Source organism: Lissotriton helveticus, chromosome 11 (genome assembly GCF_964261635.1).
Source record: "Lissotriton helveticus chromosome 11, aLisHel1.1, whole genome shotgun sequence".
Classification (NCBI taxonomy): Eukaryota; Metazoa; Chordata; class Amphibia; order Caudata; family Salamandridae; genus Lissotriton; species Lissotriton helveticus.
In genome coordinates, this window is record NC_136072.1 from 45,092,096 (window position 1) to 45,668,811 (window position 576,716).

The 576,716-nt window shown below is 46.7% G+C and overlaps 1 protein-coding gene across 1 annotated transcript; it reads left to right on the forward strand.

Annotated features, from left to right (window-relative positions):
- Nucleotides 1-13,950: 13,950 nt before the first annotated feature.
- Nucleotides 13,951-456,693, forward strand: ARMC9 (armadillo repeat containing 9). Its single transcript, XM_078667778.1, has 25 exons — nt 13,951-14,022; nt 23,372-23,456; nt 31,610-31,735; nt 33,398-33,568; nt 47,411-47,566; nt 50,658-50,750; nt 52,349-52,373; nt 57,399-57,556; nt 82,347-82,445; nt 173,676-173,710; nt 177,266-177,377; nt 178,344-178,436; nt 184,771-184,861; nt 201,095-201,218; nt 261,751-261,890; nt 265,488-265,564; nt 284,561-284,635; nt 288,936-289,026; nt 292,068-292,126; nt 407,821-407,925; nt 417,960-418,075; nt 422,315-422,451; nt 426,721-426,853; nt 444,938-445,104; nt 455,861-456,693. The coding sequence occupies exons 2-25, from the start codon at nt 23,403-23,405 to the stop codon at nt 455,881-455,883; spliced, it is 2,460 nt and encodes an 819-aa protein (XP_078523904.1). The 5' UTR covers nt 13,951-14,022; nt 23,372-23,402; the 3' UTR covers nt 455,884-456,693.
- The last annotated feature ends 120,023 nt before the right edge of the window (nt 456,694-576,716 follow it).

The window sequence follows — 576,716 nt, forward strand, 5'->3', positions numbered from 1 at the left end:
ACATTTCGAGCCCATTGATAGTCTTATAAACTTCGAATTATGAGAGAGAGAGAGAGAGAGATAGGGAGAGAGAGAGGGGGGGGAGAGAAGGGGGGAAGGGAGAGAGAGGAAGAGAGAGAGGGGGGGAGAGACAGGGGGAGGTAGAGCCAGAAAGTGAAAGACAGAGAGATAGGGAGAGGGGGATAGAGAGAGTAGATAGAGAGAGAGAGAGAGAGAGACAGGGGCAAGAGAGAGATAGATAGAGAGAGAGAGAGAGAGAGGGAGAGAGAGAGAGAGAGAGAGAGAGAGAGAGAGAGAGGGAGAAGAGAGAGAGGGAAAGAGAGGGGAGATAGAGATAGAGGGAGAGAGACAGGGGGAGAGAGAGCTAGAGCGTGGGCGAGAGACGGAGAGAGACAGGGGAAGAGAGAGAGCTAGAAAGTGGGAGAGAGAGAGAGGAGAGAGAGAGAGAGAGAGAGAGAGAGAAAGTTGGAGAGAGAGTGATAGAGAGGGGGAGAGAGATAGATACAGCCAGAGAGAGAGAGGGGGGGGGAGAGGGAAAGAGAGGTAGAGATAGAGAGATACAGAGAGAGAGATGGGAGGAGTGAGAGAGGGAGAGAGTGGAGAGAGAGAGCCTGAGAGATTGAGAAAGGAGATATATATACATACATATATATATATATATATATATATATATATATATATATATATATATATATATATATATTACCTACTGGCGGTCGCCAGTAGGTATATATAGTTAGGATTTTTTCTCTATGGGATTTTTGAAAATTCTATGTCTAATAACTTTGGCGTTTGTGGACGGAATTGGCTGAAATTTTCAGGAAAATGGCACATTTTGTTTCTGAGCAGCCCTTGAAAATTTGGGGGGGGTTCGTCAAGGGGGGGCCGAGAAAAAAGGGGGGTCCCAAAACGTGTTTTTAACATTGAGTTTTCCATAGGGCGGTTGGCCTCACTTTTAGCCCGAACGGCTGAATGGATTTGCACGAAACTTGGCAAAATTGTAGGGACTGGTAGCCCGATGTGCCTTTTGTAGGTCTCAATATATGTGCTCCAGTGGATTTTGAGAAATTAACGTTTAAAAAAAGATATATATCTGTAACAGCGGACCGGGCAGCGTCCCAGGACGCGTACTTTTCGCGCAACGGAGCTTTGTGAAGCGAAGCTGATTGGTTCTCTGGCGTCTGTCAACATTCCAAAAAGTCCGTAGCGGCCGCCATCTTGTCTCTCGGTAGGATCGAGAGACAAGAGGAGGCCAAAACAAAGGGGGAAATAACCATAAGGGGGCATAGTAGATCCTCGCTGACCCCCTAGGTTTGATGTGGAGGTTTTAAAAGGGCCCCGCGGGGCAAAAAAAATAATAATAATAATAATCGAACGGCTGAATGGATTTGCACGAAACTTGGCAAAATATTAGGGACTGGTAGCCCGATGTGCCTTTGCTAGGTCTCAATATATGTGCTCCAGTGGATTTTGAGAAATTAACGTTCAAAAAAAGATATATATCTGTAACAGCGCTCCGCTTCGCGTAACGGAGGTTTGCGAAGCTGATTGGTCATTCTGTCACTGGGCTATAGTTGGGCTACATCTGGCTGATATTTGGGCTACATTTGTTTTTTTGTGTGTCTGGCGGCCATCTTTGGGCTACATTGGGCTACATTGGGCTTCATTGGGCTACATTGGGCTACATTTGGGCTCCAACATATATATAGGCCAATGTAGCCCAATATATATTTTTCAAAGTTAATTTTCGTAAAAACCACTGGAGCATATATCTTGAGACATAGCAAAGGCACATCGGGCTACCAGTCTCTACAATTTTGCCAAGTTTCGTGGAAATCCATTCAGCCGTTCGAGCTAAAAGTGAGTCCAACCGCCCTATGGAAATGAAGGAAATTAATGGGTAATTTGTAATTAGCAAATAGCTAATCGCAAACTAGGAATGGTAAAGAATCGCTATTTATTCCTTAAAGTTCGCTATTTAGGAAATGCAAAAAACTTTGATGATACATATGGCGGTTCATCTCTAATAAGATAAGAAGCATAGGGATACATTTATGATGACTGGCGCATCACCAGGAATGTGTTAGTCATTCTGTGCCGCTGTTCCGTCACCTATGGTGTGCTGCATTTACAATGCGGCGCATCATGGGGCAAAAACAGCACAGATGCGTGATGTATCTGTGCCGTAAAGGTGGCGCATTGCTGGAGTTGTATCGCAAGTGTGATGAAGCTCCAGCAAGGGTCGGGGGTGCCCCTGTCGCAGGGTTTCTGTTCTCACACAGAACTGTGGACAGAGGATTGGAACCTCGGCGAATTAGGGTGTCCCAAAACTCACGTTAGTAATCAAAAACTCCTTAGCAAGCTAGGTACAGTGTCACATTGGATATAACAAACTCTCAATGTTTAGACAATCCAGAATATGAACTTATAGTACCTCAGGATACGTGGAACTCATGAACAGTCGGTCGTTATATATTTCTTAGAAACCAGAACATGGAGTTAAGAAGAACACATGTGTATTTGAAATGTTTATTTACTAATGCCGTCTTCTCAGGCGTAGTATCTTAGATAATACAAGTACACATATTATCAGTAGCAAAATTACCAGCATAGTTACTAGTACATAAAAAGCGAATGGTGATAGTATGTTAACATGCTGTAAATGAATAAGAGTTAGCAACACTTATAAGCAGCCGCGGGCCGTGGAGGGAGTTACGGTGAGGCAGGGAGGCGGGGAGGGGGAGAAGCAGGGTGGAGAATACAAGTACACATATTATCAGTAGCAAAATTACCAGCATAGTTACTAGTACATAAAAAGCGAATGGTGACAGTATGTTAACATGCTGTAAATGAATAAGAGTTAGCAACACTTATAAGCAGCCGCGGGCCGTGGAGGGAGTTACGGTGGGGCAGGGAGGCGGGGAGGGGGAGGGGCAGGGTAGAGAGGGCTCCACCCTGCTTCTCCCCCTCACCGCCTCCCTGCCTCACCGTAACTCCCTCCACGGCCCGCGGCTGCTTATATCTCACCCTCCCTAATACACATATTATATTATTTGCTAAGAAGGTCTCTTTGTGTTGGTTTAGGGCGTGCCCATACTTTAGTGTCTTAGATTTGAAGGAATCACATCAGCATACACCAGCTCTCTCTTCATGTGAACCGCATCAACTGTTGTGTATGTGTGTTCGGCAAAGCAATATAAAACCCGCCTCATGCCCAGAATTGGCAGAAGTTGCACTTATGTTATGAGTATGAAGTCGTGGAGATCAGACCTCATAACAATTCTGTATCGTGTTGTTCTTGAAACTTTAGCACTCGCTGTACAGATATAGTTTAACAAGCAAAGCAGATAGTAGAGCAATAACATATTATTCTCATGTAAACCACGATGAACTACTAGGTGGAAAGCTAAAGCAACAACTAAGTGTCGTGTGCAGAAGTTGCAAAAAAGGAAAAATGGCGTTTAAACCGGTAATGAGCCCATGCTAACTTAACACGGTGTAAAGATATCCAGGACCTAGATGACACCTCCCCATGATCCGGAAACGAACTGAATAAGATAATAGAAGTGCCATCTCATGAGAGCAGATTGCAAGTTTATATGTGGACGGTCCGCAAGGTAAAGCATTAAAAACTAGGAAAATTTAATGCTAAAGAAAAATAAAACAGCCAAGTACTTTATCGAGTCTTAAGCCAATAGGCAAGGTAAATAATAAAAACTTGACAAATAAGTCAATGAATTGTCAATGAAATGCTAGTACTCAGCATATCAAACATGAAAAAGGTCTATGACATAACTGTGTATGCAAAATAAGCTGCAACAGCCTCCAATAGGAAGTCACCGTCTTCATCCGAAAACAGTTCAGCCATCCAATTTAAAAGCGGAAAAGAACATACGTGCTCTCCCAGCACCGGATCCTCTATCACCATCAGAGGACAGCTCGGTGGGTTTTCAAGAAAGCTCTGTTCCAAGAAAGACTGTGCTGCCGCCAGTAAATTCCAGGGACCAATTAGTCCATGCATCAATGCCACAGCCATAATCCTTTCGCCAGGACAAACCAACTCGTGAGTAATGATAGGAGTCATCAGCTGATTAAAGTCGACGTCAGGAGAAACCGGTCCGCAGAGACACAAATCAATGGCCCAATCGAAATCACAGGTCAGGCAGTGAAATACAGGCTGGACACAGGTGAAGTAGGAGAATCGAAAAGATAATCCATATGCCGTGCTTAATATCGCCAACGGCATTGTGCCATAATATTCTAGCATGCGATTGCGGAACAGTGTCAGCAGCTGCAGGGTGGGAGGTTGCATAGGAGGGACATCCATATTTAAAAATGTAAAAAAGCACAAGAGCGTCCGCTGGTAATGCAAGTAAAAATGCCAATCCACGAAGCAGAGTGGAGAAAATAGAATGAAAGAAAGCAGGGATGACTCCAAAGATTTTCTCAAATGAAGTCACGAGACCACTGGTAACAACTTTAAAAAAGTGCGCCAGGGCCTTTGTGGAGGATGCGTTAAAGATAGTCCGAACCATCTTGCTGAAATTGAAAGGCAAATCTGAATTGAAAAGGGTCTGCACCTCTGTACGGGTGTTCGCTATGTGAAGCACGAAAGTTTCACGGGCCGAACTCAAGGCCACCTCTCTCTGAGACAAAAGAGCTCTTATTCTTGCCATGCCGTTGAAATCTCTCCCAAGGTTGGTATTTGTGGCCAGATTGAAAACTCCCTATGTTCATGTGTGGGAGGAAATAGAACATTTCTGCAGCAAATAACCTGTTCACTTACTGTTACGATAAAAGGAATACTTTTAATTAACTCAGAACAATCTTCATTATTGAGCATCAAATAACTACCATTTTCCAACAACTTGAACGTGGGGATGATAGCAGGAACTGGCGTGCCTTGCAACACGCAAGCCATATTTGGTCGGTGTTTGTTGCATGAACCGTGTAACTGTATGTGCCTACACATTAGTGAATGATCTGGCGTCTCAGTGCATTCCTCTCCATTCAGATAAACTTCTTGATCATCTTTGAAACATCTGTATGTGTATGGAAGCGACCAGACCTCATGAAGAAAAGCACTACCTAAAGGTTCATAACGACCTATTGGTATATATTTCATACAATTTGAAAACTTATATAAAGCAAAAGGCAGCGTTATTAAACCGTGGATAAGGCACGTTGCCAAAAAACCCGCAATCCTCTGCTGATGATGTCACTGAGCATGTCATGAATGATGTAATATGTGACATCATCAGCAGTGGATTACGGGTAATAGTATCTCTAGTTTACTCCCCTATAGCTGTCTTTCTTTTAACATAAGTGTCTGTTTCCTTCCCTTATACTTACTGTTTTTGGTTCGCTTCCGGTTCGCGTACCGGCGAGCGAACTGGGAAGCGAACTAAGAGAAATAGAGGTTGGCACAGTTCCAAATATTGTACCAATTTTTTAATAACGGGGAGGTAGTTCTGAAAAGAACTTTTTTTTTATTGTTTTTGTTGTTTTATATTTTTTTTATTATTTTTCAGAAATTTTTTTTACTTTTTTTGAATTTTTCTGAACAGTTTTATATTTTTGGGGGTTTTTCTTGGAGGGGGCAATGAAAACGATTCATTGTAAAGAGCTCAACAGGAGCAACAAAACAAAAAAAAAGTATTTATTATTTTGGGCGTTTCGTACAAACTTGCATATGATAGTCAATAGCTCTGTTGATCAGAGTGATGCTTCTTTCTCCGTAGCAAATGAATCCATCGCAAAATACGCAGATGTGTTTTACTTCACCAAATCTCATTTGTATATTTGGCACCATCTCCCTGCCCTCTGGTCCCGTTACTTCCGGTACAACAGATCTTCTGGCCATAATAGGGAGATTATCTAGGTCGTTCCGAAACTGTGCAGCACTGTAGTTGTTAGGATGCCACCTAGTCATATGGCGATGCATTGTGTAGTTTCCGAAACTGTATTTTTTCTCGGTTCCTCTGGACAGTCTATCTTGACATATAAGGCAAGTTACGTATCTTGCATTTACTTTTTTCTGACCTTTGGGAATTTTAAAAAATTGCCAAATGAAGTTTTCTTTCGGGTGAGACGTCCTGGGTTCCTCAGGCAAAAACTGCCTCTCTTCCTGCTCTTCCTCGTCTTCCTCTTCTTCCTCTTCTTGCTGAATTATAACTTGAGCAGGTGGTCCACTCTTCCTTGGATGTGGTGGAGGTGGTGGGGAAGCACCAGCTGAAGCTACTAAAGAAGCCATTGCTCAGTGATCACAAAGGGTCTTTCTCTCACAATGATGAAAGTCAGAGTGAGGAAAGAAGGAGGGATTTTCATCATTTGGGAAAAACAAGAGTTCTCAACCAATGAAAAGTGTTCATTTTAGATTATATGACCTAGTCTTACATCATTAGGAAACCAAAAGTGAAATGAACCAATGAAAAGTGTTATTACCAAGTCACATGACTTGCTGTGTTTACGTTAAGCGCTTTGCAGGGCCTCCCGGTTTGCTTCCAGAAACCTGCGCTTTGCGACTCGCTTCGCGTACCAGTTCGCTAACGTAGCACGTCATATGACGTATCACGCGACAACGTGAAACGTCATGCGGACGGGAGGCGTCACGATGTTGTTTTCTAACGCGGCACTTGCGGTAAAGAAACGTTTACCGGCTCGCGGTCTATTTCGCGGCATCAAGGTCAGCTAACGGGAAGCTTCCCGATTCGCGAAGCGGGAACGAAGAAAAAAAAATATTAAAAAAAAAAATTATTCATAAACATATAAAATATATTTTTGGATTTAAAGAAGAATACATTTTACAGCTACAGATATTAGCTGTTAAAAAACCAATGAAATTCACTGAAAAAACCATAGGTTATAGACCATATATAGTTAGGAATTAGCATTTACAAAACCTTGAAAATTATATATATATGTATGTGTGTGTGTGTGTGTGTGTATATATATATATATATATATATATGTATGTGTGTGTGTGTGTGTGTGTGTATATATATATATATATATATATATATATATATATAATAAATAGAGAGAGATAGAGTGAGAGAGAGAGAGAGAGCCAGCGAGAGAGAGAGGAGATAGAGAGGGAGAGAGACAGGGAGAGAGAGCAGATGGATAGAGAGAAAAGAAAGTTAAAAAGTTGATAAAATCATTGATGAATTTGTGGAGAGATTTGATACGCTCATCAAACACTATAAGTCTAATGAATTTAATGATGAAGAAACTATACGTTTTGGAGTTATTGATGGATCCTTGGTAGATTCATTCAGACAATGAATGCTGATAGAAACTCTTACTCTGGAGCGAGTGTTAATGGTTGCCTGAAGCTGAAGATCGCGCTGAAAAGACTGCTGGAGGTGCCCCCATAGTGAATCCATTATGAGTTTGAAATGGAAGCCTGAACAAAAGACTGAAGGACACAGAGGGCTGTCTACATGTAAAAAGAAGGTATGTTACAGATGTGGGGGGGGGGGGGGTTCCACACAAAGATAAATGTTCCCCTCATGGGCAGATATGCAAAGGATGTGGGAAAGAGAATCCTTTAGCGACATTTGCAAAGCAAAGGAAAAAGTAAGTGTGTCATGGTGCAAAGAAAAATTTCTACCCCTTCTATCGGAGTCTTCTGGTAGAAAGGTAGTGCAGAGGCCCTGATTATATCGAGTCTTGACTATGGGAACGCTCTGTATCTCGGTCTCCCAGACTATCTCCTTAACAAACTGCAGGTGGTGCAGAACTCGGCGGTGGGACTGCTACTCAGGCTCCCACCTAGGTCTCACATGACCCCTCACTGGAGGGTTCTTCATTGGATCCCAATAAAAAAAGAGGGTGGTCTTTAAAGCTATGATCCTTATGCGCAAGGCCCTGCACAAGATGGGCGCGTCCTATCTCAGTGAGGGGATCAGCACATACATTCCTGCATGCACCCTTCGCTCTCTTGCAGCGTACCTTGTAAGAGCGCCCCACATTAATCTCCTTAGAATAGGTGGGAGATCCTTTTCCTACCTGGGACCACTTTTGCGGCATAGACTCCCATTAGGCGTTTGGCTAGCATACAGCCTGGATATCTTCAAGAGAAAATTAAAAATCTGCCTTTATAATAGCTAATCCAGTTGCCTGTTTGATCTTCCAATGCCTAGTGCCAGGACACTCTGCTGAGGAGCCGTACACTTTATAAAACAATATAACATAACAAAATGGCTGCCAGAACCTTCCAGAAGATACGTGTGACGCACATTCACAAGGACAAGCAGCAACATCAATTGAGGCACATTGACACTGAACAAAGTCGATTGTCATCTAAATCATAGTCAAACAGTTCGTCCTCCTCAATATCAAGTGAAAGTAAGGACGACCGTTGTGGCATGTCAATGTTTACCTCAGAGAAACGTGCAAATGTCGGACTAGATGCAAGTGAGGATAATTGTCAAGCAATTACAAGTAGACATTCCAAAGCACCAAAATCATACAAACACAGTCCGAATATTTCATTGAAAATAAATGATTGTTCAATACCTGTCATCAGCAAAAGAGGTGCATAGATAAATATAATGCCTGAAAGGAAATACAATGAATTGTCTCCATTGACACTTAAGTCATTGAAAACCAAAGTGTATACTTGGACTGCATCAATACTCATAAAAAGTCAAGGTTCATTTGTAGCAACACTGAAACACAAGAAAACAATGCTGCAATCACCCATCCATGTGCTTGAAGGTACAACGGAAAGTGCCTGTCTGCTCAGTTTCAGTACCACTGCTTATATGGGACTGATTTTTGTGAATTACAATATAAATGCTCACCACAAAATAGTAAGTCAAATTCCTTCATTGTTTCATGGTTTGGGAAAGTTTAAGACTATAAAAGTAAAGTTACAATTTAATGACGATGTGCATCCAGTTGCTCGGAGACATAGACAAGTTGATTTCTATTCCCAAGAAGCTGTTGAAAAATAACTTGAATGGTTACGTAAGCATGGCATTAGTGAGCCTTCTACCAGTCCGACACCATGGGTTTCTCCCACAGTGGTAGTGCGCTAAAAAGGGCAGTTGTATGCATATGCATTGATATGCGCCAAGCAAACAAATCAATTGAACTAGAACGACATCCAGGTCCACACATTACTGACAAGATAATGCAATTACATTGTGCAAAGGTTTTCTCTCGCCTTTAATTAAATAAAGGTTATCATCAGCTGAAACTCGAAGAAGATTGCAGGTCTATTACAGCATTTTCTACACATTGGCCTGTTTCAATAAAAAAGACTCTGTTTTGATGTGTCATCAGCTGCATAACATTTCAAAGATGTCATTCGACGTGTCATACAGCCGGTTGTGAATACATCCAACTATAGCGATGAAAAATTGACTTTCTAAGCTACACAGAAGAAGCATGATAAAGCCTTTACCTAAATGTGTCGCTTACAGACTAATGCAAGCCTCACTTTGAATGCAGACAAGCTTGAGTTCCACAACCCAAAGTTAAACATTCTTTGGCCATCTCTTTTCTGATGGTGGACACCAGATCCTCCTAAATTCCAACACTGTTAAATGCGTGTCCCCCACAAGATGTGTCAATGATACGTTCATTTGATGGCAATGCCAGTTACTGTTCACAATACATATGAGACTTTGTTACTATAAGTGCTTCCTACAAGAGTTAACAAAGAAAAATATTTCCTTCAAGTGGTCACAAGAAAGTGAGCAGTTTCAATATAACCAAACAAGCCATTGAAACTGCTACCAAAAGGGCCTATTTCATTACAAAGCTTCACAACGAGGTTGTTGTTGCCGCTACACCTGTTGGGTTAAGCGCTATCCTGGCACAGTAGAGTGGACACCCCCATGCTCAAAAGCATATTGTGGCATATGCCAGTAGAATATTTTCTCAAACAGAACGTGCTTGCTCTCAACCGGAGAAAGAAAGTTTGACTATGGTATGAGCTTGCGAACATTTCCATGTATTCCTTTACTTTAAAGCCGTTTATGCTGGTAAATGATCATCAATATTTACGGACTATGTTTGGCAATCCAAAAGCCAAGAGGCTTCCTCGTATTGAATGGTGGGGACTTTAATTACAAGAGTATGATTACACCATTGAGCATCATCCAGGGAATTATCAAATCCCTGCTAACTACTTTTCCAGAGTGCAGATACAAGGTCAAGGTGCTCCATCCAAGATGGCTGAAGCCTATATATTGATTTCAAAGTAGAACCAAATACACCAGCTGCCATATTGTTGCCTAGATCATAACTGCCACGAGCCATGATAGCTGCATGCTGACGTTGAAAGATATAATTACACAGCAGCCGTGGAACCGACACGCTCAACCTCTCACCAGTAAGGATAAATACCAAAAGTACCAAAACTTTAAAGATGAAGGGCCCGATTCACAGAACTAACTTAAGACAAAATCCTAAACCTACTACTTTTGCTATTCACTGAAGGCATTTAGTAGTCTTAAATTAGGATTTTGTCTTGTTAGGATTTTGTCCTAAATTAGGATTTTGTCTTAAATTAGGATTTTGTCTTAAATTAGGATTTTGTACTAAATTAGGATTTTGTCTTAAATTAGGATTTTGTCTTAAATTAAACTTAAATTTAACTTAAGTTTGTCTTAAGTTTAATTTAAGACAAAATCCTAATTTAAGACAAAATCCTAATTTAAGACAAAATCCTAATTTAGGACAAAAGCCTAACTTAAGACAAAATCCTAATTTAAGACAACATCCTAATTTAGAACAAAATCCTAATTTAAGACAAAATCCTAATTTAGGACAAAATCCTATTTTAAGACAAAATCCTAACTATGACAAAATCCTAACTTAGGACAAACTCTTTACTTAAGACTAAGTCTTAACAGAATCCTAATTGAAGACTACTAAATGCCTTCTGTGAATCACAAAAGTAGTAAGTTTAGGATTTTGTCATAAGTTAGTTCTGTGAATCGGCCCCAAACTGTGTATAACTCAGGAAGGAGTTATACTGAAAAGGGTCGACAATCCTAATTCCGGAGAGTTTAAGACAGAGAATAAATGAAGTGGCTCAAGAAGGACATCGTGGTATTGTTGCCACCAAGAGAGCTCTTCGAAATCGAGTTTAGTTTCAATATTTAGATGGGAGGGTTGAAAAAGAACTTAAGGCCTGTCATCTATGTAACTGGCTTTCCACAAACATTGCTCAACATACTCTTACCATGTCAGAACTCCCTAAGCATGCATGAGAGAGAATAGGCATCACTTTCTTAGGTCCACTTGACACTGGACATCATCTGATGATAATTGTGAATGAGTGCTCTCAATTTCAATTAATAGAGGATTTCTCAACCACAGCTTATGAGTAAGTAATCAAAAGACTTGACAGCATTTTTGGGCGTTCCAGCCACTTGGAAGACTGATGATGGTCAGCTGTTCAACAGTCAAGAATTCAAGGATTTTTTAGAGCATCTGATCATAAATCATCCGAAGAGTACACCCTTGTGGCCGCAGGCAAATGGACTTGTTGAGCGTTTAAAGATAGGAATACAGCGTGCAACTCTTGCGAGGCTCAGTATGTAAACTGTTTTGAATTCCACCCTATGAACAAATCCTTCAACACCTCACTCGACCAATCACTCAATCAATAAATCAATCAATCAAGGACTTATAAAGCATGACTACTCATGCCACCATTACATAGCGTGAAGGGGAGATGGACAGCTGGGAGGTGGAAAAGCGGGAAAGCGGTGCTGGAGGGGGGGCAGGCCATGGGGGACGAGCAGCGGTGGGGACACTGCTAGGAAAAGGCGCAAAAATAGAAAAGTGCAGAAAGTGAAAGAATAGTGGCAGAAAAGTGCAGAGGGTGAAAGAAAGTGACAGAAAAACAAAAAAGATGAAAAGAGGAAATAAGAGACCAGAGGAGAAAAGGCAGAAATCAGAGAGACAGAGGGTGGAGCAGAACAGAGATGTTCCCCACTGGACCACCAGGGATGAGAAGCAGGTGGGTGCCTGCAGGTGGTGGAGGGCCTTGAACCCAGGACCTGGAAGGGTCAGGGGGCAACAGATACCAGGTGGAGCTGTGCAGCGAGGGAAGCTACCTACTGACAAGGTCAGCAAGGCAGCCACTGGCGACATACAGGTGAAAATACTGCGACTTTGAAGTTTGGGAGAGCAATGACAACCAGTCACCTCAATGGACCAACAAAAGAGAAGGAGGAGAAAAATACAACTTGAATGAAGGACTTGGTTAATAAGGGAAAGACTAAAGCCTATGCGACAAGAGGCGACATGCAAAGAACATTGAGTTCAAGACAGATTTAGTGATTTCCTGACAACTGGGAAGGAGAAAATCTGATGCTCCATATGATGTTGCACTTTTCCACGTTGTGTCCACCAAAGGACATATGGTAACTGCCCAGAGTCCTGGGAAGTCTGTTTAAAGAGACTCTTGTCACTTTCAGCATTTTATTAATTGATCTTCTGATCAAGATGGTGAAAGAAAGATTGAATCTGAAAGCCCGTGTCTGTTATTACTTCTTTGCCGTCTTTCAAAATCTCTGACCGTGAAGATGACAACTCCCAGCTTCCAGTAACCAGAGCAGGCCGAATATTAAAACGGCAAGAAGGTTGATTGAAGAAATGCGACTATGTATGCATATATGATTGTCCTGTGGAAGGCAAGCACCGAAACACGTAGACTGTCCCCTGTATGCACTGGTGAAATAAATAATATATTAAAAAGAAGCCCTTCTGTGCCGTTTTGCTTCTTTGTCCTACTATTCTGTAGTAAATCTGTGCTGTGAATGAGATATGATGAAGCTTTAAAAAAAAAATATATATATATATATATATGTATATATGCAGGCTCAAAGTTACCCACCCGGGTGAGATGCACTCGAGAGACAGTAGTTTTCGCTACACGCTTTATTTCAGGTATGGAAACCACATTCTCTCCGATTAATATAACAGCCACTTCACTTAGCCTGACGCGTTTCGTAATAACTTCTTCAGAGGCTGGCGGAAGATGGTTCGTACTTGACACGCTCGCCCAATTAAGTAGATTGCCCACCCTTAATTGGCTGCTCGAATGAGACAGGGCATTCTGGGCGATGTTGTGCCAAACTCCTCGGATGGATTGCACAATTACTGCTGAAAATTCACACAGCTCTGGATGAGCCTCGGCGAGAGTGCGGTGTCCTCAATCCTTAGCTGTGTCCCCACATCAGCAACAGAAAAGTGACCGGTCCTACTTTGCCAAAGGCCTTCCACTGTGCGGCAGCACTTGTTGCTGCGTTTTGATAACTTTTGAAAAGTTTGAGCTAGAAACAATTTTTTTTGTTAAAATCTGCAGATTATGCAGCAGATGAAGGATCATGTGGCAAATGCAGCAAATCTATAATCATGCGAACATTGCTGTGGCTGCACAATCGCATAATTCCAATAGCCCTGACTATAAAGTCATTCGAAGTGTCACACACGAGGCAATGAAATGTCACACATAGGCACCAGGAAAAAACACAAATGTCACACAAGAAGGAGTTTGATAACATGGGAGTTATGTGGTAAGGTTAGATTGCCTCATAGTTTCCAGATACTTGTAATACGCTAATATATTTATAAACATACCAAATATGTAGAACAATAGTCCTATTCAATTGAATTAATGGATATCAACAGCTGATAACGATACACTGCTTGCACGGCAGCAACATTTCTCCTTTCTTTAATAGCTGTGCAATATCTACAGTTCCTTTTGCTTTTCCCTTGCCTTTTCTGACAACATTCTCCCACCCTAACATGGCCGATTAAATCCACACATTTTCTTTATTCACGGCGCACGTTTCAGTGCCGCGCTCGCACCAAGGTACTGATTGGTGCCTGAATACCACGTGATGTGATGACATACTGCCTCGTTGGAGAGCGAGGTGTGGCTCGTTTCCTTGGTTACAGGCGAGGGAAGCCGCTCTGAGTGCGCATGCGCGGGAGGAGGCTTTTCTAGGGGTGCTGCAAGAGGACCTGTGCAGCGAATGTGGACAGGTGAGGCTCCCTGTACCCCAATATGGGCCGCTTCTTCCCTGCACCCCCTCTCCACGCTGCCTCCCTCTCGTGCGCACCATACAACGGCCGCTTGTTATGAATTCTGTAGGTTAACCGCCAGTTCTTTCCTGCATCACATCCCCTGGTACCCCCCTTCTGTGCCTCACCCCCTAGTTTTCCCTGCCTGCACACCACCCTTCTCTGCATCGCCCTCGGTGGTTCGATCCCCTTCTCCCCTTCCAGGTAGCCCTCAGACTGCCTCTCCCCATACCTGGCAAATCCCCTCTCCTGTGAGCATCAGGAATTGAGTGCAACCCCACCTGAACACCTGGCTGAAGGATGGCAAGAATGTCCTGCTCTGTAAATATGTAATATTTAATTGCCCAAGCCTAATCGCTGTTAAAGTGTAATCCTGGGTGAATTTGCAATTTGTATATATATTTCTATCTCTAACCACTAGTATTTATAGTAGATCTTTGTACTCACTACCCTTCCTATGTGATTTTAGAGTTTATCCATTTGTATCTCTTCCTTGAGTGACTTTACAACTTGTACATGTGCAATTTTTCCCTTCTCTCACTCCACTTGTATATATAAAACTCTAACTACTAGTATATGTAGTAGACCTTTGTACTTACTACCATTCCTATGTGATTTTAGAGGTTATCTGTTTGTATCTCCTCCTTGAGTGACTCTACAGCTTGTACATTTGCAATTTTTCCCTCCTTTCGCTCCACTTGTACATTTGCACATTTTTTTCCTGTTTATATATCTTATGTAACTCATGTAATCCAAAGTCCTTATGTAACGCAACTGGTTCTTTTGTAAATCGCTCTGACACCTTTGGGTAATGTTCGCGCTATATAAAATCGCATTAAATAAAATAAATTGAGATAAGTGTTTATGTGCATTTATTCACGCAGAACAGAGTGTTTAAAATAGAAACTCTGCAGATAGAATGGATGGGGAACCGGTGACAGAGAAAGGTGATGAAGATCATTAGAGGGAATAGGACAAGAGCAAAGAATAGTACAGATTGTAAACATAGATACTACATGGGATGATGGGAGTAAAAGACACAGATGGGACAAGTAAGGGCTAGAATGGCTGAAACGCACCTCCCTAGAGATCAGCCAGGTAGAACTGAAGTCCAAAGGGAAAACATAAACTGAAAGAGGGAAGGCTGGGGGGTAACAGAAGATATGCTTGTGGCAAAACACTGGTGATGGAGTGCATCTAAATACCTGTGCAGAGGAGCATGGGTACTGTGATGAGGCAGAGAAGTACACAGAACACGAGGACTTTGATAGAGAGCAAAAAACATTAAAAGAACCTTTTCAAACTTCAATATATCTGGTTCCCCAGATTAGCTCCCTATTTTGATATGACATAGGCAACATAATTTCCAGGACTTTGCACTTTAGAATTCATCTTTTCCTTTTCTACGAAATAACTAGGTTTTCTTCTTGTTCTATGTCACAGGGCTATTCCATTCAGTTGAGATCTGCAACTTATAGTTGGTCTCACCCCACATTGCCCTGATTTTAGTGGTGCTTAGAAACCTGTGATCCTCCTGATACTCCCCTCCAAGTCATTGCTGCTCTAGCAGGAATATCCTGTCTAATCAATACACTTGGCCCTTATCACCCTAACCCATTTGACGGCAGAGGGTTCTATATAATTGGCTCAGATCGAACAAAAGGGGTTCTTGCTCCTGGAGACTTTAACAACCAGCCGTGTCTTATGTCTTGAGAGTATCTCTTAGGCACTGAGTGGTCACGTGCTTCTTGTGGCATTATGTGAACTTCTCGAATCACAAATCATGATGGGGCTTAGACAGAAGCGATGAAGTATGCACTACCTTCATTTTGCTTTACATCCACAGCTGTGGGTAAGAGGGCACATGCAAGGTTTGCATCCCATTTCCAACTTTGCCCACACATGGGCAACAATACCCTTTTCTCGCCCTTATGCTTAAGTAATATCTGCATTACTACATGTTATTCTGATTAACTTGCATTTGACCACTGGCCTGATGAATTCATTTCTTCTTATTTGTTCTTGGGCTTGCTTTGCTGATGTTCGTCTTAGGATCTCACCTGGTTTTGGAGGGTTGAAGCTTTCCACTTTTGGTTTCTCTATGACAACACAGAGCAAACAATTCTTTTACTTGCATTTTTTTTTGTTGCAATTTTCATACGAAATCAGTTTGCATTATAAGGCATTAGTGCACTTTATAATGAACTGAAAAGCAAACAATGCAGCATTCATTTTCTTAACAGTAGAACAATGTCTGGATTAGATTCCAGAGGTTGTGGGAAATATGGTCTTAGAGGTGATTTCGGAAGTGGTGATTTTTGCATTGTTTCCTGAATGACACGAGCATGGGTTCAATTCTGATATCCGATTGAAAGGAGTTGTGGTGACAGCGCCATAGAAAGTTTGGTTCAGAGATCATTTAGAGAAATGACTGTATAAGCAAGGCAGCAGATCTTGCTTCTGTAGCGGGCCAGTGTAGTTCATTAAAAATTGGAGAGATGTGGTCTACCTGTCTAGTAGGTGGTAAAGTCTAAATGGAGAATGGCCTTACTGGGCGCTTTTGAGTTTCAAGAGATCCCTCACAAGGGTTGCATTGCCCAAGCCTAGAGAAGAGAGGACCAGCACATGCTCATCAATGTTTAGATGTGTAGAAAGGAAAAAGTGTTTGATCTATTTGAGTGATTTAAGATAAGCGTTCTCTGATTTGGGGATTTTGTTGAAATGTGTTATAAGAGATATTTGGGGGACCTAGCTTTAAAGTTACTCCTGTAGTTCGGCTATTTACACATTATTTGATTACTCCAATAAATGTATGGTTACTACATTACTTAGCTTCTCCATGTTTCCTAAATTTATCTGATACCCTCTTCACTTTCTCCTGCAGACTGACAGTTCCCTGCTCAGCACCCTCTCATATGCTGAGTAGTCAAGAAGTTGACCAAAAGGTCACACCCAATGCAGAGACAGTTCTCCTGTTTCCTAAGCTCAAGAGAGGGATCTGCTGTGTTGGTTTGAGATGTTGCATTTCATACCCTGTAGCAAGCTCTCTAGGCACATGGGGATGGGAAATGGCATGATATACAAAAACAGTCTTGTGCACCCCAACATGATGTTCTTTCCAAATGTCCTCTGCCCTGGGTTGTCACCATCTGGTGCACTACATTTGTTGTTCTTCAGTACTGTTCCACTACAGTATCATGAAATTAGACTGGTTCAAACAATAAATCATTAGTTTTATCCAAAATGTAATTCACAATATAAAATAATATTTATTTGAAGTTTATTATCTCACATTATTTGATTAGTCTTTGCTATTGTTACTGATTTCTTCTATTTCCCCTGTATCCCAGAGAAACATTGAAAACAGTCTCTATTATGGCAGTTAAATAGCATCAGACCCCAAAGCGGTGAGCTAGAGCTGCGCCATTGACGAGCGGTCAGTTGTTCTCACTATAACCACAATAGCGATTGGTTTTAATTTGTTTCTTGGGACATAGGGAACAACAGAGGAAATTGGTATCAATCATGAAGAATAATCAAATATTATGGGATGATTAATTTCAAATAAAAGATACTACTACAAGTAACTTTTCAAAAGTAGGCAGAGGTCCCCTCTATCGGGGAAGATATCTCTGTATGATAAAGCACAGAGAAAGTTGTAAAAATTACTAAACTTGAAAAAGTGTAAACATATTTTAATGTGAAATATATTTATTTAATGTTTTAATTTAAATTTTAAGTTAAATATTTTTACATATTTATTTACATTTTAGAAACACATTTAAAACATCCCTGCAATATTAAGTTAATGTAAATGTGAAATATTAATATGTTGACTTTATTAAATTTCATTTATTTTTCTGAAATGTAAATTAGAAACAAAATCACACCAAAATAAAAAAGTGTAACTTTAATTTAAAATATTAATATTAAATCATTTTATATATTTTCATTTTTCTTTTGTTTCTTGATAACTTCCTGCACCTTTGAAGCTGGGGATGTTGGGATCCTTTATTTGTGGCTGAGAATCCTATGACCTTTGTGCTGAAAATGCATACAGAGTGACAGGCTGCACTGCCTACTGGCCTCACTGTGCGGGTCACTGTACGTTAATAACAGTAAGGGGGTCACAAGTGATACAGTAGAAGCATTGGGGTATTTTTGTCATCACACATATCCACACCAACCACTATATAACAATCGGAAACGTAACTCTAATGACAGGCCCATAAGTCCTTATCACTCAGTTAGCAATATCAAAAGTCCTCCGATGAATCTTTGGTAGAGCTAAAAGGGACTAAATAATGAAAGACGGAATGCTATTTCTCCACGAGGACCTACAATGAAGAAATACTCTAATCATTAGTCTTTATAAACCGGTCCAAATAACTTTAAAACTCAGGAATAAAGACAAACACTATTCTTTTCTATTTATGTTTTCTTGTTATTTCATAATATAAATGGTCAAACACGAACACAAATCAGAATTGTATTACTTTGATTCTCAATGATACAGGTTAGATTCACAATAAACCTACCAGCTCATTTATGAAGACATCAGATCATCAGATTTAGAGGAGTGAGAGTGTTAGAAAACATCAGCGAAACACAGTTCACTTACGTAACGGAAATACTAATGCACAGCGTGCAATTAGTCTGAAAAGTGAACCCCACGGCCATTAGGGAATAGCAAGAGCAGTTTCACCAGCCGATGATGTGCAAAGTCTCTAGTAAAGTCGTTAGGATTTGCAGGATACGCCAGCCAGAGAATCGGGAATCAGCACGGCATTCAGCATACCACGAGCGCAGGTCAGGTCACTGATCTTGTGAAGTAGTCAAGGAACATTTCCCCACAGGAATCTTTATAGTATGCTACTTCCTTTCTTCCATTAATATGTTGCATTGTCCTTCTTCAGCAAGTCTCTCTATTAGTTAATCATGATGGTGTGACAGCCTACTGACAGTGACTTTGCTACTATTTTCTAAACACTCTTTGTCTAAATATTGTATAACTTCCAAGGGAGGAAGGGGAAAGAACCTAGCTACAAATGTATTTAAATATTGTAATAGTTACATTCATGTCATCTATATCCCTCGCCTAGACAGGAAAGAACTCTAAAAGTTTATTCCGAATTAGGTAAAATATCTGTACTCTAAGGAAGCATTTGTAACATTTGAAGGACAGGAGCTTGGAAACACACATCCTCTAACATTTCTAAGGCCTATATTACTTAGCAAAACAGAGAATAATTTCTAAAAGCCTATATTATACTTTCACGAAGAATAAAGCTTTTTCTTTTGTCGTTTATTTCCTGCAGTTAGGAAGACAGAATAACATCCAATTAGTATTATTCTCATTATATTAACTAAGACAATCATATTTGTCGTGCCTTATGCACATTTCACGTGTTGTGCACTCTAATAATATATGTTTGTAATTCCACACATATTATGAAAGCATGCATTAGGGTAGATTACATTGAACACGAATTTACTTACAAAAATCGTGCTCCATCACAAGGTTTGAGGCTCATGACTGCCTGAAGCAACTGACATTCTTTTTCTTTATGGGTCCGTGACACTCATTGTAGCATGGGGCTGTTGATGCTCATTGCAGCATGGGGCTGTTGATGCTCATTGCAGTATGGGGCTGCAATGTCTGTCTGCAGCATTGATGCTTATTACTACCTGGACCAATACTTATGCACCTAGCTGCCTGGACCATGAAGGCTTATCTCTGCTCGAGACAACTGATGCTCATTGCTGACTGATACTATTAATGCTCAAACCCTCCTAGGTCTGTTGATGCTCATTACGGTCTGCGACCATTGATTTCTGTACTGTGTGCTATTTGATGCTTGTTTTGGCCTACTTGCACTGATGCAGGTTGTGTTTAATGTCATTGAGGCTTATGATTGTCTGGAACCAGGCCTCCAAGAGGAAAGTAGGTTAGCACTTTACACTGGATAACATCAGAGCTCATGTTATCCAATACTAGTTGTGAATAGTTAATTTAATTCTTTTAGTTTGACTATTTGCACTATAAGTGCAGAATTAGAAGTGCCCCATTTTTAAAGTTTTTGCTGGGCACCTGGTTTCTTTTCAACCTCTGTAAAACATCTGTATGTACGTATATATGAGGTATTTGTTTAGTGTGAACCTAGCCAAAGGACAGCACAATGATGTACAAGGTAAAAAATAAATATATAGTCAGCAAGTGGGGGCAGCTGGAGGCTGAAATGAACTGTTACTGTGTTGTGAAGTTGTGTTTTTAACAAGATGTGTCTTCAGCTTTTTCCCAAAATTGGAGCTTGGTTGAAGTGCCTCGAATGGATAGGTTGATATCATTTCAGATCCTGGGTACATAGATGGCGAAGACTTTGTGTCTTATTTTGTTTCATTTTTACTCTCTGTTTCCAGTCCTTTGGTGTCCTAGCTAAGATTGTGCTGAGACCACTGATAGGCATTAGTGACTGTTTTGTTGGTTTTGTGTATAGTGGCCCTGATTTCAGAGACGGTGTAGGCCAGCAAGGGTACCCAATGAAGTTACATCAGGGAGGTGTTGATGTGGTCGTATTTTTCCAGGCTCTTCATGAGGTAAAAAAAAAAGAAAAGAAATGAGGTATGCTGTAGTTGTATGATTGCCAATCAAGGGGGCTAGTGTGTCTAGAAGGCCATTGAACAAGGCATTGCCATAATCAAGATGTGAGAGTATAAGCGCATCAATGGCAGTAAGAATCTTAGCAGAAAAATCAGATATGAGGCCATCTTGGTTTTCTTGGTGATGTGTTGCTTGTGGGTGAGTCAGTATCCAGGGCGAATCCGAGTGAATTGGTGTTCATGATATATTTGGAGACGAGTTGTCTTTTTGACTAATTGGTGCTTGTTGTTAAAAATGAAAAACTAGGGTAAGAGTATTCGGACCTCAGCCCTGAGGAAGACCTCCGCAATCCCCAGTCCCATGTGAAAGGACGAAACGAACCGTGTAGACACAGTTAACTGAAAAGCATTTCAAAGTATATGGGCAGTCATGCCCCATAGGACTGCACTAAAAAGCCTTGAACTCTCTAAACAGGATACAAGGCCCTATACCCTTGGTGGAGGAAAAATAATTGACGTTGCAATAGAAATCCTAAATGAAATAAAGGCTTCCGATCCTTATGGCACCTTTCAATGTTGGATTTCAATGACCAAATCATATCATTTGGATATGATTTAATGGTGAATTTCATGTGGTTTTAGATAATTTGTGAGGTATATGTTTCACTTGTTTGCACACTTGTGGTGGTTGTGTTAGAAGAGAACAGTTGTTAACAGAAGCTATTGATGTAGTGTGATAAAGTAAAGAACTGAAAAATACTAATCTGGTGCATCAGAAGAAAGTGTGGGTGCGGTGAATGCTCTTGAATAAACGATTAGCAGTCCATGAGTTATTACATGTCACTTCTTCTTTCTGATGCTAAAGATATCAGTCTTCTTGTTTCATTACAATATGAAACATAATTTGAAGGAAGAACCAGAATTGACCTCAGCGTGCTGATGACACTGATTTCTGTCGCTTTTTAGGACGCACAGTGTAGAACACTCAGCTGCATCAGATTGTGTGGGTGAAGTCACCAAGTGCATAAAACAGACATTCTAAAGGATTAAAAATAGAAAATGTGATTATAATTTTAGGGTGATCAAATAAGGAAGCACTGAAGTTCCCATTACCAATGGCTGTTGGACTGTCCTTTTTGCGGCGGTATGCAACCTTGGAGTACTTTCTGGTGTTGCATCACATCTGTCTGCTTGAATTGTTACAAATTCTTTAAGTTCGTGAAGTGGGTTTTGACTCCACCCAGAGGAATATTACTGTCTTGTGTTTTTACCTGCCTTCTGACTACAGTTGTTTAATTAAATATAAAGGAGGTGATTAACGTTTTCACATGGTGAAATCAGTAGAGAATTCATCTAAAATCTTACATTTAATTTGTACCACCAGTAAAGACTGACATTGTCACTAATTGTGGTTCTAGTGTGTTATCAGCATTTGTATAAGATACTTTGTTATGACCATGAAAATAGCCATTCACTCCAGTACATGTCAGTAGAAAGCTCATGTTGCTCCACAAGAAACTACCATTGGCAAAGCGTGTAGGTCTGGCGTTGACTATCTGCTTTGAAACTTTGTCAATGCTTGTTTTGTCATATTTTTACAAAACCTTATTGTTGGGGAGCTGTCGGGCCCTTGTCAAGCTTAAATAATATAAAGAGAAGCTAAAAGCAAGACTATTTTTGTCTCAAAAGGTACATGTTGCCATAGTAGTACCTGACACTCAAGGAAACTACTGTGTGTGTGGATGCTGTCACTCACATTGAAGTTAGTGAATAGCCGAAGACGGCTGACCCATTGCCCCATTCTCTAAGCTGTAGTGGGCAAAAGTAATATGTGAATGACACAACAGATCAATGGATGAAGAGGGGTGGTTGAAAGCCCATGCCAGTAAGTATATTGTAATATAACTTTGGTAAAATATAAAGGTCTTGGCTAAAGCCAGACCTTCAAATCGGAGATCCTAGTTGCCAAAAACTATGGAAAAGTCAAGCTTCATGAACCATCCACCTATATAACACCTTGCAACATCACACAGTCTAAGAAGTAATGTCTTGAATTACAGTCCATACTTCAGGGGTCTTTATTTACAAAAGCAATCTTATCCAAGGAGAAGGGGTCAAGCTGATCTAGACCATGGTGGCCCTCTGCTTCTTCTCAAGCTTTCTGGCTCCTCTCCGACTAATAAACTTGGGTTTTCCCTCCCCTTTGAATAATATTGCTTAACTGTGCTATAAAAAGGAAGAGTTGTAATGAAGTAGATCCAGTCCATGTAGTTTCAAGTAGGTTTATTGAAGATGGATGTTACATCTTAAAGAGAGCCCCACCAGGAGCAGCCTCACTGCTGCTCAGCCCATCACCAGCTGACTCTCACACACAAGGACATTCCATTCACCAACATTCTCTCACACAGACACTCAGGCTGAGCAGCAGTATCTTTCCAACCCTTAAGGACTGTTCTCTTACCTCTAGTACCTGCATTCAATCTTACAACTTCTGTCTGTGAATGTACAAGGAATCCTAGGACCCATAAATGCTTTTACATGAAGTAGAATTAAAGGAAGGCCGACTGTCCCTCAGCGTGACCCAGCTATTGCACACAAGAGTTTCTACATTTCATTTAAATCTCTGATGCAACTGAGCCCAAGTGATGTGCTGCCTTTCAAGCTGTTTCTTAATCAGATTTTTTAACTGAAGGCTTTCTATTTATTGTAGGAGTTTGCTATGATACAAACTAAATTTCCTTATGATGGGGGATATTCTTGCATATGAAGCTGACCTGCTTGGGCTGGTAAAAGAGGTAAGTAGAACATGATAGTTCTTGCATTTTCTAAAAAGAGGGCACTGCTTTAAAGTTTTTATTTTAGAAATGTACTTTAAAAATTAAACGATTGAATGGCATTTTCACTGTTCGATTCTGTTGGTATAAAGACATGTAAATTAAGCAGTATATTCTGTCTTCTTTAAACGTGGTGGGCGTTGAAAGTTATGGCTGTATATAACAAGCATTTGCAATGCAACAGGTCTCGCATTTGTGAAAGCTAGAGCTCTTGGTGTTGAAAATGACAATTTCTTTTTACTTTCGTTTTTTCTGTGCAGTGGAGTGATGATATTTGCATGGCGCTATTGCCATTTGTATGACCTCGCAGCACTGGAGAACCACAACATGGGAAATAGGTTATGAGGGAGGAGAGACAAGAGTAATATGCTGACTCTAAAAATTTTTAAAGTAACAACATCCCGGAAATAGGAAATGCTCATGGGGAATGGAGGATTATGTAAAGCATGTGAAATGTAAGCAGGAACAACACAGTTATATCAATGCTTTTACACTTATTATTGAGAAATCATTGAGTGTTTTTGCCTGAAAAGTTAAGATTATAACTTCAGGGCTGTAAGCACCTGTTTCAAGTCCATTCCTTATATCCTTACAAAACACAAGAAATATCACCAATGCACTCTACGAAAATATTCACTGTGCATTCCAGAGCGCAGTGCTTCTATACAGGCACACCAATATTCTCCGCTCTGCTCACAAATACAAGGCAATAAAAGCAAACCTGCTCAAATAACAAAAATCTGCTTTCAAGCTTATAGCAGTACCATTGTTGCATCCTCAATTCGGTATATTAAAAACAACATACACTTTGCAGGATTGAAGATATCTAATGCATCCTGTGTTTCGTGGCCGGCTGTACATAAACTTAGTAGGCTTAGGCAAGGTTGGTGAAAATAAACATGTTTCAATGATATTGGTTATTTGGAACATGTGTGCACATGCTGTGGTACCGGGTGGACCCTGGTTTCCGCTTACTGTCCTTTATGAGGCTGTCGTATTGCAAGCTGAAGAACGATGTGCGACAGCAGGGGAAAGTGAAATTCCCCACTTGTGTTATGCCTGCTGAGCCCTGAAGCCGCGTTGTGCTAAACGTTCCCGAATTGGCAGAGGCACCATATGCTGCCATAGGAAAGAAAACACAGGCAATGTAAGATCGGACCTGGTAAAAACCAAAAGGGAGACCAAAACAGGTGGAGACCTGCACAGCCTAATCGATATCCGGAGGTAACGAGCACCACGGAGAGGTGCACCAGCTGGGCAGATGCAAGTACGCCAAAATCCCCCACCCTTGGGATGGCAAAATTAAGTGGCAGATGTTCCGACCCGCCTCCAGGTATAGAGCGGGCGCAGTGATAACATAAGACATCAGTGTGAGGAGGCGGAGGGTCTGGCAGTACAACTGGAGGTCAGGAGAGCAGGATCGGTGTGGAGGTAGCTGCTGAGGGTCGCCGAGAGAATCAAGGCCCTTCACTGCAGGGGAGACTGAGCAAATCGCAGAGACAGACGCATAGGGAGAAGTCGAGACCCCAATCGCTCCTGTGACCCGCAGCGAAGACAAAGGGCTGGGGCACAAGTGTCGATTTGGGCCCAGAACCGCACGTGGTTAGAAGCAAGAAGAGCAGGGTTGTTGGGAGTGCTAGTGACCAGGGGGTGGGATTGTTGCCATGTGGGGGGAAAGCCCCCCAAATAGCCAGAGTGACCAGAGGGGAGCCAGGAACGCCACAACCTGCTCAGTAGGTGAAGGCGGTTCCTTGGGCAATAGGACAGTGCCCTGAATGAGGTGACGCCGGATCCGGGAGCCAGTATGGGCCTAGATCCTCACGCTAGCGGAGGAGGAGGACACCCGAGGTCCTCGTGACAGCCGCAGCAGGAGAACTCCCCGCAGAAGCGCCTGAAGCAACGTATTAGCTGAGCAAGGCAGAGCTCATTGAATCTGGTGCCCCGGCCCACGGCACAGGCTCCCAGAGGTAGTAATTGTGATCCCGACATCCACACACTCAAAGAGGTAGCACTCCCGAGTAGCGGAGGAAACCAGAGGCAATGTCGACACCACAGCACAACAGTTGAGTGGATCACCTGACTCGGATGAGGAAAACAAAGCCCTGTAATCACGCCCCGCTCACATAGGCCCGTTGCGAGAAAATAATGAAATAAATAAACAAGCGCGGCTGAAGAGGACCCCGCTGAAAAAAAAAAAAAAAGGGTAAAATACAGCCTACCTGAAGTCGCGCTGGAGCCTGCAGTGGAGCCCGTCGGCCTGGAGCGCGCCTCGGAAGAGATGCCGGAGGGCAGGAGCGTGACGCCGTGAGCGTGCACGTTGCCGTTCACAGACCTGAGTCGGCTCGTGCACAGGTCTGGATTGGCTCGTCCACAGCTCTGTCTCCCTTGGGAGACAGCAAGGCGGCTATAAGTTTCGTTGGGTGCAGCGCTTCGCGCTGCAACGCCAGCAAGACCTAATAAAAAAATGGTTATGGTAATTCATGAAATGCATAACTGTGCTTATTACTGTTATGGGCTTTCACATTACAGAAGACCTACTGCAGAGCACTTTCATGTCACAGAAATAATACTTCAGATCCTAGGTACATTCCCAAAGATAAACGGTAGAACCCAGGAATGTCACAGAGTATGTATTACAGAATGGAGCAATGCCACAGGTAACATATGGCAGAACACTGTAGCATCCAAGAAGATGTACTACAGAACCTGGTAACATCACAATACAATCTGCAGACGATAGCAACTCAGAGGACCTACTGCATAACACATTAATATCAGAGAATACGTACCACAGAACACACATACATGTCAACAGTAACATCTAAGAAATAGTGCTGGATATTGTGGCTTTTTAGTACGGTGACTCAAAACATATATCAGAACACAGTAACATCACAAAGGGATACAGAAGTACACAGAAACATATTGGAAGATATTTTGAAGAACAACATATTATTACTTCAGATATACTGTAGAGCATAGTGGCATTAACAAGACATACTAGAGAGCATCCATGCAGTCACAGAAATCCAAAAATCAGAAAACATTTAGTTTCCACAAAGTCTATACTTGCACATAATAATTCATATTCCTTCAGTCCTTTTTATCTGCAAACATGCATGCAAATTGGTCATCTGGAATGGGGACTAGCTTTCATTCACATGCCTCATTCCATACAAAAGCCTTTCTTTTCCTCGAAAGTTCACTCATGTGCTCTGTTTTATTTGCAAAATCTTGAATGAACTTGGGGTAAAACTAGCATAAGAAGAAGCCTGTTCCTGGCCTGTGTGAACAGGGTCCTAAAGGCTTCAATCCTCAGTTTCCTAGTCCGACAGCATTGTTGCTTTTAATTTCACATTCTCTGTGTTCACCATAATAACTGCTTCTTATAGCCTCTGTAAAACCTTCCTCAGTACGTCATCCTTTTCTGATGCGCCCTTGCGAGCAATCATTCAATCTTCCTGGAAGCCTACATGCACCAGATACTCCCTATGAGATCTTGAAGCTGATTCTCTGAAAAACAGACTCTTAGGTTTCCCAACTAAAAGACAGCCGGTGGATCTGAAATGTACCTACTGGGAACACAACCGCAGCTACATCCTTGGAACGCGGATTTAAATCCACTTGATGGTAGTCTGAGGCAAGATCTATCTTAGTACAGTACCTAGCCTCCCAGAACGTCATCACCAAATCTTCAATATGTGGTGACCATTGAAACTCCACCCAAAGTGTTTTGTTCAAGCTACTAAAATCTATACATATTCTCAATTTTCCATGCTTCTTCACCTTAGAGAAAGTATGGGGTAACCCCACCACTCATCAACTAACGGTCTCATCAAAATAATAGCCATAGAAAAGGCTATTGTAACCCAAACAAATGATTTCACATTCTTAGAAGTGCTTTTATTGTCTCTGTGAGATCACATGTAATGAAGTGCCATCATATTCCAAATCACTGCTATAATATTTCCTGAAAGTGGACTTATGCAATGATCAAGAGTAGACTTATGCTTAGATTATGCTATCCTATTAGGAAAATATAACTTGTACCACATACCTTTCTTTATTTAATATGTGATCTGGCATGCCATATGAGGTCACAAGTAATATAATACATAGTGAAGTTATAGTTATGTAGCTAATCGCAACCAACCCATTTAGTGTTTTTTTGGTTTAAAATGGTACAAATAGCATCCCTCTTCCAGAGTTGGTTTTACTGTATTTTGCTTTTTTTAAAGATATGTTAATTTCTGATGTAAGTAGAGAATCATAATGTCCTCTTAAGAAAAAGCCCTAATTTATCCGATGTTGTAATGACGCACACTGTTCCCTAACTGTAATAATGCCAGAACATGGCTTGTAGCCATTCTCCGAGGGCACAAGTTACTGCCTTCAGTTGTGTTCTGATCCACTGTCTGCAGCACATGGTGAGACCAGGACATGACACCTTCAGACATGCCTAAGCTCACTGACAATGACTGTCTGTACCTGCTGAGCAGACATTGGGCCAGGTTCATTACCTCTTGCAAAGTCCTTTTCACAGTCACTCCCTCTACTCTGTAGTAGCTGGGCTCAAAGTGTGGCCTTCACCCTCTCCTTTCCAATCACTTAACACATGTCGAGGTTTCAGACACATCCCATGTCAATTATCCCAGTTATATGACAGCTCTTGTTAAATGTGAATTAGAATATGGCATAACTAATTTGTACTAATCAAAAAGCTTCTGAAAGGTACTGTTGACTGGGGCTAGTGACTAGCGTTCAAGATTGGACCCTGCCTCCTCTCCACTGCCTCGTTCTTCGCCTTCGCTCATGTTAAGTTTACCATATATGCAGGTTTTCGGATAGGGAAATTTCATATTTTTTATTAATGAAAATAACACCCCAGTTTCTTTAAACAGACTTTGAACATCTGTACAATTACATCATTCATGAAGAACATATGACATTTTTTCACCTTAGGTTGAAGACAACTCACTATGTTTTGCTTCATTGTCTGCTAATCTTACTTGGATTAAATATGTGTGACCAGTAGTTTATTACTGAATTACTGTTATGTTAGCAAAATAGATCAGCCTTTTACATTCCCATGCCTTGCAAGTTAAAAGATCCCAATTTCCTTTTCTTGATGCATAATGTCCTTCATATGTGACTAGTAGAAAACTTCAGTGATCCTGTTCACCTTTCTTCATGTTACACCTCCTGCATTTCAGGAGAAGGTGTTTAGGTAAGGGCATCTGATTCCTCAGCATTTACTTTAGCAGATCGATGCAGAAAACCAGGTTGTTGTTGGAATCCATGACACTCTTCCAGTTCAAAAAGTATGACAGTCTCAAACCAGCTTTATGCTCAAATGTCCAGTCTTTACAATTTCTCCTTTATCTTTACAAAATGTGCCATAACACAGTTTTCACGTAAAACCTGAAATACTTTCAGTCTGTATGAAAGCAATAGCATAGCTGCTCACTCAGTTTACTAATTTCATAGTAACAATTTTTCAACACTATTAAAAGATGTCTATTTTAATGGCCTACATTTTTGATAAACAGTGTAACTCCTTTGGTTTTCAGCAGTGGGTTATGCTGAGTCCTCTCACAAAGTAGAGGTTTTTCAAGGGTCTTCAAATATAGTTCTGTCTCATTCTAAACCACTGTGATATCACTACCAAGGCCCACGTATCAAGCATTCCAGCAAATTGTGGAAATCGACACCAACCTCAGTCTGACTTTTCAAAAGAATCGACAAATTGTAAATAAAGAGTTGTCTCAGAAATTATACTGTAACTAAATCCAGACTTTCCCCACTGTCATGAGGAGTTTCATTAGGCGGGAGGATGTCTGCTGTAGAGGGTTATAGGAAGTCCCAAAATATAGGATGTTTCAATTAATAAAGTGTTAGTGGGTCTCTGATTTTTAATTATTTAGTGTAACAACTGCTAGTGGTTATACTGTGTTGCTGGTGTTTTCTGACCTCAAAGTTTCTTAAAAACAATCCCATGCATTTATTGTGCAATGATAACTGAAATTACACTGGAGATTCAAGAATCTGTGGTCTGGAAAGGGAGACGAAAGCTGTTAGGTTGTCCTTCAGCGCTGAAGGAAAGAGGTACCAAAACTAATCAAGCTTACGCGTATGCTAATGATGCACAGATAGGGGTTCTATAGGGGCTTACTTAACCCGCATTAACTTATTGACTCCATACATGGTCAGATGTCTCCAATGTCAAAGTACTATTAAACCTTTCTTGTGAGAGACCTCTGAGTGCCTTAAATTTTATCTTCAGAGGGCCAGTGCTGAAAATGCTAAATGTTGCTACAAAAATCAATATTACGTCACCATTGTAAACTTGTCTCTTAGGAACACTTCAGACATGAGTGAATTGTAAATATCTGAACAATATAGTGTTTGCTTTCCTTATCATGAAGCGTCTCTTAGCCTTGCTTTGGTTACAGTCAGACGTTCCTCCGTTCCTCCACGCATCCTCTGATGTATTGGGCATTCTACAAGTTGTGGTCTAGCTTCAATCAATCCATCGGGGGATTTATATAGCGTCGCAAACCACCTGTGAGCGTCTCAAGGCGCTGGAGTTGCTAGCTGCTTCGTGGTGCTCTTGTTCATTCGAACGGCCAAGTCTTGAGTCCTTTCCTGAATATCTAGAGCGATGAGGTGGTCTGAGGTGCAGGGGGAGATACTTCCAGGCTTTGGCCGCCAGGCGTGAGAAGGAGCGTCCTCCGCTGTTGCAATAGCAAGGAAGAGGAAGGCACGTCATAATTATTATTATTGGATTCTATCTTTCTATGAACCTGGTGAGGATATTAAAGCACAATAAAATCATTGTTTGGTTTTGCAGAGGACGTACACACGGCCCATGGAGCATTTACAAAAAGTGCTTAGGGTGACCAGATGAGATGAGGTCAGTGATTAGCGTCAGACTGAGCTCCTTTATACAACCTTGGAATGACTGCCAGTAGAGTGGGAGCTCCAGTGACTATGGAACCAGGGTATATCACTTCCGGTCAACATGATGTCAGCAGTGGGGCTGAGTAGCAGTCATTTAGTGGTGATGCCCATTCTGAAGGCATTGGGGAGGAGAGTCAACTAAGGGCGCAAATAAAGGGGCGGGGCATTTCATTGAAGTAGTGCTAGGGTATAAAAATGATTATAAGTGCAGGTACCTTTGGGCTGAGTGAAATGCAGTTACCCCTGGGTTTGGTGAAATGCAGTTATGGCTGGGCATACTTAGATGCAGTTACGTCTGGGTTTGGTGAAATGCAGGTATGGCTGGGTTTAAGGAGACACTGTTGGTGTAGGAAACTAAAAGAAGTGCCTGAGGTTATAGAATGAACTGCGAAAGATAAATTATGTTGGAGCCTTTAAACATATTGATAACTGCAGCATTTGTTGATGCCTCTACTGTACACTGAGAGCAGGACTGCTTGCTGATGAAGAGATGATGTAGTAGTAGACATAAATGTGTGCAATGGACAGTGGCAGCACAGTTGAGATAGGGTCAGGAAGGAGTAAGTATCTAAGCCAAGGAGAAGGTGCACCAGTTGCTGAGTTTACGCAGTACGAGGGTATAGCTGAAGCTCTTGTCTCCGCACAAGGGAGGGGTGTGAATCTTGCAAACGCTGAGAAGGTGAAATGTCAAGGTCATGTAAGTAGAAGTTAAAAAGGTTGATAGGGATATGCAGCCGTCAAAGTGGATTTCAAGGACGCGGGTGGCTTTGGACAGGTGGAAGCCATGTTTGTGTGGAATTAATATCAACCGGTTGAAAGTCACAGTGACTTGTATCGTCCCTCGCTGATGCAGTTTGGGCAGGACTTTAGGGAGGCAGACTTTTGGGTGCCATTGGCAAGAAGGTGGATTGCAATGTTGGCTGGGTCAACCCAATGTCAGTAATTAGTGGGGTTCAAACGGTACTCTTGTGAAACTATACTTAAAGGTTACAGACCACCCCAGATATCTTCAGTACCAAATTGGCAAAATAGAGCTGGTGTTCTATTTTTGAAACGTACAACATGCAGAGTAAGAAAAATACTTTATTCTATCATGATTTATATAATAGACAGACGTATTGGATTTAAAAATACTTGTTTTATTTGTTTTCCAGTATTTAAACTTTGCCGAGTTTGAGGATACGCTGAAAAGTTTTGCCAAGGAATGTAAAGTAAAAGGCAAGCCGTTACCAAAGACATCGGGATCTGCTTTCCGAGACTCCAACACATTGATGATCCAGGTAATAGCGAGTGCTGTGACTGGCTGGAAGTCTTTGCAAAGTAAGGGCTGTTTGCAGATGTCTGCAGTAGAAATGTAGGTAATTCTACTGGGAACCAAGCAGTGAAATATGCAAAGAACCTCAGCAACTAGTTGTTCCTCCGGCCCGCATCCCAGTCCATCATTATTTTGCACACCATGCCCCTTCAGTTTGGGACTGGCCATATGCAGATCAGCCTTGGCTCTGCTCAAATCGGAACAGTCCAGCTCAACTGCCAGGGCAGGTCCTGCATGACCTGGAATACACCTATCCCAAGACCAGTTTTACCTCAATGGACTAGGATTCGGCCTGAGTAATTACCAGTAGCTTAGATTAATTCAACTTTCCACCCATCACCTTTTTCTTTACTTCAGGGAAAAAGCAGTGACTTGAGGCAATGCTTGAGGTAGTTGTAAGAGGGAGATCTGGTTCTTGATTTTGTGATTTGTAGGGTCTTGTAAAACATGTGCTACTCTTAGGTTTTAAAACTTAAAAAATGCTAGTGCTTTGTGTACTGTTCAGTAAGCTGAGTCCATATTTGTTTACGCTTGTTGCAGCAGCCACACCCCTTTGATGTATCAGTCTTGAATAAAACTATTGAAACAACCCTGATTGCTTTCCCATTGCAGATTTGTATGGCAGTACTTCTGTTTTTGACCCACTGTGCTCCTGTGGGTGGGTTTGGGAATCCAGATGCACTGTCCTAGCCAGGTCTCAAAAGTCAGAAATAGAGCTCTGAGATTTCTAAACTTAGTTTTATAAGCTTCAATTATATTCTCTCAAAAAACGTTTTTGTCCTCTATGACTATGTCCAATACTTTGTAAAATTTGAGAAGCTTTGCCCTCTTCTAATCCTTAGCAGATTTCTTCTTGTGTGCTTGTATGTCTCACAGTGTATTTTGTATATTGAGGTGCAGAAGTTTCCTTCAGTTTCCTTCTGCTCCTTCCCAGTGGCTGCAGGGATGCACTCACAGAATCTGCAAAATCCTACATTCTGTTCTGGTTACTCCTGGAAGTCATTTGCCTCCTGAATTTGCCTACACTGCTTATTAGTACATGCTGGCTTAGACGCCAAGTTTGAAGGACTCTGAATAAACGTGCAGCAGCCAACGGCCAGCAACTCCATGGTTGCAATCCGACTGACTCCAACTTGCCTGACAAAGCCATGGAACTAGTTGTCCAGGGTTTTGTAGAATAGGATCCCCTCACCGCTGCTTGTGAGGGTTTGCGTGTTAAGGGTAGGGGTGGGGGGAATTTGCGTAAATGCGTTACGCAAATCTCAGCGAAACGGTAAAAAATCTCCGCGAACACACAGAAATTCTGCGAACACGCGGAATTGCTTGTTCGCGATGCTTGTTCCTGTTAGCAATCGCTGTTTGCGTGCTTGGGGGAAATATCTCCCGAACACGCATTTTGATAACGCGAACAAGCAAAAAATTTCGTGAAGTCGCGGAACGCAGAATTTTGAGCAATTTCGCGTTCTCCGCGGAACGCAAAATTACCCAAATTCCGCGAGCAGAACGGAATTTACCGCCCTGGCCTAGTTAAGGGCCTCTCCTAATTGTGTTTAGTTCAGCGTGATTGGAATGGTGTGAAATGCTGACCTCAGGCTGCTCTTTAACTGAGGTTCCTTTGCTCCTACAGAAGGACCTGATCACGGCATTTGAAGACGGAGATCGCAAAGTGTTCTTTGAGCTCTGGGAGGAGCACATTCCCCAAGAGATCCGCGATGGGGACCATCTCGCCCAAAAGCTGGAATTCTATCTCCACATCCACTTTGCCATTTACCCCTTGAAACACGGCAAGGGGAAGTCGGTATGCTCAATTATTGTTCTTATTTTCTTTGGTATGTGACACTTATGTTTTACAATCTGATCTTGTTGCATTGCACAGTAAATATCTCATCTACTCTGATCAGGGTTTGTGCCCTCTCCTCACTCCACACCAACAGTGTCCAGTGGTTTTATCCTGATTTAGCATTTCTTTGTTTTGTCATTCTTCCACATATTGCCCAGATGGTCTGTATTAGTGTGGAATTCCTTCTGTTCCTCCTGTGTAGCATCCATTTGCTCTGCCCTAGTGGTATTGAACCCTCTGCTCATCAAGCTGCCCATTCTCCACCTGTCAGCACACTAGGGTGGTATTGAATCCTCTTGTCTTCAAGATAAGCTATATCCAGCCGTCCTGCCCCAGTGTGGCATTGAACCCTCTCATCATCAAGCTGTGATTGGCCAGCTGCTCTGTCCTATCACAGCACTATTCTGCCTTCTCCTTGTACTGCAGTATCCAACACTTTGTTACCTCTTCTTCAAGCTGTGCAAAGCTAGATGTCTGGTCCTCGTGTGGTATTGAACACTCTCTTCGTAAAGTTGGGTGCCATCGGCTGTGCTCTAACATGGCATTGTAGCTCTGCTCATCACCATGCAGTATCCAGGTGCTAGACTCTAGAGTGACATTGTTCCCTGTTCCCCTCATTCGCACAGTGTCCAGTTGCTCTGCTCTTGTCTTCCTCTGTTCCCTCTCCTCATAGCGTGGTGTCCAAATCTTTGCTCCTGTCGTGCCCTCGCTTCGTTCTCTCTCTTCTGAGTGCAGTGTTTAACTGTGCTCCTTCCTGTGGCTCCTTATCCTGCAGTGGTATCCTCATTCAGCCTCAGACCTTGCTTCTCCTCGTGCTGTGCTGTGTCAGGATACTCTGCACTATGGTGGCATTGATCCGCTCTGCTTCAAGCAATGCAGTATCCAGCTATTCGGCTCTAGTTTTCTCTCTTCAGTATGCAGTATTTCCGTACTCTCTAGCCTAGAGCGGCTTTGCTCCCTCTCCTCTATACACTGAATAAGGTCCAGGTGTTCTGCCTCTGGGCCGGTATTCCCTCTCCACGCTGTGCAGTGTTGGGCTACCCCCCCCGCCCCCTTCCTGTAGCTCCTCATGCTGCAATGGCTTGTTGATCTAGCCCCTTGAATGTGTTCCTCCCCATGCTATGGAGTGTTAGGCTGCGTTATGCTAGGGTAGCACTGTTCCCTCTCCTCGTCATGCTGTTCAGTGTTCAGCTGTTCTATGCTAGGGTAGCACTGTTCCCTCTTCTTGTCATGCTATGCAGTGTTCAGCTGCGGTTTGCTAGGGTAGCACTGTTCCCTCTCCTTGTCATGCTGTGCAGTGTTCAGCTGCGGTATGCTAGGGTAGCAATGTTCCCTCTCCTTGTCATGCTGTCCAGTGTTCTGCTGCGGTATGCTAGGGTAGCACTGTTCCCTCTCCTTCTCATGCTGTCCAGTGTTCAGCTGCGGTATGCTAGGGTAGCACTGTTCCCTCTCCTTGTCATGCTGTGCAGTGTTCAGCTGCGGTATGCTAGGGTAGCAATGTTCCCTCTCCTTGTCATGCTGTCCAGTGTTCAGCTGCTGTATGCTAGGGTAGCAATGTTCCCTCTCCTTCTCATGCTGTGCAGTGTTCAGCTGCTGTATGCTAGGGTAGCACTGTTCCCTCTCCTTGTCATGCTGTGCAGTGTTCAGCTGCTCTATGCTAGGGTAGCACTGTTCCCTCTCCTTGTCATGCTGTGCAGTGTTCCGCTGTGGTATGCTAGGGTAGCATTGTTCCCTCTCCCTGTCATGCTGTGCAGTGTTCAGCTGCGGTATGCTAGGGTAGCACTGTTCCCTCTCCTTGTCATGCTGTGCAGTGCTCAGCTGTGGTATGCTAGGGTAGCATTGTTCCCTCTCCCTGTCATGCTGTGCAGTGTTCAGCTGCGGTATGCTAGGGTAGCATTGTTCCCTCTCCCTGTCATGCTGTGCAGTGTTCAGCTGCGGTATGCTAGGGTAGCACTGTTCCCTCTCCTTGTCATGCTGTGCAGTGTTCAGATGCGAGATGCTAGGGTAGCAATGTTCCCTCTCCTTGTCATGCTGTGCAGTGTTCAGATGCGAGATGCTAGGGTAGCACTGTTCCCTCTCCTTGTCACGCTGTGCAGTGTTCATATGCGATATGCTAGGGTAGCACTGTTCCCTCTCCTTGTCACGCTGTGCAGTGTTCATATGCGATATGCTAGGGTAGCACTGTTCCTTCTCTTTGTCATGCTGTCCAGTGTTCAGCTGTTGTATGCTAGGGTAGCAATGTTCCCTCTCCTTCTCATGCTGTGCAGTGTTCAGCTGCTGTATGCTAGGGTAGCACTGTTCCCTCTCCTTGCCATGCTGTGCAGTGTTCAGCTGCGGTATGCTAGGGTAGCACTGTTCCCTCTCTTTGTCATGCTGTGCAGTGTTCAGCTGTGGTATGCTAGGGTAGCATTGTTCCCTCTCCCTGTCATGCTGTGCAGTGTTCAGCTGCGGCATGCTAGGGTAGCACTGTTCCCTCTCCTTGTCATGCTGTGCAGTGTTCAGCTGTGGTATGCTAGGGTAGCACTGTTCCCTCTCCTTATCATGCTGTGCAGTGTTCAGATGCGAGATGCTAGGGTAGCAATGTTCCCTCTCCTTGTCATGCTGTGCAGTGTTCAGATGCGAGATGCTAGGGTAGCACTGTTCCCTCTCCTTGTCATGCTGTGCAGTGTTCAGCTGTGGTATGCTAGGGTAGCACTGTTCCCTCTCCTTGTCACGCTGTGCAGTGTTCAGCTGCGGTATGCTAGGGTAGCATTGTCCCTCTCCCTGTCATGCTGTGCAGTGTTCAGCTGCGGTATGCTAGGGTAGCATTGATCCCTCTCCCTGTCATGGTGTGCAGTGTTCAGCTGCGGTATGCTAGGGTAGCACTGTTCCCTCTCCTTATCATGCTGTGCAGTGTTCAGATGCGAGATGCTAGGGTAGCAATGTTCCCTCTCCTTGTCATGCTGTGCAGTGTTCAGATGCGAGATGCTAGGGTAGCACTGTTCCTTCTCCTTGTCATGCTGTCCAGTGTTCAGATGCGAGATGCTAGGGTAGGACTGTTCCCTCTCCCTGTCATGCTGTGCAGTGTTCAGATGCGAGATGCTAGGGTAGCACTGTTCCCTCTCCTTGTCATGCTGTGCAGTGTTCAGATGCGAGATGCTAGGGTAGCACGTTCCCTCTCCTTGTCATGCTGTGCAGTGTTCAGATGCGAGATGCTAGGGTAGCACTGTTCCTTCTCCTTGTCATGCTGTGCAGTGTTCAGATGCGAGATGTTCCTTCTCCTTGTCATGCTGTGCAGTGTTCAGATGCGGTATGCTAGGGTAGCACTGTTCCCTCTCCTTGTCATGCTGTGCAGTGTTCAGCTGCGGTATGCTAGGGTAGCATTGTTCCCTCTCCTTGTCACGTTGTGCAGTGTTCAGCTGCGGTATGCTAGGGTAGCATTGTTCCCTCTCATTGTCACGCTGTGCAGTGTTCAGCTGCTGTATGCTAGGGTAGCACTGTTCCCTCTCCTTGTCATGCTGTGCAGTGTTCAGCTGCAGTATGCTAGGGTAGCACTGTTCCCTCTCCTTGTCACGCTGTGCAGTGTTCAGCTGCGGTATGCTAGGGTAGCACTGTTCCCTCTCCTTGTCACGCTGTGCAGTGTTCAGCTGCGGTATGCTAGGGTAGCACTGTTCCTTCTCCTTGTCACGCTGTGCAGTGTTCAGCTGCGGTATGCTAGGGTAGCATTGTTCCCTCTCCTTGTCACGCTGTGCAGTGTTCAGCTGCTGGTATGCTAGGGTAGCAATGTTCCCTCTCCTTGTCACGCTGTGCAGTGTTCAGCTGTGGTACGCTAGGTTTGCACTGTTTCCTCTCCTTGTCACGCTGTGCAGTGGTCGGCTGCAGTATGCTAGGGTAGCACTGTACCCTCTCCTTCTTATGCTGTGAAGTGTTCAGCTGCGGTATGGTAGGGTAGCATTGTTCTCTCTCCTTGTCACGCTGTGCAGTGTTCAGCTGCGGTATGTTAGGGTAGCAAGGTTCCCTCTCCTTGTCATGCTGTGCAGTGTTCAGATGCGAGATGCTAGGGTAGCACTGTTCCTTGTCCTTGTCATGCTGTGCAGTGTTCAGATGCGAGATGCTAGGGTAGCACTGTTCCCTCTCCCTGTCATGCTGTCCAGTGTTCAGATGCGAGATGTTAGGGTAGCACTGTTCCCTCTCCTTGTCATGCTGTGCAGTGTTCAGCTGCGGTATGCTAGGGTAGCATTGTTCCCTCTCCTTGTCACGCTGTGCAGTGTTCAGCTGCGGTATGCTAAGGTAGCATTGTTCCCTCTCCTTGTCATGCTGTGCAGTGTTCAGCTGCTCTATGCTAGGGTAGCACTGTTCCCTCTCCTTGTCATGCTGTGCAGTGTTCAGCTGCGGTATGCTAGGGTAGCATTGTTCCCTCTCCTTGTCATGCTGTGCAGTGTTCAGCTGCTCTATGCTAGGGTAGCACTGTTCCCTCTCCTTGTCATGCTGTGCAGTGTTCAGCTGCGGTATGCTAGGGTAGCATTGTTCCCTCTCCTTGTCACGCTGTGCAGTGTTCAGCTGCGGTATACTAGGTTAGCATTGGTCCCTGTCCTCGTCACGCTGTGCAGTGGTCGGCTGCGGTATGCTAGGGTAGCACTGTACCCTCTCCTTCTTATGCTGTGAAGTGTTCAGCTGCGGTATGCTAGGGTAGCATTGTTCTCTCTCCTTGTCACGCTGTGCAGTGTTCAGCTGCGGTATTCTAGGGTAGCTTTGTTCTCTCTCCTTGTCACGCTGTGCAGTGTTCAGCTGCGGTATGTTAGGGTAGCAATGTTCCCTCTCCTTGTCATGCTGTGCAGTGTTCAGATGCGAGATGCTAGGGTAGCACTGTTCCTTCTCCTTGTTATGCTGTCCGGTGTTCAGATGCGAGATGCTAGGGTAGCACTGTTCCCTCTCCCTGTCATGCTGTGCAGTGTTCAGATGCGAGATGCTAGGGTAGCACTGTTCCCTCTCCTTGTCATGCTGTGCAGTGTTCAGCTGCGGTATGCTAGGGTAGCATTGTTCCCTCTCCTTGTCACGCTGTGCAGTGTTCAGCTGCGGTATGCTAGGGTAGCAGTGTTCCCTCTCCTTGTCACGCTGTGCAGTGTTCAGCTGCGGTATGCTAGGGTAGCATTGTTCCCTCTCCTTGTCACGCTGTGCAGTGTTCAGCTGCTGTATGCTAGGGTAGCACTGTTCCCTCTCCTTGTCACGCTGTGCAGTGTTCAGCTGCGGTATGCTAGGGCAGCAATGTTCCTTGTCATGCTGCGCAGTGTTCAGCTGTATTATGCTCGGGTAGTATTGTTCCCTCTCCTTGTCACGCTGTGCAGTGTTTAGCTGTGGTACGCTAGATTTGCACTGTTTCCTCTCCTCAAGCTGTGCAGTGGTCGGCTGCGGTATGCTAGGGTAGCACTGTACCCTCTCCTTCTTATGCTGTGAAGTGTTCAGCTGCGGTATGCTAGGGTAGCATTGTTCTCTCTCCTTGTCACGCTGTGCAGTGTTCAGCGGCGGTATTCTAGGGTAGCATTGTTCTCTCTCCTTGTCACGCTGTGCAGTGTTCAGCTGCGGTATGTTAGGGTAGCAATGTTCCCTCTCCTTGTCATGCTGTGCAGTGTTCAGATGCGAGATGCTAGGGTAGCACTGTTCCCTCTCCTTGTCATGCTGTCCAGTGTTCAGATGCGAGATGCTAGGGTAGCACTGTTCCCTCTCCCTGTCATGCTGTGCAGTGTTCAGATGCGAGATGCTAGGGTAGCACTGTTCCCTCTCCTTGTCACGCTGTGCAGTGTTCAGCTGCGGTATGCTAGGGTAGCATTGTTCCCTCTCCTTGTCACGCTGTGCAGTGGTCGGCTGCGGTATCCTAGGGTAGCAGTGTTCCCTCTCCTTCTCATGCTGTGCAGTGGTCGGCTGCGGTATGCTAGGGTAGCATTGTTCTCTCTCCTTCTCATGCTGTGCAGTGTTCAGCTGCGGTATGCTAGGGTAGCATTGTTCCCTCTCCCTGTCATGCTGTGCAGTGTTCAGCTGCGGTATGCTAGGGTAGCATTGTTCCCTCTCCTTGTCACGCTGTGCAGTGGTCGGCTGCGGTATCATAGGGTAGCAGTGTTCCCTCTCCTTCTCATGCTGTGCAGTGGTCGGCTGCGGTATGCTAGGGTAGCATTGTTCTCTCTCCTTCTCACGCTGTGCAGTGTTCAGCTGCGGTATGCTAGGGTAGCACTGTTCCCTCTCCTTGTCATGCTGTCCAGTGTTCAGATGCGAGATGCTAGGGTAGCACTGTTCCCTCTCCCTGTCATGCTGTGCAGTGTTCAGATGCGAGATGCTAGGGTAGCACTGTTCCCTCTCCTTGTCACGCTGTGCAGTGTTCAGCTGCGGTATGCTAGGGTAGCATTGTTCCCTCTCCTTGTCACGCTGTGCAGTGGTCGGCTGCGGTATCCTAGGGTAGCAGTGTTCCCTCTCCTTCTCATGCTGTGCAGTGGTCGGCTGCGGTATGGTAGGGTAGCAGTGTTCCCTCTCCTTCTCATGCTGTGCAGTGGTCGGCTGCGGTATGCTAGGGTAGCATTGTTCTCTCTCCTTCTCACGCTGTGCAGTGTTCAGCTGTGGTATGCTAGGGTAGCATTGTTCTCTCTCTTTGTCACGCTGTGCAGTGTTCAGCTGCGGTGTGCTAGGGTAGCACTGTTCCCTCTCCTTTTCATGCTGTGCAGTGTTCAGCTGCGGTATGCTAGGGTAGCACTGTTCCCTCTCCTTGTCACGCTGTGCAGTGTTCAGCTGCGGTATGCTAGGGTAGCACTGTTCCCTCTCCTTGTCATGCTGTGCAGTGTTCAGCTGCGGTATGCTAGGGTAGCACTGTTCCCTCTCCTTGTCACGCTGTGCAGTGTTCAGCTGCGGTATGCTAGGGTAGCACTGTTCCCTCTCCTTGTCACGCTGTGCAGTGTTCAGCTGCGGTATGCTAGGGTAGCACTGTTCCCTCTCCTTGTCACGCTGTGCAGTGTTCAGCTGCGGTATGCTAGGGTAGCACTGTTCCCTCTCCTTGTCACGCTGTGCAGTGTTCAGCTGCGGTATGCTAGGGTAGCACTGTTCCCTCTCCTTGTCACGCTGTGCAGTGTTCAGCTGCGGGATGCTAGAGTAGCATTGTTCTCTCTCTTTGTCACGCTGTGCAGTGTTGAGCTGCAGTATACTAGGGTAGCACCGTATCTCTCTCCTTGTCATGCTGTGGAATGTTCAGCCGCCTGTCCAAGTGTGACACTTTTCATCCTTATGCTACACACTATTGTGTTGCTCTGAACTAGGGTTGTTCTCTCAAAATAGAGAGGATGAAAATGCACCCATATGTCCCTCCTACAAACAACTCGTATATCACATGAAAGTAGGGTGCTTGCAGAGAAGATCAGAGATGCACAAGGGAGACCCCCACCCAGATTATAGGAGGGGTTAGCCTTAAGAACAGCTATACTGTGCGAGGGTCAGTTTGAAAATGGGGAAGGCCATCCTTCATAGAAGAGGATGCCTCACACACATAGTAGTGTCATGCTTCATCATCGGCATCCTCTTCCTTACTGGTAGGATGATACTACCTGGGCGGACTCAACCCCCGCGAAGACTCTGCAAAAGGAGGGAGTTCTTAAAAAAAACTACTGGACAATGCAGGATCCAGACAATCTAAAAAATCCTTAGGGTTCCTCGGTTATCGCCTTTATTTGTGAGGACTCTAGGTATGTCTAAAAACACTTATCTTGGCGGGTAAAGAGAGCGCATTGGCTCAGACCCGTCTGCTATTCACCAACATGTTTTTGCCCTCAATAATTAGCCTATCTGGTCTGGTGCATTTGTCAGGGCGAAAGGATGCCTACAACAATTGCCAATTAGCTTAGTTTATTCTGACTGATAATGCAAGTGCATCACTACATAACGCAATCACCCAGGTGAATCCTATCTGGGTTTCTTTGCAAACGATTTTCATAAAAGACCCTAGATTTTAGGGGCTACGGGTAGGCTTCCATTAAGGATGGCCTTCCAATTTTTTTAAACTGACCCTTGCTTAGTATAGCTGTTCTTTGGACTAACCCCTCCTATAATCTAGGTTGTGGTCTCCCTCGTGTATCTCTGATCTTCTCTGCAGGCCCCCTACTTTCATGGGATTTATGCTCTGAACTATGGTACCGTTGTTTCTTCTCCATGTTCTGCTGTGCGGCTCCAGCTACTCTTCCCTAGAGTAGCATTGTTCTCTTTTCTCAAATTGTGTTGTTCAACGAACCACCTTCCTGTGGCTCTTTGTTACCCAGCTGTATGTTGATTACGCTGTGCAGTGAGGGGTGCTCTGTACAATGATAGCATTATTCCCTCTCCTTGTTATGTTGTGGGGAGTTCAGATGTTCTAGATTGCTCCCTCCCTTTGTCCCACTGTACTGTGTCTAGTAGATCTGCTCTAGTATGTTTCTTGTCCTCACCGCAGCGTTAAGCCAACCTGACTTCCATTAGCTTGATGCAGTATTGTGGTGTGCTGCTCAGCCTCAGGACTTTTACCCCCTCACCCTGTTCATCGTCGAGCTCCTCTGAACTAGCGTAGCATTGTTTCCGCTCCATGTAATACTGTGCATATCCATCTGCCCTGCCCTAGTGTTATATGTTAGTTGGCTCTTGAACCGCGCATGACTCACCCAGGGGCATCTCAGCGCTTACTTACGCGATAGACTGAGGAGAAGGACAAAACAGGTACCAGCATTGAGGCAATATTATTTTAAACAAGCATTTACAATGCAATGGTTTCGCCTTTGGAAAAGTTCGAGCTATTGGCATTGCTCATGACTTTTTTACTTATAAATAAATGGCATTTTTATTTACATTGCCAACGGCTGACACTACAGCTGCAGGCACACCCGTCCAATGGCAGAAGTACTGAGGCTGCCATGAATCTAGAGTTCTATACTGCCATTTACCAACCTGTGTTGAGAGTTGAGAGGTTAGATTTCTAAAAGTGAAAGTTGAAATCGCATTGCGCTTAGAGCAGCAGGGTGTCCGGCAGCTTTAGCCTGGGAGCCGCCCCCCTCTCACCCCTCAGCGCCAGTACACAGAGTGACGCAAAGACATTGCACTACTGAAAAGGGAGGGCTTGGAGTTATTAAAGAAATGGATATGCCCAAGACTATCAAAGAAGTGTGAATAAATTGTGGTTTGCAGTATAACGAGATCGCAAATTGTTGGTCTGTGCGTGGAAGCTTTCTCTGATGCTTTTCCTGCCTGTCAGGTTGGCACAGCTTTCGAACGCCACTAATCTGCGTGAATATTAAATGGGTAAACATGATCATCCTTTAATATTTGTTTGGATTGAGTCCTTCTGTTGTTTTAATAAGTGGAGTCTTCTAGAATGCTTGTTATCTGTCTGCTATGCAAACAGGATTTATTATTCACATCGAGCGGATTTTCCTTAGTGTTGTAGCTCCTGGCAGTGTGCTTTCGAGTTACGGGAACTGACTTTTAAAAAAAAAAAAAAAAATAGCTGCAGCATCATAGGATATTGATTAACAGCCCTTTCACTGCAGACCTCGTTATCTAGACAGTTTATTGCGGTTTGTTTCTGCATCCAGTCACAAACCAAGATTAGGCCATGGGGCATTACCGCTCCATACATCTATCGAAGCGCTTGGAAGAGAGCTGCCTGTCACAACAGAGTGATCATGAACCCAGGCAATCTCTGCCTTACACACACTCATCATCTACGCATTCTCACGCGCACGCACTCTTCCACTTACCCACCCAAGCACGCCAACATACTTTCATTGATGTAAACACTCGTGCACCCATGCGCTCTCACTCACATCCACAGTCACGCACTCGCACTCACTCATGCATCCAGACACTCACTCGTTCACAGCAGGGCACTCACTCAAATGCGGACATGATCGTACACTCACACTCTAGGGCTGACAGACACTGGCACAAGCTACCTCGCGGGCTTCTACTCACAAACTTTACACTTTCGACTCACTTCGGCAATGATAGATAGCGCCACAAAATAAACCCTGAGTCTGTTCTGCCGCTGCTTTCTCTGCAAGCCCTTGTGTGCGCTGAACAGGGCGGCACCTTTGCTGCCTATGAATACCAGCCGTAAATAAAAAACACCCAAACTGGGAGAGCCCTTCAAAAATAACTCCTGTGAACTCTGTGCGTATACACCCTTCATGACAATCCGCCTCGAGGCGCTACAGTTTGCAGGTCTATGCATGTCTACACACTCAACCATTCAACTCCGGGAAAGGGGACAAAGAAGAACCTCTTCCCCCGCCACCCAAAACCCGCACCCAAGACCCAGCGCGAGGCCACTCACCACCAGATGGGGTACCCGGCCAGCACCCGGGTGCCGCCCACCGCGCACGAGACCAGTATGCCCAGCAGGTACAGGATATCCATCAGTCCTGGAGGGGGAGGGGGGGGGGGTCCCGGGCGGGGGACAGGAATTCAGGGAGCCCGGTGGAGGAACATCCAGGGAGGAGAAAAAACACCAGCGGCACCCCTCAACGAGCAATTAAAAAAACGCGGTCTTCCTGGCGCCACAACCTCTGGCAGAACAAGGAAAGGCACGGACAGCGGGAGGGGGGGCGGGAAAGACACGGAAGCGGGAGGCGGGGGGGCGCGGGAAAGACACGGAAGCGGGAAAGACACGGACAGCGCGGGGGGGGGGAACGAACGCACTCACCTGGAACTGGACTTCCTCCGGCGGCTGCGGTCGGCCGCGGAATGAGCTGGATGCCGAGACAAAAAAAAAAAAAACAACTCCGCCCACCGCCGCATGACTACACAGAGGGAACGCCCAGCGAAAAAATCGAGGGGACGCCCACGAATCTGGTCCGTGAATGATGGACAGATCTCTGTTCCAATGGCTAGCCTCCATTTATGGAGCTAGCCTATGGAACAGAGGGCGTATTCAAGTCCCCCCATACTGAAAACTAAAGATTTCTCCTGGGGGCGGAGCTAAAGCTCCGTGCCCCAGGCGAAACCTAAAAAGGAAAGCCTTCAGTAATTTTCTAAATACTAGATAGGAGGTGGACTTTCGCAGGGCTTCTGGTAAGGAATTCCAGTATTTTGGGGCGATATATGAGAAGGCCTTCCCTCCTGAATGCGTCCGCCAAATTCGCGGAGTTATCGGCAAGGCCTTTCCATTAGATCTCAGATTAAGGCAGGATGACTGTTTATAAAGTTTGTGTTGCAGGTATTCTGGGCCTGTTCCATTGATAGCTTTGAAGGTGAAACAGCAGATCTTAAAGAAAGACCTCTTCTTCACTGGGAACCAGTGGAGCTTTTTTAACAAGGGGAGTGACGGCGAACCAGAGGGATGGTTAAAAACCATCCTTGCTGCTGTGTTTTGGATGACTTGAAGTTTTGCTGTCAGGGTCTCACCAACTTCGGCCAGTAGGGCATTTCCGTAGTCCAGTCAGCTAGCTACCATCGCCTGGACTACCGTCCTGCGATGTTTCACTGGTAAGTATGGAATAATTCTACGAAGTAGTTGGAGACTATAATAGCAAGAGCCCATAATGTTTCTGATATTGTCCTTCATAGACAGTTTGGCAGTGTGGCATTGTTCAATCTTCTCACCACGCGCAGTGTTCAGGTAGCGTGACACTGATCCTCTCCTCCTTCGCTTGTGCGGTGCCCAGCTACTGTGCCCTGGTATGGCATTGTTCTCTCTTGCCACTGTGCAGTGTCGAGCTGCGCTGCCCTATAGTGGCATTGTTTCCTCCTAACTCTGTGCAGCAATGGTCTACCCCGCGTTCTAGTAGTTTCGCATACTACAGGTGCATGCTAGTCTAGGTAAAGGACCTTGTTCAATGCCCCTCTCTTCTGCTATGGTGGGTCATTGTTTCCTCTTTTCCTTGTGCTGTGTTATGCAGCAGCGTAACGGAACTTGAGGGGGCCCCGTGGCAAAGTATACATGGAGTGAACCCCAATGGGTCCAGACCCAATGAGGAGCTCTCAGACCTGGGGCCTGCTTCCTGTGCACAGTGCTGAAGGGGGGCCTCTGGAGCACAGAGCCCCCCGCACAACAGGGTCTAATGTTATGCCACTGGTGCTGTGTCTAATTTCTTTGCTCTGTTGTGGCATTGTTCCCTCACTGTACAGTTTCTAGTTGCTGCACCCTGGAGTGACTGTTCCTACTCCTCCTCACCTTGTACAGTATTCGACTACCCTACCCCAATGTGTCCAGCTGTCCGGCACTAGTGTGGCATTGTTCCCTCTCTTCACTGTGCAGCAGTCTATGATATTCTTCCTGTAGCTCCTAACACTTCAGTGGTATGCTGATGTAGCCTTAGAACCCTACCCTTCCTCAGGCTGTGCAGAGCCTCACTGTTGTGCACAAGGATGGCTTTGATCTTTTCCTCTTCAAACTGTGCAGTGCTCAGCTGTCCTGTCCTAATGTGACATCCTACCATCACTATGGACACTGTTCGGCTGCTCTACCTTATTGTGCCATTGTTCCTTCTCCTCACTCTACAATATCCAGCTGCTTTACCCTGATCTGTCATTGCTCCTTGTCCTCATGGTGCAGTGTTGGGCTACTCTACCTAACTCTAGATTCTCATACTGCAGTGTACGCTGACCTCGCCTTAGAAACATATTCTTCCCCATACTCCGCAGTGTCCAATTGTTCTGTACTAAGGTTGCATTGTTCTCTCTCCTCACTGTAAAGTGTTCAGCTGCTCCTTCACTAGACTGCCATTGCTCCATGTCCTCTCTGCGCAGTGTTGGGATACCCTACCTTCCCCATACTGCGCAGTGTTCAGCTGTTCTGCCCTAAAGACATCCTACCATCTCCTCACCATGGGCACTGATCGGCTGCTCTACCTTATTGTGGCATTGTTGCCCCTCCTCACTCTACAGTATCCAGCTGCTTTACCCTGCTCTGTCATTGCTCCTTGTCCTCATGGTGCAGTGTTGGGCTACTCTACCTAACTCTAGATTCTCATACTGCAGTGTACGCTGACCTGGCCTTAGAAACATATTCTTCCCCCATACTGCGCAGTGCCCAGTTGTTCTGTACTAAGGCTGCATTGTTCCCTCTCCTCACTGTAAAGTGTTCAGCTGCTCCATCACTAGACTGCCATTGCTCCATGTCCTCTCTGCGCAGTGTTGGGATACCCTACCTTCCCCATACTGCGCAGTGTTCAGCTGTTCTGTACTACAAATGCATTGTTCTCTCTCCTCACTATAAAGTGTTCTGCTGCTCTGCCCTGGCTGCCTTTGTTCCCTCTCTCCGCTGTGCTGCGTTGGGCTTCCCCACCAGTGGTGTGCTCATCCTACCTCAGGACGACCTTCTACCTCTTTCTTTGCAGTGTTTGACTGGCTGAATAGTATTATATTCCCTTCCTTTCCATCTTCAACCTTGTCTTTATCTTCTCCCGCCTAAGCATGACCCTATTATCGGATGTCTTTCACCGGTGTTGATGCACTCTGTCTTTGTTGATCGTCTTATTCTTCTTCACTCAATAGTGCTGTGTACCCAGCCCCATCATGACACTGCTTTCTCTTATGTCTTCAATATCCACATGGCCATTTTCTTAGCTTTCACTAAGCAGTCTCCACTTGCCTTGTCCCCATATTGCCCTCTTCGTTTAGCAGTGTCCATTTGCCACGCCTTAGTGTAGATCTCCTCACATGGCAGTGTCCATGTGTACCACCTGTGTACCCTCTTTGCCAGGCTGTGTTCACATGCTCTGCCACTTGTGACCCTCTTTGTGTTTTTCTGTCCTCCTGAAAATCAGTGGCCAACATTCCCATTGGCCACTAATTCTTACCGCTTGCTCTTTTTTCTCTCTACAGGGTCGTGCTGATATTGATGACCGAATCTCTCACTTCAGGACCTACTTGGAGACGAGCGGAGCTGCCCTCAGCCAGACCACAGAATTTCTGCCCTTCTATGCCTTGCCCTTTGTGCCTAACCCCACTGTGCATCCTTCATTCAAAGACCTCTTTCAGGTACAGTACCCACTTCATCAAATTATTTTTTGGGACTGGACAGTGCCTCCAGCTCAACCATGAACCTACGTCTGCTCCTGTAGGAGGCTCTATGAATCTCTTCTTTTAGTAGCAACTGTCCAGCCTCGGTAGCAACTCTGAGACAATAAAACTCTGCATTTTAGAGTAGGCCTGCTGGTCCCCACAGGACATCTGGTTATTCCTAGGGCTCACTGCTGGAGCATTTTGGCTGTCCAGCGAACTTAGAGACTGTTGACACCTATGGATCATACCATCCAATAGACAGGCAGCCCTTGAAACTGATATTCTAGCTGACTACCAGCCACCCCCACCGAAGCCTCCGCTCAGCCAACCTCGCCCTCGCCACAGTTCCTCGTATCCAGAAAGTCACTGCCGGCGGCAGATCCTTCTCCTACCTCTCCGCCAGCCCTGGAACAGTCTTCCCACCAGCCTACGACAGACTCAGGACCTGCTGGCCTTCAGAAGACTTCTCAAGACCTGGCTCTTAGATCAGTAGCAACTCCCCCCCCGCCGCCACCCCCCCCCCCCCCCCCCCCCCCCCCTCAAGCGCCAGACCCTCACGGGTATGTAGCGTGCTTTAGAAATGCAGTGATTGATTGATTGAGTGAATCCCTAGTTGTGGCCAATGTCCCTCTGTTATTTATATTTGGTTTATACGTCTTTCATATTACCCCGGGCACTGAGAGTCATCTGCATTTTAACCTCTCCTTGCGACCTACTTAAAGGCCGTCCATATCTCTCTGGCCATTGTTGCCACCTTTGTCTGCATCATGTTGTTGGAGCCATCATCTAAGACATCAGTTTGCACCATTTATGGAAGAGATAACATTAGTTTGTAAAAGGGAAGCGTGGGGCTGAATATGAGTTGTCTTGGCCACATGTAGTCATAGCAACTCAAAATGATCGACCCCTGCTAACTATGCCAAACAAGCGACTTGTGAGGCTTTATAGTCCAGCAAATGCAGCAAACTGAACTGTATGAATGTGCTGCTGTACAGGCCAGTAATTTACACGTGGCACACTATCCTGCAGCAGCAGGATCCCAAGTTGTTCGTTGGATCACAGATGAACAGATATTTGGAGAATGTTTCACTCTCTTCAGTTATGAGCCACCATATGCATTTGAGGCATTATTACAAAGGGAGAAGGGTCTTAGAAGCTGTGCTTGTTGATCTTGAGAATGTTCGAAAAGGTAGAATGGTCCCCAAGTCTTGGCTATTATATATGAGGCATAATTAAAAGGACGAAGCATCACCAGCTCTCAACCTTGTGAGATATTCTTCAAAAGACTGAAGGCGACACTTGCAGATTTGATTTCAGGTATGTGTTAAATGTTCGTTCACCACAAGCGGCATTTTGACGCTGGGACTCATTGTGTTTAAGGCCTAATTAAAAGGTAGAATGGTCGCCAGACCTGGGGTATTGTGCCTGAAAGGTGTCTGAAATGACTGCTGTGTCCTAATGCTTAGGCCTTTACCCATGGCATGTTGGAAAGTGCAGAAAGTTCTCCAAGCGTGAGCCGTTGTCTGAGCCACATTTGAAAGGGGAGTGTGTCCAAACCCAGACTGTTGTTGTAAGTATGGCTATCCGCGCGTGCAGTGATGTAGTTGCTATCGCTGGTTTTACAAAACGGAGAGGCAATGTCTAATTTGTAGTCTGAGAGAATGAATAGGAATATTATAGTTAAAGTATTTTTCACTGCTATCAACCAGTCCTGTCTTCAATGAGAAGTCAGATACTTGAATCCTTGCAGAAAAATGCTTCATATCGTATATTTCCCTAATCATTAAAGTGAATTGACAGCCAACGCGTTTAGTTCTCGTAATGAGGAGCTTCTCCAGGGCTGTAGACCAAAATTACATATCCAGTCATAACATCAATAAATAAATTTTAAAACAGAGAAAAATAAGACTAATTATAAAAGTATAAATACATAATCCAAAGGACCCCAAAATGGATGCTATTACAGGGGGGCAACTCCAGCACACAAATGCAAAGTACGTCAGGCCAGGGAAACGTGATGCATACCCTGAATCACATTTAAGAATAAGATCCACATACATTGCAGACAAATAAATATGAGCCCATTCCCTTGTCTAAAACGAAGAAAAGGTAAGCAGCCATAAATGTTGTCATATTGTTAATATTCTTTAAGGGGGAAGGGACCAATACTCCTGTTTTCGTCATTTTTCAACTCACCTATTCAAGTTATAAATGCTCATTTAATGTAACTCTGTAAGGAAAAGCCTACCTTAATGAGTAGTAACAGAGTGGATCCATACTAAAGTCAAGATAATTTATGTAACAGAATCTGCGAGACCTTCTTTATTGTTGTAAAATAAACATAAACAAATTATATACCCTCTTCCTGATCAGAAAATGTAATCACTATTGGCTTCTCTTATGTAATCACTATTGGCTTCTCTTATGTAATCACTATTGGCTTCTCTTATGTAATCACTATTGGCTTCTCTTATGTAAGTGATGTACAGCAGAAACATTGGTGAGAACTCCACGGGTGAGCAGGAATCTTATGCAAAGGAGAGCACCATGTAGTAATAAAGGTCAAGAAGTAGCATCAAAAAGTTTCCTCTTCAGCTAACTGAAACAAAATATACCAGTGATTGACAATGAACTTGTTGTACGCACTAGAAAGACAAGTGTAGAGGGAGGGCAAAAGAAAAACACCACAAAGGTGCATAACCAACTGCCTCAATACTATAGTGAAGAAAGATTAGAAAAAATATTAGGAGGACTTCCAAAGTGAATAAGAGTGAAGCGGTTATATAAGTTACAAATGTATAAGAAAACCTTTGTTTATGCACCTTTGTGTTGTTTTTACCCCTGCTCTCTGTTGCCTCTGTTTTGTAAAATTTCCGAGTGCTGTTTCATGTTGTTGGACGACTGACCTGTGAAGATGGGCAGTATATACAAAACCATTTTGATACTCCTTGGATACTGCGGAATAGCAGGCCTCAGTTCTTATTTCTATGTGTATAGGTGCCATGGCTGATGCTGACGATTTCATGAGAGTTACAGTTTCAATATTGACTTTTTCTGTGTTCCTCAGGATTCTTGGGCCCCGGAGCTGCAGATAAGGCTGGAGAAGTTTCTGTCACAGACGCTTAAGGCGGGCAACACCCCAAGACTTCTTACGATATATGTATCCTTTAAACGTAGTAAAGCACAGTAAACAAGGCTGGGCTCTTTGTAGATTATTGCTTCATTAGAAATAGTCTTCTGACTGCAAGCGTTTTATTGGGGCTCCTGATTTACACATAATTGATGATGGAAAGAAGGAGAATGCACTGCCCCATTCTGCTCTGTTTGCTGTGAGTTTTCCAAATCCTGTTTCTTCTTTGGTGCCTCCTCTTGCCTGGGTTTCATTCTACCTGGAACAGCATTGGCTTTTGGCTTTAGTTCTGGTTCCTTGATCTTATACTTGAAGGTTTCTGTTTTCTGATGTAAGTGTTTTTCCTCTTGATTGTGGCTATTTTCTGAGGCCACCCTTTAGGCCATGTTTTAGTTTAACTTTTTGTGGAAAAAGTTTTTATTCATTTAATACACAGGCAATGATGATACATACATAGAGCAGGAGCCATACAGCCCGGTGTCACATTTCTGCAATTATTACCATTCATAAATGCAACAAATCTTTATATCCAATAGTGTAGCTATTGACAACACCCACCCAAATGCGCCCCCTTTCCCCCTACTCCTCGTCAGAGCTATCGGAATCTGATTCTGGAATTGGGTTTTTAGTTTAACTTTTAACATATGATGCCGAGTGGGTTTGCCCTTTTCTTTGCCTTCTCTGTAGGTTGGGAAGGGATTCTTCCTCAGGACTGTAGTTCAATATTTCCAAATTGTACGTTTGAGTTAACACAAAGTTTGGATATTTTTGAGGAGCTGAATCCTCTCTAAAGGGATATTACCCAACAAGTTTTGCTCCTGACAATTGTCTTTACAGAGAATATAAAATACTTAAACTTTCCTTATAGATCACCTGGAAGTGAGTTTAAAATGACAATTTGAATATACTGAACTTAAGCCCAGAGGAAGCAACATAATTCTCAATGAAGGTGTCCTTTTTTCTACAAAAATGCAACAGAATGTCAAATTTATTTTCATTCTTTAATCAGAAATAAAAAATGGATTGGACTGTCTAAAACAGTATTGAAGTGTCCCCCAACTGCAGTCATCAATGTTGGAGGTTGCACGCTTCCGCTACTACCATCAAGTCATGGCTTGTGTGTCTGCTCATGCGCACTGTTGCGGTTCAATTCCTGTCAGCCATTTTCATCGAATGGGATGCATGGCTAGGAGGTTGGATGGAATGTAAGAATGGAGAGGAGGCGTGGTACTCTGCTTGCGATTTATGATTGCAGGCTGGAAAGAGGGAATTTCTGGATTTGGGCAGACCAGGGAAAAAGGCATTCTTGCAAGCATCGCTGATATCTGGGCTCAGTTGTGTCGAAGGTTGACAAGCAGGCTGTTATGTGAAAGCTTTCTAACGATGAGTAGGAGAGTGTGGTCTTGGGGTAGACGTGTGTTTCTGATGGGGTATGGAGAGCGGTGGTAGGGGTGGGAACAGATAGGTGGCTAGGGTGGGATTCCATTCCGGAGGGGGGGTAAACATTGTGGCATTATTTTACCCCGGTGAGGGTGGAGCATCGCATGCCTTTTCTCTGGTAATGATACAGGCAGGCTGAACAGCCTCTCCTACTGAGAAGTTGCTTTCCTTAACTTTCTGCTCTCCAGAAGGAGAATGCACACAGCAACAAAGGTAAGTGCTTCTATACTGGCAGATATTGTTCTTTTCTTTGGCTCCCAGCTACTTCACACCGGAAAGCATAGGGACAATGTGTGAGATTTCATTGCTGCGTTAGACTAGTAATGCAGGATTACATGAAACTCAGTTGTGCTAGTTGATAACGACTGATTCAAAGTTTTCGATTGCGAGGAGGCCGTAGAGAGTTTCGCAGCTTTTTGTAAGCGAAGCTAGAATGAGACGGCACAGACGTTTAAGAGCCTAGGAACACAGAATGAATAGTGGCATCGCTTAAAGTAAGTGGGCTACTTCGCAAGGCGGGAAGTCATTCTCAGCTACTTTAATTGTCTTTATTATCAGGAGATTACTCTACAATATGGGACTTATCAGTCTATTGCTACAATGGAGCTGGTAGGTGAGGGGGCTTTCTTTGTAAATTCTGCTAATATCTGACATTGGATTGATTCACACAATGAACTGGCAATAAATGTATCCTGTAGGATTGCAGGTGTGGTCATGCATTTAGGGTGACTAATTCCTGAACACCTATGGAGATTAAGACATTATGTTCTCTTAATTTGGAAGAATGTTGGGTTTAAACATTCAAGTGGAGTATGGTGTCTAGTTATGAAAGTCACATGTAGAATACTGTGTTTATTTATGTAAGCCAAATCTGGAAGTTTGTGTCCAGTTACGAAGGGCACATCTCTGTTTCTACAGCTTTATAGGTGTCCTCTTCACCCATTGTTTTTAAACTACAAGGTTAGTCAATGATGTCACACTGTGGTTTTGCTGGGAATTGGAAAATGTGGATGTAGCAATAGATCTGGGATCTTTTTTGTTTGCCATAAAATGTGGATTGTTTTGAAAATGTTTTAGTGAACCTTATAGTATATTGTTTCTATTTTTATGTTGTATTTTTAAGACCTCAGAGTAAAAAAACAGATCAAATAAATGTATATTGTGTAGTTTTCAAAACCAGATGTGGCCTACTAAGCACTGAATACAGATAAAGTTACACGTTCCCCCTCCACTACTTCCATGTGGTACACTCACAGTTAGCTAGAACCACAGTACATGAATATTGCTACCACTGGGCACCCTTGAATCAGTTACATCCTTCGGTTAATGACAGTCCTCGGTTCAGACCTTTTGTATGCTTGTTATCTCTCAAAAGTGGACTTCGGAAAATCAATTTCAGGCTTAGTCCGGCTGCCTAGTTCCACCTCCTAGTCTGAGCTCCACTCAGCCACCCCACCTACCCATTCTTTCTGCTTACAAAGGACAAGTCTTCAAGATTGAGTCCATTGATAAAAGACATGGGTAGGATAATGTGATTATTTAAGAAGGCCACGGCTTTAATATTATGTCTCAGTATGAAGGGCTGTGTACAGTTGTAAAGGCCACATTTGCAATATTTTATGTAGATATGATGGTCACCTCTCATCATTTTGGATGCCACATTTAGAGCAGTTTGTCCAGTTATGGAGGCCGCATGAAGAATATTGTGTCTTTCACTTAGAATACTAGGCGTTGTTTTGTATACCACATCTAGGGTACTGGGTCAAATCACAGAGGCCATATCTAGATTAGTGTGTCCAGGTATGTTTATGCTTAGTTTTCAGATGATGTGTATACTGCAGATCTAAATAGCTTCTAAGTGCATAGGTTTCAGTAAGTATATATCGAGACTGTCGGTGAATACATATTGACTGGAAAATTATGCAGACCTCAGGGGCTTAGGTTGACACACATACGTATGTCAAAAGAGAGGAACAGTATAAAATCTGCATGTTTAAGCGGAGGCTAATGGCAGTGTTTTCAGGATAGGTAGAATAGATGGGCCATGAACCTCTATCTTAAACTTATCAAACGTTGGGCATTGCAAATATCCATGGGGGGGGGGGGGGGGATTTTCGTAAAGCCTGAGACTGCTACCGCCAGTCTTAAGTACACTTTTAGAGTTTTGTATCTAGATATGAAACCGCTATCCGGAATAGAGGGGGATATGTATGAAAAACCCTTTAAGCAAGTCCTTAATAGCGTTTTTTTGTGAATCCCTATTAAGCACTCGCAAAATGGAATGAATGTATGAATCGCTATATTAATTGCGATTCCTTAATATTCCTTAATTGCGAATTGCAAATTGCGATTTGCAATAAAGGAATACCTTCCCATTCATTCCTATGGGCCTAGATACCCATAGGAATGAATGGGAAGACATTCGCAATTTGCGAGTACCCATTAGGTACCTGCAAATTGTGAATGCAATTTCAAGGGTGCAAGGGTGTCAAAGGGACATCCTGTTGCACCCCTGAAATATGTATGCGTGCACATGTGGCACACATACATGCCCTAAGGGCATGTATGTGTGGCCACATGGCACTTTGAAAAATGCAAAATGCATTTTTCGAAGAAATTGCAAATTACCACCAACTTGAAGTTGGTGGTAATTTGCGATTTCTTAAACCAAAATCGCACAACTTGGGTGCTTCCTGCATCACATTTAGGGAATCGCAATTTGCGATTCCTTAAATGCAATCGCAAAATAGGGAATCGCACATTTTGTAATTCCCTATTTTGTGATGGCCTTTTGGGATGATACATCCCAAAAGGCCTTTTCCTGTTCGTAAACGGTCCGATTCTGAGAATCAGCCCGTTTGCGAACCCGAAAAGGGCTTGATACATAAGCCCAATTGTGCCAAAATATGAAGGGTAGGTGTGCAATACTGTGTCAAGACTTGAAATCCAAATCTAGAGTGTAGAGTTCAGTTATGAAATCTACTTCTGGTGCACTGAGTCCCGTTGTGAAGGCCGCATGCTGAAGATTGTGTTCGACTGTAAAGTCGTTACCTGCAGTCGAGTGCCCAGTTATAAACGACACGTACCCAGGAACGTAAGAGCAAAGTGGAGACAGTAAAGCGACAGGTGACCATTTAAACCCAGAGCCCTATGAGGATATCATTAATTGGAATTTGAATACATTGGTGGAATGGAGAGCGTTTAGGTCCTAAAAGGAATGCTTGTGACCCTTCTTTGAAGTATTTATATAGCTTGAATCCAAGCAGGGGCAGTGGACAGTCTTTACAGAGGATTTTGAGATGAGAGAAGCAGAGGAGAAGAGAAAATGAAGCACTATGGTTAAGACATTCTCTGGTCTGGATGGTACTAGCGATGCTGTTTGAGGTGCCATTGGTCGTCACTGGAAGGCTAACGATAGGTTTCATGTTGGAGGAACACGCAAGAGGTGGTTAAAAAATGTATTCCTGAACTTGGAATGTTTCTCTTCGAAGCCTTTCAGAGCAGAGCAGAGAAAGGCTTCTGGTTCCTCTAGATATTTCAGCCTCATCTCAGTAGCAGACAGCATGTGACTGGTGTAGAGTCTTGTCACTCAGAATCTTAATGTGATGCAAACGCCCAGCGCCTGCCAGTGGCCTATGTGAGGAGGGAGTGGGCTATATGATAGCCCCGGAGATCATGGGAGCCACACAAATAATTATGCAATGTTTGAGCCTGGACATGCTGCTAACAGGTGAGACTCCTGCACTGTACCAGGCAGCACTGTGAGTAACTGCTGAGATGCCAGTAACATTGAGATTGGTAATTCTAGTGATGCGAGACTCCCTCGCACTGTAGGTGTTTACATTGTAACTAACTGGTGAGATGCCGATAAAGTCTGTGCTTGGAGGGCTGCAGACCTAAGACTCCCTTGCACTGTATGTGGCAGCATAGCGACTACCTGATGAGATGCTCGTACAGTGTGAGATTGGAGAGGCTAATGGTCCATGAGACTCCCTGGCACGGTATGTGGTGGTATAGTGACTAGCAGGTGAGATTCCAGGAGCTGTGAGATTGGAGGGGCAGGAGGGGAGTCTCCCTGGCACTGTATGTAGTGGTATAGTTTCTAGCTCGTGAGATTCCAGAAGGTGTGAGATTCAAGAGGTTGCGGATGACTCCCTGGCTCTGTGTGTAGTGGTTTTGAAGCTAATGGGTGGGATGCTTTTGGTAATTGGAGATTGGTAATGCTTCTGATATGTGAGTCTCCTTAGCACTGTATGTGGTGGTAGAGTGACTAGCTGGTGAGATACCAGGAGCTGTGAGATTTGAGAGGGAGGAGAGGAGACTCCCTGGCACTGTATGTGGTGGTATAGGGCCATATGTATCAACAACCTGATTTGCGATGATCAAATAGCGTTTTTTTAGAAATCGCTATTTGAGAATCGCAAATAGGGATGTATGTACAAAATCACAATTTTTTTGCGATTTCTTAGTATTCCATAATTGCGATTCGCAAATTGCTAATCGCAATTAAGGAATACTTTCCCATTCATTTCTATGGGTCAGGAGGCCCATAGGAATGAATGGGAAGTTATTCTCAATTTGCGATTCGCAAATTGAGAATAATTTCAAGGGTGCAGGGGTGTCCAAAGGACACCCTGTTGCACCCCGGAAATAAGCATGGGTGCACATGTAGCACACATACATGCCCTAAGGGCATGTATGTGCTTCACATTGCACTTTGAAAAATGCGAAAAAGTGCATTTTTCAAGGAATTCTCAAATTACCACCAACTTGAAGTTGGTGGTAATTTGCGATTCCTTAAGGCAAATTTGCATTTTTTTATGCTTCTTACATTGCATTTAAGGAATCGCAAAATTTGCGATTCCTTAAATGCAATCACAAAATAAGGAATCACAAATTTTGCGATTCCTTATTTTGCTCGCAGATTTCTTTGATACATACCATTTAGCACTAATGCGTTCGCAAACGCCGAAATTCGGCGAATTTCGGCGTTTGCGAACGCATTAGTGCTTGATACATATGGCCCATAGTGACTAGCTGGTGAGATTCCTGTGACTAGCTGGTGAGATGCCAGAAGGAGTTAGATTGGAGAGGAGACTCCCTGGAACTCTATGTGGTGGGTTTGAGGCTAATGGGTGGGATGCAGCAGTGCTTGAGATCAGTAATGCTGGTGATATGTGAGTGTCTCAGGCAGACCTGCCCTGCGCTTCTAACGATGCTCCACTTTACTCTTTGTAGAGGTCCTCCAGCATCTGCAGCAGCAGCTCTCGGAGGTCGATCACCGCGCCATCACCTACATGAAGCGCTTCAACAAGCTGCAGGCTGACTACCACAACCTCATCGGGGTCACTGCCGAGCTCGTCGATTCCCTGGAGGCCACAGTCAATGGCAAGATGGTAAGGAGACACAGCATTTGCAACACTCACAGCAGACGTGGGGCATGAAAAGTCCATACAGGCCTCTCACGACACGTGGAGGCTGGCAATATTCATAATAATCTGTAACACTATAGGCGTTTTGGAAATAAATATACTCTGCACCAGGAATGGGAACCTGTGTGCCCAACAGCTCCTCCAAGACCTGCTCAGACCATGTGACATTGTAGATAAGCTCTCTTCCCTGCTTGACTTGGAGAGTTATAACATACTGGCACCATCTTGGCTGCAGGCACCCTAGGAAGCCTGCCATGACTCTCTTCAGAATCTGGAGTCATTTTTGGCCATTTGATGTTCTCTCTGGGCATGGGAGGTTCTGTTTGGGTGTTGAAGCCCTCCCTGGGCATTTGAATCCCTCCCTGGTCATTTGAATTCCTCCCTGGGCATTTGCAGCCCTCCCTTGGCATTTGAAGCCCTCCCTTGGCATTTGAAGCCCTCCCTTGGCATTTGAAGCCCTCCCTTGGCATTTGAAGCCCTCCCTGTACATTTGCAGCCCTCCCTGGGCATTTGAGGCCCCCCCCATGTCATTTGAATTCCTCCCTTGGCATTTGCAGCCCTCCCTTGGCATTTGAAGCCCTCCCTTGGCATTTGAAGCCCTCCCTTGGCATTTGAAGCCCTCCCTGTACATTTGCAGCCCTCCCTGGGCATTTCAAGCCCCCCCCCCTGGTCATTTGAATTCCTCCCTGGGCATTTGAAGCCCCTCCCTTGGCATTTGAAGCCCCTCCCTTGGCATTTGAAGCCCCTCCCTTGTCATTTGAAGCCCTCCCTTGGCATTTGAAGCCCTCCCTTGGCATTTGAAGCCCTCCCTGTACATTTGCAGCCCTCCTTGGACATTTGCAGCCCTCCCTGGACAGTTGAAGCCCTCCCTGGACAGTTGAAGCCCTCCTCCCTGGACAGTTGAAGCCCTCCTCCCTGGACAGTTGAAGCCCTCCTCCCTGGACAGTTGAAGCCCTCCTTGTGCCCTGCCTGGGCATTTGAAGCCCCCCCGGGCAATTGAAGCCCCCCTTGGGCATTTGGGCCCTCCCTTTGCATTTGAAGCCCCTCCCTGGGCATTCAAAGCCCCTCTCTGGGCATTCGAAGCCCCTCCCTGGGCATTCAAAGCCACTCCCTGGGCATTCAAAGCCACTCCCTGGGCATTCAAAGCCCCTCTCTGGGCATTTGAAGCCCCTCTCTGGGCATTTGAAGCCCTCTCTGGGCATTTGAAGCCCCTCTCTGGGCATTTGAAGCCCCTCTCTGGGCATTCGAAGCCCCTCCCTGGGCATTCAAAGCCACTCCCTGGACATTCAAAGCCCCTCTCTGGGCATTCGAAGCCCCTCTCTGGGCATTTGAAGCCCTCTCTGGGCAGTTGAAGCCCCTCTCTGGGCATTTGAAGCCTCTCTCTGGGCATTTGAAGCCCTCTCTGGGCATTTGAAGCCCCTCTCTGGGCATTTGAAGCCCCTCTCTGGGCATTCGAAGCCCCTCCCTGGGCATTCAAAGCCACTCCCTGGGCATTCAAAGCCCCTCTCTGGGCATTCGAAGCCCCTCCCTGGGCATTCAAAGCCACTCCCTGGGCATTCGAAGCCCCTCTCTGGGCATTTGAAGCCCTCTCTGGGCATTTGAAGCCCTCTCTGGGCATTTGAAGCCCCTCCCTGGGCATTCGAAGCCCCTCTCTGGGCATTCGAAGCCCTCTCTGGGCATTTGAAGCCCCTCTCTGGGCATTCGAAGCCCCTCCCTGGGCATTCAAAGCCACTCCCTGGGCATTCAAAGCCCCTCTCTGGGCAATCGAAGCCCCTCTCTGGGCATTTGAAGCCCTCTCTGGGCATTTGAAGCCCCTCTCTGGGCATTTGAAGCCCTCTCTGGGCATTCGAAGCCCCTCTCTGGGCATTCGAAGCCCCTCTCTGGGCATTCGAAGCCCCTCTCTGGACATTTGAAGCTCTCCCTGGACATTTGAATCCTTGCCTGGACTTTTGTGACTGCATCTACTCATTTGAAGCAGTGCCTGGGCCTGGGCATTTAAGAGAGTGCCGGAGCACGTATTTGTTCCCAAATAAACAATGGCTTTGCCTGGGACCACGATAGCTGTTCTTTTACAGTTCAACAACTGGACACTCCCAACTCAAATTCGATATATAATGTTATCCTCAAGCACAGGATGTGACTGTACCTGGGGAGCGGATGGATATGATCCTGACAAATCATGGTCAGCCCAGCATCATCAAGGAAAAATCTTTTTCGAATTTAGTTTTTTGTGAATGAAATTTGCGCTCTCTATGTTGCACTCTTGGTCTGGAATTGGCATGAGTCTCACTGTGAATTTTAGTGAATCTGGCTGATGGCTGTGCGTCTTGTCCTACTTGAGAGCGCTTGTTGTGACCTCTAAGCCATCCTGTCATGCCTTCAGCAGGGTGCTGCAGTAAGCTGAACCCTGCCCTAATGCCATCCTTCCTTTACCCGCTCTTCCCTTATGCTGGTAACCCTCTTTAGTCCTTTGATTTTACTCTGGGGCGTCTACTAGCCCCACCGAGGTGTACCGAGGGCCTACAGTGATATCAAGCAAAGCAACTCCTCCTAATCTCTCTCCCTCGTTTGAAGAGGAAGTCTCTTTCCTGCACGTGCTGTGTGTCCTAGTGAACCACAAATTTAGGAAAGGGTATTGAAACGCGAGACGACCCAGGGGTAAGCAATAGTTGAACACAAGAAAAAGATCAGCTTCAGCAAAGCCAGTAGGTTTTGCTTTGGCAGGCCTACCATTTATTTATTTATTTATTTGCAAGCATATGCAATAGACTCTAAAATGATAAAAGTAAAAGCATATGCAATAGACTCTAAAGTTATAAAAGTATAATCATATGCAATAGACTCTAAAATGATAAAAGTAAAAGCATATGCATCAGATTCTAAAATGATAAAAGTAAAAGCATATGCAATAGACTCTAAAATGATAAAAGTAAAAGCATATGCAATAGAGTCTAAAATTATAAAAGTAAAAGCATATGATAAAAGTAAAAGCATATGCAATAGACTCTAAAATGATAAAAGTAAAAGCATATGCAATAGTCTAAAATGATAAAAGTAAAAGCATATGCAATAGACTCTAAAATGATAAAAGTAAAAGCATATGCAATAGACTCAAAAGTTATAAAAGTAAAACTATATGCAATAGACTTAAATTATAAAAGTAAAAGCATATGCAATAGATTCTAAACGTAAAAATGCTACAGACTCTAAAATTATAAAAGTCAAAGCATATGCAATAGACTCTAAAATTATAAAAGTAAAAGCATATGTAATAGACTCTAAAAATATAAAAGTGAAAAGCATATGCAATAGATTCTAAAAGTAAAAATGCTACCGACTAAAGCATGTGTTAAAAAAAAATTCAAAATCATTACAAAAAATAAGTTTTAAAAAACATGAAAAGAACGCAGACGTTGCCTTTCCACCCCTAGCACTATGGTTTACTACGTTTTAAGTGAATGTCCACATGCACAAGAGCAAAGTGCTGTGACTCACAGGGAAGCGAACCAATGACCTACGTGGGCTGATCCATTGCCTCATGCTGTAGGCTGAAGTGTGCGGAAGCAAAGTGTGACCAGCACTTGAACAGTCCAATAGATGAAGAGGACATGAATTATTATTATAAAATGTTTTAATGTGGCTGTTGAGACCTCTAAGTAACATCTAACTATAGTTGTCTCTAGGCCTGACCTAAAAAGGACCGGTTGATCACATACAGTCCAGTTCTCCTACATTGTTGATATCCTTTCAGGCAGGGTCATCCCTGAACCGCTGCCTCGTCTTGTCAATCGCCCAGGTCTGCTGATGTGTATTTGTAAGTGTGGACAAATCTATAATCAACCCCTCAGCCTTGGGCTCGAGCAAAATTTACACAACTTCTGAATCAACTTTGGTACCTAATCACATCTTTGGTGAGGCCTTACCCTCTCCTCTGCTGTGCATTGCTGATACTTGGACACCTGCGCTGCGCCTCACATATATTTTAGTTTGAGAGGCCCTATAGTGCTAACAACTCAAAAACAGGGGGCATCTGGGCTCTGCACCAGAAACTCTACCAACCTATCAGAAAAGAGCAGCAAAATGACAAAAAGTCGTGCTCCCTTGAACTTATGGGAAGTCTGACGCCTTTTGGGTTGTCCAGGACAGAAATAATTTCAAGGGCCGCTCGACCCACCCTCATTCAGAGGCGCAAACCACTCCACCATCTAATTGTTTATTATAGACCGTGCCAGCGGAATTATATGGCAGTGGAGGACCAAATAATGCGGCAGGACTGACTAAAGTATGTGTCAACAAAAAGCAAACTTTGCAGCGTAATGTGGCACATTTTGTGCTAGTATTACTTATTTCGCCATTTTTGTTTATACAGGTTAACATTGGGCAAAATTTCACCTTCACTAGTTTAACTTCCAAATCCAGCGGTGACAAGCCAACTACCTTTGTGAACTGCCTTCCAGTGCAGGGCAACGTGTCTCGCTGCATTTATAGTAACTCTTGATCCATTTGAGATCGAAACAATTTGTTGTTGAGATCTGCAGATTATGCAGGTGATGATGGATTGTGTGGCAAACACAGCAAATCCATAATTATGCGGACAATTCTGATTCCGCAAAGTCGCATAGGTCCAGTGGTCATTCTTATGAATGTCATTGGCGCTGCCTGCCTGGCAATCTATCTCACTCTCCAAAGAACTCCCAGTGGCATCACTGGCTGGACCTGCCACAAGCACCCCACCCGTTGATCCAGCTGCTTCCAGGCAGCAAGAGCAGTGCCAATGCGAGCCAGGGACCTCCGCTCCACCTCCTCTAACCTCTTGCTACTACAGGTGTCAATGCAGTAACTGATGGCAGACCATTTGTCATTGTTCTGTATCTGCAGCAGTAGCAAGACCCTAGTCTGCATTAGGGGGTTCAAGACGCCTGTGTGATGTCGGTGGGCTCTAGGCACTCATGCTCAGATAAAGGACGACACTGACACTAGGTAGGTGGTGCATAACTGGCCACGAGCACATGCACCCGAGCCCTTTTATTAACAGGGTCACCTGCCCGGTGATGCCTGTGATGGATGGGTGTGGGGTGGATATAAACACTGCCCCTAGGAAGGACCTGCTATGTGACGTGTCCAGCAGGACACTACATTGCTCCCAAAATCCAAAAGAAAAACAAAGTCCAACCTGTGGAAACAAAACAACAATAAATTGGATACCAAGTAGACATTTCCGCTCACGTTCATAATTTAATCTGAATGCTTTAGGACACGAATGCTTGCTCAGAGACGTCAGGGACCTTCCGGCTGCACGCTGGCTGGAGTCTTGTTCATTGTGTGGAGCTGGCCTCCTCTGCTGATGCTCCAAATGATTTATGGTTAGTGTCAACATGTTCAAAAACAAGGTGCATCAGGAGCATTGTCGGAGTGCACTGCGTAGTATCCATTTTGGCGCATGCTTTGGTGATGTTGCTTGGCTCATTGAACATGTCTGCACCCTGTTGAGGTCTCTGCTACAAGGTCTTGCTACCGCCTGTAAATCTGTTGGGAAGGCAGTGTCAAGTCCATCTCTCGCGCTTGTGGAGGGCCCTTGGATGGGTTTCCACAGGGCTGTGTTTGGTCTGCTCTGGGGCTGCGTACGTGCCACATCTGAGCCACTGCAAGTCCGCCGAGAAGCCACTGCCTGGTTGCTCGTGCAACTGCAGAGGTACATGAGTCTTGGTCAAGACTCGCTCTCGCCACCGGGATCGGGGTGCAGGCAGGCTGAGCAGCTAATCTCTGGTTGACTGACTCTTCCGAGTGTCACTGGTGCTTCTTTTCTGTAGTTCTGATCGCGGTGTTGGACTCCACTCGGGGTGTTCGATGCTCCATGGATGGTAGGGATAACAGACTCAGACCGGGCTGGCATGCTGAGGTTGCCAGTCGTGTGTCGAACTTCTACTGTCTGGAGCGATGAATTCCCTTGATAGTGGAAGGCATTCTTTCTGGGGTCATCAAGCAGCTTGGATTGATGGTGGCTAGATGCACACATTTTTTCTTTGTGGAAGCATCTGCCTCCTTTTGCCTGGATATTTTGGGTTACTGAGCAGTCAGTGACTGTGTCTGGACAGATACGCTGGGAAGCGTGGGGCAGAGACTTGGTTCGCACGTGCGTGTTGGTTACTTTTGGTTCTCCCTCTGTGAAGTCGCCAGGTCGTCCTCGTTTCAGCTCTGTGGCTTGCTGCTTGTGTGTCTAGATGTGCTCCATCAGCAGGCTGAGTCTTCTTGAGCGTGCCTTTCAGGCCTGGCTCTCTTGATCTTCCCTCCTGGGCTTGGTTGGTCCACAGGTTTCCCAGTGTGACCCAGCAGGTCACACTTACACTTCCTCCTTCTCTTTCTTTGTGGTGCTTTTGCATTTATCTTCTTTCCAATGATGCAGTTGAGACTTCTCGTTGCGAGTCTCTTGTTCTGGAAGCAGCGGCGTGCAGCATCTTTGGGACAGGCCAGAAGGGCCTCTTAGTGGTCAACAATCTCTGGAGTATGTGGGTGAGACTGCCTCCATAGTCCGGCCACCAGTCTCAGGTATTGAGCTCCAACCATGGCCGGACTGGGATCCAAAATGGGCCCTGGGAAACTGCTCGGCCGGCACCCCCTGGGGTGGTGGGGGGGTGCAGCCGAGCAGTTTGTTGGGCCGGATTCAGCCAATTTTGTTACAGGGGGCCGATATTGCCAACCCCTGGTAACAAAAACGGCCCCCAGGGGCCCAAAACCGGCCCCCACCATAGCAGCCCACCGGGCAAATGCCTGGTGCCCACTACGGCCAGTCTGGCCCTGACCCTGGCTTGGTGATGATCAGGGCAGTCGCTGCTCTGGTTCTCCTCTTCTTCTTGAGTGCAGTGTGGTGTCTGGCCATGTGTCTTGTGTTCCCTCTTCTGGGACCTTCTTATAGCTCCTACTCTGGGGTGTTCCCTCTTCCGTTGGTAGTAGGGAGTTGTGGTTGTGTTCCCTTTCTCTGGGTGGTGCAGGACTTACGCCTTGAGGTGTTGCTGCCATCAGGCAGGGTTGGTGTGCTTCTGTCCACTTTCTGGTCTGGCCTCACTTTCCTTGGACCTTCTCCTGCCAGGGGTTGTGTCCATCTGGCAGAGTTGGACCACCAGTGTGGTGTTTCTGAGGTTCTCAGTCTCTTTAGTAGGTGGCACTTGGTGGATTGTACCTCATGATCAATGTTTTCCTATAATACCTCCACTCCTTTGTTGCATGGAGGCCAGGGTCTGAGCACTCTCCTCCCTTTCGCTGCTCGGCTTCCCTGGTTCTCTCTTCACCTCTGGGGTGTTAGGCTTTGGGCAGAGCTGTGGCGGTGCTGACGGAGACAATTTGGTACTTTGGTGCTTCAGAGGCACGGTATCCATGTTGTGCCGCCTATCTGTGTCTGAGTGTTCTCTCGCGGCGCTCAGATTGCCCCCATGCAGAGGGGTTCCTGTTCCAGCCACGACCTGGTTGGGTCACGCTTCTCTCTCTCCCCTTACCTCTAGTTGGGCCTTTCATCTTGGGCCCTTTGACTGCCTCCTCTTCTGCAGACCTGTGCCCATCTGTTCTACGGAGTGTGTGCCGGTGCAGAGCCTGCCTCAGCGAGAGCTGTTTGCCTGGTTATGTTCTGTGCCTCTGGGCCTGGCTGTGTCCCTTTCCTCCCTTTGTCAGTCTGTGGGCTCTGTGTCTTGCAGCCTGGGCCTGCAGCTCTGCTTAGAGACTGTTGGTGACTTGGTGCAGACCCTCTTCATTCTGGTGTGGGCAGCAACCTCTCAGGCCTGGCTGTGGCTGAGGGGCCGTGCTGAGGGCTGTATGGTGATTGCTACAGAGTTCTCTTAGTAGGGGCCTGCCAGTGCAGAAACACGCCCCTGAGCGTGCAGAGCAAACACAAGGAGATGATGGACGAGGCACTGAAACTTTTCAGACACTCACCCCCAGTCACAGATCTGGGTTGAATTCATCATCGTTCTTTAGCTCACTTTGTCACCCCAGTTCAGACATGGCCTTATGCAAATCAGTCTGACCCTGAGCCTCATGGGAACAGTCCAGACCGAACTGCCAAGCCATGTCTTCCCTGGACCAGAAACAAGCATCCTGGGACCAGTTTCTGGCTAATCAGCCGTCATCAGCCAGGCTTGCTTGAATCCAGTGGCAAAGTGAGCAAGGGACCCACGTCTGGGCACACCTAGGTGGCGGTGTTGGCCTCCTGTAACTCCGTCTCTTGTGTTTCTCTTTTTTCCCATGGTCTCTTGATGGGCAGTAGGGAGTGTGTAGTAGGTGTGCAAAATACCTGTCCTGCTCCAAGTCTGTGACCGCTGCCTGTGCTCGGATGGTGCAGTACTGCCTCGGGGGGGTTGGACCCACAGATGTGCCCTCATGATCGCAGGTTGGTTATTCGAAATGTCGTCAGGACCCTGAAGTCCTTGCCTTTGAAGATTATTTCGTCCTTTACTCATCTTTCTGGCTGTGCAGTGCGATAGTTGTCAGGACGATTTTTTTTCCAGGGCTCTTTAATATCCGTCAGTGCCCAGTAGATGGCGCTGCTGCCTCACTGACACAGCAATCACAGACTCGTGAATAACAGCTGGCTTTGCACATGGCCGGTGAGCACCCGAATTACCAGCTTGATTTCGCTGCGCCGAGATTTTTCTCTCCCACGAACACAAACTCCTGTCAAAAAGCATAAACCCAGAATCATGTGTCACGTAACCTCTGCATTCTTACCTGGAGTCAGAATAGAAGTGATTCCCGCCATTTTCAGAGACTACACACAGCCCAAGGTACCAAATACAAAGTGATTTGCTGCAGTCACTGCCTAACCTTAGACACATGGCGAATGGTACATGCAGTAAGGTACTTCAGTTACTGATTTTTTTGCTGTACTCCATAAAATGTGATAGTGATATAGCGGCTTTTTATGTCATAATAATATCTGGTATACAGTGCACTTGCCAGATTCGCCATCAGACTACCGTACAAAACAAAATATATGGAATAAAGTACCCCTGCATATATTAGTAGGTCAGTCAAAGTCACCTTGGTGTTCTGCGACCTTATAGAGGAACCATGCCGGAGGCCGGGACCCTTATAGTCACAGACCATCAAGGTCCTGCGTTATCCTTACCATGTGCCGCGGGGGGAGTTTACTTTGTATGATACTTAGAACTTCTAGATTTAGGACAGGTGGTACTAGGTATGAAAATGTACTGGGACACTCCACCAGAAAACGCCCTAAAGAAAACCACCAGACTCAAGTCGCCTTCACGAAAAGCAAATTATCAAAATGCAAGCTTGTCAATGCAAGGACTTTAGTAAAAAATAGACTTCTCATGCACAACTTAAACACAGGCATGCACCTAGGCTGACTGTTCCTAACAAGAACAGGGCTAGCTGACGAGTGCCCAGTGCTTAATTTGTAAAAGAATAAGTGTCAAGGTCCAAAGTTTGGTTCAGAACCCCTCGGCCGCTGCTATAGAACGTGTGGTTGTCGAACATCAACGCTTGCCTATCCTTCATTCCACCTCAGGCTTCTTTTTCCACCACCAGATACTCTCTGCCTCTTTATCTCACTCTTACAGGTGCCTTTTTGTTAGAAATTGTGTTTCTGGTTGGCAGAGGTATGTACCCTGCCCAAGCAGGGACCATATTCCTAGTCGAGTTAAGTTGGATACGCACTCTAAATTAACCTCACTCACCCTCTGGTATCTTGGCACAGAGCAGTCAGGCTGAAGTTAACGGGGAATGTGTAAAGTATTTGTGCAACACTTCAAACAGTAAAGCTGTGCAAACGCCGCACAAAAAGATACCACACCTGGTTAGAAAAATAGCGCTTAATGTAATGAACAAAACGAGACCAAAAGAACAAAAAACCAATTAGTAGAACTGGAGTTACGAATTTTAAAGAGTATCTGCAAATATAGTGCTTAAAAGCATAAAGAGCCTTCCGGGACTATCTAGTTGCGCTTCACCGAGTCAGTTCCAAAAGTTAAGGCTGACCGCAATGGAGTGCGCGTCGGATACAGGGATCAACCTTGTCCTGCTGAAAAAGTATCGTGGTTGTAGGATACATCGAGGTCAAGATACGACGAAGCGACATTGAGTCTTGCAGCCGGCAATTCGATGTCCTCGGAGCCGGTGATTCGTTGCTGCTGAAATAGATGCGTAGGTTCTGACCGGTGCAACAATGGCGATGTGTGGATGGATTTCCAAGGGCCCAGGATTGAATTGGTACCGTTTGGCAGGGCAGACCTCCCAGATGGCAGAGTCCATGTGTTGTCGGGTTGCTGGAAGTCTTTGATGTCTCCGAGACTTCAGTATAGGAGGAAAGCAGCCAAGCTCTTGGAGTCACTCTGGGTTCAAGTGGTGTATGTCAAGTTCTTCTCACCCAGGCAGAGAAGCAGCAGGCAACAGGCAGGTCAGCGCAGCAGAAAAGCAGTTCTTCCAGTGCAGCAGTCTAGCAGAGTGGGAATCCTTCATCAACACAGCAGTCCTTCTTCCTGGCAGAGTATCCTCAGGTCCAGAATTCTACTGAGTTGGTGGTGTCAGAGGTCTAGTACTTATACTTGCATGTTTGAAGTGGGTAAGACTTCAAAGAGAGGTGTTCTTGCGCAGGGTCCCTTCCCTTCCAGCCCTGGCTTTCAGACTCGCTACGGGGGGGAGGGGGGTGCAAGCCTTTGTGTGGGGTCAGGCACAGCCAATTCAGGTGTGCCAGCTCCTCCCTCCCATCTTGCCTAGGACAGCCATCAGGATGTTGATGGCCCATCAGTCACACCCAAGCTCCCTATGTGTGTGGCTGTCTGGAGAGAGTGCACACGTTCAGCTGTCACCCACCCCAGACGTGTATGTAGAGATATACAGACATTTTAAAATTGTTAAAGTAAGAAAAGGCCAACTTCCTAAATGTGGTATTTTCAGACTTGCAACTTAAAATCCAACATACGTTGTGATTTTAAATTGTGAGCCCAGAGACACCAAACTTGAAAATCCAATCTTTTCCCAATTAGACATTGCAGTTCTAAAATGTGATAAGGTAATCCCAATGGTAACCCGTGGGCAAGATAGGCCTTGCAGTAGTGAAAAACGAATTGACGAGTTTTTCAGTACCTGGATATATAAAACTTTAAAAGTACATGTCCAACTTTTTAAATACACTGCACCCTGCCCTAAGGGCTGCCTAGGCTCCATTAGGGATGACTTGTATGTATTAAAAAGAAAACTTTGGGCCTGGCAAGAGGGTTATCTTTCCAGGTTGACATGGTAGTTTAACTGCTGCACATGCAGGCTCTGCAGTGGCAGGCCTGGGACATGTTTACAGGGCTACTTAAGAAGGTGACACAATCAGTGCTGTCGGCCCACTAGTTACATTTAATTTACAGGTCCAGGGCACATGTGGTGCATTTTACTAGGGCCTTGCAAGTAAATTAACTATGCCAATTGTGGAGAAGCCAATGCTACCGCATTTTAGGGAAACAGCAGAAAGGGCCATTCCAGCACTTTTCAACTCTTCTTTCTGCCTTTTCTCACAATTTTCTTATATTTCTCTTCCTCATTCCTTCCTCCTTTTGTGCTTTATTTTTCTCTTGCTCTGGATCAAAGTTTGTAGGTGAAAAATAAGCGCTTGTCTCCAAAATGGAGTGCAGGTGGTCCCGACTTGCAAACACCAGCTCAAACTAAGCACTGCCTAGGGCTGAATACCTTTTTTCTGCATGCAGGAATACCAGCAGGATGGGCAGATTGTTTGGCGGCATTTCTTCTTATTTAAAAAAAAAAAACTGGAAAGGGGTGGAGTGTGGAGTAGTAATGAGGTTTACTGTTGGAGGTAGAGCTCTGCAAGTCTTCTTGGGGAGGAGAGGTAAGGAGAGTTAGAGGGCCTGGAGGTTTGTATTCAAGGTCAGAGAGGCTAGGAGCCTGGGCATCTTTGGGATGGGGTCAGTAACCATACATACTGATTCCACAGTGGTTGAGTGTAAAGCTGTATATCATTTGTAAAATAAGTTCCAGGTCCTTGACCAGGAGGCCACTGCAGGTTGCAGCACCCATCGCCCCTGTCATCGCTGCCAAAACAACTACTAATCATCTCTCTCACCTGCAAGTGAGACAATTCAGATTATTCAGGTCCCCAAAGCTAAAGGAATCGCTGGGGAGGCAGGTAGTAATAATTTCCAATATATATTGTATTCATAAACAACCTTTGTTCTGCTCATCTCGGACTTAGGCGAGCAGCGCCACAATGTAGCAGACTGTCCTAAGTGCAATGTTGACAATTTAATGTCGGTGCCGAGCACTGTAAACCAAATGAGCACCGGTGCTGAGCACCGCAAACAACCAGCTCAAATTAAGCACTGGGGTAAAGTGTCAACGATCCGTCACCACAACCGGGAAAGAAAAGAAATGTTCCGTGCTGCAGTCAGTGAATGACTGACTGAAAATCATCACACCCTCAATTAATTCCTTGCATTTTGATAGCTACTTTATGGACAGAAAGGAGACACAATACTCCAAGTTTGCTGGGTGATGGAACAGGAATGTCCGCTGTGTGATGTACAGTGCCACCTGCCCTCCGTGCCCAAACTGTGAACCTGTGATCCCAGTGTCTTGATATTTGGTCCCATGTGTGCACATAGATGTAGGCATTGTCAAACCCATCATTTGATAATGAAAGGTTCTGGACCTAGTCCTGAACCCTGTTGAGTGCACCAAGTGCACCCTCTTAGTGACAGGAAACTACGGTCCTATTCACGGCTCATGCGTGGAGTGCAGTGGTGACCGCATATGATAGTTTGTGAATTATGATCACCGGATTGTACCTGTGAAACATGAAAGTGCACTTACAGACCCATTTATATAACAATCTGCTGCTCACGATGAACCAGGAATCTTGAAAGTGACATCCTGCGTGTGCTAGATGTGATAGTGTGCCGTGCCCGAGTAATACAAACCTGCAGGTTCCATTTTGGATGCCCACAGCCTGGACCAGAGTACAAGACTGAGGAGAGGTTGCTTTATCCAGAAAGCATGTGTATGGCTGGCATCTCCTAGATGGGAAGGGGAGCACCAGACGCTATGGTGAAGAACGCAGAGACAGGCTTTCTTTAGAGGTGCCAGGGCCTTTCCTGATACAGTGGCTGTAAATGACTCTGCCAGCAGCTGTCAATAGGAGATCTTAGGGAGTATAGGAAGAGACCTGCAGTAGATGCTTTTAAAGTAAGGAGTCCTTTAAAGGGGCACAGATTGCTGCCTCTCCTGATCTCTGCAACGGGGAGTGTTAAATAGCTCGGTGCAGCCTGTTCTTGCCTCTTTGTACTTTAATGGTGGGCACTCCACCTGGGTAGAACATACTGGCAGACAGAGGCCAGGCGTGGAAGGTGGCCTGTGCAGGACACATGAAAAGGGAACTGACCCAAACTGATTTCAAAGAAGCTGTACTGGAACGCACAACTTCTGTCTTTGATACTGGTATAAAGATGGGAGCTCAAGACCCATCGTCGTTGTTGGGGTGTCTTCTGCAGACGAGAGAATACTCAGCAGAGTTGTTGGGGACTACTAGGCAATCCGTGATTGATGTCATATTGACAGCCAACTTCCCAAAGGCGAGGGAAGATTGCCTACTGTCTAATTTGAAAGAGGAATCATTGGATTGCACAGGATGCCAAAATATTGTGCCTGTGAGCGAGGGAAGGAAGCCTGCAGGTGGAGCGGATTTATACGGAACGGCTCTAATTGACCCTGTCATAGAGTCCGTGCAACGTACTTGCTATGCAAGTGCGGACTCGCAGTACAGCTGGATTGGGCAGTGCCATCTTAATAATTTATCCCCGTCGTAGCCTCCAGACACCTGAAGTGTGGTGCCTGTGTGGTAGGTCAGACTGTTTCCAGGATAAGCACCAGCTGGTGGCAATGTGCCCCACAAGTGGACTGCGTAACCACTGCACTGCCAAATTTGTAATTGACTTGCACCAGTCTGGAAGACTAAGCAACCTGAGAGGTGCCCTTTTTGGCAAAGATAGGGTCTGGCCTCCTCTGTACTGAAGAATCGTCATTTGTGGGTGAGTCGCCGTGGCACTCATGAAGAAGCGCCAAGTGCTCACCAGAGTGTTGGAGTGAACCGCATTGTCAATTGAGTACCCACTGGAGCAGTGGGGTGAGCTGGGTTCTACAGCCGGCTGCACTGGAAGAGGGCCCTCGTCAGAAGCCTCAGTTCCTGCTTCAACCCTCAACGCCGTACGTTGGGTGGCCGGCTTCCATGTGGCACCTAAGAAGACTGCCGTGTGGTGCCTGGAGGCTTTTCGGGCTGGTGAGACACTGCTGCTGCAAGAGTGCTATAAAGAAGAGCCCCCGCGTATTCGTGCATTATTGATTGTGTCGTGGAATTATATATTTTCTGCATTATTGATTACTTGTCTTTTCTACAAAGTGAAGCACTGGTTCGGACATTGTCCTTATTGTGCTGCTGGGGCAAGAGCGTTATTGATTCTTGAGCCTGAGTAACCCCTACACTAACCTCCCTGAGAAGCCTGCGACTGCTCCTCCTCGCTACTACAGAGAGTCAAGAGCAGAAAGGGTTGTCAGTGAGCCAGTTTCCAAGGCCATAGTAGGGTTGGCCCCAGGACAGAAATGGTAAAAGGCCTCCACCCCCACGGTTGTGGCCCAGTAGCCGCTTCTTGAGCCGTGGCCTCCTGAACAGGGTCTGACACCCAGTTTATCTCAAAATATTTGCCATTTGTTAAATTTTTTCGGTGGATGCTTTATAGCAAAGCTAGATTTGGGATTAGAGTAGTGTGATTTGTTATTGGAGGTGCTACGTACGGTGTAAGAATTTTTCCCAGGCCTCAAAGCTCAAACTGGTCTTAGCAGTTTAACGGGGAACTTCTGATCGTAAATGTACACACACACCCATCTAGTGCTTATTATATCTCAAAAGGCCCACTGGGAGGATTATCCTACACAGAACAACAGAACCATGTACCTCACTTTATAAAAACATCATTTTTACTGCATGTTGTTTTTGCCATTTGTCACTGCAGACCTACATTCTTCAAATTTCGGCCTAAGGACATGTCTGTTCACAGTGAGCATTTATTGAAATAGTTGGCCTTTAAGCCCTCATTCTATAAACAGTTTCTCACGCTCGGCTTAAATTCTAGGGATCATTTAAACCGCCTTCTGCGTATGTGTTTTCCGGCAGGTGAGTGGATCTGGCCTTGTCTGTCTCATCTGTATGGTTTTGATGTATCACCACAAATACCTCATTGTGTCTATTGATCTCTAAGCTTTTGACCTGATGCAAGTTTCTTCAGACCGGAGCAGTTGCAAAATATGGCGTATGTCATTAGCAAATTGTGTGTCACCCCTACTACCGGTGCATTGTATGCACCCAATTTTGTATGCTGAAGAGACTGAGCTACATTATATATTCTTAGATCCATGACGAGGATTTGCGTTTCTTGGATCCTAGGCAGACTGTAAGCCTCTCTACATTTCTCCGGTATCTGCTGTATTCTGGCCATGCCAAGATGTCAGTAAGATCTGATGGTACTCCAGCCTCCAAATTACTGTAACAGTGACACAAACCAGGTTGACTAAAGAAAAATTTAAAAAATAAAATACAGACTGGAACTTCTGATCAGTCTTCGCCTACACTGTACCGTGGACATGTTGGACTGTTCCAGATCGGCGTGTGACCTTTGTGATGTCCCCGATGACTCTATTTTCTTTGCTATTTTAGCCAGATGAGGAAACTACTCAACTGGAGATGCAAGCCAGATGCCAACACAAGAGGAAATGTTCACCAGCCTTATCCTTCTTTGTCACTGTGCCCCATGAAACTCATTTTATATTTCCAGCGACTGAAGAATTTGAGGGGATGGTTAATGCTTTTCCTGCGTTTACTCCTCAGTGTCCACTTGGTTCGATGGCACGGAAGGATCTTGTTATGGTAAATGTAAGGAAGAAATCATTTTTGAGCTCTGCAGTAGTGTCCGTGTTCCACATCTCGTTGATAACTCTTGATCGCAAATAGTTCCAGAACCTGCAGATCTTCTTGATCTTGTACTGTAGATCTGACTTCAAATTTGTTCAGCCGTGTCGACCGACTGGTGTGTGGGTCGCTGTGATTTATTTGTATTTGTAGTGCTCTTGTTATCTATGTGTACATTCCTTGCTGTCTTTTAGAAGTCACTCTGCAGTTACAAGGGTAAGACCTCAAGAATTTTCTAGACTGTTAGCTGCATACATGAACGCCGAGCAGGATGGATTGAGCCGCGTCCCAGATTCAAGGTAGTGGGCCCCCCTCCCTTCTTCACCAGTCACTGAAAAGGAGGATAGAAGTTGTGGACTGACGACACAACCCCAGAAATCTTAAATTCTGGCGAGTATTGGGCCATCCTAATTACCGGATCCATCACCAGTGTAGCCAGGCCTGGCACCAGGTGTAGGTTGCCACGTATTGTCCTGATGAAGACTCGCAGCGGAGGCCGCAATCACCCCTCTTTGCCTTAAGTCGAGTCGAAACGTCGACGCTCTCCCCACACAGACCTGTACCAATTGTTAAAAATGCATTGAGTGCCTATAATAATTTACAGATTACATGTAAATTAGAGTTCATCTGTGGACAGGTCTACTTTGTCTGGTCTTGAGTTGCCAGTGTAACCAAAATATTTAAGTGTTCTCCCTTTACTCTATGATTTACACTTTCCACTACTCACCACCACCACTTTACTATCCCCCCTTTCCCCTTCTGCGCGCAACCTATGTTCATTGTAAATAAGTACGTGTATATTCAAAATAAATGTGTATATATGTTTTGAATTGAATTGGGCTAAAGTAATTATTTTAGTCTGTGTGCTCCGTTTAGTTTTTTTTAAACAAACATGCATAAAGAGGTATTTAGTGCATGGATTTAGCGATATATGAGTATTGGATACCAGTGTTGTTGAATCAGATACAACACACATTGTGAAATTGAATTGTTTTCTGGATTAAGCATTGGTCACGGTCCATCTATGTATTCCTGCATGCATGATGGTCGTGTCTCATGCCTTCTTTTACCTCTCATCTGCTAACCCAGGAAGGTAAAATGTGCAAGTGCCAAACGAGGGACTGCATGGCTCAGAGATGAGGCTCGAGGCGGCAGGGGGTGGGGATATGCAAGACCACTGCTCGAATGATGACACCACAGACCTATGCGCTATATGTGAAGGTGACACGTTCCCAACTGTTACATATGAAGAACACACAGTGCACAATGAGCATCATGCTCCCTTCTCAGTGAAAAATACTGGGTTTGGAATGAAGAAAGAAAATGTGCTGTAGTGTGTACTGGTTCATCAAAAAATGTTTACTGTACATTTCACTATGAAAGATGCGAGCGTTGTTGCGCACGTGGATGTTGCCTCCATGCTCGGGGTCGTATACTGCGTAACCTGAAGGGTGAAGGCAGTTGTTAGCACTCGATGGTCACTGCGGTGCACATTGGTGGTGTTGAGCTAGAGCAGGTCAGATCAGCTCAGCTGTGTGGAATAGTGAAGTGAGAAAGAGAGCCTGGTGTCAGAGGCCTAACAATGGTTCAAGAAGCAGTTTGCCTAAATATACAATATCTGCACATAAATCAAGCAAAACTATTAAACAACAATATAACAAAGGAAAAGAAATAGAGAAAAAAAGGGAAAAGAAAACGAAAACCCATGTGCAGAAAAACTTTTTCTGGAAAAATATATCACACATTTATTACAGATTATAAAACAGTTAAGACAATAACGCTCATGACCAAAATGCTGGTATACAAACAGTACATATCACTACGCCGTCGACGCTTATGTGGCCAAAAATTAACGGAGGACACATTAATCTTGTACATGTTGTTCCTTTACTGTAACGTGTATTTTATCTTTTGCCACTTGTCTGGTTTGTAATATGTACTGTTTGTATACCAGCATTTTTATTTATTTATTTACTGGTTTGTATATCTCTGGAATCGACTCCAGGTGGAGTATCTCTGTGCTTTCGGAGCCGGTTAAAACAGAGGTGTGAAAGAATAGAGGCTAGATCTCATTTCTGAACAGTATAGTTTTTAGGTGTCTCCTGAATGTAAGATGTTCTTTACACTGTCTCAGAGACAGAGGGAGTTTGTTCCATAATGTGGGTCCTGTGATTGATAGTGCTTTGCTCCCATGTCTGGCTTTTTTAGCACGGGGGACCACTAAAAGAAGATTGTTGCTGGACCTAAGCGATCAAGTTGGGATATAGGGAACAAATTTGTTTTCAAGGTAGACGGGCCCATGTCCATTTAGACATTTATGGATCAGACAACATATTTTAAATTTAGTTCTCTGCCGGATTGAGAGCCAGTGCAGTTGCTCAAGGAGGGACTTAGATGCAGTTCTCGGGGGACATTGAGGACCAGACGTGCTGCCGTGTTCTGAATGACCTGAAGCTTGGCCAATACGCCTTCGTTGGCAGAAAGCAACAGGCCATTACAGTAGTCGATCCGACTTAAGACCAATGCCTGAACCAGAGTTCTTCGAAAAGTATCAGGTAGTAGGGGGAAGACTTTGCGTAACAGGCTAATGGTATGGAAGCATATTCCTGAAATATAATTAACATTCTGTTTGAGTGACAGATCCTGATCCAGTCGGATCCCTAAATTCTTCACGACCTGTTTGGGACTGGGAGCTATTCCCAGGTCGTGTGGCCACCAATCTGGGGTCCATAGTATTTTGGCTTCTCCAAACAGCATTACCTCAGTTTTACTGACGTTGCACTGAAGGCAATTGGAAGACATCCAGTGTGCCACTGCCTTCATGCCTGATGAGAAAGAGCTCCTTACATCAGCGGAGAGAGTCTTGAAAGGGAAGAGGAGCTGCGTATCATCAGCATATGATACTGGGACGAATCCATACATGCGCATCACTCTTGCCAGGGGTGCCACATAGATGTTGAAAAGGGTTGGGCTTAAACAGGAGCCCTGTGGCACCCCTTTAGAAATCTCTACCTCCGCTGAACGATACGCATCCATGGTGACTCTCTGGGAGCGATCGGATAAGAAGCTCTTTAACCAGAAGGTATCTAATGAATATGTATCCTGCTTCAATTCGGTGTCCACCTGAGGGAACGCCGTGTCTGTGGTGATTGCCTTATTAGCGCAGACTATTTTATCATAGATTTAATCTATTTTATTGGTGAAGAAGCAGGAGATTTCATCACATAGATATTGGGAAGCTAACGCAGAGGATTTGCATGCTACTGGCTTGACAAATGTTTGTACAATTTGGTACAGGACCATTGGAGAGTTCCCTGCAGCTGTGATTTGTGATGCAATATGAGTTTTACGTGCTATACGAATAGCTTTATGGTAGATAGATAGTGAATCCCAATATTTATTCTTATCCTCTATCAAGTGGGAGGTTCTCCACCTCTTTTCTAGTTTCCTGGCGGTTAGTTGTAGTGTCCTAAGGTGGTCGGAAAACCAGATTTCTTGTTTGTTAGCCGGTCTGGGTCTGAACTGTTTCACTGGGGCAATCTTATCTATAGCTTCCTTAGTTGCTCTTTCAAATTTTTTTAGAGTAGTTCCAATATTTTCCTTAGGGAAAAAGAAGGGGGAGTTAAACTTTTCTTTGAAGGTGGTATCGGTAACTTTGTGCCGCTGTCTACGTACACGGTAGTAGGATCGGGCGTGAGGGGGTGGGCTTGGAGTAGGGAATAATAAATTCAACAATAAAATGATCAGTCTAATTAACCTGTGTTGCAGGTGGACAGGAGACTGATGAGAAGTTAGATAGGATTAGGTCCAGGGTATGACCTGCCCGGTGTGTGGGCCCACAGTTACGTTTTAGTAGTCCTAATGAGGATAGGTCGGTTAATAGGGATTGCGCCTCGCTGCAATCCAACCTATCGCTATGTACATTAAAGTCCCCTACTAATATGAAGTCGCTATCATTGTTGACATGTGGGGCCAGTAGCTCAATCAGCATGTTGACAAAATTAGTGCATGGTCCAGGAGGACGATATACTAGGGCACCCTTTTGACTTTCTTTGGGGGACAGAGTTATTTTGAAGACTAATAGTTCGATTTCTGGAGTGCTTAATTCTTCTAAAACCGAAATATTGATTTCTTGTTTATGCACAATAGCAATCCCACCACCTGTTTTAGTGGGGCGGTCCAACCTAACTATTTTATAGTTATCTGGAATTCCCAGGGTTATGGCAGGGGTAGAGTGTGGTTTTAACCACGTTTCCGTGAGGTAACACAAATCGGGTTGCTTAGAAGAGATTAGGTCCCACACCTCCGCGGTGTGTTTGGAGCGTGACCTAATATTACAAAGGATGTTTTTCCTCCCCGAGGGAGTATGATTGTTTCCAGCAAAAATATTGATCTCATGATTGATTGGTTTAGGACATCCAATGTTGTTATTGTCCCTCATATGTGTGGTAAACTGAGCGTGGCAATGAAGGCAAGAAAATGACCCCTCTACCTCAGGGTATTCCCCACATCTTCAGCCCTGTAATGGCTCTGAGTTAAGTCCCAGCAGTACCTGAGGAGTATAGGTTATCCTCCTAGGAGCGAATATTCGTACGTCAGTTGTAACAGCCCCCATGGCCCCAGGCCACGTCCTGTCGCGGACGGGCGCAGGCGGGCAGGTCTTTGGCTTGTCTTTGGCGCCGTCAATGGCGCCCCTCTGCGCGCAACCGCTGCGCGCTTTGACCGACGAGTGGCTAAATAGCCCTGTGAGGAGTGCTGCTAGAGCGCTAACCGCTCGGCTGTCTCGGGGTTGCTGGGCGTGTGTCTTGCTCTTGTCTACCCCGCCCTCCGCTCAACGGTATTGGATACCGAGTCGGACCAGGGCGGGTAGGCTGGAACACCAAGCAAGACAAGGACTGGGCCCCTAAGCCCCTTACAGTTCGGGGTGATCGTAAGTACACTGTCAGTGAATATATTAAAATTAGCGATCAATTCTAATACAACACAGCGTGAAGATGTTTAAAGTATATGGGCAAATTAAAAGCGGCGCAAGTGACTTTATAATTATTAGATCAATTTATCAGTGACACAGATTCTTCCGCTAGCTGTTCAGAGTGCTCCGCTCTGTAAATCGTTACCTGGCACCAAGCGGGGTCGGGAGACACTGCCACTGCCACTGTCCTCCCCTTACCTTTGTCTTGAGCGTTATTGTCTTAACTGTTTTATAATCAGTAATATATTTGTGAACTATCCCCTAGATTCATCAAAGTCCCCTTTTGCGAGTCTGTAATAGTGATTATTAAGGAATCGCTATTACAGACTCTCAAAACGGGATTCATGTAACAATCGCAATTTTTATTGCGATTCCTACAGCTTCCTTATTTGCGATTAGCAAATTGCTAATCGCAAATAAGGAATGACTCCCCAATTTGCTAATCGCAAATAAGGATGCGATTTCAAGGGTGCCAAGGGTGTCCAAAGGACACCCTGTAGCACCCCTGAAATGGAAATGTAGCCTGATGTTGCGTATACACATGTCCAAAGGACATGTGTGTGTGTAACATACCACTAAGAAAAATGCACTAAAGTGCATTTTTCTAAGTTTTCGCTATTTACGCAAATAAAAATGGTTAATGAATTGCATTTAAGGAATCTCAAATAAAGATTCCTTAAAAGCAATTCCTGCATTTGGGATGATGAATCCCAAATGCAAAAATTGCGCTCGCAAAGGGTCAGATTCTCAGAATCTGGCCCTTTGCGAGCGCATTTTTCAATGATGAATCTAGCTGTAAATTTCCAGACATTGTTTTTCTGCATATGGGTTTTCGTTTTCTTTTCCCTTTTTTTTCTCTATTTCTTTTCCTTTGTTATATTGTTGTTAAATTGTTTTGCTTGACTTATGTGTAGATATTGTATATTTAAGCAAACTGCTTCTTGAACCGTTGTTACGACTACATACTGACTGCCTCTGGTTCAGGTATGTTGGGCTGTCCCCGTGGTTGGTAATGACTGGTGTCAGAGGCAGCAGCAGCGCATGCCATGTGAACCTGTCCTTTTTGTGCCGCGTATTGAACCCAGGTCCGTTGCAGGCGAGGTCAGCAACATGAGTAGTGACACATTTTACACTTGAAATGCCACCATTCATTCACAAAAATACAGTCACACTATTTGACTCCTCTGGACTGGAGTGTCTCCTTTTGCTTATGGAATGCTTGTATTTCCTTTATAAAATCCACACAGTTATCTCCCAAGGTTACCGGACATGGAGAGGGTGCTACAGGAACAATAAAGCGACCTGGGGTATAGGTTAGCCTTCTTTGACCCCCATTGGCACCACTAGAGGTTGGGGCTGTGGACACGATGCAAGTGGCAGAAGTCCAATCAGTAGTCCTGTGCACAAGCCATGTAGGCGGATTGCAATCCTAGCCACAACGCACACAGAACAGGAGTGTACATTGAGCATGATGGACATGGAACTGAGGCGGACGTAGTGCAGGATATGGTGAGAGTCTGTGTGAAGCAAACCAGGATGGTTGGGGTCTGCTTGGAGCAAGGCAGGATGTTGGGGGGTCTGCGTGGAGCAAGGCAGCGTGGCAGGGTCTGCTTGGAGTAAGGCAGTGGGGTTGTGGGGATCATGGAGCCCATAAGGATTGCCTCAAATATGTGTTTTAAATGGCTCATTAGAAAAAAAATTGTAATAGTTATAAAGTCACTTCCAGCGACGAAACAGCCAACAACTGACTGGTAGTGACAGTTTCAGCACAACATGTCCATTATATTTTAATTTTCAAACTCCTGTGGTTTCAAAATCAGTGGATAACAGCCTCAAAAGATGGCCAACAGTCTGAAAGTATGTCCGGCCACTAATGAAGGCTCCTGAGAGATGCTGTCTGTAGTTCTGGTGCTGGTATCCGGTACCAGTGGGATGAGAAGCAGATGCTGACACAAGGAGGACCACTTGAAGACTTTAATGTGAAGTCAGGCTGCGGCCGGTGGTCAGGCATTCACATTGAGGTCTTGTATCAGCAGTTGTTGATTATGAGCCTGATCTTCTAAATGGAAGGTTTAAACAGTTGGTGCAAATTTGCCACCGTCTACTTCTGACTTGTCTATCGGTTTGCAATGCGACCTATGTACTAATGTCACAATGCTGAATGTCCAGTAGCGGGGGTCTAAGAACAGCCTGCCTAATGAATATTACTGAGGCCGATCACTATTATGAATTCCTGTGATGGGCTATGAATGCAGGGATGGTGGCCCTTCCGCTATCTACAGCCTTCCGTTGCAGCTGCAATCAGGATCTTTCTTTTTAAAGCAGCCTGTCTTCCTTAAAGGAACTGATGTTACTTTAAAAAAATGTTAACTAACTGTCCTGATGATGATCCTATTATTGTTGTAAAAGGATCGAAACGTCGTCGACTAATGTAAACAGTATGCACATTAATTGAATATGATAAAAGAAGTGCAATTACTGTTTTTCTAAGCTTGTCAGAAATTGTGTTCAATATTCCACAAGCTAACCTGTCTTGCCGGATATGTTTCTGTCTTAAATGTACTTGTCATGTGTTCGTGTAGGATGCAGGATTGTGTCTCACTATGTTGATGTGTTCGTATTTGTGTTCTTTGACATTTTTGATTTATTAAATTGAATGTCTGACTGGACACTCGCAATATAGTACTGATTCAAGTCTATATTTATCCTATTGACTAACTGTTCCGTTTAAGGATAACAAAATTCCCAAAGCAGAAGCTATTAAAAGGGCATAGGTTTCCCTTTGCCAATGTGTTATCGCCTACTTTGAGGTGGGGTTGCAAGCCATTATTACATTTCATTGCCATTTACAATTAGACCGTACTCCCATTTCATGCCCCCTTCTAATAGTGATGTGGAAGGAGTCGCTAGCGGATTTTGGTACATTAAGAACTTAATTTGTCTGCCACAAACCCTGTTATTTTGCGAATCGCAAGGTTTGTGATACCAAAATCTTTTGGTACACCAGGCCCTATTTGCTTAATTGTAACTGACTGAGGTACCCCTGCATGTTGACCCTGTTGACAGTTCTACATTTATTTGATACAAACAATCATTGTTTTGCACTTGAGTAGTAAAATATTTCCATCTGATAGAAAAGGTTTGAGGAGTGTTGAATTGTTCCCATAGCTAGTGACAAGCACATGAAGGAAGTGGTTCACACAGATATGTTTGGTTATTGTTTGGAGTAATATGTATGTCTGACTTTGCATGATCTTTCTGTAATGGAGGTTGGAAATCAGGGATAGGAAGTAAATGGGAAAATAACCAAATTATGTTTGGGTGGGTGAGTGGATGAATGAATGTACAGCTGCAGGATTGGCATCCTCTCTTCCATATTATACAGCAGTATTATGCAGAATTAAGTGCTATGACTTTCTATAATAAAGGCTTTGGCAAGTATTGTCTTTAGTTCTTGAGCTTGTAGACCTCCTCTTGTACACAGGGGATCGCAGAGGTCTTAAACGTACCCAGCGCTTGTCGTCTATGGGCACAGCATATTTTATGCTGTCTTTCCATACTGTGTGGCTTTTGGGCATAACTGTGATTGGCGAAAAATGCAGATATAAAGAGTGAAGCATTTCTACTCGGCGAAGTCATACATAGGCCATAGCATCGGTTTCCACAAAGCTCAGCTCGCCCATGAATGTAGTTATCTTCTAGCTGGGAATTACCCGCTTCCACTATTGTTAATTAACAGTGTAATCCATTCTCGTTCTCCGTGATTTTGTTTAAGGAACTGTGTAACGGATCTTGTTTTTTTGTTTTTTTTGAAGATCACACCAGAGTACCTGCAAAGCGTCTGCGTCCGTCTCTTCAGCAACCAAATGAGACAAAGCGTGGCTCACAGCATCGACTTCACCAGACCCGGCACCGTAAGTAGACCCTTCTTTAAGACCTAGGATGCGGTAGATGGTGCACTGCTACCGTATCCTACAATCCGAAGAAAACACACTGGCATTTTGAAAGCACCTCCAAAGGAAAAGCTCATACCTCTTCCTCCCCCTTAGCCTGCTGAACCTTAGCCCCTCTTTATATGTTATGTGCACTGTTCCTACTGCTCAGTGATGCTTAAACGCCTCCTCCTCCCCTCACAACTCATGCCTCATTTTTGAGAAAGCTATGCGCAAGCACAGACTTATGCAGAGACCCGCAATCTTTATATCTCTGCTATACATACACCTCATACTTAATTGAGGGAGTTGTTTTTGTTAGACATGCTGCACACCCCTTCTTTTGTGTCCACCTGGCCAGAGTGACCGTGACTTGTACATGCTTACTTACTATTTCTAGCAATGTGAGATTACAAATGAAGACACACTTCACAGCCCTTGTATCTCTCTAAGTCATTTGACCGGCAGCAAATACTCTTGCAGATTTCCCACTTTGGCTTTCCTAGAGCCGGGACATGCTGTATTTCTCTTCCTAGTACCACTAGAACAAATTTGCACATCACCTTGGAACCAAATCATTTTGTTACATTACTCCTCCATCTGCTCGCGTCTGCCACTCAAGGTATGCAAGGGCAGGCAAGTACACACATATAGATGATATGGGTATTCTTGGAGTTCATTAAAAGATGTGCATACATTATTGATTCTGAGATTAAACCTACCATCTGTCTTACTCTATGAGTCTGAGAGTAGTTACATCCAGAAGTCTTACTTTAAAATCCTTGAGCAGAAATAACCAAGTGCTCATCCATGGAACCCAAATAGTTTTGAGTGTCCCAAGAAAGATTTTCACGAGTCATATTCTGCACATCCCAGTGCAGGCGGATGTAAAATAAATGGACAGCACAGCTGTCCATCAGTTGTTCTACTCATGGATCTTATCCTGGAAGCTTACAACGCCCACTGTATATTTTCAGACTTCAAGAGTAGATGTGTCCTTGTGCCCTATTTTGTAAGTCCTGAAACTGAATATGCCCAAAGTAAAGGTATTTGTGATTCAAATAGTTTTTCAGCAAATCAATCTAAACGTGGTACTTATGTGAGCTTCAGAGTAAACTCTTGCACAAATCTTCTATTGTGAGCCCTCGAGGTGAATTACTCAAAGAAGATCTTCTGTGAGTAATGAAACAGCCATAGCTAAATGTTTAATACTAGGAGTTCACGTGCAGTCCGTTCCAAAGGGCAGACTTACCAAAAGACATACAACAGACATACATGAGCAGTTTATCCATTGAGTCTCAGGCCAGAAATCCTCTGTTGTGTTTTTATGGGTCATGGAACAGAAATATTAAAAAGGTCATATTACTATTACTGTTGGAATCCTAAAGTAGACAGACAAAGTCCAAATATCTTAGTCGCTGATCATTTAAAAGTGCTCTGAATCATATTCCAAAGCGTTTCATCTACTTATCTTTGTAAGTTATGTTATTTCAGTTATTTGTGTGTGTGTCTTGTGCGATATCTCTCTTGTTCACTGACTGCTGGTCTGTTTGATTATAGTTGCCCATTTTTTAAGCACAAGATAATTTCAAAAAGCCATTTGCTGCTGGGAAGGTCACTACACAAATCATAGAGAAGAGAGACCTGCGTAACTCTACAATGTTCACCGTCCTCGGCTCAGCAGAGGGAGGAGGTTGAGGGTTCCACGGTATCGAACTCTTTTTGGAAAATGCTCTTCTGGCTTTTCTCCTTCTCACAGATAAGGACCAGTTCTCTCGGGGAAGAACCCAAGAGGACTGCTGAGAGGGGCTGAAGTGATAGTGAATGACTTTGTCTGGGAGAAAAGGTAGGGATTTTCCATAAAGGACAAGATAGGCAAAATGGTGTCAACCTTATGTGCTCAGGTACTGGAAGCGGAAATAAATTGTGGTTCAGCAAAAAATGTTCACGTCATCTGCTACTCTAACATCAGAGTGAGTTGAGTAATCTCAATTAGACTAGGTCTGAATCAGATGCTCTCTCTGGGACTTGAATTTGGAGAGCATCTTCTATATCCCAATTCACCTCAACTGATAATTACTTGTTTTGGTTCTGCCACACCACTAATTATTCCGCTAGATGTTGAATTAGTTGTTAAAGCACTGTTCATAAATCTGCCATTAAGCCTGAACTTACATGAGTCAGAACATAGTCTAACCTGAGGGATTTTTTTTTTAAGAAGGAGTGAAAGACTTCTTGAGCTATAGTGAGACATTGAAGTCCACCCTTGTTGAGGAACTCAAAATAAATAGAACCACTACGGTTACGGAACAATGTTAGGATTCTGTTGAAATTGGCCACTCGAAATACAAGACGAACAGTACATGAGCCATGGCATTGAAACTCAGACCATTCTTGCTGGTAAGGAATGGGTCCACCCCTCTTACCTTAGAAAATTATACATCAAATTCAGGTTAGGGTCTTTCACTTCCAAACAAAATAAGGGTAGAACCTTGTCTTTATGACTGATGGCGTTTTGATGTAAGAGGATCCTGATTTTCTATTTGCATGATCCTATGACCCTTGTTGTAGGCACATATGGAAGCCTTTAGGATTAGAAGGAAAGCCAAAGCCCTGAAGATAATGAAATTTTACAATATTTCCAACCTTATATGGTACGCTTGACTGAAACATATTTGTCAAATAATGTTACCTACCCAGTACAGAATAGTCAAGCGATGAAGCAATTTTACTGTATTTAGCTATCACATAATATGGATTATTTTTGTCATCTAGAAAAGAGACTAAGCGTATTGAGAGAATATGATTGTAATCTCTTTTATTTTACAAGATTGTTTTTTCTAATCATCCAATTTATTATTAACTGCTATATTATTGTTTGGCTATGAGCTACCTACAGTTTGAAGTAAATAATTGTACCTGCCATTTTGAAATCTTTTGTATTGTGTTAAATATTTCATGTTATTTAGAAGTATTGTATAATCTATGAAAGCAAGCAGCATACCAGCAACTTGGACACGATATGTCTCTTTTGGAGTTTTTCCAATTTGAATCTTCTTAGATTGTTATTTTCATATTAGTTTAGAGGCTTTACACGCCAATAGCTGTCAGACATCTACAGAAACTAATACCATCAACCCTAACAAAGCAGACCTACTAGTGAACTGCAAACGTAGAATTGAAAGTTGAACTAAAAGTTCTTTGCCAAATTGAGTTGTCTTAACATGGAGTCTCTGGAGAGGCGCATCAGATGCATTTGTTGTGATTTGATTATGATTTTTGCGGATGAGAATATTTTTGGTTGATAATTAATGGTGCTTTAAATTTTTTTTCAACTCTTTATTCTCTACAGTAAGTATTAAAAGGTCTATTACTGGTAAAACCTTGCCTTGCAATTATGCCACCTGATGCTGGGGCTTTCGTGGGCTTTAAATAGTTAATCACTTCATAGATTTCTTTATAGATATCCATATAAATACATAGATTCATAGTTTTCGAAGCAAATTAGATCCTCCACTTCCACATGCCGAAGGCAAATGGAAACTAGAAAGGTGATGATCTCACAGTTAACCCTATATATTTAAATAGCCAAGAAAAGCCTCTTTCCTTGGGCTTCCCTGATTATTTCACGATGCATACATTGGAGAAAATATGGATTCCATGCAAAACTGAAGAATCTTTAAAGAAGATTACTAAATATGTTGTTTTTTAAATATATTTTTATTGCCATTTCATCTGTAATAAAGAACATTACGTATTCAAATTATATCCAGGTAACATTAGATGAACAATACCAGCAATCGTTGCCTTCAGCAATTGGTTTTAGGAAATTAAACTTGATACTTCATGAAGCTTGTACATTTGTTACAGGTTGACATTGCTATTGCACATACCTTGGTGGGGTTTGTTATTCTTTCAGCTATATATATTGTAGTGCAGATAAAGTGATATTTTAAAGATAGTGTAATTCATGAACTTATCTAAACTGCATTATAAGTCAACAGTTCCTGGAAAGATTACTAAACATGTTGGTTTGAAATTTCTGATTTACAAATTACACATTTTATATTTATTTTTCGTGTTTTCTCAAAATATAGATTCTTAAAATAACACTTTTGTAATAAATTGACATCGTTTTAAAAACTGATCACACCCATGTCTTCCCCTTAATTCTAAATGTTAACTTACTAAGTGAGGCAATACCTCTCCCCTTGCACCCCTGATCCTATCTATAATGTCTACAATACAAGCATTGGATGAATTTCAAATGAAAATCTAGGCACAGCTGGATGCCTTCACCACAGTAAAATGGCCACTGTGTTTCTTGCCTACTTGGACCTTTATTAGTTCCTTTGATCCCTCACGCCTGCAACATTATTGTACCCAAACCCGATCATAAGGTTTGCAAGACAGATCAGATCAAGGACAACTTCGTTGGTATTCCAAGTAAGATGTAGCTTGATTTTACTGCATGAATCGTAAGTCAAGACATTGGTAAAAGTATTCAATATACTTAGTAAGACTAAAAATATTTTGACGCAAAAGGCTACATGGAGCATTCACTCGCTCATACTTACATCTCATTTCGGTGGCAGGAATCGAAACCCAATAAATATATGTACAGCAAATAATTCTAAAATACTGACTATGACATCATGATAGAGATGAATTACATGTTAATTAAACCAAAACCAGAGAACCACTTGATGCACCGTTCCCCCTTGGGGGATTACAATGACCGCGTTGTAACAACGCGAACCATTACATCGCAAGTTGTTACAATGACTTGCGATACGGGGCACAAGGTGTTGGATTTACAATTCAACACCTTCCCTTCTGTTGCACAAACCTCGAGTAGGAATAATAAATAATACTATTCCTAAGTCCAGCGCGTCCCTTACAGCAAGTCGTTGTAACGACTTTCAATGTAATGCTTTGCGATGTAACAATGCAGTTGTTGTAACGACCGCATTGTAATGGCATGCAATCTATCGGATGCATAGTAAAGCGACATACTCCCCTTGTGGCACCTGTGACCAAGGTGGTCACAACTCATGAAATCCTAAACCTGTGGGCAACCCCGAGGTAGGGCTTGGAGGCCTGGCAGCCAGCCGGTCGCCATTTTCAGAGGGTGTGCATAAAAGAACCCACGGCATCTGCGCATCACAAGCAGTCTGGGGTAGATGCTCTCCTCAATGTATGCAGCCTACGGCATTCATAATAGACCCTATGAATTTTTTTTAACAGTATCAAGGGTAGACAGGACCTAATGACGACATGACGGGGGTGCATCAGTGCCCTCTCCCACTCTATATCCTCCAGTTCGCCCACATCTCTCTGTCACCATTCTCTCAGCGTGCCCAGTGTATCTGGCATATTATGAATTGTCCGATATGTGGCAGAAACTGCAACCCTTTCTAGTATACCCATCTTGATACTGCACTCGAGGGGGGGCACATTCAGGTATACTCCCCCACCAGCCCCTCAGCCGCCATGCATCTCTGGGCTGGGCGTACTTTTGGAATTGGGCCTGGTGTAGTTCATATTCCCTCTGTAGCGAGGAGACGGACTTAAGGTCCCCCACCTCAAGGATATCTCCCACCTTGGAAATACCGATTATTTCCCAAATTCCTGCAGTTTTGTGAGCTGTCGTAGCCATGTCCTTTTCCAGACGGGTATTTCCCTTGTAATCTTGTGCGCCCACCTCAGTATCTTCGTGACTTTATCCCAAGCTGTCAGTGAAGCCAGTGTGACTGGCAGTAACGCCTGAGACCTCTTCCCACCACACCGATAGTGTACGTTTGTTCTACGTTCAAGCAAAGTACGCTAAGTCTGAATGTCTGGTGATCCTGCGGGCATAGATCCAATTATTAATGTTCATTAAGTGTGCCACCCAGGAGTATCCCTATATGTCTGGAAATTCAAGCCCGCTGTTATATCGAGTGCGTTGTATTGTTTTGAGCGATATTCTCAGGTGTCCTGCAAGTCCTCATTCACCCTGGTGAATACTGTCTGTGGTACCGCATAGTATGTATTCTGGAGCATGTGTAGTTGTTTGGGGAGTGTGATCATTTTGAAGAGAGCTGTCCGTCCTATCAAGGAAAGGTAAAAACAACAATTGATGGATTTAATCCAGATCTCTTGACTTGGGGTGAGTGTTTTGATTTGTTCTGCATTCCGTCCATCAATTGTGTGTCTTTTGCTTCCTCGCCCTAAGTGCGCCAGGTATGCCCAGACGTGTGTCCCGGGCTTACTGTGCCACTGGATTCAAGCTATCCTGGCTGATGAGGGGTATAACCCCGAAACAGGTCCTGAGATGCTTGTTTCTGGTCCAGGGAGGACCTGGCTAGGCAGTTCTGGCTGGACTGTTCCCATGAGGCACAGGGTCAAGACTGATTTGCATATGGCCAGGTCTAAAGGGTCGTGGCATGGTGAGCAAATGAATGATGGATTTAACCCAGATATCTTGACTGGGGGGGTGAATATTTTGATTTGTTCTGCATTCGGTCCTTCACTTGTGTGTCTTTTGCTTTCTCGCCCTATCAAGGAATGGGGCAGGCCACTCCACCTACCTACGTCAGCCTGATAAGCTGACAACACCCTTTCTACATTATCACTGAAGCAGAGCTCTGTCTGTGATGTTACAAATATCCAGAGGTTCTTAAAGCCGTCTGTTGCTCCCTTAGCCCTCACTGGAGTGGCCGCGTCTTCCGTGTTTCCTGGGGGTTATAGAGCACTGGCTTGTCCCAGTTTATTCTATACCCTGATTGGGCCCTGTATTCCCCCAGTGTCTGAAATAGCACCGGAATTGTACGCATAGGGTATGTAATATATAGGAGCATGTCTTCTGCATATAGCAACAGCTTTTCTGCCACTCCATTGTTCTCTGTAATGCGGAACCCCCCAACTCTGGGATGCTGCCTCACCTTACATGCTAGAGACTCCAGCGTGAGGGCAAACAGTAGTGGGGATAGGGGGCAGCCCTGTCTTGTCCCTCTGCCTATCGGAAATTTGGAGGTAGATTTCCAATTAATCCTTTCACATTGCAGCTGGGTTTCAGTAAAGCACAGCTACCCAGTTCCTGAATTTGGGGCCAAAGCTGAATTTCAATAGTGTTTGTTCCAAGAAGGGCCAGTGAACAGTGTCAAATGATTTTTAACCCCTTCCACGCTGATGACGAGCTGGGCTCGTCATGGCGTAGCCTCCTCGCACGCTGATGACGAGCCCAGCTTGTCACGTAAAATGCGCTTTAAAAAATCTCAGCGTACGAGCGGAATTCCGCCCGCACGCATGCGGTTAAGGATAGGAAACGTGTGGCACCTGTTGAGTCCGCACCGCATTGAGCCTATTATGCGCGCATCACAGCGGACCCACCCGAGGCCGATTTCTGAAGGAGCACCACGTATGGTTTCCAGGGCCCCTACCCCGAGTTGTTATTGATCCATAGTTCAACTTGCGGGATGGATGGCCGGAAGAAAGCGGGATTCATGGAGGATTAATAACGAGCTGGCGGAGCTCTCGGAAAGTGCGGCTAGTCAGCCATCTTGCTGGCCACGCCCCCTCCAGTAGCCAATTGTTGTACATTTGGCTGCTTTCACTGTATAAAAAATACAAAATAACACAAAGAAAAAATAGGTCCTGCTTTTAAAATTATTTTAATGACCTATTCATTTTACATTCTTTATTAGTATTTGTTATTATTACTATTGTTTGCCGAGGGTGGAAATATGAAGAAGAATTATGATGAGGTATTGTTTTTGTTTGAAGCAGGCTCATTAATTAATGAAACTGTATACACCCAGCATAAGTAGAAAGATGACCAACGTTTGACACATAATAGGCTTCACAGGCGCGGAAGGCGGGGCTGAGCCAGAAACAACCAGGGAGGCGAGCGGTTAGCGCTCTAGCTCTCCCGTTCTCGTGGGTATAAAGACAGCGAGGAGGCGGCCAACTTTGCGGTAGGGGGGACGGTGGCAGCTCTCCCCGACCCCGCTTGGCGACATTTGCGAGCATTCAGCTCTTTCTATGCTGTAACTGACGCTCTAGGAGCTCGTGCAACATTTTAGACCGTTATTGATTTTAACACTGCTTTTAATAGGAGAAATACTGAGATATACTGTTTGTATTATTTTATTTCGAATGAGAGTTCATATTGAAATTTCACTTACTCACACGCACTGAGGGATTCGATCCGCTGCAGACAGTCCTGTGCCTGCTCGCCCAGCCCGACCCTCCAGCCAATCACAGGCGCGGAAGGCGGGGCTGAGCCAGAAACAACCAGGGAGGCGAGCGGTTAGCGCTCTAGCTCTCCCGTTCTCGTGGGTATAAAGCACCTCGTCGGCACAACGCGCAGTGTTGACGCGCAGTGTGGCGCCTATTCCTGCGCCTAAGACGAGCCGAAGACCAGCCCGTCTGCGCCCGTCCGCGACAGGACGGGGCTAGGGGCCGGGGGGTATGGCGTCCATTGGTGTTCCCCCTGTACTGACCCCTCGCCCTGTACATACGTACTCTAGTCAGTGCTTATCGGATCTGGGCAGGTATGTTTCTACACTGTGCCATTATAGGGCTGATTGCTGTTATGAGGGACCTTTTTCCTGCAGGGCTTGCTGTACTCAGTTCACCAGTAGTACTGTCATAAACCCCTGTTACAAACAACTGACCGCTTCTGAATTTAATGAACACTCGATCTATACTATTGCTAACCCTCCTAATAACCCCCCTCTAAACTGTAAGAACGTCTTGTGCAATGTACGATCATTAGTGTCTCATGCCATTCAGGTTTGGGACCTTATTACATCTGTGAGCCCACATTTCTGTTTCTTAACGGAGACTTGGCTGAAGCCCCACACTGTTCCAGCCATAACTATGGGTGTGCCGGTAGGGTACAAGATAGTGAGGATGGATCGTCCTATTAAAACTGGTGGGGGGCTAGCCATTGTTTTTAAACAGGAAATGGAGGTGGTGGTTATTGAGACTGTATGCAACCCACAAATGGAGCTTATGATTTTTTCCATTAATCCCTGCGCTAAGGAATCCAGGAAAGGAGCACTAGTTTATCGGCCTCCGGGCCCTGCTGGGAACTTCTCTATTCAACTTGTGGAAGCACTTGCCCCCCATATGCAAATGAACACTGATTTCATTTTGGTAGGGGACTTTAATGTCCATTGTGATATTGTGACATGTCTTGAGGCTCAGACCCTCCTGGCTGACCTGTCCACACTTGGGTTTAAGTTGGCAAATCAGGGACCGACACATGTAGCGGGTCATACTCTTGACCTTGTGCTACACAACTCCTCCTACATAAATTGTCTCCCTCCGTACCAGGTTGACTGGACTGACCATGCTATTATCGAATTCCACACTCGCTCCAACTATAAGACAAAAGGTATTCGGAGGAGCATGGCAGATGTCAGAAGACCCTGGAACAAACTTACTCCTGAGGGTTTCAGGGAGAATTACTTAGAACCTAACTGGGCTGGAGTTGGGGGTAATGTGACCTCAGCTTTAAATAAATTTAATGAAGCTATAACTACAACCATTGATTGTGTTATTCCTTTGAGGACATACAAACCACGGCCTGCCTCTAGACAAGAGGTTTGGTTCACAGAGGACCTGAGACAGCTAAAGCTCACTACAAGGAAGCTAGAGAAACGATGGAGAGCCACTCGGAAAGTTGAGGACAAAGATATTTACAGGGCCTCCCAAAAAAGCTACCATAAAGCTCTCCGGGCTGCGCGAAAACATCATATCGCAGCGCAACTGTCAGCAGCCGGTAAGAACTCTAAAGTTCTCTACCAAATATTACAAACCTTTACTAAGCCCTTGGCCTGTGAAACAGACGGGACTGAGTCTCAAGAACTGTGTAATAACATATCACAGTTCTTTGTCAGAAAAATTGATGGTATCTATGCTAAGATCTTAGCCTCAAAATCGACTGCTAGCAGCCTTGACTCTGTCGATAATATACCTAGCTTAGTAGGTAATAAGATCAGTAAACTTAAGGAATTCCCACCGGTATCTATGGAGGAGATGATCACCTTAATCACTCAGACTAAGAGTGGGTGCCCTTCAGATATCATTCCAGCACGTGTCATGGCACTTTTGAGTGACGAGCTGGGGGTTGGAATCCAACAGGTCATCAATCTTTCTTTGAGCACAGGGGAAGTCCCCCTTGGTTGGAAGCAGGCTCTGGTAAGACCACTACGGAAAAATAACTCCATTCCGTGGACAGACCTAACTAACCTTAGACCCATCTCTCTCCTCCCTTTTTTAGGGAAGCTTACGGAGAAGTTTGTGAACGGGCATTTGTCTAGATACATCGAGAGTGCAGGGGTGCTTGATCCTTCCCAGTCGGGGTTAAGACCCAGGCACAGCACAGAGACTGCTTTACTGTCCGTCGCTGACGATCTTCGTATGCTACAGGATAAAGGGTTCTCCGTTATCCTGGTGCTCCTAGATCTGTCAGCGGCGTTTGACACTGTCTCTCATGAGATCATGACCTCCAGACTAATTGACATCGGTCTGGAAGGTAAGGCGCTGGCCTGGTTAAAGAGCTTTTTTACCAACCGCACTCAGAGAGTCATACTGGGTCCATACCAGTCAGAGGAGGTTGAGATCTCAAAGGGGGTGCCACAGGGCTCCTGTCTGAGCCCAACGCTTTTTAACATCTATGTGGCCCCCCTAGCTAACATCATGAGATCTCATGGATTCATCCCTGTATCGTATGCAGACGATACCCAACTCCTCTTTCCCTTTAAAACCTTGACCCCTGAGTTGCGTAACTCCTTTGCACAGGGAATGGAAGAGGTGGCGCATTGGATGGCAGCAAATTTCCTTCAGTGTAACGTCTCAAAGACTGAGGTTATGCTCTTTGGGGAAGCCAAACGACTGTGGACTCCTGACTGGTGGCCTCAAGATCTAGGCCCAGTCCCCGTACCTAGAGTCGTTGTGAAAGATCTAGGAGTCAAACTGGATTAGGAGCTTACTCTTAAACATCATACCAACCAGATTGTAAGCTCATGTTTCCATGTTATTGGTCTTCTCCGACGGGTATTTCCCATGTTACCTGATACAACAAGGAAAACACTAGTACAGTCGCTAGTGTTAAGCAGACTGGATTATTGTAACGGTCTGCTGCTGGCCGCCAATGAGGATGTCATGACCAGATTACAAGTCGTGCAAAATACTGCTGCGCGACTTGTTTTCAATGCCCCAGCCCGTACTCCCTCTATGCCACTTCTAAACAAACTCCACTGGCTTACTGTAAAACAGAGGGTGTTGTTTAAAACATGCTGCACCATTCACAAATGCCTCATTGGCAAAGGTCCCGACTATCTGACCAAAAAGTTCCTTCCCTATACCCCCTTGAGGTCCCTCAGATCTGGAGAGCAACAATTGTTATGTGTCCCCAGGTTCTGGAAATCTAGACAAGGGGGAAGGGCTCTCTCAGTAGCTGGACCAAAGCTGTGGAATGATCTTCCCTATGACATCAGAGTGTGTAAGGAACATCTTCCTTTTAGGAAAAAATTAAAAACGTTCCTGTTCAACTATTAGCTCTTTGGGGCATTTGTTACACATTCGGTTGTTGAGTTTTTGTTCACAGATGATGCCAAAGGCGCGGAGATACTCCTTAGGGAGTCGAGTTCCTAGCGCGTTACAAGTCTGTAAATAAATAAATAAACATAATCTCCTGGCTCCGTGCCCCGGGGTAGAGGCTTCCAACAGACAACGTCATTGTCAAAGGACTACTTATGAGAGGTTTGTAAATAAAGAGTGTGCTTGTTTGAAGTATTACACCCATTGTTATAATCCTAGTACTATACAGTTTTAAATAGAGGGCACACGCCCAATTTTATGTATCGGTGATATGTAGCGCCAACCTAATCACGTTGGCAACAAAGGGCTTCATACACTAGCTGCGGCAGTTCTAGCAGAAGGTACATGATGTCAGACGCAGTGAGGAATGGGGCAAGGTCCATCTTGGAGGCGCCTTCTGAAGGGGGTGGGGTCCATCTTGGAGGCGCCTTCCTGAAGGGGGCGGGGTCCATCTTGGAGGCGCCTTCTGAAGGGGGCAGGGTCCATCTTGGAGGTGCCTTCTGAAGGGGGCGGGTTCTACCTTGGAGGCGCCTTCCTGAAGGGGGCGGGGTCCATCTTGGAGGCGCCTTCTGAAGGGGACGGGGTCCCTCTTGTAGGCGCCTTCTGAAGTGGGCCGGGTCTACCTTGGAGGCCCCTTCTGAAGGGGGCGGGGTCTACCTTGGAGGCGCCTTCTGAAGGGGGCGGGGTCCATCTTGTAGGCGCCTTCTGAAGGGGGCCGGGTCTACCTTGGAGGCCCCTTCTGAAGGGGGCGGGGTCTACCTTGGAGGCGCCTTCCTGAAGGGGGCGGGGTCCATCTTGGAGGCGCCTTCTGAAGGGGGTGGGGTCCATCTTGGAGGCGCCTTCTGAAGGGGGCGGGGTCCATCATGGAGGCTCCTTCTGAAGGGGGCGGGGTCTACCTTGGAGGCGCCTTCTGAAGGGGTGGGGTCTGTCTTGGCGGCGCCTTCTGAAGGGGGTGGGGTCCATCTTGGAGGCTCCTTCTGAAGGGGACGGGTTCTACCTTGGAGGCGCCTTCTGAAGGAGGCGGGGTCCATCATGGAGGCTCCTTCTGAAGGGGGCGGGGTCTACCTTGGAGGCGCCTTCTGAAGGGGGCGGGGTCCATCATGGAGGCTCCTTCTGAAGGGGGCGGGGTCTACCTTGGAGGCGCCTTCTGAAGGGGGCAGGGTCCATCTTGAAGGCGCCTTCTGAAGGGGGCGGGCTCCATCTTGGAGGTGCCTTCTGAAGGTGGAGCCTTCAAGTCTTTAGAAAGATAAAACCTGTCAGTCTAGCCTGGTGAGTTCTGGGCTAAGATTCCGCCATCTAAGGACCAAGCAAGAGATAGGCTGGTTTAGTGTCTTGTTTTTCCGCCTTTGATTTGGAGCAGGTCTTCATGGCAGCTCCCCAAGCAACAATCTCCTGTCCAGCTTACCTGCATGCCGCTACCCTCTTCTGCCTGTCTACCTGCTGCCCTCTGTTTGTGCCTCGTCTGCTCGTTTTTCTGCCCTCTTGTTTGCCTTTCCTGCTAGTTTTTACCCCTCCCTTAAACCCCTGTCATGCAAAGTTGTCCTTGATATCATCCTTGACTATCCATGGCTGACTGATCGAGCAGTCAAGATCTAGTTTAAAAGAAATTGTGTACATATTAAGGCTAGAGGCAATATAACAGTTAAAGTAGTAGCAATACTAACAGAGGACCGGATTAGAATATTATTTATAACAAAAAGAGCTGCAGCTAAGATCTACAAACATATACACCCTAAAACTAAATTCACCTAAACCTAAATACATATTTAAACAAAAAACTGCAACACTGGACATCCAGATTAAAAATACTTTTATACTGTTCACAGTCTTGTAATAAAAACTGAACACTGGGCTATTTCTAATTCAATAAAAAAAATTGTGATCCTCCCTCCAAAATATTACCTAGCAATGTTCTGCTCATGGTTACCAATTTACGGCAATTACTAAGAGAATTAAAAAGAACTACTAGAAATGGGAGTCCCTAGTTGGCAGTGTTAGGCACCCTGTCCAACTAGGGACTCTTCCTTCTAGTCAGGGTTCTAGTCAGGGTAATGGAGTTACACACCAAAGATAACCCCTGCTCACTCCTTTGTAGCTTGGCACGAGCAGTCAGGCTTATCCCCGAGGCAATATGGAAAGCATTTGAGAATAAAACAAACAGCAACACAGTGAAAACTCTACAAATGGACACTACACTAATTTAGAAAAATTACCAATCTTTATCTAAGCAAAGCAAGACCAGCACGACACAAATCCAACATACACAACTAAAGATATCACTTTTTAAAGAGGTATGCAATTCAGTCCAGAGACCTCAATAGATGATTTGATTTTAGCACAAAGTACCTTTGATGCATCAAACTCTAAGATAAACAAGCATTTACAATGCAATGGTCTCGGCATCATTAAAGGTAGAGCTATTGGCATTGCTCATGACATTTCTTTTTTTTTCTTTAAATCATAAATAAATGGCATTGTCATTTACATTGTCAATACACACCACTCTGCACTCAACTGCACTCACCTGCACTGCACTGCACTCACCTGCACTGCACTCACCTGCACTGCACTCACCTGCACTCACCTGCACTGCACTCACCTGCACTGCACTCACCTGCACTGCACTCACCTGCACTGCACTGCACTCACCTGCACTCACCTGCACTCACCTGCACTGCACTCACCTGCACTGCACTGCACTCACCTGCACTGCACTGCACTCACCTGCACTGCACTGCACTCACCTGCACTGCACTGCACTCACCTGCACTGCACTCACCTGCACTGCACTCACCTGCACTGCACTGCACTAACCTGCACTGCACTGCACTCACCTGCACTGCACTGCACTCACCTGAACTGCACTGCACTCACCTGCACTGCACTCACCTGCACTGCACTCACCTGCACTGCACTGCACTCACCTGCACTGCACTGCACTCACCTGCACTGCACTCACCTGCACTGCACTCACCTGCACTGCACTGCACTCACCTGCACTGCACTGCACTCACCTGCACTGCACTGCACTCACCTGCAATGCACTCACCTGCACTGCACTCACCTGCACTGCACTCACCTGCACTGCACTGCACTCACCTGCACTGCACTCACCTGCACTCACCTGCACTGCACTCACCTGCACTGCACTCACCTGCACTGCACTCACCTGCACTGCACTGCACTCACCTGCACTGCACTGCACTCACCTGCACTGCACTCACCTGCACTGCACTGCACTCACCAGCACTGCACTGCACTCACCAGCACTGCACTCACCTGCACTGCACTCACCTGCACTGCACTGCACTCACCTGCACTGCACTCACCTCCACCACACTCACCTGCACTGCACTCACCTGCACTGCACTCACCTGCACCGCACTCACCTGCACCGTACTCACCAGCACTGCACTCACCTGCACTGCACTGCACTCACCTGCACTCCACTGCACTGCACTCACCTGCACTGCACTCACCTGCACTGCACTGCACTCACCGGCACTGCACTCACCTGCACTGCACTGCACTCACCTGCACTCACCTGCACTGCACTGCACTCACCTGCACTGCACTACACTCACCTGCACTGCATTCACCTGCACTGCACTCACCTGCACTGCACTCACCTGCACTGCACTGCACTCACCTGCACTGCACTCACCTGCACTGCACTCACCTGCACTGCACTGCACTCACCTGCACTGCACTCACCTGTACTGCACTGCACTCACCTGCACTGCACTGCACTCACCTGCTCTGCACTCACCTGCACTGCACTGCACTCACCTGCACTGCACTCACCTGCACTGCACTGCACTCACCTGCACTGCACTCACCTGCACTGCACTCACCTGCACTGCACTGCACTCCCCTGCACTGCACTGCACTCACCTGCACTGCACTCACCTGCACTGCACTCCACTGCACTCACCTGCACTGCACTGCACTCACCTGCACTGCACTCACCTGCACTGCACTGCACTCACCTGCACTGCACTGCACTCACCTGCACTGCACTCACCTGTACTGCACTCACCTGCACTGCACTGCACTCACCTGCACTGCACTGCACTCACCTGCACTGCACTGCACTCACCTGCACTGCACTGCACTCGCCTGCACTGCACTCACCTGCACTGCACTCACCTGCACTGCACTGCACTCACCTGCACTGCACTCACCTGCACTGCACTCACCTGCACTGCACTCACCTGCACTGCACTGCACTCACCTGCACTGCACTGCACTCACCTGCACTGCACTCACCTGCACTGCACTCACCTGCACTGCACTGCACTGCACTCACCTGCACTGCACTGCACTCACCTGCACTGCACTGCACTCACCTGCACTGCACTGCACTCACCTGCACTGCACTGCACTCACCTGCACTGCACTCACCTGCACTGCACTCACCTGCACTGCACTGCACTCACCTGCACTGCACTGCACTCACCTGCACTGCACTGCACTCACCTGCACTGCACTGCACTCACCTGCACTGCACTCACCTGCACTGCACTCACCTGCACTGCACTGCACTCACCTGCACTGCACTGCACTCACCTGCACTGCACTCACCTGCACTGCACTCACCTGCACTGCACTGCACTCACCTGCACTGCACTGCACTCACCTGCACTGCACTGCACTCACCTGCACTGCACTCACCTGCACTGCACTCACCTGCACTGCACTCACCTGCACTGCACTGCACTCACCTGCACTGCACTCACCTGCACTCACCTGCACTGCACTCACCTGCACTGCACTCACCTGCACTGCACTCACCTGCACTGCACTCACCTGCACTGCACTGTACTCACCTGCACTGCACTGCACTCACCTGCACTGCACTCACCTGCACTGCACTGCACTCACCTGCACTGCACTCACCTGCACTGCACTGCACTCACCAGCACTGCACTGCACTCACCAGCACTGCACTCACCTGCACTGCACTCACCTGCACTGCACTGCACTCACCTGCACTGCACTCACCTGCACCACACTCACCTGCACTGCACTCACCTGCACTGCACTCACCTGCACCGCACTCACCTGCACCGCACTCACCAGCACTGCACTCACCTGCACTCACCTGCACTCCACTGCACTGCACTCACCTGCACTGCACTCACCTGCACTGCACTCACCTGCACTGCACTCACCTGCACTGCACTGCACTCACCTGCACTCACCTGCACTGCACTGCACTCACCTGCACTGCACTACACTCACCTGCACTGCATTCACCTGCACTGCACTCACCTGCACTGCACTCACCTGCACTGCACTGCACTCACCTGCACTGCACTCACCTGCACTGCACTCACCTGCACTGCACTGCACTCACCTGCACTGCACTGCACTCACCTGCACTGCACTCACCTGTACTGCACTGCACTCACCTGCACTGCACTGCACTCACCTGCTCTGCACTTGAGTGCACTGCTCTGCACTCACCTGCACTGCACTCACCTGCACTGCACTGCACTCACCTGCACTGCACTGCACTCACCTGCACTGCACTCACCTGCACTGCACTCCCCTGCACTGCACTGCACTCACCTGCACTGCACTCACCTGCACTGCACTCCACTGCACTCACCTGCACTGCACTGCACTCACCTGCACTGCACTCACCTGCACTGCACTGCACTCACCTGCACTGCACTGCACTCACCTGCACTGCACTCACCTGTACTGCACTCACCTGCACTGCACTGCACTCACCTGCACTGCACTGCACTCACCTGCACTCACCTGCACTGCACTGCACTCACCTGCACTGCACTGCACTCGCCTGCACTGCACTCACCTGCACTGCACTCACCTGCACTGCACTCACCTGCACTGCACTCACCTGCACTGCACTGCACTCACCTGCACTGCACTCACCTGCACTGCACTCACCTGCACTGCACTCACCTGCACTGCACTGCACTCACCTGCACTGCACTGCACTCACCTGCACTGCACTGCACTCACCTGCACTGCACTCACCTGCACTGCACTCACCTGCACTGCACTGCACTGCACTCACCTGCACTGCACTCACCTGCACTCCACTCCACTGCACTCACCTGCACTCCACTGCACTCACCTGCACTGCACTGCACTCACCTGCACTGCACTGCACTCACCTGCACTGCACTGCACTCACCTGCACTGCACTGCACTCTGCACTCACTACTCTGCACTCTGCACTCACTACTCTGCACTCACTACTCACTACTCTGCACTCACTACTCACTACTCTGCACTCACTACTCACTACTCTGCACTCACTACTCTGCACTCACTACTCTGCACTCACTACTCTGCACTCACTACTCTGCACTCACTACTCACTACTCTGCACTCACTACTCTGCACTCACTACTCTGCACTCACTACTCTGCACTCACTACTCTGCACTCACTACTCACTACTCTGCACTCACTACTCACTACTCTGCACTCACTACTCACTACTCTGCACTCACTACTCTGCACTCACTACTCTGCACTCACTACTCTGCACTCACTACTCACTACTCTGCACTCACTACTCTGCACTCACTACTCTGCACTCACTACTCTGCACTCACTACTCTGCACTCTGCACTCACTACTCTGCACTCACTACTCTGCACTTACTACTCTGCACTCACTACTCTGCAGAGTAGTGAGTGCAGAGTAGTGAGTGCAGAGTAGTGAGTGCAGAGTAGTGTGTGCAGAGTAGTGCACTCACTACTCTGCACTCACTACTCTGCACACTCACTCTGCACTCACTACTCTGCACTCACTACTCTGCACGTAGTGAGTGCAGAGTAGTGAGTGCAGAGTAGTGCACTCACTACTCTGCACTCACTACTCTGCACACTCACTCTGCACTCACTACTCTGCACACTCACTCTGCACTCACTACTCTGCACTCACTACTCACTACTCTGCACTCACTACTCTGCACACTCACTCCTCTGCACTCACTCCTCTGCACACTCACTCCTCTGCACTCACTCCTCTGCACTCACTCCTCTGCACTCACTCCTCTGCACTCACTACTCTGCACTCACTACTCTGCACTCACTACTCTGCACTCACTACTCTGCACACTCACTCTGCACTGTGCACGCCGCTGATATCATTGAATCTTCCACCACACTTTCTAAAACTCTATAGTCAGAAGCATAATAGGCACAGAACCAAAAGAAGGGTAGACATTGCTTAAAATAATCTTATTGTATTTATGAGAAGCAAAAGCGAGACTGTGAAATGTGCTGAGTATCAGTTTGTTAGGAATCAACAGAGTGGAGTTAGAGAACCAAGAAATAGTAGTTTAGAATCCGGGTTAGAAGGAGTAGTAATCACAAGCTGAGGATCAACGGGCGCGAAACAGCGTGGGCGTGCACATCAGCTGAAGATCGCCGGAGAAGACACGAGTCTGCCTTCTGCCGTGACTGACCCGATGCGGAGGGAAAGAGCCCGGTGAGTGGGGGGGGGGGGGCGGCAGAGAGCGAGAGAGAGAGTGTGAGAGTGTGTGTGTGTGTGTGTGTGTGTGTGTGCATGCATGCATGCGTGCGTGCGTGTGTCTGTCTGTCTGTGTGTGTGTCTGGCGCATGCCTGCCTGCCTGCCTGCCTGCCTTTGTGCGCGTCCACAGACCCTGGTCGGCTCGTCCACCTCTCTGTAGTCCCTTGCTAGCTTACTAGGCGACAATAGTTCTCGTTGCCGAGACCTAAAAAGTGACTGCAAAGGAGGGAAGCCTCTGAAAACACCGCCATGCGTTGATTCTTGTGTCCCAAAGGAATGGAGGCTTCAGTTCTGCTTCTTGAATGAGAAATGTTGCATCAATTTTCATAGTGGGAGGGAAACAAATGCGTCAAATTCAAAAAGTTGCTACTTCCTGAAGGGTGATACTCTGGACTCAAGCTGTGGAGGTTTTTCCAGCTGCGAACAGGCGTTTCTTCGATTTTTCTATTTTTTTTCTATTGAGTAGGTCCTCGTGCCAGCTCCCCCTGCAACAATCTCCTGCCCACCTTGCCCGCGGTCCTCTCCCCTTTGCTGCATATCTAAATACTGTCCTCTGTTTGTGCCTCCTCTGCTGTTCTGCTTTTTTGCTCCTTTTTCTGCCCTTCAACCTTGTTTCTCTGATGATGATGTATCACCCACAGCGCCCAGATACCCCTAGGGGCGACAGGGCTGCTCTACACAAATTCTGATTGATTGATTGATTGATTCGTGCCAACTTTTACTTCAACGACATGTCTCTGAAGCAGCAGCAGGACAGTCCTGCTCCACTGACTGTTTCACCGTAGAGTGCTCAGCCCTGTGTCCAAGAAGTGTAGTAACAAAGCCTGGAGCAGTGATTGTCCATCACCCACAACCCCAGTCACCATTAACGGTAGGACCTCCTCTAGATGGACATCCTGTAAGAACATACACAATCACTAGACCAGCAGCTGATGAGAGTCATCGCTGGAGGTGTCTTGAACAGAAATGACGCAGACGGAATACAATATGTTGATGCTATCGATGGCTTAGTCAAAATATCCCCATGAAAAGAGCTTATGGAAAATGTTTTGTATCAAAGTAGTGTATTGAAAAAAAGCTTATATACTGGATGTGGACCATCCAAGCAGATGCTAGACGCTGGGCCACAGGTCAAGACTGTCCAATAGGGTGGCATTTTGGGGGATAATGTTGGGGGAAGCGGGCACTACATTACCACCTCCTTGCTTCACAGGCAGCTTCTGAGGTGCAGCTCACAGCCTCATCCTCTGGAAAAGGGAGTGCCCATGTCTTGACTCTGTGACGCGCTAGGGAGCAGGTAGTGGCCGTCTTCCCCTTAATTCGATTCTATTCTATTCTTTGGAAAGCATATAGTGCATGGCTACCCAACGGACCTCCCAGTGCTGGGAATAAACCTTCGCTGACGGTGCTGCATGCCTGACCAGCGCATAGAATAGGTATGTTTTCAGCTGTTTTCTGAAGCTGGTTAATTATCTGTCCAATCTGATGTGTGCGGGGAGAGCGTTTCAGGGTTTAGGCGCCAAATATGTGAAGGAACTTCCACCACGTCTTGCTTTCTTGCCTCTTGGGACCAATTACGACACTCAGAGCATCATGTTCTTCTTGACGTATAAGGAGTTACCAGTCATTGAATGAGCTGGGTGACTTTTTTGTTCACGTGCGATGGACCAAACAGAGAGATTTGAACTGTATTCTCTTCTGGATTGGCAGCCAGTGCGGGGCTGCCAGTGCAGGTGCTGCTGACATGCGCTTGGGGGTTTTCTAGAGAGTATGTGCTGCGGTGTTCGGGATTACCTGCAGTTGATTTGTCACATATTTGGGACTGCCTCGGGAGAGATAGGTTCCGTAATCCAGACGCGAGCTGATTAGTCCCTGTACTACCACTCTACGGAGGGGAACCAGCTTAGTAGTTTTCTCAAAGTACGGAGAAGTCCAAAGCAGCATGCGGCCAGATTCTTGGCCTGAACTTCCATAGATAGCCTGTCTTCTATCCAGAATCCCAGGCTTTTGACTGAAGGGGAGGGTGTGGGAAGTGGACCAAGACAATCAGGCAAGTTGAGTTCCAAACAGCGGGAGCAGTTGTTTCCTACGACTAAGACCTCCGTTTTATCCTCGTTCAGTTACAAACAGCTATTAGACATTCAGTTTGTTACTTGTTTGAGGCATCTGATTTGAGGTTTTGTTGGTGTCTGTGGAGAGTGAGATGATGATCTGTGTGCCATCTGCGTAGGAGACCAGAGCAATTCCATGATCCTGCATTATTTCTGCCAGTGGGCATACATAGAGGGTGAAGAGAGTGGGACTTGGGGAAGATCCCTGTGGTATTGGGGCAGTTTGGACTGGACTGTTCCCACGGGGGGCAGGATCGGGACTGATTTGCATATGGCTGGGTCCAAACTGGAATGGCTATGGATTGAGGTCCTGATCTATTTTTTGGGGGTGAATGTTTGACATTGTTCAACATTCCGTCCATCAATTGTTCTTTTTTCATTTGTCACCCCGAGTGGGAAAGGTATGCCCAGACATAAGTCCCATGCTCGGCATGCCACTGGAGTCAAGCTATCCTAGCTGATGAAGGGTGCTACCCCGAAACTGATCCCAGGATCCTTTGTTCGTTCTAAGTTGGCAGGGTATGCCCAGACGTGGGTCCCTTGCTCACTTTGCCACTGGATTCAAGCTAACCTGGCTGCTGGCGGCTGATAAGCCATGTCTTCCCTGGACCGGAAACAAGCATCCTGGGACCGGTTTCTGGCTAATCAACGCTCAGTCGGGTGCCTTCCCTTGAAGCGAAGACGGTACTGTGGCTGTCGAAGACTCAGGGTCTTGGTTGTTTCATCTCTTGCTAGAGGCTCTGAGGTTTAAGCCTGGGCAAAGGCTAGTTCAGAAGTCATGTCTAGTCAGAGCCAATCACTTACTAAACTTCTTGCATCATGGGCTTGTTTTCTAGGATCATTGCCCCAAGTCTCATTCACAGACATTTACTCAGCTCCCGGACACAACAAAAAATCTGGCACTGAACTTCCATGGCCAGTTCCAGAGTATAAATGTAAGACCTGGCACTGTGTGTTCAGGGAGCCGTCAACCGGAACAGAGTGTCTCTCTGCCTTCGTACACTGACCATCTGACGTTTAGGAAACTGTTAAAGACCCTGCTTTGCCCTTTCTGGATCTGTTGTTTGCCCACCAGTAACCCTGGGGCCAATCCCGTGCAGATATCTCACAAATAAGGTGATAAGTGAGTGGCATTGTCGCCGCGTCCATGAGTTGTACAGCACCACGGTGCTGCCTCGGTCCCCAGCTGTACCTCAGCCCAGCCCTGAATGTCTGCGATTGTGGTGGCATTACAGGTCTTTAAGTGGGATGAAAAAAACTGTGGGGTCTCTCAAAGGGGCGTGGCTAATATAATGAACCCCTTCCGTGCTCATGACGAGCTCAGCTCGTCATGATGCTCGTGTGCTCATGATGAGCTGAGCTCGTCATGACCACACCCATTCCTATTATTGTCCAGCACAGGAGAGGAATATCAATAGCAGCCATGAGGTTAAGGGCGTGGCTTAAAAAACACATAAGCTAAACATCTGTGTTTAGCATAGTGTGCCGCCCGACTTGTATTTTGGTGTTTCTGTCATTGCATCCAGATATATGATACAAGTAAAATCATACCTACAAATCAGGACTATTGGTTTTCTTAATGGATGTTAGTTGATATGATAAATAAGCAGCAACTATGGCTTGTATATAATATTGAAAAAGCTTCCACTTAAAGCCCTGGTGACACCACGACAATGTTGCTGCTCCTGAGTTTCAAAAAGAGAAGGGAAATCCAGAGAGAAAATGACTCTTTAAAGGATTTCCCTTCCCCTACAAGGCTCACCTGGCATGACGTCATGCCGTAACTTCTCCACTAGTGAGAAGTGAGCAGTGTGAGCAGCGCACATCCATGTGCCTGCTGTCACAGCAGTCCGGAAAAAAACGGACCGCCAGTGCCAGGGCACAAAACAGAACCCGATAGAGACCTGTTTCAAAGCCCTCTTTAAACAAGCATTGGCATAGCCAATAGGTCTCGCCTTTGGGACCTTATAAGTGTTTAGCCAGAGACATTGACTTTGCCTATGTCTTTAAGCTGTGCTGTAAGGAAGTCTGCAGCATGCTGAAAAGTTATAATAAAGTGCTCTATAAATATGAAGACACCAGTGAATCCCTGTCAACACCACGGAGACCCCCAAACAACTTCAACCAGGGGCGATTCGTAACCTCACCCTGCCAAATCCTACTCCGGCTAAAATAATTGTTTGCCACATTTCAAAGCTACTAATTGTATATATGGACATAGCTATTTCAATGTATTAATGGTAATGTCTTGCATGAAATGCATTATGGGTAGGGTGGATTTACCATATCTTCTGCATGGTGCAGTACCATATGTGACCAAAAGAGGACCTCTTTTAGCCACATATGGTACAGCACCCTGCAACATGGCTAGGTAAAAAACACTGGCATTTATAAGGCCAATAACTCAACTCCAACCAATGGGAGACAATACAATAGGAGTAGCATTTGGTAAAGTTGAGCTGTTGGCGTTGGAAAAGATAATGTTTTAACTTTTGCTTTTTTTTATACCATTGGTAATAGTGCTATGCAAATAAAAGAACTTCAAATGAAATAAAAAAAACAAAAGTAGAAAACATTTTTATTTTCAACGCCAACAGCTTTAACTTTAACAAATGCAAGACCTTTTGCATTGCAAATGCTTTTTTTCCTTACGCGCTTTCAATTTAATGTATCACGAGACTCAAAATAACAGCATTTGAAACCAGGGCACTCAAGCATACCTGTCTTTATTACTTCTTTTCTTTTGGGCTGCTTGTGCCTCTATTTAGGGTGACCAGGTGCCCGGATTTGCCAGGACAGTTCCGGTTTTTCACCAACTATAACCGTCTCTGCAGAATTTGTGAAATCTAGCTGGTTTTTAGAGGGGGTCGACTGAAAACAGTGGAAGGTGCCTTTTTGTTTTCCAAATCAGGCATAGTTATCAGCTGTTATAAACAAAGCATTTTAATTAACAGACATGCTACTGAATTTAAAAATTACATTTTATTTATTTTCTTACTGCTTCTTCTGTAATTCTCTGCAAAGGAACACTGTAATTTTTTGTTCTCAGTTGAAGTAAAATTGTAGTCCTTCTATTTTTGTCAAATATCCTGTTTTTTGGCCTCAAAATTCTGGTCACCCTACCGTTGCTTCCATTCCAGTCTATTTCAGTCTGCTATCCCAAAATCACTGATGGCATGCTATGAGAAAGCTAAGGGCAACACGCTAACCAACGCCAGACTCGGCTTTTGCATTGGTTCACTTTGCTTATGTCATTTCCAGTATACTGGCAGACAGTTGGGCGCCATGCACGAAGCTGGCCAAAACCAACTTGTAGCCCAAGCATGGGCAGACGTGATGACGCTCCCATCAGCCTCCACCAATCCATACTCAGACGTGTCAAACAAGCGCTTGAGGCATAACAGCGGCCGGGTAGTTTAATTCGCAAGCCTAAGATTAGGACTGCATAAATACGTAGGAACTAACTGCAATACAATTAAAAATGTCAGCTTTGGAAAGTTCAAAATTGCATCACATTTAGGAGGGGGCACGCTGATATATTGACTGAGGTGGCCCGCCCCCCGTGGCTTCTACAGCCCTGATGTTAATGTTGTAATTTTGTTACGTAACTATGTACCAAAGTATACGCACACTACACTTTCTCACGAATATCCAGAGTGTTAGGGAAAATAATATATTTGCACAGCACGATCGCGACTGTGCCACCCCACCACAACACGGACTACACTTCCCATGATGCATATGGGGACTTCTTACCAGAACCACTCGCTTCCGAAGCTGGGTACAGAGAACACCCCACAGTGGATGAAGATCCCAAACTTGGCTTTGTCATACCACCTCGGGAGGGGTCTGGAGTCTAGAGATTCCAACGTAGGCTGGTAGCTGTCCCCAGCGGCCAGCAAGGACCAAAGTAGCAGTACCAGAAGAACTGCTGTCGTTGGAGGGATACATCGTGCAGATAAGCCCATTCTGACTGCCGCAGACGTAGTTAACGCCGGGTCCCGGTCGGTAGTGAAGTAATTTTCGTTGTATCAGGTGCCCTCAGCTTTGTGTTCCTGGTCTCCGGTCCGATTCCTCCTCCTGAGTGTGTTCCTCACATGACTGTGTAAGGTGACACGCAGTAAAGTTAAAAAACAAAGGCGATGCAATATGCCGGAGGCCTCGGGTCAGTTTACGTGTGGTTTAATTGTTAAGCGTTTTGGTTTTAGCCCAGTAACTAGTTACGGTCCACACACTCCACTGCTCGCCTAAGTCACTTAACCTGGCACACGCTATTTTTATGGCGAGTGGCGACCCAACCATGACCCAAGAAATATAGGAAGAAAAATACCCCCATGTGCTGGCCAGACACGCAAGACCTCAAAATGAACAGCATAACGACAGAGAGACAGGAAACGGTCTGCTATGGGGGCCCAAACTACTTAAATAGGGGGCAGAAACAACAGCTTCTCCTAGCGCAAAATGATCAACCCGGGGCATCTGATTAAAATCCAAACAATAGCAAATACAATTAAAACAAAAAACACAGACGTCAGTCTCGAAAGCACTAATATCTTGGAACGTGTGGCAATCCGATAGCGCGGAGATACCCCTTGGGGGGGTGGTTCAGGCGCTTTATAAATAAATAAATCAAATCAATCAAACGTCGCCGGCATTTCCACGCTGCTAAACGGCAACTTGATAATAACAAGCGCTGAAAGACAAGCGCGGCCCCGAAAGTTAAAGCGACGCGCAGCGTTTACCTTACGGGAGTGAGCAGCGGTGGGCACGATAATTGCAAACAGATGGCGCCGCTGCTCGCTCCCGCAAGGTAAACTCCGTACATGCACGAGGGCTCATTGGAAACAGTGCAGTATATGCACGAGTTTCCCAAAAAGGACGGAGTGGTTCCAAAAGGTCACTCCAATGCAGCGCTTGCGTGCTGCGTAGGCGAGACCTTAAAACTGCCGGTGCTCAGACCCGGTCCACTTAAAGCCCTAGGTGGCAAGCATGCACCGCCTGCGGGCACTGTTTGGGAAACTCAGCCGCATCCCTGATTTCATCAGCACCCCCTCCACCTTGATTGCATGCTCTCTTCCCACTCTCGGCTCGTTGGCAGTGGCAGGCACCGGTGAGATCTGTGCCTGCTGCAGGCACAACGCGTTGTGACCTGCAGGAACACGGTGACCCCCCACACCCCCCCCCCCACACCCCCCCCCGCCATCAGCTAACACACAAAATATACCTCCAGTGCCAAGACGGCGGGCTTCACATCCGCCTAGACAGGGGCCAACACCTCTTTGTGAAGGCAAGGAATGTAGCAATAAAACAAATGTCCTGGGGCCATGTCTGTACCTAGTCATTAATGTCACTCAGGGAGGGCGGGTGTGTCTGTACTGTCTGCATGAGTCAGGCAGAATGCGATGCAACCCGGGCCAGTGGTATCTTTGATACACAAATGGGTACTGCCGCCCAGGTGGACTGCAGCAGTCAAACTGAACCACCCCACCCCAAGAGCCACTTTAAGGGACACTTTTTAATACCTTGTCCTGTGAAATCCAGCACCGAGACAACTACGGGTAACGCCTCAAAACTCTTGAGATGAGCCTATTTCAAATAGCGTTTCATTGCAGACACGAGCTGCAGGCCTCATTCTGAGAGTGCAGTGCAGACAGATAGACCGCAGGTCTCATTCTGAGAGTGCAGAGCAGACACATATACACCACAGGTCTCATTCTGAGAGTGCAGTGCAGACACATATACACCACAGGTCTCATTCTGAGAGTGCAGTGCAGACACATATACACCACAGGTCTCATTCTGAGAGTGCAGAGCAGTGCAGACACATATACACCGCAGGTCTCATTCTGAGAGTGCAGTGCAGACACATATACACCACAGGTCTCATTCTGAGAGTGCAGTGCAGACACATATACACCACAGGCCTCATTCTGAGAGTGCAGAAGAGTGCAGACATAGATAGACCACAGGTCTCATTCTGAGAGTGCAGTGCAGACACATATACACCGCAGGTCTCATTCTGAGAGTGCAGTGCAGACACATATACACCACAGGTCTCATTCTGAGAGTGCAGTGCAGACACATATACACCACAGGTCTCATTCTGAGAGTGCAGTGCAGACACATATACACCGCAGGTCTCATTCTGAGAGTGCAGTGCAGACACATATACACCGCAGGTCTCATTCTGAGAGTGCAGTGCAGACACATATACACCCCAGGTCTCATTCTGAGAGTGCAGTGCAGACACATATACACCACAGGTCTCATTCTGAGAGTGCAGAGCAGACACATATACACCACAGATCTCATTCTGAGAGTGCAGTGCAGACACATATACACCACAGGTCTCATTCTGAGAGTGCAGTACAGTGCAGACACATATACACCACAGGTCTCATTCTGAGAGTGCAGTGCAGACACATATACACCACAGGTCTCATTCTGAGAGTGCAGTGCAGACACATATACACCACAGGTCTCATTCTGAGAGTGCAGTGCAGACACATATACACCACAGGTCTCATTCTGAGAGTGCAGAGCAGTGCAGACACATATACACCGCAGGTCTCATTCTGAGAGTGCAGTGCAGACACATATACACCACAGGTCTCATTCTGAGAGTGCAGTGCAGACACATATACACCACAGGTCTCATTCTGAGAGTGCAGTGCAGACACATATACACCACAGGTCTCATTCTGAGAGTGCAGTGCAGACACATATACACCGCAGGTCTCATTCTGAGAGTGCAGAGCAGACACATATACACCACAGGTCTCATTCTGAGAGTGCAGTGCAGACACATATACACCGCAGGTCTCATTCTGAGAGTGCAGAGCAGACACATATACACCACAGGTCTTATTCTAAGAGTGCAGTGCAGACACATATACACCCCAGGTCTCATTCTGAGAGTGCAGTGCAGACACATATACACCACAGGTCTCATTCTGAGAGTGCAGAGCAGACACATATACACCACAGGTCTCATTCTGAGAGTGCAGTGCAGACACATATACACCACAGGTCTCATTCTGAGAGTGCAGTACAGTGCAGACACATATACACCACAGGTCTCATTCTGAGAATGCAGTGCAGACACATATACACCACAGGTCTCATTCTGAGAGTGCAGTGCAGACACAGATAGACCGCAGGTCTAATTCTGAGAGTGCACTGCAGACACAGATAGACCACAGGTCTAATTCTGAGGGTGCAGTGCAGACACATATACACCGCAGGTCTCATTTTGAGAGTGCAGTGCAGACACATATACACCACAGGTCTCATTCTGAGAGTGCAGTGCAGACACATATACACCGCAGGTCTCATTCTGAGAGTGCAGAGCAGACACATATACACCACAGGTCTCATTCTGAGAGTGCAGTGCAGACACATATACACCACAGGTCTCATTCTGAGAGTGCAGTGCAGACACATATACACCGCAGGTCTCATTCTGAGAGTGCAGTGCAGACACAGATAGACCGCAGGTCTTATTCTGAGAGTGCAGTGCAGACACAGATAAACTGCAGGTCTTATTCTGAGAGTGCAGTGCAGACACAGATACACCACAGGTCTCATTCTGAGAGTGCAGTGCAGACACAGATAGACCGCAGGTCTTATTCTGAGAGTGCAGTGCAGACACAGATAGACCGCAGGTCTTATTCTGAGAGTGCAGTGCAGACACAGATAGACTGCAGGTCTTATTCTGAGAGTGCAGTGCAGACACAGATACACCACAGGTCTCATTCTGAGAGTGCAGTGCAGACACACATACACCACAGGTCTCATTCTGAGAGTGCAGTGCAGACACACATACACTACAGGTCAAATTCTTTGCTTCCCCACCCAGGTTAACGTACCGGACTATCTTGAACGTCCCTATATTCCAGATTGTGGTCCGCTTGACGTTCTTTGACTGACCAAACCTTGGTAAGCGCCATTGCGACAATTCTCCTGTGTCGCCCCTGATCCTAGTTCACTCCTGGTCTCACTTTGACACTCCTATTCGTTCTTTCAGGCCCTTCTTCAGTCTTACACAAGCACATTGTTAGCAGAATCTAATCCAAGCTGACCCCAACAGGTCACAGCAACAGCCCGCCCGGTAAGCCTCCCTTTTCCCGTCCCACCCACCACCTTATCTGACCCTCACCCGCAACGTACTGTAACCTACTCTGTGTTTTTTGCAGGAAATTCCTGTGATCGGGTACACAATAAGCCTTGAACCCCTTGGCTTCCCTCTTGGTGAGCTTTAGCCTTCTCCTGTAGATATTGACTCTCTCCAATGTCATCTTCACTAGCATGGATGAACGCGTCATCACCCCCCTTTTCCCCCCTTTTTTAACCTTTTTAACCAGCCTCAGCACTTGCACCATATGTAATTATTGCACTCCTTGCGCCGAATGTAATTTTCACATCATGCACATGCACCGACCTCAATTTCGTTTTCTTGAATGTGTTTATATATCCTTTGTTCAGTTCTTGATATCAGCCTGTCGCACTCGAACCTTCCTCCCACAGAGTGCCACTCCAATCTCTCCTTAGGAAGAACATTAATCACAGGAGTTAACCTTATCTTGACATTTTGCAGTTGCTTGAGAATTGCAGGAGGAAAGGACAGGCCTGCAGGTGCTTCAAGAACATAAAAAACACTTGCAAAATGCAAACAGGGCACCCCCCCAGTCCCACCATTCCTTTTGTGTGGAAAACCAGGCCTGTAGAAAACTATCAGGGAGAAATCAAAGCAGAGCAGTTGGACTCTTCCATAATCACCTGTCTCCTTTTATTCATTTACTTACTTGACGAGCAAGCAGCAGATATAAGTCTGGCTGCTGATTCGAACTTCTGAACCCCCCCTCCCTGACGAAATCTATAGTAGCAGCAGCAGATTGGAGATGCAGGTTGGCTGCTCTGAATGGAAACTTCCTGAGCTGAAGATGTGTGTGTTCAGGCTGCACCTGGATCCCAGGATGATTTCATTGTGGGCTGGGCTGGCAGAATCAAGCAAAGGTCAGGGGGGGGGGGCACGCCCCGCAACCCCTCCACTGCCTCATTAATTGACTTTCATTCTAGGAGCCTCTGGGGCCTGACCTAAATGCAAAGTTCGGAAACCGCCTAAATGCAAAGAAGTTCAGAAACCTGTGTGTGTCACTGCACCAACCCAAGCCCAAATTATAAATATAAATGTGGCTGTTGTCAGAGCCGGACTGGGCGTTGCTGGCACCGGGCAATCCCGCGGTGCTCCGCAAGGGTGGGGGGCGGTTTTGGGCCCACGGGGGCTGTTTTTGCAGCATAGCTGCAAAATCGACCCTGTAACAAAATCGGCCGAAAACCGGCCCGGCAAAGAGCTCGGTCACACCCCACCCCCCTCTCCCCTGGGCCAGCCGAGCACCTTACCAGGGCCGGTTTTGGTTCCCAGTCCAGCCCTGGCTGTTGTGGCACATCAACACAAACAGCAAGCATGAATAATGTTTGGGGGGATGTACGACAATACAACGCGTACTTTTACAACGCGTGCCGTTACTACGCAACTTTTACAACGCAAGTCGTTACAACGACTTGCCTTGGGGGGCGCTGGATAGTAAATATTTTAATTTACTATTCCAACTCCAGTCTCCGTGGATAGTAGGGAAGGAGTTGGATAGTAAATTAAACTATTTACTATCCTGGAGTGCCCCCCAGCGCAAGTCGTTGTAACGACTTGCGTTGTAAAAGTTGCGTGGTAACAGTACCGCGTTGTAAAACCTTCGTTGTAAAGGGTGTTCCCCGTTTGGGGGGGCCACAGAAAAATATAGGCTGGCCTGGCCCCGCTGGGCTCCCCGTAGCTACGGCCCTGGGAATAATGCGGCAGAGGCATCAAATTGTGCAGCAGGGCTGATTAAGTTATGCAGCAAGAAAACAGGCAAAGTATGTGGCGTTGTGCGGCACATTACGTGTTCCCATGACCTCTTTATTTTGGAACTCTTGAACATGTTTAGCACTCTCTGTGGGTGCAGAGTTTTGACCATATTAGTACCACATTGTCAGCCAATAATTAAAATATGCAAGAGAAAGGACCTTTACGGTACAAAGGACCTTCCGCTGCGCGGCGACACGTTGACGCGCTTTTAGTAACTTTTGATCCGTGTGAGAGAGAAGGTTTTTTGTGGTAGAAATCTGCAGATCATGCAGAAGATAACGGGTTGTGGGGGGAACGCGGCAAATCCATAGTTATGTGGAAAACGTTAGGGCTGCAAAATCGCATAATTCCAGGGGCTATGATTTTAGGGCAGGAGTGGCTAGTAATTTGCAGCCTACCCCATCCCTGCTGCTCCCAAGGTACAGTGTACCTTTTTTTTATTATTTCAAAGTATTTTTATTGAGTTTTTCATACAGGTACATTCGCTCGATTTGGGGTCAGGCAGGAAAGATGGCTACTAATTCCTCTCTCCTCCCCCTCCCCCAGCCATTGCGTCTTGGCTGGGGAGTGCTATAGCGAGCTCTGGACGCTAGGCGTCGCTGCTGCGTCAGTTGCTTGTTTCAACTTTTGCAAAACCTGTCTAACTAAACCCACGGATCCAGCCCCGCTGCATTCCTTTAAGTATTTCATACGTAACCAGAGCCTGGAAAACTTGAACTGCCACATTCCAGACACACATGGTGTAAGAAGCAAAACAATCGCGATGTTGCAATGATCTGTTTAGGATTACATTTAGGACAAAGAGAGGTGGAAAGAGTGCAGTGACCTCGTCTCACTCATCACGAGTGAGAGTCACGGCTCTCGCAGCAGCTGAACCGCACGCACTAGTCACGTCACGTCCTTCACATATAAGTAATAATATATTTTCCACTTTCACCTGGCCACGCGGACATTGTATCCATGTGAAGACGTCAGTCATAAAGGACGTGTGTGACAACTTCCTCGAGAATTACTCCTCGCACCTAAAAGTTTATAAAACTTAAGTTCTCCGAGGGTAATGGGGGAGACAGGGCCGCATTTAGGACAATGCGATTGGTGCAGCCGCGCCTGGTGCCGAGCTGGTGGGAAGGGGGCCTTTTGTTTAGACATAATTTTTAGGGTTTAAAAGCACCTGTTCCAGAGTTCCTTGTGTGTCGTGCAATTTTCAAGCAACAATAAAAATGTCAAGATAGCACTGATTACTAATGTACCTGCGGGAGAGATTGCATTTTGTCTGGTGGCAGTTTTGAGTCAAAATAAAGTAGTGCAGGGGGTTAACGTGCCTGCTGCAAAGATTGTTCAGCAGGCAGGTCACAGAATTTTATTTTAAGTAGATAGTTCATTGTGTTACTGCTTTTGTCACGGAGATCAAAAAAAAGCAACGCTCTCGCAACCACAAGGCAGTGAAAATAACATGTAAACAGTAGTGACAATAAGGTGGAGAACAACAGCAGATCTTATATTCTCAAATTTCCAAAGACGTTTATTGGATCCACATTCAGCCGACACGTGTTTCGTCGTGTTCAAAAGTGGAGTCAACACGACTCTTCAGGGCTGACAAAAGATAAAAACAACATGTGTATAGGACATTTTGTTCACAGTACGTATTGTACACACTTCAGTATCCCAGGTGCGCACGGTGGTGATTGTGAGGTTCCAAACACGGGTATTACGTGTCTAGCATCCATATTCGTGCCTATACATACAAGAAACCGTGCACATCTGCATGCCTATATCGTGATAATGGTGCAGGCCAAGCGTGAGATACAACATACTGTATATTCATTTGTTATGGATTCAGAGAATCACATCACCTGTATGGTCATGCTCAAGAAGATCCGCATATGACAAAGGGATCAGGGTGCAAAAGCATTAATTGTGCTTCAATAGAGAGGGTGTATCGTGCTCCGTGTTGAGTGAAAAGGTCTATATATACAGGGGGTCTCATGCACATTGAATGTCTCACTCTTGCTCATAATCGCATACCTGGTAAAAGACCCAGGCATCTATGGGTTAATGCAAAACGTCGGTGTGGTAGAGCGATGAATCTGGTAACACAATAGTAAGAGACTATAGTTACGAAAAGACACAATAAACCGGGAGGAAATAATCAGAGTGGCACGTGATTGTAGTCTCAGGGTGCCTAGATAAATATATATCGTTCACTCTCGCTTACCCTGTGTATAAATTGAAGTGTAATCACAGTATGAGTAATCCAAAGGTACTAGGTTCCGGGTTAGGAATACGACTAGTTTTCGGACGTAGGCGCTCACTGAAGCGCATTGGTGAAAGGATAACGAGACTGTAGGGAAATTAGGGAAAGTACAACAGTCCATAAATATACGCCTGGTAAATGCAGAAAATTGCCAATTCTGTATACAGGAGATACATATAGGAACCAGTTCGGAATAAAAAAGGAAGAGAAAATATCTTTCACATACCTAGACACGTGTTCGTGTCAGATACTACCGGGAGGGGATCCAAAAAGAAAAGGACTGGAGTTATTTATTTCGTTTTCATTACACAAGTGGTGCGCTGAAAAGGACAAGAAAACGAAGAAAACGGGAGTCAAAGACCGCATGAGTAACGGGCTACACGCCGTAATCGGCAAGTACATAGAGAGCCAGTGTCTCACCTAAGATTTGGAATCCCTCCTCTGTGTGTTCCCGGTCGCCGTGTTCCATGGACGGACACGTGACCGGAAAACGGAACGACACAAATACTCGACGAGCACACACAGCTAGAGTGCATCATGTGAAGATCGAGAAACCATATTTAGCCACCATTTTAGGTGAGGAAAAGTGCACAATAATACGACACTAAAGGGGCACTAACGGGTGAAAGCGGAACGCTTCCTTCACTAAATAAACTGCATCCCAAAACCAACGAAGGATGAGTGTCAGTTGCGTCTGAAAACCTCCAAAACGGTAATAGACACATGCACCCGTCTTGTAATGAGGGTGAAGGCGGATCGGTTTCTGCAAAAAATAAAAGGCTTAGTCTAAATATGAATTCCGTGATAAGTCAACTAGAACACCTCCGTCTGTTACTGAACGGTGGTGAAAGTATGGACCCATATTGTGGATGGGTCTTGTTTCGGTTCACATTATTACAATTGGAGATATTAAGTAAATGGGAGAAATAAAGTTGAAGGACAATACTGGTAAATGATTTGCTAAGCATATCAATAATAGCCTATTAATCACATGGACTGAAACCCGAAAGGTGCACCCATAAGTGTGGCTAAGAAAAACACGCGGTGAATGGTGACATCACAACATATATGTATACATTACGAACTGGTACGTATTCATATCTGGCTAGTGCGACTTCATTCAATCGTAGGTAGACTTAAGAGTATTGTTGTACCTTATGTCCATATTTGTGATAAAATTATGACAACTTGCATAACTTATTCATAATCAATAGGTAACATGGTATAGTGACAATAGGGCAAACTGAACTCTAAAAATCTGATTCATGTTACCGTACAGTAGTCAACATTATTTATAATGAAAACATTTTTGCAGTTCCCCTTACCAAACACATAATTCATGTAGGACAACAAAATGAGTATGATCAGTTGACCAAAGTTCATGTAAATACAGACTTAATTAGAAATGAGTATTCAGTTCCCCAAGAAAAATTGAAGCTCAGGGTCATAGTTTAGCCCGTGTTCCACGCATTGCAAACGCATGATCCACGTAGCCTCCCTACGTCTCAATGTAAGTTCTCTGTTGCCCCCCCTAATGTTTGGAGGGATCAGGTCAATACCAAAGAAACGTACCTTTACTTCATCCTCAAGTGGTTGACAGGCTGCAACGTGCAGGGCAACTGGGTATTTAGGATCTCTTTTCTGGATAGCTCTCATGTGTTCCGCTAGTCTTTCCTTAAGGGGTCTGATGGTGCTACCCACATATAACTTGCCACATTGGCATTCAATGATATAGATCACATATCTGGTAGCGAGAGTGAACGATATATATTTATCTAGGCACCCTGAGACTACAATCACGTGCCACTCTGATTATTTCCTCCCGGTTTATTGTGTCTTTTCGTAACTATAGTCTCTTACTATTGTGTTACCAGATTCATCGCTCTACCACACCGACGTTTTGCATTAACCCATAGATGCCTGGGTCTTTTACCAGGTATGCGATTATGAGCAAGAGTGAGACATTCAATGTGCATGAGACCCCCTGTATATATAGACCTTTTCACTCAACACGGAGCACGATACACCCTCTCTATTGAAGCACAATTAATGCTTTTGCACCCTGATCCCTTTGTCATATGCGGATCTTCTTGAGCATGACCATACAGGTGATGTGATTCTCTGAATCCATAACAAATGAATATACAGTATGTTGTATCTCACGCTTGGCCTGCACCATTATCACGATATAGGCATGCAGATGTGCACGGTTTCTTGTATGTATAGGCACGAATATGGATGCTAGACACGTAATACCCGTGTTTGGAACCTCACAATCACCACCGTGCGCACCTGGGATACTGAAGTGTGTACAATACGTACTGTGAACAAAATGTCCTATACACATGTTGTTTTTATCTTTTGTCAGCCCTGAAGAGTCGTGTTGACTCCACTTTTGAACACGACGAAACACGTGTCGGCTGAATGTGGATCCAATAAACGTCTTTGGAAATTTGAGAATATAAGATCTGCTGTTGTTCTCCACCTTATTGTCACTACTGTTTACATGTTATTTTCACTGCCTTGTGGTTGCGAGAGCGTTGCTTTTTATTCAGTAATGAAGGTCTAACAGATTTTCTCAGAACGGTTAGGGTTATCCCGTTAGCTCTTCACGCACCACGCCACAGACATTATTCTCCCACTAAACGTAACGTTTACTAGAGGCAGAGCGCCTTCTATCTGTACTTAATATAACCCTCACAGCTGTCTCTTTGTCACGGAGATCCTTTTGTGGCTTGCAGTTCATAAGTCAATTCTCGTATAGCACAGTGAGCTATGTTGCTCTAGAGACTAGACCAAACTCTCTTAAATTATGCAGTCAGTCAGTCAATAAACTTTATTCGACTATATTTCATAGCCATAAAAGTGCATAAAATCACCTTACAAAGTAAGCAAAAGTAAAACAATTATGAACACAGATCAGAGATGTGCATGCTTCATAAAAAATAAAGCGTAAATGGAAATCACATTATCATAGTTTTACGCAAATAAAATACACTTTTGAGATAAGTCACAATAGAAGAAACAGTGAAAATGTCCTCCAAAGTCGAAATAGCCAAAAAGGCTGGGCGGCAAAATCTCAAATCCAAATATTGTAAAATGGGCACAATCCATCTCTTTCTGGATAGCGAGTAAAATCTACAAAAAAATAATATATGTATATCTGATTGGTCAGAGATACAATCACAGGGACATTTAGGCAAAACCCTTGCCCAGTCATTCATAACGGGGAAACTTAGTGATCTGAAAAGAATTCCAAATCTAAATCTAATTAATAGAAATCTTTCCTGTTCTTTCATGTGCAATTTGAGATAGGGTTGAATGGAGTTAACATTATGCAGTCGACTATTATGGATGACACGTGACTCCTACACCTTGTAATCCCCTTTGTTTTATGTAACATTTCATGCACACTGATTTATAGAAGTGATTCATTGTCTCTGTATAATTTGTGTGTGTGTGACGTAAAGTGCTCCAACGCCCAATATTGCAAAAATAACAGTTGATGGTCAGAATGCAGAACAATGTCCTACATTCACCCCAGTACAGAGATCTGGGCCTAAATCCATCGTTTTTTTGCTCACCATGCCATTCCAGTTTGGACCCAGCCATATGCAAATCAGTCTTGACCCTGTGCCTCATGGGAACAGTGAGCCAGAACTGCCCAGACGTGGGTCCCTTGCTCACTACGCCACTGGAGTCAAGCTACCCTGGCTGATATCCAGAAACCGGTCCTAGGATGCTTGATTCCGGTCCAGGGAAAACATGGCTTGGCAGTTCGGTCTGGACTGTTCCCATGGGGCACAGGGACTGATTTGCATATGGCCGTGTCTGAACTCGGGTGGTGCGGTGAGCAAAATAACGATGGAATAAACCCAGATCTGTGACTGGGGGTGAGTGTTTTGCCATTGTGCAACATTCCGTCCATCATTTTGTGTGTTTTCCCAACCCCCTATTTTGGCACGATTAGCGACAATAAAGAAATTAAATACAAGTGAGAGAAGTGCTGTGGAGAGATGGGGCGCCAGTAAGGGAATGCGCGAAGAAGCCGGCCATGTGGGCGCCAAGAAGGGTTGCGCACCAGGCGGCCCTGTGGGGGAGGCAGGGTCCCTAGGAGCAGAGCTGGCACCGAGGGGGGGGTGACCGGGCTCGGCACCCGCACCCATTCATAAGCTGGCCCCGGGTCCCTGGTAATTCGTCTGCCGCATACACACATTCAGTGTTTCCCGTGTCAGGCTGAGGCGCGCTCTTCCAGTGGTCGGGCTGGGGGCAGAGGTGTTTTACCCTCGCCAGGGCACCTGCCTCAAAGGGATCATAGCTGGAGACGGCCCCTCCCTGTCTCCCGACTCCGGAGCCCATCGGGGGAAGCAAGGGTGGGCGGCGCGCCTCACCCCAGGAGCCGGTCATCAGATAGACCAAACGCTGTCTAAAAAGCCAGCCCTTCCAGAAAAGCGACGAAAAATGTGTCGATGGCAGTAAATAGGAGGGGGGCAGCAGGCCTTGGTGCAAGACGAGAAGCATCCGGTTTTTAAGGGGCCCAAAATGACACACATTAGCTCATTGCTGGATGTACCCACGTCTCTGCAGCAGGCTCTTTAGCCCCCTCGGCTCTCGTAAGCGCCGCCCTGTTTATTGACAAGTAAACTAAGCCCAAAAAAGCTTTAGCTGAGTCGGAATGTCTTCTTCATGTGGACGTCTCGTAGACCATGTAAGAGGATGCAGATCAGAGGGTGACGTCACTGACTCGGCGCCCCAGACCTCCCCCACATTCACTGCTCATTCTCTTTTCCACTTGAACCCCCGGTTTATGGCTTTTTGAAGTAAATGCTCCCTTGGATTCCCCATGTTAGACTAATGTTCTGATTTGTTACATTTGCCTCAAATTGTAAAGCGCTCTGATATCCTTCGAGATCAAGTTCGCGCTATATAAAACCTTATAAATAAATAAATAATCTTGGCTGCTAAAGGTGCCCCCCCCCCCCCAGGGCATTCACCGTCCGTGCGAGGCGCAGTTCCTTAACTTGCCTCTAGGTGGCGGGCGAGGACTAACTGGGAGTAGGCGATGGAGCTGGGCTTCCAGTGTCAGACAAAAGGACTCTTTATCCTCTGATTATAAGGTGCCAAACCTGGTTATTATTCCGCACACTAGTCGGAATAGGAGACCCCCTTCTTCCAAACCTTCGTCGCTGTCACTTCCTTGCTTGCCTCTGAGGATTAGTTACTGTGCACGCCACTCTTTGTCTCTGTTACATCCTCCCTGCAGGCAGGGAGATAACCGGGGCCTCTTTTATAAAACATATATATTTTTTAAGTAAAAAACACGGCGCCTTCCCTTGGAACATAGTTTTTTTAATCCAAACTTATTTAGGGGCTACTCCCTTTGGGAGAACAGCAGCCGCATAGCAAACGTGCCCGGGGCCCCAATGCAAGCAAGAGCAAACATTGGCAAAGCCAGTAGGTCTCGCCTTTAAAATGCACGTGAAGTGCAATCTGCTTTGCAAATATGTATATGAAGTATTTAAAAAAAGTAAAATAAAAACATTTCAAAACACAGAAGGAAAAGCAAACTTATGTCTTATTGTATATCAAAACTGTACATCGAATTCAATGTTTGTAAATGAAATAAGTTTCACTTAGGAAATTCCGAACAAATTATGAAAAGAAAAAGAACTGTCAGGATGTGAAGAGAAATGCCTGTCGCAAGATTCAGCCATTTGGTTGTCTGTACTAGTCCTGTGTACTAGGCCAGGTGTATGGGAGAAGTGTCATGCTGAGTGCACTGTCTGCCTCAGATCACAGTTGAGTGAATGCAAAGATGGTCTTTCGTCCAGTGCCAAAAATGCCTTTTGTGTGTCAAACCTTGTGCGTTCAAGCAATAGGTCGACTGCAGAAGATAAAACAAACAACCCTAATACTCCGCTCTTGAAAAAAAAAAATAGTTCCCTAAATGTGGGCAGTGGAAGAATACAAGTCATCCAATCAAAATAATTATTAAGAGGCTATCCTCCCAGGGAAGGACAAAAAAACGGAAGTATGACACAAACCATCCAATAAGAAGAAAGCAAATGACAGTGACAATTAAAGCCACTGTCAGTTCACTATAGGTCTTTTACAACCAGATCGCTTACGCTGTCTGATAAGCAAGATATAACAAGCATTTGCAATGCAATCAGTCTCGCATTTGTTGGAGTTGGTTATTGTTTTTTACCTAGCCATGTTGCAGGGTGCAGTACCATATGTGGCCAAAAGAGGTCCTATGGGTCCTCTTTTGGTCAAATATGGTACTGCACCATGCAGAAGATAAGGAAAATCCACCCTACCCATAATGCATTACACGCAAGACAGTACCACACGTACATTCAAGTAGCTATGCCCATATATACAATTAGTAGCTTTGAAATGTGACAAAAGAATGATTATAATAACTCCAGATTAGGTTGTACTCTGTGTGGAGCTGATGAAGGGACATTTATAGAAAGTCTCATATAAATGTGAATGTGCTAGTGAGTAAAGTAGCCACTGTTTAGGACCAAGCCTGAGTCCTGCCTGAAACCCGTTAAGAAAATAGTGCGCTGAGGCGGTCATTAAAACCTAGGAGTTACAACACATGTAACGGGGTGTCCTCATGGGAGATTACAAGATGAGACAAGGCGGTACTAAGGAGGGACTACTAAGCCTATTGACCAATGAGAAAGTCACCATTTACAAAGTACAGGGTTAGGAGCCAATTAAAAAGAGGGTCAGAAAGTGGACAGAGATGTATGCCCATATCCTGAATACAGAAGTCTGAAAAAGTGGAAAAAGGAGGAAAAATATAAATCTAACTACCGTATTTTCTAGCGTATAAGACGACTTTTTAACCCTTGAAAATCTTTTCAAAAGTCGGGGGTCGTCTTATACGCCGGGGTCATTTTATGAGCAAGCGAATATAGCCCAAACCCTATATTTTAAAGGAAAAGTAGGGGGTCGTCTTATACGCCCAGTCGCCTTATACGCCAGAAAATACGGTATTTCTACAATAGGTGACTCTAAATTCTCCTATTGTTTGCGTCATTTGTCCACTTATAGATCACTTACAAAATATCAACATCATCACTGACAGATGAGGACATGATTACACATTTTATTTATTGTAATGAAGCAGAATTGTTCTCCGCTAATTTATTTTATCACATTTATTTTTCACTATACACAAATATACATACATATGTACACACCTATATACAATAAATACAAACATAAGACATCCTATACACTTCATACAAAAATCAAAAAAGTCATGAAAGAATTTTCTTCTTCACCCAATCAAACACAATATTACAGCAACAGCTGAGTGTCCTCCTATTCTATCTAGGGGGTACACTAAGAGGTAGTCAGACACAACTGGTTCAACTAATACCTTAACCGAACTCAAATCCTCAAGTGTGTCAAATGGCAATAATTTCCAAAATATTTCAAAACAATGACTCCTCCTTATGGAAAGTGTTGATGCGGTCGCTTTTCGGCCTTCCAGCAAATCTGGCCTCTTCAATCCTACGGCAACAGTCAACGGGTTTCTCACAGTGTACACACCACTTCAGTACAGCAGGCCTGTTTATGCTCTCACTGGCATCTGGCTCGGGGTAGTCAATATCCCGCAAAACAACTTATTTCGACGTGGGTCACTCGTTCAAAAATACCACGGGGCCGCCATCATGGTCAATATACCACCTGAATACAGCATGTCTCGAAGAGACAGTGCAAGCCCTGCCTAGGCGAGACCTAATATTGGGCCCCATCCTCTTGTTTGGCAGTAATGTCATTGTGTGCAAGTGGCCTGTCAGATACAAGGGGCCAGGTGCCAATGCACCTGCTGCATTGTTGGTAGATTTGCCTCTGGTCTTGTGAGGCTCTTTCTCAAAATCCACACTAGTTAGAAGTCCGGATTAATAGTTAAACGGTGCTGGGCCTCATTAAAAGTCTTTCTCTAATTATTGGGAAGGCCCTGTTTGTTGTCCTTTCCAAACTGCGCCCTTTGTAAAGTTATAAAGCGTGGATTAGGTGTGGCCAGGACACAGGATCTTACAGTCCCTGAATGAAAATGCCGCTCAGGTTGTTCTTTTATGATCTTTAGCAGCTGGCAAATAGCTGCTGGTGTTGCACAATCCCAGAGAGCTCCTAATCCAGGAGCAAACAGGAAACTGGCCAGCTGTCCAGTGTGGGTTTATGGAGGGTTGGACCCGAGCGCCTTATGGCATGACCGCGTCAGTGGGCCGCCACTACCCGCCCCTCACAACACCTATCCGGCAAACTCACGCTCCAGTCCCCACTCCTCTTAGCAGATCCGCTTCCACAAATGGAAAACCATCCTTTGTGGATACAAAGAGTGGTTGCACTTCTAAACAAGCATTGGCATAGCCAATAAGCCTCGCCTTTAGGACCTTATACATGTTTGGCCAGAACTATTAGTTTTGCCATTGTCTTTAAGCTATGTTAGAGCATTGTGGCTGTTGTGCAGCATGTTGAAAAGTTATAATAAAAAAGTGTTATAAGCATTTTTGCTACCTTCTATATAACCAAGAAGACATTAAGCACAACCGAACTTCCCTTTAAAAAAAGTATTAACATAAGAAATGTCTTCTAGTTTTTTGGCCTTGCAATTCTTTTTTTTCCTTGCAATTCTGGCAACTTCTTCCTGCCTGTTCTAAGGCTTGTTTGTTGTAGCTTTTTTTGTTGCTGTTATGTGGGGGAAGGCATAAACAATGGGAGTGCAGAGGTTGGGAAATAGTACTTGAATTACAACATGAGCAGCGGACGGCCACTGGGGAGAACGAACGGATGCCAGATTCTGAGGAAAGACAGAGGTGGTGCTGAGTGATGCTGAGGTGGTGGTGTGCTGGTGCGGCGGTGGTGCTCAGGTAATACTGAATGATACTCAGGTGATGCTGAGGTGGTGGTGTGCTGGTGCAGAGGTGGTTCTCTGGTAAAACTGAATGATACTCGGGTGATGCTGAGGTGGTGGTGTGCTGGTGCGGAGGTGGTGCTCAGGTAATACTGAATGATACTCAGGTGGTGGTGGTGTGCTGGTGCGGAGGTGGTGCTCAGGTAATAATGAATGATACTCAGGTGGTGCTGAGTGATGCTGAGTTGGTGCCTAGATGGTGGTGTGTTGTTGCGGAGGTTATGCTCAAGTGATTCGGTGCTGGACTGGTGCTCAGGTGGTGCTGAGTGATGCTGTGGTAGTGGTGATATGATGCTGAGGTGGTGCCGTGTTGGTGCTGAGTTGCTGCTAAGGTGGGGCTGTGCTGGAGCTCAGTTGGTGCTGAGCTGGTACTCAGTTGGTGCTGTGCTGAGGTGGTGCTGCACTGATGCTGAAGTGGTGCTGAGTTGCTGCTGAGGTGGGGCTGTGCTGATGCGGAAATGGGACTGCGCTGGTGGTGGTGCACTAATGAGTTGGTGCTGTGCTGAAATGATGCTGTGATCATGCTAATGTGGTGCTGTGGTGGTGCTGAGTGATGCTGTGCTGGTACTGAGTTACACTGTGGTGGTGCGAAGTGAGGCTGTGGTGTTGCTGAGTCATGCTGAGGTGGTGGTGCTGCGCTGGTGCTCAGTTGGTGCTGCGCCGGTGCTCAGGTGGTGCTGCGCCGGTGCTCAGGTGGTGCTGAGCTGGTGAGGATGTGCTGCACTGGTGCTGAGTGGGTTCTGTGTTGGAGGTGGTACTGTGCTGATGCTGAGATGGTGCTGTGCTGATGCTGAGATGGTGCTGTGCTGATGCTGAGGTGGAGCTCTGTTGCTGTGCTGGTGCTGAGATGGTGTTTAGTGATACTGAGATAGTGGTGTGCTTGTGCAGAGGTGGTGATGAGGGATACTGCAGTGGTGCTGAGGGATACTGAGGTGGTGCTAAGTGATGCTTTGGTCCTCAGGTGATGCTGCACTGGCACTCGGATGGTGCTGAGTGGAGCTGAGTTGGTGCTGCTCTTGTGCTGAGGTGATGAGCTGGTGCTGAGGTGGTGCTGCGTTGATGCTGTGGCAGGGCTGTGCTGGTGCTGAGTTGGGGATGCACTGGTGCACGGAGCAGAGGCGGTGCTGTGCTGATCCTGAGGTGGTGCTTTGGTGATTTTGAGTGATGCCGAGGAGATGCTGCACTGGTGCTGTGGGGGTGCTGAGTGATGCTGTGGTGCTGCACTGATGCTGAGGTGATGATGCAGCACTCAGAATTGGTTACGGTGAAGCTGATAGTCACTTTGAATCTCCTGGAATGATTTTAACACAGTACCCCATGTAACATCTGCTAGCGTGGATATTTCTATGATATCCCATCACTGGAGGCAACACAATTGAGATACTTGCTGAAGGACCATGTCTGAGGGATAGTGTAGTGGTAGTTCTGGAGCTGGTATAGGAATCGGGGTAGGGAGACAAGTTTAAAAAATGCCGCTCTATCCAGCAATGACAGTGGCAACAAGAACAAGGCCCTCACTTCCTCTTTGATGCAGGTTAGCACAGAGGTTAGATTGCGGGCCCACGACAATGCCGGGTCTGGAAAAAAAAATACTCCCAAATTGTTTTTTTTTATATATATTTTTATTATTTGAAGAAAAACAAGATAGTGAGTACATACATCGGGTACCGTACAACAGAGCACATTGCGGAGGTGAACAGGCAAATAGACTAAAGGGGTGCATATCAATTAAACGATGACTGAGACGTCAACACTAGCAAATACGTAGCAGGAGTAAGGACATAACAATCCACAACCCGGCTAGGCTGAAACCTTCAGGGCCCGTCCACCCGCAACATCAGGATGATTATAGCCAGAACACATGACACCCGAGTATGAGAAACAGAGCAGCTCAGGATAATCCACCCACATCTCGTAGAAGAAAGAAGAAAAGAAGAGAAGGCCATAGAAACAAAATAAAGGCAAAACAAAAAACACCCATCCCCCACCCTGCACCCCTGCAGATGGCTACAGCCCAACCCACTAGCAGCGTGCCTGTCGCCCCAGCTAACTAAGCCCTAAAAGGATGAAGAGACGGAGGAGGGCATCGTCTATCATATCCCCGGCCCCCCTCCCCCCACCCGAACCAAGAATCCCCTGAAGTAAATCAAAAACATAGTAAGCTGTAAATTTGTGGCGTAACAGGGGAAACTTCAAATACCGCCCTGCCTTCCATAGATAGTACCATATCAAACCCCGTGTACAGCGAGACTCGATGTGAAACTCAGTCTCTCAATCTCAACCTTGTCCCCTTCGAGCAGACACCCGAACCCCTTCCGGACGAATAGCCGCTTCAGCAGGATAGTCAAAACATAAAAAGATCGGAACAGAGTCAAAACCAGGATGTAGCACCGGGTGGAGAGTGCCGATAACTCCACCAGGGTCCGAGACTCCCCTAACCCTCACGGATGCACAGCGTTGTTGCGGCCGCCATCTTAGCGGCTTAGACACACAGGGGGTAACGCAGGCCCAGGCCGACAACAGTTCCCAGCTTTGGGTACCGGAAGGGGAGCAGCAGGTAGTCCATCCATAATCGGCAGTAGTCTTAGGCCACATGAGCCAGTCACCACTTTGTGTTCTCTCCGTTCACACACAACACCGTTCAAAAGCTCCGACACCTCCCACAGCACAGAGTCTGGATCCCCCGTCGAAGTGGCCATCAAGGGCATCTCGAGTAGTTCTGCTTCCGGCAGTGGAACAGGGTCCGGTCCGCTCAATTCCAGTCAAGCAAGTTATCATTGTGCGTAGGTGTGCATTAATACACTCATGGAATGACCCTATGGCCGCCAACACAGTTAGTAGTGACGGGACACTACCGGTTCCTTCCACAACACTGCATTCGGTCTCAATCATAGTGTCGGCTCCGGAGAGCCCGGTCCCTCGGAGGGGAAAACAAGTGGATGCGGAACGGAAGACTGCAGAGGGGGACACTCCGTTGGCGACAATGATAGTCTGGACGCAGCTACCGCAGGCGGAGAACCCCACCCGGCGAGCACCGGCCGCTCCCAAAACCGGGCCACCGGGCTAGGAACCCCGGTCCGCTGCTGCAATTATGTGTCGTCACCCCTCTTTCAATGTATACCAAGCACACCAATCGCCGTCCGTAGCGGGTCAAAAGAAAACTTGCCACCTCAGCTGACCGGACCCTGTCACACAACCACGGCCGATGTTGTTCAACTTCAGCCCGGCTGGGCCAGTACTCTAGACCCCGGCTTTCAAGCTGGTGTAGGCCGCAAAGTGCCACACGACGTATCTTTTTCCACCGGAATGGCAGAAATCTCAGGATTGCACCATTTCGATCCAGACCAGTTCAGACACAAGAAGGCAGGGCGCAAATTCAGGATATATGACAGGATATACTGGCAGGAGACGGAGGTCGGCGGAGCCGGGAACTCACACGGCCATCTTGGTTGCTATCGTAGCTCCTCCTCCTACTCCCTAATTGTTGAACCCCCTCGGTGGCTAGCGTCAGCCCCATCGCCCACTCCATGGCACCAGCATTCCCACCAACGGGGAACACAATGGATGTCTCCACCGTCATGTACAACCCAGAGGTCTCACCAAAGATTTGCATGATCTGCAAAATGCGGGGCCCGAGGTTGCTGGATCTGTGAGGAACAATAAGACATCATCAACATAAAGGCCTATCCGTGCGGACAGCTCTGCAGTCCGTTCAAAGCCTCACACTTGGGCATCTACACTTACCCAGGCATTCCAAAGGCTGATTGGCCAGTGTGAACAATAGTGGGGACAATGGGCACCCCTGTCGTGTACCCCTGTGGATTGGGAAGGGGTTCTGAGACCGCACCCGCGCCCCGTAATGTAGCAGCCAAGTCTACATATAACAAGCAGACATAGGAAAGGGATATGGGGTCCAGGTTCAAGCGCTTAAGAAGGTCAAATAAATACTCCCAGCTGACGAAATTGAAAGCTTTATCGATGTCTGCTAGGAGCACAGTCGCTGGCCTCCTTAAACGGTCCGTAGGAATGAATGGGAAGGTGTTCCTTAATTGCGATTTCGCAATTTGCTCATTGCAATTAAGGAATACTAAGAAATCGCATAAAAATTGTGAATTTTTTAATACATCCCGTTTGCAATTCTTAAATAGCGATTCGCAAAAAATCGCTATTTGAGAATCGCAAAAACGGATTTTCATACATATGCCCCGAGATGTGGCATATGTTTCATTAGTCTATTGGCAAAGGTTTTGGCTAGCAGATTTATTCTCTTTTTAAGGATGGAGACTGGCTCTGTTTTAGCCTCTTTAGATATTTTCTTTTGGGGTTGATCCAGCATTTGATGAGAGAAAGTTTTGTTGGTTGGGTCTTGGTGTGAACCTGTGCTTGATGCTTTTAGCCCTCTACTTGCCGACTCTTGATAGCCTGGGACCCCCTATCGTCATGTAACTACTCCAGCATTATTACTGCTCACTGGCACCACCCGCTCCAGTAGTAATGGTTGGATCTGGTGGGGGTTTTATATCGCTTTGGGGCGGGGGGAGTCGGAGGGAGGGGCATCCGATGGACCAAATCCCAGAGTTACTTAACAAACACTGTACCTCCACACACCAAATCTTCTTGCCTGATATGCAAAAGATTCTACTCTGGTAATTGGAAACAGACTAACACCACTAATGCTGTATATTAGCAGAACTATGTCTAAAATATTTTAAAATACTAAATTTGACCAGAGTCGCTGTGGATTTTGAAGAAATGTCTGATATTATGTTAGAGGACCCTCCTATTATTTGGGGCAGGTTTCCAGTTTGAAAACTCGCCTTCGTGAGCCAGATATCTTCATAGAACCCTTCCCCGCTGCAGGGCTAGTATGAAATTACCATCTTAAAAACATTTTAATGGCTTTACTTCTCTGCCTCCTGTTGAAGGTAATAATAAAACACAGATTGAAGGATGACCACTGAACGCCTTGGCATCCTCTTGAAGTTTGTAGTAAAAGAAAACTGAGCTTTTGTTGCTGAAAGAGATGGAAGAGGTGTCTTGGAAAAATGTAAACAAAAACTGAGAAAATAGCAATTCAAATTATGTAAGCGACTGAAAAGTCACTTTAACAACTTAACATGCAGATTCACAGAGTTAAAAACTGTCCTCGTGATCTTTTGTCTATAAGAGGTTTGTCGACATGTTTCGGCCTCAGTGGGAGACAGAGGGGCCAATAAAGATCCTGTGCTTTCTTCACGTTTTCAGGATCATAGAAGTAACTTACTACGAGTTGGTAGATCAGAGGTCCCCACTGAAGGGATCTTGCAATGCCTTTCTAAGGAAAAGACTGTCTTACTTTGTCAGGGAGAGTACCTTTCACTAACCACCACAGAGTTCAATGGGATGTTTTGAGATTGCTTCCTTTGATAACACTTGATAGCTGCATGCCATTTGTCTGGGTCAATTCAACAGTTGTGACAATAGGACATCAGTATTTTCTGGAAACACTCCCAGGAGGATACTACTTTCAGTAATAATGCGTGTATAGCTGTTTTAATTTGTCTGAGTCGAAGACTCCTCTATCAGCAAGGTTAGCCGTTAGTAAGTTTTGGAGTCGCCATGGCTCCGTCACGTCGCATGTCCACTGAGGTCTGGTCTCTTCTCCACGCAGTACGCTGGTGAGTTTAGTAGAATTACTAATGTCTCTGAATTATACTTCCTACTGTACATTAAGGTTAATAAAGTTATGAGAAGGTTGTGGCAGATAAACCAAATAAGGTACAATCTGCTGTAATGTGTAAAGGTGAAGTAGACCACAGCCAACCTACAAGCGGAAGGCTCAGCTGTGCAAGCGTAGGGTCCCTTCTTGCTTCCAAGGATTCTAAGCTCAAGAACAAAAAATATCTAAATAGAATGACCATCTTTCTATTTGCCATATATAAAGAACTTACTATCCTCACAAGATTAATGGCGCAAGACATCTGTTCCAATGAACTGTGTGAGTTAATAGCGGACCATTTTGTTGACAAAGTGGAAAAAATCGACGCCTCTTTCATGGGAGGGACGGATGTGTTGCAAAACCAGGTTGAAAAGGGTAAGAGCTCGGCCATTAATTTTCATCTGAAGTGCTTTAAAGTACCGGATAGGCAGGCTATGTTGAGCTTAGCTACCAGTATTCAGTCAGGATCCCCTAGCGATGCAGCTCCGCCCAAGTGTTTTAAGGGTGTCCTTGAGGGCATAATAGATCACATCAGTCACATGGCAACCCTTTCTTTTCAGGAGTGCCATGTGCTAGAGGTATGGAAAAGGGCTCAGGTAATTCCTCTGAAAAAGAAGTCCAATTTGCACATCTCCCAGTTACAGAACCTGCGTCCCATCTCTCTTCTCCCATTTTGTATGAAGGTGGTGGAGAAAATAGTTATTGCGCAGCTTATGGAATATCTGGAAGAGGGTTACCTCTTACATCCCACTCAGTCGGGGTTTAGAGCTAGCCATTCCACTGAATCAGCTGTCCTTTTCTCCACGGAACTTTTGAGACAGATAGTGGATGAGGGGCAGACCGCAGCATTGGTTTTATTAGATCTAAGTGCGGCATTTGACACCGTATCGCACACCATGCTGCTGTCTCGCCTCTCAGAAATGGGAGTGGAAGGATTGGCCCTCGAATGGATAAGATCTTTTCTCAAGAACAGAAGTTTTCAAGTGCATTGCCCTCCATTCAAATCCTCCCCCCGGGGGTTGAGGCATGGGATCCCTCAGGGCTCAAGTCTGAGCCCGACATTATTTAATCTTTATATGGAACCCCTAGCTCATATTGTGGAATCATTTGGAGTAGACATCGTCACATATGCCGATGATACTCAATTAATGATCACACTTACCCAGGGACAGAATGAAGCTGCAATCGATTTTTCCACCTGCCTCACGGCAGTAGCAAGCTGGATGAATGAGAACTGTCTGCGTTTAAATGGTGTCAAGACTGAGCTGTTGGTTATCGGAAAAATTCCATCCATTTGGTCGCCTGCGTGGTGGCCGCCTGAACTAGGTCCGACACCTTCTCCTTCGGAGACTGTGAAGAACTTAGGTGTCCTATTGGACTCTAGTCTTTCCTTTAAACAACATGTTGGTAAAGTGATAGGAAGATGCCATGGTATTCTTAAAACACTACGCAAAGTGTTAGATCTTCTACCTATAAGTGCCAGGAAAACTCTAATCCCTGCTTTAGTCAGGCCCTGTCAACTCTTCACTGGCTCCCCATCAAGGAACGCATTAGGTTTAAAGTGTTGTGATTCGCGCATCGCATTGCCCAAGGGAAAGGCCCAGCGTACTTACAAAGGCTTCTAACCATTCATTGTCCCAGACGTAATTTGAGATCACTGGGAACTATGCTTTTCAGGGTACCTCGCATTCGTAAGGCTAGAATGGGAGGCCGCTCATTCAGGTACTTGGCGGGTAAATACTGGAACGAGCTTCCCATTGAACTCCGTATGGAACCATCAGAAGCAAGATTTCGTCTTAAATTGAAAACCTACCTTTTTCCACATACTTAATCTTCAGCTAGAATTTGTATTGTCTCTTAGCCTGGTGTCACAGCTACTTAAGGGGCTGACAGCAATCTTAGCGCGGGGACACACTGTGCTGAGTGTAACCAGGCGCTTTAGAAATGGTTTTATTATTATTATTATCTTATTAAGAATTTGTCTGCGAAAGACCAAGATTTCTCTGAGACGCTCATCATTCAACGAGACCAGTCCACCTGTTTGGAACTCATGAGTGGGGTGTAGTAGTCTTGCGTGGACGTTGATGAATCTCAAAGATGGCATTCACCCCTTTGCTGTGATGGACGCCGCTTAGATGAGGCCTTTCTTGCCATGGAAAAATATTGACCATGAGACACTATTGACGACCATTCATGGTGGATCGAGTCCTCTTCTGCTTGGTGATGTCAGGAGATTCGTAAACTCAGGGGGCGTTGGAGGTCTTTCTTCGCCCTAGCCTGAGAGCTAGAGAGGTGTAAATTGGACTCGCTTCCAGTATGGACCACAATGCAGAGCTGTGAGCTGGGGATCTGAGAGAGCTGGGGGTGGGGGGAGGCGGTGTACAGTAATCGCCACCTTGCTGGTGGGTAGTGTTCGAAGTCCTCACGCTGCCTCCCATTCGTTACACCTACCCGCTGCCTCCCCCCCCATAATATGAAGTGAGGACTTGTTTCTGGCTGCTGCAGAGTATGGATCTAACATGAGCACGTGCTCTGTGAGGAGGAGTGGGAGGGACGGGAGCCACCCTGGCTTTACATTGGGGCGCGCGTAGTAACAGCCCCATAGACGCCGCCACTGGTTTAGGATGCAGCGGGCGACCACATTTTGTAACACGTTGAGTAAATTATCTGTGTGCGACACAAAGGGAGAAAAAGAGGCCGAGAAGGGCCACGCCTGCGTCTCCAATGACTATGGTGGGACACGGTGGCCTGTGATGAAGCGTGTCACTTTACGTGAGTGAACCCACCTCGCCCGGTTCTTGACATTGCCATCTTTCGTAGGAGACACAGTAGCATCCAACTTTAGACTACTAACAAACAGAATATTCTGTGTCGCTTCTGGTATTTCCCCCTGTGGCTTCGGGTATAATGACACCACGGAATTATTGCGCATTACATTGACTAAATTATCTGTCAGTGAAATGCAAATTATTTCGCACGTTCTGCCATTAAAAAGCAATTTATGCAACTCATTCTTTGGAGTGTTGTAGATTTTTTGTTTAATTTTAACACACAAGGGTACAAAAGGGATTCCAGTGCTACAAATAGATATTTTATGAGCACCTTCCCTTCCATCGGCCCCTGTGTATGCCCTTCCTGTAATAAAAGTTTTTTTTTTGGCTGATCCCGGCTCTGCTCTAAAACACGTCTTAAGTCTCATGGGTAATCTGTGTTCAGACTGTAAGGTCTCTGAAATCATCTCTTTCCTTTAAGAAACATCCCTGTGGAAGAGGATATTGCATTCATGTTTAATATCTCTCAGTCTCGCTAAATGGCAAGTGAGAATTCAGAATATTGTTCCATAACACAAAATGACACATGTCTGGGATACAAATTCTGAGTTCCCTCTTGAAATAAGTGCTGCTTTGTCATTTAAACATGAATGTGGGAACAGTGAAAGAAAACAAGGGGGTCATTCTTTGCACCCTCTGTATATTGCATCTTAGTTTTTAAAGGTTTTGACTTTTGTCACAAAAGCAAAAGCTCTTTCCGTGTTTATTAACTGGGGCGGTGTACTCACCGGGAACAAAGTTACCATCTGAAAGGAGGCAAGTTAACTTTGGCAGAGTGTTGCACATTGAATGCAGAGGGTTTATTCACTTTTGATCCATTTGAGTTGGAAAATCAGTTTTTTTTGTTGGATGATGTGGGTGAGTGCGCCAGATTCAGATTTTCGTGGGACCCCCCTCACAGAATTGCCTTCTCCCAGTAGACATGACATCGATACCTGTTTGGTTTGTGGTAGGCCGGTTATTCCAGTCATTTGGTAAAGATAATGAACCAGGTCCACCCTAACAACCGATTTGTCTTCGATTACACATGTAAAAGTGATCAAGTTGCTTTTGAATGTTTTGAGAGCGATAGTGGGAATTTTCGCTTTACTTAAACTACTGAAGTCAACTTCGGCTGTCTGCCACATCTTTATTTATTTCTTTATTTTTTTATTTATACTTTTTGCCTACTTCATTTCTGTTTGGGTTCTTTACATTCTTCAATGTCGATATTTCTTTCTAAATAAAATATGTAAATAAAGAAGGCCGCTAACAACTTCCCCCTGAAACCACGTATCACAAATAAAAAGAGAACTTGTCGTCGAGCCTTCTCAGGACCTGCACCAAAGATCTGGAACTCTCTTCCAACGGATTTGTGCAGAATATCATCAATATCTGCTTTCAAACTTGAAGCCAAAAGATTCCTAATGAACAAATTCTTACCTTAATTTGGCCGATTTGATTGACTCTACATCCTTTTTAGGTCTCGCACCTGCGACGATCGCGAAGCGATGTCGCTGCGAGCCCTATTGTCGGCGGTTCTGCTTACAACGAGCTAAGGGAGACAAGAGATGTGCACGCGCCGCCTGCCGTAATTGGATCAGGTCGCACGCGCGTTCACCATCTCCTGTCTCCCTTGTAATTTATCATCCTGTGTTGTTGCTCTCTGCTCCTCTCGGATGTAAGGTTTGCCCCCCCGTAGCAGCCTGTTATTGACCTGCTGATTTCATTACTCGCTGTGTACCACCTGTCTGTGATTATTGTGACTATAACTGTTTGGTATCCTTATCTGATATCGTTACTGGAGCTGTATTCTCCTCTTCTCGATATGTATCACCTGTATGTGATTTTTGGTGTCTACAACTGTTTGGCATTCTTATTTGTTATCGATACTGGAGTAGTACTCTACCTTTCATCCTTTTGTAAAGCGCTCTGATATCACTCGGGATCTGGTTCGCGCTATATAAAACTTTATAAAATAAAATAAAATCAACTGCCAGGTCAGTGTTGGGAACCCTGTGTCCTTGTTCTGACTTGGGCCCTCAGCCCCAGTTGTCCACCTTGGCCTCCATCTTGTACAGCAGCCTGAATACTTGAGCTCCGTTGCTTCAGTTGATGTAAATCAGGGTTATCTGTCTCTGATCTTGTGGGGTGAGGCCCCTGCTCACCTGTACCCCTTTTCTGCAGCGCTCCTTCCTGTGTTGTCATTAATGGAGTTCAGAGCAGTGCTCTCCTGCCTGCGTTTCCTGTGATACCTAACTTGTCTCCCTTTCTTTTCTGACATGGCTGTTGTTCCCTGAAGGAGTGTGGCTCTGTGAGGCCATGTGATGTTGGAGATGTAAGTTTGGGGTTCTTTCCCCCTTTCTCGTTGCCTGGCTCATCAGTTCAGCATTCACCCCGCCCTCTTTCATTTACTCCCATGCACATTACTCAAACCTTTTCACACCGTCAGCCATCATTGACTTGGTACTTTGTATGTTTGCTTGCTATGTCTGCTTGTTACCGTCCTTATGGGAAACAACCTTTACAACGCAGCCATTACATTGCACTACCTTTACAACGCAGCCATTACATTGCACTACCTTTACAACACAGTCATTACATTGCAACATCCTTTACATCGCATGTCATTACAACGCAGCCATTATATTGCATGTCACTACAACGCGTCATTACAATGCATGTCACTACAACGCAGGCCTTACATCGCAAGTCATTCCAACACATACCATTACAAAGCATAGTACCCCTACACTATCCAACACTTACCCTACTGTTGCACTCACTGAAGTGGGAATAGTTATGTTTACCCCTACACTATCCAACACTTACCCTACTGTTGCACTCACTGAAGTGGGAATAGTTATGTTTACCCCTACACTATCCAACACTTACCCTACTGTTGCACTCACTGGAGTGGGAATAGTAATTTGTACCCCTACACTATCCAACACTTACCCTACCGTTGCACCCCCTGGAGTTAGAATAGTAATTTTTACCCCTATACTATTCAACTCTTACCCTACTGTTGCACTCACTGGAGTTAAAATAGTAATTTTTAACCCCTACACTATCCAACACTTACCCTACTGTTGCACCCCCTGGAGTTAGAATAGTAATTTTTACCCCTATACTATTCAATTCTTACCTTAAATGCAATGTAATGGAATGCGTTGTAAAGGTAGTTTCTGAAAATGCGATGTAATGGCATGCTATGTAAAAGAATGCGTTGTAAAGGATGTTGCGATGTAAAAACTGCGTTGTAAAGGCATGCATTGTAAATGTATGCGTTGTAACGTCATACATTCGTCCTTACATCATGGTGGTCTTTGTACGCCTGCTTGCTAGCTCCCTCACTGAACTATGCTAGTTACAGGCATGTATTATGAACCCCTCTCAAAATTGCTTGTCCAATGCTTGCTGGCTCCCTCAAAACCAGCCCTTGTGCTTGCGTGTTGGCGCATTCCCTCAGAAAACCGTGCTTGTCGCATTTCGGTTTGCCAGTTGCCTCACAACACATTACTTGCTCTTGTGTGCTGGCTAGTTCAATCGAAAACTCTGTTGATTGCGTCCCTACATGCTACAACGTTTATTAAACTGTGCTTGTCACGCGCCTGCATGCCAGATCTCCTGCAACGCTTGCAACATGCCTGCTTGCTAGTTCCACAAAACAGTGGTTTTGACATGCTTGCCTGCTAGATGTCTCAGAGAATCCTGCTTGGCAGCTGCCTGATTTCTACTTTCCTCACAAAATGATGCTTGTAACATGCATGCCTGCTACAACTCTCTGTATCCTGCTTATCAGATGCCTGCCTGCTAAATGTGGCTCACAATCCTACTTATTAGATATATGTCAGCTAGATGTCTCTGTATTCTACTTATCAAAAGCCTGCTTGTTAGATGTCTCTGTATCCTACTTTTCAAATATCTGCTTGTTAGATATCTCTTTATCCTAATTATCATATGCCTGCCTGCTAGATGTCTCTGTATTCAACTTATCAGATGCCTACTTGCTAGATGTCTCTGTATTGTACATGCTTGCCTGCTAGATGTCTCAGAGAATCCTGCTTGGCAGCTGCCTGATTTCTACTTTCCTCACAAAATGATGCTTGTAACATGCATGCCTGCTACAACTCTCTGTATCCTGCTTATCAGATGCCTGCCTGCTAAATGTGGCTCACAATCCTACTTATTAGATATCTGTCAGCTAGATGTCTCTGTATTCTACTTATCAAATGCCTTCTTATTAGATGTCTCTGTATCCTAATTATCATATGCCTGCCTGCTAAACGTCTACATATGCTACTTATCAGATGCCTGCCTGTTGGATGTCTCTCAGAATCCTACTTATCATATGCCTGACTGCTAGATGTCTCCATACCCTACTTGTCAGATGCCTGCTTGCTACACGTCTCTGTATCCTACTTATCATATGGCTGCCTGCTATATGTCTCTGTATTCTACTTATCATATGCCTACTTGCTAGATGTCTCTGTATCCTACTTATCAAATGCCTGCTTGTTAGATGTCTCTGTATCCTAATTATCATATGCCTACCTGCTAGATGTTTCTGTATCTTACTTATCATATGCCTACTTGCTAGATGTCTCTGTATTCTACTTATCAGATGCCTACTTGCTAGATGTCTCCGTATCCTACTTATCAAATGCCTGCTTGTTAGATGTCTCTGTATCCTAATTATCATATGCCTGCCTACTAGATGTCTACATATGCTACTTATCATATACCTGCCTGCTAGATGTCTCTGTATCCTACTTATCAGATGCCTGCTTGCTAGATGTCTCTCAGAATCCTACTTATCAGATGCTGCTTGCTACACGTCTCTGTATCCTACTTATCATATGCCTGCCTGCTAGATGTCTCTGTATTCCACTTATCGTATGCCTACTTGCTAGATGTCTTCGTATCCTACTTATCATATCCCTACTTGCTAGATGTCTCAGTATCCTACTTATCATATGCCTGCCTGCTAGATGTCTCTGTGTTCTACTTATCAAATGCCTGCTTGTTAGATGGCTCTGTATCCTACTTATCAGATGCCTACTTGCTAGATGTCTCAGTATCCAACTTATCAAATGCCTGCTTGCTAGATGTCTCTTTATCCTAATTATCATATGCCTGCCTGCTACATGTCTCCGTAACCTACTTATCATATGCCCGCCTGCTAGATGTGTCTCTGTGTTCCACTTATCAAATGCCTACTTGCTTGATGTCTCCGTATCCAACTTATCAAATGCCTGCTTGTTAGATGTCTCTTTATCCCAATTATCATATGCCTACCTGTCTACTTGCTAGATGTCTCTGTATTGTACTTATCAAATGCCTGCCTATTAGATGTCTCTCTATCCTAATTATCATATGCCTGCCTGCTAGATGTCTACATATGCTACTTATCAGATGCCTGCCTGCTAGATGTCTCTGTATCCTACTTATCAGATGCCTGCTTGCTAGATGTCTCTCAGAATCCTACTTATCAGATGCCTGCCTGCTAGATGTTTCAGTTTTCGCAGGGTGCTTAGGTGGAAGTTGGCTCCCTTTGTTGAGGCACTGATGGGTTTCTGCATATTGAGGTTATTGCCCAGCGTTACCCCCAGAGATTTTGCTGAGTCGACTATGAGTGGTTGTCCATTGAGAGCTGTTAGGTGCTTCATCCAGTCTGTGATAGTTTGAATTTTGTTAGGGGGGGCTATTACAAGGAAGTTTTGAGGGAGTTAAGTTTCAAGTGGTTTTCGGCCAGCCAGATTTGGGTTTTTTGTAGTGTGGAGTTGAGTGATTTGATGTCTTCCAGAGAGAGTATTTTGATGTAGATTTGGGTATCGTCAGCGTACATGTGGAATTGTATTTTGGAGAGGCTGAGAAGATCAGTGAGGGGTTCCATGAAAAGGTTGAAAAGGGTGGGAGAGAGGGAGGAGCCTTGAGGAACTCCCAGAGTGACAGACGATGGTAAGGACAAGGATTGGTTGAACTTGAATCCTACTTTTTGGATGCCTGCCTGCTAGTTGTCTCTGTATCTTTCTTGTTAGATGCCTGCTTGCTAAATGTCTCCAAACCCTACTTACCAGCTGCCAGCCTGCTGGATGTCTCCCAGAATATTGCCTGCTAGAACCTTCACAGAATGCTTAGACCCCCTGGTCATCGCCTGTCCAGCTTTTTCTTACCTGCCTTTTCCGGGTCTTGTACCCTCTGGACACCAAGACCAGAGGCTTGAAGCTTTGGTCATCATCCTTTCCAGCTCAGACAGAAGAGGCTCACTAACGCACTAGTGCAGTGACCACCTTCACAGTGAGTACTGGAGGAGTTAACTAGTGCAGTTATCTCTTTGCTAGCTTGGACTGGGAGGGGCGTATTGGTGCAGTGAACATCTTCTTAACTTGGACTGGAGGAGCTCACTAACTCATTAGTCGGGGGGCCCTCAACCCAGTGGAGTATGCTAACGCAGTAGTGCAGTGAACCTCTTCACAGGTTGTAATGAAAGGAGGCAGAGCTCACTAGTGCAGTGATCACCTTCATGGTTTGGAGTGAAAGGAGGCAGAGTTCACTAGTGCAGTGATCACCTTCATTGTTTGGAGTGAAAGGAGGCAGAGTTCACTAGTGCAGTGATCACCTTCATGGTTTGGAGTGAAAGGAGGCAGAGCTCACTAGTGCAGTGAGCCTCTTCACAGGTTGTAGTGAAAGCAGGCCGAGCTCACTAGTGCAGTGATCACCTTCATGGTTTGGAGTGAAAGGAGGCAGAGTTCACTAGTGCAGTGAGCACCTTCATAGTTTGGAGTGAGAGGAGGCAGACCTCACTAGTGCAGTGAGCCCCGTCATATTTTGGAGTGAGAGGAGGCAGAGCTCACTAGTGCAGTGAGCCCCTTCATAGTTTGGAGTGAGAGGAGGCAGAGCTTACTAGTGCAGTGATCACCTTCATGGTTTGGAGTGAAAGGAGGCAGAGTTCACTAGTGCAGTGATCACCTTCATGGTTTGGAGTGAAAGGAGGCAGAGCTCACTAGTGCAGTGATCACCTTCATGGTTTGAGTGAAAGGAGGCTGAGTTCACTAGTGCAGTGATCACCTTCATGGTTTGGAGTGAAAGGAGGCAGAGCTCACTAGTGCAGTGAGCTCTACACAGGTTGTAGTGAAAGGAGGCAGAGCTCTCTAGTGCAGTGAGCCCCTTCATAGTTTGGAGTGAGAGGAGGCAGAGTTCACTAGTGCAGTGAGCCCCTTCATAGTTTGGAGTGAGAGGAGGCGCAGAGCTCACTAGTGCAGTGATCACCTTCATGGGTTGGCGTGAAAGGAGGCAGAGTTCACTAGTGCAGTGATCACCTTTATGGTTTGGAGTGAAAGGAGGCAGAGCTCACTAGTGCAGTGAGCCTCTTCACAGGTTGTAGTGAAAGAAGGCAGAGCTCACTAGTGCAGTGAGCACCTTCATAGTTTGGAGTGAAAGGAGGCAGAGCTCACTAGTGCAGTGAGCCCCTTCATGGTTTGGAGTGAAAGGAGGCAGAGCTCACTATGCAGTGAGCCCCTTCATTGTTTGGAGTGAAAGGAGGCAGAGCTCACTAGTGCAGTGAACAACATCATAGTTTAGAGTGAAAGGAGGCAGAGCTCACTAGTGCAGTGAGCGCCTACATAGTTTGGAGTGAAAGGAGGCAGAGCTCACTAGTGCAGTGAGCCTCTTCACAGGTTGTAGTGAAAGGAGGCAGAGCTCACTAGTGCAGTGAGCACCTTCTTAGTTTGGAGTGAAAGGAGGCAGAGCTCACTAGTGCAGTGAGCCCCTTCATGGTTTGGAGTGAAAGGAGGCAGAGCTCACTATGCAGTGAGCCCCTTCATTGTTTGGAGTGAAAGCAGGCAGAGCTCACTAGTGCAGTGAACAACATCATAGTTTAGAGTGAAAGGAGGCAGAGCTCACTAGTGCAGTGAGCGCCTACATAGTTTGGAGTGAAAGTAGGCAGAGCTCACTAGTGCAGTGAGCACCATCATAGTTTGGAGTGAAAGGAGGCAGTGAGCACCTTCTCAGCTTGGTCTGAAGGAGTTCTCTGTCTCGCTAGTGCAATGAGCACCTTCATAGTTTGGAGTGAAAGGAGGCAGAGCTCAGTAGTGCAGTGAGCGCCTTCTCATCTTGGTCTGAAGGAGTTCTCTATCTCACTAGTGCAGTGAGCACCTTCATAGTTTGGAGTGAAAGGAGGCAGAGCTCACTAGTGCACTGAGCACCTTCTCAGCTTGGTCTGAAGGAGTTCTCTATCTCACTAGTGCAGTGAGCACCTTCATAGTTTGAGGTGAAAGGAGGCAGAGCTCACTAGTGCAGTGAGCTCTTCACAGGTTGGAGTGAAAGGAGGCAGAGCTCACTAGTGCAGTGAGCCCCTTCATAGTTTGGAGTGAGAGGAGGCAGAGCTCACTAGTGCAGTGATCACCTTCATGGTTTGGAGTGAAAGGAGGCAGAGCTCACTAGTGCAGTGAGCCCCTTTCTGTTTTGGAGTGAAAGGAGGCAGAGCTCACTATGCAGTGAGCCCCTTCATGGTTTGGAGTGAAAGGAGGCAGAGCTCACTAGTGCAGTAAGCGCCTACATAGAGTGAAAGGAGGCAGAGCTCACTAGTGCAGTGAGCACCTTCTCAGCTTGGTTTGAAGGAGTTCTCTATCTCACTAGTGCAGTGAGCCCCTTCATGGTTTGGAGTGAATGGAGGCAGAGCTCACTAGTGCAGTGAGCACCTTCTCAGCTTGGACTCGAAGAGCTCACTAACTCACTAGTGCAGTGAGCCCCTTATTAGTTTGGAGTGAAAGGAGGCTGAGCTCACTAGTGCGGTGAGCACCTTCATAGTTTGGAGTAAAAGGAGGCAGAGCTCACTAGTGCAGTGAGCACCTTCATAGTTTGGAGTGAAAGGAGGCAGAGCTCACTAGTGCAGTGAGCACCTTCTCAGCGTGGACTCGAAGAGCTCACTAACTCACTAGTGCGGTGAGCCCCTTATTAGTTTGGAGTGAAAGGAGGCAGGGCTCACTAGTGCAGTGAGCACCTTCTCAGCTTGGACCGGAAGAGCACACTAACACTAGTGGGGTGAGCACCTTCATAGTTTGGAGTGAAAGTAGGCAGAGCTCACTAGTGCAGTGAGCGCCTTCATAGTTTGGAGTGAATGGAGGCAGAGATCACTAGTGCAGTGAGCGCCTTCATAGTTTGGAGTGAATGGAGGCAGAGCTCACTAGTGCAGTGAGCACCTTCATAGTTTGGAGTGAATGGAGGCAGAGCTCAGTCGTGCAGTGAGCACCTTCATAGTTTGGAGTGAATGGAGGCAGAGCTCACTAGTGCAGTGAGCACCTTCTCAGCTTGGACCGGAAGAGCTCACTAACTCACTAGTGCGGTGAGCACCTTCATAGTTTGGAGTGAAAGGAGGCAGAGCTCACTAGTGCAGTGAGCACCTTCATAGTTTGGAGTGAAAGGAGGCAGAGCTCAGTAGTGCAGTGAGCACCTTCATAGTTTGGAGTGAAAGGAGGCAGAGCTCAGTCGTGCAGTGAGCACCTTCATAGTTTGGAGTGAAAGGAGGCAGAGCTCAGTAGTGCAGTGAGCACCTTCATAGTTTGGAGTGAAAGGAGGCAGAGCTCAGTAGTGCAGTGAGCACCTTCATAGTTTGGACTGAAAGGAGGCAGAGCTCAGTAGTGCAGTGAGCACCTTCATAGTTTGGAGTGAAAGGAGGCAGAGCTCAGTCGTGCAGTGAGCACCTTCATAGTTTGGAGTGAAAGGAGGCAGAGCTCAGTAGTGCAGTGAGCACCTTCATAGTTTGGAGTGAAAGGAGGCAGAGCTCAGTAGTGCAGTGAGCACCTTCATAGTTTGGAGTGAAAGGAGGCAGAGCTCAGTCGTGCAGTGAGCACCTTCATAGTTTGGACTGAAAGGAGGCAGAGCTCAGTAGTGCAGTGAGCACCTTCATAGTTTGGAGTGAATGGAGGCAGAGATCACTAGTGCAGTGAGCGCCTTCATAGTTTGGAGTGAATGGAGGCAGAGCTCACTAGTGCAGTGAGCACCTTCATAGTTTGGAGTGAAAGGAGGCAGAGCTCAGTAGTGCAGTGAGCACCTTCATAGTTTGGAGTGAAAGGAGGCAGAGCTCAGTAGTGCAGGGAGCACCTTCATAGTTTGGAGTGAAAGGAGGCAGAGCTCAGTAGTGCAGTGAGCACCTTCATAGTTTGGAGTGAAAGGAGGCAGAGCTCACTAGTGCAGTGAGCACCTTCTCAGCTTGGACCGGAAGAGCTCACTAACTCACTAGTGCGGTGAGCACCTTCATAGTTTGGAGTGAAAGGAGGCAGAGCTCACTAGTGCAGTGAGCACCTTCATAGTTTGGAGTGAAAGGAGGCAGAGCTCAGTAGTGCAGTGAGCACCTTCATAGTTTGGAGTGAAAGGAGGCAGAGCTCAGTAGTGCAGTGAGCACCTTCATAGTTTGGAGTGAAAGGAGGCAGAGCTCAGTAGTGCAGTGAGCACCTTCATAGTTTGGAGTGAAAGGAGGCAGAGCTCAGTCGTGCAGTGAGCACCTTCATAGTTTGGAGTGAAAGGAGGCAGCGCTCACTAGTGCAGTGAGCACCATCATAGTTTGGAGTGAATGGAGGCAGAGCTCACTAGTGAAGTGAGCACCTTCATAGTTTGGAGTGAAAGGAGGCAGAGCTCAGTAGTGCGGTGAGCACCTTCATAGTTTGGAGTGAAAGGAGGCAGAGCTCAGTAGTGCAGTGAGCACCTTCATAGTTTGGAGTGAAAGGAGGCAGAGCTCAGTAGTGCAGTGAGCACCTTCATAGTTTGGAGTGAATGGAGGCAGAGCTCACTAGTGCAGTGAGCACCTTCATAGTTTGGAGTGAAAGGAGGCAGAGCTCAGTAGTGCAGTGAGCACCTTCATAGTTTGGAGTGAAAGGAGGCAGAGCTCAGTAGTGCAGTGAGCACCTTCATAGTTTGGAGTGAAAGGAGGCAGCGCTCACTAGTGCAGTGAGCACCATCATAGTTTGGAGTGAATGGAGGCAGAGCTCACTAGTGAAGTGAGCACCTTCATAGTTTGGAGTGAAAGGAGGCAGAGCTCAGTAGTGCGGTGAGCACCTTCATAGTTTGGAGTGAAAGGAGGCAGAGCTCAGTAGTGCAGTGAGCACCTTCATAGTTTGGAGTGAAAGGAGGCAGAGCTCAGTAGTGCAGTGAGCACCTTCATAGTTTGGAGTGAAAGGAGGCAGAGCTCACTAGTGCAGTGAGCACCTTCTCAGCTTGGACCGGAAGAGCTCACTAACTCACTAGTGCGGTGAGCACCTTCATAGTTTGGAGTGAAAGGAGGCAGAGCTCACTAGTGCAGTGAGCACCTTCATAGTTTGGAGTGAAAGGAGGCAGAGCTCAGTAGTGCAGTGAGCACCTTCATAGTTTGGAGTGAAAGGAGGCAGAGCTCAGTAGTGCAGTGAGCACCTTCATAGTTTGGAGTGAAAGGAGGCAGAGCTCACTAGTGCAGTGAGCACCTTCTCAGCTTGGACCGGAAGAGCTCACTAACTCACTAGTGCGGTGAGCACCTTCATAGTTTGGAGTGAAAGGAGGCAGAGCTCACTAGTGCAGTGAGCACCTTCATAGTTTGGAGTGAAAGGAGGCAGAGCTCAGTAGTGCAGTGAGCACCTTCATAGTTTGGAGTGAAAGGAGGCAGAGCTCAGTCGTGCAGTGAGCACCTTCATAGTTTGGAGTGAAAGGAGGCAGAGCTCAGTAGTGCAGTGAGCACCTTCATAGTTTGGAGTGAAAGGAGGCAGAGCTCAGTAGTGCAGTGAGCACCTTCATAGTTTGGACTGAAAGGAGGCAGAGTTCAGTAGTGCAGTGAGCACCTTCATAGTTTGGAGTGAAAGGAGGCAGAGCTCAGTCTTGCAGTGAGCACCTTCATAGTTTGGAGTGAAAGGAGGCAGAGCTCAGTAGTGCAGTGAGCACCTTCATAGTTTGGAGTGAAAGGAGGCAGAGCTCAGTAGTGCAGTGAGCACCTTCATAGTTTGGAGTGAAAGGAGGCAGAGCTCAGTCGTGCAGTGAGCACCTTCATAGTTTGGACTGAAAGGAGGCAGAGCTCAGTAGTGCAGTGAGCACCTTCATAGTTTGGAGTGAATGGAGGCAGAGATCACTAGTGCATTGAGCGCCTTCATAGTTTGGAGTGAATGGAGGCAGAGCTCACTAGTGCAGTGAGCACCTTCATAGTTTGGAGTGAAAGGAGGCAGAGCTCAGTAGTGCAGTGAGCACCTTCATAGTTTGGAGTGAAAGGAGGCAGAGCTCAGTAGTGCAGTGAGCACCTTCATAGTTTGGAGTGAAAGGAGGCAGCGCTCACTAGTGCAGTGAGCACCATCATAGTTTGGAGTGAATGGAGGCAGAGCTCACTAGTGAAGTGAGCATCTTCTCAGCTTGTACTGAAAGAGCTCACTTACTCCCTAGTGCAGTGAGCACCTTCATAGTTTGGACTGAAAGGAGGCAGAGCTCAGTAGTGCAGTGAGCACCTTCATAGTTTGGAGTGAATGGAGGCAGAGATCACTAGTGCATTGAGCGCCTTCATAGTTTGGAGTGAATGGAGGCAGAGCTCACTAGTGCAGTGAGCACCTTCATAGTTTGGAGTGAAAGGAGGCAGAGCTCAGTAGTGCAGTGAGCACCTTCATAGTTTGGAGTGAAAGGAGGCAGAGCTCAGTAGTGCAGTGAGCACCTTCATAGTTTGGAGTGAAAGGAGGCAGCGCTCACTAGTGCAGTGAGCACCATCATAGTTTGGAGTGAATGGAGGCAGAGCTCACTAGTGAAGTGAGCATCTTCTCAGCTTGTACTGAAAGAGCTCACTTACTCCCTAGTGCAGTGAGCACCTTCATAGTTTGGAGTGAAAGGAGGCAGCGCTCACTAGTGCAGTGAGCACCATCATAGTTTGGAGTGAATGGAGGCAGAGCTCACTAGTGAAGTGAGCATCTTCTCAGCTTGTACTGAAAGAGCTCACTTACTCACTAGTGCAGTGAGCCTCTTCACAGGTTGTAGTGAAAGGAGGCAGAGCTCACTAGTGCAGTGAGCACCTTCATAGTTTGGAGTGAAAGGAGGCAGAGCTCACTAGTGCAGTGAGCACCTTCTCAGCTTGATTTAGTTCGCTAACTCACTAGTGCAGTGAGCCCCTTCATAGCTTGGAGTGAAAGGAGCTCACTAGTGCAGTGAGCCCCTTCATAGCTTGGAGTGAAAGGAGCTCACTAGTGCAGTGAACGTCTATGCTTGTTCTGGAGGGGTTCTCTAACTCACTAGAGTAGTGAGCCCCCTTCCTAGCTTGCCTAAAGACGTTCATTACCTGGTGCAGTGAGTGAAATATTCTCACGAGGGCAGTGAGCACCCCACGTTGGCCCAGAAGTCCTCTCTTTGGCCCACATCCCACTATAAGGGCGGTGGGGCCGGTGCGCCCCTAAGGATTGTGGGTGTAGGGCAGGCTGCTGGGGACAGAGAGAGCCGGATAGTGGACTCTGCCTGTGCTTCCAAGGATGGCAGTGGCAGTGTTGCTGTTCGGTCTTCGGCCACCTGGTGGCAGTCGCTGCTTCCTATTGAGAGTGGGCCCTTGTGCTGTGAGCCAGGCCTGGGCTCCACCACCCTTTCCAGCTGCTCCCCCTTCTGGCTCAGCGCCTCTCTCTGGCTACCAGTACTGGATCCCCCACCCGCTCCATGTCAGCCCTCCTTTCCTCCACTCCCTCCCTCCCTCCCTCCCTTCCTCCCCCCCCCCTCTGTCTCTCCCATCACTGTGTGAGCCTCTGAGGCGCAGTGAGATGCTTGGATCAAGCTATGCTCTGTCTGCCCCTCAGATTCACAGATTGGACCAATCCCAGCTTCCCATGGTACCCACCTTTTATCATCAATAATGTGAACATACCTAACAGGTGAAGCGGTTTAGCGCCGGTGACCAGGTGTGTGCTGAATGTGCAAACCTGTCACTGCAACTACATACATTTTTAATCTAACATATCTTATTTATTTATTTATTTATGCGATTTTCTATAGCGCGAACTTTACCCGAAGGTGTCAGAGCGCTTTACATAAGCACCAGTTGAAAAACATAAGGACTTAGGATTACATGCGTTACAGAAAGGATACACACGGAAAAAAATGCAAATGTACAAGATGTAAAGTCACACAAGGAGGAGATACACGTGGATATACTCTAAGAGTCACATAGGAATGGTAGAGAGTACAAAGGTCTGCTGCATATACTAGTGATTAGAGTTATCTCTGTATACATAGGGAAGGGACACGAGTGGATATACTCTAAGAGTCACATAGGAATGGTAGAGAGTACAAAAGTCTACTGCATATACTAGTGATTAGAGTTATCTCTGTATACATAGGGAAGGGATACAAGTGGATATACTCCAAGAGTCACATAGGAATGGTAGAGAGTACAAAGGTCTACTGCATATACTAGTGATTAGAGTTATCTCTATATACATAGGGAAGGGATACAAGTGGATATACTCCAAGAGTCACATAGGAATGGTAGAGAGTACAAAGGTCTACTGCATATACTAGTGATTAGAGTTATCTCTATATACATAGGGAAGGGATACGAGTGGATATACTCCAAGAGTCACATAGGAATGGTAGAGAGTACAAAGGTCTACTGCATATACTAGTGATTAGAGTTATCTCTATATACATAGGGAAGGGATAGGACTGAATATACTCTAAGAGTCACATAGGAATGGTAGAGAGTACAAAGGTCTACTGCATATACTAGTGATTAGAGTTATCACTATATACATAGGGAAGGGATACACATGGATATACTCTAAGAGTCATATAGGAATGGTAGAGAGTACAAAGGTCTACTGCATATACTAGTGATTAGAGTTATCTCTATATACATAGGGAAGGGATACGAGTGGATATACTCCAAGAGTCACATAGGAATGGTAGAGAGTACAAAGGTCTACTGCATATACTAGTGATTAGAGGTATCTCTATATACATAGGGAAGGGATACGAATGGATATACTCTAAGAGTCACATAGGAATGGTAGAGAGTACAAAGGTCTGCTGCATATACTAGTGATTAGAGTTATCTCTGTATACATAGGGAAGGGATACGAGTGGATATACTCTAAGAGTCACATAGGAATGGTAGAGAGTACAAAGGTCTACTGCATATACTAGTGATTAGAGTTATCTCTATATACATAGGGAAGGGATACGGATGGATATACTCCAAGAGTCACATAGGAATGGTAGAGAGTACAAGGTCTACTGCATATACTAGTGATTAGAGTTATCTCTATATACATAGGGAAGGGATACAAGTGGATATACTCCAAGAGTCACATAGGAATGGTAGAGAGTACAAGGTCTACTGCATATACTAGTGATTAGAGTTATCTCTATATACATAGGGATGGGATACAAGTGGATATACTCCAAGAGTCACATAGGAATGGTAGAGAGTACAAGGTCTACTGCATATACTAGTGATTAGAGTTATCTCTATATACATAGGGATGGGATACAAGTGGATATACTCCAAGAGTCACATAGGAATGGTAGAGAGTACATAGGTCTACTGCATATACTAGTGATTAGAGGTATCTCTATATACATAGGGAAGGGATACGAGTGGATATACTCTAAGAGTCACATAGGAATGGTAGAGAGTACAAAGGTCTACTGCATATACTAGTGATTAGAGTTATCTCTATATACATAGGGAAGGGATACAAGTGGATATACTCCAAGAGTCACATAGGAATGGTAGAGAGTACAAAGGTCTACTGCATATACTAGTGATTAGAGTTATCTCTATATACATAGGGAAGGGATACGAGTGGATATACTCTAAGAGTCACATAGGAATGGTAGAGAGTACAAAGGTCTACTGCATATACTAGTGATTAGAGTTATCTCTATATACATAGGGAAGGGATACAAGTGGATATACTCCAAGAGTCACATAGGAATGGTAGAGAGTACAAAGGTCTACTGCATATACTAGTGATTAGAGTTATCTCTATATACATAGGGAAGGGATACGAGTGGATATACTCTAAGAGTCACATAGGAATGGTAGAGAGTACAAAGGTCTACTGCATATACTAGTGATTAGAGGTATCTCTATATACATAGGGAAGGGATACGAGTGGATATACTCTAAGAGTCACATAGGAATGGTAGAGTACAAAGGTCTACTGCATATACTAGTGATTAGAGTTATCTCTATATACATAGGGAAGGGATACGAGTGGATATACTCTAAGAGTCACATAGGAATGGTAGAGAGTACAAAGGTCTACTGCATATACTAGTGATTAGAGGTATCTCTATATACATAGGGAAGGGATACGAGTGGATATACTCCAAGAGTCACATAGGAATGGTAGAGAGTACAAGGTCTACTGCATATACTAGTGATTAGAGTTATCTCTATATACATAGGGAAGGGATACAAGTGGATATACTCTAAGAGTCACATAGGAATGGGAGAGAGTACAGAGGTCTACGGCATATACTAGTGATTAGAGTTATCTCTATATACATAGGGAAGGGATACAAGTGGATATACTCCAAGAGTCACATAGGAATGGTAGAGAGTACAAAGGTCTACTGCATATACTAGTGATTAGAGGTATCTCTATATACATAGGGAAGGGATACGAATGGATATACTCTAAGAGTCACATAGGAATGGTAGAGAGTACAAGGTCTACTGCATATACTAGTGATTAGAGTTATCTCTATATACATAGGGAAGGGATACAAGTGGATATACTCCAAGAGTCACATAGGAATGGTAGAGAGTACAAGGTCTACTGCATATACTAGTGATTAGAGTTATCTCTATATACATAGGGAAGGGATACAAGTGGATATACTCTAAGAGTCACATAGGAATGGTAGAGAGTACAAAGGTCTGCTGCATATACTAGTGATTAGAGTTATCTCTGTATACATAGGGAAGGGATACGAGTGGATATACTCTAAGAGTCACATAGGAATGGTAGAGAGTACAAAGGTCTACTGCATATACTAGTGATTAGAGTTATCTCTATATACATAGGGAAGGGATACGAGTGGATACACTCTAAGAGTCACATAGGAATGGTAGAGAGTACAAAGGTCTACTGCATATACTAGTGATTAGAGTTATCTCTATATACATAGGGAAGGGATACGAGTGGATATACTCCAAGAGTAACATAGGAATGGTAGAGAGTACAAGGTCTACTGCATATACTAGTGATTAGAGTTATCTCTATATACATAGGGAAGGGATACGAGTGGATATACTCTAAGAGTCACATAGGAATGGTAGAGAGTACAAAGGTCTACTGCATATACTAGTGGTTAGAGTCATCCCAATATACATATATATACACATATTGTAGATTCCCTCAGGCAGAGTTCCGTTCAGTGGGGTCGTAGGGGGGACGTGGTCACAACACCAAGGAAGGGTGGGAGGGAATCAAGGGTAAGGAGAGAAGGCAAAGCAGAAAAGGGAAGAAACATTTGAGGAACATCAAGGGGGAAACTAGTGAAAAGGGTAAAAGACGAAGGAATGGACAAGAAGACAGGCCGGGGACCAGAGAAAAACGCTTGAGAACAGCAGCAAAATGGCGGGCAGGACAGAAGGAAAAGTAAAAGCGAGGAGTGTGTCAGAGGCAACAGGAGAGACAATAGAAAGGTCGCTAGGACAGAGGGGGAGGTCCGAGATCGCTAAAGTGACGGCGGAGAAAGGTAGAAGAAGCGAGTCATAAAAAGAAAATGGCGGGGAGCACAAAGGTCCAAGTCCGAAAGTCCAGGAAGAGGGCTGCCATAGCCAGCAAGACCGGGGGGGAGAAAGGCAGTCCGCAGCAAAGTCAAAGCCTTATCGTCCATGAGGAGCAGGGGCAGAGGAGTTCGATCCGGACACCAGGGGTCAGGGAAGAAAGACCACAGGCGCCAAGACAGCTGTTCGCAGAACGGGAGGCAGCAAAGTCAAAAACAAAGTTTAAAGGGAAGGAGGAGGAGGCCTCTCACCAGAGCGATCAACAGAGTTTCATGTGGGAAGAAAGTTGCCCCAGGAGGAAGGCTGTGCATCTTCCATGGAGCTTCGTGTTGCAGTGCCTCCTCAACCTCGCCTGCTCAAGACGCAGTCGGCGTCTCCGGGGTCGGAATGTGGGCAGGTCCCCAACCGAGGCTCCATGGCTGCTGCTCTGAGCTCGGGCCCCTGCCGGCCGATGCCCCTGGTGCCACCGGAGGGCAGAGCCGCAAGCAATCAGGCCGTTTGCAAACATGTGCCAGCGTCATGGGGTTTGTAGGTGAGGAAGCGCTAATTGCTGTGTTTGATCGGTCCTCCGACGCGGAAACAGTGCGCGGCTCCGGAGCTCAAGTCGGGAATGTTGCAGATTGCCGCCATTTGGAGATGAGCGGCCGCCATGTTGAGGTCAGGCATCGGCTGGGTATGAAGCATTAAGCTGAGTTAGAAAGCTACGCTTGTCGCCGCTATTGCCCTCAATCCAAGCACTACCTTGAACGTTGTTCCTCTCCTCACATGGGGGGTCTGCATCCGTGTTGTCGGGGAAGGTTCCCATCGCCGCAGGATTTACGCCGCCATTTTGTTCTGCAGTGTCTACCCCCTCCGCAATAGCAATTCCAAACGGGATATTCCCACTGCGGTCAAAGTGTAGAAATGACCTCCGCTGGTGCCTCACATCTTTGCACGCTGGTGGGCTCGGTTTGCGGCGCTTCTAGATGTCCGCAGCCGCTCCTTTCAGCACCAAGACCATCATAAGCTTATGTCTGCACATCTGGGTACAATTGGGCCACCCTTCCACAGACCCCTGAGCTGCCCAGATTTCCAGTTTCGGCCTCGTTGCCGGTCCCCTCCAGTGAGAACCTAGGCCTTTTTAGGTCTGGCGTTAGCCAATACTCTTTATTTTACCAAAATATGTATAATATACTTATAATGGAATGAAACAAGTGACGTCATATGGCTCTTTCGTAAGATCCATCAAACTCAAAGAAGTTCCTTTTAATGCCAGGGACAGTTGCTATTGTATTGTATTTATATAGCGCTTACTACCCCGATGAGGCGTCGAAGCGCTTCATGGCGAGTAGCATGTTACTCCAGAACACACGATTAGCGGTCAATCCAGTGTTTATTGTGATTAGTCTAGTGTATTCGAGAAAAGATTGCTTTTATTTGCTCCAGTTACTTTGTGATCTATTATAACCGGTTAGGTATGATCGTTATTGGGGGTTTTGTGGGTTCAGGTGGATGATTGGTGAGATGGATGGTCTGGTGGAGAGCAGGTCGTGTTAGGGTTCAGGGATAAGGTTTTAACGAAGACAGGTTGCGATCAATGAAATGAGGCATCAACCAGTTGCAGAATTACAATAAGAGAGATTAAGGCAGACAGGAGTGAGGGGAGGATGTGCTCAGAAATCGAAACAGGCAGAGGATGGAAGGCAAGAAGACGGTCCCTCTGAAAAAGAAAGCAGAGGAATCAAGCCAAAGGAAGTCGAGGGCAATTTTTCATGCTGGTCTTTAGGGGTATATTTTTCATCTTTTCATCTGTGGCCCCCAAACTGTGGAACGCCCTTCCCTCTGAGATTAAAACCCAACCCTCTATGGCCCTTTTTAAGAAAGCCCTAAAGACGTGGTGTTTCATTAAGGCCTACCAGTAAGCATGCTCTTTGACCTTACACTTTATTTGGTTAGGCGCCTTGACGCCCGTTGGGCTAAGTAGCGCAATATAAATCTGGCTTCATTCATTCATTCATATTGGGAGAAGGCTTTCTGATATAGCAAGCAATCGGGGAATGTAAGCTGTGGAAAGAAACATTCTACATAGTGCCCCATATACAGGTCAGGCTGCTTAAACATGCAATTCTGAGTGTACACATCATTTAAGCTTTACAAGCCCAAGTCTGCTTTCTGTCAAGCCTAGGGTGGCCTTTTAAACATGGTCTGCAGTATCCCAACCTTGGTATAGGGTCTGTACGCCGAACAAGGGGAGCTGGTGCTGAAAAAGGGCCTCATTTAAAGTTCTTCCCTCTCTATTCTGTCATTAAAGTTAATTTCACTCACTCACAAAAATGTATTATTTGGCACTGGCTGAAAGCGTCTCACCAATGCACAGTCGGATTTATACCCTGTCATCTAATCACACCCACGTGTTTTTGTGTATGCGGCCATTGTAGTGTATACATTGTACGTATAAGTGAAGCAGAGTGATGGAGGCCCCTGGGTTCCATTTTGAAAGCCTCTGGCCTGTTCCTGTGCCAAAATGGCCGTGATGTTGTTTTCCCAGACAAAGGAAGTGTATCCCGAGTGATGTAAGTCAATCAATCAATCAATCATGCCATTTGTATAGCGCACTACTCACCCGGGAGGGTCTCACGGCACTTGGGGTGAGGGGTATGCTACTGCTCGAACAGCCAGGTCTTGAGTTGTTTCCTGAAGGCGAGATGGTCCTGGGTCAGCCGAAGGTGGATGGGGAGGGAGTTCCAAGTCTTGGCAGCCAGGTAAGAGAAGGATCTTCCTCCGGCGGTGGCTCTTCGGATGCGTGGTACGGCTGCGAGGGCGAGGCTGGTGGACCGTAGCTGGCGGGTGGGCGTGTAGAAGGTCAGGCGGTCGTTGAGGTACTTGGGGCCCAGGTCGTGGAGAGACTTGTGTGCGTGGGTGAGGAGCCGGAACGTGATCCTCTTGTCGACGGGGAGCCAGTGCAGGTTCCTCAGGTGGATGGAGATGTGGCTGCGTCGGGGGACATCCATAATGAGTCGGGCGGAGGCGTTCTGGATGCGCTGGAGTCTTTTCTGTAGCTTGGCTGTGGTTCCGGCGTAGAGGGCGTTTCCGTAGTCCAGTCGGCTGGTGACGAGTGCCTGGGAGACAGTCTTCCTGGTCTCGGTCGGGATCCAGTGGAAGATCTTGCGAAGCATACGCAGGGTGTTGAGAGGGGACCTAAACCGTTGATGTAAGTGAGGCGAGAGCTAGACAGTGGAGTGAGGGCAAAGGAGACCGGGCACCTGTAGAAATTGGGTGAGGTCTTAGTGCTAAGAATTACTCATGATCAGTCTTCCGGCCACTTGGTGGATGGCGGTGGCGGAGGGGGGCTGCAGTCTATGGCAATGTATGCTTTTTGAAACCAAAAGTATAGTTTTGCCTTTAGCCAATGTTTTTAGGTCGAGCACTCGAGACCTCTTGTATATACTTTAGTATATACTTATATGTGTATGTACTTTGTGGGCTCTGGAGATCAGTCCTAGGACTTGTCTGGTTCCGCTTAGGGATTTTTTTTTTCTGTTCAACTGCCTCTATTTAACTGTCTTGATAGACAACGACCAGTAGAGGTCAGTGAAATACCAGAATTGCTTTCTGCTTGTTCAACTGCCTCTATTTAACTGTCTTGATAGAAAACAACCAGTAGAGGTCAGTAAAATAACAGAATTGCTTTCTGCTGAGGGACTTTCTTTTTAAAAATTTTCTGGCAACTGCCTCTATTTAACTTTCCTGATAGGAAACGACCAGCAGAGGTCAGTAAAATACCAGAATCACTGTAGCATTCTCTAGATTCCAGTCCATAGAAATTGTCTTCCACGAGCACCAGTCGACAATAATATTTTTTCAAATCTTGTATTTTCAGTGATATGACCCCCGAAGGCCCTGATTTTATATTAAAAACAGAGCTTTGAACTATACCATTTCCCACTGAAAGGCAATATTTCTCTCCATGTGTTCCCATACCTGGCGTGTCACGCAGTTTGATGCTTTCTTTCCCTCTATGTTAAAGAACAGTAGATGTTTCGGCACCCAGGCTTATGTGTTGCATAGCTAAATACATATATGGTCCCAAAAGCGAGACCAATTGCATTGCAAATTCTTGTTTTTATGTATATATATATATATATATATATATATATATATATATATATTTGCAACTGCCCGCCAACTCCCCCAGCAATAAAGTTTTGCAAAACCAATCGCAAACCAAGCAAAGGCTGTTGAGGAAGCGGCCACGCCTCATCAGAAGAGTGGGGTTGGCTCCATGCCAGCAGCCTCTTGAGCCCTCTGCTGCCCAGATGGCCACTGTGCGAGCACCGCTCGCGAGGACAGAGCCCAGGGGCGTGCATTCCTCTCTCAGAGAGGATATTAGTCTGGTCGGATTGGCACACAGTCCCATCTGACACCACAGCCAATGCAGGATCTAGAATCCTTGGCACTAGCCCAGACAAGTTGGCCTACCATGGTGTCGGATTTAGACTTATGTAATCACCGGGATCCTGGCAGCGGAGGAAGACACTAGTGCTTACATTTGCTCATCATAAGCCTAGCAGGGTCAACTGTGCACTTCAGAGTCGACTTGCTATTGAAATAAATGTATTAACCTGTGGCCAACCAAACTTTATTTCACTTACGCTTTATTTAAAGAACTTTGTATGGGCTGTGAGGACATGAGATTGTACCCTCCACCGTCACGCCCTACCTTATTCCCACTTACCTTTTATATGAATCCTAGCAGCCCGTCCCAACGTTGTCCGGGAGCAATTAGGCTTCAGGGCCCCCGCCTGCCCCGACGTTGTCCGTGGGTCCCCCGGAGCCTTCCTCCATATATTGCAGTATTATACCTCTATGTTTACTTTGTCCGCTTTTGTAACCTGCACACGTAATTTTTTCCTCCTGTAATGCACCGTTTGGCTCACTTTTGTAATGCTCCGTTTGCTTCCTCTTGCTCACGATTTTCATTTTTGCTTCATTTTTCCGCCGCTCACTGCTCCTAAATAAATAAATAACCTACCTCATCTGCCGCTCACTGCTCTTCCCCGCCTGTCCGCCGCTCCTCACCGCCTTTCCACCGCCCCTCACCGCCTGTCCGCCGCTCCTCACCGATCCTCCCCGCGCCATGTCCGCCGGTCCTCCTCGCGCTCCTGGACGCCGCTCCTCCCCGCGCTCCTCACGTCGGGCACGCACGTCGCGGCCGGCGCTTCTTCCAAGGGACTACTTTTTTTTCTGTACATTTTTTAAATAACGTATATTTATTAAGTTTATATAGCCTATGTCCATCTGCACACCCTGACGATTACAACGATGTATCGGGTGTGTGGATTGCCGCTGTTGTTCCCGAGTTTACCCGCCTCAAATGTTCAAAGTTCTTCCTTTATAATAGTAGTATAGATTATTCCATGCATATTCAGGTTTTCATAAATTCACATTCTTCCTGACCCCATACATTTTTTTCTTGCACTAGACTTAAGCAGTGCTTATATGATGGTCTAAGGAGAACAACGAGTTGGTTGCTATTTGGTGAAAGAAATGTGTGTGATGGGGATGTTATTGTTCGCATGGTGGGCACTGGGCTGTCGAGAAGACTATCGTTTCATTTTCTGTGAACTGGAGTTTGAGGAGCTGCCAGGAGTTGGTGCAGGGGAACTTCCTTAATGTTCTGAGGTGCAAGAAGAAGGTCCAGGGGTCCTGGATGGTATTGTCAGTGTTTGTCTGCAATAGGTAGAGGAGATTAGCTTGGGGACAGGACCCTTCCAACCTCTTTTATATACCTGTGCAAGGAAAATTTGAGCGTTGTCTCCTCACCATTCTTCTTGTTACTAAATTCCAGAGCACCCCATCATCTAACACCTTTCGGATGATTTTTAGAAATCTTTAGCCTTGCTATGTTTTTTTTTTATTTTTACCTTTTCCTTCTTACTTTCTCAAACACTCTTTTGTGTAACCTTACTGTTAGGCACTTACGAACATCACATATTATGCACCTGGTGCTGGTTCACAACTGGTTTATGGAATTCCGTTGTAACTTATACTGTCATGTTACATCTTTTGCAGCCTTGAGAAAGCCCTGGTCCAATAGACCAAGTAGGGCGAAACACGTGTCTGTTCTTTGCACATTTAAAATTCAAAATATTACAAAAACAAGGATATAACTAATAAAGATTTTTTTTTAAGAACATAAACTTGCTTTTCTTCCAAACTTAACATTAGACCCAAACAGGATATCTTCTGGGAGAATTAATTTCAAATAAATGAGGAGACACGCTTAAATTTTCCTTAAACTTTCTTAATATTCCAAGGAGCAGGATTGCAGCGTGCTTTTGACATTCTCTGTTCTGCCTTTTGGAGGAATGCACAGGTATTCAGTTCAGTACCCACGGGTAAGCATCAGAGAATATTGTGTTACATTCCACCCTTTCTTAGTCGTGGAGAGGATTTTCAACAAAATATCGTACAGTACAGTGCTTGGACATCTGTATGGTTACAAGGTAGAGAAATGTCTTCTGTTAGGTGCATGGAAGAAAGCTGACTGTTATTTGTTTCTAAGTACAATGGTTCTCTTAGCCTTTCTCCTGTGCAATCTTCTGTCTTCCCTGCTTCACTTCAGATAGGACATACACGATTGGTCCCGGAGCTTCTGTGGTAGACACAGCTTCACTTCCAGTTCTGTCTTCCCTGCTTCTCTTCTGAAAGGACATAAATGATTGGTCCTAAAACTTCTGTGGTTGACACAGCTTCACTTCCAGTTCTGTCTTCTCTGCTTATCTTCATAAAAGACATACACGATTGGCCGGGAGCTTCTGTGGTAAACACAGCTTCACCTCCAGTTCTGTCATCCCTGCTTCTCTTCTGAAAGGACATATATGATTGGTCCTGGAGCTTCTGTGGTAGACACAGCTTCACTTCCAGTTCTGTCTTCTCTGCTTCTCTTCGGAAAGGACATACTTCCCTGCTTCCCTTCAGATAGAACATACACAATTGGTCCTGGAGCTTCTGTGGTAGACACAGCTTCACTTCCAGTTCTGTCTTCTCTGCTCCTCTTCTGAAAGGACATACATGATTGGTCCTGGAGTTTCTGTGGTAGATACAGCTTCACTCCCAGTTCTGTCTTCCCTGCTTCTCTTCTGAAAGGACATACACAATTGGTCCTTGATCTTCTATAGGAGACACAGCTACACTTTCAGTTCTGTCTTCCCTGCTTTTCTTCTGAAAGGACATACAAGATTGGTCCTAAAGCTTCTGTGGTAGACACAGCTTCACTTCCAGTTCTGTCTTCTCTGCTTCTCTTCTGAAAGGACATACAAGATAGGTCCTAAAGCTTCTGTGGTAGACACAGCTTCACTTCCAGTTCTGTCTTCCCTGCTTCCTTAAGAAAGGACATACACAATTGGTCCTAAAGCTTCTGTGGTAGACACAGCTTCACCTCCAGTTCCTTCTTCCCTGCTTCTCTTCATAAAGGACAACCATGATTGGTCCTGGATCTTCTGTGGTAGACACAGCTTCACTTCCAGTTCTGTCTACTCTGCTTCTCTTCTGAAAGGACATACACGATTGGTCTTGGAGCTTCTGTAGTAGACACAGCTGCACTTCCAGTTCTGTTTTCTCTGCTTCTCTTCAGCAAGGACGTACACGATCAGTCCTGGAGCTTTTGTGGTGGACACAGCTTCACTTCCAGTTCGGTCTTCCCTGCTTCTCTTCTGAAAGGACATACACAATTGGTCCCGGAGCTTCTGTGGTGGACAAAGCTTCACTTCCAGTTCTGTCTTCCCTGCTTCTCTTCTTAAAGGACATACACGATTGGTCCTGGATCTTCTGTGGTGGACACAGCTTCACTTTCCGTGTCATTACTCTTTGGCTCCTCAGGATGCCATGCTTCTGCTTGCTCATTAGTAGGGTGCTTTTGGTGCCGCTTCCTGATCACGTCATTATTGTCCTGCATTGTTGGGTACTTTGGTGATCTGGCATTGCTGGATTTTGGCCCCGGGTATGTGATAATCCTAATGATTGGAAGAAGGCGGTGCGGGTTGACGGGAGAGGACATAGGCTGGGAAGGTGAACTCCGAACAGGCCTTTTCAGTTTTGCCCTAAAGTGTATGACAAACTATACAAATGCCAAATCTGCTAACCAATTCAACCTCTTTTAATCTTGAGTGGCCAAATTGAAAAACCAACAATTTATGCCACAGACCATCTTTTTAGTCTGAAATGAATCTTTTCATTTATTTAAATTTTTTGCATGTCAAAACAATTTATACAACTCTATACATCTTTAAATCTTTACACCTAACACATCAAACTTTATCACTACAAATCTTTTAACCATTCTTTCATTCATTCCACTTTCACAAACTTTTCATACTACATACAGATTCACTCACAGCATTTACCCACAAAACTGTACATTTCTTTGAATTTCTTTCCTTAGGTTTCTCAGGATGGCCATAGAACCAAATTTCACAACATTTGTAATTCTGACAATTATACTTTGTACAATACTCTTATGGTCTAAAAAAAAAATGGTCTTTTCAGACTGATTCATTTCAGACTAAAAAGATGGTCTATGGCATAAATTGTTGGTTTTTCAATTTGGCCGCTCAAGATTAAAAGAGCTTGAATTGGTTAGCAGTATTGGCATTTGTATAGTTTGTTGTTCAATTGAGGCTTGGCCTTACTGTTTGGAGCCCAAACCCAGTGGTGTTTTCACACTAAAGTGTATGAGACTAATGGTGTTGCAGTGGTTTATGGGAGCTAGTTTCAAAAGTAAGTAGTGATGGAGGGGGGAGCATGTGTTCCCACCTGCATTTGACTTTAGCTAAGATCAGTTTTGATGATATGGGTGCAAGGAATCGATAACCTAATGGGTTCTTGAGCAAGACTCGACTTGAGCTTCCCAGGCAATGTAAGGTGAGGCCGAGGCTCTTGGAGGGCTCCAGTGCTTACTCCTTGCCGTTATAAGAATCTTTCACACTTTTTTAAGCAGAACAGCACCTGGCCGCTTCCTGGACCTTCCCCTGGTAAGCTATCAAGTCTACACAGAGGGTGTTTGTACAGAGAAGGCACATTGTCGCCAAGCTATACACAATCTGTGCAGCTACGAGAAGTACTTGACTAAGGTCCATGGGACAATTCGCTGAAAAATCGAACAAACTGATAGCTGGAATGCTTGAATGAATCCCATCCACCGGTAAATATTGAGGCAGCATTCCGCTCCATTGTTTTTTGCCCCCTAGGCCACTCGAGACAGGGACCAGACTTTTTGTGGGAGTTGCTGCCTTCTATCAAGTGCTCGACCGACCCTGGATTGACACTCCTTGATGGAGAAGAGGAGGATTTTGCTGTCTGACCATTACTGATGGGCAGTAGTATTTGGTAGGACTTCTTCAGGAGGGCCTTTCAGACAAGATTGTTAGAAGAAGGCCTTTCAGACAAGATTGTGCTGATGTCCTGGTTGAATGGATGTGTTCTTCACCCTACCGAAGGATGAGTTCCCTAGGTACTAGGAGGTTTGTGGATGGGAGGAGCTGCTGTGTGGCCACTTGAGTTTTTCAAGCATGAACATGACTCAATATGGGATGGGGCCTTTTTCATAACCTTTCAAAGAAATCTCCCAGCCAGTGGGCAGGTGTCATTATTAAGGCAGATGATTAAGTTTGTATTATGAAGACAATGAGCGCACTCATACTGGGAAACTAGTTTTTGAGAAAAGGATTTTTTTTAAATAATTAATCATTATTTGCGAATTCTGTGTCATCAAAATGACAATATGCCTCATTATTGAAATGATTGAACATTGAAAGTGACCCAGCGAGCGCTTACTGTGTCCAGGGTTGACGACAGTGGGGTGGTACTCCGCTTCAAAGACCACTACAAAGAGCTAGGGGAAGGAAACAGTACAATACTGAGATCTTGTAGGCTGACAGAACCTGTCAAAGTATTATCCATGCTGAGGTGGGATAAAGTAAGAGAGCAGTCAAGGCTGTAGACCCCTTAATGTGAGAAGCTCTTCTGACCATGGTTTTTGTGCGTCCCGCAGGCTTGTGGTAGAACCTTCTCGTCCAAATGATACAACCCAACGTTTTCCAGATCAACATACGTGTTGGGTATCACCCTAAAGGGCTAGGAGGAAAACATGAACATTGGTCGCACGTATTGTTGGTGCGAAGATCTATGAGCCGACTCATTGTTCCGCACTGTTGAGAGATTCTTTTTGTTCACCTTGTTCTGACTCCGAGGACTTTGTAAGTGTTGTAAGAAGACCCCAGTTAGGATCAGATATGTGAAGGCGATGGCACCAGCAGATACAAATTTGCTTCTGACGGTGATGAAGAGTTGTGGAATGGTGCAGCTGGTGAACATGGTGTAGGAGGAGGAAGCTGACCTGCCAAAGTGAGCGCTTCTCGTTTTGTGAGCTGGACATCGGCTTCGGTCACTCTACCTTTAGTGGCCGACATGTGTAAATTGGAATTGACTTTGCAATTGATTGCACTGATGTCCTCACTGCTGTGCTTCAGAAATGCCACTCTCTCTCTCAGCAGAACTGAGCTCAGATGAAGATCTGGCTATCATTTACAGATCTCCCACTGGCCTTTGTCCAGAGCTCCTAGTGCAGAATGGGACACCAAGATGAAGCTACGTAAACCGCAAGTCTGTATATTGTGTTTCTGTGGAGGTGCCAAGAGCCATTCCTGCCTCGGCTGAGGCGATGGTTGTATGTCAGATGGAATGCACCTTTCCTTCTGCCGAGCGTCTCCTCTACCTGCGAGGTGTGGGCGCCAGGTGAGCAGTCTTCAAGAAAGCCTTTAAGTGCCTACCTGAGCAGCTTAAAGTATTCCATTGCCCACTGCCCGGCGTGCTTTGTCTCACATTCCGCTCGCGTGGAATTCTATTCTCACACTGGGGCTCTGTTTCGTTGGGTCCAGCCAGGCAGCGCGGATTGATCTTGGCTGACGTTTTTTATTGGAATAAAAAAAAAAAAGTGAAAACAAGTTAAGCACTTTGGCTAAGACCGAGGAACCTGAGCAGGTTTTAACATGCCACTCTCCACCCTTGACTCTTGGTCTTTAAATGCCGAGATCGGTTTCCAAGCACTGCCGACCACGCGGATGACTATCACTTACCACTTAAGAGAGTGGTCTGAAGCCTTGATGCCAATGCTGCCATCGTCACTTCTTCAGAGCCTTGAATGAAAATAGGGGTGATGCCTGCTGTACCCACCAGAATAACATAAGAAATTATCTGTTGACCTCAAGGACTATGCGTTTTGTAAAAATTGTTCAATTTTTGCAAAAGTAGTCATGCTGTGGTATCTGGGTGCTACAGAGCAAACACAAGGAGATGATGGACGGGGCGCTGAAACTTTTCAGACACTCACCCCCAGTCACAGATCTGGGTTGAATCCATCATCATTCTTCAGCTCACTCCACCACCTCAGTTTGGACCCAGCTATATACAAATCAGTCTTGACCCTGTGCCTCATGGGAACAGTCCAGCCCAAACTGCCAAGCCATGTCTTCCCTGAACCGGAAACCAGGATCCAGGGCCCGGTTATGGGCTAACACCCCTCATCAGCCAGGCTAGCTTGAATCCAGTGGCAAAGTGAGCATGGGACCCACCTGGGCATACCCTACCATCTTAGGGCGAACAAAGCAAATACAAGGAGATGATGGACGGAGCGCGGAAACTTTTCAGACACTCCCCTCCAGTCACAGATCTGGGTTGAATCCATCATCATTCTTTAGCTCACTCCACCACCCCAGTTCAGACATGGCCATATGCAAATCAGTCTTCACCCTGTGCCTCATGGGAACAGTCCAGCCCGAACTGCCAAGCCAGGTCTTCCCTGAACCGGAAACCAGTATCCAGGGCCCGGTTATGGGCTAACACAGTGGTTCCCAAACTTTTTCGACCCCCGGCTCCCTTGAGCTTTTGGCCGTTGGCCGTTGCTCCCTATTATGTTACTTTTTTTTGGCAAGTGGGGGGATGTAAGCACAGCTGCAGGGGTACTTTCATTTTTCTCCCTGAAAATAATCATGGAGTCTGTGAAAGTGTGTCAATGGTAGCCTGTGATGTGCGTGACAGGTCGCGGTAAGACCTTTTAGGTAGTACTTGCATGTAGTCATTTGACTCACAAATGAGTTTTGAAGAACTAATGTTTTTACACCAGACTTTGCATGTATGTGTGCATGCGTGTTTGGTGCTCTGTCACTAACATATGTTGAACTAGGCAACAAACTGCATTGCTTTGCAAAGATGGGGGAACTATGGCATCCATGGCTGAATAGTGTGCTGGAGCAGGTTGTATGATGAGGCATGTGAAATTCGGGTAGAATGGAATGTAGTGCTGGTAATCACAAAAGGGATCCAATTGGAGATGCCATGCAAATCCTACAGATAAATATAAAAGTCCAGACTTTACTACTGTGGCTTTCTTGGGTACTAGAAATACTGCCAGCACAAGCACTGCTACTAGAACCACAGCTAAGAACGACAATAATGCCTAAAAACTATCCACAACCTTGCCACCCTCTTCTCACACTTTGAGGCCATTAGATGAGCTAGCCACAATTAAAGAAGTCACTTCTGCTGCTTTCCAAAGTAGCATTGAAAACAGACTGTAGGAGTAGCACATGGAAACAGACCACAGAAACACACTTTACAAAAGCAGATTACAAAACAGACTACAAAAATCTCCATAGTATGTTAATATCTCCCACAAAAAAAATCCTTGCACCTCAAATGCATGTTGATTTCTCAGAGGAGCCGGTTTACATACGGCCCAGATTTTGGCAGAATTTATTTCGAAGACTCTGCAAAAGATATTTGAACAGATTACATTTTCACATGGGGCAAACACAGGTCTTTGCAGCCTCTCTATGGAAAGGTTGATGTCCATAACATAGGTTTCTGGAACATTAACTTTATAAATAAAATAATTAAATAAATAAATTCAGCATGCTGCGTGAAAGCGGGGCCCATCTAAACATCTGTTTATCTACAGAGGAATGCATGCAAGCGCATACATAAGAGTATGTGATATCTGAATACAAAAACAGGAAAAAGCAAAAAGCATCAGCCTTTTTAATGGTTTGTGCTTGTTTTAGTAATTGCCGAAACGTCATAGAATTCTCAGCTCACAAAAATATAGGTCAAGAGTGCACTGCTGTACACTGAAGGCTTCCTGTTCCCAATCTGTGTGCTTGGTGCACGGCGCCCCTGGCTACTTTTCACGGCGCACAGATTGGGAACCACTGGGCTAACACCCTTCATCAGCCAGGCTTGCTTGAATCTAGTGGCAAAGTGAGCAAGGGACCCACCTCTGGGCATACCCTGCCATCTTAGGGTGAAAAAAGCAAACACAAGGAGATGATGGACGGAGCGCTGAAACTTTTCAGACACTCACCCCTTGTCACAGATCTGGGTTGAATCCGTCATCGTTCTTTAGCTCACTTCGCCACCTCAGTTCAGACCCAGCCTTATGCAAATCAGTCTTGACCCTGTGCCTCATGGGAACAGTCCAGCCCAGACTGCTAAGCCAGGTCTTCCCTGGACCGGAAACAAGCTTCCGAGGACCGGTTTCTGGGTAGCACCCTTCATCAGCCAGGCTAGCTTGAATCCAGTGGCAAAGTGAGCAAGGGACCCACGTCTGGGCATACCCTGCCAACTTAGGGCTAACAAAGCAAACACAAGGAGATGATGGACGGAGCGCGGAAACTTTTCAGACACTCACCCCCACTCACAGATCTGGGTTAAATCCATCATCATTCTTTAGCTCACTTGTCATTGTCACAGGTCATGTTCGAGGAGCTATTGTCGTAGATCCACCTTATTACTCATTTGGGGAGCCCACACAGCATCTGCTCCTTCCTGTTGGGGACTTCTCTTCAAGGTTCTGCTTCTTCGAGTGAGTGACGAGTGATCTCGGCCGATATGGTATTGCACCTGGAGCTGGCAGTCTGCCATCCATCTGGTATGAAGCCATGCCTCCCACAGATCGAGGTTACAGTTCTATACGTGACTTGGCTTCTTCTGAACTTGTTGGGGTGACGCTCCACCTGCACTCTCTTCTTAGAGTCTAACTTTTTTGGAGTTCACTGTCATCCATGGCTTCCTACCTTCAGAAAGTGATCTGGGTGAGTGTCATGAAGGTTCTAGGACAAAACCCCCTTGCTGTGGGAACGCCGCGCTTGTCGACATTATATCCTTAGCCTCTGAACTGGGTTCGTGTGTCGATGCGATGGGGGAAGTCGCGAGAGAAGGGAGCTCTCTTCAGAGCTCGCCCCAGGTGGATCAGAGAAGTTCCTTGTAGGTGGCAGATGAAGTTCCTCTTGAAGGCTTGAATCTTCAGCTTCTTTTTGAAATAGAGACGCGATGCAGCGAGCCTCGTGCGGCAGACTGTTCCTGGTCCTGGTGCAAAGCAGCAGAAACCTTGTTATCTGGCCTCTTCCTTTTTGCAACTCTTCAGGATCTTCTGTATTTACAGGTCCAAGATTTCCAACAACAGCTACAACAGGTGAAACCTGCTCCCTGCACAGTCTTCTGCTGGTCATCTGACCTCGGCCTGGTATTTTTAGGAACGGGTGAGGCCCGCTCTATCTGACTGGTTATGACCTTCCTGAGAAAGGTGCGGCCCGCTCTGTCTGGTTATGAGCTTCATGAGAAGGGTGAGGTCCGCGCTGTCTGGTTACGAGCTTCATGAGAAGGATGCGGCCCGCTCTGTCTGGTTACGAGCTTCATGAGAAGGGTGCGGCCCACTCTGTCTGGTTACGAGCTTCATGAGAAGGGTGCCGCCCGCTCTGTCTGGTTACGAGCTTCATGAGAAGGGTGAGGTCCGCGCTGCCTGGTTACGAGCTTCACGAGAAGGGTGCGGCCCGCTCTGTCTGGTTACAAGCTTCATGAGAAGGGTGTGGCCCGCTCTGCCTGGTTACGAGCTTCATGAGAAGGGTGAGGCCCGCTCTGCCTGGTTAGGAGCTTCATGAGAAGGGTGTGGGCCCGCTCTGTCTGGTTACGAGCTTCATGTGAAGGGTGAGGCCGCTCTGTCTGGTTACGAGCTTCATGAGAAGGGTGTGGCCTGCTCTGTCTGGTTACGAGCTTCATGTGAAGGGTACGGCCCGCTCTGTCTGGTTACAAGCTTCATGTGAAGGGTACGGCCCGCTCTGTCTTGTTACGAGCTTCATGAGAAGGGTGTGAGCCCGCTCTGTCTGGTTACGAGCTTCATGTGAAGGGTGATGCCCGCTCTGTCTGGTTACGAGGTTCATGAGAAGGGTAAGGCCCGCTCTGTCTTGTTACGAGCTTCATAAGAAGGGTGCGGTCCGCTCTGTCTGGTTACGAGCTTCACGAGAAGGGTGCGGCCCGCTCTGTCTGGTTACGAGCTTCATGAGAAGGGTGCGGCCCACTCTGTCTGGTTTCGGGCTTCATGAGAAGGGTGAGGTCCGCTCTGTCTGGTTACGAGCTTCACGAGAAGGGTGCGGCCCGCTCTGTCTGGTTACGAGCTTCATGAGAAGGGTGCGGCCCACTCTGTCTGGTTTCGGGCTTCACGAGAAGGGTGCGGCCCGCTCTGTCTGGTTACGAGCTTCATGAGAAGGGTGCGGCCCACTCTGTCTGGTTACGAGCTTCATGAGAAGGGTGCGGCCCGCTCTGTCTGGTTACGAGCTTCATGAGAAGGGTGCGGTCCGCTCTGTCTGGTTTCGGGCTTCATGAGAAGGGTGAGGTCCGCTCTGTCTGGTTACGAGCTTCATGAGAAGGGTGCGGCCCGCTCTGTCTGGTTACGAGCTTCATGAGAAGGGTGCGGCCCACTCTGTCTGGTTTCGGGCTTCATGAGAAGGGTGAGGTCCGCTCTGTCTGGTTACGAGCTTCATGAGAAGGTTGCGGCCCGCTCTGCCTGGTTACGAGCTTCACGAGAAGGGTGCGGCCCGCTCTGTCTGGTTACGAGCTTCATGAGAAGGGTGCGGCCCACTCTGTCTGGTTTCGGGCTTCATGAGAAGGGTGAGGTCCGCTCTGTCTGTTACGAGCTTCATGATAAGGTTGAGGTTCGCGCTGTCTGGTTACGAACTTGTTGGGTAGAGTCAGTCATCGCCCTGGCTGTCTGGTTATTTGCTCTATGGGAAGGGTAGACCGGCTTTGCATGCCCGGTTATGAGCTTCATGGAAGGATCAGGCCCAAAGTTCCTGCCCTCCCATCAGGCCTCAACCATTTAACTATATCCTGTGGTCTAGTGGAGGAGCTGCAGACTTGGACCCAGGTGACCTGGGATCGAATGACTTGGTGAAACCTGCCTCCAAATTGTGTGTTCCTGAGCAAATCAATTTCAGCCTTAGTTCTCTTGCCTGCCCTATATGGAAAGGCCCTTTAGGGCATTCACTTAGCTCTACAAGGTAATTTATTTGTTCAGTGCAAGAAGTCTGTCTTATCAGAAACGCCTCCCCGCCCCTTGCCAAGTGTTGCAATAATGTGGCATGTTCAGCTTAATGGGATCTTTGCCTGCGTCAGCACACTAGTAAATGGATTTATTAGCACCTTTCACCCTCCAGCCCTCCTTGATCTGCTGATGTGTGGGGAAGCAATTTTATCTCAGAAAAAAGTAGGTATTTGCAGCCGCGCCTGAATACATTAGATTCCTAATTAATATTAGGACTGTGCTCAGTCAGCTACTTTCCTCCCTTTTCGCCCCATACTTGGCTGAGTGTGAAGCTCCCCTCTTTCCCAAGTGCCTACCTAGGGTTGGCCGCACACCTCCAAGGACTTTTGTTTCTTTAAAGCTTACACTAGCCAATTGGAAAGACACGCGCAAGACTTCATGTAAGGGCTGGTTACATTGGATCACGCATCTTAAGGGCGCAGACAATATTGCTTGACAGAATTCTCCATGGAAACCCTCGTGCAGATTGCTCTGGAATGCCTCGGACAATTATTTCAACTCCCATAAACCTCAGTGAACCTACAAGTGGTGGTTGCACTTTATGTCAAATATATTGTATTTTTGTTTTTGTTCTTTTCCTTGGTTTCCTATTTTATATTTACATTCATAATGTCTGTTTATTTCAGCTCCCTTGGTCTACTGGGAGAGTTCACCAATTGTGTTAGTACATGGTTCTCGTATTTTTTTTAATGTAGGTTGTGTTTTGTTGATTAGTTGTATAGGAACTCTCTATTTTCTTCTTCTCTTCTTCTTTCTTTTATTTGCCCTCTGTTTTCTTCTTTCTTCTTTATCATTGATTATATATGGTTTGGAATACTTAGGGCCCCATTAATATGTCGGGCGGATCGCCACCGTCCGCATGGCGGTGGCGATCCGCCTGACATATTCCCCCGCCCGCTTGTAGATTTCCTCCCCCATTACCATGGCGGAGGGGACCCTGGCGGACGGAAAGACCCTGTCTGCCGGTATTCCGCCTGGTCGAAGAGTCAACCGGGCGGAAAAGCAGTTAATACGGTGGCGGTGTCTGGTAGACTCTGCCATCCATATTAGCATACATGCAGGGACATGCCTTTCCGTGGTGGCGAAAGGCATGCGGTTCTCCGTATTAAGAGCCCTTAGCGGTCCCCCAGGGATTCTGGGGAGTGGGGGGTGCACATGAGGGTTATCTATGGTACACCCCTGCATTTCACAGTACAACTTGGCAGACACCGCGCGGTGCCTGCCACGTTGTACTGTCAAATGCCCAACTTGATTTCTGGCATTGCAGCAAGCGGTGCTTTCGGCACCGCCCGCCGCAATGTCAGAAATGCGGAATGCGCCCTCCAGTGTGGCGGGCGCATCCTAATGGGATGTACGGGACCGCCACACCCTTAGCGGGTGGTCCCATTTTCCGGGGTATGGCGGGCAGACAAAGTCCGCCCGTCATACTACTGAGCCCCTAAGTATTGAATTTGGGTACAAATTTATGCTTATGTGCTCACATAATATGGAGTTGTTTGTTTCATCTATATGTTATTCTAACCATTCTATGCTGATCATTTGCTTATTGGAAAATTCAATGAAGTATTTGAAATTAGAAAAAAAAAGAAAAAAGCTTACACTTGCCACTTGCCAAGTCAACACTTTACTGCCAGAGGGGGCAGGCTTTAGCACTGCAGATAGAGCTTGTCTCGGTCATTTCTCAGTTTTCAGTGGAGCAGAATCTTACAAGGGACTGCTCTCCTCACTTAGGACACCCTTTCCCTGGTGTTACCCCCTGTGGTGTTGTGTGTGGGCCACAGACAGCCCAGGCGTGAGGCCGGCGCATTCATTTTTAGGGGACGGTCTTCCAAAATGGGCCTTTCTTTTTTTTTTTTGGTAAAGTATTTTCTTTCTAGGATGCACTTCTTGAATTCTCCACCCAAATATCTTTGAAAATCAAAACTCACTTCTGAAAGAAACCTAAAACCTTACTCGAGCATTATGGGTGACTGCAGTTTTCTTCTCCTTCACGTCTTAAGCTTATCTGTTGTTTAAGTAGAAATGAATCCGCTTCTAGGAGCTTTAGAGGATTATTTCTTTCGAAGAATGGTGCAGGTTAAGTGTGTAGCTCACTTTGGAGCCGCCCTCACTGCAGGAAGAATTGTGACTTCTAAAGACACCCCTAGATATCTGCTTGGCGCCAGGTGAAACCAAACTAGATCCAAGTCTAACTTTTGGGGTATCCCATTCAGATAAATTTACACTGAACCTAGTAAATCTCATAGTGAGTATCGTGAAGATCTTGTATATACTCTGCCTTCTGGACTTAGTTTGGACACCCTTGCGTTACTGGTTTAATCTTGACCGCTGGAAATCAGGGCGTGATCTAGGTGGATGTATGACGTTACAATGCAGGCTATTACAACGCCTGCCTTTACAACGCGGTTTTTACATCGCAGTCCATTACAACGCATAGCGCTTAGGGGTGCTGGATAGTGAATAGTTTAATTTTCTATTCCAACTCCAGTCCCCGTGGATAGTAGGGAAGGTTATTTGATAGTAAATTAACCTATTCCCTATCCTAGAGCGCCCCCCAGAGCAATGTGTTGTAATAGTTTGCGTTGTAATGACCGCGTTGTAATGGTAGTGCGTTGTAAAAGTTTCGTTGTAAGTGTTGTTCACCGATCTAGGTCTGCGTTTGATGGAGTTTCTGAAGACCACGCCCCTAGTTTACTATTCAGTGGGCCTTGCCCAAGTGAGCAGCTTCTCTGCTAGTCACTGTCGGGCTAGGCTGCTTCTCTGCTCCTGCTGATAGACACCATGGTGAGGGGTCATTCCTGTACCCCTCTGGGAGGAGGGAGCTGATGGTGGCCTCCTTGTAGTTGAGTGGCAGTGGGTTTAACAGTACCTTTGAGAGCACATCCTGGAGGCGGGCCTACGTTAAGTGGAGAAGTGTGGCTCACTGGTTAGAGGCGGCAGACCCGTAAGCAGAGAACGGCCCGGGACCAGGGTTCGATTCCCGACGCGGCAGGGTCGTGGACCAGGGTCAGCGGACTCGATAATTCTCGCCTCGGTGCCTACTCTAGTCAGAAACCAAACTCGGCAACTCTGGGCATCAGCTTGCCTCATCTTCACAACGGCCCCCCCAGACCGCTGGGGATGCTTGGTCGCACCTTAGAGATACCCATCAGGGACCATCTTTCAGGGTGAGCCAGGACGGGTTCCCCAGCGGTCGAAGCGTGGAGATACTCCTCCGGGAGTCGATTCCTAGCGCTATATAAACCCACAATTTAAATAAACCTGTACGACGACACGTCCTGGAGGCGGGCATACATTACCTGTATGAGAGCACATACCTGAGGGAGCCTTACATTACCTGTACGAGAGCACATACCTGAGGGAGCCTTACATTACCTGTACGAGAGCACATACCTGAGGGAGCCTTACATTACCTGTACAAGACCATATACCTGAGGGAGCCTTACATTACCTGTACGAGAGCACATACCTAAGGGAGCCTTACATTACCTGTACGAGAGCACATACCTGAGGGAGCCTTACATTACCTGTACGAGAGCACATACCTGAGGGAGCCTTACATTACCTGTACGAGAGCACATACCTGAGGGAGCCTTACATTACCTGTACGAGAGCACATACCTGAGGGAGCCTTACATTACCTGTACGAGAGCACATACCTGAGGGAGCCTTACATTACCTGTACGAGAGCACATACCTGAGGGAGCCTTACATTACCTGTACGAGAGCACATACCTGAGGGAGCCTTACATTACCTGTACGAGAGCACATACCTGAGGGAGCCTTACATTACCTGTACGAGACCATATACCTAAGGGAGCCTTACATTACCTGTACGAGAGCACATACCTGAGGGAGCCTTACATTACCTGTACAAGACCATATACCTGAGGGAGCCTTACATTACCTGTACGAGAGCACATACCTGAGGGAGCCTTACATTACCTGTACGAGAGCACATACCTGAGGGAGCCTTACATTACCTGTACGAGAGCACATACCTGAGGGAGCCTTACATTACCTGTACGAGAGCACATACCTGAGGGAGCCTTACATTACCTGTACGAGAGCACATACCTGAGGGAGCCTTACATTACCTGTACGAGACCATATACCTGAGGGAGCCTTACATTACCTGTACGAGAGCACATACCTGAGGGAGCCTTACATTACCTGTACCAGAGCATATACCTGAGGGAGCCTTACATTACCTGTACGAGAGCACATACCTGAGGGAGCCTTACATTACCTGTACGAGAGCACATACCTGAGGGAGCCTTACATTACCTGTACGAGAGCACATACCTGAGGGAGCCTTACATTACCTGTACGAGAGCACATACCTGAGGGAGCCTTACATTACCTGTACGAGAGCACATACCTGAGGGAGCCTTACATTACCTGTACGAGAGCACATACCTGAGGGAGCCTTACATTACCTGTACGAGAGCACATACCTGAGGGAGCCTTACATTACCTGTACGAGAGCACATACCTGAGGGAGCCTTACATTACCTGTACGAGAGCACATACCTGAGGGAGCCTTACATTACCTGTGCGAGAGCACATACCTGAGGGAGCCTTACATTACCTGTACGAGACCATATACCTGAGGGAGCCTTACATTTCTTGTACAATAGCGCATCCTGGAGGCTACTTTGCATTACCTGTACAAGAGCACATCCTGGGAGCAGCCTTACATTACCTCTGCAGAGCTGATCCAGGGTAGCCTACATTACTTGTACAATAGCGCATCCTGGGGGCGGCCTTACATTACCTGTACGACAGTTCATCCTAGATGCCGACTTACATTACCTTTACGACAGCACATCTGGGAGGCATCCTTACATTTCTTACCTATGACAGCACATCCTGGGGGCTCAGCCTTATATTATGAGAGATGCAGCTCTCTCAGTGGGTCTGAAAGCACACTGAAGACCAGATTGCATCCATCTGATGGAAACCTTACCTTGTAAAATAGCACATTGATTATAAGATAGTGCCTCTTGGACTCTTTGCTTACATTACCAATGCTACAATAGTCCACCCAGCGTTTAGAAAAGTACTGGTACGTTTATTACGGTTGTGACAGGCATTCCACAGGGCTCCACTTTGAGTCCTCTCCTCTTCAATCTTTACGTTACGCCCCTTATCTACTTAGCAGAGGAACGGGGAGCTAAGATCATAGCTTATGCTGATGACACTCTGCTCTTTTTTACCTGGAAGGAAAACGTCTTGTCCCTAGACCCAGCTAAAAACTGTCTTTCTGCCATTTTCAAATGGCTTGCACTCTCACAACTTAAGTGCAACGAGGACAAGTCAAAGATACTTCTGTATGGCTCCTTCCCCCCACATTTTAGGGAGGCGATCTGGCCTATAGAGTACCCCATGCCAAAGTCTATCGGCAATCTAGCGAAGAATTTGGGGGTGTGGTTCAGCGAGGACCTCCGTTTCTCCCCACAGATAGAGACTTGCTGGTATGTGCTTTGGCACACTGAAATCGGTCAGAATGTTCCTGCCGCTGCTTCCTGGACCAGCCAAGGAGATGGTGACAAGAGCCCTCATCCTGTCGGGCATTGATTATGCCAATGCTTTTTACATTGGCCTGCCTGGATATCAGTTAAAAAAATGTGCAAACAATACAAAATGCGGCTGCTAGAGTTTTTCTTGGCAATCTTGGAAGATCTAGCATGAAACAACACCTTCGGGACTTACATTGGCTTCATGTGGCTAGGCGTGTCCCGTTTAAAGCTCTCAATCTCTCTCATGGAGCACTGCATGGATTGGGGCCATCGAATCTTAGGAGATGCTTTAGCTTTTATGAGCCCGGAGACAACTGCACTTAGCCGCGGAGCATTTAGTTGTGGTCCCCTGCTTTTGCCCCACTCGAATGGGGGGCAGCTCTTTATCTTTTAAGGCAGCAGAAGCATGGAATGCCCTACCTTTTGAACTACGGAATATCCAAGACCTCAGGCTGTTTAAGAAGCAACTAAAGACTGCTTTTTAACTAAGCTGCGCCTCTCTCAGTTTCACTACTTTTCAGTTGGCTTCCATGCCGGGACAATCTTGAGTAGCCGCGCGCGATATAAATGCCAAACACATAACATAACAGGCATAGGCGACAGGGATTATATGCCACTTTAAAAAAAGTGGCATTAAAATTGTGAAATTGAGGTCTTAACAGCATAAAATATTATTTAACCACCAATTGATATTTGATAGTGATTTTGCTATTTTTTTCTCCACAGGCTTCCTCGATGTTGAGAGCTTCCATCGCCCCGGTGTAAGTAACCCTTCATGTGTGTCAAATATGTTTATAAGGAGCTAAGATATCAAGGCGCTGGCTCATCTCATCGCTGGGTCACCACAGCGGAGGGCAAGTAGCCTAAAAGTGTCTTTGAACTCTGCCAAGAAATGTCCTGAAGGAGAACACTGACTTTTTATATTTATTCAAGTGAGATCTATTTTATTCAGTTGTAGCTTACATATGTATTCAGTGAAGAGAGGAGTCTGACATGACCACGGTACAAGGTGATAGTTGGTGCAAGTGAGAGGGACCAAGGCTAATACGGAGATAGGCAGAGATAGCAGACTGAGGTAGAGCTTGGGAAGCTGGGCAGGGCTTGAAGGACTGAGGTAGGTCCTGATTGATTGTGGCCGATGTTGAGGAGCTGGGCTGGTGACATGTTGACCTTGAGTAGAGCTTGAGGGCCTGGAGTGGAGCTTGCGGGGCTGGGCAGGTCTTGAGGGACTGAGGTAGGTCCTGATGGATTGAGACCTATCTTGAGGGACTGGGGCTGGTGTCATGGTGACCTGGAACAGAGATTGAGGGATCCTTGCCAGAGCTACATGAACTGCAATAGAACTTGATGGGCAAAGCCGAGATTAAGGGCGTGGGACAAAGCAGGAAAGAATGGAACAGACAACACCACCGCCATGTGGTATTGCAACAAACAGGGCACAGTGGGATCTTCGACTCTGTCCTGAGTGGCCCTGTGCCTCTGGACCTGGCTTAATCAGCAGGACATCTCCCTGAGTGCACACCACCTGGCAGGATCTTTAAATGCCAGGGCAGACAAACTCAGCCAGTGACGCCTAGTTGATCCCGAAAGGAGATGGTGCAAGGTGTCTTCTTGTGCCTATCCATGGCAGGTGTCGGAGAACTCCGCAACTGTGCATTGGCCGACAGTTGATGAACTTATCGAGGCATTGCCTCAGTTGGAACTGGATACAACTTTGAGGAGTCGTGTGTTGATCCAGCAGCCCTGATAGTCGTGTTGAAGACATTGGAGAATCTTTTAGGAGTGCCAATAGTATTTTCTCTCCACTATCCTGTGGTATTGTAATGCCGCTCCAGCTGCCTGTTTCACCAGCTGCAGCATTGAGGCCAAAGTTGAGCCCGAAGCTGCGTTTGCCTTTGGATTCAAAGAATGGCTCTTCACAGTTGGATGGTCAGTATGATATTGATGATCGGGAAGTTAAGGCACCTTCTCACCAAATGGTAAGGAAATTGAGACAGGAGCTCCCAGTGACTGCCTGTGGTGACTTTGGTTCCTGCAATGCTTTGCTGCAAAGGGCTTCTTCAAACTCTGGTCTTATGTTTACCGGCTGTGGCCCAACAGTCCTTCTCAGTCCTCAAGGCCCCGGGCTAAATCTGTATGCATTGGACATAACTCCTAACGTACATCCCACATACCCTAAATCTGCTATTTAGTGAGTTATAATGGCACCTGGCAGCCAACTCCACCACCTAAATGTTCTTCTAAAAATAGTTATTTATTTTAAACTTACAGATGGCAACACCAACTTAATGAAATTAGGGACCACACTGGATTGAAAAAACAAGGCAAATTTAGCCCTACCACTGTTACTTTAAATAAAGTGGATGCATTTGGTGTAATAGGGTCACATAGGTACCAGCTTGGAAGTGCTGACAAGGAACCCGGCTCCTTTAGTGGAACCATTAGGTCCACTGCCCAGCAATGCACAGTACTAGTCATTAACTTCCAAGTTAAATCCTTACAGATTTGTGCGTTTGATTGACAACCTTGACTATTGGCTTACTTTTTCAGACAGTATTTCTGAGAAGACCTTGCTTTTGGTATGTTTTTTTTCTCTTTTTTTCACGGAATTTTATGTAGCGCGAACTTGACCCGAAGGTATCGGGTATCAGAGCGCTTTACATAGCACCAGTTGCGTTACATGAGGACACATTCTTTTTTGTTTGGCATGGGGAGATTAAGCGATTTGTCCAGAATCACAGGATGTTCAGTGTCATTGCAGAGACTCGAACCCGGTTCCCCAGATTCGAGGTCGACCGCCCTAGCCGTTAGGCCATCTCCTCTCCCCTATGTTATTTACTTATCACAGACTGTGTGATTTCACATTTTTGAAGTGTCTGTGCTGTGGAAGGAAGAAGCCTGATATGGAGAAACATGCTCTTGAGGCCTTGCTCTGATAGATGTTCATGATGAAGGGATATTACTTCTTGTCAGGATATGTCTGAAGGCATCATGCTGCATGCAATACACTGAGAGGTTCTTGGTATTTGAAGCTTGCCTACAGTCTCGGGACCATGATTTTCTTAGGTCAAGGGCTCCCTTGGCATCATAATCTACGGCCTTTTCACTGACGTCACCACACTCTCCACACAGTGGAAGATCAGAGTGCCACCATTCCCCGTCAAGTATTGGGTGTTGATGAAAAGATGAGCATCCGGTTGCTGGTTATCTCTGAGTTAAGAGGCGCCTTACATTCTTAGACATAGACTGTTGAAGACCAGCTTTCATGTTGGAAGAGTCTTCTGAATTGAGAGTTACTATGAAGTCGTAATATTCTTCGCTACCTACTTAGTCCATGGGATTAACAGGATCCCGTTACATAGACGCCATAATCTTTTCTCCTTTAAGGATGGGGATATTGCTGGAAAATAATTTGGTACCAAAAGGATTAAAGTCAAAGGTCTGGACACTTCAGATATCAATAGGGAAGACAATATCTTGTCTGCATTCAAATACCAAGCTGGTGGATCAGTCACACGTTCATATGTACTCCAACAAATTAGAATATTCGAAGGGTATCCCATATTCCAACATATTTGGGTGCTTCAAGAAGTCGCCCTCCAAATCTTAGTGGAATATACAATCTCTCCAACATCATCACCACTGAAAATCGCATCTACCTCTCAGGTCAAGGGAGTAGCAAAGAACAGTATGCCTGTGGCTACAACACAAGTTGTGGTCATGAGTTATTTTTGAGAGCTTGAATCACTGAGCTTCATCTAAATGTCCTCTGTTGTTGGTTCCTGGCTTTATTGAACGAGCCTTAGAGAGTTGTATAGTGTGGGCCAATGCTAAACTGGTGATTGTCTGCAAAAAATGCAAGCCTTCAGAACATGGCTTCCTTTTTTGAGATGAAAGTGAAACAATTGATTAATTTCGAAGAACATTTGTATGCCTGGGAACTACAATTGCAAGTAAACAACATTTTCTTTTAAAGCGCTAAATATGGATATTGCCCTTTTTTCTGGAACACTTCCACCCTTATGGTGAAAGGACAAATTCATTGTAGAGAACATAGATTGTTTTGTGGGGAGGGTAGATGAGGTTTGAGTAATTTCTGCCTTGCAAGTGCTCAAAGTGGTCAGAGAATGGTGTTGGGTAAGTTTTCTTATCCCTAAATTGTGAGATTTTTGATGGATGTTATTGCCACTCAAGAAACTACCAATTAAATTCTTTATAAATAAAATGAGATATCTTTGCTGCTATATCTTTGAAGAAGACAAGTACAATGATTCATATTAAATGTACAATGGCCTCTTTCCCCCTCTCTGTGTAAGGAAACCTCTCGAGGTGCCACTGCTCCCCTCCCTGGATTACGAGAAGCTGAAGAAGGATTTGCTGTTTGGCAATGATCGATTGAAGGCCTTCCTGCTGCAGGCCCTGCGATGGGTAGGTGTCGTCTTTCTGTGTATGGACCTTCTGTCTCTTTCCCATTGGTCCTTCCTTCTGTCTCTTTCCCATTAGTCCTTCCTCTCTTTCCCATTGGTCCTTCCTTCTGTCTCTTTCCCATTGGTCCTTCCTTAGGTCTCTTTACCATTGGTCCTTCCTTCTGTCTCTTTCCCATTGGTCCTTCCTTCTGTTTCTTTCCCTTTGTTCCTTCATTCTGTCTCTTTCCCATTGGCCCCATTGTTCCCATTGGTCCTTCCTTCTGTCTCCCTCCCATTGGTCCTTCCTTCTGTCTCTTTCCCACTGGTCCTTCATTCTGTCTCTTTCCCATTGGCCCCATTGTTCACATTGGTCCTTCCTTCTGTCTCCCTCCCATTGGTCCTTCCTTCTGTCTCTTTCCCACTGGTCCTTCCTTCTGTCTCTTTCCCTTGCATGGAACTGAAAATGAGGCTGGATTGACCCTTTGTGTATGTCGGAATCTATCTTGTATTATTAGTAATATTATCAGTAGCATTGATTGTTGTTGATTTTTTTTTATTGTCATTAATAATATCATCATGATCATGCAGTGTGTTTACCCTTTTATGCATGGGACTCCCAGTCCTGTAGAAATTAATTGAAAATAAAATGTATAAAGCGCTCTACTACCCGGAGGTGTCTAGGCGCAAAGTAATAGCAGTAGTAATAATGCATTGCCCCTTTAGACATGTGGGGGCCTGTCTTTTAACCTAATGAGTATCTCTAGTAGGCCATGTTGCGGTGGCGTGAAGGTGTGTTGCTACCTTCTTATGAGCACGGTGTGGTCCTAACGACTGGCAGTGTGAGGCAGGCTGTCCCTCTCTGTTACACGCTCGCCCCTCACCTCTGCTTCTATGTCCTACTTTTTACACATACAACCATTCTAACCAGCAGGTGCACAAACTTTATAGATTTTTTTTAAATGACACTTTTGTTGTCCTTCTCATGCAGCGCTTTACCAGGAGCCAGCCGGGGGAGCAGAGGGACACTGTCCTGCAGGCCTACATCAGCAATGACCTGCTGGACTGTCACCGCAGTCAGGGGGTAAGTGCACCGGTGGGGGTGAGGGCACCGATGGGGATGAGGGCACCACACCACAGCGGCCCAGGAGCTCTGTCTGGGGACTCCTAAAAAAGGAACAGCAACTTGATCCTCATCCCTTTTACCCTCTGATCCACCCCACCCCTACTCAGGGATTTCTGACGTATTTCCTCAATATTCCTCAATGATGAATCTAGGGTCAGATAGGGATTTCAGAGACACTGCTCTGCTCTTTTGTACACTGCTTTACCAAGACTGCTACATGAATGCAGATCTCTTCACAAGGACCATAGCTACCGAACACATACCTTCAGAGTAAAGCCTGCTCAGTTTCTCTAATCGCCCACTTGTAAATCATTGCGGAGTGGCACCCTCTCCCAACTTCAGGAGATCAGTGCTGGAAGGCGAAAGGAGCTCCATGACCACTGCCTCAGTACCAAAGCATCACAGGTCAAGGGTCTCCTACTTGGAGGACATCCATGCTGCTTGCCCTTCACACTGCGCTGTACCTTGGGACTGATGTACAAGGGATTGGGCCGCAAAGCGGATACGATGTGACCTGAGCCTTCTTTGGGTCTGCCTACAGGCTGCTTCAGTGATTGTTCAACCTTTTGGCCTACATTCTTCAGAAATGTACAGTGCACATTACGGAAAATGTCAGCTTTGGGTTAGCACTCTTCAGCCATTGGCTAGCATGTCTTTTTTATGGTTTGCCATTGCTTAGATGGGATGGTAAGCAACAGGATGGCATTTCATGGGCGGTGTCTGTGGGCCAGATTTACAAACATTGTACTCGCTAAAAGTGGTCGTAATTTGCACACCAACTTTTAGCCAATTCAGTGGTATTTTGCTAACCGATCTATATATGAATATAGGTCAGATCAGAATTGTAGTGAGTTGCAATTTGACCTACCACATGCATGTTAAAGAGAAAGGTTGCAAACTACTGCGACACACTAAGATTCTCTTCCACCATTCAGCAGACCATCATGTCTGTGTCTGCTTTTAAATAAATAAATGTTTTTTTCTTAAATGGAATGCATTTAAAAAAATAGAAATTTTAAGGACTTTAAAAAAAAAGTATTTAACACGTCAGTGGTCCTTGGGACAACTGCCTGCTCCTAAAAATGTTCTTGTCAGCATTCACAAAATTTCCTTCCTGTTCGCTTGGATTACTACTACCTTTATGTAGTCAGTAAAATATTATTTGTATTGTAACAGGATTTCGGTTGCATCCCATTGTGAATCTCTGTTTGAAAGTGACACCCTAATCATGCCCCTTCCATGCAATGATTCGGTGTGTACTCGGAAACCCACATTGCGATGCAGTAACACCATACTGTATTACAATTTTGGTTTTGTTCATACCAAAAAGGTAATGTTGCAGTCACAAAGGCTTCGATTGTGAGAATAGGAGCCTTCGAGACCACAGAATCCTTTCGTGCACCTGGCTCTTTTTTTCTCCCAATCAGATTTTGACACCGGGGCATTGCGTAGTCATTTCGTTAAGCTGCAGCTGTGACAAGACACGTAGCTTGTAATTGAAACCCAGTCTGTGCTCCTTGATGTATTTACTTTGCTGAGGCAACAACACTTTACGTGCTGATCTATGGGTTTGTAAGTCTCGCCTTGTCGCCTTGCTCATGTTATCAATACAGTACTCTTGGCACAGACACTATGTGTGGGCAGATGACACTCAAGCTTGTTGAACATCAGGAAGTCATCGATGTTTCGTCAGCTAGATTTGCCCCAGGTTCTGGTACCCATTGGTTGGTTCATGGCCCTAGCTGCTGAAAATGGAACCCATGCAAAACCCACATGCCCCGATGCAAATTACACCCAGATCAGTCATTCCTGCTCCTTCAATGGGACCATGTTCCAAGCTAGCGACAAACCTGGACATTACGAACTACCCTACTTTAATTTCAAACAGATAGCTTGAGTGTTGACTTTACTATCACAGACCATTTGTTTAGTATGTCTCACAAAATAGCAGACTGAATGCCTTGACCTCACCTCGCTTAGACTTCTTCGACTCAGTATATCCAGGGTTGCCAGAAAAAGATTTGAATCGATTCCAGCATTTTCAAAACAGTGCCGTCTGTGTTACTTTTGGCTGAAGAACTTTGAATCTGCTTCCCTGTCAATGCGCCAGCCGGTGAGGAACAGGGTTTTGTTTGAATCCCTTTACATTGTTCGCCAAAGTTTCTACCTGTCGAGTCACAAGTTTTGCAATAGGATGTTTCATTGATACAACCCATGTTGTTCACTTCGCTTGTTGCAGGTTAATCCATTTGTAATTCTTTAAATCTATTTAAATCTACTCTCAAACATTTAAAACTCAAAAAGATCTTAAACCTTAGCTATTTTATGTAGAGATGCAACTTGACTTGCATTGTTTTGATTAGGTATGACTTCCTCCGTCTGGTATTTCACTTTGTGCAATGCTAAAAGACACAATTTAGGTGAATGTTTTGCATGTCTACAAATATACTTTGAGATAGGTGTGTTACACCTGCTGTCTTAAAATATTTTGCCACTGCGTTCTAAGAATGTTTGGCCCCAATGTAGTTTCCATGCTGTCCCTTCCTGCAGTTGCCAACCTGGGTAAAACAAAGTAACATAGGCAAGTAAACTAAACTTGACTTGGAGAGAGAGAGAGAGAGAGATTGATTTTATCGGTGTAACAGCCACCCGGCGTTAAAAGAAATTCACTCCTTCTTCTTTCAGGATGAAGGGATGCAATGTTGTTATAATTTTATTTTTCCGTACTGTGGCTTAGGTGCAGGGCGGGATGGGTTGTGAGAGCCCAGGGGGTAGTGGTGGGCACTCTCTAAGTGGGCATGATGGTTGGGTTAGCCAAACAGTCATGTGCATTTAGCATGTTCTCCACTTGGCTGTATTGCACAGCCTGGGTGGAGAACATGCACAGGCTCCCAGTCCCTGTCTTCGCGCCAAACCACTGCGCTCAGACCAATCACATCACTGCTATCATGATGGTGACAGCAGCGCCGTGATTGGCTAGGGAGCCTGTGTGCTTCCTGCTTCTAGGAGTCGACCAAAGAGGACCAAGAGGCAAAGGCCGGCCTGCTTGTGTAAGTGATTTTTTTGTCTTCATCCCCGCCCTGCCACCCCTGTTAGGGAGCTGCCACCACTGCCAAATAGATACATTTCAGACTGGTATACATTATGTTTATTTTTGAAATACTGAAGTATACTAAAAGGTGATGGATGGAATGCTTAAATTAATCTCTGCCATTGATAATTGCTCAGGGTAGTATTGCAATCTATTGTTCTTTTGCCCACCATGTCACCTTAGTTTGGGGTCAGCGAAACGCAAATCCGTCTCGGTCCTGCTGCAATGGGAACAGCCCACCCCGAACTGCCAGGCCAGGTCCTCCCTGAAGCGGAACACAGCAAGGAAAGGCCGATTTCACCCTTAATAGGGTTTTTCAGTGAAGTCTAGCCTGGCTCAGGTGGTTCAGTGGGCCGAGACCCGTTCCACCTATGGACGACACACTAAAGAATACAATAGGGTGATGGATTGCAACTCCTCATGGCCTCATCTCAGTCCATTGTTATCTTGCATGTCATGCCTCCTCAGTTTGGACCCAGCCATATGCAGATCAGCCTTGACCCTGCTCCAATAGGAGCTGTCCAGCTGAGCTGCCTTGCCACTGGGACCAAGCTATACCCGACTGATGACCCCTAATCAGGGCGGAACCGGCCTTGGGCTGCTTGTGTTCCGGTTAAGGGAGGATCTGTCCAGGCAGCTTGGGCTGGGCTGCTACTGAGGTGACATGGTGTGCAAAATAGCCATCGACTGAGAGTGAATACCAGAGGCTTATCTTGTTTCAAGCCTTCCATTCATCACTTTTGGTGTATTTAAAGTACAACACAAAACTGCAAAAACTGGAATGTAGTGCAGTGCACACAAAAGAACACACACAGTTGTCCCAATAAGTGAACTTTACTTACTAGCGTCAAAATCCCAAAAATGTGACAGGCATAGTCCAGGGCTTGCAAATAATCCAGTATTGACTTTGAGCATGAATAGACGCTCAAAGCTAAAGTAGCCCTGAAAAGCCACTGGAAATCCCCAGTGGATGCTGCTGTCAATGGTGGATGGGCTTAGGGGCGAAGATCCTCAGCCGACAAGGCGGCCTTGTGGGAGCAGCACATTTGTTTCTGAAAGACACGGACAGGATTTACAGTGACAAAGCATTGCTGCTTGGTAGTGTAGTATCAGACCTGATGTTTCTGAATATTTTATGGCAGTGGTTCTTAACCTCTCGATTTCTGTGTACCCCCACATTATTACTGGAGCCTGGGGATCCCCATTGAATCATTACTGGGTCATTATTATAAGGCGGGGACCCCAGCGAAGCATTCTTGATGATTTCAACCGTAAAAGAATATACTAAAATTACAGAAACCAGCATCCATCAAACAAGTCCACAACTGATGAAGTACTTTATTTAATTCACAAGCAAATCAAAATGTTAATTTTAATGAGACGGTTGGAGCTTTACTAAATTCAACTGAGGCCGCTCATCGCCCACACTAAATTCTTATGTTTGATGCATATACACTGCTCCCACAAATCACTTTGAAGATACTAACGTCATTTTTATACTCCAACTTTAAATTCCTTCAAATTTACAGAACGTGTTAAAATTTTTCTATTTACGTGTTTCTTTATTTATATACTCTTTAACCCCTCCCATGCTCGTGCCTGAACCGCTCCGTCACCAGCCTCGGACACGCTGTGCTGATGACGGAGCGGTTCCGTCATGGCCCGCTCGGCGCGCCTGCGCGGCGCTGATTTCGCGCCTGCGCTGGACGTTCTGTTGAGCAGGCGGGGCTGTGACGGAACCGCTCCGTCATCAGCACAGCGCGCCCGAGGCTGGTGACGGAGCGGTTCCGTAACGAGCATGGGAGCGCTGCGCGGCCCCCCCTCCCCCCTAGCGCTGCGGCGGAATTGCCGCCGCAGCGAAGGGGTTAATAATCTGTTAGTATTTTTTCACTTCCTAAGTAGTCACAAACCCCCTGAGAAGGCTTTTGGGAGCCCCTAGGGGTCCCCGGACCACAGGTTAAGAATCAATGTTTTATGGGTTTCTCTGCAGAACAACATGTAAAACCCAAGACATTTGAGTAAATAACATTTGAGAAAATTGTTCCAAAAAATAAATCCTATGGCTCCATTGATGGAACCTGTTCCTGTGGGAGAACCCATTGGTTTGAGAGCGCTGGCCCATCGCAATAAGTTTTCTGGTTTTAGTTGCTATTCCAGCCCTGCAGTGACTCTCACGCCTCTGCTTCATGACTCCTTCAGTTGTGGGATCTCAAGTGTGGTCTATCCATCAAATATGTATTTCAGTACAAAAAAAGGAACATAAAGAGCCACACATGTGACAAATAACAAACCAAATGTCCTCCAAACTTTGAGATCCAGGTTTCCACATTACCCACCTATTCCAGTTTAATGACATCACTCTGCAGAGCCTCCACAGTGCCTCCAGTGCCTCCAGAGCAGTGCTGTGGGATGCCCCTGGCTGGCTGCACCTGGCATGCCCCACAGTGTCTCCAGAGCAGTGCCGCGGGGTGTTCCCGGTTGGCTACGCCTGGCAGGCCTCCACTTCAGACTGCATGGGGTGTGTGTGAATGTACTGCTTGGATATTCAGTCCATAGTGCTCTGGACGAACGCATTACTGATGTCCTTTGTTCACACAATCACCTTAACTAGAGGGATTTCCACACATTTTTTTTATTTCTAGTTGCGCCTTGCACCTTTGTCGCATGACGTACCCCAGAGGGCAGGGAGAGTGGATTCCCAGCATCTGATACCTAGAGAGTCCTCTGGCAAGGAGGTTGTAACACTTGCACTTGACTGATAAGTCAGCTTTTAGAGGCAGCCTGTGGAACTTTTGTATCTTATGTTTCAAAAGTGTTTCAGGAACGTGGTCTCTAAACCATAAAAGTCTAACTTTGTGTGTAAAGAAGCGTGAAACTTAATCTCTTTACTATAAAGGTCTCGAAAATATCTCTATAGCCAAAATATTCCTCCTGTAGGGGAAAAAAGATACATGTAATTAAGCAAGGAACTGTATAATGCTGTGCATTTGAGAATGGTGAGGACATAAGAAAGGATGTATACTTGAAGCACAGACTAAGGTGTGTGCCTACCGTCAGCAGTTTGCCTGCTTGTTGGTCAGATTGGCTGAAAACTGATAGTGCTCTGTCTGGATGTTTGTATCATATTGCCTTTAGACATCAGTGTCGTGAAATGAATCGGATACTATTGTATTACACCCACTGTGCTTTTCTCCCTTGCAGAGAAGCGTGCTTGAGTTGTTGCACTCCAAAAGCGAGATCGTCCGGCAATACGCTGCCCGGCTCGTCAACGCGTTTGCGTCTCTGGCTGAGGGTAAGAGTCCTGTCCTGCTCTGTGCATTATCTCACAGCTTTCTATCTTGGAGAAATTGCTGCATCAATTCTATGTATTGCAAACATCTGCTTGATGCCAGCATAAACCATTGCCATCAGGATCATGCTGTGATTTCATCCCACTAGACCCCTCTAGGATCCCCAAAACGTTCATCCATTTCTGATGTACCCCTCCACAACATATTCTTTAATTCTCCCTCTGAACTTCGCAAGCAGTGATGGTTGTAACACCATAAAAATGTTGTTGACGAGCTGCATAAAGAACATGTGTATGAGGTAGCCTTCTGAATCTGGTCTTTCATTGATGCTTGATCACACATACATATTTGAACTCCCAATAATGGACTCTTTGCCTTGAAAAAGAATTCTGGTGCATGAATAGAGTTTCCTCCAATCCTCCCTGATTGGTTGTGCTATGGGGTTTGAGAGCAATGGGCCAGATGTATCGAGCATTTTTCCGTTTGCGACTGGAAAAATGCATTTTGATATGTATAGTAACCTGTATTAAATTCATCTTGTTACTTTCTCCCTAGCTGCTCGCCAGTGTGAAAGTCATGCATGAAATGCTGGTGTGATGGTCTTGAATGGCATGTTTGGGTGCCTGGATGCCTTAGTGCGACAGTCGGAGTATGGGCTGAGCAGCAGGCAGACTGCTCCTGGTGGGGCTGCATCACAAGAACACAACTACTTGTACCTTTAAGTAATAAATCAACATGATACTACATCCTGGCCACGGACCTCATTACTACAGATTCTTGGCGATGAGGATGGGATCATTCTGTAGTAGGGGATCTCTGTGTATAGTCATAATCTAGTGAATAGTCCCGCCCATGTGCGCGGACCCCGGAGCAATCAAAAATAATCTCTTAAAGTGTCGAAAAAATGCAGAACTGCACAGACACTTAAGAGAGAATTTAAAGACAGATAATGCAGCCTATAAAAGGCTACACTGTCCAGTACTTCAACTAGAAATTCCACCACAAATGCCACAAAACAGCAAAGCCTGTACAGATTTCCCTTGCTTTAACAGTAAACACCCTCTGGAATGATAGAGAGGAGGACCTGGACAGACAAGCCCCATAGGCTGCCATTATGTGGCTCAGAACAGGATACTGTGCCTTTAAGAGAACCTTCCAGAACTTCACAGTATCCCAGAATGCCCTGCAGGTCCCATTTACTTTCAGTTCTTTTTTCCGGCTCCTGCTAGCAGGACCCTGGAGCATTAGCTCTTCTTTTTTGCGCTTTTTCTATATTATTTTGTGATAAATTTGGATTTTTACAGCTTCACTCGACGTCTTTGGCCTTTATCTACATTCTGCTGTGTTTTTTTTGGCAGAATTTCTGCAGTATTCTTGTCTTATACTACTTCTAGTCTGACAAGTGCTTTGTCTGCAGCTGTATTAACGACCAAAGCTGGAGCTCACAGGTTTGTATTCTGTGTTTGCCTGTGTCTTTTGACACCTGTCTTCTCTGTGACTTCTTTTCTGGGAAGCTTCGGCTCCCAGGTTTAGAAGAGAGGAGTTTGAAGGCATCTTCAGCCTCTGGGTAAGGAGAGGGTGGGTCCTCTACCGAGTCCCATGCTGTAACCTCTGGGGTTCTCCCCAGTAAGGGCACGTCTGAGCTATGACACGGTTCCGGTCGGCTTCGAGGACGTGGAGTGCCTCGACGTCATGAAGTGCCTCGACGTCATGGAGTGCCTCGACGTCATGGAGTACCTCGACGTCGATGGAGTGCCTCGACGTCGATGAAGTGCCTCGACGTCGATGGAGTGCCTCGACGTCGATGGAGTGCCTCGACGTCATGGAGTGCCTCAACGTCGATGGAGTGCCTCGACGTCGATGGAGTGCCTCGACGTCGATGGAGTGCCTCGACGTCGATGGAGTGCCTCGACGTCGATGGAGTGCCTCGACGTCGATGGAGTGCCTCGACGTCGATGGAGTGCCTCGACGTCGATGGAGTGCCACGACGTCATGGGGCAGTGATGCTCGACGTCATGGGGCAGTGATGCTCGACGTCCTGGAGCAGTGATGCTCGACGTCATGGAGCAGTGATGCTCGACGTCATGGAGCAGTGATGCTCGACGTCATGGAGCAGTGATGCTCGACGTCATGGAGCAGTGATGCTCGACGTCATGGAGCAGTGATGCTCGACGTCATGGAGCAGTGATGCTCGACGTCATGGAGCAGTGATGCTCGACGTCATGGCGTCATGGAGCGGTGATGCTCGACGTCATGGAGCGGTGATGCTCGACGTCATGGGGCAGTGATGCTCGACGTCATGGGGCAGTGTTGCTCGACGTCATGGGGCAGTGTTGCTCGACGTCATGGGGCAGTGTTGCTCGACGTCATGGAGCAGTGATGCTCGACGTCATGGAGCAGTGATGCTCGACGTCATGGAGCAGCGATGCTCGACGTCATGGGGCAGCGATGCTCGAAGTCATGGAGCAGCGATGCTTGACGTCATGGGGCAGCGATGCTCGACGTCATGGCGTCATGGAGCGGTGATGCTCGACGTCATGGAGCGGTGATGCTCGACGTCATGGAGCGGTGATGCTCGACGTTATGGAGCGGTGAGGCTCGACGTCATGGAGCAGTGATGCTCGACGTCATGGAGCAGTGATGCTCGACGTCATGGAGCAGTGATGCTCGACGTCATGGCGTCATGGAGCGGTGATGCTCGACGTCATGGAGCGGTGATGCTCGACGTCATGGGGCAGTGATGCTCGACGTCATGGGGCAGTGTTGCTCGACGTCATGGGGCAGTGTTGCTCGACGTCATGGGGCAGTGTTGCTCGACGTCATGGAGCAGTGATGCTCGACGTCATGGAGCAGTGATGCTCGACGTCATGGAGCAGCGATGCTCGACGTCATGGGGCAGCGATGCTCGAAGTCATGGAGCAGCGATGCTTGACGTCATGGGGCAGCGATGCTCGACGTCATGGCGTCATGGAGCGGTGATGCTCGACGTCATGGAGCGGTGATGCTCGACGTCATGGAGCGGTGATGCTCGACGTTATGGAGCGGTGAGGCTCGACATCTTGGAGCGGTGAGGCTCGACGTCATGGAGCCATTGGCCCCTCAGTCTGCGAACCCCCGTGCCTTGAGGCCAGGGATGTGTCTTCCGTGAGTACGGGGAGTCTCTCTCCGACTCTTAACTGGTTGGCGGTCCTTAACTGTCGTCCACTACCACCTGCCAGGAGGTTCTGGCTTCGAACGTACTCCTGACTTGGTCGCAGGGGTGGCGGCATGTAGACATCATGCTGTGGCCCGCTGTTGCTGGGCCGTTGTGGTACGATCCCTGTGTGGGGGTGTCTTCTTCACTAATTAATGGTTCCCCTGCTGAGAGACAGGAGGGAAGCCTTACAAGAGTTAGTCTGAAGGGACTGATGGTTTCAGATCTGAGCATCGGTGTCGGAGCGGAGTTTTCTCTCCTGCCGACCCCCAGGTATGGTGGGTTTGTCCTACGTTGCCGTACTTGTATTCGTCAGGCGTCTCTGCAGCCTGTGGCCCCGCAGTGTGCTTCTACTCTCCTGTTCTTTGGGCAACCCTTGGGCTGCCATGAGGGTAGTGAGTGGCCCGCAAGAAGTCTGCATCGGAGACTTTTGGAAGGCTGTAGGTTTGGGGCGTGGAAAACGGCTTGAGGCCTTCTGCCCTTTACAGCGGCGTTTATCCTCCCAGGATTTGTCTGTGGTCCCGGGCTGCCATTGACTACTTCACAAATATATTGTGCGCATACGCGGGGAGCTTGATGCTCCTCGGCGAACGAAGGCCGGCCGGGTCTAAGTCAGTCTTCGGTTCATTAGCCCTCCGCCAGCAATTCCTCCGGTCAGCTCGCGTTTTTTGCTGCGCGAGATCCAGACGGGGGCCGATGTCCTGTTAAGGAAAATGTACCTCTGTCTCAGAGGGGAAGAGGTCTGTACTCCCGGTTCTTTCTGGTTCGCAAGCACGACAAGAAAGAGTTCAGGCCCATTCTGGATTTGCGACAAGCAAACAGATGGATTCGCAGAGATAGAGAGGAATTTCGCTTGCTGTCGTTGCATCAGGTTTATCCTCAGCTGCAACAGGGAGATTGGCTCTGTGCCATAGGTCTACAGGATGCGTACTTACATGTGCCCATTGCACACAAACACAGGACGTTCCTGCGATTCCAAGTCGGCGTCAATCCTGATCAGTACACAGTACTGCCAGTCGGGCTGAAATCTGCGCCCAGAACATTCTCGAAGTGCATGGCAGTGGTAGCTGCACACCTGGGGAAAAATGTGGTGTTTCTCTACCCGTACCTGGACGATTGGTTGATCAAGGCCTCCTTCTCGGAAGCTCAAACACACTTCCAGAAGAAGTGCGTTTTCTTGAACATGCTGGGGTTGCACATCAACTGGTCCAAGTCTTTCCCGATTCCGGTCCAGTGCAAACAGTGCTTGGGAGCCAACATCAATCCGCTGTCAGCAAGCGTGGCTCCTTCAAAGGAGAGATGATTATCACTCCTTCGGAAGGTTCAGGCTCTTATGACCGCTCCATCTACAACAGTGAGGACGGTGTCTTCTCTACTGGGGTCGATGGGCTCTTGTATCCTCCTCACGCCACACGCACGGCTGCACATGTGACCTTTGCAGGGGTGCTTGGTGGATCTGTGGGATCAGAGGAAAGGATCTTGGGACAACAAGATACGACTGTCTCTGCGTGCTCTTCAGTCTCTGAAGTCTCTTGAAAGGCCAAGAAAACAGCATTCAAGGATCGACTTGACAACAACGCCCACAACAGCAAGGAACTTTTCAACATCGTCAAGGAATTTTCCAATCCCTCGGCCAACTCCAACGACATCACCCCCTCTCAAGCCCTCTGCGACTCCCTAGCCTCATTCTTCCACAACAAGGTTGCTGACATCCACAACAGCTTCGACAACCAACCCAAAGACCAACCCACCCAACCATATGCTGAACACTCACCCCCGCGAACACCCTTAACGACTGGAACCCAATCTCCACTGAGGACACCATCCGCATGATGAACTCCATCCACTCAGGATCCCCCACAGACCCCTGCCCTCACCACATCTTCAACAAAGCTGACTCCGTCATAGCACCGCACCTCCGACACGTCATCAACTGCTCCCTCAACTCCGCAACCTTCCCGGAAAACTGGAAACACGCTGAACTCACCGCCCTTCTGAAAAAACCCACAGCGGACCCCACCGAACTCAAAAATTACCGCCCCATTTCGCTCCTTCCATTCCCGGCCAAAGTAATCGAGAAAGCTGTCAACAACCAGCTCGCCGCTTTCTTTGAAGCCAACAAATCCCTCGACTCCTCACAATCTGGCTTCCGAGCAAAACACAGCACTGAGACCGCCCTCATCGCAGCAACAGACGACATTCGAACTCTACTGGACAATGGAGACACAGTCGCACTCATCCTCCTCGACCTCTCTGCAGCCTTCGACACAGTATGCCACAGCACCCTTTTACAACGCCTCAGAAACATCGGAATACAAGGAAAAGCACTTGAATGGATCACCTCGTTCCTCACCGGAAGAACGCAGAGAGTCCGCCTTCCACCATTCAAGTCCGAGGCCACTGAAGTAATCTGCGGCGTACCCCAAGGGTCCTCACTCAGCCCCACCCTCTTCAACGTATACATGAGCCCCCTTGCGGCCATCGCACGCCAACACAACCTCAACATCATCTCCTACGCAGACGACACTCAACTAATCCTTTCCCTCACCAATGACCCCAACACAGCCAAAACTAACCTACACGAAGGAATGAAAGAAGTTGCCGAATGGATGAAACAAAGCCGTCTGAAACTGAACTCAAACAAAACAGAAGTCCTCATCTTAGGCACATCCCCCTCTGCATGGGACGACTCTTGGTGGCCGGAAGCCCTTGGAAAAGCACCCATCCCGACAGACCACGCACGGAACCTAGGCGTCATCCTGGATTCTTCACTCTCAATGAACAGACAAGTCAGCGCCGTATCCTCATCCTGCTTCAACATTCTCCGCATGCTCAAAAAAACTTTTCGTTGGATCCCCACCGAAACGAGGAAAACAGTCACCCATGCTCTGGTGACGAGCCGACTGGACTACGGAAACACCCTCTACGCAGTTACTACCGCTAAACTCCAGAAGAAACTCCAACGAATCCAAAACGCCTCAGCCAGGATTATATTAGACATACCGCGCAACGAACATATCTCCGGTCACCTGAAAAACCTCCACTGGCTACCCGTCAATAAGAGAATTACTTTCCGACTGCTAACCCACGCACACAAATCACTCTACGACATCGGACCAGAATGCCTTAACTCACGACTGTCCTTCTACACCCCCTCCCGCCAACTACGTTCTTCCAGCCAAGCCCTCGCTACTGTACCTCGCATCAACAAGACCACCATGGGAGGCAGATCCTACTCATACCTAGCTGCTAAAACATGGAACTCACTCCCCGCTTACCTTCGCCTTACCCAGAACCACCTAGCATTCAGAAAACAACTTAAAACGTGGATATTTGACAAGTAATCCTCCTCCCCTTTCTAAGCGCCTTGAGACCCTCTGGGTATGTAGTGCGCTATATAAATTATCTGACTTGACTTGACTTGAAGTGGTGGTGTTCAGCGGAGACTCTCCTCAAGGGGGTTCCCTTCCACAAGGACATTCCCACTCAGACTATCGTGACGGATGCGTCTCTCCAGGGCTGGGGAGCACACTCCAGAGACTTATAGATTCAAGGAACGTGGTCCCCGATGGAGTCCACGTATCACATCAATTTCCTGGTACTCAGAGCTGTCCACTTGGCACTGAAGGCCTTTCACCCGTCCTTCCAGACCATCTCTTTGCTTGTACAGACGGACAATACGACCACGATGTATTACCTCTACAGGCAGGGGGTTCGAGATCGCGCACCCTGTCGCAGGAGGCGCAGGCGATCTGGCACTGGCTTCTGGCCCGAGGACTGGCGATAACAGCCACCCATCTGCCAGGTGTGCAGAATGTTCAGGGAGATACACTGAACAGACTGATTCAGAAAAACCACGAATGGGTCATAAACGACGAAGTACTAGGAGAAGTCTTCGCAAGGTGGGGAACTCCAGACGTAGATCTGTTCGCCACCTCAGGAAACAGCGAATGCCGAGACTTCGCCTCCAGGTACTACCAGCCGGGGACGCTGGGGAATGCGTTATGGATCAACTGGTCGGACAGCTTTCTGTACGCTTTTCCACCCATTCCCCTGATTCCGACGGTTCTCATCAAGCTGTCCCAGTCCAGGGCGCGGATGATACTGATTGCCCCGGAATGGCCCAGACAGTGGTGGTTCACGGACCTGCTTCACCGGTCTCTCCTTCCTCACATGAAGTTGCCGTGCAGGCCGGACCTTCTCACGAAGTTCGGGGGGCTGATGTTGCACCCCAACCTCTCGTCTTTGAGTTCGGCGGCATGGCTCCTGAGATAGTGCAATATGGCCATCTTAATCTCCCAGAGGATTGCATGGACATACTGAAGGAGGCTAAGCGCCATTCCACTCGGACTTCTTATGCTTACAAGTGGAAGAGGTTTTGTATCTGGTGCAAGTCCAAGAAATACGACCCCACGACATGTTAGGAAGATGTCATCCTTCCATACCTTCTGCATCTGGCGCAGTCTGGCCTTAATGTCCATTCCATTAAGATCCATCTGGCTGCATTGACTGCCTACAGGAAATGCCCTTCACAGACTTCCTTCTTCCAGATCCCTGTGATCAAAGATTTATGGAAGGCTTGAAGAAAGTGTTTCCTCCTTAAAGGCTTCCTTCGCCTTCATGGGAACTGAATGTGGTGCTGTCCAGGTTGATGAAGGAGCCTTTTGAACCTATTCATAAGGCTTCGTTGCAGCACCTGTCCTGGAAGGCAGCGTTCCTCGTAGCCATTACTTCGGCCCGCAGGGTGAGTGAAATTCAGGCATTGTGTTGCCAAGAACCTTATGCTGCTAAGGTTGTTATGCGTACTCTCCCTAAGTTTCTTCCCGAGGTTATTTCTGATTTTCATTTCAACCAGACTATAACCTTGCCTACGTTTTTTCAGAATCCTTCATCTCCAGCGGAAAGGTCTTTACATTCCCTGGATGTTCGGAGGGTGTTGAAATTTTATCTGGATACAACCAAGGATATTCGTAGGTCGGACCAATTGTTTGTCACTTATGGATCAGTCAGGACAGGTCTTGCTACCTCTAAGCAGTCCATCTCTAGGTGGATTGTGTCCTGCATACAATTGTGGTACCAAAAAGCTAATAAGACCTTAGGGGGTAAACCTAAGGTTCATTCCACCAGGGGCAAAGCTGCCACGACAGCTCTGCTCCGTAATGTTCCAATTGCAGAACTCTGCATGGCGGCCACTTGGAAGTCGGTCCATACCTTTGCTAAGCATTACTGCCTGGACACTGATGCCAGAGCAGACGCGCAGGTTGGGCAGGCTTCGCTGCGAAGTCTGTTCGCACAATAGTGGTGTTATTCCTCTTTTCTCCACCGCCGCTTTGGTGTGGGGATGGGCTTGCCATTCTATTCACTAGATTATGACTATACACAGAGATCCCCTACTACAGAAGGAGTAGTTTCTGTCCTGTAACTCCAGTTCTGTAGTAGGGGTATCTCTGTTATAGTCATAAGCGCCCGCCCTCCTCCCCGGTGGAGAGAGATATTTATGTCAGGAATGCTACAGGTCTGGCGTGTTACGCCTTCAAAAAGAACTGAAAGTAAATGGGACCTGCAGGGCATTCTGGGATACTGTGAAGTTCTGGAAGGTTCTCATAAAGGCACAGTATTCTGTTCTGAGCCACATAATGGCAGCCTATGGGGCTTGTCTGTCCAGGTCCTCCTCTCTATCATTCCAGAGGGTGTTTGCTGTTAAAGCAAGGGAAATCTGTACAGGCTTTGCTGTTTTGTGGATTTTGTGGTGGAATTTCTAGTTGAAGTACTGGACAGTGTAGCCTTTTATAGGCTGCATTATCTGTCTTTAAATTCTCTCTTAAGTGTCTGTGCAGTTCTGCATTTTTTCGACACTTTAAGAGATTATTTTTGATTGCTCCGGGGTCCGCGCACATGGGCGGGACTATTCACTAGATTATGACTATAACAGAGATACCCCTACTACAGAACTGGAGTTACAGGACAGAAACTACTCCTTACTACAGTATGTATCATTCCCAAATTGCGATTCGGTAACACGTTACTGAATCACAATTTGGAATTGCAAATACATACCGATTCAGTGTTAGGAAGGGGCGTGTTTAGGGCGTCACTTCCTAATACCGAATTGCAGCAGTATGTAAGAATGCTTTGCGACCAAAATGCGATCACTAAACATTCGCATTTTACTGCCTACTTAGAGTTGGTGGTAACTCATTCGCAAATGGGAAGGGATCCCTGAGGAATCCTCTTCCCGTTTGTGAATGGTTGCAAAAACGTTTTTTAAGAACTGCCAGTGATCCTACAGACCTCTGCCTACGCTTAAAAAATGAAAAGAACACTTTCAATTTTTCTTTTTAGACAGAAAGCTCTAAGGAAAACGGGCTGCATTAAAAAAAAATTATTGCTTTATTTAAAAACAATCACAGTCATAGTGGTCTGCTGAACCCAGCGAGCCCATCCCTGTCATTTTAACGATTCCTAATAGGTCACAAATTGCGACCTACCTCGTTAATATTCATGAGGTGGGTTGATTTGGGACTCACCAGGAATGGATAAATGAAACTCATGGAATTTCATACACTAGGAATAGTGATTACCCAATTGTGATTCGCAGAAAATCACACTTTGGGAATCACTATTACTCATATTGATATATCTGGCCCAGTGTCTTCTCCTTCGTTCTTTAGCTATTGACCATGTTAATTCTCTGTATGAAGAGAAATAATGTGCCACTCTGCAAGCATCATTCTCTTGCATCCTTCACTTTGTCAACTTCAGAATTTTTTCAGCCCCAACTTTGCCTGGCATCGCCTGTGCCACACCAGTACGGCACTGGAGTTGGTGGTTTGGTGCTCCATCCTTTCGAAAGTGATAGCAGTGGTCGGTTCCCATCTTCAGAGGTCAGGAGTGCACATATTCCTGTCCCTAAATTACTGGTCATGAAATCGAGGCTCGCCATAGTCATTCAAAGATCACCTCTGCATGTTGGCCAAATTGCTAACATTGTTTGGTTTACCCATCAATGATCCAACGTCCCACATGAGCTCCATTTTGAGAATTCCATTCATGGGGCACTTCTAAACACTGTGACGTTCAAGGCCTTTCTCTACCTCTGCAAGTCTAGGACATTTATGGTATGATCCTAATGTTTCAGGATGATCCTGGGGTTTCATGCGGATGGCTTTAAAGTTACTTGGTTTCCTGACCTTGTGCACCTCATCCCGAATGGTAGGTTGCGGATACTTGCGTGCGCTGCAGTGGACCCTGAGATCCCAGTGGGCCCAGCATCGGGGCTGCCTCGCTGACTCCATTCAGATCTCAAGGGAGACGGCGAAAGACCTACAATGGTGGCTGAACTGCGGTAGCCACTCCCCTTCCCCAACCCAGAGTTCATGGTGATGATAGATGTGCCACATCTGGGTTAAGGGTAGGTATCTTGAACAGGTGGAGATGAGAGCTCTCTGGTGGAGAGCCAACTCTTTATCGATCTTTTAGAGCTTTGTGTAATCTATCTGGTTTTAAACTTCTTCCGGCTATCCATTAAAGGGATGCTGCTGCAGGTCCTCGTAGACAACACAACCACCATAAGGTGCTGCAACAATCCGGGGCAGTTGGATCATTGATCCTGTGTCAAGACATGCTGCCCCTCTGGAGGTGGATGGACCAACAAAGTTTCTTCCTGGTCACCAACCACTGAGCGGGGTACTTGAATACCAGAAGGGACAAACTGAGCGGGTGTCTTCTGGTGGACCAAGAGTGGTGTCTTCATCTTGAGGTGGCGCCGGATCTCTTTGTCCAACTGCCCTGGCGAGATCTATGTGCTGCAGTCGAGATCACACAATGTTAGCAGTTCGGCGCGTTGGCTTTTCCTCTAAAGCATACATTTGGAAATGCCATCCAGACGCAATTAAAGGAAAGACTCCTATACGCACTTTCCCTGTTAACTCTCCTGCCTGGAAAGCTGAGGAAGATCTAGATAGATGGCTCCCAAGTCTTTCCCATCAACTCTGACTGGCCCAAGAGGATGTGGTAGCCTGAGCTCCATGAGCATGTATCCTACGATCAGGCTTCCACTGCGGCAGCACCTCCAGGCAGGGTCCATCATCTGAGTCTCCATAACCTACACCTCCAATCGTTTGACTTGCCGACTGAGGTGGTTGCTGTCATCCTAGTGTTCAGCCGCCTTTCCCTGAAGATGATCTATACTGGGCTCTGGGGTATATTTTTTGCCTTGTGTGGTGCCTGAACCTCCCACTCCTTGCAATCCAAGCTCTTTCCTTAGGCAGCAAAGGAACAGTGAAAGGTCATGTGCCTGCCCTTTGGGCCTTGCCATGTTTACCTGACCAACCGTCTATATTTAAGTCAGCGGTTGTGATGTGTTTCATGAAAGGTTTGACTCACATGTTTCCCACCAAACCATTTGATATGTCTGTTTCTTAAGACTTCAAACACTAAAGACTCTTTTCCTCATTGCAATTATGTTAGCATGCCATGTGAGTGCACTGCAGGCGCTTTCAGTCAATAGCCATACACCACTTCTGTTTCTTGAGAAATTAGTACTGACGACTCTGTCCTCCTTCGTTCCAAAGATCGGCCCTCCTTTCTGCCTTGGTTGATTGAACGCTCTGCCACTGTTTTTTTTTGCCCCAACTCACCGCTCGGAAGAGGAATAGAGATTTCATCACCATGACCCTTAGCGGGCGTTAACGTTTTACATCGGCTGCATGAAGGGCTATGGTGTAGATGATCATCGATTTGTGGGATTTTCTGGTGTAATGAAAGGCAAGGCTTCGCAGAAGAGGGCACCAACAAGGTGGTTAGCGCTCTCCATCAAAATCTGGTATGCACTTACCAAGAAGCAGCCTCCTGAAGACCTATGGGCACAAGCCACGGGGCCAAGCCCACCACAGCGGCTTTGGTGCGAGGAGAACATGTTCTAAACATCTGCCACATGGGTGTCGAAGCACAAGGTCTTGACACTCTGGTCCTCTCGGTGCAGTGCTTTTTGTTCATAGTCCACTTACAGACCCTCCACCTTTGGGAGATACTGCTGTGGTATCTTTCATAGTTGATAAATCTCCAGTTAGAGGTGTCCATCAGGAGAACAAGTTACTTACCTTCGATATGGCTGTTTATGGTGGATAATATGTCTGCATACAGATTCCTTACTGCGCCCTCACACCACCCTGTTCTTTGGAGGGGCCTCTTTACCATCTAAAAGGTTCCAAGTTAGGACATCAGCACGCTGGCTCAGTTTGCTCTGTGCTCCTTATCCAAGGGTGTGGAAGAAATAAGATATAAGAAACTTGCTTCAGCGTGAAGGGGTGGTGTTTATATCCCGCTCTGCTCCTTCACTTCCTGGGTGATATGGAGTCACTGTGGACACTGTGCCACCTACCAGTGTCTGGTAGCACTTGTAGAAGAATTCTTGTAATCCAGTCTGGGCCCGGGATATTCTAAAGGTGCAGAAACTGCAGTTAGGTAGAGTAACCACCAGAAAGAACGCTACCGAAGGTAAGCAACTCGTTGAACTGCGTCAGAAAAAGATTCCTTATAATCACTGGGCAGATACGTAGGTCAAATCATTTTCTGTTTCTGCCTTAATTATGCATCTGTACACCAATGTATTTTTCTAAACGTAGTCAAAGAGATTTCCTCAGTTTTCATTGTGAGTGGATTTTGGATAGACCGACGCAACCACTGCATGATATAACTTCAATATCTGCATTTTATCAACTATTTCATATTTTTGGGAATGGTTGGTAACGGTAATGCCTCTGTAGCTATTGCCCCTTGTAATGGGGCAGTACGTTGAGCAGCTTAGGCATGGAGACACAATAGCTCTCCAACGTGAAGCTTCTTGGATTCCTGTCTTTTCAGATTTGAAGACAAAGCTGTAGGATTTTGCAGCTTAAACAACTAAAACACTCACGTTTGTAAGGACGCTCTTTAGATTGGCAGGAGTCCGCCCCGGCATATCAGAGAGCTGGCATAATCCCAACTGAAGGCACAGATCAAAGCATGCCAGTGAAATAACACTCTTTGCACAAGAGTGTCATTGTGCCAAACTCTGTAAATAACAGGTGTCTCTCTGACCCAACCCACTGGTGCTGGTGTTGATCCACTGTAGGTCTTTGTTTCCTCTCCTCTTCGGCCAGGTTTCGTCCCAGCTCATCAGGAACAAACATCACAGATGAAACAAACTGTTGTTTGTTATCTGGTGACTCATTCTCCATGTCCAGTGTCTTCTCTGGGACTAGCGGCACTTTCATACACAGCTGCAATTTAAAATGAAACCTCACAAAATTGCTTGCAGACCCAGACGTCTTTGTATCTCTGTTACGGTAAGAAAAATTAACTGTCTACAAGACAATCCGTGATTTTCAGAACTTTCCACCTGGGAGAACTAAAAATCTAATTGACAACTCATGATAGACCCGTAAACTAGTTATTGGAAGAAGTGTGGGGTAAGTTGCTTGTGTATTCCTGCATTCTACTTTCCCAAGGCATTTGTTTTGCTGTTCTTTATAAATTAAACATCTGGTGTAGTGCAATAAGTGAAGTATTTTTCCACTGACACCCAGGGTGACCTGGATATCTCAAGGCGTGGGCCGCAGGGCCCAGTGTGCCATGTGGACTCAAGATCCACCTCACTTAACCCATGGGCCACGGAGCCCAGTATGCCATGTGGACTCAAGATCCATCTCAACAGGACCCATGGGCCGCGGAGCCCGGTGTGCCATGTGGACTCGAGATCCATCTCAACAGGACCCATGGGCCGCGGAGCCCGGTGTGCCATGTGGACTCGAGATCCACCTCAACAGGACCCATGGGCCGCGGAGCCCGGTGTGCCATGTGGACTCGAGATCCACCTCAACAGGACCCATGGGCCGCGGAGCCCGGTGTGCCATGTGGACTTAAGATCCATCTCAACGGGACCCATGGACCGCGGAGCCCGGTGTGCCATGTGGACTCGAGATCCATCTCAACGGGACCCATGGGCCGCGGAGCCCGGTGTGCCATGTAGACTCAAGATCCATCTCAACGGGACCCATGGGCCGCGGAGCCCAGTGTGCCATGTGGACTCGAGATCCATCTCAACGGGACCCATGGGCCGCGGAGCACGGTGTGCCATGTGGACTCGAGATCAACCTCACTGAACCCATGGGCCATGGAGCCCGGTGTGCCATGTGGACTCGAGATCCACCTCAACAGGACCCATGGGCCGCGGAGCCCGGTGTGCCATGTGGACTTAAGATCCATCTCAACGGGACCCATGGACCGCGGAGCCCGGTGTGCCATGTGGACTCGAGATCCATCTCAACGGGACCCATGGGCCGCGGAGCCCGGTGTGCCATGTAGACTCAAGATCCATCTCAACGGGACCCATGGGCCGCGGAGCCCAGTGTGCCATGTGGACTCGAGATCCATCTCAACGGGACCCATGGGCCGCGGAGCACGGTGTGCCATGTGGACTCGAGATCAACCTCACTGAACCCATGGGCCATGGAGCCCGGTGTGCCATGTGGACTCGAGATCCACCTCAACAAGACCCATGGGCCGCGGAGCCCGGTGTGCCATGTGGACTCGAGATCCACCTCAACAGGACCCATGGGACGTGAGCCCGGTGTGCCATGTTGACTCGAGATCCACCTTAACAGGACCCATGGGCCGCGGAGCCCGGTGTGCCATGTGGACTCGAGATTCATCTCAACGGGACCCATGGGCCGCGGAGCCCGGTGTGCCATGTGGACTCAAGATCCACCTCAACAGGACCCATGGGCCGCGGAGCCCGGTGTGCCTTGTGGACTCAAGATCCATCTCAACGGGACCCATTTGTGGCGGTTGTGCTTAGCAGGACAGGGCCAAATGCTTTGGCTTGATGATATCTATCGTGTTGGGATGAAGACCCACTTGCATATGGTTGATCCCCTCTCGGTAACAGCACAGTGAACTAAGAGCAGTGAACTGAGGCAGTGCCAATTGGTATGATTGATTCCGGTATTCCTTGAATCACATTTTATGCTCTTGTTGTCCGAGCCCTACTAATGTCACGGTGTGGTGCTCCTGGCACACTGAGTAACCACTGCTTTCTGGAAAACATTTGTCATCGTTTTTTTTTCTTCAACCTTTACTAGGTTTTTAGACAAACAAAACCATGAAGTACAGGTACAGTCGGCAATTTAATCCAGTAAGAGCTTAACTCGTATGCATGTAGGAGTAAAGCTAAGAGATCCATCCGGTGAGCACAGCAAGGATCACACGGTTCATTACTCATGTTTGCTTATTTGCAGGAGAGAATGTCAAGTGTACACAACAAGAGGGAGGATATATAACCTTGGAAACTGGAGGGAGGGGAGAGGGATGGGGTGTGGCGGTATTTTGCGAAGAAACCGTATGGAACGCTAATGCATTGGGCATGAGGGCTGGCCGAGACAGTGTGAATGGGGTAGTATAACATGTAGATGAGCGAAGCGGAGTGGGGAACAGCAGGTACTGCCAGATACGCTTGGTGTGTGGCAGCCACTACAGAGGGAGGTTATCATTTTTAGTGCGGGGCAGAAACTCTCAGAGAAGGGTGGCCCAGTGGGTGCAAATGGGGTGTTTGACGAGAGCCCGGACCTGCTCATAGCGATGGGCCGCACTTCACTTGCGGACTGCGCCGTGCCAGGCGTTCCAGAGAGGGGGTCGCTGAGGAACACCATTGTAGGGTTAGAGTACATTTGGCGAGGAGAAAAGCCAGGGAGGCAAAGCCAATGCACACTTATGCCGCCTGAAGATGCCAACTGAACAAGCCTCCTGTGTGTGGATATCAGTGAGCTCCATGACTTGTCGCAATGTGTTGTGCACTTCTTTCCAGAAGTATTGCAGAGCCATATCATGTGCCCTAGGCCAGCGCCTGGAGCCTGATAGCGAGGGTAATGGGAATTTGCTTACGGGAAGAAGTGATTAATTTGGGCTGGGGTCAAATAGGCGCGATATAGCATGAAGAATTGCTGGTCTTTGAAACGCACCAACGTTTGTCATCTTAACTCGTTCTCTCTTTTTTTGGCACCAGGCCGCCTGTACCTGTCCCAGAACCCACGGCTTATTAGGGCCCTGGAGGAAACACTGAAGGCAGAAGACAAGGACTCGGCTACAAGGGAAAATGTCCTGGGTGCCCTACAGAAGCTCAGCCTGAGGTAAGGAAACCAAACTGGGCTCAACACAGCTTGCCTGATTCCCTCATCTAGATTGGGGCACAAGACTGCATATGGGAAACAGTCATTTAGAGTGAGGCACAGATGGCATGCCTGATTCAGTCTTCTAGAGTGAGGCACAGACGGCATGCCTGATTCAGTCTTCTAGAGTGAGGCACAGACGGCATGCCAGATTCAGTCTTCTAGAGTGAGGCACAGACGGCATGCCTGATTCAGTCTTCTAGAGTGAGGCACAGACGGCATGCCAGATTCAGTCTTCTAGAGTGAGGCACAGACGGCATGCCTGATTCAGTCTTCTAGAGTGAGGCACAGACGGCATGCATGATTCGTCTTCTAGAGTGAGGCAGATACGGCATGCCTGATTCAGTCTTCTAGAGTGAGGCACAGACGGCATGCCTGATTCAGTCTTCTAGAGTGAGGCACAGACGGCATGCCTGATTCAGTCTTCTAGAGTGAGGCACAGACGGCATGCATGATTCGTCTTCTAGAGTGAGGCAGATATGGCATGCCTGATTCAGTCTTCTAGAGTGAGGCACAGACGGCATGCCTGATTCGTCTTCTAGAGTGAGGCAGAGGCAGCATGCTTGATTCAGTCTTCTAGAGTGAGGCACAGACTGATTCAGTCTTTTAGAGTGAGGCACAGACGGCAGGCCTGATCAGTCTTCTAGAATGAGGCACAGACGGCATGCCTGATTCAGTCTTCTAGAGTGAGGCACAGACGTCATGCCTGATTCAGTCTTCTAGAATGAGGCACAGACGGCATGCCTGATTCAGTCTTCTAGAGTGAGGCACAGACGGCATGCCTGATCAGTCTTCTAGAGTGAGGCACAGACGACATGCCTGATCAGTCTTCTAGAATGAGGCACAGACGGCATGCCTGATTCAGTCTTCTAGAGTGAGGCACAGACGTCATGCCTGATTCAGTCTTCTAGAGTGAGGCACAAGACTGCATCTATGATTAACTCATCTAGAGTGAGGCAGAGACGGCATGCCTGATTCAGTCTTCTAGAGTGAGGCACAGACGGCATGCCTGATTCAGTCTTCTAGAGTGAGGCAGAGACGGCATGCCTGATTCAGTCTTCTAGAGTGAGGCACAGACGGCATGCCTGATTCGTCTTCTAGAGTGAGGCAGAGGCAGCATGCCTGATTCAGTCTTCAAGAGTGAGGCACAGACGGCATGCCTGATTCATCTTCTAGAGTGAGACACCGACGGCATGCCCGATTCAGTCTTCTAGAGTGAGGCACAGACGGCATGCCTGATTCAGTCTTCTAGAGTGAGGCAGAGGCAGCATGCCTGATTCAGTCTTCTAGAGTGCCTGATTCAGTCTTCTAGAGTGAGGCACAGACGGCATGCCTGATTCAGTCTTCTAGAGTGAGGCAGAGACGGCATGCCTGATTCAGTCTTCTAGAGTGAGGCACAGACGGCATGCCTGATTCAGTCTTCTAGAGTGAGGCAGAGACGGCATGCCTGATTCAGTCTTCTAGAGTGAGGCAGAGACGGCATGCCTGATTCAGTCTTCTAGAGTGAGGCACAAGACTGCATCTATGATTAACTCATCTAGAGTGAGGCAGAGATGGCATGCCTGATTCAGTCTTCTAGAGTGAGGCACAGACGGCATGCCTGATTCAGTCTTCTAGAGTGAGGCACAGACGGCATGCCTGATTCGTCTTCTAGAGTGAGGCAGAGGCAGCATGCCTGATTCAGTCTTCAAGAGTGAGGCACAGACGGCATGCCTGATTCATCTTCTAGAGTGAGACACCGACGGCATGCCCGATTCAGTCTTCTAGAGTGAGGCACAGACGGCATGCCTGATTCAGTCTTCTAGAGTGAGGCAGAGGCAGCATGCCTGATTCAGTCTTCTAGAGTGCCTGATTCAGTCTTCTAGAGTGAGGCACAGACGGCATGCCTGATTCAGTCTTCTAGAGTGAGGCAGAGACGGCATGCCTGATTCAGTCTTCTAGAGTGAGGCACAGACGGCATGCCTGATTCAGTCTTCTAGAGTGAGGCAGAGACGGCATGCCTGATTCAGTCTTCTAGAGTGAGGCAGAGACGGCATGCCTGATTCAGTCTTCTAGAGTGAGGCAGAGACGGCATGCCTGATTCAGTCTTCTAGAGTGAGGCACAGACGGCATGCCTGATTCAGTCTTCTAGAGTGAGGCAGAGACGGCATGCCTGATTCAGTCTTCTAGAGTGAGGCAGAGACGGCATGCCTGATTCAGTCTTCTAGAGTGAGGCAGAGACGGCATGCCTGATTCAGTCTTCTAGAGTGAGGCACAGACGGCATGCCTGATTCAGTCTTCTAGAGTGAGGCAGAGACGGCATGCCTGATTCAGTCTTCTAGAGTGAGGCACAGACGGCATGCCTGATTCAGTCTTCTAGAGTGAGGCAGAGACGGCATGCCTGATTCAGTCTTCTAGAGTGAGGCACAGACGGCATGCCTGATTCGTCTTCTAGAGTGAGGCAGAGGCAGCATGCCTGATTCAGTCTTCAAGAGTGAGGCACAGACGGCATGCCTGATTCATCTTCTAGAGTGAGACACCGACGGCATGCCCGATTCAGTCTTCTAGAGTGAGGCACAGACGGCATGCCTGATTCAGTCTTCTAGAGTGAGGCAGAGGCAGCATGCCTGATTCAGTCTTCTAGAGTGCCTGATTCAGTCTTCTAGAGTGAGGCACAGACGGCATGCCTGATTCAGTCTTCTAGAGTGAGGCAGAGACGGCATGCCTGATTCAGTCTTCTAGAGTGAGGCACAGACGGCATGCCTGATTCAGTCTTCTAGAGTGAGGCAGAGACGGCATGCCTGATTCAGTCTTCTAGAGTGAGGCAGAGACGGCATGCCTGATTCAGTCTTCTAGAGTGAGACACCGACGGCATGCCCGATTCAGTCTTCTAGAGTGAGGCACAGACGGCATGCCTGATTCAGTCTTCTAGAGTGAGGCAGAGGCAGCATGCCTGATTCAGTCTTCTAGAGTGCCTGATTCAGTCTTCTAGAGTGAGGCACAGACGGCATGCCTGATTCAGTCTTCTAGAGTGAGGCAGAGACGGCATGCCTGATTCAGTCTTCTAGAGTGAGGCACAGACGGCATGCCTGATTCGTCTTCTAGAGTGAGGCAGAGGCAGCATGCCTGATTCAGTCTTCAAGAGTGAGGCACAGACGGCATGCCTGATTCATCTTCTAGAGTGAGACACCGACGGCATGCCTGATTCATCTTCTAGAGCGAGGCACAATACTGGGTGATTCTCTCCTCTAGTCTCCCTGTTTACAAAGTGCATTTTCTTGTATATCCAGGTCCCCGAAGTGCTACCATTCTAAAAGCAATTTTTAAATCAATGAGTAACTTGGTCTACGTTTCAGCTACTTATCACTGCTAGAGACACATGTTCATTTTCCTCCCTGGAGTTTGTGGCTCCTTTATCTGGTTAACCTTGCTAGAACAAAAACATCTAACCTAGGTTTAGTTGTGACATCTGCATAGGTCATGGTGTGTGTTTTTGGACTCTGTCTCCCCTGAATAGCCCAATGATTCACCCACAGTTTAGGGGCTAGGGTTCAGTTGTTGAAGGGTCTGTCGGTGACTGATGAAGCAGAGAGCGGAGTCCTGAATCCCCCAGCAAGCAGCTGGAAACATCTTAGTATGGTAAGACATACCTTGTGCCTTTTCTTTGCCTAGAGTAGTTTACTAAGGTGTGACTGGTGCAGGTATAGATGTGAAGTGGGGGTCATTAATAATAAAGACACTTTGTCCTCTTACCTTCTTTAAAAGGGGAGGCACCACTATTAGTTCTGTCTGTCGCTTCCCGTAGGCCGCTCTTCAGGGATCTATTGTGCGCTCATTCTAAAACTTGACATCATGGGCTTGCCCACAAGCTTTCCTGTTGGCACAGGACCTCCAAACCTCCCCTCCAAACTGCCCTGTTACTGAACACTTCATTGCAGCTGCTTCCGTTGGGCGGGACCCTCTAAATATGTATCGCAGAGCCTTCCCAAACCCAGCTGTTTACTTTCTTGTTGCCATTCGATCCATTTAACCAAAGCACCCACTTTCAATCAGGCATATCAAAAGATTCCTGTCCATGTATGAAAGAAAAACACACCCAAATAACTTTTAGGATCTTCAAGCGCATACAATTATGTATTGACAAAGTGCTATACAGTATACTAATACATACTGGTGAGAGTAAAGGTCAGTGGGTGGAAGTTGAGAGCCCCTCGAAATACAGGAATGATGGCTTTTTTTATTTATGGATCTCTATTTGAAAGCAGAAGCATAATTTTGAAATTTCAGCACATCAATGCAAAAACATTCAATTTTATAGTTTCTAACTTGTTTTAGAGGGAGTTATTTCTCCAGTATTGTATCTTCTATAGATTCACATGCTTGAATCTTCCCTGTCGTCATGGTGGGAGTCCCATGGTAACAGTAGAAATAGTAGTAGGGAATACATTACATAGACCTCCATAGAGAGACAATTCAATTGAGCACTCTATCAACCTCATTTTATAACATCCAAAGTTCAGCCAATCACAGCAGAGAACTCAGAGTAACCCTCTCCCCAGAGCCACCACACCTCAGATTTCTTACCGCACGTCGTGTGATTGGTCTCTCTGAGCTCTGCTCAATGACAGTTGGCTTTTTCAACTTTTGACCTCCAGCTTTCGGCTCAAGGTATTCCTGTCTGTGACTTTCACAATGCTAGACAAGCATTTGCAATGCAATAGGTCTTGCATTACTGAAAGTTTGAGCTATTGGCGTTGCAAATAATAATGCAATACCAATAGCTCAAACTTTCAGTAATGCAAGAACTATTGCATTGAAAATGCTTATTTTAAATGAGCTGCAGCCACGTACTGACCAGGCTGCTCAAAGCACTCTAGCCCACTTCCAACCATCTCCAACAAGCAATGGCAAAGCCAGCAGGTTTCGTCTTCACATAATGTATGGCCTCTGTCAATAGTTTAAAATATTACACAGCACTTGAGCTGCTGTGCAACATGGCTTATAGTTAAAAAAAACACTATGACGCAGTCAATTGTGTGCGCATCATAGCACTTTTTTTTAAACATAAAGTCATGTTTCACAAAAACTCAACTGCTATGCAATATGTAAAAAAAAACATTGCCTAAGCCAACAGATTTCACATGGGAGAAACCTTGTTGTTGTTGTTCAAGTTGGCAGGTATGATGGCCAGAGTGAACTTGTTCTCCCTCTACAGAATGAATGAATGAATGAATGTGAAACTTTTAAAGCGCGGACTTAGCCCAAAGGCATCAAGGCACTAGCACCGATAGCATACAGGCAGAACCGATTACTACTCAAACCCGACTTTCAGGGAACAGCCATGTCTTCAGGGCTTTACGAAAGATGGAAGCAGTAAGACACTGGAGGCAGGGCTTTCAGTGGAATGAAAAAACGTTACTCCTTAGCTGGCTGTCATTACCTTCAATTACCTTCAATCATCTTGGGAAAAACAGGATACGTGGCATTGTGTTTTTCATCAGGGCTGTAGGAAATGCTTGTTTGGATTGCTGTGGCAAGAGCCCTGGGAGGCTGCTGCTGTTTGCTCCTGGGAGATGGTGAAGCAGGCAGAGAAACTTGCAAGAGAGGAAAAAGCACAGAGGCAAATCTGTACTTCCCAACTACCGTGAGTAAACTGTCCCTACGTGTGTGCCAAATGAGGTTAGCGTGACATTTCAAAGCCATTAAAATGGCCCAATGGAAGGACAAAGTTGATCAGACATCCTGGGAATACATTGAAGCGTTACGACCTCAGAGTACATAGTACAAACATCTGAGGAAGAGACAAATAGCCCTGCACCCTGCTCATTCCACAGTAAAACATCAGGCTTTTAATCTTTCGAAACAGTACTCTTCACCCATCGTTAGCGGTGGCGGGTATTGCACAACCATTTATGCAACTCAGGAATGTGAGAGGAAAGCGCCTATGCAGTTAGTGCACAGATGCAGCCGAGAGGCAGAAGGGCGCTATGCAAAAACAAGTAATTGTTGGGCTCAAAAGAGGGACTGGCAAAGAACATTTCCAGGGCTGCAACAGCCGCTAATAACTCTTTTATAAGCCTCTAGTCGCAACACATTAGTCACGTCACATTATACAAGTTACATTGGTTATACGCAGCACACATACAATATATCTTACTTTACATATGATATTTGTACTCCCTGCTCTCGTTGTAAACAGTATTATCCAGTATTATGGGTGTCTTTCATAGATTCACATGCCTGAATCATTGCCCGTCGTCGGGATGGGAGTCCCCGGTACATAAATAAAGTAATGTCCTATAGACATATAGAGAATTAGGCCTACATGCCTTACATTAGTAACATATCCATGTCCTTTTGTAAAAAGGACCAAACTCTAGAAGAGAAAACGGGTATGCCATGCAGTGTCAAGGTGAGAAGAAAATAGCACGGAAGGCGCCTTGATGTCAGACTTTAAAAGCAATGTTGCTCCGTGTCAAAAGCGTATCTAGTACGTTTGTGTACATTCCAATGTGCGTCAGACTCAAAAAGTGTTGTCAAAGCACACACGAGCTGCAAACACTCCGTGCCATTAAAAGAAGGTAGAGCCTGACCATGAATACTCATTTCCTTGCTTCAGGAAATGTTGTGATCCTGGGCATGCCGCCTTATCTCTCTTTTCCCCAGTTCCATTAGTAGTTTAGGCCCAGATGCATCAAGCAAAAAACCGGTTGCAAAGGGGCAGATTCGCAGAATCTGCCTTTTTGCGACCGGTATTTTTGCATTTGGGATGTATCATCCCAAATGCAAAAAATCGCAATTAAGGAATCTCTAAATTGAAATTCCTTAAATTGCGATTGCATTTAAGGAATCCCAAATTCGAGATTCCTTAAATTCAATGCATCAAACTAAAAAAAATAGCGATTTCGCAAATAGGAGTAGCAAATTACCATGAAGTTGAACTTCATGGTAATTTGCAAAAACATTGAAAAATGCACTAAAGTCCATTTTTCAAAGTATCATTTTAAACACACGCATGCCCTTAGGGCATGTGTGTGTGCAAGATGTACCCAAATACAGATTTCAGGGGTGCAACAGGGTGTCCCTGCACCCTTGAAATTGCAATCTCAATTTGCGATTCGCTAATTCCTAATCGCAAATTGAGAATGTCTTCCCATTCATTCCTATGGGCCTCTAGGCCCATAGGAATGAATGAGGAGGTATTCCTTAATTGCGATTCGCAATTTGCGAGTCGCAATTAAGGAATTTTAAGAAATCGCTATTATTTTAGTTATTTCTTCATGCATAGCATTTTGCTATTCCTTATTAGCAAATCGTTATTTTTCGCTAATAAGGATTAGCAAAATGAGTTCTTGATGCATCTGGGGGATAATTTGAGAAGAAGAATAGTACATTATACAAAATGAACCTGCGGTATGTAAAGAGGAACTTACCAAGCGCCATCGGTCGCCCTCAAGGAGCTTGTGAAGCGCGATCACGGCTTCATAACAATGCTCATTTTGTGATTGAATTCCAAAGGGGTTCGGCACTGAATTTCACTGATCCTGCCTCTCACCTGTCACATGCCCCATGGAGAGCAGAGATCGGTGTCGCCCTCCGACTGTGGCAGTCAGGTTCCGGCATGGCTCCAACCCACTTTCTGTCTTCCAATAGTCAGGCTTCTAGGAGCGTTAGCCCATGCCCCTGCGGCGCTTACAAACACTATAAAAACTACTATGGAGGAGAGGCACCTCCTTCAAAAGAAAAGGAGACAGACCACGGAAGCCACGTGGGCTGCACATTAAGACAAACCATTGTTATTCCACATTGAAGAGTAGCCTGAAAGAAAAAAATGTATGCCGGTTAAAGGGGGCAAAAAAAAAAAAACCCACACACAGGGAAAGATCACCGTGAAGCAAACACCCACGCATGAAGTGCATCACTGGGAGATGTCTGCAAATCAGGAATTGCAAATGAGGGGTGGTGGGGAAAAACATTGCATACCTGTTCCTGGTTGCAATAGTATGTATCATTGGTATGCGAGAATGGTCACCATGCCCCTGCGGCGCTTACCAACACTATGAAAACTATAGCGGGCTACCAGCAACTGGTCGGGAGTAGAGAGTGGGGAGTGGTGAATTTAAACCAAGTAGTGCACAAAGAACTTCATAAACAACTACAGCGAAAGTTAACTATAGTTGGCGGGTGCTTCTGAACTAAAAAGACGGAAGTGAAGTTCGGGAGCGCCACCAATAAGGAGCCAGGAATTGCAATTGAGGCATGACTGACCCAATTGAAACAGAAGGCGGGATTACGCTTGGTATAGAGGGATTACATCACATCTTGCAAACAGCGCATGCGCGCCGATGCTCGACCTAATAAAAAAGCGTTGTTTAGGCCCTGTAAAACTTGTGGGGAACCTAGACTTTTCTCAGAAGATCCCCACAAGCAATGTCTTTATTGCCTCGACCCTGACCATAAACCCAGGGAATGCAAGTACTGCCAAACCTTCTCGGCTAAGAACCTCAAGGATAGGGAAGGAAGACTGCTCCTCTAGCTCCAGAAGAAGAAAGTTGTTTCTGAATCTGGCTACGACTCTGAGGAAAAGCCCCATTCTTCCTCCAGGAAAAGAAGGCAGCTCCTCTTTTCACCAAGGGGAATCCAAGAGATCTAAATCACAGGAGCAGGAAAAATCTGAGGAGATACGCCACAGAAAGCAGGTAGAAGGAACTTTAAAATCGACTTCTGCACCATTCTTTGCTTCTATAACCCTTGTGAGAGATCTTCCTTCTCATCCGTCAATGGCATCATCGACGAGAGCTATCTCTGTCAGTAGACCTGAGGTGATTTCTTCGCCATTGACTACTTCATCAGCGACAGCGACATCGACGGTCACTACGCCGACGGCCGCTGCGTCGTTGGGCCTACAGTTGACTTTGACTACGGCGTCATCGTCGACGAGACCATCTCCATCGACGAGACCTTCGGTGAAGAGCCTTCCTCCGCCGATGAGAATTTCTCCGTCTACAACCACTCCGTCGATGACACTGTCCTCCCTCCTTTCTGCTGGCGGTGGTGGTGTCAGCGCCAATACCGTTGACGATACCGTCGACGGGAGAAAAAATCCATTTGTGACCTGATGTGATGAGATAAATTGTACTAAAACTCCAGTCAGAGAAGTCCTGGATATGTAGACTGACAGAACCCTAAATGTCTAGAAAACGATTTTGTGCTATATTGATAAGTAGGTCGTTATATTGGTGGCTTAAAGCTGGAACACAATGCATTGAAATACTATCTTATTCGGTTGTAATGTAAGGCTAGTAGACCTTCTAACTAGAAGATGCCAAAAATCTCCACGCACGAACAATAGTGTAAGTTTCACCCCAATCCATGTCAATTGATTCACCAGAAAAGTAAGTTGAAATAGAACAAAGTACAGGTAGATTGCGAACATGAAAGAGAACACAGCACACATAGACATGTAGCCCTGTCTTTATGGACTCCTTTGGTGTTTTCAGAATGCAGACTCATTTGAGGATATCTTTGTATGTATGAGCCATGAATAAACTGCTTCTGAGAATTGGATCTCTTTGCATGTCCTGGGATCCCCTATCATAACGAATATTTTAATGTTCGACATTCAAGGCTTAGGATGGAATGCCGCACGCATCTGGAGAGTGTGCATCCCAACTTTTGGACTATCTTCCTCCCTGTTGACTGTTGAAGTTCTCATAATCCACCTCAACTCCTCTTCAACACTGTTGCTGGTGTTGGTGAATATTTCACTTATACAGTATTGCGTGATGATCTGGCTGTTAGAATTTGCTTGTTTTTTAAATGCACTTAAAGGGATTCATTCTTTCCCAAGTGGACAAGAGCCATGCTTCTTTGAAATTTAGGTTGCTATGTACATTCATTAAATCATTCTTAGAAGTACTATCTCTTAAACAGTTTTTCTAAATTAATTTTATTTTGTGCATAATGTGTGTTAGAAATGGGGTAGCCAATTCTACGGGGGGTAGCATGGTGCAGAGCGGGCAGGCCAAACTCCTGAGGACATGTGTGAAGCATCCACGCAGTGCGCACAGACGACACACCAGGCACACCACAAAAAGAGACACAACACCAGTTCTGGTTGAAAAAAAATAACTCTTGTATTGTCTCCAATATGCAAAAGCAAACACAGTAATCACAATGCTGCACCAACTGTCGCCAGGGCAATATTTACAAGGGGGATTATGTACAGGGTAACCGAAAAAGGAGAAAAATGTAAGTCCATTAGTTCCAGGGCTGAACTAAAAACATAAAGCGTTAACCTTAGGCGTAAAAGCACATTAGGCATGGCATCAGCATCCCCTGCAAAACGGAACAATAGGTGTACAATATTAGCATCAGGCCTAGACATGCAGTAGGCCTAAATCATGAGGCAGGAAACACAGTGCACATAAAAATGGCATAAACACCTTGACATGAACCTCCTTAGGCATAAAACCTGCTTAACCTCATGCGGTAGGCATCAGGGGCGTGACGGCACTCCCACACTAACCGTGGGTATCACATCTGCGATGCAGGCATAAATCACATGAGGCATGACTTTCGCTGTAGGCACAACCATATCCAGGTGGGGGAAAAACTAGACCTCAAGATATTCAACAGACATCATGACATCTCTACAAGGGGTCTATGCTGTACAAAATCATCCGTATAAATGCAGCCTCCATATATAGGCGGAAACCCTCGGGCTGTGATCCTGGAAGGTAAACATTAGGCCTAGGACCCGGGGGCACAGAAATGTAAAATGCGTAACCAGGTGGGCATTGGCATCTGCACACTGCACTAGGCGTAAAAAAAAGTAACATGAATTATACTTAAGGCCCAAGAACATCAGCGTGGGGCGATCCAGTGGAGCCAGGCATCAGTACCTAACCCGTAAATAACATTAGCAGAATAACCACTGGCGCCACTGCGCCTGGGAGCCCCCCCTACTCTGGGACTCTAACTCTCAAAGTGGCACTCCCTCCTCGTGGGCATGGAAATACAGAATGTCCCCACAACCGTTGTAGCTGCCCACTGTCCTGCAGTGCAACTGTGCCGAGGATGGCGAGTTCTCGTAATGTTGGAGTCCCCTCCGGGACTCGGAAATCACACAGGTCAGTCTTGGGGGGAAGCGAAGACATCACCTTCGCGCCAGCCCTGACAGGCGCAGGCCGCCTCCTCCCCAATCAGTCTATCACGCAGCAGCCCCACTCACCGGCTGCTCCTGGGCTCTGCTCCCTTCCGTGCCAGGCGCGGGGCTTCCCTTTCCAACCGGGAGCCCAGCGGGTCACATGCAGCACTTTCTCGGTGGGGGGGAAGGCGGGGTAGGCTCCCGCTCCGGTCTTCACCCGGGCCCCCTCCTGGGTTCTGGGGCTTCACCCGGCCTCTTCCTGCTTCCCGGCCAGGCAGCCAACCAGTGCGCGGCTTTTGGTGGGTGCGGCCGCTCCCGCCAATGACAGCGCGGCGTTCGGGGGGGCGCGGCCAATGATGCGGCCCGCTCCCTGATCAGGTGACGGCTCCCACCCTGCCTTCCCAGGCCAGGCGTGGCCTTCCTGAACTCTGCGGCGGCCCTCCCCAGGCTTTGGGGGCCGCAGCAGAGGCCCCGGCGAGCAGCGGGCACCTTCCTGCAGGGGCGCCGGGCCACGACGGTGATCTACGGACCTCAGGCGCTCTCCGGGCAGCAGCGGTGATACCAGGCACGGTGCTTCTTCGTGGACATCGCGGGGTCCGCGGCGGTGAGTTCTGCAGCAGCGCATCCTCACACGGGGTAGGCACTCGCTTAGCTTTTAATTATGCAGAAGTGCCTCCCTCTCCCCCTCCTTGCTCCCGGGCTGCGGCGGTGATTCCGGGCAGTCCCAGAGGCGGCGATAACGCGGAGTAGGCACCGGCTATGTCAATAGTGTGGAGAATCAGCACACACGCGGGGTGGGCACCCGCTATGGCGTTAATAACACGGCTCTCCCTGGCGGCACGCTCCTCACCTCCTTTTGGGTTGTGGAGTATAGCGCTTACCAGGCGCTAGGCAGCCCCACCTGCTTCAGGGGCCAAGGGCAGTGCTTCTCTCTCTCAGGTCAAGGCCCAATTAGCACAGCGCTAGCAGGAGGGCAGCAAATTCTTCAGTCTAGCGCTTTAGCAGCAGGTGTCAGCTCCTCACCTCCTGTGCGATAGTAATCTCGCGCTCCAGGGACAGCACAACCGGGCCTCTCTCTCCTGGCACTCCACCTACAGCACTCACGAGGCGGTAGGGGGCCAGGGCACACCGGCAATTCCCAACTGGCGCTCTTTTCTTCTCCAGGGGCCAGGGGACAGAGCAGCAGGCACTACTGGGCCAGGTCAGCAGTTAGTGGGAACTAATCAAGACAGGGCGGTATGCCTTAACCATCCTCCACAGTTGTGTGGCCCTCCTCCTATACAGCAGCCTGAACCCCTGCAGTGGGCCTTCCACTAGCCCTGGGGGCAGCAGAGGGGTTCTAGTCAGGTGCAGGGTCCAGCACACAGGCCCAAGTGGTGGTATCCCCTGGCAGCAGGTCCCCTCACGTTCTTGTCCCTGCTCTGTCTGAGCACATGGTCGCACAGCCCCCTTATTTATATGCCCCTCACCCCACCCTACCATTCAGTGCCATGAGCTTCTAGAATCCCCTGGTGAACTGGTTCTAACTGGTTCAGGGGGAGGAGTAGAGCACCCTGGGTGCCAGGCTTTCCCTCCAAATGCTGGGATGGCTGGGTGCCAAACAACTAGACCGCTAACCCACTGCAGTCAGGTAGCACAACGCACAGCCAGGGCATCCATTTTGAATTCAGCATACTACCAGGGTACATTTCTACAATGGGGGTTAATAAGTGCACACAGCATTGAGTTACATTTTCACATTAAACAGGGCATCTCACACCACACATGGACTATACATGTCTTGACCATGGGGAGACATCCTAAACAGGGGGGTGAAAAGCAACAAGTTTTTGGGGAAAATGAGCCAAGTCCAACAATGTGATTAACTTTTATTTATGTTGGATTTATCATGGATATTTTGCCCACTTGATATTGCAAGGGGGTAATTAGTTTTGCATGTGTGTGGTTGTTTTTTGGTAGTTTCCAAACTAATCAGATACTAAGGATAGACCTCCGGTCTCTTGCTTGGTGTCTGTACCTTGCTCCGATTCTGTACTAGGCACATTTGTGAGTTCTCTGTCATGCGATCTTTGTTTCCTGTCTAAATCCAAACCTGGGTGGAACTCACTAGGTTAATACAATCTACACAAAGTCGACCACATTCATTTCCTTTTTTATCTACCATTCTATGTCCCTCCAATCTGCACAAAACCCCAGAGTGTCCCTAGCTACTTTGTGGTACACGAGCAGCCTCAGGGATCACTTTGTAGCCGAGGGGCTCGCCATTCTGAAGCTTGCATAGCATTTACCCCCCCATCATCCTCTCTCCGGGTATCCCTGTGTGATTCGGAATTATGTGAGAAGTGTGATGCAGTGGTGTTGTTTAATCAGAGAAAGGGACACACTTTTGGCATTAAGAAGGCTTTCACTCATGCTTTCTTGTGCCTGATAACCCTTGGTCGTTCCGCTTACTGTATTCATTAGGTTGCAAATTATGTGCTTACTGTAATATGCAGCAGTACATATTACAACAGAAAATAAAGACAGAGTAAATCCTAATACATAAAGTAATATAGAGAATTTGCAAGGTTACCACACAGAGATTAAGGCCATGGTCATTATATCCACAGGTTGTTTGTGCTCTACACACACTGGTATTGGTATTATCACTCACTCTGTGTAAAATGCTTGGATGCCCAACATTGATATTTGGCCAAATAATTACATAATTAACCAGTGTGCTGCAAAAATAATACTCACAGGGAACTAAAAAGACTTGGACACTTGGAACAAGTAAAATTAATTCTGCCAATTCAGGCGAGGTGTTCTGTAGGTAAGGATTCCAGACATAGAAGGGAGAAGAAGAGTTACATCCTCAAAGCTGCAAGTGTGCCGCCTTGTCCGTGCTCAGCGGTAGCGGGCGTTTGTGCTGAATCCAAAATGGAAGCTCGCTTTCAATCCATTGGTACTGCACAAATGCACTGCAGTTAGATGCACCTGCAGATGCACTCTGGGCGTTCTGTGTGCAAGGAAGTGGGCGAAGCTTTTAGAGCATTGGTAGGTAATAAAGACGTGGTTGCTGTAGCAGCGATATATTCTCACCTGCATCTGCTGGCAGAGTATGATCAGATGTGAATCCCTTGCTCACTTTGCCACTGGATTCAAGCTAGCCTGGCTGATGACGGCTGAAATGCCGGAAACCGGTCCTATGAAGCTTGTTTCTGGTCCAGGGAAGACATGGCTTTGGCAGTTCGGGCTGGACTGTTCCCATGAGGCACAGGGTCAGAATGGTGATGGATTAAACCCAGATCAGTTGACTGGGGGTGAGTGTTTAATTTTCTCAAACGCTTCGTCCATCATCCCCTTTTGTATCGGTGTGTGCATGGTGGCGTACAATTGCATAAAGGAGCAAAGGTAGCGACCTGGCCTCCTGCATTCAGCAGCCAGGACCTCTCTTATGTTGGTGGCTTAAAGCTGGCATAATGCAGTGAAATATTATCTTAATCCTGTCTGGGGGCGTGCCTTTGGTCACCACCATCGCCTCTGGACTTTGCGTTGTATGTGAGTTTCGCAATGAGGAAATCCAAGTGTTCCTCTTGTTCATGGCAGGTCTTCTTCCCATGGCACTGTGACTGCACACTGTCATTCACATTTTGAGATCCTTCAGTAGCCTCCTCTCCTGACGTCATTCACTTCCATTGCCGGTGCCATGCAGGGTTTGGACTTGTGTTTAACCAGCGTCTGATGACCCATCTCTTGGCAAACAGCGGCCAATGCTGGCCACTCCAAAGCACAACGGAGTCCATGGACCCATCGTAAGTCGGCTAAGGGGTCATGAACCATTAAGGTACGAGGAACCTCCGGCACGTAGAGCATCGATGGAACCTGGGCTTGGGAGATGCGGGTGGGGGTCAAAAACCATTAAGGTCCCCGGTGCCACTTGCACCTAGAACATTGATGGCACCTGGGCTGTAGGGGGCATGAGGTCTATGGAGTTATTAGCAACTAGAAGATTGATGGCACCTGAGCTTTAGGGGGCATGAAACATAAAGATCTCTAGAACCACTTGCACCTAGAAGATTGAGGGCACCTGGGCTTGAGGGGGCTCAGAAACTCTTAAGGTCTATGGAATTACTGTAACCAGAGTATTGATGTCATCTGGGCTTGAGGGGTCATGAACTTCTAAGGACTGTGTGTGAACACTGCAAACCATGAAAAGTAGCTAGCTGCTCTTACGGTGCTGCCTACCCTGACGCTGGCCCCATGGGCATGCACCAGTAGGTAAGTGTTGGAGAACACACTCATGAGTACAGTTTGCACTTGACGTATTAAGGGTCCATGGACACGGATACTGGGTGCCGTAGTGGAAGCGTGCACTGAGGACCGCAGTACCTTTCATACTTGGAAAATCTGGTCCATTTGAGCACTGGGTACCAAAGGGCATTCACGGGAATGATTACTCGAAACCTGATGTAGGTATGTTTGAATCTTGGAATTGAGGATGCTGCTACTTATGACCCCAAGTGACCCCAGTACTGACAGGAACGTGCATGGTCACGTTTGATCTGCTGTGGCACCAGCAGGGGCGCTGATCCTGGCATTACTACTACTGCTGCGTTTTCTGGCAGTGCCGCATGACATGCCTACTGGTGGATACGGGAACCTGGACTCCGATGGGCATTGAAACTGGGGGAACTGGGGTTCCTGCCTGTCAAGGGCCCAGGTGACGATGGGTGCTGGGACGTAGCCTCGTATCGGCAGCCATGACTGTAAGTACCCTGGAACGGATGCGTACTGGAGACTTTGGTACTGATGCGCGCTAGAACGAACAGTCAAATGTAATGTGAGAAGGTTGGGCATGGATGTTCCTAAACACCATTAACGAAGGACGTTCCTGGCACTTGTAAGCACTGGCACACATGGGCACCACATCCCAGCATTGGCACACATGGGCACCACACCCTAGCACTGACACACATGGGCACCACAGCCCAGCACTGGCACACATGGGCACCACACCCTAGCACTGACACACATGGGCACCACACCCTAGCACTGACACACATGGGCACCACACCCTAGCACTGACACACATGGGCACCACAGCCCAGCACTGGCACACATGGGCACCACAGCCCAGCACTGGCACACATTTGCACCACAGCCCAGCACTGGCACACATGGGCACCACACCCTAGCACTGGCACACATGGGCACCACACCCCAGCACTGGCACACATGGGCACCACAGCCCAGCACTGACACACATGGGCACCACAGCCCAGCACTGGCACACATGGGCACCACAGCCCAGCACTGGCACACATGGGCACCACAGCCCAGCACTGGCACACATGGGCACCACAGCCCAGCACTGGCACACATGGGCACCACACCCTAGCACTGGCACACATGGGCACCACAGCCCAGCGCTGGCACACATATGCACCACAGCCCAGCACTGGGACACATTGGCACCACAGCCCAGCACTGGCACACATGGGCACCACTGCCCCTCACTGGCAAACATGGGCACCACAGGCCAGCACTGGCACATATGGGCTCCACAGGCCAGCACTGGCACATATGGGCACCACAGGCCAGCACTGGTACACATGGGCATCACAGGCCAGCACTGGCACACATGGGCATCACAGGCCAGCACTGGCACATATGGGCACCACAGCCCAGAACTGGCACACATTGGCATCAAAGGCCAGCACTAGCACACATGGGCACCACAGCCCAGCACTGGCACACATGGGCACCACAGCCCAGCACTGGCACACATGGGCACCACAGCCCAGCACTGGCACACATGGGCACCACAGCCCAGCACTGGCACACATATGCACCACAGCCCAACACTGGCACACATGGGCATCACAGGCCAGCACTGGCACACATGGGCACCACAGCCCAGCACTGGCACACGTGGGCACCACAGCCCAGCACTGGCACACGTGGGCATAACAGGCCAGCACTGGCACACATGGGCACCACAGCCCAGCACTGGCACACATGGGCATCACAGGCCAGCACTGGCACACAGGGGCACCACAGCCCAGCACTGGCACATATGGGCACCACAGCCCCTCACTGGCACACATGGGCATCACAGGCCAGCACTGGCACATATGGGCACCACAGCCCAGTACTGGCACACATGGGCACCACAGCCCAGCACTGGCACACATGGGCATCACAGCCCAGCACTGGCACACATGGGCACCACAGCCCAGCGCTGGCACACATATGCACCACAGCACAGCACTGGGACACACGGGCACCACAGCCCAGCACTGGCACACATGGGCATCACAGGCCAGCACTGGCACACATGGGCACCACAGCCCAGCACTGGCACACATGGGCACCACAGCCCAGCACTGGCACACATGGGCACCACAGCCCCTCACTGGCACATATGGGCTCCACAGGCCAGCACTGGCACATATGGGCACCACAGGCCAGCACTGGTACACATGGGCATCACAGGCCAGCACTGGCACACATGGGCATCACAGGCCAGCACTGGCACATATGGGCACCACAGCCCAGAACTGGCACACATTGGCATCACAGGCCAGCACTGGCACACATGGGCACCACAGCCCAGCACTGGCACACATGGGCACCACAGCCCAGCACTGGCACACATATGCACCACAGCCCAACACTGGCACACATGGGCATCACAGGCCAGCACTGGCACACATGGGCACCATAGCCCAGCACTGGCACACATGGGCACCACAGCCCAGCACTGGCACACAGGGACACCACAGCCCAACACTGGCACACATGGGCATCACAGGCCAGCACTGGCACACATGGGCACCACAGCCCAGCACTGGCACACATATGCACCACAGCCCAACACTGGCACACATGAGCACCACAGCCCAGCACTGGCACACGTGGGCATCACAGGCCAGCACTGGCACACATGGGCACCACAGCCCAGCACTGGCACACATGGGCATCACAGGCCAGCACTGGCACACAGGGGCACCACAGCCCAGCACTGGCACATATGGGCACCACAACCCCTCACTGGCACACATGGGCACCACAGGCCAGCACTGGCACACATGGGCATCACAGGCCAGCACTGACACATATGGGCACCACAGCCCAGTACTGGCACACAAGGACACCACAGCCCAGCACTGGCACACATTGGCATCACAGGCCAGCACTGGCACACATGGGCACCACAGCCCAGCACTGGCACACATGAGCACCACAGGCCAGCACTGGCACACATGGGCACCACAGCCCAGCACTGGCACACATGGGCACCACAGCCCAGCACTGGCACACATATGCACCACAGCCCAACACTGGCACCTATGGGCATCACAGGCCAGCACTGGCACACATGGGCACCACAGCCCAGCACTGGCACACATGGGCACCACAGCCCAGCACTGGCACACGTGGGCATAACAGGCCAGCACTGGCACACATGGGCACCACAGCCCAGCACTCGCACACATGGGCATCACAGGCCAGCACTGGCACACAGGGGCACCACAGCCCAGCACTGGCACATATGGGCACCACAGCCCCTCACTGGCACACATGGGCATCACAGGCCAGCACTGGCACATATGGGCACCACAGCCCAGTACTGGCACACAAGGACACCACAGCCCAGCACTGGCACACATTGGCATCACAGCCCAGCACTGGCACACATGGGCACCACAGCCCAGCGCTGGCACACATATGCACCACAGCCCAGCACTGGGACACATGGGCACCACAGCCCAGCACTGGCACACATGGGCATCACAGGCCAGCACTGGCACACATGGGCACCACAGCCCAGCACTGGCACACATGGGCACCACAGTCCAGCACTGGCACACATGGGCACCACAGCCCCTCACTGGCACATATGGGCTCCACAGGCCAGCACTGGCACATATGGGCACCACAGGCCAGCACTGGTACACATGGGCATCACAGGCCAGCACTGGCACACATGGGCATCACAGGCCAGCACTGGTACATATGGGCACCACAGCCCAGAACTGGCACACATTGGCATCACAGGCCAGCACTGGCACACATGGGCACCACAGCCCAGCACTGGCACACATGGGCACCACAGCCCAGCACTGGCACACATATGCACCACAGCCCAACACTGGCACACATGGGCATCACAGGCCAGCACTGGCACACATGGGCACCACAGCCCAGCACTGGCACACATGGGCACCACAGCCCAGCACTGGCACACAGGGGCACCACAGCCCAACACTGGCACACATGGGCATCACAGGCCAGCACTGGCACACATGGGCACCACAGCCCAGCACTGGCACACATATGCACCACAGCCCAACACTGGCACACATGAGCACCACAGCCCAGCACTGGCACACGTGGGCATCACAGGCCAGCACTGGCACACATGGGCACCACAGCCCAGCACTGGCACATATGGGCATCACAGGCCAGCACTGGCACACAGGGGCACCACAGCCCAGCACTGGCACATATGGGCACCACAACCCCTCACTGGCACACATGGGCACCACAGGCCAGCACTGGCACACATGGGCATCACAGGCCAGCACTGACACATATGGGCACCACAGCCCAGTACTGGCACACAAGGACACCACAGCCCAGCACTGGCACACATTGGCATCACAGGCCAGCACTGGCACACATGGGCACCACAGCCCAGCACTGGCACACATGAGCACCACAGGCCAGCACTGGCACACATGGGCACCACAGCCCAGTACTGGCACACATGGGCACCACAGCCCAAGACACTGATGTCTCTGATCACCACTGGTACTTGTCAACACCAGCACTGTTGGGCACTGGGAGCCTGGCACTGGCAATCCCTGACATGGACGGGTGCTAAAGGCTGTGGAAATAATGCCCACAGGCACTCTGGTACACAGCAGAAGCCACACTTCAAAATGTGAAAAATGACTTTATTGTCCTACTGGAAGCAGGTTCTTGTTTACCCAGTGCCCATAAAAGGGCAGTGCCCTGGTCCCTCAGCTGGTACTAATGTATTTACAGGGCCTTGAACCCGAGCCAAAGCCCACGGCATTGTGAACTGATCTGCCCAAGGACAAAGGGAGCAATAAATACCTGCTGAATGGCACCCGCGACAAGCCCATAAACCAGTAATACTTGTGCTGGTTGCCTCTGTTTGGAGTCAGCATTTGAAGAAAGGGTGGGGGCGCTGTAACTTCAGGAGATAAATGTTGGCTCAGAGAAGTAGCCCTGTTTCCACCGGTTCTGCGTCTGTTTGCACAAAGGGTTTCTTTCCAGTCAATGGGCCACATCCTTGAACGTCACTCATTGCACAAGCCTTTCTTGTTTCTAGAAAATCACCTTTCTTGATGTAAATAGCTCTAGATGGCTGCAGGGAGCGTCATTAAGCCCTTTACGCCGTTGTGCATTGCAGGCAGCACACCTGTAACTCCTCTAGGTTTGCATGACTCTCTTCTGTAGCCTGATTAATCCTTTACATTTTGCATTTTAAGATAATCTAATCTAACAACCCATTTTCTGAGGGTAGGCAGAACATCTGCTACTCCCCTCAGTGGCCAGAATATTCCTGTACATTCAGCAGCTTAAACCCTTTATCAAAAAACCCTGTGCTGCTAGTAGAGAGTACGGTTGTAACCTCCCGCTGTAGGCACCATATTCCTGTACCTGTGTCTTAAGTGTTGCTGGTTTGAAACAGTGTATTCCAAGTAAGCAGAAGCACAGCTGTTGTGTGGTTCACTGCTCCATATGGCTTGTTTCTTCCAGTTCCTTTTATTCCAACAATTAAGTACAGTAATAAGGGAAGGCGGGTCCTAACATCTCCTCTGAAACACATAAAATGTGATTGGCAGATGCTTGCAATAAGTCTAACCGGTAGCGGGTCTTAACATCGCCTCTAAAACACGCAAAATGGGATTGGCAGATGTTAGCAATACGTCTATCCTGGCAGTCGTTCAGGGTAGTATTCCAAACCCCTCTTTCTTTTGCTGGCCATGCCACCTCAGATTAGACCTAGATATATGCAAATCAGTTTTGACCCTACTCCAATAGGAACAGTCCAACCCAAACTGCTAAACCAGGTCCTCTCTGAATTGACACACAATCAACACAAGACCAGTTTTGCCCTATTTGGGGCTCTTCAGTCAGATGTAGCTTGATTCCAGGGGCACAGTGAGCAAGGGATCCACGCCTGGACATACCCGTGGCCACTTAGGGTGTCGCAATTCCTTGGGGTAGCATTCCAACCCATCATTCTTTTGCTCGCCATGCCACATCAGAGTAGACTCGGCTATATGCAGATCAGTCTTGACCTGGTTCAATAGGAGCAGTCCAACCAGAACGGCCAGGCCCGGGCCTCGCTGAACTGGAACACAAGTAACCCAAGACCAGTTTTGACTTGATTGGGACTCTTCATTCAGGTGTGGCTTGATTCCAGTGACACAGTGAGCAATGAACAATTATGTGTTGACGAGTCTCTGAATGACTTTATTTTTATTGCATTCAAGTGTTTGAGTTCAAACTTTGCCCTTGAAGATGGGACATGGATCCAAAAACGCATTGTGAACTATATCATAAAATGTAAAAAATGCACCAATGTCAGTTTAAAATCAAGCTACATTGAAGTGAGAAGTAGTGCATCATTGACAGTATGAATGAAGGCAAAATAAGTTATATTCAAGGATTCTACTTGATTTCTGTGTGCCCTTACATATAAGGAGAGATTCGCAATGAAAAAATGAGATTATATTTACTTTCGGCAGTCATGAGGAGCTGATAATCTTTTCACAACATTAATAAGAGCTATATCAGAGGGAATTATACATAATTATTTTGTATTTATTATTGGAAATAAGCTTCTTAGCACCCAGCAGAAGTATAGCTGCAATCTGTGTTACAGAACATATCCCCAGATGCATCAAGCATCCATTTTGTGATTCCTTATTAGCGAAAAATAAGGAATCGCTAATAAGGAATAGCAAAATGCTATGCAAGAAGAAATCGCTTAAAAAATAGCGATTTCTTAAAATTCCTTAATTGCGACTCGCAAATTGCGAGTCGCAATTAACCACTTGGATGCTAAGCATCTTCTGGCACTTCAATGTAATTTCCATTGAAATGAATGGGCACTCCATGACGAGTTACCCTTGTCATTAGCATCCAAGTGGTACCTCCCCATTCATTCCTATGGGCCTAGAGGCCCACAGAAATGAATGGGAAGACATTCTCAATTTGCGAATCGCAATTAGCAAATCGCAAATTGAAAATGCGATTTCAAGGGTGCAGGGGTGTCCAAAGGACACCCTGTTGCACCCTTGAAATTGGTCTGTGCACATATGTTGCGCACACACATGCCCTTAGGGCATGTGTGTGCGCAACATGAAACTTTGAAAAATGCACTTTAGTGCATTTTTCAAAGTTTTTGCAAATTACCATGAAGTTCAACTTCATGGTAATTTGCGAGCCCTTTTCGCAAAATCGCTAGTTTTTTAAACTTTAATGCATTGCATTTAAGGAATCTCAATTTGAGATTCCTTAAATGCAAGTAATCGCAATTTCGCGATTTCTTATTTTGCGATTTTTGCATTTGGGATGATGCATCCCAAATGCAAAAATACCGGTCGCAAAGGGGCAGATTCTGAGAATCTGCCCCTTTGCGAGCGGATTTTACCTTCATGAATCTATGCCATAGCCTTCTGGATATCCTAGCAGCACAAAATAGTTACTTACACCGTCTTTGTGTAGCAGAAATCAATGCTAGCTCCGCTGTAATCACTTGGACCTGGATAGATTTCCGCAGGACCAGTGCTTCTCTCCAAAGTGGGCTTTTGATTAGATCCAAGTTGAGAAACTGTTCCATCCATCCATCCATCCATCCATCCACCCATCCATTCTTCCTTCCTAGTGGAGCCCCATAACTCTGCATTGGCACTGATTTTGCCCTGTAAGCCTGCCCCAGTGGCACAGTGTATAAGCCACCAGACATTTTATTAAAACCATGTAATTCTTGCATTGAATTCTTCGCCTCTAACCGTTTTTCAGAAAACAGTGGCTTGCAACATAGTTTGTCATCTGCTGTTATCCCTAAATAGGGATATTTGTGAATCAATTCTAACTTTCTTATCCAACTACCATCTGGTCTTCAAGTTACATGTTTCACCTAATGACATGCTTTTTGATTTGGAGTGATTTATCGCCAACGTATTAACTATACCGTAGCTCCTCAAGCGTGGTGAGCTATGCTGCGTTTCATTTAGAGTATGTGTTAAAATCAATATGTTGTCACTAAAATAAAGAAGGGACTATGATATTCCCCAGTTCTGGGGTTGGTGCTTTGAAGCTTTCAGGGCTGCTACCACAGACCCTTGTTTAACTTCGCAGCCTGAAGTCATTTTCCTACTTGGCACAGTTTACTTGACATAGGTGACATTACCCTGGATTGACTGTGTTGTGCTTACAGAGAATTTAACAGACTTAAAGGAATATTGAGCGCTTCTAGTTTGGGCCGAAGCAAGGACCAGTAAATGGTGCTGAAAGCCGATCTATATAGATTTAGAAGTCTATAAGGATGCAGCAGAGCTTAGATCTTCTTTTCCAAAGAGCAATCATTTGAGTGAGACGGGGATGAGAAATCGAATTAATTTGTCTGAACCCAATCCAGTCGGTGGGTTCATCAGGGTCCGTCGCATTGGTTATCAGTTTTGATCTTCATGCCCAAATCAAGTAAAGTCTCTGTTATCTTCTTGCAGCCCATATACCTATATGTCTTGGGTTACTGGTTAGAAAACCTTCATTGACCACCTGCCCTATCGATTGGATTCAGGGCTTGAGGAAACACCTGTATCTTTGTAAGTACTCTGTGTGGATTGAACGACTGCTTTAATGAGATTGAGTCCAGTATGAGTGTCAAGACAATATTTCTCGTTCTGCTCTTGGTTATGTGTGATGTGAGTATCCATTGCTCCGCGTAGTTTGCGTATGCCTACCTGGTGATGCTCGGTCACGACACATACAGTTAAAAGCACAGGGTGATGGTTGTAAAGAGATTTACATTGAGTCCACTACATGTGAGATCCATGTATGACAACATTTCTCCTTATGTTCTTGGTAATGTGTCACATGAGTATCCTTTACTCCCCATAGTAACTGTATGCCCATCCATTGATGATGGTTGCTTTGTGCTTTCTGCACTCCTTTGTATAAGAGAAAGCGTTTGTGACCTTTCTTCTGAAAAGGAGCATGAAATGTATGTGATCTCATGAAGTGGTACTTCCTAACGTACATGTGACCATTCCCCCTGAAAATGAGAGGAGGTCGGTGATGCATGTTTCTTTAACCCCTTCCCTGCGGGGGTAATTCCCCCGCTGTGCTGGGGGGTGGGGGGCGCTTAGCGCCCCGGTGCTCGTGACGAGCTCAGCTGGTCATGAGCCACGGTGGCCGTGTGCTCATGACGAGCTGAGCTCGTCACGGCCACACCCGTTTCTTTAGAACGCTTAGCACAGCGGGGGAATTAGCCCCGCGTGCGAGCATTGCGGTCGTTATGACGAGCTCAGCTCGTCATGAGCACACGGCCACCGTGCCTCATGATGAGCTCAGCATGGGAAGGGTTAATGAACATTGATCGACCACACCATTCCCTTCTGAAAAGACATTTTATACACCATCATCTGTGCTGTCAACAAAGAGCTCTTTCTAGGGGAAAAGGGAGGGTTATCCTTGTTAGTGGTTCATCCTTGTTAGTGGTTCATCCTTGTTAGGGATCTATCTTTGTTAAGGATCCATCTTTGTTAGGGATCCATCTTTGTTAGGGATCCTTCTTTGTTAGGGATCCTTCTTTGTTAGGGATCCTTCTTTGTTAGGGATCCTTCCTTGTTAGGTATCCATCTTTGTTTGGGATCCATCCTAGTTAGGGATCCATCCGTGTTAGGCATCCATCTTTGTTAGGGAGCCATAAGGGTTCCTGTCCCCCGGGAAGCTCCAGCGGTTCGGATTGACCCTGTTGCCCACAAAGGAAGCACAGTGATGCCACACCAAAACTACATAGAGGACACCTTTCTTACAGAAGGAACACCTTCAGGTGTGAGAGTAAGAATGAAGCTTCCATAAAGCAAATAAGGTTTCATAAATTCACAGCCTGATGTGCATGTATAATGATCATTATTAGCTTTTATCAATTCCATCCTTTGATGTGTCAACTCTCATACTCTTCTCCATTTTACTATCTGATGGCATAAAGATTTGTCAAAGTATCCTAAGAGGTATTTAAATACTTCTGAGAAACCCAAGTATTATTTTTTGGTATATCCGCAGAGATTTAGTAATTGAAGAACAATTGGTCCTATCTCTAACCAACCAAGATATTTCCTTTACGCGCAATGCCTGTCACAGCAAGACCAAAAAATAAACTCAGGTACCTAGTCAATTAAACATTTATTATTTTTCTGGTGGTTAAAGCAGGAAACTGTTGGGATAAATCATGTAATGTCATTATCCTGTTTGGCCAGCCTGAAATAACTATGCGCGGTAGTTACTTTGTAATCGCTTTATTTACAGTACATTGTGTACAGCCCAACCCTTCAACCGCACCTGTTCCCAGTCAGGTAATTCAATGTAATGTGCAGTGTGAGTACAGCATCACATTCAAATTGTGACAGAGCCCATTTGAGAGAATTAATGTCCTCCGGGTATGTTCTTGATACGACACGACTCAAGTTCTCCCAAAGGGGATCCTTATTATGTTTCGAATGTACCTTTACATTGAACACCTAATTCACAAAGCCGTTTGCTGGTGTAAGGTTAGCTTACAAAGCACAAACTTTAAAAAAAGCACAAACCTGCATTTGCTGTTCACTAAAACTAGTTTTACACTAGCTATCATATTTATTTAAACAAAGATTTTGTGACTGGGACCCCCTGAAAGTTTAGGAACATCAGAAACTGTTTTCTGTCTTATTCCCACACAGGAAAAAGAGTGGGAATGTGCTAGGAACAGCCCCCAAAATTGGTGAGGCTGTAGGATAATGGTTTCTTCGAAAGGATCACATATTTACCACATGGATTAGAAAAATTACCGAAAAAATGTAGTTGGGCACATGCCAAGACATTTTCCCTATGAGCAGTTGTTTACTTTGGGTAAGCGTAAATGCATTTGCATGGCTGTATGCTCACACTTACAAATACTTTTCAGCAGAATGTCTGGAAACCTTTGCCTGTTGCAGGATTCCAGCCGTGTTTTTTGGGAAATCTTTGGAATTTTGTAAATTCTAAACTCTACATCCATGCCAGGTCATACACCTAAGCGTGCAGATTTGAGACTTTTTTCTACAATCAGGCCCTGTGCATCTAAGAAGTATTCCAAACTCCAAGTTGGTCCTTTTTCATCCACTCTCTCTTTTTATAACCTTTTACATTCATCAATTACAATCAAATTTGCTTTGATGACTGTACCTTTCTCTGGATATCATTGCTCTTAAACTAACTATTATTCCAGGCAACAAGGTCAAGGACAAAGAGTTCCTGGTCGTCAAGCAGAAGCAATGGTCCCTTATAAAGTTTCTTATTTCCTGCTGACATACTGCTTCTGAGCATACAATGGCATGGGCTTAGATTTACAGAAAGAAAGTTGAGGCCTCGGGAACTCCCACCAAGACCTTCCTAAAACTGCACTGATTTCAGCAATTTAACCTATTTCAGATAGTCTTCTGTTTCCCCTGCAGCTATTGGTAAGTCAGTCTCTTGAAACCATAGGACATGCCCACCAGTGTATTAGGGGAGATACAGTGCTGAGGTGGGCCTTGTTGTCCTCAGCAGTTTCTGCCCCTTTGGGACACCTGTAGTGCCCTTTTCCCCATCGTTCCAAGGGTCACCCGGGGCGGTAGCAGGGCCAGGAAGTAACTTGGTCAAGACGCTGAGGCTAGTGATGAGCTAAGGGCTTATGCAAGGGGACAAACCTGCAATGTTATCTGGGATGAAAGGGTGTGTGACCTCACTTCTACTGCCGTTTAGCAGGATTGATGTCTATGTTGGGAGGACAGCCTAATAGTCATGCACAACAGTTGTAACACTGTCCACTCTGCCACTGGCAGCCAAACCAGTCTACAAAACAACTTGTTCAATTTGAAAAATGACTATTCGGATGACCCTAGCACTCAACAGAGCCCCCACAGCGCCTTGAGACCCTCACGGGTGAGTTGTTGTGCTTTACCAACCCTGATTGATTGCTTGATATCTGTGTTTGAGTAAGGGAAGACTTTACTGACTCTTTCCAGGCTCTGAAAGTGTGTAACGTTAACATGGTCTAGTGTGATTTGGACAATCGCAGTGTTTGGAAAACTTCTGCAACAAGACACTAGGAATTAGTTGAAGCTTCTTGCCAATGTAGCTGTAAGTTACAAGATTTATTCATGTGGGTTCCTTGTTTTTAAACACGTCTTGTTGGTCACACTATATTTCTACGTGTATTTATTTACTACTACCACCACGATTGGTGCTGGGCCCAGCTGATCTAGCGAATGGAATGATGAGGTGCAGTTGGAGCTGCTCCCACGACCAGCAGTTCTGTTTGTGCTCCATCAGAGTACTGAATTATTGTCCCCCAGATGTCACATTGTAAAGCTTAGGGTGATATGTTTGCCAGTGACCGGGTTCTCCGCCTGTTCCTTTCTCCCCACCAACAGGTAAAGAGGTCCTACAAGTACTTGGGCTTCAGACAGCGCACTGAAACAGTCTTATTCCAGACCACCTTACAGCAGGGTTGGGGCCACACCAGGCAAGTGCGCATGATAGGAAGTGCGACTAGTACCTAAAGAACAGTCCATGACGTATGGGAAGTTCTGCTTCTCACCAGTCACTTTGATTTCAAGTGGCTGTGGCTCGGCATGGTATCGGGAAACTGTGGTATCTTGATACCCTGTGTTCTTGGGTCAGGCTATGTAGAGTGTGAAGGCATTCTAGAGCGGGAGTGTGGAGTTAGAAAGTTAGTGCTGTTTTGTTGTGAATACCCAGGTGTAGGAAAGGGCCCCTTTTTGTATGTTTGTCCCCCATTGTTTGCCTGATGTTTGATGCTCGTTGGCTAAGTGTGCCCTGGGTTCCTGCTATACAGGTACCCAGGGCCTGTGTTCTTTCCCAAAAACTGTACCTTTTCTCCCACGTTGGCAGTGGAGTAGTGTGGCTCACTGGTTAGAGGCAGCAGACCCGGAAGCAGAGAACGGCCCGGGACCAGGGTTCAATTCCCGACGCGGCAGGGTCGTGGACCAGGGTCAGCGGACTCGATAATTCTCGCCTCGGTGCCTACTCTAACCATGGATCACACTCGGCAATTCTGGGCATTAGCTTGCCTCATCTCTACAACGGCCCCCCACATTCGCCGGGGATGCCTGGTTTCGCCTTGGAGATAACCAGTAGGGACCATCTCACAGGGATAGCCAGGACGGGTTCCCCAGCGGTCTACAGCGCCACGACCCCTCAGGGCAGCAGTGCGCTTTACAAGACATATACATACATACACTTCTCTGACCTACATATAAGTCCCAAGTAAAAGGTGCCAAGGTCACCAAGGGCCTTGTAGCCAGAGAAAGTCTCTGAGGGCTGAAGCATAAATTTTGCCACCCTCACAGACTCCTCCCCTGACCCATACACACTTCCAGTGCAGTCTGTGTGCCAGGGGGAGACCCTAAAACTACAACTCGACATGATACACATCCATGTGTGCCATGCCCACCAAAACCCTGCCTGTGGCATAGGTCAGTCACCCGTCTGGCAGGCCTTACAGCCCTAGGGCAGGGTGCACTATACTACATACAAGGGCACAATGGCATGAGCCCTGGGCCCCTACACTACCTGTGCCATTTGCAGGTATTGTAAGTGCAGTGAAGCCATTTTAGACCATGGGCTGGGAGTTTGCCATCCCGAACTCAACAACTCCAGGATGGCTTTACTGAAGACTGAGAAGTTTTGTATCAAACTTCTCAGCCCATTAAACCCACACTGATGCCAGTGCTGGATTTAATATAAAATGCACGCAGAGGGTATTTTAGAGATGCCCCCTGAAAAACGACTTAACTCTAGTGTCCTGGCTCAGTGGCTGCTTGCCAGCTGCCACCACCGGACATGTTTCTGAACCCCTGGTTCGCGAGCCTGCTACCCTCGGGGGTCTGGAACAATGCCCATCCTGGGACAAGGTGCCAAGCCTTCTCCCCCAGGATGTGCAGGGTCCACGAAGGGGAAGCTTCTAAGGCTTGCCACATTTGTTAGCTGACCCTTCCTTTTGCTGCTCCCAGCAACTGGCCCCCACTGGTTCTAGCCCCCACTTTGGGAGGAAGAATTGGCAGAAAAACCAAGATAGGAAGCTCACCTTTGCCAACTCCACTCCACTCCTCAGGTGAAGGAGGCAAAGCACAAATCTCAGTCCCCACCATCTTGAAGATGGGGGGACACAGCCAACCAGAGAAAGGCATATGCCCCCTCTCACTGGAGGGTGGCATAATAGGGGGTGTACCCATTCCAAGGAAGGGACCCATTTGTCCTGATCTCTACTTACCTGAACCGCCCCTAAATGTAGTATTTATGAGCAACCCAAACCTTGCCTCCTCACAAAAGTAGGAAGAAGAAGGCCCAAAGAGCTGTGCTGAAGGAAGCAGAGGAGGACACCAACTGCCTTGGCTTCAGCCCTGCCGGCCTGCCCCGACTTCCTCCAGCAGAATCCCAGCGTAGCCAGCAACCCCCAGAACCTGCAGGACCTACCCTGCCTTCCCTACAAAGAATTTGTCTCTCTTGAGCACCGGACTTGCTCAAGAACCAGACTCTGGCCCTGGCTGAATCCAAGAGTCTTCACCCAACTGTGAGAAGTTGGCCTGGCATATGCTGTCCACTATTCTAGTGGGCACCTTGCACCAGTCCAAACGACCCCTTATTGACAACCTATATGGAAAGCTATCCTAGTGGTAGCTGTGGAGAGCAGCCTTCAGGCTAAGTCTTGGAGGAATGTAAAGCAGCTTGTTTTACCAGTCTATTATCTTGTGAATGACCAAATGAAGGGAGAACCACACCAGGTATATATATATAAAATATATGTATTTATTCTAAACACACCCCACTAGTCTCTTTATGAGGCTATTGGCAAAAGTACATAAGGAAAACTTAATAGCACACAGTAAATTAGCACAATATACGTTGAGCCCTAGGGGCCTACCAAACCATATATTAAGAAAGTGGTATAAGAACCACGACTTGACTATACACAAGGCCTAGAGCCTGTAGAAGTGCTGGGGCCACAAGGAACCACTCGTGGTAGTGACACAGGGGACCCACAGGGAACGCGTGCAGTGTCTGAACACAGCCGTGGGTTGCCGTTAACTTCAATGGGGAAAGTCTCGGTTGGAAATTTAAAGATAAAGGACACTCAGGAGAGGACTTTGAGCAAACCCCTTTAGACTTAAGGGGTTCTAGAGCCAACACCCACGGGAGCACCGGAGTACTCGAGTTACCTCACCCAGGGAAGCCGGGTGCATAGGTGTCTTTTGGTGTCGGGAATCGTCGTTGTTTCCAATGGCGATCTGCTGCAAAGTGCTACTGCCATCATAGAGGAAAGTGTCTGTGTGACCCAAGCCTGGATCGAAGATGAGAAGAACCTGAAAGTAGAGGAGAGAGAGCCTGGGTCACTTGCCAGTGACCAGGGGCCCGATAGTCGAATGCCCACCGATGTCGGGTGATTTCAGGTGAAGAAGGTGGAGCTTGACTCTTCAGCCACGAGGACCAGGAGGCATCGACGACGACCAGGATCTGGATTCGAGCTGTCCCACAAAGGATGTCGTGTGCTGCGGTGTCGGTGCCCGGATTGGACCCAACAAGCCTTGGCAACAGCAACCCACGCAGGAATCAAAGGTATGCTTCGGTGCAGACCAGCAAGGTCTGAGGAACTCACCACACGGTGGCGAGTCAGGGCATGTCTGGAGCAACCAGGGAAGCCCAAGGAAAATCAGAGTTGCCTTCACAGGGACCATCCAGTCGACGGACCAGGGATCGCGAAGGAGCCTCGGGCAGAAATGCAAGAAGCGGGATCACGGAACACTCATGGAGTGTAGGCCCACAATCATCGGTGCAGATGGTGCTCAGGGCTTGGACTACAGGTAGCCCAAAGCAGAACTTCAAGAGATGTCGAGTAGTCAATGCACTAGCAAATGTGCACGGTGTCCAGGAGTTCCTGTTCCACGTCACTCGTGAGTGCTGTGGGTCTCCGCTTTGCTGGGGACTCGGGTCGGCGTCTAAGAAGTCTGTAAATCTTCCTGTGTTGCAAATACTTCGGAGTCCAGCAGGAGCTTCGGAAATGCAGACTGGCAAGATCCTTTGTTTGGTGCCTGCCAAGCTGGGAAGTCATTGCTTGACCCCAAGGGAGATTCTTCCGTCCTCTAGTCTTTAGTACAGCGTCGAAGTTCCAGGATTCAGTTTCGGAGTTTCGTCCAGGTGTAATCTAAAGTCCTGTTGCCAGGGGTTACTAACTTATACTAAAGAAAGGGGTGAACATTCTCTGGGGACCCACCTATGGGATGGTCTGGAAAGAGCGGTGGCTACACCCATTTCCTTTGTCCAGTTTCGTGCCAGAGCAGGGGCTGGTAGCCCCTGCAACCGGTTTGAACTGGGCTATGCACAGGGCCACCAAATGTGTCCCCAGTGCAGACTTTCAAAGCACTCTCAGAGTGCACCCACCCAGTCCCAATACACTAAAGCCTGTCTGGGAGGTGGTTACACCTCCCTGTGACAGGAAACCTATTGTCCAGGCCTCCCCTGCTGGAGTTTCGGTCAGCAGCAGGAGGCCAGACTCATGTCTATGGCTGCAGCATCCATTTCATGATGCCAGGGCTCGTTTAAACTTTTACCGGGTAGACCAGTGTGTACATGTCTCTCCCTCTAGAAGGGACTGGGGGGAGGGGGTAGGATTCCAAAGTGTTTGACACCAAACACAACATGTTTCCATGCAGCCATTCCAAAGTTAGCATTTACCGCAAGGTTATAATGCACTTAAGAGTATATGGTCTGGCTGCATCACCAGACAGCCTCAGAGAATAGAATGCGAAAGCTGCAGAGGGGTCCTGCTCATGCATGGGGCCCTCTCACACGAATCCAAGCACCCTGCCTTCAGGATTGATAAGGCCTGCCATTGGAGTGACTGATAGGTTTCTATGTGCAGTGATTTAAGGTAGATATAGGTAACCTATATCTTAGAAAGGGGTGTATGCACCACCTTACCCAGGCTGCAGTAGCAGTCCTGGGGTGTAATTGTGAAAGGCTTCCCAGGGGTGGCATAATACATGCTGCAGCCCCTGGTAGGCCTCTGGGGTACCTATGCCCTTAGTACCTATTGTATCATATACTAGGGACTCACAAGGGTACCCCAGTAACCAAACTGGAGTGTACCTATAGTACATGGAATCAATTTAGAGAGGAAAGCAGATAGGCTGGGGTCCTGGATAGCAGGATCCCAGCCAAACTTAGTCAAAAACCATCAAAACACTAGGAAAAAAAAGTGGGGCAACCATGCAGTCAGATTCCACCTTCCTACACCGACACCCACGGCCCGAGTTTGAGTGACCCAACACCACGAGGAGGTCCCCCCAGCGAAACTGACCTGGGATCTGGTGATCCCTGACCTACCTCAAGCCTCTTGATGACGTTTGCAGTCTCTATCTGGAGGATCCTCACAATCGCGACTGGAGCTGTTAAGGAAATCCTACGCTTAAAGACACCCCTGCACCTGATGCCCGCTGCCTTCGGTGGCCCAACTGATGGTGACCAGGTAACCCCCTGCATCCTAACTTACCTCTACAACAGGTGGTCGCCTCCAGGAAGACTCCCTTCCCGAACCCGCAGTCTTCGTTCCGACCAGAGATCTCCCATTAAAAACAATAGGGCACCCACCCGACACCAACTCAGCACTCTGCACACGCCTGCCTCTGCGCCACTGTGGGTGCACCTTGTGTGCTAACTCTGATCCCCCTTTGCCCTGAGCTTAACCCTAAGAACTTTGCTCCCTCAACCCCATGGCTTGCCCAAGAGCAGACACCAACCGACGGCCCCTAGCCCCATAAGCTAACATTGGGCACTCTGTACCCCGCCGCCCTAATGCCAGTGAGGGTGTTTTTTGAGTGCATCTTTGACCCTGGGGATCTCTGGCTCTAATCCCAGAAACTCAACCCCAAGACCGATTGCTTACCTGCAAACCAATAACCTAATTTTTCTCCATAGGATTGCATTGACTGCTTTTCCTCTGAAGAAGTGCCAAGGGTTGAGTTGTGTTTTTTAATTTATTTATAAAGTTTTAAATAGCGCAAACTTGACCCTAGAAGGGTATCCGAGCGCTTTATAAATGGTTCGATAACTAGAAAACAGACAACAAAGAAACAAACGCTGACACTATTAATTGCAAATCAAGAGTAGGACATTGAGTTAGAAATCATCACTTAGACGGCGAGTGCAACCCTACGTCATATCAGTGTCCAGAGAGTGAATCAGTGGGTTAAGAGTAGAGTTTTGTTCATTGAAAGCAGTCTGACTTCTTTTTTGAATGAAGTGATTGAAGGGGTCAGTCCGATTTCAGGGGCAAGGGAGTTCCAGATTCTAGGGGGCAATCCAGAGAAGTCGCGGTTGTACGTTTTTCCCCCCAACATTTTTGAGGTTTCAGCAGTAAGGTGCTGGTGCTTCTAGACGAACTGCTATCGCCAGACAGTTCCAGTGTAATAGCTGGGTACTTCGGTGTGTTGAAGTGTAGGGATTTGTGGGTCTTGCATGCAATTTTCATCTGTATCCTTGCCTCATAAGGGAGCCAGTTTAGTGCCTTCAGATCTGGAGAGATGTGGTTGTTCCTTGTGGATCTAGTGCTGAGCCTTGCAGCAAAGTTAGGGGATGCCCTTAGTGGAGCTAACTGGGATCTCGAAAGACCACATAGGGTAGCGCTCCCATAGTCTCACCTGGGGATCACTAGAGCTTGCACAGCTGATTTACGGTTGGCGAAGAGGAGGAAGGGTTTTATTTTTCTTAGAATGCTCATTTGAACATTTGTTCCTCTGGTGGCTGAGCTGATGTGTTCCTGCATGTTGAAATTTTTGTCAAGTGTAATTCCCAGTGATCTTGTGAAATCTATAATGTGTGGAAGGCTTCTGAAGGCTGTTAAATGTTTCATCCACTCTTCGATGTTGAGGGATCGTTTTGGTGGGGCAAATATGATGAATTCGGTTTTGAGCGAGTTGAGTTTGAGTTGGTTTCTGGTTAACCAGTTTTGGGTCTTTAGCAGAATTGTGGACTATGATACAAGTATGTAATGTAAGGCCGGCTCAAGGATGTGCTCTCCTACAGGTAATGTAACACTACCTCCAGGGTGTGCTTTTATACAGGTAATGTAAGCCTTCCCCCAGGATGTGCTGTCATACAGGTACTGTCGTGCCACCTCCAGGATGTGCTATTGTACAGGTAACCTAAGGCTGCCTCCAGAACATCCTGCCATACAGGTATGTTATGTAAGGCTGCCTCTAGGATGTGCTGTTGTACAGGTAACGTAAGGCTGCCTCCAGAACCTACTGCCACACAGGTATGTTATGTTAGGCTGCCTCTAGGATGTGCTGTTGTACAGGTAACGTAATGCGGTCTTTAGGACGTACTGCCATACAGGTATGTTATGTAAGGCTGCCTCTAGGATGTGCTGTTGTACAGGTAACGTAATGCTGTCTTTAGGACGTACTGCCATACAGGTATGTTATGTAAGGCTGCTTCTGATGGATACATCTGCCAGTGGATTCCTCACCTTGTGAATATCCCCCTGCGTCAGCAACGTTCAGAAAATTCTTTTGTAGCACGCCGGCGTGGACGACGTCACAGGAGCACGGCATCGCGCGCGACTCCGACTGACGTCACTGACTCTTTATTAGGCCTACGTCGGCGTGATGACATCAGTTCCCTTTTTTCCGCGTCGTCGACGCTAACGGTTTCTTGGGATCTTCTGTTGTACGGATAGTAACTTTGTTACTTTTGTGGATTTCTGGTTTCTGTATCTGTTTGGTGTTGCTGTTTTCTGTCGAGATGTCATCGAGGAAGACAGGATTTAAACCATGCGATTCATGTGGGAGGATGATGTCCATTACCGATCCTCATGGTGACTGTCTATGGTGTCTGGGTTTGGATCACAACGTCAAGGGTTGTCGATCCTGTTTTAAAATGAACCCAAAGGCTCTTCGGGAACGAGAGGCAAAACTTCTTGTTGCCAAATTGAAGGGTAAGGATACCGAGAGCTTCGAGGTCAAGATCGAGACGCTCGAGGTCGAGGTCGAGGTTGAAGTCGAAGTCGAGGTTGAGGTCCTGGTCGAGGTCGTGTAAAAAGTTCAATCGGGTCGGGGACAATCGATATTTGCCCGGCGGTATTGCCTCTGTGACCCTCTAGTTATTTAAATCAATGAAGAGGCAGGCGCTGGAGACTGAAAAGCAGGAAACAAGGTTTTTTTATTCTCTCCGGAGGAGAACACAACGAAACGGACAGAAGGTATCGTTCTGAGGTGCTCTAACTGCATCCCTGAGGCCTGGCCCCTTATATACAGTGTTTATGGTTTTTATTACAGTTTACATACATGTGACAAAGCTTTGATATACGGAAAGACATACCCGGAATCCCCCTTTGGGGCCCGTTCCCACACACATTTACAGTTGAAATCCCCACCCTAGTCATAACAGGTGATGAGCATCGCGCAGCTGGATAATCCGCCGATTCACGGAATGTGGGGAGTTTGATCGGATCTCATGGGGTGGGGGGCTTTGATCAACCCGGGGATTCTTTGATGGGGGAAGCTTTCTATTGTACGGGGAGGGGCAAGGATGGTATCGGCAGAGCTGGGTGTCGGCTTGGGAACGGGGAGGAAAAAACGGGCACACGGGGAAAAAGGGGGTTTGCATCTAAGGGCCGGAGATCATGAAAGGAAAGCAGGGAGGTGTCGCGCTGGGAACAGGATGAGGGCCTGGGGCAGAGCAGCGCCGAAGAGGGGTTTATGACTCAAGGCAGGTGCAAGCAGGGGGTGGTCAGCGTGCAGGCTTAGCGAAGGCAAAGGGCTATGTCAGGGGCCAGCGGCATGCAAAAGGGTTTGTTCTGATCGGGGCATCTTAAAATGGCGGGCGCGCACGACAAAAGTGTGGCATCAGGGAAGAGGCAAGATGGCGCAGATAATGTTCACCAAAACGCACTAATTTTCCACAGTCCTCCCTTTAACATATTCAAGACATCTTGCTGGTTCATTTTCTATTCGGTTCTACTGTGGTGAGCATGAGAAAGAAAACGGTAGGAACCCTAGATGGAAAAGAGTTGTAAACAATACATTTTGAGGTTTCTAGTTTTTTTTTTTTTTGGAGGTGCACCTATTTGATAAAGCAGGAAAGTCATAGGAATGAAATACAAAAACGGCGAGCAGCAAGTACATATCATAACGTGAACTGGCAGGTTAATACATGTTTCAGATTCGGATTGGAGCAGGATCAATACAATGGCGGCTGGGAGAGAAATGAGGCGTAGCAAAACGGTGGTTGAAGATGTCGAATGTTCGAAGTTTTATGAGTTCTCATTGTTCTTTGTGGTCTTTCGTTGGCGCTGTTGAGCACCGGCGGTGGAGCTACAAGTCCAGCTCTGTTCTAAGTTCTGCGTTGCAGGGCACGACCCTTTCCTCGCGTTTCTGGTCGGAAAGGTCCTTTTCGCCCTGTGTCCTTTGAGGTGATTGTCAGAAAGTTCCGATGGAAGAAGAGCGTTCAAAACAGTCCATAGGGTAGGTCAGAGGAAAAAGGGGGATGGAGCAAGGCCAAATTGGGAACAAACTAGGGGAACGAGAGACTTCAAATGGGCGGGCGTGCGACGGAATTCAGAGAGCGGGGACTTGTCGACAGGCACTGGACGTCGAGCAGGGGCATCAGGTCGACCCTTTCTTTTCATGCTGCCGAAAACAGTGCCTCGTCCTGCAGCTCCTTTCAGTCGTGGTCTCGCCTTGGCTAATGTCGCAGGTGTCCCTTAGTCTGCAGTCGGGCCTCGTGCTCCCACATCCGGTCCTTCTCTCCTCCAACAGCAGTACCCTTAAACAAGTTTGAAAAGACAGTCTTTAGAAAATTTGCAGATGAAGATAATCAAAAAGTCTATTTCTCTCCCAGCTCCAGGCAAAGAATGAAAATGTCCGTTATATTTAATGTTCACAACTGGCATATGAATGACCGGTGGCGGACCTGTTGGATTTACTACGACTTTCCATCATAATCATTTATTACAGGCATGACAGTTCATTTGATGGTAACCCACCTTCGGGAGACAAATCTGGCAAAGATATGCCGTTCTCTAGAGTTTCACATTTACAAAAGGGTACAGTGAGTCGTCAACATGGTACTACACAGGTATTTTGCTGAGAGACGAACAGGGCTAAACATTTCCTTTCTATCGGTGCATCCTGTTTTTCAACTACTGCGGGGTTCATTTTAATGATTTCTTTACCTTGGTCTAGTCTGTTAACCTTGTAAAACATCATTCTGGGTCCTACGTAACCTTTTACAGCCCGGTTACTTAACTAGGAAGGACAGGGGTTTTATGGGAAACAACCAGGGACATAGACAGGGGAGGTAACGGGGGTGATCGTTTTTCTGGTTTGGGTATTGCGACGATTCGGGGAGGGGAGGGTCGCGTATTCTGAGGTCCTTGTTTTATACTATAGGAGCCGTTGACATGTAGTTCCCTTATTTCGGGCCAGATTAGGGAACCTCTGTCGTCTTACCTGTCCTTTCCCTTACGGCCCAACCTGGGTTCATTGACTTCTAGCGGAAAAGGAGAGGTAATGACGCGGCCTCAGGGTGATTGTATTAAAGACAAGCGTTTGTGCAAATACTGACGGTATTTGAAGCCAATTAGGTGGTGTGCTAGGGGTGGCAATCTGCCAATTTCGGGGCTAACCACTCGGAAGAGTGGTAGTGCAAAAATAGAGAGAGAGAGAGAGAGAGAGAGAGAGAGAGAGAGAGAGAGAGAGAGAGAGAGAGAGGAGAGAGAGAGAGAGAGAGAGAGAGAGAGAGAGAGAGAGAGAGAGAGAGTGCAACGGCAGGCTAAATAGTACACGTGCAACAGAGAGGGCGGCAGTGCATTCAAGAAAGGCTATTTAGTGCATTACACAGTAAAGGGTATTCACGAGTCCGCGTTAGAATCTTGTAATCATGCAGTTTGAGCATTAGACAGGGTAGAGGGGACGTGCTTTGAGAAAAGGAAAGAAGAAAAAAGGAGGTACCATTTTGTTGCACTTTCTCGCATTCTCGGTCCTTTGACCAGTTGGGTCAACGCCTCAGTCACACACACACATTCCCTCACAGTTTCGCATCATGCGTGACATGGGTTCATTCGTCCGGTCTGGTTTAAGGGTGATCACTTTTTATCAGGTTGTGCTAATTTTTCGGGTTTGTTCGATACGTGAGTAGTTTGCAGGCGTGCTTAGACACCACCCTGCGGCGCTAGTCCGTTTCGTGTATTTAGACATGGCAAGGTCTCAGATCTTCGCCACACCTTGGCGGTAATCTCTGATGTAACCTGCAGAGGAAGGAAAAAAGGGGGGGGGTGGGGGAGACAGCATTCGCGCGCATTCAAATACATGGATTCATAAGTCCTTTACTTACCTCTTACTCGTCTTTCCTCCTTGGGGCAGGGTCCCCGGGGATATGGTTTTCGGAGTCGAGGGGGGGGGTAGTGTGTTCATGTAGGGCGTGTGCGGGGAAACACAAAAAGGAAACCAGAGGTGCCTAGTGCGAGGTATCTAGTCAAAGGATATATCTCACTATCGGGATCCTTAAACCTCTTTCAACGCCGTGGCGTTCTAAAGTTCTTCGGTTCTTGGGTCCCTGCTACTTTGGAACGTTGTACTTTACAATATTTACATTATTTCATTTCACCCTCCTTTTACATTCCCTCATTTACACCATTCGTTTTACCCATCCTTGGAAGTCACGGTCTTCCTCTACGCGAGAGTTCATGAGTCAGTCGCGTACTTTTAAGGCGGAGTGTCGTGTTGTCGATCCGATCCGTCCTCCAGGGCTGGGCAACCATCTTCCTTTAACCTTAAAGAGAGAGCAGAGTAGGGTGCACAGAAAAAGAACTTTCCTACCCATCCCATATTGTTTTAAAATAAAGCATGCAATACCCGTCCATAGTTTCAAAGACTTTATTTTGCAAATTCATTTCAGCATATGGATTAGGAGGGTGTGGTCGTATTTGGTCGGTCGTGGCAATGGCTAAAGTGCGTACAGTGGGGGGTGTTGTTTGCAACAATAAAAACATCGGAAAGTTTTACTCATTCATTTGTAAGAGACTAAAACGTCTATTAATTGGCTGGGGGTTCGGGGGCATATATTTCATAATTCAGAAGCATAATCACAATAGTTGTAATCAGATTTCCTATATGCATACCGTACGTGTGCGTCGTAAATGGGGTTTACATCGGTTATAAAAATATAATACAGTGTACATTTGTAATCAACATTTGTAATGGGGATTCTTTCATACTGTTCGTCGAGTGAGCTCTCCTTGTCTTTTCTAGCCAAGTGTACAAAGGATCACAAAAATCTCAGAACATCAAGTTTATATTAGTGCGAAGGAACACCACGAGGTGTTCGTAAGTTCCGATTGATACCAGCGCCATTTTGGGCGGGGCCGGCACAGTCCGGAAGCAGCATCAGGGGGAAATGTTTCCATTACTGGCAGTTTGGACCAGAGTCCTTTTCGGCAGTTCTAGAATTCATGCTAACAGAAGGTGTGGCAATGTCATGTTTGTTTCGTTGGCGATCGAGGCAGCCGTCCCTTACCGGAAACCTGCAAAGGCCGAAAGCTCCGCCGGGGACCTTTGTATGATCTTCAAGGCTGCGGAGATGCTGTCGGAGATGGGGGCTCGTGCTCCATGGGACAAATGTTCGAGTTATACGGCTGGCCAAAGTTACTCTAGTGGCCGGGGCCCGCCTTCCAGCGGATCCAGACGCCATTTTGAGGCCCTACAGGGGCCACTCTCGTCGAGTTTGCAAGAATGGAAGAGACCCTTCGGAGTGAAAGGAAGAGGTCCCTGTTTTGTGAGAGCGGGACGTCCAGCTGGGGTGCAGCTGTGATGCCCCCACCTGGGGGGGCGAGGGAGACTCGTTCACATCGTCTCCTTCTCCCGGTGCACTCCATGCCGCTCCTTTTCGTCGCCCCGCATGAAGGCCTCTCCACATCCGGTGTTCCCCAAGTGCCACCATTGTACGTTCGGTGCTGCGCAAATACTGGGGTGCCACCATTGTACGTTCGGTGCTGCGCAAGTACTGGGGTGCCACCATGGTGTGTCCGGTGCTGTGGAAGTATGGGCACCATCGCCTGACTGGGGGTGTTCGGCGTCGGGCTGGGGGCTGGGAAACCTCCTACCGGTGGAGGTGGGAGAGGCTCGTCCGCGTCGCCTCTCCCTCCCAGCCCAACTTGGACAAATTGTTGTGGAGGTACGTGCAGGACATCCCGCCGTCCAGGACTGCTGCGGCTGTGACGGAAGAGAAAAGGAAGAGGTGCCTCGCTCTCCTCTTGACATGTGGCGGGACTACCTTAGTCTTTCCAGGCCCGTTGCGGCCGGCCAAGGAGACATGTGGCGGGACTACCTGCAAATGCCCAGGCTGCGGGCTCCTGCCTCTCCTCCGGCTCCCCCATACGTTAAGATTTCCTGACCAAGAGTTGGCGGCGGGGCTCGCCTTATATGGGTTGCCGTTGGTTGGGCGTAGCCGTAACCCTGCCCTACTTTGGAAGGTTCCAGAATGGGGGGGGGGGGCGAATGTTCTGTTTGACTTTCATTTTCTACAGTTTATCGTTATTATTCCTTGTTTGTTGTGTTAAATTAAAAGTTCAAGTTTATTAATGGTCTACGGATTTTGTTTTATCATTTCTTTCTTTCCAGGTTGCTTTTATGCTAAGTTTCTGCTAACAGGGGTCGAGTAACACGGAAACACGTGTAGAGGGATGACGCAGATTTGTACATTACATACACACGAACTCAGACGGGGGACAGTACAAGTACGACATACAAAGACCCAAGACAAATATAAAAACAGTTATTGGTCATAATTATCTCTTTCCGTCTGTGAATTTTAAACGAGGCTGGGTTCCCGTCTTGACATTGCCCGACCTAGGAGAACTTGAGCATGCCGCTGAGATTTTCCTGGCGAAATCTGTGCCATCGGGCATAATCAAACGTGGTGGTTCTGTCTGGTCTGTCTATGTAAGTCGGGTTCTTCTCTGTCTCGCGCCTTTTCTCGTACTGTCGGTCTGTCGTTCTTGTCGGCCCTTTGCCTTTACTCACGCTCAGTAGAGTCGGGCATTGGGCTTTCCAGTGTCCGACATACCTACAAAAAGCGCATTGGTCTGACCCTAAGTCTGGTCGTCCTTTGCATAGTGTCGGGGGATAAGTTGTGGGTAGCGGTGTCCTGGGGTTGTCCTGTCGGTATATTTCCCTACTTGGTTTATCCTCGTCTTTTCTCTGTCGTTTCGTAGCCTCTCTGCGCCACATACCGAGACTGTCGAGCATAATTGGCGTCGTCTTATTATTTCGAAGGGCTATTTCTAACGTTTCTATTTTATCAAGGTCAAAGGATCCTGCCAGTGGCCACTGTTTGTCTTGGCTATCTTCGGTATACCTGTGCCATAATTTATTATAAGCTATGGTGACTAACCCATAGTTTATGAACATGTCCTTATTAGGGGTGCCTTCTAGTGGAGCTATATGGTCCACCTCTAACACCCGGTCCGGGCTAAACAGGCTATTTATCAGTGGGGAGAAGACAGACATGACGGCTCGTAACGAGGGACTAAAAAGTCAGCACTGCCTATCTTATCACTAGGTGCAAAGACTAGACAGAATATTTCTATTCTACGTTGTTTGCAGGTAGTGAATACCTCATGGATCAAAAAACCAAAAGACCAACAAATAACAATGGGGAGAATGAGTAGGACCGCAAAGATCTGCGTTACCTACCCTTTTCACTATCTGCAAAAAGGGTGGTCTCTTCCCTGCTTGCAGACAGGGAATCTCCAGGAAACAATAGTTTGTGAACAACAGTTCAGTTTCAAGCAATTATTGAGTGGGGGAGAAAAAGAACAAGCACGGCTGCTACCCTACCTATCCTCCACTGCTTGCAAAGGGAGAGGGAGCCTGTTGTTTCTCCGTTTGTAGACAGTGAATCTCTAAATAAAAAAAAAACAGAGCAATACTAGTATTTTGAACAATCAAGCAATCAAAACAAATTTCGCAACTTGTCGTGGCAACACGACCTTACCCGGACCATGTGGACAGTTTCTTGTCTTCCGAATCCAGCGCCCGATCGTCCTCTTTTTCTCGTATTTCTCACGGCACTCCTGATGGTTCCCAGTCAGGACCGTAGATCACTCGAGAGAGGTCTGTTCGGAACTAGTGAAGTTCGGATGATCGGCTGCCAGACGAGGGTCTATTGGGCAAGAGCTCTCCCGATCGTTGCAGTCGTTCACTCTGTCGTCGGGACCTCTCCCACTGGATCCACGAGTCGCTGATGGGCCCCACGCTTGGGACGCCAATTGTAAAAAGTTCAATCGGGTCGGGGACAATCGATATTTGCCCGGCGGTATTGCCTCTGTGACCCTCTAGTTATTTAAATCAATGAAGAGGCAGGCGCTGGAGACTGAAAAGCAGGAAACAAGGTTTTTTTATTCTCTCCGGAGGAGAACACAACGAAACGGACAGAAGGTATCGTTCTGAGGTGCTCTAACTGCATCCCTGAGGCCTGGCCCCTTATATACAGTGTTTATGGTTTTTATTACAGTTTACATACATGTGACAAAGCTTTGATATACGGAAAGACATACCCGGAATCCCCCTTTGGGGCCCGTTCCCACACACATTTACAGTTGAAATCCCCACCCTAGTCATAACAGGTGATGAGCATCGCGCAGCTGGATAATCCGCCGATTCACGGAATGTGGGGAGTTTGATCGGATCTCATGGGGTGGGGGGCTTTGATCAACCCGGGGATTCTTTGATGGGGGAAGCTTTCTATTGTACGGGGAGGGGCAAGGATGGTATCGGCAGAGCTGGGTGTCGGCTTGGGAACGGGGAGGAAAAAACGGGCACACGGGGAAAAAGGGGGTTTGCATCTAAGGGCCGGAGATCATGAAAGGAAAGCAGGGAGGTGTCGCGCTGGGAACAGGATGAGGGCCTGGGGCAGAGCAGCGCCGAAGAGGGGTTTATGACTCAAGGCAGGTGCATTGTTATGAACAGAGGGGTCCCCCACTTATATGGAGTTGGTAAGAAAAAAGGAAAATCAACAAATATTTCAAAAGGTTTAGAGAGAAAGATTAATCAAAAAAGGTTCTGGAAATGCATTGTTTTATTCACTATGCATCCATATCGTCACAGTCACGTAATTCATTTGTGAATATCAGAATACACACTTAATTTGTCATAAGTTTATGTGCCCATAGGGAGAAGGAAAAGGGAAAGGAAGGTAGTAAAGTTAGCATAGAATTGTGACTCACTATACATTTAATAGAAACAAAATTACATTGAAATTCATGTATGAGTTCAAAATGATCCCTATCCACAACAGGGTCATATACAATGTCCGCAATGTCTGGTGCTTGTTCAGAAAAGTTCAAGCTCCTATAAAGCCGTGTGTATCATGCTGGTACTAGGAGTTGAAGATGGGTAGAGGAACAGTCTACGTTTCGACCCAGGAATCGATGTAGGATAGTTGGTCCTTACAGAGAGGGTCTTCTTCAGGACATACGGGGTGGGGGGATGGGCAAGCCTCCTGCTGTGTATTGCAAGTAAGCGTATGACCAGCACGGTCATAAACAAGTCGTAGGGTTACGGATTGTGGATATCTAAATTTCAATCGGTATAGTAAGATCCAAATCTTAGTTAGAAGTTTCAAGTAGTGCAGAGAGGAACTATCTTTGTGTGTCAGAAACGGCTCAACTGATTTCCGAGTCCGTATCCATGAGAGCCGGTCCTTCAGCGTGGGACGGGTGTCTCAGAAGAGCTACTCCAAAGTACTCGTGCCTGGAGGGGGCGGGGGTGGGGGCGAGCTTGAATGACTTCGCCGTCGTATCTCTCAGTGCGTCTCCGAAATGTTCGAGCCCGGAGGGGGCGGGGGTGGGGCGGTCTCGAGTAACTTCGCCGTTGTATCTCTTAATGTAATTCTCTCTGCAGTGACCGGGATTCCTCGCGGACAAACACAGCTCCGTAACCAGGAAGTAGATACAACGGCGAAGTTACTCGAGACCGCCCCACCCCCGCCCCCTCCGGGCTCGAACATTTCGGAGACGCACTGAGAGATACGACGGCGAAGTCATTCAAGCTCGCCCCCACCCCCGCCCCCTCCAGGCACGAGTACTTTGGAGTAGCTCTTCTGAGACACCCGTCCCACGCTGAAGGACCGGCTCTCATGGATACGGACTCGGAAATCAGTTGAGCCGTTTCTGACACACAAAGATAGTTCCTCTCTGCACTACTTGAAACTTCTAACTAAGATTTGGATCTTACTATACCGATTGAAATTTAGATATCCACAATCCGTAACCCTACGACTTGTTTATGACCGTGCTGGTCATACGCTTACTTGCAATACACAGCAGGAGGCTTGCCCATCCCCCCACCCCGTATGTCCTGAAGAAGACCCTCTCTGTAAGGACCAACTATCCTACATCGATTCCTGGGTCGAAACGTAGACTGTTCCTCTACCCATCTTCAACTCCTAGTACCAGCATGATACACACGGCTTTATAGGAGCTTGAACTTTTCTGAACAAGCACCAGACATTGCGGACATTGTATATGACCCTGTTGTGGATAGGGATCATTTTGAACTCATACATGAATTTCAATGTAATTTTGTTTCTATTAAATGTATAGTGAGTCACAATTCTATGCTAACTTTACTACCTTCCTTTCCCTTTTCCTTCTCCCTATGGGCACATAAACTTATGACAAATTAAGTGTGTATTCTGATATTCACAAATGAATTACGTGACTGTGACGATATGGATGCATAGTGAATAAAACAATGCATTTCCAGAACCTTTTTTGATTAATCTTTCTCTCTAAACCTTTTGAAATATTTGTTGATTTTCCTTTTTTCTTACCAACTCCATATAAGTGGGGGACCCCTCTGTTCATAACAATTAACTACCCAGGTCCCTTTGACTTCTGGGTTCAACCCTGTTTTATAATACATCAAGGCAGGTGCAAGCAGGGGGTGGTCAGCGTGCAGGCTTAGCGAAGGCAAAGGGCTATGTCAGGGGCCAGCGGCATGCAAAAGGGTTTGTTCTGATCGGGGCATCTTAAAATGGCGGGCGCGCACGACAAAAGTGTGGCATCAGGGAAGAGGCAAGATGGCGCAGATAATGTTCACCAAAACGCACTAATTTTCCACAGTCGGCTTCGAAGTCGGCTTCGGGTCATGCTTCTGGTTCATCAAAAAAGAAGCATAGGAGAAAGAAGCACAGTTCGAGACATCATTCCAGCAGGAAGTCGAACTCGAAAAAGAAGTCATCTTCACGAAAACATCGTAAGGGCATGATATCTACCTCTCCAGCTCGTAATCCTGAAGGTGAGGCCACACCTTTACAATCTCGGGAGCCTACTCCGGATCCGTATCATTCTTCGGTGCATGAAGGACACCTTGCTGAGCCGTCTCTCGAATGTCGGAATATCAGGCAGGGCATGGCTGTGGCTCGAATCATTTCTGAGCAACAGGTCCTTCCAGATCTTCGATGGAGACATGGTCTCCGCGAGCAGGCCGCTGAGCTGTGGGGTCCCGCAGGGCTCCTCCCTAAGCCCTGCGCTATTTAACATCTATATGAGACCACTGGCTGAGGTTGTCCGTCCGTTTGGTATTAAAATCATCTCTTACGCGGATGACACTCAGCTAGTGGTCTCCTTGGCGCAGGAGGATGGCCTATCAGCACCATCGGGGCTAATGAATTGCCTGGAGGAAGTAAAGGGATGGATGACGACATCCTCCCTTAAACTTAATGGGGATAAAACGGAGCTGATGCTTCTGGGCCCCACAACTCCCATACTTTTTAACTCCCTCTGGACCCCATGCCTAGGCACCCCTCCAGCCCCCAAGGACAACATAAAGAGCTTGGGGGTCTGGCTGGACAAAGCTTTATCTTTTAACATCCAGGCCACTAAACTCTCGGCAACCTGTTTTGGTCTCCTTAGGATGTTGAAAAAAGTTCTCCCACTCCTACCTATGGAGGCCAAACAAGCGGCCGTTCAGGGCCTGATCCAGTCCCGATTGGACTTTAGCAATGTCCTGTATCTCGGTGCCCCTGAATACACACTGCGCAAGCTGCAGATAGTCCAAAACTGCGCGGCCCGCACATTGCTCCAGCTGCCTCGTAGACTGTCAGCCAAACCTGGGCTGAGCAGTCTGCATTGGCTACCGGTACGGCAAAGAATTGCCTTTAAGGCAATGTGCATATCCCATCAGGCCTTTTGGCACACAGGACCGGCAATCAGCCGCGAACTAATAACACAGTACCATCCCAGTAGAAACCTCCGCTCAAACCAGGCCTTCCTGGCCACAGTCCCTAGAATAAAAAAGGCAAGAGCTGGCGGCAGGATGTTTTATTACAATGCCGCCAAGCTGTGAACTCACTTCCCGTTCAACTCAGGTCTAACCCTAATCTGTCCTCTTTCCGGAAGCAATTGAAGACTTTCCTTTTTAATGTCCACCACTAATTTCCCAGCGAAATACCTCTGTCAAGCAACCACACCTTCTAATCAGCGCTTGGACGCCTCAGGGCAGCAATCGCGCTTTACAAATATACGTTTCATTTCATTTCATTACGTTTCTTTACTCCGGATCCGTATCAGTCTTCGGTGCATGAAGGAGAAGAAGAAGTTCCTCAGTGCTCGGCGACTCCGGTACATCATCCCGAGGAACAAGAGGTACAGGAGGAGTCGAATCCGGTGCAGCCTCCTCAGGAGCAGCCGGTGGGTTTGTACCCTCAATCTCCTGGTCCTGGTCAGGACCCTTCACATTTTTTAAACGCCTTGTATGGCGGATATGCGAGAGCAATGTACCCCTCTGGTGCGGCGGCTGGTCCCATGGGTCCATTGGCTTATAATCTGGGTGTGCCGCAGGTTTATGCTCTGGCTCCTTTCCTGCCATGTATGCCAGCGCCGACTCCACCATGGCTTCTCTCGGCTCCTCCGAGGTCATCGAGTCCGTGCACGGCTTCACTGGCTCCGGAGTGACCTTGAGACCCAAATCGAAGTTCGACGCCGGTACCAGCTTCACATTCAAAGGCGGCTCCGGCTCCAGCTCCTCATTCGACGCCAGCTCCGACTCCATCAGAGTCGTACCCGGATCCGACGACGTCGGTTCGAATGGAGTGGTCGAGGCGTAGAGCGCAGCACCTATTGGAGGAAAGAAATTATGGAGAAGCTGAGATTGAAGAAGGCGAGCTTCAGGATCAGGAGGATTTGCATGATGCAAGTGGTCTGGAATTTTCACCAGAATGGGGGTTGCCCACGGTATCTGATGCTCCTTCTAAGAATGTGGCGCCTTACCATGTGGTAATTAAGAAGGCTGCAGAACTCTTAAATTTGACTTTGCCATCTGTGGAGTACGAGTTGAACATTCTTACTGAAGTTCTCCATTCTCCATCCTCTGTGGTTGAGCCAATTCTTCCATTTACTGAGGCTCTTACCGATCCCATATTGGAGGTATGGAGTAAACCTCTTACTGCTCCTGCAGTTTAAAAGACAGTGGCAAGGCGCTACAGAGTGGCGCCTGGAGATCCTGAATTCTTAGCCACACATCCTTTGCCAGAGAGTTTGGTGGTTCAGGCTGCTTGCTCGAAAAGATCGGCAGGTGCTTTTCCCCAGGTTCCTGGAGATAAAGACTCTAAGAAGCAAGGTCAAAATGCAAAAAAAGTGTTTTCGTTAGGCAGTATGGCCCTAAAATCGACAAATGCTACTTGTTTGATATATCCATGCTTTGATGGATACAGTGAAACCGCTATCTCCTAAGCTTCCTGAGGAGGATAGAAAGAACTTTAATGAAGTGATATCTGACACGCAGGCTGGAGCTCGGCAGGTCATACAAAGTGGTATGGACACTTCAGATTCAGTGGCTGGGATCATGGGGTCTTCGATCACCACCAGAACAGCTGCTTGGCTAAAGACTTCTGAGTTTTCTGCGGATGTTCAGGCTGCTCTGATGGATTTGCCTTTTGATGGCACAGGCCTTTTCAGAAAGAAAGCGGATGTTTCTTTGGAAAGGTTTAAGGGTAGCTGAGCAACGGCAAGATCTTTGGGTTTGCAAACTAGAGGCTCTGTCGCCATAAGATACAAGGGTTTTTGGAACGTCTACTTTTCGTACCTATAAGCAGACCCAGCAGCAACAGCAGCAGCAAAATCGTTTGTACAGGTCTTACAGAGGCAGACAAAGGGGTCATTCTCGTGGAAGTCAAGCCTCCTCCTCCTCCACTTCCTCCTCTTCTACCCACCCCCCGCCGGCAACAGCAAAGCAGCCCTAGATCCACCATTCCGGATCATGCGGGTCCTGTGGTGGGTCGGCTTACTTATTTTCTACAGGATTGGGAATCGGTTACATCAGATCTTTGGGTTCTCAATCTCGTAGAGAATGGGTATGCTCTTCCCTTTCGGGAATTTCCCCCAATTTCCCCTCCTTGCCAAGGTTTTTGCTCGGAGGACCACCTGTTGCTCCTACAGGAAAAAGTACAAGCCTTGTTCAAAAAAGGTGCGATAGAGGTGGTTCCGGAGCAGGATAGGGGTCAGGGATGCTACTCCCGCTATTTCCTGATTCCCAAGAAGGATGGCAGACTTCGTCCAATCCTGGATCTCAGGATCTTGAACTTTTACCTAAAGCAGGAGAAGTTCAAGATGCTCACTCTTGCGCAGGTTCTTCAGGCGCTGATGGAAGAAGACTGGATGGTGTCAATTGAAATGCAGGATGCTATTTCCATATACCCATTCTGAAGTCGCACAGAAAGTATCTCCGCTTCACGGTGGGATTGCAACACTACCAGTTTGCGGTTCTACCGTTTGGTCTTACTACTGCGCCTCGAGTCTTCACCAAGGTGATGGCTGTGGTGGCTGCACATCTCAGAAGGTCAGGGATTCCAGTATTCCCTTATCTGGACGATTGGCTGATCAAAGCAGAATCTCCAGAGATAGTGCGCCATCATCTGCAAGAGACAACTCAGTTGTTGCACAGGTTGGGTTTTTCGATAAATGTACCCTAATCTCACCTGGTGCCCTCCCAGCGCAACCTGTTCATAGGTGCGGTACTGGACACAACTGTATGTCGTGCATTCCCTCCACCTCCAAGGATTCACGACATACAGGAAATGATTCCTTTATTTTACAATGGAGCGGTTGTTCCAGTCCTGAAGGTCCTTCGTCTGCTCGGTCTGATGGCTTCTTGCATTCTGTTGGTCAGTCATGCACGCTGGCATATGAGGGCACTCCAGTGGTGCCTCGCAGGCAGTGGTATCAACACCAAGGGGATCTCGGGGAGTCAGTGAGGATCTCCAGAGAAGCTGCGGTGGATCTGTCTTGGTGGGGAGTGGAAGGCAATCTGTCTTGAGGAAAGCCTTTTCAAACTCCTCCGTCGGTGGCCACAGTGATAATGGATGCATCCACTCTAGGGTGGGTGCTCATCTGGGGGATCTGGAGGTCAAGGGTCTTTGGTCTCCAGAAGAAAGGTTTCTTCACATCAACCTTTTGGAATTGCGGGCAATACGTCTGGCACTCAAGGCATTCCTCCCTTCTCTTCGCGGTCGGTCGGTTCAAGTCCTGACGGACAACACCACCGCGATGTGGTATATCAACAAACAGGGAGGAGTGGGGTCGCAGTGTCTCTGCAGAGAGGCTCTGCGTCTAGTGGCAAATTATCTGGCCGGAGTACTGAACGTTCGTGCAGACAGTCTCAGTCGGCAGTTCTCAGCCAATCACGAGTGGAGGCTTCATCCAGAGGTAGTTTGTCACGTCTTTCGGACATGGGGAACTCCTCAGGTGGACCTGTTTGCCACTCACGAGAACGCTCACTGCCCGTCATTCTGCAGTCTCCAGTATCCGATGCAAGGAGCGTTGGGGGATGCGTTTCAGTTGAGTTAGGGCTCGCAACTCCTTTACGCATTTCCTCCCATACCCTTGATTCCTCGGGTTCTGAGGAAGATACGTCAAGACCGGGCCCGAGTTATATTGATTGCCCCGGATTGGCCAAGAAGGGTGTGGTACACAGATCTTCTCCACCTCGCCTCGTGCTCGCCGCTCTGTCTCCCTCACAGGGCAGACCTCCTCTCGCAGTCGCAGGGGCAGGTTCTGCACCCCCACCTCCAGACCTTACACCTTCATGCCTGGAGATATAACGGGGCAACCTGAATTCCTTTTCTCTCCCACCTGATGTGGTGGATGTCATTCTATCGGCGTGACTCCACCAAGTCCGTCTATTCATATAGGTGGTCTAAATTTGTATCCTGGTGTGAGGAGAATTCTGTTGATCCTTTGAGAGCTCGTTTGTCAGAAATACTTCAATTTACATTGGCGCAGCAGGGTTTTACTGTAGCTACGGTAAAGGGATATCTGTCAGCTTTATCGGCTTTTATCTGTTTACCGGATCAACCATCTTTGTTTAAATCTCCTGTTGTATTGAGATTTTTAAAGGGTTTAACAAATAAGTTTCCTCCTACTCCCTTTATTGTGACTCAATGGGACTGGAACCTGGTTCTTACATATTTAATGGGTTCTCCGTTTAAACCTCTACACAGGTGTCCTTTGAGACTTTTGTCTTTTAAGACTGTTTTTCTTGTCGCAATTACCTCGGCAAGGAGGGTAAGTGAGCTTCAAGCTCTTAGTTCAAAGCCCCCGTTCTTGACCATTCATGCTGAACGAATGGTTCTTAGGACCAGGGCTGCTTTTCTGCCTAAGGTGGTTACTCCTTTCCATTTAGGACAGTCCATTACCCTTCCTACCTTCTATCCTCCCCCTCCCCCTCACCCTTCCAAGGAGGAGGAGCGACTTCACCGTCTGGACCCCAAAAGGGCGGTGAGCTTTTATCTTGATAGGACAAAAGACTATCGAGTGGATGACCAGCTCTTTGCGGGATTTGCTGGCTGCAAAAAAGGAAGAGCTGTGCACAATCGCACACTCTCAAGATGGATCATACTATGCATCAAAATCTGCTACGCCCTGGCTGGTAAGGAACCTCCAGAGGGTATAAGCACTCATTCTACTAGAGCAAAGTCATCAACATCTGCTTTGTCTAGAGGTGTACCTGTAGAGGACATTTGTAGAGCGGCGACATGGGCCTCCCTCCACACTTTTGCAAAGCATTACTGCTTGGATAGCGAGATGAGGAGGGATGGCCATTTTGCGTACTCTGTCCTTCAAGATTTTCTGGTATAGAAGAGTGGAGACCCTCCTCCGGGAGTGGGGACTGCTGTGGGAATCTATTCACAAGGTGAGGAATCCACTGGCAGATGTATCCATCAGAAGAACAAGTTACTTACCTTCGGTAACGCTTTTTCTGGTGGATACAGTATCTGCCTGTGGATTCCTCACATGCCCACCCGCCTCCCCGTTGTCCACTCTTCTGTATCTGAGTTTATGACAATGTTTAAATGCATTAATGTGTTTATATATATATATATATATATATATATATATATTTGTTATATATGGTGTTTTTCATGCATTATCTTCACACTATGTGTGTATTTTTAGGTCGAGCCTATCCCATTCCGCAGGAATGGATAGGGGAGAATTTTAGTGGGCAAAATAAGTTCTCAAACCATCGGGCGGATTTCAAACAGTTCACGTGAAATCACATGAACACAAGCACGCGCATTTCCCCACATCAAAGCCATCAGCCTCCCTCCCACAGGCTTCCCCAGCGTGCGCAGTGCGCGTTGGCCTCACTTCTCCTCCCCCCTAATTGCTTGCTCTTTCACTGCCGCCAGGCCGTGAGCTACATCAAAGGGTTCCGCTGCCCCGCCCCCTGCTTCACGGCTGCTTCTCTCACTGGCAGCACCCCCTTAATTTGTGAAAATAGAACAGGAAAGAGAATCTTTTAATCTCGTATCTGAGGACAGAGAACTTGACTGTCAACGCTTCGATCGCTTAACGAACTGCAAATGTGAGGCACGTTTGTGCTTTGAGGCGTAATAAAGAACACCAGGAGCTCTGCTCCATCAACCCGACCTCCATTTCGCCCCCACAAACATGTTTTTGTAGCACCTCCTTTACACTAAACTATTAATATTTACGTACCATCCTACTTCTGCCACATGCGGCGCCATCACTTATATTACAACAGCCCTTGTATTCAGTGGCAGTTTAATTTTTTTTATGATAACTTTGTGGGTTTTTTCAGGGTACAGAGTGGCACGTTACAAATTAAAACCTTGTTTTTTTTGTTGTCTTCCTACTCGGTGCCCGCAAGCACACTTACACTTGCAGCGCTCCATTTGCTAAACCCCCTCCTTCCTTCCCCCGTCTTCTTGTTCTGTCATACTAAGGGTTCGCACTTCCATTTTGTACAGCGGCTATCTTTCTTCGTACCCACTTTTGACGGCATTTATGGCCATTACTATTCCCTCATTATTCTCAGTGCAAGGTACCAGGACTTTTTTAGAAAGGGGACTCCATTCCCCTTGGCCTGAGAGGAGTCACCTTCTGCCCCATCACTGCAACTGCTAGCATATGCAAAGCCAGGCCTCAGAAGGTTTGCAAACCTCCATGCCACTGGCAGCACCCCCTTAATTTGTGAAAATAGAACAGGAAAGAGAATCTTTTAATCTTGTATCTGAGGACAGAGAACTTGACAATGTCAACGCTTCGATCACATAACGAACTGCAAATGTGAGGCACGTTTGTGCTTTGAGGCGTAATAAAGAACACCACCGAAAAAAAACACAAAATAACAACACTTTTTATTTATCTACTGAAAGCAATGTAAACATGCCACTTCCACGTTCCACACCTCTGTTCGAAATATTTGTCACTCTCAGCCCGTTCCGACCTAAGTACAAATTGATAAGTGTCAAAATACTTGTGATGTGTAAAAACTAAAATTGTCTTTTCACAATATTTTGTGCTGATTAGGTACAGTACATGTGAACACAACCACGCGCATTGCGCACAGCTGCCATTTGCCTGCTGCCACACGCATTCAGCTCACCAGGCTGGACACCCCCCCCACCCCCCCGCTCGCCAATGTCCCTCCCACCCTTCCTTTGATCTCCGCCACAAGGTCTCACAGGCTCCTCTCCGCCCCCTTCCTTTAATGGCCCTCCCCCAGCACAGAGCGCGCATCGCTTGGAAACACTCACTGTGTGAGCAGTCCAGCTGCCTATTGCAGAAACTAAAGAAGCGATACCCAGGAAAACATTATGTATACTGTTATAAACATGTTTCGGATATCTTGCAAACGTATTTACATTTTTAAAACAATACCACGCCGCTCTTCACAGGCGTACTGTTATGGTAGCGTTACAACAAGTAAGTATATTCTAACAGGTTATAGATGATGTGCCTTTTGCTGAAATTAGATTGTGTACAATCGATAGCTAAAGCAAGCACATACTACACTATTCTCTGAGAGCAATCAGCTGTTGATCAACGCCGCACAGTGAATTAGTGAAACATAGCAGTTTACCCCAGGCTATCTTTATTTTCTATGTGCCATGGAACGCAGTTATAATGTTGCTGTGTGGCATGGACTGCTCTCCCAAGCGAGCGCCCTCGCACCACTCCCAGGTGCACCCATCGCCTCCCTCTCCCTCTCTGACACCGCACTTTCAGCACAGCGCAGGTATTCTGTTGACAAAGCCAATAACTGCAAGGCTGGACTGCAGACTTGCAGCTATTGGCTTTGTCAACAGAATACCGGGCACCCGTTTTATAATTATGAAAGCAGGTGCCGTGCTGATACAATGTGATTTTTCTTTTCTACAACTCACTAAGTTTGTCCCATTTGTTGCCTCCTCGCACTCCTCCCTCCTCCCTCTGTTCCTGCTCCTTCAACATGCCTTCAGCTGCACACAGCCCGCCTGCCAGCAGCAAAGAGCGTTGTGAGGAACACATGATGGGGTGCTGGGTATAAAAAGACCAGATCGTATTGCTTCTTGTTTACTTAAAAAAAAATTATTGGTAACATGGCACACAGGCGGTTCATGAAATTACGTTTCACTTTAGCTGCTGCAAAGATTTTAATGGTGAATCAAGCTGATGTAATTTCACAAACCTCGCCTGATTAAGTGTTTAGAGTGATATATATATATATATATATATATATATATATATATATATATATTTGTTTGTTAAATTACTGCTTCTTACTTTATTTAAATGTATTAAGATGCAGTTTTAATCTTTAACGTAACATTTTATGTACGCCTAAACTAGCAAATACATAAGCTATCTGCAGCTTGTATGTTTTGCATTCATTTGCTAAAATGTACATGAATAGAGTGATATACAGTGTTTACCTTATTTTGTTTTAAACTAATCGCTCAAGGTGTTATAGATTGCACCCTTCCTCACTCTATTGATCGCCCTCACTCCATCTATCTATCTATCTATCTATCTATCTATCTATCTATCTATCTATCTATCTATCTATCTATCTATCTATCTATCTATCTATCTATCGCCTTCACTCTATCTATTTAACTATCGCCCTCACTCTATCTATCGCCATAACTCTATCTATCTATCGATCGCCCTCACTCTATCTATCTATCTATCTATCTATCTATCTATCTATCTATCTATCTATCTATCGCCTTCACTCTATCTATCTATTTAACTATCGCCCTCACTCTATCGCCATAACTATATCTATCTATCGATCGCCCTCACTCTATCTGTCTATGTATATATCGCCCTCACTCTATCTATCTATCTATCTATCTATCTATCTATCTATCTATCTATCTATCTATCTATCTATCTATCTACCTATCGCCCTCCCTCTATCTATCTATCTCCCTCCCTCTATTTTTCTTTTGCCCTCCCTCTATCTATCTATCACCCTCCCTCTATCTATCTATCGCCCTCCCTCTATCTATCGCACGCACTCTATCTATCTATCGCATCACCACAGCATCACTCAGCACCACCACAGCATCACTCAGGGGCACCACAACATCACTATGCGCTACCACAACATCACTATGCGCTACCACAGCATCACTGAGCACCACAGCATCACTCGTCGCCACCACAACATCACTCCGCGCCACCACTGCATCAATCTGTGCAACCACTTAAAAACAACTGGTTCAAATATGTTCTCTCAATGTTTCAAGCTTTATTACAAATGTCACAAAAAGATGTTTGTATTTCACTTCTGTTCTTGGACTTTCGTCACAATAAAATACAATGAACATAATCTTCACAAAAGTTATTTACAAAAGTTTAAGCTATTGCCATTATAAACTACAATAACTTGTATTTAAGTATTAATTATTAAAAAAATTAAAAGCCATTGTTATTTGTAATATCAATACTTCTAAGTCACGTAAATACAACACATATTGCATTAAAAATGCTCTAGGTGTCACATTTGCAAAAGTTAAAAGTATTGGCATTGTAAATGACAAAGCTATTCATTTCGGTATTTTCAAAACCAACACATAAATAAAAAATGTGTAATTTACAATATCAGTAGCTCAAACTTTCCTAATGCGAGACCTATTGCATTGCAAATGCTTGTTGGATATTATGTACTGGGTACATTGTATATGTATATGTCTACTATCATTGGTCCGTCCGGGTGCCTCGAAGGCTTGGAAAAAAGGGCAGAACTGATGTCATCACGCCGACGTAGGCCTAATAAGGAGTCAGTGACGTCAGTCGGAGTCGCGCGCGATGCTGTGTTCCTATGACGTCGTCCACGCCGGCGTGCTACAAAAGAATTTTCCGAACGTTGCTGACGCAGGGGGATATTCACAAGGAGAGGAATCCACAGGCAGATACTGTATCCACCAGAAAAAGTGTTACCGAAGGTAAGTAACTTGTTCCTCTAGGATGTGCTGTTGTACAGGTAACGTAATGCTGTCTTCAGGACGTACTGCTATACAGGTATGTTATGCAAGGCTGCCTCTAGGATGTGCTGTTGTACAGGTAACATAATGCTGTCTTCAGGACGTACTGCCATACAGGTATGTTATGTAAGGCTGCCTCCAGGATGTGCTGTTGTACAGGTAACGTAATGCTGCCTTCAGGACGAACTGCCATACAGGTATGTAACGTAAGGATGCCTCCAGAATGTGCTGTCATGCAGGTAATGTAAGACTGCCTCCAGGATGTGCACTCGTACAAGTAATGTAAGGCTGCCTCCGGGATGTGCTCTTGTACAAGTTATTTAAGGATGCCTCCAGGATGTGCTCTCATACAGGTAATGTAAGGCCGCCTCCAGGATGTGCTCTCGTACAAGTAATGTAAGGACGCCTCTTGGATGTTCTCTCATACAGGTAATGTTAGGCTGCCTCCAGTATGTGCTCTCGTACAGGTAATGTATGCCTGCCTCCATTATGTGCTCTCGTACAGGTAATGTAAAGCTGCCTCCAGTATGTGCTCTCGTACAGGTAATGTATGCCTGCCTCCATTATGTGCTCTCGTACAGGTAATGTAAAGCTGCCTCCAGGGTCTGCTCTCGTACAGGTAATGTATGCCTGCCTCTATTATGTGCTCTTGTACAGGTAATGTAAGGCTGCTCCCAGGATGTACTCTTGTATAGGTAATGCAAAGTAGCCTCCAGGATGTGTTCTCGTACAGGTTATGTAAGGCCGCCTCCAGGAAGTGCTCTCTTACAGGAAATGCAAGGTAGCCTCCAGTATGTGCTCTCGTACAGGTAGTGTAAGGCTACCCTGGATGTGCTCCCGTACAGGTAATGTAAGGCCGTCTCCAGGATGTGCTCTCGTACAGGAAATGCAAGGTAGCCTCCAGTATGTGCTCTTGTACAGGTAATGTAAGGCTACCCTGGATGTGCTCTTGTACAGGTAATGTAAGGCCATCTCCAGGACATGCTCTCGTACAGGTAACGTAAGGCTGGCTCCAGGATGTGCTCTCCTACAGGTAATGTTAGGCTACCCTGGATTTGCTCTTGTACAGGTAATGTAAGGCTGCCTCCAGGATGTGCTCTTGTACAGGTAATGTAAGGCCGTCTCCAGGACATACTCTCGTACAGGTAACGTAAGGCCGGCTCCAGGATGTGCTCTCGTACAGGTAATGTATGCCTGCCTCCATGAAGTGCTCTCGTACATGTAATGTAAGGCTGCTCCCAGGATGTACTCTTGTACAGGTAATGCAAGGTAGCCTCCAGGATGTGCTCTCTTAAAGGAAATGCAAGTTAGCCTGTAGGATGTGCTCTCGTACAGGTAATGTAAGGCTACCCTGGATGTGCTCTCATACAGGTAATGTAAGGCTACCCTGGATGTGCTCTCATACAGGTAATGTAAGGCTACCCTGGATGTGCTCTTGTTCAGGTAAGGTAAGGCTGCCTCCAGGATGTGCTCTCGTACAGGTAATGTAAGGCTACCCTGGATGTGCTCTCATACAGGTAATGTAAGGCTACCCTGGATGTGCTCTTGTTCAGGTAAGGTAAGGCTGCCTCCAGGATGTGCTCTTGTACAGGTAATGTAAGGCCGTCTCTAGGACTTGCTCTCGTACAGGTAATTTAAGGCCGTTTCTAGGACGTGCTCTCGTACAGGTAATGTAAGGCTGCCTCCAGGACGTGCAGTCATACAGGTAATGTAAGGCCGTCTCCAGGACGTGCTCTCGTACAGGTAATGTAAGGCTGCCTCCGGGATGTGCTCTCGTACAAGTAATGTAAGGACGCCTCTTGGATGTTCTCTCATACAGGTAATGTTAGGCTGCCTCCGGTATGTGCTCTCGTACAGGTAATGTATGCCTGCCTCCATTATGTGCTCTCGTACAGGTAATGTAAAGCTGCCTCTAGTATGTGCTCTCGTACAGGTAATGTATGCCTGCCTCCATTATGTGCTCTCGTACAGGTAATGTAAAGCTGCCTCCAGGGTCTGCTCTCGTACAGGTAATGTATGCCTGCCTCCATTATGTGCTCTTGTACAGGTAATGTAAGGCTGCTCCCAGGATGTACTCTTGTACAGGTAATGCAAAGTAGCCTCCAGGATGTGTTCTCGTACAGGTTATTTAAGGCCGCCTCCAGGAAGTGCTCTCTTACAGGAAATGCAAGGTAGCCTCCAGTATGTGCTCTCGTACAGGTAGTGTAAGGCTACCCTGGATGTGCTCCCGTACAGGTAATTTAAGGCCGTCTCCAGGATGTGCTCTCGTACAGGAAATGCAAGGTAGCCTCCAGTATGTGCTCTCGTACAGGTAATGTAAGGCTACCCTGGATGTGCTCTTGTACAGGTAATGTAAGGCCATCTCCAGGACATGCTCTCGTACAGGTAACGTAAGGCTGGCTCCAGGATGTGCTCTCCTACAGGTAATGTTAGGCTACCCTGGATGTGCTCTTGTACAGGTAATGTAAGGCTGCCTCCAGGATGTGCTCTTGTACAGGTAATGTAAGGCCGTCTCCAGGACATACTCTCGTACAGGTAACGTAAGGCCGGCTCCAGGATGTGGTCTCGTACAGGTAATGTATGCCTGCTTCCATGAAGTGCTCTCTTACATGTAATGTAAGGCTGCTCCCAGGATGTACTCTTATACAGGTAATGCAAGGAAGCCTCCATGATGTGCTCTCTTACAGGAAATGCAAGGTAGCCTGTAGGATGTGCTCTCCTACAGGTAATGTAAGGCCGTCTCTAGGACGTGCTCTCATACAGGTAATGTAAGGCTACCCTGGATGTGCTCTTGTTCAGGTAAGGTAAGGCTGCCTCCAGGATGTGCTCTTGTACAGGTAATGTAAGGCCGCCTCCAGGATGTGCTCTCGTACAGGTAATGTAAGGCCGCCTCCAGGATGTGCTCTCGTACAGGTAATGTAAGGCTGCCTCTAGGATGTGCTCTTGTACAGGTAATGTAAGGCCGTCTCTAGGACGTGCTCTTGTACAGGTAATGTAAGGCCGTTTCTAGGACGTGCTCTCGTACAGGTAATGTAAGGCTGCCTCCAGGACGTGCGGTCATACAGGTAATGTAAGGCCGTCTCCAGGATGTGCTCTCGTACAGGTAATGTAAGGCTGCCTCCAGGACGTGCTGACGTTACAGGTAACGTTGTATGAAAACCTAAGCAACTGCCTTTTTTAATGCAAAAGTGTTTTACTTTCTTTTGTCTAGGAAATATCCCATTGTGATATCTAAGCATACCACACTGAGTAGAAAAAGTAATCTAAAAAGTGCTCTCAAGAGTAATATGAAAAGTAATCACAAAGTAATTGCAAATATCTATTGTCTTTAAATGATTTACAAACCTGTAACGTAGCCAATTTCATCCAGTTTCCTTATTTTGACCAACCTGTTTTGAAAAGTACAATTTTACTTACCTGCACCAAAGCCCTGCTTGGTTCTAAAAGTAAAATATAACTAAAGAAATATTTTTTTATACAAACAATTGGTCTGAGTTCAGTCTTTGAGTATGTGACATAATTTCTTGCCTGAGTGTGTACAATAAATGCTTAACACTACTCTCTGGTAAAGCCTTACTGCTCGCTCACTGTACCACAAATAGAGAGTAAGGTATGATCTACTTTTACCTCTGTAAGCCTTTGGGGATCCATTGGACTCTGTGCATGCTATACCTTACTTTGGTTTAGTACATACAGAGCCAGTTTCCTAAACCAGGAGGTTGGGACATGAGCTTGCACCCTCTTGAGATGAAGTAGTATTTCTGTCATTTAAAAAAAATATATCTTAAATTTACTGGAAATGCTGTTCGACTTCTCTACAAGATATTTTCACCTTCTAGTCACAAGCTGAATTCTGAACTGTCAATCACTTTCAGAGGTAATTACCATCTGTCAAGGTTACCTTAGGACAGGGTTGGGCCAATTAGTGTATGATTGGCACTCATTTGAAATTACAAAGCTAAAGTGATTGGAAAATGATCCTGTTCAGCCCTGAGGCATTCACCGGTGATTTAGAAGTTTACATACAAGTTCAAGTACCCAAAGTGTGCCTCTGGTCATGTGCATTCTGTGGGTGAGGTGTTTCCATGCATGGCACCCTGGCTTAAAGTGCCTTCGGACTCGAACTGCACTTCACTGATGATTCCCATTGATTGCATTAGACATGAAATCTACCTTGTTTGCCACCGAGTTTCTAAGTACAGTATGTTATTCACATCCCCCCAAAGGCTAACAGGAGGTGTTGTTTCTTCCTAGACGTGCCCTTCAGTCGACGATGATCAGGGACGGCATCATTTTCTGGCTCGTGGATGTCTTGGCGGAGACAGATTGTCTTTCGGACTACACCGTGGAGTATTCGGTTGCCCTGCTGATGAACCTGTGCCTCAGGAGTGCAGGTAGGGGCAGTTGGAGTGTATAGACCATATGAACCAGTTTCTGACACCCTGATTTCACACTTGATCCCACCCTTGTGAAACTCATCCAATTTAAATTTGATCACCAAATAACATGTCTGCTGGCACTTAGATGTTATTTGCATTCAATATATGCATGAACACAAAAAAGTATGGTTTAGCATGTGGCGATAAATATAGTTTAACCCATATTGCTTTCTTCAGCTTACGGCGTCCCTCAAGGGTCTATATTAAGCCCATTGTTGTTTAATATTTACATCAGACCTCTTGCCTCCATCGTAGAGGACGCCGGTCTGTCCATATACTCATATGCAGACGACACGCAGATCGTGTTCTCTCTTTCTAGCAGCAGGGTTCGGGAAGTTTCTGCCCTTAAAGTTGGCTTATCTCGCGTTGCAGCTTGGATGCAAGACCATCTGCTGAAGCTAAACGGCGAGAAGACGGAGGTTATCATATTAGGCAAGCATAAAGATCTGTGGGGCTCTAGACACTGGCCATGTGACATGGGTCCTCTGCCTACCCCTGTGCCTGTCGCTCGTAACCTCGGAGTCCTGCTTGATGACAAACTTTCGATGAGGCAGCAGGTGACCAAGGTCGCTGCAGTCTGTTTTAACACCTTACGATGGCTGCAGAAGATCCTATGGATGCTGCCTGAGTCCACCCGAAGAACTGTCGTACAGGCCCTTGTGATGTCTCGCATTGACTATGGCAACGTGCTTTATCTTGGAGCGGATAAAGCAACAATCTATAAACTCCAAGTGGTACAGAATTCAGCAGCTCGCCTCTTGCGTAATGTTCCACGGAGAACGTCCGCAGTGCAAGCCTTGCGTGACCTGCACTGGCTGAGAATTTCAGATCGCGTGACTTTCAAAACACTGTGTTTTTTGTTCAAGATCCGTCAGGGTTCTGCCCCTACCTACCTGCATAACCTTGCCCAGCCTTATTTACCTGGCCGTTCTTTAAGATCATCTAATAATGGCAATTTTTTGATTCCAAGAATCCGACTGGCAAAAATGGGAGGCCGTTCATTCGCATATCTTGGGCCAAAGATGTGGAATGCTCTCCCGCTGGCATTAAAAACAGAAACTAATCTTCTGTCCTTTCGTAAAAAGTTGAAGACTTTTCTGTTTTGATTTCTTTCCTTCATGATCTCTTTTGCGCCTGCCTGATTTCTTTCTTCAGTCTGTCCCTGGCACCGGGAAACCCATTGCGGGTAGCTGAGCGCAATACAAATTCAATAAAATAAATAAATAAAATAAAATTGCTTGTCTTATTACCCCTAGTGCACTGTTTTGCATTTGCACTTAACCACAAGGTTGGACTTGGTGGACCTTGCCTAGTGAAATACTGGAGTAAGGGCTATTTGCATTTATCTTATCTTGAGACATTAGGCATCTGTTTTTAGATTTGGAGTTAGCCGACATCTTTTGTTTTTTTTACTAAAATTAGATTTGCACTATAATATGTTTACTTACAAGGGACCTTCAGCCAGACCTCCAAGTCTATTGGTCTTTTGTTGTGTAGTAACATTTTATTTCCACTCACTCCAGGAGGCAGCCAGTAGACCAGCCCAGTTTGGCCATTGGCTAACTTCACTGTGATATACTGCATCCTGCTCTTTCACAATGAGCTCCTCTGCACACAGAGTAGTTCCTGCTAAAGACTAGTATGGCAACGTGTGCTTTTTGAGACCAAAATACATTTTTACTTTAAGTCTGTTTTTAGGTCTTGCAAGATGTCTGTTTGCCAATTACTCATTATCAGCTTAAATTGGACTTGGAGTACTCCCACTGCTTACCATTGGTTGGCTTTAGTGTCACTCTGATTTGCTTGCTGCTTATTCGATGGCTTGCATTGTCCAGTTTGTGTCTGTCCCTCCACTTGAGCATAGTTTCTTTACTTGTGTCCTTCCACTGCTCACTTTTAGGGGCTACTTTTTTCTTTTGCGTAAGTACGCCACAGGAGTGCATGTGATTTCCAGCTCTCTGCCTCATGTGCTTCTCTACCCTTGACTCATGCTGCTCTAATTGCACGTGTTCCAATTCTCTGACCACATAGCTATCTCTCGCCAGTGTGCTTCTTCCCACACAGGTCCGCGTTGCTCTGTCTTGTCTGTGTTCTCCTCCTCCCTCTGCCAATGCTCCACGTTACTCTCTCTTTCCTGTGTAGGATCCTACTTGAATTAGTAAAGAAAGAAAAAAAAAGAGCACCTGTGTCTTTTGGTATGTGTGCACATATGTCAAGACACAAGTCTGCAAAATGATGCAGCCGCCGCGTCCTAGTGCTTTTCCCCCCTCGTTTTAGCCATGCTCCACAGCATGGCTAAAAATAATTGGCAAAACCAATAGGATAAAAAAGGCCAGACCTATTGACTTTGGCAGTGATTGTTTATATATTGGTGAGGGCAGAGCAGCTCCCCCAACAGTGCTACCAGGCCACCGCTTGCATTTTATCAGATAATCCCATTGCGTGCATAATTCTTTTTATTTTTTTAATGCTAAAATAATGAATGTGTATGGGCTGCCAGCCATATTGGTAGTAGTTTATGTAACAAAGTTTTACAAAAACCATAAAAAAACAAACTTTGGCAAATCCAAATGTTTTACAGGTGATGCCAGACGTATTGACTTTTCCAAAGCGTATTATTAACACTAGTGTTTGGGTAGAGTAGCCCTGCAAGTCCTTTTACCTCCTTTTTTGATCCTCACTCGCCGTCTTCTGTCAGACGGCATATATATCTTTCCACAATAACTTGTCAGTGCTGCTTGTATTCAGTTGAACATATTGACAATAAACAGTGGTGTCTGGTGCACCAAATATGGTAATTTAGGGGCAGATGTATCAAACTATTTTTTTGTCGCGAATCGCTAAAAAGCAGTGTTTGCGACAAAAAAATAGCAAAATGGAATGTATCAAGAAAAAAGCCTTGCAATATTAAGGAATCGCAAATTTTGTGATTTCTTAATATTGCGTAAGCATTTAAGGAATCGCAAATTGCGATTCCTTAAATGCTATATATGAAGCATTTGAGTTTTGCGAATTTAGGTTAAGAAATCGCAAATTACCACCAACTTGTAGTTGGTGGTAATTTGCTAATTCTTTTACAAATGCACTTTTTGCAATTTGGATAAGGTGCCATGTTACGCTCATACATGCCCTTAGGGCATGTATGTGCGCCTTGTGCGCACACATGTCAATTTCAGGGGTGCAGCAGGGTGTCCTTAAGACACCCCTGCACCCTTGAAATTATTCTCAATTTTCGATTAGCAAATTGCGATTCGCAAATTGGGAATCATTTCACATTCATTCCTATGGGCCTCCTGGCCCATAGAAATGAATGGGAAATTATTCCTAAATTGCGATTAGCAATTTGCTAATTGCAATTAAGGAATTTTAAGAAATCGCTAACAAATAGCGAATTTCTACATACATACCATTTTGCAATTCCCAAATAGCGATTCTCAAAAAAACGCTATTTGAGAATCGCAAAAGGGTATCTTGATACATCTGGCCCTTAATCTCTTTGTATTCTGCTTCTTTTCTGTTGCTTTGTTTGAGAGTTTGTTTTTTTCTCTGCAGGAAAGATGATGTGCGCGAAGGATTCGCGGCATGTGCTGAAAGTGTTATCGGACCTCCTGGGCCACGAGAACCATGAGGTATGGACCGTATGGTAAAAGGACATATAGCCAGTATGTAATGCAGGGCGCGTATTGCTGCTTGCTGGGACAATGGTTTCCAGTGCTAAGGAGGCTGCTCAGGGTTAGCTTGATTGCATGTCTCATTGAGGTCTAGGTAGTATCCAAGCCTGTCTGTGGACATGAACCTGTCTTTGCTAATGGTAGTGAGGGTGTCTCGTTGATTACGCAACCTGTGGGCGTTACTTCTTGCTTTGGTCATCTATGCGTGACAATAGAGGTACCCTAGCTATCCTTCGTAACTTGTATATCAGAAACTTGCCTTAAACACATGCTATCTCTAATTCACAGATTATCAGAATCTTAATGTGTTCCCCAGGGCTGAAAATCTCTGAAGACCAGCCTGAAAGCTAACACTTTAGGTTTATTCTAGCCCTGTAATGCACATGCTCTCTCCTATTATTAATTCTGCATCATGACATGACCCAGTTGACCGATGGCTGTTGCATCTTGGACATTACGTTGGTGCAATGGTCGCCAATGCGGAAGAGATCTCAGAGGACTGCGCATACACATTTTTGAGAAGGCTATTTCTGGTCCCATTTCCTCTCCACATTATAGTCTGATAGGAGGGTCTCTACGTGTGACACTCAGAGATCCGATAAATCAAGGTTGTAGTTGTGCGCGCACAGCCTTGGATTTTCCAAAAAGTTTATGAAGTTTAGTGTGCACTGTGGGTGTGTATTCGGTCTCATACACTCTGATGATATGCAAGTCTTGCGTACCCGTCAATCGGGGGCGTCCCCCTGGCAAAACTCGACCCCAATGGGTTCTTTACTGTGTTTTAATTTTTCAAAATGAATTTCACTCTTCAAGTTGATTTGCAAAACATTTCTTCATGTTTAGTGTTTCATTCAAATGATTTCTTATCTTCTTGATTACATCAGCGTATACTTGCCCATATAAGTTTATATACACTCTATGTTCTGGTGCATTTCGGGTACCAGACCCTTCCTCAGGGAACAACCAGCTGGAATGTGAAAAAACTGTATGTCACTACATGAGGGGACCTTTCTTATGTTACATAAATATAAGGCTTCTTTCTTCAAAATCTAGCTGTTTCAGCAGGATTCGGTAGTTAGGGGGTTGAAATCCGGGGGTGTTTAGGTGACTCTTTAACCCTTTGGGCGCGGGCGCGATTCTGCGCCTGTGCGGCCATTTTAATGAGTGGGCGGGTTCATGACGGCCCCCAGCCGTCATCAGCACATGCCCACCGTGATGCATGACGGCTGGGGGCCGTCATCAGCATGGAAGGGGTTAAATTAACTATCGCCGCTAAAAATGTGAAGCTTGGTGCTCGATAAGCCCCGTGGATAGTAAATGCAACGGTTGCTGACTTGTGGGACTTTAGGATTCATAAGGGGGAACGATGAACACGAACATGGATGCAGTACACGGACAATGTACATGAATTGTATAACACCGCATGTTTATTTTTTATTTGTTATTTTATTTTATTTTTCTTAGGCCAAAAACCGGATTCCTTTGTATCACTGAGGCACACCAAGCAATCCTTTTATGCACCTCAGTTGTTTTATTTAGTTTAAATATAAGGGTGTGCAGTTCCTAAGAGAGGTGGTGGTGGTCAGGTCTATGGAATAACCTCCTAATAGAGGAAGTACCCTCACACACCCTGAAAGGTGTCATGCTTCATCATTTGGGCGTGCCCCTCGTCGGGCCGGTGCTGCAATGCCCGACGGACACCCACGAAGGGGCTCTTTGGCGGAGTTCTTTTCGATAAAGCTGTATGTGGGGCTGTACGAGGCACGACACATGGTGACCAGGTTTAATAGCATGCCTGCTGTATAGAACCTTTATTTCCGATATGAGCTACACTTTTTAGGTCTTGCGACCTATCAATGCGCATGCGCATTGAGCGGAGCGAGAATTCAAGTGCTCAAAATACTCGTCAAACCAAGGGTTTTTTGGTGCAGTTTTCTTCGAGTTCACGTGAATCACGTGACCAAACAAGCACGCGCATCAGCCTCCCTCCCTTCCTCCTAATTGCATTTTTTCACGGCCGCCACCACATCAAAGGGCTTCTCCCAGCGTGCGCTCTGCGGCTTCTCCTCCCCTAATTATTCATGGCTGGCCGGCCGTACTTTCAGTTTCCCGGCCGCTCATCTTCTCGCTTGCTCCCTTTACTAACAAGCATTTACTAACAAAGTCTTGAAAGTCTGCTTTAACAGCGTGCGCATCGAATACGGCTTTATTTGTGTTATTTTACTAACAAAGTCTTGAAAGTTTGCTTTAACAGCGTGCGCATCAAATACTCATCTTCTCGCTTGCTCCCTTTTATTAACAAGCATTTACTAACAAAGTCTTGAAAGTCTGCTTTAACAGCGTGCGCATCAAATACGGCTTTATTTGTGTTTTCTTTTACCAAGTGTCAAGAGACAAAATAAAAAGTGGCGTCTTTCTGGTGCCATAGCTTGAGTAAGCAACGTGTGCACGGAGCAATGCCATTTCAGAAATGGAAGTGTGCTTTAAGGGAGTGTGCTTCAAATACAGCTTTAGTTCATTTTTTTTTTTACTAGGTTTCAGAGCAGCATCCCCAATTTGTCAAACGCAGTCTACTCGCTCATAGGCAATGTCCACTAATTCTCTCAATTCTCTTTTCGTGGGTCACACACAATTGTTCCCTGCGCTTTCTTTTTGCCATGCGTACTTTTAACACTCGCCCCTCCCAACACACCTTAATACAGTCCGCAATCAGTGCCTACTGCACACACTCAGTGCACACAGACATAACTCACAGTGCACACAGCACTCTCTCAGTGCACACAGCTCTCACTCACCCTGCACACAGGCCTCACTCACACTAAAAAAACAGGCGTTACTCAGTGCAAGCAGCCCTCACTCAGTGCACACAGCACTCACTCACAATCCACACAGGCCTCACTCAGTGCACTCAGCCTTCTATCACACTGCATACAGTCCGCACTCAGTGCATACTGTACACACTCATTGCATACTGCACACACTTAGTGCACACTGCCCTAACTCACAGTGCACACAGCACTCACTCAGTGCACACAGCACACACTCACTGCACACAGCACTCACTCGCACTGCACACAGGGATCACTCACACTGCTAACAGGCGTTACTCAGTGCAAGCAGCCCTCAATCAGTGCACACAGCACTCACTCACACTGCACACAGGCCTCACTCACACTGCACACACCGATGAGGCTGCAAGGAGAGGTTGTTACCGAAAGTATAATAAAACAAGCATTTGCAATGCAATAGGTCTCACATTTGCAAGAGTTGGAGCTATTGGCATTGTACATGACACTGCCTTTTATTCATTTGTTTTGAAAACCTTGATAAACACACACTTTGTACGTATAGTCCTTGCTTACGAGAAGCAAAGCTTGCAGTAAAGGAGACTACCAGCCTTGCTACTCATAAGCAAGGACTACAAGTACAAAGTGCTTGTTTAGGCACAGCTTGCAGGTTTTCAAACGCATAAATAAAAGGCATTGTCATTTACAATGCCAATAGCTCAAACTCTCGCAAATGCGAGACCTATTGCATTGCAAATGCTTGTTTTACTTAGGTTAGCGAGATGCATTAATAAAGTTTAATAAGCAGAACTTCCCTAAACCTATTTTAGGTCACTTTGACCATTCACTACACTACTCACCATAGTCCACACACCCTCACTCCCCTTACAGCTTTATCGAAAAGAAAACCGAGCCTATGTCTGCTACCCCACTCGATAGTTGCCTTGGAGGAATTTCGATAAATGTTGTTATACATCTCACTGGAGATGGGCTCTATTGAGGTTCGACCTTGTGGCCAAAAGGAAATCAGAATATCCTACTACAAGTTACAGTAGGCAGGGAGTAACAGGAGCATAACACACCCCTGAGTGCCTGCAGTGTACACCAGATAAACCAGGGAAGCAAAGGCGTTGACCTTGGGCGCCCTGTGCGTGAAGCACCTGCTGCAGGAAGGGCCACTACTGATATCTTGGGTCATACCTGGCGGCCCACAGAGTAGACTTAAACCCCTGCCTCATTCTGTCTGCACACAGTGCAGCATTGGCAGTGTTTTAGAAGTGGCGGCTCCTCCATAGCAGTGGAGGAGCGCCGCCCAACCTCCTGCAAGCACATCAGGCAAACACACATAAATAATATGGCATAAGAATGCCATTTTGTTTTGCCACCAGCTGTCGCTGTGTACAGTGCGAGCGTGAGGCAGGGTTTGAACTGAATCCTGCTATTGCAGGATTACTGCTGCCCCTTCCAGTGCGCATGTCGGGTTGGCCAGCTGGCTACCTATGGCTATCCTGACGTGCGCACTGTAGACCCTGCTATACCCCGGCTGTAAGACAGCCGGGAGATTGCTGGCACAGGCTTGCAGCCTCAAAATGAGTGCTGAGTTAGCCTGCTCCCACCAATCATGGAGTTGCTCTCAGGCTGATGAGAGCACCTCTAGGATTGGTTAACACTATATGCTCCTGATGGTGATTGCTGGGGTGTAGTGAGCACTATCTGCTCCTGATGGTGATTGCCGGGGTATGGTGAGCACTATCTGCTCCTGATGGTGATTGCCGGGGTTTAGTGAGCACTATCTGCTCCTGATTGTGATTTGCAGGGTATAGTGATCACTATCTGCTCCTGATGATGATTGCCGGGGTATAGTGAGCACTATCTGCTCTTGATTGTGATTGCTGGGGTATAGTGAGCACTAACTGCTCCTGATGGTGATTGCCGGGGTATAGTGAGCACTATCTGCTCCTGATGGTGATTGCCGGGGTATAGTGAGCACTATCTACTCCTGATGGTGATTGCCGGGGTGTAGTGAGCACTATCTGCTCCTGATGGTGATTGTCGAGGTGTAGTTAGCACTATCTGCTTCTGATGGTGATTGCTGGTGTGTAGTGAGCACTATCTGCTCCCGTTTGTGATTTGCAGGGTTCAGTGAACACTATCTGCTTCTGATGGTGATTGCCGGGGTTTAGTGAGCACTATCTGCTCCTGATTGTGATGTGCAGGGTATAGTGAGCACTATCTGCTCCTGATGATGATTGCCGGGGTATAGTGAGCACTATCTGCTCTTGATTGTGATTGCTGGGGTATAGTGAGCACTAACTGCTCCTGATGGTGATTGGCGGGGTATAGTGAGTCCTATCTGCTCCTGATGGTGATTGCCGGGGTATAGCGAGCACTATCTGCTCCTGATGGGGATTTTCAGGGTATAGTGAGAACTATCTGGTCCTGATAGTAATTTCCAGGGTATGGTGAACACTATCTGCTCCTGATGGTGATTGACGGGGTATAGTGAACACTATCTGCTCCTGATGGTGATTGCCAGGGTATAGTGAGCACTACCTGCGCCTGATGGTGATTGCCGGGGTATAGTGAGCACTATCTGCTCCTGATGGTGATTGCCAGGGTATAGTGAGCACTATCTGCGCCTGGCGGTGATTGCCGGGGTATAGTGAGCACTATCTGCTCCTGTTGGTGATTGCCGGGGTATAGTGAGCTCCATCTGCTCCTGATTCTGATTGCCGGGGTATAGTGAGCACTATCTGCTCCTGATGGTGATTGCCGGGGTATAGTGAGCACTATCTGCTCCTGATGGTGATTACCAGGGTATAGCGAGCACTATCTACGCCTGACTGTGATTGCCGGGGTATAGTGAGCACTATCTGCTCCTGATGATGATTGCCAGGTTATAGTGAGCACTATCTACTCCTGATAGTGAGTTACGGGGTATAGTGCGCCCTATCTGCTCCTGATGGTGATTGCCCGGGTATAGTGAGCACTATCTGCTCCTGATGGTGATTGCCGGGTCATAGTGAGCACTATCTGCTTCGGATGGTGATTGCCGGGGTATAGTGAGAACTATCTGCTCCTGATGGTGATTGCCAGAGTGTAGTGAGCACTATCTGCCCCTGATGAGGATTTTCAGGGTATAGTGAGCACTATCTGGTCCTGATAGTAATTGCCAGGGTATGGTGAACACTATCTGCTCCTGATGGTGATTTCTGAGGCAAAGTGAAGACTATCTGCTCCTGGTGGTGATTGCTGGGCTTTAGTGAACACTATCAGCTCCTGATGGTGATTGACGGGGTATAGTGAACACTATCTGCTCCTGATGGTGATTACCAGGGTATAGTGAACACTATCTGCTCCTGATGATGATTGCCAGGGTACAGTGAGCACTATCTGCGCCTGATGGTGATTGCCAGTGTATAGTGAGCAGTATCTGCTCCTGATGGTGATTGCCGGGGTATAGGGAGCACTATCTGCTCCTGGTTGTGATTGCCAGGGTATAGTGAGCACTATCTTCTCCTGGTGGTGATTGCCGGGGTATAGTGAGCACTATCTGCTCCTGATGGTGATTGCCGGGGTATAGTGAGCTCCATCTGCTCCTGATTCTGATTGCCGGGGTATAGTGAGCACTATCTGCTCCTGATGGTGATTGCCGGGGTATAGTGAGCACTATCTGCTCCTGATGGTGATTACCAGGGTATAGCGAGCACTATCTACGCCTGACTGTGATTGCCGGGGTATAGTGAGCACTATCTGCTCCTGATGATGATTGCCAGGTTATAGTGAGCACTATCTACTCCTGATAGTGAGTTACGGGGTATAGTGCGCCCTATCTGCTCCTGATGGTGATTGCCCGGGTATAGTGAGCACTATCTGCTCCTGATGGTGATTGCCGGGTCATAGTGAGCACTATCTGCTTCGGATGGTGATTGCCGGGGTATAGTGAGAACTATCTGCTCCTGATGGTGATTGCCAGAGTGTAGTGAGCACTATCTGCCCCTGATGAGGATTTTCAGGGTATAGTGAGCACTATCTGGTCCTGATAGTAATTGCCAGGGTATGGTGAACACTATCTGCTCCTGATGGTGATTTCTGAGGCAAAGTGAAGACTATCTGCTCCTGGTGGTGATTGCTGGGCTTTAGTGAACACTATCAGCTCCTGATGGTGATTGACGGGGTATAGTGAACACTATCTGCTCCTGATGGTGATTACCAGGGTATAGTGAACACTATCTGCTCCTGATGATGATTGCCAGGGTACAGTGAGCACTATCTGCGCCTGATGGTGATTGCCAGTGTATAGTGAGCAGTATCTGCTCCTGATGGTGATTGCCGGGGTATAGGGAGCACTATCTGCTCCTGGTTGTGATTGCCAGGGTATAGTGAGCACTATCTTCTCCTGGTGGTGATTGCCGGGGTATAGTGAGCACTATCTGCTCCTGATGGTGATTGCCGGGGTATACTGAGCACTATCTGCTCCTGATGGTGATTGCCGGGGTATAGTGAGCACTATCTGCACCTGATGGTGATTACCAGGGTATAGTTAGCACTATCTGCTCCTGATGGTGATTACCGGGTATAGTGAGCACTATCTGCTCCTGGTTGTGATTGCCAGGGTACAGTGAGCACTATCTGCTCCTGATGGTGATTGCCAGGGTATAGTGAGCACTATCTGCTCTTGATGGTGATTGCTGGGGTATAGTGAGCACTATCTGCTCTTGGTGGTGATTGCCGGGGTATAGTGAGCACTATCTGCTCCTGGTTGTGATTGCCGGGGTATAGTGAACACTATCTCCTCCTGATAGTGATTGCCAGGGTATGGTGAACACTATCTGCTCCTGATGGTGATTGCCAGGGTATAGTGAGCACTATCTGCTCCTGGTGGTGATAACCAGGGTATAATGAGCACTATCTGCTCCTGATAGTGATTGCCAGGGTATGGTGAACACTATCTGCTCCTGATGGTGATTGCTGGGGTATAGTGAGCACTATCTGCTCCTGATGGTGATAACCAGGGTATAGTGAGCACTATCTGCTCCTGATAGTGATTGCCAGGGTATGGTGAGCAATATCTGCTCCTGATAGTGATTGCCAGGGTATGGTGAACACTATCTGCTCCTGATGGTGATTGCTGGGGTATAGTGAGCACTCTCTGCTCCTGATGGTGATTGCTGGGGTATAGTGAGCACTATCTGCTCTTGATGGTGATTGCCGGGGTATAGTGAGCACTATCAACTCCTGATGGTCATTGCCGGGGTATATTGAGCACTATCTGCTCCTGGTGGTGATTGCCGGGGTATATTGAGCACTATCTGCTCCTGATGGTGATTTCCGGTGTGTAGTGAGCACTATCTGCTCCTGATTGTGATTTCCAGGGTATAGTGAACACTATCTGTTCCAGATGGGGATTTTCAGGGTATAGTGAGCATTATCTGGTCCTGATAGTAATTGCCAGGGTATGGTGAACACTATCTGCTCCTGATGGTGATTGCTGAGGTATAGTGAACACTATCTGCTCCTGGTGGTGATTGCCAGGGTATAGTGAGCACTATATGCTCCTGATGGTGAAAACCAGGGTATAGTGAGCACTATCTGCTCCTGATAGTGATTGCCGGGGTATAGTGAGCACTATCTGCTCCTGATGGTGAATGCCGGGGTATAGTGAGCACTATCTGCTCCTGATAGTGATTGCCGGGGTATAGTGAGCACTATCTGCTCCTGGTCGTGATTGCCGGGGTATAGTGAGCACTGTCTGCTCCTGATGGTGATTGCCGGGGTATAGTGAGCACTATCTGCTCCTGATGGTGATTGCCGGGGTATAGTGAGCACTATCTGCTCCTGGTTGTGATTGCCGGGGTATAGTGAGCACTATCTGCTCTTGATGGTGATTGCCGGGGTATAGTGAGCACTATCAACTCCTGATGGTCATTGCCGGGGTATATTGAGCACTATCTGCTCCTGGTGGTGATTGCCGGGGTATATTGAGCACTATCTGCTCCTGATGGTGATTGATGGGGTATAGTGAGCACTATCTGCTCCTGATGGTGATTGCCAGGGTATAGTGAGCACTATCTGCTCCTGATGGTGATTGCAGGGGTATTGTGAGCACTATCTGCTCCTGATCGTGATTGCCAGGGTATAGTGAGCACTCTCTGCTCCTGATGGTGATAACCAGGGTATAGTGAGCACTATTTGCTCCTGATGGTGATTACCGGGGTATAGTGAGCACTATCTTCTCCTGATGGTGATTTCCAGGGTATAGTGAGCACTATCTGCTCCTGATGGTGGTTCCGGGGGTATAGTGAGCACTATCTGCTCCTGGTGGTGATTGCCAGGGTATAGTGAGCACTATCTGCTCCTGATGATGATTACCGGGGTATAGTGAGCACTATCTGCTCCTGGTGGGGATTTTCAGGGTATAGTGAGCACTATCTGGTCCTGATAGTAATTGCCAGGGTATGGTGAACACTATCTGCTCCTGATTGTGATTTCCAGAGTATAGTGAGCACTATCTGCTCCTGATGATGATTACCGGGGTATAGTGAACACTATCTGCTCCTGATGGGGATTTTCAGGATATAGTGAGCAATATCTGGTCCTGATAGTAATTGCCAGGGTATAGTGAGCACTATCTGCTCCTGATGGTGATTGATGGGGTATAGTGAACACTATCTGCTCCTGATGGTGATTACCAGGGTATAGTGAACACTATCTGCTCCTGAGGATGATTGCCAGGGTATAGTGAACACTATCAGCTCCTGATGGTGATTGCTGAGGTATATTGAACACTATCTGCTCCTGGTGGTGATTGTCTGGCTATAGTGAACACACTATCAGCTCCTGATGGTGATTGCCGGGGTATTGTGAGCACTATCTGCTCCTGATGGTGATTACCAGGGTATAGTGAACACTATCTGCTCCTGATGATGATTGCAGGGTATAGTGAACACTATCAGCTCCTGATGGTGATTGACGGGGTATAATGAACACTATCTTCTCCTGATAGTGATTGCCAGGGTATGGTGAACACTATCTGCTTCTGATGGTGATTGCCGGGCTATAGTGAACACTATCAGCTCCTGATGGTGATTGCCGGGGTATAGTGAACACTATCTGCTCCTGATGGGGATTACCAGGGTATAGTGAACACTATCTGCTCGTGATGATGATTGCCAGGGTATAGTGAGCACTATCTGCGCCTGATGGTGATTGCCGGGGTATAGTGAGCACTATCTGCTCCTGATAGTGATTGCCAGGGTATGGTGAACACTATCTGCTCCTGATGGTGATTGCCAGGGTATAGTGAGCACTATCTGCTCCTGGTGGTGATAACCAGGGTATAATGAGCACTATCTGCTCCTGATAGTGATTGCCAGGGTATGGTGAACACTATCTGCTCCTGATGGTGATTGCTGGGGTATAGTGAGCACTATCTGCTCCTGATGGTGATAACCAGGGTATAGTGAGCACTATCTGCTCCTGATAGTGATTGCCAGGGTATGGTGAGCAATATCTGCTCCTGATAGTGATTGCCAGGGTATGGTGAACACTATCTGCTCCTGATGGTGATTGCTGGGGTATAGTGAGCACTCTCTGCTCCTGATGGTGATTGCTGGGGTATAGTGAGCACTATCTGCTCTTGATGGTGATTGCCGGGGTATAGTGAGCACTATCAACTCCTGATGGTCATTGCCGGGGTATATTGAGCACTATCTGCTCCTGGTGGTGATTGCCGGGGTATATTGAGCACTATCTGCTCCTGATGGTGATTTCCGGTGTGTAGTGAGCACTATCTGCTCCTGATTGTGATTTCCAGGGTATAGTGAACACTATCTGTCCCAGATGGGGATTTTCAGGGTATAGTGAGCATTATCTGGTCCTGATAGTAATTGCCAGGGTATGGTGAACACTATCTGCTCCTGATGGTGATTGCTGAGGTATAGTGAACACTATCTGCTCCTGGTGGTGATTGCCAGGGTATAGTGAGCACTATATGCTCCTGATGGTGAAAACCAGGGTATAGTGAGCACTATCTGCTCCTGATAGTGATTGCCGGGGTATAGTGAGCACTATCTGCTCCTGATGGTGAATGCCGGGGTATAGTGAGCACTATCTGCTCCTGATAGTGATTGCCGGGGTATAGTGAGCACTATCTGCTCCTGGTCGTGATTGCCGGGGTATAGTGAGCACTGTCTGCTCCTGATGGTGATTGCCGGGGTATAGTGAGCACTATCTGCTCCTGATGGTGATTGCCGGGGTATAGTGAGCACTATCTGCTCCTGGTTGTGATTGCCGGGGTATAGTGAGCACTATCTGCTCTTGATGGTGATTGCCGGGGTATAGTGAGCACTATCAACTCCTGATGGTCATTGCCGGGGTATATTGAGCACTATCTGCTCCTGGTGGTGATTGCCGGGGTATATTGAGCACTATCTGCTCCTGATGGTGATTGATGGGGTATAGTGAGCACTATCTGCTCCTGATGGTGATTGCCAGGGTATAGTGAGCACTATCTGCTCCTGATGGTGATTGCAGGGGTATTGTGAGCACTATCTGCTCCTGATCGTGATTGCCAGGGTATAGTGAGCACTCTCTGCTCCTGATGGTGATAACCAGGGTATAGTGAGCACTATTTGCTCCTGATGGTGATTACCGGGGTATAGTGAGCACTATCTTCTCCTGATGGTGATTTCCAGGGTATAGTGAGCACTATCTGCTCCTGATGGTGGTTCCGGGGGTATAGTGAGCACTATCTGCTCCTGGTGGTGATTGCCAGGGTATAGTGAGCACTATCTGCTCCTGATGATGATTACCGGGGTATAGTGAGCACTATCTGCTCCTGGTGGGGATTTTCAGGGTATAGTGAGCACTATCTGGTCCTGATAGTAATTGCCAGGGTATGGTGAACACTATCTGCTCCTGATTGTGATTTCCAGAGTATAGTGAGCACTATCTGCTCCTGATGATGATTACCGGGGTATAGTGAACACTATCTGCTCCTGATGGGGATTTTCAGGATATAGTGAGCAATATCTGGTCCTGATAGTAATTGCCAGGGTATAGTGAGCACTATCTGCTCCTGATGGTGATTGATGGGGTATAGTGAACACTATCTGCTCCTGATGGTGATTACCAGGGTATAGTGAACACTATCTGCTCCTGAGGATGATTGCCAGGGTATAGTGAACACTATCAGCTCCTGATGGTGATTGCTGAGGTATATTGAACACTATCTGCTCCTGGTGGTGATTGTCTGGCTATAGTGAACACACTATCAGCTCCTGATGGTGATTGCCGGGGTATTGTGAGCACTATCTGCTCCTGATGGTGATTACCAGGGTATAGTGAACACTATCTGCTCCTGATGATGATTGCAGGGTATAGTGAACACTATCAGCTCCTGATGGTGATTGACGGGGTATAATGAACACTATCTTCTCCTGATAGTGATTGCCAGGGTATGGTGAACACTATCTGCTTCTGATGGTGATTGCCGGGCTATAGTGAACACTATCAGCTCCTGATGGTGATTGCCGGGGTATAGTGAACACTATCTGCTCCTGATGGGGATTACCAGGGTATAGTGAACACTATCTGCTCGTGATGATGATTGCCAGGGTATAGTGAGCACTATCTGCGCCTGATGGTGATTGCCGGGGTATAGTGAGCACTATCTGCTCCTGGTTGTGATTGCCAGGGTATAGTGAGCACTATCTGCTCCTGGTTGTGATTGCCAGGGTATAGTGAACACTATCAGCTCCTGATGGTGATTGCAGGGGTATAGTGAGCACTATCTGCTCCTGGTTGTGATTGCCAGGGTATAGTGAGCACTATGTGCTCCTGATGGTGATTGCCAGGGTATAGTGAGCACTGTCTACGCCTGATGGTGATTGCTGGGGTGTAGTGAGCACTATCTGCTCCTGGTTGTGATTGCCAGGGTATAGTGATCACTATCTGCTCCGTTGTGATTGCCTGGGTATAGTGAACACTATCTGCTCCTGATGATGATTGCCAGGGTATAGTGAGCACTGTCTACGCCTGATGGTGATTGCTGGGGTGTAGTGAGCACTATCTGCTCCTGGTTGTGATTGCCAGGGTATAGTGATCACTATCTGCTCCGTTGTGATTGCCTGGGTATAGTGAACACTATCAGCTCCTGATGGTGATTGCCGGGGTATAGTGAGCACTATCAGCCCCTGATGATGATTGCCAGGGTATAGTGAGCACTATCTGCTTCTGATGGTGATAACCAGGGTATAGTGAGCACTATCCGCTCCTGATAGTGATTGCCAGGGTATGGTGAACACTATCTGCTCCTGATAGTGATTGCCAGGGTATGGTGAACACTATCTGCTCCTGATGGTGATTGCCGGGGTATAGTGAGCACTATCTGCTCCTGATGGTGATAACCAGGGTATAGTGAGCACTATCTGCTTCTGATGGTGATTGCCGGGGTATAGTGAGCACTATCTCCTCCTGGTAGTCAGGTGGCCTGCTCTAGTGTGCAGCACCCTCGTGCGCACAGGCCTGCGGGCTTGGGCAGACTGGGGCCCGCGTGCCCTCTGTGCCAGGGCAGAGGCAGTGGGTTTCCAGACCAGGAAGCGGATGCGCTCATCTGCTGGAGGCGCCCTCGGGCCCTCAGAAGTTCGTCTGATGTCTCAGCCCGTCTGCGACCTTTGAATGAACTTTATTAAAGTCCTGGCGCTTCCTCAGTGACGTGGCCCGTCCGCGTGGACGATAAGCCCCTGGCACGCGCTCCCTGTGCGCACTCACCATCTCCAGTCCAGATGGCAGCGCCTGACCTGGCAAGGGTACTCTGGCAGGGGCATCGGCCTCCATGCCAGGGTGAGGGACCAGCCAAGCCATCTGCCACACACACGTCTGGTGTCTACGGGGGCGCAGGAAGCCGATGATTGCAATTGCATTTATTAGCGCTGACTACCCCTGACGAGGCGTCGAAGCACTTTTTTGGCCAGTAGCAGGCTACTCCGGAACCCAAAAAGGATTAGTGATGAATTAGTAGAGGGAGATTTTAAATTCATTTGAGCGGTGGACATGGGAGTTTGTTATTTGGATTTATTTATTTACTTAATTTATTTGAGAGGTTTTATATAGCGCTGGCTGGACCCGGAGGTATCAGAGCGCTTTACATGATAGAGCTAGTTGCGGTCGGAAAACAAATTACAGCATCATGGAATAACAAAACATCAGCGGACTTTACGCGACGGAGCTAGTCACAGTAACACAAAATACACATCATGGAATAACAGCAGGTAAAAACAGAAGAAAGAGCGGCCTGAGATTACACATATCAAGTAAATAGCTAGACAGAACAAAGAGTTAAATGCCTAGAAGATATGGCAGATCGAGTTTAAGGCGCAGGTAAAGACCCCCAATATTTGTTGAGAAGGTGCATTTTGAGGTCTTTTTTAACCCCTCCCATCATCTGCCACGGTGCTCGTGAGCTCGTCATGGCCGTTAGAACGCTCACGCGCGGGGATAATTCCCCTGCTGTGCTGAGCGTTCTAAGGAACGGGCGTGACGAGCTCAGCTCGTACTGTGCGCGACCCCCGCCCCCCAGCACAGCGGGGGAATGTGCCCCTCAGCCAAGGGGTTAAAGCTGGATTAGGAGGGGTTACATCGTAGGTCTTTGGGGAGGGCGTTCCAGATGTGGGGGGCATTTCCGGAGAAGGCGCGGGATTGTGTAGACTTTTTTTTTTAGCAGGGGTGGGAGAAGGAGGAGTGCGTTAGTGCTTCTCAGTGGTCGTGTGCTGCCCGCTTTGCAGAGTTTATCTGCAAGGTATGAGGGAACATTTTGCTGCAGGACTTTGTGTGCGATGCATGCGTTTTTGTAGGCGGATCTGCCTTCGACGGGGAGCCATTGGAGAGTTTTGAGGGCAGGGGAAATGTGGTCGATTAACATGGGTAGTGGAGGGATGAAAGAGGGAAAGGTTTGCATTTATATAGCGCTTGTTACCCCTGATGCGGTGTTGAAGCGCTTTTTTCAGCGAGTAGCACGCCACTCTGGAACCCATAAAGGATTAGTGTTGAATTAGTATAGTGAAATATGAAAGTAATTTGACTATTGGACAGGTTAGTCAGTTATTTGGATTGAGAAGGATAGCGGAGGGATAGAAGAGGTAAAAAGGTCTGCATTTATATACTAGTTGACATACATTTAGTAATGCAGAAGTATTACGGGTTTTGTAAAATTGCCTTCACCTTTCGATATCTTTTGATAACATTTGCTATAAATAGGCACCCTCTAGGCTACGCTCAAACACAGGGACAACAGGTGAGGTGTCGAAGTGCTTTTTTGGCGGGGCGCACGCTAGTCCGGAACCCAATGACCGTGGATAGTCCGTTGAGGTCACCCTTGCAGCAGAGGCGCGGGTGCCTCCACAGCTGGACGCACCTCTGCCTCAGCAGCAGAGAGAGCATTTATTAGCCTTAAAATGTTCTGACCGTACCTGAGCCGTGTCTGGTGGCTCAGTGGACTAATGCGCCCACTGTAGGGGCCTGTGTGCGACTTCAAGGTCACCGGTTCAAATCCTGACGGGTCCACTCAGCCTTTCATCCTTCTGAGGCCGATAAAATGAGTACCATTGAGTTGGGGCACGACAAAAATCTGTTATTCAGCTCCAAGAGACCTATGGGTGAATGTGCACTTTCCAAATACACGTTACCTTTGCTTGGAGAACACAGTGCCTGTAGGTCTCAGGATTCATGTTGATTTTTGTACTGGGGTGGCTGTCTCACCAGATTGAGATGAAAATGTCCTTTTCAGCTCCCGTCCCTCCCCTGCCCAAATAAACCATACATAATATACATACAAAGAAAAGCTTCTTTCATTGGTCTGTTACATTTTCAGCCATGGAAGCATGCAGTCACAGAAAGAAATTCTAGGGAGAACAGTCTATCCATTTGGGTCCAGTTCTGGGAACCAAAATGGCGCGATCCTCATAAACTCTTCTTTCAGAATGAAGCAGAAACTGCTGCTACCAAACGGGGTGGTGGGACAGGGGTGATGGGAAGAGGAGGGAAATTACATTTTAAAAAGGACTTACCTTTAACGACTGGCCTGCCGCCGGGTCTCCTCCATCCTTGTTCTCTTCCTGTCCCAGCTGGCAGCAGGAAGCACCCGGGCAGGCAGGCTCCCCTGAGCCAATCACAACGCTGCACTGCAGCGTCGTGATTGGTCTGAGCTCCGTGGTCCGGCGCTCAGACAGGAACAGGGAGCCTGTGCATGTTGCTGACCAGGCTGTGTAATGTAGTCTAGTGGGCAACATACAGAGTGCGCATGACTGTTTGGCCGGCGCAAGAGGGCCGACCAAATGGTTCATGCGCACTTTAGGAGTGCGAAGCTCTGGCCAACCTCGCAACATCTAGCTACTGACTGCAACTGGGAAAATACAATGATAATAATGATACGTTATTATTATTTTATTTTTCCTTTTCAGCAGTAGGGCGATGCTCCTCTGCCTTAGCCGAGGAGCCGCCACTGGAATGAAGAGATAGAGATGCATAGGACCTCGAGCTTATTAATACATATGGATGAAGCTACCATGGTTAGAAATGAAGTTTTCCAAGAGAGGAACCACAAGTCACAGCAGAAAATGGGCTGGAATACTGCAAAACCTTGACCTCGGGGGCTCCTTATGTTTTGAGTTGGGTTGAGCCAGAGCCGGACCCACTCATTGTGGCCTTCAGAGCAATGTCGCCAGCTCAGCCCTAGCAACTTCAACCATTGCAAGTTAGATGGCATCTTGCATTTCCCCTGCTGCATGGGACATCTGGTGTGGGATCACACTCCATTCAAACTAATGCGGCTTGAGTGGAGTTTTAGTAGGCATGTCCCTCCTCTAAGTAGTGTAGGCACATGGGAACACCACGAGCATTCTACAGGGATTGCGTGCTTGAGTATTCCTTTGGAATGGTGCATAATGTGGCCAGGTGGTTCGCGGTGCTTTCTTGTGTCAGTCTAAACTGCTGGATTCTGACATCTTGTTCTCCGTCCCTATTCTGTACGCTATGGATCGCGTCCAATGGTGGAGAATGGGAGAGAGTCAAGACGTAGAAGTTGGATAAAGTTACCTTCATGGCGACTCTTTTACTCCTAGTCCACAGGGTACTTCCTATGAAAACAACCTCCTGGTAACCCATCAGCCATCGGCCATAACTTACATTGAATTACTCCTTTTTTTAAGTGAAGGGAACCTATGTCAGTTAACACAAGGAGATGATGGACGGAGCGCTGAAACTTTTTAGACCCTCACCCCCAGTCACAGATTTGGTTTGAATCCATCATCGTTCTTTAGTTCACTTCACCACCCCAGTTCAGACCCAGCCATATGCAAATCAGTCTTGACCCTGTGTCTCATGGGAACAGTCCAGCCCGAACTGCCAAACCATGGCTTTCCTGGACTGGAAACAAGCATCCTGGGACCGCTTTCGGGGTAATGCCCCTCATCAGCCCCACTATCTTGAATCCAGTGGCCAAGTGAGCAAGGGACCCACGTCTGGGCATACCCTGCCAACTTTCAGGCTGGACTGTTCCCATGGGGAACAGGGTCAAGACTGATTTGCATATTGCTGGCTCTGAACTGCAATGGCATGGGGTGCAAAACAACGATGGATTTAGGCCCAGATCTCTGTACTGGGGTGAATGTTTGTCATTGTTCAGCATTGTGCCATCAATTATTCTTTTTGCATTTGTCACCCCAAGTGGAACGGGTATGCATAGACGTGGGTTCCGTGCTCTCCGGTGCCACTGGAGTCATGCTAGCTTGGCCGATATGGTGTCATACCGCAAAACAGGTCCCGGGCTGCTTGTTTCCAGTTCACGGAGGACCTGGCCTGGCAGTTCGGGTTGGACTGTTCCCATTGGGCGCAGGCTCAAGACTGATTTGCATATGGCTGGGTCTGAACTGCAATGGTATGGGGAGCAAAATCACAATTGATTTAGACCCTAATATCTGTATTAGGGTGAATGTTTGACATTGTGCAGCATTCTGTCCATCAATTGTTCTTTTCACCTATGTCTCGTGCCATATGCAAGGCAGATGGATGTGTTCCAACATATTACTCACACCCATGTGGTACGAGCACACAGAACTCATGAAATGTCCAACCCTGCTAGTGGGTGGCGCAGGACACACAGCTTGATAGTGAAAGTGAGCCTACAGGCAAAGAGAAATGGATTCACCATCAAGGTAACTTTATGCAATTATTGTCTATTTTAGTGATGATCATAGTATTGATCTCAGTAGGCGAAAAGGCTTAGGTAAACCCCCTGGGATTTGAACATGTGATCCGCAGGCCTCAGCGCTGGTACTGAGCTACGGCCCCTTGAAACTTGTGATGTAGGTGGCGTGGGCACTACACCTTGTGCAGGAGCTCAAGTATCTGAGTGAGATATGGAGTGGTGGAGTAACAATGTTTAAAATTTAGGATCCAGATGATAACAAATATTCACCGGATTGGGTGGTCGGAACCCTAGTACCATGGAGAATGCACCGGATGGGAACACAGAAGTTGGCAATAGGAACAGAGAAGGTTGGCAATCCAAAAATAGGAAAGATAGTACCGGCCTAAGGAGATTACTCTAGCTTCTGGGAAGGTGCGAAGCAGAACTTGACATGGAGTGAAGAGCGCCGTCAAAGCCACGTAGATGCTTAAGTTTTATTGGTAAGTGTGACCCCACTCGCAGATCTGCCTGGCCTGAGGGGCCTTTATCTAGAGTTTCCTCTCCTAATTCAAGGGCTGAAGAACAGTGGCTTTGCAAAATCACCTGTAGGTTTTGCTTTCTCACAGATTGTAGGAGGTAGCTCAGCGGTGGGCAGTCTAGACATATGCAGTGTATTTGTAATTGAGAGTTTTTGTTTTCAGTGCTTCTTTTATGAGAGTCTTGGGTTACATTTCTGTCTGTGTTCATGTGAGAGTGAAAGACAGGATCTGTAGTATGTCATAGGGTTATCCGAGTGTGATCCGGCTGCCTCTGTGTAACATTTTTAAGGATAGATATCTGTATTACGCAAGTTACGATGGAATGGAGTTCCCCATGTCTTGACATAATGGGTTTTCACTTATTAACCTGTGAATGAGTGACGCATACGAATGTCAACCACTCCTTGTTGTAACTGAGTACCTGCATGTTTTCCACCCTCAGATACGACCCTATGTCAATGGAGCCCTCTACAGCATCCTTGCCGTCCCATCCATACGAGAAGCGGCACGAGCAATGGTAAGAGATATGACTTCGACCAGACCAGCTCGGTTGGAAATACCTGATTTCACTTCAACAAGAATGTTATATGATTTGTAAATTGAGATCAGATGAATCATTGGAAATTCCTGTAATTAAATACACATTCTATGTCTTTTCATAAACCCTATCCGTCAATGCACAAGGAGGGAGCTGTCACAGAGAGAGAAAGAACATCCACCAAACGATGGCGCGATGCCAGGGCACTGTTTTGGCAGCTCTTGTCTACCCTCTGGGTGTTTTATCATCGGTTGGGTGCTTCTTGATCATGACATCCTTTCTTTGTGTGTGGCCTTCTTCTTTAACAGTTCTGTCCACCCTCTGCCCTGTACGACCACAGCGAAATCCGGGTCTGAACACAATGTGGGAGATACAAAGGGTCAGATGTATCAACATTAGGAATAGCGATTTCCCAATTTTCATTATATCTGAATCGCAATTAGGATACCGCTATTCCCAATGTATGAAACCCTGGTGGGTCCCAGATCAACCTACCTCATGAATATTAATGAGGTAGGTTGCAATTAGTGACAGACTAAGAATTGCTGCCATCACAAGGATGGTACAAAAGGGGGTGGTGATGGACGGAGCATCTGAGCCAATCAAACACTCTCACCCAGTCAAAAGATCTGGGTTTAATCCATCACCGTTCTTTAGCCCACTTTGCCACCCCAGTTCAGACATGGCTATATGCAAATCAGTCTGACCCTGTGCCTCATGGGAACAGTCCAGCCCGAACTGCCAAACCATGCCTTCCCTGGACCGGAAACAAAATTTCGAGGACCGGTTTCTGGCATTACAGCCGTCTTTAGCCCGGGTTGCTTTTGACTGGGTGTGAGTGTTTGATTGGTTCAGATGCTCCGTCCATCACCACCCCCTTTTGAACCGCTTTGGCCGCCATAAGTGTGGCAGGGTATGCTCAGACGTGAGTCCCTTCCTCACTTTGCCACTGGATTCAAGCAAGCCGGCTGAAGACGGCTGTAATGCCAGAAACTGGTCCTCGGAAGCTTGTTTTCGGTCCAGGGAAGGCATGGCTTGGCAGTTCGGGCTGGACTGTTCCCATCAGGCACAGGGTCAGACTGATTTGCATATAGCCATGTCTGAACTGGGGTGGCAGAGTGGGCTAAAGAACGGTGATGGATCAAACCCAGATCTGTGACTCGGTGTGAGTGTTTGATTGGTTCAGATGCTCCGTCCATCACCACCCCCTTTATTACCATCACAAGGATGGTGGCCTGCTTGGGTCAGCAGACCCCCATCTCTGTGATTGCTTTTTAATAAAGCAATCTTTTTTAAAAAAATGTATGCAGTCCATTCTTAAAGGAAAACGAGATGTATTTCAAAAAAGAAAATTTAACTTTTAAGTTTCATTTTTTAAGAGTAGGCAGTGATCCCTGGGACCACTGTGTGCTCTTGAAAAATATTTAATTTAAAGGGGAATGGGGGCTTGTGGAGACCCCTCCCATTTGCAAATGGGTAACCAGCAACTTTGAAATAGTGATAAAGTGCTCCTGTTTCTTGACATGAATTTGGTCACAAAACTTTAATATGTACCTCTGTGATTCAGTTTTGTGAAGGGACACCCTAAACACGCCCCTTTCAAGTACTGAATCAGAATTGGGAGACCCGCAGGCCTTGGCCCCCAGTGCTGGTGACAGGCTGTAGTCTTGCCAAGCTTCTTCTTCTGCTCGGCAGATGATAGATTTTTTATCTCAAGCTCCTCTTCTTATAGTCCATTTCCAGACAGCAAATGTGATTTAGGTCCTGAGTCTTTGAAGTTTGTGTATGTTGTTGAATCCTTGTGATAGGATGTTTGAGAAGGAAGATCACTAACAACTATATTGTTTTTTTTGTTACACATTGCTTTCTTTCATTTGAAAAATCAATAAAAACATTAAAAAAAACTTAAAGAGAGTTGTACGCCCTACCGGATTCAGGGGCAGGCGGCCCCAGCGTTACAGAGCTTCGTTCAGTCTAGTTGTGAAGGGGTTTAAATCGAAGTTCCACTCCAAGTCCAAGAGGTGGGAGATGTAAATTTCTAAATAATTGAAGGAGAGGCGGCACTGTGGGATTGTGGCACACCAGGACCGGGCATCTGGGTCGCCCTCAATTGGTACCAATAAGGACATATATTTGTTGACCCGAAAGCCAAAGCCATCACCATACAAGCAGAGAATCTCCTGACACCGGGTGCCTGAGGACTGTGTGTCCGCTAGGAATCGCAGTAAGTCAGCAGCGTACAGTGCTATGCGTTCCTCCAGTCCCCCTCCCCATGACCAACCTCGCCCCCTTGCAGCACAAAAGATGAGATGGGCCAGAGGTTCAATCACCAGGGCTAATATAAGAGGGGACCGCCCTGGCGGGTGCCCCTGCCTATGGGGAAGCGTGGTGAGAGTGTCCCATTGACCTGGACCCAGGCAGCGGGATTAGCGTAGAGAAGCCCCACAAGCTTGTGGAAATAATGCCCAAGGCCCTCCCTTGCAGCACCAAATCCAAGAAGACCAATCCACTCTATCAAAGACCTTTTTTTAAAAAACATCTATAAGGCGCAGAGCTGTGGGGTGGTGGGACGCAGTGTGCCTGGACGAGGGCAATGTGGGCCTTGCAGATACAGTGTTGGGTACTTCTATTTGGCATGAACCCAGAATAATTCGTATGAACAAGATAGGAAAGTGTCTGGGTGAGCCCGGCAGCCAAAGGTTTCGCAAATATCTTGGCATCCCCATTTATAGGGGAAATGGGCCTAAACAATGAGCACCTGTCTGGGTATTGACCTGCTTTAGTGTTCACAGCAATCATGGCCGTGCCCATCTCTGGGTGGGGAGGAAGGGGGGTGGGGGAGTCTGGATCTGCTGCCTCATCATACCATGCCATGATGTGCAGGAGGAAAAGGGATCAAAAGTGTGTAAAGTATTCAACTGGGAAGGTGTTCGGACCCGGTGTCCTCTCTGAGGACATCACAGGCAATGCCTCCCCAACCTCCTCCCCTGTGAGTGGTTGGTCAAGATCTTGTGCCAGAGACATAGGGATAGTGGGCAATCATACACCCAGATCTCTAACAGTGGAAAGGTGGGGAATGTGTGCGTCCAGCAGCTGCAGGAAGGATTACTTGTGGGAAATAAACCATAGGTTCACTGCCTTTCCCCCACTTCTGTGATCCTTTGTGGGTGGGTGGATAACCAGTGTCCTTTAAGTTTAGGATGTGATCACTGGCAGTTATTGGGCTATCCAAATGATTTTTCTAGCTACATTATTATTATTCTTAATTTTGAACTGGAGGGTTCCCATACATAAAATCATTTCTTTACAGACCATTGCAGCCTTTTGAATCTGGACAGCCATTGTAGAATTTTCTTGATTACCAGAACCACAGAACGTTCAAATAAATGTAAGACCTGCTTTAACCCCTTCTGTGGTCATGACGAGCTCAGCTCGTCATGGCCACACCCGTTTTTATTGCTGTCCATCACAGGAGAAGAATATCATCAGCAGCGATGTGGCTAGACATACATTTTGTAAACAAGGAAGAGAAATTCGCATTTCTAGTTTTACTGGAGTGGTGGTTGGAGCTGATCTCTCAAAGAGCAGAATATGTGTTGATCATATCTGGATGAATGGTTCATCATATTGAATTTGGTACGCCTATCACACCCTCACCAAGAGCATTCATTGTTATTTCAACTTTAACGGTTCACTTCCTAGTTTCAGAAAGCTGCAGTTCTGGAACCAGAGTTTACTTAACACTTTTTGCAAATGTTAATGCTTCCACCTAGATTTCAGTGCAGATTATTAGGCGGTACAGACCCTGCCCAAGAATCCCTTTTGAGAATATTTCTCCTTTTTCTTGATCTTAGTTTCTCTTTATCTTCTTCTGAGAGGCTTGCTATTCTTTCCTAAAGTTCCCTAAATATTAGGATGCACATTGTGGAGAACTGTGATCACAGGTAAGTAACTTTTATTTACCTTAGCCATCTGATACTTGAGAGGACGGCCAAGAGGTAGAACTCTACACAGTACCCCTCTTCTCACTTCCTAGTGTATTGCACGCTGAGTTTGTTGTGCAGGTAAATTTATGGGAACAATAAGATTTGATCATTAGAAATTGAAAGTGCTGATCCCAGGAATAATATAAGAGGGAGAACACAAAAGTTATTTTGTCAAATTTACCAGGTACAGAAAATCTCAACAATGTTTATTTCATTTTTGGGAAATGAAAATGTATTAATGTTGTAAAATATGTGCTAACCCGGGTCCCCCTATCTATTTCCAATTCTTGAAGGGCATGGAGGAGATGTTGCGGTGTTTCATCAAGGAAGGAAACGCGGAGATGAATCGTCAGATCGAGTTCATTATCAAGCAGCTGAGATCAGGTCAGGAAAAGAAGCTTCAACTAGTCCTGACATTTGATATTTCTAATGTGTGCATGCCTGTCTGTGTGTATATTTTGTGGAGGTTTCCATACTGGCCACCAGTGGATGCAAATGGCACTCGTCCAATCTTCCCTACTGATTCTTCCTGGCAGCGACAGGACCATTATTGGGAGGCGGCTTTTGGAGCTCTAGACGAACATCATACTGAGTGCTAAGGTGATCCATGAAGTAGCCCTAAATTTAGAAAGGTTTGGATACAGAGAAATGAAGACCCCTTTAAGCAAAACCTTGAAAAGCAAACAATAGGGACCACAATGAAATAATTTCCCCTTCCCTCTTTCTCCTAGAGGCCTTTATTTATATTGTCACATGCTGTTGTATATTCGCAAGGTGGGCTAAACTGTTAACAAAAATCAACTTGAGACAAAAAATTCATGCTACCCCTACAGTGCATTTCACTGATTGAGCTCGACTGTCTGAAGAGAGAGTTCAGGTATTAGGGCAGAAAGGGTTTCAGGAGAGCTGGAAGGGAAAATGATCCCTTCCTCAACAAAAAAGTTTGGAATAATGTAGGATATTGCAGTTGAAGTTTTTGGATATATTACTTAAAACCAGTAGTTAAATTGAGCCGGAGGTTGTAGGTGGGGCCCCACAGTACTCATTTTTGGGGACCAAACTTCTTTTTCCTCATAAGACTTTGATCCAATGCAAGAGAGAGAAAAAAAGGGGGAAAGGAGAAGGAAGAGAAAGATAAAAAATACTATGACAAAGGGGGAAAGTATGTAGGAAAAAGAAGATGCAAGAGTGAGATAAAGGGACAAGGAGTGTACGGTGATGGAGGTAGGAGCTACGAAGTCAAATCAAGACTACGGAGTGTTGATATTTGGCACCTTTGTCATTCAGCAGCGCCGGCCGTATGTTTCTGAGATTTTTTTGGGCACCGCCACGTATTATTTTCCAAATTAACCCCTGCTTAAAGTAGAGTGTTCTTCACAGGCATTTGTAACGTAAAAAAAGTAAATATCATAATACATTTGAGTCTGCCACAGTAACCTGGCGCAATTTTTCTCTACGTCATCAAATTGTACATATGCCTTTAAGAAAATTCTCTGCACAAAAAAAGATATATTTATAAGGTACCGCAGGAGAAATGATACCTATCTGATACTTTTCCAACCTTGGAGGAAGTAGACAAGTTTTATATTCTGTGCCGATTACTTATCCGTTTCAAGAAATAAAATACTGTCACACTTGGCACTATTTAAGTCAGAATGCTGTCATCTTCCAGGAAATGTCTAAATTGTATGTGAATAGTTGAGTATTGCTTAGATATTCTAGCAACAGCAATTAAAATTCATGTTTCTGTTCAAATATACCCAATTTCTGTTAATAGGATTAAGATACTGCTGAAATATGCTTCAGTTGTTCTCTATGTGGATGCTCTCAGTGTGATCACCACTGTCGGAAAAGCAAGGGTGAGCAGATTAAAGATTATACAGGCTCTGGCATGAAACATTAGAATTACCTGTCAGGTTACAAATAGGACCCTGTCACCGAAGAGATAACGTGTCAATATCAATATCACCTTCAGCTTATAAAGCACACCTTGCCATTCCAGGTGCCCATAGTGTGTAAAAAACATTTGGACACGTTTGTTTCAATTTTTTTAGTCCTGGTTCAAGTCCTTTTCCCATATTACCCCAGCATTTATATTGCGCTTGACTCCACCTCCTATCCTCATAATGTGAAACACCAACAGTTCTAAATAGCGACTTCACTCATGTCCTGTTCCTTGTCCATTTTTACCACATTGTCCTCCTCTTGCTCCTTTTGTTCTTCTATTTCCATTTTGCATTCCTCTTCCTTTACAACACAGCCTGGGCTAGCAGGAAATGATGTAAGAGCAGGGCTGCTGGGAGATTTTTAATGATGAAAGGATGGGACCGTCATCTCAGATCCTCTCTCCGGTCTCCATCGTTGTTTATTTAGTTCCCCCGGTCCCTTCTCCTCCTACCATCCCCACTCATTCAGGGCAGTGGAGCGAAGAAGAATCCGTCCTACGGTATTAAATACTTCATCATTTGAATCATAGTTCATCATAGGTTGTGATCCTGCACAATCAGTATTCAGACATTCCCAGGCATCTGGCCTTTTTCGGTCTCGCGCTTCCACCAGCATTGCCAAGTAGTGATGCCCCAGATCCACTAAAATGCCTGGTTGCCCAGTTTGGCCATGTTCAAAACATCAGTACAGTAGTATTTGGTGCTAGATTTTCTAGAAATCATACATTAACATGGCATGATACTTAGCAATCTCTGTGTAGCAAGCCCAATATATGAGATGCTCTTGAACAAGTATGCAGGAATGAAAAGCTTGGGCTCTGTGCATCCACCCTTGCCAACAAGCCCTTTCTCATGTTTTTCTAACCTTCTTACAGTGGCCTCAACAGACCAGGCTCATTGGAGCTGAAGCAAGTTTTATTTTGTATGGCATATTAAGTTATTGGTAAACATTGTCCTATGTGTAGTAAAGACCTATTATTTTTTAACAATATTGCTGTGATTAGAAATGGAGTTTGAGAGTGGAAAAAGAAAATTGAGTTTGAGAGTCATTTGTGCATAAAATATTGTGAATTGCAAATCAGTACTTCTTCCATTGGTAAGTCTTGATTGTTTGATCTAGCTGTAAGAAGGATTTTTGCTACGTTCTCTTTGTGTAGAGTCCGTCTGGTTCCACCTGGTGGGAACATCGAAGGTGGTCAGCTGGTCATGTCTCGCTGAAATGCTGTCCTGCATGCCTTAACTATAAGCTATTGATGTGCTGACAGTTCTGTGCTTGTGAACAAAAGGGAAATGTGGTTGTTACTGTAACTACCAACAGTGATGCTTCCCTCACGAGGGCATTACAGAACTCGTTTAGTTGTGTACAAGCTACAAAGGAGGGCTTACCTGTGCCATCTGGGGGATTACGTGATCCAAATGTAAATGTTGCCCATATTGCACTTTTTAATTAACCTAGGTGTTTTTTTACATTTTATTTAGAAGAGGCACTTGATGGTGATCCCGAGTCGGATGATGAAGAGGAGGAAGACGATGATGACGTAAGTTATCTTATTCTATTCAACATTGAACAGCATATTTTTATCATTTGAATCGACGCTTAGCATTGGCGGGGTTCTCCCAGTGTGCTCAGGCTACATGGCCATTCTTGTACAGAAGAGTTTGGTTCTGTGTGGGACAATGTCATTGGATTATAAAGAGGGTAGTGGCCTTGAAACTATTTGCACCAACCTCTGATATTTCATCATACCACCTTAGGCACCCATAAATGAAAAATAATAATCAGTAGGCAATCATTCACTTCTGCCTTATAGCTCTTCAGCATTGGGCCTGGGGCATGCATTTTTTTATGTCTATGCAGATTTTACTGAATGCCTGTCTTCTAAAAAATGTAATAATTCCCTCCTACTGATGATTGCAGAACTTTTTGCTTTCTTGAACTGATTCCTTCAAACAGAAGCAGCTGCCTTGCCAATTTGATGCTTTACTAACTTACAGGTCATGGCTGTAGTGGTGATGTACTTTTGCCCATACAAATGAGAGTAGACGTATCCTGGAATGATCTTGTGTTCTTTGATAGGCTAGTGTTAGGGATTTATGGCGTCTTTCCATATTCGGCAATGTAGAGTGTATGTTTGTGAGTGATACTGTGTACTCCTGCTGACAACGACTGAAGTACTCGCTTTTGGTGTGATTGGATTAAAGGATTGATCAACCGGGTGATTGATGTAATGTCCTTCTATGCGTTAGGACTCCCACTGTGGGACACAGTTCTGCCACTCTGAGGCATTGCCTCCTCTAAATCTCACTTCACAAAGCAGTCCTATAAGGACAATGTCTTTCCAGTTCCCGGTACCTCATCATCCCCAGTGGTAAACTTCCCCCCTGTTGGAGGAGGAGAAGGCTGTGTGTTGCGTGTGTTTGGAGGGAGTTTTGAGAAGAAGAGGAAGAGGTCAAGGGACTTAAGGGCAGATGCATCAAAAGGTTTTACCCATTCTGTGTCTATGGGAAAATGTGTTCATATATATGGCCCTAAGCTCCCAGTACTGTGCTGTCGCAGTCCTATACAGAAGCGCTGCTAGTGGTTGAATTGTCCTCCTTGGTCCGTGGTTTCTTGTGCAGGGTCCCTGCCACAATCCCAGGAAAATGTGACAATGCCATCCCCTTTTCAGTAGATCCTGATGGGCAATTGCTGCGCTTTTGAGTTTGTGTCCCCTTATCTCCATGAAGCACTCATTCAGTTCACCCCTGGTGTTACCTGAAGCCATCCTCAGTCAAGTCCGTCTGCATTCGGTTCTCCACGCCTGTAACTCTATTCCGAACAGTTCACACTGCAGGGGTGTCTCCTTCCATTGTAATCAACTCAAATACATAATTAATCGGTAAGCCCAGAAGGTAGGCCTACCAACTAGGGACCTCCACAATGTCTCGCCATCCACCTGGTTCTGGACATCATTCTGGACATGGACTGGTTCTGGACATCACTCCATATCCTCACAAATGCACTACTGGTGCTATCCATAGAGGCTACTGTTAAGCTGTCACAGCATTAGGTTTTTTATGCTCGTTGGTGACTACATCCACTCCTCCACCAAAACCTTCACTCCGCATTGAGCCCCGCGTTCTCATGCAAGTGTAGGAGGTTAGGCATAAGCTGTGGTAAATGAAGATGCACGGTAGCCAGTAGTAAGGTGAAACAGGATCACGGTTTATTCGCATAGGAATGAAGATACCACATAAGCCTTACTCCAAGACTATCATCTCCGGGTTATTGGGCACGAAACATAGATCCTAAAGGGATCTGTCTGTCTGTGATGGCCATGGTTCCCTCTCCAAATTGCAAGGTCCTCTTCCTACATGAACAGCTAAGCCAAGGACATTGAAACTATAGTCAACAGATGAATCAATCCATTGGTCTCTTCCTAAGGCAGCCAAATTCCAACATAAGCATGGCTAGTTATAGGAATCATCCGTGTGCATGAGCTTTATGGTTCTGTTGGCCTTTCACAATCCAGGGGGAATATATGTTTATGCTCAATTGAGGCAAAGAGGTGACTGAGTAGAAAATTGGGATGTTCCAAAAAATCAGCACGGGCGCCCGAGCTATGAGCATTGTCTTCTCCGTGTGGCCCTCAGCTTGATTGAGATCTTCAGACTCAAAACAGTAATTAAGACAAGGCCATGAACCTACATTTGATGAACAGAACCTCTTCAAACTCTCTGTGGAAGTGGTCTAGTAATATAGGAGTAATAATGATCAAAGCCAAATAAATTAGCTCCTTTTAGGAAGAGAAGCAAGGCATTCAGTCGTCAAATGGAGGATCAATATTTCTCCAGACCTTTGGACAATGCTGCTGCCTTCATGTTGCCCCTACAGTTCAAGAAGAGGTGGTTAAGAGAGAAGATTGTCCCGCCGCCCAGGCCTCATCTGTGGCCAAAGGGTCCCATTGACTTCTTAACGGGCCTGGTCTTTTTCGCATTAAATTTGCAAGCCAGCGATTTAAGCTTTAACTTTCCCCTATCATTATTGAGCACGAGTCATGAAAAAATCATGCTCTTGGTGTTGAACAAGAGTAATTCTCTACAGCTACCCCAGCCACCATTACCAAGACTAGTGGTGCTTCAGTCAATATTCCCAAAACATCTGGTGGTACCCTTCCTGTGGCATGAGAAGTACCACCTCTACTCTTATCTAGACGAGTGCCTAATAAGGACATCCTTCCAGAGAGCAACTGCTTCTGGTTTGACCCCGTTCCTTTAGATGGGTCTGTATACATGTCGTGCCTTTAATCTGAGGTGCAGCCCCGATTTCTATGGCTTTGACTTTGGACGTCACATCATACCACAGGTTGACACGGTGACAGGGCACCTTGTCGGACACCAGTAGACGCGCATGTTTACCTGTCACAGTGCAAACAGACCTGCAGCAGCCTAAAGCCATATGAAGGAAGGTAGATCCATAGGTTTCTGGGAGCAGCTTGAAAAAATTATTTTATTGGTCACTTGTCCTGGAAATAACGGACCCACGGTCATATTTCAGTTACCCCTATGAGTTTATTAGTTATCAGATATGGAATGATCTTGGGTCCCAAAAAGGCGCATGTGTGTTTTACAACTCTGTACGGTGGTCAAAGGCAGGTGACGCAGATGCTAAACAGGGCAGTGGTGGTCTCCCTGGCACTAGCATGATGTGCAAAAAGCTGTAGGTTCTAAAGAAGAAAAAAGTTACATTACTAGCCATAAAAAAACATTAGCAAGCATGAAGTATAGGGTTGTGCAAAATTAATGTAATTTGCTTTTGTGTAATTGCCCAAAACTTTAGAATATTATACGAAATTACACATTAATTACATGACATGCAAAACTAGCTGTTGGTGTTATATTTCAGCTGGAAATGCTTCCTTGCATCCTTCAAACAAAAAAGCTGAACAAACCTAGTGCTGCAAATAGCAGCCACTCGCCTTCTTCTCGTTTATGGTGTACAGCACCCTTGCTTTAAAGTCTTGCCAAGAACTGCACGTAATTACGCCACATTGCAAACAGGATAAAGTCGGAGTTTGACATAACGAAGGTGAAGTGAAATTACTAAAATTACGCAAGATTATGCCCGCGTAATGAACATTTATTTGGCCAGTGCTTATTAAAAACGTGCCTTGATGCACAGGTTTTTCTGTTGTACTCTCTGGAATCTTTTCAAGTGAACTGCTGTAAAGACTCCTGCATAACGTCACTACCTTTTTGCCTATTTCAGTTTCTTTTCTACAGGAGAGGGGTAGACTCCACTCCAGTTGTTTGTTTGCATAAATACAACACTACAATGACAAAGGTGACAATTGTGTGTCTGAGTGAGGTACTGTAAATGTATGCTGTATTATCACTGCTCCATTGATGAGCTCTTTCCAATAAGTAATACTTATGTCCAGAGCTGGTATTTACTGCTGTCCCCAGTACTAAAGGATGACTCTATGAAGGTCTGGAGATGGAGGGGTGATTGGTAACACCATAACTGCCTGTCCAAGAAAACTGTAAATGTGTTACTTCCACAGCTCTGGTGACTCTTCAGCAAAGGAGCCTCTACCTGTGTTGTCAATGGAGAGCATTTGTAGTCAGAGGGGAGGGTGTAGTTTCTAAGTGGTGGAACTAGGAGGCATAAGAAAGCTCTGCCTCAGACCATCAAAAGGTATCTACATTTGAGTAAATGTAAAAGGGCTCAGTGTAGGTTTTACAAGTGATTCTCCCAAAGGAGCAACCCTCATACTGCAGTGAAAAGGGGAGGGCTGAATGTGGGAAATTTTTAGGCCTTGGACTATGGACACCAAGCAGTGACAAACTATGTATTTCCTTTAAAACTCAGGTGGCGTAATGACATTTTAGGACAAGAATTAAAACCAGTAGGGTGGTTGTGGATGCACGCACAACCTTGTGAACATAAATGTGTTTACTGAATTTGTACCGCAAAATCAAACTCACCTCATCAGGCCTTTGTGAGATACAAACTTTGTTCCACTGATCTACTGCAAACTTTTTAAAAAGCCATACCTGTATGTAATTGTGCCATTTTTTTACATGGGCCTGCTTCTCTATTCAATACAACTATAACTACTCATTAGTTAGCCTCTGATGGACCTTTCTCTCCGAGTGAGATTTCACAACCAGTTATCCAGCATGCATTGAGGCGTCCCTCTCACATTTCCAGCCTCCGGGTTAGAGTTTTTTTGCTTCTACATTTCTTTGTAAGTTCAAATGTAGAAATCCTCCCCAGGTCCAGTCACAACCTTCAATCCAACTGCCAGCATTCTCATTTTAGCAGCTTGAGGTGCCTCCAGGGGACACTTTACATGTTTGCTTTTTTCCCTTTTTCAGTTGACATTTAAGGCTGCACCTTTGGTCTTGTCATGCTTAGAGGAGTCAAGCTAAGTGAATGTGCTGTTGCGTATGAAATTCATTAATTATTGTCAAATGTCACAACAAGTGGCCCACTATTCCCAGGGCCTGGAGAACAAGTTACTCTGCTACAAGTTACTTAACAGAGTCAGGCAGGTGAGATGCGTTCTCCGCATGGCATTCTTCTACAGGTCTTTGCAGTTCATCGTAAGGGGCCTAATCCAGCATGGACAAGACCAAATAAACTGAGCCTAGGAATAGAGTGTAAGAAGCTATTCTTTACCACATGGTCAACCTATGGCTTCCTGAAAGCCTCCAAGAAAAATTCACAGTATGAGGTGGTTCTGGACAGTCCCATGGAAGGTGGTCCTGCTGGTGGACACTTGCAGGTTTATGTTTATTATGTTTATGTTTATTAAAACTTTTATAACGCGCTCAATTACCACAAGGTATCCTGGCGCGGTGAGTGACTTGGCAACAGGAGTGATGGATCAGAACCAGAACGATCTGTTAGGGTGGAGCATTAAACAGATGAGTCTTAAGTTCCTTTTTAAAAATAGTGATGGTCGGCAAGGCTCTAAGGAACAAGGGAAGGGCATTCCATGCGGATGCTGCCTTAACTGAGATTGATTGGCCGCCCATACGTGCGTATTTATATTTGGGAGTGGCCAATAGGCATTGATTGGCTGATCGTAGAGCACGGTTTGGAGTATAGAATGAAAACCGTTTCTGTAAGTACGTCGGTCCCAGGCCATGAGCTGCTCTGAATGCCAGCACAAGAATTTTAAATAGGATTCGGTGTTGTACAGGAAGCCAATGTAAACTTCGTAAGTGGCTCCGCACGCTCAACCTCCTAGGGAGAGAGAAAAGCAGACGCACAGCAGCGTTTTGTAACACCTGCAGGCGATGAACCATGTACGCAGGTAGGCCACTAAATAAAGCATTGGCGTAATCGAGCCGAGATAAAATCAGGGCTCGAAGAACAGTCTCCTTGGCTGCCCTGGGCAGAAGAGGAAAAAATCTTCTCAAGGATCGCAGGGTACCAAAACAAATGCCGGTCAATTTTTTTATATGATCCGAAAACTTCAGATCCTGACCAAACCAGACCCCCAAGTTCTTAGCTGGGCCTCCAGTCGCACTAGGGCAGGGCAGGTCCGGTGGCCAAATCTGATCCTTGAAGTTGTCAGGAAAAGAACCGAAGAACAGGACTTCGGACTTGTCTTCGTTGCACTTAAGTTGGACTTGTGCAAGCCACCGAAATACTTCCGACAAACAATGCTGGACTGCTGATGGATCAAGCACACCCTTAGGCCAGGTGAATAACAGCTGTGTGTCATCAGCGTAAGCCATTATCTTGGCTCCCAGCTGTTCCGCCAGATATAGTAGAGGGGTCATATAAACGTTAAACAATAGAGGGCTTAACGTAGAACCCTGCGGAACTCCAGTTGTCAGTCTCTTCGGAGCCGAAGAATAAGGGGGCATCCAGACCTGCTGAGTTCTGTCGCTCAAAAACGAAGACAACCAGTCAAGAACCAACCCTGAAATGCCGACGGCTCGCAGTCTTGCAATAAGCAAGGCATGGGGCACCGTATCGAAGGCGGCAGAGAGGTCCAATAGAATCAGGACCGCTCTGCCGCCCCCGTCCAAGCACTCTCGGACTGCCTCCGAGACCTCGACTAGTGCTGTCTCGGTACTATAAGCCGCTCTGAACCCTGACTGAGCAGGATGTAGGGCGTGGGAGGACTCAATGAAGCTATCCAGCTGTTTAAAAGCCACCTTCTCACACACCTTCGCCAGAGCTGGCAACAGCGAGATGGGCCGATAGCTCGATGGCATTGCTGGATCTAAACCAGCCTTTTTTAACAGAGGAAGCAGTTTTGCTTCCTTCCAACTTCTCGGAATCAGGGCCATGGAAAGGGAGAGGTTAGTGATTTGAGTCACCTCTTGATTAATAATATCCGCTATCCCTCCCAAAACCCTGGCTGGGCAGGGGTCTGAAGGAGATCCGGACTTCAACGCTGCCAGTAAATGCCATATGTCTGATTCCGAGGCCGGCCGGAAAGCAACAAACTGATCCTCTAAACATCGGCTATCCGATAATAAAAGGGCGGGTGGGGTCATGGAGGACTTTTGAGCCAACACAACCTTGGTGCTCCGTCTTTATTTGGTTGATGGACAGTAGATAGTTTGTAAAGCCAATAAGGCACATAGAGGCGATCATTTCCTTAAGTTCCTAAATAATTTGAGTATTGTTAACGCACTTTTAATATATAACCCTACAAGGGTTGTCAAACGTTGGAGATTTTTTTTTCAAAGGGTCCATGTCCTTTTCTACCACACAGAATCTTGAGGCGGATGAAGAATACTCTGAGTTGTTCGGAGGTACTACCCGTTCTGTTTGGCTCATTACCTGATATCAGCCTGCTTCAGGCAGAATCGTTTCAGACATAATTACAAAAATATGGCTTTTAGGAAACCAAGCTAAGTGCAAAATTAAATGGTTAATCTTTTTCAAAGTATTTCTGCTCTGGTGGATTATTGCCTTGCTGAGTCGTGGACTACGAGTCTTGGGACGCATTATATACTATTGAGTTTAAACTTAATTTAAAGATGCCCTTAATTGAGAAGCTGGGATGGTGAGGTGTTTGCTCCCTCTGGTCGAGATTCCCCTTTGAATTACCGTTTCCATAAAATTGAGTTTTCTCTCTGTGTTGTGGAGACAGCGAAGGACCAAAGTGTTATCCTTTTTTTATTTGACTTTTTCAGGAGAGTGTTCTCGGTGCTTCGGGTGTCCGGGTTAGTTTCCTCACAGTCACTGTTAATTTGGCTACTTCTAAAAATTAGTGTTTTATAGATGCAGACAGCTAGCTGGTGTCGCCTACGACCATGGCAAGTACCGCCTTCTTTAACCGCTGTATACAATATATACCTTAGTGTGTTGCGGTTTTCACACAGTTCTCCTCTCAGGTCTGTGGGGCAGAGTGATGTCCATGGGACATTCAGGGATTGGATTAGGATGAGCCACGCGGGCACTGTACTGGACAGAAATGGGGCAAACTGTGTGTCCTGGACTGGGCTCTACTGGATTCAGAAAACTGTCTATGCCTTTTGTAAATATTGGTGCAGTAATGTGAATTTGCCAGCATTTTTTGTGTTTTCTTCATGTTAAGAAATAAGTCCCATTACAGTGGCAGTATGTGCGTATTCATTTTGGATAGCACCAAAACCTGCCAATGTTTATTTGTGGCATGGGCTAACTAGAAGGGCGGATGGTGTGTTGCCATCTTTGATGTTTGCTCCTCGTCAAAGGAAGTATTTTTGAAATGGGAAGCATTTGGTGTATTATCCAAAGTGAAAACTGCTCCTGCATCTAAAACGTTTGATTCTTGAATTTCCAGTTAAATTGAACTAATTCCATGTTTTTATTTTTAGTGGCTCCCCAGTGTGATTGATTTTGTGAGATTGATGGTGATATTCTAGGTTCAGGATGGTCTTTTATTCTACCTGTGGCATCAGCAGTGTCCTGCTTGCTGCATGTGGATTGCATCAAGTAATGTAGGATTTATTTAGGCCTAGGCGGTGAAGCGTGGAGATCAGGACCACAAATGCCCTAGCAGAGGCCCTCCGGTATATGCAGGGGTTCCCACATGCGTGGCGGGGAACTCAGTGCTTGAAAGAGAGCTACAACCATGGAGGCTCCCTTAACAGCACAGAAATTTGCCCAGTGGGTGCCATATTGAAAGCGCTCATGATGAAAACTTTTTTGTTCAGAGAAGACTAACTCCTTAATTAGGTTTGTTTTTTCTCAACAGAAAATAAAAGATCTGACGCGTATGGAGTGTTCTTCCAGCGTGTGGGGGACAATCTGCATTTTCCCTGCCTGTCTCTGCTGTGCCTTGCATGATGGGCACGGGTAGGTAAAATGAGTGGCAGTCAACCCACTCACAATTTGGCGAGACGACTCTCAATTGAACTGACAGGCTGCTAGGTCAAAGGACTAATTCGTCCGAGGTAGCGGAGGCGACACCGCTGTGAACCTGGTCCTTCCCCCCCAACTCCAAAAAGAGCGGGGGACCGTGAGTTTGGTGTAAAGGGGCCGGACCAATTCTTGGTGGTGCTCCCACTTCGCAAACCCTGAATGAGGTCCTTTGTCTACGATGGGGTGCGGAGTTAGCCCACCTAAGCCTTGAAGTTTCCAACCTGACACACTGATCCCCTAGAGAAAGGGCTCTGCTGAATTAGACCAGGACCTGTGAGACCTGTTCTAACCCGAGGGGCAGCTCAGCTATCGCTGCCTTTAAGATATCTGTACTCTAGGGCCAGCTGTGTCGCCAAAGCTCTGAGCCTGCACAGTGTGAGCGGCATGAGAGGTTTCATTACAGTCTAAGATCTCCACCTGTATGATCAGCATTGCCTGAGTAAGAAGTGTTTCTGAAAATCTAACACTGTTTATTTATTTCTATTTATTTGTGGCTTTATAGAGCGCTTGAATCGACTCCCAGTGGAGTATCTCTGCGCTTAGGAGCCAAGAACAAAGAGAACAGAATAACAACCGCAGAATCTAGATCTGATTACTGAACAGCAGGGTTTTGAGCTGCTTTCTAAATTTTAGATGCTCTGAGCACTGTCTGAGGGACAAAGGGAGTTTGTTCCACAGTGAGGGTCCCGTTATAGATAAAGCTTTACCGCCATGCCTGGCCTTTCTACCACCAAAAGAAGGTTGTCGCTAGATCTGAGAGAACGGGTCGGAATATATGGGGTAAATTTCTTTTCCAGGTAGGCAGGCCCTTGTCCGTTAAGACTTTTATTTATTAAACAGCATACTTTAAACTTCGTTCTCTGCCGGATTGAGAGCCAATGCAGTTGTTCCAGAAGAGGTTGAGATGCTGTTCTTGGGGGGACATTCAGGACTAAACGGGCCACCATGTTCTGGATAACTGGGAGCTTAGCCAGCACACCCTTATTTGCAGAAAGTAGTAGGCCATTGCAATAGTCGATCCAACTTAACACAAGAGCCTGTACCAGAGTTCTCCTGAAAGAGTCTGGGAGCAGAGGGAAAACTTTGCGCAACAGGCTGATAGTGTGGAAGCAAGAGCCTATGACAAAGTTGCTGTGTTGTTTCAGCGATAATTCTTGGTCTAGACGTATCCCTAGATTTTTAACGACCTGTTTGGGTTCTGGATCTGCTCCCAGGTCTTGTGGCCACCAGTCAGGAGTCCACAGTATTTTGGCCTCCCCGAACAACATGACTTCTGTTTTGTTAACATTGCATTGGAAGCAGTTGGAGGACATCCATTGTGCTACAGCCTTCATGCCTGATGAGAAGGAGCTTATTACCTCAGTGGAGAGAGTTTTGAAAGGGAAGAGGAGCTGAGTGTCATCCGCGTATGACACTGAGATGAAGCCATACGTGCGCATCACTCTTGCCAGGGGTGATGTTAAAAAGGGTTGGGCTCAAACAGGAGCCCTGTGGCACCCCTTTCGAAATCTCCACCTCCTCTGAGCGGTAAGCACCCATGATGACGCTCTGGGTGCGATTAGATAGGAAGCTCCTTAGCCAGGCGAGAGCTTTGTTCTTTATTCCACTGTTAGCCAACCGGTCAATTAAGATGGTGTGTGACACGGTGTCGAACGCTGCCGACAGATCTAATAGTACCAGGATTACGGTGTAGCCTTTGTCCTGATACATATGCAGGTCGTCCGTGACTGATAGAAGGGTGGACTCTGTACTGCGCTTTGGCCTGAACCCTGATTGAGAATAGTCCAGGCCACCAGCAAGTTCAGTGTAGTTAGACAGATGATGGTTGACATGTTTTTCGGTCAGTTTCCCTAAGAATGGTAGTAGGGAAATGGGCCTAAGATTGGTTAGTTCGGTCCAAGGTATGGCAGTGTTTTTCCTGATTGGTCTTACCAGGGCCCGTTTCCATTCCCTGGGGACGTCACCTGAAGTTAGTGAAAGATTCACAAGCCTCTTAATCACAGGGCATAATTCTTCAGTAAGAATGGGCATTATTCTGGCTGGGATTGTGTCGTCCGGGCTTCCACTCTTAATCTGTGTGGATAGCGATGATACCTCCTATGCAGTGATGGGGGGGAAAGAGTCCAGGGTATGTGTAATCTGATTCGGTTCATCATTAGTCAGAGGGAGTGATGGGATTGTACTAGTTGCCCTGTTGGAGTTAGTTATTTTCTAGTAAATTGTGTCTATTTTCTTAGTAAAGAACTGGGAAACATCATCGCATAACTGTTGCGATGACGACTCAGAGTTTTCACACGCCACTGGTTTTACGAATGACTGTAAAATTTGGTACAAAACCCTAGGGGAATTTCCTGCAGCTGTAATTCGGGACGTGATGTGCGTTTTGCGTGCTGTACGGATGGCTTTATGATAAATGGACAGAGAGTTCCAGTAACTTTTCTTATCGTCCGCCTGGTGAGACGATCTCTACCTCTTTTCCAGTTTTCCGGCGGCTTGTTTTAGCGTTCTTAATTGTTCTGAGAACCACACTTCTTGTTTGTGAGCTGGTCGGGATTTAAACAGTTTCAGAGGGGCTATGTCATCTATGGCTGCCCTAGTTGCCCTTTCGAATTTCTTTAGAGCAATTTCGACGTTCTCTGAGAAAGTGATGGAGGGTTCGACAAACCTCTCTTTAAATGAGATTTTACTGATTTTGTGCCACTGTCTTCGTTTATTGGGCAGAGAGATTGGGCCTGAGAGGGTAGGTTTAAAGTGGAAAGTATAGAATTCAATAATAAAATGGTCTATCCACTTAACTTGTGTTGGAGGCAGGCAAAGGACCGAAGGGGAATTGGATAGGACCAGATCCAGGGTTTGACCTGCCTGGTGGGTTGGCCCGTAATTTCGTTGTATTAGTCCCAGTAGGGACAAATCAGTCAGTAAAGACTGTGCCTCACAACAATCTTGTAATTCGCTGTGCACATTAAAATCCCCTACTAATAGAAAATCGCTGTCATCATTTACATATGGGGCAAGTATTTCAATCAGTGTGTTAGAGAAGTTTGTGCACAGTCCAGGAGGGCGATACACCAGCGCTCCCATTCGACTTTCCTTAGGAGAAGTGGTAATTTTGAAGATCAGTAATTCTAATTCGGGTGTGCGAAGTTCCTCTGATATGGTAATAACAATTCCTTGTTTATGAACAATCGCAATCCCTCCGCCTATCTTGGTGGGGCGGTCTAATCTGACTATTTTGTAGCCCATCGGGATACCTAAAGTTATGGCGGGGGTCGAATGGGGCTTTAGCCATGTCTCAGTAAGAAAGCACAGATCAGGTTCTCTGGAAGAGATTAGATCCCATACCTCGGCTGTATGTTTTGAAAGTGATCTAATATTACAGAGGAGATTCTTGTTCCTCATAGAAGCCTTAACGATGTCATTGCTAACAGGGGTGGGGTGGTGCCTGTTAGTGCGACCATTAGGGCTAGCGTTCTCCTTATGGATGTTAAACTGGGTGCGGCAGTGACGGCAGGAAAACGGCCCCTCTACATAAACGTTTTCCCCGCTTATGCATCCCTGTAATGGTTTATCCCGTAGTTTTAGGAGTACCTGTGGTGACTAGGTAGTCCGCATGGTAGAGCGCAAATCCAGGTTTGCAGATATAGCCCCCATGGCCTCCGGCGCAGACGGGCTGGTCTTTGGCTCGTCTTCGGCGCTTACTTAGGCGCCCCCACTGCGCGCAAAGGCTGCGCGCTTATGCCGACGAGTGGCTAAATAGCCCTTTGAGCTTGAAGGCTAGAGCGCTAACCGCTCGACTGTCAGGAAGTGTCTGGGCATGTCTCTCTGGCTCTTACCTGTCCCGCCCTCCGCTCAACGGTATTGGATACCGAGTTGGACCGGGGCGGGCAGGCTGCAACACTGAGCACAGACTTCCTAAATGAACCCTAATGCCCCTTGCAGCTCCGTGAATGAGCGTAAGTGCACAGAGAGTGAGTGTTTTAAAATTAATATTCAATTCCAACACGACGTAAGTGATTTAAAAAATCGTAATCAATTTTTTAAAAGCGTGACATTTAAGTTTTAAAATGAGATCCACAAAACCAACAGTGTGTTCTGCTCTGCAAATGTTTACCTGGCGCCAAGCGGGGTCGGGAGACACTGCCACTGTCTACCTTTACCGCGATCAGCCTCGCCTCCTCGCAGCCTAAATAGCCCTTTGAGCTTGAAGGCTAGAGCGCTAACTGCTCGACTGTCAGGAAGTGTCTGGGCGTGTCTCTCTGGCTCTTACCTGTCCCGCCCTCCGCTCAACGGTATTGGATACCGAGTCGGACCGGGGTGGGCAGGCTGCAACACTGAGCACAGACTTCCTAAATGAGCCTTAATGCCCCTGGCAGCTCCGTGAATGAGCGTAAGTGCACTGAGAGTGAGTGTTTTAAAATTATTAATCAATTCCAACACGGCGTAAGTGATTTAAAAATTCGTACACCACTGTTGGTCCAAACGCCTCTTTGAAAATTCTTTACATTTTTCAGACTATCCCTAGTATGTGACCTCTAGTGTTTATTTATTTTACCTTTTCTCATTTTCTTCATTATCTTGCTTTTACTGCATAGTTTCAGGTTTGGAATATAGCAGTAAGACATTTTGTACAGGTGATGTATTCTGCACAAACAAGGAAAGCGGTGTAATGACATTGGCAGTTTGTTTAACCTGACAGAGTCGGAGTCGCTTAGGTCCATTTCACAGGTGGAGTCATTCTCACAGGAAGTACAAATTAGTCCACACTCAGAGGCTCACCATGTGATAACAGTGACCACAAATTCAGAATTTTTATGAAACTATGAACTGTGGGTGTTTTACTTGTGTTCGCAAGATGACCTGCTCACTCTCCCTCCCAACCCACCCCAAACTCCCTACCAATGTCAGATACACAGAAGAAACAGGTGGTACTGGAGCACAGTGAAAAACAACCACCACTCCTTGCTGAAAAACTGAAGCCTTTTAGAAGGATTTATTAAAGAAATGTATCGCTGAACCTCAAAGTGTTTGGCACAGACATTCAGTTCATAAGGGATATTTCTGAAGGGAACTAGGTGAGTGATCCTACTCCACGAGTGTGTCTAAGAAGATGGTTTGCATCCTCACCATGGCCCTTGAACACATAATAGTATTCGAAGGGAGATGGCCAAACACTCTTGATATCTTCACAGAGAAAGCGAGACTCCCTTCAGAGGCCCTTTAATTCCACCCACACCAGTGAGAGGAACACACATCAGTCAGAGTCACTCAGGAGTGCCCATTAAACTCCACTTGCACCAGTGAGTGAACTGTACAGCAGTCAGCGTCTCCAGGTAGTGCCCTTTAATCCCATCGACACCATTGAGGGCCAGCCCACTGCAGTCAGCGTCACAAGGGAGTGTCCCCTTATTTCCACTCACATCAGGAAGGGGACTGCGCAGCAAGCAGGGTCACTATGCAGTGCCCACGTAATTGCATTTTCACTGGTGAGGGGCATTGTGCAATATTTATTGTCACTAGAGAGTTCTTCCTTAACTCCCCCGACCCCCACACCTCTAGAGTGGGCTCTCAGCAGTCAACAGGGAGTGCCTGTGAGCCGACCGCTGTGTTAAATACAGCAGGGAGGGGTTTGCCTGCTGTAATACCATGACAAATTCAGTAGGAAGAGTTTTTACATTGTGAACTCCACAACAAACACCCTACGAAAGGGCTTCAAGTTGTTTAACGCTGGGAGAAGGACTTTGTGCCTCTGTTGACCTTCTTCTCTTCACGGATTTCATTGGTCATCAGTTTGGTTATTCTGCATTTTAAGTCGTTCCATTGCCATGCATGGATAGTGAGGTCTCTATGTAATGCCTTGGGGTCCTATTGATTTAATATATATTTTCCTCTGACATCTTTAAAATAAATCACCTATCTTTATTATTACTATTTTCCAATTGTGTGGGCTAATTTAAACAGTGTTTCTTGTTATGCAGCAACATTGCTGGCTTGAGGCCACAAGACACTGGCGATTCCCTGCTTTAAAGATGGGCGCAGCATTTTAAAGTTCTAATGTGGATGGATATGAGCTCCAGCAGATTCTTCATTAAGGCCCCTTCCAAAAACGCCTGTTTGAATCCAGAAATGTTTCTTAGCTGTTCTCATACACTAGTGTCAGCTGGCTCTGATCACTCAACCATGACATCCTATCTGGTCATCTGGAAATGAGGTGTCAACAACTACATAATGTGCTGTATGACCTGGTAGCATACTCTCCTTTGTCTCGACTCCATTGATATGGGATCCAAATGTTTGCCCAGACTTCAACTAAATGTCACATCCCAATCTTGGGCCTTCAAGCCTTGTAAGACTTACTAGAGTACAAAATAATGTATTGACTCTCATGCTTTGTGTAACTGAGGAGTGGTTATGACCCTGCATCCTTTAATCTCTGCCAACTGATGCCTCCTAAAGCATTGAGGGAAAGTGAGATCATACTTTACATGGCCTCATAGAAGGAGAAGTCGAAAACTCCTAGGTTCCTCTTCGCCTTTCCGACCCATCCCCAAACAGATATATTGGTGATGGGGACTTCGGTCCTCTTGGAGAAGGATGCTGTAGATATTTTATCACCTTCACAGAGAATTAAGAACTTTTATTCAAAATATTTTCTGATTAGACTAATCATCATCATCATCATGATCTTAATTTCGGCAACATATGCCATAAAAGGTACAAATAACATTGCATCTGGAACAACTAATGCTAAAATGTATAAAAATATTAAAACATATAAAACCAATGTACAGATATAGGAGCCAGCCATTAAACATACTGATATTGTCGATGTCATAAATTTAATTGTAACAGTTGTCCTACTTCCCCAACTAAAAGATATCTTCTCTTGTACCAAACTATCTCCAAATATTTAGCTAATGCAAAAACTATATGCCCAGATAGGTCGGTCTTAAAGACCCTGTATGCATGCAAACAGTGAGAGAACCCCAGGTTTTTACACACTGGGACAATCCATTTCTTCCTCGCCTGCGCATAAGCATTACAAAAAAACAGTATGTGCAAATCAGTTTCCTGTTCGAATTTACACCCTGGGCAATGGGTCGGGGAAGATTCGGTCCATTTGCTAGTATAGGCCCGTAATGGCAAACTGCCATACCTCCATTGGAGATACAGTTTCCTGATAGTTGTTGGGAATATGACATCTAATACAGTTTCAAACCTATAGCTGTCCTTGTTTATTAAAAATGATACCGTTAAAGTGCCTAGTCCTGTTCCTTGTAGATGTGTGGCAAGTTTACTTTCCTGGTACTGGGTGATAAGCTGCCTCCGTGTGACCCTGGGGCATGATGACAATGGGTCAGACCATAGGGTGGATAAGACTAATGAAAAAGGCTGCCTGCTCCTCTTCGTAGACCTTTGCTACCTGAAGACTTTTTTTAAAAACAGAGAAGCTCAAGATGCTGATGTTATATCAGGTATTTCTGGTACTGCAGGGACAAGGCAATTTCTTAGGTTCAGTATTGGAGCACTACATTTGTAATTCAAAGTGATACACTTTGGTTCTTCTGCAGTTCAGAGGATCTTCACAAGAGTCCTAACTGCAGGTGTGGCAGCTCATTTGGTTATCACTCTTGCTGGAAATTACCCTTATGTGGACCAGTGGTTAATCAGGGACAGGACTACTGTTCCTGTGCCCCAGACCATTTATATTAAAACCATGTTTCTGACCGGGACTTCTAACCGCAGATTCCTCACCTTTGAATATTCCCCATTCATCAGACTGGATCCTGAAAATCTTGAGCAGTACCTCTGCGTGCTGGTAGATGGGGTCGATCGTCTCTGCATCATCTGCATCGGAAGTGATGTCGCAGTACCTATATACGTGCCAGCACTAAAGTCATGATCATATTGTTTGAGGAAAATTCAGTTGAGTCTGTTAGACCGACTTTTAGTCTTTAAGGCTGAAGGCCTCGTGCAAGTTTCTTGTCACTAAGGTTCATTTGTAAATGTGATGCTTTCAGTGGGTTTCGTGAATTCAGTGCAATCAGCTCAGTAGGGACTCGAAGGACGGGATTTGTCTCCACCTGCAGGTACTTCGGGACTTAGTGATGGAAGTGCCCTGAACGCCTTCTGAAGACTGAGTGGTTTCATGTTCTTGAGCCGGATTTCGCGTGGGTACCGATGCCTCGCCCAAGGGATCTGGAGCTCTGCCAGTGGATCATACACAAAGCCATTGATCTGTCAGCTACACATCTGGTGGGGACGGATAACGAGACAGCACACTTGGTGAGCAGATGCCATAAATGGCATCTTCATCCAGATGAGGTCGCATCATTTTTCAGATAGGTGATGTCCTGGAGATGGACCTTTTCACCAGCCGGGGGAACGCAATGTGTCACCAGTAGTGTCCTTGGGACCGGGTGTTTCTCCAGGGGCTTACAAAGAGATGCTGTATCTGAAATTGAGCTTCCTCCTGTGTTCTACACTTCTTCCATGATGGGGAGGTTCATATTGAAGAACCTCATGTAGTTCTCACCACTTCAGGTTGAGCAGTAGACCTTGGTACCAGGACCTCCTCTTCAGCTCTGCGCCTCCATGGCCTCGCCCTCTGAGAGAGGACCTTCGAACTCGTAACCGTGGATAGTTATTTTGTCTCAATTTTTAGGTGCTTACGCCACATGCCAGGAGCTTGATGGGTCCACTCTCTCTTCTAATTGCCTTGCATTGGAGGTTTTAGATCTCCTTTTAATTAGAACAGGGAGGTTTATTCTAGCAGATGGGCTGTCTTTGCTTCTGAGTGCTATTTTCTGTCTGTTGATGCTATGCAGGCCCTAACAGGTCACAATTCACTCCTTCTTTGCTGAAGAAAGGCCTTAATATTGTCTAATTAATGGCTTATTTCACGTTATTTTAGCTTAGCAGAGCTCTTGTGTTTTTTTTTAAGTACGCTTGATAGCCAGGTTCCTTAAAGGACACAGAATAAATGAACTCCCCAAGGATTTTTCATGCAGCTGATTGGGATTTTGAGGTTGTTTGATAGGTTCTCTCTTTGGACTGATGCATTTCTGTTAGCTAATGTTTCTTTCAGGTGGCTATCACTCTTGCTAGAAGAGTATGGTGCTTCGGGCTCTGACTTCTCCTCCTTTCATTCACTACCTTTCATAAAGACATAGTGACTTTGTGAAAGCAAAATACAATGGTCCAGCACACTTGATTGTAGTTATAAATCACAGTAAAACAAAAACAATTATTTCATATGTATTAGCAGAGCTTATTCAATACAGATGATAGTGATTCAGTGGAGTTGTTTGAAGTGTATTATTTATTCATAATTTTTCTTCCAATAAAAAGACCGTAGCTGTAGCCAACGCGTTTCGTCCTTCACGGACTTCTTCAGGGCAAATGATACATTTTCATGTGGTCCGTACAGTGCTTCTATAGTTTCTCCTTTATGAGGTCCAATATGATTCTAATGTATCTTAAAGAGTATCTTTATTTTTTTGTATATAGATGGTGTGATTCATAAATTTCTCGCACTGATTGGTCAGTTCCAATAAACCGTCCTCATTCCCCAATAAGTGCAAAAACGTGGTTTAGCCGGCTCCTTAGCGTGGCGTCCATCGCGGTCCTTAAAGGACACAGAATAAATGAACTCCCCAAGGATTTTTCATGCAGCTAATTGGGATTTTGACATTTTTTGATAGGTTCTCTCTTTGGACTGATGCATTTCTGTTAGCTAATGTTTCTTTCAGGTGGCTATCACTCGTGCTAGAGGAGTACGGTACTTCAGGCTCTGACTTCTCCTCCTTTCACTCACTACCTTTTGTGAGTCAAACCATCTTCCCCACTGAAAGGGGTGTCAGAGTTTCATGTTTCTCAGTCCCTTGTGCTTACTTTCCTCCCACACATCCCTCGAAAAATGTCTTTGAATTGTATACATAGGTCTGATACATTTAGGAGGGAGGATAATTTGATCACATTCTTTCAAGGTCCAAGAATTGGTCCTTTAGTCAGGAAACAAAATATTGAATCCCATTCGGTGTCCATGGCAGTGAAGCATTGCTCTGAGCTGGCTGTGAAGTCTCCTCTTTCCACAGCAGATGTGCCTGAGGCTTGGCTCTGTGAATTGCAAGGTGCCCCTGTACAGGTCACCTGGATGGCCACACCTGACACCGATGGACGAGAAGAGGTAAGAAAAACACACTGTGGGTGCAGTCTGGTGCCCGACAAGGGGTTCAAGCATTAACAAGTCTGTGAGGGCTGTCACACCCCTCAGAAGGAATGTTACAGATGGTAAGCAACTTGAGAACAATGGATCCTCTTTAGGTCGAGCCTGGGCACGCATGCGCTGCTCTGCAGCATGCTGTAGTCGAGAATGGACTTGAAGCTCCACCCACTCTCAGCCTATATTTTTAATTGGCTTGTGTCACTGTCCTTTGCAAATTCTGGCTTCTGATTCGTTAATAGGCTTGTTAGTCCCTCCTTAGCACCGCCTTGTCTTCATTTGTAACCTTCCATGAGGACCGGCCCTTTTACTTCGGTTGTTATTTATTCATATGTGAATTATCAAAAGATAAATAAAAGGCATTGTCATTTACAATGTCAATAGCGTATGCTCTCGCAAATGCAAAACCTAGTGCATCGAAATGCTTGTTTTAAATATGATCTAAAATCTTGTCCGTACCTATAAAAACCTGTCGGGGCACTTTTTCTTGCACGATAAAATCACGTTTCCTCCAAGCCTTGATAGGTACAAGCGACGCTGTCGGTGATCTGCGTGTGTAGTTAGTTCTGTATTAAATTAAGACCCCCCCCCTATCACAAGGGGCTGCATCAGGACTGCTGCTTGGGGCAGAGATCCCTGTGATTAAGGTAGCATGGAGGGGGGGAGAGTTTCTTTAAAACTAACTGACTGCATATTTTTGTAAATATGGGCTAGAGACCCCGAAGCGAACACAATCTCCACCGAGCCACAAGAGGCCCCCACCCAGGCCCTGGCTGTTGTCAGCCCATGCAGCAAGCAGTAGCCGGGTTTAGCTCTCATTTATGGCCTATGGCGTTTTGCTTATGCACAGTTTTTAATGCAGTTTCATTGGTGCCTGCATTGCAGCTTCAGTGTTAAAAAAAAAAAAAAAGTTACTGCATCCGGCAAGGTGCCAGTTAATGCCAAGATTGGTTGGTTTTTTGTAGGGCACTGGGCCACGCCATCCCCAAACTCGTATCACACAATAATAATAATAATCCACATTTGTAAAGCGCACACTCACCCGTAAGGGTCTCTAGGCGCTGGGGGACGTCGGGAAGATTAAGCAAGCTATTGCCCAGAGTCACATGGTGCTGGGCTAATCTGCCGCCAGCGCCGGGAATCGAACCGTGATCCCCAGATTCCAGCGTCAGTCTCCCTGGCCGCAGCGCCACACCTAGCCACTCCAACAGTAAAATAGATCAACCCGTACGAAGAATGTGAAATAACAGAACTGGGTTTCAGGTTCCGTGTAAATGCCTGGTGTGGATAGCCAGGTACATCTCAAAATAGATTTCTTTGAACGTGGTCCTTAAGCTTTAAAAAATCTGAAAGATGAGCAGAAAGGAAGGAGAACCCCAGCGCAAGATGGCGCTCCATTGACGAGGTTAGACGTGTGTCATCGATAGAGTTACCAGATCTAACAAGCATTGGTAAATACATTAGGGATCGCCTATGTGATTAATAATAAGCTGTTTTTGTTGTAAGTTGTAGCTGGCTGAGTAGTTGTACAAGTTACTAAAAGTGTTAAAGTGTCAAGACTTGTTTATGAACAAAAAGGCAATACATTGTGCTGTTACTAGTTGTACAGTGCGGGTAAAGTAATAGCGACATTTTGAAAATCGAAAGAGGGAAATAATAGAACTAATTGATGTAATAGCAATGTTATGTGTTTAGAGGAGTTCTGATAACTTTTGGGCCCGGTGCAACTGCACCTGCTGCACCATTCAAATCATGCCCCTTCTGCCTGCAAGATAACTGCACATGAATGCCTGTTTAATGGTAAAATATAGCAATATTTGGCGTTTAGAGGAGTTATAACGGTGCTTGGGCCCGGTGCCACTGCACCTGCTGCACCAGTCAAATAATGACCCTATTGCCTATACGGTAACTGCACTTGTGACTGCCTGCTCCGTAGTAACATATTGCAATATTTGGTGTTTAGAGGGGTTTCTAGAGCTTTGGGCCCCAATGTCACTGCACCTGCTGCACAATTGAAACGTTAACCCTAATGCCTGCAAGGTAACTTCACTTGTGACTCCTTATTTAGTTGTTAAATATGGCAATATTTGGTGTTTAGAGGAGTTCTGACAATTTTTGGTCCTGGTGCCTACACCTACAGCACTATTGAAAGCATGGCCCTAGTGTCTGCCAGATAACTGCACCTGCAACTGCCTGATTAGTGGTCAAATTTAGCACTATTCTGCGTTTAGTGTGGTCCCTTTAGCCTTTGCCCCGCGGCCACTGCACCTGCAGCACCGTTCAAATCAAGCCCCTTTTAACTGAATGATAACCGCAATTGTGCCCGCATCTATAGAAGTCAAATATATCATTATTAGGAGTTTAAAGGCGTTCTGAGAGCTTTTGGGCCCGGTGCTACTGCACCTGCTGCACCATTCAAATCATGACCCTGTTGTGTGCAAGGTAACTGCACTTGTGAGTGCCTGTTTAGTAGTAAAAGATAGCAATTTTAGGTGTTTATTAGGGTGCCTGGATCTTTTGATCCTGGTGTCACTGCGCCTGCTGCACCATTGAAATCATGACCCTGTTGTCTGCAAGGTAACTGCACTTGTGACTGCCTGTTAAGTTAATTTTTTTTGCAATAATGCGGGTTTAATTGAGTCCCTATAGCTTTTGGTCCTGGTGCCACTGCACCTGCTGCACCATTCAACCAGTACCACCCTTTTAACTGCAAGCTAACTGCAATTGTGACTGCCTGTTTAATAGTAAATTATAGCAATATTAGGTGTTTAGAGGGGTAAATAATAGAACTAATTGATGTAATAGCAGAGGAGTTCTGATCACTTTTGGGCCTGGTGCTACTGCACCTGCTGCACCATTCAAATCATGCCCCTACTGCCTGCAAGATAACTGCACATGTGACTGCCTGTTTAGTGGTAAAATATAGCAATATTTGGCGTTTAGAGGAGTTATAACGGTGCTTGGGCCCGGTGCCACTGCACCTGCTGCACCATTCAACCAGTACCACCTTTTTAACTGCAAGCTAACTGCAATTGTGACTGCCTGTTTAATAGTAAATTATAGCAATATTAGGTGTTTAGAGGCGTTCTGACTGCTTTTTGACCCGGTGCTACTGCACCTGCTGCACCATTCAAATCATGACCCTGTTGTCTGCAAAGTAACTGCACAAGTGGCTGCCTGTTTAGTAGTAAAATATAGCACAGCTCTTGTATATTAACTTTATTTTTAACTTGCAATGTGTATTACAACATTTCGAAAGTGATCATAATGACAAATCGATAAAGTGGAAAAAAACTATTCGATAATGCTCACAAAGTGCAAAGAAAGGTACTGCGGCATGAAAAAGAAATACCATTAACATTCTAAGGCTAAAGCATCTACTTTACACAACTAAGTAATAAAAAGCAAGCATTGCAGCATTAGAAGCTGTCTGCCTCTCCCATGTGAAGAGATCTTATCTTGACAGTGATGGGGCTTACCCAGTGTAACCAGTTTTAGTAGAAGTATTCTAAATGCGTGTAGCCAGGGGAAGTTAAAAAAAAGTCCCACACTAAAGCAAATGAAAACAGTAATTTGGCAACGGGAACTGATAAGAGCCCCCTTTGTAGGATATATTAAATACAAGAGCTTTCACAAGTAGGTACACTTAATATTTTTTTTTTTAAATGGGTAATTTCACTAAAATAGAAGCAGGACTATTATTTTTCATCAGCCAAGCAGCACCGAATGACAGCGCGTATCAAACTAGAAAAACAGAAGAAATAAATAAAGTGCAATTCTCAAACCCACTATCACACCTGTTAATTATATTGCTTTCTGAGAACCTCTGCTAACTAGTCCTGCTTTGGACGTATAAAAACTTGCCTCCCTCGGTTTTCAGTCGACCCTCTCTGAAAACCGAGACATGAGCCGAATTTGCTGAAACCTCAGGGACAGCTGTTGAAAAACCGGGACTGTCCTGGCAAATCCGGGGAGCCTGGTCCCCTCGGTCAGTGAACATTCTGATTTAGACATATTTCCACACTGCCTGGATCTGGCTGAAGTGTCTGTGCAAGCAGAGATTGGAGTTGGCCTAATGGCTAGGGCGGTCGACCTCGAATATGGGGAACTGGGTTCGAGTCTCGGCAATGACGCTGAACATCCTGTGATTCTGGGCACATGCATCAAGGGTTTTTGCATTCGCAAACGGTGCGAATCGCAAAAATCGGCCGTTTGTGAATGCAAATCCCTTTTTTGGGATGCATTAAGGTTTTGGCTTTTTTCGCAATTTAAGAAATCACAATTTATTAGCGATTTCTTAAATTGCGATTGCATTTAAGAAATCGCAATTTTGCGATTTCTTAAATGCAATGCATGATTTTTTAAAAATTGCGAAATCGCAAATAGGAAGTTGTAAATTACCATGAAGTTAACCTTCATGGTAATTTTCCAAAACTTTCAAAAATGCACAAAAGTGCATTTATGAAGGTTTCCTATGGGCCCATAGGAATCAATGGAAAGGGATTCCTTAATTGTGATTCGCAAATTGTGAATCGCAATTAAGGAAAAATAAGGAATCGCAAAAAAAATTGCGATTTTTATTTTTTATTTTTAATGCATAGCCGTTTGCGAATTCTTAATTGCGATTCCTTAATTTTCGCAATTAAGAATTCGCAAACGGGAACATTGATGCATGTGGCCGTTAATCTCCCCGTGTGTGACAAAAATTAATGTGTCCTCATGTAACGCAACTGGTGCTATGTAAAGCGCTCTGATACCCAATACCTTCGGGTCAAGTTTGGGCTATATAAAACCCCATTAAAAAAATAACGCCCTGCCCATAGGTCATCGATGACGGAGTCCCAGCCAGCCAAGGCTGTCGCGAATCAATGACAAATTAATTCTGTGAAATCCCTGGCTCTGACAGATGAGGCGATGACAGCTCAGCGTCCCAGGCATTGGGTAACATTGGTGCATTCTTGCTGGCATTACCGGCTTTGGCAGAGTCAAGACTGGTCTTTGTTCTACCTGGTCGCCTGAAGCCTCTGTCTGCTCTCGGAGCTCATTTCTAGCAGACAAAGGAGGTGTGTGTCCTGCTGCCCCACCCCCAGCACTGCGTGGTACCTGGCCAGACCTCGCAGGACCCCGGGCTACTAACTCTTGGCTCTAATCTCTCTCAAGTGCTCCTGGGGTGGTCCCAGGTACCTCACTCAGACACTCCTGGAACGTCTGCAATCTCATTAACTGACTTGAAACTCCTTTCTCAGAATGAATGGGCTTGAGAAGTCTGTGCTGCTCCAGGGGTTGCAAAAACAACAAGGTGATGGATGGAATGCTTAAATTAATCTCAGCCACTGGCAATCGCTCGGGTCGCATCCCAATCCATTGTTTTTTGACCACCATGCCACCACCGTTTGCACTCACGCATATGCAAATCAGTCTTGACCCTGCTCCTCATGGGAATAGTCCAGACCGAACTGCCTGGTCAGGTCCTCCCTGAACCGGAACACAAGCATCCTAGGACCCGTGTTGGCCTAGTTAGGGCTCCTCAACCAGGTATAGCTTGATTCCAGCGGCACAGTGAGCCCAGGAACCACGTCTGGGCATACCTGGCGCACGTAGGGTGGAAAATGCAAAAACAAGAAGGTGAGGAATGGAATGCTTGAATTAATTTCAGCCACTGGCAATTGCTTGGGCCACATTCCATCCATCATTTTTTGTGTATACTTTAGTGTGTTGCCCCTTAAGTGGGAAGGGTCTGCCCAGATGTGGCTCCCGTGCTCACTGTGTCTCTGTAACATAGCTGTACCCGGCTGATGAGCCTAGTTTTAGGGCAAAACCGGTCCTGGGTTGCTTGTGTTCCAGTTCAGTCAGGATCTAGCTTGTCAGTTTGGACTGGACTCTTCTCACTGGAGCATGGTCAAGCATGGTGGGCAGAATAACGACGGATCGGGATACCGACCAGAGTAATCACCAGTGCCTCAAATTAATTAAAGCATTCCATCCATCGCTTTTTGTGTAAACTTTAGTGTGTCATCCTAAGTGGGACAGGCATGCCCAGTCATGGGTCATATGCACACTATGTCACTGAAACCAAACTGTTCCTGGATGATGAGCCCATAATTAGGGTGAAACCAGTCCTGGGTTGCTATTGTTCGTGTTCAGTGAGGATCTGGCTTGGCAGTTCGGGCTGGATTATTCCAATTGGAGCAGAGTCAAGACTGATTTGCATATAGCTGGGTCCAAACTGAGGTGACATGGTGTGCAAAAAAACTATGGATCGGGAAGTGGCCCAGAGTAATTGTCAGTGGCTGTAATTAATTGAAGCATTCCATCCATCCCTTTTTGTGTATATTTTAGTGTGTCACCCGATGGATTGGGGTGAGGCTTGTTATCTTTAGATTTAGATGATTTATGTAGCCTTCTAAAGTCTGCGCTGCTCGAAGGATTGGTCTGGGGCTTGCTACCTGTAGGTTTATGTGGCCTTGTAGAAGTATTGGGCTGGGGCTTGTTACCTCCAGGTTTATGTGGCCTTTGTGGAGTCTGCGGCTCGATGGATTGGACTGGGGATTGTTACCTCTAGGTTTATGTGGCCTTGTAGCGTCTCCGGCTCGAAGGATTGGACTGGGGCTTGTTACCTGTAGGTTTATGTGGCCTTGTGGAGTCTCCGGCTCGAAGGATTGGACTGGGGCTTCTTACCTGTAGGTTTATGTGGCCTGTTGGAGTCTCCGGCTCGAAGGATTGGGCTGAGGATTGTTACCTCTAGGTTTAGGTGGCCTTGTAGAGTCTCCTGCTCGGTGGATTGGACTGGGGCCTGTTACCTGTAGATTTATGTGGCCTTGTGGAGTCTCCGGCTCGAAGGATTGGGCTGGGGCTTGTTACCTGTAGGTTTATGTGGCCTTTGTGGAGTCTCCGGCTCGAAGGATTGGGCTGGGGCTTGTCACCTGTAGGTTTATGTGGCCTTGTAGAGTCTCCTGCTCGGTGGATTGGACTGGGGCTTGTTACCTGTAGGTTTATGTGGCCTTTGTGGAGTCTCCGGCTCGAAGGATTGGGCTGGGGCTTGTTACCTGTAGGTTTATGTGGCCTTTGTGGAGTCTCCGGCTCGAAGGATTGGGCTGGGGCTTGTTACCTCTAGGTTTATGTGGCCTTTGTGGAGTCTCCGGCTCGAAGGATTGGGCTGGGGCTTGTTACCTCTAGGTTTATGTGGCCTTTGTGGAGTCTCCGGCTCGAAGGATTGGACTGGGGCTTGTTACCTGTAGGTTTATGTGGCCTTTGTGGAGTCTCTGGCTCGAAGGATTGGGCTGGGGCTTGTCACCTGTAGGTTTATGTGGCCTTGTAGAGTCTCCTGCTCGGTGGATTGGACTGGGGCTTGTTACCTGTAGGTTTATGTGGCCTTTGTGGAGTCTCCGGCTCGAAGGATTGGGCTGGGGCTTGTTACCTGTAGGTTTATGTGGCCTTTGTGGAGTCTCCGGCTCGAAGGATTGGGCTGGGGCTTGTTACCTCTAGGTTTATGTGGCCTTTGTGGAGTCTCCGGCTCGAAGGATTGGGCTGGGGCTTGTTACCTCTAGGTTTATGTGGCCTTTGTGGAGTCTCCGGCTCGAAGGATTGGACTGGGGCTTGGTGCCTCTAGGTTTATGTGGCCTTTGCGGAGTCTCCGGCTCGAAGGATTGGGCTGGGGATTGTTACCTCTAGGTTTATGTGGCCTTTGTGGAGTCTCCGGCTCAAAGGATTGGACTGGGGCTTGTTACCTCTAGGTTTATGTGGCCTTTGCGGAGTCTCCGGCTTGAAGGATTGGGCTGGGGATTGTTACCTGTAGGTTTATGTGGCGATGTGGAGTATTTGCTACTTGAAGGATTGGTCTGGGCCTTGTCACCTGTAGGTTTATGTGGCCTTGTAAAGTCTGCTGCTCATAGGATTGGGCTGGGGCTTGTTACCTCTAGGTTTATGTGGCCTTTGTGGAGTCTCCGGCTCGAAGGATTGGGCTGGGGCTTGTTACCTCTAGGTTTATGTGGCCTTTGTGGAGTCTCCGGCTCGAAGGATTGGGCTGGGGCTTGTTACCTCTAGGTTTATGTGGCCTTTGTGGAGTCTCCAGCTCGAAGGATTGGGCTGGGGCTTGTTACCTCTAGGTTTATGTGGCCTTTGTGGAGTCTCCAGCTCGAAGGATTGGGCTGGGGCTTGTTACCTCTAGGTTTATGTGGCCTTTGTGGAGTCTCCGGCTCGAAGGATTGGGCTGGGGATTGTTACCTGTAGTTTTATGTGGCGATGTGGAGTATTTGCTACTGGAAGGAATGAACTGGGGCTTGTCACCTGTAGGTTTATGTGGCCTTGTAGAGTCTGCTGCTCATAGGATTGGGCTGGGGCTTGCCACCTGTAGGTTTATGTGGCCTTGTAGAGTCTGCTGCTCATAGGATTGGGCTGGGGCTTGTTACCTCTAGGTTTATGTGGCCTTTGTGGAGTCTCCGGCTCGAAGGATTGGGCTGGGGCTTGTTACCTCTAGGTTTATGTGGCCTTTGTGGAGTCTCCAGCTCGAAGGATTGGGCTGGGGCTTGTTACCTCTAGGTTTATGTGGCCTTTGTGGAGTCTCCGGCTCGAAGGATTGGGCTGGGGATTGTTACCTGTAGGTTTATGTGGCGATGTGGAGTATTTGCTACTGGAAGGAATGAACTGGGGCTTGTCACCTGTAGGTTTATGTGGCCTTGTAGTGTCTGCTGCTCATAGGATTGGGTGGGCTGGGGTTTGTTACCTGTAGGTTTATGTGGCCTTTGTAGAGTCTGTGCTGCTTCTTGGATTGGTCTGGGGCTTGTCACTTGTAGGTTTATGTGGCCTTGTAGAGTCTGCTGCTCATAGGATTGGGCTGGGGCTTGCCACCTGTAGGTTTATGTGGCCTTGTAGAGTCTGCTGCTCATAGGATTGGGCTTGGGCTTGCCACCTGTAGGTTTATGTGGCCTTGTAGAGTCTGCTGCTCATAGGATTGGGCTGGGGCTTGCCACCTGTAGGTTTATGTGGCCTTGTAGAGTCTGCTGCTCATAGGATTGGGCTGGGGCTTGCCACCTGTAGGTTTATGTGGCCTTGTAGCGTCTGCTGCTCATAGGATTGGGCTGGGGTTTGTTACCTGTAGGTTTATGTGGCCTTTGTAGAGTCTGTGCTGCTTCTTGGATTGGGCTGGGGCTTGCCACCTGTAGGTTTATGTGGCCTTGTAGAGTCTGCTGCTCATAGGATTGGGCTGGGGCTTGCCACCTGTAGGTTTATGTGGCCTTGTAGAGTCTGCTGCTCATAGGATTGGGCTGGGACTTGTCACTTGTAGGTTTATGTGGCCTTACGAAGTCTGTGCTGCTCAAATGATTGAGCTGTCACGACTTGTAATGTTCTTACCAGTTCTTGCGTGTTGGAGAGGATCTCGATTTCTGTTCTTGAGGGTTCTGGTCCGTCTGAGGTAAGGGCAACCCTTTCTGGTAGCCACGGTGCTGCAGTCAATGAAAAGCCAGAGCAGACTGTGCCTTCCAAAAGGAATCCAAAGAGGAAAAAACCCTGTAAGGAAAAACCTCTGTTGAAGGTGGAGACTCCTGGAACAGAAAAGAAGGAAGGAACCCTCAAATAAGAGCAAACACCAACAGGGAGTGGAGAATAGAAGGCAAAAATTCCAAATAGGAGTGGAAGGTTAAAAGGAATCCAAACTGGAACAGGAAGTGCCAACCGGAAACAAAAGTGCGCCAATAGGAAGCAAAAATACACCAAGTTGGAGTAAAGGACGCCAACAGGAGCGACGAGTGTTGCAATGCAAGGCAATGAAGGATTCAGCCCCTTAAATGCCCATATGCAGGAAGTGATGTAACAGGAAATGGGCAGTTGGCATCTTGGATTGGGAAAAGGAAACTTAAGGAATAGGAAAGGTCGCCATCTTTGAAAGGGTAAAACAAAGAACCTTCCCAAGGCCCTCTGGGAAACAGGACTGAGGACTCATGGGAACAAGAAGTAACAAGATGTCACCAGGAGAATATACTGGAAGCCGCAGTAAAATGTGCAAAACAAAAGGTGAGTGAAAATATGCCCAATAGAAGTACTGAAAGCCGCAGCTCCAAAATTGGAGCTGCGGTGTTCCTACTGTGTATTAATGATCATTAATGGACACCCACGTGGGTCTGCAGCGTGCCAGCTAGACATAAGCATCACGTAGTGTAACCGCAATGCTGAAACAGCAGGCAGCCATGCAGCACCGCAACACACCCTGGAAGAAAGAGGCACCACGGGGGGATTCGCAGGCTGCACCATGGCCCGCGATGATGAAGCGGGCTGCGCCATGGGCTGACTCCAGGCCCACGGCCCAACATGGGCTGGGGCTTGTTACCTGTAGGTTCATGTGGCCTTCTAGAGTCTGTGCTGGTCCAAGTATTGGGCTGGGGATTTTTCACTTGTAGGTTTATGCAACTCCAACTGTAAGTCTATTGTCTGAGACCCGTCTCTGAGCTGTGTCCTCTGAAAGGCAACTCTGCTACTTCAGACGGTGTCCTACTGCTGAGGAATATGCATTACTTAAAGTATAGCTTTACTGTCTAGATTGGGCCTGTACCATCTGTGCGAGGAAAGGCCTGCAGCGTATAGGCTGAGCCTGTGACATCTTTTCACCAGAAGGATACCTCTGCTGTCTAGTTTCCATCAGTGTAATCCATGCAACTAAACGGATAGTCCTGCTTTCTGAGGGCTGACCCGGTTTCAGCTGTGCCACCTGAAAGGTACCACGACTTGAGCCAGCCTTGTGCTGTATGAGGTCTAAGAAATGTCTGTTACTCCAGATATAGCTTTACTGTCTATAGATAGAGCTTTCCTGAACTGTGTGATTGAAGAACATAGAAACCTTCTCAGGAGCCTCCTTTTAAACCAACAAAGAAGAAATTGGCACAGAAGCTGTAATATAAAAGTAACATCTTTAATAACCTCAAATGGGGGAGACTACGTCACACAGAAGCCTTAGCAACTGAATGAGGCAGCTTAAGGAGTACAGAAAACAGAGGCCTTATATATGCATAGGGTTCCATAGTCAGCATAAGACCAAGGGGCAGTCCTGGCTCATGTAAGCATGCAAAATACCTAATATGGGCATATAAGATCTGCTTGCTCAACAAAGTGGGAGGAGAGTTACTTCTGCATAAAACAGCAAAAGTAGCCTGACAGTTCTATACTAGGAGCAGGTGCATTCTACTAGCTAGGCCTTTCTGAGCATGTGCAAGGCCCTGAAGAGGGAAACTGCACATGGCGAGCACATGGCTAACTAAAATGGCTGCCACATTCAAAATGGATTTCAGCTCATGCTAACAAATCCCTGCAATATTTAACACGGTGGGTGTTCCTGCTATGTATAGTGCCATCCATTGACTTCATTGACTGTGGAAGAGGTGTGGCTCAGCGACTGACGCCGGACGCTGGGGATCACGGTTCGATCCCCGGCTCTGGCGGCAGCTGAGCTCAGCACCATGTGACTCTGGGCAATAGTTCACTTAATCTTCCCGATGGCACCCAGCGCTGGGAGGCCTACGGGTAGCTGTGCGCTTTACAAATACTGGATTTACATTTACATTTGACTCATAGGATACTCCTTCTGCCATGTAGCTTGAACGAACACGATCTGTGTGAGGGGTGGCTCTGCTGTGTACAGGCTGAACCTGTGACATCCATTGAGCCAAATGATACCTCTGCTGCCTATAGCTTGAACCTCTGCACTGCTTGTAGCTAGAGGGATAGTTCTGCTGTATGAGTCTGTCTGACTTCTCTCTCCTCATTCATACTTCTGCTGGGAATGCCTTGAGCCTTTAATGTCTGTGTGACTTTGCAAATTGTTCTGCTGTTTATAAACTAAGCCTTTGAGACATGTATAATCTGAGGCATACCTCTACGGTGTACGCCTTGAACCTGTAGGACCTTGTAATTTAACAGATTGTTTTTTTGTTTAACTCTTGAGCATTTGAGATATGTTTGACATGTGGTATATCTCTACAGGGTAATGCGTGAACCAGTCCGCCCTGTGTAATTTGAGGGATAGTTCAGCTGTGTAGAACTAGAGCTGATGACATCTTTGTAGAGCTGGAGTCTATGGTACGTGGAAATGGCATGTAAGCTTAGGCATGGCTCTAAGGTGCTATCTAGTAGCGAGGCATGCTTTTCATCAACTAGAAAGATTGCTTGAATTGTGGGAGAATAGAATGCTTAGCCAGGAACTTCCTGCACAATAATAATGGGTGGAGCTCTGGCAATTGATGTTTGTGAGCAGAGTCAAGATTTCTGATGGGTATTTTTACCCCGGGCCCCATTGGAACCTAATATTTCATATTCATGAGTCAAGGCCTGTCCTGAGTCTGTGTGCAGTTGTCCTATCTTCTGTGAGTGCATGTTTGCCTCTGCTTTCGCCAACTTTTACTCCTACGAAAGGCTGGACAGCGACTACCTAAAAATTTTCTGCCACATTAACAGCACCCCTGTACCCGCCTCTTGAATCCCACTGGATCTGCCACCTCCTTGTGTATGAAGGGCTCAGACAACTGTCTCTTGAATGCTCTGCGGTCACCGCCTCCTAGTGTATGAAGGGCTCAGACAACTGTCTCTTGAATGCTTCGTGGTCACCGCCTCCTAGTTTATGAAGGGCTCAGACTGTCTCTTGAATGCTCTGCGGTCACCGCCTCCTAGTGTATGCAGGGCTCAGACTGTCTCTTGAATGCTTCGTGGCCACCGCCTCCTAGTTTATGAAGGGCTTAGAAAACTGTCTCTTGAATGCTCTGCGGTCACCGCCTCCTAGTGTATGAAGGGCTCAGACTGTCTCTTGAGTGCTTCGTGGCCACCGCCTCCTAGTTTATGAAGGGCTCAGACTATCTCTTGAATGCTCTGCGGTCACCGCCTCCTAGTGTATGAAGGGCTCAGACTGTCTCTTGAATGCTTCGTGGCCACCGCCTCCTAACTTATGAAGGGCTAAGACTGTCTCTTGAATGCTCTGCGGTCACCGCCTCCTAGTGTATGCAGGGCTCAGACTGTCTCTTGAATGCTTCGTGGCCACCGCCTCCTAGTGTATGAAGGGCTCAGACAACTGTCTCTTGAATGCTCTGCGGTCACCGCCTCCTAGTGTATGAAGGGCTCAGACAACTGTCTCTTGAATGCTTCGTGGTCACCGCCTCCTAGTTTATGAAGGGCTCAGACTGTCTCTTGAATGCTCTGCGGTCACCGCCTCCTAGTGTATGCAGGGCTCAGACTGTCTCTTGAATGCTTTGTGGCCACCGCCTCCTAGTTTATGAAGGGCTTAGAAAACTGTCTCTTATGCTCTGCGGTCACCGCCTCCTAGTGTATGAAGGGCTCAGACTGTCTCTTGAGTGCTTCGTGGCCACCGCCTCCTAGTTTATGAAGGGCTCAGACTATCTCTTGAATGCTCTGCGGTCACCGCCTCCTAGTGTATGAAGGGCTCAGACTGTCTCTTGAATGCTTCGTGGCCACCGCCTCCTAACTTATGAAGGGCTCAGACTGTCTCTTGAATGCTCTGCGGTCACCGCCTCCTAGTGTATGCAGGGCTCAGACTGTCTCTTGAATGCTTCGTGGCCACCGCCTCCTAGTGTATGAAGGGCTCAGACTGTCTCTTGAATGCTCTGCGGTCACCGCCTCCTAGTTTATGAAGGGCTTAGAAAACTGTCTCTTGAATGCTCTGCGGTCACCGCCTCCTAGTTTATGAAGGGCTTAGAAAACTGTCTCTTGAATGCTCTGCGGTCACTGCCTCCTAGTTTATGAAGGGCTTAGAAAACTGTCTCTTGAATGCTCTGCGGTCACCGCCTCCTAGTGTATGAAGGGCTCAGACAACTGTCTCTTGAATGCTTCGTGGTCACCGCCTCCTAGTTTATGAAGGGCTCAGACTGTCTCTTGAATGCTCTGCGGTCACCGCCTCCTAGTGTATGCAGGGCTCAGACTGTCTCTTGAATGCTTCGTGGCAACCGCCTCCTAGTTTATGAAGGGCTTAGAAAACTGTCTCTTGAATTCTTCGCGGTCACCGCCTCCTAGTGTATGCAGGGCTCAGACTGTCTCTTGAATGCTTCGTGGCCACCGCCTCCTAGTTTATGAAGGGCTTAGAAAACTGTCTCTTGAATGCTCTGCGGTCACCGCCTCCTAGTGTATGCAGGGCTCAGACTGTCTCTTGAATGCTTCGTGGCCACCGCCTCCTAGTTTATGAAGGGCTTAGAAAACTGTCTCTTGAATGCTCTGCGGTCACCGCCTTCTAGTGTATGAAGGGCTCAGAAAACTGTCTCTTGAATGCTCTGCGGTCACCGCCTCCTAGTGTATCAAGGGCTCAAACAACTGTCTCTTGAATGCTCTGCGGTCACCGCCTCCTAGTTTATGAAGGGCTCAGACTGTCTCTTGAATGCTTCGTGGCCACCGCCTCCTAGTTTATGAAGGGCTCAGACTGTCTCTTGAATGCTCTGCGGTCACCGCCTCCTAGTGTATGCAGGGCTCAGACTGTCTCTTGAATGCTTCGTGGCCACCACCTCCTAGTTTATGAAGGGCTTAGAAAACTGTCTCTTGAATGCTCTGCGGTCACCGCCTCCTAGTGTATGAAGGGCTCAGACAACTGTCTCTTGAATGCTTCGTGGTCACCGCCTCCTAGTTTATGAAGGGCTCAGACTGTCTCTTGAATGCTCTGCGGTCACCGCCTCCTAGTGTATGCAGGGCTCAGACTGTCTCTTGAATGCTTCGTGGCAACCGCCTCCTAGTTTATGAAGGGCTTAGAAAACTGTCTCTTGAATGCTTCGCGGTCACCGCCTCCTAGTGTATGCAGGGCTCAGACTGTCTCTTGAATGCTTCGTGGCCACCGCCTCCTAGTTTATGAAGGGCTTAGAAAACTGTCTCTTGAATGCTCTGCGGTCACCGCCTCCTAGTGTATGCAGGGCTCAGACTGTCTCTTGAATGCTTCGTGGCCACCGCCTCCTAGTTTATGAAGGGCTTAGAAAACTGTCTCTTGAATGCTCTGCGGTCACCGCCTTCTAGTGTATGAAGGGCTCAGAAAACTGTCTCTAGAATGCTCTGCGGTCACCGCCTCCTAGTGTATCAAGGGCTCAAACAACTGTCTCTTGAATGCTCTGCGGTCACCGCCTCCTAGTTTATGAAGGGCTCAGACTGTCTCTTGAATGCTTCGTGGCCACCGCCTCCTAGTGTATAAAGGGATTAGAAAACTGTCTCTTGAATGCTCTGCGGTCACCGCCTCCTAGTGTATGAAGGGCTCAGACTGTCTCTTGAATGCTTCGTGGCCACCGCCTCCTAGTTTATGAAGGGCTCAGACTATCTCTTGAATGCTCTGCGGTCACCGCCTCCTAGTGTATGAAGGGCTCAGACTGTCTCTTGAATGCTCCCCTGCCCCAACCTCTTAGTGTATGAAGGGCTCAGACAGGTGTCTTTTGAATAACTTGCTCCCACACTGCCGCAGTCTTCATTAATCCCTCCTACGATGCCTTCTCTTTTCACCTTCACCCAACTAACTCCTCCTGCCCCTGTTCATCCCCCTTGTTCCCCTAGTCCGAATTGTTACATCCTCTCCCATCCTTCCCTTTAGGCACTCCCCACCTCCCCTCACAAGCCTATGGTTCCTATTCACCGCCCACCCGGCCCTCTCCTTGCGGCTTGTCATTAGTGCTACCGGGTCTTGCTCAGAAACAAAAGGCTATCTATATTGCAAGCTCCTTATGTAGGAAGCTGGGTTTCTGTTGCAGTAACCCCCCCACATTTTTTGCCAGATTTCTGATGCACTTTTACTTGATGTGCCCTGGGTCCCTGCCAATCAGGTTTCCAGGGCCTGTGTTCTTTCCCAAAACTGTACCTTTGAACCGCCAACTGGTACCTCTCTGGCCACATGTAAGTCCCTTGTAAAATGTACCATGGGTACCAAGGGCACTGTGACCAGGGAAGGCCTCTAAGGGCTGCAGCACATATTGTGCCGCCCTTAGAGGTCCTGTACCGTAACACACACTGCCATTGCAGGCTGCGTGATTAGGTGCAGTGAAAAGTGAAGATTCGACATGGCACACATACCTGCGTGCCATGCCTGCAAGCCATGGTAAGACACCCCTCTAGCTAGGTGCATTATACCACTGGTGATGGTACAGTTGGATGAGCACTGTACCCCTACCGTGTCTGAGTCCATTCATAGACATTGTAAGTGCAGTAAAGCCATAAAGAGTATATGGTCTGTGAGTTCGTCATTACAAACTCCACAACACCATAATTGCTTTACTGAATTCTGGGAAGTTTGGGAGCAAACGTCTCAGCATAAGAAACCTACACTGTTGCCAGAAACACAGGAGGGGATGGTGAAGGGAAGCAGAAGCAGCATGGAGGAGGGAGAATGGGATGGACAAAACAATGCAGGGCAGGGTGTGTGAAGCACCGAAGTAACACAGTAAGGGATGGTGAAGGGGAGCAGATGCTGCAAGGAAGAGGGTGGGTGGGACGGACAAAACAATGCAGGGGAGTTGTGTGGGGAGGCCGAAGCAACACAGGAGGGGATGATGAAGGGAAACAGAAGCAGCATGGAGGAGGGTTAGTGGGATGGACAAAACAATACAGGGCAGGGTGTGTGGGGGCACCGAAACAACACAAGAGGGGATGGTGGAGGGGAGCAAATGCTGCATGGAGGAGGGTGGGTGGGACGGTCCAAACAACGCATGGCAGGGTGTGTGGGACACTGAAGAAACACAGTAGGAAATGCGAAAGGTATACAATGAATTACTTTTGCATTAAGGACAACAAGGGCCTGAGAGATAAGACGCTGTGAGAGAACAGGAGCTCTAGCATTTCGGTGGACGTCTGAAGAGTTCCACACTTTAGTTTGGAAATACCATACAAAGTAAGAAGGACACGCAAGCCTTTGGTCAGCCTACTTAGAGTAAAAGAGTACCAGTATGATACTCGGAGAACTGCTCCGTGCGTGACCTTGTAGGCCTACAGTTTTTAAGATGAGCGTATTGCTGGGAACAGTGATGCTGTTGGCTTCCATTAATCCTGACAATGAGATTACCGTAGTAAGGGGTGTCTTGAGAGGTTCAGATTCTGTGTTGCGGAAGGAGTTGCAGGTGCAACAAGATATAGGGATTAAGGCAAAAAATGCCTGCACCACTATTAAATGCCACACATATGGATTTATTCAGAAGGTGCTAGTAACCAGGAACGCAATCCCTATACGATCCTAAAGGGGAACAGGGAGACCCTGTTAAAATCTAGATTGTGGCATAAACATTATCGGCGCCATCTTGTCCCTTTTCAGACTCGTACGTGCGCGTAAGCAGCAGCCATTTTGAATGCCATGGCCTCTCTGCCCGCTTCCGATAGCCAGCGTCTCACTCTCACTCTCTCTCTCTCTCTCTCTCTCTCCCTCACTCCCCAGCCTCGCAAGCATACCCGACAGCCCCCGGTCTCTCCTGCTTGAGTCATAACGCACCTCCAGCGCGACCCTGTCTTCGAGCCACATCCCGTGCTGCACCCCCCTGTCAGGTTTCGCCGTTCTGTCCCCAGGATGGTATTGATGCTCAAAAAGGGCCCACCTCTAGATCATCCCTAGTCTGGCTAAGGTCACAGACTCTAAAGGAGATCAAGCGGGGGAAAATGGGATGTCCGGAGGGGAACAGCTGGGCTGGCAGAAGTGGAGACCTGCAAGACACACAAAGCACGAAATAAATGGTATATCCCTGGTGATACAGACTCCCTATATTAGGAATGCTTAAGAACAACACCTCACCTGTAATACTAACAGAAAAGACTGCAATAAGAGTGAAGTAGAGCGGGCTTCTTCTCATTCCCTAGGGATGCCTATATACATAAAGGAAAGAAAACATTGGAATTACCTGCTTCTCTTCTTTCCCCCATAACCAGTTATAAAGGTGAGCTAGATGAACCTACCCCAACCAGGATTGAGGATGTCTTTGACGCCCAAAGAAACAGCAAAACCTTCTACTTCACTCCACTTCAAAATAAACAGAAGAAAGTAAAATCGAGGAACCATAGGTTCGTTTCCCAATGATAGTCTTGGTACTCCCTCCGAGGTGTGTATTTAGGGTAAGAATCAGGAGTTCAACAAATGGCATACGAAGTCTCACACACCCTTCTGGCTCATACACACCATACCTAGAGAAAACAATATTATGCTCCAATGTCCGAGCACAAATACAGCCCAGAACAGTATAATGTTATGCTCCAATGTCCGAGCACAAATACAGCCCAGAACAGTATAATGTTATGCTCCAATGTCCGAGCACAAATACAGCCCAGAACAGTATAATGTTAAGCTCCAATGTTCGAGCACAAATGCAGCCCAGTAACGTGCAACAGAAAACACTGGCCGTTGCAGATCCTTCTCTGCAAAGGCAGCACAAAGAAAACGCTGTCAGTTCTAAGCGTTTGTCAGGAAAACAAAGAAAGTCACAACCCCCCACAACGAGACCTGAACCAGGGGATGTGTTGAACAGATGCGGGCGCTTCCTAAGCCCCACCGAGGAATCCGAAAAGGAACACTGGCAGCTGGAACTGATGAGCCTCGGGTGAATACCGCACACACCCAAACAACAGAACTGGAGGCGAGCACCCGTCACGCCACTTCAGGCGCTTCAAGGCCCCGCCAAGATAATCCAAGGGAAAACACACAGGAATGCAAAAACAAATCTGGCAAGCCAAGTACACTGAATAATCGGCGCCGCGTCCACAGAAGACGCCGTATATGACTGTTACCTGACGCCTGGCGTCATACTGCCGCGCCTCCCCAGGCATCATGGGAATTGTAGTTTCTTGCCTTGAAAGTCCTTAACTACCGCAGGCAGTGATCTACCAGCGGCCGGGGAAGCCTGACACCCCCCACTCTTTCATCTCATTCATAGAACAGGCCCTTTGATAACCTCTTCCTCCCTGCCCGATTGTCCGGCCTGACCCCAAGCCATCGCATAGCTCAACAGATGCAGTTTATTGCCCCCACTGCAGGAACTCACCCCACATCAAAGGAGCAGAGATTAATCAATACCTTCACACCGCTAGACCCGACCGATCGCCTACATTCCCAATCCCAGCGGAATGTCCAGCTGCGCGATTGCCATCACATGCTGAGATCGGGGTGGGAACTCTACTATAGATGTGTGTGGGAACGGGTCTGTACCGGGGATTCCGAGGATGTCATGCAGTACTTCAAAGTAATATTACGGATGCAATGAATGCAATAAAACCATAAAACTGTGTATAAGAGGCCAGGCCTCGGAGATGTTGTTAGAGCACCTCGAAATGATACCTCGTTGTCTGATCTGATGTGTCTGCTCCGTCGGAATAAACTCCTGTCTCCTGCCTTCCAGTCTCCAGCGCCTGCCTCTTTATTTGATAAATCGTGAGTTGGGTGAGAAGCGGCTGACGCCGGGCAAACCTCAAAAAGGGGTAATTGACCTGATCTGCCTGAACCCTTTTGTTTACAATTGGCGTCCCAAACGTGGGGCCCATCAGCGACACGTGGATCCAGTGGGAGAGGTCCTGACGACGGAGTGAACGACTGCAACGATCGGGAAGTGCACCTGCCCGATAGACCCTCGTCTGGCAGCCGATCATCCGAACTTCACTGGTTCCGAACAGACCTCTCTCGAGTGATCTACGGTCCTGACTGGGAACCATCAGGAGTGCCACGACAGGAGATAGAGGACGATCGGGCGCTGGAATCGGAAGACAGGAAACTGTCCACGCGGTCCGGGTAAGGTCGTGTAAACACGACAAACTGTGAAATATTTGATTGATTGATTGGAAAATACTAGTATTACTCTCCGAATTGTTGGTTCTCTTGGAGATTGTCTGTCTGCAAACGGAGAGGAATAGAAAGTATTCTCTCTTCCTTTGCAGGTAGTGAAGGGTAGGTAACGCAGGCCTTTGCCCCCGTTGTAATCCGTCGTGCCTATCTTTCTCCCCCACTGATTGATTGTTTGCCCGAACATTGTTTGTTCGAGGATTGCTTTCTCGAGAATTCTCTGTCTACAAACGGGGAAGGATAAACGTATTCTGTCCTCCTTTGCAGATAGTGAAGAATAGGTAACGCAGGCCTTTGCCCCCGTTGTAACCCGTCGTGCCTATTTCTTTCTCGTCACTGATTGTTTGATTGAACGGACATTGATTGTTCGATATTGGTTCTTTGGAGGTATTCTCTGATCACAAATAACGTGGAATAGAGATATTCTGTCTAGTCTTTGTAAGCAGTGAAAGGATAGGTAGTGCAGACCTTTGTCCCCATTGTAACCCGTCATGCCTATCTTCTCCCCATTGGTCAGTAGTTGGTTCAGCCCGGACCGCTTATTAGAGGTGGATCATCCGGCTCCTCTGGAGGGCACCCCTAATAAGGATATGTTTTTAAAGTATGGACTAGTCGCCGTAGCTTATAGTAAGTTATGGCATAAATATACTAAAAAGGATCAGGAAAGTCAGTGGCCACTGATAGCATCCTTCGATGACGCAAAAATAAGCGTGCTGGAAACAGCCCTTTGTAACAATAAAACAACGCCCACTATGCTTGATAGTTTCGGCATGTGGCGCAAAGAAGCAGAGCAACGAAAGAAAAGAGAAGAAGCAAGAATAGGAAAAGAGTTACGAAAGGCAGCCCATCTGACCGCTAAGAAACTAGAAGAAGAAATAAAAGAAAGACAGGGAAGCAGACAAAAGCAGGAATCTGAGTCGGCAGGTCAATGCCCTGTTAGGACCCCCTCTACGCTCTACCCTGAGCTGCCCTCCAAACAACGGGCGAACGATGAGTTACTGCTAGGTCCTCCGATCATCTACATGCCCCCCCATACGCCCCCTCCCAACCTCTAGTACAGCACCTGCCAGCTCCGAGTGCAAATGAGAATAACCTTGGAGCTAGTACCCCAGCCCTTACGGCCTCCGCACCGGCCGCATTAGTAACGACATCAGATGAACTCGAGACTAGCAAGCAGCCACCAGCCAGACTGAATAGATTGAGCAAAGATGAACGGGAGGGAATTGACAAGATAGCAAAGACACTGGTAGAACGGAAGGAGAGCGAAGAATACACGATAGATATGCACAATTCACATGCCGGTAGCCACAGACGGTATTTCATTTTACGGTTTAGCTACCACACCCTGAACGCATATGAGGATAGGTATCAGAGTCAGGGTCCTGCTAAACTGACCGCTTTATATAGAAAAGTCAATGTTGGAGACGAGGCTGAGCACGACGCGACGGACCTCTTCATGCAAACGCTTGAGGTCTTCCGCCACCTCACGGAACAGAAACCAGAAGTTAAGATTACAGTCCCTGAAACGACTGGGTCCTCATCAGAAGTAGCCAACACTATGATGCCTATCAGAGAAGCCGCCCCCTACTGGGTCCCCCCGCGAGGTCAGGGGACAAACAACGATATCAACCACGCAGATGCGAAGGGAAGGGTTGTGTACAACTGGGTTTATCAACCATGGGATCGGCAAGATATTTTAACTTTTAGGCAAACCCTGCCCGATTTAAGAAAGAACCCGACAGCATTTTATACCGAACTAGGTACAGCCTTGGGTTCAACGATAATGACTCTAGCGGACATTGACTTGTTTTTCGGGTTATGTCTGCCGGCTGACGTGTGGAAGCAAATCCGGAAAACCGACCACACAGATCTGTTCGGACATACCTGGAACCAACTCAGTGAACTAGATAGACAGCGAGAGCCCGGAAAGAAACCGGTAAAAGACATACTGGAACTCCCGGACAAAATAGTTCAGAAGCTAAAGACATTGATCCCAGAGAAGAAGGTAGACTGGTCGATAGTCACGGCTTGCCGTCAGAGACCCCAGGAAGACGTATCAGAATACTTCTCCCGATTTGAGATGGTGTTCTCCGACTCCAGTGGCCAAGACATGACCTCTGCAACCGGACAACACCTATTCGTGCAAAACTACGTAAAGGGTCTATCGCAAGAAGTCTCCCAGAAATTACAGACGAGCGAGAGTAGTTGGGGGGCCTCCAAACCTGCAGCTATCCTTCAGATGGCTCAGTACTACGAACACCAAAAGAACGAGAACGATAGGGCGACTGAGAAAAAGAAAAAGGACTTGAAAGAACGAGTGATGATTGCTCAATTGCAAGGAGTGACGACAGGAAGGGAACAGTATAGAGGAAATTACCAGTCGAATGCCCCTAGAAATCCACCCCCTAGAGACCGCACACCCACATCCGGCGCTCCACGAACAGACCTCGATGAGAACCAGTGTGCGTTTTGCAAAGGATTTGGCCATTGGGAGTCTCAATGTCCGGTTCTTCTGGAAATGATTAAAAATAAAGAGACGAGGGATACGACGAATGGCTCCAAGACTAGAGAGCAGGGACGAGGGCACACCCATAACACCAACAATGACAGACCTGGCAGATCGAACACATTTGACCGTCCCCGGCAGAATCAGTGCCAACAGTCTGACTGCGACAATGCCCGCGACTTTGCATAGGACTGCCAAGGGCAAGGAAGGGATCCAGTCCAGCAAGGTCCTTATGTCACCGCTAAGGTCCTAGGTACGAAATCTCCATTCCTGGTAGACACTGGCGCAACACGTAGTGCGTTATCTAAACGACTGATTCCAAGGGCACCCTTGTCTGGCTCACACATAACATCAATAGGCTTTGATGGAACGCCCTCCACTAACCCCTTATCCGCACCGGTCTCCTTCGACTTGGACAGTAACCCCACTGACACGACGTTTCTGCTTTCCTCCAACACCCCCGATGCCTTATGGGACTTGACTTACTGAAGCATTTCCGAGCTACTATCAGGTGTTCACAGGACGGAGTTCGAGTCATTCTGTACGATAACCCGACTCTTCTCAGACCCCATCCCGCACGACACATGTTCTCCATCTCTGACACTGACGCATCCTTACTTGACTCTCTACCTCTGTATCTGTGGGCTAAAACTGACGCTGATGTGGGACGAATGATGATCGACCCCGTGCGCATAACTGTTCGCCAAGATGCGATACTCCCAAAACTCCCACAGTATCGGATATCGCCGGAAGGTGAGAAGGCATTGGTAATGATAATCCAGTCCCTGGTTGAGGCAGGAGTGGTAGAGGAAGTAGTCAGCAATATTTGCAACAGCCCTATCCTACCCATTGTAAAGAAGCAAGGCGAGGGAGATGAGAAAGCGTACCGCTTCATCATCGACCTTCGAGAGGTCAACAAGGTAGTGGTACCTCAGTACCCCGTGGTCTCAGATATCGCCACCATTCTGACCCTGATTCCTTCCACAGCCACCACCTTCACTGTAATAGACCTCAAGAACGCTTTCTTCTCCATCCCCATCCACCCAGACAGCCGCTACCTTTTCGGCTTCACGTTAAAATCCCGCTCATATAGATTTTGTAGAGCTCCCCAAGGTTACACAGAAAGTCCCAGCATCTATAGCCAGGCTCTCAAGAGGCAGCTGGATGCCGTTCAGCTACCGGAGGGAGTGGTGCTGATACAGTACGTCGATGACATCCTTTTGGCGGCCGACACCACTCCGCTTGCAGTCACAGCCACCATTCAACTCTTGCACTTCCTTGCGGAAAATGGCCACAAGGTCTCCAAGAAGAAGTTGCAATTCTGCCAAACCCAGGTCACCTACCTAGGCCACCTCTTGTCCAAAGATGGGAGACAGCTTACACCCGATCGAATCCAGGCCATTCTAGACACCCCTGTCCCAAAGACCCAGAAACAAGTCCGCTCCCTGGTAGGCCTCACCTCCTTCTGCCGGCAGTGGTTGCCAAATTTCAGCCTCATTGTAAAGCCACTACTTTCCCTACTAGCCAAAGATGTCCCCTTCCCACTCCCTTGGACCCCCGAATGCCAATCCTCCTTCAAAGAACTTCGAGACGCCCTTTGTTCTGCACCAGTCCTAGGAACCCCCGATTACATCAAACCCTTCTCTCTCTACACCCACGAAAGGGAGGGGTGCGCTTTGTCTGTCTTGACTCAAACCATTGGCCCCAAGCAACGACCATGTGCCTATTTCTCTGCCACCCTTGACCCCGTAGCGAGAGCCTTGCCTGCCTGCCTTCGAGCCGTAGCTGCCGCTGCTGTCTCTATCCGACAAAGTGGGGGATCGTACTCTCGAATTCCCTCACGGTATTGGTGCCTCATGCTGTTGACACCCTCCTAAACCAGACTAAGACACAACACCTGACTAGTGCACGACTGACCGGATACGAACTGACTCTACTGGCACCCCACATCACGCTGAAAAGATGCACCACACTGAACCCAGCCACCTTGTTGCCTCTGCCCGAAAACGACCCAAATGTCCCCCCTATACATGACTGTGTGACCCTCACAGATGAACAGACTAGGAGTAGAGTTGACCTCCGAGACACCGCCTTCACAGACCCTGACGGAGAGCTATGGGTAGACGGCTCTTGCATAAAACTCCCCGACGGCACCACCTCAGCTGCCTATGCAGTTACCACAGCCCGAACTGTAGTTGAAACCGCCCGTATCACGCAACGATCCGCACAGGCGGCAGAACTGATTGCCCTCACACGAGCATGTATTATAGCAACAGGGACTACGGCAAACATCTACACGGACAGCCAGTACGCCTTCGGGGTGGTTCATCATTTTGGACTCTTGTGGAGGGAAAGGGGATTCCTGACGTCCCACGGCACGCCCATCCTCCACGGAGATCTAGTCTCCGCCCTGATTGAAGCAGTTCTCCTCCCCAAACGATTAGCTGTAATCAAATGCCAGGCACACAGGAAGGTGACAGACTTAGTCGGACAGGGAAACGCGCTGGCCGACATCACCGCCCGAACCACAGCTGAAAATAGGACGACGACACGCATGTATGTGACCAGGTCACAAGCAGAAAAATGGACTGACGCTAGGGAGACAATTAGGGACATCCAGATGGCCAGCTCACCACACGAATTGACTGAATGGACACGGGTGGGAATGAAAGACGATGAAGGCTGCTGGCAGACAAAGGACACTAACAAATGGTTGCTACCCAACTCATACCTGATCCCCATACTGACTATGGCTCACTCCCCTGCACACATAGGATCTGCCCCCATGATCGAACTCATCTCCAAGGTCTGGCACAACGACAAAATCCCCGACTCAGCCAGACGCCTGGTCCAGCAATGCCTTATCTGCCTGCAACACAACCCTGGGAAAGGAACTGTGGTACCCCGGGGAGGGTTTGGGGTCCCGGACCATCCTTTCGAGGTCCTCCAGATGGACTACATCCAACTAGAAAGATGCCAAAGCCTGAAGTATGTATTAGTCATTGTGTGTGCTTTCAGCAAATGGGTAGAAGCCTATCCAACCCGTGATAACACTGCCATGACCACTGCCAAGGTACTGCTGAAAGAGTTTTTCCCTCGCTACGGTCTTTGTCGAATTCTATGGAGCGACAACGGCCCCCACTTCATAGCCGAAGTTATCCAACTAATCTTGAAAGGGTTGGGTGTAAAACAGAGATTTCATGCAGTTTTTCACCCCCAATCTGCTGGCTTAGTTGAGCGACACAACGCCACACTGAAACTAAAACTGTCGAAGATAGTGGCCACCACAAGACTTAAATGGCCGGATGCCCTCCCACTGGCATTGCTATCGATGCGCTCCACTCCCACTAAACACCATTTGACCCCCTACGAGGTTGTATTTGGGCGACCGATGAACCTCTGGACTGCCCCTAAACCGACCTCCATTCACGACGTCCCGGACGTCCTACTGTCTGATTACTTGTGCAAATTGACTAAAACATTGTCTGTCATTCATCAGCAGGTGCAGCAGGCCATCCCCGACGCTTCCAGGGGTCCGGGTCACGATATCCAACCGGGGGATTATGTGCTGATCCGAAATTTCCAACGGGCGAAGAGTCTGGAACCCCGGTGGACGGGCCCCTGGCAAGTACTGATCACCACCCGGACGGCTCTTCGAGTGGAGGGGAAACGCCACTGGCTGCACGCACACCACTGTAAGAAGGTCTCCTCGACCCTGGCCACGACAGAAAACGTCAGCACCCAAGAAGAACTGCTGAACAAAGACCGGCCATCACTGAACTGTTATCCTGATACCGAGGCACTCGAACTTGCAAAAATCTCTGATCCCACTGTGCCATCCAGGGAAGGGTATTTCCTGTGTCGAAAGGAGGGAGCTTCGGCTAAGTAGACCACAGACTGAGTTGAATCTCAGAACGGTAGCCTAAACTCAACCAAGGGTTACCCGGAGTGAAGCAAAACGAAGTCTGCGGTTCTGCCCACTACCGAGCACCTCGAAGGTGATGGAAGTGCCAGATAAGAAGATGATGGAAGCAACCGGAAATACCCACTACCGGAACCCAAAGACTGACAGTATACACAAATCAAAGACAATTGCCCTTTTCATTGTTCTCCTCTTTTGCCTCCTCCTCATGACTTCCTTCTGGATCGTGGAAGAGAGCGCACCCGCTCATCAGATATTGATGACCACTGCACAGCCAATCACTATGAAAGAGCATCACCTAATCTCCCTTTCGCCTCAGCTCCGAGAAAGGCGTAAGGAGTTCTGGAACAATTCCTTCGTGCAACTGTTGCACCAACACAACCTTGCCGCTAACGCCACCAACTGCTGGATCTGCGGGTTGCTCCCGCATGCCACCAGACACTCCATCCCTTTCATCCCTTCCCCTTTCTCAGTTCACGGCTCCTGCCTCGCCTGGCTGATTCTCTTGCAAGAGAGCTACAAGGACAACGCCACTTCAGGTCAAACAGTATCACACTTCTACCATGGGTTCTGGCTGAACAAAACCGGAAGAACATCTGCTCCCTTTTGTCCTTTGACCTCTGGTCCCTCCTTCCAGATGGACATCCCTGCCAAGGAACGAGTTGAAATGCAGGTGTTCCATAATCCAGCCAGACCCACCTTCTCCTACCTACGGAAACGAACTGCTGCCACTCTGACTGTGGCTCTGTCTGTTATCAATGTCACGGGCCTCGTGTGCCTCGAAGGACTGGGAACACAGCTGGTGGGCCACAGTTCCTGCCACATCACCAGAACATTGGACTCAATTGATCCCCCCTCCTTTGTTGCTTCTCCGAACATGTACTTTGTTTGTGGCACCAAAGCTTACACTTGGCTTCCAAAAGGTTGGGGGGGCACTTGCTACATTGCCTTCATTCTCCCCCAACGTACGTGGCCCCAGCAAACCATCACCGGCAGAAGCGCGCAAGAGACATTGACCAAGCCGACTCCACCGGAGCACAGTTCCTGGATGCAGTGAAGGGACTTGTTCCTCTGTGGGGCCCAATGGCAAACAGCCGCGCCATCCGACACCTGACCCAGGCAGTAGAAACGACCATGAACATCACGGCTGGCATCCTCACTAACAATACGGCCGAGCTTCAGGCAGTCCGCCTGGTGACTCTTCAGAACCGCCTTGTTCTAGATTTGGTTCTAGCTGACCGTGGAGGAGCATGCCGCATCATCGGGTCCAGCTGTTGCACCTACATGCCAGATAACTCGCCCTCAGTCTACAAAGCAATCGAACACCTCCACAGACTTTCCTCAGAGGTTCATCAGGAACAAGAAGAATGGTCACTTGGGAGTTGGTTCTGGAGTGCTGTAAAGGACTGGGGGTGGAGGTTGTTTATGATTGTATTGATACCGATTGTCGTAATATGTGGATTCTGCCTGGGTATTCAATGTTTGCCACCTCTATGCTCACTTTTGACTAACTGTATCTGCCGTAAGACTCTGGACTTTGAAACCGAACGCATGAAAGCCTTGTATGACCTTGAAGTAAGAAATATAATGGGGATTGACGTAAATTGACAAGCTGGCTAGATATGTTGAAAAGGGAAGACTGTTAAAATCTAGATTGTGGCATAAACATTATCGGCGCCATCTTTTCCCTTTTCAGACTCGTACGTGCGCGTAAGCGGCAGCCATTTTGAATGCCATGGCCTCTGCCCGCTTCCGATAGCCAGCGTCTCACTCTCTCTCTCTCTCTCTCTCTCTCTCTCCCTCACTCCCCAGCCTCGCAAGCATACCCGACAGCCCCCGGTCTCTCCTGCTTGAGTCATAACGCACCTCCAGCGCGACCCTGTCTTCGAGCCACATCCCGTGCTGCACCCCCCACTCTTTCATCTCATTCATAGAACAGGCCCTTTGATAACCTCTTCCTCCCTGCCCGATTGTCCGGCCTGACCCCAAGCCATCGCATAGCTCAACAGATGCAGTTTATTGCCCCCACTGCAGGAACTCACCCCACATCAAAGGAGCAGAGATTAATCAATACCTTCACACCGCTAGACCCGACCGATCGCCTACATTCCCGTTCCCAGCGGAATGTCCAGCTGCGCGATTGCCATCACATGCTGAGATCGGGGTGGGAACTCTACTATAGATGTGTGTGGGAACGGGTCTGGACCGGGGATTCCGAGGATGTCATGCAGTACTTCAAAGTAATATTACGGATGCAATGAATGCAATAAAACCATAAAACTGTGTATAAGAGACCAGGCCTCGGAGATGTTGTTAGAGCACCTCGAAACGATACCTCGTTGTCTGATCTGATGTGTTCTGCTCCGTCGGAATAAACTCCTGTCTCCTGCCTTCCAGTCTCCAGCGCCTGCCTCTTTATTTGATAAATCGTGAGTTGGGTGAGAAGCGGCTGACGCCGGGCAAACCTCAAAAAGGGGTAATCGACCTGATCTGCCTGAACCCTTTTGTTTACAATTGGCGTCCCAAACGTGGGGCCCATCAGCGACACGTGGATCCAGTGGGAGAGGTCCTGACGACGGAGTGAACGACTGCAACAATCGGGAAGTGCACCTGCCCGATAGACCCTCGTCTGGCAGCCGATCATCCGAACTTCACTGGTTCCGAACAGACCTCTCTCGAGTGATCTACGGTCCTGACTGGGAACCATCAGGAGTGCCACGACAGGAGATAGAGGACGATCGGGCGCTGGAATCGGAAGACAGGAAACTGTCCACGCGGTCTGGGTAAGGTCGTGTAAACACGACAAACTGTGAAATATTTGATTGATTGATTGGAAAATACTAGTATTACTCTCCGAATTGTTGGTTCTCTTGGAGATTGTCTGTCTGCAAACGGAGAGGAATAGAAAGTATTCTCTCTTCCTTTGCAGGTAGTGAATGGTAGGTAACGCAGGCCTTTGCCCCCGTTGTAATCCGTCGTGCCTATCTTTCTCCCCCACTGATTGATTGTTTGCCCGAACATTGTTTGTTCGAGGATTGCTTTCTCGAGAATTCTCTGTCTACAAACGGGGAAGGATAAACGTATTCTATCCTCCTTTGCAGATAGTGAAGAATAGGTAACGCAGGCCTTTGCCCCCGTTGTAACCCGTCGTGCCTATTTCTTTCTCGTCACTGATTGTTTGATTGAACGAACATTGATTGTTCGATATTGGTTCTTTGGAGGTATTCTCTGCTCACAAATAACGTGGAATAGAGATATTCTGTCTAGTCTTTGTAAGCAGTGAAAGGATAGGTAGTGCAGACCTTTGTCCCCATTGTAACCCGTCATGCCTATCTTCTCCCCATTGTTCAGTAGTTGGTTCAGCCCGGACCGCTTATTAGAGGTGGATCATCCGGCTCCTCTGGAGGGCACCCCTAATAAGGATATGTTTTTAAAGTATGGACTAGTTGCCGTAGCTTATAGTAAGTTATGGCATAAATATACTAAAAAGGATCAGGAAAGTCAGTGGCCACTGATAGGATCCTTCGATGACGCAAAAATAAGCGTGCTGGAAACAGTCCTTTGTAACAATAAAACAACGCCCACTATGCTTGATAGTTTCGGCATGTGGCGCAAAGAAGCAGAGCAACGAAAGAAAAGAGAAGAAGCAAGAATAGGAAAAGAGTTACGAAAGGCAGCCCATCTGACCGCTAAGAAACTAGAAGAAGAAATAAAAGAAAGACAGGGAAGCAGACAAAAGCAGGAATCTGAGTCGGCAGGTCAATGCCCTGTTAGGACCCCCTCTACGCTCTACCCTGAGCTGCCCTCCAAACAACGGGCGAACGATGAGTTACTGCTAGGTCCTCCGATCATCTACATGCCCCCCCATACGCCCCCTCCCAACCTCTAGTACAGCACCTGCCAGCTCCGAGTGCAAATGAGAATAACCTTGGAGCTAGTACCCCAGCCCTTACGGCCTCCGCACCGGCCGCATTAGTAACGACATCAGATGAACTCGAGACTAGCAAGCAGCCACCAGCCAGACTGAATAGATTGAGCAAAGATGAACGGGAGGGAATTGACAAGATAGCAAAGACACTGGTAGAACGGAAGGAGAGCGAAGAATACACGATAGATATGCACAATTCACATGCCGGTAGCCACAGACGGTATTTCATTTTACGGTTTAGCTACCACACCCTGAACGCATATGAGGATAGGTATCAGAGTCAGGGTCCTGCTAAACTGACCGCTTTATATAGAAAAGTCAATGTTGGAGACGAGGCTGAGCACGACGCGACGGACCTCTTCATGCAAACGCTTGAGGTCTTCCGCCACCTCACGGAACAGAAACCAGAAGTTAAGATTACAGTCCCTGAAACGACTGGGTCCTCATCAGAAGTAGCCAACACTATGATGCCTATCAGAGAAGCCGCCCCCTACTGGGTCCCCCCGCGAGGTCAGGGGACAAACGACGATATCAACCACGCAGATGCGAAGGGAAGGGTTGTGTACAACTGGGTTTATCAACCATGGGATCGGCAAGATATTTTAACTTTTAGGCAAACCCTGCCCGATTTAAGAAAGAACCCGACAGCATTTTATACCGAACTAGGTACAGCCTTGGGTTCAACGATAATGACTCTAGCTGACATTGACTTGTTTTTCGGGTTATGTCTGCCGGCTGACGTGTGGAAGCAAATCCGGAAAACCGACCACACAGATCTGTTCGGACATACCTGGAACCAACTCAGTGAACTAGATAGACAGCGAGAGCCCGGAAAGAAACCGGTAAAAGACATACTGGAACTCCCGGACAAAATAGTTCAGAAGCTAAAGACATTGATCCCAGAGAAGAAGGTAGACTGGTCAATAGTCACGGCTTGCCGTCAGAGACCCCAGGAAGACGTATCAGAATACTTCTCCCGATTTGAGACGGTGTTCTCCGACTCCAGTGGCCAAGACATGACCTCTGCAACCGGACAACACCTATTCGTGCAAAACTACGTAAAGGGTCTATCGCAAGAAGTCTCCCAGAAATTACAGACGAGCGAGAGTAGTTGGGGGGCCTCAAAACCTGCAGCTATCCTTCAGATGGCTCAGTACTACGAACACCAAAAGAACGAGAATGATAGGGCGACTGAGAAAAAGAAAAAGGACTTGAAAGAACGAGTGATGATTGCTCAATTGCAAGGAGTGACGACAGGAAGGGAACAGTATAGAGGAAATTACCAATCGAACGCCCCTAGAAATCCACCCCCTAGAGACCGCACACCCACATCCGGCGCTCCACGAACAGACCTCGATGAGAACCAGTGTGCGTTTTGCAAAGGATTTGGCCATTGGAAGTCTCAATGTCCGGTTCTTCTGGAAATGATTAAAAATAACGAGACAAGGGATACGACGAATGGCCCCAAGACTAGAGAGCAGGGACGAGGGCACACCCATAACACCAACAATGACAGACCTGGCAGACTGAACACATTTGACCGTCCCCGGCAGAATCAGTGCCAACAGTCTGACTGCGACAATGCCCGCGACTTTGCATAGGACTGCCAAGGGCAAGGAAGGGATCCAGTCGAGCTCTATGTTGACCAGCAAGGTCCTTATGTCACCGCTAAGGTCCTAGGTACGAAATCTCCATTCCTGGTAGACACTGGCGCAACACGTAGTGCGTTATCTAAACGACTGATTCCAAGGGCACCCTTGTCTGTCTCACACATAACATCAATAGGCTTTGATGGAACGCCCTCCACTAACCCCTTATCCGCACCGGTCTCCTTCGACTTGGACAGTAACCCCACTGACACGACGTTTCTGCTTTCCTCCAACACCCCCGATGCCATTATGGGACTTGACTTACTGAAGCATTTCCGAGCTACTATCAGGTGTTCACAGGACGGAGTTCGAGTCATTCTGTACGATAACCCGACTCTGCTCAGACCCCATCCCGCACGACACATGTTCTCCATCTCTGACACTGACGCATCCTTACTTGACTCTCTACCTCTGTATCTGTGGGCTAAAACTGACGCTGATGTGGGACGAATGATGATCGACCCCGTGCGCATAACTGTTCGCCAAGATGCGATACTCCCAAAACTCCCACAGTATCGGATATCGCCCGAAGGTGAGAAGGCATTGGTAATGATAATCCAGTCCCTGGTTGAGGCAGGAGTGGTAGAGGAAGTAGTCAGCAATATTTGCAACAGCCCTATCCTACCCATTGTAAAGAAGCAAGGCGAGGGAGATGAGAAAGCGTACCGCTTCATCATCGACCTTCGAGAGGTCAACAAGGTAGTGGTACCTCAGTACCCCGTGGTCTCAGATATCGCCACCATTCTGACCCTGATTCCTTCCACAGCCACCACCTTCACTGTAATAGACCTCAAGAACGCTTTCTTCTCCATCCCCATCCACCCAGACAGCCGCTACCTTTTCGGCTTCACGTTAAAATCCCGCTCATATAGATTTTGTAGAGCTCCCCAAGGTTACACAGAAAGTCCCAGCATCTATAGCCAGGCTCTCAAGAGGCAGCTGGACGCCGTTCAGCTACCGGAGGGAGTGGTGCTGATACAGTACGTCGATGACATCCTTTTGGCGGCCGACACCACTCCGCTTGCAGTCACAGCCACCATTCAACTCTTGCACTTCCTTGCGGAAAATGGCCACAAGGTCTCCAAGAAGAAGTTGCAATTCTGCCAAACCCAGGTCACCTACCTAGGCCACCTCTTGTCCAAAGATGGGAGACAGCTTACACCCGATCGAATCCAGGCCATTCTAGACACCCCCGTCCCAAAGACCCAGAAACAAGTCCGCTCCCTGGTAGGCCTCACCTCCTTCTGCCGGCAGTGGTTGCCAAATTTCAGCCTCATTGTAAAGCCACTACTTTCCCTACTAGCCAAAGATGTCCCCTTCCCACTCCCTTGGACCCCCGAATGCCAATCCTCCTTCAAAGAACTTCGAGACTCCCTTTGTTCTGCACCAGTCCTAGGAACCCCCGATTACATCAAACCCTTCTCTCTCTACACCCACAAAAGGGAGGGGTGCGCTTTGTCTGTCTTGACTCAAACCATTGGCCCCAAGCAACGACCATGTGCCTATTTCTCTGCCACCCTTGACCCCGTAGCGAGAGCCTTGCCTGCCTGCCTTCGAGCCGTAGCTGCCACTGCTGTCTCTATCCGACAAAGTGAGGGGATCGTACTCTCGAATTCCCTCACGGTATTGGTGCCTCATGCTGTTGACACCCTCCTAAACCAGACTAAGACACAACACCTGACTAGCGCACGACTGACCGGATACGAACTGACTCTACTGGCACCCCACATCACGCTGAAAAGATGCACCACACTGAACCCAGCCACCTTGTTGCCTCTGCCCGAAAACGACCCAAATGTCCCCCCTATACATGACTGTGTGACCCTCACAGACGAACAGACTAGGAGTAGAGTTGACCTCCGAGACACCGCCTTCACAGACCCTGACGGAGAGCTATGGGTAGACGGCTCTTGCATAAAACTCCCCGACGGCACCACCTCAGCTGCCTATGCAGTTACCACAGCCCGAACTGTAGTTGAAACCGCCCGCATCACGCAACGATCCGCACAGGCGGCAGAACTGATTGCCCTCACACGAGCATGTATTATAGCAACAGGGACTACGGCAAACATCTACACGGACAGCCAGTACGCCTTCGGGGTGGTTCATCATTTTGGACTCTTGTGGAGGGAAAGGGGATTCCTGACGTCCCACGGCACGCCCATCCTCCACGGAGATCTAGTCTCCGCCCTGATTGAAGCAGTTCTCCTCCCCAAACGATTAGCTGTAATCAAATGCCAGGCACACAGGAAGGTGACAGACTTAGTCGGACAGGGAAACGCGCTGGCCGACATCACCGCCCGAACCACAGCTGAAAATAGGACGACGACACGCATGTATGTGACCAGGTCACAAGCAGAAAAATGGACTGACGCTAGGGAGACAATTAGGGACATCCAGATGGCCAGCTCACCACACGAATTGACTGAATGGACACGGGTGGGAATGAAAGACGATGAAGGCTGCTGGCAGACAAAGGACACTAACAAATGGTTGCTACCCAACTCATACCTGATCCCCATACTGACTATGGCTCACTCCCCTGCACACATAGGATCTGCCCCCATGATCGAACTCATCTCCAAGGTCTGGCACAACGACAAAATCCCCGACTCAGCCAGACGCCTGGTCCAGCAATGCCTTATCTGCCTGCAACACAACCCTGGGAAAGGAACTGTGGTACCCCGGGGAGGGTTTGGGGTCCCGGACCATCCTTTCGAGGTCCTCCAGATGGACTACATCCAACTAGAAAGATGCCAAAGCCTGAAGTATGTATTAGTCATTGTGTGTGCTTTCAGCAAATGGGTAGAAGCCTATCCAACCCGTGATAACACTGCCATGACCACTGCCAAGGTACTGCTGAAAGAGTTTTTCCCTCGCTACGGTCTTTGTCGAATTCTATGGAGCGACAACGGCCCCCACTTCATAGCCGAAGTTATCCAACTAATCTTGAAAGGGTTGGGTGTAAAACAGAGATTTCATGCAGTTTTTCACCCCCAATCTGCTGGCTTAGTTGAGCGACACAACGCCACACTGAAACTAAAACTGTCGAAGATAGTGGCCACCACAGGACTTAAATGGCCGGATGCCCTCCCACTGGCATTGCTATCGATGCGCTCCACTCCCACTAAACACCATTTGACCCCCTACGAGGTTGTATTTGGGCGACCGATGAACCTCTGGACTGCCCCTAAACCGACCTCCATTCACGACGTCCCGGACGTCCTACTGTCTGATTACTTGTGCAAATTGACTAAAACATTGTCTGTCATTCATCAGCAGGTGCAGCAGGCCATCCCCGACGCTTCCAGGGGTCCGGGTCACGATATCCAACCGGGGGATTATGTGCTGATCCGAAATTTCCAACGGGCGAAGAGTCTGGAACCCCGGTGGACGGGCCCCTGGCAAGTACTGATCACCACCCGGACGGCTCTTCGAGTGGAGGGGAAACGCCACTGGCTGCACGCACACCACTGTAAGAAGGTCTCCTCGACCTTGGCCACGCCAGAAAACGTCAGCACCCAAGAAGAACTGCTAAACAAAGACCGGCCATCACTGAACTGTTATCCTGATACCGAGGCACTCGAACTTGCAAAAATCTCTGATCCCACTGTGCCATCCAGGGAAGGGTATTTCCTGCATCGAAAGGAGGGAGCTTCGGCTAAGTAGACCACAGACTGAGTTGAATCTCAGAACGGTAGCCTAAACTCAACCAAGGGTTACCCGGAGAGAAGCAAAACGAAGTCTGCGGTTCTGCCCACTACCAAACACCTCGAAGGTGATGGAAGCGCCAGATAAGAAGATGATGGAAGCAACCGGAAATACCCACTACCGGAACCCAAAGACTGACAGTATACACAAATCAAAGACAATTGCCCTTTTCATTGTTCTCCTCTTTTGCCTCCTCCTCATGACTTCCTTCTGGATCGTGGAAGAGAGCGCACCCGCTCATCAGATATTGATGACCACTGCACAGCCAATCACTATGAAAGAGCATCACCTTATCTCCCTTTCGCCTCAGCTCCGAGAAAGGCGTAAGGAGTTCTGGAACAATTCCTTCGTGCAACTGTTGCACCAACACAACCTTGCCGCTAACGCCACCAACTGCTGGATCTGCGGGTTGCTCCCGCATGCCACCAGACACTCCTTCCCTTTCATCCCTTCCCCTTTCTCAGTTCACGGCTCCTGCCTCGCCTGGCTGATTCTCTTGCAAGAGAGCTACAAGGACAACGCCACTTCAGGTCAAACAGTATCACACTTCTACCATGGGTTCTGGCTGAACAAAACCGGGAGAACATCTGCTCCCTTTTGTCCTTTGACCTCTAGTCCCTCCTTCCAGATGGACATCCCTGCCAAGGAACGAGTTGAAATGCAGGTGTTCCATAATCCAGCCAGACCCACCTTCTCCTACCTACGGAAACGAACTGCTGCCACTCTGACTGTGGCTCTGTCTGTTATCAATGTCACGGGCCTCGTGTGCCTCGAAGGCCTGGGAACACAGCTGGTGGGCCACAGTTCCTGCCACATCACCAGAACATTGGACTCAATTGATCCCCCCTCCTTTGTTGCTTCTCCGAACATGTACTTTGTTTGTGGCACCAAAGCTTACACTTGGCTTCCAAAAGGTTGGGGGGGCACTTGCTACATCGCCTTCATTCTCCCCCCAACGTACGTGGCCCCAGCAAACCATCACCGGCAGAAGCGCGCAAGAGACATTGACCAAGCCGACTCCACCGTAGCACAGTTCCTGGATGCAGTGAAGGGACTTGTTCCTCTGTGGGGCCCAATGGCAAACAGCCGCGCCATCCGACACCTGACCCAGTGAGTAGAAACGACCATGAACATCACGGCTGGCATCCTCACTAACAATACGGCCGAGCTTCAGGCAGTCCGCCTGGTGACTCTTCAGAACCGCCTTGTTCTAGATGTGGTTCTAGCTGACCGTGGAGGAGCATGCCGCATCATCGGGTCCAGCTGTTGCACCTACGTGCCAGATAACTCGCCCTCAGTCTACAAAGCAATCGAACACCTCCACAGACTTTCCTCAGAGGTTCATCAGGAACAAGAAGAATGGTCACTTGGGAGTTGGTTCTGGAGTGCTGTAAAGGACTGGGGGTGGAGGTTGTTTATGATTGTATTGATACCGATTGTCGTAATATGTGGATTCTGCCTGGGTATTCAATGTTTGCCACCTCTATGCTCACTTTTGACTAACTGTATCTGCCGTAAGACTCTGGACTTTGAAACCGAACGCATGAAAGCCTTGTATGACCTTGAAGTAAGAAATATAATGGGGATTGACGTAAATTGACAAGCTGGCTAGATATGTTAAAAAGGGATGACTGTTAAAATCTAGATTGTGGCATAAACATTATCGGCGCCATCTTGTCCCTTTTCAGACTCGTACGTGCGCGTAAGCAGCAGCCATTTTGAATGCCATGGCCTCTCTGCCCGCTTCCGATAGCCAGCGTCTCTCTCTCTCTCTCTCTCTCTCTCCCTCACTCCCCAGCCTCGCAAGCATACCCGACAGCCCCCGGTCTCTCCTGCTTGAGTCATAACGCACCTCCAGCGCGACCCTGTCTTCGAGCCACATCCCGTGCTGCACCCCCCACTCTTTCATCTCATTCATAGAACAGGCCCTTTGATAACCTCTTCCTCCCTGCCCGATTGTCCGGCTGACCCCAAGCCATCGCATAGCTCAACAGATGCAGTTTATTGCCCCCACTGCAGGAACTCACCCCACATCAAAGGAGCAGAGATTAATCAATACCTTCACACCGCTAGACCCGACCGATCGCCTACATTCCCGTTCCCAGCGGAATGTCCAGCTGCGCGATTGCCATCACATGCTGAGATCGGGTGGGAACTCTACTATAGATGTGTGTGGGAACGGGTCTGGACCGGGGATTCCGAGGATGTCATGCAGTACTTCAAAGTAATATTACGGATGCAATGAATGCAATAAAACCATAAAACTGTGTATAAGAGGCCAGGCCTCGGAGATGTTGTTAGAGCACCTCCAAACGATACCTCGTTGTCTGATCTGATGTGTTCTGCTCCGTCGGAATAAACTCCTGTCTCCTGCCTTCCAGTCTCCAGCGCCTGCCTCTTTATTTGATAAATCGTGAGTTGGGTGAGAAGCGGCTGACGCCGGGCAAACCTCAAAAAGGGGTAATCGACCTGATCTGCCTGAACCCTTTTGTTTACAACCCTAGTTCCCTTAACAAAATTCACAGGAGATGGTCTGCACCCTTCAACAATCTAGTACATATATTGCATCTTACAAGTAAAGATCTTATTAAATATACATAATATCAGTATTATCAGTTTTCCTAAGAAACAGTTAACCGAGGCTTCCTCAATTCAATTCAATTCTTTATTCAATTCTCTTTGTTAAAATGCAGATAGCCAACGCGTTTTGTCCGTTACCGGACTTCTTCAGACCTGATTAAATTTCATAAGCGTCATCGTAGTGATTCCTTCCATGTCGAAAAACAGTTATTACATTTTTAAAAAAAAAGTTTTTGTAGACGTGCTTCTCAAGAAAAAACGATAGATTCACCTTTAGTATTTTCCGGCGAAATGTAAAGCCGCAGTATTTTATCGTCCGAGTCACCGTGTGGTCATCTGGTTTTGGAAAGCTTTTGACCAAGGGTGGTGGCAGGAAGCGAGGATTTGAACAAAGTCATGATGATCTTCATGGATGGGGTCCAGGGTGGTGGCTAAAGGTGATATGGCCTTCAAGGGTGGCTTGTGTGAGGGCTACAAGGCTCAGTAAGAAGTCTGTTAAGGCCAATTAAGATTATGAGTAGTCAAGTGATGAATGATGCGTGTATGGGCATGGATGTCATAAAGGGAAGGGTTCGAAAGCTGCATTAGTTGCCTGGTTTCTGTGAAGATGTGGGGCAGGAAGAGTAACATTCTGTGCAAGAAGCAGATTGTGATAAGCTGATGGTAGAAGGTCATAGGGTGATGTGGGAGAAGGTTGCTTTGGCTTTTGAGGCTCCACAGGACATTTTAGGTGTGAGATAAATTAGAATGGAAATTGAGTTTGTGGATACTGTTGCAAGTGATTAGACGGTTGCATTATTGAGGAGAGCGGTTGCTAAGGCGCGAATATTGCGTGCAGTGGGCATTGAGTATCTGACAGCGGATCTGGGGTGAAAACGATATTCAACATCGGAGAACCACTTTGTCGGATCCCAAAGTGATGGAGTTATAAGGATCTCCAGAGTAATGACGGAGAGTGTCCTGTTTCTGGTTGGGAGTGGTTGAGTGGTTTGGCGTGGCACATTCCACGATCTTGGATTGTTTGGGCACAGAGGATGTTGACGCCCACCAATCCAGGATCCACCTCTGTTATCGATGCGAGAGGTAGGTTTGTTGGATGTGGTTAGTCCAGCGGGAGGTGGAAAAGAGAAGAGCTGGAACGCGCTATTTGGTGATGCAGAATAAGGATGCTGGGAAAATTGGATTCCAGGAGGACAGTAGTGGAGTCTAGAGCTGCCAATGGGTTATTATGATCAGGTCGTCTGGTTGTGTTGTGTGTGGAACGTCTGTGTTTATGGACCCAGTAGAGCAATGCTTGTTGGTAAGGTTGATGGTGCTTTTGAGGGTGGCTGAAGGCAGAGCCCTGGTCCTGTTATGAAGGTGGGTGAAGAGGATACGTGATTGGGTCCTGTTCTGAGGTACTGGGTTTTTCAGAACCGGTACCGAACCGGTAACCCAGTGGTGTCAGGGAACACACCCAAAGACCTCGAGTCCTTTCCTGATTCAGACCACAGAAACTCAGAGTCTTCTAGGTGAAGTCAAGGATCGATTTTATTGGCTGCAACCAAGTAACAGGTCCTAGAAGTACAACACACGGGAAGTATATTCTCAGGAGTCTGCTCAATCTTACAAAGTCAGGCTTCTCTTCTTATACAAAATATTGTGCTTCAGGCAAACATTCTCCACATTTCAGTATTCTGTTCTCATGTGTCCACTACAAAGGAAAAGCAGAGTCATGATGACAAGCCCATATTTCAGTTTGTCCATCCCATAACAAATTACCCGGCAAGGCCCAACATTCTCATCAGATATCAGTGGACCCCCAATAAAAACGGTCACCTCCCCATCATAAAGCAAGTGAGAGAGAAAAGAGCAGGGACAGGTGTGAGCAAGATTCGGCAGGGTGTGTGTGCGATGAAAAGGTTTATGGTAGGCTGTGCCTTGATGCTATCTCGTTCGGCCACTGGGAGAGGAACTGACCAAACAGGTTCGGCCTGGGGCAATGGTTCCAACTTGCCCAGGTCATAGAAAAGTCGATTAAGGTGTACGTGTCCTTTGGAATCGAATCTAGCTGGATTATAAGCCTATGTAAAGGGCAACTCACAAAATGGCTGCTGTCCATAAAATGGAAGCCAAGGGTTCAGAACGAAAATGACGATTTCGAGGTGAAATCGTCACTCGAATATGCCGAAAATGCTTGTACATAGTGTACTCGTCATTCTCGGTCTTTTGATACTAAATTCGTCGTGTTACGACGAAGTTTTATTCTCGAGTCCAGAATTATTACATAAGTCCAGGATTTTCAGAACCACAAACCCTCCTTTTGCCCTTACATAGGCAATTTAACCTAATCTCATGCTAATCTGAGTCCAGGTCTATATTCCTAAAGTCATTGAGATGTTGCTGTAACATCATTCTAGTACTTAGCTCGTCTCTTGATACAGGTGTCCTTACACATGATGTAGCACAGAGGCCACATATTGCAGGAGCACACTGCACGCACAGACAGAACAGGAAAAGAATGGCTAAGACCATCCCAATGACCATCAGAATTTTCCATCCCCAGGCGGATATCAGTTCCCAGAACCATCCCATTAATGACCAATCTCCTTTATCCACATGAATAGATTCGGAAATCTTATGCAGTTTAGAGATGGCCTGGTACACTGTTGGAGCGTTATCAGGAATGAAAACACAGCAACTCGATTGGATCAATTTACATACCCCACCTCGGTCTGCAAGTATGACATCTAAAGCGACCCTGTTCTGAAGGGTCATAAGACGATCCGACTGGAGCTCAGCAGTCAAATTACTAAGGGCACCAGCAGTTTCAACTACTGTGGACTCAACCACCCTTGTCAATTGCCTTATGTTCCTGCTGTTAACCATTGGTCCCCAGAACGGCAGAAAACCCTTTGCGAAGTCCCCAAATTCTTGACCTGCAGTGTCTTCTTTACTCAAGACACCTCTAACTACCCTTGTCTTGTGGTAATCTGCCGCTGCTGTGTAGGTGGGGGGCAACAGGAACGAAACAAAACATGAGCCCGAAAAGTCAGGGGGCAACCATGTATAGGCTCTATCATGGCAGATGAAATAGGTACCCTTAGCTGCTAAAAACGCAGGGGAAGTCTGAGACCCAAAAACATATGTTTCAGTACAGACACTCTTCCCTAACTGAGCTCTGGGATTCTTGCCAGTAGCTTGCAGACACAGGTGACCCTGATGGGGTACAATCCAAATCGGGGACGATCTCTTAGCTTGCTGTTTCTCACTCAGGGTAGCTCCATATCCGGTTACGTTCCATCCTATATAGGCAAGTGTCTCATCTTCGGGGGTAGTTTCATAAGAAATAACTTCCTTAATCATGTCGACTATACCCTTAACTAGAGCGCTATTCTTAGGATTATCTTTTACAGAACGTAGGGGGTGGACTTCACGTGCATATATGAACATTGTTCTGTATGCCCACACAGAACCATTGTGGCTGAATGGCAGGACCAGATAAGGGATACCTTTATCCGTTGTGTGAGGCATAAGACCGCACACCCAACAGTTAGTCGTGTTCATTACTAGTTGGTGTTGGTGCAAAAGCTGAATAAAGGAGTTATTAATAAACTCTAATCTCCTAGCGGATTCGTGTTCAGGAAGGGGTTGAAAAGAATGTGAGGAAACAGTGGAAGGAGGAGGTATAGGCGATGTAGTGGGTGCAAACGTTACTTGAAAAGAGAACAAAACATAACTTATTAAAAATATCATCACACTGAATAACATGAAAATGCACAATATCAAAAAACTTTTCTTTGTCATTATATTACATATTCTGGCTTTAAAGTTCACTCTTTCGGCAGGTCTCTCCATCTCGGAAAACTCCATCCTCTCTAAAGTGCTGCCCGCGATGGGAGGTTGATTCTGCTAAGGAATGCTTCTGTCAGTCCAGGGCAACTCCCTTAGACCAACCAGAACTGCCGACCTAACGTCGTCAGCTGCACCCCAAAGACTTTGGGCAATCGCGGCCCTAGCAGCGGAACCCGGATGGCGGTTCGAAAAACAAAAATAAGCAAGTTTCTCAGATGGGAGAGCTGCACTTTCAAAAATAGTACTTGGAGGGAAAAGAATTATTTTTATTTGTCCATAGGTCTCGGCCTCAAATTGTAGCGTTTTTTTCCGGGTACTGTCTGATCCTGAAACAGGAGTTCAGGCTCTGTAGTGTTCAATCGCTTTGATGGGGATGGTGTTGGTTGCAAAATATTGTCGCTCTCCTGCTCAGTAAGTGTTCCTTTTACATGTGCATCACTGAAAGGCAGAAAACGTGGCACGGTTTCAGTCTCTGAGTCGGCGACACCCTCCTGGACCCACCGGTCATACGGCAGAGGCAGAGGGATCCGTTTGCAGTGGATCCCGTGGATCCAGTTTGCCTTCCCCTCCACTCGAACCGCTGATCTCGTGGAAAGAAGGACGAGGTATGGGCCGGTCCACCTGGGCTGGTCGTTTTTGGTTCGCTGGAAGTTCTTGACCAGCACCCAGGATCCGGGGTCGATCTGATGTCCTGGAGTTTCAGAGACCGGAGGCAGGGTGTTGTGAACCTGTTGATGCAAAACACGCGATTTAGCCGTCAATTTGTACAGATAATCAAGTAAAACAGGGTGTTCAATTTCGCTGAACTTAGTGGGCCTTGGCACTCCCCATATGTTGGCCGGGCGGCCAAAGACTATCTCATAGGGGCTAAGTTTCACTCGCGAATGCACAGTCATTCTGGTGGACAGGAGTGCTAAGGGCAGAGCGTCAGGCCATTTAAGACCTGTGCTCGCTTGAATTTTGGCCAGTTTTAGCTTAAGCGTGCCATTGTAGCATTCTACTAATCCAGCTGATTGGGGGTGATTTGCAGCATGGTACTTTTGTTGGATGCCTAGCCCTTCACACACTCTCTTCATCACTCGACCCACAAATTCACTCCCATTATCACTCCAGACCATTCTAGGCATTCCAAATCTAGGGAAGAACTCTTTCACAAGGGCTTTCGCTGTGGACAAGGCAGTATTGTCCTTTAAGGGATATGCTTCTACCCATCTTGAGAAGGCACAAACAACAACGAGTACGTATTTTAAATTGTTGCACCTCTCCATGTGGATGAAATCTAGCTGCAAAACCTCAAACGGATACGTAGGAGGTGCAAAATGACCAGCTGGAGTTGGGGTTCCCCTACCAGGATTGTGTTTCAGACACACCATGCAATTCTTGACCACATTCTCTGCACACATGGGAATTCCTGAATTTTGCCATACTGGAGCCAACAACTTGCAAATCCCTTTCACGCTGATGTGAGCCATTCCATGAGCCATTGTAACCACTGCAAGCACATATGCATCGGGTAACAACCATCTCTGATGCTCTGACAATTCAACCCAACAACCATTTGTATCCATTTTACCCGTACTTTCTCTCCACATGCTCAATTCTTTCTCTGTAGCCTCAGCTTGAATAGATTTCACACTCTCTATCGTGTCTTCACACATTCCAACATCACCAACCCATCTTGCAGGGCCTGCAACATACATTCGGCTCATCACATTCCTTGCAGTTTCTTTCGCGATTTCATCAGCAAATGCATTTCCACGACCAACATCATCAGTCACCTTCTTGTGAGCACTACATTTCACAATCGCCATTTGCAGAGGCAAGGTCAGTGATTCAAGAAGCTCATTCACCAACTGACCATGCTGAATCTTAGTTCCATGCGAAGTCAGGAACCCACGTTCTTTCCACAATCGTCCAAAATTGTGAGCCACACCAAATGCATACTGACTGTCGGTATAGACAGTCATTTCATTTGTAATCTTTATTCGGTTCTTAAAAAGACACCATAAAAGCACATCAACAATATACACACAAAATATAAAATGAATAACATTTCCATTTAAAAGAGATGATGAAAGAGAAATGTAGCTAAAAACCATAATTCATTAGGCTAGTGGGTGAGGGAGTTCATTTTTTTTTTTTAGAGGGACAAAGAAAATGTTGCTATCCTGGTTCTCTAGTGTTCCGTAGCCGTAATGCCACCCGGATAAAGTTTATAGTGCAAAGAAGGGTATAGGCATCTTCTGCATCCTGGAGGAACCTCAGGGCCAGTTTCGCTTGTCTGAACTTCGATTCTTTCAGAATCCCCACCAGGAACTGGCGTCTTGGTACTGTATAAAATGGGCACAATAAAACAAAGTGAAGGGTATCCTGCGGAGACCTGTTGTCGCAGCCGCAGGTACCCTTCTCTTCCACTGTGTGAGTAAACACAGCCGGAACCGCAAATAGATGGTGAAGCATGTTGAGTCTAAAACGGGTCATGAGATAGCGATCCTGAGTGTTATACATGACCCTCAGATATGGTTCCATTCCTTGCTTCGCTGTAAGCTTACAATACGCTGAGACAGTAGATTTATGACTCTCGTTCTTAGCCCTCATTATTCGTACCCGTTCAGAAAAAAGTTTTTTTATCACGGATTTGCTCTCAGCAGTTAAGGATTCTGGGGAAGTGAAGAAGTTTGTGCAGTTAATCTCTCCTAGTGAATTCTTAACGTACTTCAACCAAGGTATGGTGTGTCCTTTATCCCGTTTGAGGCAATCCGAGATAATTTGTCTTGTTAAGGCCGCCTCAGGGTTAGTCCATATTTTAACCCATGCCAAAAGGGGTTTTATTTTAATCCGATCTTCTATAAAAGGTTCTCCCACTTCCTCATGGATAATGTACGCAGGAACGCACTGGGGCACTTTCAGAATACGTCTCAAAAATTTGTTTTCTTCTGTCTGTATTTGCTGTGCTTTGTTGTTTATAAAGCCCCATACTTCGGCACCATAGGTTACCTTCGCACAGCAAATTGCCCTATAGAGGTTTAGTATTTGTTCTGGGGACCACCTTCCCAATCTTTGTCCATACCCCATGATGGCTCCTACTGACGCCGCCAATTTCATAGCGTGTTTCTCCGCCAGGGGTTTAAAGTTGAGCTGATTATCGAACAGTACCCCCAGATATGAAAAGGTCTTGACCTGTTCAATTTTGTGTGACCCAATGTGGTAACTGAAATTCCCTTTTTTTGTTTGCCCCAATGACATGATATAGGATTTTTCCAAGTTTGTTGTTAAATCCAGTTTGCCCATGAACTCAACAAAACCGTCAATCAACTTTTGTAATCCTAAAGGGGTTCTGGCTAACAGCACCGCGTCATCGGCATAGAGAAATACCGGCACTGCACGATGACCAATTTGGGGAGAGTCCACCTTTAATTTCAGGAGATCTTTTTCCAGGGAGTTGATATATATAGTGAAGAGGAAGGGTGCAAGAATGCAACCCTGCCTTACTCCACTGGTGCAGGCAAAGGGGTCGGTCTTGTTTCCCTCTTGATTATATCTCACACTTGCAGATGTATTCCAGTGTAAAGATTGCAAGGTATCCACAAGGGGTTGATCCACTCCTAGTTCTGACAGCAGGGACCAAAGCTTACTTCTGTTTACACGGTCAAAAGCCGCGGAGAGGTCCATAAACCCCATGTGAATGGACCCCTTACCAGCAATGGTGTATTTTGCTGTCAGAAGATATAAATTCAAACATTGGTCAGTGGTGGATCTGCCCTCCCTGAAACCATATTGGATATCTGAAAAGACCTGCTGCTCCTCTACCCAATCTTGCAAACGGTGTAGGATGATACGCCTCAGAACTTTTGCAGTCACATCGATGAGAGAAATGGGGCGATAACATTGAGGGTCATCACGGTTCCCTTTTTTGTAAATCGGAACTATGGTTGCCGTTGACCAGGAGCGAGGCAGTCCTGCCACCACTGCCTCAATCAAAACCCTGGTGAGCAACGGGGCCCATAGCTCTGGTCTGCTTAGGAAAAGGTCGGGTGGAATTCCGTCCGGACCTGGTGCTTTGTTTTTGCTAAGCCCTGCTATTCCCAATTCTACTTCCTTCAAGGTAAAATCCAATTTAGCCGGCTGAATCCTCCCTAGATCATCCCCCTTAATCGATTGTTTTGTGTGATTATAGAGACTCTGGAAGTGATTCTGCCATTGTTGTGGTAAAATGGTGTTCAAAATTTTTGGTGCTCCTTGGTCCTGGAAACATGGGGAGTTGATAACTTTCCAGAAGCTTGAAGTGTCTCTCCTTTCTGCAGCGTCCCTTAAATCCTCCCATGCTTGATTTTGTAAGCTTTGTTTGCGATTTTTCAAAGCTTTTTTATATTCTAGTCTGTTCTGAGCTACTGTGAGCTTGTCCCTTGGTTTTTCATGAAGGCTAAGCTTCAATTTTTTGTGCGCCTTAGTGCAAAGAGAGTCAAACCAACGAGGCGTTGAGGGTATTTTGCTGGATCTAGAGGTCTTCAGGAGGTTGTTGACATGAGACGCAATATCTTCAAATGCCCTGACCACCTGGGCTCCTTCCGCCCTAAGATCCAGGCATGTGTTAATTGCATTTAGACCCTTTGTAATCAGACTTTTATAGAATCTGTCCCCATCAACCCTGGCCCATCTGATTCTCCTTCCCTGATCCACTGCCTTTTCTATTATGTCAGTTCTCTTTGGGCCTAATTTAAAATCAAATCCTTTTGTTATAAGTATAACAGGGTTATGATCGCTAAAGATGCTAGCGTCTATTATGATTTTACTGATATTTCTTTTTAGAATGGGTGAGACTAAGATAAAATCAATGTAAGAATGGCAACCTCTGCCTCTGTATGTTGGGTTTAGTTCTCCTGTTTCGCCCAACTCTGCGAGATCTAGAGTTTGAGTCAGATTATGCCTTTTCACAAGTCTCTCAAGATCCCATCCCTCTTTCACATGAGTAAAATGTGGTCCTTTCACTATGGTGCATCTTGACCAATCTTTGTTAAAAGGTTTTAGGTTATCACAAAGGTGACAATTAAAATCCCCCAAAAGTATTATATTTGGGGAGTTTGGTGTCTTATTTGAGAAGTTCAAGTTTTCTAAACAGGAGTCCAGTTCATTTACGGCTTTTCCCTTTTCAATTGTACCAACAGCATTATACCAGTTAATTAGAAAAAGGTTTAGACTTTTGGAATAAAACCTTATTACTTGTAGGTTGTGTGAGGCCCAGTTAAGGTTTGACCAAGTGACCTGGATGTGTAAGTTAACGTATATTGCTAATCCCCCACTGGCTCTCCCTGAAGATACCTTTGTGGCAGGGACAAAGAAACTTTTATACCTATCTAGGCTGTAGTCATATGATTCAGTCGCCCATGTTTCCTGTAGGCAAATGATTTGGAATTTATTTATATAACTGAGCCACTCTTGAGACTCAAATTTAGCCGCCAATCCTGCTATATTCCAGGATATAATTTCTAGATTTTCATGGGTGACCACCTCGGATTGTCCAATTTGACCTCCTGATAAGTGTGCTACTTGCTCTCCCTTTTTAATTGGTGTGGCGGTATTGGGTTGTAGGCTGCAATGGGTAGCTAATCCTCTTTGTTCAGAGGCTTCCATATGATCTGACATTTTCATCAAATCGCTACTATCCCTACTTGATGTTGGGGATCTATAACCACCTTTCTTACAAAGGACAGGTATTATCCTGTTCACAACTTCCCTATCCGTTCCTGTTACCAGTAATTCTACCTCCTTCAGCTTTGTATGTTTAGAGATTTGCTTTCCCCATGCGTGTCAATCGACCTGTTCCAATACACTGAACCTGTTCCAGTGTGCGTGCTGCGTTAAAAAGGGATCATAAATTGGGGCCATATGAGGGGGCCCTTGCCACTGGGATGGTCTATGTTGGTGGTTCATTTGAAAATTTCTAATCGTTGGGGGTCTATTGGTCTGCATGGCTCTCTGAGATGCGTAGGGGTAGAAGTAGGATAAGTGTACCGGATGGATTTGTGAATGGGTACCGTTGGGAGAGGCATTGCAGATGAAATTAACTGCTGCAATGTCTCTGAAGTTCACCGTAATTATGTCCCCTGCTATTGTCTTTGTGCCTTTACCAATCCAATCCCCCCTTCTTACTGAGAGAATCTCTCCATGAATATTGGGGGGTAGTGGTCTGTGTATTTGTAGCCACTGAGCACATTTATTTTTTAACTCTATTTGTGTTTCTCTTTTACCTTCTCTTAGAGGTGGGACTCCTGTTAGTACAACTACAAATGGAGAGGATTCCGGTGGGAGGTTAATTGTCCTAAAATAAGATGCTGTTTTATTTTCTTTAATATTTACGGGGGGAATCGAATTTGCTTTAGAGCTTGGTTTAGGAGTCTGTACATTATTTCCAGCTAATGATTGAACAGATGCGTGGGATGATTTGTTTGTTTCCAAAGATTTTTGTTTGTTAGTGTTGTTCATGTTCAATATAGGAGTAGCTCTCTGTATGTCTATTGTGCTACTTTGTGGGGCTCTGGGGGGATCATTTGATGCCGCAACTTTTATTTGATTGACCTTATCGGTAGTTGGTATTTTGGTTGAGGCTCCCCCTAAATCTGTTGGTATTGAAGCACCCCCTTGTCCTGATTGACATTTCAGTGCGATACCTTTGTTGTTTACAAGAGAAGTTAGCCTGTCGATTTTGGCTATGAGAGGTTTTATCAACACAGTAATAGAGTGTTCTAAATCTGTTTTGAGGTCAGCCACCATATTGGTGATCCAGCAGGGTATTCCTGATGTGGTAGGATTTATGGGAGTCACCAAATTATGGTTTCTGCTTTTAGGTTGGCCTTTTTTCCCCCCACATTTCGAGCCTTCTCTAGGCCAGATGTTTTCCGAGTTGATAGATTTCCTCTTGGTATTATTTATTTGTGAGTCCGTGCGCTCCCCATTGGTTTCATTGGGAGCCTGGGCGCATGGGAGGTCGACAAAAGAGGAGTGGGTGATGGCCAAACTAATGTTGGGGTCCTCTTCGGGGTCTAAGGTAACTACTGAAACATTGTATAAAGTTTCCTGTGTATCTTGGATGATGGTCACAGGTGGGAAAGACATCCTTCTCTCTGTATTAGCGATAGCGTTAGAAACCGCCCCTATGGTCTGTTTGAGCATCTTATCGATAGCAGTAAGGGTTGGTAATGATTGTGGGGGATCGGATTTCTGTTTGGAGCTTGATCTTAATGTAGGCATTTTAGGCTTTCTAACAGTCTTCCTCATAGTATGTCAGGAGAGGGTATATTGGCGAGAATGGATTTTGCTGCCTAATAAATGGTAAAGGTGATTACCTTAATCGCAGAGTGCCGTCCAGGGATTTGGGGGGGTGGCCCAGCCCAGCCTCTTCTGGCCGCTGAGGGCCGTAGAGGGCCCGCCCTTTGCCCGGGCTTAGCCTGGGCATCCCGCTCGCGTCCCGCGGAGCTGAGGGCTTGCTATTTTGAACGCCCCACCTGGCGCCTTGGTCTGGCGTCAGGGAACGCGCCTCCGCCACAAAGGCTGCCGGGATTTGGAGTCCCGGAGCGGCGGTGGCGTGCCTGGTTTAAGCGGTCGCTGGTTGCTGCAATGAAGCTGTGTGGCGTGGGTCCGCAGGGCTCCTCGATCCTCTCTTGTCCCTCTGGTCTCTCTGTCAGGTATGAGCTGATTCTCTCTCCCCCCGCTCCACCGAGGGCTTGCTGTTTTGAACGCCCCTCCTGGCGCCTTGGTCTGGCGTCAGGGAACGCGCCTCCGCCGCAAAGGCTGCCGGGATTTGGAGTCCCGGAGCGGCGGTGGCGTGCCTGGTGGAAGCGGTCGCTGGTTGCTGCAATGAAGCTGTGTGGCGTGGGTCCGCAGGGCTCCTCGATCCTCTCTTGTCCCTCTGGTCTCTCTGTCAGGTATGAGCTGATTCTCTCTCCCCCCGCTCCACCGAGGGCTTGCTGTTTTGAACGCCCCTCCTGGCGCCTTGGTCTGGCGTCAGGGAACGCGCCTCCGCCGCAAAGGCTGCCGGGATTTGGAGTCCCGGAGCGGCGGTGGCGTGCCTGGTGGAAGCGGTCGCTGGTTGCTGCAATGAAGCTGTGTGGCGTGGGTCCGCAGGGCTCCTCGATCCTCTCTTGTCCCTCTGGTCTCTCTGTCAGGTATGAGCTGATTCTCTCTCCCCCCGCTCCACCGAGGGCTTGCTGTTTTGAACGCCCCTCCTGGCGCCTTGGTCTGGCGTCAGGGAACGCGCCTCCGCCGCAAAGGCTGCCGGGATTTGGAGTCCCGGAGCGGCGGTGGCGTGCCTGGTGGAAGCGGTCGCTGGTTGCTGCAATGAAGCTGTGTGGCGTGGGTCCGCAGGGCTCCTCGATCCTCTCTTGTCCCTCTGGTCTCTCTGTCAGGTATGAGCTGATTCTCTCTCCCCCCGCTCCACCGAGGGCTTGCTGTTTTGAACGCCCCTCCTGGCGCCTTGGTCTGGCGTCAGGGAACGCGCCTCCGCCGCAAAGGCTGCCGGGATTTGGAGTCCCGGAGCGGCGGTGGCGTGCCTGGTGGAAGCGGTCGCTGGTTGCTGCAATGAAGCTGTGTGGCGTGGGTCCGCAGGGCTCCTCGATCCTCTCTTGTCCCTCTGGTCTCTCTGTCAGGTATGAGCTGATTCTCTCTCCCCCCGCTCCACCGAGGGCTTGCTGTTTTGAACGCCCCTCCTGGCGCCTTGGTCTGGCGTCAGGGAACGCGCCTCCGCCGCAAAGGCTGCCGGGATTTGGAGTCCCGGAGCGGCGGTGGCGTGCCTGGTGGAAGCGGTCGCTGGTTGCTGCAATGAAGCTGTGTGGCGTGGGTCCGCAGGGCTCCTCGATCCTCTCTTGTCCCTCTGGTCTCTCTGTCAGGTATGAGCTGATTCTCTCTCCCCCCGCTCCACCGAGGGCTTGCTGTTTTGAACGCCCCTCCTGGCGCCTTGGTCTGGCGTCAGGGAACGCGCCTCCGCCGCAAAGGCTGCCGGGATTTGGAGTCCCGGAGCGGCGGTGGCGTGCCTGGTGGAAGCGGTCGCTGGTTGCTGCAATGAAGCTGTGTGGCGTGGGTCCGCAGGGCTCCTCGATCCTCTCTTGTCCCTCTGGTCTCTCTGTCATGTATGAGCTGATTCTCTCTCTCGGTATAGACAGTCACTTTCATTCCTTTTGACAACACACATGCTCTTGTAAGTGCAATCAATTCTGCTGCTTGAGCTGAATTATGTGGAATACGTGCAGCTTCAACAATTGTATGCAAAGTCGTAACAACATATGCTGCAGTCGTGTCACCATTCGGGAGCTTGAAGCATGAACCATCCACCCATAATGTACCATCACATTCAGCAAGAGGAGTGTCCCTAAGATCTATTCTCCCTTTCGTTTCTTCTTCTGTCGCCCCAGACAATACAATCATGCTGCTCTGAATCATCTAACTCCTCTACAATTGGTAACAACGTAGCTGGGTTTAATGTGCTACATCTTTTTATGTGCACATGACTCGCTAACAATGTTAATTCGTAACCTGACAATCGAGCACTAGTTAAGTGCTGTGTCCTGGTTCTGTTTAACAACATGTCTACTGCATGTGGGACCATTACGACTAGCATGTTATTCATCACTAGACCAGCAGACTGTGGAATAGAAACAGCTGCTGCTGCTGTAGCTCGCAAACAACTTGGCAATGCTTTAGCTACCGGATCCAAGGTCGACGAAAAATATGCACATGGACGCTGCTTGCCTCCAAACAACTGAGTCAACACTGACAATGCACAGCCTTGTTTCTCATGGACATACAATGTAAAGGGCTTACTGTAGTTGGGTGTACCTAACACAGGAGCCGAACATAATGCTGTGCGCAATTCAGAAAAACTCTTCTGACACTCTTTAGACCAAGGAACGGGATTGGGTGTATCTTTACACGTTAATGCCACCAAAGGTTTGGCTAATAACGAAAAATTTGGAATACACTGTCTACAGTACGATGTAATGCCCAAGAAAGCAGGCACTTCTCTCTGTGTTCTTGGCACACTCAATTTCGCTATTGCCTGAATTCTTTCTGGGGTCAGTTTCCTTCCCTCCTTCGATAAGAGATGACCTAAGTAGGTCACTTCTTGTCGACAATATTGCAATTTGGAAAGTGACACCTTGTGATGCAAATCACACAGATGGCGCAACAATGACAACGTGGCTTTCTTACATATTTCCTCAGTATTTGCAGCAACAAGCAAATCATCAACGTACTGTACGAGGGTAGCACCTTCAGGTAAAACAATCGTATCAAGCTGTGTTTTTAGAGCTTGACTATATATTGATGGACTTTCACAGTAGCCCTGGGGAGCGCGTTTAAAGCGGAAGCTGCGTCCTCCTAAACTGAAGGAAAAAATATCCCTGCTCTCCTCAGCAATCGGGATGCTGAAGAAAGCATTCTTCAAGTCGATCACCGAAAACCAGGTGGCAGAAGCTGGAATTATAGTCAGTAGTGTAGTAATGTCGGGGACAACTGGAAATTGTGGCACAACTATTTTATTCACCTCTCTGAGATCAATCACAAATCTGTACACAGGTGGCTGGGAAGGGTCAATTCGTTTTAAAACAGGCAGAACAGGACTATTGCAAATGTTGCCTCTTGTCTCTTCGATCACATCTTTTTCAATCAGATCGTAAACGATCGCTAGCAAAGCCTTTTCACCTTCACTAGAGATTTTGTATTGGGGAATTCGTGGCATTTTAACATTGGCTTTCAATGTTACAACATATGGTGGTATTTCCAAAAGACCTACATCATTAGGACCAGTAGCCCAAAGAATATTAGGGAGATATGACAATTCTGTTGGAAGTTTGTCCCTTGACAAATACATTGGAGAAACCACTTTCTTACCCAGTGTAAGTTGTACTCCAGAAGGAGAACAGTACAAAGTCGCATACAATCTTTTTAACAGATCTAATCCTAACAAGTTTTCACCACAACCTGTCGTCAGAATAAGGGGTGCTTCGAATTCACAAGGTCCAACAGAAAGGGACAAAGGGTCAGAAATCGGATTTCTAACTGGGGCGCCAGAAAAACCTACAGAAACATTCATTTCGCCAGACAAAGGTGCGCCAGGGAGTTTTGAGTGCATAATAGAACTCTTTGTAGCACCAGTATCCAACAGAAAAGGCTCTGACACACCTGATGTAATCACCTCAACGTATGGTCCACTCTGATCTACTGGAACTGAAACAACTCCCTCTCTTTGTCTATGGCGGTCCTAGCAATCATTACCTTCCCAATGCTCATCTTCTGTATAGTAATCATCGGCATAGTACTGAGCTGTCCTACCAGATGCATTATTCTGCTGATCGAACCTATTCATAGAATTTTGAGGTGGAAGGGGACGTGCGTTCTGGGGGACGTTTCCACGTCCTCTACCTCTAGGCGCTTGCTGAACACCACGACCTCTTACACCAGAAGCACCATTTGCACGCTGTAACAAAATAGGACAACTATACTTTAAATGACCCTCTTCCTTGCAATACGAACACTGATTGGGCCTACAGGGACACGTGGCTGAGTATACTCGACTCTTTGCGAGTTCCTCTGTGTTAGACCTGTCTGGATTTTTTGCGCAGTCCCTCCTCATTATTATTTATTTTGTCCCCTTTTTGCCCCTCATATCCTTAATATTTTTCTGTCTACTATTTTTTTAGGTGTTGGTCAAGGGGATAGGTGTTCTTTTTCCCCCCATAATCTTTTACCTCAGGCCCTGAGGCCTGTTCTGACAGGAAAGTTGGCACTACCTAAAATGGTGGCCACCAACTGCTCTAACTGTCACACCCAGAACTTGGCCATAGCCTAGCATAGGGCATTCTAGAACCTTCTGGTCCACTCTGGACCACTGAAGGGCAGCCTATATAAGGCGGAATGCGGGGCAGCCATTTTGTCTACCTGTGGAAGTCAGCTGGAGGACAGGCTGTAGCCAAGGGTGGGAGAGGTTAGACATAGGGTTGACCTCCTAGATAGGGAAGCTGCCTTGGGTTGTCACCTCATTATCCCCTTTTGGGTTACTTGTCCTGACCCCGCTGTGAAGGGTTACTGGAGACCCTGGGCGCCTAGCTTGCCCCTTGTCCAAACTAAACAGGGGAAGTCCAAGGAGAAGGAGACTGCAGTGCTGCGGTGCGCAGTCCTCTGCCCAGTGGGAGGATCGGAACTAAAGAAGACTCCTGAACCTGTCATCCGTCCAGTAAGGTGGGCTGGGGTTCCAGTGCCTTAAAAGTGCACAGTGACTGTCTACTGAGGAAGCCCCCCCTTGATTCCCTCCTCCCTTCTGAGGATAGGAAGAAAGCTGGTGGCCTGGGTAGCGCTGTACACCCCTTACCTGTGGCAGGACTGCTAGTGAGCCGATCTCCCTCTGAACGCTAAGGTGGTGAAGTGTGAAGGAAAGTCTCATCCCAGCTGAGGAGTCCTGAGCGCTTCTGCCGTGATTGGGACCCCGGGGGCCCTCCCGCGCTGTAATTACATTGTTGGGGAGTGACCCGGTTGCCAGGGAAGAGCCAGAGCGAGACGCTGCAAAAAGGCGCCTTCGCGCATGCCCAAAGCGGGTTCATCGTCTCTTCAGGAAGGGCCTAGGGTCGGGCAGGTCCGTGAGTAGCGTTTTCCTTCCTGAGAGCGGGTGCGAGCGCTTCCGCGCATGACGAGGAGATCAGTGGCCCCGCCGATCATCGTGAGGAGGAGCATCGGAGCGAGCGCTTCAGCGCATGCCCGCGGGAGCAGAGACCCCGCCGAGCAACGTGAGGAGCCGGCTGCAGCCAGAGTGAGTGTCTCCCTGCTCCCCTGCTCGCGCGCCACGCAGAGGAGCTGGCCGAGTAGGGAGAGGGAGTTGAGAGACTCGGCTGTTTTTGGGGGCATTGGGAAATCGGCCCTGTTCTCCGCTTGAGCGCCCGGCAGAGGAGCTGGCCCGAGCGAGGAGAGAGCAGGGGAGCTTCCAGGGAGCCTTCGCCCCAGTTAAGTGATTGACCACCTTGGTGGTGTACTCAGCCCCCCCCCTTTCTCATCTTGCTGCTGAACACAGAGAAGAACTTAACCACGCGGTGGAAACAAGTAAGGAGTGGAAAAGCAGGGGGAGTGGCGCTAGTGCCTACAAAGGAGAGAATTAGATACTGGTCAGTCAATCCCTGCTAAACACAGGTTGGGGAATAGCATAAGGAAAGCAGATCTGGCCAATGTGGTGAACTTATTAACTGTACTGTTATCAATAACAAGTAAAATAAGTAAATATCCCTGAAAGTGGAGCTACTGTTTATATGTTATCTGGATGTAATGAGAGAATACTACTGATGTGGAATTTTTTATGACAGTTAACACTGCTGAAAAGTACCCTATTAATTCCATGAAATCTGCATGTACTTAAATTGAGTGGTAGTTTTCTCTCCCAAGGTTCTAGCAGATTATTATTTCACCTGTGTGATTATAAAGTAATGAACTGTGAATCCTAGAGTAAAAAGTGTAAGAGTACTGACAAGTTAAATGATTAATTGCTTAGCAGTTTAAGTGATATAAGTGCTGATACAAAAGTGACCTGCAATGTTCTAAGTTATATTTATATATTTTGAGGATAAGGAGAATATTATTTTTATAAAGCAGCTCGTATTTTTCTACAGTTTTGGTGTAGTGTTTTCTTTTGAGTGCTATTGCGTGGAATTACTTTTGGGTGGTCTGCAACCTTAACACTGTGCCTCTGAAATGTTTGTCTTGCCCTAGGCCAGGCTACCCCAGTTCCAACATTTGGTGCCTAGCGGTGGGATTACTGACTTGGTTGCAGCTACTCACTAGTAATTTAACGCAATACACTAAACCTACACCAGGAGTTTTCTCCTTGCGGCCCTCCTAATTTACATTTTTGTTTTTTCTAAATTTATTTCTGGTGGTGGGTGGAGGTTGACCCTAGGACACTTTTGGTTTCCTCCTGTGTGAAAAGTTTATACTCTAGCAAAAATGGAGATAAATGTGGAAGAGCTAGATAACTATACTGTGACCCAACTAAAGGACTGGTGTCAGCAGCAAGGTGTGTTTTTCAACAAGGGTGCCAAGAAAGGCGAGCTGCAGACAAGCATACGGGCATGGGTGGAGGCTCATTCCGGGGAGGTACCAGTGTCAGAAGGGAGTGACAGGGACACTGTCGTTGAGACTGCCATGCTGTACCAAGGGGAGGGGGGAAATCTACTGACAGGTTCCAAGACACCTCCCAGGGCGGGCAGCAGCGTCTCGGAGAAGGGTTTAACTGAAGCCGAGCTAGAAGATAGGAGGGAGGAGAGGAGAATGAGGCTGGAGTTAGCTAGGATGGATATGCAAAGGGAGGAAAGGAGGTTAGCTCATGAGCGAACCCTCAAGGAGATGGACCTACAGGTCCTGATACGAAGGCCTCCCACTCCAGACAATGGTGGCAGCGAAAAGAAAGTAGACACCAGGGAATCCAGACCCTACTTACCTAAAGATGTCATCGCTAGTTATACCTCAGGTGATGACATTGCCAAATGGTTAGCCGCCTATGAAGTTTCTTTAAGGGCTCACGGGATCCTAGAGACTCACTGGGGAGGTGGGCTGTACAAATACATGCCACCTGCTGGCAGAGACACTTTGTTGGCTCTGGAGCAGGATGAGCAAACCCACTACCCTGCCATGAAGGTGGCACTGGTGAAAAAGTTTGGACTTACCCCTGAAAAGTACAGACAAAAGTTCAGGGGAAGTCACAAAATGAGTACCCAGAATTGGGTAGACTTTCTAGACTACGCCAAGAAAGCTTTAGAGGGTTGGGTCAAGGGCAGCGAGGTAAAAGATTATGAGGGGCTGTACAATCTATTTTTGAAAGAACATCTCCTCGAGAAATGCTTTCCCGAGTTGCGCCAACACCTGGTGGACAGCAAGCTGACCGATCCCCGGAAACTTGCAGAGGAGGCGGACACTTGGGCAAGTACCCGGGTGTCCTCCAAGGGGACTGGAGGGGACTGGAGGGGATTCTCAAAAAGCCGGACAGGGCGCCCCCCAGAAGAAAGAGGGAGGAGACAAAAAGAAGGAGTTCTCCAAAGGTCCCCAAAATAATTTCCAAGGTAAGGGAGCAGGTTTCACCCCTAGGGCAAACCCGCCCAGAAACCCTAATCCTGGCCAAAGCCAGCAGCCAAGGGTTCTCCACTGTTTTGAATGCGGTGGTGTTGGACATTATAAGGGAGATGTCAAATGCCCAAAGAGACCACCCCTCCCACCGGAGGAAAGTCACCGGGAGTAGCTAGTGTAGCGCTCGGGGAGGAGTTGCCCTTAGATAAGGGGGGTGAGTGGGCGGGTGTCACCTTAGTGTCCCTGGGAGAGCGGGAGATGGTGCCAAAGATCCAGGTGCCCCCAAATACTACAAAGTATGGGCAGTGGGTTACCATCAATGGCCAAAGAGGGGAGGCTCTGAGAGATACAGGAGCCAGTATGACTACGGTGAGAAGTCAACTGGTGTCTCCAGAGCAGGTTGTTCCTAATGTACTCCACCCCGCCGCGATGGCTGACGGCAGAATGGGCCACTATCCAGTGGCTGAGGTTCCCTTTGAGTGGGAAGGGGTTGCAGGTTCACTTCGAGTTGCCGTAAGCCCTGCCGTGCCAGTTGATTGTCTGTTGGGGAATGACATGGAGCACAACACTTGGAGAGAGGTGGAATACCGGACGCATTCTGCGATGCTGGGTACACCTGACTGGGCCTGTGTAAGCACACGGTCTGCGACTGCCCGGAGAGGGAGTTCGCCTGGGTTGGAGCCTGGAACAATGGCCCAACCCGCTGCCAAAAAGGGTCAGAAACGGAGACAGGGACAGCCTGCTCCGGCTTCCACGCCCCATGTGACAGATCGGCCACCTGCAGTGGTAGGCCAGGAGTCCGTGGAGGGGGAAGTAGATTCTCTGGAGGATTTGCCCATCCCTGCTGAATGGCATGTGGAGGGAGGTCCTACCAGAGAGGAATTCTGTAAGGGGCAGAGGGAGTGCCCTACCCTTGAGGGACTGAGGCGTCAGGCTGAAGCCCAGGCAGCAGGTGATGCTACGGGACACCACCATATTTACTGGGAGGATGGCCTCCTCTACAGTGAACCCAAGATACCTCTACCTGGCTCATCAAGAGCCTTGGTGGTCCCGCAGCAATACCGAGCCTTTCTGCTGGAATTGGCTCATGCGATACCACTGGCAGGACACTTAGGCCAGGACAAGACCTTTGCACGGCTTGTCCTCCACTTTTACTGGCCTCAGATGAAAGTGGCGTCCAACACATACTGTAGGACATGTGTATCCTGCCAGGCCAGTGGGAAGACAGGGGTGAAGCTAAAGGCTCCCCTGGAACCACTTCCTGTCGTTAGCACCCCCTTTGAAAGGGTGGGCATCGACATTGTAGGGCCATTGGATCCACCAATAACAGCTGGACACAGGCCCGAGGTCATTTTGATGTTGGTGACTGATGGTGCTGAGGAAGCAGAAAGCGAGCCTCTCCCAGATCTCTTTTCATGTCAAGAGAAGGATGGGTCGGTGGAGGGAGTAATTCTCTCCCCGTCTCTCACTCCTGAGCAACGAGAGGATTGCCGACAGGTATTGGGGCAGTACTCTTCACTGTTTTCCCTTGTCCCGGGAAGAACCCACCTGTGTACCCATGATGTGGACACAGGAGACAGCCCCCCAGTGAAATCCAAGACCTATAGGCTGTCGGACAAGGTGAAGGCTAGCATCCATGGCGAAGTCGCCAAGATGTTAGAGCTAGGAGTGATAGAACCGTCCAGCAGCCCTTGGTCCAGTCCGGTGGTGCTAGTCCCAAAAGCCGCCCCACCGGGCACCACACCAGAACTGAGGTTCTGTGTGGATTACCGAGGACTGAACTCAGTTACCAAAACTGATGCTCATCCAATCCCCAGGGCGGATGAGTTGATTGACCGGCTAGGAGCTGCCCAATACCTAAGTACCTTTGACCTCACTTCAGGGTACTGGCAGATCTCCTTGACAGATGGAGCAAAGGAAAGGTCAGCCTTCTCCACGCCTGAGGGACACTTCCAGTTCTGTGTGATGCCCTTTGGTCTCAAGAACGCTCCTGCCACATTTCAGCGACTGGTGAACCAGGTCCTCTCTGGAATCGAGGGTTTCTCGGCTGCTTACCTGGATGACATTGCTGTCTTCAGTAGCAGTTGGGAGGACCACTTGCAACATTTGCAAGCAGTTCTCCAGGCGCTGAAACAAGCTGGATTGACCTATCAAAGCCAGTAAATGCCAGATTGGGCAGGGGTCGGTTGTGTACCTTGGACACTTGGTGGGTAGGGGGTCAGTGCAGCCCCTGCAGGCAAAAATTGAGGCAATCATGGCCTGGGAACCCCCCAAGACACAAACTGAGGTCCGAGCTTTTCTGGGCCTCACAGGTTACTACCGTCGCTTTGTGAAGGGGTATGGCACTATTGTAGCGCCCCTCACAGAGCTCACCTCAAGGAAACAACCTCGACGGGTAGTTTGGACAAAGGCTTGTCAGCAAGCCTTTGAAAAGTTGAAGCAGGCAATGTGTGAAGCACCGGTCCTGAAGGCTCCCAATTTCTCCAAGGAGTTTATTGTGCAAACAGATGCATCCGAACATGGCATTGGGGCAGTGTTATCGCAACTAAATGAAGAGGGCCTGGATCAGCCTGTAGTCTTCTTATCCAGGAGACTGCTTCCCCGGGAACAGAAGTGGAGTGCAATTGAGAGGGAAGCTTTTGCGGTGGTGTGGGCTCTGAAGAAGCTGCGGCCATACCTCTTTGGCTCGCACTTCCTAGTTCAGACTGACCACCGTCCCCTTCGTTGGCTGATGCAAATGAAGGGGGAAAATCCCAAGCTGTTGAGGTGGTCCATCTCCCTACAGGGAATGGACTTCCGGGTGGAACATCGGCCTGGAGTGGACCACGCCAATGCAGACGGTCTCTCCAGGTATTTCCGCCTTAGTGATGAGGACTCCCAAGGGGTTGGGTAGTTCTCCCCACTTTCAGCTGGGGGGGACGCGTGTTAGACCTGTCTGGATTTTTTGCGCAGTCCCTCCTCATTATTATTTATTTTGTCCCCTTTTTGCCCCTCATATCCTTAATATTTTTCTGTCTACTATTTTTTTAGGTGTTGGTCAAGGGGATAGGTGTTCTTTTCCCCCCATAATCTTTTACCTCAGGCCCTGAGGCCTGTTCTGACAGGAAAGTTGGCACTACCTAAAATGGTGGCCACCAACTGCTCTAACTGTCACACCCAGAACTTGGCCATAGCCTAGCATAGGGCATTCTAGAACCTTCTGGTCCACTCTGGACCACTGAAGGGCAGCCTATATAAGGCGGAATGCGGGGCAGCCATTTTGTCTACCTGTGGAAGTCAGCTGGAGGACAGGCTGTAGCCAAGGGTGGGAGAGGTTAGACATAGGGTTGACCTCCTAGATAGGGAAGCTGCCTTGGGTTGTCACCTCATTATCCCCTTTTGGGTTACTTGTCCTGACCCTGCTGTGAAGGGTTACTGGAGACCCTGGGCGCCTAGCTTGCCCCTTGTCCAAACTAAACAGGGGAAGTCCAAGGAGAAGGAGACTGCAGTGCTGCGGTGCGCAGTCCTCTGCCCAGTGGGAGGATCGGAACTAAAGAAGACTCCTGAACCTGTCATCCGTCCAGTAAGGTGGGCTGGGGTTCCAGTGCCTTAAAAGTGCACAGTGACTGTCTACTGAGGAAGCCCCCCCTTGATTCCCTCCTCCCTTCTGAGGATAGGAAGAAAGCTGGTGGCCTGGGTAGCGCTGTACACCCATTACCTGTGGCAGGACTGCTAGTGAGCCGATCTCCCTCTGAACGCTAAGGTGGTGAAGTGTGAAGGAAAGTCTCATCCCAGCTGAGGAGTCCTGAGCGCTTCTGCCGTGATTGGGACCCCGGGGGCCCTCCCGCGCTGTAATTACATTGTTGGGGAGTGACCCGGTTGCCAGGGAAGAGCCAGAGCGAGACGCTGCAAAAAGGCGCCTTCGCGCATGCCCAAAGCGGGTTCATCGTCTCTTCAGGAAGGGCCTAGGGTCGGGCAGGTCCGTGAGTAGCGTTTTCCTTCCTGAGAGCGGGTGCGAGCGCTTCCGCGCATGACGAGGAGATCAGTGGCCCCGCCGATCATCGTGAGGAGGAGCATCGGAGCGAGCGCTTCAGCGCATGCCCGCGGGAGCAGAGACCCCGCCGAGCAACGTGAGGAGCCGGCTGCAGCCAGAGTGAGTGTCTCCCTGCTCCCCTGCTCGCGCGCCACGCAGAGGAGCTGGCCGAGTAGGGAGAGGGAGTTGAGAGACTCGGCTGTTTTTGGGGGCATTGGGAAATCGGCCCTGTTCTCCGCTTGAGCGCCCGGCAGAGGAGCTGGCCCGAGCGAGGAGAGAGCAGGGGAGCTTCCAGGGAGCCTTCGCCCCAGTTAAGTGATTGACCACCTCGGTGGTGTACTCAGCCCCCCCCCCCCTTTCTCATCTTGCTGCTGAACACAGAGAAGAACTTAACCACGCGGTGGAAACAAGTAAGGAGTGGAAAAGCAGGGGGAGTGGCGCTAGTGCCTACAAAGGAGAGAATTAGATACTGGTCAGTCAATCCCTGCTAAACACAGGTTGGGGAATAGCATAAGGAAAGCAGATCTGGCCAATGTGGTGAACTTATTAACTGTACTGTTATCAATAACAAGTAAAATAAGTAAATATCCCTGAAAGTGGAGCTACTGTTTATATGTTATCTGGATGTAATGAGAGAATACTACTGATGTGGAATTTTTTATGACAGTTAACACTGCTGAAAAGTACCCTATTAATTCCATGAAATCTGCATGTACTTAAATTGAGTGGTAGTTTTCTCTCCCAAGGTTCTAGCAGATTATTATTTCACCTGTGTGATTATAAAGTAATGAACTGTGAATCCTAGAGTAAAAAGTGTAAGAGTACTGACAAGTTAAATGATTAATTGCTTAGCAGTTTAAGTGATATAAGTGGTGATACAAAAGTGACCTGCAATGTTCTAAGTTATATTTATATATTTTGAGGATAAGGAGAATATTATTTTTATAAAGCAGCTCGTATTTTTCTACAGTTTTGGTGTAGTGTTTTCTTTTGAGTGCTATTGCGTGGAATTACTTTTGGGTGGTCTGCAACCTTAACACTGTGCCTCTGAAATGTTTGTCTTGCCCTAGGCCAGGCTACCCCAGTTCCAACACTCTGATACTGTTGAGGCTGCTGAAAATTACTCTGACAGTTACTCTGACCACCATTATTCTGACCACCACCACCACGTGGCGGGTATGCTTGCTGTAACGAAACCTTCGTTTTCAGCTCCTTAGTTTTCTTTTCTGCTCTATCTTTCTCGTCTTTGTCTCTATTTTCATAATATTGTGCAGTAGCCAATATCTGTGCTGAAGACGAAACTGCCCAAGAACTTTCAGAATCTTTTAACTTTTTACACAACTCTGGAAGCAGATTGTGCACAAACTTATCGACGAACAAACGCTGACCACCTTCTGTGCTCATATCTTGACCACTGTGGTCGACAAATGTTTCTTCAAACCTGGTGAAGAAATCTGACACCGTCTCATCTTTCATCTGCTTACACGCAGACAATTTATCCCAATTTACTCGCATGGCAGGCATTAAAGTTTTCATGTAATTAATAATCCTGCCAGGGAGGTCTGCTACTAAAGGCTCAGGTTTAGCACCACCAATTTGTAGGGCATCTGCAGCAGCAATATTAGCCCATGAGTCACCTAACTCCTGATCATGATCTGTATGACAAATCTTTCCCCATAGAGGCTGTGGAACAACGTTCCCAAACAACATGTCTATATCTGCTAAATTCATGATACATGACCCTGCAGTCTGTGACAATTCTTTGTAATACCCTGCAGGGTTTTTACGGGGATCAGGCAATGTCTGTTTAAGGGCCAAAACTTCAGCTCGCTTCCATGGAACATGTACCCACACATGCTGAAAGTGTGGCAGAATAGGTGGGTTAGCATTTGTGTCACCCTCTCTCCATTGTGGGGGAACTTCTCTCATGGGGTATTGTCGTGCCTTTTTCCTTCCGGATGTATCACGCTCAAATAGCGATCGAGACGTGCCCCCCTTACTCCTATACGACAACACTGTCTCAACCGCTCTCTCGACATCGGGCCCTACGATCATGCCCTCTGCGAAATCGAACCGCACACGACACAACTCGGGCGGGTTGCATTCCAGATCATTGTCTTCCAAATCTTCACAGAGAAAAACACACATTTGTTCAAAAACATATCTCTGCTTCGGTGCTTCCCATTGACGGAAGACTTCCATGACAGACTCTACATCATACCTTACAGCGTCAATAACCCATTTATGTGCTAAACGATTCAGTAAATCTCTCTCTCGATAGTCAGGCAGTTGACTCCGCAACTGTCTTCGCTCTGGGTTAGGGGTCATATTAGGCGACCCGAAGAAGGGTGAGAGAAGATTAGTAACAGTGTTGGCCATTCTTTGTCGAACGGAAGGAGAAACTGACGGCAGAACGGGCAGAAAAACAGGGTGAGATAAGGCAGAAGTAGAGGCAATAGCAGAGGGAGCATCAGGAGAAGTAGAAGGTGCACTAGGCAAAATCGTAGAAAGCATAGGTGAAGCAGATGTGGTCGGTGGGCCTGGAGGAGGCTGCACCGAAGGAGCAAGAGCCAGCTGAAAAACAGCTGGTGGGTGCTGTGGAGGAGCAGGAGGCAATGCAATCACAGGTTGCGCAACTAAAGGTTGCGGGGGTGCCGTGGCATTTTGCGCATAGGGGGGTGGCGAATTTAATAAATGTGCCATTAACGGATCTTTTTCAAGGTTTTTCGCTGCATCTTGTTGAAGAGGCGGAAAAACTGGATAGCATTTATCTATTACCATTTTACGTTGCCTGTGCAACTGCTCACTCATCTGTTCTCCTTCATTGTCTTTAAACTGCATAGCAGCTTGCATTATCGAAATACCCCTTTCTCTCTTATTTTTCTTCGCTAATTTCATTTCCTTCTGTTTGGCTTCCTTACGCCATAGGCTGAAAGAGTCAAACATCGCCGGCCGGGCTTTCTTCTTGAAAAGTTTAACTTCGAGGTTATCTAGGATTTCGGTATCAAAGCTACCATATTGGGGCCATTTTAAAACACCATCTTTTCTGGTGTATTTGATCCACACTTCATTATATGTGATGGGGCCTACTCCATGTTTCACATACAATTCATAGGTTGGAGTTCCAATCGGAGGAACCGGACACGAGTCCTCCAATCGGGAATCCCTATTATTACAACCAAGACAAAACAAATTTCCAAGTCTGCTAACACCAGGCATCTTCGCTCTCTAGTCTAGCTTCAAACTTCAAAGGATTATCGATTACGATATTTCTCGTGAATACACGAATCCTTCGGTTTTGGCACTTGCAAGTTCCAAAAAGTGATCCCAAAAGGATACCCAAGACTAAGAACCAACTAAGAACTGGGAGACGCTCCGCTTATACTTAACTGAGATATCGATGACGTCACCAGAAGACTCGTCTTATCGTTTTGCTCTACCAAACTTCAAGGGTCCAAATCAGGGCGATAGCCAGGGCAGCAGTCCTTTGTAGCCGTCGGGACGCGGGGAACCTCGCAGCAAAGACTTTCGGACCACGTCGACATGCAGGGGTCGATGAAGTGGTTGGCCGTCCTCCAGAATTTTCACACGAAGCTCCTCACGAACCTCTGGCTGGACCAGTACCGCTGGTATCGCCCCGCGTTAGGCGCCAACTGAGGTACTGGGTTTTTCAGAACCGGTACCGAACCGGTAACCCAGTGGTGTCAGGGAACACACCCAAAGACCTCGAGTCCTTTCCTGATTCAGACTACAGAAACTCAGAGTCTTCTAGGTGAAGTCCAGGATCGATTTTATTGGCTGCAACCAAGTAACAGGTCCTAGAAGTACAACACACGGGAAGTATATTCTCAGGAGACTGCTCAATCTTACAAAGTCAGGTTTCTCTTCTTATGCAAAATATTGTGCTTCAGGCAAACATTCTCCACATTTCAGTATTCTGTTCTCATGTGTCCACTACAAAGGAAAAGCAGAGTCATGATGACAAGCCCATATTTCAGTTTGTCCATCCCATAACAAATTACCCGGCAAGGCCCAACATTCTCATCAGATATCAGTGGACCCCCAAAAAAAACGGTCACCTCCCCATCATAAAGCAAGTGAGAGAGAAAAGAGCAGGGACAGGTGTGAGCAAGATTCGGCAGGGTGTGTGTGCGATGAAAAGGTTTATGGTAGGCTGTGCCTTGATGCTATCTCGTTCGGCCACTGGGAGAGGAACTGACCAAACAGGTTCGGCCTGGGGCAATGGTTCCAACTTGCCCAGGTCATAGAAAAGTCGATTAAGGTGTACATGTCCTTTGGAATCGAATCTAGCTGGATTATAAGCCTATGTTAAATGTTGTATACTTGTAAAGCGCACAGCTGCCCCAGCAAAGGGGCGTCCCGGCGCTGTATACCGCTGGGGAACCCGTCCTGGCTTTCCCTGTGGGATGGTCCCTATTGGGAATCCCCAAGGTGGAGCCAGGCATCCCCGGCGTTGGTGGGGCCGTTGTGGAGATTAGGCAAGCTAATGCCCAGAGTTGCCGAGTGGGCCCCCAGGTTAGAGTAGGCACCGAGGCGAGAATTGTCGAGTCCGCTGACCCTGGTCCACGACCCTGCCGCGTCGGGAATTGAACCCTGGTCCGGGCCGACTTCTGCTCACGGGTCTGCCGCCTCTAACCAGTGAGCCACACCACTCCACTATGTAAAGGGCAACTCACAAAATGGCTGCTGTCCATAAAATGGAAGCCAAGAGTTCAGAACGAAAATGACGATTTCGAGATGAAATCGTCACTCGAATATGCCGAAAATGCTTGTACATAGTGTACTCGTCATTCTCGGTCTTTTGATACTAAATTCGTCACGTTACGACGAAGTTTTGTTCTCGAGTCCAGAATTATTACACGAGTCCAGGATTTTCAGAACCACAGTTCTTTTTTTTTTTAAATCTTTATTTTTCAGAGATTCAAAAATTTTAACCATTATTACGTCCACGAACCATTGTTACAGTAATGAGGTGAATTAGCAATAAAGGAATCGTTAACAAAGCACATAGTTACATCGTAGCAGTATCATTCTATCATGCACATATACGATTTCCCTTTTGTCAATAACCTCTGTCCATATCACCCCTCATATCCTACTCCGGTATCCTTCCAATGTCCGTCTGGATTCGGTATAGCATTATATTCCTGGCAGATTTAACTTACAATAAAACAAAAACACAGAAAAACAGTAAAACCTAACTTAGGTCATCACTTGGCCGATGGCCACTCCCGCTTAAGATCATTCGTTAGCCAACACACATATACAGCACCATATCAAACATAACACCACAAACCCGCACCACCCCGTCACCCGCCCGAGACAACACGAATGCCCATCCACACTAATCCACCTCCTCCTCAGAGTCCAAGTCCTCGTGTTCCGGTAGGGGTTCACATGGGTCTCCCCTGTACTTATTCCAGGGTGTCCACACCTTATTCCACTTACGCGGGCAGGCCCGCAACAGGTATACCGCCCTTTCCTTCACCATGAGGAGGTCTACATTTCTGATCCATCCATCTACCGTAGGCAGTTCCGGGGCACCCCACTTCTGCGCAATGTCCCTCTTGGCCACTGTCACCGCCAGTGTGACCCATAGCCGGCTATACCTGCCCAGGTCAGTAGGGTCCCAAACGTTCAAGAGGCACTTATGGGGTTCCGGCAGGACTGAGCCTCCAACAGCCTGGGAGATGGTGCGCATAATTTGCCTCCAGAAAGCCCGGACTAGGGGGCAGTCCCATAATGTGTGGAGCAGAGTTCCCTCCTCCCCGCAGCCCCTAAGGCAGAAGGGGTGTGTCGCCCTCTGTATTTTATGGAGAAGTGTTCTGGTGTAGTAAGTGCGGTGTAAGATCTTGAGCTGTACTAGTCTGAACCTAGCCGAAATGCCCACCTCCCTCGGTGACGCTACTGCCTCGTTCCACTCCGCATCATCCATTTCGCCTATTTCTTCCATCCATCTCTCCCTGAGTTTCTGTGTGGGGTCTGGCAGGCTATTAACCAGTTTTTTATATGTGAGAGAGGTCGCCCCTTGCTCCATAAAGTCTGTCAACAGTCTGTCCTCCAGTGGCGACGATTCTGGGAGTGCGGTGTCATGCGGAATTGCCTGTAAGAGTGCGTGTCGGATCTGCACATATCTAAATGTTTCAGTGGAGCTCATACCATATTGTTGTTGGAGTTGTGAAAAAGTAACCACCCCGTCTTTGTCCCACAGATCCCCAACCACGGAGATCCCTATGTGGTCCCACCGCTCAAAACCCTTACAGGATCTTAGGCCACCCAGCGCCTTCGTGTCCCACAGTGGCGTCATCTTGGTGAGCCTCCCCTTCCAACCCAACCTAGACTGCGCTGTATGCCATAGGACTGCCGTATGAAACGTCGGACCGAGTAAGGTCTTAACTTGTGGGAAATTGTACAGTACTGAAAGCATGCTGTCCGTCCCCAGCTGCGACCAGTCCGCCCTGTATGCGGGGTCTACCCGCGGGGCGTGTAACCACTGATTAATCACCTTAAGCTGGGATGCCCAGTAGTACAACTGGAGGTTGGGCAACGCAATCCCCCCTTCAAACCAGCTTCGCACCAATTTATCCTGCGCTATGCGGGCCGGGCCGTTATTCCACATCAAGCTGGACACTAGAGCCGCGACCTGCTTGAAGTATCGCGGCGCCACCACAAAGGGGGTGTTCTCAAGCACATAAAGAAATCTGGGGAGAGCCATCATCTTATATAGTGCCGCGCGTCCAAGGAGGGTCAGCGGTAGAGTAGCCCAGTATTTAACGTCGGTACGCAGGCGTGCCAGAGGCGGCAGCAAGTTCGCGGTATGAAATTCCGCGGCGTCCGAAGTGATGTAAACACCCAGGTACTTAAAGGCGGTGGTCGCTAATTGTAGGGGACAGTCGTCCCGCAATAGTGGGGCTGGGCCGTGCAGTACGTAAATAACCGACTTTGACCAATTCAGGGTGTAACCCGACGCCTTGCCGTGTTCATCACACAGAGCCAACAGGGCTGGGATTCCGTCGTTAGGATTAACCATATATATCAACATGTCATCCGCATACAGGGAGACTTTATCCTCCCAACTGTCCTCCCAGGCGATGCCCCGAAACAGTGGCGTCGCTCTCAGCAGGATGGCCAATGGCTCTAATACTAAAGCAAATAGCAAAGGCGAGAGCGGACAACCCTGTCGAGTCCCGCGTCCCAGTGTGAATGGCGGCGAAATGTGTCCGTTTGCCACCACTTGCGCCACCGGCGACGCATATAACAGCCGTACCCATGCAAGATATTTCGGGCCAAATCCCATTCTAGCAAGGACAGCAAACAGATACTCCCACTCCACCAGGTCGAACGCCATTTTGGCATCTAAGGACAAAATTACAGCCTGGTCTGAGAGAAGATGTGCCCGCGCCAGCACCCCATGAATCCTCCGCAGATTCAACGCCGTACTCCTGTGGGGCATGAAACCCGACTGATCGGGGTGTATCAGAGCGTGTAGGTGTTGTGTCAGGCGATTGGCCAGCAGTTTCGCCAGGATCTTCACTTCAATGTTGAGCAAAGAAATGGGCCGGTACGATGTACACACATTCGCCGGCTTGGCTGGTTTAGGAATAGCCACTATTGTGGCCGTGCGCTGATCAAGAGGAAGTTCCGCCCTCTCCACACTTTCAGTGTACATATCCAACAGGGGTTTGGCCAACACGAAGGCTGTCGCCTTGTACCATTCGACGGGTATCCCGTTAGGCCCCAGGGCTTTGCCGGATTGTAACGTCTGTATGGTCAGCTGGATTTCGTCCTCGGTCAGGTCCGAATCCAAGTCTAATTGCGCTTCCTGCGGAAGCACGGGGATAGCAATGTGTTCGAGCGATGCCCTCGCCTCCCTTTCCGTGACGGCCCGCTCCGGGGTGTATACCTCCTGATAGTGACGTGCTAATGTGCGCACTATGTGTTCAGGGTGTGTCTGTAGTTGTCCATCATGTGAATAAAGACCCTGGATCCCTTTGGCCGTGCCGTCCCGTTTGTCCAACCAGGCCAGCATCTTCCCGGCCTTATCCCCCACGTCGTATATTCTGTGCGCGGTGTTCGCTAGATGCCCTTTAGTGAGGATTGTGAGGTGCGCCTGGTGTTGCTGCTGCTGGATTTGCAGTGTATGCAGGGTGTCAGGGGTGGGGTCCGACGCGTGCGCGGTGTGTGCGGTGTGGAGCGCCAACTCCAAGTCAGCGAGGACCTTTCTAGAATCACGTTTGTGCCCCGTGATTGCCGCTATGGCCACTCCACGTAAGACTGATTTATAAGCCTCCCAAAGCACTGAGGGCGAGGAAACCGATCCCACATTTCCCTAAAGTAGTGTGTTGTGGCCAATTTGAGTTTCTTTCTAATGTCAGGGACCGTCAAATAGTTGGGGTATATCGGGTACATCCTGGCGCGCTTCTTCTCCTTGGTTGTAAGGTGGAGGGACACGGGGGAGTGATCAGATACCCCTCTGGGCAGAATCTCCAGTTTGTCCACCATTCCCATTCCCATCCCCAAGAAAAAGAAATAATCAATGCGTGAAAGGCTGTTGTGTGTAGATGAGTAATGTGTATATTGAGTCGCCGTGGGGTTCAACTGACGCCAAACATCCGTGAGGCCCAGAGCACTCAGAAAACCAGGAAGCGTCGTCGCTCCTCTCGGGCGGCTTCGCATGGAAAAGGTGTCTAACAAGGGGTCCATTATGGCATTGAAGTCCCCCCCAAGTACCATATCACCTTCGGGGAGGTCAAGGAGAAACTGGCCAAGCGCCGGCAGCGCTGTAGAGTGGAGAGCCGGGGGGATGTACACAGACACAACATTGAGGGGCCTCCCCTCCCACTGGCCTGAGAGTGCCGCAAACCGTCCCTGATCATCCGCCTTGCGGCTATCCACTATAAAGGAGGAGTTCTTTTTAAGTAATATCCCAGTGCCCCTGGACCCCGTGGTGAATTCTGCGTGTACCGCCATGGCATAACCACGTCTATCTAGCGCTTTACAAGTAGACCCTGCCAGGTGTGTTTCCTGAAGCATCACTAACTCAGGCCCATAACGCTTGATGGTGTGTAGGACCAGACCTCTTTTTATTTTGTCCCCCAGCCCTCTAACGTTCCAAGTGAGCAGCTTAAGGGCGGGCACCAGTGTCATCGCAGACGCGCCCTCAGTGGGATCAAGTCGTTCCTGTCTCGTCATCTAGACGCGTTTCAAGTGTGACTGAAGTGAGGCAGTGCGGTGCTGCGTGTGAGCAATAACGTGTGCTGGGGTGCCATAAGTGTATGGCCCGCGACAGGACCCATTTCCTCAAGAGAGTAGTGATGACCGTTAACAAAAACCTTAACAACACAACTTCCCCCCCCCCTCCCCCTCCCTGCTCCCCTGCACCTCGGACGAAAACCCGCCCGCAACCCCAACTTGGCAGAGTGCTTGATCCCATCCCTGTCTATCTTACTTGCTCGTGGGGTGGTGAGTCCCCTACAGGCACCGGCCGAATCCCGCCCTACTCAGCTTTATCGGCTTCAAGGTCCCAAAGGCTGCAATCGTGTTGTCCCCCTCGCAGCAAAATGCAATCAAACCCTGACAGGCTGTCCTGAATCGAAGGGGTCCCTCTCGAGATCAGAGTCCAATCTCGCTGCTCCTTCCTCACGTGTGGGGCTGCCGGACTGTTGCTCCGCCGGTCGTCCGCTGCGATGGTTCTGGCGTTCTTTGTGCGGGCGCTGGGGCTGGCCCACCTGTCGCCATCCATCAAGCCATTCCCGTGCCACCTCCGGCGTATCAAAAAAACAAGTTTTTCCTTCGGCCACAATCCGCAATTTGGCGGGGAAAAGCATTGAATAAGGTAGGCCCCTGTCTCGCAGTGCCCTTTTCACTTCAGTGAACGATTTCCGGCGCCTGGCCACCTCTGCTGTGTAGTCCGGAAAGAAGGCCAGAGTCGCGTTCTGAATCTTGACCGGCGGCGACACCCTCGCCGCCTGCAGAATGGCGTCTCTGTCTCTAAAATTAAACAGCCTCGCTAGCACCGGCCGCGGTGTTGCTCCCTGCTTGGCCGGTCCACCGGGCACTCGGTGCGCTCTTTCAACAGAGAAAAAGTTCGACAATCCCTTGGGTTGCAATTTGTTTTTGATGAGGTCCTCAACGTAGAGGTCCATGGCCCCCTTCCCTTCTGTTTCCGGAAGGCTTAGGATGCGGACGTTGTTCTCCGAGAGCGCCCTTCTTGATCGTCCAACCTATCCTGCAGCTGCTTGGTGACCTTCTCCATCCGCGCCATTGCTACTTGCAGATCCGAGGTGTCCTCTACGAGCGATTTCGTGACTACTTCTACTTGAGCCACCCTTTCTGACATTTTCTTAAAGTCCGCCCTCAGCAGAGTAACCTCAGAGGAGATCGAGCCCACCGTCGTCTTCACCTCGGTGAGGGTTATCATGACGTCCTCCAAGGTGATCTTTTTCGTTCCCTCTGTGTCCGGGGGCGTACCTGCGGAGTGGCGCCCCCCACCCTGAGAGTGTCCATGCTGGCTGTATGCAAACTTGTCGAGTTTTGCCTGTGTCGATGTACTTCTTGTGCCTTTGCCCGCCATGGCGTCGTGGTCGCGGAGGAGTAGCCTGATGTCTGTGGCAACAGCGGTGTTTACGCGTTAAGTGGCCGTGTGACCCTCTGTCCACAGGCTGAGCGCAGCTGAGTTGGTGTCCCACTGTCTCCCAGTGCACCGCCACACACTCACGGGGCCCAGGCGCGACCTAGTCGGTCGCTGCGACGGTCAGTTCGCTGGTTTCCGCGCTGTGTGTGAGCGGGCTCCCACTGTTGTACTCCTGTTCCACGCTTCACCGCGGCAGGGTTCGTCTCGTGTCCTCGGGGTGACGCTAGCGGGTCCCCTGCGGGGGGTACCCCTCGTTCCTGGGCAGCGTTATGGCGCCCCTCAGTGGGCCCGACCCACTACAGCCGCCTCCGTGGCAGTCACCCCCAGCACCGGGAGCCAGGGTCCACCCAGTCGTCTAAGGTGAGGAGCGTCACTGCGGGGGGTCGGCAGGGCCCCCGGCGCACTCCCTCTCACCTTACCGGAGCGCCGCCGCCAACCCTCCTCACTGTCCAATATGGCGCCGCCCGGGCTCAGGGCTATCTCCGTCTTCGTAGGCACCCGCTGTGTAGTCGAGGTGGGGCGGTGCAAGCAACCACACCAAGGCGTTATATTCCCCTCGCTCCCACGGCGGTCTGTATTAGCCAAGCCGAGCGCCGTAGTACTGGTCGGCTCCGTGCCCCGCACTGACCAGGCGGAACCACCGCTCCCCCGCCGTGCAGGATGTACTTCCGCCCGGATCTTCCAGTCACTCCAGGCCGGTGCGGCCAGGCAGGCACAGGCCCCAACACACCGCTGTCGAACGGAGCACTTCCCGGCAGCCAAAAATCACCGGGGTCGGAGGAAACAGAGCCGCTTGGGTCCCCCAGCCGATGCCGCTTCTTCGGGCGGGTGAGAACACGGAGAAATGTGCGGATATTTGACACGGGCCGCTATGCCTCGAGGAGCTCCCTGTTTAAGCTGCCTCCATGCTCGGTAGTTGGCCACGCCCCCCGAACCACAGTTCTTTTGTGTTTCTTTTGTGGTCCTGTCTGCCTGCTTGTGAGTGTGAGCGCTTTCATCTTCTCATCTCATCTTTGCCCAGGGGTTGACCCTGCTTGATTTTCCAGCTGTGGGATGTTTTTGCTATCTAACAGTGGCAGTGTTCTGTGTCCCTCTCAGCTGCCCTATAGACTGTGGATGATTCAGGAATGTACTGATGGAATAGAGTACTTGTCACCTGAGATGGACTCAGCCTCCACTCCACAATGTACGATTGTGGGTAAGGAACCCTGAATCCTGTCTGTGGTGGACCCACGGTCTCGTGTCAGTTGCATTTGTTACCTTTCCCTGCTGGTTTATTTTGTAGGGCGAGATGACGTTCAGTCTCGGGAACAGCTCTGTTCTTGTTCCTTGGACTAACCAGGTGTGAGAAGTTGGCCTGGTATATGATGCTCACTAGTTCTAGTGATCACCTTGTACCATGCCAAGCAACCCTTATGATGATTGGTTGTAAGTCAACCTTATAGACAAGCTATCCTAGGGGTAGCATGGACTAAGCAGTCTTAGGCTAAACTCTGTAAAGGCATGTGAAGCAAGCTGTTTTACCATACACAATCCCCTTGAATACCAAATGAAAGGACACCACACAGATATATATTGAAAATATATATAGATTTATTTCTACAAATATCCCCTATACTCTTTATGAGCACAGAAGCAAATGCTTTAAAACAAAACACAGTTTAAATATACAAAAGTTGCACAATATGGATGAGCCCTAGGGGCCCCACCTAAACCATATACTAAAATAGTGGTATAAGAACCACTATGGGGAAAGGAAAGGACTCGGGTGCAGCGCTTAAAGCGCACGCATGCACCAATGCAATGTCAATGGTGCGTAAAAGTTACAAAGTTAGTGTTTAAGGAACCTTCCGATGGACCTACAAGGATAAAACTTTAGACACAGGCACTAGAGGTGTATACCAGTGTGGGAACACCGGTGTTGCTGAGTTACCTCACCCACAGGAAGCGGGTGCACAGGTGCGAAGTAGTGTTGGGTTTCGTCACGCCGTTCGATGGTGCTTGGAGCTGAAGATGCTGCAGGCGGGTCATTGAGGAGAGTTCCGGTGGATCCAAGGGTGGATCTGAAGAGGTGAAGACCTGAAAGCAGAGGGGACAATGTTCAAAGTCACAAGCCAGTGACTACCGTGGAACCAGGATGGAACCAGGCGATGTCGGGTGCAAACAGGTGAAGAAGTGAAGATTGTCTCTGCAGCCACGTGGACACGAAGAGGTCAAGGACTTCCAGGCATTGGACACGAGCTGTCCCACAAAGGCTCTAGCTGTTGGCGGTGTCGGCTTCTTGATCGGAGCAAACAGGCCTTGGCTAATGCAAGCCAAGCAGGAATCGATGCAAGCTTCTCACTCGGGCCAGCAAGGTCAGAGCGAGTGCTCCTTTTCAGGGGAGCAAGGGCCAGTCTGGAGCAACCAGACCAGCGGTGTAAGTCGTAGTTTTCGTCGCCAAGATGGCCGCTAGCCACGTGGCAAGTGGCCGGGATGGCGCGTCGAGTGGCAAAGTGCAAAAGGGCCCCACGCAGATCATGGAGATGCTGGGGGGCTGATCTTCGGTGCAAATGCTGCTCGGTGTCGGGGCTTCTCAAACCCCAAAGCACAGCGCCGAGGGTGCCTCGGGTGCTGCGCAGTCAGCTCTTCGGGGGTCTTCCAAGATGTCCGGTCCCACGTCTCTCGGTGCCTCCATGGGTCTCTTCTTTTCAGGGACTGTGGATCGGGCTCTGAGATGTCTGGGTCTTGTCAGGCTCTGGGCTCGGGCTCCGGCGGGAGGCGGCGGCAAAGCAGACGTCGAGTTGCTGGTTGGTGCCTGTATTCACAGGGTGGTCACTCCTTGGCCACAAGGGAGATTCTCTTCAGTCTTCTGTGCAGCAGAATGTCGAAGTCCAGTTTTCTTCTTAGTTTCAAGTCGAGTTCAGGATGATCTGAAGTCTTGGGACACAGCTCCTACCCTTATTCCAAATCTAGGGGCCGGATTACCTGCTAGGTCCCTCCTCTGGGTGGGACCAGGAAGGGGGGCGGTTACACCCCCTTTCCTTTGACCAGCTTCGTGCCAAGACTGGGGCTGGAGAGCCCCAGCACCGCTTTGAACTGGCCTATGCACAGGGACACCTTGTGTGCCCCAGGCATGTCTGATTCTATTCAGCCCTGTCCTACCCAATACACAAAATCCTGTCTGGAGTGGTGCTAGCACCTCCCAAGGCATGAAACCCTTTGTCCAAGCTGCCCTCGCTGGAAGGACTCCCAGCAGCAGGAGGTCAGACTTGTGTCTGTGGTGGCAGCATCCATTTTGTGATGCTGAGGCTCTGTTTAACTTTAACCGGGGTTCAGGTTATGTACATGTCGTACCCCTCTAGAAGGGTGGAATGCTACCCCCCTCGCCAGAACTGGCGAGGGGGTAGTATTCCAATTTGTATGACACCTTACTCGACATGTTTTGATACAGCCAAACCAAAGATAGCATTTAACCGCGAGGTTCATAATGCACTTAAGAGTATATGGTATGGCAGTATCATGAAACAGCTAAAGGACATGATTCCGAAAGCTGCAGACAGGCTCAGCTCATGCCAGAGCACCATCTCACATATTTCCAAGCATTCTGCCTCCAGGATTGATGAGGCCTTCCATAGGAGTGGCTGATAGGAACATATGTGTCCATTTTAGGTTAGGCATAGGCATACTACACCTAAGTAAGGGGTGGTTGCACCGACTTACCCCAGCTGAGTTATCAGCCAGTTGTGTCAAATATGGAGGCCAGGCCAGGGGTGGCACAATACGTGCTGCAGCCCCTGGTAGGCCTTGGAAGCACCTATGCCCTGGGTACCTGGGGTACACTGTTACAGGGGCCAATAAGGTGAACCAGTTCCAATTTCGTGATGCACCTAATGTGCATTGGCATTAATTTAGAGAGAGAACAGCAGGCTGTGGGTCTGATTAGCAGGCCCACAGCCACATTAAGTCATAAACCAGTGAAGCAAAAAGCAAAAATTTGGGGTGACCATAGGATAGCAGACCCTACTCTCCTACACCAGGTACATCTTAAGTTTTTGGGGGGCCTGGGACAAACGTTTTTTGGGGGCCCCTGTTTGGAACAGCTTTGAATCCAATTTCAGTTTTCTCATGCCCTCTTTAGCCAGGTCATTGACAACGCATAGGACACGGGTACACATTTTAAATATGTTTACATCTAAAATTCAGGGATCGGGACGTGCGTTTTCGATATTGTACCACAGCAGCAGCTCAGTAATATTACTGCAAATAATCTGTGTGACACCCTCCCGTGTGTCATATATGAGAGGTTCTGTCTTGATTTATTCTTGCGTTCTTCTCTTGATATGTTGCTCTTCTATTTTTGTAGCTGATGATTATCTGTTATGTACTTGCTGTAAAGCGCTCCGATGCCCCTGGATCAGGCCAGCGCTATAGAAAACTTCCTAAATAAAAAATTAAAATAAATACGATTTTAAAAACTTTTTTATGAATGTTGCATGAAACAGAAACTAATTTCTCTGCAACATGTATGTAATAGACTCTCAAACATGACTCAGGTTACAAAATAAATTAAAAGAAAATGGTATTTAAAACAATCTGTTTAAGAATTATTCAAGGTCACCAGGGCAAGACTGCAGAACAGAGCTGGCTCTTTCAGGGGCCCCCTTTACCCACGCCTCAAAAGGTAGGTCTCTGTGAGGGACCATTCCTGTAGGGCTCTGGCAGTGCCACCCATACCTGCCCATTGGTCTACCATGAGCCTGCATGGGCATGAGTGGGCCTGCACCCCCCTCCACCCGAGGCTCTGGTGAGACCCTGGGTCGGCCGGCCGGGCCTGGCACGGCGCCGGGGCAGCCGCCCCCGCCGCCCTGGGCCGCTGGGCAGATGCCAGCGGTGCCCGTGCCCGTGCCAGGGTGAAATGATACCGCGCCGCCGCCCTGATTGCTTTCCATGCGCACCCGCTCATTTGTGGAGCTCGGCTCTCGGGGTCGCCCCCCTGGCTCCGCTGCGACACACACTGCTATTGTCTGCATGTGGGGGCCCTGGGCGCCCCCCCTTTGTGCCGCCCTGCAGCAGGCCCGGGGAAGGACTGATACCTGTGCGGGATGAATTAAACCAGAAGCCTCTGGAAAGAGCGTTTGTGATCTCCGAAACTGGGAACAAAAGGGGGGGTCAGCCAAGAATGGCCCGGACCCCCCTGTGCTCATCCTGACCAGAGCCCGGGGGTGCAGCCAGGCGGGAAGAAGGCCTCAGCTGCGTCTGTGTTGCCAGTAGTGCTTTAAATGGGTCGGTACTGCTTGGTACTGAGTACCGGCACTTCACACGAGGCACACAGCACTCAGAGCTGAAGGCACACAGCACTCAGAGCGGACGGCACACAGCACTCAGAGCTGAAGGCACACAGCACTCCGAGCGGAAGGCATACAGCCCTCAGAGCGGAAGGCACAGCACTCTGAGCGGAAGGCATACAGCCCTCAGAGCGGAAGGCACAGCACTCTGAGCGGAAGGCACAGCACTCAGAGCGGAAGGCACAGCACTCAGAGATGAAGGCACACAGCACTCAGAGATGAAGGCACACAGCACTCAGAGCGGAAGGCACACAGCACTCAGAGATGAAGGCACAGCACTCAGAGATGAAGGCACACAGCACTCAGAAATGAAGGCACACAGCACTCAGAGATGAAGGCACACAGCACTCAGAGATGAAGGCACACAGCACTCAGAGCGGAAGGCACACAGCACTCAGAGATGAAGGCACAGCACTCAGAGATGAAGGCACACAGCACTCAGAAATGAAGGCACACAGCACTCAGAGATGAAGTCACACAGCACTCAGAGCGGAAGGCACACAGCACTGAGAGCGGAAGGCACACAGCACTCAGAGCTGAAGGCACACAGCACTCCGAGCGGAAGGCATACAGCCCTCAGAGCGGAAGGCACAGCACTCTGAGCGGAAGGCACACAGCACTCTGAGCGGAAGGCACACAGCACTGAGAGCGGAAGGCACACAGCACTCAGAGCTGAAGGCACACAGCACTTCGAGCGGAAGGCATACAGCCCTCAGAGCGGAAGGCACAGCACTCTGAGCGGAAGGCACACAGCACTCTGAGCGGAAGGCACACAGCACTCTGAGCGGAAGGCACACAGCACTCAGAGCGGAAGGCAGACAGCACTCAGAGCTGAAGGCACACATCACTCAGAGCTGAAGGCACAACACTCAGAGCTGAAGGCACAGCACTCAGAGCTGAAGGCACAGCACTCAGAGCTGAAGGAACACAGCACTCAGAGCTGAAGGCACACAGCACTCAGAGTGGAAGGTACAGCACTCATAGATGAAGGCACAGCACTCAGAGCTGAAGACATACAGCACTCAGAGCGGAAAGCACACAGCACTCAGAGCGGAAGGTATAGAGCACTCAGAGCTGAAGGCATACAGCCCTTAGAGCGGAAGGCACAGCACTCGGAGCGGAAGGCGCAGCACTCAGAGCGGAAGTCACAGCACTCAGAGCGGAAGTCACAGCACTCAGAGCGGAAGGCACAGCACTCAGAGCAGAAGGCACAGTACTCAGAGATGAAGGCACACAGCACTCAGACCTGAAGGCATACAGCACTCTGGGCTGAAGGTATACAGCACTCAGAGCTGAAGGCATACAGCCCTCAGAGCGGAAGGCACAGCACTCAGAGCGGAAGGCACAGCACTCAGAGCGTAAGGCACAGTACTCCGAGATGAAGGCACACAGCACTCAGATCTGAAGGCATACAGCACTCAGAGCGGAAGGCACACAGCACTCAGAGCGGAAGGCATACAGCACTCAGAGCGGAATGCACACATCACTCAGAGCTGAAGGCACACAGCACTCAGAGCTGAAGGTACACAGCACTCCGAGCTGAAGGCATACAGCCCTCAGAGCGTAAGGCACACAGCACTCAGAGCTGAAGGCATACAGCCCTCAGAGCGGAAGGCACACAGCACTCACAGCTGAAGGCATACAGCCCTCAGAGTGGAAGGCACAGCACTCCGAGCGGAAGGCACACAGCACTCTGAGCGGAAGGCACACAGCACTCAGAGCGGAAGGCAGACAGCACTCAGAGCTGAAGGCACAGCACTCAGAGCTGAAGGAACACAGCACTCAGAGCTGAAGGCACTCAGAGTGGAAGGTACAGCACTCAGAGATGAAGGCACAGCACTCAGAGCTGGAGGCATACAGCACTCAGAGTGGAAGGTTCAGCACTCAGAGATGAAGGCACAGCACTCAGAGCTGAAGGCATACAGCACTCAGAGCGGAAAGCACACAGCACTCAGAGCGGAAGGCACAGCACTCAGAGCGGAAGGCACAGCACTCAGAGCGGAAGGCACAGCACTCAGAGCGGAAGGCACACAGCACTCAGAGCGGAAGGCATACAGCACTCAGAGCGGAAGGCACAGCACTCAGAGCGGAAGGCACAGCACTCAGAGCGGAAGGCACACAGCACTCAGATCTGAAGGCATACAGCACTCAGATCTGAAGGCATACAGCACTCAGAGCGGAAGGCACACAGCACTCAGAGCGGAAGGCACACAGCACTCAGAGCTGAAGGTACACAGCACTCAGAGCGGAAGGCACACAGCACTCAGAGCGGAAGGCATACAGCACTCAGAGCGGAAGGCACACAGCACCCAGAGCTGAAGGTACACAGCAATCAGATCTGAAGGAATACAGCACTCAGAGCGGAAGGCACACAGCACTCAGATCTGAAGGCACACAGCACTCAGATCTGAAGGCACACAGCACTCAGATCTGAAGGCACACAGCACTCAGAGCGGAAGGCACACAGCACTCAGAGCGGAAAGCACACAGCACTCAGAGCGCAAGGCACAGCACCCAGAGATGAAGACACAGCACTCAGAGCGGAAGGTACAGCACTCAGAGATGAAGGCACAGCACTCAGAGCGGAAGGCAAACAGCACTCAGATCTGAAGGCACACAGCACTCAGAGCGGAAGGCACACAACACTCAGAGCGGAAAGCACACAGCACTGAGAGCGGAAGGCACACAGCACTCAGAGCGGAAAGCACACAGCACTCAGAGCGGAAGGTACAGCACTCAGAGCAGAAGGTACAGCACTCAGAGATGAAGGCACAGCACGCAGTGCAAGGTGTTGACATGCAGGGATTGGGCTGAGAGTGTCACCGCAGTCAGAGCTGATCAAGACCGATGTGGGGGCGAAAAAGCCTCGGAATGGTGCCCCCCCCTGCCCTGAGTGGTGTCCAACTGGACGCGAAACTAGTGCTGCTAGCTGTGAGTATAATGAACTGCATCTGGAACATTACCTTTTGAGGCACTTTTGAATACTGTAAGAAATACTGCTTTTAACTACATCGTGCGCTTGTGAGCCCCAGACCCCGTTCTGACGCGGCAAGTGCCGATTGATCGGAGGGTCAGAGGGGGCTTTGTAACTTCCGGGACATCTTCCCCAGTTGCGAGGTCAGCGGTCTAGCTGGTTTCAAACTTCCTATCTAAGCAGGCACTAATGTGCACGCGCGGCGGACGTGCGCAGCGGGCGCGCTGGTAGCGCGCCAAAGGCAAGCCCGTCCGCGCCCGTCCGGGCCTAGGGCCCGAACCCCCGCCTCACAAGACCCAGCACACATAACCTATTCCAGAGCAGTCCTTAAGAGTCTAAATTCAAACTCAGCTCTTCTCAGCTGCCCTAAACTTGATCCATCCTAAGAACCTAAAGAGTGTGAATACTGAAAACTGTAGTGGTGGATAAACTCACTCCTTTTTTAGGAACCAGTATTAATTATGCAACCTATACCATACTAGGCGATTTTAACCATCACTTAGAGAACATTCTGGACGCCAGGAATGTTGAACTTTTTGATATAATGTCAAGCCTAGGGATGGATCAAATAGTTATGGAGAGCACCCATATAGCTGGACACACATTGGACAGTATCTTTACATCCAATCCCAACATCAAAATTAGGGAGATCCTACCAGTGGTATGGTCAGACCATAGAGCTATTATGTTTACCATCAAGGCCACACCGCAGCCTAAGACAGAAGTCATTCCTACAGCAACTCACTTTTATCGCGCCTGGGCAAGTACTGATGCTGATCGCCTTCAGGCATTGTTACTAACAAATAAGCCTAATCTACAGGTTAAAACTGATTTAGCAGTACAGAATATAACGTCCTGGATCACCAATGCAACTGACATCGCAGTTCCCCTAAAGACCACTACCTCAAGAAGGAATAAACCTTCCGAGCCATGGTTTTCTGATAGATGAAGGAAACAAAAACAGCTCTGTAGGAGAACAGAAAAACGATGGAGACAAAACTATAGTAAAGATTTGAAAAAGCTTTACACACAGGCTTTAGCCACCTATAAAAAATAATTATGGAGGAAAAAAGTAACTATTTCACCACAAAAATCTTGGCCGCTAAAAACTCGAGCAGAGAGCTCTTTGCAACTGTCAGAAATTTAGCAAAACTACCGTCTAAAACTAAATCTGACAATAACCCAGATTTTTACAACATCATTGGCCAGGCTTTTGTGGATAAGATGGAGCTGGTATACAGAACCTTTTCCAATCTCCCCAACAATTTTCCACCCAATAAGATTTACCCTCCCCCTAATCTACCTGGCTTTTCCTTTACCTCCCCAACGCGAGAACAGATTACTGAAATCATATTAGGAACGAAATCAGGGGCACCATCTGATCCGTGTCCACCTAAAATCTTCCATCTTTTCCCTGACATCCTCAGCGAACAGCTATTTGAACTGTTCTCTGAGATTTTACTCCAGGAGCAGTTTCCTGTTGCATGGAAAACAGCTTCTGTACTGCCTTTGTTAAAAAAAAAACATCTGGACCCTGCCGAGCCCAATAATTACCGTCCCATCTCTAGAATCCCATTTTTTCCAAAATCCTGGAAAAACTATTGAACATCCAGTTGGCGACCCACATTTCCACCAATAATCTACTCGAGCACTCACAATTTGGTTTTAGAGAAGGCCATGGAACTGAAACTGCCTTAATTACTGCGAGTGAGGAGCTCAGGAAGACATTGGATGAAGGAGGGAAGGCCGCCTTGATATTATTAGATCTATCGGCGGCCTTCCATACCGTTAATGATAACATCCTAATCTCCAGACTGTCTGAAATGGGCATTCAAGATTCTGCCACAACTCTTTTAACAACCTATCTCACTGAAAGATCTTTTAGAGTCGAACGCAACAAAACCAGCTCTCAAACTTTCAAGCTGCAATGTGGAGTACCACAGGGTTCCTCTCTAAGCCCTACGCTATTCAACATTTACGTGACACCTTTGGCAGCATTGATAAGACAGCATGGGTTTTCGGTAGTTTCATATACAGACGACACACAGTTAGTCGTCTCAATTACCAATAACGTGGAGGAAACTGCCACTCGTTTTAATAATTGCATGCGCCACGTTAGCTCTTGGATGCAATCCAACTGTCTTAAACTTAATGGCAGTAAGACCGAAGTATTGTTGCTGGGCACAAAACCCATTGTTTGGTCTCTGAATTGGTGGCCTTCAGAGCTGGGTGAGTGTCCTATACCTGCCCCAAAGGCAAAACACCTGGGGATTACCTTTGACTGCAGACTGACGTTTGACAGCCAAATTAATTGCCTTTCTTCCAGTGTCTGGTTTACTCTTAAGATGATTAAGAAGATTCGTGCCTTCATTCCGCCTGAGGCTCTAAAAACAGTAGTAACCGCTCTTGCCATTTCCAGATTTTATTATGGTAACGCACTGTATTTGGGGATCCAAGTCAATTCTTGAAGAAGATATAATGACTGCAGAATGCTGCAGCCAGATTGATTTTGGATATACCGAAATATGAGTCAGTTTCTAAGCAGCTGGATGTATTGCACTGGCTACCAGTCAAGAAAAGATTAGTATTCAAAGCCTTGTGTATCACCTTTAAAGCACTTCATGGGAAAGGCCCCTCATACTTGACAGTGCGTTTAAAATACTACGCTCCGTCTAGGAACCTCCGATCTACCCAACAAAAACTGTTGCAAATTCCGAGGTTCAAACAAGTATGATGGGGAGGCAGGAGTTTCCTGCTTAGCGCTGCCAAATCCTGGAATCTTCTACCATTAGCAATCAAAAACAGCGCAGATTTGAAAACATTTAGGAAAGCAGTAAAAACATGGCTATTTCAAACCGACCTCTAACGCTCACTCACATGCTAACCTTACACTAGTTTAGTCCCTAGCGCAAAGATGCCTCCGGGCAATCGTTGTGCTCTAAAAATCAAATCAAATCATGTCTGGATCCCAAATTCTGATTTTTGTTGTCATAGGCAAAAACAAATCATATGTGTGAGCCATGACATAGGCTGTCTCACGAATTGTGGTCTTGTTGGACCAGGAATGGTGCCCAAACTGCTCCCTTCATAGTGGTGAAAGGCGAGCATAGAGTGATCAGTAGGAGTGAACAGGTCCTTTTTAGGTTTCGCCTCGCCGAAATCTTATGTCTAGAGATGTGTACTCATGTCCCGCCCCTCTGTTCCATTGGCTAGCTCCATAAATGGAGGCTAGCCATTGGAACAGAGATCTGTCCGTCAATTGCGGAGCAGATTCGGGGGCGTTCCGGCCATTTTTACTCATCCTGCCCCTTTGACAACGTCATGCGGCCGTGGGCAGGGTTTATTTATTTTTGTCGTCCATGTTTGTTTTGGCCATTCCGCGGCCGACTGCCGCCGGAGGAAGTCCAGGTCCAGGTGAGTGCTGGCCGTTCCCGCCGCCCCCCCCCCCTCCCGCTGTCTGTGCTTTTCACACACCCCCTCCCGCTGTCTGTGCCTTTCCTGCCCCCCCTCCCGCTATCCGTGTGCCCGTAGGTGCATCCCCACCTCTCACCCCGCTATGCCCCATCAGTCCTTTTGTATAGCTTTCAACAAACTTCTATGCGCACAAAACACTGCTCCGTCCCTCGACAGTGACCCGCCTGCAGCTGTTTCTAGGCCGACATAATATTTATCCCTGCACCAGTCCTAGCCTGCCTGGGGAAGGTGTGGTGGTAGCTGCCGGCAGCAAAGTGCTCCGGTGTGTTCGGGGAAGTGCTGAGCCCAGCGAGAGTCACGGGCAGCTCACGAAATCTGCCTTCGAAGGGAGAGCCCACCAAACCTGGGAGAAGGGAACGTCCGCTCACGCACCAAAATGTCCCGATTACGTTGGACTCACCAGTGTGATCTTTGGCATAGGTGGGTTTGATGAAGCTCAGAGCGGCTGGGATGGACCCCACGACTGTTAGGTTAGTAAAAGAATTGGTGTGGAACGTTCCGTATATAATGTGCCGAGACAAGACATTTGCACAAAACAATCACTGAGCAACAAACGTGTTATTGGAATGCTTTATTACGGCTCACAGCTTGAGTTCAATAAAGTCCAAACTTTTCTCAAAAACGTTCAACAATCACCGACAGGTTTGGACCTGTGTGAGGCTCAACGGTGTGGTAGTTTTAACTAAGAGTGGGCGATGTACCGTTTCAATTTAGGGGCATCCTTTCAGTAATGTGCAGCCGACATGATGCTCGTCCGAATATCTCTAAACGCATCCATTGCTCCATGGTTTCACACAGGCACAGTCTCTCTCTCATATAAAGCACACTCTCTCTCGAATAAAACACTTTCTCTCGAGCAAAGTTCGGAATAAAACATAAGTCAAACGATCACAAACCCAATTGACATTTATATTGAGGGTACGGTATCCCCACTGTTCCCCTGATGTACATCTGTGCCTGTAGTAGTTGCTGTGAGTGATGTCCCACTCCCAAAGGACCAGGTTCACAAAACTCTTTATTTAAGTTTTCTCACTGCTGAAAACTCAAGAATAACCTTCCTGCTTAATTTGTAAAAGAATAAGTCCTGGGGTCCAACGTTTTCAATAGAAACTCACGACTGGCGCTGTGGAAGGACCTAATGTCTCTTTCATCCACCACCAGACCCTCTTTGCCTCTTTATCTCTCTCCCTTTACCTTTCCGTCATTCTCTTCCTCCTTCTTTCCTACCTTTCAGAGACCTTATAAGGCATGGGCAAAGTGGGCTTTGGCCCAGGGCCCCAGCCTTTCAGGGGGCCCCCAGTTCTGCTCTGCACATTGTACAAGAACAGAATGCAGTCCCTCAGTCTGGTAAACCAATGGCTGAAGTGGGCTCGCCCTGTGTCCTGTGATGGGCAGAGGCAATAGGGGATTGCCACTGCTGAGATCAATAGATGAAGATAGAAGAATGAACAACCAAAAACTGTTAGCTAATGCCAGAACTAAACAAGCATTTACAATGCAATGGTCTCGGCATTATTAAAGGTAGAGCTATTGGCATTGCTCATGACATTTTTTTGTTTTTTTAAATCATATATAAATGGCATTGTCATTTACATTGCCTCACATCTGCCCACTTGGAAGCCGGCGGCCCGACCCTTAGGCGCTGGATTCCAGTTCCACGCCCGCCTCTCCTTGCAGAATAATCCCGCAGACCAGACCCCGCCGTTTACAAACAAAACCCTGCTGTTGGTCTGCCCGCAGCTGTCCTCGCCCACTCCAGCATAGGTGGGCGCTGACAAACGTGGAATAATTAACTTGTTAGCTCCTGCTGTGACAGGCCTGCTTTCACGCAGCGCTATAAACAGGCGCTCCTATTTCACTGATGCCGGTTTTATAAACTTTAGCCTATTTGTCAACCCTGTGCTATAATTCACATGGATTACTGCGGCAACCTTGTTTAACCACTGCATTTTCATCACTGTTTATTTATGCAGTCAGTCTGGTGTGTATGTGTGAGAGTTTGGTACAAAGGAAAACAAAAACGCGATGGGTGAAATGCCGGAATTCATCTCGGGCACTGTTAATTGCTCTGGGCCACATTCTGCTCCATCCTGTGTTGCTCACCATGATTTGATTTAATTTTTAGGTTTGGCTCTGGGTGTGTGTGTGTGTGTGTGTGGCTCTGGGTGTGTGTGTGTGTGTGTGTGTGTGTGTGGCTCTGGGTGTGTGTGTGTGTGGCTGGCTCTGGGTGTGTTTGTGTGGTAGTAATTGATGTCTGATGATCTCGTCCGTAGGGTACAATTGGTCTCACATTTGCGAGAGATTAAGCTAATGGCAATGTAAATGACAATGCCATTTATTTATCTGTTTTCAAAACCAACACATAAATACAAATTTTGTCATTTACAATGCCAATAGCTCAAACTTTTCCAAAGGCGAAACCATTGCATTGTAAATGCTTGTTAATCTGTGTCACTGGAGTAAGGCCTACATACTCACTCACTTTTCAGAGTTCCGCTGCTGTGTGCTTAACTCATCCATTGCTTCAGTGCTGCACAGCGCAGAAGTGCTGTATCTGCGCGTAATGTATGTGTGCCTGGGGAGGGTGTCATCAAGGTACAGTGGAGTAGTGAGTAATGTGTGCATGGTCTATGCTTTTGCTGGAGTTTTATGTGGCTGAGCATGGTGCAATACCTGAAGGATGTTGTGCTGTGCAGTGCAAGTGGGATAAGTGCAAGTGCTGGGTGTATGTGTGCCTGTGAGTGCTACAGTACATAACGGATACAGTGCTGGACCGTGCATGCATGTTGAATCAAAATGCTGGATGTATGTGCGCCTCTGAATGGTGCAATACATGGAGGATACAGGAATGAGCAGTTTGTATATGCTGTAAACATGCACTAGATCTATATATGTCTGTGGATGGCACAATACATGGAAGGCCCTGGGTACCATGTTGGCAGACTCAGGCCTTCGTGGTGAAACATGGAGGGGAGGTAGAGAGATAACCTAAGACTGATTTATGGCATGCTGCATTCACGGAAGCTAGGTGAGACGCACACTGGAGAGGGGAGGACCAGGCCTCCTCTGTGCACTTTAAAGGGTGCTCTTTGATTCAGTGAGAGGTCACAAGGAAGAGGCCTGAGCACATCTCAGGAAGGAGAAGTCGCTGATCAGATAATCATAAAGAGTAGGGTGGGTGCAGTTGGCTAACCTTTTGATGCACATATCACTGTGGCTGACATCCAAGTGGGAACTCTAGTTACACCCATAACTGGTGTTGTAGGACTATCAGCTTTAGAGACATCCCTGCTCTGACGGACTACTTATCAAGAGGAAGAGAGAGCAGATGAGTGCGTACTTCAAAAAAAGACACACCCTCAACAAACAAATTTCAAAGACTGAGTATCTAAATCACATTTGGTGTCTGGAAATAGACTATAAGAAGGGGAGATGAGACCCCAAAAATCATCATCAGCCATCAGCCAGATGGTCTGTGTGAGAAGGAGAAGCTCTGCAAACTCTGCCTGTGACCTGGGCGGGCTCCAGTCCCGGCTAGTTTCCCTGATGGGTGAGGGTACATCACCTAGGGAATCTAAGACCCCCTGCCCTGGACCCTGGAGTACCAGCACCTGCCTGCTTGCCAAGATCAGTGTGCCTTGTGAGGAAGAAGAGAGCGCTAGAGGGAGTAGTGCCCAGAAGGGAGCCCTGTCGAGTGGACTCTAAAAGCGAGGTGTGAGGAAACAACTGCTGCACCTATTGGTTTGTTGCCCGGGTGCAGGATTAAGTCAGTGACCCCTGTATACCAGGAGAGAGCCGCTGTGAAGATAGCTGTTTGCTGGACTGCCGTGCGGTAAGGGCTCAAACCGTGTGCATTAGTAGTGCGGCGATGCCATATGTCAGCAGGACCCTCTGTGGTAAAGACTGCCGTGGTGTAAGGGCCACTCACGTTCTCGTCCGAGTAAAAGGTCTAATTCAGTCGCGGAGCCCACACTCCTTGCACTCCAAGTCATCAGAGAGATCCTTGGGTAAGTCAGGGAAGAACAAAAAGAAGTCGAAGAAGCACAGGCGTTCTTCGACTTCTCCCTGTCGGTCGGCCAGCGCTTTGCGGGATTCCAAGCATCGTCGCTCTACTTCTGAGAAGGTTTCATGCCTCCCTCCCTCCCTTTCCGGGAGCTAGACCGTCTCCTGCCCAAAATCCAGAAGTTCTATGATGCCTTGTAACTCATATTTGGGCAGCGCAGCTCTGTCGGCACACCTTTGGGCCCCGTGGAGTCGGTCTGGGGCCCGCAAAGAAAAAAGAAAAACCAAAGGTGGTTTTTCGTCGGTCTGGGCCCATCAGACTTCGACACCAGCGGCTCCGGCCTCGGCTCCGGAGGGTCCTCTTGGATCCAGGCCTGGATCCGGATTGATGCCGGCCGATCTTCACTAATCCGACGACAACACTCCCAGCATCGACAGTGCCCCGGTCGGTGCCGACCCCATCCTCATATCCGAAGTGGGCACGGAGCCAGACGGATGTCGATTAGACGCCGGAAGGGACTTTTGTCCCTGTATTCATTCCCGGGCCAGAAGGTGAGAAAAAAGACTTAGAGGGGCCCCTGGACCCTTTAACCGACCAGGTTGAGGAACTGGACTGGAAAATGGACCTGGGTAATTCCAGTGCTCTGGACACTTCTCCTGACGTTTATGTAGGTCCTGTGCACTCATCCAGGCGCACTCGGCGTTGACGACGAACTCTGAGCCAACCGACAACACCTAATGATGGACATGGGTGGTGCTGAAGAAAATAAAAAAATCTCCAGAGCCAGACTGACATCTGGGGGAAATCTACAACTAACATATATATCTACCAGATACATCATTAGCGAAGGTAAGTAACTTGTTCTTTTTAACCGTAGTCCATGTCTTTATCAAAGTATTGCAAAGCATGCTATTACCTTCTTGCAAACTTCACAGCAAGTGTAGTTTTTGGCACCTCCTTGCTTCTGCCTGTACCATGGCTCCGGGATGATGACTTTTGATCCCATGCTTCTGGCTGCGGATAGCAAGTATGTGGTGCACGCAGGACTCATTTGCACAGTGTTGGTTTAGCATTCTTCCTTACAAAGGCAGTCTCTGTTTATGTAATTCGGCCCTTTACAAGAACCTGGATGGTGAACAGTGCAGGGCAGGACAAGTCAAATAAATAGAAGAGTAGCAAATCCTCTCAAATGTAGTACATTGTATTCACAATGAATGGCAAAATCTCTTTTCAGACAGATTTAAAACAATTATTGGCTGATCCAGTGGCCTGGCCTTGACTGTCGACCTTTCAAATTTCTTGTTTTGTCTTGACTTTTGCAAATCTTCATTGTTCAGGAAGTTGCTGGGCCCTTATTAAATCTAAAAAAACAAAAAAACAACATCTAAGGGCAAAATAAATTTTCAGGTCTCAAAATAGTATACACCTTACCATGGTACAGCCGACATTAAAGGGAACTACCTTGTATGTGGATGTGCTCCTTGTGAAAGGGCAGCATGCTGTAACTCTTAATGAAGTCAGTCAATGGCAACAGTTCGCTAACATTGGCTCTTGATTCATGCTAGAGTGGGTGGAAGGAAAACGTGAATGACACAATGAGAATGCTATATTACAGTGCCTGTGGAGGAGGGTAATATACTGACGCAAAGAATCTTGGAATCACGGCAGCCCATAAAATTGGTTTCCTGGAATATAGCTGGGGTATCAAAAAACCTAAGGGATCCAGAATGGGCAAGTTTTATTGACACTTTTGATTTCTGCATGTTGCAAGAGACTTGGTCAGTGGAAATTACACACAGGCTAGGTTATAAATCATATGGTATCAGTGCGATTCCCTCTAGGAGTGGAAGACCCTCAGGAGGGCTGTTGATCTGGGCAAAAGTTAATCTAAAAGTGAATATAGAAGTGATGGATACTAATTCCCCTGATATACTGATTTTGAAAATTAATGTTTACAAAGGGAAAAAACTCTATCTGGTTAACGTTTATAACAGACCAACAACTACTAAAAGAGAATCATCCTTACTAACCCATCTTGACCTCCTACTGGGTAACTTAGACACAAGAGAGAACTATGTCATCATGGCAGGCGACTTTAATTGCAATTTTGAGCCCATGATAGGGTTTAGCGACATCTTCTTAGAAGAAGATGAGGCAAATGGGATCCCTGTTTTAGATGACATTAAACCAGTTAAATGTTCTCCTTTAGCCTTCCAAATGATGAGACTATGTGCAGAACACTGCACTCGAGCGTGTAATGGACGGCTACCATCTGATACTAAGAAGAAGCCCACCTTTTATAGAGGGAACTATAAAAGTAATATAGATTTTATCATTACCTCAGTGTCGTCATGGGAATTTCTCCTTGACATGGAGGTAATAGAAAGATTAGAAAGTGATCACTTTCCTCTAGCCCTTCAAATTAAGGATTCCCTATTTGGAGACGCAGCTTCCCCTCTGGCTGGAGAAGTAACCAATGGTGATCATAATGAGATACATATTAGCAACAACAGACGTTCCCTTAAATGGCCACTAATATTGGGCAATGGTGAAATTATAGCAGAAATTTACAAGCTCTTCGCTAGCATCTGTGGAGCATATTTAAGTGATACCTCAAAGGAGGGGAATGGTAGTCACTTTACGAAAGTACACCAACACTTTTTTGATGCTTTAAAGCCCTTAGTTACTAAGATGCCGAAGAAAGGGCAGCAGAAGACACACAATCTGTCCCATAGCAAACCGTGGTATAACAAGGATTGCAGGGAATCCAAGAGGGCACTTTTAACCGCGATTAAATCGAAGGCACAACCGGACATTATGTCAGCCAGGAACAATTACAAATTGGTCCAAAAGGCATGCAAAATGGCATGGGAGGAAGCAAAATGGGCAGATTTGCTGCACGCGGCAAAAACACAAGACAATATAGCCTTCTGGAGGCTGATAGCGAATGGGAATCATCAAGGCAGAGTGGTAAAGGACGTCTACTTAGACGAACAGACTTGGGTAAATCATTTTTCCAACCTTTACAAGGAATATGAGGAACCCATTTCAGATAGGTCCCCAAGTTATGTCATTCCAGGGGATACCTTGGATTTTACTCTAGGTGAGACAGAATTGGCAATAACCCAGATAAAGTCTGGTAAAGCCCCTGGGTTAGACAAGATCCCAGGAGACTTGTATAAACACGAATTAAAAATTTGGGCTCCTTATATTAATCATTTGTGTAACGAGTTATCCAGGAATCTTGACTTCCCAGAGAGTTGGAAGGGGGCTGAAATTGTTTTAATTTATAAGAAAGGAGACAGGATGGACCCCTCAAATTATCGTCCAATAAGCCTTATGGATATACTACAAAAAATCTACGCAAGACATATCCTATTTCGTGTTAATGACTGGTTGGACGAAAAGGCAATCTTGTCTAGATACCAAGCGGGATTTAGATCTAAAGTTAGTACAATTGATCAAATCATCCGCTTTTGTTGCCTTTATTGGAAATACATCAAGATTAAAAAGGGTCAACTATATGTCGCGTTCGTCGACTTAAGGGCGGCGTTCGATTTAGTACCGCGTAATTTATTGTGGGAAACATTAAGTTTGGTAGGGATGCCACCCACCCTGATAGTGCAAATAAAAGAGCTCCATAGAGGCAATTTTGCCAGAGTACGATGGGGCCCAAAAGGCGAATTAACACCCAAAATTTCGATCGAACGTGGCGTGCGCCAGGGGTGTGTACTGGCCCCCACATTGTTTTCGCTATTTGTGAATGATATCCCCTCATATCTGGAGGGATGTAAAAATGATTCTCCTAAGTTGAACGGCGAAAAAGTCACTTCCTTATTATTCGGGACGACACTATTTTAATTTCCCAGACAAAAAAAGGTCTCCAAGCTCTCCTAAATTCCTTTAATGAATACTGTATCAAGAAAGGACTGGAGATTAATGGGAAAAAGACAAAGTGTATGGTCCTAAACCCAACAAAAACTGATAAGGGCTGTCTAACTCTAAATGGATTAAAATTAGAATCAGTTCCGTATTTTGGATATTTGGGGGTAACATTGGACTCCAATTTTACATGGAAAGCCCAATTGGAAAAATGTAAGATGATGTTTAACCAGAATACGAAACCCATTCTCAGAGAGCAAGGCCAAAGTACAAGCAAGGCCGTGTCTCCTGCAGTTGAACTTTTTAAATTTAAGGTCCAACCTGCAGTGCTATACGGTTCGGAAATTTGGGGCCCAGGGTCCAAAGATACCTTCAGGGTCCTGGATAATAACTTTTTGAGAAGTCTGGTCAGGGTCCCAAGAAGTACTCCTTTGGTCCCACTTCAGCTTGATCTAAATTTTCGTAGAACGGACCATCATATCACTCTACGTCCTTTATTGTTGTGGATCAGGCTGTGGCGTGTACCCGAGCTGCAAGTATACAAGGATGGGCTAATTGAAATCATGGAGCTTGACAGCTTCAAGGTGATACCCTGGTTTAAACATGTCAAATTTTGGCTTGTCCGATTAGGCCTGTCGCATTACTGGGAACATCCTGATTCACTTCCACCACACTCAAAAATTATGGTTAAAAAGCGTTTCTGGTCGTACATTACGGATATGATCAAAAATGCTTCTACTGGTGGGACACTTGTAACAAGGTTTCTTACCTTTAAAGAAGATCCATTCTTCGAGCCCTTTTTGGATGAAATAGAACCACCTTTAGCAAAGACCTTATTCCTAAAATTTAGATATGGAAATCTCCAAATTGGTTCTACATTGGTTCGTTGGCATGGTGGTGCAAACTTGGAGAACCATGTAGAAGATGAATTATGTACCATATGTGGATGTAATCAAAAAGAAAATGAATCACATATCCTCTTTTTCTGCCCAGTATACGAACAGGCAAGGAGAAGATGGATTAAACCAATATGTTCTCAATTAGGTGTAAGATCATGCTCTCAGGCCTTAAGGATTCTTTTGTCTAATACTAGCCAACCCATTGTATTTAGTGTAAGTAGATTCTTACATAGTATATTTTTCCTAAGAAGAAAGTTGGGTTTTAAGCTGTAAACTGTTGATATGTCAAATTTGTTGTCATTTTTAATTGAGGGACATTTAATGTAATTCCACTCCTGTCGCCCACAACTGTTCTCACCAAGATTGAATAGCCATTATGAATGTTTTAAACATTTTGACTTTTAAATTTTAGAATCGACATGAAAATTGAATGAATTCATATAGTATGTTGTGCATTTTTAAAGAAATGTTTTATTGTGTTAATGTATGTGTTTTTTTATGGTGTTCATGCCGAAATAAAGATTGAAATGAATGAATGAATGAATGAATGAATGACACAATGAAAGACTAATGGATGAAGACTGGCTGAAACCCCTATAAGAAATATACCTTTAGTAAAATCGAAAGGTCTTGGCTAACACAGGCCCAAAAAAGCCATCTATCTGGCATTGGCTGCTACCATCGCCTTTGAGAATGAAGTCAAGAAAGAAGGGAAGAAAGTACGGAAGGGAAGAACAAAAAGGAAGGCAGACAAAAGGAAAGAAAACCTAAAAAGGGCAAGATTGGAAAGAAAGAAAGGGCAACAAAGAAAGAAAAGAGAAAAGAAGACCAAGAAAGAAGGAAGTAAAAAAGGAAGACAGAAGGCAAAACGAAAGAAAGAAGCAAAAAATGAACGGCAGAAGGCAAAACAGAAAGAAGGAAAGAGCAAAGGAAAGAAGGCAAAATGAGAATGAAGGGAAGTGGGTGAAAAAGAAGGAAAGAAAAAGAAAAAAGTAAAGAAGGCAAGAAACAAAGATGCAAAAATGGAAAGGAAGGAAATAATAATTAAGGCATGAAAGCAAGAACGAAGGAAAGGAGAATGAAGGGAACAAAGAAAGAATAGAAGAAAGTAAAGAAAGAAAAGGGGACGAAGGCAAAAAGAAGAAAAGAAAATAGAAAGTCAAGAAAGGAAAAAGGAAAGAAGACAAACAAGAAAGGGATAAAAGAAGTAAAAAAGGAAAGAAAGAGGGTTTACTGTATAAAATATTGGATATTAAAAAACATATTACACTCCATCTATGTTTAAATAAAACTGTTGCAAGTGTGCTGCCAATTAGGCATCATAAAGTTTGGGTTTCTTCCAGGGCAAAGTTTATCATAGAACCATTGGTGAAACCGCATCTAGAAACACAATGTGGTATACTGTGAAATGGTAGCAGTCCACTTCAAAAGGAATTTGCAATAGTATTGGAAGGAGTCAGAACCTGATAAAGCTGGAATGTGTCATGTACTCACTTCCAATGTATCCTAGTTTCCCATCCCACAACACGGGCACTAAAGGAACTCCTTGTGGAGGATGTGCACCTTGTGAAAAAGCAACATGCAGTCACTCAAAGTGACGTTAACCAGAGGCTTAAGTTGGCTGACTCATTGCCCCATGCTGTATGCTGCAATGGATGGAAGCCAAAAGGAATGACACAACAAGAGACCAATGGGTGAAGGCAGGGAGCCTACAGCCCCTTTAAGCAAGTATATTATGAATATTAATTTAGTAAAATCAGAAAGTCTTGGCTAATGGCCAACCTAAAAAAAAGAATCATCGGGACCAGGTCTAGTGGGAAGAGACTGTGGACAACTGGTGGAGCAGTTCTATACTTCTGTGTGCTGGGGATCTGGGTTCGAGTCTCGGTAACGACGCCAAAAAAAAACCTCCTGTGATTCTGGTCAAATCACGTAATCTCCCCGTGCCTAAAAACGAATGCGTTTCCTCATGTAACGCAACTGGTGCTATGTAAAGCGCTCTGATAACCGATTCAGTTCGGGTCTAGTTCGCGCTATATAAAACTCTGCAAAAAAAAAAAAAGCAGAGCAGAAGGATTGAATGGACTTCATAAGCCTACCCCGACAGACAGACACAGACACAGACAGACAGACAGACACAGACAGACAGACACTTACAGACAGACACAGACAGACAGACACAGACAGACAGACACAGACAGACAGACACAGACAGACAGACACAGACAGACAGACAGACAGACAGACAGACAGACAGACAGACAGACGCAGACAGACAGACACAGACAGACAGACAGACAGACAGACACACAGACACACACACACACACACACACACACACCTCCCCCCCTCTTAGAGAGAACCCCCTCCTTAACCCCAGATCCTTACACTACATGGTGCTATGGCTGATGCTGAGAGCAGGTGATAATACATCTGAAATGTCACCTGAATCAATACAAACCTGTGTCTTATGACACAGTAACTCAGTGTCAATGAGTTCATTCCCCATTCTGGGTACTGAAAATAACAATGCTGGAATTAGGGGTGGAAATACAGCCCGGAGTCTGCATTTCCAGCTCCGCTATTTCCCCTTCAGACTAAAGATATCTCATAAGAAAGCCCTCTGTGTGAGGCTTATAATTGCAGTCCTCCTAAGTTAAATGAAAGGTAGTTCTGGAAGTGGCACCATTTACTTGAGAGGTCACTCACACCCGCACTCGAAGTAACTTTGACACCGTATCGAAGTAACACAAGACGAGAAGAGTCTGTAAGTGTCCCATGGAAGAGATGCTTGAACAGGCATTTTGTATAACTTACGACTGTGAAATGAATTGCTTATGGATTTATAGAGAGTTAGCGTAGAGATCAGCATGATTTCCATAGAGCCCGTGTAGGTTGAGGGCCTTCCACCACACGTAAGTGGTCCTTGACTGGTCGGAGGTGAGGATAATTTCTATTTTCAGGACCTTGCATACTGGACACACACGCCAGAATCCCAGTAAAAAGCTGTGTGCCGTTCACGGTTGTACTCCTATGGTTTGGTGCCAACAAGGAGAGCAATTACCACTTACTAAGAAAATACAACTCAAAAGTGAGAACCACACACAGAACCATTTAGAATTTGAATAAGTTGGGAAGGAATGGAATCTCGCCTTTCCCAGAGTTAGTATTGGGTAGTTATTCCCTTTTCAAACCCAAGCATGGTCAATTGGCAAAAACACTGACTGTATTTTAACAAAAGCAAGGTGGTTGGAGGTATCATCACACACTTATTTACAAATTCCAATCACATTATATATGACACTGTGGTATCACAAGCACATAGGTATTGACCTGAGATTGGGATAGGAATCCTACAAGCGTAGATCTAATACCTTCATAATATCCAGGAAGCAGATGAATGGCCGAAATAGGATTCATGCAAGGGTCTCAGGATACCTGATCATCAGTTTCCTAGTCGCAAGCTTTGAAGGCCGTAGGGTCTCACTCAGGCCTAACTGACATCCATGGGAACAGCCAGGTACTATGACTCTCTGAAATAATCAACCTAAATGAGCCACTTTGTGTTTTGGAACTAAAAATGTAATTTTTCTTTTCATTCCCTCTGGCTTGATCAGAAAGAAACAGGGACAGGTGCCCAAAAGGCCACAATTGTGAGATGCCTTCACTAGAGAAACACATTTTTTGATTATAAGGCAAAAGTACATTGTTCAAAATTAAATGGTTTACCGAAGGGAAAAAACACAAGCAGTGAACATGTGGTAGAAAACTATAAATTGGAAATATGGGATGCAAACTGATAGCGTGAGTTTCATATCCGGCATCAGAACATGCATGGAGGGTATCATAGTAGGATGTGCTTGGAGGAGCAAAGCAGTATTACTACTAATGGTGGTGTTTGAGTTCAGTCGAAGTAGCCGCTTGGAGTGGGCAGTACCAACAGGCACACCCTGCGAAGAGCTCAGTGTATGGTGCTTGGGCAAGTAAAGGATGTTTGGGGAGGCCTCTTGAAGAATCAATGCTTCTTATATCTTTGAGGTACTTAGAAGGAGCATGTACGTTCACCCACTTCTCACCAATGGCACATACCCAGTAGAAACTAGAATGGCACTCGAGGAGATTGCCTATTTAGTGAGATGGATAATACCTTGCTGGAAAAGTTTAAGGAAGTTTATGGAAGTATTTTGAGGTGGGGCTTGAAGCAAAACTGGCTTTGGCGAATGGTGAGTTTCATGGCCTGACAACTGCTTCCTGCGGTTAAACCTCCCACAATCTTCAGTGCGCCTGTTTTCCCTTTCAGTGCATCTTTCTTGGGTCCGGATTGTTGGCCAATGCCATGGATCGTTGTGCTGACTTGAGAAAACCATGCATCAATCATTGGTTATTATTTACTAAGCTGTCTCTAGAACTCAAGCCTAGACTGCTGATAAGTGTGTTTTACCTTCACAGGAGGACCAGGATGCGATGGAGGCTGATTTGGACAAGTCCGAGCTGCTGCAGGCTCAGCTGGGAGAACTGTCTGGAGAGAAGCTGCTGACAACAGAATACTTGGGTGTAAGTGGTACCTTGTCATTCCTCTCACAACTTGATCCACACGTATGTCTGGGTTGTTGTGCTAGGAGGCACACAACGCTACATGACAATTCTAAATGTACATTTCAAAGAAGCAGGTATATTTCCTTTTATGTTACTACTTATACAATGTGCATGCACTACAGCAGTGTCCCCTTTAGGTCTAGGGGTCAACAGCATTGCTGTAAAACAGACTTATTGCTAACAATATGCAAAATATGGGTTCACCCCAATCAACCATTAGCTTCCTTTAACCAGCCTCCTTCTGCCATTGGCCGAAAACTCTCAATCATGTCCAGGCTTGATCAGCCAAGCGGAGTACACATCTGTCACCTAGTGCTATTGGCTGTTTGGGTGTATCCTTTCACCGCCATGTGAGTGCATATGTAGAAATGCATGAGGAATTATTTTAAAACTATAACCCTCTCTCTCCGCTCCTTTTGGCTCCCTCTCAATTATCTCTCTCTAATATGCTAATGCTGTATGTGTTAACACATTCCACCCAGATCTAATGGTCTTGCCAATGTTTGTTTTCCCTGTGATCTGGAGAGTGTTGGGACGAATGTCATGGCTGGTGTGCTACGGACGAGCCGGTTGTAGATCACTTTAGAAGCACCAGTGGTCCGTTCGATCTTGTAAGGGATTTTTAAATCGGTCCCTTGTCTACGTCTAGGGTGGACAATGCGATCCCACCAGAGAGAGGCTAGGAATCAGGTGCAGGTTTCTACAGACGAGCAGACAGTTCTGGACAAAGCAGCCGTGACATGTGTTTATAAAGTATAACAGACACACCGCTGTAATGCACAATGTACGAAGGCTTCAAATCAGCGCTTTTTGCCAAGGGAAGTCATCGGAGGGTGATGAAGTGATTGTGTTGCTTCATCTTCCGTAGCCATCTGGCTGCAGCCCTTCATACGATGAGAGAGTAGGGGGGTATTGGTAGGGATTGCTCAAACAGACCTGCCCAGCAGAGAGGAATATCCATTAATGTTGTTGGAACACCAGGCAAATCATGATCTTACTCCGATCCAGAGGGTGGCGCTACTCGCTGCTCCATACAACATACGATGCAGTGTTTGAGGCTGGCGCTGTGGTTGGCAGTGTGACCCAGCAGCGCTGAGCCAGCAATACCCTCTTCCCTTAGTATCGGCCCGCACAACATTCCAAGGGACTCCCTGAACCCAAGAGAGACAGACACAGGCCTATGAAATTTGATCAACCTTAGTATTCGCTAAGATTATCTTGCCCGGGGGGCGCGAACACCCCCTTGAAAGAGAATACCAGCGCAGTATGTGCAAGAGAACACCTGGAAAATCCCCTTTCCCAGGATTGCTTGGCTTCCATGGGAAGGTCATCCTGGGGATTCTCATGGTCGTCTGCCTTAGGGATATCCCAATGGCTGCACAAAGAGTAGACCCTGGGGTTTGCCAAGGTCTTGTGCATTGTCTAGCAGCGCCATAGTCAGACTGGCAGTGCACTGGAGGGCCAGTAACGTTCCTAGGCAACCTACACTTTATCACAATGGAACAAGTTACATGCAATAATGAAAATAGTAAGAAAAGAGCTCAGTGTAACTAACAAAGGAGTATCCAACAATTTACTTAATATAACAAGCACAAATAAAATTAATTTAAAAACAAAAAATACTGTTAAAAAGACATCAGATTGTAGATGATACATAATACATCGAAATTAAATCTTTGAAGATTTAATTTCTGCCACTTTTTATTGTTACTTTTAACTGTTGATACATTAGGTCAAACTGTGTTTAAATAAATTAAAAGTTTGTCAACATTGAGTGTTCTGGGTATGAACTGACGAATATGAATTCACAGATAGATCAAGCCCCAACTGAGATTAGGGAAGGAAAGTGTGTGTCTTATTACCTATCCTGGAAACAAATGACCTGCAGCTGCTGGGTTTTAGATATAATGTATATCTACAGGACAGAATTGCTAACAGAGACACCACCATAGCCCCTGAGAAAGGAACATCTTACACATCTTCAGGAATTGCAACTAGAAATTATCAAGCTTCTTCAAAAGGCAACCATGAAATTGTGCAAACACAAGATGAAGGTCCGAGTCCTGAAACGTTTCAGACACTCACCCACAGTCACAGATCTGGGTTGAATCCATCATTGTTCTTTGGCTCACTTCCCCCAACCCAGTTCAGACCCAGCTATATGCAAATCAGTCTAACCCTGTGCCTTATGGGAACAGTCCCTCCCAGACTGCCAAGCCAGGTCTTCCCTGGACCGGAAACAAGCATCATGGAACCGGTTGTGGGGTAACACCCCTCATCAGTCAGGCTAGCTTGAATCCAGTGGCAAAGTGAGCAAGGGACCCACGTCTGGGCATACCCTGCCAACTTAGTGCAAACAAAGCAAACACAAGAGGATGATGGACTAAGTGCTGGAACTTTTCAGACACTCACCCCCAGTCACAGATCTGGGTTGAATCCATCATCGTTCTTTAGCTCACTTCACCACCCCAGTTCCCAGAAGTCCAAAGGAAGCAGAGCTTTGTCTCCAGAGTTTCCTTTATCCACTAGAAAAATGGATGGAGGATGGCATTCTATGTGATATTTATTGGCAGTGAACAAATTTATATAAAAGTAAACTTGAAAGATATCTCTTATGGACATTCAGTCAGTCAACCGTTCAGACAGCCTAGCATCAATAGATCTGAAGGATGCTTTTTTGTATCTGCCAATTCACTTTTGACACCAGAATTACCTCTGTTTATGGTGAACGGACACCACTACCAATTCAAGGCCTTTCCATTTGCCCTAAAGTCCACACCAAGAGTGTTTTCCAAATGCTTAGTTCCTGTTGCTCCACATCTGCAAAAACAAAGAGTGTGAATTTTCCTGTACCTAGAAAAATGGTTAACAAAGCTCCTTCTTGAAATCAAACTGTATCAACTGTGGCACAACACTACAAATTCTAGAAACCTTGGGTCTCACCCTGAGTAAGAAAAAGTCAGTGCTTACTCCATGGCAGCTTAGCCTGTTTCTGGGAGCAAACATCCACACAGACACTCTAGTCTAAAGTCATATCCTTCTGAGGAAAGTGGCCAAAACTAAAGAACCGGCTGTAGATCACCATGGAGAGATCTCAGATACCAGGACACAAGTTCAGAGCATTATTAGGAAAAATGTCTAAATGAATCCCTTCAATACCACTATGCAGACTAAGGATGAGCCCTCACCAGAAACACACCGCCTTATTTGTACTGGAGACAAGTCTCAGACCTTTTGGACAATCTGATTCACATAACAGCAGAGATCAAGAGCACCTTGAAAAGGTGGAAAGACAGACAACATTTAAAGAGGCCAGGATCTGTACATCATGGAGTCACAATATACTTTGACAGCAACTGTCTAGTTAAAGGGTTTGGGGTGCTCATTTGGCGTATAGCACAACAAGCAGTCTGTGGACCATTTAGGAACAAACGCATCGCATTAACATCCTGAAGCTCAGGGCAATCAGGCAAGCCCTTGGCCTCCCTGCTGCAAAGAGACCGTTGGCAAGTCCTAATAGGAAAAGACAATAGAACTGCTCTTTATTACATAAAGAAGCAGGGTGGAACAATATTTGAGCATCTTTGGTATCTGGTGTTGACAAATGGAGTCACTTGGGTCACACCTCCAGAACTGCATGACAGATGCATTAAGCAGATGAGACAAAGACCACCTCAAATGGAAGCTGGACAATAGACAACTGCAACTAGTTTTTCAGAAGTGGGGCTCCCCTGTCCTGGACGGATTGGCAAATCCAGAAAATTCCAAAGGCTGACACTTCAGAGGCTGGCTATGGTTCCTGGGGACTCAGGGGAAGCGCTTTTGATTCTTTGGTGAGGAAGATTTGCTTATCCCTTATCACCGAGGGTTCTCTGGAGGCTGACTAGCGGATCATGAACGATCAATCACTTCCGCATGGGCCAGGCAGCCCGACACATAGACTTCTGGAATCTGTTGATAAAGACCCCCACTACATTCAAAGAGGAACCTTACCTTTTATCCAAGACCAGGGCAAAGTTCTTCATCACGACCCTGCCTCCTGCACGTGTCTGCCAGGCTGCTGCAGGCCTAGAATACTGTCTTCTTTACACCCCTTCCAGCTGGTGCAGGTCTCTCAATGCAGTGAGAGCGACTTCTACCATCACTGGCCACTTGTAGAAATGGAAACACTTTTGCCTCTGGGTAGCAGTAACCATTATTGATCACCTGCCTCATGACATCTGACTTTGCCTCTCCTACACCTTGATGAATCAGACCTAAAACATTCTCCAATTAGAGTCTTTTTAGCTGCTGTTTTGAGATATCTTGGAATGCTGATCACAACACCTCTTTTCTCGACTGGAGTATTTAAAGAATTCATGCCAGGAATCTTTCGCATATGACCTCCAGTAACCAGAAGTCCACCACGTGGGGACCTTAAACACTGTCACTAGGGGCTCTTATGATCCACCCTTCTGAGCCCATACATGAAGCATCACTTCAAAAGCTTTCATGAACCACTGCCTTTCTTTTAGCCCTCACCTCAGCAAGTCGTGTGATTCAGGCGTCTTCCATCAAGGCATCCTACCTTAAACTTTAACAAAGGTAAGCTGACACCAACCGAGAATCCAAAGTTCATGCTGAAGGTTCCCATGACTTTCACCTCAAAGAAAACAAAACATGTATTTATCAGCATTGACAACCTACTACTTACTACATAAAGAGCACTACATTCTTTAGGTGTCAAACTCTGTTTGAAAGTTTACATGGATGGCACAAAAGACTTTTGTAAAGTGACCAACCCTATGCATCCCTCAGAAATGTCAACAGAGATAATCCTCTTTCAAAATAAGGCATTGAGGCTGGCTCACAGCTTACAGTTTTTGCCTTGGCAGGGCTGGTTGCCCTTTATGGAGAGGTATCAAATCACACTCCAATAAATGAATGGTGGCCAAAGTGCTATTATTTGATGAAGTGCCTTTATAACACATTTGTAAAACAGCAACTTGGATTTTGATGCAACCCTTTACCCAGGTTTCACTACATTGATAAATGCAAAAACAACAGTTGATGGCCAGAATACAGAAAAATGTCATACAGTCACCCCAGTACAGAGATCTGAGCCTAAATCCAACGTTTTTTTGCTCACCATGCTATTCCAGTTTGAACCCAGCCATATGCAAATCAGTCTTGACCTCATGCGAACAGTCCAGCCCGAACTGCCAAGCCAGGTCCTCCCTGGACTGGAAACAAGCATCCTAAGACCGGTTTCGGGCGTTCAGCCCTCATCAGCCAGGATAGCTTGACTCCAGTGGCAAGGTGAGCACGGCACCCCGGTCTGAGCATACCCGACATTGATAAGCAGCAGTTGGACAGGCGGTGGTGTGTAACTGGTTTCGATAAGGTGAGACTTATTTCCACCTATTTTACTTCCATATTAGTAAACTGCTTTGGTAATCGTAAGCCAAGCATGTTAATCTATGAAAGAGCCAATGATGAGCAAGAAGTTGTTTACCTGTAACTACAGTTCTCGAGCACTGAGATATTTAATAGATTCAAATGCACCCTCCCTCTTCCGTGTGCATGAAGCTGCTACATGAATGCAGCTGAACTCTGAAAATGTGACAGTTGTGTTTCTGTTCCACCCGATAGGGTGGACCATGGGTCATAAAATGGGGTGGATGGGGTTCTTGTATGCTGAGGAGGTTTTCAGTGTTCATTGCTGCATTGTATTCTGCAGTGTTAACAGTGACTATTGAGGGTTCCCTCTCTGATATCAGGGGAATAATTTAAGCACGTGACTGTATGAAAGATACGAATACGGGAGAACCCTTGTTTTACTGGACACTGTCACGACAGCAAGCACAAGAAAGCCAAAGAATTACAACACTGTACTAGCAAGTGCTGAGATTGATCGTGGGTAGCAAGTGCTGGCTAATAGTATGAAAGTACTCAAAATCCATCAAGGAGAAACAAATCGGGTTCTTGCTCTCGGGAGCGGTGTGGAAAGGATAGGTATACCAATCAGAAGCGTCAGAGTTAGACAAGGATGGAGCCCCATGTATGTGCACAAAGAATCAAAACCAACTGAGATTCATCTAAAGTAGGAAAGGATAGCAGACCAACTCTGATTTTCAAAGTAGCTAGCAGAAGAGTCAAAGAGAGGGTCTCTAAGGCAGTCAAGGCCGACAATCGCATATAAAATGTAGACCAGAGAGTATTCGTAATTCTGGACTTGGCATCAGAAACAATGAAAAAATGAACAGGTCTCAAGAAAATTATGAAAAAGTTCTGGCCCACGACTCGTGGTGGGTTTGTTACTGCCGTCAAGGCTCTTCAAGGGATCGAAAGGCACAACTCTTTCAGGTGTCATTGATGTCACAGATGTAAGAAGAGAGCAATAGTTAGGGATTAAGGTAAAGGTCAATAAATGCTGTTGGACTCGGCCCTTTCTGCAGGGTCATCCCAAACCTTTTGGCTTCACCCTCCTGTTTTCTGAATCCGTTTTTGTTTGCTTTTAGGACTCTTTGCACTTTACCAGTGCTAAAGAGCTTGTGCTCTTTCCTTTAAACATGTTAAAATTGGCTTGTGCACATTCAGTTTACTGGTTAGTCCCTACTAAATTGATCAAACATGTACCCAGGGCCTGTGAATTAAATGCTACTAGTGGGCCTGCAGCACTGATTGTGCCACCCACTTAAGTAGACATTTAAACATGTCCCAGGCCTGCCATTGCAGCCTGTGTTTGCAGTTTCAAACTGCCATTTCGACCTGGTGAAATAAACCTTTTGCCAGGCCTATGCCTTCCTTTTTTAAGACAAATGTGTCACCCCTACGGTAGGTCCTAAACAGCCCATAGGGCCGGGTGCAGTGCTCTTAAAAAGGTGGACATGTACGTTTACGTTTTTTATGTCCAGGTAGTGAAAAACTCTTACATTTGGTTTTCACTAGTGCAAGGTCTGCGTCTCCCATAGGATAGTATTGAATTAACTTATTACATTTAATACATGCTAACTTTCAATTGGGAGCAAGTAGGAATGGCAAGTTTGGTTTCTACATTTTTAAAATTTAAAACTCCAACTTTAATGGTGTAGTCAAATTTTTTGTTCAATTTTGAAAAGGCCACTTTTAGAAAATTTGCATTTTCCTACCCTAACTATTTGGTGCCTGCAGCCTGTCCTAAGTCACATGGCTGGGTGTAGTTGGCAGTTGGACTTTGTTTATTCCTCCCAGACAGCCGCACAATAGAGGGATTAGGTGTGCCTGGATAGGCCATCAACTGGCTGGATGTGTGGTTTGAGCTAAGCATAGCCTCACTTGCAACTCAATAGGCTGTGTTCTGCCTTCACACAACGGATGTGTCACCCCTCCATTGTTCATGAACCACTTTTGAGCCAGGGCAGGGGAGGCCAGAAACTTCAAGAAATTCCAGGACCACCAATGTGACTCCAAGGGCTAGTTGACAGGCCTCCTCATCAGAACCTCTGAACAGAAAAGACTCCAACCACTTTGAACCCAGCAACTGGACTCTCTCTGCTGTGAGTCTTGTCCCCTGAGTGGTGCAACTCCTGTTCTGTGAGAAGAACAGACACAGCGCAATGCATCTCCTTGCATGCTCATTGTAACCGCTGCAGTGTAATACTTCCCAGAAGCAGAACCTTGCATCACAGCCAGTTTACTCCCTGGAACCGCCACTTTACAATGCATCCTCCACGCAGGACTTTGCATCGGAAGCCACTGATCAAAAGCATCCTCATCCTCATTCTCAATAATGATGCAGAACTTCGCATCGCAGCCTCACAGCTCTTCAGAACTGCTGCTGTGCGACACATCCTCAACAGGGGATCTTGCAATGCACCGGAAACCAGGATTTAAGGTACTTTGTTCATTTGTCTTAACTTTGCCCCTGTATTTGGTCCGTGCTCTATCACGGGCAGCCTAAACTTGTGACTTTGTTCTGTTCCGGTGCGACCAGATGACCACAGTTGGCGCTTTGTTCTTCTAGGCCCTTTTTCAGTTAAACATTTAAAATTACACATATCCATTTCTACTAATTGGATTTTTGTGGTTTTGATCTCAAATAATTTATTACATTTTACCACATTTAAAAGAAATTGATGTGGGGTTTTTCTAGTGGAGTAGTGTGGCTCACTGGTTAGAGGCGGCAGGCCTGAGAGCAGAAGTCAGCCTGGGACCAGGGTTCAATTCCCGACGCGGCAGGGTCGTGGACCTTGGTCAGCGGACTCGATAATTCTCGCTTCGGTGCTTACTCTAATCAGGGGTTCCACTCGGCAACTCTGGGCATTAGCTTGCCTAATCTCCACAACGGCCCCACCAATTCCGGGGATACCTGGCTCCACCTTGGGGACTCCCAGCAAGGGATCATCCCACAGGGAAAGCCAGGACGGGTTCCCCAGAGTTATACAGCGCCGGGACGCCCCGTTGCTGGGGCAGCTGTGCGCTTTACAAGTATACTACATTTACATTTACATTCTTGTTTGGTGTTTGTACGGTATAACTGATGCTGCATAAATACGTTATACATTGCCTCTAAGTTAAGCCTGACTGCAGTGTTCCAAGCTACCAGAGAGTTGAGCACAGGTTAATTTGGGGTTGCTTGAGACTTCGCCCTGACAGGAATTGTGGTTGCTGCTTCAAAGGGTTTTACCAACCTCAATCACTAACACAATTTACAACACATTCCTATGTTCAGTTAAGAAATGTAGTGATAAAAATGTGGCCTTTGTACCGCTAAATTTTTTATTTTTCATAGCCACCTTTGGGGGTTCTGAGTGAGATTTGAAGAGTGGAATGCCCTACCATAACAGAAACTTTACAAAACCATCATGGAAACCTTTAAGATGTATCCCGCATGTAGACCATTTCCTTCCTTCCTCTTCCCCCTGCTGCTGCTGTAGGTAAGGCTGTCTGCTGGATATCACTACTGGTTGCAGGCCCAGTGCTTAATTTGTAAAAAAACATAAGTGCCAGGCCCTCTTCTGGAGGCGACTGCCGTTTGCACCACCCATTACCATTGCAACCACTGCCAGGGACAGTACCAACATTACTAACCATCACGTTCCTACAAGTGAGACAGTTCAGACTATTCCAGGACCCTAAAGCTATAAGAGTGGCTCGGGTGGCAGATCATAGTAATTTTATTGTATAGTGGATGAATAAACAACTGTTGTTCTTATCTCTAAATTAGGCAAGCAGCGCCACTATGTGGTAGACTGTCATATGTGCCAGTGTTGACAATTAAGTGCCGTAACCAAGCACCGGAAACCACTGGCTCAAATTAAGCACGGGTTGCAGCACAGTTGACAATGAGACACTGATGAAATGAAGACTTGGATAGACGGGTAGAGAAGAAGAATGGAACTGCTATCATAATGTCATGTGAATTTCTTCTTGATTGCTATGGCTGACCTGATATCTACGAACGAGTTGTTACAAGTGGTTCCTCCTTATTGCTTTCTAATATAAGTGTATCGTCATATGTCAGTGATAACTTGCCCAACCTCAAGTTGTGTCTTGTCTGCTTTGTGGCAGAATTCTTCATTGGCAGGTAGACATTACAAACCTTCTGGAAAACTGTATTCAACTTTCAATGTATTTCCTCGAATGTTATGTGTGTTTGTAAAGTGCACTGTCACCTGCGAGGGTATCCTGTCACTGAGCCGGGATAGGTGCCCAGTGCTGACTATGGTAGGTTCGTTAATTGAAAAGTCAGGTTTTCAGCTTCTTGTGGAATTCAAGAAGAGAGGAGGAGACCCTGACGTGGAGTGGCAGGTCGCCTACCCTTTAGGAGCAATGCAAGGAAACGCCTTTTCGCTCTCCTCATCCTCATTCTGTGTATGCGTGGGATGTGTGTGAGTTGGAGTCCTGCGAACCGGAGGTGTCTGGGTCGTTTATGGAAGGAGAAGCAGTCACAAATGAAGTAATGGTTGTTGGTGTCTTAGCTCCCAGAATTCCACTCACTGCTTCCTCTTGTTCCTGTTTACTCATCACAGATTATGACACACTCGCAGAAGGCGAAGAAAAAGATGTTCCCTGGAGTCCATCAGAGCATCGATGAACCTCTACAGAGACCCGTCACCCCTAGTTACCACCGAGCTGCTTACCCTCCGTAAGTCTTTCACTTGGATGGTGAGGTTATTTTGCTAAACATGGGGAATACCATAGGAATGCCTTATAGCACCCATTTTTTAACACTAATGCCCATATTTTTCATCCATTACACACCCACACATTTCAGTAGCTTTAACCTGGTGAAAGGTCCAGGGAGAGGTGTGCTTTGGAAGTGAGGCATTCCCACATCTCCCACGGTTACCACTTTGGCCAGAAACTGTTGCCGGCCAAACTGCAGACCACCCAGCGGTTGGAATGGACGCCTGGATTGCTATCAATAGGGGGGGAGGTGGAGGTCCTGCATATAAAGTGGAGTGGAAGCAAGGACCAGTCCTTGGGTGAGTAGGAAAATGGGAAAAAATTGTGAAATTGAAAAAACAGGCTGAAAGGTGAGTACTGCAGCTAAAACTAATAATCAGTAAGTTCAATTATGTGTTTCAGCTAACACTTCATTCAGCACATTGTATTTGATAGTTGAGGGACACAAGTTCTTGCTTAACTTGAAAAACTTCTGCCACCCTGCCGTAGAACTTATTTTATGTTTGCTTTGGATTTAGCATCATTGGATTTGACAAGCTGTGAGTCCACAAAAAGCAATTCCTCTTGGTTCTTTGTCTGGTAGCTACTGGCACAGGCAGGGTGCAGCACAAGCGATAGTTTAAGGGGGCTATTGCCCATGCCTACCCAGCTACCGGGACATTGCGCTTTCTTGGAGCCGATTATTCTTATCTGGACTCCATAATGTGGGCGGCACTACTGGCCTCACCTGTTAAACCCATTCTGCTCCTTTCTTAAGTGGGCTCCTTTTCCCCAAAGTGTGTGGTGTGATTTATGTGTGTAGAAGACAGAGAGATGCATGAATCCTGTTCATTGAAGACACAAAGCTTGGAAATAACTATAGAGGGCTTGGCTTCAAAGACATGAAGAAGGTAGGCTTCCCAGCATGCTACAGGCCTTGTGCACCACCTGCCGCCTCAGTTCAACACCTAATGACTTGGAAACATGGATAATTGCTAAGAAAAGAGCTCCTTGGATTAGTTTGGTTGGACCAACTGAAGTGGGGTGGTCATGTCCCCATTCCCCCTCTGATTCAGTGCTTCCCAAACTTTTTAGAACCACCACCCACTTTCCAGAACCACAAACGTTTGCGACCCACCTACCTTTAATGGACGTGAACTGGGCGATTTTTTAAATATAACCAAACATCAAGTGGCAGTGCACAGTCATTTGTGGACAACACCTGTTCCAATGAAATGGACTCTAAATTTGCTCAGAAATACAGTTTCACTGATAAAAACTATATTGCGCACAAATGATAAAGTGTGGTGGTCGGGTTTCAGTGAATATTTCTCATTTCTGAATCTCCAAGTAAAGAGGTTTGATTTGTTTTGATCCTATTAAAATCTTTCCATCCATCACACTTCAGAATTACAAAAAAGTTGCTTAATTTTTCTTTACCAACTGCTGAATGTGTACAGTTGATTTACAGATATTTAAATTTTGATTTGTTACCAAAAAATGAAATCCTACAACCTTTTCTTTTACACACTCCATACCCCAGCAAGATTGTCACATAATTCACTTTACTTTTATTTCTCCGACTGCAGTGACAACAGTTTCTAAATAACAATCCCTATGTTAAAAAAATAAGCAGCAATGTTGTTAGAAGACATAGCCTGGCATTTAACCAATGTCTTTGAAGCGCAGCAAATGTGACAAGATAAATACAACATTTAAAGGCCTTTTTATTTGTTGCTTGAACTTTCGGCCCAACAAGATTTTGCTCAGGACCCACTAGTAGGTCGCGACCCCCAGCTTTGGAATCACTGCTCTGATTCATTGTTTCATTCTAGTTTTGAGTTTTACTTTCACATTCTTCTGAAAGGAATTGTCTCCAGCTGATAAGCCCCAACCATTTCATATTTTGTTTTAACCCCTGGGCCGCGGGGGTAATTCCCCCGCTTTGCTGGGGGGCGCGCACAGCGCCCCTGTGCTCACGAAGAGCTCGGCTCGTCATGCAGCACGGTGGCGTTGTGCTCATGACGAGCTGAGCTCGTCACGACCACGCCCGTTTCTTAGAACGCTCAGCACAGCAGGGGAATTGTCCCCGCGTGTGAGCACCGGGCAGGTCATGACGAGCTCAGCTCGTCATGAGCACAGCGCAACCGTGGCTCATGACGCGCTGGGCTCGTTATGAGCATGGGAGGGGTTAATGAATCATCTTTATTAGGTACAGAAGTCCTGCTCATGAACTGGATATTCATCCAAAAAATATGAGCTTCTTGGTAAAGCTCAGCTTGAGCCAAAGGATCTGAGCAGTCCATGCTAGAAATGGGATTCCACATTCTCAGTTGTGATAGCTCCATCGCTTCTACCATGGCTTCCAGCTAGAAGAACTCTCTGTTCTTGGGGATTTTATATTTTCATTTGCCCCTAAAATGCCCTAGGCACGTCCGGAATTACCACTCTTCAAGTACCAAAGCTTTTACCTCGAGAGTGTTAGGTGTGGGAAAAGTGGCTTTGACTGAAATGGAAACTATAATGTTTTCCTGTGGTGGTCCATAGGCCTAGCCACACAAGTGGGTTGTCGTTTTTATCGACATGAACGTGGAAAAGCTGGGAGGTAGGTATTTTGTGGATCCCCATAGATTATGGGAACTTTCCATCTCAGAATATGTGTGATTTTAGCCAAAGCTTAGTGTTTGCATGGCATCTGGGTCAGAAAACATTGGGTTATCCACGGATATCGCACCTCCCTAGACTCTCCAGAAACGTATGGGTTTGCTGAACTTCACTGGGTGGCGGCTTGGCCAGGCACTGCTTGTACCCTCCCATATTACGTCCCTGAAGGCATGTTCAATGGCTGGAATGATAACATCCCCCATGACATCCGACATGACGACATTGTAACTACACTGTCCATGACGGGGCGCCAGTTGTTGTTACTTTAGAGCACAAGTTAAAGTTACTTGAGACAACTATAAAAACTGAATTACAGTGGTTTTTGTTAGTTTAAAACTGCGTTATTGAAGCATGAATGGTAAAGTCTTGCGTGGTATTAAAACACATTATAATGCCTGGAGGGTAAAGGCATGCCTTGTAAAAGCATGTGTGGTAAAGTCTGTTATTCATATCATCTGCTGCTTCTATAAACTTCTACCCAACCCATCTATGTACTGGTGATGTCCGGTGGGCTTGGGGTCATTTCCAGCACTTTCATTGACTAAAGTAAGCTGGTGGGTGATTGGGTTAATCTCAATCTCTTCAATGGACTCATCGCGTCCGGATGGGTTGGTGTTATCTCAAACAATTCCCTTAGTACCATCCAATGAATGTACCTGTACCTTTTTTTTTGTTTAAACAAAGAAAAGATAACAAGCCTACTTCAGCACTCCTATCTGTATTTAGTTAGTGTATATCCTAGATACTCATATGTCTGTATTGTCAGTCCAGACTCATTGACGTATCAATTATTAGTCCATAATCATAGTTCATATGATGTCCAATGGTCGTAATCAAACACCTCCAAATTCAGAGATCCAACTCAAGTGTATATTCTTCCAAACTTCTTTTATTAGGTATCAAAAGTAATAAAATGACTTAACAGCTCACAGGCGGTGTGATACGTCAATGAGTTTGGACTGACAATACAGACATATGAGTATCTAGGATATACACTAACTAAATACAGATAGGAGTGCTGAAGTAGGCTTGTTATCTTTTCTTTGTGTGATTTAGGCACTTGTGCCTTATTGACATCCTTGGTGGTGGATGTATATCAAGCCACAAAAGCACCCTTTTTTTCCGACAGCCTAAATAATCATTGTGCTCTTAATTATACGTCCCATTAAATTAGACTGTGAGGAATATTGCTTTATGTGCGGACGCTTTCCCTTTGTTTAGGGAAAACACTACCACCGACTTCTTTGTTTGTAACCTTTTTTTTTGTTTAAATGAATTTTATTGCAATTTCATAATGAAAAAAATAATAGAATTACAAGTATGTAAATCAATTCATGGGTAAAGATTGCAAAACGTTGGTAAAACTATTATAATAAATAGAAGACATATAAAAAGAGAATGATATCTGTAGTCATGTTTACTACAGTGTAAAAATGCATGTATTAAAGTAATAATTTAGGATTTGTATGCGAATGAATTGCGGTCCTTAGTAAAAGAAATGATGTTTCTTTCATGCCACTTCAATTGATCCAGAACGCTTTCTTTTTCCCCTCAGACCAGAGAGCTCGTCGAGGTCACGACAAGCACCAAGTCCCATAAGAGACGGCAGAATTCAGTTCCAGCAAATCTCCAGACCACCAACACGGAGTGGAAGCAGGAGCAGCATCTCGGAGTACTGCATGTCCTCTGCATGTAAGTACCGAAGCGGGTACTGTGTGTCATGAAATGATTCCTGGACAGGCTGCACGGTACTGTGTGAAAAGCTCTTCTAGGGACAGACCCTTACTGTGTGGTTAAATGCCATGGGGATTTTCTGATTCGCCATAAGATTTGTTTGCTAAACATTTTTGTTCTTGTTCCTATAATTTTGACCCATATTCCACAATCAACAATGGCCTAGGTGGCAGAGGAAGACCTTACTTTCAGTTTGAAGGGTTGACCTAGCTGGAGTCTGTACACACGTCTTCTCAGTAGAATACATAAACACACCACCTCTTAACCGATCAGTAGACTTTACTTTAGAAGGTGACGCGCACCATTTGACAGCCTCTGTTAGGATAAATGTGATTTAGGATTTGACCTAGCATGCTTACATATAAGGCAGTCGGGGAGTTCAGCAAAAGTGTGAATGAGCAGCTATTCTTGCCCCTCATTACTCATCGGCAGCTGCAGGGTGGTGTTTTCCAATATGAATCTCTTCTTGTTGGGTTGGCAGTGGTTGTTTGAATTTACTAAGTGGTTTATCATCTTCAATGCACAGTTGTGCACTTCAGGCCCTGCAATCACCGATAGTTTACATGCACAAGCACTTCTGTGATCACAAAAAGTCAGAACACACACCCAGATGCCGTGTTGGGCACAGTTTCTCCATGAATTGATCCCCAGCTGTACAAATCCCTAAGCTGACTGACTGAGACCATCTCTCCACACTCGTCCCTGTTAAGTCCACACTGCCCACTTGCTCCTCGCTTTGAGATGAGGGCCCAACCATTATAAGGATGAGATTGACTGACCGGGACCTCTGTGCCGCAATGAAAGAAAAACGTCTATGATTTCGATGAATGAGGTGAGTTGAGAAGGTACAAAACGCAAAAAGTGTTCAGAAAGTTATTAGTGCCTACCAAAGCCCATTCTGTCTCTGCTATCACCACTCGGGCACCTTTGCTCTCCCAGCTTTGGCACACATCATTTCACCACACTAAAGACATCTACCTCACCTAATCCATGCTAGCTGAATTCAGTGTCAACAACAATACTTACAAAACCTTTAAATATTCACCTATTGACAAGCATCACCCACATTTCTAGCTTCCCTCCTTGCCACACGCCACATCTATGCAGCACCACATATAGCTGTAAGGAAACTTGCCACAGGGATCACTGATTATGCAGCTCGAATGCCAGATTTAGCTGCATTGCTGATATTGTAATTGCCAATCCTTTCCACTCTTGTTACCCACTCTGTGCCTTCATCATCCTTTCTCGGTCATGGATTACAGGATGTCCCCTCCACACTGATAATACCGCGTTCACCCACTCCCCAAGTGTCTTTAGAAAAAGTGGATGAGGTAAGATAGTGTAATGCAAACCATCCACAACACCCCCACTAACAGCCCTGACCTCTCCACCCCATGGTCTGAGCATATCCTTTCATCCTGCTCCCGCATTCCCCTTGTGGTTGCTTGTGCAGACCCCACACCTTAGCTTTTGTTTGTCATCTTATGTGGCATCTTCATCTTGCGTCAGTGTTCAACCTCCGGGGTGACTACAATTGCTTTTTACCTCTCATGGCCGGAAACTTCAGTTCAGTCTCTGTGTCTCCAATGATCACAAGCTCTTTCTCGCTAAACTCTCTTTTTCCCTGACACATGAACCCCTTGTCCTGCCTATGAATACAAGTGATAAAGGAGACATTATCCATTCCCTCACTTTTCTCCCCACTTTTGCTCTTCGAACAACTACAGAATGGTTTGACTCACTCAATAAAACCTGATGATGTAGTTGGTCTGCCTTCTGTGCAGTCAGCACCTTCACCCCATGAGCATGCGTTCTATCCCCGGCTCACAGCCGCCACGATCTCTAGACTCCGACGCTGCCAGACTGCAGCTGGAGCACCAAACGTTTACACCATCGCGGAATCTAAGCCTCAGGAAGAGGCAGAGAAAACACACTAAGGATCTGTCTTTATTTAGGACTAGCAGCCCGTCCCGACGTTGTCCGGGTATGAAATAGAATGTGTGTAATGTGTGTATTTGGCAAGGCAATTTATTTTAAAATCTCGCGGTAGACAACATTTTTTGTTTCATTAGACTAGGGACGGAGAAGGGCCAGCTGCAGCCCTGGTTGATGTTAGCAGGCGCGTGTAATTGGTGTAGTGATCCGCCGCCTGATCCCAGCTACATCCCTGGTTGATGTTAGCAGGCGCGTGTAATGTCGTTGAATGAGAGAGTTATCAGCCGCGGGTAAATCCGTTTAATGAGAGAGTTCAGTGACACCGAGTAGGAGAGGCTGCAGTAATTGTCCCTGCAGACACGCTCATTTGCGTGTTCCCCCGCTTGAGGCCCAGATGCAGGCCTGTTTGATGTTAGCAGGCGCGTGTTCCCCCGCTTGAGGCCCAGCTGCAGCCCTGGTTGATGTTATCAGGCGCGTGTAATTAGTGTACTGATCCGCCGCCTGAGCCCGGCTAGAGCCCTGGTTGATGGTAGCAGGCACGTCTAATTTCGTTGAATGAGAGCGTTCAGTAACAGCTCGCAGGAGAGGCTGCAGTAATGTTACTTACCAGGCCTCCAGCTGAACGCGTTTGTCATGCCCCCAGCACACGGCCACAGCAGACGATTTTCTGATTAATGTACGACCCACATGGCATGAAGGGCGGAACGTAGCACACGCCCCCAGCGTGCCCCTTGATGCGGCGCAATTCCGTTCACATGGCATGAAGACCGGACACACGCCCCCAGCGTTTCTCATGCCCCCAGCATGTCACGCCCCCAGCGTGTCCCTTGAGGCTGCGCAGCAACGTAATTGGCGCTTGTGTGTACGACTCACATGGCACGAAGGGCGGACACACGCCCCCAGTGTTTGTCACGCCCCCCAGCACACGTCCTCAGCCCACGATGTGATGGCCGTACCACACGCCCTCAGCGTTAGTCACGCCCACAGCACAACGCAGACACGCCCACAAGGGACTACTTTGCTGGCACGGTTCTTTTACCTTTTAAATGTATATGGTGTCCTATGGTACAATTGTATGTCTTGCATTGTATGATTGTGATGAACACCACTGCTTCTTGAAAAGTTAATAAAAACAATTAAAAAAATGTATATGGTGGCCGTCTGCATAGCCTATGTCCTTCTGCTGCAACTGCCCTTTCCAACGCTGTATTGGGTGTTGTGATTGGTGCTGTGGTTACTGAGATTACCCGCCTCAAAGGTTTGGGCTCTCTCTTTATAATATTAGTATGGATATGTCAAGAAGGTCCTCTCCGGGGTCCGCCGGCTGATGCCAATGCTACTTCTCCTCGTCAAGCGCAGGGTAGCCATCCATTGGGATTGGGGGCGGGCTCCTATGAGGGAGGCGTGGCTGGGTGACGCCGCGATGTGACAGGAACTGCTAAACGCATGCTGGGAACCGATGCCCGCATGAGCCCGACCTAGTGAAATTTGGTCTCCCCTGAAACGCTATCTCCAAATACTCAGTGACTCGGGGGATCCCCCAGCTATAATGTTCTCTCTCAGGAGATATACTATCCTACACCCCTCCTGCATGGTGCCGAATCACCTGTACGCCCCACTGAGCATGGCGAGCGACTTACCAACTTGACTTGACCAGAAGCATCTACTTCAGCTCTAACCAACATTTTACAGGCAGATCAATTTTGAGTGACTATATCCCTGTTGAATCCTTTGCTTGTCTTACCTCTTCCCTACTACTAATTTCCCCCCTTTTTATCTCACTCACATTTTGCAAATGGAAATGTTACTCTACGGATTAAACGCTTTATTACATAGATGCTTTTTGTCCTGTTGCATTTTTTGTTGTAAAACTCAATACATAAAAAATAAAAAAGGTTGTGTCTTTATAAATGCTGCCCACAGGGACCACCTCTGGGTACAACATGGAGTTTTCTATCACTCTACAGTGAGATTACAAGTTGGCGGAGGAGAATCCCTACTCGCACGATACCATGGACATGGCTATAAAGTGTTTGGACCAGGAATAAAGTTTTAGATATTATTTGTTAACATTTCTCTAGCCCGGGGAAAAAAGTGATCTCTGAGCATCCTGCTTAGAGTACACTATATGGTGCAGCGTACCCCGGCACGCGATCATGAGCACGGATGCTGGCGTTAAATTGCTGATATTCTCCTAATGTTGATGGGATTATTTTAATTAGGATTACGATTATAAAAATGATTTTATCCCACTGTACACTGATAAATATCATTGCCTCCAATGTGCAGCTATAGAAACCGAATCGTCAAGGATGTTCTCACCACCGTACAGAACAGAGCAGCACCTGAAGGGGGCCGGTGAACCACTCTCGCCCCGCGCCATGGACCTCAGTCTGGAGAAGGGCAGCGGTCAGGCCAGCACGTAAGAGATTGTCAGCCAAAGCTGCCTATGTCATATCCTGCTTTTTTTAGGCTTGGTTTCTTGAATGAATTCATAATCAAAAATGTTTAGATATACTAAGATTGCTATACGATATAATAAGATTATACGACTTTGACATCCCAGGCTTTGCTATTGGCTGAACGAGAAAGGAATTCCAGTGTCCTGCTTCTGGATTGGAGCTTACCTTTGAACATTCTCATTTTACGTTTACAATTGTCATTGGTGGAACGGATAGAAATACATTTTCCTGGATTAAAGACAGTTTTAAAGCAGGTACAATGTAACCCAGTTTTAACAGAAGGAGGGCTAGAGGAATGTTAGAGACCTGCAAGGATTTGCTCCCCTAGTGAGCGAATCAAACTCAAAATGGAACCCTTCAGTCTATTAATATTGTTCAACCATGTTGAAGTGCGCCTTTTAAATGACGGTTTCCCTCACCCACCATAGATGGCATGCGTCATCATTGTGAACCTCCTCGACACCGTGATGCCTAGTCACGATATAGGTTACAAACCCCTCACCGAGAGGGAGGAACTCAGGGTCTTTTGTTGAAAGAGAGGTATAATAAATACCCAATTGATGAGCTAGGGGTGATGAGGGCAGCCGTTCAAGTGAATGTGATGATTATAACTAACTACAGGGCTCACAAGTAACTTTATTGGGACATCCCTGGGCTAGGATTAAAAACCAAGAAGGCACTGTGGGAGTAATTAAACCTGCTTTAGTGTCACAAAAAGGTCGACATGTTTCAGCCTGTAACCCTCAAATGTGTTGCGGCTTTCTTCCGGACACAAAAGTCACTGCTGCGGCTCAAAGTGCTCAAATCAAAAGACAAATTATATTCATAACATTTACGAAACCATCCAGGGATTCTATGAGACATCACAAGGTGGATTGACTGGCGGTAACCCGCTATTGCCTCAACTCGCACCCTGGCATGGGGCTCAGAAGGCTCTATTCTTACAACGGAGATCCTGCCCCCGTTCGCCATACCAAGGGTACGTTTCTTTATTCATGCACTGAATGACCTAACAGGCCATCGCTTTCAAAATAATTAAACTGATTTAGTACATAAACTTCAAAGAAAGGAAATTAAATGAATTTCAATTATGAAAACCAAGTACGTGTACAATATGAAAATACAGGTTTTCTACCGTGGGCTGAAGATGGTGATTTTATTAAATAAGCACAGGCAATTACCAGTATTTTGACTCCTTATGAAGGGAAATACATTTCCAAAAATGAACTCAGATGTGATATTGATTGATAAATACTGTGATGTAGAGTTGTTAATCATTAATATTTGAAAATATATTTTCTCTAAAGATATATCCTTTAAAAAGATTACTGCGGTTTTCTAAAGAATTTGTTAACGGGGGATGATGACAAATATCTGTAGGTCATTCATAAGACGTTTCTGTAGAAGTAAGTGTAGTGGTGTGTGTATAGCTGTATATGCAAAGTAAATGGATGTTTGATAGTTTATTTGCATGTGTGAGTATGTGTGTGAGTACCTCTATGGATGAGTATCGGTGTGTAACAGGATGTATAGTTGTATGAGTACTTATGATGAGTGAGTACATGTATGAGTGACTATATAGAACTGTTGGTGAATGAGTGGATGTGTATGTAGATGTTGGAATTACTGAATAGGTTGTTGTAACTGGTATTGGTATCTCCATTGTTTTGAAAATGTTAGTCTCTATTTTTGAATGTGTGTATCAAAGGTTATATTACACTGAGGTCTGCCACTCTTTCACAAGGATGATGTCATCTGTGATGCCATCAGTGATGTCATTTGAGATGTCATCAGTGATGTCATGAGTGATGTCACTGACCATGTCATGAGTGATGTAATATGTGATGTCATCAGCAGTGCATTGCCGGGCGCGCCAGTTATAGTTAGCTGAACTAACTATAATGGGGGAATTTCAATGGTTTTGTATGAGTGAAATGTCCAGCTAACTATAACAAGTGTGAAACCTATGGTTTTTTCCAGTGAATTTCCAAGGTTTTTTAAATGCTAATTCCTAACTATAACGTGGCTGACACCTATGGTTTTTTCGGTGAATTTCTAAGTTTTTTTTAAATGCTAATTCCTAACTATAACGTGGCTGAAACCCATGGTTTTTCAGTGAATTTCAAAGGTTTTCTAAATGATAATTTTTAAATGTATTAATTGTTAAAAGAATTTATACTGATTTACTACATTGTTTGAAAGTATTTATTTTTAGATATATTATTTTTTAATTACATTACATATTTTTTATATAAATTGAAAAAAGAATGTTTTTAAAAATATTGAAATTGTAATATTTTTTATTTTTATTTTATATTTTTTTAATTTATATATATTTTATATAGCAGGCAATGATATGGATATGGAAGGAAATTCAAGTTACTGGTAAGTACAGTTAAAATTACTTTTCAGGAACAGTAGTGAGCTGAACGATGCAGCACTGAGGTCTCTCCTGATAACAGGTGAGTAAATCGGAATTCGTAGTTCGGCTGATTTTTGAGGAATTTTTTAAAGTCCCAAAACTCCACACTTAGAAGAATTTCCAAGTGAAACCAGTAAATTTTAGCCTATGGAAGGAAATTCAAGTTACTGTAAGTATGGTTAGAATTACTTTTCAGGATCACTAATGGGCTGAAAGATGCAGCACTGAGGTATCTCCTGATAACAGGTGAGTAAATCGGAATTCGTAGTTCGGCTGATTTTTGAGGAATTTTTTAAAGTCCCAAAACTCCACACTTAGAAGAATTTCCAAGTGAAACCAGTCAATGTTAGCCTATGGAAGGAAATTCAAGTTACTGTAAGTATGGTTAGCATTACCTTTGCGTACATATTTTATTTCTACTCACACCTAGAAGGACAATTTTAAAAATGTGAAAATGGACAATTTTCACAAGCAATACTGGGAGGTGAAAATGTGTGATTTTAACTTTCAACACTGAAATAATAATAATAATAATAAGGGAAGCTTGTAAAGCGCTTGGTTACGCTCGTGAGCGTGTCCCTGCGCTACAGCTGAAATTCACTCCAAGCCAAAGTGAGGAGAGAGCTCTGTTATCTTGTAAACAGGTAAGTTTTTAAGTTCTTCCGAAAGCTGGCTTCAGATGAGTCCAGACGTAGATTAGGAGGCAGGGCATTCCAGCTCTTCGCTATCAGATGTCGGAAAGAGCGCCCTCCCATGCGGGCCCTTTTAACCCTGGGGACCTTAAGTAGGCCTCCATTTGAAGAGCGCAAAGTACGTAATGGTACGTACTTGGAAACTCGGTTCTGAAGTGGTATTGGCGCTTTTTTAGCAAGAATACGGTGACAGGTACAGAGGGCTTTAAATTCCACTCTGCTTCTCACTGGCAACCAGTGGAGGGTCTGAAGAGCAGCTTTAGAATCCAATCTTTTTGGGATTTTTAAAACAAGGCGGGCAGCCGCATTCTGTAATATCTGGAGCCGATTCATTGCCTTGCAAGTGGCTCCCAGGTATAGCAGGTTGCCGTAATCTAGGCGTGAGGTCACGAGGGCATGTACCAGCGTTTTCCGAGCGGACCTAGGAAGGAGGACAAGAACCTTCCGTAAGGTTTTCAAGACGCCAAAACAGACACCTGCTACTCGGTCTATCTGGGGTCCAAAAGACAGGTCAGCATCGAGCCAGACGCCAAGATTTTTAACTTCCTGACGGGGCGTAGGAGCCTCACCTAGGCATGGAGGCCACCACGCCGATGACCAAACAGATGGGTTCCTCCCTACCACGAGCACCTCAGTCTTGTTGCCATTTAATTTAAGGCAGTTGGTGGACATCCAGGTTGCAAGATCTTGCATGCAAGCCCTGAAACTGTCCATAGCAGTACCGGGTGCACGTGAGAGGGAGACAACCAGCTGCCTGTCATCGGCGTATGACACAATGTTCAATCCATGACTCACGGCGATCGAAGCCACTGGAGATACATAAAGATTAAACAAGGTTGGGCTCAGGGACGATCCCTGGGGAACGCCCTGTCCCAATCTCATGTCTCTAGAGTAGTAATCACCCTGGCGGACTTGGAAGCTTTTCCCAGTCAGGAAGGATTGGATCCATTGGAGTGCAGCTCCAGATATTCCTCCGTTATTCAGACACTGTAGCAAGGTGGTATGAGCTACAGTGTCGAATGCTGCACTCAGGTCCAATAGGATGAGGGCCATGGTATGACCCTCATCCGTCCCCTGACGTAGGGCCTCCACCGCTGTTAGGAGTGCAGACTCCGTTGAATGATGAGGTCGGAAGCCGAACTGAGTATCATGTAATAAGGCAGCCCTTTCCACAAAGTCCATCAATTGTATATTTACCATTTTTTCAGCTACTTTGGCCAGGTAGGCTAGGAGTGAAATAGGACAGAGGTTCTCTAGTTTCTCGAAACTGATAGTAGGTTTCTTCCTTAAGGGTAGAACCACCGCCTTTTTCCAATCTTTAGGTACGGTCTTGGTGCTGAAAGACACGTCTAATATATGTCTGATGTAAGGTTCTAATACCACCAGACTATCTGCCAGACGCTTAGGTGTGGTAGGGTCCTGTGGAGAACCCGACCTCACAGATCTACAAATTTTTAGGAGATCTTCTGGGGGCGGGGTAACAAAGTCAGTCAATTTGAGTCTGTCTCCCCATTCCCTTGGACTTTCTACAAAATCAGTCCCATTTATGGGCTGCGTTGGAAATGCCGAGTAGATTTTGAAATGTAAAATTATATATGGCCCTTCATAGACGTGGCAGCAGTCAGACTTTGTGCATGGTTGAAAGGGTTGGCAGTGCGTGCACCCGCCCTTTTTGTGCCGCAAATCACTGGGGCATGTGTCAATGTGTGCATCATTATATTCTTGTTTCAGGCACAAACCTAACCTTACACCCAGTTTTGCCGGTCACTGTCTTTGTTAGAACAGATTCACAATTGCTTTATTAACCTTCCTGCTTTCTCAAATTTGCTTGAAAATCCACCATTTGCCCACTTAGGGGGTTCGGGCTCACACACTATGCTTGCTACACTGCCTTACCGTGTCGCGAAAATGATGCATGTCTAAAAAGTGTGTCACCAACATGAAAAGTTTGGAAAGCTGTGCCCTAGGGACATTAATGGCTTTTGGGAGGGTAGGGGGCATGGCCTCCCTTCCTTTTAAAAAGTTTAGCTTCCTGGGGGGAATGGGATCCCCTGGACTTTTACAGGTTAGGGGAGGGTGCCGTGTAGCCCCCTTCCTGTTAAAAAAATGTGTTGGGCCCTGTGGGATGGGTCCCCATGGGCAAAAATGGCCTGTGGAGGGGGCTGCATGCCTCCCTACCCTGAAGATTACATTGGGCCCCGGGGATGGGTAGCACGTGCCCACCTCTCCTCTAAAAGATGTCGGGAGATGAAGTTCCAAGGGCCGAAATCAGCCTGTAGAGGGGGCCGCATGCCACCTTCCCCATATATAAAGATGTTGGGGCCCGGGGTATGGGGTCCCCAGGTAGGAAAGTGGTCTGGGAAGGACAATTAAGTGTTTGAAATCATGGCAGATTTTTCATTAAATGTACAAGTACATTCGCTCAGCCTCACTGATGACTGGCCCTCTGAGGTTCGTTCGTGGGTTGCATTGTGTTAGATACTGAACCTTGCCAAGTTAACCTTGGCTGATGCTGGTAAAGGATGCTTCCTTTTAACCAGTAAAGGATTGTTGCTGTGTGGAATGGCTCCTGAGTGGAAACATTTACAGCCCATGCACAATCTTTTCCAAAGGGCTGATCTTCTTTGACTGAAAGCCGAATAGTGGCAAAGGGTAAATGTTTCTCATTCTTCTGGCATCATTGGATAATTCTGCATCAGGTGAAGTCTCATCCCTCCAGTGTGATCGGATTAGCTATTGTCCGCCACTCCTATGGGCAATTTCCCATCTCTGGTTGCTTGGTCTTTTGTTCCATGGTGTGCGGCTGATCTTCTCAGTTACTTTCACTGCACAGCAATGCTCATTGTAGGAACACAAGCGATCCATGCTTATGTTATTGTCTTCCTTGTGCTGTTTTGCCCTAGAGGCTGTTTTTTGCACAATTGCCTTCTCGCTGAATAGCGAGCTGGCAACGGCTGTTTTGTTTCAGAGGAAGATCCAGTTTCATGCCTTTCTCAGACTCTGAATTTTCAAGCTTGTCTATTCAGCCTGTAAATCGCCTGCCTCCGAGCTGAAGCTCCACAGACATCAGCAGCCCAAGCTACTACACCAAATCTTTTAGGCTATCCAGGAAAGGCCTGGTGGTCCATTTCTCTTCGCACATGGATTAGGATTGAGAGCGATATCCACCGGAGAGGGGTCTACGGAGAAAGTCTTCATCTGCCTCTGGTAGCGCATCAGATGCTTGGAATTAGATAAGTGAGCGGAACAGCCTGCTTGACACATAATGCTCAATATGCTCACAGAACTAGCTTAGAAAAGTGCCAAGCAGGCTTTGGGTGAGGCAGAGTGCCATACAAGTACAATGTAAGTGTACTGTCCTGCTGGTGAAGGGCTCTCTGAAATGTGCAAATTGACTCCCACTTCTTGAAGACCATTTACCTTTTTCTAAAACGACTAGCATTGGGTGGGACTTTTCATTGTTGCATCTACTGTGTGGCTTTGCTGAGTCTCCACTCTCTACACTACTTCTCTACTCCCTTCATTGCTCTTATGAAGAGGATCTTGCACCGGCTGTAGGTGGGATTTCGGTTTGTTGAAGAAAAATCTCTGGGGTGACTGATATAACTAGGTGGTCCAAAACTGACCGTGGCGTGCCCACCTTCAATAATCAGTGATTGAGGTACGGCAATACACGTATCGCAGGCCTGTGTAGTTGGTCCGCGGCCACCGACATTACCTTTGTAACCACTTGAGGAGTGGAGGTGAGGCAGAAGGGTAGACTTGCATGGGGGTGCTCTACCCTGCCTTGAACCAAAGGAAGAATCTGTAGGACTGCACGACCAGCACATGAAAGTATATTTCTTGCAAGTCCAAGTACACTATCTAGCTCCCTGCATCCAGGGCGTAAAGTACCTGGACGAAAGTCACTATCTTAAGCGTGTCATTCAGAAGTAAGGTGTTCAGGAGCCAAAGGTCCACGATCGTCCCAACTCCTCCATTTATTTGTGGGGTACCGGAAATAAGAGGATTAGCATCTCCCTGTTTTCTCTGCCTCCGTGACTTGTGCATATCATGATCTGTAGTGTCTAATGGTCTTAAGTTATAGCACATCAGCTGGGCAGGAAATATCGAATTCATCCACCTTTAGGTACAGGGGTGGCGGTTAGAGGGGTTCTTTTTTGTGTTCTGCATTGCAAATCACTCTTGACCCTGTGCCTCATGGGAAAAGGCCAGCCCAAACTGCCAAGCCAGATCTTCCCTGAACCGGAAACAAGAATCCTGGGACCGGTTTCTGGGTAACACCCTTCATCAGCCAGGCTAGCATGAATCCAGTGGCAAAGTGAGCAAGGGACCCACGTATGGGAATACCCTGCCAAGTTAGGGCGAACAAAGCAATCACAAGGAGATGATGGACGTAGCACTGAAACTTTTCAGACACCCACCCTCAGTCACAGATCTGGGTTGAATCCACCATCATTCTTTAGCTCATTTCGCCACCTCAGTTCAGACCCAGCCATAAGCTAATCAGTCTTGACCCTGTGCCTCATGGGAACAGTCTGGCCCGAACTGCCAAAACAGGTCTTCCCTGAACCGGAAACAAGGGGTCGAACAGTAAGCCCATCCTAAGGATAACAGGTCTAACACTAAGCCCATCCTAAGGATGACTAGTCTAACAGTAGGACCATCCTAAGGATGGCAGGTCAACTTGTATGTCAGCTACAGCACGGAGTCACTTTGGTTATGAGTACAGCGGAATTTTGAGACAAGACTTGAATCGAGCAAATGAGGCCTCTTTTCTAGGTGTCTGTTAGCAGGTTCCATGGTAGACAGATGGAAAGGCCAATGTCTAACAAAGATTTAATGGAAGCTGTCCGCTCAAGAGTTGTTCATTGGTAGCAGTAACTGGTGTTTGAAGGAGCTAAAGTGTGGGCACATGGCATTTGCAAACTTTAGCCTCCTGCCTTGAGCCAGTACAATTGTAATCTAGAGTCTGAGATATGTTCTCCCCTTTGAAGTCTCAAGAGTAGTCGAGCCGCTAGCATTTGTGCAATCTGTAGTTTATGGACAAGGACTTTGGTATCCCCAAATAGTTAGAGTTAGCATTGAGCATGGAAGAAGGTTGCAAGATGGAAACGATTGTGCCACAACTATAAGATGTCAATGGAGGAGCATCCCTAGATTGATCACTTTTGCCCTTGGCGTAGTTCATTGTTCAAAGATAGAGAAATTAAATCCTGCCCCTGCACCAAAATACAGGGACCTGGTAAAGGGTCTGTGACTGGTCGCGTGCCGCTAGAAGCTGTGCTTTCAGCGTTGTTGAGGTGTGTCTGTACAAAAACATGAACTTATATCTCCAAAGTCAGGTCCGGAAGGAGAGAATGCAAACCTGAGAGTGGGCTGTATTAGAACAACAACAGAAGCTGGCAAAGGTACAGCTGAGCTTTCACAGAGGAGCTTGTGTCCTGGGACATAGGGAGGGACACAACCCATTCATTCAGTGGCAGTGGACATATCCTGTTCCATCTGTATTCGCACCTGCAGTGTCATCTGACAGCCGATCACCCACCCAGGACTTGCCACCACGTCTGGGGAGCTTTTGTACCACACACGGCAGACGCTGGGGTGAATAGGCCGCTGGTTCTTGTTACCTTCCTCTTGTTCACCCTTTGTGCCGGGCACCTCCGTTCCTGATGAGTGTTGCTGGCTCTGCCTCGCATTCTGTGTGCCGAGATCCTGTTCCAGGCTATTCTCACGCGTACTCCTCAGTGGCGTCATGCAAAATGATGCTCCCCTATGGATGATGATGATGGGGGGAGTCCAAATCTCCCATGTGTCACAAATATCCATTGGCCTTGGGCTGAACGGGGCCCGCTGAAGTGTTGGGGGATGTCCAAGGGCTGCTGGAGCCTGTGTTACGTCCCGGCGCTCTTGTAAGGTGGTGCAGATTCAGAAGGTCATGAAGTTTTACAGGTGTGAAATGAGGCCACAAGATATGCAAATTCATGCATCAGTGGTTTGCACCATGATTGCGGTTGCAAACCATTGCCAACTGACTGCTAAAAGGGAGTGGCGTCCATTTGCAAAAGGATCTTAAGCTGTTGTCCGCAGACCCTTGGGGGGGGGGGTCCGCGATACAGTCATTCATGACGTCAGGTTAGTCAGTGAATCTCATGCCGTTGGTGAATGTAAACAACTTGTTACATTGTAGCCTGCCTGAACCCAGAGCGACCTGAGGCAGCCTTCCCCCAAGCTTGACGCAAGCAGCGCAGTCCGCGCGCTGCTAGCTTTCTGTCAGTTTGCTAATTTAGCAGCACTTCGGGTTGTTGACAGATAAAGAGGTTCTATAAATGTGTGACTTTGCATTTAAATGGGGTGATGCGGACCACCACACTGAAATGCATTGGTCTAACGCCTGATGCGTGGTACCTGGCAGGGCTGACTCGGGGGTGCACAACTGTTTACAAAATTAAATATTAAGAGTAGTAAACTACATATAAATAAAAAAGCAAAATGGAAAAATGTTAAAGCATTCTTTAAATATGAAGGAATTTTCAATTGAAGGCAAAAAAATTCCAGTCAGGTATTCCACAATTTTCTTTCTTGTTATAACTGCAGTTTTTGGGTAGCCTTTCGCCAAATAGTTCCTACATTTCTCTTTAAACCCTTCCCTGGTGAGGTCAGTGATTCCCTATTACTGTCGGTGAAGCATATACGCGTGGGTCCTGTACTTTTTAAGTAACTAAGCCAACATTCAACCTGATTTAGCCTTACACTATTTAGAGTCTTTGTCTGGATTGCGTAGGAGTACACTTGTCTAAGCTATCCCAGGTGTCTTCTCGCCATCTCTTGGTGTCTACTAATTGGTGCATTTTATCTGCATTAAGTGCCACCTCTTGCTCAGGCCTACAAGTGTTGTTTCTGTATATTGGAGTGTGTGTCCTTTTGCATTTTCACCTGTGATTTTGTTTTAAATGCACTCCCCTCTCAGTGCTACATTATAAACCTCCCACTCCAATGCTCTGATCCCTAACATTCCTGATTATGTTGGATAAACTGACTGATGTATTTCTTAATATGTGAGAGAAAGGGTTGGTCAGTAGGGCCTTGATCCGAAGTCTGCACAGTGGTATTTTGGGTCTGGCCTTTGTCTTTTAACGTGAGTACTGATACAAGTGATCTGAGAGGAACCTATTCAAGCTATCTCACACATCCCCAAGAGATGTTCTACTTTCATGAAGATATAATCAAGTCTGCTGCAAGTGTGATTTATGTAGGAGTAGCCTGAATAACTTTTCATTCAGTACTGAATTGTCTACCCAATTAAGGGCCATATGTACGAAATGATTTTGAATTTCTTAACGGACTGAATCGCTATTTCAAGCCGTTAAAAATTGCAAATTAGGCTTTCGGTATGTACGAAAGGCATAAATGCGGTCGCAAAAATCGATATTTACCCAGCAATATTTGCATTTTTGGAAATGGACAAAATAGGAAAACGACTTTGCATCTGTAGGAATCGCTGTTAGTAAATCGCATGGTACAAACATTCCGATTTGCAATTCCCAAATAGTGATTTCTACAGATTCGCTATTTAGGAGTCGGAAATTAAGGACTTGGTAAATATGGCCCTAAGTTCTCTTATTATGTGTTCTAGTGCCGATACCATTCCCGATTTCAATTCAACTGTGGGAGTGAATATATTATTATGCCCATGTAGGACACAATATAGAACGCCTGCCCTGATGAATCTGGTATCAAAGTAGGGAGATGAAATCTGCAATATTTCCCCAAAGAATAAATTGTCATCAGTGTTGGGTGTGTAAATGTTTACTAAGCAAGTTTCTGTACCGTCTGGGAGGCCCACAACCTATCTCTCTAGAGGATCCAGAAATGTTTCCTGTTTCTGAACTAGGACCCCTGTAGCGATGATTCTTACAAGGACCACCTGGAACAAGCAGAGTAGTGCACAGCGAAAATATGCCACTCCATTTTTTTCTTAGTTTATCAATCACTGGCTATAGTAAGCGTGTTTCCTGTAACAGTGATTTGTATCTCTCGTCTCTTAAGGTAAGCGTGTATCCTGTATCTTTAAGGATACCATTTCAGCTTCTGTACATTCCAGATCATCAGTTTCCACTGCATCAACATTGAGTTGTTATCATCAATATGTCCAGTATTTTTGCTAGCTCCCACCAACCACATAAGTATATGTACTGCTAATCCACATTTCATTGGACTTTAGATGTGTGCATCTGATTCCCAATTCACCCCAAGGCTGCTGATTAACATTGTGTTTTCTATAAAACAAATAACTTCCGCTCCCTGCCCCCATCACAACTAAGGGCTGGTGCGAATATAAACCCCCCGAATTACAAACTAGTAGCCCATCCAAATGGCTACGATTGTACTCCTCTAATATAGACTGTAGAGCTCACTAATCTTTCTCCTGGTCCTTTAAAACCTCCAATATCAACCACTCCACTATTGTGAACTAGTGGGTTTCACTCTGATGATAACAAACTAATCCTAAATCCACATTCATTATCTCTAACTTTACCTAGTGGTCAGATGGTGGCTAGCTCATACTCTCCCTTCCTTAAGCAGAGAACTTCTACGCCAGCCAGCAAACACTCTCTGCCCCAAGAGAAATGTTTATATGGCCTATCAGCAATTATGTATATTGTATTTGGAAGACCGATAATGCTCTGTCCCTTCCCCTCACAACTTGTACTTTGATTATTAGCCCCCCTACTTTTTTCTCCCTCTTCTTGTAGATGCATTCTATTACTTCAAGAGAAGTATGTGTTAATGTTACAATATTGATAAAAAGCGGTTTGGGTTCATTATTACATTGTTCAAAATGATTCAAGCGTAAGGATTAATACTCTACAAAGAGTTCCAGGTTCTTGTCACCAAGTTCAGGTTTTGCGGCAGGGGTGGACAAGTCCTTAAAGATGTCCGTGTTCTCATCTAACATGGTGTCATCTGATTGCACAAGTATTGTATTTCATGGGGATGTGGGCCTTGTTGTTCTTGTGATCTAATTCTGCCAGATTTCCCAACCCCCTTCTGCCCGAGCTGTAATGGTTGTGCCACTAAATCTTTGAGGTGTTTTGTCCCCCATCTCTAGCCGAGTTCACACTTCCTCTGGGGTATCGAAGAAGTAACTTTTTCTGTTTGTTATTACTTGTAGGCAAGCTGGATATTATAACATGTATTTCAAATATAATGCCTACAGCTTTTGCGTCACCTTGTTATATGTTTTTTAATTTGCACTTGCACCTATTTTGTATGGTCAGTAAAGATAGCAATCAGGATTTTCGGGGGATCGGAGTGTTGTGCTTTTTGTAGGATATAGTCTTTGTCTCTGTAATTGAGGAATCTGGCGATAAGTCCTCTCTGAGCGGCTCCCATTGATCGTCTGGAGACAAGGGATCGCTGTGATATTTCTAATACAGACGTGCCTGAGAGGCCTTGGGGTTTGAGCTCGTGTAAAATCCATTGTTCAAGGAATAATTCAGTTGATGTTCTTTCTGAATGGGAAGCCCAAAAACCTCAAGTTATTTCGCCTGAATCTGCCTTCTGCGTCTTCCACTCTAGTTTCCAGAGTTCTAGTTAGCGCATTCAGTTTGAACATCTGTTCCCATAAGGTGCCAATTTCAAGTTTCAATCCAACAGTTGAAAACTGCAAATGTTAAGGTTTTGATGTTCTCTGCAGTTGTTTGGACCCACTCCACCATTTTTCTCAAGTATGTGTGCAAAAGTTGGGTTCAAACATCACTGCATGGATTTTGTTTTCTAGTGGCCCCTTCAAGTTTTGAACGGCTAGTAGTAAGTCAGTCAAGATCATCTCATCTCTTTCAATATTCTGGTCATATTTACTGTGTGTTACTCTAAGTTGCTGTTTAAGGAGTTATATATATTTGGTGATAGAATTTCCTTGCACATGGTTGGCCATTTTATTCTTGCCCCTGTTTAGTGATTTGGATTATGTAGGTCTTTGGCAGTACTTTATTGTCCCAAAAGCCTGATGCTTGTAGGAACAATACAGAGCAATACCTCAGTTTATTGTGGATTATTAAGGACAACTTTCCCAGAGCGTACACGAGGGCTGACGCAGCAAACCCCACGATGACACCAATCGGGATGCCCCCCGCCCCTTTATATCCTATATCAGAGCAGAGACTGTATCAGTGTAATTCTTTCACATACTTTTTCTGTAACTGCAAGTCTCAGTGGTCAGTTTGTTTTCATAGCACATGGATTAATTTATCCTTGGCTTGGTCATCTGTCCCCAAGGAGACCCTTCGGCTAAATACCCTGCTCCTAGGCATGGGCACGGGCATCTTGCCAGGCCATGTCCTTGTTAGTCTAGTTTTGCTTGCTGATGTGAGGCCTTTAGGCTGGAGTGAATATGTCAGAAGGTGAAGTGAATGGAGGTGGTAGCATCCTTCTTTAACCACTGCAGCTACGTGGATGGTATTGTCACATTGGCCAGTCTGATGGAGCAGGAGGCAGACGAGGCATCAATATTGTTTGTGGCCAAGATGGTGAATGCTTTTTCACCCTAGTGCAGGTGTTGACACTATGATGCTTGTTAGCTGGTCTCTTGTCAAAGTCATGCATGACACTGGTGCTCAACAGACTCAGTTAGCCACATTCTCTTCCACCAAGGCCCCTGCAGTAGTTTGCCCCCCTTTCGTCATCTGTACCTTTTCAGCAATGACCGCAAGTTCCCTGACCAGTGGCCCTATGAACCAAATCTGAATAGACAACAGACTTCCTGATTGTGAAGCTTGGAGACATGCCTGTATCCAGTGTCCTGAGTGCAGTGGCTGGAGACAACCACCCTCTACTGCATTCTGGGGAAACCAATGACACTAATCCTATAAAGAGGGGAAAAGTCTGCCATTTAGGAGTGAGTAAATGACACTGTCCCCTTCTTATATACTTTACATTGTTAATGAATTGGCATTTATGTTCCTCTTTTCTTGTTGTGTTAGGATCTCAAACGGTAAACATTATTGACTATTAATATACGTTTTGGCAGATTCCTCTAATGTGAAATATACTGATTGTCATCGGCTAGTGATCACGATCAAAAACTGTTTGCAAACATTATTTAACCATTCCTTCAGTTCTGTAACCACATCTCTGTGGTTATTGCACTTTTTGCTGCAGCTTCATGACGAGGTTTGCAATTATCAGTTGTTTGTGAACGTTAGACAGCGTGCATAGCAAAGGACCCTGACTTTACTACTATCTTGTGTTATAGCATTGTTAAATTGTCTATAGTGGTGTGTGTGACATAGTCTGTGGCTTGCCTTGGCATTTATACTGTAAATATATTCATGCATTCTTGTGTTGTTAGTAAAACAATACGTGAACTCAACTCTGGCTAGCTGTGATAGTTGTGTTCTTACACTAGAGTCTCTTTGCGCCACGCGCTGTGCGCCCATACGTGCTGGTGGAAGCATGGAGCCTTGGTGAGGCTTAAGGCTAACCTTCGATGTCAGTCACTTGGGCCAGGAGCTCTTGACCTCTCCAGCCTTCTCGCTTTGTAAGTGCTGCTTAGTGGCCCCTGTAGCAATGGGCCGAAGAAAAAGCCTGCCAAACCGTCCCGTGGAACCGTTGACCATCCAAAGCCAAAACAGAATGATACGTTGTTGTATTTGTAGTATTTTCAGCAGTATGGGGATAACTTGCAACACTGTTCTGCTGATCCAAATGTGCATCGGAGTCCTATTCGACTTGTGATAATGTGTTTCGGGCATTATGTTCTGATCTGTCTTTCAGTTCTGCAACTGCCTTATTCACTGAGCCCTGGTTGTGTGGTTTTAGTAGTAGTAGTAGTATCTGTTTATTCATCATTAAAAACCATAAACATTATTAAAATATACAATTAACATCACAAATAAAAATAACTAAAGAGGAGGACAGCCAATCGTGAGGTCTATGTGCACAAAAAAGCTTCCGATGGATACATCTGCCTGTGGATTCCTTACCTTACAGGCAGATACTGTATCCACCAGAAAAAGCGTTACCGAAGGTAAGTAACTTGTTCATCTAGCAAATAACAGGTGTTACAGGTGCGTGCAAAATAGCGCATGAAGTGCAACAGTGCGGGTCTTCTGTCATGGTTAATCAAAAGATGTAAGCCAATGAGCCCTGATTCTGCCTTGCATCCCATAGTGGTGATGCATCTGTGTGAAATTAACAACGCCCTAAGTTGTTTACAGAATTACACGTAAGGTGCAGCAATGCTGGTATTTGGTCATCTAGGGATATTCGGATAGATTGGGGCAGGTAGGGAACAAATGAGCACAGGTTGTCCCTAGCAGCCCGCCATGACGTGGAAAGGTTCCAAGGATTCTTAGCGAGGTCTTTCTTAACCATCCACATTGACCCCAATAGGGTCTGAGAGTTGACTCCGACAGGGAATTTAAAAGTATCTAAAAAGGGTGCCAGTCTAACGTTAAGCATTGTGGTCCTTGGGTCTAATGACTCAATTACTGCTGATCTGCAAGACCTAATCCCTAGTGCATTAAATTCCTTTTTCGCATGATTCTTCACTGGTTGCCTAGAGTGGGACAAATACAGATAACATGCAGCAGTTTCATCTGTCTAGTGACATAAACCGCATTTCTAGTACCCCCTTTGACCTTCTTCCTTCCACTCTGGTATAAAGTCTAGAGTTGGAAGATCACCAAGCCTCAGTGGCAATAGCTTCTGCTAGCTCTTCAGAGAGTTAGTGGCTTTCAGAAAGGGGAGCTCTTTTTGGTCATCAAAGGATTTCAACACCAGCCACCAGTTTTTTTATGGCTGATCGTGGTTTATGGCCACATTTAAAAAACTGTGAAAACTCCAGCCTAACTTGGTTGGGCGATGCAGATCTCGGTAGCCGGAAAGCTTGTTTATAGGACCGTATCACGACTTTGTCCTCGGATGGATTTTGCTAACGTTGTAAAGGTGCAGTTGAGGGCTTGCGCTTTTTCCTTAACCGCATGCGTGCGGGCGTTTTTCCCGCTGTATGCGGCATTTTTTGATTTACCGCGTTACATGACGAGCTCAGCTCGTCATCAGCACACGGTAGGTAACGCTGATGACGAGCTGAGCTCGTCATCAGCATGGAAGGGGTTAATCACCTCCCTTTGGGGTGCCAAAGAAGCCCTCGAGTCTATCTTGACGCCTAAGTACACTTATGCAGGGATATCATCAATTGTAGCTCCACTAAGATGCCATTTGCGTTGATTTAAGATGCTTCAAATAAGCAAAATGACTTTGGCCTTACCGTTTATTTCCAGTCCATTATCCTCTGCGTACAATCCTAGTCAGTCCAGTAATCTGTGCAAACCTATTCTGGTGTTATTGAGCAACAGCAAGTCATCTGCGTACAGGATGTTTGACAATGGCTGGCCACCAAAACTCGGCCATGAGATACCTGTCCGTCTTATAATGCCAAGGAAAGATCCGCAATATATAGGTTAAAAAGAAGGGGAGCGAGAGCGCAGACTTATTTTAGTTGGTCGATGTTTTCACTTCCCTTGACAGGTGGATGCCATCCCTGGTCTTGATCTTGACCCAAGTGTCGAGTATAAAAGCCTGATAGCCCTTAAAATGTTGGACGGGATTCCCCACTGTTGGAGTGGGTTTAGTATTGGAGAGCGGTGAGAAAGGACTTTACCAATTACTTGCACATCTCATTGCTGAGTAGTTATCTGCATTGCTTAGCAGACCGAAATAGTCTGAGTGTGTTGTTGCTGGGTATGTGACATGTCTGAGTGCAAGTAAAATGTGAACCCCAGAGGTGTGATCATGGGAATGAGGTCTTCAGTCACTTGAAACCAGTTCTGGGGCAGCTCTCTCTCCTCTCTGTGATTGAAGCCTGATGGACTAGCGGAACAAAGAAGAGCATTTGCAGGCGTTATCTCACATCTGCCTGTGACTGGAAGAACCCCTTTCACAAGAATTAGGTTTCTGGAGACTGGCCTAATAGTCATCCTGCCAGAGGAACAGAAAAAAGTCCCCATACTCAAGCATTTGCCTTTCGCTCTGGGAGCAGTTTTCACACCTCATTTAGAGTTGAGCACTCAGAGGGTTGCACCTGGAGGCAAATACAAATTAACATCTACAGTCTCTAGGCAGGGGAAAAGCTAGCATTTCTAGGTGTTTCCTATCCAGAGATAGAATCATTAAATTGAATATTGCATCCTAGTGTTTTCCTGTGGAAGAGCCAGCCTTACTGCTGTGAAAATAGCTTTTGAGGCTTTTTCTCAGTAACAACATGTTTAAAATTACATTTCTAATCCTAGTCCTAATTTTCCACGTTTCCAAATTTTCTACATGTCCTACTTTTAAAAAACATACAAAGGGTTTTCTTTTGACAGGTCGAATTGCAGTGTAAACACTGCTTTAGCCAGGCCAAAATTGTAGGCCCGAAACCATGTTTTACACTGTCACTGTATTGGATGGCACAATGGGTGCTGTAGTCTACCAGAGACATTTAACTTACAGCCCCCTGGGTGCATTTTCTACCATATACTGTGGACATGTAGGCGAGATGAATATGCCAAGTAGAGGTATACCAGTTTCATCATGTTGAAAGTAGGAGCACAGGCACTTTACCTGTGGTTTGCAGGGGTAAAGTGTAAGGGCTTCTACAGCCAGTAAAAACAGATAGGGCCAAAAGTCGAGCAATACTTCAGCCAAAAGATTGTCATTTCACCCCAAAAAATAAATGGATGTTTGTATGTTGGTTATGTTTTACTGTATTTTTATAATGTGTACAAGGACTACTGCAGTAAACAGCGACAGTAGCCCAGTGTGTGTTGAGGCTGAAGAATCCTTATTGATTGTGTTTTGGTGCTGTAAAAGCATTTCTCCTGGTGCAGGACTGTTAATAAATTAAATATATAACCTCTAATTAATGAATCCTATTTCTCTTCCAGCGATATCTCCTCAGCCTTCAACAGTAAGTCTAAGATGCCACGCAGTGCTGAGTCTGTGAGCCCAAGGAAAGGGAAAACGCCAAACATTGCCCCGCAGTTCTCGCAGTCTGGACCGCAGCAAACCAGTCGCCCCAGCTCCGCCGGATCCTCTACGCGAAGCAGGCAGAGTAAGCACTCTTAGTTGTGTAATCCACTAATCCTCCAATGAGATCCCTCTCTTACACTGCAGCACACACCCCATTCGAAAGGTAAACAGGTCCTTGAATAATGACGGCCAATGAGATTCAGGAAGTTTCTGAAATGGCTTATGCGGAGTAGCCGCAGTAGCCTTGTGGATGCAACCGTCACACAAGTTATACTTGTGTGGCCTTTCTTTGTTTTCTTTTTTTTTGTTTTGTTTAATACTGCATTCATGAGTAGGACCCTCAACAATTGAAGCAATAAAATGTTGATGAAGTTTTATGTTCCCCAGTGGTGTTGGTTCTGCCAGTTCTCTCGACTGTCAGCCCTGAGTCTTGTCTCTCCGCCGCCATGTTCACACTGTTAAAGCCGCAGTGAAGGCTTCTGGCCCAGAGGGTATTCATTGTCCAGCCTACATGCCTCCCATACTGATTCAGAGCACATCCTGCTAAAGGGGTCTGTCAAACCATTGAGTCCACACTAATCAGTAAAAAGTGTTGCTCTCTGTTCAGCTTCATCTCAAAGCAGTGGAAATGCATCTCAAGGCCCCTGACAGTAGGAAAAGGATCTAGCTCTCCCTACAGAGCAGTCTGTCCCTTACTTCATTCATCTTTACCTCTCTACCTTGGCTGAAAGTGATTCTTTTTTAGAAACCTAATAGGTTTTTAAATCAAAAATTGAAAAAATGTTTTGAAAACACAGATAGTTTTGTTTCCAGTAAACTATTATTTTCTTTCTTTTCCAGAAAAAACTGTTCTTTTCTTCTTTTCTTTTATTCAGACGTCTATTTCTGACTTTGCTGCAATGCAATGTAAGAACTCCTACTCAGCTGCCCAAACAGTAACAGAATAAGGCAAATGCAAGTGAAATGGGCTGCATGGGTAATATGGTTAGTGATTGGTCCTTTGATTGATTCCATTTTCGTGAATGCTCAGGAAGTGGTTCAGTGAACATGAAAGGGGGCTCATGCATTGTCAGTGAGCATAGTACTGGGATGTCAAGTCCTGTAGATGTATCTTATCAGCAGAAGGCTCAATAGGTTTTTCTATAAGCTACGATTCAGGCAAAGGTCTTATGTATGCCTTCATTGAATCCCTGTCCTCTTTGGGCAAGCAGAAGGCGCAAGCAGAAGACACTACTTTATACGAGACTCAAATAAATGTGATTGCTATTCAAAGCGAAGAGACCTGAAGACCTCCTCTTGCCTGAAGACAAGAAATACTTTTCTCTGGGCAGCTTCAGATAGCCCTCCCGCAGAGTCCTGTCTACTCTAGATCTGAGAGTAGCATTACAATTCCACTGTTTTAAATACCTAGGTAGACTACACAGGGTCCCCAACAACGACCCCTGCTCTCTTAAGTAATTGCAGCTTTTGGCCATCTGTAAGGATGAAGAAAATGCAGATGCCATCTTGCTGGAGGAAATGAACTTAGAATACCTCTGGGTTATTACACCATGCAGCTTAGCCGCAGTAGCCACTTAACCAAAAGATCAAGGCCCGTGTGTACTACCACATTTTCCCGAAGACCCAGAACAGATACAACCCTTTGCTCCATCAGGCCTAAAGAGGCTATCCAGATTTTAGCAAGTATGTGAGGAGCTTCATTGCCTAGATAGACCATGGTTGCAAAGCAGGAGATGGTGGGTGACTGTAATCAAGGGGATACGTTTAATACTCCAATTCTTTGTTTGTACTTGGACAAGAACACGGTCTGCGACAAGCTTGGTCTGGGAGGTGGCGAAACCAGCTGGTAAAACAGGAACTTTATGAAAATGAACACCCCTGTTGTTTGTTTGTATTTAGACACAAGCAAGATCTGCAGCAAGTCTAGTCCTATGAGTGACAAACCAGCCAACGAAACTGGGATAAGCCGCATGTTTACTATGAGGAAATTGGGCCACGGTTGGATTGAGTCAATTTCCAGTGCTCCTCAGGATCCTCGGGTGCTAATTCCATATTCAAGGCACTGTACGCATCAACAAACACAGTGATGCTCCACGCTACTTTGGCGTGGGCTTGTATCATCCCTGGGCTTTTTTTTTTCAAACGTCCCTGTAGTAACGTAGGACATTTGTAAATTGCAAGAAGTATATTAAGCCTGGACTAGGTGAATGGTTCACAAGACAATATCCTGAAAAGCGTATATTTTTCCTCTACATTTTTTAACAGAGACACGTCTTCTCACTGAACTATCAGAACAGCCAGTAGTAGTGGTTGCGGCCAGGGGTGAAACCAACTTAATTTCATTTGGCAACCCGCAGGCTGTCACCAAAATGGTAAATTCTGTGTATTTGCTCAAGTTAATGAGAGGGACAGATGGATGACAATTTTTTTATACCTCATTATATGTATTCCTGCTTCTGCTGACCCTGCTCAAAGTAAGACAAATGCATGCGTCTTAACACTTGGTGGATTCAGTGACGAAGGAACTTAAAGGCACTGGTTCCAGTCTCCTACCTGCAGTGGTGGGCATGAAGCCTGCTGCCTATCACAGCAGATGGAGAATACATGTAGGGACACCTTTCGTAGGACACTTCTGAGTGCATCATTGGTGTTACCCATGTTATGTTTTAAAATACTACGCTGACCCTGCACTCGAGAAATATGTATTATGATAGTATGGCTAGTGCGGTGCAGTTTATATAAGCCACTCAAAACCAAATATATCAAACATATAAAGACTTCCCAGACAGAATAATATCATATAGTCGTATATCTTGATAATAGTTGTATCAAAAAATCCTTTATTAGTGGTGATTCAGTTTTCCTTCTTTTCCAATTAAAAACACCACATGATTGCTTTGCCGCCAATGCGTTTCATCCCTCTTGGGACTTCTTCAGGGCTTATTATGGCACTGAGTCTTTTATTGTTGATTAGTATTACTACAAGTCAACCTTAACAGCAACGTCGGTAAAAAAAGGTGTATTGGTAATAGTAATTCTCGTGCTTCATAGGAATTGGAACAACTCATGGGGACAACGTGAACTGACTATTGGAGACAATCCACCCTCCAGGAAGACTATATATAAGCAGTGAGCACCCATTACTTTAGGCGGATGTAATATTAGAACAAAGAAACTCTGATTATGGTATTCCTATGAAGCACAAGAATTGCTGTCACCAATATACCGTTCTTTACCGATGTTGCTGTTAAGGTTGACTTGTAGTAATAATTGCAAAAAACACAGTTGATGGACAGAATGTAGAACAATGTCATACATTCACCACAGTACAAGGATCTGGGCCTAAATCCATCGTTTTTTTGCACTCCACACCACCCTGGGTTAGACGCTGGCTATATGCAAATCAGCTCTGACCCTGTGCCTCATGGGAACAGTCCAGTCCGAACTACCAAGCCATGTCTATCCCAGACCGGAATCAAGCATCCAAGGACCGGTTTCTGGCTATCAGCCTTCATCAGCCTGGATAGCTTGACTCCAGTGGTGTGGAGAGCCTGGGACTCACGTCTGAGCATACCCAGCCCACTCGGGGTGAAAATTGCAAAAAACACAGTTGATGGACAGAATGTAGAACAATGTCATACATTCACCCCAGTACAAGGATCTGGGCCTAAATCCATCGTTTTTTTGCAATCCACACCACCCTGGGTTAGACACTGGCTATATGCAAATCAGCTCTGACCCTGTGCCTCATGGGAACAGTCCAGTCCGAACTACCAAGCCATGTCTTTCCCAGACCGGAATCAAGCATCCAAGGACCGGTTTCTGGCTATCAGCCTTCATCAGCCTGGATAGCTTGACTCCAGTGGTGTGGAGAGCCTGGGACTCACGTCTGAGCATACCCAGCCCACTCAGGGTGAAAATTGCAAAAAACACAGTTGATGGACAGAATGTAGAACAATGTCATACATTCACCCCAGTACAAGGATCTGGGCCTAAATCCATCGTTTTTTTGCACTCCACACCACCCTGGGTTAGACACTGGCTATATGCAAATCAGCTCTGACCCTGTGCCTCATGGGAACAGTCCAGTCCGAACTACCAAGCCATGTCTATCCCAGACCGGAATCAAGCATCCAAGGACCGGTTTCTGGCTATCAGCCTTCATCAGCCTGGATAGCTTGACTCCAGTGGTGTGGAGAGCCTGGGACTCACGTCTGAGCATACCCAGCCCACTCGGGGTGGAAAGTGCAAAAAACACAGTTGATGGACAGAATGTAGAACAATGTCATACATTCACCCCAGTACAAGGATCTGGGCCTAAATCCATCGTTTTTTTGCACTCCACACCACCCTGGGTTAGACACTGGCTATATGCAAATCAGCTCTGACCCTGTGCCTCATGGGAACAGTCCAGTCCGAACTACCAAGCCATGTCTTTCCCAGACCGGAATCAAGCATCCAAGGACCGGTTTCTGGCTATCAGCCTTCATCAGCCTGGATAGCTTGACTCCAGTGGTGTGGAGAGCCTGGGACTCACGTCTGAGCATACCCAGCCCACTCGGGGTGAAAATTGCAAAAAACACAGTTGATGGACAGAATGTAGAACAATGTCATACATTCACCCCAGTACAAGGATCTGGGACTAAATCCATCGTTTTTTTGCACTCCACACCACCCTGGGTTAGACACTGGCTATATGCAAATCAGCTCTGACCCTGTGCCTCATGGGAACAGTCCAGTCCGAACTACCAAGCCATGTCTTTCCCAGACCGGAATCAAGCATCCAAGGACCGGTTTCTGGCTATCAGCCTTCATCAGCCTGGATAGCTTGACTCCAGTGGTGTGGAGAGCCTGGGACTCACGTCTGAGCATACCCAGCCCACTCGAGGTGAAAATTGCAAAAAACACAGTTGATGGACAGAATGTAGAACAATGTCATACATTCACCCCAGTACAAGGATCTGGGCCTAAATCCATCGTTTTTTTGCACTCCACACCACCCTGGGTTAGACACTGGCTATATGCAAATCAGCTCTGACCCTGTGCCTCATGGGAACAGTCCAGTCCGAACTACCAAGCCATGTCTTTCCCAGACCGGAATCAAGCATCCAAGGACCGGTTTCTGGCTATCAGCCTTCATCAGCCTGGATAGCTTGACTCCAGTGGTGTGGAGAGCCTGGGACTCACGTCTGAGCATACCCAGCCCACTCGGGGTGAAAATTGCAAAAAACACAGTTGATGGACAGAATGTAGAACAATGTCATACATTCACCCCAGTACAAGGATCTGGGCCTAAATCCATCGTTTTGTTGCACTCCACACCACCCTGGGTTAGACACTGGCTATATGCAAATCAGCTCTGACCCTGTGCCTCATGGGAACAGTCCAGTCCGAACTACCAAGCCATGTCTTTCCCAGACCGGAATCAAGCATCCAAGGACCGGTTTCTGGCTATCAGCCTTCATCAGCCTGGATAGCTTGAGTCCAGTGGTGTGGAGAGCCTGGGACTCACGTCTGAGCATACCCAGCCCACTCGGGGTGAAAATTGCAAAAAACACAGTTGATGGACAGAATGTAGAACAATGTCATACATTCACCCCAGTACAAGGATCTGGGCCTAAATCCATCGTTTTTTTGCACTCCACACCACCCTGGGTTAGACACTGGCTATATGCAAATCAGCTCTGACCCTGTGCCTCATGGGAACAGTCCAGTCCGAACTACCAAGCCATGTCTTTCCCAGACCGGAATCAAGCATCCAAGGACCGGTTTCTGGCTATCAGCCTTCATCAGCCTGGATAGCTTGACTCCAGTGGTGTGGAGAGCCTGGGGCTCACGTCTGAGCATACCCAGCCCACTCGGGGTGAAAATTGCAAAAAACACAGTTGATGGACAGAATGTAGAACAATGTCATACATTCACCCCAGTACAAGGATCTGGGCCTAAATCCATCGTTTTTTTTGCACTCCACACCTCCCTGGGTTAGACACTGGCTATATGCAAATCAGCTCTGACCCTGTGCCTCATGGGAACAGTCCAGTCCGAACTACCAAGCCATGTCTTTCCCAGACCGGAATCAAGCATCCAAGGACCGGTTTCTGGCTATCAGCCTTCATCAGCCTGGATAGCTTGACTCCAGTGGTGTGGAGAGCCTGGGACTCACGTCTGAGCATACCCAGCCCACTCGGGGTGGAAATTGCAAAAAACACAGTTGATGGACAGAATGTAGAACAATGTCATACATTCACCCCAGTACAAGGATCTGGGCCTAAATCCATCGTTTTTTTGCACTCCACACCACCCTGGGTTAGACACTGGCTATATGCAAATCAGCTCTGACCCTGTGCCTCATGGGAACAGTCCAGTCCTAACTACCAAGCCTTGTAGTAATACTCATCAACAATATAAGACTAATAATAAGCCCTGAAGAAGTCCCATGAGGTATGAAACGCGTTGGCGGCATATAAACTGCATCGCACTAGCCATACTATCATAATACATTATTTTTGAGTGCAGGGTCAGTGTAGTATTTTGAAGACCGTGGAATTTGTTCCGCCATAGTGGGATGTATGTGGGTCACATCCCAAATCAGTGGCACCAAGGTTAGAAAATGTACTGAACAGGCGTACTGAGCAGTGACGTTTGGTGCGGGAATCTTTAAAAGCTCTGACCCTGATTCCATGTTATGTTTTAACTTCTCATGAAGATCCGAACATCCATATTTTTCTTAGCGTTAAACTGAAACTGGGTGGCAGAACGCATTATACTTATTTGTAGTCCTTTGCTGTCTTTGGAACCTCATGTAACTGTGTCATAGATTTAATAAATACTGCCCGCCTGATGGTGGCCTAGCTGGAACAGACCTGACCGTCTAAGCGTTTATAGAAGATATGGATTTGTAGTAAATCACTGGTCGCAGAATAAAACAATTGGTAAAGGGTTCACCTTTGAAAGCCTGAGGTATGGAAAGAAAACCTTACAGTACCTTACCTTATGACCCAGACACATGCATTTACACTGTAGTTATTGGCTGACTCACAGACAGTGTGAGAGCTGAATTTGCTGGTCTGTGTTGAAGGCACAGATCAGGAGCTCTCCTAGATCTGGCTGCTCTGAAGTTTCTGGTTACACAGATGTCTCTGTAGTTTTCATCCAGACCCTCTATTGAATTGGATGTATGTTTTTGTGGATAACCATTGGGGTTTGTTGCCCCGGTGTCAGCCTTCTATACCTAATTCCTTGACCAGATACAACTGTCGCAGGTCTCTTATCACCAGCTGATAGTCAGGGTAACCTACTCTTCTTGTGTGGGGTGTGCGGAGCGTGTGCCGTGAAGCCCTAGCTAAAGTTCTGTAAATTTTGAGCTCACTTTCTATTGCATTTATGTCTGCCATCATCTGCCCGGAATGCCCGGATGAAGCACTCTACTATGAATAGAAATGGCTCAACGTCTTGATGGGGCGCTGCAAAGGCTGTCACTAGGGCGACGTCAGCTTGTGCTAGTCTGACAGCTTGTGAGCCCCAGTGCTACTTGGTCCTCAGCAGCTTTTGTGTTTGGTGTCAAATAAAGAATGTTATTTTTGTTTGTGGTGATGGAGCCCTACAATGTTTTACACCCAAAGATTTGCCGATGGCGCACACGTTGAGGGAAATCCTTGCGTTGCAGGAAACTCTTTCATCTGAGCCTGAATGGGCAGTTACCAAAGCTCCTGTGTCTGGAAGAACAAGTGAAGGTGGTAAGTGGGGTGAACAGCACAGTCATCCTCCTCAAAGTCCAGAAGCTCTTGGAGACATGAGCGCAGGCCCAGAGCGGTCCGAGACATCACCATTGTGACCGCCTCTAGCGATGGGGCTTTCTTCTGTGATGGTTGGGTTGGTGTAGGTAAAGGCTTTGAAGAAGATCCTGCAGATATTAAAGGCAATTCAAATAAAAAGTTGTAGCTGGTGAAGGAAGGTGGGTAGGATTATGTGATCAGATATATTCACCCAGGATGAGTCTAGCTGATAGCGAAGGAACACTTTTAGCTGACCATGTGTGGTTTTTATAATACAACCAGTGAGAGGTCTACCACCACCATCTGGGGAACTCACCCAGAAAGAGGCCCTGATCCTGAAATCAGTGGTGGGGGGAGGGGGGGGGGAGGGGCTGCACTGTTGGATTTTGCTCAGAAGATGCCAGCAGAAGGTAGCAGCACTGGTTGGTTCAACAAGGTTGGTACATAAGTTGTGATTGAAGAACAAAATCCAGCGTTGAGTGAAGGTCACCATGGGTGAGGATCATGGAAAAGCTGACATTGAGATTAAGGCTGGTTACCATTACCTAGGGTTAAGAAAACTATCTGTTTACTTTTAATTTCATTCACATCTACAGATGGTTTATGTTTGCTGAATTTCTTCAGAAGGTGGCTTCCTGCAGTCAAGCCAGGTGTCATCTGCATGCTTTGAGATGGGGAGAGGGCGGTGGTTTGTAGAGATACCTAAATAGAGGGTCCTTAACTTGTCATTTGGGAGCAGCGCTGCGCTGAACAAGGTTGAAGGCCCAGGGATGTCATTTAGGGTTGTTCACAATAGGGCTCGCTACACTCTAGATTCACATAATAGTACTATTCTTTAATGAAAAATAATGGGAGTTACATAACATAATGTAGGTCTTTATGTAAAAATGCATTTTGGTTCGCTTTGCATAGCGCTGCGCATCACAGAGGCCACTTCAGAGCGCTAAGTGACATTCACTTTGGACGCTGTCGCTTGTCTCTCATTCTAAGCTCATGATAATTTGACGATCTGTTGAAGTTAGAGTGACAGCGCTGAAACGTTCATATGGTTTTATTTTGGGGGTGGTTTTATTTGGAGTTTTATTTATCGCGAACTCGCCCCAAAGGTATCAGAGCGCTTTACATAGCACCAGTTGCATTACATGAGGACACATTCATTTTTGTTAGGCTCGGGGAGATCTATGGCCAGATGTTGGTAAAATCAAATTTGCAAGTCCTTAATAGCGAATTTTACCGATTCGCTATTAAGGACTCGCACAATTGAATGTAGGTAGGAATTGCAAAAATATTAGTGATTCCTTAATATGCCTTAATCACGAATCGCAAAATGAGATTTTCTAATAAGGAATACCTACCCATTCATTCCTATGGGCTAGGAGGCCCATAGGAATGAATGGGAAGATATTCACTATTTGTGTTTCGCTATTAAACAATCGCAAATAGCGGGAGCTATTTCAAGGGTGCCAGGGTGTCAAAAGGACACCCTGTTGCACCCCTGAAATGTGCATGTGTGCACGTGGCGCACATACATACCCTAAGGGCATGAATGTCTGCCACATGGCACTTTTAAAGAAAGCAAAAAAGTGTTTTTTAAAGGAAATCGCTAATTACCACCAACTTGCAGTTGGTGGTAATTAGCGATTCCTTAAGGCTAAAGTGCACTTTCTTTTGTGCTACTTACATTGCGTTTAAGGAATTACAATTTGCGATTCCTTAAATGCAAGAGCAAAATAAGGAATCGCAATTTTACCATTCCTTATTTTGCTACTAGATATAAACTCACCCACATTGCTCTCAGCCAAATAGCGAGCACAAACGCTGAAATTCTGCGATTCACTATTTGGCCACCTACATCTGGCCCCAAGTGATTTGCCCAGAATCACAGGATGTTGAGCGTCCCTGCCGAGACTCGAACCCACTTCCACAGCTTCTAGTTTAACCCCTCCCATGCTCATGACGAGCTCAGCTCATCATGAGCCACCGTTGCCGTGTGCTCATGACGAGCTGAGCTCGTCATAACGGCTGCAACGCTCGCACGCGGGGCTAATTCCCCCGCTGTGCTGAGCGTTCCAAAGAAGCAGGTGTGACCGTGACGAGCTCAGATCGTCACGAGCACCGTGGCGCTGTGCGCACCCCCTGCCCCCCAGCACAGCGGGGGAATTACCCCCACGGCCAACGGGTTAAAAGCATTGTACATCTAATGTCTGTAGCCATGGACTGCACAGAGTCAGGGGCTGTAGGAATTCCTGTCTCTGTTGCAGGGCTGAGACCTTTAAGTTGCACTGGACGTCGGTGCCCCATGAGCCATTTCCACCACTTTTCAGGTTTTAAACTGATTGCTTTGTTTCATGTGTTCAGGTGGTCAGTGTGGGCTCTGGTGAGTTAGTTTTATATTATGCGCTACAGCCGATTTCTGTCTGGGACATATTCAAAATGTTAGCTTCTGTTTTTTAAATTGTCTGCAGCATGTGCCTAGGTTGTACGAAAGGGTATGTGTTGTGATATATTCTGTCTCATTTAATTTGGTTATAATGATTCATGTCCTAGCGCTCATGTAGCCAACACTCTATAAACATTTCAAATAAATCATTAAGCTTCCTTTTAAGCTTCTGTTTTTCTGTTGACTTTATCATTGATGCTGTCCTGCTGGGTCATCTGTTTGTTTTTGCTGTCCTCGAGTTAGCTTTCCCATATTTTTATATATTCTTTCATATGGCGCGTGTCGCAATCAATTTCTCCATGTTTTCCTCTTGTTGCCTTCCCAGGCGTTATGTTTTACCTTGTTTATATTGCTCCCTATCTTCTCCTCCTCTCTATGGATGGTATATTTATAAACTGGGTCTGTGCTTGTGTGTGCGCGCGCAGCCCCATGTAGGCTCCTTCGTTGTCCCCAATGTTCGCTTTGTCTTGGTATATCGGGCTCTCTATTCCTAAATCTACTCTCTTCTGAAGTCGTTCAAAGAAACACAGAGGGTCGACTGTCCTCAAATTTAGATGAAAACAAATTCCTCTTCCCCCCTGTCCACAGTAACTGATAGCGCCTCTTCTCCTTTTCCTCCGCAGGCAGCCAGTCTTATAGGAAGTGAGGACAGCAACTGTCCCCTGGGAGGAGCTGCCAAACGTCGCCTCACGACCAAGCCAAGTTCCGATGATTGGAGCCGCACAACAACAATTTGCTTGGCAGACACAGCGGGATCCGGCACGCAAGCGCTCAACACTGCAAATCTTTTTCAAAGCAAGAGGGTCAGACTTATTTAGTCTTCTACAGGTTCAGCCAAGACACTCAACCCCATAAGAACCTTGAGAGAATCATGGACAACCTCTTCAATCGATCATCGAGACATCTGGTCCACTCAGCGTCAAAAGAGCCTTTGAGAGAATTGGTGACCAACTTCTTCCTTCCATCAAACTCCCACCTGAGCCGCCCAATGTTAGAAGAACCATTCAGAGAACCAGAGGTCAGCATTTTCAATCCATCATACTCTAACCTAAGCACCCAACCTCATAAGAACTGTTCAGAGCATCAGGGGCAAACCTCTTTCATCCTCGATGCACCCAGCAAGCCAGACTCCTCAACCTCACAATGACCATTCAAAGCACCCGTGGCAAGCCACTTTAATCTTCCGCACACCCAGCCCGGCTCCTCCGACTCTCATGAACCATTCAGAACATTAATGTTGAAACCCCTCTTGGGTCTTCCATACACCTCGAGACACAGGAGCGAAGAGGTTTCCACGGCTCTGTAGTGATCTAGTGTACAGACAAACTATTTATCATAATTTATTTTTATAATCTTCACACATTGATGCATATTATTAAGGAGTTTCAGATGCATGTAAAGCTTGAACACAAATCACCCTGTGTAGTGTGGAAATAAAAGGCATTTGGATGACAAAAATTGAGTGGAAGTCAATATATTTGCATCATTGCCAACATTCACTCAGGTTGCGTACAAGTGTTCTGTGCGCAAAATAAAACTTACCCGTGGCAGACATAGGAATACAGTGGCAAGGTCTATCCGGTGGTTGCTGCTGTGTTACGTTCATACTCCCACACCACAACCCGTTTGCTCCTTACAGTTGGATACATGACAGCCTTTAGAAACAGGAAGAGAGAGATTTTGGAAAATAAATTGGGAGAATGTATTTTCTCAATTGAATTGCATTGAAGGGGATGCCATTTTAGGGATGAAACAGCTCAAATATACCCATATTTGACTTAATAAATTGAGTGTCTCCCACCCGATTTAGAGGGGGTAGCTTCTGGGGTTTGGTGTTTGAGGTGTGACACACCCCAAATCATTAGTGTATAAAACAAGGACCCCCTGAGAAAAGAACAAACTGTACTCCTAGGTCAGGGATAAATCATATAGGTAAACAACAACCTAGGCAGACAAAATGCTTATCAAGTAAATGTTACATGGGCAAGGGACCATATTTAAAGTGAGGTTAAAAACAAAATTTGTATTTGCCAATACATTTTGTTTTTAACCTCACTTTAAATATGGTTCCTTGCCCATGTAACATTTACTTGATAAGCATTTTGTCTGCCTAGGTTGTTGTTTACCTATACACCCCAAATCATGGCATTCTTTGCTTGGTAGTCTGGTCTGAGAATCATGAGTCAGGTCTGATGTGTTTTCTTTTATTCTCCTGATTTCACGGAGAGGTTTTAACCTGTTCATTTCTTTGGATCAGAAACTTAAAGATATATATATATATATATATATAGTGGCAGATTTACCAAAAAAGTAGTAAGTCACACGCTAAGTAGTACTCCTTGAATGGATATACATTTACTACTTTTTGGGATTCACAAACATTGGCAGTAGTAGTTTTGGAATGCTATGCCAGACTCTAGTTTCCAGCCATACTACTGGCAGTCAAACACCCAGAAGGTGATTGGATCAATGCTGGCAAAGAGTCTCACCACTCTTACTCGCTCGCTGTAGCATTCCAAACCATTGTTTTTCACCCACTGTGCCACTCTAGACAGCGAGCCTGATTAGAGGGAGTAAAGGCAGAGACGTGGTGAAGGAATTTGTGTCCACCAGTCTGCCTTTAACCTACCCACCAAATTTAAAGATGTATGCCGGCCCTGAAGACATCTGTAAATGTTGCCAGGAACTGCAGACATGACGCCTCCCGTCAATGTAAAAAACGTTTGAGGGGCTCCTCTGCCAAACATGACAGCCGCCTATCAAAGTTTCACAAAGTTTTTTATTTTTCAAAAAGAAATTACCAAAGTGGGAGTTTTGTTTTGAAAGAAAAAATAAACTAGTGACCTAGTGACTAGTTAGGAGATCATTTTTCTTTTTTATAGTCCAACAGTGACCGACAGTTTAAAAAAAATCAAAAAAATCCAACTCGGAGGAGCTTCGCGCGCATCCAAGATGGTCGCGTGAGCACAGGGCTCCCGGACCCTCGCCACCTCCGCCGACTATCCTGACTTTTATCCTGAATTGGACGACGGGTTGTTGCTGGCACAGCCCCGCTGATCAATTCTCCGTTCACAGATTTTGATTTGGACATTGGGTGCCGAAGTTACGGATCTCTGACTTTTTAGGCCTGCTCCATGGCACTGCCCCGGTCTCTGTTTTTCTGCCAGCCGGACTGCAATTGAACAACAACGGACCACCCGAGTCGTCTCTGCTCGGTCGTCTACTTTCGGTTTCGTTTCTCACCCAGGGGCCTCATTGACTCAGCCTGAGTGACCTGTTTCGACCGCCTCCCACCCTATTATTTCTCGGAACAGTGACTCTGGTCCATTTGGTCCACTATCTGGTGAGAGGCCCGTAATTCATCCTCCCCACTGAAGTGAGTGACTTGGTTGTAGCCATTTTTACCCAGTATCAGGCTACCCTCCGGGGCTCTAGATCTAAAATGGCCACCAAGCCTGAAGGTGAAAGATGCAAGACCAGGCCGGGCGTCCGGGGGGATTCCGTGCAATCGAATTTCATGGATAGATATACCCTCGCTAAGGGCTCTCCTGGAGGACCGACTAAATCCCCGACTATTGCTGCAGAAGAATCCTCGACTGGTGAGGACCTGTCGCTACGGGACGTTATGGGCGCCATCTCTGCGATGAAGGCCACATTGGGACAACAATATGAGGCCCTGTCCCACAAACTGGACACTGTCGCTATTGATGTTAACTTGATCAGGGCTGACCTTGCAAAGACCAACGAAAGGGTTAAGTCCCTCGATCTCAAGACATCTAGCCTTACGACCGTCGTCTCTGATTTACAAGTTGAGTTTGGTGACTTACGGACCGCCCAGGCCTCCTTCTCTCGACGCCTGGAAGATTTCGAGAGCCGGGCCCGGCGGAACAACGTCCGCCTGATTGGTGTCCCGGAAATATCGGGGGGCCTCTCCGGTGGACTTACTGGTGGAAGACATCGTATTGAATCATCTAGCACCCAAGGGCCTTAGTAAGTTCTTTGCAGTGGAACGTGCTCATAGGATCCCGGGAGGCACGCCTAAACTGGGGGCCACTCCGCGTCCCATCATTGCTCGGATTTTTAATTTTTGGGACAGGGATGCGATCCTACAAGCGTCACGCCAGTCGGGCCCGACTGCCTTTGAGAACACTACAGTCAGTTTCTATCCGGACTTTACCCAGCAGGTCCAGAAACAGCGATTTGGTTTCCAAGGAGTGAAGAAGAGGCTGAGAGACAGAGATATGAAATATGCTATGCTTTTTCCGGCCCGTCTACGTGTGGTGTATAATGAGCGGACATTTTTCTTCGACCATCCTGAGGCCGCAAGTGACTGGCTGGACTCGCTGCCTACGGGGCAGGAACGTTCTGAGAACTTTGGACATTCCGGAGGTGCCGAGGGTGGCCTGGTGGAACAAGACTAGAGATCGGGATCGGCCCCCTTTCCATTGAATTGACTTTCAGCTGTGGTTTGATGCCATGACATTATTGCTTGCAAACGTTTTTTTTCCTTTTGGGGGTGGGCGGGGGGTGGGTGACCATTCCTCCTCTGGGGTTCTTTTCGTAGATTAGTTGGGTATTTGGGCAACAGGCACACTGCAAGTTGGGGTGGCTTTTTAGTCTCACGTAAGGGTGCGGGGTGGGGGGTGAGATGTGTGGGGTCTTTTGGGGGGAAGGGGGGTTGCAGTTCAGGTTTTATGTTTATTCACAAGGCACAGTAATGTTGAGCTTCTATTGTACAGCGTTGCGCTGGGTGTGGGATGTAGGCGGGGCTGCATACTGGGATGGGGGGTAGGGGACTTCGATTGTTGTGTTGGAACGTTAACGGGTTGGGGGATAGGATTAAACGGGGTGTGGTCCTGCAACTGTTGAGACGTCTATCCCCTGATGTTGTTCTGCTCCAGGAGACGCATTTGCTTGATAATGGGTGTCAGGCGCTGAATAGGCGTGGCTATCGTCTCCTGGCACACTCAGGTTTCACTTCGGGATCCAGGGGGGCGGGCATTTTGGTTCGGAACTCCCTCCCTCTTGCTGTTGATGAGACCATCCTTGACGATAGGGGACGATATGCCGCCATTGTTTGGCGTTGGGAGGGGAAGGTGATAACCCTGCTCTCAGTCTACATACCACCTGGCTCCAGACTACTACCTATGCTGACCTAGGAAGGGTTATCCTGGGAGTCCCGGAGGGTCTGTTGATGGTGGGCGGGGATTTTAACTCAGTGGTTTCGGGGATGTGTGATCGCTATCCTCCCCGGGAACTAACGAAGACTCAATCCTGGTTAAGTGACTTCCTTGAGACTCTGGGGCTTACCGATTGTTGGCGCTTGCTTCACCCGGGGGCATCGCAGTACACCTTTCACTCTGGGGCACACGGCAGTCTCTCGAGACTTGACTATGTTCTGGTGCCCTCTTCCCAGGCCTCCGCAATACGGGAGGTAAAGCATCTTGCTAGAGGTATATCAGATCACTCCCCGATATGGTTGGTGGTAGACGCGCAGCTGGGGACGGAGGGTCGTATGGCCCTGATTAACCCCTGGTACCTCCGTGATCCCAAAGTTAGAGTGGAATTGATCAAGACGCTTGACCATTATTTCTCGGAGAATGTTGGCTCTGTATCCTCCTCGGTTTCATTGTGGGAGGCATACAAAGCTGTTGTCCGGGGCCAGGCTCTCTCCCTGATTAGTAACATTAAGAGGAGTAATCGAGAGGACATCGTCCGCTTTGAGGGTGAAATTACTGCTCTGGAGGGGGAACTGGAGTCCGAGGTCACCCCAGATGGGTTACACCTATTGGGTCTTAAGCAATTTGAATATAGAGCGTTGGTCACGGATGCTGCGAAAGTGATGAGCAGGGAACAGCAGGGACGCCTGTATGATGTTGGTGATAAAGCGGGGAAGCTGCTTGCCTGGCTGGATAAAAGGAAGAGTGCGAGTCGAGTGGTTCCTGTTATTGTGGATGTGCATGGTGTGAGTCACACTGATCCGGTTGCAATAGTTGAATGTTTTGCTGCTTATTTCCAGGAAGTATATTCCCCTGTGTCCGATAGACCTGAACAGGACTCTCACTTGCTTTTGCGCGATATTGCGCTGCCCTGTCTGTCTGATCCCGAGAGGGAACTTCTTGATGCGCCGCCCACGGTGGAGGAGGTTGCGCTTGCTATCCGCTCTGTTCGTTCCGGGAAGGCCGCGGGCCCCAACGGGCTTCCTATTGAGCTCTACAAACTCCGCCCAGATACGATAGCCCCACATTTACGTTCGATGTTTCTGGAATCACTGGAGACGGGTTCCCTCCCTCCTGACCAGCGACTGGCGTCTATAGTGGTGATTCCTAAGGAGGGTAAGCCTCGTGATCGCTGCGCCTCCTTCCGGCCTATATCTCTGATCAACGCTGAACCGAAGATCCTGGCTAAATTGCTTGCTAACAGATTGGTCACTGTTATAGGCAACTTGGTTCATCCGGACCAATCCGGCTTTATACCGCGTCGCAATACTGTGCTTAACCTCCGGCGATTGCATGGCGTTCTCGCTCGAGCGGGGACGTTGCGTGAACCGGACGTTTTGGCGTCTTTGGATGCCACTATGGCGTTTGATACGCTAGAATGGCCATACTTATGGGCGGTCCTTGCTAAATTTGGTTTCGGTTCGGCTTTTATTAGCTGGGTGAAACTGCTCTACACCGACCCTCTGGCTCAGGTGGTCGTGAATGGTCGAGTTTCTGCTTCCTTTGCGCTTGGTAGGGGTACGCGCCAGGGCTGTCCCTTGTCTCCTCTTTTGTTTGCCCTTGCCCTGGAACCACTGGCGGCCTGGTTGAGGTGGGAGCCGTCCTTGAGGGGCATTAGATGGACTCCGGAATTTGAAGACCGCATATCCTTATATGCGGATGATATTCTGCTATACCTTACTTCACCGCGAAAATCACTGATAGTCCTCTTTGACGTATTGACCTCGTTCCGCAAGAACTCTGGCCTTGTCATTAACTGGTCGAAGTCTTGTGTCTATGTTCTTTCGGGAGACGCTCCTATTTTGCCCCGCGGCTGTCCCATTACAGTAGTGCGGGAGGGATTCAAATATCTGGGAATCTTTGTTACCCTGAACCCAGGACTTCGATATGAACGTAATCTGCTACCTCCTCTCCTACGCCTCCGTGCCGATGTCCTTGCTTGGGGTAGACTCCCTCTCTCTCCCCTCGGAAGGGCGGCATTGTTCAAAATGATGTCGCTACCCCGATTCCTCTACGCGTTGCAGAACACACTAGACGCCGTGCCTGCTAGTTACTTCTGAGAGATTGAAAGTTTGCAGAGACAATTGGTGTGGGGTGGCCGCTCTCGTATTGCTATTGCGAAGATGACGCTTCCGTGGTATGATGGCGGTGTAGCACTTCCTGATATTCGCCGATACTACTGGGCGTCTCAGCTAGGGGCTATTAATCACGGTACCTACGCTCCTCCACCGAACCCGGCCTTCGAGATGGATAAGTGGCTACTGCCTGGCGGAGATTACAATAGGGTTCTCTATTCTAGATCTGCCGGTAGGACTCTTACGGGCCCAACTAGGGCGGCGGTCCAGGTCTGGCATCGCGCTACGGTGGCTCTGGGTTGGGCTGATAGGTTGACCCGAGCGACTCCGTTGTACACATCGGATAAACTTGGGTCCCTTTGGCGGTCGAAGGGTTTTGACAGGTGGGATGTGATCGGTATTAGCAAGGTGAATGACGTGTGGACCAAGGGCAGAATCAAGACGTTTGATGAGCTGCGAACTGAATATGACTTGAATGACAGGGAATTCTTTCGGTACATGCAAATTCGACATGCGGTACTGTCAGTCTTTCCCTTAGGTACGGATATACCGGAGGCTTCCCCGCTAGAAGATAGGATATTGGATGGGTACGTTCCTGATAGCACGATCTCGCCTATATATAAAAAATTGATCAACTCCAGGGCTGATCTCTTGTGTCACCTTCGAGAGGTGTGGACTAACGATGGGCTGGAACTTGATGATGAAGACTGGCAGGCTGCGATCTCCTCCCCTAAGGAAGTGGCGATCCCGGCGCGCCTCCGGTTTGTCCAGCTCAAGATTTTACACAGGGTGTATGTGACCGGTCCTCGTCTTGTACGCATGGGTTTTTCTGTTGATGGATTGTGCAGGCGTGGTTGTGGTCTCGTGGGAACGTTTCTCCATATCATTTGGGAGTGTCCTGTAGTGATGCGATACTGGTCTTGTGTGCATGAAGTTATGAGTGAGGTTACGGGTGTGCGGTCGATGCCTGAGGCGAGGCGATGTTTGCTGAATGTTTGGGAACCAAATGATTATAGTGTGGCACAGATTCGTTGGGTGACCTTAGGAAATATGGTTGCCAAGAGAGACATTGCCAACTATGGGGTGCCCAGAGACCGCCGACAGTTCAGTTATGGCAACAGAACTTGGATTGGTGTATGTTCAGGGGGAAAACGGTGTACGTCTCCCGGGGCACGCCCCGAAAATGGGGGAAGATATGGACTCAATGGAATGTGTATCGTGGTGAGATATGTACTCCGCCCCCACTTCCAGCCCTTGATATTGAACCGCTATCTCCCCATCCCAATGTTTCCTCCACACAGACTTAGATATGTTTGGTTGTTTCTGGTCCCTCTGCCCCCACTCATAAGAGATGTCTCTAAACTCCTTTTTGATATGTGCTTCTTACCCTCCCACACGGTGTAACACTGCGATGTACGTACTGCCTTGTATTTGTTTTTTGTTTCTGTTATTGTTTTTGTAATTTTATATCTAATAAAAAGTTTTAAAAAAAAAAATCCAACTCTCCACTCTAAATACGGCAGACAGTCGACTGGCATACCTCCGATGGCTCCTACTCTGTCAGAGGAGATTTTACATCAACAGACTAAATTTGAAATCCTCAACGTAAAACTTGGTTTCCACCCAACTCTAAATCGAGTAGGTGGACCTAGACTTTGGCGGACAGGGTCCTCCTCGCCGTTGTGACGGATCCCTATCCACCAAACTCTAAATCTTCCCCAGAGTTCTACCTAATGCAGATCAGAACTGACCTAGATCCACATGGCAACAGTCAATCCTGCACCTTGGTCACCTCCTAAATTCAACCTGCAGCCCAATGCTTTTTTAGTTGGGAAAATTTTGACTAAACCTTCTCCCTCCCCGAATCTCACTGATTAAGTTACGCCTCTGCTTATTTGGTTTTGCCAGCATGTCTTGGCATGTGCCTCTTGGGGCAGGAGAGGAACGGTGATCTAAAATGAAGTTCTGTTTTTCCTTGTTTTTTTCATATTGCAAATTTTACTTTCCACCTCAGCTTACGTGTTCCCAGATCCCGCTCATACTGTAGGAATTGCCAAAGGCGATCCTAAGAGCTTTTTCCTGTAGTTCATGGGTGTGCAGCGTATACATGCAGTTCTCTGCGGCCTATGTCCTTCACGGCACCTCACAAGCACCTCTGTGAGGATTTCTCCCATTCCTGTGCACCAGCAGAGTTCTGCAATCTTGATGCACATGCAAGAACACAAGAAGGCCTCTAGACAGGGGCTAAGATTATGTCAAGCATTCTTTTCGTTTTTTTAATGCCAACTTGTGCAACATTTTAACATTAGGGAAAATGAGACCGTTGAGATAATTAAATAAATACTATGGCGCTGAAGGCAGTGACGCTTGCTGGAAAAAAGGCTATGGCGGGTCTTCAGGTGACCATGAATTAGGGGGATCGGGCACCCACAATCATCTGCATCTTTTTGTGCTTACTGTCCCCTCAAAAGGCGAGAAGATATCCAATTGTTCAAAACCATAGGTATGGGAGGGGGGTTTAATTCACTCCAGATATGTCTTAGCCAGTCAGAGATTAAATGAACATTATGGGTGGGAGGGCAGAGAGTACATACTCTTGCCTCAGATGTTATCAAGAGGTCCTTTTTTTATTCCAAGAGTCGCTTTGTGCACCCGACAAGCTGAAATGTTGGATGTTCCACAAACCAGTTGGTAGACGCAGGGGTTTCCTTGATCCATTCCATACACAATAACTTGAGCGAGATGAGCAGAGCAAGGCCATGCAGGGCAGACAGTTGCATCAAATTACCAGCTGTCTTACTTGTTGTTCCACTTTCCTTGCTTTACACGAGGAGGTGGGGGAACAAAACCATCTCAGACTCTGGGTTTTGAAGGGGTGAGTGCCCAGCTATGATACACTGCTCAAATTTTGCAGTGAAGGGTCATTAGACAGGCTCCCCAACAGAGTGGTAGAATTTTTTTTTTACCCCTAAAACATAGGCATAGATGCATCAAGCTAAAAACCGTTCGTAAACGGGCAGATTCTCAGAATCTGCCCCTTTGTGACCGGTATTTTTGCATTTGGGATGCATCATCCCAAATGCAAAAATCGCAATTTAAGAAATCGCAAAATTGTGATTACTTAAATTGCGATTGCATTTAAGGAATCCCAAATTGAGATTCCTTAAATGCAATGCATTAAAGTAAAAAGATTTGCGATTTCGCTAATAGGGGGAGCAAATCGCCATGTAGTTGAACTTCATGGTAATTTGCAAAAACTTTGAAAAATGCACTAAAGTGGATGCTTGATGAATCTATAGGATAATCGCTTGCCATCAACCACTAGTCCTAAAGCAACATGGGTGTAGGGGACATTAGCAACCTTATTGAAAGAAGGTACGCCTGCTGTGAGTCAGCATTTCCAGAGAGGTGAGCACACAACTGGGATTCAACTTAAGAATATAACCTCGAAACACATCTCAGGGGGCATATGGTAGTTTCTTGAGCAGGAAACATACACGTGTTCTAGGTGAGGAATCTGTAGGAAGATTGTGTATCCACCAGAAACAGCGTTACCAAAGGTAAGTAATTTTTCCATCAGGAGTTGAACGACACACTTTGACTGCACTCGGGGTTTTCAGCCGTGTAGTTCCATGTACCAGTGAAGGAAGAACATTGCTGCTTCCTGAAGTTTACTGTTGGAGATCATCACATTCAGTACAGATGCTCTGATTTTGGAGGTCTGGTCTTAGTGCTCAGTTCCTCGACCCTTTACATTAAAAGGGTGTATTTATTTGTGATCTGGTGCAACATGTTGAGTGTTCCATAACCTTAGAAAGGAACTCTGCCTAAGACCTCCTTCATGTATATGGTTATGGAACTCCTCGGTGACTTGCAATATGTACAGCAGGAGGTATATATCCCTTATATAGTTCCTCAACAATTATGTCCTTCAAATATGCATATGTGACCCATTCCCTTCCCCATCGAAGCAGATTCTGAAAGAATATAACTTGAAAGCACAAGAAGAGTCTAGAATGCCTCCTAGTGTTGGCGCTAGAGTAGCCTCAAATATACACAGTGGATATGTTGCAAATGAAGGCCAAAAACTCTGCTGCTATGTTGCATGTGGGTTTTGTCAACTTAAAAATCTCTGGGGTCTCACTGCATGACAGGGGAAATATTAAAAAATGTGAATCTTTAAAGGATACTAGTCTTAGATAAGTACATGTGCAGGACTGTATTGGTTTGTTTTTACTTTTTGCAATGATGCTGCTAAAGTCCTCCTAGGTCAAACTACTGCATCAGTTCTATCCCGACAATGGGCCATCAGGGAGGGCTACTCATAGGATTTCATATGTCTTTGATCTGGCGCAGAGTAATGTGCATGCACAGTGGAGCAGTGGTTCTTTTTTATGCAAATTAATGCTTTGCAACCTTTGAACAAGAAGCCCTTGTTTATGGGAATCAAGAGTTGAGGCTGTTGTTCCATCATGGTCCTCTTCTGTGTCAAGGCCTGTCAAGTGTGGGAATGTAAGTGTTGCTTAAGTCATTGCCATGTTGGGACAACTCTCTCCATGCTGCACACGCAGAGCCAACATTCTTCTCAATGCACGCGGGCCCCCCCCAAAAAAGCCATTATTTAGAGTCAATGTTAGCCATTTTGTTCCCATCTTGGAACCTGCAGGAAGAATAAGAGTTGGCAAAAGGACCTTTTATCGTTGATCAGATTATCCTGAGATTTGTGAAATTGGTTTGAAGAAAGGCTCTAGCTAAACCGTTATGATGATTTACTCTGTGCCCGAACTAAGAGATCACCTCTCTTCCGCCTGGACCAACAATTAACTCTTGGTCAGTTTGATCCTTTTACATTCTCATGTGCAGCATCCGCACCAGTGGACGGGTAAGTTTTGAAATTGGAATTTCTTTGATGTTGGAAATTGATGGGGGTGTTTGTACCCTGGGTAATGATTTTCTGAATCAGCATCTAGGTTGACGTGACTAGAGTAAGTACTCCAGCGATTAACATACTAGGATTATTGATCCCGGAGTCATTTCCTGATACTATAAAACTCTTTCTGCGATACCTTCTCCTCAGTTGAGGGCGCACACCTGCTAACGTCAACTACCAGGTCATATCTTCAAAATATAAACCCCATTCTCCTTCTGTTGAGCTTTCATCCTCCAGCGCTCAATCCACAAGAGGACATCTAGGAGACAGAAAAGCCCCTCAACCACAAACCTACTCTCAGGGGCTGCATGCAACCTGTAATGTCCTGCCCAAAGAGGGCAGCATTTATGGAGCATGTCTCTAACCCTAATGCTCTATGTTATGTTAAATGTTTATAGAGCGCTCACATCACCCTGGGGCATCGCGTCGCTAACCAGAAAGACAGGTATCCTAAGAAGCAGCGAGGGAGAAGATAGAATCAGTTCTACACAAACTGATTTTCTATAGCAAACACTCTAGCAATGTATGTTTTCAATCACTCATGCTCTGACTTGAAATTCCTTCCAAACAAATCAACAGTGTTAAAATAACACACCAGTGGCAGCTGCACGCTATGCACATGCCGTAGAATATAGCCCAACGTTCCATGGACTGAAGGATCCCCCCTGGTTTTGTCCATGTGGTTCTTTACCATCAGGTTTTGACAACTAGCAAATGGCAACAACAGCAACTAATACAACAGGACGAGAGTGACTTCTGCCCACCCTCACAGTTGGACCTGGCACTTGCTGTAGCGTCACCCCAAATTTGTGCCAACATCTACTTTTGTAGCCGAACCCTTTTTTGGCTTTTAGAACTCTGTGCATATAAAAATGGGACCGTCAGAATCCTTCATCACAACACTCCTGTCCATGTGAAGAGTAAGAAGGACTGCCCTGCTGTCTGAGGAAGAGGGACGGTCCTGCTGACTGAAGAAGGAAGGTTGGACCAACTTGCCTTGAACCCAGGCTACCCAGAATGACTCCAAGGGTCAGCTGGCCAATCTCCTATTTGAGCAACAAGCTCCCAGAGGCTTCCCTGCAACTGACCAGCACCAACTGGACATGTCTGCTCCTGCCAGAGCCCTGCTGTTGGCCTCTGCTGAAGTATGTTCTGATCTCCAAGATGTGCCCCACATGTCCTGGACCCTTGGCTGGCATCAGAGTGAACTTCTCCTGAAAAAAGGGTGATGATACTGAAGTTTTGGGCTCCTTGCAACCATAAAAATGAACTCTTCATGTCGAAAATAGACCACTCGAAGCTCCAGCAGGGCCTGCTCTTCGTACCAACCACGACCATCCAGAGAGCCAGCAACTCAAGCACTTTGTGCCGAAAGCCCGTCGTTATTGCCATCGGGAAACTCCAGTGATGACCGGCTCTTCGTGCTACAGCAATGACCATCCGCGATGCTCGACCTGCTGCTCACGCCGTCAACCTCCTTCTTGTGGCCCCCACTTATGCAAATGGCACCCTTTGCGCAGACTTGAGAAGGTAACTCTTCAGCAGAGCTAACTCTGGTCCCTGTATCCAACCCATGCTTCACTGCGTTTTGCCTGAACTTGTGACTTTCCCCCGTCCAGCTCAACCATATGGCTGTGAGTGGCGCTTTGTGCTTTTTGGCGCACATTTCTCCTAAACCTTCAAAAACGTGTGCATTTGGTGCTACTGATTGTTTTTTTTTGTCATTTTGTTGCCATTTTGTTTATTAAATTGTAAAATATTTTTTCTAAATTGGTTTGTGATTTTTCATATGTTCTGTTTTCACTTTATTACGGTCTGTGCTACAACTACAACTGACCTGTAAGAATAACCTTCCCCCTCCGCTGCTACACTCATGGTGTTCTCAGCCCCCTCCACTTCACACTTGTCCTGAGGAAGACCCCGATAGTAAGGTTCAAGATACCTACAAATATAAGGGCCGAAACGTCAACTTTATAACATCTGCCAATACTGAATCGACAGTGATAAACAAACTGTGATCCTATATGTTATATGGCGAATATGTATATAAGCTTTGGACTTTGACTTTCTGGTATATGATTAATATATACCAAAATTGTATGTGATATTTTTGTCACCATCACAAAACTTTCTCTCCCACCACTCACTATCTCACAACCTTCCTCCCCCCCCCTTTTTTTTTCCCCTCCCCTGAACACCACACTTTTTAATGTGAGACCTAGTTAAGGTATTTTCGTAAAACTGTTTATAAAAATGCATTTCCCAATGTGATTAAACAACATTGGTGATACATTATTGTTTTTCTTCTCTCATATTATTTCATGACCTGTGTTTCTGTTTTGTAAAGAATTTCCTTCCTCCCCTCCACGTGAAAGCCAGTAACACACTGGGACCAGTAGTAGCTTTGGGGCAGAGATACTCAATTGGAATCTGGCTCTATAACCACCAGTTGTAGGTTTATAATTTTGTAAAAGAGTGAGTGCCGGTGTCCGAAGCTCCTCTCAGAAGCCCTCGACTGATGCAATTAAATGTCAGTGCTCCAAATACCAATGCTACACAGTCTAAATTTCACCTCATGCCTCTCTAGTCCAACACCAGACACTCCCTGCCCATTTCTCTCACACTTACAGGATCCTTCTTTCTCCCTTTGTGGTGTTTTTATCTGCTTTCTCTTTCTCAATCTTTCAGCCTTGTATGTTTTTCCCACTCTTGCTTAATGTTTGATGCGGGATAATAAATATGGTCCCCAAACATGAGTGCTGCAGCCCCCACCTGCTCCAATTAAGCACCGAGTACAGCTTAGGCCTGCACCTGGCGGACATTGATTCAGGGTCATAGATTGGCATCGGTATCAGGTCCTCAATCAGTGCCGGAGGAGTATGTGTGGCTGCCCGCACAGAAGGAATGGGCTTGGACGTTAACGTCGGTGTAGAAGATAGTGCTGCAGTCGGCAAGGTTCCAAGAGCATGCCCCTTGGGAGCAGATGGCATTGGGGGTGCACCTGGTTGCAGAGGTGCGACAGTAGTCACCTATGGCCGCGTGACACCCAAAGGCACGTCAGAGGGATGCAGAAATTGCGTCAAAGAACTGTAGCATGGTCTTTTTGCGGGCCACTGTTTGCTGCGGTGTTTACAATTATTTCTAAAGACAGTGGTCCCTAGACAAGGATTAATGAGAGCAAACAATAAGCTTGAATTGTTGTACACCATATACACCTCTTTATTTAATACTTATTATGTGTAATGGTGTCTCTTCTATAATATGTTTGTCCTTCCAAAATGTGTCTCATACAAACAATTTACTCTGGCTGAGTCTTTTTGTTTCTTGTTGTACGTCCTTCCCACTAAGTTGGATACAGGCTAGTGTCCCACTTTATTTGTTTCTTGCTGAATTTTGTGTATATTTAAGCAACTATATTAAAATCACCTGTCCAGCTGGACATCTGTAAAATATAGTACTGATTAGGTCTATATTTATTGTTTGCTCTCATTAATCCTTGTCTAGGGACCACAGTCTTTAGAAATAATTGATTACCCAAGGTCCCTGACCAACCTTATTTCGGTTCCCTTATTCTTCATAACATGCGGTGTTGACAATGGCTTTGCAAATTTTAGGTGCACTGGGACCAAGTGGAGAATTGGTTTAGACTCAAGAGATAATCGAGGAGTGACTTTTTTTTCATGATGCCTTTGTGTCTTCTTGCAAGATTTCAGTTTGCGAGATGGTATTGTATCCTGCTTGGTCTTCTTGCACTTGTGTATAGATTTTAATTTGGACTTACCAGAAGACTTCGATCAAGAAGTGGATTTTTCTCTGAAGCTTCTCGCGACCATGACCCCGACTGGGCCGGCAACATGGCGGGGAGGTGAACCTACAATTCAACCATGACCTCTTGTTGTGCCCAATGAAGAAGAGTTTTGCCTCCTTGTCCTAAATTGTCTTATGATCATGGAGGGGCACACTTGTTGCATGATTTTGGTGTCCGTAACCAAGATTAATATACTCCCCACCTACATGCCTGTGACCAGCATCTGCTTTCGGCCCTCTCAGCGCAGTTTGAATCCTGACGTTTTCAGTTGAGTGGAGCTCTGGATTTGCATTGAAGGGGGTAAAAAGGATGGAGCTGATGTTAACATGAAGGCCTACGCTTGTATGTGGCTCTGCTCCATGCCTTCTGGGGCTGTATGGGAGTCACTTCTGACCCACACAGCAATACCTTCCAGTACGCAAGAGCATTGATGAAGAATTCTCTGGATCCAGACTTGCTCCCGGGGATATTCTAGAGGTGAGGAATCTGCAGTTAGAAGTATCCATCAGAAACAGAGATGATAACAAGTATGCACACAGACTCAGTGATCCGTGTATGAGTGAAAAAGGGTGGTGAACAGTGGTGTAGCAAGGGGTGGGGGGCGGTCCCACTGGCGTAACGAACCTTGAGGGGGCCTCCCTGCAAGGCAGCTCGTGTTAAAATCTGGATTGTGGCGTAAACATTATCGGCGCCATCTTGTCCTTTTCAGATCCATACGTGCACGTAAGCAGCAGCCATTTTTATTGCCATGGCCTCTCTGCCCACTCCCGATAGCCAGCGCGTCTTTCCCCCCTCACTCTCTTGTTTCCCCAAGCATCCCCCCCGCGCTCCGGCAACCCCCGATCTCTCCTCCTTGAACCATAAACAAACCATAAGCGCGATCCTGCCTCTGCGCAATATCCCGAGCCGAAACCATATAACCTTTTCATCCCTTCACGGGAACAAGCCTTTGATATCCTCTTCCTCCCTGCCCGATTGTCCAAGCTGTTCCCAGGCCACTGCCAGGCCCCGCAGATGTAGTTTATTGCCCCCTACAGTAGGAACTCACCCCATCAAAGGGACAGGGATTAATCAACGCTTTCGCACCCCGAAGATCCGACTGATCACACACATCCCCTTTCCCAGCGGAATGTCCAACTGCGCGATAACCACCACATGCTGAGATCAGGGTGGGAACTCTACTGTAGATGTGTGTGGGAACGGGCCTGGACCGGGGATTCCGAGGATGTCTTTTCTGTCCTTCAAAGAAACATTACGGATGCAGTGTATGTAATAAAGCCATAAAACCTGTGTATAAGAGGCGAGGCCTCAGAGATGCGGTTAGAGCACCTCGAGAAGATACTCTGTTGTCTGATTTGACGTGTTCTGCTCCGTCGGAATAAACTCCTGTTTCCCGCCTTCCTGTCTCCAGCGCCTGCCTGTTTGTTTGGTAATCTCGAATGGTATGAGAGGTGGCTAACGCCGGGCAAATACTGAAGGGTTCTTGGTCGAATTCGGCCCTACCTTTCGACAATTGGCGTCCCAAACGTGGGGCCCATCAGCGACACGTGGATCCAGTGGGAGAGGTCCCAACGACAGAGTGAACAACTGCAACGATCGGGAAGAGCTCCTGCCCGATAGACCCTCGTCTGGCAGCCGATCATCCGAACTTCACCGGTTCTGAACAGACCTCTCTTGAGTGATCTACGGTCCTGACTGGGAACCATCAGGAGTGCCACAGCAATTACGGAGAATAGAGGACGATCGGGCGCTGGAAGCGGAAGACGAGAAACCGTCCATGCGGTCCAGGTAAGGTCGTGTAACACGACGAATTGCGAATTGATTGTTTGATTGTTTGAAAATACTAGTATTACTCATTTGATTGTTTCTGAGAGATTCTCTATTTGCAAACAAGCACAGAGTCGCCATACTCTGTTTAGTCTTTGCAGATAGTGAAGGGTAGGTAATGCAGGCCTTTGCCCCCGTTGTAATCCGTCGTGCCTGCTTTCCTCTCCATTTGATTGATTGTTATCCAAGCATTTACTGTTTTGGAATTGGTTCTCTTTGGATCATTCTCTATTTGCAAACAAGCACTGAGTCGCAATACTCTGTTTAGTCTTTGCAGATAGTGAAGGATAGGTAACGCAGGCTTTTGCCCCCATTGTAATCCTTCGTGCCTATTTTTATCCCTCATTTGATTGATTGTTTATCCGAACATTGATCGTTCGGAATTGGTTCTCCCTGGGTTATTCTCTATTCACAAATAAGCACAGAGTCGCAATACTCTGTTTAGTCTTTGCGGATAGTGAAGGATAGGTAGTGCAGACTTTTGTCCCCTTTGTAACCCGTCATGCCTATCTTCGCCCCGTTTGTTGGTAGTTGGTTCAGCCCGGACCGCTTATTAGAGGTGAACCATCCGGCTCCACTGGAGGGCACCCCTAATAAGGACATGTTTACTAAATATGGACTAGTCACTGTGGCTTATAGTAAGCTGTGGCATAAATACACGAGAAAGGATCGGGAAAATCAGTGGCCACTGATAGGATCCTTTGATAACGATAAAATAAACGCGCTGGGAACAGCCCTTTATAACAATAAGACAACACCCACTATGCTCGATAGCTTCGGCATGTGGCGCAAAGAAACAGAACAGCGGAAAAAGAGAAATGAGGTCAGGTTAGAAAAGGAACTACGCAAAGCAGCTCACCTAGCCGCTAACAAATTGAAGGAAGAAATAAAAGAAAGAGAGGAAACCAAGCTAAAACAAGATTCAGAATCATCGGGCCAGTGTCCCGTCAGGACACCCTCTACACTTTACCCCGAGCTACCTTCGAAACAGCGAACAAACGAGGATTTACTACTAGGTCCCCCGATCATCTACATGCCCCCTCCATATGCCCCTTCCCAACCCTTAGCGCAGCACCCGCAACCCCCAACGACAGGCGAGAGTAGTGCCGGGGCCTCGGTCCTCATGGCCTCTGCGCCGACCGAACCCCTCGCACTCAGCGCAGCGCGAGCACCAACTTCAGATGATCCCAAAGCTGGGAGAAAAGACCCTGCGAGATTGAATAGATTAAGTAAGGATGAACGAGCTGGGATCGATAAGATTGTAAAGACACTGGTGGTGCGAAAGGAAAGTGAGGATTATGTAACGGATATGTACAATACATATGCCAATAGCCACAGACGACACTTTGTCGTACGCCTTTGTTACCACACCCTTAATGCCTACGAGGACCGATACCAAGGAAAAGGCCCTGAAAACCTAACGACCCTGTATAGGAAAGTTGATGTCGGAGAAGGGGACGAGTGTGATGTGACGAACCTCTTCACGCATACGCTTGAAGTTTTCCGCCACCTCACGGAACTGAAACCAGAGACTAACACCACGACTCCTGCAGCGACTGAAGCCAGAGTAGAAAAAATTGACACTATGATGCCCATAAAGGAGGCCGCTCCCTATTGGGTCCCCCCACGAGGACAGGGAACACACGACGATATTAACCACCAAGATGCGAGAGGGAGGGTAGTCTACAACTGGGTTTACCAACCATGGGATCGGCAAGACATCCTGACTTTCCGAAAGTCCTTGCCTGATCTGCGAAAGAACCCCACAGCCTTCTATACAGAATTAGCCACCGCTTTGGGTTCGACGATTATGACCCTAGCGGATATCGATTTGTTTTTCGGGTTATGTCTGCCAGCTGATGTGTGGAAGCAAATCCGGAAAGTCGACCACCTTGAGCTGTTCGGACATACCTGGATACAACTCGGTGATGTAGACAAACAGCGAGAGCCGGGACAGAAACCTTTGAAAGCCATTCTAGACCTACCAGATAAGATCGTGCAGAAATTAAAAACCCTAGTCCCAGAAAGGAAGGTGGACTGGTCGATAGTAACGGCCTGTCGCCAGAAACCCCAGGAAGACGTATCAGAATACTTCTCCCGGTTTGAAACGGTGTTCTCCGATTACAGCGGCCAGGACATGACCACTGCAACCGGACATCACTTGTTTGTCCAGAACTATGTGAAAGGCCTGACACCAGAAGTCTCGCAGAAACTACAGACTAGCGAGAGTAGTTGGGCGGCCTCCAAGCCCGCAGCTATCCTTCAGATGGCTCAATACTATGAGCGACAAAAGAACGAGAACGATCAAGCGACTGAGAAAAAGAAAAAGGACTTAAAAGAGAGGGTGATGATTGCTCTGTTGCAAGGGGTGACTATAGGAAGGGAACAGTATAGAGGGAACTACCAGTCGAATGCTCCTAGAAATCCACCCCCTAGAGACCGCACACCCGCACCCGGCGCTCCACGAACTGACCTCGATGAGAACCAGTGTGCGTTTTGCAAAGGATTTGGCCATTGGATGTCTCAATGTCCAGCTCTGCAAGAAGCACTCAGAAATAAAGACACGAGAGACGTAGCGGGCGGGCCAAGAAATAGAGGACAGGGACGAGGGCACACAAACAACACCAACAATGACAGACCTGGCAGACCGAACACGTTTGACCGTCCCCGACAGAATCAGTGCCAACAGTCTGACTACGACAATGCCCACAACTTTGCATAGGACTGCCAAGGGCAAGGAAGGGATCCAGTCGAGCTCTATGTTGACCAGCAAGGTCCTTATGTCACCGCTAAGGTCCTAGGTACGAAGTCTCCATTTCTGGTAGATACTGGTGCAACACGTAGTGCGTTGTCTAAACGATTGATTCCCAGGGCACCCTTGTCTGGCTCACATGTGACATCAATAGGTTTTGATGGAACGCCCTCCACTAATCCCTTGTCCACACCGATCTCTTTTAACTTGGACAATAACACCACTGACACGACATTTTTGCTCTCCTCCAACACCCCCGACGCTATTATGGGACTTGACTTGTTGAAACATTTTCGAGCTACTATTAGGTGTTCACAAGACGGAGTTCGAGTCATTCTGTACGACAACCCAACGCTGCTCAGATCTTGTCACACACAACTCATGACATCATCAATGACAATCAAATTAATCATCCTGTAGGATGTTTAAGCTAATTTATCAACATTAGGAGCCTATCTGTGGTAAAATGCACTCTGAGAGAACTCAAACCAAAGGTGATGATGACTTTTTGGGGCATTCGTTTTTACTTGGGGTTCTATCGGGTAATTGGATCATGATTGTGTGCTGAGGGACTACCCATCATCATTCTTCAATTATGTAAGACTCATAGAAGCACAGCGTAAGCGTCAAAAGTGTGAGTACAAGCGTCGTATGCAGAAAACATATGAAAAACAACAATTAGGCATCTCTAGATCGACAAGCTCCCAATCACCTGTGCAGTACCCCAGGGTTCCATCCTGTGACCAGTCACTTTCAACCTCAATATAGAGCCACTCAGGACACAACACACAGACAACAGAGTCACAATTCATCAGTGTGACTTCAACACACAATGTACATGAAAGCCTCTTCTGCTCTCAATGCTCAGGAACTCCTGCACCTTCTCCAGATATGGATCTCAGTTTCCTGCCTGAAACTCAACCCTGCACCAAGACTGAATTCCTCCTCAAGTTTATAAACAGAAACAGACAACAACTAATTCAAAGCTGGGGCCACAGCATGAATCTGGACGGATTCAACCACCAACCTTCACCCACTTCAAAGCCACTCAGAATCATTGTCAACGCTGAACTCTGCCTGAACAAAGACACATCACCAACAAAGCATGTCACCAGCTCTCTGTAGTAAAGAAAGAGAAACCATTCCTCCTGGAGAGGGACTTTAGAACCCCAGCCAAGGCCATCAAACCATCTGGAAGGTGTTCACCCCGTGCTATATGACATCCCACACGCCGCACTGTCCCCGCTGAAAGGTATCCAAAATGCTGCGGCACTCCTCGTCGAGGGCCAAACGAAATTTGATTACATCATACCTGCCCTAAAGGAACCCTACTGGCTCTCCTTGCTTGCACCATCTTGAAAGATGTCGTTCGTGGTAATGTTGTAAATTATGCAATTTATGACACTGCCGGCATCTTTGAGTATCTTGCGTGAACCATTTTCCTGACATTTTTAATAGTAATGGGGACACGATGGAGGCGCCGGAAAGCGATGTTAGAAGAGGGAATAAACCACCTCCCTCTGAACATCACTAATGAGGAAGTCATCCAGGCAATTCATGCAAGCGCCAAGGGTCGGGCCCCAGGGCCGGATGGTGTCCCAGTGGACCGGTTTAAATCTGCCCCTACTTTATCGGGACCCATCCTAACTAGGGGCTTCATTTATGAGGCCGTGCGTCACTTTTACGCCGCCGGTGCGTCACTTTTTGTGACGCACCAGCAGCGTAAAAAATATGCCTTGTTGCACCATATTTACAAAGTGATACATCTAGGTAGATGCGTCACTTTGTAAACCCCTGCGCTACATTATACCTGCGTCAGGTGTAATGTATGCAGGGGGGGCGTATTGACGCAAGAAAGGGTCGTAGAAGTGACGCAGTGAAATCTAGAGATTTCACTGCGTCACTTCTAGGACTCCGTCGCGTCAAAATCTTGCACCCGCCCCACAGCAGGCGTAAGGCTTATGCAGTCCCTTTCACATGGGCCTTGCCCCATGTGAACGGACGCATTGCTGGAGTTGCGTCACTCTTGTGACACACTCCAGCAATGCGTCACTTTTGCGCTAACAGATACGTCAGAAATACTGACGAATCAGTAACTCCTTGCGACATGATGCGTCATACAGTAAATATGACGCATCAGGTATGTCTCTGTTATGATTCGTCTGGCACTCCACAATTATTCCCTTTTATCAAAAGTTCACAAGTTCATTTGTGCTACTCACTCCTTTTAAGTGCTTTGTCTAGGAGCACTATTATTAGATGAGTTAAAAATGGAGAAAGTGGAGATTCCACTTGCAGGTGGAGTTGTGCACAGTGTTATCCTGACCCTGATGGTCTCATGCTCATTCTTGCATTTTTTATGTGAAAAAACTTATTCACTCTTTGTTAGAAATTTCACATCATTTCTTTTTATTTTCGTCGTTTTTCAAAGTCAATTGAATTACTCCATTCATTTATGACAATTAAAGGTTCTAACATTTAACTTCTACCCAATGCATTTCGGGTCGAGGTTGACCCTTCCTCGGGGGTCTGTGAGGGAAACAAGGAATTGTATGAGCATTACAGCGATTACAACTAGCTTTCACAGTAATCAGTATATAACTGTTCAGTCTATTCATATCAGCAAAAATATCAAATCGAGAGCAATATACCACATTTATCATGATGTTCGAGTGCATCCCACTTCTATTGTGTAATATCAGTAAACTTCCCAAACATTTGAACTAAACAGTAAAAAACAATCAAATTATATGTTCTACACGTCAATTTAAATTTGCCATGACTAAAACAAGCGTTTCATTCTTATTCGCATTGAAATGACCAAAAGCAAGTTTACCGCGATTAGGACAAACGTTTCGTTCTTACTCACAGTTAAATGCCAAGAGTTACGCGCCGTTTCCGCTCAACCAATCGTTATGCGTATCACACATCCAAGTCTAATTTTACTGGTTAAAGCCTCCGTGATTGGTTCCTGTCGCGATCACATGATCGCTACTCGATTCTGTACATGATCAACTGCGAATACTAATTAAAACCACAATAAAATGTGATTTAACATCCCGGCTAAATCAAAAACGTCTGTTTTTGTGTAACCTCCTATTTACATGATATTATTCTAAACTTATTAGTGTTAAACATTTTAAACAAAAAATCAAGAGTACAATGTATACTATGTGCATATGAAAAAATAAATAAAAACCAAAAAGAAATATATGTATCTAAACAGTGTAAACAAGAAAAAGATTCAACATTTGAGAAATGTGGCAGCCATCTTGGAATGGGATCATAGTACTCTCTTCAGTGTGTTATAAACAGGAATAAAATAAAGCTTTTTTAACTGTTCATAAAAAGCAGGATAGCTCTATCCTGTCATTCAGTCCCTGTGGATGTAGGCTTCCCAATTTATGAATCCAGAAGTATTCTGATCTTAATCTTTGTTTATGAGTGTCCTGATCAGATCTGGGTTTGATCACCTCTAGTATGGTGAACCGTAATTGAGCTATATTGTGACCTGTTTCAGCCCAATGAGTTGCTACTGTTGACTTGACATTTTTTAAACGGATATTGCTTTTATGTTCCGTAATTCTTATTTTAATCTTGCGCTCTGTTTGACCAATGTATAATTTGCCGCAAGGGCATTTAATGCCATAGATCACTCCTTTGGTATCACAAGTACTTGAATGTAATAAAGGAATCTTTTTGCCTGTCATAGGATGTGTGAACATTCTTCCCACTATCACGTTGTTGCAATGCATGCAATTTTCACATCTCTGCATCCCTTTATGAGTTACTTCAGAAGCCTCAGGTGTTCGCTTTTTAAGTAATTCTTGCATGTTCTTTGACCGATGATATGCAAAAGTGATCTCTTTGGAAAATAATGAATGTAGATCTGGTTCATCCGTGACCAAATGCCAGTGTTGTCTCATGATATTCGCAATTTTTGCTGATTGCGTAGAATGTTTCAAAACACATACTGTGAGTTTAGTGTCAGACTTTTCTTTAGGATGTAGCAATGTTTCTCTATTCATGGTTAATACTTTGTTCTTAGATTCTTCTAGCAAATTTTTGGGATATCCTCGTATTAGGTACTTTTGGATCTGTTTTTCGAACGTGGTGGCAAGATTCATGGGATCAGATGTAATCCTTTTCTGTCGTATGAACTGAGATAATGGTAAATGCTTTTTAAGTGAATGAGGGTGAAAGCTAGTAAAGTGAAGACAGCTGTTTCTATCAGTTTCTTTTGTGAACACTCTCGTGTTGATCTTTCCTTGTTCAATATTTTTTAACACATCCAGAAATGGTAATTCTTTCTGATCCATTTGGTATGTGAATTTCAGTCTCTCATGTTGTGAATTCATCAGGTATGTCGTAAGGAGGGCGCACTGAGAAGTGACGCATAGGTGCTTTTACGCAGCGATGTGTAATTTCTCATAAATGAGGCCCTAGAGTGTTTACTACAGCTGCCACAGATATAATCGCAAAGGCATGGCGAGATTCTATTATTATACCATTATTCAAAAAGGGGGATAAAGAGGACCCTAAAAATTATCGTCTGATCTCACTTTTAGATACTGCCATGAAAGTGATGAGTAGGGTCCTGTTGTTAAGATTGGAGGAATGGGCAATTGAATATTCTGTTTTAACCCCGGTGGAGTATGGGTTCAGAAAGCGAAGAGGGACCATTGAGCAACGCACAAACTTAGCACTACTTATCGGCATGTATACCAGGGCAAAGGCCGGCTCTCTATATCTATGTTTTGCTGATTTAAGTAGTGCTTTTGATCTGGTGGACCGTCATTTGCTCTGATCAACTTTAATCTCGATGGGAGCACCAAGACCTATTGTTGAGTTTCTCTCCTGTCTGTATGAAAATGTATTTAGCCAAGTTCGTTTCGCCCCACAGGGGGAATGCACGTCCAAATTTAAAGTGGGATGGGGGATACGGCAAGGATGCGTCCTAGCACCAATATTATTCTCCCTATTTATTAATGGGATAGATGATTATCTGCAGAAGATGCAGTCTGATGCCCCTATGGTGGCAGGCTGTCCGATACCTGTTTTATTATATGCAGACAACGCCGTACTTCTAGCAAGAACTCCGATAGGTCTTCAGAGATTGCTGAACGCATTCTCAGCCTTTATGATACAAAAGAAAATGGTTATAAACAAATCCAAAACATACACTATGCTTTGTGGGCCCAAACCAAAACCTCTTAATACTTTTTTTTATTGAAAAAGCCCTATTAAGACTGTTAATTCCTTTTGCTATCTTGGTATTTCTATCATGGATAATGGCTCTTGGACACAACACTTTTCAAATAGCAGAACAAAAATTAGCAGGGCAACTCAGGGAATTTTGAAATTCTCTTCCAAATTGGGGAATAGGCCTACGAATGAGATGGTGGTCCTATACAAAGCTAAAGGAGTAAGTCTAGCCCTTTGTGGGGCAGGGCTTTGGGGCCATGTAAAAAGCAAGGACCTGCAAACACTTGAAAATCTTTTCTTGAAACGCCTGTTATATCTGCCACCATCTGCTTTGAATACTATTGCACATTATGAGGCGGGTCTTACGTTTTTAGAAGACCTCCTACTGGCCAGACCACGTTTATTGTGGGACTCTAGTTGGAAAAGGAAAGAAACTGATTTTACTAAATCGATTATTTTAAACTGTCTTAAATTGCACAATGCACTTAAAATCCCAATGGTGTTACATATTAATACTGACCTAGAAAATCTGTATAGAACATCGGTTTGGTCTGAAACATCAAAAACCTTGTCCTATACCAAGAAGGAGATCAGGGATACTTTTTTACAATATAGGTTGGTCTTGACATCTAAGGCTGAGAAAGATAAATCTACTGTTGCCCTGTATAGATCATACAGTTTAGTTGCAAGTACTACTAACTATTTGACATATGTGTCTTATGCCCAGCACCGCTTTGTTCTAGTTAGACTGAGATGCGGCATAGTTCACCATCTTGTAACCTTCCCTAAAATGAGGTCTCATCCGACGGAAGAGTTTTTATGCCCGTGCGATAATAAAAGCAAACAAAGCACATTGTACTTTATGTTGTTTTGTAACTTTTATCAGAATTTTAGATGTTTCCATTTAAAACCATTGCTTGTCACCCACAAAATTAGGTCACACAAAGTTGCTATGAAATTTCTGGTGACATTAGGTGACCCCCTGACTTGTTATAGTGTTGCCCTGTTCATCCTGAAAGTAATCAATTTTAGGAAACAATTAAATATTGCAGAATGGAACTGATCTGATTCTATCACATCTATAGCTTTTTTTTGATATGTAACAAAAATGTTATGTCTCCTTTTCTTTGACGTCCTGATATGAGATTGTGTATGGTCATAACTCAAGAGACGGAATTTTAGTAACTGTGATCTTATCTGTTTTAATATGTTTTAAATGTAATATGATTGTACTTTTGTGACTACCTTTTGATAGTCGAATAAAGATATTGATATTGAAATTGAGTATTTTGTTGACTAGCTCACCGTATCCGGTGGCACTCGACACACTGGCAGCCAGGACACCGCTAGTCGCGAGTGTAATGTGAAACAGGGAACAGACCATCTCCATCTACAGCCTCAGGATCTGGTACAGCATCCCTGTACCCTCAGGACTTCCGCAATCCTAGTCAAACCAGGAAAGAGCTGAAGACGCATCTCCTCAAAAAGCGTTACATTGTAGCAACATAGTAGGTACATCTTCACCAGACTAAACGTAGCAGTCCCTCCACCGTTAACAATCATTGAGTGTACCCATTGCCCTGTGCCGCCTGTAGCATTCAGTGTCTGAGTGGGTCTGTGACTGGGTGCATTAGTGTCTAAGTGAGAGTGTGAGTGGGTGCACGAGTCTGGGTCTGTGAGTGGTTGTCTGAGTCACTGAGTGGGTCTGTGACTGGGTGCATTAGTGTCCGAGTGAGCGTTTGAGTGGGTGCATGAGTCTCTGAATGAGTCTGTGAGTGGTTGGCTGAGTCACTGAGTGGATCTGTGACTGGGTGCATTAGTGTCTAAGTGAGAGTGTGAGTGGGTGCACGAGTCTGGGTCTGTGAGTGGTTGTCTGAGTCACTGAGTGGGTCTGTGACTGGGTCCATTAGTGTCTGAGTGAGCGTTTGAGTGGGTGCATGAGTCTCTGAATGAGTCTGTGAGTGGTTGTCTGAGTCATTGAGTGGGTCTGTGACTGGGTGCATTAGTGTCTAAGTGAGAGTGTGAGTGGGTGCACGAGTCTGGGTCTGTGAGTGGTTGTCTGAGTCACTGAGTGGGTCTGTGACTGGGTGCATTAGTGTCCGAGTGAGCGTTTGAGTGGGTGCATGAGTCTCTGAATGGGTCTGTGAGTGGTTGGCTGAGTCACTGAGTGGATCTGTGACTGGGTGCATTAGTGTCTAAGTGAGAGTGTGAGTGGGTGCACGAGTCTGGGTCTGTGAGTGGTTGTCTGAGTCACTGAGTGGGTCTGTGACTGGGTGCATTAGTGTCCGAGTGAGCGTTTGAGTGGGTGCATGAGTCTCTGAATGAGTCTGTGAGTGGTTGTCTGAGTCACTGAGTGGGTCTGTGACTGGGTGCATTAGTGTCTGAGTGAGCGTTTGAGTGGGTGCACGAGTCTCTGAATGGGTCTGTGAGTGGTTGTCTGAGTCACTGAGTGGGTCTGTGACTGGGTCCATTAGTGTCTGAGTGAGCGTTTGAGTGGGTGCATGAGTCTCTGAATGAGTCTGTGAGTGGTTGTCTGAGTCACTGAGTGGGTCTGTGAGTGGTTGTCTGAGTCACTGAGTGGGTCTGTGACTGGGTCCATTAGTGTCTGAGTGAGCGTTTGAGTGGGTGCATGAGTCTCTGAATGAGTCTGTGAGTGGTTGGCTGAGTCACTGAGTGGGTCTGTGACTGGGTGCATTAGTGTCTGAGTGAGCGTTTGAGTGGGTGCATGAGTCTCTGAATGAGTCTGTGAGTGGTTGGCTGAGTCACTGAGTGGGTCTGTGACTGGGTGCATTAGTGTCTGAGTGAGCGTTTGAGTGGGTGCATGAGTCTCTGAATGGGTCTGTGAGTGGTTGTCTGAGTGACTGAGTGGATCTGTGACTGGGTGCATTAGTGTCTAAGTGAGCGTTTGAGTAGGTGCACGAGTCTGGGTCTGTGAGTGGTTGTCTGAGTGACTGAGTGGATCTGTGACTGGGTGCATTAGTGTCTAAGTGAGCGTTTGAGTGGGTGCATGAGTCTCTGAATGGGTCTGTGAGTGGTTGTCTGAGTGACTGAGTGGATCTGTGACTGGGTGCATTAGTGTCTAAGTGAGCGTGTGAGTAGGTGCACGAGTCTGGGTCTGTGAGTGGTTGTCTGAGTGACTGAGTGGGTCTGTGACTGGGTGCATTAGTGTCCGAGTGAGCGTTTGAGTGGGTGCATGAGTCTCTGAATGGGTCTGTGAGTGGTTGGCTGAGTCACTGAGTGGATCTGTGACTGGGTGCATTAGTGTCTAAGTGAGCGTGTGAGTGGGTGCACGAGTCTGGGTCTGTGAGTGGTTGTCTGAGTCACTGAGTGGGTCTGTGACTGGGTGCATTAGTGTCTGAGTGAGCGTTTGAGTGGGTGCATGAGTCTCTGTTTGGATCTGCGAGTGGATGTGTCACTGTCTGAGTGGGTGTATGAGTCTCTTAGTGGGTCTACGAGTGGGTGAATCAGGGTCTGCGTGCATCTGTGAGTGGGTGTTTCCATCTCTGAATGGATCTGTGAGTGCATGAATCAATCAAGCATTCAGGGAAGTGTGAAGTGTGTTACTCACCCGTGAGGGTTTCAAGGGGCTGGGGAGGGATGCGTCAGTCTCTGAATGGGTCTGCGAGTGGGTGTCTGAGTCTCTGAATGGGTCTGTGAGTGGGTGTCTCGGTCTCTGAGTGGATCTGTGACTGGGGGCTTTCGTGCCCGAGTGGGTATGGGCCTGGGTGCATGAGTCTCTGAGTACGTCTGTGAGTGGATGCATCAGTGTCTTAGTAGGTGTTTCATCAGGTGCATTGCTCTCTGAGTAGGTTTGTGAGTGGGTGTCTGAGTCTCTGATTGGGTCTGTCAGTGGGTGTCTCAGTCTCTGAGTGGATCTGTGACTGGGGGCTTTCGTGCCTGAGTGGGTATGGGCCTGGGTGCATGAGTCTCTGAGTACGTCTGTGAGTGGATGCATCAGTGTCTTAGTAGGTGTTTCATCAGGTGCATGGCTCTCTGAGTAGGTTTGTGAGTGGGTGTCTGAGTCTCTGATTGGGTCTGTCAGTGGGTGTGGCAGTCTCTGAGTGAGCCTATGACTGGGTGCTTTAGTGTCTGAGTAGGTGTTTGGCCGGGTGCATGACTCTGAGAAGGTCTGTGAGTGGGTGTCTAAGTCTCGGACTGGGTTTTTCAGTGGGTGCATCAGTGTTTGAGTGGGTCTGTCAGAGGGAACATTAGTGTCTTAGTGGGTCTGTGAGTGGATACATGAGTCTCTAAGTGGGTCTGTGAGTGGATACATGAGTCTCTAAGTGGGTCTGTGAGTGGATACATGAGTCTCTAAGTGGGTCTGTGAGTGGACACATGAGTTTCTAAGTGGGTCTGTGAGTGGACACATGAGTCTCTAAGTGGGTCTGTGAGTGGACACATGAGTCTCTAAGTGGGTCTGTGAGTGGACACATGAGTCTCTAAGTGGGTCTGTGAGTGGATACATGAGTCTCTAAGTGGGTCTGTGAGTGGATACATGAGTCTCTAAGTGGGTCTGTGAGTGGACACATGAGTCTCTAAGTGGGTCTGTGAGTGGACACATGAGTCTCTAAGTGGGTCTGTGAGTGGACACATGAGTCTCTAAGTGGGTCTGTGAGTGGATACATGAGTCTCTAAGTGGGTCTGTGAGTGGACACATGAGTCTCTAAGTGGGTCTGTGAGTGGACACATGAGTCTCTAAGTGGGTCTGTGAGTGGACACATGAGTCTCTAAGTGGGTCTGTGAGTGGACACATGAGTCTCTAAGTGGGTCTGTGAGTGGACACATGAGTCTCTAAGTGGGTCTGTGAGTGGACACATGAGTCTCTAAGTGGGTCTGTGAGTGGACACATGAGTCTCTAAGTGGGTCTGTGAGTGGATACATGAGTCTCTAAGTGGGTCTGTGAGTGGATACATGAGTCTCTAAGTGGGTCTGTGAGTCGGTGAATGAGCGACGGAATGTGTCTGTCAATGGCTGCGTGAGTGTCTGAGTTGGTGTGAGTGGGTGTGTGAGCCTCTAAGTAAAACTGAGGGTGGGTGTGTGTATAGTTATTTTTTCATCAATCTTCACAAAGACGTCACGTTCTTCGTGAAATCTCGGCGACGTTACACGGGGGCCCACGCTGATGGTTGCGGCGTATTAGCGAATATCGTGCTGTGGTAAAAATCCATTTTTCAACACTTGACTTGTGCCATTAACACCTCCATTTGTCAAACATGGGGTCAGAGTACCTCTACCCGGACCCCTCATATCAGCTGTGACCTCAGTTTTCAGCCCCGGGAATCGTTCCCCGTTTTATAAAATGGCGGGCGCAACTTTCTCTAATGATTGCAACCAGCCAATCACAGCGTTCCTGTTGGCGCGTGTATTTGCGATTAATTGTGAAAAGGTCACGGATTAGCCGCGGCCGCAGACATCACTATCTTTATTTTCTTACATTTCTCAACAACTACTGAACGGAGTTACACCAAACAACAACAAGCATTCGCAAATACAATCGGTCTCGCTTTTGGTACCTCATGTGTTTAACCAGAGCTATTGACTCTGCTAATGTGTTTGAACAGAAGAAGAATAAACGAAAAATTGGCGAGTTTTATGATGAATGGCCAGTGTCAATTGGATAATAATCAGCCCAATCCATTCAGTCCATTAGCTAAAAATCAAGAGAAAATGGAAAAACCAGAGGAAAGACCAACAGAAATACCATGGGCCTCTCACATATCCCTGTGTAGAGCTTAAAAAGCGCTCAAATCACTTAGATAATCAGGCCAAAAAGTTCTGTCCCATCCCAATGTTAGATGCGAAAAGGCATAGGGAAGAACTTTTATTATGGACAGCAATGGCATCTGGAGAAGGGGGCTTTCCATTCAAACTTGCTAATCTCCGGAGCTAACTGCAAAATGCACATATGTGTTTATTACTCGCCATAGTAATATCCCAGTGTTAGATGCGAACAGCGAAAGCGGTGAAAATGTTACTGGTGTTTTTTACTTCTGCATTAGTGCAGGGAACTTATAAGAACGTTCACTGTTGAAAGGTGTTTATTGACGTGTGTACTAGCGCGAGATTTCAAAGGTTTAGGTGAAAGAACGTGGGCCCAAAGTGTATTTTCTTCTCTAAAGAGGTGATTGGGGCAGAAGGGATTAGGCAGAGTCCTGTGAACTGGCCGTGGTACTTTGAAGAGTGTCTTACGTTTGTGTGTTTAATAAAGTGGCACAAACGCTGTTTAATAAAGTGTCACAATCTGTTAGTAAAGTGCCATAAACGCTGTTTAATAAAGTGTCACAATCTGTTAGTAAAGTGTCACAAACGCTGTTTAATAAAGTGTCCCAAACTGTTAATAAAGTGTCACAAACGCTGTTAATAAAGTGCCACAAACCGCGTTTAGGCGCTTCAATGAAAGAATCAACCGAACAGTTACTTTGATATTAATTGGATTGTGTTAGGATTAGTTCGATGGGTAATAAGGTCTGATGTTGGCACGCCATTCTTTAAGACAGCTGTATGGAATACCTGTTGTAGAGAGGAGAAAATGCGGTCTTTAGAGGTGGATAAAATGCGTGCCATTAAGTGGGCTCACACGCACCCTCTCAGCAGTGAAGCGCCCCCTATAGGGATGTCAGGGCGCCTTCTATAAAAGATGAAAGCTCTCATCACCCAAGACAATTTTTTGGGGTTTTCTAAACATTATAGGAAGAAATCACCCCACCATGACTATAGTTTGTGGCCACGTTCACAGGTGACGTCATTGACCCCAGGCATGGGGCCTGCACAGGGGTCACTGCAGCGCCATGGACAGGCCATGGGGCTCCCTGCAGGCTGAGGGCGCAGGGCCTGTCCATGCCTCTCTCCTGGCCGCCCCCCCCGCAGTCTGTGGCGGGCTCGCTTCCCGCTGGTGAGAGAGCGGAGTTGCTGACAGCCGACCCCTGGCTGAGGACAGGCGGCCTGTCCCCTCTCAAGGGCAGCGGGGCTGGCAGGAGGCCCGATCCGGCGCCAGGGACGGATGCTCGAGTGTCCCTCCTCGGAGCCCGGAGTGCCGCAGAACTTCCCTCCCTCCCGCCTGCCCTCAGCTCTCCCTCCCTACAGTCCAGTGTTTAATTTGAGCAGGTGCTTAGCACCGGCACCTAATCATCAGCACCTGCACTTATAGCTCAAATTAAGAACATACTTATTTGCAAGGCACATGATTCTCCCTGGATTCACAGGATATTGAGGAGGGCGCACTGAACCCACAGGTATTCCAGCTGGCTCATGGCGACCCCGGCCATTCTTCCCTCGGATGCATCCGTTTTCTGAACCTTTCCACTCCCTCCCTTGTTTCCGATTCACTTCCACTGCGTTGGGGTCAGGGCCAGGTTAGAGTTTGATGGCAGAGTTTTTCTGCGCGCTCTGTAAGTTTAGCTCATGTCCTCCCAAATTCTATATCTCCCAATTTCCATGGCTCAGTACGTCAGGTGGAGTGAAATTACCACATCGAATTTTCCTCCGTCTGATTCCAAGTGAGTGGAATTTGTAAAAAGAAATAAAAATAATAATAATAAATGCCAGGGCTCGAGTCGGGAGGCCTCTGCACCCTGCTCCACCCATTGCCACTGCTGCCAATGACAGAACCTACACAACTACTAACCAGCACACTGCTACAACTACAAGTGTAAAAAGAACAATTGATGGACAGAATGAAGAACAATGTCATACATTCACCCCAGTACAGAGATCTGGGCCTAAATTCATCGTTTTTTTGCTCACCACAACATCCCAGTTTGATCCCAGCCATATGCAAATCAGTCTTGACCCTGCGCCCAATGGGAACAGTCCAGCCCGAACTGCATAACCAGGTCCTCCATGGACTGGAAACAAGCATCCTAGGACCAGTTTCGGGCTTTCAGCCCTCATCGGCTAGGATAGCTTGACTCCAGTGTGACATTTCAGCCTATTCCAGGTCACAAAAGCTACAAAAATAGCTTGGGCGGCAGGTATGAGTTGCTTTTAATGCATACTGAATTAATAAACATTTGCTATGCTGCTCATCTCTAAATTATACAAACAGCACCACCATGTGGCAGCGGTCATAAGTGCTGGTGTCGACAATTAAGTTCCAGTGCCCAGCACCAGAAACCACCAGCTCAAATTAAGCACTGCACTTGGGTTTCCAGGTGTGGGAGAACTAGATCCCTTTCTTTTTCCAGCCACTGATTCTACACAGCAAAATTGCATAAGGCTTTGGCTGCCGCAGGCAAAAGCCACATTGTTTGTTTTTTTCTGACATAGTGGAGCATAGTATTCTCCCCTGTCAAAAAAACACCTTCTCTCCCCTACTCCCCCCAACCACTTCCTCTCTCCCTACGCCACCCACAGTCGAGGATATACATTTATCACGTCCTCACAGAAGGTAGTAAATGTATGTGAAAACCCCAATGATTTTACAACTATTAAAATCGGTTCCACATTGAAATTCCCCATTCTGTGGAGTTTAACTTGCAATTGCTTAGTGCTAGGGCTGATTGACTGTTTGGTAAAATAAAATTGCATGTGAGTTTACCGAGCCCCGGTACCGTGCTACTCGGAATGATGGCCGTCTTGGACTGAAAATGCACCCAGAGCTATTGGCCCCATCGCCATCCCTGTAGGTTCTCAACAGAAAGGTTTGGGTAATAGTGGAAAGATTCCAGATTTTCCCCATGCACCAGACTGGATCCGGAAACTTTTGTAGCAGTTCCCTCAAGCGTCGTTAGGTGGTTTAGTATGACTACACATTAGATCCATCCCACCCCAGATGGGGCAACGGACTCCATATTTGCGCCACCTCTGCACACTGACAACCGTTTTTTTCTTTCTGCACCTCCCGATGTTCCAACTTTAGGCGGAGAGCAGCTCCATTATGTGGTGCACCCTACAACACCAGCGACACTCTGAATCTGCTCACCTCAAATGCCTGTTTTCTAACAGAGTTTGAAGCATATGTTTAGCACAATCAATCAATCAATCAGTGGCACTTATAGAGCGCGCTACATACCCTTAGGGTTTCAAGGCGCTGGGGGGGGGGGGGTGGACGGTGCCGCTACTGCTCGAACAGCCAGGTCTTCAGCTTCTTCCTGAAGGAGAGGTGGTCTTGGGTCAGGCGTAGGTCGGTCGGGAGGGAGTTCCAGGTCTTGGCGGCCAGGTAGGAGAAGGACCTTCCTCCTGTCGTCGCTCTTCGGATGCGGGGGACGACGGCGAGGGCGTGGTTGGCTGATCGGAGGTGGCGTTTCGGAGCGTAGAAGTTGACTCGACTGTTGAGGTAGCTCGGGCCTTGGTCGTGTAGGGCTTTGTGTGCGTGGGTGAGGAGGCGGAAGGTGATTCTTTTGTTGACGGGGAGCCAGTGAAGGTCTCTCAGATGTCCGGAGATGTGGCTGGTTCGTGGGATGTCGAGGATGAGTCTGGCTGAGGCGTTCTGGATCCGCTGGAGTCTCTTCTGGAGCTTGGCGGTGGTACCGGCGTAGAGGGCGTTGCCGTAGTCCAGTCGGCTGGTGACGGGGGCCTGGGTGACGGTCTTCCTTGTCTCGGTGGGGATCCACCAGAAGATCTTCCGTAGCATGCGTAGGATGTTGAAGCACGACGAGGAGACGTTGTTGACTTGCCTGGTCATGGAGAGGGAGGAGTCCAGGATGAAGCCCAGGTTTCGTGCATGGTCTGTCGGTTTGGGTGCGGTGCCCAGGGCGGGAGGCCACCAGGAGTCGTCCCAGGCGGAGGGTGAGGAGCCCAGGATGAGGACCTCCGTCTTGTCCGAGTTCAGCTTCAGGCGGCTGGTCGTCATCCACTCGGCTACCTCTTTCATCCCTTCGTGCAGGTTGGCTCTGGCGGCGGCGGGGTCGTGGGTCAGGGAGAGGATCAGCTGGGTGTCGTCGGCGTAGGAGATTATGCTGAGGTTGTGTTTGCGTACGATGGCCGCGAGGGGGCTCATGTAGACGTTGAAGAGGGTGGGGCTCAGAGATGATCCTTGGGGGACGCCGCAGATGACGTCGGAGGCCTCTGACTTGAACGGTGGTAGGCGGACTCTCTGTGTTCTACCGTCGAGGAAGGAGATGATCCATTCCAGCGCCTTGTCCTGGATTCCGATGTTGCCGAGGCGCCGTACTAGGGTGCGGTGGCAGACTGTGTCGAATGCCGCGGAGAGGTCTAGAAGGATGAGGGCCGCTGTTTCTCCATTGTCCATCAGGGCTCGGATGTCATCGGTGGCGGCGATGAGGGCGGTCTCGGTGCTGTGGTTGGCTCGGAAGCCGGACTGTGAGGGGTCGAGGGATCCGTTCGTCTCGAGGAAGGCGGCCATCTGTTTGTTGACGGTCTTCTCGATGACTTTGGCTGGAAACGGGAGGAGCGAGATGGGGCGGTAATTCTTGAGGTCGGTGGGGTCCGCTGTTGGTTTCTTGAGTAGAGCGCTGAGTTCGGCGTGTTTCCAGCTCTCCGGGAAGATGGTGGTGTCGAAGGATGTGTTGATGATGTCTCGCAGGTGGGGTGCGATGACGGCGTCGGCCTTGTTGAAGACGTAGTGAGGGCAGGGGTCAGTCGGTGAACCGGAGTGGATGGAGTTCATCGTGCGGATGGTGTCTTCGGTGCTGATCGGGGTCCAGGCGTGGAGGGTGGTGGTGGGGGGTGGTTGATCGGTCATGGTGTGCGTTGGTTGGTTGTTGAAGCTGTTGTGTATGTCCGCGATCTTGTTGTGGAAGTATGACGCGAGGGAGTTGCAGAGGTCTTACGATGGGGTGATGTCGTTGTTTCCTGCGCTGGGGTTGGAGAGCTCTTTCACGATGTTGAAGAGTTCCTTGCAGTTGTGTGCGTTGTTGTCCAACCGGTCCTTGAATGCTGTTTTCTTGGCGGCGCGGATCAGCTGGTGGTGTTTCCGGGAGGCAATTTTGAAGGAGGTCCTGTTGTCCGGTGTCGGTTCCCTTTTCCAGACTTTCTCGAGGGCTCGGCAGTTCTTCTTGGAGCTCTTGAGTTCATCGGTGAACCATGGGGCCTTCTTGCTGCCGGGTCTGCTAGGCGGGGTCCTCAGTGGCGCGAGTTCGTCCGCGCAGTTGCTGATCCACGTCGTGAGGTTGTCGGCGGCCTGGCTGGGGTTCGCTGAGCTGGCAGGAGGGTGCTGGCTCAGGGAGGTGGCGAGCTGGTGTGCTGTGATCTTGTTCCAGCTTCTGCGGGCTGCCTGTTGCTGGTGGTGGTGAGTCGTCGTTCTCTTGAAGGTGAAGTGGACGCAGCTGTGGTCCGTCCATTGAAGCTCTGTGGCGTGGCTGAAGTCGATGTCTGTGCTGGACGAGAAGACTGCGTCGAGTGTGTGTCCGGCGAGATGGGTGGGGGTGGACACCAGTTGCTTGAGTCCCAGGTTGGCGAGGTTGTCGAGCAGGGTGCTGGTGTTGCGGTCGTTGTTGTTCTCCAGGTGGAAGTTGAGATCCCCCAGGAGGATGTAGTCGGCGGAGGGGAGGGCGTGCGGGCTGACGAAGTCGGCGATGTCCTCGCTGAATTGTGTGCGTGGTCCAGGGGGTCGGTAGATCAGGGTGCCTCTGAGGGTGGTGTTCGGGTTGGTGTGGATCTGGAAATGCAGGTGTTCGGCGCTGGTCAGGGTGTTGTCGGTGCTGGTTGTGAGGCGGATGGTGCTCCTGTGGACGATGGCGATGCCTCCTCCCATCTGGTTGGCGTTTCGGTCCCTCCGGACGATCTTGTAGCCCTCTGGGATAGCGATGGCGATGTCAGGAGCTGAGGAGGTGTTCATCCAGGTCTCCGTGAGGAAGGCAACGTCAGGGGCTGTGGCGTCTAGGAGGTTCCAGAGTTCGATGGCGTGTCTGTGGACGGAGCGGGTGTTGAGCAGGATGCACTTGAGGTGGGTGCTGCTGGAGTTCGACTTGGCGGGTGTTGGTGCGAGGCAGGTCCGGGTGCAGGAGAACTTGCAGGCGTGGCAGCTGAAGGGTCCCTGGGTGCGTCGTGGTGTGGCTTGGTGGCACTCTGGGCGTCGGCCGTTGTTGAGTGCGCTGAGGGTGGCGGCTGAGTACGTCCTGCGGGTCGGTCGGGATCGTCGAGGACCAGGGGTCCTGGCGCTGGTCGCGATCCGGTCGCGGACGGGCGCAGACGGGCTTACCTTCGGCGCGCCCGCTGCGCGTCAACGCTGCGCGTTCGCACGGTCGCCATTTAAGGCGAAGTGCGCGGGTGGGCGGAGCAGCTGGGAGGCGGGAGCGGGGAGGGTTACAGAAGAGAAGAAAGGGGCGGGGACAAGCAGCGGTCGCGGGAAGGGAGGGCGGCGGACAACAAGGAAGGAGAGCCAGAAACACGGGCAAAAGGTGGTTAAAGAAAACAGGCACAAATCTGCGACAACCAAGGGAAATAAGGGAAAAAATAAGAAGTTACACGGAGTAAACTAAACAGGCACAACAATTTGACAAAACAAGGGAAAAAGGAGATACACGAAGTTTTGGCAAAAACAGGCACAAATGCTCGACAAAACAATCCCCGCAGCGGAGGCAGCCGGCAACCGGCAAAACGAGGCAGCAGCGAGGCAGAGGGCAGGCAGGGGCACACGCAGCAGCTGGTGGCCGTGCGGCGCGGGGGTGTCCCACAAGTGGGTCACACTCACCTGCGTCGCACGGTCGCCATTTAAGGCCAAGTGCGCGGGTGGGCGGAGCAGCTGGGAGGCGGGAGCGGGGAGGGTTACAGAAGAGAAGAAAGGGGCGGGGACAAGCGGCGGTGGCGGGAAGGGAGGGCGGAGGGCGGCGGACAACAAGGAAGGAGAGCCAGAAACACGGGCAAAAGGTGGTTAAAGAAAACAGGCACAAATCTGCGACAACCAAGGGAAATAAGGGAAAAAATAAGAAGTTACACGGAGTAAACTAAACAGGCACAACAATTTGACAAAACAAGGGAAAAAGGAGATACACGAAGTTTTGGCAAAAACAGGCACAAATGCTCGACAAAACAATCCCCGCAGCGGAGGCAGCCGGCAACCGGCAAAACGAGGCAGCAGCGAGGCAGAGGGCAGGCAGGGGCACACGCAGCAGCTGGTGGCCGTGCGGCGCGGGGGTGTCCCACAAGTGGGTCATCCACACAGTGCCATCCACACCAAGCTAGAAAGGAGGAAAGCCTTTTGCCATTTTTGCAGCAAAGTCTTTAGACATAGGATTAGCACAGCACCATCCACAACAAGCTAGAAAGGAGCAAAACCTTTTGCCATTTTTGCAGCAAAGTCTTTAGACATAGGATTAGTACAGCACCATCCACAACAAGCTAGAAAGGAGCAAAGCCTTTTGCCATTTTTGCAAGAAAGTCTTTAGACATAGGATTAGTACAGCGCCATCCACACCAAGCTAGAAACGAGGCAAAGTCTTTTGCCATTTTTACAGCAAAGTCTTTAAGCATATAAAATGACAAAATCCTTTTACCACTCCAGGCACAGTATTTCAGCTTCAGATTGGTAATCGATGCTCTGATCTGTGGCGTAAGTCTTGGTGCGGGATGTTGTGGCAGGGCTGTAGCTGGCGGCACTGACTCATAGAAGGGGCCGACCCTGGATGGAGGTCGAGTGACGGGGATGGGGCTGCCGACATGGGTCCAACTGGCAGGCACCTCGAATCCTTGAGGCCCCAAGGCGCTCCAGTGGGATAAGGTACCAAAGATTTTGGTCACAGCCTCTCGCAGCTGATTTATCTTGTCCGCTGCTGCTGTCCACTGATGATGGAGGTCGCTGTTGCTGTCCACTCTGGAAGGAGGTTGAGCAGCGGCACTTCAGTAGTTCCATCCACAGGATAGTTTTGAGTCCTGGAGAAGCCAAGAGTGTTGTGAAACTCTGAAAAGTGTGAGTGGAGGAATATTAGGGATCCATAGTTGGACCTTTTGTGTTTCTTGTGCGACCTTCTGGACTTACCTGAGTTCGCCAACTTCAATTAGGAACGTTCACAGTAGTTGGCTTTGGAACAAGAACCATGCACGTACTTGAGTTTGACCGGGACCACTTTGTCCTACGGAGTTCATTGATGCCCACTTTGGCCTTGCAGTCGCTGATGGCTTTGTCGTCACCCTTGCTCTGCAAGGACACGTCTTCGAGTTGTGTAAGGTGCAGAGGCACTGGAGGCAGATGTTGTGGGTGTCCGTCACTGCCATCTGGCATGGTCACAGCAGGGAATAATTCATGGCATTTTGGGAAACATATCTACACATGTTTAAATGAGACATTTCTAACTTTCAGGGAGAAAAGTCTGTCAAGTAGACAGATTGCCAGTTCTGGATCCTCAGCGGAAGGAGGATGAGGTGGAGAGAGAGGAGGGTGAGGTGAAGAGAGAAGAGGGTGAGGTGAAGAGAGAAGAGGGTGAGGTGAAGAGAGAAGACGGTGAGGTGAAGAGAGAAGAGGGTGAGGTGAAGAGAGAAGGGGCTGAGGCATAGAGGAAGGAGAGTGAGGTGGAGAGAGTGGAAGAGATAAAGTGCATGAGTATAAACCTTCAGAAATCCAGAGTAAAATTAGTGAACCACTCAGCATGCCCAAAGCCAGCTCTTGACACCTGGGAGACGCTAGTCAACAACGCGCTTCTTGATGGTCCTCACAGATCCTGAATCCTGGAGCTGTGCCCGGTTTAAAATGTGTTTTTGGGCTTAAAAACTTTGCTGTTGTTCGTTGCTGTGTATGGTCAGTTGTCTATAGCCTGTAGATTGCTTTTTAGACATCCCTCTAGCCATGTATAGTGACATGTTGTGAGCTGGAGGATGTGGTGTGTTAGACAAACATCATCTGGATGGTTCTAGGATGTATGTTTGTGGGGTGCGCTGGAGTGCCGTTGAGTTGGCAGTGCTTTTTCACCTAATCCGCTTTGATGGTGTGTTATACACATGGGGTTATAAGGGCTCTTTCTAGTGCCACCCTTTTAACTTTCATGGCACCACCGTGTGTCACATTATATCGGCCCTCTTCACATGGTCACTCTAAGGGTCTGATATCATGCAGTGGCAGCGGGAGCAGAGTTAGAACCCACTGAGTAGGTTTCCAGCTCGTCTTTGGGGGCTACTGTCTACTGCTCCATGAAGCTTAACATCCTGTCTGCCCTGCACATCTAATCAGCTTTATCAGCATATTTTCTTAAACATGTGTTCCTTCAACGCGGGCCTGTGGCCTTGACTACTGCACTCTGATAGATGTTGGAGCTGGCAAAACGTTGGTTCTCGCAGGCCACACACAGATCCATGGAACAGCCGCATTACTCTTGAACCAGACTAAGGGATTGGAGCATGCGACTGGCAGGGTAAACCAGGTCTAAGAGAGAAAAAGAAACGGGGCTCCTATAAGGAGCAAGGGCCCTCACACACCCCGAGAGTTGTCATACTTCATCATAGAAGGGGGGGTGGTGATGAACAGAGTGTCTGAATTAAGCAGACCACTCTTACCCAGTCCAAAAATCAGGGCTTGATCCATCACCGTTATTTAGCTCACTGCCCCATCCCAGCTCAGAACCTGGCTATATGCAAATTAGTCTGTCCCTGGCCCAGTGCATCATGGGAACACGGCAGACCAAACTACCAAGCCAATTCTTCACCAGAAAGGAGACAAGCTTCCGGGGACCGGTTTCTGGCATTTCAGCCGTCGTCGGCCCAGCTTGCTTGAATCCTGATGGAGCAGTGAGCAAGGGACTCATGTCTGAGTATACCCTGCCACACCTATAGTGGCCAAAAACGATTCAGAAAAGGGGGCTTGTTTCCTTCCCAGTATAAGAATTGGCTTGGTAGTTTGGTTTGCCCTGTTCCCATCATGCACTGGGACAGGAACAGACTAATTTGCATGTAGCCAGGTTCTGAGCTGGGATGGTGCAGTGAGCTAAAAAACGGTGATGGATCAAGCCCTGATCTTTGGACTGGGTAAGAGTGGTCTGCTTAATTCAGACACTCTGTTCATCACCACCCCCTTTTCTGAATCATTTTGTCCACCATAAGCGTGGAAGGGTATACTCAGATGTGAGTCCCTTGCTCATTGCACCATCAGGATTCAAGCAAGCCGGGCCGACGACTGCTGAAATGCCAGAAACCGGTCCCCGGAAGCTTTTTTCCTTCCCAGTATAAAAATTGGCTTGGTACTTTGGTTTGCCCTGTTCCCATCATGCACTGGGACAGGAACAGACTAATTTGCATGTAGCCAGGTTCTGCGCTGGGATGGTGCAGTGAGCTAAAAAACGGTGATGGATCAAGCCCTGATCTTTGGACTGGGTAAGAGTGGTCTGCTTAATTCAGACACTCTGTTCACCACCACCCCCTTTTCTGAATCATTTTGTCCACCATATGCGTGGAAGGGTATACTCAGATGTGAGTCCCTTGCTCATTGCACCATCAGGATTCAAGCAAGCCGGGCCGACGACGGCTGAAATGCCAGAAACCGGTCCCCGGAAGCTTGTTTCCTTCCCAGTATAAGAATTGGCTTGGTAGTTTGGTTTGCCCTGTTCCCATCATGCACTGGGACAGGAACAGACTAATTTGCATGTGGCCAGGTTCTGAGCTGGTGCAGTGAGTTAAAAAACGGTGATGGATCAAGCCCTGATATTTGGACTGGGTAAGAGTGGTCTGCTTAATTCAGACACTCTGTTCATCACCACCCCCTTTTCTGAATCATTTTGTCCACCATAAGCGTATACTCAGATGTGAGTCCCTTGCTCATTGCACCATCAGGATTCAAGCAAGCCGGGCCGACGACGGCTGAAATGCCAGAAACCGGTCCCCGGAAGCTTGTTTCCTTCCCAGTATAAGAATTGGCTTGGTAGTTTGGTTTGCCCTGTTCCCATCATGCACTGGGACAGGAACAGACTAATTTGCATGTGGCCAGGTTCTGAGCTGGGATGGTGCAGTGAGTTAAAAAACGGTGATGGATCAAGCCCTGATATTTGGACTGGGTAAGAGTGGTCTGCTTAATTCAGACACTCTGTTCATCACCACCCCCTTTTCTGAATCATTTTGTCCACCATAAGCGTGGAAGGGTATACTCAGATGTGAGTCCCTTGCTCATTGCACCATCAGGATTCAAGCAAGCCGGGCCGACGATGGCTGAAATGCCAGAAACCGGTCCCCGGAAGCTTGTTTCCTTCCCAGTATAAGAATTGGCTTGGTAGTTTGGTTTGCCCTGTTCCCATCATGCACTGGGACAGGAACAGACTAATTTGCATGTAGCCAGGTTCTGAGCTGGGATGGTGCAGTGAGCTAAAAAACGGTGATGGATCAAGCCCTGATCTTTGGACTGGGTAAGAGTGGTCTGCTTAATTCAGACACTCTGTTCATCACCACCCCCTTTTCTGAATCATTTTGTCCACCATAAGCGTGGAAGGGTATACTCAGATGTGAGTCCCTTGCTCATTGCACCATAAGGATTCAAGCAAGCCGGGCCGACGACGGCTGAAATGCCAGAAACCGGTCCCCGGAAGCTTGTTTCCTTCCCAGTATAAGAATTGGCTTGGTAGTTTGGTTTGCCCTGTTCCCATCATGCACTGGGACAGGAACAGACTAATTTGCATTTAGCCAGGTTCTGAGCTGGGATGGTGCAGTGAGCTAAAAAACGGTGATGGATCAAGCCCTGATCTTTGGACTGGGTGAGAGTGGTCTGCTTAATTCAGACACTCTGTTCATCACCACCCCCTTTTCTGAATCATTTTGTCCACCATAAGCGTGGAAGGGTATACTCAGATGTGAGTCCCTTGCTCATTGCACCATCAGGATTCAAGCAAGCCGGGCCGACGACGGCTGAAATGCCAGAAACCGGTCCCCGGAAGCTTGTTTCCTTCCCAGTATAAGAATTGGCTTGGTAGTTTGGTTTGCCCTGTTCCCATCATGCACTGGGACAGGAACAGACTAATTTGCATGTAGCCAGGTTCTGAGCTGGGATGGTGCAGTGAGCTAAAAAACGGTGATGGATCAAGCCCTGATCTTTGGACTGGGTAAGAGTGGTCTGCTTAATTCAGACACTCTGTTCATCACCACCCCCTTTTCTGAATCATTTTGTCCACCATAAGCGTGGAAGGGTATACTCAGATGTGAGTCCCTTGCTCATTGCACCATCAGGATTCAAGCAAGCCGGGCCGACGACTGCTGAAATGCCAGAAACCGGTCCCCGGAAGCTTTTTTCCTTCCCAGTATAAAAATTGGCTTGGTACTTTGGTTTGCCCTGTTCCCATCATGCACTGGGACAGGAACAGACTAATTTGCATGTAGCCAGGTTCTGAGCTGGGATGGTGCAGTGAGCTAAAAAACGGTGATGGATCAAGCCCTGATCTTTGGACTGGGTAAGAGTGGTCTGCTTAATTCAGACACTCTGTTCATCACCACCCCCTTTTCTGAATCATTTTGTCCACCATAAGCGTGGAAGGGTATACTCAGATGTGAGTCCCTTGCTCATTGCACCATCAGGATTCAAGCAAGCCGGGCCGACGACTGCTGAAATGCCAGAAACCGGTCCCCGGAAGCTTTTTTCCTTCCCAGTATAAAAATTGGCTTGGTACTTTGGTTTGCCCTGTTCCCATCATGCACTGGGACAGGAACAGACTAATTTGCATGTAGCCAGGTTCTGCGCTGGGATGGTGCAGTGAGCTAAAAAACGGTGATGGATCAAGCCCTGATCTTTGGACTGGGTAAGAGTGGTCTGCTTAATTCAGACACTCTGTTCACCACCACCCCCTTTTCTGAATCATTTTGTCCACCATATGCGTGGAAGGGTATACTCAGATGTGAGTCCCTTGCTCATTGCACCATCAGGATTCAAGCAAGCCGGGCCGACGACGGCTGAAATGCCAGAAACCGGTCCCCGGAAGCTTGTTTCCTTCCCAGTATAAGAATTGGCTTGGTAGTTTGGTTTGCCCTGTTCCCATCATGCACTGGGACAGGAACAGACTAATTTGCATGTGGCCAGGTTCTGAGCTGGTGCAGTGAGTTAAAAAACGGTGATGGATCAAGCCCTGATATTTGGACTGGGTAAGAGTGGTCTGCTTAATTCAGACACTCTGTTCATCACCACCCCCTTTTCTGAATCATTTTGTCCACCATAAGCGTATACTCAGATGTGAGTCCCTTGCTCATTGCACCATCAGGATTCAAGCAAGCCGGGCCGACGACGGCTGAAATGCCAGAAACCGGTCCCCGGAAGCTTGTTTCCTTCCCAGTATAAGAATTGGCTTGGTAGTTTGGTTTGCCCTGTTCCCATCATGCACTGGGACAGGAACAGACTAATTTGCATGTGGCCAGGTTCTGAGCTGGGATGGTGCAGTGAGTTAAAAAACGGTGATGGATCAAGCCCTGATATTTGGACTGGGTAAGAGTGGTCTGCTTAATTCAGACACTCTGTTCATCACCACCCCCTTTTCTGATTCATTTTGTCCACCATAAGCGTGGAAGGGTATACTCAGATGTGAGTCCCTTGCTCATTGCACCATCAGGATTCAAGCAAGCCGGGCCGACGATGGCTGAAATGCCAGAAACCGGTCCCCGGAAGCTTGTTTCCTTCCCAGTATAAGAATTGGCTTGGTAGTTTGGTTTGCCCTGTTCCCATCATGCACTGGGACAGGAACAGACTAATTTGCATGTAGCCAGGTTCTGAGCTGGGATGGTGCAGTGAGCTAAAAAACGGTGATGGATCAAGCCCTGATCTTTGGACTGGGTAAGAGTGGTCTGCTTAATTCAGACACTCTGTTCATCACCACCCCCTTTTCTGAATCATTTTGTCCACCATAAGCGTGGAAGGGTATACTCAGATGTGAGTCCCTTGCTCATTGCACCATAAGGATTCAAGCAAGCCGGGCCGACGACGGCTGAAATGCCAGAAACCGGTCCCCGGAAGCTTGTTTCCTTCCCAGTATAAGAATTGGCTTGGTAGTTTGGTTTGCCCTGTTCCCATCATGCACTGGGACAGGAACAGACTAATTTGCATTTAGCCAGGTTCTGAGCTGGGATGGTGCAGTGAGCTAAAAAACGGTGATGGATCAAGCCCTGATCTTTGGACTGGGTGAGAGTGGTCTGCTTAATTCAGACACTCTGTTCATCACCACCCCCTTTTCTGAATCATTTTGTCCACCATAAGCGTGGAAGGGTATACTCAGATGTGAGTCCCTTGCTCATTGCACCATCAGGATTCAAGCAAGCCGGGCCGACGACGGCTGAAATGCCAGAAACCGGTCCCCGGAAGCTTGTTTCCTTCCCAGTATAAGAATTGGCTTGGTAGTTTGGTTTGCCCTGTTCCCATCATGCACTGGGACAGGAACAGACTAATTTGCATGTAGCCAGGTTCTGAGCTGGGATGGTGCAGTGAGCTAAAAAACGGTGATGGATCAAGCCCTGATCTTTGGACTGGGTAAGAGTGGTCTGCTTAATTCAGACACTCTGTTCATCACCACCCCCTTTTCTGAATCATTTTGTCCACCACAAGCGTGGAAGGGTATACTCAGATGTGAGTCCCTTGCTCATTGCACCATCAGGATTCAAGCAAGCCGGGCCGACGACGGCTGAAATGCCAGAAACCGGTCCCCTGAAGCTTGTTTCCTTCCCAGTATAAGAATTGGCTTGGTAGTTTGGTTTGACCTGTTCCCATCATGCACTGGGACAGGAACAGACTAATTTGCATGTAGCCAGGTTCTGAGCTGGGATGGTGCAGTGAGCTAAAAAACGGTGATGGATCAAGCCCTGATCTTTGGACTGGGTAAGAGTGGTCTGCTTAATTCAGACACTCTGTTCATCACCACCCCCTTTTCGGAATCATTTTGTCCACCATAAGCGTGGAAGGGTATACTCAGATGTGAGTCCCTTGCTCATTGCACCATCAGGATTCAAGCAAGCCGGGCCGACGACGGCTGAAATGCCAGAAACTGGTCCCCGGAAGCTTGTTTCCTTCCCAGTATAAGAATTGGCTTGGTAGTTTGGTTTGCCCTGTTCCCATCATGCACTGGGACAGGAACAGACTAATTTGCATGTAGCCAGGTTCTGAGCTGGGATGGTGCAGTGAGCTAAAAAACGGTGATGGATCAAGCCCTGATCTTTGGACTGGGTAAGAGTGGCCTGCTTAATTCAGATACTCTGTTCATCACCACCCCCTTTTCTGAATCATTTTGTCCACCATAAGCGTGGAAGGGTATACTCAGATGTGAGTCCCTTGCTCATTGCACCATCAGGATTCAAGCAAGCCGGGCCGACGACGGCTGAAATGCCAGAAACCGGTCCCCGGAAGCTTGTTTCCTTCCCAGTATAAGAATTGGCTTGGTAGTTTGGTTTGCCCTGTTCCCATCATGCACTGGGACAGGAACAGACTAATTTGCATGTAGCCAGGTTCTGAGCTGGGATGGTGCAGTGAGCTAAAAAACGGTGATGGATCAAGCCCTGATCTTTGGACTGGGTAAGAGTGGTCTGCTTAATTCAGACACTCTGTTCATCACCACCCCCTTTTCTGAATCATTTTGTCCACCATAAGCGTGGAAGGGTATACTCAGATGTGAGTCCCTTGCTCATTGCACCATCAGGATTCAAGCAAGCCGGGCCGACGACGGCTGAAATGCCAGAAACTGGTCCCCGGAAGCTTGTTTCCTTCCCAGTATAAGAATTGGCTTGGTAGTTTGGTTTGCCCTGTTCCCATCATGCACTGGGGCAGGAACAGACTAATTTGCATGTAGCCAGGTTCTGAGCTGGGATGGTGCAGTGAGCTAAAAAACGGTGATGGATCAAGCCCTGATCTTTGCACTGGGTAAGAGTGGTCTGCTTAATTCAGACACTCTGTTCATCACCACCCCCTTTTCTGAATCATTTTGTCCACCATAAGCGTGGAAGGGTATACTCAGATGTGAGTCCCTTGCTCATTGCAACATCAGGATTCAAGCAAGCCGGGCCGACGACGGCTGAAATGCCAGAAACCGGTCCCCGGAAGCTTGTTTCCTTCCCAGTATAAGAATTGGCTTGGTAGTTTGGTTTGCCCTGTTCCCATCATGCACTGGGACAGTAACAGACTAATTTGCATGTAGCCAGGTTCTGAGCTGGGATGGTGCAGTGAGCTAAAAAACGGTGATGGATCAAGCCCTGATCTTTGGACTGGGTAAGAGTGGTCTGCTTAATTCAGACACTCTGTTCATCACCACCCCCTTTTCTGAATCATTTTGTCCACCACAAGCGTGGAAGGGTATACTCAGCTGTGAGTCCCTTGCTCATTGCACCATCAGGATTCAAGCAAGCCGGGCCGACGACGGCTGAAATGTCAGAAACCGGTCCCCGGAAGCTTGTTTCCTTCCCAGTATAAGAATTGGCTTGGTAGTTTGGTTTGCCCTGTTCCCATCATGCACTGGGACAGGAACAGACTAATTTGCATGTAGCCAGGTTCTGAGCTGGGATGGTGCAGTGAGCTAAAAAACGGTGATGGATCAAGCCCTGATCTTTGGACTGGGTGAGAGTGGTCTGCTTAATTCAGACACTCTGTTCATCACCACCCCCTTTTCTGAATCATTTTGTCCACCATAAGCGTGGAAGGGTATACTCAGATGTGAGTCCCTTGCTCATTGCACCATCAGGATTCAAGCAAGCCGGGCCGACGACGGCTGAAATGCCAGAAACCGGTCCCCGGAAGCTTGTTTCCTTCCCAGTATAAGAATTGGCTTGGTAGTTTGGTTTGCCCTGTTCCCATCATGCACTGGGACAGGAACAGACTAATTTGCATGTAGCCAGGTTCTGAGCTGGGATGGTGCAGTGAGCTAAAAAACGGTGATGGATCAAGCCCTGATCTTTGGACTGGGTAAGAGTGGTCTGCTTAATTCAGACACTCTGTTCATCACCACCCCCTTTTCTGAATCATTTTGTCCACCACAAGCGTGGAAGGGTATACTCAGATGTGAGTCCCTTGCTCATTGCACCATCAGGATTCAAGCAAGCCGGGCCGACGACGGCTGAAATGCCAGAAACCGGTCCCCTGAAGCTTGTTTCCTTCCCAGTATAAGAATTGGCTTGGTAGTTTGGTTTGACCTGTTCCCATCATGCACTGGGACAGGAACAGACTAATTTGCATGTAGCCAGGTTCTGAGCTGGGATGGTGCAGTGAGCTAAAAAACGGTGATGGATCAAGCCCTGATCTTTGGACTGGGTAAGAGTGGTCTGCTTAATTCAGATACTCTGTTCATCACCACCCCCTTTTCTGAATCATTTTGTCCACCATAAGCGTGGAAGGGTATACTCAGATGTGAGTCCCTTGCTCATTGCACCATCAGGATTCAAGCAAGCCGGGCCGACGACGGCTGAAATGCCAGAAACCGGTCCCCGGAAGCTTGTTTCCTTCCCAGTATAAGAATTGGCTTGGTAGTGTGGTTTGCCCTGTTCCCATCATGCACTGGGACAGGAACAGACTAATTTGCATGTAGCCAGGTTCTGAGCTGGGATGGTGCAGTGAGCTAAAAAACGGTGATGGATCAAGCCCTGATCTTTGGACTGGGTAAGAGTGGTCTGCTTAATTCAGACACTCTGTTCATCACCACCCCCTTTTCGGAATCATTTTGTCCACCATAAGCGTGGAAGGGTATACTCAGATGTGAGTCCCTTGCTCATTGCACCATCAGGATTCAAGCAAGCCGGGCCGACGACGGCTGAAATGCCAGAAACTGGTCCCCGGAAGCTTGTTTCCTTCCCAGTATAAGAATTGGCTTGGTAGTTTGGTTTGCCCTGTTCCCATCATGCACTGGGACAGGAACAGACTAATTTGCATGTAGCCAGGTTCTGAGCTGGGATGGTGCAGTGAGCTAAAAAACGGTGATGGATCAAGCCCTGATCTTTGGACTGGGTAAGAGTGGCCTGCTTAATTCAGATACTCTGTTCATCACCACCCCCTTTTCTGAATCATTTTGTCCACCATAAGCGTGGAAGGGTATACTCAGATGTGAGTCCCTTGCTCATTGCACCATCAGGATTCAAGCAAGCCGGGCCGACGACGGCTGAAATGCCAGAAACCGGTCCCCGGAAGCTTGTTTCCTTCCCAGTATAAGAATTGGCTTGGTAGTTTGGTTTGCCCTGTTCCCATCATGCACTGGGACAGGAACAGACTAATTTGCATGTAGCCAGGTTCTGAGCTGGGATGGTGCAGTGAGCTAAAAAACGGTGATGGATCAAGCCCTGATCTTTGGACTGGGTAAGAGTGGTCTGCTTAATTCAGACACTCTGTTCATCACCACCCCCTTTTCTGAATCATTTTGTCCACCATAAGCGTGGAAGGGTATACTCAGATGTGAGTCCCTTGCTCATTGCACCATCAGGATTCAAGCAAGCCGGGCCGACGACGGCTGAAATGCCAGAAACTGGTCCCCGGAAGCTTGTTTCCTTCCCAGTATAAGAATTGGCTTGGTAGTTTGGTTTGCCCTGTTCCCATCATGCACTGGGGCAGGAACAGACTAATTTGCATGTAGCCAGGTTCTGAGCTGGGATGGTGCAGTGAGCTAAAAAACGGTGATGGATCAAGCCCTGATCTTTGCACTGGGTAAGAGTGGTCTGCTTAATTCAGACACTCTGTTCATCACCACCCCCTTTTCTGAATCATTTTGTCCACCATAAGCGTGGAAGGGTATACTCAGATGTGAGTCCCTTGCTCATTGCAACATCAGGATTCAAGCAAGCCGGGCCGACGACGGCTGAAATGCCAGAAACCGGTCCCCGGAAGCTTGTTTCCTTCCCAGTATAAGAATTGGCTTGGTAGTTTGGTTTGCCCTGTTCCCATCATGCACTGGGACAGTAACAGACTAATTTGCATGTAGCCAGGTTCTGAGCTGGGATGGTGCAGTGAGCTAAAAAACGGTGATGGATCAAGCCCTGATCTTTGGACTGGGTAAGAGTGGTCTGCTTAATTCAGACACTCTGTTCATCACCACCCCCTTTTCTGAATCATTTTGTCCACCACAAGCGTGGAAGGGTATACTCAGCTGTGAGTCCCTTGCTCATTGCACCATCAGGATTCAAGCAAGCCGGGCCGACGACGGCTGAAATGTCAGAAACCGGTCCCCGGAAGCTTGTTTCCTTCCCAGTATAAGAATTGGCTTGGTAGTTTGGTTTGCCCTGTTCCCATCATGCACTGGGACAGGAACAGACTAATTTGCATGTAGCCAGGTTCTGAGCTGGGATGGTGCAGTGAGCTAAAAACGGTGATGGATCAAGCCCTGATCTTTGGACTGGGTAAGAGTGGTCTGCTTAATTCAGACACTCTGTTCATCACCACCCCCTTTTCTGAATAATTTTGTCCACCATAAGCGTGGAAGGGTATACTCAGATGTGAGTCCCTTGCTCATTGCACCATCAGGATTCAAGCAAGCCGGGCCAACGACGGCTGAAATGCCAGAAACCGGTCCCCGGAAGCTTGTTTCCTTCCCAGTATAAGAACTGGCTTGGTAGTTTGGTTTGCCCTGTTCCCATCATGCACTGGGACAGGAACAGACTAATTTGCATGTAGCCAGGTTCTGAGCTGGGATGGTGCAGTGAGCTAAAAAACGGTGATGGATCAAGCCCTGATCTTTGCACTGGGTAAGAGTGGTCTGCTTAATTCAGACACTCTGTTCATCACCACCCCCTTTTCTGAATCATTTTGTCCACCATAAGCGTGGAAGGGTATACTCAGATGTGAGTCCCTTGCTCATTGCAACATCAGGATTCAAGCAAGCCGGGCCGACGACGGCTGAAATGCCAGAAACCGGTCCCCGGAAGCTTGTTTCCTTCCCAGTATAAGAATTGGCTTGGTAGTTTGGTTTGCCCTGTTCCCATCATGCACTGGGACAGTAACAGACTAATTTGCATGTAGCCAGGTTCTGAGCTGGGATGGTGCAGTGAGCTAAAAAACGGTGATGATCAAGCCCTGATCTTTGGACTGGGTAAGAGTGGTCTGCTTAATTCAGACACTCTGTTCATCACCACCCCCTTTTCTGAATCATACTTCATCATAGGGCAGCTCCTCATTGGGCCCTGCAAGGTGGCTTTTTGCCAAAGATCTTTCACAGACCGTGGTCTTAGCCGTAGATGAAGTGGGTGCGTGTGGGGCGTGTGGTCTATTTGCAACAGGGGCTCAACTCTGACAGCTATCTCATTTCGGTTGGAACCTGTCATCTGCAGGCTATGAGCTGGTTTGCAGCACTGCTCACCTCTTGCTTGTTTTGTTTTTTGCAACCCAAGAGGTGAAACGCGATTTAAGAGCATTTCACTGCTACTCGCCATACTCGAAAAAGTGATTTAGGGAACTTTTCAGGGAAAGCAGGTAAAATAGGCAGCATTTGTACTGCACATTGTTAGCAACTTACTTTGAAGCAGTTAATAAAGGGAGATTTTATTCATTTGATCAACTGAGGTAATTTATCAGCCTTGGAAGGGTGAACAGTTGAGTTGAGTCCTGCAGGATTTGAAACTGTGACCCAGCTCATTGAGCAAACCTCTGGTGCATGTGTGTTAACTAGCTGACCTAACAGCTAGGGTGGTCAACCTCAAATCTGGGGAACTGGGTTCGAGTCGCGGCAATGACGCTGAACATTCTGTGCTTTTGGGCAAATCACTTAATCTCCCCGTGCCTAACAAAAATGAATGTGTCTTCATGTAACGCAACTGGTTCTATGTAAAGCGCCCTGATACCCGATTTGGGTCAAGTTTGCGCTATATAAAACTCTGTAAAAAAAAGAAGAAAGAAAGAGGGACCCGCCTCACTCTATAACAGAAACCTTTTTGCAAAATGCATTTCAAGAGTCAGTGTCTTGAGTCAGTATCTTTCTAATGAGTTTCCTGGGTGTCAGAACAGAGTTGCTTTGAGAGAGCTCAGTCGGTGCTCCTGTACTGATATATCGCAGAGCCTGATGCCAGTCAGGATTATGATTGTGGCATGCAGTGCCAATCCCCCTGCAGGTGTACTTTGATTGCTCTGTAGAGGTCTCAGTACTGTTTTTGCAAATGCATCTGGCAGGCCACAGAAGTGCCTTATAAGTAAGTATGGGCGAAATTTGCGAATTCGCGGTCCGCAAATTCGCGCAAAATTCGCACCGATGTCCCTTGAGTTAGCTGGCCATTATAGTGGGGACGGGCGGGAAGACGTTTCATACCTCTAGTGTGTGGTGGACGAGGCCAAACGGGCGGGGCTTCTATGCAAGTTCACATGCATCCTGTTTATAAAGGGTCAGAGGCCGAGCAGAGCAGCAGATGAGGAGAAAGCAGCCTCCTGGTCACAGGAGCTATACGGGGATGGCGCTCGGGAAACTCATGGATATAAAATACTTTTGGCACAGGACCCCAGTATCCTTCAGATGTCCAAGATAGCTCTGCTGCACGAGTTGGTACAAAGCCATTCTGATCCTGCTCAGTGGGTTCAGGCGCATGCAGCTGCTGCTGCTGGACAATGTCCCATCTCATACTAAACTGCCCCGTACAGGCATATGCTGGCGCTGGGCAGTAGGGTGCAGTGGCATGCGGGTGCTGCAAGCCTGGTACATGCGCATGCCGGTGGTATCACGTACACGGATCAGGAACATCCAGGCACCAGACTTTATGGTGGAAGAGCATAATGGTACTGTGCGGTACGGTATATATGTACTGGGGGCAGGGGGCACTTAGCACAATGTGTGCTCACACCCAGAGGGCTCCCAGGCAAATGAGCACAAATGATTTTTACACTAAGAGGGCTCCGGGGCAGTTCAGCAGCACGTGGGCTCACACCCACTGGGCCCTGGGGCAGTTCAGTAGCGTGGGGGCTCACATCCCCTGGGCAGCTCAGCAGCGCGGGGGCTCACACCCACAGGGCTCCCGGGCAGTTTAGCAGCACCACCCTCTGGTTCATAACTGCCACCCTCTGGTTCATTACTGCTACCCTCTGGTTCACCACTGTCACCCTCTGGTTCATCACTGCCGCCCTCTGTTTCACCACTGCCACCCTCTGGTTCACCACTGCCACTCTCTGGTTCACCACTGTCACCCTCTGGTTCATCACAGCACCCTCTGGTTCACCACTACCACCCTCTGGTTCACCACTGCACCCTCTGGTTCACCACTGTCACCCTGTGGTTCATCACTGCCACCCCCTGGTTCATCCCAGCACCCTCTGGTTCACCACTGCACCCTCTGGTTCACCACTACCACCCTCTGGTTCATCACTGCCACCCTCTGGTTCACCACTGCCACCCTCTGGTTCACCACTGCCACCCTCTGGTTCATCACTGCCACCATGTTCATCACTGCCACCCTCTGGTTCACCACTGCCACCCTCTGGTTCATCACAGCACCCTCTGGTTCACCACTGTAGATTATGGGGAGAAAGCACACCTGCCCAGCCAGCCTCAACCGAGACAAATTAATTTGGGGCTGGTTAATGTGTTACTGAATTTGAGCTTCAAGTCCGGCACCTGCTTCCTTATCTGTAAGTGCTTCCTGTTGCGGTTTAATTTTTGTGACAGGAGCATTGTGCCATACTTCTAACTGTTCTCTGACCCTGCTTTAAGGGTCAGAGCAGGGTCAGAGAATAGTTGCAAGTAGGCAACGAACTCTGGAGGTGCCATTCAGGAAGCACTTACAGGGTTACAGCAGGTGCCCAAGTTGAAGTTAATTTCTTTGTAACCATTTTGTAAATGGTTACAAAGAAATTAGCTTGTTCGGCCCGCTCGCGGATTCGCGGATTTTTCCCCAATTTTGCGAGATTCGCAGATCGCAAAATTGCAGAAAATCCGCATATTCCGCGAGCGGAACGAAATTTTGGCCCATACTTACTTATAAGAACCATGAGGGCCTAATTTATGAGGAATGGGCATAGGGCAGCGCCTTAAGTCCTCTTGTCGCGCTGCCGTATGCAAATGTGAAAGGGCAGGAATGCACCGTATTTATGAACTACAACGCATTGCTGTACTTTCCCACCTTCGCTGGCGCACAATTTGCTGCCTAACACCAATATACAGACCCTCCAGGATATCGCGATTTCGCGATTTGCCGCGAAATCGGCACTTTTTAAAAAATGCCGCGATTTTTAAAAAAATGCCCGCAAAATCGTTTTTTTTGTAGAAATCGCTGCATTTTTCGCTATATCCTGGGGGGCCTGCTTTATGTGGCTATCGCCTGTGAATTGGGCTAGCAGCCAAAGACATCCAGTGCTGAGTTTTCTACGCCACGCCCAGCCTTCACTGCCACGCCTGTCTGCCCACACCATTCATGGAGCATTCTTCACTCTGATGCTGCACCAAAGCTCCTCAGATACTCAGCAGCACTGGAGAGGCACAGCGGGGGGCAGCCCTCACACCTCCAGCCCTTGATGACCTGTTAAGAGGTGCTTCGAAGGTGACTGAGAGGGAGGGGCTGCAGGTTCAGGAGCAGCGACAGCTATTCACATGCAAACAGCCCTGAATGCATCATGTCTCTGCAATTTAGATGGGCCTCACACATTCCATTTCTACCCAGGGCCCCCAACATCCTAGACTCGGCCAGATTACACCCCTGATTACACCGAGGCAGCACGTGCTTCTCTTCACAGAGCGTAATTACTGTCACTAAATTGTAAGCAAACCTCGGTTCTTCAAACATGAAGTCTATAATGTAAGAAAATAAAGAAAAGGCACAATCGCACCCACACTGGCTAACAAAGTATGGAGGAAAATCAGTTCAATCAGTTCTCTTAGAGTATCTCCTGTAGTGCTGTACATCACAGTGGGGGATGGCATTTTGGACAGAGAGCCTGTCTTCTCGTTGTCTTGTGCAAGAGGGGGCGAGGAGCCCAAGATGATACTAGAATACTGCATGCCCCCGCCCACCCCTGTGCCCACCCTGGTGGATCCTGTTCCCTCTCCTGTGATGGCTCCTGCCCTCCCCTCAGTGGTGGCTCCAGTCCACCCCCACCTGTGATGGCTCTTGTCCCCCCTGTGGTGGATCCTGTCTCTGCCCTGGGTGGCTTCTGTCCCAGTCCTGAAACGGCCCCTACAGCGAGGGTGAAGTTCTTGATGGGCCTCTTCTCAAAAGGGCTCAGCTCAAAATTAATATGGAAAGGTGGGCGAGTAAGTAAGTGAAGTGATGGGTGAATGGCTGGATGAATTAGTGAAAGGGTGAATGGATGAATGAAAGATTGAATAAATGGATAATGAGAGAGGATGGATGGATTGATGAGAGGGGAAGGATGGATGAGAGAAAATGTAAATAGCTGGATGTATGGGTGGAAGGGTAGCTGGATGATGGATGAGGGGAAAGATGGATGAGGGGAAGGATGGATGGATGGATGGAGGGGATGGATGGATGGAGGGGAAGGATGGATGGATGAGGGGATGGATGGATGGATGGAGGGGAAGGATGGATGGATGAGGAGAAGGATGGATGGATGGATGGATGGGTGAGGGGAAGGACGGATGATGGATGAAAGGAAGGATGGATGAGGGGAAGGATGGATGGATGAGAGGAAGGATGGATGGATGAGGGCATGGATAGAGGGGAAGGATGGATGGATGGGTGGGTGAAAGGATGGATGGATGGATGATGAGGGGATGGATGGATGATGAGGGGAAGGATGGATGATGAGGGGAAGGATGGATGGATGGGTGGGTGAAAGGATGGATGGATGGATGATGAGGGGAAGGATGGATGATGAGGGGAAGGATGGATGATGAGGGGAAGGATGGATGGATGGGTGGGTGAAAGGATGGATGGATGGATGATGAGGGGAAGGATGGATGATGAGGGGAAGGATGGATGGATGGATGGATGATGAGGGGATGGATGGATGGTTGATGAGGGGGTGGGTGAAAGGATGGATGATGAGGGAATGGATGGATGATGAGGGGGTGGGTGAAAGGATGGATGGATGATGAGGGGAAGGATGGATGGATGATAAGTGGGTGGGTAGATGGATGGATGGATGATGAGGGAAAAGGATGGATGGGTGATGAGGGGAAGGATGGATGATGAGGGGAAGGACAGATGGATGGATGGATGGATGATAGGTGGGTGAAAGGATGGATGGAAGGAAGGATGGCTAAGTGAAAGGGTCAATGGAGAGAGAAAGGGAGGATGGATTGATGACTACAAGAGTGGATGGGTGGAAGGATTAGTAAGTGAAAGGATGACTGGATTGGTGAAAGGGTAAATGGCTGAATAGATGAGTGAATGGATGGATGGGATGAAGAGTGGATGGATAAGTGTACTGATGGATAGGGTGAAAGGGTGGATGGATAATGGAGATGAGTGAAAGGATGGATGAGGGGATGGATGAAGGGATGGATGAGTGAAATGATAGATGGAAGGATACATGATGGATAGGTTTGCAAACGGTTGAATATGTTTGGAAATGGCTGGGCTTACTTATATACTATTGCGCGACCTCTGATGTGTCTGTAAAACGTAATAATAATAATAATAATAATATCCACATTTGTAAAGCGCACAATCACCCGTTAGGGTCTCTAGGCGCTGGGGGCCGTCGGGAAGATTAAGCAAGCTATTGCCCAGAGTCACATGGTGCTGGGCTAATCTGCCGCCGGTGCCGGGGATCGAACCGTGATCCCCAGATTCCAGAGTCAGTCGCCCTGGCCGCGGCGCCACACCTCTTCCTACCTATTGTCCTGAAGTTTTGTCCTGAATTTTGAGCTCCTGTCCTGAATTTGTGTCCTGAATTTTGACCCTTTGTCCTGAGTTTTTATACTCACCGTCCTGAATTTGCACCAATGCCAGTTGGTCACCCTATTCGCGGGCTTGGAGACGGAGCGCCGTGCAGAGATGTCTGTCCCTCAAGATAAACAGACAGAACCACTCAGCCGAGAGAGCTGAGGCGCACACGGGACGGGGTATCTGCAGAGGCGCGCTGGACAAGGGATGAAGTCAGAGGGTTGAGCTCACCTATTGCAGACCATTTCCCCCTGGGAGTGAGCCATGGGAAAAATCCTAGAGGCGAGAAATTTAACATGGGCGTCAAGTGGCCCCATGTCATGGGTGTCAACTTCAACCAGTCCCCGCTTTTAAATCGGACACGATTTGCAGGCTGAAATTTTGCAACGAAACTACAAGTACCAACATGCAGTTCGCTACTGTTTAACAAGTGACCACTTGGCGGTTTTCACTGCTCTTTCTCTAGTGTTTAGGTCTGTCGAACGGGCATCCGGTGGGATATCAGGTCGTGTTCAAAATACACTGTATTATTTAACGTGCTTACTAATAAAAGGGGCGATAGGTATAGCCATCATTAGTGCAGCAGGTACAGTGGCACCAAGCTCTAAGGCTATTGCAAGACACAAACTGACCTGCAATGGTACGCCTCTTCTGGCGCAGGGCTTTGCAACGTGATGCATCTGGGAGATGCGTCACGTTGTAAATACCCCGCACCATGGTGCATCTTTTGCGCCGCCTCTGCGTCACAAAAGTGATGCAACGGCGGCGTAAAAGCAGCGCAAGGGGCTTGTAAATCTGCCCCAAAGTGTCTACATTGTAAAGAAACCAAATATACATAGCTTCATGTTGTTAAATAACTAAAAAAACTAAGATATCTGTGTTTGTTGTAGGAAAAATGGCCACATAAAATGCCGCAAAATTGCCGCTAAATTTCCATATTTGTGCCGCTAAATTTCCATTTTTGTGCCGCTAAATTTGCTAATCCATGCCGCTATATCCTGGGGGGTCTGAATATAGGCACCCTTGCACCAAAACAAGGTTGAGTAACTCACCAAGTCTGCTCCTTGCTTTCGGGTTTGGTAGCACAGCGGGCTAATGCACCACTAAAAACTGAGGTTGGACTTGGTCCATCCCTACCAGCCCATGTAATCATGTCCTTAACTTTACAATCAAACGCAGTTACCTATGTCTGGGCAACGAGTGTAAGAGCCATCAAGGTATCCAACGCCAATGGTTTGCCATTTTAAGGATTTTTGTGGCCCAAGATAAGACATACCGCAAGGCTCCCTGTTCGTAATAATGTTGAATAAATTAGGCATTTTAATTGAATTCAAAGCCCCCTTATGCCAAACAAAATTGATTTATACATTAAACTGTCAGAAATGTTGGCTCCCACTGAATGTTTAGGCTGCCCAGCGGCCTCCAGCCAAATAGAACTAAAAGGCAGTTTGAACAAGCATTGCTAAAGGCCTTTCTTTTTGTGCTTGAATCTAGATTTTACTTTCTTGCAATACAAATATTCGAATATTTTAAGTGGAATCCAATGTCTAACTAACCTGTCCAACCCAATATATGAAAGACACGGTAAATGTGACCTAGGGCCCGATGTAGGTAATTCTTATTTACCACTTCTTAAATACCGAATTTTACCGATTCGGTATTTAAGAAGTGGTAAATATGAAGGGGGGAGATGTAGGCATTTCAGAATCTGTAAATACCGAATCGTTAAGATTCGGTATTTACCGATTCTGTAAATACCGAATCGGTATTGCCCATTGATTCCTATGGGCTTTGAAGCCCATAGGAATCAATGGGAAATACCGATTCTGTAATTACAGAATCGGTAAAATTACCGAATTTGCAAGGGTGACAGGGTGTCACTTTGACACCCTGTTGCACCCCTATTCCTGGCTTGTGTGCCATGTGACACACAGACATGCCCTTAGGGCATGTCTGTGTGCCACATGGCACAGGTGTACATGCACAGATGTGCATGTACACTGGAATTCGTTATTTACCATGGAATAGTATTCCATGGTAAATAACGAATTCTAAAGGCCCTGTAGCACTGTTTAAAGTGCTACCTACATAAGAAAATACAGATTCGGTAATTTTACCCATCGGTAATTTTACCGAATCTGTAAAATTACCGATTCGGTAAAATTACCGAATCTGTATGTTTTTCACAGCCCTACATACCAATGTCCAAATACCGGTCGGAAACGGCCGAAAATCGGTATTTTCGGCCGTTTCCGACCGGTATTTAGACACCTACATCTGGCCCCTAGTTGTTGTTTAGTGGACTACGGATATCGCTTTAAAAAAATCTATTTTTAATCATCAAACATTCCTAGTTGCAAATAAATCTCCCTTCTTTACTGGTATTCTTGCTGCAACTGTGAATATCAAGTCACTATTTCCAAGACTTTCACTATTCCAACCCATAAATCTAATATTCTGTTTTTTTAATAATTCTCTTTCCCTGTCTTGTCTCCTCTCCCTTCTTTCCATGTGTACAGGTCTCTGGCCAGACAGGGGCCCCTGACTGTTTTGTTATGGAAGTGGGAGGAGGCAGGGGCAGCAGAATGACAGAGAGGTATAGAGAAAAGTATAGAGAGGTGAAGAAGGGAGAGAAGGGAGACGAAGATAGACATGAGGTAGAAAGATAAGTGAGGTAGGGAGAGGCATAGTGTAAACAATAAAATGTGATGCAACAGTAAAGAAGGATACACAGAAGTAGAGACAGTGGCATCTGGAAAGAGAAGAGTCCAGTGCAGAGAGGTGTCTGAGAGAACAAGAGTTGAGGTAAAGAGTTGGACTAAAGAGATTGTGATGAAGAGGTAGGCATAGAGGGGCCGATTCACAGAACTAACTTAAGACAAAATCATAAACTTACTACTTTTGGTATTCACATAAGGCATTTAGTAGTCTTAAATTAGGATTTGTCTTAAATTAGAATTTTGTCTTAAGTTAGGATTTTGTCTTAAATTACGATTTTGTCTTAGGTTAAACTTACGTTTAACTTAAGTTTAGTTTAAGAGAAAATCCTAATTTAAGACAAAATCCTAATTTAAGACAAAATCCTAATTTAAGACAAAATCCTAACTTAAGACAAAATCCAAACTTATTTCAAAATCCTAACTTAAGACTACTAAATACCTTCTGTGAATACCAAAAGTAGTAAGTGTATGATTTTGTTTTAACCCTTTCGCTGCATGGTTTATTCCCTGCTGTTCTGGGGGGGGGAGGGGGGCACTCTCAGCGCCTGCATGCTCATGACGAGCTCAGCTCGTCATGAGCGACGGCGCTCCTGTGCTCATGACGAGCTGAGCTCGTCACAGGTGCATTGGCTCCCGTGGAACGTTCAGCACAGCAGGGGAATTCTCCCCGCACCTGAGCGTTCCACGGGCCATGACGAGCTGAGCTCGTCATGAGCACCGGAGCACCGTGCCTCATGACGAGCTGAGCTTGTCATGAGCATGGGAGGGGTTAAGTTAGTTCTGTGAATCGGCCCCAATGTCACAGATTAATCAGAGGACTGCACTGCCCTTAAATCCAGCCGGGCGTCGAAAAGGCAACTCGATCCTTAAGTCAGATTTACCAAAGAATGCAGGGCCGTGCATTGTTTGGTCAATTTGTCGAAACACAGGGCAGCGCAAGCCGCTTCCTAGCCTTACTCCGTGCCAGGAATGCGTTACATGGGAGGAGATTGGGTGATCACACTCATCCTCCCATGGATTTTGACGCTTTCCCAGATATACCAAGACCGGTAAACCTGGCAACGTGTCAGAAATGTACACCTCCCTGATACAGGTGCAACTAGGGGAAATCTCTTTATTTCTCCTCGATGCATTCTGCAGCGCACTTAGAAAGAGGAAAATGCCTCTCAGTGTTGTTTTTGTGCCGGAAGCACAAAACAACCCTGCATGCTATGCAGGAAGCACGGCAGCATGTCGCAAGCGTGCCTGCGCTAGACAGACACTAGTGCGGCAGCGCAAGGAGAGAGCAGGATTGCGCTACATCTTGGTAAATATGGTAATTCCTGACGAGTCGCTTTGACACAGCACAAAAAGTTGTCTTGCTGCGTTGCGCTGCATCAAACTTTGGTAAATCTGTCCCATAGTGTGGCAGAGGTGAGGCTGTGAGAGAAAGCTAGAGAGATGTGGGTAAGAAGGTGTATTGAGGTGACGGGGAGGTAGAGAGAGAAGAGATCATGAGAGGCGGGACTAGGCACATAGACAGGGTGAGAGTGGGTACAGAGGGCCCGATTCACAGAACTAACTTAAGACAAAATCCTAAACTTACTACCATTTTGGTATTCACAGAAGGCACTTACTCATTTTGGTATTCACAGAAGGCACTTACTCATTTTGGTATTCACAGAAGGCACCCTGGGCAAATGCTCCCTTTGTCCCAGCATTAAAATAGCTCTATGGGTTTATACAGCACAATGCTGTCTGGTGTATATGACCCTATTCCCTTAGAGTATTTCTTTTTTTGCAGATGTTGTGTTTCTGTATCACTGAACGTTACACATGAGACTTGTATACTGCAAACTATGAACCGAGGGGCAGATTTAACATTCTTTCACGCAACGCAACAAGCCAACTTGCTGCGCTGCATTGCATCAAAGGGAGAGGACAGAACTGCTCAATATTTACAAAGATATGGAGTGTTCTGTTCTCTCCTGCACTGTGTGCTGCCTAGTGCCAGTGTAGGCTCCCTTGCACCATAGTGTAGGGGTGTTTGCGTTACAGGCAGGATTATTTTTGGCCCACCTTCCTGCACAAAAACAATCCTTAGAGGCACATTCCTCTTTTTATGTGTGCTGCAGAATGCAGCATACGTGGAAAGAGGAATTAACAACATTTCTCCTCCTTACGCCTCTGTTGGGAAGGCGCACCATTTTGGTGTTAACCCAGGTTTACAAGTCTTTGTAAATCTGGGTTTACTTCAAAATACATGAGTGGATGCTTGAGAACGCCCATGCATCACCGTGTACCACCTACCCAAAGCAAAGTAGCGCAAGGCAGCGCTATGCGCTGCTTTACTTTGTCTTTACATAGTTTGCAAGCTTAGTAAATCCCATATAAGGACTTGCGTTGCCTTGTTGCCGGTCGACAAATTTGGTTGTATGAGGTCAACGCAAGTCCTTAGTAAATCTCCCACTGATTGTCTTGATAGGTAACTCTATAGGTGACAGTTCATTAAGGGGCTGGACAGGTCTGGAACTGAGGTAGAAGGCAGGACGAGTTTCCCAAAGTGCTGTCACTGAGTCAAAAAGGACTTGAGAATACATGCTCCACCTATTCTTAGCCCTCTGCAGAGTGCACAGAGCGACGGGCATATATGTGTGAATTGTAATTACAATCCTATGGGAAAGTTTGTGAACAAGGTACACAGTTGTCGAAATACTGACATCCTCAAAGGAAAATAATTCAGCATATACACATGGTGAGTAGTGGGTGTGTCTGTGCATCTTTTTGTGTGCACAACGAATTTGAGGAAATAAAAGGAAAGGAAATACGTGCAGAAGGACAGAGTGAATAGACACCAGTTAAAAGGAAGGTGATGAAATGTGAGACATACAAATTAGGGAACTTCAGAACTGATAATTGGGGAGAAAAGGAGCTTAAAAGATTAAGGCAGAGGGAGATATTGCAGAGGAAAATGGGGAGAGGGGGAGACCAGGAGTGACTGAGGCACTCAGGACACTCCCACTTAAACAGATCTTTGCAACGTTCAGTTCACAATCTCATGTTTTCAGAATTTGTAGACTCTCATATTTCTAGGATTGAAATATTTTCAGTTTTAACCCCTTGAACACTCATGACGAGCTCAGCTCGTCATGAGCCACGGTTGCGCTGTGCTCATGACGAGCTGAGCTCGTCATGACCGTTGGAACGCTCGCACGCTGGGCTAATTCCCCTGCTGTACGAACGTTCTGCACAAACGGGTGTGCTCGTCATGAGCACACGACCACCGTGGCTCATGGCGAGCTGAGCTCGTCATGAGCACCTAGGCGCTGTGCGCGACCCCCCTGCCCCCAGCACAGTGGGTGAATGAGCCCCGCATGCAAGGGGTTAAATTAGTCATTGTTGCTCATTTATCTGACAATGATAAAAAATTAGGGCACAAGCATTGGTGAATTAGGTCTGGCTTGTTTTAGGCATACAGCGCTTAGATAGCCTCACGAAGACAACAAGTGCTCTACAAATCTACTGATTGATTGATTTTTGTGTCGTATGTTTGGGTGCACTCACAGAAAACACACATGAGGCACCAGAACATGGGTCCGGTGGCTGCTGTGTCGAGCACAGAATCTTAGTTCACTTATTTTGGGCCACATCCTTAGTTATGCCTCTTATGAAGGCCGCCCGGTGATCCATCCGCTCTGCCAAGAGATCCCCTTAGGGCAGAGTTTTCCAAATTCGATCCCGGAGGGTCGGATCCATGGCAGATTTTTAGCATATCCCCATTTTGATAAATGTAGTTATCTTCAAAATCATGCATGGATCCGGCCCACCAGGATCGACTTTGGAGAACCCTGCCTTAGGGGATCATGTGTGCTTTCAAATGCACCTGCTTCTTTATTCCTGTAAGTGTAGTTTTACTTTATCCATGAGTGTTACTATTTTAGAACAAAAATACATTGACAGGCCTGCATACTTTAAAAATAAATTTTCTACGTGAGAGGGGGAGTGACCTTCAAGGGACAGGGCCTGGAATGGGTTGGAGCATTGAGCCCTTCACCACCTGGCTACCTATGGAGGGGCGGGGCTTAGAGCACAGCACTGCCCAGCTGACCCTCCCACTAAACAAATAATAAAGGTTTCTGAGGCTACATTCTGTGGCGGTTGTAAAACCCCTGATGGACATCTGCTGCCCAGAGCCTCCACACACCAGCTGGAAACCCGCTCTCTGCAAGTGTTTCGGCCCACTTTGTGTCAGCGGGTCTTCACCAGGAGCCCATGTCAACAGAGCCAATGGTAGGGCATAATGGCTTAGAAACTGACAAACTTGAAGGCTGCCTTCTCCATTCAACTGATCAAATGCATGGTGGTTTTGATCGAAGAACAAATCTCCAAGGCTGGCTGTTGCTGTTCTGGGCTGCATTGCTGCGTTTGAAATTGATTTGATATCGTGGAATATGGAGTATGTCCACAGAGGTTTTTCCAGGGAGTATACCTGCTTTCATCAATACCGTCTATAAATTTGGGTTCCTCTGCGTTACGGTCACAGCAGCATCAAGCCTACCATGTTGTGAAGCAATACAGTAGTTCACGTAAACCTGGAGAATTGAGGCCTCCTTCCTAAGTAGGCAACCTCAATTTCTGAAGTGCAATTATATTTCTACCCTTGCCCCGCCTCAAGTTTGAGCAATAATAAATTCAACGTTTTGAAAATATTTTTTAATTCATTTTTTTAAACTGGATTGTTTGCAAAAACTAAAGGAGACAGGACAGAAGAATAAGCTATTATAGAGCCGCCATTTTGGATAATGATCATTTATTCCAGAATTATATGGACATCATAATGGCTCTTATGACCACACCCACATTGCCATCTGTAGTATCTTCATATTTGTGAATCACCTGAATTCCTAATTATTTAAAGGTTCTGTAAGCCTACTATAGGGGTGCTTTACCTGATGTGGAAAAGAATCAGGCAAGATGTATCCTTGTTAAATTTGAGGCCAGGGAGTGATCTAAATTGGTTCAATTGGCAAAGCAACAGGGGCAGCTCTTCCTATGAATGTTCTAGATACAAAAGGACATCATCAAAATATAATGAGAAGAAGTGGCTGTGTCCATACGGCAAAACACTTATAACGATTTCTTCTCTTCTGATTGCTAGTATATAATAAAGTGGTCCCAGTATTGTAACATCAAAAAGTGTCAGACAGACAAACAAATCACTATCAGATTAAATTGTAGAAAACAAGGTGTAAACAAAACGTTTTAGTTGTTGCAGTGTTATTTAATCACACTGAAACTGATCGTCTTTTTTTCAGGCACATATTGAAAAGCATACATTTGTAACATAGTTTCAACATGACACTGCCCCAAGTGGAAAGGAAAGGGTAGGGGGAGGCTGTGACTTAAGTGCGGTAGTGAGGTAAAGTTTAAAATGGTGGAAAAAAAACAATCACAGACAGTTCAGGCATATATTCCTCATATGACTGTGCAACAAGTGGTCAAGTACACATTCTTCATGGTACAAAGTCTATGTACAGGCTTGCCATGTAGCACGAGGTTCACAGTAAGGTAAGTACTGTTGAAAGGACTGGCAAATCTCAAAAGTCGACGTTTCGACCCCAATTGTTGTGTAGGTTTTTTCGGCCTTATGCGGGGGTCTTCCTCAGGACAGTGGTGTGGGGTGAAGATGGACCTACAAGGAAAAAAAATCTCTTCTGATTGCAGCCGCCAAACGTTTCATGATCAGTGCAAACAGCAGGGAGGAAAGTGAGTGTAGTAAAGTGCCCCTTTGTCATGGTCACTCCCGCTTTTTGCCACTGGTACTGAAGTTTTTCGACTGATGTACACTGGCTCCCTGCTAACCAGGTCCCAGTACCAGTGCTCGTTCACTTAAACAAGGTAAAATAGTCTAATTGTCACACAATTGGCACACCTCTGTAAGCCACACTAAGGGACACTCACATAAATTGCATGAAGCCTGCCACCGCGGACTGCGTATCATGGTGCAAACTATGAGTGAAAACATGAAATGGCAGTCTTACTGTGTGCCATGTCATAGTGACTGCATGTAATATATGTAAGCCAGGTCTTGTAGTCCTAAGGCAGGGTGCATTATTTTTCATGTGAGACCATATCTGCATGAGGAGATATGCCCATGTGCTGTCTAGCTTAATTACTAGATGGTACAAGTACCGGGTGTCAGGAGTGTACGCAACATATAGACCTACGGCGCTTCATGCAACAGATGCTTGCAGAATAAGTAACAAAGGGCCAGATGTAGGTCGCCCAATACCGGTCGGTAACGGCCAAAATGACCGAATTTCGTCCGTTACCAACGGCATTTTTTAGGATTCGGTATTTTACCGAATCGGTATTTTACCGAATCGGTAAATTAAGGATTCGGTAAAATATCGAATTCTTAACATACCGATTCGGTAAATTACTGAATCCAGGATGTAGGGAGTACTCAAGTTAGTGCATTCCTCAGTTAAGGATTCGTTATTTACCACCAACTACAAGTTGGTGGTAAATAATGAAAACCTAAAAAAGCATTTTTTTTGCTTTTCCAACAGTGCGATGTGGCAGACATACATGTCCTTAGGGCATGTATGTGTGCCACATGTGCCCCCATACACAATTGAGGGGTGCAACAGAGTGTCAAAGTGACACCCTGCCACCCTTCAATGTTTTCACCCTTTTACCGAATCGGTATTTACCAATTCGGTAATTCCCATTAATTCCTATGGGCCTCCAGGCCCATAGGAATGAATGCTTCAATTACTTACCGGTAATTGCATTACTCTGAGTCCTACTCCCTCGCTTCCCTTCCTTACGAAATTGAGGCATCCCTGCCTCACCAGACACCCGTACCCACGTGATTTGTCACGTGGGGACTATATATAGCCCCCAGCCCCCTCATACCTCCTGTAATACCACACAGATCGAAACCATACCAAAAGGTTGGCCTGGACCATCAGGGAGGGAGGGAGGGATGTAAGTAAGGGAAGCGAGGGAGTAGGACTCAGAGTAATGCAATTACCGGTAAGTAATTGAAGCATTACCTCATCGTCCCTCCCTCGCTTCCCTTCCTTACGAAATTGAGATGTACAAAGCCAAACAGGACAACCAAAGAAGGTATGCAAAAAACAGGTTTATTAAAAAACACAGAAGACCAGGGGAAAAACCACTATTCAGGAATCATAGTGGAAAGAACCCTGTGTCCAAACACATCCGCACAGTCAACCTCCTGGCCAATCCTGTAATGAGAGGCAAAGGTCAGCGGGGAAGCCCAGGTGGCAGCCCGGCAGATCTCCGAAATGGAAGCCCCTTGGACCTCCGCACAGGAAGCAGCCATGGAGCGAGTGGAACAACCCTGAACCCCCAAAGGAGAAAGGTGCCCCCCCTCTTTGTACGCCAAAGAAATCAGAGAACGAACCCAACGACTCAAGGAAGGAGTAGAAGGACGCAAACCCCTATTCACAGGACCAAAATTAACAAAAAGGGAATCTGAGAGACGGAAAGGAGCGACCCGCTCCAAATAGACCAGGAGAGCCCTCCTAACATCCAAAGAGTGAAGCCGCACCTCAGACTCCGAGGACGGGGAACCAAAAAAGGAAGGAAGAACCAACTCCTGATCCCTGTGGAATTGAGAGTCCACCTTAGGACGAAAGGAAAGAATAGGTCGCAACACGATTCTGTCATCAAAAACCCGACAAAAAGGGTGTTTGGAAGAAAGAGCACCCAGTTCACACAGGCGGCGAGCAGATGTAATGGCCACCAAAAAGAAAGTCTTGAAGGACAACAGGCGCAGATCCACAGAAACCAACGGCTCAAAGGGAGACGACATCAAGGCGTCCAAGACCAGAGAAAGATCCCAGGATGGAAAATGCCGCCGAGGGGCAGGAAGAACGTTATTCAAACCCTTAAAAAGGCGACTGACCAACACCTCAGAATCCGAGAGAATGCCCCAAGAGCTCCTAAACGCCCGAATCGCAGCCCACTGCAAACGAAGGGAAGACACCTTCAAGCCCAAGGAAGCACCCTCCTGAAGAAACAGCATCACCGCAAACAAAGAAGAGGAAGAGGGGTCCAAACCCTTGACAAGACACCACCGACTGAAAGAACGCCAGTGCCGTAGGTAAGACTTGTTGGTCGAAGCGCGTCTAGCCGCCTGCAGAGTAGAGGTCAAACCAGCCGGAACCCCTCGTCGCAGAAGACCTAGGCGTTCAACCTCCAAGCCGCCAAGCGCATCCGGCCCAGAACATCCTGTTGAAACGCCGGGAAGACCAAAGGGGGAGGAGACAGAGGCAGCAACCACTCCACCTCCAACCTCAACTCCACCAGGAGAGGAAACCAGGAGGCACGAGGCCACGCCGGAGCCACCAGAATCACAGAAGCCCCCGAGGACCGGACCCTCAGCAGGAAGCGGAGAAGAAGGGGGAAAGGAGGAAACGCATACAGAAGCCCGCGGGGCCAAGGGCAAGAGAGAGCATCCACCGCCCAGGCCGACCTCTCCCGACAGCGGGAGACAAACCGGGACACCAAGGCATTTCCCACATCCGCAAAGAGGTCCACCACAGGAACACCCCAACGCAACGTCAGAGCCACAAACAATTCCCGACGAAGGCAGAAATCCACAGACGACGGAATGGCCCTGCTGAGGGCATCCGCCCGGGAATTGGACACCCCCCGAATATGGATCGCCGAGAGAGCCAACAGATGAGATTCCGCCCAAACAAACAACCGCCCCGCCACTAGGGCCAGAGAAGAGGACCTCGTCCCCCCCTGCCTGTTGACGTAAGCCATGGCCGTGACGTTGTCCGTCCTGACCAGGACCACGGAACCCTGCAGAAACTGGGAGAAGGCCAACAGAGCCAAACGGACAGCCTCCAACTCCCTCCAGTTCGATGACATCCTGCTCTGAGCGGGAGACCAGAAGCCCCTGGACTGATGAACCCCCAGCCATGCCCCCCAACCCGAGAGGCTGGCATCGGTCGTCACCACAACCGGAGCCGGAGGAGAGAGAGAGACACCCTTCAGCAAATGACCCCGAACCAGCCACCAACCCAGAGAAGATCTGATCTGAGGGGAAACCGGGATTGGAGAAGAGAGGGGAAGGCAATGGGGAGACCAATGCGCCAGAACATGAGCCAACAGCGTGTGTAAATGAAATCTGGCCCAAGGAACCAGAAACACCGTGGCAGCCATATCCCCCTGAACCTGCAGCCAACGCGCCGCCACCTGTACTGGACCTGACAGCAGAGACAGGATGTGAGACTGAATCTTGACCACCCGAGCCTCGGGCAGAGTGACCACTCCCAAATCTGTCCGAAACCTGGCCCCAATGAAGAGACGATCCTGGGAAGGAACAAGGAACGACTTGCCCAGATTGACAAGAAAGCCGTGCCCCCTCAAAACGGCCAGCACCAAGTCTGTGTGATCGACAGTCAACTGGAAAGAGGGAGCATGAACCAGCCAGTCGTCCAGATAAGGATGTAAAAATATCCCCTGACAGTGGACCAGGGCCACCAAGGGGGCCAAGAGCTTGGTGAAGACCCGAGGGGCGGACTTCAGCCCGAATGGCAAAACCGCAAACTGGAAGTGGAAGCCGCCAACCGCAAAGCGAAGAAACTGCTGATGAGTCTGAGCCACAGGAACGTGAAGGTAGGCGTCCTGCAAATCGATAGACGTCATGAAGTCCCGGACCCCCACCAACGGAATGATGGACTGCAAAGTCACCATCTTGAAGTGAACGGTCCGAACCCAACCATTCACCCTCTTCAGGTCCAGAACCGGCCGGAATCCCCCTGACACCTTCTGGACCAGAAACAAAATGGAATAACATCCCAGACCTCGCTGCGCCAGCGGGACCGGAACGATCGCCTTCTTTGACAGAAGATCCCGTACCCCTTCCAGTAGAGCCTCCCGCTTGGACGGAGACTTGGGGATAGGAGTAAGGATGGTGCCCCAGCCGGGCGGAACGGCGACAAAGTCGATAAGATAGCCTCTCCTGACAATAGTCAATGCCCAGCGATCCCTCACATCCAGCAGCCAAGCGTCCAGGAAAGACATCAGCCTCCCGCCCACAGGACCTGAGGGCGAAACACAGTCGACGTCAGGACTTCCTCTTGAAGGTATCCGCCGGAAGCTTGGGACCAGGCAAGGCCGAAGATTTCCTGGGCCTGAAATGGCGTTGACGAGCAGAAAAGTTCCTGGAGGACTGGCGGGAAGACTGAAAAGATGCAGAGGAGGAAGGAGCAGGATTCCAAAAACGGCGAGAACCAGAGGCAGACGCCTTGCCCTTGTAAGGCAGAGCTTGCTTACGGTCCTTGAATGCCTTAGTGACCATACTATCCAGCTGGTCACCAAAGAGCAATTTGCCATCAAAGGGAATCTTAAGGAGTGAGGACTTCTCCGAAGAATCAGCCTTCCAGTCACGCATCCACAAGTTCCGACGAGCCAAAACCAAGGAGCCAGAGGCCATGGCCGCAGAGCGAAGAACATCCGAAGAGACGTCAGCCAAGAGCTTAGCCTGCTGCTCCATGTGGACAAGCAAGCCAGAGCAGTCCGACTCCTCCTGAACAGCCGTGGCCAGCTTGCCAAAGTCAGACACCAAAGACTGCGCCGCATACGCAGAGTAGATGCCAGCACGTAAAGACAAATTCCCAGCGGAAAAGGCCTTCTTCAGCGCACCATCCACCTTCTTATCCGTGGCATCCGAAGGCGAACAATCCTCAGGATTAATAGAAGTGCGCCCAATAAGAGTGGCCAACATGGCATCCACCTCCACAGAGTGAGGAAGAGAGACCTCCCCCTCCTCCAGGGAATAAAGCTTTTGTAAAAAGCGAGGAACAGAGGAGCGCACAAGGTCCCGCCATTCCCCCGAAATCAAGTCTTTGATGCGGCCATGAAAGGGCATAGCGAGTTCAGGAGGCTTAACATATTGGGGAAAAATGTCCTCGGACCCCATGGGAGCAGAAAAAGGAGAAAACCCCAAGTTCTCCCTGATGTGCTGGAGAATAGCAGGCACCTCCTCCCTACGCACAAACTTCCCCGAAGATGTAGAAGGCATGGCAGAGTCCGAAGAAGAAGACGAGTCCTCAGAGGGAGAGTCCACCGGACCCCCCGCAACACGAGAAGACCTGCGCCGTGGCCTAGCACCCCTCGCCTCCAAAGCACGAGACACAGCAGCCTCAATCATGGACTGCACCTCAGAAGCAGACAGGAGGGCAGAAGAATCCACCGGACCCTGGGACCTGGTCCTACGAGCCGGGACAGGCACCTCATCATCCTCATCAGAGGAGGACAAAACCCTCAAGCGCTTCGAAGTCCGTTTAGCCATAGTGAAACTGACAGGGCAGAAAGCCGAGGCAAGCCCTTAAATAAAGTGTAACACAGCCCCAGCCGGGAGAAAACCAATAGAAACAAAGGATACACGAGGCAACCAATAAAGAAGCCTCGCAGACAATGAAACCAATCATCAAAAACATGAAAATGTATAAAAAACGACCCCAAACGAGGCCCCTACCGCATGGGAGCATCGGAAACAGCCAGCCGAGAAGCTACAGCACATCCGCCAGCCGCCACCTCCATTCCGGTCATCCGAACCGGAACCACAGCCCCAGCCACTCAGGGCCGGTGACTCCGTCACCCGGAACCTGACCGCCCAGCCGCCGAGAAGTGCACCGCAAAAACATCAACGCGGTGGGGAAGGCTTGCATACACCAGGACGGCGCCGCCAGACCCAGGAAGGCGATAGTAAGTGAGGGAGAAGCCCTCAAGAAAGAGAAAATGACCGCAGCTCCGCAGAACGGCCAGCGCGTGGGACGCGCGTCTCACAGTGGTGAGACAGAAAAAAACAGGAGGTATGAGGGGGCTGGGGGCTATATATAGTCCCCACGTGACAAATCACGTGGGTACGGGTGTCTGGTGAGGCAGGGATGCCTCAATTTCGTAAGGAAGGGAAGCGAGGGAGGGACGATGAGGTAATGGCAATTACCGAATCGGTAAATATCGATTTGGTAATTACCGAAACTTACAGATTCGGTAATTTTTACAGAATTATTACCTACATAGCATTTATCGATTCTAAAATACCTAATCGGTAAAATTCGGTATTTTAGAATCGGTAAATCCTGTTTACCTACAACTAGCCCAATATCCTTTTCGATGTTACTACACTAGCACACAAACATATCCACCCCTCAAATTACTTTCATATTCCACTATACTGATTCACCACTAATTCTTTATGGGTCCTGGATTAGCGCGCTACTCACCAAAAAAGTGCTTCAACACCTCATCAGGGGTAGCAGGCGCTATATAAATGCAAACCTTTTCCATCTTTTATCCTTCCACCATCCTTCTTAATCCAAATAACTGACTAACATATCCATCACTCAAATTACTTTCACAATTCACTATACTAATTCACCACTAATCCTTTATGGGTTCCGGAGGAGCGTGCTGCTCGCTGAAAAAAGCGCTTCAACGCCTCGTCAGGGGTAGTAAGCTCTATAGAAATGCAATTACAATACAATACCATACAATGTGACGTGGTGGCACCATGTGAGCTGCACACCTGAAACAAGCTCTCTGAAAGCGACTCGACTGGCATGAGGCAGCGAACTCGAAGGCGGGTATGGCACGGCAGGGGCAGAGGGCAAAAGGGGGCGGGCCCATATTCACACCCTGCTTTTTTCCATGCGTAGGTGTGATTTTCTCCCAAAATTCAACAGTAGGAGAGGAATAAATCACACTCACTCACAGAGCAATCTTTGTGAGCGAGTTCCCGCGTGTTGGCAAAGAGCCTTTTTAATGAATAAGGGAGATAAAAGGGGAATGAGGGGAGGGGGCATGCCTATCCATCAAACCAGCCCCCCTCTCCCTGACCTTTCTGTTTACAAGTTATCCTTTTATTTGTATTTACCTGACTTTATCACACACACTGTGGATTTAATTCTCTGCCCTCTGCCTGCATCCATTTAAAAGAGATGGCTGTGCCCGGGGTAGTTGCTGCCAGCCCCCCCCGGGGGTACCTGGGAAGACTGGGGCTCTGTTGTTGCCAGTTGCCGGCCTGTGAATGAGCCAGTGTGCACTGCCCAGGAGACACCGGGCCCAGTGAGCGCCAAGACGCGCTGCACGGTCGCGTGGCGCTCAGCTCTCTGTGTACACAACTCCCATGAACAGGAAGCTGGGCCTCGTTAACTTGGAGAGGTGGGAGAAAAATTAGTTTGCAAACTGCAACAATTTGGAAGTGTTTCCCCTTTCTAAATTGAGCCTTTATTGAAGCGGCTGTCAAATTAAAGAAGGGATACGCTTAGCTGGGCTGAGGTGCTGTGCTGGGCCAGGCTACATAATGGGATGCTATTTTATCGAGGGTGACTACGGGGCAGATTTACAAGCCCCTTGCGCCTCTTTTACGCCGCCGTTGCGTCACTTTTGTGATGCAGCGGCGGCGCAAAAGATGCACCATGGTGCGGGGTATTTACAACGTGACGCATCTGGGAGATGTGCCATGTTGTAAAGCCCTGCGCCATAAGGAGGCGTCCCGGCGCAGCGGGGGGGGGGGGAGGGGGGGGGGGTGTTCCTGCGCAGGAACTCCTCCTAAAAGTGGCTGAGTGAAATCTACAAGATTTCACTCAGTCACTTTTAGGCCAATGTTGCGTCAAAACCCTGCGCCTGCTTGAAGCAGGCGTAAGGATTGACGCGGCATTAGAAGAATAGGCCCCCCAGAGCATTGCTGGAGCCGTGTCGCAACTCCAGCAATGCGCCGCCTTTACGGCACAGATGCATGACGCATCTGTGCCGTTTTTGCCCCATGGTGCGCCGCATTGTAAAAGCGGCGCATCATGGTTGGCGGAGCTGCGGCGCACAATAACTGGCGCATCCCTGCTAATTTGCAGGGATGCGCCAGTAATTTTTTTTTAAGTTCAGTATATAGTTTATTAACAGTCATATAAATCACGTATACAAATTAAAAACAACAATGTAAAGATAAAGTATACAATAGAATAAATAAAGAAATATTCAAAAAGAAGAAATCATATAAATAACCAGCTATAATGAAATATGCAACAAATATTGATGTATTGATATACTAAAGAATGGTAGAATATTTGATAATATAAAGTAGATAAAACAATGAAGGGAACTCAAGGAGGTTTAGCAACTTCCTGTTGAAAGGGGGATTGAGGCAGAGAGCGGAGAGCACAAGTATCAAAAAAGGAGGTGACTGGGTCCCACAACTGTTTTCGTTTTGGAGCCAAAGCGAGTGGATAAACAAACGTTGTATCCAGCCTATGATTATAACATACAGCGTACCACCAAGCCTGATACGAGAGTTTAGTGAGATCCTTCCAAGCCTTGGTAATCTGCTGAAAAGCGACTGCAATGAGCAAGTCAATTATTTTTATGCTGAAAGTGCAGTGATCCCAAATGGGGGAGATACTACCTAAAAAAATATGAGATACATGAAACGGGTGTGTAGTGGACAAGATATTATTAATTTGAGACCACACCTTAACACAAAACGTGTGAACCGAGTGCAATTGAAAAGCAAGTGTAACAAATCAGCATCAGGTGCAGAGCAAGTCCAGCATGTATGAGACAAGTCAGGATGTCTTTTACTAAGAATAAGTGGGGAAAGTAAGAGGCGATTATAAATAAAAAACAAAGTCTGAACAGTATTTGCAGCCCTTGAGGATTTCCGTAACCTTAACCATAGCTTATCCCACAACTCAACAGACCATGAGATAAAAATGTCTACTTCCCATGCCTCCTCCACTTTAGTCTTTGTGCGTGGTGATGCTGGAGCATGTAGCAAAGAATAAATCCTGGATGCCCTAGTCCCTCTGATAAGTAGAGTGCGCAATTGAGATATGATATGAGACTCCTGAGGTAACGTGGAGGGCAACGTGATGTGCACTTCATATGCTGATTTAAGTGCTTGTATTAATTTAAGATACTATGGGGGTCATTAGGATGGCGGACGGACTTGCGTCCGTCCGCCACCCCTGAGTTTGAGGGACCGTCCGCATGGGCAGCGGCGGTCCCTCCATAGCAAGTAGGATGTGACCGCCACCCTGGCGGTCACATCCTGTATGTTTTACATTGCGGCGGATGCTGCTTGAAGCAGCATCCGCCGCAATGCAAAAAACGAAAGGTGTGCATTTGCATGCACAAAGCGGCAGGCACCGCGTGGTGCCTGCCGCTTCGTGCACGCAAGGGCAGGGGGGTACCATAGGTACCCCCCATGTGCACCCCCCACGCAACCTTCACCCAGGGGGCCCGCAACGGGCCCCCAAAGTGACTGTCCGTATGCTTTTCCACGGCGGAAAAGCCGCCGCGGAAAAGCATGACTCACCCTGCATCCTAATATGGCTGGCGGTGTCTGATAGACACCGCCAGCCATGTTATTGCTTTTCCGCCGTGGTCGCCTTCCGACCACGGTGGAAAAGCGGCGGACGGATTGGGAGACCCACCAGCCATCCTGATTTGGCGGTGGGTCTTTCAGGCCTCCTCGGCGGATTTCCCGCATACTCCGGGCCGGCGGTGGCTTCCGCCGGCCCGGAGTATGCAGGAAATCCGCCATCCTAATGACCCCTTAGCGCGAAAAGAAGAAGGAAGATGAAAAGACGACATAGCTTCTGAAAAAGAAACAATACGAGACTGCTGAAATATTTGATGCACCCATATGACACCCCGAGTTCTCCAAGACTTCCAAAAAAATGGTTTATTATTTATTAAAATCGATGAGTTATGCCAAATAGGTTGTCCAAAAAAGGAAGAAATTAACGGAGATGGCAGAATTTTAGAGGTGTATTTGAGGATTGGAGTGGAGATAGACTGCGGTGGACGAGAAAAAGAAAGGTATTCCGGAAAAGAAAAGGGAGAGATATATGCCAATTCTAGCGTTGTCCACAAGGGAGAGAATGTGGAAGAATCGTCAAGCCATCTAGAAGCCTGGTTTAATAGAAAGGATTTGTGATATAAAGAAAAATTCAGGAACTTCACCCCACCCTCTTCCTTTGGGCGCGCTAATTTAAATATAGACATGCGAGCCTTTTTACGTCCCCACAGGAATGAGGATAAGATGGAATTAATTTTCTTGAAATGAGATCAAGGAATGGAGAATGGAATGTTGGAAATTATGAATAAAACCAAGGGGGAAAGCATCATTTTGATAGTGTCCAATCTGCCCCACCAGGATAAATATAAAGGATGCCATTTTGTGGTGAGGTCCGTCAATTTTTTAAACAATCTTCCATGCAACGCGAAACCGTACCTGAGAGAGTAGGAGTAAAGTGGAAACACAAATATTTGATACAGTTAGGGTTCCACGTGAAACCGGAAGTAATGAAATCCGATTTAGAAGTAAATTTAGTCAAGGGTAAGATCTCGCACTTATCTTTATTTAATTTATAGCCAGAGACAAAGGCAAATTAATTGACTTCAGATAAAAAAGCAGGTAACGAAGTCGTGGGCGCAGACAAAAATAATAAAACATCATCCGCATACGCCGCCATTTTAATTGTGGACTGCTGAAACGTAAAGCCCTTTATGGCAGTATTTTGGCGAATTCACAAAAGGAATGGCTCTAAGGCAAGATTGAATAAGAAAGGCGAAAGGGGACATCCCTGGCGAACCCCTCGACCAAGAGAAAAATAGGAAGAAATACCACCATTCGCCGCAATAGCGGCTCTAGGATGTGAATATAGAATAGAGATCAGGGTTGACATTTTTGGGCCAAAGCCGAACCACTTCAACGTCTGAAAAAGATACAACCACTCAACTCTGTCAAAAGCCTTTTCCGCGTCTAAAGCAATTGCAGCGATAGAGTGAGAAGAATGTGAAGTCTTAGAGAGAATATCAAAGAACAATCTAGTATTATCGGAAAGCAGTCTCCCTTTGATGAAACCAGACTGCTCTTTCCCCAATAGATCTGGCAAAAAGGATTGTAAACGAAGGGCCAAAGTTTTAGAAAAAAATTTGTAATCAATATTCACTAGAGAAATAGGTCTATAATTTTCACAGTACTGTGGGTCTTTGCCTGGTTTGGGAAGGATGCAAATGAGAGCGTCAGAAAAGGAACCTGAAGAACCAGAATCTAGAAAATTGGAAATTAGTGAACGTAATTTTGGGATTAGTAATGCCGAAAAATGAAGAAAAAATTCCACTGTAAAACCATCTGGACCCGGGGCCTTATCTTTTTTAAGAGATTTCAAAGCACCAAGAAGTTCTTTCTGAGTTAGATCTGATTCTAATGGAGAAAGGTCAGGAGGGGTAGCGAAAGGTGACTCAATATCAGAAAAGTAGGAGCAGATATCCTGGGTCATAGAGGTTGCCTCAGAAGAATATAGTGTTTTGTAAAATTGAAGAAATTCCTTTAAGATGTCTTCATCTTTGTGTCTCAAAACAGAATCATGACTATAAATATTATCTATATTAGTCCTATTCTTTTTAACTTTCAAATAATTTGCCAACAATTTGCCTGCCTTATTTTGACCCCCGTAGAATTTAGCACTGGAACGTAATAAATAATTGGAAGCATTATTTGTGGTATCTTTATTAAATTGCAGTTTAGTAGCAATGAGCTCATTTAAACATTCTTTGGATTTAGAAGCAAAATAGGAATGTTCCAATTTCTTGATCTTGGAGAAAAGCTCATTGGTGATTTGCTCTGTTTTCTTACGTTTGTGGGAAACATACCCAATAATAGAATCTCTAGCGGATGCCTTAAAGGCATCCCACACAACAGGAAAAGGCACCTCGTTGGATTCATTACGTAAGAAAAAGTCATGAAAAAAGGCAGTGAAGAATTAAACAAAATCGGAATCAAGAAGCAGAGAAGTATTGAAGCGCCATTTCCTAGTGAGGGGCGATTTCTGCAAGATATCAAGGTGAATGGAAACTGGAGCGTGATCCGATATCAAAATAGAACCAATGTCAGATGCAAACAAAGACTGAGAAAGATGATGCGAGATAAAAAAGTAATCCAAACGAGATTGAGTTTGGTGAGGTGGAGAGAAAAAAAGAGTGCTCTCTTAGAGTGGGATTACATAACCTCCAAGCATCAATAAGTTTAAACTGATGAATGAATTGTTTGAAAGCTTTATGTGATTTATGGGGAGTATATGTGCTGGTGGAGTGCCTATCCAGAAAGGGGTCAAAAACTTCATTACAATCTCCCGCCAGGATGAAATTGTCCTCATAATGTTGGGTAATGTGAGGAGATAACGACGACCAAAAAGAAGCGTCCCCTGTAGTTGGAGCATATACGTTTAGAAGTGAAACTGGAGTATTATCTACACCAGATTTAACCAAGGCCCATCTACCAAGCTGATCTGCTGAGTTAGCAGCTATCTTGACTGAGAGGGATATATGAAATAAAATGAGGACCCCATTACGCTTTCCGTCACCTGGGGAAAAGAAGACCTCCCCTACCCAACCTCTTTTAAGTTTGACAGATTCTTCAGGTGAGAGGTGTGATTCTTGTAAACAAGCAATGTCTGTTTTAAGCTTGGCCAAGTGTGTTAAGACTTTCTGCCTCTTTATGGGGGAGTGCAAACCTCTAACGTTCCATGAAACAATTTTTAAAGGCATTCAACAAGACAAAAAAAATACATATTAAGCTGGTTAAGGCAAAGCAATAATATAAGGGTATCAACAATGAATGGATAACAATCAAAACAAAGTATGAAGAATAAAAGACGGAGAACTCTTAAAGTGGGAATATATGAAAAATGTATAATACAACATGTTTGTATGCAGAAAAAATTGAGAATAAACAAGAGATAGCATTCAATATAGTAACCTATGGAAAAAAAACTGTACTCAATAACAATTAAAACAAATGAAAGAGCAAATGATAACGGACACAAGAGTATGAAGAATACAAGAGAAAAGAAGAGAAAACAGGAAATCATCCAGGAAGAAATAGGAGAAGAGGAAAAATTGAAAAAAGATTGGAATCCAAGGGACGAGAAGGAGAAAAAAGCAAGAAAAGAAAAATATTTGTAAGAAAGATATGAAGGAAGAAAAATGACTTACAGAACATCCAGGACACGTACGGGTAGGGAGGATGGAGACCACATAGGACAATGACGGGACTGTAACTCGGAAGGGAGGGCGGGAAGGAGAGACGACTCGGCAAACTCCAGGAGTAAAATTAGGGAAGAAAGAACACACGGGGCAATGATCTATAGAAATGGAAATAAAAGAACATATGAAAACCATTAACAACTAGAAACTAGAATATAACCCAAGATAAAGCATTACCTAAGAGCTAACAATTAGAAGCAGTAAGTACATGTGAATAAAACCTTAAGTCAACAATAAGGAGCATCAAGCAAAATGAGACGCAGAAGCAACATCCATCGCAGTAGAACTGTGGGAATTGAGAAAACTCTTCAGCTTCAATGGATCCTCATAAGTTGTGGTTTTGTTATTAAGAGTCACCCTAAGAAGACAAGGATGGAACAAACCATAACGTGCTCCAAGCTAGCGCAATTGAGGACGTAGGGACAAGAATTCCTTGCGCCTATCAGCGGCAACCTTGGCATAGTCCTGAGACAAGAAAAGAGGATTGCCTGACCATATAATTCGCTTCATGGCTCTTGCAGCTGATAAAATTTTGAGCAAATCAGTATATTCAAGGAAGTAAATGATAACTCCCCTTGGCTTCCTGGCAACCGAGGTGGACATTGCATTTTGAGGTGAGCCCAGACGGTGTGCCCTCTGTATATTGAGAGTGGTGCTATCAGGTAATGAAAGGACTTTTGGTAGGAAGGTCTTGAAAAACACCAAGGGGTCCGACCCCTCTGTCCCCTCCGGAAGCCCGTAAATTCGTAGGTTGTTTCTTCTATTGCGATTTTCTAAATTTTCGAGTTGTTTATGCATGACTGAAACCTGCGCACACAACGGGTCAACCTTAGAGACAGACGAACTTAAAGAAGTAACATCTTGCTCCAATTGGGTAACACGTCCGTCTACAGTTAGTAATTTGTCCGTGATCGTTTGGAGCGTGGCTCTGGTCTCATCAATGAAAGGGCGCAGCGCCCTTATTTCCTCCAATAGGATATCCATAGTGGCCAAGTTGGGCTGCTTTGGAGGAGAGGGAGGATCTTTTTTTAACCTTTTCATAGGGCCTTTAATAGCTGCAGACATGGACGGATTTGACGATGATGATGAATGTTTAGAAGAGGACTCCAACGAATCCTCCATTGCAAGGCACTGATATCTGGAGCTCGTATGAATTAGGAATTTGCGTGAAGAGGATGAGGGTTTATGCAAATCCTTAGATAATCTGCCCATTAAGGAGAGAGTGAGTTCAAAAAAGCACAAGTTGGGAGCGAAAAAAAAAAAATAGTAAACCTCACAGGACACTGTAAATGTAATAAAACTATAGAAAATCCAATGTAATATCAGAATTCCTGCTTACAGAGATATGCAAGAAGTACAATGATGAAGCAATAAGTTAGAGTGAGGATGCAAGTGCCACTTATGCAGATAGAATGAAATCTAAATCCTACTATGCACATGGTAATACATTACAAAACACAGCATAATGTAATCAGAGGGCAAATCGCAAACATTTAAGACAAAAGCCAACCATTGCATAATAAAAAAGGATGCGAGGAAAAACATGCATGCAAATACTCATGAGAACATTGTGCAGAAACTGCAGTGTGGTAAACCATGCAGAAAGAAACTGTGAGGAACAATACAAATAATTGGCTGTAATAAAAGTCAGTAAGCATGTAGAAAAAAAAACAAGCATCAACTGGAATGGATATGAAATAAAAGGCGTCAAAAAGTCAGGAATAAAAATGAAGGTGAAGCATTAAACACAGGCTAATGCATAAATAACCATCAAGGCTGTAGCCAGAAAATTGAACATTGATAGAAAACCAGCTGAGGCTTGAAGCAGTGCAGAGGAAGTGATGAATCATAAGTAAACGATCTCCTCATGTGAAATTCAGAGGCTGTGTTATGAAATGAAACAGGCTGCTGTGACGAAGAAATAAGGAATAGCCTCAACCGTTCATTTAGATGAGTTACATTTTAGGAAAATTAACATGTGGCAGCAAAAGACAGAAGGGACCATCTCTCAAATAGGCAGCAATAGAAAATAGGTAGAGCTGGTCAAGCGCGCAGCCCTCAGCAAAAACACCGAGCTACCGCTAGGAGCCGAGCTCCGTCAGCGGGGCTCATTAAATGGCAGCTGCGTCACCTTAGAGCTGAGCTAATACGTAGGATGGCACTGAAGAAGCTGCGCATGCAGAGTTAGTTTTCCACATAAAATTGGGCCAGTCAAGCGCTTGAACAGGAGGGAAGAAATAGCCAGAGAAGCTGTTCACAGCAGCGTGAGGAAACCGGAATACCACTAGGAGCGAGGCTCCGTCAGCGGGGACCGGAAAATGGCTGCAAGCTCACCAGGTTCCACAGAGAGCTCGGAGTATGGAAACAGACCCTCTAGACCTCGTAGGCTCCATGTAGTGGGCTATTCTGACTCAGCATGCCTTCGGATAATTAGACCCGCGGTTCTGGCATCACAAATCGCCAGAAGGAGTCACGCCATGCCCTCCGTCACCGCCACTGCCCGGGAGAGTCACAGAGACGCCGCCATCTCCTGCGGGCGCTAGCCACGCCCCCCCGCGCCAGTAATTTTAAATCTGCCCCTTTATTTCTAAAAACTCAAAATCGGAACATGCTACAGACATAGAAGTGGGACTACAGTTTGCCATCAACCCAGCTTGGGCACACAAGGACTTAAGTACCAGCTCCCATTGCTGGCTTTAGGGCGGTGCAACCAGTGCCACCGCCCAGGGCGCCATGGTCCGAGGGTCACCCTGTGCATGACAGGCTGAGGCGCGTTAAGAGTATTTGTATTTATTACATTTGCCTAGTTACTGGAAACCATTGCAATACAAAATTTTGATTAAAACCATAGGATCATAATAAAATATTAATTATGCGTTTATAAATTCCATAAATAATTAAAACTTGGAAACATTTAAATTGCTGACAGATTAAAAGTACTTTGTTACTCGTGCAGCTAGCTGCCAGTGTCAGTAATGCCGCCAGTACAGAGTTCGTTGCCCAGTCAGGAAGTGATATTTGTCTGTAAAGATGCATTATAAATAAGGCTCCCTGGTTTCCAGTTTACGTATTTTTCCGGATAAATACAGACAGAAAATAATGTGCTTTCTGTCTGCATTTATTTTTTAAAGTGGATACGTGCAGAAAATTGTGCTTCTTTTAACCCCATCCGTGCTCATGACGAGCTCAGCTTTACAATATCATGTATGGGCCCCTAAAGGTTCAAGCTTAGGCAGATGGATAAGTAGACCACATGATCACAGCTGCTAGCACTTTTTTTTGTGAAAGCCAGGCCCGGACTGGCCATTGCGAGCACCGGGCAATCCCCCGGTGCGCAGCATGGGTGGGGGACGGTTTTGGGCCCCTGGGGGACGAAACCGGCCCTGGCAAAGAGCACGGTCGCACCCCCAACCCCCCACCGTGGGAGAGATGGGGGGCTGGCTGCCAAGCACTTTACCAGGGCCGGTTTTGGTTCCCAGTCCGGCACACACAACTTCCGCCCAATCAAAACATGTACTCCTGGCTCCCAACAGGGGGGTGGAGCTAAAGCCCTTCACTGGTAATTGTCGCATAACTCCCTTGCAAACAAAAACAAAGAGGGCCCCAGGAAACAGATATTCCAGCAGGTTCATGGGAAACATACCAGTGTACAAAAAGAACAAACCCTGCCTGGTAACTAAAAATAAACAATATATAAAATAATATATCAAAAAGAGCCTAACGCCTCAAAACAGCCCACAGAATTAGAATCCCCACAAATCTCATGACCCAATTATTCTCAAGAAATTGAACATTTATTCATTTTTGTTAACACATAAAAAAAGGTGTATCCGTATTTATACAATGTATACAATAGAAAAAGGATCACTGACATAATATCGACGTCACAAATATCGAGATACACAAATATCGAGTCAAAAATATCGATTGACAAAATATCGACTCCCTATCTTCAAACAGGTAAGTACCAAAATATCGTCTTACAAAAATATAGACTGTCAAAATATCGATTTTTTTAAATGTCTTAAAATTAAGTTAAAACTAATATAGTAATAAATATATTTAATATAAACTTAGAAATAATTAATAAAAAAATGTAATTTTAATAAATAATTTATATAATTAAAAAAATTATATCACCAAAAATAATACATATATATATATATATATATATATATATATATATATATATATATAAAAAAAACATATTATTAAATAAACATATATAACATTTTTAGCGTAGCATAGAAAATGGTTAAAATTTATTGTTACAACTATAGTGAGTTCAACATTAGCAAAAGTGTTGGATAGCGTAGAGGTAAAATTTACTATTCCCACTCCAGTGGGTGCAACAGTAGGGAAAGCGCTGGATAGCGTAGGGGTTAAAATTACTATTCCCACTCCAGGGATGTATGACGTTACAACGCATACTTTTACAACGCCTACCATTACAACAAAACTTTTACAACGCAAAAACTTTTACAACGCATACATTTACAACGCAAGATTTTACAACGCATATACCTTTACAACGCATACCATTACAACGTAAGTATTGGTAAGTATATAATAATTTTTTGAATATAAATTAATAAAAAATATTATAATATAATTTAATTTTATTAAATAAATTTAATTTAAATGTAATTTTACTTTATTTTTACAAAGTACCCCTGTACCCCAAAAACTGAAAACTGACCCTGAACCCTAAAAATACCCCTTTACCCAAAAACTGAAAACTGACCCTGAACCCTAAAAATACCCCTTTACCCCAAAAAACTGAAAACTGACCCTGAAACCTAAAAATACCCCTTTACCCAAAAACTGAAAACTGACCTTGAACCATAAAAATACCCCTTTACCCAAAAACTGAAAACTGACCCTGAACCCTAAAAATACCCCTTTACCCCAAATACTGAAAACTGACCCTGAACCCTAAAAATACCCCTTTACCCCAAAAACTGAAAACTGACCCTGATCCCTAAAAATACCCCTTTACCCCAAAAACTGAAAACTGACCCTGAACCCTAAAAATACCCCTTTACCCAAAAACTGAAAACTGACCCTGAACCCTAAAAATACCCCTTTACCCCGAAACTGAAAACTGACCCTGAACCCTAAAAATACCCCTTTACCCAAAAACTGAAAACTGACCCTGAACCCTAAAAATACCCCTTTACCCAAAATCCCAAACATATAACATTTTAAAAATAATTATATACTTACCAATACTTACATTGTAATGGTATGCGTTGTAAAGGTATCTGCGTTGTAAAAACATGCTTTGTAAATGTATGCGTTGTAAAAGTTTTTGCGTTTTAAAAGTTTCGTTGTAATGGTAGTGCATAGTAAAAGTTGCGTTGTAAACGTTGCATACCCACTCCAGTGGGTGCAACAGTAGGGAAAGTGTTGGATAGCGTAGGGGTTAAAATTACTATTCCAACTTCAGAGAGTGCAATAGTAGGGAAAGTAAATACTTCACAAATAGTTATAAATAAGATAAATAGTAATGCCAATTACAAATAATTAAAATATTTAAAAAGTGTATAAAAAATATTAAATATTTATTTATAAATACAAAATAAAATTATTTAATTATAAAAATTGCCTACTCATACTAATTAATTACCTATTAACAATAAATTAATTTACAATTTAAAAATTAATAAATTAATTTTAATTACCAATTATATTTTAATTAATTACCTATTAAAAATTAATTAACAATTAATTCAAAATACATACCAATAATTTAAATGACATATTTAATTAATGAGAATTAAATTATTTCCCACCCTATTCCCCTATAAACCCACAACCCGCTACAGAAAATAAATGAATGAAATTAACATATTTATCAATTAATCAATTAAAATTATTTACCAATCATATTTTTATTAATTACCAATTATTATTTAATTAACAATGTATTCCAAATAAATAAGAATAAATAAATTAACATATTTAATTAAGTATAATTAAATTACTTCCCACCCTATTCCCCTATAAACCCACAACCCGCTACAGAAAATAAATTACTAAAATTAAAATATTTATCAATTAATCAATTATAATTAATTACCAATTATATTTTAATTTATTACCAATTAATAATTAATTAACAATTAATTCTAAATAAATATCAATAAATAAATTAACATATTTAATTAATTATAATTAAATTACTTCCCACCCTATTCCCCTATAAACCCACAACCCGCTACAGAAAATAAATTACTAAAATTAAAATATTTATCAATTAATCAATTATAATTAATTACCAATTATATTTTAATTAATTACCAATTAATAATTAATTAACAATTAATTCTAGATAAATATCAATAAATAAATTAACATATTTAATTAATTAGAATTAAATTACTTCCCACCCTATTCCCCTATAAACCCACAACCCGCTACAGACTTATATTACACAAAAAATAAAAATTATTATTAACTTACCTTAAATTCGATATTTTTTTGTCTATATTATGTCTAGTCGATATTATGTCCATTCTATATTTTTGATTCGATATTATGTCCATTCTATTAGATATTAATTTTCTCTAGTCGATATTTTTGTTGTCTATATTATGTCTAGTCGATATTATGTCCATTCTATATTTTTTACTCGATATTCTGTCCAGTCGAAATAAAAGACTCGATATTATGACTGCACACCATAGAAAAACATCCAAAATATAATATATACATTAATGTATGGCAGTGGCAGTTGTTATCGCTGCCACTGGTGCATTGCATTTATGTAGCGCTTCATCACATGATGGGTTTGTGATTGCTCGGATATGCATCGGCTCCTAGGTGTCCTTTTAGGGAGGGCATGGTGGAAAAAGGTGTAGTTGTCTGAAATTAGTAACAGTGTAACAAAAGTTACCAAATATTGTGGTGGCATTTACCATCTGCGCTTGAAAGTGACCTAAAGTAACTCAACGTAGCAATAAGCATTACTTTGCATTAAGGGGCAGTACCATAGGTGGTGTGTGAACGATGTCATGCAACCACCCATGGAGATTGACGCAAATAACTATCTAGTAACATTAGTAGACAGGGATATACGACAAACAATTATGATGCCCCAAGGCAGGTGGGACAGTGGAACACTTTTTTCCTACTTTGCATGTGTGTTGTCATGCACCGCACACAAAGTGACAACAATTTTTAAGCACAGTTATGCTAATGAAAGGGTCCCCTTCCAGTACAAAACCTTTGCTTAACAGAACGCTTACACATTAGACTATGGTGCAAAGGTGTGTGTGTGGTGCATGGCAGCTTAAAATGAGCCAGCAAAGGGCTCACAAGTTGTACCCTGAAAGAACCTAACAGCAGTAAGAGACCCTGCCCATCAGAATTGTTCAGTTGTCAGGCACAAGAAAAAGGGGAACATCCATCAGCTATAAAAGACAGCATCTGGAGACGCTGTAAAGCAGCCAGAGAGTTCTATAGAAGTTTTGTGGCATAAATACAACCCAAGGAAACTCACCGATAGAGGAATAAATTATCAACAGTGTACCATGCTTATGCGGCGAAGGCACAATTCAGGGGAAACTTACAGACTCACCCAAAGAAGCTCACATAACTTTCATAGTGGGTCTCTGGTGTGTTCTAGAGTAAGCCTTGACTGCTTGACCTCACTACCCCTGGGGAGTCCAGTTGGTTTTGATACTATCTTGGTTATCCAATTGGAGTGTATTAGTGTTAGTGGCTGCAGAACATCAAAGATACATCTCCTGTGTGTACAAGACACTGCTCTGTAATTACAGACTGCCCCAGGACCACAAGAGAAGGCCTCCTAGCAACAGGGTCTTCCACATTCTGTGAGGGACTCGCATCCGACCCCAAGAGCTGACGACTGTCCTAAATTCAAACTTGAGACCATAGGGTGAGGAACAGATCCCTAAGAATCAGACCCTGTGGGAGCGTTGAGGTGCTTCGGCATGAACACCTTAGTAGGGTTTGGTCAGTGGTCCGGAGCTGTGACTTCATGCATGGGTTACTGTGTTTTTCAGAGCATTGGCGTACTCTGCATTGATTGCGTCTAAGTACAGGGGTGCATTGTAGGGCTGTCATCCCATCACTACCGCCTGTTTTAATCTCCTGTTATGCATGTGTTCATTATAGAAGTCTGTCGTGTTCCAACAATGGATGGGGTTTACCCACATCCTCAGAAGCTTCCTTGACAACAGACCAGGCTTGCATGTTTGGACTGTGCAACATTCCTTGGGGCATATCAGCAAGGGCTTTATCTCTGCTTTTTTGGCTTAAAGGCTAAAAAAGCGGAGATAAAACGACCACCCTATCAACAACAGGGTGCTAACATGCAAAATCGCATGTTAGGACCCTTTTTCATTACGCCTCCCTTTGCATCTCTTTTTAAAGAAGCGCTTCAGGGGAATGGGGTTATAGACGATTGCACCTATCTTACGTCCTATATTGTGCAGTTTTAAGGTGCCACGGACCGGAGATTCAAAGTCCCATAAATCTCCCAGGGCAGAAATCTGTCCTTACATAAACACTCTGTACAGAAATGGTCCGGCACACTTATACAGTAAAGTATACAATTTTATATACACATATCAATCATTTCAATGTGGAATCAGTGATCCTGTGGTAATTCTTTCTTTATTAAATCTTCATTTAAAAATCTGTAGCCAAAGCCAACGCGTTTCGTCCTTCACGGACTTCCTCAGGGCAAATTAATTCTGTATCGTGGATCACTGAAATAATATCGAGGGACAGAATATCGACCATCAAAAATATCGTTGACAAAATATCGACAGTCAAAATATCGAGTTTCTATCTACAAACAGGTAAGTACAAAAATATTGAGTTAAAAATATCGTTTACAAAAATATAGTTGTAAAAAATATCGTATTTACTAAAAACAGTGTTAAATTAAATTAATATTAATAATTAATTACTAAAATATACTTAAAATTACTTAAATTAACTTATAATAATTAAATAATTAATGAAAGTTAAATAAATATTTGTTTATTTCATATTTATTAAAACATATATATATAGTAACACAATATAATAAAATAATACCCAAAAACTGAAAACTGACCCTGAACCCTAAAAATACCCCTTTACCCAAAAACCCCAAACTGACCCTGAACCCTAAAAATACCCCTTTACCCAAAAACTGAAAACTGACCCTAAACCCTAAAAATACCCCTTTACCCAAAAACTGAAAACTGACCCTGAACCCTAAAAATACCCCTTTACCCAAAAACTGAAAACTGACCCTGAACCCTAAAAATACCCCTTTACCCAAAAACCCCAAACTGACCCTGAATCCTAAAAATACCCCTTTACCCAAAAACCCAAAACTGACCCTGAACCCTAAAAATAAAAACAAATGTTTTAACTATCTATATTATATACTTACATATTTTCACTTTCTATATTATTTACAGTCGATATTACTTCACTTACCTTAAAAACGATATTTTGGCTGTCTATATTCTGTCCTGTCGATATTTTGTCCAAAAGATATTTTTGACTCGATATTCTGTCCAAACGATATTTTGGAGTCGATATTATGTCTGTGCACCCTGTATCGTGGAGTGTCATCCACCAGTTTCTATGTGTCCTCTATCCAGGACAAGTATAGTCTCAAAATATCTCAAAGTAACGGGTATTTGGGTTCTTCTTATAACTAGGAAGTGACTTGCTTTCACGATAACAGAGAATCTCAAGATTACGATCCTTTTAGGCAATTCAAGTTCAGGTGTTGACCGGCTCCATGGCGTGGCGTCCTCCCTAATGGCATCCCTTTGCATCTCTAATAAGATGCAAAGTGGGCACTCCTGCCAAAAATAACTGGAGAAATGTTGCTAACCGACATTTCTCCAATTATCAATCGGCACGCTAACAAGCAGATCGATAAGAAAAGTAACGCTAACCACGGTTATCGCTACTTTCCTTATGCCTGCTTTTAGTTTGACTTAACCATGATATCCAATGGAAGGTGGATATCATGGTTAAGTATGCCATACCCTGTCAACAACGTAAATGTAAATGTATTTCGATTTATATAGCGCACAAATCACCCAGGGGTCTCAAGGCACTTGCTTAGGGAACCTGTCCTGGTATTCCCCTGTGAGATACCCCGGCAGGGTATTCACAAGGTGAAAGCCAGGCATCCCGCCGCGAGGGGCCGTAGTGGAGATTAAGCAAGCTATTGCCCAGAGTCGCAGAGTATGACCCCGTGAGTCGAGTAGGCACCGGAGCGAGAATTGTCAAGTCCGTGGAATTTTTGAGCCCAAGACCCGCCGAGGCGGGGAATCGAACCCTGGTCCACGGCTGATCTCAGCTTCCGGGTCTGCCGCCTCTAACCACTGAGCCACGCTTCTCCGTAGCACCAAACGTTTTGCGAATATCGCTGGAATCCCAGCAATAATTGCACATTTGGCAGCTAACTCTGGTATTTTTATAGCTCTGGAGATAAGCGTTTCTGATAGCGCACTATCTTCACGATGAAAACAAGCGATACCCGGCGATAAGTATCCTAGCGCTAAGTGCGCTTAGCGATAATTATCGCCGGGTGTTGATGATATGCCCCCTTGTTGTTGTCTAAGACATTTTAATAGCTTTACAATGTCATGTATGGGCCCCTAAAAGGTCAAGCTTCGACAGCTGGATAAGTAGCCCACATGATCACAGGTGCAAGCACTTTTTTGTGGAAGCACATAACTTCTGCCCAATCAAAACATGTACTCCTGGTCCCAACAGGTGGGCGTAGCTAAAGCCCTTCTCTGGTAATTGTCGCATAACTCCCTTGCGAACAAAAAACAAAGAGGGCCCCAGGAAACAGATATTCCAGCAGGTTCAGGGGAAACATACCAGTGTACAAAAAGAGTCTAACGTCTCAAAACAGCCCACAGAATTAGAATCCCCGCAAATCTCATGACTCAATTATACTCATGAAATTGAACATTTATTCATTTTTGTTAATACATAAAAAAGGTGTATCCGTATTTATACAATGTATACAACAGAAAAACATCCAACATATAATATATATACATTAATGTATGGTGACATCTCTGGGAGTTTTGATTGAGGTGGTTTGGGGGTTGCTGGTACCTGGGGGTTCCCATAGATTTCTCCAAACATTGATGTAAATATTATATTTTGGATTTTTTTCTGTTGTCTAAATTGTATAAAAACGGATACACCTTTTTTATGTGTTAACAAAAATGAATAAATGCGAAAAAGTTCAAGTTCATGAGAATAATTGAGTCCTGACATCATTGGGTCCAAGGGTGCATGATGTCACTTCCGGCACCCCTCGTGTGGAAAACTGACAGCCATAGTATTTGATGCCAGAACACGGGTTTAAGTACAAAAAGGGAGTGGTGATGGACAGAGTATCTGAGTTAATCAGAACACTCCTACCCAGTCAACAGATCAGAACACGGGTATAAGCACAAGGATACTGAACAAACAAATGGCAGCCAGGGAACCCAATGCCGCACCACCTGGAGTAATCGCTCATATTAATACCCCCATATTGCCCACCTCTATGGCCAGCTGCGCAGTGACCATACATTCTCAGATTTTATAAACAAAAAAGAGAGGCAGCAAACACAATTATTTGCATAAGTAGTCAACTCGAAAATATAACTCGTAGGTCCTTGATATAAGTGTGTAGCTTATATCTTTATTGAGATTCTGACATGTAGATGGTTGATACCGTACATGGCTGTGGAAATTGACTGCAGGACTGCGGTTCAGAGCGTTGTTTGAGCCAACGACGCTCAAGTGACAAAGGAGAAACATACTGACTATACTTTTGGAATGAAACTGTTGTGAAGAAGGGCATCTAGATTTATTGGACCTTTGTTGACTTTCGCCTTACGAAATCTAGAACCAGTGGATTGATGATATTGCCCTGAGGAAGCCTTTGTAAGGTGAAACGTGTTGGCTGCACTTTTTGTAATATGGTTGAAGAATCTCAATAAAGAATACTTTACAATTATATCAAGGACCTACGGGTTATATTTTGGAGTTAACTACTTATGCAAATAATTGTGTTTGTTGCCTCTCTTTTTTGTGGATATAAATACCAGCACAAGAAGGCCTGCAATAATACATGCTCACTGTAGAAACTTTCCACTACCGCCATGGTCATGGACCCAGAATTTGGCTGTGACCTTTTTACCACTTTTTCAACACGTAAGCTCCCTACCGAGTTACTAGTATATGATTTGTCTTAGAGTAGGATTGACTACATAATGGTAGACAGGAGGGCTTGCAAGTCAGTGGTGGATATGGTCATCATACCATCGGTGGAGAGTGACCATAACTCCTTGTCCCTTACATTGTTAGATCCATGGCACAGAAGGGAGCGTATATCATCAAATAGCGGGGGGCTAATAACTAAGCAAATTATACCATCCAACTGTAATAGATTTCTTAAATGGCCCAAGTTCTGCCTGGACGAACCTAGACTGAGCGCGCTGGATGGTATTCTTGACGCGCAGACAGTAAGGCTATCGGTAGCATGTAATGAGGCGGCTGGGCCAGCAGAGGTAGAAGCCATCTATACTGCCACTATAGATCAGATTGGCAAATTGTTTATGGTCCCAGCCAAAAATAATCTGGCAACTATCAAACCAGCCCAGAACTAGTTTGATAGTAACTGTAGAAGGAGGAAAAAAAATCTAATTATTGCCATTAAATATTTTAATCCAGCATCTGTCAGGCAGGCCAGGATGTACTATAGACAGGCTATAATAGCCGCCAAAAAGGCTTGGGAAGAATCCCATTGGGAAAACCTCAGAGATGCAAGCCAAACTAAGAATGGTAACTTATTCTGGGCATTAGTTAGAAAATTGACTGGCTGCGACTCGAACCAAATTTCAAATCATATTACAGATAGAGAATCGTTTGAACATTTTTCAAAACTCTATGGTGGGAGTGAACTGCCCGGAGTCCCAGGGCATTTGAGCGGTGCTCTGGATGTTGGCTCCCGGCGGGTTGTACCAACTAGAGTTGACAAAAAAGAGGTCCTTACGGCAATAGCTAAAATAGTATCTGCTAAAGCCCCAGGACAGGACGGTGTGCCAGGTGATCTTTTTAAAGCCAATCCCGACGGTTGGGCAATTTACTTTACTACTCTGGTAAATGCACTGCTAGCAGGTTCACCTGTTCCTAACTCATGGAAGGCAGCTGAGGTGATTCCTATCTACAAGAAGAGCCCTAGGGAGGATCCTGCCAACTATCGCCCAATTAGTCTCATAGACGCTGGGCAGAAATTGGTTGGCAGGGTTCTCCTGGAGAGGATCCTTTTGTGGTTAGAGGAGAATAACATCATCTCTCCTTTTCAGGCAGGCTTTAGGGCATGCACAGGCACAGTTGACCAAGCATTTAGGTTGTTACTCCTCCATTGGAAGGTGGTTACCATTGGCAAAGGCGGTCTTTATTTGGCATTTATTGACTTAAAGACTGCCTTTGACCTGGTTCCTCGAGACCGCCTGTGGTTAATCCTGGAGGAGATGGGGATCCCTCTACCAATCCTAAATCTTTTGGCCCGCATGCATGACGGCACCTATGCCCGTATTAGATGGGATCCCAAGGCCAAAAAACTGATAGAATACCTGTGAACCGAGGGGTACGCCAGGGCTGCGTGTTAGCCCCAACACTTTTTTCGTTATTTGTGAATGGTGTGGTCTCTTTTTTGCTTGAAATAAACGCAGATTCTCCGGTTTTGGCGGGTGATAAAGTGCTCACCTTGCTTTTTGCAGACGACACGTTGTTGGTTTCAAAAACCCCCGTGGGTCTGCAAAAGTTGTTGAACCGCTTCTGTTTGTTCTGTAAGCTTAGGGGCCTTGTCATAAATACCTTGAAAACTAAGCTCCTTTACTTTAACCCAAGTAAGTCTTCCAGATCTACCATCTCTCTCGATGGAGAACCACTGGAGCGTGTAAAAGAATTTGACTACCTGGGAATTAGGATTTCACAAAACTTAAAGTGGCAGCCACACATTGATAAAATGGTCTTAAATCATAGAAGGGTGGTTGGTGCACTAGGGGGAGAACATCGTATGTCCAACTCCAAACCCATTGCTCCTGCCTTGGATATCTACGCTGCAAAAGCTGTGGGCAGCACCCTCTATGGTGCAGAGTTGTGGGGTTTCGATTGCGTCAACAGCCTGATCACCTCTGAGAATAAGTTCCTTAGGGAGCTGGTATCCCTTCCTAGGGGCACTCCCATAAAAGCATTATTGAGTGATCTGGGTCGTCATTCCATTAAGGACCTAGCCAGGCAACAGCCTCTCTTATACTGGGCTAGGTTATGGCGGACCCCAGAGCTCTCAAAGTACTTAGATGGTTTGAAAGAGGTCATGAATCTTAATGGCGCCCATAAAATTAATTGGATCCGCAATATAAAGAAGCTTCTGCACGAAACTGGCTTGCCAATTGATTTGGAGCTCGGAGTTCCTTTATCCAAGGCCGAAGGTCTTAAAACCCATCTTTTTAATATTATAGTCTAAACCTCCCTATTTTCTGTATTCCTAGTTATTTACGCTCCCCCAGTCTGCTCTGCCTTCAACGCGCCAGGATACTATTTTTTTAGTAATAGAGCGCGATATAAAAGCCTTTAATAATAATAATAATAATAATAACTAAGCGAGTTTACTGGAATTGGGTTGATGAACAAGATCTAAGGGACCCAGCCCAAGGAAGGTTGATTGAAGCGTTTAAACAGCATAAACCTAAACCTCGCTTGGAGCCTTACCTGGATTTTATCAAGAAACCGCGAGACAGATCCTTATTTATCCAGTTCAGGTTGGGAAACCTCCCCCTCCACGAGTATACCTGTAAGTGGCAGCCCCCGTACCAAACCTCACCTGACTGCCCATTTTGTGAAGGTGTCATTGAAAGTATCGCTCACGTCTTCTTTGTATACCCAGCCTATGTAAAACCCAGAAAGAAATGGCTTAAACCAGTGTGTTTATTGCTCGGAACCAGGGATCATTCCTCCGCACTTAGAATACTCAAGGCTGACACTAGTACGAGCTTAGTGTGTGGGGTCGCCAAATTTCTGAGCTGGGCTTGGCTAATTAGATTAAAGGCTACGAGATGACCCTAGTTTTAAAATAATTTTTAATATTCACAAAGCTGCTAATGTTTAATATGTCTTTTAAACTATTTATTGTAATACGAATGTTTTTATTGTGCCCTAATTTGTAAAATGTAACATTTATGAATTGTGGTTTTTATGTTTTGTATGTGCTTTTATGATATCTTGCATATCGAAATAAAGCTTTGATGATGATTTGTACTGGAGGCAGACCCTTCATGTAGATAAAAGAAATTCCTACACCTAGACACATTCCAGAAAGATCCCATACACAGGATGTGTTGCTGTGCACTTGTTTTGGAGAAATAAACACTTCCCCTTGTTAAGGTCTGCTTCAGGGAGGTGTTAGGTTTTTTATCCATGGCCCAGTCTGGCTGTCTTAGAAGACTGGGCTTTGCATCTAAACGCAGGACTGTTTGTACTGCTCAGCCTTGTTGTACAGTGACGCAAAACACTCTGTTCCCTGAAGAAAGGGCACCCTTCTACAGGGGTATGGCTTGGTCAATAAGATTGCCACCGCACCGGGCACTGACTTAGGGTGGGGGCGTCATTTTTGCAAGAATATTAACATTTTAAAAGCACCTGTTGCTGCTTTCCTTGCCTCCAGCAATGTTCAGGCATCAATTAAAATGTCTAGATAACTCCAGTGATTAATCATCTTCCTGGAAAGAGATGGAAGTTTGTCTAGTGGATGTTTTGACTTATTCAAAGGTAGCGCAGAGGGTTAAAATGCCTGCTGCTAAGAATGTGTACCATGCAGATCACAAAATGCATCTAATGTAACTAGGTCAGTAGGTTACTGCTTCTGTAAAAGAGCTCTTTTTATTAGTTGTGGTCTATAAGTCGAAATCCTAATATAGAACATTGAGCTATTAACTGTCATCAAAGAGCTGCATGCAAACTGCAAGGTATATGTTAAAGCTATATGCTTTTTTTGCTCAGTCTGTCATTATCCTAATCTTCCCAAAATAGTTAATTTGGGTAGAAAACAGGTCATATTATTAAAGATAACTCCTAACAATGGTGCTACGTTTTAAATTCTGAGGGCCTCATTTATGAGGCCGCGCGTCACTTTTACGCCGCCGGTGGGTCAATTTTTGTGACGCACCAGCAGCGTAAAAAATGTGCCTTGTTGCACCAAATTTACAAAGTGACGCATCTAGGTAGATGCGTCACTTTGTAAACCCCTACGCTGCATTACACCTGCGCCAGGTTGCAGGGGGGCATTCTGACGCAAGAAAAGGTCATAGAAGTGACGCAGTGGAATCTATAAGAGTTCACTGCACCACTTCTAGGACGCAAATGCGTTGATTTCTAACGCCTGCCTCACAGCAGGTGTAAGACTGACGCAGGCCCTTTCACATGGGGCTTGCCCCATGTGAAAGGACATATTGCTGGAGTTGCGTCACTTTTGAGACACACTCCAGCAATAAGTCACTTTTGTGCCATGCAGATACGTCAGAAACACTGACGTATCTGTAACTCCTTGCGCAATGATGCGTCATATTGTAAATATGACGCATCATTGGTGTCGCAAGGAGGGCGCAATGAAAAGTGACGCCTCGCTGTTTTTTTGATGCAGCGATGCGTCATTTTCATAAATGAGGCCCTGAATTTGTACTTTTCCAGAATTAGAATCTCTTAAACTATATTACCTACCAGTATCGTCACTCCTACACTACACCTTGTAGTCCTGTCTCATGTAACATTTCCTATACACTGATTTACACACTTATGATTGTCTCTGTGCAACGTGTGTGTGATGTAAAGCGCTCAGACACCTTACACTGGTATGAGTGGTGCTATAAAACTAAATGAATCTGAGAGACAGTGGTTATGGAGACTTGAGGGGCGCTTTTAAAGGGTGCTAGTGAGGCAATCCATGGCAGAGGTGGCCATTTGGGGGGTGCCAACAAACATTGTCGCACAGGGCGCCACCAGTGTTGAAGCCGGCCTTGGCAGGGTGCATGAAAGGAGCCTAAGGGGCAGTGAAAGGGGAGAGGAATGCGGATTAGTAGGTGAAAGAAAACACAATATTTAGCAAAATAACAAATACTTTTGAGGAATTTCAAAAGAGAGAGCGAGATAGTGTGTCCGCGTTTTTGTCTATGTGTATGACAAAATTACATGTGTAATCCAACAGTCACCTCACCATACCCCATTATTTATCGAAATATACTTTTATTAGGGGGCTGTAAAACCCCCAAACACCTCTCCCTCCCCCCTCCTGAAGCTACGCCCCTGCCTTTCCAGTCCAAATACCTCTGTGCTAGAATGTAAATAGCAAACGCATAGCTTTGTGTCACGTCGCGGCACTTTGCGTGCGGGGCAAATCTCCTGTCTCAAGACAATGCAGAAAGAAGTCATCGACCTGGGGGCATATTATCAAGAACGGCGTTAAAATTATCTCCGCTTTATCGGCAGGAAACTGCTGTTAAAGCGGCGACAATGGGCTTGATAATATGCCCTTGTGAATTCCCATAGAAGCCCATGTTCTGGTGTGAACCTGGGCTTCTATGGGAATTCACAAGGTCATTTGATCAAACCCATTATCGCCGCTTTAGCAGCAGTTTCCTGCCGCTAAAGCGGCGATGATTTTATCGCCGTTCTTGATTATATGCCCCCAAATCTTTCAGAGCAAACTAATTCTTAGAGCACAAGCTAAAAACTCTTCAACATGGCTGCAGCTAAGAACAAGCACAGAAATTCCCTTAACTCTTTCCTGCGGAGAGAAGGGAATTAACGGCGTTAAACTGGACCCTAGGCACATGTAAATTTTTCTGTTATGTGCTTACAATCTGCATGAACCACACAATTTTGTGTATGCAATTAATGTGAAATATTGGCATTTACACCAGGGTGATGTTTTACTCACTTTTTTTCTGTGTGTGGGGGGGAGCTTGTTTCAAGCAGAAAATGGGTGGCAGGAGACAGAACGTCCATCTCAGCTGCACTGACCAAGGAGGTAAACGGCGCTGACGAGGGGTTTCGCTTGCTGGCGTTAGTAGTATTGAAAAACTCCTACGTACATGCGACTACTGTTTAAAATCGCTGCAGGGGTCCGGGACTACCGGTTTGCTCGTGGCTAGGGCACGTGGCATATTTACAGCAGAGTGCAGAAGCGTGGCATTAAGCAAACATTGCTAACGCCACGCTTCTCCATTCTGAAAAAGCAGGGATGTGCGGTGTTCACAAGTATGTGGCGCACCTGTGCGTTTCACCTAGCGCTGAGTTCAGCTGCCTAGCGTCAATGTAGGCACCCTTGCACTATGGTGCAAGGGGGCCTGTGTTGAGGGGAAGATTGTTTATGGGCAGGAAGGTCCCCCTTCTTGCACAAAAACAATTTTTAAAAGCCGTTTTGTAACTTCTATGGTGCTGCTTAAAAGTAGCAAAACAGTATTTAAAAAAAAAATGATTGTTCATATGCAGGAAGGGGAAGCTTCCTGCACATAAACAATCATAGGCAATTTGCTGTTTCCATGTGTGCTGCACAAGGCAGCACACATGGAAACAGCAAAAAACAAAGAGAAATAAAGCATTTCGCCTTGTTTCGACTGTTAAAGACCAGGTTTTCCCTGGTCTTAATTTTGACGCTGCCTCCTATATACGCCTCCCTTGTAAATAGGGGGCACTGTCAAAATCAATAGGTGTTGCGTTCACCTCAACACCCATTGCCCTCCCCTTTCACGCTAAGTATAGCGTGAAAGGGGGCCTTATTTACAAGGCAGCGTTAAGTGACTTAACGCTCATTGTATAATAAAGCGAGTCCCTTATCTCCATCACAACGTCACTGAAAGTGATGTTGTGGTGGCGATAGGGGCTTGTGAATATGCCCCCAAGTCTCTACATGCTCGATGCTAATGTTTCTGCCCCCATGCGGGATAATATGTCAGCGTACTATTTTGCGGTCTTCCCAGGCGCCTTATGACAGTGACATTTATTATTGTTGCCTACCTTTGCAACGAAGAGAAGGTTCATTCTCACAATTCAATAACGAGGACATGACCTAAAGCAACAGCAATTGTTTTTATACAGATAATTTACCTTTGTTTAAAAGTATTTGCAACCTTGCTTAATAAGAAGCTGGGGCATATTAGCAGGGGCTTTATCGCCGCATTAGCAGCACTTTTTGCTGCTAAAGCGGTGATTTTTTTATCGCCCTATCAGCAAGCTGTCGCTAACAGCAGTTAGCGACAGCTTCCAGATGATAGCGACCGGTTTGGGGCCAGCTTTGCATGTCAGCAATATTTACCGCTAATGACAAGCAAAGTGGGTGTGCCCAAACTGGTAGCGACTGAAAGCAGTCGCTAACACAGCTATCGCCTATTAGCAATGCAGGCGAAGCGATAAAAAAGTTGCGCTAAGCGCGATTATCGCTAGTATTTAACACCTGCTGTAAACCTGACTTACCTGTATTCCTCAATGTGAGTTGGATCTTCAGGCTAAGTCCACCATGGCGTTAAAGCCTGAATATCGCTGGATTTCCAGCGATATTCAGGCATTTCGCCACTATCGCTGGATATTTGATCACAGTGGAGATAAACGTTGCTAATAGCATGTTTTCTCCGCTAAAATATCCAGCGATAGGCAGCGATAAAAATAAACGCGCTAAGTGCGTTTTGCGATAAATATCGCAAGTTCTTGATAATATGCCCCCTGGTTCTATTAATGGCATTATTAATTATTATCCTAATGAAACATATACTAATGATAACGCTGCACTACACATGCATCTACCAGACTTGTATAATATACATTCCGTGACATTTGATTCTCCATAGTTCTGTGTGTCACCTTTTATTTTCAGTTGGGCGCTACAAGACATACCCAGTGGTTTGAGAGCGGACACCACTTCTCTTATCATTAGGTAAGACACTTTGTGTAAGAAAAGTGAGGTTGTGAGATTTACCATATCACTAATACTGTTTAAGAGCATGAATGAACGCCATGCACTGATGTATCCTGTAACGTGCTTTGATGATATATGTCCTTTGCAATCATCTAATTTTTTCTTATCATATTTTCAGAAAGACGGTGGACCCTGGATACACACAGGTTATCTCTAACCTGGCCCGGGTCATTGCTAACCTGGCCGCTTTGATCCCTTGGCGGGCAGTATATTTCTTCCCTTTATTATCACAACTTCACACAGATTGACTATTATTCCAGGTCCTGATAAATGCCCCGAAACCCCTTTTTGGGCCATATATGGGCCGAAACATGTTGACCACAGAGAGGGATAAATATTTTTAGTCCCCCAGTCCTCTTTTTAACTCTATGCCAGTGACCCACTGAGTAAAGTTCACTCGGCCCCCAGGAGATAGTTTTATTTACCATCACTTTTGCACTCTGTCCCTTACTTACCCCACCTCACTGCTCATCTTTGAAAATCACCTCAGCTCCTTCCCATAGGGGAGTTGTAGCCCACACCTAGGAGCTTACAGTGCGGTGTGAGGATGGAATCCAATGATGAAGCATGTCACCCTTGGGTGAGTGAGGGTTCTTGTCCTAAAATGATTTCTTATATGGCAGCTCCATCACACATACACAAATTAATATATAGGACACTACTTGGATGTATGAGATCTGCCTGAGCTGATTCACTGTACAAACAGGAGTACATGTTTGTGAGTTTAGGGAGTCAGGGTCGAGCAGGAAATGTGTGGCAGGAGACAGGCTCCAACAGAAAATATGCAGCAGACAGGCTCAAGCTGAAAATGTATGGCGGGAAACTAGTTCAATCAGAAAATGTGTGTCGAGCGACATTTTCTCCTCAAATCAGTCCCCAAGCCACTCACAGACTCACCCAACAAAGCTCACATAACTTCCACAGTGGGTCTGTGGCGTATGGCCCAGAAGCATCAGAAGGGAAACTCAAGGAAACGTACCAGCACTGGGTATAATCGAGGTCGTCATGTGTTATTTACTGCTTCATGCTCTAGTAGGGTTTCGAAACCCTCCCTCCACATAGAGTAAGCCTTGACTGCTTGATCCCACCACCCCAGGAGATCCCAGTTGATTATGGCAGTAGCTTGGATATCCACTTGGAGTGCATTAGTGTTAGTGGCTGCGGAACGTCAGAGATACATGTCAGTCGACACACAAGATACTGCCCTGTAAATACAGACTGCCCCAGGACCACAAGAGAAGGACTCCTCGCACCGGGCTCTTCCACATTCTTCGAGGGACTCGCAACCGGCCCCGAGAGCTGACGACTGTCCTAAATTCAAACTTTAGACCATTGGGTGAAGAACAAATCCCTCAGTATTAGACACTGTGGGAGCGTTGAGGTGCCTCAGCATGGACACCCTGGTAGGGTTCGGTCAACTGTCTGGGATTATGACTTCACGCATGGATTACCGTGTTTTTCAGAGCATTGACGTCCTCTGCATTGATTGCGTCTAAGTACGGGGCGCATTGTAGGGCTGTCGTCCCATCACTACTGGCTGTTTTTGTCACCTGTTAAGTATGTGTTCATTATGCAAGCCTCTCATGTTCAACAGTGGATGGGGTTTACCCACAACCTCCAAAACTTCCTTGACAGCAGAAAAAGCTTGCATGTTTGGACTGAGCAGCACTCCCTGGTGTTTAAGGAGTGGTGATGACACTACCAGAATGCTGCTCTGCTGCATTCTCGAGCTGGGTTCCCGCCCTCCCAGAATGGCACGCGGAATGAGTGGTCCTCATCCTCACGCAGAGATGCAAGATGGCGGTCCCACAAGCGTAGCAAGGAAGCCACAAGCCTTGGTGCATGCAAGGAAAATGGCCCCTTTGACTGCTGTTGAGATAGTAGATGTACTGTTAAGCCTCAAATGATGGGCCCTTTAAAAGTGCCTGATAGGTTGCAAGTTTGCACAGCACCAAATGCACTGTAAGTGCTTGATGGTTGCACATGCCCTAATTACATAAAACATGTTTCGGAGGGATTGCGGGTCCTTGGGCACATTGAAATACTTGTCTTACATTTTATTATTTTAAGGCTACACATATCCTCGACCACTCAAGTTACTTTCATATTTCACTATACTAATTCACTACTAAATCCTTAATCGGTTCCGAACAAGTGTGCTGCTCGCCTAAAAACGCTTAAACACCTCATCAGGGGTAGCAAGTGCTATATAAATGCAAACCTTTTCCCTCTTCTGTCCCTCCGCTATCCTTCTCAATCCAAATAACAGTCCAACATATCCACCCCTCAAATTACTTTCATATTGCACTATACTAATTCACCACTAATCCTTTTATGGGTTCCGGAGTAGCATGCTACTCGCTGAAAAAGTGCTTCAACACCCGATTAGGGGTATCAAGCACTAAAAAAATGCAAACCTTTTCCCTCTTCTATTCCTCCACTATCCTTCTCAATCCAAATAACTGCTAACATATCCACCACTCAAATTACTTTCATATTTTTCTATACTAGTTCCCCACTAATCCTTTATGGGTTCCGGAGTAGCATGCTACTTGCTGAAAAAGCACTTCGATGCCTCGTCAGGGGTAGCAAACGCTATATAAATGCAATTACAATACAATACAGATGCAAGAATTGGATTTGTGATCGTAGCACTTTATGTTCTGTATTTGATTGATAATTGGTCTTGTAGAGTGGCTTTTTAGGTTGAGCCTGAGCCAGCGCCTGCGCTGCTCTGCGAGGCTACTTGTGTTTACTCCGTGTGGGTCTGATTCCTCCCACACATAGGATTGGCTTTTGCATGTCTCGTTCACTAATGAAAGCACGCAAATGGCTAAAGGCAGGCGCATAGCCCACATCTTTTTTAATGTTCACTCCCACAACGTTTTGCTCTCTGGAGCGAGTAGCGGCGCGCAAGATGGCAGCTGCATTCCTCCTGGGTCAGGTTACACACTACGTGCCGTTTTTTCGCTTTTGCTTGTTTTATGGGTGTGTTCAATGAGGGCAGCGTGTTTATCTTGATAATCATAGCTTTGAACTGACCCTTGCTTAATTAGTTGCACCTTTATCATAAATCAGTGCGGCACCTGCTTTAAAGATGCTGCGCTTCATGTCTCAGCAAGGGTCCGGTTCGGGAGACCGTGTCCGTTTCTATCTGTTGCATGCATGTTAACAATGAGCGCAGCGTGTTTATCTTGATAACCATGCTTGATGTTTCAGCTCAATTGTTATATTAGCCGATTATCAGCGTAGCCGTCGCGCTTCATCTTTCAGCATTCCTACCAATTGGCTTCTTAGAAATTCTCCTTCAGTGTGCCCACCCCCAACCTCCCAATACCAAGGGTCCTTCTGGTTCGTCCCTTGCGAGTTTCATCTCGTTGCTCCCTACCTTATAGGACCCCCACTACTACTCCAGGTTTGTGGAACTCTCGAATCACTGCAGAGACTTTGAGCGACGATTTACTGTTAGAAATACACCAGCCTTGAGATACTGATGTGATGTTTGGCCGGTGACAAATAAAGCATTCACCTTCAAAGTTCGGAAGGTTCGACTTTTAGCCTGATCTTACTATAGACAATGCCAGGACAGTGCTGTTGTCATGCGCATTGTAGATTTAGAAATGTTTCTGTGTGGCCAGACGCTTCCTCGAATACGGCCATAGAGGGCTGAGACAGTTCTGTTCTATCCCTTTCCTCCTCAACTTTCATGGTATGTCCCAGGCAGAATACTACGGTCGACTGGATCTAAACTAGTGCAAATTCCCCCGCTTAAAAAAAGCAACTGGGGAGGCAGAAGCTTTGTTCATTGTGCCTCAAAAGCATGGAATGAACTTCCGTTCCAACTTAGAAATGCTCCAGATCTCATTTCCTTCCCTAGGGGCTTGAAGACATGGTTTTTCTATCACTCTTAGGCCTTATTCTCCTCAGGTAACCATTACTTAGTGCCAGGACACCCTAGGGTAACCGTGCGCTCTATAAGTATAAATAACATAACATAACATCAAGCAGGGGCACCATCCTTAGGTGGGTGGCTCACAGGAGGAGAACATGGTGGCGGCGGCTGCAGCGGCGGGGGTAATGGTGCCGCAGCTTTTTTTCCGTCATTGCTGCAAGGGAGAGGTCAGCCTAAAGCTGCCAGTAAGAATATGTGGAGAGGAATACTTACAATTGTCTTAGTTAGAGCGCTCTACCTTTGGTGTGGTTAACCACTGCCCACTTCCTTCCTGTCAGTCAGTTTCATATAAGGTGATAGGGTGGAAACACATGAGAGTGAAGAGTGTGAGACACGTTTGCCTATCAGCACTGAAGGGTTTGGTCTGTAGACAAAAAGGTAGGTCTCATGACAGACTGACAACCCTGACGGGTCAGTAGGGCTGCCACGGAGTCAGTATCATGCCACTAACTCCATACCGGTCCTTTTTACCGCTCAAGGTCGTTCAGTTATACATAATGGGGGCAATTCACAGAACTGACTTAAGACAAAATCCTAAACTTACTACTTTTGGTATTCACAGAAGTTAGGATTTTGTCTTAAGTTTGTCTTAAGACAGACTTAAGATAGACTTAAGTTAGGATTTTGTCTTAAGTCTGTCTTAAGTCTGTCTTAAGACAAACTTAAGACAAAATCCTAACTTCTGTGAATACCAAAAGTAGTAAGTTTAGGATTTTGTCTTAAGTTAGTTCTGTGAATCGGGCCCAATGTTTTCCTGCTTATATGTAAGGTAACAAAAATGCTTAGAACACTTTTTTATAATAACTTTTTAATATGCTGCAGCCACAATGCTCTCCAACAGAGCTTAAAGACATTGACAAAGCCACTAGCTGTGGCTAAACACTTATAAGGTCCCAAAGGTGAGACCTATTGGCTATGCCAATGCTTGTTTAGTCATGTAATGGTTTTAATTACCTATGCATGGTAAACAAACACATTTGAATTTGATAGTAAAATACAGCAATTTACAGGGTTCAATGGGCCCCGGTGCCGCTGCGCTAGATGCGTCACCCCTCCTTCTAGACTCACCCAGGGCGTCTGGCTGTTACTCTCTACCTTCACGAAGAGCCCAAGTGCATCAAAGTGCCCTGAGGCGCAGACGTGCAAAGGACCACCTTTATTCTACTCCCAGGTTCCCACTGTGAAGTCCCCAACAGGGGCGGACATCTTAGCACAACAATCTTTGACTTCCTCTGTCAACACCTGAGAAGGTGTGCATGACAAATGGCATTCCCAATGAGGAACAAAGAGGGATGGGTGGAACGCTTGAATGAATCTGAGCTAGTGACATTCCAGTCCATCGTTTTGTTTGTTTTTACAACATTTTTTTCTATTGTGCAACTACAGATGAGGACAAATCTCACGCAATCTAGCAGTTAGTTCTGCTCCAATAGGAACAGGGAACCAATGTGGGATCACACTGCTTCACCTCCCAGGGAGTCACCCCTGAGCATTGTGGTCAATGTAGTTCACCAAGCATGTGTGCTTGCAGGATTGTCTCGAGTAATTACAAAGTTGTACTGGCCATCTCTATACACGTGTTTCTGGATTATTATCCGTCGTCAGTAGAGATTAGGCATTTCAAATATTTGGGGTTCCTGAGCAGGCTGCCAAAGTATTCTCAGGTCACAGTACCTCCCAAGGTGCGCAATTGGAACAATTCAGCCTGAACTGCCAGGTCAGGCCCCCTCAGAACTGGACCCCAGTCTGTTTTCAGCCTTCTTGCGCCTCATCAGGAAGGTGCCTCTTGAGTCTTTGGCTTGGTTCCTATTGACGGGCTAGCAGTTAGGGCTGGATTGTCCATTTTGGGGCAGGACCAAGACTGATCTGTATTTGGCTAGTCCCTGCAGGTAATGACAGAGGAGGCAAAAAAAACCAATATACTGGATTTGGCTCAGAGTTGCTCCCTGTGGCTGAAAATAAGCTATGCCTTCCAAACGTTACTTTTAAGCTGTGTGCCACCATTCTAGAGGCATTGCCACTCATGCAGACATCGAACACATACTCTACAAACATTGGCAAAGTCAATCGATCCGGTGTTGGATGCCAGCCTTTTGGCTTTGTCAGTGTTTGTTGTGTCAAGGCTTTTCAAAACTCTATTGTTGGAGAAACTGCCAGGCCCTCATCAGTCTAAGAATATGTTGGGTAAATGCAGATGTTTTATTTGGTCTCAAAAACCGCAAATTGCCATAATCCACTGGCACTTGGGGGAACTACTTTATGTGAGGATGTGCTCCTTGTGCAAGGGAAGAAATCTGTCACTTGCAGTGCAGTCAGTGGGTGAAATGGGCTGACCCAGTGCTGCATGCTGTTAAGCTGTGGTAGGAGGAAGCAAAAATGTGAATGATGCAGAAACAGGCCAGTGGTTGAAGTGGAGTGGCTGAAAGCCCCTCTAAGTATAATATGCATAAAATTATAGTAAAATCAAAAAGCCTGACTAATGCCAGATCTAAACAGGATGAGTAAATCCTGCTTTTTTAACCCGTTAACCACGGCGCAAATTCTGCCGCAGGACTTTTAATGAGTGGGCGGGGCCGCGTCGGCCAACGGACGTGCGCAGCACTAGCCAGGTAGTGCTCGAGACGGCCGTTGGCCGACCCATGCACGGAACGAGTTAAATAAGCTGCTTGAACACAAGGCTCAACAGATGTCCAATCTTATACAAGTATATTGGAAGCACACTCTGTAGAACACTTCCAGTGCCTATTACAACGAAACAATACCGGGAAGGTGCCATGTAAATCAAACAACAGACACTCAACTATATATGTAACACAGAAATCAGGCAACATGAACTAAAAAAACACCAGACCCAAGGAAAGGTTCCACCACACAGGATGGAGCTGCAGACCTGCAGAACGTAGGAGGTGAGAAGTCAAGGCTTAGAAGTATTGGCTTCCAATAAACAACCATCCATCCAGGATTCAAGTAGGAAACAACACAAACACAGCATGAGTCATTTCAGGATGCACCTCAGCATAAATCAACAACACTGATATGATATCTATATATTTCAGATCTATCTCAGCACACATCTACAGCATGTAACATCCAAATCAATCTCAGCATACATCAACATGTAACATAGAACCACCCAGGATGCACCTCAGCACAAATCAGCAACATGTAACCCCCATAATTTCAGGGTCTATCTCCACAATATGTATCATCCATCGCCGTACACATTAACAACACGTAAAATCCAGCATCTCGTGATCCACCTCATATTAACAACACATGACATCCATCTTCATGACTCATCTCAGCACACATCAACGACATGTAACCTTCATCATCTGACGATTCATCTGAGCAGACACCAACAACATGTACCATCTGGCTCTCAGCACACATCAACAGCATGGAAAACCCATGTTTTCATGATCCGTCTCAGCCCACATCAACATGTAACATCTATCCTCTCATGATGGGTCTCAGCACACAGTGACAATATGTACAATCAGCATCTCATGATCCACGTCAATTGGGAACGTCCTTTACAACGGAACTTTTACAACGAAGTACCGTTACGACGCAGGTTTAACAACGAAAGTCATTACAACGACTTTCACTGGAGGGCGCTCTAGGATAGGTAATAGTTTAATTTACTATCCAACACCTTCCCTACTATCCACAGGGACTGGAGTTGGAATAGTAAATTAAACTATTCACTATCCAGCACCCCCCAACGCAAGTCGTTGTAACGACTTGCGTTGTAAAACCTGCGTCGTAACGGTACGCGTTGTAAAAGCACGCGTTGTACCGTTATACATCCGCGTCAATACACAATAACAGTGGATAATATCCATCCTCTTGAAGCGTCTCAGCACACATCAACAACATGTAACATTCATCATTTGAGGATTCATCTGAGCAAACATCACCATGATGTAGCATCTATCCACTCAGAATACCTCTCAGCACACATCAACATGGAGCATCCGTTCTCTCATAATTAGTCCCAGCGCACACCAGCAACATGTAACATCCATCCTTTCATGATATGTTTCCTCACACATTAACAGCATGTAGTATCCTTCCTCTCAAAGCCTGTGTCCTTGCACATCAACAACATAAAACATCCACCCTCTCATGATCAGTCTCAGCACACATCAGCAACTTTTAACAACAGTCCTCTCATGACCTGTTGCAGTGCAGATCAATGATATGTAGCATCCATGATCTCTTTATCCCTCTCAGCGCACATCAACAACATGTAACTTCCATCCTCTTATGATCTGGCAAAGCACATATCAACAACATCTAACATCCACCCGCTCTGAAAGCAAATCAGAACACATCAACAGCATGCAACGTCCATGCCCAGAGGATGTACTTCAACACACATAAATAGAAGGCCGCATCCTTCCACGTCACATGCGTGCCTACGTATCTGGCCTGCCTTCTGTTCCTCCGCCCTCCCACGCCTGGGGCCTCCTCCCCTTCCTCTCCAACAGGACCCACCCACCATCAGTCTTCCACTTCCTCCTCCTTCACCTGCAGAGCCTCTGTGAATCTAGAATAGATCTTTTTTCAGATGGGCAACCGAGTCTTCACATTTTCCTCAATCACTTTCAGTCGCTTGCTCTGCCAAATTTGCCTCCCCCTTTTATCATTAGTTGTGTGTCTGCAATACTTGTATTTTGATCGTGGTACTCTTTTCTCCAGACATCTCTTCTTTTTTAGGTCGAGCCTGGGCAGCGCATGCGCTGCTTTGCAAGCATACTGTATTAGAGTATGGACTTGAAGGTCCGCCCACTCTCCGCCCATATTTTTCATTGGCTTGCGTCACTGTCCTTTGTAAATGCTGACTTCTGATTCGTTAATAGGCTTGTCAGTCCCATCTTACTACCGCCTTGTCTTCATTTGTAACCTCCCATAAGGAGTGGCCCTTTTACTTCCCTGGTTACACAGTGGAGCATATTCTAAAGCCCCTATCGCCACGGGAACATCACTTTTTTTGATGTTCCCATGGGGATTGGGCCAGCACCCTATTCTCAAGGCAGCGTTAACCCACTTAAAGTGGCTTAAAGTCACGTTAAGTGGCTTAACGCTGACTTGAGAATAGGGCCACTTGCAGGCTAATTCCATGTGTGCTGTCTTGTGCAGCACATTTGGAAGTAGCATAATGCCATGATTTGTGTATGTACAGGAAGGTGTCCCTTCCGGTACATAAACAAACCTTTAAAAAATTCCGTTTTGTAACTTACATGTGTGCTGCATGAAGCAGCACACATGTAAGTTACTAAACAGCATTTTAGGTTTGTTTATGTGCAGGACGAGACTCCTTCCAGTACAAAAACAAACCCCTCTGCTTCCAGACACCCTTGCACTCTGGTGCAAGGGTGCCTGCGTTGGCGTTAAGTCGTGAGACTCAGCGCCATCGCGATGGGAAACGTGAGGCTGCACCACATACTTGGGAATAGGATGGAGCCTCGGTTTCCGAAGTGGCGATGAGAGGTGTTAGGCCAAGGAGGCTAACGCCTCTCACCGCCACCTCCTTGTGAATATGCCCCTTTATGTCTTATTTTGCCTGTAAGCACTATTTCATTTAATGAGTTTCTCCTACTGCAGGCACGACATGCTTCTCTGCAACATTCAGCGCGCCATGCGTGCTTTCACTTTCCAAGCAGCCCAGGACAATGGTGGCCGCTTCTTTTGAAATGAAATAGGTCTCACATTTACAAGAGTTTGAGCTATTGGCATTGTCATTTCCAATGCCAATAGCTTAAACTCTCGCCAATGCGAGACCTATTGCATTGCAAATGCTTGTCACGGTTTGTCACCCGGCGGAAGGCTTGTTGTGTTATCAAGTGGATCCTCTTGATCTTCTTGGTTTCCTTGGTCATGCCATCCTCTCTTCCTGCCTTTACTCTCCAGAATTACTTTACAAGTTGGGGCCTTTCCTTCTCTTTATTCTTGACCATCTTCCTCAGTATAGGACCCATTATTTTTCTTGGGGTCTCACAATATTTCACTTGTGACTTTTGAACAAGAAGTAGATGGAGAGAGAGCATTCTTTTCCAATCTCTCCAGTTTTCCTACATTGACCCTGGCTGTGTTGATGATGGTGTTGGCTCTTAGTTGGAATAGTCTAAGATCCTCCAGAGATCTGTGGAAGCTTCCTGCCTCTCAGCCATGACTCTGTATAAACAGGGGGACTCTTTTAAAAGTAGGTGAACCAGCTGCCCAAAGCCTCTTGTGGTAGAGTCCAGGCCTCTCTAAACTGGAAAGACCAGCCTTGTGTTTGAGGTATCAAAGCTTCCACCACGCATGCGAGGTCAGGATACAGCTCTATAGTTTCTCACTGTCTTTTATGAATTTTTAAAAAATGTTTTGAGATTTTACAGTAAAACATGATTAGGCTACAAACATCGCTCGGTCATTTCCCAGCTCCGGACAAATTTCAGCAGCTGTACCTAAAAGACTTAGGGGCATATTATCAAGGGCTATATCGCCGCTTTAGCGGGACTTTTTCCCGCTAAAGCAGTGATATTTTTATCTCCTTATTAGCAAGCTGTCGCTAACAGCAGTTAGCGACAGTTTGTAGGCGATAGCAAGTGGTTTGGGGCCCGCTTTGCATGTCAGCGATATTTATCGCTAATGACATGCAAAGTGGGCGTACCCAACCTGTTAGCGACTGAAAGCCGTCGATAACATCGCTATCGCCTATTAGCAAGGCAGGCGTAGCGATAAAAAAATTCAAGCTAAGCGTGGATATCGCTGAAAACGAACGCCTGCTCAGACCAGTTCTTAGCCATTATATCCAATGGGAGGTGGATATTCTGGCTAAGACCCTATTGGCGATGATGCGTGAATATCGCTGGATTACCAGCGATATTCACACATTTCGCCGCTAACGCTTGAAATTTGATCGCATTTGAGATAAACGTTGCTAATAGCACGTTATCTCTGCGATAAAATCAGGCGAAGCACGGCGATAGAAAAAATTTCGCTATGCTTAGTTAGCGATAAATATCGCTACTTGTTGATAATATGCCCCATATAGACTCAGGAAAATGTCCCAACTCTGCTACAAAACTGGTCACGGGTAGGTAGGTAGAAATACTTTGTTTCGGCCGTAGGCCATTAAAGTGGCACAAAAAAACAAATTCAAATACAGTACATTAACTTCGCAAAAACAGTACAGTAATCTTACATAGAATGTTCATAGAGTTCTCCACACTTGGCCTGAGTACACATATTATTTATGTTTTTCCATCTTAATAATGTCTAGTTCATCCCCAGGTAGGCCTGGCCCACCCAAGGCCCATTCACAAGCAGGAAACCATCTCTTCTTTTCCTTAATGCAAAATCACACAGGTCTACAGCTCGCAATCAATGCCTAATTGTGTAACTTACATCTATAACATCAGTGCCTTGGCTGTCACTGTGCTCGTTTTAACAGAATGGGTACCTGATAACACCCCCACTACATTGAGACCGCAAGCTGCCCTCAGTGGCGTAACAAAACTTGAGGGCCCCCCTTGCAAAGTATATGTAGGGGACCCCCTACCAACTCCTTCAAGAGCTCAGGGCCAGGGTACAGTACTGAGGGGGCCCCCCTGGAGCTCTGGGTCCCTCCACACTGCAGGGGTGTGGGGGCCTGAAAATAAACATACCCTCAGGATATACATCTCAGTAGTGGTTTGTTATATTTTCTTTCTGCTATGGCGTTAATCCTAACTTTTGTCCAGGGCCACTGAAATTATGCGGCTGGGGTAAACCAAATTATACGGCAGGGTTGACTAAATTATGTGGCAAATTTAGAAAAATTACTCAGTGTAATGTTGCAGATTTTGTTACAGTTCAACTTCATATTTTTATATTTATCACATGTTAACACTGTCTTGGAAAAGGTTACACCTGGTTAGTACCACCTTTACTCCGAAGTACAGCAATAGGCTACTGAAAGGCAGCCAGCCGACCTTTGCAAATGGCCTCCCAAGATGTTACGTTTTTAGTAACTTTCGATTAGTTTGAGCTAGACTAAACATTTTGTTTTAGGGGGAAAAAACTTATAATGGCAAAGTTTTGAATCTTCTTAATTGAAAAGGCTTGCCAGGTTTCTCTAATATAACACAAAAACAGAATGGGAGGAAGCAATGCATGTGCCTATTATACAAAGAAAAGCACTGGCAACATGTGATGCGGCTGTCCTACCTACTCTCAATCTACAGAGGTGCTCACAGAGGAGGGGCGTGCTGATATAATCAGATGGATTTTAAAGAACTTAGGGGCATATTATTGTAACGACTGGGTTTTTGGAATCGGTGGCACATCAATAATGGCTGCCTCAGCCGTCACGTAAATACACTCTTCTCAGGCCACTATTTACAAGATATTTAGAAGACTCACCTGAGAAGGTGATTATTAGCTATTTACAAGACTATACAAGTAAGGATACAACTAACATCTAGGGGATCCCTTATCTTATATTTATAGATTGTTTACTTACCTGATTTATAGTCGCCAGACTGTTTATTTACCTGATTTATAGTCGCCAGACTGTTTATCTTTATTTACCTGATTTATAGTCGCCAGACTGTTTATTTACCTGATTTATAGTCGCCAGACTGTTTATCTTTATTTACCTGATTTATAGTCGCCAGACTGTTTATTTACCTGATTTATAGTCGCCAGACTGTTTCCCTAACTCTTGGGACCAATACTATCTATGCTTCCTGACGGTATACCTTGTGTCTCCCGGCAGGGTGTTCTATAGGGGTCGGCGGCACACTTAAGGTGCGCCGACGATATTAACTAGTCTCAATTTAGAAGAGTTATCTGATTAGAACATTTGGGAGTTCCTTCCAGCCATAGGCTACACAATCTTCCATTTCTCAGTTACCTGCTAGAAGGGTCCACTCACCTGCTAACCTGCCAGTATCTGGTTGAAAAGAAAGGTTAGTCATGTCATGGAAATAACACTCAAATATATGTATTGGACATTATATCTTGTATTTGACACATAAACATAGCCTTAGAGATTTAGACACTATTACAAGTAATTATCATCTACAACCTAAAAGGGAGGAAAAGTGTATTATTCGATGTATGTATTCTACACTAACTCAGAACGCCTCACCTTATACGTGCGTCTTTCCATCTCAGCAACGGAGCTGATCCCTTTCTCCCTCTCGGGTCTTCACTCGCTCGGGACTCTGCTCTCCCACTATGGCTCGCGAATACACGTCTGCACCGCTACACCTCATCTACGCTGCCTTGGCTCTGAAAACTCGAACCCTCTTCTGGATTACGTCTCGGTTTCTACCACTCCTGCGTGTTGGCCTCACAGGATTCTTGATCTCTTTCTTCTCTGTGTGCAGGCTGGTAGTTAATCACCAGCTCTTAGGACAACTTCATCTGTCTGCTCCGTACGTAGCTCTCTCACTGTCTGCTACTTGCTCTTTGATAATATATCTCTCCCTTTCTCTATGGAAATTTCCAGTCGTAGGCCGACTCCCACCGAATTCCTGTACCAGCCTCCGGGGTCTCACGCCGTTTGCAGTGGCCACCTGCATATTGCGTCTACCGCCAGTGAGCAAAATACATTCCTTCGATAAGGGCCGGTCTTGACCGGTTTCTAACTAGCGAACAACAGATGTATTCTAAATATGCCCTTTGCTCTACAAGCACCTCGCACAGACAAGGCAGCTATCTAAAATGGATGAGACAGCCATCCAAAATGGCTGCTCTATGGTTTTGGGCCTACAGGCCTAACTAATGATTAAAAGGCATTAAACCCTGTCAAAGCGCGCAGTTAAGCCCTATTAATGAACAGAAAGGTTGCCTAGACTGAAATGATAGTATATTATAGTCGCTTTTAGTCTGAGAAAGGCTAGAAATTAGCCGGGCGTTACAATTATCAAGCCCATTACTAGCGCTTTTGCGGCCGTTTTCGGCCGAAAAGCGGAGACAATGGCATCGCAGTATTAGCAAGGACATGCTTGCGCGTGTTTCCTTGTCCTAGCACTGCTTTTGCTAACACCCTGCATCGCATCAAAGTAGGCGTTCCTGTGGAATACAACATGGAAAAAGTCGCTAACCACACATCGCTGTATTTACAAGCCTGTGCCCTGACACCTTTGGCGATATTAAAACCTGTGCTAACCGCGGTTATCGCCGTAAGCTTACATCTGCTTAAATTGAGACTTAGCTATGTTTGTAATGGGGGGTGAATTAGCGGGCTAAGACCACCATGGGCTGTCATCAAGCGTTCCCCTATCGCTGGATTTCCAGCGATATTCCCGCATATCGGAGCTTTTGCTGGATTTTTTATCGCCCTGGAGAAACGCGCTATTGATAGAGTGTTAGCCGGGCGATAAAATCCAGCGATAGCTGGCGGTAACTGAAGTAGCGCTAAATGCTCTTAGGGATATTTATCAGAATAAGCAAACAATATCTCAACTCGTGTTATTGTAGAAGGCGATTAAACAAGTATACTTAAAGGATTACGCACACAGAAACAAGGAGACTCAATTTGTTTTTGAAACGTGCTCATGGCATCGTATAATTAAAGAACAAAGAAATGTGGGATATACTGTTGTTAACACAGGTAGAGCGATTTATCGCTCCTATCGAATGCACAGCCTTAGTCCTTAAATAAAGTTAACTCTGTTTTTCTGTTTAATTCATTCTTTTAATGTCCAGTTTATCCATAGATCGGGACAATTTTAATCCAGTTTTTAACACTCACATGTGGGGCAGTACATGTATTTGAAATACTTCAAATGTTGCAGATTGCCCATCCAGACCTTTCTACTGCAACACGTCCAATACGTTTAAAAAGACATCCTCGTTGACATATCCAATGCATTTCGGGCATAATCTCCGCCCTTCATCAGGGATTCACTAGAAATTTTTTAAAAACACAGCATTAAATCACAAACTCAACACCTCAATTAAGACGCTCATTATACATCCTAGTTATTGTTATACTGTTGTAACAGCATTGTACGTCAATAAATAACAAAACAACCTGAATTGGACTTGGTGCTCAGTATGTGTGATTGACACAAGAAGTGGTGACGCAAGTGACAATTGTGATCAGCAGGAACGGCGCATGGTGTCAAGGTGCTTAAATATATACAGTGAATCAAGTGAACAATGTGGCTCAAAAATGAATTGTAATGCAAAAATCTTGGTAGATTTGATGAATAATTTTGATGGAGACACATTGGGGGATGCGCCATCTATTGCGCTGAACGGTCAACGGCGTTTCGATCCTCCTTAGTCAGGATCATCTTCAGAACCAGGTTGTAAATAAAAACGGTGCTGTACAGGGAGGAAAGGAAGAGGGTAAGGAGGGTGAGGGGAGGATGGAAGGCAGGCGCTGACGCGATGGACCGGAGGTGAATTGGGCTAAAGTGGCAGTCGAAACCAAGGGTGGGGCAGGGTTGGGGCAAGGAGCTGTGGTTGGAAAAGGGGATGGATAGTGGAGAAGGTCCGGGAAAAGAAGGGAGGGAAGGACAGGATACTGGGGAGGAAAGGGATGTGACAAAGGGGGGTGTGTACTGCAAAAGAACGGGTGGAAACAGAGCGCGGTGGGTGGAGTGAAGCGGAGTGTGGGGTGCGGAATGGAAGGAGAGAGAAAGACTCGGCCGTCGGGTGGTATGCGGTACAAGGCGTGTGCAGTCGGTCATTTGAAAAACGATTGTAAGCCTAGGGAGTGTGAGGGTTAGGTTGGCAGGTAGCGCGGGGCAAGTAATGAGCGTAGATTACCTGAAAGGAGCTGTGGGGTGCAGGACCGCTCGGGGTTAGAGTAGGGCCAATAGTGTCTTGATAGAGCCTGCGGGGTGGGAGAGAAAAGGCGGGTGAGAGGTCGGACGAGATAGGGGAGGGATCGCAGAGGGAGAGTGGCGCCAGCGGTTTACCTGGCAATGGCGAGGTTTCGCGAAGCGAATACCGGGAACTTGAATTCGGAGAATACCTCGGTGCGTCTGATGAGTAGGTTCGGTGGGCGAGTGCCTGGAACCTAAATTTATGCAAGCGAAAACAGGGAGCGTTAGGGGAGGTTCCGCTGCGGGCGGAGAAACACAGCAAGCGGATGCGTTGGGGGGGAGGAGAGGGCATTTGGGCTTACCTCGAAGCGGGTGCCGGGAACCAGTGAATCAAGTAGATAGAGGTTCAAAGGATGATGCCTAGATTAATCGAACCTGGAATGAAACAAGTGGGAGCAGGGAGCTTAGGGAGGGCTCCATTGCATACGTCTCAGTTCTGCAAGCGGATGCAGGGTGGGTGGGTTGGCTTACCTCATGCTGAACGAAGCAGCGTGCAACGGCATGGACTCGCCTCGTCTGTGTGCGGAGTACGGGGAACAACCTTTACAACGCAACTTTTACAACGCACTACCATTACAACGAAACTTTTACAACGCAACATCCATTACAACGCATGTTTTTCCAACACAACCATTACAACGCATGACACTACAACGCACACCACTACAACGCATGTCATTACAACGCAGTCATTACAACGCATACCATTACAACGCATAGCATTACAACACATAGTACCCCTACACTATCCAACACTTACCCTACTGTTGCACCCCCTGGAGTTAGAATAGTAATTTTTACCCCTACACTATCCAACACTTACCCTACTGTTGCACCCCCCGGAGTTAGAATAGTAATTATTACCCCTACACTATCCAATACTTACCTTACATGCAAAGTAATGTTATGCGTTGTAATGGTTTGCGTTGTAAAGGTAGTATGCGATGTAATGGAATGCGCTGTAAAGGTAGTTTTTAAAAATTCATTGTAAATGCATGCGTTGTAATGGAATGCATTGTAATGGATGTTGCGTTGTAAAAAATGCGTTGTAAAGGTAGGCGTTGTAAAAGTATGCGTTGTAACGTCATACATCCGCGGAGTACCAATGCAGAGGGAGCCGGTTGTTAAGAAAGCGCAGCACTTCTGGATTGTGGACGTGACGGGGTCATATGAGATACTGGGGGGCGGGGCTACGTGAGAGGTGGGTGACGCGTATGGGCGGGGAAAGGGAGAGGGGAAGGGAGGGAGGAAAAGTGGAAGAAAAACACGGGGAACAATAAAGCATTTCAATGCCTCGGGGGCATTGGTGTACATAAATCAGTTAATTAACATGAAATGCCAATGCAGTCTGAATAAACCATCACAATTGGGGAACAACGAAATTGGCAAAGCGAGTTGGAATACAACCGTGTGTATAAAGGACAAACAAGTTAGACTGACATGATGACAAGTCGATGTGTACATCTTGACACAGCTGGAGGGAAAAGTATTACACATGTAGTACAATGCAGTACATTTGGGCGAACGAATACACATTAGTTAGGACATGACTGTGCCTATAATGGAGAAATGGGCGGAGGGAGCGGGGGGGGGGGGAAAGGGAAAAGGAAGTGTGTAAGGACATAATTGTGCCTAAATTAGAGAATTGCGGGGGCTGGGGGGGAAGGGAAATGTTTTAGGAGTGAGCCAGGCGGTTCCATTCATCGCTGGTGTTAAGACCATGGTGCACTGAGTTGCATAAAGTAATCCATTTACATTCACACCTGTTGAGGAGGGTTTTCATATCTCCTCCTCTGGTTGGCAGGGTTGGCAGGTCAATCACCTGCCAGTAGATGTTGGTGTCTCGGTGATTCTTTTCCAAGTAGTGTGTGACCAAAGTTGCAGTGAGGACTTTGCAGTTGATTCGGCTCTTGTGTTGAATGATTCTTTGCTTGACCATCTGTGTGGTCTAACCCACATAGATCAAGTTGCACGGGCAGCGGATGGCGTAGATAACGTTCTGTGACCTGAAGTCGGTGTGGTTCTTGAGTTTGTACGTTTTGTCATTGAATTTGAAATCCTTGGTATTCAGAGTGAGGTCGCACACACTGCAATTCTGGCATTTATAGTGTCCATTGATGGGTGCGAGTCCCCAGGAGGCGGTAATGGTATGTTTGGCCGCTGGTTTATCTGGCCATGTGATCGCATGCAAGAGGTGTGAGGCTAGATTTTCTCTGCGCTGATAGGAGAAGAGGGGTGGTACTCTGAAGGATTTGAAGGGGCGTAGCAACGCCCAGTTGTTTTTTATAATCTTGGAGATTTGGTTGCTGCATGGGCTGAATTTGGAGACAAAAGGTATTCTCAACATGGGTTTCTTGGGTTGTGGTTTAAGTAGGTGTTCACGATGGCAATACCAGGCCCTTTTCCGTGCTTTGGTAATGAGCCGTTTGGGGTATCCTCTGTTGCTGAGTTTGTTAATGAGGATGTCGGACTCACGAAAGTAGTCTTTGCGCCATTTACAGTTCCTACGAAAGCGTAAGAACTGGCCATATGGGAGACAGTCACGGAGTCCTCGTGGATGATAGCTGGTATATTGTAAGAGAGTGTTTTTCTCTGTTGGCTTGCGATATAGGCATGTGCCTAATTTGTCATCTTCGGCATGTATAAGGACATCCAAGAAGGGTAAGTCATTATTTTTGCAGTCACTGGTAAATTTGAGGTGGTTTTGTGACTGATTGCACCAATCAATGAAGAGGTTTAGAGTTTCTTTCGTACCTTTCCAGAGAAGAAGGATGTCGTTGATGTAACGATGCCAGAGATTGATATTACTGAAGACGGGGTTGAGTGTGGTAAGGATAAGTGTCTTTTCCAAGTTATGGACAAAAAGAATTGCAAAGTTTGGGGCAAAGCAAGCGCCAATAGAGACACCCTTGACTTGTAGATAGAAGGTATCACGGTAGAGAAAATATTTGTTATCAAGGACGATTGGTAGGAGGTCCACAATGAATTTGGTCGGGATGACGGTAGGTTGGGGTCTGGTTTCGAGGAGTGATTTGATGACTTCAAGGCCTTCCATGTGCGGAATGTTTGTATATAGGGATTCTATGTGCAATCCCACCATCAGGTCCGTCTTGATTTTGAAAGGTCTGTCTTCGATGGTGATGATCAGATCCATTGTGTCCCGGATGAATGTGTCTGTGGTGGGGATGAACTCTTTAATGATGGCCTTGATATATTTGCCGAGCGGTTCCAGAATGGACCCGCACCCAGAGACAGTGGGGCGACCTGGTGGGTTGGTGTTGCCTTTGTGGATCTTTGGGAGTACAAAAAGCACTGGGGTTCGTGGGTGTTGATTGTTGAGGAAATAATACTCTTTTTGGGATATGATATTCAAGGCTCTGGCCTGTCCCATGATTTGTAGTATTTTTGTCCTGATGTCTGTTGGGGGGTCCTCAGTGAAGGTGCGATAGTGATTGCGATAGGCTAGTTGTCGTTTGATCTCCTGATCATATTTGTCAATTCCCATGACCACTATTCCGCCACCCTTGTCCGCAGGTTTTATTATAAGTTCTGGATTATTCTTCAGTGTAAGTAAGGCTTGTTTCTCCACAAGAGGTAAGTTGTATGGCACATATTCAAACTGGGATTTGAGGTCCGCGACATCCTGTATATCCAAACGTTTGATGGCCAGTATTTCAGGTGGCATAGTAGACAAAGGGGGGTTGAAGGTAGAGGCTGGATGGAATTGAAGTCCAGAGGGTTGGATGGACTCTGGTTTGTCAGCAAAGAATTGTTTAAGTCATATCCGGTGGAAGAACATCAGTAGACTCGATTGGAGTTCCAGTAAATTGGTACGTTCGTAGGTACAAAACTCAAGCCCCGGGAGAGGAGTTGGGTCTCATCATGGGTGAGAATATGGTTCGAGAGATTGAATATGGGTATTGACTGAGTGTCTAGGGGGAGCGTAGTCTGGATGGTAGAGGGGGGAAGATTGTTGTCTTCGGTAGTTATTGTTGTGGGCCCCATTGATAGAATCTGTTGCGGGTTTGTCTTTCCCCCTACGAATTGAGGATGGTATTGTCAGTTTCTGGTTGGTCGTGTTTGTGGTTGGCCGCGACTGCGGCCTCGTCCTAAAAAAACCTTGTGGTAGTAATGGCTGCAGTCTGTTCGTGGCTAGTGAGGTACTTGGACCTTCGCCTGCGTCGGTGTCCTCAATTGAAGTGTTTGATGAATCAGAAAATGTGATTCGTTGATTGTTGCGATATCTACCCCGGTTGCGAGCTCTTGGTGGGATGTAGGGGGCATTATAAAATTTGTCAGAGGTATGGGTAAGTTTGTTCGACTTTGTAGTATTTAATGTCTTTCTGGATTTTGGTGATAGTTTTTATTTAATTCAAAAGTGATGAAGGTCGAAATAGTTGTGTTTATTTTCTCCAGGAGATTTTTGACATCTGTGAAGGAAGAGTCTGCCAGAATCAGTTTTTCTTGCTCGGCTATTTCCTCGAGTTCCTTTTGGCTGTGTTCAATTGCTGTGTCGATTCCGAGCACCATCCAGTGGTGGGAGCAGGTTATGGTTAGAAGAGTGAAGCCGGTGCGGAATTTGGGGTCCTGCGTGAAAATGGCAGGAGTGTTTCGAATTTGGAGGCCCACAGGCATGACACCAGATTTCAAATAGTCTGTGAGCATGCGGGTGTGGAGTTCGGTTCTTATCTGCTTTTTTTTACGTTTCTGGAGTTTCTCTAACAGTGCACGGGAAGAGTTGGGGGTGGGGGTAGAAGTGGTAGTGATGGATGGCCCAGAAAGAAGAGAAGGGCAGCCCATTAAGTTTTGAAAATATTCTTCAGAATAAGACAGAGTCTCCTTAGACATCCTTGGTGTCCTGAATGTGACACAAGGGATAGGGACCAAGAATGGGACCGAAAGTAAGGGCCGAAGAGGCACCAACTCTCGCAGCTTAGCAGCTGCTCACAATCTTGTAAAAGACTACAGGAGTATGACCCATAAACCACATTGAGATTAGGGTAGGTACATGAGAATAAGCAAACAATATCTCAGCTGGTGTTATTGTAGAAGGCGATTAAACAAGTATACTTAAAGGATTACGCGCACAGAAACAAGGAGACTCAATTTGTTTTTGAAACGTGCTCATGGCATCGTATAATTAAAGAACAATGAAATGTGGGATATACAGTTGTAACAGCACTGTACGTCAATAAATAACACAACAACCGGAATTGGATTTGGTGCTCAGTATGTGTGAGTGACACAAGAAGTGGTGACGCAAGTGACAATTGTGATCAGCAGGAACGGCGCATGGTGTCAAGGTGCTTAAATATATACAGTGAATCAAGTGAACAATGTGGCTTGTTGATATGCCCCGGGGTACTTTGGGGTAGAGGTGACGGCATTTATTCCCTCTCAACAAACACTCTCATTTTGTCAGATGAATAGACATAATGGATTATAGTCAGAGCCTCTGGAATTATGCGGCTCTACGATTGTATGTAATAATGGATTTGTTAAAATCTGACACATACCACATCATCTGATGAATAATCTGCAGATTTTAACAAAACGCCATTTTAAACGGATCAAAGTTGCTAAAAAGGCTGTGCTAAGTTGCTGAATAGGGAAGGCCATTTACAAAAGTGTAGTAGTCACCTTCCAGCTGCTTTTTGCTGTAGTTGCATTTTAAGTTGGTACAAATTAGATAAAACCTTTTTCAGACAATGTTAGCGTGTAGAAATAACACTATAATAAAGTAATACTACCCTGCATTACGCAGCAAAATTTAATCATTCCTGCTGCAAAATGTGATCCTCCCCATTGCATAATTCTAGTGCCCCTGAATATAAGAATGCTGTTACTTTTTTAGTCCTAAATTAATAATACAGTATAGTGGGCTAATGCACATCCTGCAGAGATGTTCGTATCATCTGTAGCTTTACAAGTTCAAATCTTGCTACTCTCGGTAAAAGAGTGACACAGTGTAGGAAATCTTGCTTTTCTGCATGGTCAACCTAGAATTTTGTTGTCTTTTCCTGGAAACTATTTTACTGGTTTTTGAGCTCTGTGCTCTATATAATAAAGTGCCTGTGCTCCCCCTTTAAACATGGCTAAATCAGCTCATTCGTAAATGGCACAATTATTTTGATTATATGTCCCTACTATATGGTCTAGAAAATGCTCCTAGGGCCGAGAAGGTAAATGTCATTAGTGGATTTCAGCTCCGATTGTGCGTTCCACAGAAGGGACCTAAAAACATGGCTTCAGGCCTAAGATTGTAACCTGACTACTGCAGTGTAAGCCCGCAGTGCAACCTGTTAAAATAACCCTTTTTGACAGGTAAAGATCTCCCTTTTAAATATGAAAAAGTGACCCCTTTGTAGGTCTTGTAGCCCACAAGATGGAGAGAAAGTAGAAGCAGAAGAGAGTGAGGTGGAAGAAGTAGAGGGTGAGGTGAGCGGGCAGTGTGGTGAAGCAGCAAATGGAATGACTCCTGGTGGGCGTCAGAGCTAGGACCC

Excerpts from the sequence above, each read along its gene's own strand:
- ARMC9 (XM_078667778.1), top strand. The coding sequence starts at position 23,403 with ATGATGGGGGATATTCTTGCATATGAAGCTGACCTGCTTGGGCTGGTA. Across the intron at positions 173,711-177,265 it reads AGAGCTTCCATCGCCCCGGT|GAAACCTCTCGAGGTGCCAC; the intron begins GTAAGTAACCCT and ends TCTCTGTGTAAG. Across the intron at positions 418,076-422,314 it reads CACCGAGCTGCTTACCCTCC|ACCAGAGAGCTCGTCGAGGT; the intron begins GTAAGTCTTTCA and ends TTTTCCCCTCAG.